Consider the following 576,716-nt stretch of genomic DNA (forward strand, 5'->3'; position numbering starts at 1 on the left):
CTAATTCCATTTCCCTGATTCTACTGCTTTTTCTTTTGCATTCACACAATTGTAAGGACTTACAAGTCTACACTGCAGCTGAGAATATGCTTCTCACAGCTAGTCAATAGTCTAGTCAAGGACTCTAGCCCCATTTGGGCTAAAACTAATGGGCTATGTCTACACTGCAGGCTTCCTGCACAAGAACGGCCGTTCTTGCACAAAAACTTGCAGAGCGTCTACACTGCATGTGTGTTCTTGCACAAGTAAATTTACAATACAGCGTCGGAAAAGAGGGCTTCTTGTGCAAGAGCTCTGACGCTCCGTATGAGGAAGAAGCCTTCTTGCACAAGCGTTCTTGCACAAGCGTTCTTGCACAAGAGGGCAGAGTGGACAGGCAGCCAAGAGTTTTGCACAAGAACTGGCCTCCCAGGAAAAAACGCAGGTGGCTGCTTGAACGCTCTGTACTCGCACTCAAGCTCTCTACTTCCTGCTTGCCAGACCCCCCCTTAAAGGTACATGCAGCCTGCAGAAGTCGCGTGGCAGCAGCAGCCCACACAGAAGCTCCACCACGTGGCTCTGCCCTGCTGCACCCAGGAGCCCAGATGTCCACTTCACAGGCACTCTGTGAGCCTGCACCCTCCTCCCAGCAGCCACCCCACGGCTCCCAGCAGGCCCGGAGGGGCACCAAGCGGTGCGCACCACGCTGGGCTGAAGCTGAGGTGGAGGCCCTCCTGGACCTGTGGGCAGAAGAAGAAGCCCTCCGTGACCCCCATGTCCGTCGCCGCATCGCGGACATCTTCGGCCGCATGGCCCAGGCACTCTCAGACCAGGGACATCCAGCCCAGACCCTTGAACAGGTCCAGGCCAAGCTAAAGGAGCTGCGCCTGGGCTATGTCCGGGCCACTGAGGGCGGGGGAGCAGGAGCCAACACCTGCCCCCACTATGACCGCCTGCACTCCATCCTCGGCAAGACAGCAGTCCCAGCGCCCTCACCGGTGGGATATCCCAGTGGTCAGGACGCCTGATTTGGAGGAGGAGGGTGGCCTGACCACCAGCTCCAAGGACGAAGGAGAGGACCGCCCCATCACCCTCCACTTGGAGCCAGTGGCCGAGGCTCCCCTTCTCACTCACAAGGGCGGGGGAGCCAAATGCCCAGGAGCGGGGAGGAAGCATCACTCAGGCAATTTGAGCTGCACACCGTGCAGTAGTATGCAGCATGTGCAACCTCGTGCAGCCTGTGTGGCACACAGACGCGGCAGGCAGCTCCAGGGCATGCCTGGGACCCTGCTGCTCACACATGTCCTGCTCGGGGGAGAGAAGGGGATGCCGGCTGGAAGCAGCCAAGACGCCAAGGGCGCAGGCCAGACCCCAAACCTCTCAAAGGGTGCTGCACACAGACAGCACACAGCCATGCCTGCCCGTGTGACACAGCAGCTGCTCCTGAGAAAAGCGCAGTAAGTCAGCCCTGTGAGCGTGGCCCCCATGGAGGCCCTCGGTTGCTTCCGGCCACTGGGCTTCCCCCGAGGGAAGCCTCCCACTGCAGCCACACACTTCCCTGGGTTACTTGTCTAAAGGTTGCGGGGAGAGGGGCTGGGGAAGCGGCCAGCCTGGGCCTTTGGCCACAGAGTCTTGCTGCAAGGATGGAACACTTCCCAGTAGTCCTGGCTCCATCTCCGAGGAAATCAATTGACAGTAGTCCGAGAACCCAGACCTCGTCTGCCACACTTGCTCCCGTGCAATATGGGGATGTGCATGCAAACATGACGACAGCATCAACAGTGTATGCTCAGATAGTGACAAGAGTAGAAGCCATGTGCTCTACCTTGGGAAGAGAATGTGCACAGTGCTCTGCAGACACCCCATGCCAAGTGGCTAGCATACAAAGGGGTCTTTATTCACAGTGGTGTCTCCCAAGGGTTACAATCCATGGAGGATCACTTCACTCCCAGGATTTTGAGCTAGTCCTTTATGCGAACATACACACAGGGGACTGACTGGGCCCAAGCCACAGTTGTGTGGTGTCATATGGGGCTCAGGGCAGAGGGCATGGGGCTCAGGGACACTGTAGGCAGGGCTGACTGACTGCCTCATCATTTTATGTGTTTTTTGCAGCAGAACCACCAGGAGTGAGGGACCCTCCAGCCCTGCGGTGGCAACACCAACCACCCAGGCACCAGTCGGACGGGCCAGGCAGTGCAACCAGCTCCTCTGGCAGCACGTCCAGGCTATGGAGAGGATGGAGGTGGTGGTCACCAGCAAGCTGCAGGCCGAGTTGGGGGCAGTTCCTCCAGAGGTGCGACAGGATGTGCAACACAATTTCCACCCTCACATTGCACGTCGGCCATGCCATGCTCTATGGCATGGCCTTGCTGCATCCTCCTGCCCTCCCTACCATGGCCATGCCCCTTCCAGCTGCCCCTCTTGCTGCCGTTGCCATGTCCCCTCCTGCTGCACTGCGTCCTGCCCACCTCCTCATGCTGCCTGCCCCAACCCGGCCTGAAGGATGCCAAGGCCTCTGCACCCGAGGAAGCACTGGCAGATGCTGCCCCTCCCAGCAATAGCTCCCCCTCCGAGTTGAGAGCCTTCCTCTCCCAGTTCAAAGCCGCCTCCCATTGCCCACCCTTCCCGTCCCTATGTAAATAAATACAGTTTATTGTGTCTAACAAAAACAGTTGTGTTTATTGGGAGGTGAGGGAAGGGGGGGAGGGAAGGGTTGGGAATGGGAGGGAGATGTGGACACCAGACAGAAGCAACCCTAGTGTGGGGCCTGGGAGTGTGGACGCTCTCTTGTGCAAAAGCGCTTCGCTGTTGCGATGCTCTTTGACCAGTGTGGACACGCTCTTGCACAACACCTTGTACACAAGAACTCTTGCGCAAAACAGTTCTTGTGAAAGAAGCCTCCAGTGTAGACGTAGCCATGGTGTTTGGGACATAGCATTGCTTCTATTCTTAGGCGGTAACTAAATGTTAAGCTATACTATACAGTTTAGCCACTCGGTGCCGACATGCTTCACATTCCTTATCTGATCTAGCAACAGCAAAAGCCAGCAGTGCATTAAAGCATTTTTAAGAGAACAAGGTGGGTGAGGTAGTAGCTTTCATTGGACCAACTTGTGTTGGTGACAGAGATAAGCTTTTAAGACACACAGAGCTCTTCTTTAGCTTTGGTACTCGCAGCCTCACAGCAAAATACAAAGGCTTCAGGGGGTAGCCAAGTTAGTCTGTAAGGGTATGTCTACACTACAAAGTTAGTTCGAACTAACAGACGTTAGTTTGAACTAACTTTAATAGGCGCTACACTAGCGCTCCGTTAGTTCGAACTTAATTCGAACTAACGGAGCGCTTAGTTCGAACTAGGTAAACCTCATTTTACGAGGACTAACGCCTAGTTCGAACTAGCTAGTTCGAACTAAGGGCTGTGTAGCCCTTTAGTTTGAACTAGTGGGAGGCTAGCCCTCCCCAGGTTTCCCTGGTGGCCACTCTGGCCAACACCAGGGAAACTCTATGCCCCCCTCCCGGCCCCGGACCCCTTAAAGGGGCACGGGCTGGCTACGGTGCCCGTGCCAGGTGCAAGCCTGCCAGCACCCAGCTAGCAGACCCTGCACCTGGCACGGCACAGAGCCACCCACCCGATGCCCCCCAGCCCACCCCCTCTTGCCGGGACCAGGCTGGCGGCTCCCGGGAGCTTGCCCTGGACCGCAAGAGGCGGGCACCTTCCTGGGCTAGTGCGGACATCGTGGACCTCGTCCACGATCTCCACACTAGGCACAGGAAAGTGGCCGGCTAGGGCAGAAGAGCTGCCAGCCTGGCCACCCAGGAGCAGGTGTGCATGAAAATCAAGGGGGTCCACTGAGACCCCCGACCCTGAGCCCTGAGCTTACAATGGCCGTCCTGGGTCAGACCAAAGGTCCATCTATCCCAGTAGCCTGTCTGCCGACAGCGGCCAACCCTAGGGACCCTGGAGGGGATGGACCGAAGACAGTGACCAAGCCATTTGTCTCGTGCCATCCCTCTCCAGCCTTCCACAAACTTTGGGCAGGGACATCACTCCTACCCCCTGGCTAATACCACTCCATGGACCCAACCTCCATGACTTGATCTCACTTCCCTTTAAACTCTGTTCTAGTTGTAGCCTTCACAGCCTCCTGCAGCAAGGAGTTCCGCAGGTTAACTATTTGCTTTGGGAAGAACAACTTTCTCTTACTAGTTTCAAGCCTGCTACCCATTCCTTTCCTTTGGTGTCCTCTAGTCCTTCTTTATGGGAACTCATGAAGAACTTTTCTGAATGCACCCTCTCTACCCAACCCCTGCTTTTAGAGACCTCTATCCTGTCCCCCCTCCGTCTCCTCTTTTCTAAGCTGAACAGTCCCAGTCTCTGTAGCCTTTCTTCATCTGGGACCTGTTCCCAACCCCTGATCATGTTAGCTGCCCTCCCTTCTCCCAGCCTTTCTCTTCCCCTCTCCCACCTCCTTTTCCCAGTCTCCCCCAGTTTTTTTCAATAAAGACAGAGTCAATGTTGGAAGAAACGTTATCTTTATTTTGTACATCAATAAGAAGGGGGGCTAGGGAAGGGTAAGTGGAAGGAGGTGAGGGAGGAATGGGGTACGAGCCCCCGATGGGGAGGACTGGGCTGGCTCTGCGGGCTTCTGGGGGTGGAAGCTCTCCTGCAGCCCCCCCAATTGCCCCCTCTCCCCAGATGGCAGCCTGCGGCAAGTGCAGCCAGGCTGATGGCCGAGTGGTGTGATGTGCCCAGTGTGGGTACTCCGGGCACTCCAAGCCAGAACTTCTTTGCAAGCGGGGCACCCCTTAGAACTGTGTGTCTGGGGTGGGGGTCGGGACCCTTTAAGCTCAGCCCTCGGCTAGCCTGAGACAGCATCTCCATGCTCTAAGTCCTCCTTTTATGCCCTGCCGGCACTGCTTCCGGCCATCCTTAAGCCCTGTTCAGAGTCCACTCAATGTGGACTTGCTAGTTCGAATTAGCAAAACGCTAATTCGAACTAGTTTTTAGTTCTAGACGCGTTAGTTCGAATTAGCTTAGTTCGAATTAACTAATTCGAACTAAGTTAGTTCGAACTAGCGCTGTAGTGTAGACGTACCCTAAGAGGAAAAACTCAAAAAACAGTCTGGTAGCACTTTCAAAACTAACAAAATATGTAGATGGTAGCTTATGATACCATCTGCCTATTTTGTTAGTCTTGACAGTGCTACCAGACTATTTGTTGTTTTTTAAGTTTTTAGCAAAATACAAGTTAGAACAGTTTTGCATAAGTAGTTAGCACATATTTTAAGGGACCACTTACAGTAGAGTGGCCATGATTTTCTTTTCAAAAGATGAGCCTGGGAGCTTTACATTCATTACTCTGCTAGATAATAAAAATTATGGATTTAACAGATATATTTGATTTATGGTCAATTACAATATTTTAACTTACTAATAGTTTCTTTTTGCCTACAATAGGTGTTAATGGACCACTCTACATCAAATGGTCCCATACAATGTGCTAACTACTTGTGCTAAACTATATGTTCCACCTTGCCTATTGCCCTGACACTCTGAATACCTTCCCCACATCCGAAGAAGAGCTTTGTGCAAGGTGGAAAGCTTTTCTCTCTCACCAACAGAAGTTGGTCCAATAAAAGATATTACCCCATGCATCTTGTCTCTTTAATATCCTGGGACCACTACAGCTACCTCTACACTGCATTTAGGAGAACACGTCATATGCCTCTCTGGGATGGAAGCTCTACATGCAGTCCATGTATCTGATGTGTGATAGGGCTGGATGACAGAGTAGGTGCATACCCTAGTGTCAGGGTGGATTTGCATTGAGGCTGTTAGCCTGAATTTCTGACTGTGTTTCCTTGGCTACACTGCTATTTTTAATGTGCTTGTGTCTGTCCACCCAGGCTGGAGAGTACACTTCCCGCTGCAGTGTAGACAGGTCATTAGAGCTGCTTCTGGGAAGCTTCAAGTTGCCACACTTATGTAAAGTCTTGATGGACTCTGTGCCAGTGGAATAGACGTTGGCTTCAACATGCTGCATGTGCCAGAGAGCAGAACTGAAGAGCTATGGCACAAATACAACAGCAGTGAGTTCCTCTAAACCCAGGTAATTCTTTTCCCAGAAATTTGGGCTTGGCTAGTGGTCCTTATATGCTTTCTAAATGCTGTAAAGAGGCTGCAATCAGATGTGAGATTCTGGTCCATTAATAAGGATATGTCCATGCTATAAAATGTGTTTGAATTTATTTAAATTGCCATTTAGCCTCCAATTTTAACAAAGTCAATGCTGCACATCTCTACCAGGGCTTGCATAGACTCATAAAGGCTACATCTACACTGCTGCACGATGTCAGGATACTGAAGGTATCCCAAAATAGCTGTCCCGCATCTTAACAGCAAGCCTGTTATTTCAGAATATAATGGGCTCATGATTCTGATGTTCCTGTAAACCACAATCCATGAGGAGTAGGAGACATTTCAGAATAGTTGGTTATTTTGAAATTTGATGCTGTGTAGACAGCACCAAATTATGAAATAAGTTATTTTAAAATTGACTTGAAATAAGCTATGCAATTTGTATAGCTCAAATTGTGTAGTTTATTCGAGCTATGGGTGCAGTGTAGATGCACCTGGAGTGATGTAGTTACCCTACAGTTCCTGAAGCTAATTGGAATTCTGGGTTATGAATTCAACAAATTGAATAAATTCTTTACTGCAAGATCATCTGGGTATTTCTGACACATACGTTTGATGTGGGGACTCTGGCTACCACCAGATGGCATTTTGATTAATGTGGGAGCTAAAGAGCCCGGGGGAATATTATCCTGCCGGAAGACAGCAGCCTAACAAATAAACATGTTTCCTAAGTATCATTAGTTCTTCCACAATTGGAATTTTAGAATAATCATAGGATTAGAAGGGACCTCTAGAGCTCATCTAGTCCAGTCCCCGGCACTCATGGCACAAGGACTATCTATTCTATACTATGAGATCAGTAACTCTGACGTGACATGAGGTTTAAGCATGAGTTTTGTATGCAGTTCACCAGCTACATTATGCATTTTGATGTTTTATGGTTTTGGTAAGAAAAGTAACAACTAGAAGTGACACTGATCTCTAGATTGTTGCCCAGAATTTTTGTACTATGTTAGCTCTTCAAAATCAGTGTACAAGTATTAACAAATTTAGTCTAAAGCCTTTCAGTGTTTGAATTAGTAGGGCAAAACGGAGCTGTTCCCTGTTGTATTCTCTGCCCCTCCCCACAACAAAAAAGACTTAAATGAAAATCAGCATCTCAAAAGAACCAGTAGGTCTGGGAGGCTAGTGATGAATGAAGGATCAGGTAGAAGGCAGAAAGGTCTTATTCAGCTATTATTCAGTTCTTTTTGGCCTTCCTAATTATATTTTTACACTTTTTTGCAGAGCTTATGCTCTTTTCTATTTTTCCTCATTAGGATTTAATTTTCATTTTTCAAAAGTGAGGGCAAATGAAACAGGGGCTACCCTCCTCAAGAAACATCATCCACAGAGTTTCACAGACACAAACCCTCCGAAATGATAAGTCTCCAATTTCTAAGACTACTAGGAACCTCACCATGACTTCTCCAAGCTGGGATTCTCTCAAAAAGAGAGCTTCTCTGGCGAAACCTTTGTCCTCAGTGCTAAGCTCCTCCAGAGAAAGTACCTCTAAGTTGCTGAGCCCAAACTGCTGTTCGGCACTGACTAATCGCTAAGCCACAGCTCTGAGTGACCTCATTTATATCCTGCTCCTCCCTCCATATATAGTGAGGAGGAGGCAGATGAAAACAACAGCTTTTTTTCCTTCCAACACTCCTCCCCAACACAGAAGAACCCCACCCACCATGAGAAGCTGCTCATCACCCTAAGCCTCATCACTCTGACTACATGCAACCATGGCCCTACCCACCCATCACCTTATCTGATTCAATGACCCCCCAGGGTACACATGAGATAATTACAGAAAGAAATACAGTACATACCATCCATCCCAGCAAGGTGAGCAAGTGGGTCACCTCTACGCACTGCAAGTAGAGCAACTTTGGAGATTCCAGATTACTTTCCTTACAGAGTCTCAAGTGGTGATTCAGAAATGGAGGTGCCCCAAACTACACCAACTTAGAAACTGCAGTTGTTAATATTTCTATACCTCACTTTCCCATCTCTGACTTTCAGAATATAATACTGACTTCACAGGGTATTATTCTGAGAATGTAATTGTTAAAATTTGTACAGTGATTAGAAGGTATACATCTGGGGTGGGGAACCTTTTCTGGGTCAGGGGCTGCTGACACCAGGCAAGTAGATTTTGTTCTCTAGCCCGACAGAGGGAGAGCGGGGAGTGGGAGAGCTGGAATGCCCAACACAGACACTCCAATGCTGTTGGGAAGGGGGGGAGGCAAGCCTCGGGGGCTGAATCCATGCAAGCTGGGGGCTGCAGTTTCCCCACCCCTGGTGTGCAGTGATATGATTTTATTTCACTTGATTATAAATTTAAATGGACAATCAAGCTTTCCATTAAAGGAATTTCTTTTAGGCTGTGTCTAGACTACATGCCTCTGTCAGCAGAGGCATGTAGATTAGACAGATCAGCAAAGGCAAATGAAGCCGCGATTTAAATGATCGCGACTTCATTTACATTTACATGGCTGCCGCGCTGAGCCGACAAACAGCTGATCAGCTGTTTGTCGGCTCGCGCGCTAGTCTAGACATTCCCCCTGTTGACATCAAAGCCCTTTGTCGGCAGCCCCGTTATTCCTCGTAGAATGAGGTTTACCGGGGCTGCCAACAAAGGGCTTTGATGTCGACAGGGGGAACGTTCAGACTAGCGCGCGAGCCGACAAACAGCTGATCAGTGTACATGCCTTTCAGGCTGAAAAGTACCTGTTGCGCTAATATTTAGGGTGACACCCAACAGGAATTATTCTTGTAATGATATCCCATTTCTGGATATAATCTCTCCAGCTAGAATGAGTTACAAAAGATTGTTTCTATGGCATTAATAGCTTGCTCTAAAACATTAAGTTTCTAGCATGATTCTCTGTGATTTCCTCACATGATTTCCTCAGAAGATTATATGTAAGACTCTGGTTTATAAACCTTTTTTAGAAAATAGGAAGGTGGTTTTAAAAAAAAAATTTTTTTTTAAGAATGTCCACTACTGGCTGTAATCAGCTGTCAGCACAAGTGGTAATACTGAACTTTTGTCATACACTGCTCTTAAGGTAGTTAGACATCTTAATGTTGTCATTTGCACCTGTGAAAATTGAGGTCAGAGTGAAACTTGGCTCTTCAGAAGTAGTGTGGAAGGTGGTATTGTAATAAAATGTGGTTACTGGATTTAAGAAAACTATTTCAACACTCTCCAAGGTGTACTTTTGATATGTTGTATCTGGTTGAGATTAAAGGTCCTTGTTCCTCATAAAAGCCATTCTGTTTCAAACATCCATTACAATTTTTTTTTTAAAAAAGAAATACAAAAAAGTTAAGGGACACAGATCATTACAACAATGACAAACCAATCAGCAGGTTTTTGAAAGAAACCAAACATTTTCTGATTTATATCTCACTTTTAGTGTTCTTCTTTCCACTCAAAGCCATAATTTCAATTGCACAAAACAGCTCCCTCTCAAAAAAAGAATATGTTTGTATTAATTAAACTGGAAAACAAGTTTAAAAAGACAGAGCCAGTGCAACATTGTACATGTAATTAATACACCCCCCGTCTAGCACTGTCTGCTTTTTCCTCCACTTTGCACTGATAGGAAGGTGTTTTTTTAAGAATTCAAATGATTAGGTTATGCACATTTGAGACATGGACCTTGACCACCCTCATACTCTCAGCCACAAAAACCTAAACATAAAAGTGCAAGAAACTGTTACGAAAACATTTGTCTAAGTCCTCATTTTGACTCTACCAGTGATGCATAACTAGTGTTTCCACATGGCTGACAATAACCACTTAGTAATGATTAACAGAAAGGTGTGCCATGCACATTGTATATAATTTTATATTGTATTTACCTTGCCTAATTACAAATCATATTAGAATTTGAGTGGGCAAATTATAAATATTATTAAGGTATCAGTCATGACATTATAACCATATATAATAAACTTCCCTGTCAATCAGAAATGTTGTTATACCTAGATACATCAGTTGGTAAAACAAGCCACATTGAGCAGTCAGATTCCATAAAATGTCTCCGTTTTCTAAAACCTATAACCAGCACACATCCAGAGTTTCCATAGCTTGTATGTTTAGCCAAATAACATTCCTTCTTCTGATTTTAATAATGAAAAGTGGGGATCATACTCTTTCTCTTAATACAGTTCAAAATACACAGTTACTCCTTAAAGGTCAATGGCACTATATCAATACCAACTAGGCTGTGTCTACACTGGCGCGATCTTGCGCCAAAGCAGCCGCTCTTGCGCAAAAATTTGCTGTCTGTCTACACTGGCCGTGTGTTCTTGCGCAAGTAAACTGATGTTCTACTGTATGAAATCAGGGCTTCTTGCGCAAGAACTATTTTGCTCCCGCTCAGGAACAAGCCCTTTTGCGCAACTGTTCTTGCGCAAGAGGCCAGTGTAGACAGGCAACATGTATTTCTTGCAAAATAAAGCCCTATGGTTAAAATGGCCATCAGAGCTTTCTTGCACAAGAGAGTATCTACACTGGCATGGATGCTCTTGTGCAAAAGCACATGCCAGTGTAGACGCTCTCTTGCACAACTACTTTAATGCAAGAACTCTTGAGCTAAAGAGTTTTTGCGCAAGATCATGCCAGTGTAGACATAGCCCTATTGTGAGAGGAAAATCAGGCCCATTGTTTTGGAAAATACTTAGTTTTAGTTATAGGTTGATGTTCAGTTGCAGGTAAGAGTTAGGATACACCTGAATTTTCAGTTAGGGATATCATTTAGAGCACAGATTGGGAAAGAGGAAAAAGAATGAGATAAAAATGAGGAGATGGAAGCCACAAAAAGATGACAAAGATCATTCTAAAATTTGACAGTATTTCATTTTGCACAACACACATTTTAAAGAGCATATGCTGGGGGAACAGTAATCATGCATAACCTACATATTAAATCCTCATTGATATGAAAAGTATTGAAGCTTTTGTCTTCTGTTTTACGATGCTGCCACACCAGATTCTCTTGATGGAACAGCAAACTTGTTTTACATGATTGTTTATTTACTACTGGCTGGGCTGTGCAATGGCACAACACAGTACTACGTATGTAATATGAACGGCATCTTATTAGTATTCTTCCACACTCCCCAAAAATAGTCCTTCCAGAGAGAAATAAATAAAAGTAGCAGAAAATTATAATTTTTTCTACTAAGCTCCATAAATATGGAAATAGATAATTCAACAGATTCTTCATATTATATCCTTCCATCCCCTTACCTGAAAAGGCATTCAGAGTCACCAAGGTGATGCAATAAGGTCTAGTGCAATGGGAGGAAGTAGGAGGTCCCCAGGAAGAAGAAGAAAGAACTCTTATTTCCATAGGCCAGGAACAAGTTGTGAGTGACTTTCTCCAGAAGGTTTGGACCACTAGGTGGCATCTTCTGAGACTTCCTTCTTCTGGAAAAAGTGTAGAAGTTTCCAGCAGCTGTTCCTTAAGTCTTGTTCTATAGTAAAGACTTGATTTCACTCTCAGGTATTCAAGAGAGAATCAGTGACTTCATGGGGAAAAGTCTCAAAGGGGTAGCCGTGTTACTCTGTAACTTTAAAAACAATGAGTAGTCCTGTGGCACCTTGGGCTATGTATGTCTAGACTACACCTCTCTGTCGACAGAGAGATGTAGATTAGGCACGTCGAAATTGCTAATGAAGCAGGGATTTAAATATCCCATGCTTCATTAGCATAACCATGGCTGCGCTTTTTTCCGACACAGAGCTTTTAAAAAAAAAATTGAAACGGCAGTCTAGACGCAGATGTCGAAAATAAACCCTTTTTCGATGGATCCTGTATTCCTCAAAAAGCCTAGCCTTAGAGACTAACTAAAATTTATATAGTATCATGAGCTTGCTTGGGCAAAACCCACTTCATCAGATGAGCTCTCAGTATGGCAAGGCCCAAATATGAGAAACAGACACAAAATCAAGCATATGACCAAAGTAATAATACAAGAGAAGATTCATTTCTTAAACATGCAAAACAGAACTTCATTTTCATGATTCAGCATTGCTAATGTCAATAATTAACTAATGGATGTGAAATAGCATATAGAGGACAGAGGCAAAAAGGAAGGATTTCTGAAAGATATGGGGAACAGCTGACAGGTAAGACTGGGTGAGAAGAGTAGCAGCTGGATTTGGGGCAGCTTTTAAGCATAAAATATAACACTCACCAGTCTAGACATATAAAATTTGTAAAGGGAACCTGCAAGGAAAAGAACTAGAAATGAAGGAAGAAAAAAGTAGAAAGCTGGTAGACCAGAGCTGAAAACTGCCATTTTCAGTATCGTCAATTCTCATGGTTTTTGAGGGGTTTGTCTCCTCCATTCATGAAATGATGAAATTACATGAGAATCTTAACTTTCATTTTTAAAAAGAAGCAAGGCCTATACCCTCAAAGGTACTTAGGCTCCTGACTTGGATTGATTTCAAGTTTCTAGCACTCGTTGACTAGAACAGTCTGAAATGGGACCCAGGTGTACTTTTGAAGGTTTAAGAAAACCAGTAAGCAAATAAAAATGTATAAAAATCTATTATTTTAGGAGAAATCTCATGATTTTTAAGCCAATGTCATCTTTTACGGGTCCTGACTTGTGATTTGTGGACATCAGCAATACTGCATTTTATAGCAATGTGAGGAGGGCTAGCTCCTGTGTCTGTGTCTCCAAATGGATTTACCCTTTTGGAAGTCTTGGTCAGTTGCCCTTGGATATCTTCCAAAGCTGTGCGTTAGATCAAAAATCTGTGAGTGCTGGAAACACCTGGCTGTATTGGCAGTGAGAGTTTCAGAAAGAAAGGACATGCTTTGAAAGTTTAATCTCCCACTACAGGGAAAACGGAAGGTGAGTGCTGGCCAAATGAAAAATAACAGGTCCCTAGTACATAATGGGAAAATGTCAGGCACCTGGAGAAGGCTCTGCTACAGAGTTTAGCATACAGCCACATAGGTTGGATGTTTTCCAAAGCCCTCAACCCAAAATTCTGAAATATATGGGAGTGATTCCAATGGATTTTGGATTGAGTCCTAAATGAACTAAAGTGGTAACAGGTTCTAATGATACAGGGTCCATTCCAGACCTATACTGATAGATAATTACATTTCCCATTATAGTTAAGTGAAACTTAGTTGACTAAGAAAAAATACTGAACAATGAAGTGGCTAGTGGACTGTTAGTCTGCAGAGTTAGATAAAATTATTGAAAATATAAAACTCTTTCCTAAAACTGTTATGAGTGTTAAATTTAGATTAGTCCGCTAATCAAGTAGTCAGTGGAATTTCCATTGACTACTCAATTAGTTGATTAAGGGCGGGGCGCGGCACTAACTATCTCGGCTGCACCTCTAGCTTTTAAATGTAATAAGAGGCACTTGCGGCTCTTACCTCATTTAAAAGCCAGAGACACAGCATTTGGACTGGTGAAACTGGAGAATGTTTCCCCTGCCATTCTTGCCCCCTTGCGGAGATGGTGCTGGGGAGAAGTGACTTTTAAGCTGGCTCTCCTCAAGCACTGGCTCCTACTCCCACACTTGTTGCCTCTGATACAGGGTGGGTAGAAGAGACTAGTCGACTAGACTGCTGGATAAGGCAATGCTTATTGGGTAGTTGAGTAGTCCAGTGTTGTTCCACCTTTTTTTTACAAAGTACCCCCTTTAAAAAAAATTTGTAAGTATCCCCAACCGCCTGCTCTAACCCAGTGCACCCACCCCTCCCACACAGCCAAGCCCCCTTTGGCTCCCTGCTCGAACCCAATGTGCCTCCTCTCCCTCTGGGACCAGGCACCGGATTTAAGGTAACCCTATCTTTGAAGTGCCTGCTCCCGCTGCCTGGCCCTGCCTCGGTGGCTTGTTTGCAGGGAGCAAGTGGCCCGCCAATGCAGGGCTCACCATGTGGGGCTGTGTGCTCCCACCTCAGCCTGGCGCCCCCCTAGTGTGGCGCCTGAGGGCAACTGCCTCCCTTTGGTATACCACTAATGGGGGTCCTTTGGAGCAAAGCTTTATTGTGCCACTTCACAGCCTTTTCGTTCCTCTCCGCAGCGCCACGGGGAAGGGGTGATGGGGATGCGTTGTACTGAGTTGCTGGCGGGGGTGGGGGTAATGCGCGCCTCCAGGTTCAGCCGACCGCCCCGCTGGAGCACCCCAGGGAGGCTGCCAGAGAGGAAATGAACTAGGAGAGGCAGCTGTGGATGGTTTTTTTTCCTCCTCTCCCCACAGCTTGGAACTGCCCTAGGTCTCACCGGAGCTGCTGCCACAGCCATACTCTTTTCCCACCAGTGTTGGGGCATGTGTGCAGAGCAGCTGTTAACGTCTGGGCGTGTGGCTCCAAACATTCAATTTGACAGGCACGTACCCCTGCCCCCTCTCTGATCCCCGTTGTAGCACAAAATCCTGTATATTTTTTGCCAAATTTCACTTGTGTTGATGTACCTCCCAGACTTCTCTCACATGCCCCTGAGGGTACATGTACCACTCGTCGAGAAACACTGCACTAGTCTACTAATCGCTTACATCCCTAAAAACTGTATAATAATGTAATACTAGCTCTCTTCAAATGCTGAAATCTGAAATCGAAAACTGAAATCGAAAACATTACAAAATACTCTCTTAACATAGACATAAAACAGAACAAAAGGATTTTCATTCTAGCTGGTTTACCTGTTTTTAAACATTGCATTGGTACTGATGTCTAAGTGACATTGTATGGTAACGTCATGTCACATGCAATGCACCAAAAGCAGAAAAAATCTAATTTAATATTCAAAGTCATTTGACAAATACAGCAGCAAAATACTTTCCTGATCCTGAAAACTCATCCACACATGTAGCCCTTAGAATGAAGGCTCCATTCTGACAGAGTTGGTGGGTCCATTGGTGCAGTAAAGGTTGCAGGATCAGGGCCTACATTTGTAGTTACTGTGTCTACCTCTGTAACATTATCCATTGCTGTATACGATTCAGTTCCTGAATATATTCAATAAGGCAAAAATTCCATCCCATACTCCAAGGGTAGGGAATCTTTTTTGGGTTCGGGGGCCACTGACATACAGAAAAATCAGTTGGAGGCCGCATACTAGTGAGAAGCAAAAAAAACCAAAAGAACCCCGCCCCCCCCAACAAACATGCAAACAAACAAACAAACAAATCCACCCTGATTGACATGGCCCTTGACTGAGGAGAAAGACACTCCCTGAATTCCCTTTGCACACCAGAGCCTAGGGGCAGGAACGGCCCGATGCCGGCTGCAGCAGCTGGCGCCCCAGGCAGAAGGCGCGATCGGTGCCCCCACATGCATGGCTGTCAATGGCCGTGACATAATCACGGGGCATCGGGGCTGGCGGCACCCTAGGCATCTGCCTAGTTTGCCTAGCCTCACAGGCGAAGGGGGCCCACCCTAGTAGATTCTGTGTGTTTCAGCTCCATGATGGAACAGGGCAGGGTAGGGTGGGGCTGGAGCACTAGTGTGGGCTCCCCAATGCTGGGGGGGTGGAGGGGCCCTGAGTCTTGGAGGTTGGTTCCAAGCAAGACAGGGGATGCATCCAGCCCTGGGCCTTAGGTTCCCCATCTCTGCCATACTGATTTGCATTCTGTTACTAGGTGGATATGTTTGCATTTCTCAGCAAAATTGGCATTGTGAAGCTTCTGACATAGAAAACTAGAAATCACGTTGTCTAAATGAATTTCATGTTGTTTGCATTTCCCTTCTCCTCAAAATTCTTTTAATTCCACATTAAAGACCCAGTCCTACAAACATGCCAGTTACCTCTCTGAGTACAACTTATTTGTGAAGACACTCACCACATAGGTATTTGCTTTAGATCCTGTTCCTCTAAACTGCTGGGAAGTCAACCAAGGTTACATCCTGTGAGCAGGTTGCAAAATTTTATCCAAAGCAAATATGTTTTTATTTAAATGTGTTTTTGTTATTTTTTTTTTTTTACAAAAAAGGACTTTTCAAAACAAAAATAAACATTTGTTGCGAAAACTTCTTGTTTGCAAAACAGACATTTTGTTGACAAAAAAAAGTTTTGATTGGACCTGGCCAAGACCAATCCGTTTTTAACCAGAGCATTAGTGAGATTAAAGCCCAGATCCTGAAAGGTATTTAGGCACCTAACTCTATTATAGATTTCCCTTTGATTTCAAAGGGTGACTAAGAAATACACCCCTCTCGGACAGCTGTTTATCTGTTAGTGTTCAAACTAGGAAGGAAACCCATGGAACGATCAGCACTTTCTTCCCTCAAAGGTTTTTCATTTCTTTCCAAGATTCACTCTGCCCGACTTTCCTTTTTCCTTCAGTCACTGCTTTCAATATTGGTCGTGCGTAATTAATGTGTTTTATTTAATACGATCTCTCCTGCTTCAGAGCGAGCTGCTGGCTCCCAGCCTGCACTGGGAGTTGGTGGAGAAGAGGGTGCAGTGCGGGATCAAAGCCTGGCTCACTTCGGATCCTGCTTCTTCTCCCAGCGCTGGACGGTCCCAAACCCGAAGTGAGCTCTCGGAGCGATCGCAGTCCACAGGGCTGGGAGGAGAGCAGAGGGCGGGGGGAGGGTGAGCCTGCCCGTCTCGCGCTCTGGATTGGCTCTGCATCCGCACGTGAGGCTGCATTCACGCCTCTGGGCTGACAGTTGGGTGGCCGTTGAGGCTCACTGTGGGTGGGTGAGTGCGTGCGGGAGGCTGGCCGGGCGGGAGCGGCGCGCTAAGCTCTTGGCCAGTAGCCGGAGCGCGCGCAGCCCGGGGAGCAGCGGCGGGAGCCGGGCCGAAAGGTAGGTCTGCCCCGCTGCAGCCGGGAGTTACGTGCGGGCAGGGCGGCTGCTGCAGTAGTTATGGGGGGGGGGGGGAGACTTTGCTTTTCCAGTGCAACTTACGGGCGGCAACAGCTTGAGTCCGGCACTTGAGCTGCCCTAAGTTCCTGTGGTGCAGGGGCTCGGTGAGTGGCTGCTCTCGGGTTTTGCTTCTGTCCGGGGTGTGCGCGCGGGGTGGGGGTTGGACGCTGCCGAGCGATGTTCTCCCGCCAAGTGTGAAGAAGCCCAGAGAGCGAGGGATTAAGCCGCCTGCGGAGCCCACACGTGCGAGGGCTGGGGCTAGTTCTCCCGGTGTCAACGCAGCCTGGCTTTCCTTCGAGGAAAAGCACATGGGGAGGGGCTGCGAGCAGCCTCTGGCGCGGAGAGCTCTGCCTGGGAGGGTGCGCTTTCGAGGGCCGGATCCTGCTCCCTCTGAGCCTGGCAGTGGCCCAGGTCTCAGCCTTTAGCGGCGTCGGGGTGAGCCAGCCTGACGGCGCTCCGGGGTTGCTGTCACTGCAGCAAAAGTTAAAGATTTACAGGCGCGTAGTTCGGGTTTCCAGTGGCTGGATGCGGCGTGTTTGGTTTGTTTTTTCTTGCAACGTGTTTTGCTTGCTCGTTACACCGCATGGGGTGAGAGATTTTTTTTGCAGGGGAGGACACCCCAGCTCCGACTTTGGGACTGGCTGCACTGCCAGTAGAAATCGGCGTCCCTGGAGCCATGGGAGTAACCGAGAGCGGAGTCTGCCCCAGTCTTTGTTGCCTTGGCTCTAGGCTTTGAAAGGGTCTAAAAAGAAGAGCAGGGGAAAAAGCTCCTGTGCTCTTTACCTGCCTGCTTCTTTGGGCTCCGCTCAGTAACTGAATAACCCCCCAGTCAGATGCTTCTCCTGTAGGAGAGAAGGGCTGCTAAAGGTAGAAATTGTTATTGGGGAACTGTTCCAGAAATGATTAGGCAATCTAGAAATGGGCATTTTCTCCCCATTTTCACTGGTGAGACTCTTAAAGGGAGAGATGGGGATAAAAATGAGCATATAATGTTTTAACCTGCTTTGTGTGTTACTTATAACCTGTCTCCAAGGTGCCACAGGACTGCTGGTTCTTTATTAAGGTTACCTTTGTTTATCACCATGTTGCTTGTTCACCCTTTTCTATTTCTTCTAGTGTGGACAGTGCTACTAGGTTTGTAAGCCTCACGTTTCTTTAAAACAGAGGTGGGGAACTTTTTTTGGATCGGGGCCACTGACTCGCAGAAAAATCAGTGAGGGGCTGCACACAAGTGAGAAGTGGCACCCCTGCTGAGAAGGAAAAAAAAGACTCTCCACATTTCTCACACACCAAAGCCAAGAGGAGTACCCCTGCTTTGTGGTGGGGCAGCAGGGCGGCTGAAGTGCCAGCACGGGCTCCCCAATGCAGGGCCTCGTGAGCCTCAGGGACTGGATTTAGGCAAGCCTGGCCTGAGGTTTCCGAACCCCGCTTTAAAGCTAGCTTTGGCGTTTCTTCTACACTAAACAGTGGCGCTGTTAAGATCCAAAGTACTGCAATGGTAACTTTACATTTTAAAAGACAATTGAGCTCACTTCTGTCATGCTATTCCTTCCCTTTCTACATTGAACTCACCTGACTATTCCCTTTTAATCTCCATCTTACTTCTCAGGAATGCCTTCCCTTGATCCTTTGTCTTAATGGTGAGGCAGAGGTGGTGGTATCAATACACTCTGCAACTTAGCAAAGAAATTCTTCTTAACTGACTCTCAAACCAGTCCTCTGGCAAGAAGAGTGATGGCATCTTCTCAGGTTTTCTGGTATTCCTCCTCACCAGCAAGAATACACTCTTCAATCTCTCCTTCCTGAAATATTGGAGGATGGGTATTGCATTACCTTGAGTGTTCTCAGCTAGTTATGTCTAATCAAGGCTGCAGTACACTTCTATGGAGGAGGTCACTGAAACCTACTATGTGTCTCCTGCATTTTAGGTATCACAAGACTTGATGATTAAACAGCACTGGAGAAGAGACAGTTCTCTCTCTTCCCCCATATCTGCAATTTTCCAGTGTCCTCTTAATAGCAGGGTTCTTTGTAGGTGTAGGTAGCTATTTGAATGTCATTTAACCCCTCCCCCCAAATAAATTGTCTTTGAAGGAGGAAACAGAAAAGAAACCACTGTGATTTAACCATGTCAAGATATTCAAATGGGTAGCTTTTTTCCTCTTTGCCAAGACTGGATTATTTAACAGCTCCTTCAGCCAAGGGAGGAATGTGATATGGGAATGTGGAAACATTATCTCTAGGAATTAGTCCTACTAACTTCCTGGAGTTGTTGGTAGGTCTGTTTGCTTTTTGGGATAAAGATCCTTATCCATAAAATGAAAGTTTGTTGTGCTTACAATGTTTGCGTTCAGAGATAACAGGATATGTTTTGAAAAGGGTCCTAAGATAAATACATTTTTCTTGTAGCTGGAACTCTGTTCGACTTATTTTCCTGTGGGAGGGTTCATGATTTTTCAGTACTACATGTTGTTTAAAATCAGAGGATGGCTTTAAAATAATTAGCTGTTCAGGGAGTTCTTGCATGATGGTTTGTTTTAGTGTTTTTTGGGAGGGCAGTGTTCTCTGTAATCTCCCATGACACTTCAAACTTCATATTTTAGCCAGTTGAATTTTTAAAAGAAATGTTCATTGTAGTGTGAATTCTGCATTGTCTTTATTGAAGTGTTCTAGTGTTCAGAAACAAATAGGAGGAGGGGAATGTATTTTGCCCCTGACTGTCATTACCCGCTCCCCATGAAAACACCCAAACAAAGATGCCAGGTTTATTTTCTACATGTTCTCTAGAGTGAAATAAATAAAAGCCTGTTCACTGCTGAATCTAGCTAGAATAACTGTAATTACTGTTAAAAACAACAAATGGTCTGGTAGCACTTTATAGAGTTTAGGATGTGCAGACTCAAAATAAATAGGGGAAAGGGGAAGACGGGGGGGGGGGAGGAGGGGATGGGAGACAGGGAGCAGAGTCTGCTGTAATCTTGGCATAGGTTGAACCTCTAAAATCCAGGATACTCTGGTCAAGCAACATCTGTGGTCTGGCAGGTAGGGATGTGAACGACTAGTTGACTATCAGATAATCAAAAGCTTATCGGATAATCGACAGGTTAGTTGATTAGTCACTCCTCCCACCCCCCTTCTTGCCTATCAGAAAGAGGCGGGGGGGGGGGGAGGAGAGGATAAAGAAGAAGAGGGGATGCTTCAAAGCGGCAGTGCCGCATGGAACCTGGGATTAGACCCTGGGCTCCACGCAGCACTGCTGCTTTGAAATGTGGAGCCTGATGCTGGGCTCTCTGTGATGTTTCAAAGTGGCAGTGCCACATGGAGCCTGGGGGCAGCTGGGGACTCCTCTGAAGACCCCAGACCCTATGCAGCACTGCTGCTTTGAAATGCTGAGGAAAGTACGGGACCAGCAGGGGACTAGTTGAGTCCCCCGCTAGCCCTGTGTTCCCCACAGTGCTTTTGTCTTTGAAGTGTAGCAACAGCCCTGGAGCTATTGCTACACTTCAAAGGAAGAGTTGCATCGACTATTTGACTAGCCAAATTGAAATTTTACATCCCTACCAGCAGGACCACAAATATTGTTGGACCAGAAAGCTCTGGCTGGCCAGGTTCAAAAGCACAGCCTGGACTCGGCTGGTGGTGGGGAGCCCAGGCCCAGCAGGGCCAGCACAGTAGAGAACACAGCCCTGGCCAGGGCTGGTGGCAAGGAGTGCTGCTCCAGTCAGGGCTGGAGGTAGCGGAGTGGGGGCCAGAAGCACAACTGATCCGATCCGACCCGATCTGGCACTGCATGGGGGTGCGCAGTCCCTGCCGGGGCTGGAGGCAGCTGCATGCAGCAAGGAGTGCAGCCCCAGCTGGGAGCAGAGCCTACAGCCAGATAGGGAGCCTTGACACCTCCCCGCATCCAGCAAAATCTGTTGTTTAGGACCACTCAGGTTCCAAGGGTGCCGATCAAGGGAGGTTCAATCTGTATCACATTAACTGTACAATTCTGTAGTATATATGGCAGAAACTGTGACGTGTATATGGCAAAGCCATCCCAGGGTTTCCTGAATCCACTTTTCTACAGTATGAAGGTTACTAACATTGTGGAGCTCAAAAGGTGTGTGAATTGAAGCACTCATAAGGCTTCCAATTAAAATATAGGCTCTGGACAGTATACTAATCAGCTACGTCGAGACTGGCATGATTTTCCGCAAATGCTTTTAACGGAAAAGTTTTCCATTAAAAGCATTTACGGAAAAGAGCGTCTAGATTGGCACGGACACTTTTCCACAAAGCACTTTTTGCGGAAAAGCGTCCGTGCCAATCTAGACGCACTTTTACGCAAAAGAAAGCCCCGATCGCCATTTTCGTGATCGGGGCTTTTTTGTGCAAAACAAATCTGAGCTGTCTACACTGGCCCTTTTGTGCAAAAGGACTTTTGCCTGAACAGGAGCAGCATAGTATTTCCGCAGGAAGCGCTGATTTCTTACATGAGATCGTCAGTGTTCTTGCGGAAATTCAAGTGGCCAGTGTAGACAGCTGGCAAGTTTTTTTTTTAGACACAGCCATCTACTTGCATGATGGACTGCTATAAGCACTACCACATTACTATGCAGGTAAATGTAAACAGGACATCTTATCTTCCACTTGAAATCTTTTTGGGAATAAGCAAATAACTGAGATCTGGACTGGATACATAACCTGGGAGGCAATGCAAAATCTTACCACTTTTAATAAATCCTTGTATTTTATGAATTGGAAAATTAGTCTAGGTACCTGTTTAATAGAAAAGAACTACAATAATATTTTGAAAATAGGTGTCATGTTCCAAATAAATCCTCACAGCCCTAAGAAATTAGAGCAAAATGGAAATAGACACTTACCACATACAATAAATAATCTTTTCTGACATAAAATAAAACTACACCATAAAATACAGGTTGAGGGGAAGCTTAGAGCTCTGCTCTGAAGGATGCCATAGCATGGGCGACCTAGACACGGGGTTGTTCAGGAAAACAACAAAGGTGCTGAGTCCAGTTGTCTCAGGAGTATCACAGAGATGTAATTTGGGGGCACCATTGGACCCTCTTACTGTCTTCCCCCCTCACCCTTCTCCCACCTCTTCCTAATCCTCTAGAGAGGATCTAATTAACTTAAAAGTGAAAAATCCTGCCAGACCAGGATTTTAGTGGAACATTGAACCTGGTTAAAGAGCCATTCAAGTGGTAATGAAGCTATTTAACAGGCATTTGCCAATCCCAGGTACATACTAGAAGTTTCTGAATTTACTGTTACAGTCTACAAAACCTTTGCTTAAAATGTGCTTTAAAATATTAGTGTGTTGCTAATAATATCTCTAAAATCATGCCCCCTTCTTCTCCTCCCCCCCTCTGATTGCCATCCGGTGTAGGGGTACTGTGCAGGGCCCCAGAAGTCCGTAGGATGGGCTTCCTAAGGTACCACAATAGAAGTGACTGGTTCTTCAGGGAAAGCACGTACTATGTTTAAGACTATACATAGCAGAAGCAAAACTGGGTAAGACATTCACTGGGCAATAATAATAAGTGAGAAGATCTGTGAAATAGTGCACTCAAGTTAAGTTGGTCTGTCCTTTTGCTTCTTGGCCCTTGGTAAAATGCAGGCATTTGACTAATAACTTCTCCTTAAAGTCCTTGTAATTTTATTTTGCAGTCTATTAAAGTGTGCTCCCTTTCCCTAATGTTGTTGCTGTAGTTTTATTAACTTTTGGCATAAGTGTTGTACATGGTGGCCTAATAGGGATGTAAGCAACTAGTCAACTATCCAATAAGCAAAAGCTTATCTATCAAAAGCGGTGAGGAGTCCTGTGGCACCTTATACACTAACCGAAGTGTTGGAGCATAAGCTTTTGTGAGCAAAGACCCACTTTGTCAGATGCATGTAGTGGAAATTTCCAGAGGCAGGTATAAATATGCAGGCCAGAATCAAGCTAGAAATGATGAGGTGGATCCAATCAGGGAGGATGAGGCCTGCTTCTAGTAGCTGATCTGGAGGTGTGAATACCAAGAGAAGAGAAGCTGAAGCTGCTTTTGTAATTAGCTAGTCATTCACAGTCTTTGTTTAATCCTGAGCTGAATTTTTTTTTTGGCTCAACAACTTTGGTTCCCCTCTCCCATTTTTTTCCTTCAACGGAATTTTTGCCCGATGTGTTGTGGTGGTGTGGGTTTTTTTTTTGGGTGGGGGAGATGTGTTTGGTATTTTTGTTTCAACCATCTGGCAACCCTAGATAGGTGGACCAACTTGGTGATTCACATGCTTTTGTGTCTGTTCAGACTACCACATGTGAACTCAAGAGTGGCAAACTAGCAACAGATCCTGCTATAACAATAGATGGCAAATTAGTTTCAGTTCAAATTCACAATTATTTTTAATTGGGCCACTAAACCAAAACCATGGGACCTGCAGGGCAGCAAAGTGATGTGGTAGCTTCTGCTCCACTCTGCTCTGCTGCCATCTCCCAGGCCTGTCCAGTTGCTCCACTTCACTGAAAAGGCAAGAAGTTGAAGGGCCCAGCTCCAGCCCTTCACCAGTGGCAGTGAAGCAGAGCAACTGGCTGGCCTGGCAGATGGTGGCAGAGTGGTGCAAGCTGAATGGGGGAGGGGAGACCCCTGCTACTGGTCCTAGCCTGCCCAAGGTGCTGTGGGCTAACCTGTGTGTGGGGCACCATCCCGTCCAAAGGATGGTTGGGGTGGCCACTGCATGTCCCAGACCACAGGGCCATAGCACCAGCAGCTGTAGCTCCACTGTACTGTTGGTGGTGACGGTGAGGGCTCCTGGAAGTGGCAGGTGGGGCTGGAGAATGGGCAGAGGTTGGAGACCTGTGGGGTAGGGAAAGTGCACAGAGACTCCTGCCAACCCTCCTCCCCCAGCCTTGCCATAGCTGGCCTTCTAGGAGGATTTGAGAATTGGCACTGGTTGTAAGGTAAATTGAGTGTGAGATCCCTGAGTTAGGTGCTTTGTACCCATGAGAGAGTTGAACTAGGTAACTGTCCTTTTTACAAGGCTGGTGGGCATTTCGTTGTATCACTTGGATGGTGCTCCTGAAAGCTATATGTTTTATGGGAGAGGACTTGTACTAATAAGGTTTTTGACCAAAAATCCTGAATTGGGTATCGCCCGCTCCCACTCCCCCCATGCCTTCCTTTTACTGTGGCTTTTTTGAAGTTACCGGTGGCTTTACAACTGTCTGAAAATCTCAGACTGCATGATACTTGTTTTGATAATAAATCTTTTGTAATTTACTGAAGAGAATCCCATTGAAACAAACTGTATGTATAACCCAACTAAGCAGACATTCTGCAAACCACATCGAGGAGTTTATTGTATGTCTAGCCTATACACCAACTTGCAACAGTTTGTTAAACCTATCTAGTTAGAATGTGCAAACATCTGTGTTGATGCTTACTTCAGTTTGCTTGTTTTGTGACAGTTTAATTTACACTTGTTTCTAAGTGAATGAAGCTATACCTAAACAAATCTGGTTCAAACCAGAATCAGATTGTCCATTCGGAATTAGGGATGTAATAATATAGTCTATTAACCGATAAGCAAAAACTTATAGGTTAATGTTATAGACTATACGCATTTATCCTACCCCTGTGAATACATTTTTTTAGCAGGCTGCCCAGCAGTATGGCTCAGTACTGGCTCACACTAGGGATGTTAAGGACTCGTCAACTATCTGATAAGCAAATGCTTATCGGATAGTCAACAGAATAGTCGACTAGTGGCTCCTCCTCTCCCCTCCCCCTCCCCTCCTCCACTCCAGTCTTCACTTAACGTGATAGAACTGGATTTTAGTCTTGTTGTCTGGCTTTTATTAGCACTTTGCTGATCTATGGAGCCTGAAGTTATTTATACTTTAGTCAAATTAGGTAAAACTGGCATCCACAACTGTTTCATAGGCAGCTTCTCGTCACAGGGTTTTTTACAGGAATGGTGGGTTTTTCAAGAGCATAGGTTTTTCTTTCCCACAGCTTTTTGCTTGTGAGCTAATATTTTGCTCTGGTCTCATATTGCTATGCCAGCTCCTTTGTGACAATAGACAGAAATTGAGGATTGACAATAGCTTTGTGATACTAGTACTGGGAACTGCTGTACAAGAATGCTTTTTATAAATGCAAGAACTGTAGGTTTAAAAAGTATGAGTGGCTTAAACATTTTGAAAACTCTCAAGGTGTTTATTTTTTTCTTACTCAGGACAGAAATAAAATCCCTTAAATTTTTTTTTTTTTTTTTGCTTCTGACTATTTTATTAGGTTTAACTTTTTCTTTTTATAAAACACAGTAATGTAAAAGTGGATATGAATGTGTACAATATATGTATTACATTAGCAGCTGGGTTCTTTTAAAGTACATATGACAGGGTGAATACTAGTCCAGCCATATAAAATAATTTGTGAAGTGGCACTTACAAATCTTATTTCTTTACCAGCGTTTCAGGGAAAATATTTGAAATAGGTACGCGAGATTGAATGTATAAATTATTTCCCGCTTCACAAACCAATTTGAATACTCCAGAAAGCTTCCTGAAGATTATCACTTTCAATTTACTGGAGCATAACACATCCATATACAAATTCATGCATTGACTTACTTGACTCTTACCGAAGTTAATGGAAGGAATCCAGTTGCCGTCAATGAAAACTGGATGGTTTGGCTCCCATTGCTCTGCCATATGTTTCTCCTCCTACTAAATTGTAGGAATGGCAGAACCCAACTAAATGCATATTAAAGTAAGGCAGGGACTAAGCATTATAGTATTCTCGATACTCAGCGGAATCTAACTACAACTTTAATCTTTGAAAACTGAACTGTAAGGATTAAACATGGCACTTAATTTGCTTTTATGCACACTTGATGAATTCCTGTATCTTTTGCCGTCTTTGGCAACTTCCAGGAAAGAGACGTCCCCTTCCAGTGTATCCGATACATATAACCTATAAGTCTCAGACTTCTGATACTGGGTGGCTAACTCTGTTACTGCTTGTGAAATTGAAAAAAGATTTTCAGGTAGAAGGTGTTATATAAGTGCTAAGGTACTTGTGAGACTAAAGCATGAAATTGATGAAAGGTCGTTGCTTTCGGTCCTGTGGGGTTTTTTTAAACAAAAAATTAATATCTTCTAGCTTGGATTTAATTTTTCAGTATCCATTAGTGAGGTAAGCTGTCTTTCCCAAGAGCACTAAGTAGAGAGATTTCCTGTGAAAATGCTTTGAAGCTGAGGTCTACACTACTGTACAGAGTTAGAACAAAGTACAGCAGTTTGTATCTACAACATTGCTCTCATCTGTATAAGTTGCCCACTCATGGAGGCAGAGTCATTAGAGCCATAAAGAGCTGTAGCATAGGCAGGGCTTGCTACAGCCCAGCCAGTGCAGCCTCTGACTGCACTCTCCCTCTCTTTCCCCCCCCCCCCTTCCCCTCCCCACCCCCCCACAGGCAGTGACTGCACTGGCTGGGTTTGAGCAGTCATTGCCTGTGGTGGGCCATGGTGCCTCGTAGACAGGGTCACTTCCAGCCAGCCTGAGCAGCCCCTGTCCATGGCAGGCCCCCTAAAGGTGGGGAGCTGCTCCAGAATCCACAGGTTAACCTTAACCAATAAGGTCTTGTCTACATTGGCACATTTTGTCTCAAAAAAACCCTGGCTTTTGGTGATAAAACATTAAGTGCTTTTACACAACGATACACCTTTTGTTTGGAAAAACACCCAGTGTTGTGTACACAACTTTCAGCTTTGAGAGAGACTTTTCTTTTCCCCTCCCTTTACTGTCAGCAAAGAGCCAGTGTGGACTATGTTGTTTGCTTTTTCGAGAGAGCTGGCTTCTGCTAGTATCCCATAATGCCTGCCCTGATGTCTGTGCTTAGTATTTTGTGATCTCTACTGCCCTGTAGGCATGCACCTCTCCCTTTCAAAGTTGTCAAAGTATCTGACAGCTGAGTGTTCCCCAAAAAGAGCATCTCAAAGAACAAATCATTGGAATGCTTCTGTTCTGCCCAGCACTAGAAACACAGCAGTAGGCAGACTGCTGCTGCAGGGGAAGGGCGAGAGAAACTGCTGTGCTGCTTTGACATTCATTAAAACAGAGAGCTAAGAGGGAATCCCAAAAAGTACAAGGATCAGCTCTGCCTTCGCACAATGCTGCACTGTGGGATACTTACCCACATTGCTTTGCTAGCACACAGTCAGTAGATAAGAGCAATGTAACACTAGAATGTTGACAATGGGAGGCAGAAAAACCAGTTTGACCGGTTTTCACATTTGGTGACTTTTGCATGTCTACAGCACTTCTTTTGCCAAACCTTCCTAGTGTAGACATAGCCTAAGACTCTAAGGATGATACCTATGGGTTAACTGGTTAAACTTTCACATCTCTATCAGGTGATGTAATCCTAGAGTCCAGTGATCCAAGCCTCCATGAGTCAGTGGTAGTATTGGCTTGGGTTTCTTGGGGACACTCTTTTCACAGGCCATTGTCCTTCATGATGGACCATCAGCCCTGTCTGGCTTTCTCATTGTTGTACTTGAAGTGTTAGCAGTGGGTGTCACCCAGGTAGCAGAGTTCATATAAGTATATTCCTAACTTCAGATACAAAAATGATATGTGCATACAAATAGGATGGTTATAGTTAGTAAATTATAACCTTTCTCATGGTATCTTACATGAGTTGTACATAAAGCATATCTTAGTTGTGTTTATGATATGCTATGGCATATCTTCCTGAAGATTTTGGCGCGTAACATCACCACAAGTTTGTGTGTATCATATATAGACAGTATCTCTCTATATTCAAAAATATCTACAGCAGTTGAGTCTTACCCTGTACTAGTGTGTTGGATATGTTTGTGCAGCACACCTGGTAAAAACAAGTAAACAAAGCTTATAATTTAATGTGTGAGTAATACAAGTTGCTCGTGTTCTGTTTTTATATGTGGGTGTATGGTGTAGGGATGTAAGTGACTAGTTGACTAGCTGATAAGCATTAGGTATACATTACTTCGCCCAGGCCACTTTTTCATCCATGGTTCTAGTTTGTATTCCCTGAAACTCTTTATTTTTCTGATCTTCCCTTCTATAACCTGGTCTGTCGGCACAATGCACCAGCCCCCTCTCTCATGCCCTGTCCTTCAGTTTTTTTAGTAGAGATGTTAAAATATGTGTATTTAGTTAAATGTGTAGCTGCTGAAAAATTCAGCAGTTCCATGTTTACACGCAGGGGGCAGATGGGTTGCAGCTCCCACAGAGACCTCTCTCCCTTAAACCCCCGAAGGCTGCTGCCTCTGTCAGCAGCACAGGGAGAGGCAGGCTGGAGCTGGTGCTCATGGGGAAACTTACTGAAAAGTAGTGATTTGATAGTGTAAATGGTTATCTGATGAGCCAGGGCTCCTTGGTTAACCTTCATGGTTACATGCAGGTCCTTCCCCCTCACCCCCTGATACCGGCTTCCCATGCTTCTGCCAGCCCCTCTGCTCTGCTGCCTCTGTATCAGAGGCACGGCAGATGGTTCCCCAGGAGCTGGTGCTTGTGGGGAGCCAGTTTAAAAGCTAGGTACCAGTACATAGCACATTAATGTTGATTATTTTTGCCCTAAGCCATTTCCTTTCTTCTCTTTCTACCACTGATACAGCTGCAGATTCTCTCCATGCTTCACTCTCCTCCAACCTTCATTCTTTCCCCTCTCTTTAATTGCAAGGTCTGCCCTACCAATCCCCAACCTTGGCTAATCCCAAGCATCTGCTCATCTGCTGCCTCTATTTCTGATCTCATGCTGCAGCTGTATCCAATCATGCAAGATTTATCAGAATAACCCCTCCAAGATGTAGCTTGCCCTATCCCTTCACATCCAGCTAAAGCTTTCCTTAGTTCACATCTTGATTACTGCAATGCCTTGTTTTCTGCCCTGGATGAAGGCAGTCTTTCTCTGCTTGAATCCATCAAGAATGTTGCTGGAAAGATATTTTTTCCTAGCTGTTGTTCTGACCTTGTCATCCTTTTTAAATCTATTCACTGACTTCCCCTTTTCTAGCTTATTAAGCATAAACGACTTGTTTTCACTTTCACAGCCCTTCATGACCTATCCCCACCCTGGCTATTGGCTCCAGTTCACTGTTGAGGCGTTTGATTCCCACCATCCTCAGGTATCAGCCTTCCTCATCCAATTGTTCATTTTTCAAACAAGCACCTTCGTGCTTGTCCTGTGCTGCCCTTAATGTTGGGGAGGAGGCCCCGTAAGCATTTCTAAACCAACTCATTGTTCTTCAAAACTTTGTGCTTGGTGCCTACAAAAATTGACAGTGGTTGGACTTGTGGTGAGATGAGACCATTCCTTGTCTTGCTGATCCTTAAGTTCTAATTTTTCCTCACTTGTCTGTCTGCTTCCATCTGTTGTCTCTTTGGTGGCAGGGACTGTCTTTCTGTTTGAAAATGGGCTTCTAGGTGCTACTGTAAACCAAATACTAAATTGGGCCATACTCTGGAGGTGGGGGAGAGGTCTGTATAAAAGGGATGGCCTGCATTTCTCAGACTGGGGGTGGGGGAAAGCTAATCTTGACTGGGGACTAGCTGAAGTAGTGTGGCATTAATCTATTAGTGGAAAGGGCGAGTGCTAAGGAATCAAATGTGATACACAAACTCATGGGCTACGTCTACACTGGCGTGATCTTGTGCAAAAACTCTTTTGTAGGAATGTTCTTCTGTGAAAACTCTTCTAGAAGAGAGTCTATATACTGGCATGTGCTTTTGCGCAAGAGCATCCATGCCAGTGTAGACGCTCTCTTGCACAAGAAAGCTCTGATGGCCATTTTAACCATAGGGCCTTCTTGCACAAGAAATTCATGTTGCCTGTCTACACTGGCCTCTTTTGGAAGAGCTCTTGTGCAAGAGGGCTTATTCCTGAACGAGAGCGTCAGAGTTCTTGCGCAAGAAGCCTTGATTTTATACATTAGAACGTCAGTTTACACTGGCCGCGTGTTCTTGCGCAAGTAGACAGGCAGCAAGTTTTTGCGCAAGAGCAGCTGCTTTTGCGCGAGATTGCACCAATGTAGACCTGGTGCATGTCAAGAGCCAGCTCATGAGTAGCAGATTTTAGCGGTTACAATTTTTTTACATCCCTAGTCTGGTTAACTTGTACTCAGGAGTTCTAGAAAGAGTTTACTGAGGTCATGTCTAGCCTCCAGATGTTAGGTTCTGGAGTTTTCCCAGTATTCTGCGATTTATTAAAAATTATGTGCTTATGACACCCATTAATGTGGTGCCTGAGTGTCACATAATGTTATACAGGCAGTCCCCGAGTTACGCGGATCCGACTTATGTCGGATCCGCAGTTATGAACGGGGTTTGCTGCCCGTCTCCCTGGACTGCTGGTTTCCAGCAGACCAGGGAGGTGGGCAGCAAAGCCGCGGAGCACGTGAGCAGCAGACAGCCCAGATGCGCCGCGGCTGTCCAACTGCCGGCGTGCTCCCCGGCTTTGCTCGCTGGCAGCGGGACAGCCACGGCAGATCTGGGATGTCCACTGCCCGCGTGCTCCCCGGCTTTGCTCCCCGTCCCCCTGGTCTGGGGAGACATGGAGCAAAGGCGCGGAGCACGTGGGCAGCGGACAGCCCAGACGCGCTGCGGCTGTCCCACTGCCGGCGTGCTCTGCGGCTTTGCTCCGCTTTGCTCCCCGTCTCCCTGGTCTGCTGGAGACCAGCAGACCAGGGAGATGGGGAGCAAAGCTGCGGAACACGCGGGCAGCAGGACAGCCGCGGCGCGTCTGGGCTGTCCTGCTGCCCCCGTGCTCCGCGGCTTTGCGCCGGACGCCTGTGGTACAGCAGCTGGGGTGCTGCCGGTTGGTCCCGTAGCGCCACTCTGAGCGCTACTGGACCAACCCGGCAGCACCCCGTCTGCTTTGCCCCAGGCGTCCCTAAGTCAGCCGCTGCTGAAACTGACCAGCGCTGACTACAGGAAGCCCGAGGCAGAGTTGCTCTGCCCCGGGCTTCCTGGAATCAGCTGCTGATCAGTTTCAGCAGCAGCTGACTTGGGGACGCCTGGGGTTCTTAAGTTGAATCTGTATGTAAGAACTGGTGTCCAGATTCAGCCTGTTGAAACTGATCAGCGGCTGATTCCAGGAAGCCCGGGGCAGAGCAACTCTGCCTCGGGCTTCCTGTAGTCAGCCGCTGGTCAGTTTCAGCAGTGGCTGAATCTGGATGCCAGTTCCGACTTACATACAGATTCCACTTAGGGACTGTAGGTTTGTACCTATCTTGTACGTAACCCGGGGACTGCCTGTATTGACTTGCTTCCCTCAGAGGAGTGTTGTGAAATTTATGCCCATTTTGTAGTTGAGGGACTGAGGCACAGCATGGTTAAGTTACTTTCCCACAACCACATAGGAAGTCTGTGGAGAAGCAGGACTTGAAAGTAGGTCTCCCAAGTCTTAGGCTAGTGCTCTAGTTGTTTTGCCATCTTTCCAGAACACTGGAAAGTGCCAGTATTCAAAGAGCAAAGTGGAATTACCTAGGTGTAATAGGTTGGTTAGCTTGACATTAGTTCTAGGCTAAGTAATGGAAATGGGATGCATTTAATATAGAATTGAGACAAGAATTAATACCTGTCAAAGTGGAAAATAGGTCTTATCAAACAAAGCAGATTTAATTCCTTGATGACATTGCAGGTTTGTGTTTGAAGCTGTAATATAAAGAAATATAAAGTAATATAAAGAAACAAGGTGTATGAGGTAATATCTTTCATTAGACCAATGGTGAGAGAGACAAGCTTGAAAGCTTATACAGCACTTTTCAGTGCAGATGTAATATACTTTTTAATTGGACAACATTATGATTAAAAAATTAGTACTAGAGTGTACACTAAGTAGATGAAGAACTGATGGATCTCAAAAGGTAATGTTCTGTGGAGAATTATTATTTGAATGGCGGTGTTTTTAGTGGGGAGGTAATTGATAGTAGGTATGAATTTTCATCAGTAAACTGAAAATAAATATTACATTGCTGCTCATTTAAAAGAAATTGCGGAAAGATTGGCAAATTAGTAAATGATGATGATTGGGTGGTCATACATACATGTCTGGCTGTTTGGATTGCTTGGTAACCTGAGCCCATTCAGACAAAAAGTGTTTTATTACAGCCACATATGAACAGTTAATGCAGGCCATACCTATAGAATGAGATGCTGTAATCCTGGCAAGCAGTGATTCACTCTGAGAGAGGATTTTGGGTCATATTGGCTAAGCAACCGAATATGAGCCCCCCATGTGATTTCTGGGTGAAAAGAGCCCATGTGATCCTTGGCTGTACAAACAGGAGAAGTAGATGTGATCAGGGGGGTGATTTTCCCCCCCCCCACTTGTTTGCTTATACGGTGTTTGTGAGACTGATACTAGAATTGTGTGTACAGTTCTGGTGTCAACACTTTAAAAAAATTGTTGAAAACCTGGAAAGTTTAAAAGAGGACACATCCACAAGTACAGTGCTGCAGCCTCACAGTTGAACAATGTAGTTGTGCCACTGCAGTGTGTCTGTGAAGATGCTATATGATGATGGGAGAGAGCTCTCCCATTGGCATAAAATAACCACCTCCATGAGCAGCAGAATCTGTATTGGCAGGAGAAGCTCTCCCACTAACTCAGCACTGTGCACATGTGTTTGTCAGCATAATTTAGCTTGCTCAGCGGTCTGAGTCCCTATTCATTTCCCCATCCTCCCCTGACCGCAGCGACATAAATTATGTTGACACATAGTCTGTAGTGTAGACATAAGCTGAACACATCGAGCTAAGGTTATCGGAAAGATTTGCAGGTGAACTTATTACAGTGTGTAAATAGCTTCACAAGAAAAAAATACTGACCATTGAACAGAAAAAATCATAAGAACCAGTGCCTGAAAGTTGGTGCCAGACAAATTTAAATTAAGGATTAGGTACAATTTTTTTCACAATGAGCCTAATTAATCATTGGAACAACTAGCAAGGAAAGAGGTGGATCTTTCATCATCTGAAGTCATCAGATTCAGACAACTGGTTATGTCTTATTCAAACATGTCATATTGACCTCAATACAGGAGTTAACTTGTTGAAATACAGGACGTCACGCTTGATGATCTAACTGTCTCTTCTGGCCATGGACTCTGTAAACATTGCTGCACACTGAAGCCAAGAACTGAACTTATCTGGCCAGATTGTGGCGACAGACACTGTCTTGTGTTCATCACAGGTCTTATATTTTTCTGAAAGCATAATTTTCTTCTCCTCCATGGCGTCCCTGGTGAACTGCAGTGTAGTCCCTAAATCAGTGCTCCCCAAAGTGGTGCCCGCCGAGTGATCAGGGCCAGCCACGCCCCCGGGTGCACGGCGCAAGGGCGGTGCTGGCCCCTGGGTGTGCGGCATATGGGCGGCGCCGGGCGCACGGCAGCCCCAAAAGGTTGGGGACCACTGCCCTAAATGCTTGAACTGCTTGCTTGAATATACAGCTAAATAACATCCCTGCAGAAAACTTAGAAGAGGAATGTTGACAAACTTCCTTAAAAAAATGTATTGGTCCTTTACTTAATTCATTTCCGATATGTTATGCCTAATTTAATTAACATTTAATATTCTGTTTCTTTTCCAGCTTACAGATGCTCTCTCTTTTAAATTACTCTGTATATAAAGGAAAGGAACTAGTTCTTGAGTTTCGGATGTCTTGATTTAAATTTCTGAATTTCAAAATAAAATACAGTTTTCCCTAACTGAAGTATTTGCAAAGATTGGGGAGTGGAATAAACCAATTTGATCTTTCTGGAACTTTTTAAAATTGTATCTTTCCACTGCATGAGACCTCAGAGTTAAAGGTTTAGTGGCTTGAGTGATATTGTGTGTTGGGTTAATAATGTAAATCCTAGTAAATAACTTATTGATTGTATCACCAGAGTAACCCAGTTTCCTTTTCTTCTCTCCTCTCCTGATTTAAACATAAAATTAAGGTACTTTTTGGACAAATAGGTTTATTAACCCTAGTCTCTTGGCCTAATTCCAACTGGGTAATTGCTTTCTGCATAATTGAAGCTCCCCTTGGATTTTTTCATTGAAATTACCCTTAGAAAGCACATGTTGCTGCCATGTTCTGCACTGCTGGTGGCTGAATAATCCTGTTGCTAACTAGGTACAGGCAGTCCCCGGGTTACGTACAAGATAGGGACTGTAGGTTTTTCTTAAGTTTAATCTGTATGTAAGTCGGAACTGGCGTCCAGATTCAGACACTGCTGAAACTGACCGCCAGTTCTGACTTACATACAGAATCAACTTAAGAACCCCAGGCGTCCCCAAGTCAGCTGCTGCTGAAACTGATCAGCAGCTGATTCCAGGAAGCCCGGGGCAGAGCAACTCTGCCTCCGGCTTCCTGTAGTCAGCGCTGGTCAGTTTCAGCAGAAGCTGACTTGGGGACGCCTGGGGCAGAGCAGCTGGGGTGCTACTGGACCAACCCAGCAGCACCCCATCTGCTCTGCCCCAGACGTCCTGATTCAGCCGCTGCTGAAACTGACCAGCAGCGGCTGAATCAGGACCTGGGGCAGAGCAGCTGGGGTGCTGCCGGGTTGGTCCAGTAGTGCCCACGGGCGCTGCAGGACCAATCGGCAGCGCCCCAGCTGCTCTGCCCCAGAGTCCAAAACAAAAGCCTGGTCTGCTGGGGGGGGGAGCACACTAGCTGCGCCCCCCCCCCCCAGCAGACCAGGGACACGGGGAGCAGAGCCGCAGCGGCAGCGGGGTGCCGTGCCTCTGAGGCTTTGCTCTGGCAAAGCCTCAGAGGCGAGGGACCCCGCCACGGCTGTGGCTTCAGTCTGGGTGCCTGTGGTCTGCTGGGGACGGTCCCCAGCAGACCACAGGCACCCGGACTGAAGCCGCAGCCGCGGGGGGGTCCCGCGCCTCTGAGGCTTTGCCAGAGCAAAGCCTCAGAGGCGCGGGGAACCGCCGCTGCTGCCGCTTTGACTGATACCTTCCCTTGCAACAAACCCCGTTGCCAGCTTTGTCCACATATTCATTCTGCTGATACCATTATTGGACCTAACCAAGTGAGTTATAAGATCAAGAACACATATTCCTGCGCATCCAGAAATATAATCTACGCTATCATGTGCCGAAAGTGTCCGTCTGCTATGTACATTGGACAAACATCTCAGACACTTCGCCAAAGGATTAATGCCCACAAAACAGATATCAGACAAGATCACAAAGAGAAAACAGTTTCTTGCCACTTTAACCAGAAAGGACACTCTCTAAATGACTTAGCCACCTGCATTCTGCTACAAAGACCTTTTACATCTGCACTTGAAAGGGAATCCTCTGAACTGTCATTCATGTTAAAATTCGACACTTACCAACAAGGACTTAAAAAGTCTTTGAACTTTCTGACCCATTACCAAGACAGTTTCCCCAATTATCACCTGTAATACCATTAACTCACAAACATCCCACTCTTCCTACCTTTAATATCAGCAATTCACAGACACTTACCTTCCTTCCTCCCCCTTCCCACCCCCCCGCATCCCTCTTCTGTTCTGCAATGTGATTTGTCCTTTTCATATTTGTTCATTTTTTTAAATTGTATCCTTTGGTATATATGGTTGTGACTACTTTCTTCCACTATTTGATCTGAGGAAGTGGGTCTGGCCCACGAAAGCTCATCATCTAATAAACCATCTTGTTAGTCTTTAAAGTGCTACATTGTCCTGCATTTTGCTTCAACTACCCCAGACTAACACAGCTACATTTCTATCTCCATAACTTCAGTGTTTAGCCCATCTTTTTTTAAAAGAAAACCCTCCTGAAACATAACATCAAAGTAAAAAAGATGTTAAGAAATCATCTTACCAAAGTAGTGTCCCGCCTCTAAAGCATATAGTAGTGCTGGGAGAATCCTTTCTGGCATCTGAATCCTGCTTTTGCCACAGCCTAAATGAAGGACAAAATGAAAGATTAAGGCAGGTGTTTCCATATACCTCAGGCCTATGTAATATTTATGTTCAGAATTATTCCAGTTGAAATAGCTACACCTTGGTAAGCACTGTGATTCTGCTACTTTGGCCATTAGTCTTACTGTAATATTGGATGCAGCCTATTAAAAAGACTAATTTTTTTTAGGATTCAATATCACCACTGAATACAGTTATATACTTCACTTGCAAATAAATAATTGTTTAAAATCTATTCCACCTTAACTTACCTGTCAAGATATACGACTTTCAGGTTTCTATTGTCTCTTGGTAAAATAGGTAGCAACTAAGATAGTGGTCTCCAACCTTTGTATACCCAAGATCACTTTTTAAATGTCAGTACAAGCCAAGATCTACCGCCCCATCCTTCCCCCAAAACCCCACTCCTTCCTTGAAGCCCCGCCCTCTCGATTCTCCTCCTCTTCATCACTTGCTATCCCCAGCCCTTATACACTCTACACTGCCACTTTTTTTTCAATTCTTCTGTAGGAAGAGGTTTTTCCAATATTTGGCCTGACTAGACTGGACCATATGTCAGAAAAACTCCTTCTTTGGGAAGCTCCCTTATTCCTGTGGAACAAGGAATACGGGGGTTACCGAAAGCGTGTTTGTTCTTCCACTAAAAAAAGCGGAAGAACAAATGCGTCCCTGGATGTGGAAGAGTTTTTCCAGGATATCTCTAGAATCCTGAAAAACTCCTGCAGTCTAACCGTACTCTCACTGGGTTGAGACCAGATGTGTGGGCTTGGGGGGGAGGGGAATGAGGGATTTGGGTGTGGGAAGGGGTGAGAAGTGTAAGCTCTGGGAGGAATTTTGAGTATAATTATCCCTGCTGTCACACTCCTTCCTTTCCTTACAAAACAGTCACATTCTCTGCACATTCCATTATCCTGGCACAACCAAACCCTGACTTTGCTTTATGTTAGGATAAAAGGAAGCTGCATATCACATTTGGTGGTTCTAGTTCCTACCATTTAGGAGGAGTTCTTAACAAATGAACTCACTGTTGCCTGATCTAAGATTACGTTTAAATTTCTAATTACCCACTTTTAGGGTTGCCAGGTTCTTTGTCCCAGGATCAGGCCCAGTATTCAATTATTCTATGTTTGGGAACCCTGCTGTGCACAGTTGCAACACGTACAATTTAGAAACTCCAGTATATTTACAAATATAGTTTATTAGTATAGTTAGCACAGTCACAAACACCCTAGTTTCATAAAATAGGGAATGTACATGCATATATCCATACCATAGATTTACATCATTCCTTCTAGAATAACATTAGGTGTTAGCCCATCATCTTTCTCATTATCTTCATCTTCCCAGTCACCAGGGGCCATCATTCTGGCCCTTCCAAAGACTCCCATATTCATCTCCCTATTGCCTCTAGGCTGGGGTCCCACTTTTATACTAAGTGAAGCTGATGCTGACATGTTTGATGCATATTCAGTAGGGGATGTTTATAATGTTCCTATGCTTAATAGCCTCTGGACTGCCACACAGCCCAGTCAGTACATGCCACCAATAGGCTTGTGGTTGGCTGTGTGGGGGGGAGGCAGGGCTTTTTACTAGCAAAGGGCACTGTAACAAGCAGCATATGCACACAGACAGGTACAAGCAGCAGGACCACTAATTAAAGGCTCTTGCTAGTCTCTTATTTACAAACATGCCCTGGCCCTAGCTAAGAAACTGTATGGACCTATACCCAGGTGGGTCAATTTGAGTGCTGGTGTGCTAGAATTCAGTGGGCCTTCACAAACTGCAATGGGCAGACATAAGGACTAGTGTATTACACCTGAACCCAGACATCAGTCAAGCTAACACAAAGGTCCTGCGGGAATGCAGAGAGCAGCTTTGCAATGCCTGCCTCACACTCCCCTGAGTGTAACCTCTGGCCAGGTAGATCTGCCACCCACTTTCCCCCAGTTGCTCCAGTCTGAGGCACTGGGCAGGCAGAGCACATTGTGCTGCATACCAGCCTTTAGCAGATTTTTTGCGTTACTGCTCTTAACTATTCCCTTTATACAAAATCTACCCATTAATATATTAATGAATTAATCTAAATCATAACAACTGTATTATTAGCGTGATAGGCAAGTAACTTGATAGGGGGGGGGGGGTTAGGGGCAACGACTGACCTCCCCTCTCCCCAATTTCTAAGGTCTTGCTTTTCTTCACTAGTTTTTTGTACCTTGTGTTATTCACTAAATATTACTTGATAGTTAAAAAGTTTGTAAAGGCTAGTATGGAGTATCCTCTGCACATAGTTGGCTACAACTGTTTGCCCTTAAACCCAGTTTGATTCCTAGTACAACATAAGTTGTACTGCTTTGCTATGGTGGTGTTGTAAAAGTGTTACAATCCCCTTAGGATGGACAGTTATATTTGAATACAGAGATTTTGCACGGGTATACAAGTACCTATACGTAGAGGTGACTAAGCTATATCAGCAGTTCTCAAATTTTAGCAACTCTAAGATCCCCATTTTGATTTAAAAACTTTCAGGCACCCCCCAAGCCCTCCTGCTCAGTCCTTACTCCACCCTGCCCCTCTTCCATCCCCCTCCCTCCCTCACTTTCGGCAGGCTGGGGAAGGGGTTGGGCTGCAGGAAGGGGTATGGGTTCTAGGAGAGGTTGCAGGGTGGTGACCCTGGGCTGAAGCAGGGGGTTGGAGTGCAGGAGGGGGTCAGGGTTGATGCATATCTTCAGTGGCTTCCTACTGGCATGCTCCTCTGGCAGCAACTCCTAGGCAAGGGGATCAGGGGACTGTAGGCCCAAGTGGACTATTGTAGCAGGAAAAACACAACTCTTGTGATGTCTGAAATTATTTTGGGCTGAGGATCTTGGTAAGAAAATGTCCCCTTGGGCCATTTCCAGGCCCTACAATGATCACAGCTCAGCCAGACTTGGGAATCTGGCCCTTTGTCTTTTGTGTGATTCTAAGTATATATCATGCATGAATTTTTCTTGATCAGATAGCTATGGTGTATTTATGGAAGTCAATACTGGGTGCTAAAGATATCACATTATCTTTCCCTTTTCCTTCCCCCAAAATTCTTCCTTATATCTGTGTGACTTTGACGAAGTGTGTGTGTGTGTGTGTGTGTGTGTGTGAATTTATCAGAGGAGAAAAGGGGGGGAAAAAAAAGAACCCAATGAGGCTAACTAATAAAATGAATCCTCTGCTGTCTTTATATTCTAAAAGGATTTGTCTGTCTTGAATTACACCCTCTTGTAACTGACAGTCGATCCAGATAGCAAGCCCAGAAACTGGGGAATTATGTAAATTGAATATGGAATTGTTACTTAAGCAGGTAAAATTTCTGGGGTGGAAAGAATCCCTTTGAGAAGATTGGTAATACTAGATTTGAAGGTTCATTTATTTTATTGTCCTCATGAACCATCTGTGTGTAACCCCTCCTGTTGGCTAGCCCAGTGTGAGGCTAGGGGAAGCTTGTGACTTCTTACACCACTGTGGGGGGAGGGCTAGGCCTGAGGCTGCTTGGTGTGCTCTGCGTTGTGTATGTGTGAGTGCACCTCAGACCAGACCCACTCCGACAAATCACCAGGAATAGGCTTTATTCTGTAAAAAACATAGACCAGGAAAAGAGTTCAGCAGCCCCCTTCTCTCCGCATGCAGCCTGTGTGCTGCTTCTAGCACAGTCCTTGCTGAGACCCTCATGGGGGCAGAGGCCCTACAGCACAACACAGCCCCCTTGGAACACATGTTCCAACTCCCACAGTAACTAAACCCCACGTAACCAAGTCCAGGTTCTCCCTTTGTGTCACTTAAACTCCTCTCTGGGTGCTTTATAGCCCTTTCTGGTCCTACCTGTAAAAAACATAGAACAGGAAAACAGTTCAGCAGCCCCCTTCTCTCAGCATGCAGCCTGTGTGCTGCTTCTAGCATAGTCCTTGCTGAGACCCTGCTGGGGGCAGAGGGCACATCCTGGAAGGAACCAGGAAGTTCTCCCAACATGCCGCAGTTTGTAGTCCACAACTTGTTGTTCCAAGGGCTGCTGCTGAAACACACTGGACCTTGGGCTACATGTGTTTTTGGGAGGAAAAAAAATCTTACTAGGTTTGTCAGCTGCGTACAGTAAATGATAACTTGAAGGTGGTAATATTCTGATAGGATGGACACTCTTGCAACCTCAGTATAATCACTTGACTCAACTCTTTATTTATACAATGTAGCAGGAATATCACAATTACAAATTATACATTTACTAAATTAGGAGAGCTAATTACCATAAGAATGTCTTGACAGATAAAGATGTTCTAAAGCTTGAAATTCACAATATTGGAGGTACAGATTAATTTTCAGTTACGTTTACTGACATTTCATGAGTTTTTCATGAGGGATGTAAGCGACTAGTCAACTATCTGATAAGCATAAGTTTAAGCGTATCAGGTAGTGAACTAGTGATGCGACTAGTCTCTTCTCCTCCTTGCTGCCTCTATCAGAGAGAGGAGGCAGCAAGGCGGCAGGGCTTAAAAGCCGGTTTTCTCCCAGCACTGTCTCTGCAGGGGGTACAGCAGGAAACAGCACGAGCAGGGACTGAAGCAGTCTTTGCTCATGCTGCTTCTGCTGCAATTCTGCTTTTGAAATGTACAAGAGCCCCACCGTCAGGGCTCTTACTACAGTTCAAAGGTGGAGGTACCCTTATAAACTAATCGAATAGTCGATGTCAAGTAATCAATGGGATTTCCTAGTTAATTAATTTAAATTTAACATCCCTATTTTTCATGGCTAAATATCAGAATGTCACATATTAGTATGGCTGCACAACTGAACTTAGAGTAGGATCAGTGTCCCCTGTCCATCCATGTAAAGGTTGAATTTTCTAATGTGCGACACCAATATCATGGTAATGTTTGGATGTGCACTATCAGTACAAACAAAAAACCTAGTTTGTTTGTTTATGTCTATATGTAGAGAGACCACAGATATGGAAGAAGGAAAAATACGAAAATAAGGAATAATTAACCAGATGCTCGGTTAAGATGTTTAATGTGAAATCAAGTAAAAAGAAAATAACACTACTCTATTTTATTATCCTGGCTAATAACTCAAGCTAGTAAACACTCCAGAATATGGCATACTAAAACCAGCAATGAATAAAACAATGTCATGTCCATTAAGTAAAACCGTAAAAAAATGCACCAGAGGTCCAATGGAATAACCTAACATAGTCGTGACCGCTAAATCTTAGAGGAAGCTGAACTCAAAAAATGAAGCATCTGAAACGCTAGCATGCTACGTACTTGTGCATTACACAACTGTCTGGCTAGCATGCATATTAACTGCACACACAGCTCGGCTTTAAGATGATAAACAAATCTGAGTCAACCAGAAATAGTCATGTCCTCATCACAAATATTAATACAATATTTTCTGATATTTGAAAGGAAGAGTGAGACAGTTCTCTCCCATGCTTTATGAAAATTGGCTTGTGAGTATACATATGCATAACTCAGAGATAGGTTGCATGAGGTAGTTTTTCCAAACTATCAATGTTAATATTACAATCTGCTGGATATGTCTGTCCTATTTTGGTGCATGTATCATTCTTATACGTGAAGTTAAAATATGAAGTATGAGACTGTTCATATTTCGAATTGTGTTAATAACCATAACTGGTGCCACCCCCACTCTTACCGACTTGATGATCAACTTAACTTGTAAATAGCCTTAATTGTCATTTTAAGTCCAGAAGGTGGTTGGTCCTAGGTAAACATGTGACCATACAACCTGGTACTGTGATCCATTTTTGAATCTGTTGGTTTTCTATGGAAGGAGGAGACTTAAAGCAAAAGGTTCCTGCCCTGCAGGTGAGTCTGTTTAAGCAATGCAAAGTTATCAGCCCTTTGCCTTCTGTTGGCCTGGGGAAATGGCCTGCACACCCTAAAGATGCAAAGAGAACTGTAGTCAATGTAAAAGAGTTTGTCTCTAACTTGCAGATTATGCCTGAAATAAGAACAGCTCTTTAGGGTGAGAATCTGCATGCAATGTTTTTTAGTGGATTAGAGATAGCTATGTGTGTTCTATTAGTTTTAATTTAGTGTTTTACTTTGATCTGTCTGTTTTCACTTACACCCACTTAACTCCTACTGTTAGTGAACAAAAGTATTTTTATTAAAGTACAGTCAGGACCAATGTAAATAATTATCTAGGGGGAACGACCATTGTGCATATGTCTCTCTTGCCATCTTTATCAATAAATGTCCTCATGAAGTTCCCTTGGTAAAACTTTTACATAAAGATTGATTTGCTTGGAGGGTTTGAATCCCATTTAAGGGTTGGTCTCCTGGGTGCTAAAACCTAGAACTGTATCCTCACATAGCTGAAGTGCTTCAGTATCTGCATTGCTCTGCAATGGGGTGGTTACCCCAACTCTGTGTCTTGCCTGGGCGAGACCAGGAGATCTGGCCTAGCAGGACAGGGTGGTGGGAAGCCCTAGAGCTCAAGAAGGTGGGTGTCAGTGGCGTGATCAGCATATCGGGGAACAATCCCAAGGGAACTTCTTGACTGTACCCCATCAAAGTAAGTAAAATGCATTCACATCAAGCATACACAGTTTCTCTGAGATGTCACCTCTTAATTTGATAAATAATGCAAACACACAGAAAAATAAAGATAAGTAATAAAACAACACAGACAGCAAACAAAGCCACAATAAAAAAGTGACTGAAAAGACAAAGGGAAGTAAAATGTAGGTGATTGATTGTGGATATTTTCATTGAGTATTTAGGACCTATGCTGTACAAGTTTAACCAAGACCTGTAAAAACAGATAAGACCTCCTAGTTTGAAACTTTCACATTGTGGGTGTCACCAACTCAGAGGCTTGTTAGTTTGCAGACAGTTTCATGCTTCAAGGGGCTTGCAAATAAGGTCTTCATCCTACAAAACACCTACATTCCACCTAGTGCTTTCTACTTAGGAATCAATGGACGTACTCTGTGGAGCCAGAACTATACTACAGTAAAACTCCAGTGGTCCGGCATCCAATGGTCTGGCACTCCTGATGGTCCGGCACCATCTGGAACCTGGAAGTGCTCCAGGCAGCTGGATAATTGGAGCTTCTCTGTCCCCGGCTTCCCCGATTCAGCTGTAGCTGAAACTGAGCAGTGGCTGACTTGAGGAAGCCGGGGGCAGAGCAGCTCTGCCCCCGGCTTCCCTGAGTCAACTGCTGGTCAGTTTCAGCAACGGCTGACTTGGGGATGCCTGGGGCAGAGCAGCTAGGGTGCTGCTGGGTTGGTCCTGCAGCACCGAGGGGCGCATCCCCTCCCATTCCACCCCAGACCCCTCATAGCTCCCCCCTTCTGATAGTCCAGCATATTTGATAATCTGGCACCCCCAGGTCCTAAAGGTGCCAGATTATTGGAAGTTTACTGTAGTTAGCAAAGATCTGGTCTTAATGGTTTCCAGTACCTCTCCCCAAACAAATTCTAAAATGTAATGGAAATTATTTGTATGGAATCAAACTAAAAAAGCCAAACAAATAGATAAGGATCCATGGTAAAGTCCTTACAGTTTTAAAAATTTACTATGTATTAGTAACACAGGATTTAGTGATTTATTCCCCCCCCCCCCCCCCCCCCCCCAAAAAAAAAATCAGTTTTCAGATTTCTACAACAGGTCAAAAGAATGATGTTTAAAAGAATCATTTTCTTTCTTAAGCCATTAACACCCATGTAAACTTTATTTGAAATGTAATCATGCAATATCATGTGTTTGGATTGAGCTCACTATGATGCATTTATCAGACAGCAGAGTTTCCCCAGCACCATATCTGCCACGTAGCCACATCCCACCATGCCTCAGCATGCCAGCAACCCCCTCCACCCCCCCATGCAGCTTACTGTCTGGAGCCCTCCCTGATCCCTTGTGCTGCCTGCTCCTTTACTGGTGCTTCTGCACTGAGGATGCCCCAGTGAGAATCAGAGCCTCTAACTCCCCTCCCCCCATCTCCCTGCAGTTTGCTTATTCAAGCCCAGCCTCCGCAGTGACAACACAGTTGGAACTTTCTCCTCTCCGGGCCACTACTGCAGCCCAGCTGGGAGTCTGGACATCACAAACTCTTCATCCCTCTGCCCCTAAGTCTATTTCCCCCATCATTTTACTGTCCTCCATTTCCTCTCCAGGTCCAGGAAAGATCTAATTAGTGGAGCCAGCCTGTGGCCTCACTAATTAGGTATGTGGCCTTTTACTCCTTCGTATATGACTGCACAAATGTGCACCTTACAGGGCACTATACATGTCCCTTTATTAAAATAGCTGTAGGTCTAAAACATCTTTTTGCTTTGTGGTTTCTCGATCAGGTTTTATCAGCATCTCTCAGAGGATCCAGATCAGTTTTTGGATGGTCTGTTTTACATATGTAGTAGTCTCAAAGCACCGAGTGCTTTGCTATTATGTCGTCAAAAATTAAAGTTGATAAATTTGTAGGGGATGGTATTAAAGATTGAATACTACCTATAATTCTCAGTTGCTTATGGAAAGCTTAAGAATTTTGAGGTTAGGTTTCTCACACTCAAATGCAAAATGATTAATTTTGAGGAGTCCAATATTAAATCCTTAACTAAGGATACATACACACTGCAGCTGGAGTGTGCTTCCCAGATAGCCAGAGAAGTTCTCCACAAGCCAAAACACTTACACTATTTTAACTGGGGACAGCACTAGTGACAGCTAGGGCTAACCACATGAGTACAGATTTGTCTGGATCCCTTAGATGAGCAGTTCCCAACTGCCTGGCCATGACCTACTACTGGACTGCGTACCGCTGGTTGCTGGGCTGCAGCGGCTATGGGAGTTCAAGCCAGCTATTCCCAGCAGCTCAGTTCCGGCAGCCGTGGTGGCTCAGGTGAAGGCAGCAGGAGGTGCCTCCCTGCATCCTCCCCACTCTGCACTTGGAGAAACATGCTTGGAGGGAGGAGGTGCAAAGGAGGGAGGCACGTGCGCCACTAATGGCTGCTCCACCTGCCTGCGTTGCTGCTTGTCATTTGGATAATGAATATGGAAATATGTAAATAAAATGATGCTGGTCCGCCAAATGTTTGTGAATGGGTTTGCTGGTCCGTGGCATAAAAAAGGTTGAGAATCACTGTGTTTGACAAATACTTGGGCAGCTAGTTTGACCCGCTGCCTGTTTCCCTGCCCAGGACAAGTCATATGTATTAGCTTGCCAGAGGAAGTATGCTCTAGCTGTGGTACAAGTGAAGTCTTTTTCTACCTGCTGAGTTGAGCCTCAGAGACTCATTTCCCCGGAAGCTCTTGGTGTACTATAAATTGGAAGGAATTGTATTCTTTATATCAATTTACGTTGATAGGCTGGTGTCTGTCTATGGTGTCAAGTTACAGCTGGAACTTGGGCTTTGGCACAAAGTCAGAGGACTGAACCTGAAATAACTAGGATTTAGAGTTACATTTATAATCCTATAAGTAGCAATGCTGCGTTTATAGGCATATTTGTGTCACCTAAGAATTTGTAGCTATACTTATAACTATTTACATGTATTCTGTTGATATGGCTTTTTTAATAGTTGAGCATTTTCAAAAGCATTTTACTTTAAGTTCTATGTTAAATATGAGGATAACATGCTTGTTTACTTTCATGATGCATCAGTTTTCTGCTCTTGTGTTCAAGGATATGATTAATCCATTTTCCTTTCTGTTCTTTCCCTCACTCTTCTTTCTTTTCTTATCTTACCCATTATCCGTTTCTCCAATCTCCCTTTCCCTTTGGATAAGAAACTTAGCAGCCTGCACCATTAGTCATCTTTCTTAGGGGGAAGCAGTTGGGCCAGATATAGTCAATTTTAACTCCTCTGAGGTTGAAGGAAAAGGGGAATTAGATTTGGTAGAAATAATTGCTCTTTCTACTAAGTCCTACAGTGGGAAAAATTAGCTGATATGATCCTTGGAGTGAGTAGAGCACTAGCACTAGGTACTCTGTTCTGCAGAGTTCATGGTCACCTGGCAGGTTGTGATCTGAAATTCAGTGTAGATGTACTCAGCCACTCTTGAAGTTGCTTGGGAATGTGAGGAATTGGCTTTTCTGTACACTGGGCATGCACCTAGTTGTCCAGCGGTCAATTGGGATTCTGCTGTACATATTGAAAACTCATCTTGGTGCATGTTGCATATAATGTTTAGAGACACTGTTTTAAAATTATTTTATACATTTAAAAAGCAGCATACGTTTGCTTCATGTCATTTTTGTTTTAGATTATCTCTGTTTAAATGGCTGTGCTACAAGATAATAGATGTGGCTGTATACTACAAGAGAGAGCCTCTCTAAGGATACTTTAATGAATTTCATTTGTGTTTCTTCCTGGTGACTGATTCATGTAGTGCATCATACAGAACTCTGGATGGATGCCAACCTGTTTCTTACGCTGCCAGAGTTTTACATGGCTATTTCTCTAGATTAAGAAGTTCTGCTAAAAGTGTGTTTCATCATCCCAGTAACTCTGTTTATGCTGAGCCTATTTTTGGAGACTAATATCAGTGATTTTCTGTGTCCTAGAACTTGCTCATTACAGGGAGAAGCTTATGTAGTTCAAGCATTAACTTACTTTTTTTTTTTTTAAACTAAAAAGAAATTGAGTAGAAATAAGCATGCTTACCTTTGCCCATTAATTGGTGGGGGCTGAAGCAGCTCCCTGCCTGATGCTGGCAGGAGGCCTGCCATGGACAGGCAGGAGCTGCTCTGATGTCAGGAGTCTGGGTGCCCTGTAGGCAGGGACTGCTCTCGCGTCTGGAGCAGCCTCAGCCCACCGGGAGCCTGGGTCTGGCAGGTGGAGGGGAGAGGGTAGATGTTCCAGCTCCATCCCCAGGCCTATCGCTCATGTTCCCTTTAATCTGTTAACCAATTAAAAGGGATATTGCATCTCCAGGCTGGGTAGGACATCATAAGTTCAGTTAGTCCAATGTTTCTCAACCTTTTTTAAATACAGTACCCCTTTAAAAAAAGTACCCCCAGTACCTACAGTTTTCAAACACACAATTTTTTTCTACCATTGCAATGCATTTGTTTAAAAACCTAATTGTAGCCGGGTGAGCAATGACATTTTTGGGTATAAAAAGTACAAAAATAATAAAGCGCTGTAAAACTTAAACAAAAGTTCAGTTTTCTCCAAATTTCAGTTGTCGACATACCCCCGAGACTTCGCTCAAGTTACCCGTAAGGATACTCGTACCACTGCTTGAAAAACACTGAGTTAGTTAATTCCTCTAATTATGAGGAAGGATTTAAATATACCAAGGACACCTTTGACAAGTTTTTATGTAACTTGTTCTTAAAAACCTCCATTAACAGAAGTTCCACAACCTCCTTGGGTAATCTTTTCTAGTGCATAACTATCCTTAGATTTAGAAAATTCCTTCTAATAGTTAACTGAAAATTCTGTCCAGCACATTTATTGATTAACACAAATCTCCACATTACACTGTATCATCAATTTCAGTAACACAATAACTCAAGTGATTTGCTTTGATGATATCACTATAGCACCCAGAGGGAGTCTTGTAGTCCTCTGTAATTCTTGTCTGCATCACCTTTTATAATTCAAATGGTACAGGGTCTACTGCTGTTAATGTGCTGAGTTATTTAGGCTCAGCTACATGTGACTTCAGAAAGTGTTGAATACATTCATCATCCACAGGAGCACTGCAATTACTTCATGGTGCAATATGCCAGAAGCATAAATGCCAGCCTCTTATGTAATACAAGGAATGCTGCTGTAGTGGAAGAATACTTGAGATACTTGATGGAGAAGTTTGGGTGTGGAGTAAACAGGACATAAAATACACTGTTCATATTTCAGAGACCAGGTGGCCGAGGTAAAATCTTTTGTTGAATTAAATTTGGGGAGAGAGACAAGCTTTCACGCACAAGAGCTTTTTTCTTCTGTGAGAGCTCAAAAGCTGGTCACTTTCACCAAAAGAAATTGATATATTAAAAGATATTACCTTGTTCACCTTATGTCTGTATTATCCTGGGACCAACATAGCTGCAACAGCATCATATTATGAGTCATACCTGACAGATAAAAATAATGCAAATTATCTTCTTGGCACAATTGATACCTTAGAATTATTTGTACTAAAACTGTCTGATATGATTAATCATGTCCTGAACAGAGAGGTCTTAAAATCCTTTTTACTATCCCATATTGATGGACTGCTTTCAGATAAGTATAGAATGTGTCTCGGGGCTTGTCTACATTAAGATTTTGGGTCTGTAGAGCACCTGGCACAGTAGGGTCTGGGTCCATCACTAGGGCTAGTAAGTGCTATAGTAATACAAATAAAAATAGAGGCTATTATTCCTGATCTGTCCTTTTTGTAGACACTTCTTATCTTTTAACATGCATGGTAGTGTGATTCCTATCACTTTTATCAACGTTCTGTGAGTGGCTGCCGCCTTTGTTGGAATTGCTATAAATGTAGTTGACACTAGAACTCACACTGAAGAGCCATTAATATAAAAATGTGCATAAACTTCAAGATCTCTATGGGAGACCACATTTTACTGCATAATGTAGATTGCATGTTTTTTTTTCTCATTTGATAAAAGAAAACTGAATGTGCTGGTATTCCAGGTAAATTATTCAGCTATAGAACAACTGGGGGAAATGTGTGTTCCGTAATAGTAATACATTTGGCTCTATCCACTTGTATCAATTATGGACTTTATCACTACATATGATTGGATAAAAGTTGAGGTTTTGGATTTTTTTGTTTTGTTTTTGGAACACTTCTAAAAATATCCTTTTGGTATACTTTGTCTGAAGGAATTGAATGGATTATTTACAATTAGTAAACCAAAACTGTATGAACTTTAAATGATCACAGAGTATTAATATCTTATCACATTGGTAGCATATTTGTATGTGTCTGATCTGTTTTGAGAGTTTGATCTTAATGTCTATTTTTGTTTCATTGTTCTACTTCGGTTAAACACATTTTTATATGAATTCTGCTCTCTTCCTTGGCATTATGGAAACAATTGGTTCTCTTACTGACCTGAGGGAAGTGATTTTTTTTTTTCATAGTTGTGTACAGGCAGTCCCCGCGTTACATGGATCTGACTTACATCGGATCCCGACTTACATCGGATCCCTACTTACAAACGGGGTGAGGCAACCCCGCACTAGCTGCTTCCCCCCAGCAGACCAGGGGGATGCGGAGCGGCTTTTCTCAGCAGACACTTCAGCTTGAGAATAAAGGACTGAGGGAAGTGAGGTGTGGGAGAATAAAACTGAGCTCTGGAGAAATGTTTGGCTAGAGTTTCCCCTACTATATGTACCAGTTCTGACTTACATACAAATTCAACTTAAGAACAAACCTACAGTCCCTATCTTGTACGTAACCCGGGGACTGCCTGTATTCTGTATTTAGCCTTTACTTGCCCAGAGTGAAGGATATGTACTATATCAAACAAGATGATCAGAGCAATAGATAAAATTTAAAATTCTTCAGTGCCCTTAGTTTCTGGACAGAAGCGAAATGCTGTCTTATACTGGATTGAGAATCTCAACTCCTCAATAGTCCTCTTTGTTTCTCAGAGGGCTAATTCCCATTGTAGAAAAACTAACAAGAAATGTAGCATTGCAAGCAGTGGACCATATTGTACCATCAGATTTTTACTGGGGGGAGTGTGTTTTAAAATAAATAGCACAATATGAGTGAGGAGAGAAGCAGGAAGAAATAATGAAACTTCTAATTTCACGACAAAGCATTGAGAAACATACTCAAAGTTTCATACAACTTTGCTGAGAAATGCATAATAGCAGTTCCACTCTTTATGGAAATATTTCCATACCAAGCAAAACTACATTGGTTAGAATGAGTCAACCAACTGGCAGACTGTGGAAATGTTAAGAGTGCTGTTAAATTCTTGCAGCTATATGTATGAGATCAGGAACTATCACAGTAAAACAGAAACCATGTACTTTTAATGTTAGAGTATTAGCATGCTTGTATTCTGTGTTCTTATGTATTTATTAACAGGCTAAAAAGTTGCCTCAAGATTTTTTTTTCCTAGGTATCAGTTGTACAAATAAATTGCTTTTAAAAATCTGATGAAATGCTAATTATACTGCGTCACTTGTCAGGCTTAATTGTTCAGTGAGCTGTAAAATAACACTGTTAGCTTCTGGTAACCAAGTCACAGAAGGCAAAGAAGTCCATGGAGTTAAACTTGTTTTCATTTAGACAAAGTTGTGATTTGCATGAAATTGTTCCTTCCACTACCTCCACTCTTCTGAGTTAGATCTTCATTCTTGTGAAACCATTTTTCTGACCTATTCAGTACTTCAGTCTCAACTGCTGTAGGCTCATAGCACATTGATGACACGAAATGGATTGTGGCAGTCTTTCTAGTTTCTTCACCATGTCTACACCCTGTTTAGATCAGGGGTGGGGAACCTAAGGTCCTTGCCTGGATCTAGCCCGTGAGGCTCAGGGGCTCCCCATGAGCATGGGGAGAGAGGTTTACTGGTGCTCCAGCTCCCCCCTCCCCCCCCCAAACTCCTCACAGTGCTGGAATATAGAAATCTACTAGCCTGGGAATGTAGGGAGTGTCTTTCTGCTTCTCAGTCAGGGGCCACGTCAGTGATTTGGGTCAGTGGCTCCTGACCCAAGAAAGGTATCCCACCGCGGGTTTAGATGGTGCCCATCCCTTTGTTTTTGAACAGGAAAGATTCTTTTGTATACATGTACTAATTAGTTGGTCTAGACCAGGGGTCAGTAACCTTTCAGAGGTGGAGTGCCAAGATTTGACTGACTTGCTTCTGTGTACAGGTCTGAGTGCCAATGTTACTTTTTAAAGTCAATAATCGTCCTACTTAAAGCAGCTTCATTAATAAATAAATAAATAAAGATTCAGATCTTACCTTTTTAGTGCAGGGGTCAGCAACCTTTCACAAGTGGTGTACCAAGATTAACTTATTCATGGATCTGTGTGCCAGTGAAAGGAGAGGAGAGTACAGTGATCTTATTTTCTGAACCAGCTGCAGCTAGGAAGAATTCTTTAATTTAAACTAGATGAAGCATTTTAAATTTATCATGTTAGTTTATCAAACTTCATTTTAAACAAAGTAAAATATTACATCCAACGCAAAAGGTTTCAATGTTTTCCTTTTGACAAGGTGTCACGGATCCTCCCCCTTCCCCTCCCCCCCAAACTCATGTGGGAATGGGTCCTCATGTTTACTGCACGGAGGCCCCACTCCCTAGCTTTGCTCTAGGCTTGCGCTCTGAGGGGGGTTAGATCGCAATCTACGCCAACTTATTTGGGAGAGACCAACCTACCGCCCAGCAAGCCGCCCGCTTCCCCACGGTTGGGGGAGAGTCCCCGTAATCGGGGATGGGGAGGACCCGGCGCCCGTCGGGGGGTTACTCAGGGCCCCTCCAGGTCTGTTGGAAGTGCTGCTCAAGGGGCCGTCGTCTTGGGCCCGTCTCGCCTTTGGGTCCAGTGCACATCCTGGGGACTGGACCACTCTTCCCCTGGCGTCCCAGTCCTTCGCCTCCTAGCAACCTCCCTGGCTGCTTCTGCCGACTCGGCACCCCGGGTCGCCCTGCCGCAGCGCCTGCCGCTCGCCTCTGTGCTCTTGGCATCGGGGGCCGCTCTGCCCGCTGCCCGGCGTCCGCGGCTACTTGTTGGGGCGCCCGGACCTGCTCCGTGCTCCCAGCTGCTTCCGCTGCCGCTACTCAGGTTCTTCGCCAGCTTCCTCCTTCGGCCGGCGTCCGCGGGGACGCGATGGCTGGCCCCCTGCTCCCTGCCGGGGTCCTCCCCCGGCCGGCATCTGCGGTCACTCCCTGGGATGCCCCGGCCGGCCCCACGCTCTCCGCCACTTCCGCCCCTGACCAGCTGGTCCGGCCGCTTTTTAAATGCGGCAGGCGGACCTGGGTGCATGCGCCGCACTGCCGGGGGAGCGAGCCGGTCTCCGCTCTCTTCCCCCGGCTCTCGGGGTTGTCTGCGGGCGCACCCAGGGACGGGGGCACCCCGTCACACAAGGGTTGAGGGTCATTGACCCACAGAAAAATCAGTTGGGGACCACATGAGTGAGAAGCAAAATAACTCCTCTAAAAACCCCCAGTACTCACTGATGTGGCCCCAACTGAGACACCTCACTCCTCTCCTGCCCCAGCCTCATGGAGTGAGGGGAAGAGAAGGGGTGGACTGAGGTTCAGGGCGGACTGAGGTTCAGGGCTTCCCATAGACCAGATTTACTTTTCTGGGGTTCTGAAGTTAGTGGATTTTATGGACTGACTTAGGTGCTCTGGGGTAAGGGTAAAGGGTGCGAGACAGGGCTGCCAGCAAGTAGGATAGGGATGGGGTGCAGGATCTAGGATGGATGTAAGGTGCAGGAGGGGGAGAAGTGAGGTCTGGGGGTAGGGTGCAGAAGAAGGCTGGCAGTAGGATGTCTGGCCAGGTAGGGGGAGCAGGAACAAGGGAGGGTTTTGGAGCAGGGTGGAGGAGGGGATTAAGGAAAGCGTCTAGGCATGAGGAAAGACCTTACCTGGCTTTGTGCCTCCTTGCAGCAATGGAGGCAGGCCCTGCTGCCCGCGCCCACGTGATCCGGGTCTGTCCCAGAGGCCCTGCTGCCACTGTGGTCTGAGGCCAGCCATGGAGACTGCACTGCTATGGCCCATGAGGTTTGGGGCCAACCCCAGAGGCTAGAGATGCCGCTGCCATGTGGTCCAGGGTTGGCCCCAGCCCCTGTGGCTCCCGCAGTGGCACCTCTGGGGCTGGCCAAGGTGCCTCTGAGGAGCTTCAGGCCCAGCCCCACACTGACTTCTCTCACCGCCGGCTTACCTGCTACAGGGAGGAGGGAATGTTCTCCAGTGGCTGCGCTGGGGAGGAGGGGCGAGGCTGAACTCCCTCCCATGTGCTGCTAAAAATCGGCTTGTGTGCTGTAAGTTGCTGACCCAGGGTCTAGACCAAGTTACATGGGGATGCACAAGATGAATTTTATTGGAAAAACAATTGAAACTCCTTAAGCACAACATCCTGGGGAATTTCTGTGAACCCCATTGTTCTATTTTGTAATGCTTTGGGGTTAGCAATTCTAAAATAGATTAAGGAGCATGCCTAAGAAACCCTATATCTTCTCACAGTCAAAGCCCAAAGACACATAAGAGTTGTCTTCTGACAGACATCTAACTATTCTTTCCCCAGTGAAGAGCTATGGCAGCTATTCTGCAGCCCTTGTTCACCTTTATTGTGCACTACAGACTCCATGTGTTCATATCAATTGATGTGGTATTTGGACAATGAGGCCTTGGTTTCCTTTACCTTGTTTCTTCTGCCATCACTTATAGTTGCACACAGTGTACGTACTGCAGTTCTCATTTTGTAACATTTTTTACATTCTGCAGATGGAAATGATTGCATAAGGTGTAAGGCAGTGCTCAATCAGTCCCAGGATGCTGTGAACAGTAGTATGGCTACTGGCTGCATAGGAATGGAAGGCTGCTTTCTGCTTCACCCTTCTCTCCTGCTCTCATTTGTTTATCATGGTGAGGCGGAGCTGCTGAAGGAAGTCCTTTTCTTTTCACTTGGTCTGTCTGTAATGGTGTAAAAACTAGGGCTGTAAAAATTCATTAAAATGTGACTGTGTAACCACTAAAAAAATAAAAGCTTTATACTGCAGAGCCTACAGCGAAGCCTCCCCAGGAGCAGGGTCAGTAGTCCCTGCTGCCCCCACTTCCAGGGAGGAGGCTTTCATGAAGCAGCAGGGTTGACAAGGCCTGCTGCCAGTTCTGCTCTTAGGGAGGAAGCTTTGCTGCAGGCTCTGTAGATGGCTGCTCAGGAGCAGGACTGGCAGCTGCTGCTGGCCCTGCTCCCAGGGAACCAGCATGTAACCTGCAGCGGGGAGGGGCATGGTCAGGCCCACCTTAGAAGGGCTGTTCCAGTGTGGCCAGGACAGGTGGGGAGCTGCTCCAAGCTCTATTGGTTAACTGGAACCAGCTTACTGGTTAACTAGTTAACCTTTTACATTCCCACTAAAATCTCCCACAAAGCTGGTAAAGAATAATTTGTCACCTGACTCTTTTCTTCATCCTTACTTTTGATGAAGTAAGAATGACAGAAGTCGAGGTAATTGTGTGTTAACAAATGAAATAATAAATAGAGACTTTAGAATCTGATACACAGTAAAGTATTTGATCAGGATGTTTGCGGCAGGCACCTTTATGTACATCTTGCTTGTGCAAATAGCAACTGGCATTTGTGAATTTTCGTCTCGTAAATTACTACTGAAGTATGGGATGGGCTTTGTTAATCTGACACCATTGTTAACAGGACTACTTCAGTTCTGTTTCTATCTGCACATTTAGTGGAAAAGGGCAAAAATAAAATGTCCAACTTTTAATATTCATGCTAGTGTTTCCCCATCTATGCTTTCAAAATATCAATTGGGATTTTGTCAGAATTAATGCCTAACTACCAGCTTGTCACCAGTCTTTTGTAAATCCTGGTAATTTAGACCACATCTTAGCCTTGGTTGATGGAGGATCATCTCCAACTCCCTCTCCCTTCATACATTGTTTCACAGCATCAGCATCGCAGGTTAATTGAAATCTTTGTCTACTTATTAGTGTCTCAGTTGGCACTACAAACAATGTTTTATTTTCTGCTGATATCACGATAGAGACAAATGTTTAGTGATGAAATTGCTATTTATTGTGTAATCTATGTTCATGTAAGCATGGGAGCTATAGAAGGAAGCTGCCTCTGAATGAGATTCTCTTACGTAGCTGAACTGCTTAACCAAATAGGGAGCTTGTCTCCTGGCTCTCATTTGGTATGTCTTTGGATGGACCTAGAGAAATAATCAACTTTTGTAGTATGTTGCTGATACTGCCCTATTTAATGTCCTACTTAATGCTAAGAACTATGGGTTGAGGGCAATAATTTTTCAAACACTTTCCCATTGTATTTGATCCTTTCTAAAATATCCATATCATTGGACACGTCTTCACAGTATGACTGACTAAAATGTTGCTTGTGCTTATGACTGGTGACTTGGTATTTCTCTTCCTCCAACCTATCCCTTCAACACATGGCTTTAGTGCTTGGAAGGAAAACTGAAGTGGGTGGTATAAGCTTGAGAGAGGTGGAATTGCACTTCAGTCGTTATGATGGGCATTCCCACCATGTGACTAGGGTCCAAAATTTGTATGCTTTACTTTGGCTTTTAAAGTATTAGTGTATTGGAACACACAACAGTGAAAAAATAGTCACGGGTAACTTCAGGTCCAATAGGTTCTTGGAATGTAGAATCCTAAAAAAGACAATAATGGCAACTTATCTCTTATCGCAGGGAAAAAAATTACATCTCATTAATGCAATATATCACATGTGCTAACAGATCTGCTAACATCTTACATGTCAGCCTACATTGGACATTAGAAAAGTGCTAAATCTCTTGTTTTGTAGCACAACATGCATAGTTTTTTTTTTCTTAGTATTAAGTGTTAGATTATAAAGTATTGGACTGAGACAAATATGTAGTATTCCACTCAGTTATGTATGAACACACACACACATTTGGCTGCTAATACCTACGATTTTGAAGCTAGTTAATTAACTGTAGTAATAAAGAATACAATTTTGATTTTTTTAATATCTGTTGTCATACTGTAAACTTTGTGACTGTCACTTTAAGTATCTGTCCAATGCCTGCTGTGTAGCAAGGCCTTGTATCATTATGGTGGAAAGCAGAATTAAGAGGGTCTTCACCTTAAAAACTGGGGTGTAAATATGCATATTATCTCCATTAAAAACTCCCATTAGGATGTAGGGCCATATCCTGATCAGCATTATTCCAAGGACACTACTGTAAGAACATAAGAATGGCTATACTGGGTCAGACCAAAGGTCCATCTAGCCCAGTATCCTGTCATCTGACAGTGACCAATGCCAGATGCCCCAGAGGGAATGAGCAGAACAGGAAATCATCAAGTGATCCCTCTCCTATCATCCATTATAATTCCACCGACTTCAGTCTAGTCTCTGTCACACCCCACTCCCGGGCTTTATGAGAATTCGCATATGAATATGTATAACTGGAAGAGGATTTATACAAAACAGGTCAAGTAACATACCAATTCCAATGTGACAATCTACTGAATGCATATGTCCTGTTTTTGTGCACTTACCATTCTTGTTGTGAAGTTATATATATGAAATATGGCTCTGTTTAAATGTGAAAATGAGGGCCATTACTGATGGCCCCCGAAACTTAATGGCTCTGATCAAATCAACTCCTTGTGAATAGTCTTGTTTGTCCGATAAGCCCAAACTGTGGTTGGTCCTAGAAAGACACGTGATCATTAGGGATGCAAGATCCCCTTTAATTGGTTAAACCTTTGAAGCTTATTGGGGTTTGAAGCTTATTGGTTAACTATTAACATCCCTAGTTACTCTGCCAGCTGTTACTGGAATCCCTCTTGAACCAGGTATTTTTCCATCAGTTGGGAGTTGCTCAACAAAGGTTTCCCATCCTGAGGCAAAGTCTGCTTCCCATTGCTTAAATAATCAGTCTTTGTCTTCAGCTGGCTTTTGAAACAGGTTGTCCCACCAATAGATATTTGAAGAACTATGAAAATCTGTAAAGATCAATGCCCGAGTTGAAGCTTTTACTTGAGATAAGAACAGCTGTTTAGGGTAAGAATTTGCATGTAACAAGCTTTGCAGTAGATTACAACAGGAGTGAGTAATAATTTTTGGTGGGGAGCCCCTCCAAGATTTTGGAAAGTGGTCAAGAGCTGCAATTTTCTGTGGCAATGGTGCGGGGTCCAGGATGGAGGTTGGGTACAGAAGGGCACATGGGGTAAGGGATTGAGGTGCAGGAGACAGTGTGAGGTCTGAGAGGGAGTTTGAGTGAGTGAAAGAGGGGAGTTGTGACCTGGGTCAGGGAATTGGGGTATAGGATCAGGGAGGGCGTATAGGTACAAGAGAGGATTCTGGCCTGGGGAGGGGTATAGTAGGGGGTACAGGGTCTGGAAGGGAGTTGTGACCAGGGAGCAGGGTGTGCGTGCACAGAGGGTGTGACCTGGGGGAGGGAGTTGGAGTGCAGGAGGGGCTGGGGTGCTAGAGGCAGGCTCTGGCTGGGAGGCGCTTACCTAAGTGCCTCCCTGCCTGCAGCACCCCCAAGGCAGACTGGACTCCCTGTCTGCTACAGCCCCAACATGCTTCAAAATGTAGGCTGCTCCCTCCATGTGGTGCTCAACTCCGAGAGGCTTGTGCTGCCCCCAGATCATTGGGTGACACCTTTCTAATTCCATAGGAGGCTCCTTTCCATTACTCTTTTCCTCCCATTCCACTCATAGCCAGTCTTCAGGAAGGTCAAATCAGATGGATTCTGAGTCCTTCTCATGGCCTTGGCATAGGCCAGATAGACCTGGTTTCCTTCTCTCTCTCAAATGTCTCTGACCACCTTACCCTCTTCTGACTCAACCAGACCTCCTATCTCAGAATGGAGGCACCCAGAGAGACTCCATCTGACTGCCTGGTTCCTATATGGTTCTCTGAGGCAGAGAAAAGATGTTCCCAGCAAGTAAAAGCTGTTCCACCCCAGATTAGAAGACAGATCACTCACAATACCTATCTCTTTAAGTGGAAGTGCTTCATACTCTGCTTCAGACTGCATGGGGCCATTGGCCACTCTGAGATTCAGCAAACCATGTAAAGCATCCTCAGGAAAAACTGTCTTGTGTGAGAAGAGTTTGTTCTATGGCCATTGTGGGAGCTGTGTATCCTTGATAGGCAATCAGTACATAACTGTCTAGCTCTAATGGAGATTCTACCTGGAAGTCACTATGCAGGAATCCAACACCTGTAAGATACAAGTCCATATTCAGATACAAAGATGATATATGCATATAAACAGGATAATCTAGCAAAACACAACTTTTCCATTGACATCTTATATGACATACTTTGCTACCACTGCTATTCAGTTGTACAATGATACAAATGAACATCTTATATACAGTGTCACATTACTCTTTGTCCCCCTTTTCAATATGCCTCTTTAGCTTGTTTCTTGCAAATGTATGGAAAGTGAAGATTGTCATCTGTCTCGTATATGTTGTGACTTATGGTTTTCAGCAAAACCACAGAACATTTCTAGCACTATAAAATAAGTATATTACATTCCACTTTGTACAAAATTAGATTCCTTTGCCCCATGTGGTTTTGGAAATGAATTCACCCAAAACTGTACAGTGCTGATAAGCAAAAAACATGGTCATTACAACAGAATCCAGTTTCAATTATCTTCACAGGATGAAAGATTTGTTGGTCAATCTGTATAAATGGCTTAAGCCTCAAATATGAACAGAAAGTTGTACCAGGCACAAATAAGGCACACAAATATAGAGGATAGCCTTGGGAATGGATAGCTTATCTACTGCAAACAACTTGAGATAACATGCGCTTGAGACAGCTTGCATCATAAAAATAATGCACTGGCGACACAATGAAAAGCTATGGGAGCCTGTGAGAATACAAAAAAAAAAAAGTACTTCGAGACCTACATTTTCAGCAGCCATAGGAACAATCTGGGCTGTGATTTTTAAGGCCGTAAACTATTATGTATGGGAAACTCCGAAATGTATGGTATGATGCTATTACTTGTTGACTTGCCACTACAGTGATTGACATCAATTCACTTCTGTTTATATATAATAAACTGGTCCTGCATGAGGGGATTTGCCAGACCAGGAGAGATCCTTCCCATCATGATCCATGCTCCCCGGCTGCCCTCGGGCTCTTAGCTTGGCCCCACTGGTGCCCCAGCCCACTGGGGCTCTCTAGCTACCACTGGTCCTACTGTTGCCAGGGTTGGAGTGCCATGGCTGGAGCTCTGTGGCCTGGTTGGAGTTCTGCAAGCTGGTGTTGGGGCCAGAGCTCCCTGGTTGCTGCTGGAGCTCCCTGACTGCTGAGGGCGGAACTCCTTGCTGTGGATCCGCCCCCTCCTCAACACAGGGTTCTGGGCTGAATCACTGGTCCCCTCCCAACCACACTCTTGCCCCACTGCCAGACCTCCATGTTTCTGGGCTTTGTGGTCCAGGAACTTCCATGGACCATCATGGACCATGGATGTTGCCAGACCAGAGAGTCCAGGTTTAGGGAGTTTACACCCTGTGTAATATGTTTTCTACTGTATAGAATTTGTATTAATTTGATCTTGCCTCCTTGCCTTGTTTGAACAACAATTAGGAATTGAACTTTGTTGTGTCTTGCTTGTTCCTTATCACTATACAGTATTTTATTACCTTATAGATCTGTAGTAAACTCATCAAGACCTAAATCAAATTATCTTATTCTCTCTCCCCTTTCCCAGAGTGGATTGTTAGAGTATCTCTTTTGTATTTTCCTTCAGCATCATTTATTGGCCCTAGTAGATTGGATTTTTTTTCCTCCCTCGCCCCCTCCTCCACTGTCCTCCCAAGAAATATTGGTGACTGTGACTGTATAAGAAAAGATTAGTTTTACCTTTTGGCCTGAAGCTAGTAAGATTAATTTTCTTCTAAACCCTTGCTGCAAGGATATTTCATACCTCTAGGCTAGTTGCTAATAAAGCTGTCCCCCATACTTGAAATTCTCTGATGCCATTTAAAAAAAACCAAAAACTTGTATTATTTCACAGAAAGGGTCACTTGATGTTTCATGCTCACCCAGCCATGTTGGAAGTCAGGAATTATTTTAATTGCATTGCTTTTCTATATCTGTAGAGGTTAGGGATGATAAATATAGGTTAATTAACCAGTTGATGGCTTTTCCATCGACTAGTCAATGAGCAGCAGAGCCATAGCGGGGTTAAGACCTGGCCTTGGGAGCTAACGCCACTGAGGCTCTGCCTTCTAAATGTATTAACAGCCTGCCAGTTGTTAATACATTTAAAATGCTGGTATGCAGCAGGCTGGACCCGGTGCGAGCCTGGAATTATCTGGCCCAGTTCGCACTGGGTCTGTCCCCCGTCGCCACCCCCGGCTGTGCATCAGATTTTTAAATGTAGTAAGAGCCTCCTGGCTCCCTCCTGATACTGGTTCCTGCTCCCTCCCCCACTTGCTGCCTCTGATAGAGCAGCAAGGGGGGTGGGTGACTAATCGAAGGGCTAGTCAACTGTCCAATAAGCAAAAGCTTATCAGATAGTCAACTAGTTGCTTACATCTCTAGTAGAGGCTCTTTACTTCATTTTCAATACTATCTAGATTACGAGTCTGTGGGAAAAATCATCTGTCTCCTTGCTATTTTACACGAAAGGCCAAAAAACTATAATTCTAACAATAGTAGGTCTGAAGAGTCAAACATTTGAGTGCAGAGTTCAGATGGAAAACCTGAACTTTGTTGCCTTGGAATTGTCTTCAAAATTTCATGTATTTATATGATCTGATTTGACAATTAATACAATATACTGACTGGAAAGTCTTAAGTATAAGATACTGTACGTAGAGGGCAGATCCTCTGGTAGCATGAATAGTTTCATCTCTGTTTTCTTCAGGAAACTGTCACCGGCTGTGGTCCACCCCATTTTCTTCAACTAGCCTTAAATCTCATTAAGCCCTGTGGAGCAAGCCTCGTTTGAAGGAAGACACAAATTTAAACTGCTGTGATGACTGTGTTACATTTCAGATGGTCAGTCTTGCTCAAATCCCACAACTGAGCTTAGAATCTATCTAAAGGCTGAATGATAAGCATCAGCATGCTGACTTGGATCATTCATGATAGTAATCTTTCAAACTCCTTTTTCTTTAAAACTCATTTTGACTTAACAATTAATCCTTGTCAGAAATTCTGTGTATAAATTTCCAGTTTGTATACTCATGCGTGCATGTAGATATTGTATAAAATGTAGTGATGAATTCTTGTATAAAGAGACAGTATCTTTAGGGCATAGCTTTTCAACTTTTTCACTTTAACTCTCTGTCTTGAACCAGTCTGATAAGTATACATCTCATCACTGTATCTTAAAGTTCATGGTTGTCTGAGTTTCTCAGAATTCAGTGTGGAGTTGGAAGCAGCCACATGAATGAATTGACCAGGGATCTGTTATTCAGACATGTGAAGTATATTTTCAGATAGCCATCTACAGGAGTCAGGAAGGGATTTGTTCCTCCTACCCCCAAAGTGTATTCTTAAAATAAATAAATCTCCTATATCTGAAGCATCAGGGATGGCCATGGCTAGAGACGGGACATTAGACAGGGAGCGCTGGAGTTCTGAGTTAGCATCAAATCTTATGTGTCGGGTGCTTGATTGTTGTTCACATCCACAGGTCTAACTGCCATATATGGGGGTTGATGGAATTTTCCCCCAGGTCAGAGTGCATGGAGATTTTTGCCTTCTTCAGCAGCATATGGGTGTAGATCACTTTCCAGGATAGTCGGAGTATAACTCACTGAACCCTTTTCCTACCTTTTTCAAGGATCTCAGGCACTGGCACATATTAGTTCCTTATATTCTTGGCCTGTGGTGGACCAATTTTAGTTGTTGAGCTTAGCGTGCAAGTGCTGAGTATTGCTGATAGGCTATGATGCACAGAAAGTCAGACTAGATGATTTGGTGGTCCCCAGTGGCCTTAAACTTTGGATTTCTTGCTGTGAGAACTTAACGTCTGTGTAGGTTTCACTTGTAGAGAGAGCAGTCTTATGCAGATGCAAAGACCCAAAGAAAATGTTAATGTTTGTTAAAGATGTTAAGTAGTGGGCAATTGACTAATCGAATAGTCGATGCATTTTTGCATCGACTATTTGATTAGTCAATAGGGTGCCTCCACCTATGAAGTGTAGCAACAGTCCTATGTGTTGGGTTGCTATTGATTAGTCAATAGGGCTGTTGCTACACTTCAAAGACAAAAGTGCCAAAGCCCGGGGTCAGCAGGGGACTCCCCCACTGCCCCCCAGCTCCAAGTAGTGCTGCCCTTTGAAATGCCGCGGAGAGCCTGGCATCAGGCTCCTCACCACATTTCAAAGTGGACGTGCCACACAGAGCCCAGCATCAGCTGGGGAGTCCCCAGATGATCCCGGGCTCCACACGGTGCTGTTGCTTTGAAATGCTGCCAAGGAGCCTGATGCTGGACTCCTTGCAGCATTCAAAGCAGCAGTGCTGCACGGAGTATCTGATCCTGGGCTCTCCCCCTCTCTCCCTTGTTGTCTCGATTTGTTTATTGGATAGTTGACTAGTCCTTCACATCCCTAATGTTCATATAATGTCCGCAACATTTGCTATTACTTGGTCTTTTAAAAAAAAAAACCAGTACTCTGGCATCTGACTTTCAACTGTATTTTGGTTTGCATAGTAACAGTTTCTATTTCTGATGCATATGTGTCAAAATGTAACAGTTCAGTCACTTTAGCAACCAGCTGACTGTCAACTCTTATGAAAGGTTTTTGGGAAAAATGCTAGTGGCTGCAGTTTCTCACATTTCAAACTTTCTGTTCTATTATTTCTATGATTTTTTTTTTCTTTCAGGTGTACACTTCTGATCCTTCTTAACTTCTACTCTTGTAAACATCTCCAAGACTGACTAATTGTCTATAAATTTGTGGCTAATTTGTGGCCAACCACAACCCAGACTTAGAGGAAAAACAAAACTATTCATAGACTGTTACATTGAGTACTAGGCCATTGAGTTTCTGGAATATCAGTAATGGCCCTCATTAGCGCATCTTGAATAAAGAAATCCACACTTATCGTTCTTGTATATGAAGGTGGAAATATTAAATGCACAAAAATAAATATACACATTCATCAGATTGTAACTTTAAAAATGATATGTTACATGATGCATTTTGCCTAATGCATCTTTCAGTTGTACATATTCAGAAGCCAGTTTTCATAAAGCTTGGTGGTGGTAGGGCTGATAAAGGTCTTTCCTGAAAAATCTATTGGAGCAGCCTGACTTCAATACTATTCAAAAAGGGTTTATGTAAAATAGGTCCTATCAAACTTGCTCTCAGTTTTTTATGAGATTGCATGTTTGGTTGATAAGTGTAATATTGCTGATTTTATTACACTAATATATTTGTAAGGTGTTTGACTTGTTAATGCTTTTAAAATATTTTAAAATATTAAAACCTAGAACAATATAAAGTATGGAGTGGAGTAAAAGCCGGTTAATTGATAGGTTTCAAAATGTAATTATCAACAATCACCAAAGTTATTGGTTCTTGATCCTACACTATTAAACATTTTTACCAGTTACCTAGGAGAAAACATAAAACCTTCACTGTTAGACTGCAGCTGACAAAAATTGGGGGAGTGATAAATAATGAAATGGATAGGGCTCTTGCAGAGAGCTATCTAGACCACTAGCTAGAGTAAGGGTTGGCAACCTTTTCAAACCATAGAGTCAAACTACATCAAAATTCAGAACAAGTGATCAATTCAGTATAAGAATGCCCATTTGCGTGACTGAAAATATACAGCTTAATATTACTAATTATTGACATTAGTAATATCGTAAATGAAACCTTATACTCAAGAACTTCATTTAATACAGGGTTTCCCAACCTATGGGTCGGGACCCAAATATAGGTTGCCATTACATTTCAAAAGGGTTGCCAAGTGTCTCCCCAGGTGGCTCTGCCCCCTCTCCTCCCCCTGTTTTTGAATTCCTTTGGGTCACCAAGTCTGGAAAAGGTTGGGAACTACTGATTTAATGGCACTTCTGCTACATCTTTTGAATTTGACGTTTACATCTACACCAGTCAAATTCAGCTTCATGCACACATTCAGGCTGTCTTCTGTCAATCTTGAGTGCAGATTAACTTTGATATGATTCAAATGAGACAGAGAGCCTGCTCTCATACATAGGTGGAACCAAACATTGAAAGTAAAGCCAAGATGACCTGTTGCATGATGTTGAATGTGACAGGAAGTTATTTCCAAGTTTGCAGAATCATATTATCATTATGCTCCAATTTCTTCAAGTCAACCCATTTGTGTGGTTTTGCCAATTCTGCATGTTGTCGATTAAGGCATTCTAAATCAGAATTCAGCATGATGAATTTTTCCACCCAGATATCCAGCTCCTTGATATGTGCTATTTCCATTTCCAAATCACTGACTGAGATGCTTGGAATGACTGTCAAATCCAGTTCTTCAACGGACACTTTATGTAGACGAATCTTCTACTTAAATTGAGCATTGTGTTTGCAAAAGTCAACAAAACAAGACTTGAATACCATCAGGAGCTTAGAAACAAAGCTGTTGCATATCAAGGCTGTTATTTGGATTCTTTCTTTGATAGAAATCACAAAATATTCATAATATTTCAAAATGTCAGTTTGCCCATCTTGATATCTTCGATGAAGATAGTCAGTTTTGATTCAGATCCAAACACTGCCTGATGCAGAGTCAGGAATGTATTTCCTTGCCCTTTTAGCGTAAGGTTTAACGCATTCAAATGACCGGTAACGTTGATGAGATAGTAAAACTTGACCAACCAGTCAGTCTGAAAGAGTGTTTGTGACACCCTTCATATCTAAAAATGACTTAATCTTGTTAATGCAGGTAGCAAAACAAAACAAGACAAAACTTTGCCACAGTATAACCAGTGAACATTGTGCATTAGTAGACTAGGGTATTCGGAATCTACCACTTCAAGTACTGGCTGCAACTGATGATGATTAAGGGCAAGAATCCAACTGACAGTGCAAATCACCAGTCCCATTACATTTCTGAGTACGGTTCCACAAGATTGTGCACAGCGTGGCTCCTGATTTACAATGCAATGGAAGTTCAAAAGTGGGCAGTTCAGCTGTTCTAAAAAAAAGTGAGGAATCCCCTTTATTTGCTGACCATGCTAGATGCACTGTCAGTATACACAGACACAAGATTGTAAACAAGAAATACAGTTGGATAAAATTCATCATTGTTTTAATGATGTCTTTGTTCCTGGTTTGATTTCTTCATTGGTAATTTCTCAATCATTTCTTCATGCATAATGGCGTTACCAGAAATATATTGTCCCAGAATACACAACTGATTAATGATACCTGTTGGTTGTCTTGTCCAAAGCAAATGAAAAATAAGTAGCTGTACTCAAATTTTGCATTTGTTCCTTGTTGTTCCTAGTTCTGAAACTCCTCAAATAGTTCATGACCAGTGTTTAGCATGCATCTCTTCAAGTAATCCTTGTCAGTGAAAGGCTTCTCCTCTCCAATAATGCTGTATGAGCCCACAAAACTTGTAGCATTTAATCACCCACCATTATTTGACCATGCCAGCAGGCTATTTTGTCCAATGTTCATTTTTTGCTGCAGATCCTCTCAGGCTTTCTTTCGTGTGTCCCCCTCTTAGGGTATTTTTTGCAAATGTTGCATGTTTTGTCATGAAATTTGTGGGTTTTTTTCTTGTTTGAGAACCGTCATTATAAATGAGACAATGTGGAGATGCAGACCTCTCCACAAATGCATTCAAGTCTGTCCACTCCTTTTGGAAATTTTGGTACTCGTCGTCTCTCTTTCTCTTCACCATTTTTATTGTTGGGGGTTACAGAGTTCACCATCATGTATGATGATGGAAAGATTTTTTGACCAATCAAATGAAAACAGAATATTCATGATTGTGACAGGGCATTCACCCTGCACAGGCCCTTTAAGGGCAAACCCCAGCCTGGAGCAGGGCCTGGGAGTTTAGCCCCAGCTGATGCTGCATTAGTTGATTAGGGCCCAACTGGGAGCTATATAAGAGGATGGGCTGCTGCTCCGGGGGAGAGCAGTGAGAGCATGGCTGCTGGGGGAGTAGGAGGCTCCCTGGAGCTAGGGCAGGGCTGGGGAGCTCTGGCCAAGCAAACCCTCAGACTGTAGGGCCTGAAGCACGGCCCGCTGAAGAAACAACAACCCCCGGAAGGGGGGCTCAGAGACTGACATGGGCACTGCCGGAGGGCAGTATCCTGAAGAGAACGCGGTGGCCTGGAGGAAAGAGGGGAGAGACCACCCGAGGGAAGGCACCCTACCAGCAGAAGGAGCTAATTCCTAGGACAGACTGCAGGGGGTGCTGTGGTGATGAGTGAACCCCCTCACAATGATCCCCAATGAATGGACAGGATAGATGGTTGTTAAAATGAACAGTTAAAAGTGAAACAACCAAAAAATAATTATCTTGGCATTGAGCAATTGTACATTTTTAAAATCATGAATTTTTCATTTTAATTTTAAAAAGTTGTGTGTATTTTGGGAATGACAGAGGAGCCATATTTGGTTCCCTACTGAGCCACAGAATGCTAGAACTGGAAGGGACCTTGAGGGGTCATCAAGTCTAGTCCCCTGCCCTCACGGCAGACCAAGCACTGTCTAGAGTAGACCATCCCTGATAAATGTCTTATCTAACCTGCTCTTAAATATCTCCAGAGAGGGAGATTCCATAGCCTCCCTAGGTAATTTATTCCAGTGTTTAATCACCCTAACAGTTAGGAAGTTTTTCCTAATGTCCAACCTAACCTCCCTTGTTGCATTCTTTCTTGTCCTATTCTCAGAGGCCAAAGAGAAGGGAGAAAAATTGTTTTCCTTGTGATCCCTTTTAGGTACCTGAAAACCGCTATCATGTCCTTTTTGTCTTCTCCTTTCCAAACTAAACAAGCCCGGTTCTTCAGTCTTCCCTCATAGCTCATGTTTTCTAGACCTTTAATCATTCTTGTTGCTTTTCTGTGGACCGTCTCCAATTTCTCCATATTTTCTTGAAACGTGGTGCCCAGAACTGGACACAATACTCCAATTGAGGTCTAATCAGCGCAGAGTAGAGCGGAAGGATAACTTCTCATGTCTTGCTCACCACACTCCTGTTAATGCATTCTAGACTCACATTTGGTTTTTTTGCAACAGTGTCACAATCTTGATTCATATTTATCTTGTGGTCCACTATGACCCTTTCTGCAGTACTCCTTCCTAGACAGTTGCTTCCCATTCTCTATGTATGAAACTGATTATTCCTTCCTAAGTGGAGTACTTTTCATTTGTCCTTATCAAATGTCATCCTATTTACCTCACACCGTTTATCCAGTTTGTCCAGATCATTTTGACCCTATCCTCCAAAGCAGTTACAACCACTCTCACGTTGGTATCGTCTGCAAACTTAATAAACGTATTCTCTATGCTAACATCTCAATCATTGATGAAAATATTGAACAGAAACAGACCCCTGTAGAGCCGCACTTGTTATGCCCTTCATTACTTTCATATTTTAAAAACTTTTTGTAAACTACATGTCACAAAACATGTTGGTGAACAGAAGTGGGAAAAGTCAATTTGGAAATTGAGTTGTTTAAGACAATTTCTTCATTGAAGCTAAATCCTTAATGGCTTCTTGTAATTTTGGGAAGTTTTGAGTGTATGTAAATAGGTTTGTAGTAGGCATTTGCAATGTGAGAAGCAGCTGCTATCATTTTAAGCAATACCTAAATCTTTCAAGCAAACAGTATTTTGCTTGAAAGTGGGGGGGATTGTTTTTTTTTTTTTTTTTTTAAGAGTAAAAACTAACCGATTGAAAGACTTGAACGTGCTGTTTTACTAAACTAACAGCCTTTTCAGGATTTCACCTTGTCTCTGTAAATGAAGTTGACCTATTTAGTTTAATCCTTGTATGAAGAGCTAATTAAAATCTTTAATTACATTTTAGGATAACTTAAGTCCAAAACTCTTCTGGGATCAAGTCTAGAAATTGAGTCTCTTAATATTTTGCATTTTGAAAAGTATAGATTACCTTCTTGTATTCAGAATGGCAGTTACACTCTTCAGAACCATTTAACTATTTTTCTTGAGACAGCAAAAGATATAAAATATGAAAGTTAATAGTCAAATGTGTTATCTTAGTATTTACAGCAAGCAAATATCCCAAAATCATAAAGCAGCGAAGCTATTCTTATGAATGTAGTTGTGTTTTAGAATGATACTACCATTGACTGAAGTTATTTGACCATTCTCCTTTGGTGAGTTCAATCCCTTTTGGTTGTTTCAGCAACAGTTAGTTACTCAACACTTTTTATAGCATGGACTGTCTTCTGGACACAGTCCTGTTTGTGCCAGAGTGTGCTATTCATTGGAATAGTAGTCTTATACATTGAAAGCAAATAACAAAAACTGCATACATTAGTTTAAGAAGTATTTTGCCCTTGCTTGTAAATAAATGAATTACACTTTCTCCTTTTGCCTTTTTTATTTTCCCTTCTCAATGTTTCTGTCCTTCGCTCCTCTGAGCATGTTTCCTTGCCTCCTTTTTCTACTGCTCTTCTGAGTAGCTGGTTCTTTTCCTTGTCTTGCACAGCATTCTGAATTGCTTTAATTCTACTGGGCTTTCTTTTCCAACTGCCAGCTCCAGTTCTACTATTTTCTTCTGCTCCCTGTATGTTGAATTAACTTAAGATCGCTTATCTAAAGGAGCCCTAATGAAGACATTGGCTGGATCCTCTTGTTTCCACCGTACAGTAGAAGCAACAGGAAGCAATGAGAAGGCCGCTAACTGGATGAAATATAAAAGCTTCAGAGGTAACAGACTGTAACAGGAAAAATTAAAAAACAACAAATAATAGTCTAGTAGCATCTTAAAGACTAATAAAACATGTAGATGGTATCATGAGCTTTCATGGGTACAGCCCACTTGTTCAGTATTAGAAGTCCAGATCCAAGAATAAATATGTGAAGGGGGCGGAGGAAAGGAGGGAAAAGTAGAGGAAAAAAGGAGGGGAGGGAAAAAGAGAGACTGGGAGTAGATGGTTCAAATACTTACAAGAGGCCGATAAGAGCAATTAGCACCTCCATAAGCGGCGAGAAGTTCTGTGGCACCTTATAGACTAACTGAAGTGTAGGAGCATAAGCTTTCGTAGCAAAGACCCACTTCGTCAGATGCATGTAGTGGAAATTTATACCAATATATACCTATATATTTATACCTGCCTCTGGAAATTTCCACTACATGCATCTGACGAAGTGGGTCTTTGCCCACAAAAGCTTATGCTCTAACACTTCAGTTAGTCTATAAGGTGCCACAGGACTCCTCGCCGCTTTTGCAGATTCAGACTAACACGGCTACCCCTCTGATACTTAACCAACCAACCTATGGAGGTGCTAAGTCATTAGGATGTGGAAGGTAGTGTGCCAGCCAGCCAATGTCCCTATTCATACCATTTGCATAAGAATTAAACTTGTGAATGAAGTTAAGTTCCAACACTTCTCTGTGTATTTGGCTTGTGGAATTGGCCTGAAACAACAGGGTGACTTGGAGATCCATTAATGAGTGTTCAGGCAGATTGAAGTGTTCTCCAACAGGTTTTTGTGTACTGTCTTTTTGGATATCTGATTTGTGTCCATTATTCTTTCCCTTAGAGACTGTCCAGTGCAAAGTTCAGATGGAAAACCTGAACTTTGTTGCCTTGGAATTGTCTTCAAAATTTCATCTATTTATATGATCTGATTTGACAACTAATACAATATACCAACTGGAAATTCTTACGTATAAGTTATACTGTACGTAGAGGGCAGATCCTCTGGTAGCATGAATAGTTTCATCTCTATTTTCTTCAGGAAACTGTCACCAGCTGTGGTCCACGCTGTTGATGTGGTTGTGTCCAGTGATGAAATTGCTAGTGTAGATTTGTGGACAGAGTTGGCACCAGAGCTGATTGGAGTGGTATGTTCCTGGATGATTATGATGGAGCTGTGTTGTGTGGTTATTGGAAAGAATGTGTTTGAAGTCAGGGGGGTTGTCTGTAGGTGAGAATTTGCCTTTCCCCCAAAGCCTCTGAGATCAGGGCTGGATTACCCAATAGTAAGACTAAGCACGTGCTTAGGGCACCAGCAAAGCAGGGGCACCAAAAAAAAAAGGAAGAGATTTTATGGCATAGTATTGTTTTTATTTTGAATTACATATGGGGGAGAGGAGGAGAACCATAATCTTGTCAGTGCTTAGACCCTCAGTCTTAATCTGGCCCTGTCTGAGAGTGAGGTGTCATTTTCCGGGATAGGTTGTAGATTGTTGATAATGCGTTGGGTGGGGGGACATGGTTAAGTTGTGGACTATAGGTGATGACAAGTGGAATTCTGTTTTCTCTTTTGGGCCTGTCCTGAAGTAGATCCTGTAGGTGTTGATCTCTGTCTGTGGGATTGGAGCAAATACGGTTGTATCTTAGGGCTTGGCTATAAACAATAGATTGAGAATGTGTATGGGATGGAAGCTAGAGGCATGAAGGTAAGTGTAGCGGTTGGTAGGTTTCCAGGATATGGTGGTGGAAATTTGGCCATTTAATTGTATGGTAGTGTCAAAGAAGTAGATTTCTTGTGTGGACTCATCCAGGCTGAGGTTGATAGTGAGGTGGAAGTTGTTGAAATCCCTGTGAAATTTTTTCAAGGGTCTCTTTCCCATGGGTCCATATGATGATGTCATCAATGTAGCATTAAGTAGAGTAGTGGTGTTAGGGGGCGAGAGCTGAGGAAACGTTGTTCAAGGTCAGCCATATAGATGACATATTGTGGTGCCATGCAGATGCCCATGACTGTGCTGCAGACTTGAAGATACAAATTGTGTCTGAACTGGAAGTAGTTGTGGCTGAGGACAAAGTCACAGAGCTCTGTAACTATGTGTGCAGTGCTGTCATCGGAGATGGTGTTCCTGATAGCCTGTAATCTGTCTTCATGTGGAATGGTGTAAAGAGCTTCTACGTCCATGAGGGCCAGGATGGTATTTTCAGGAAGATTACTGATGTTTTGTAGTTTCCTCAGGAAGTTGGTGGTGTTTCGAAGATAGCTAGGAGTGCTGATAGCATAGGGTCTGAGGAGAGAGTCAATATAGCCAGATAATCCTGTTGTAAGTGTGCCAAAGCTTGAGATGATGGGTCGTCAGGGATTTCCAGGTTTGCGTATCTTGGGTAGCAGGCAGAAAACTTCTGGTCAGGGATTGGGGGGGGGGGGAGGGTGTTAGTGTAACGTTGGCCCTGAGCAGCACCTGGGAGCTTTATGAGCAGTTGTTTCAGGTTTTTTGGTATTCTTTAGTGGGATCACAGGAGAGAGACTTGTGGAATCTGGTGTTGGTGAGTTATCTGGTCATCTCCTGTTCATAATGACCACACGATGAGAGATACCAGCTCTTCTGAGACTGCCCACAAACTTTGAGTGGCTAACTATTTGATTTGTTTTGGGCTTCACTCAGACAGATTTGCTTGACCATAAGTAATGTATTATTTTAATGTAGTCTTAGAACTACTGTAGATTTAGTTAACATTATTTTTTCCTTGTGTTGCTGAATGAGTAAACTGTCCAGCTGCAAGCTGCTACTTGTCAAAGTCTAACCTAAACCCATTGCTGCTTGTCCTAGGTGTGAACAGAAACTGGTATGACCAGAAACTGTCCCTAAGGCTCTGTGGGATTTGAACTCAAGACCCTGGATTTACAAGACCAATGCGCTACCCCATGACTCTCAAGAACAAGCATCTATATGAGACTGATTAGGGGCATGTGTAGTGGCTCATACATGGTGCTTGGTGGCAGTACAAAACTAACATGGTAGTGGTGCTTGGTGGCAGTACAAAACTATGAAACATGAGAGCTTTATAAATGGATTGGCATCTGAATCCATGTATATTGCATGATATAACTGCTGATTCCACCAAGCGTAATCTGGCTTTCAGGGTAGAACACATTTCTGCATGTAATAAGAGTTAAGCGCTTAGTAACAAGCCTTTAATGAACCTGTAGCTATTTCATTTACGAAATGAGATGCTTCTCTACTGTGGGTGAAAATCAGGCAGTTGAGTAGATTTTAATGGGGCTGTGATTACTTAGATTGCTGGCACCTGGTGATTTTTTTGTACTGTGGCAGTTCCAAAGACAATAACTAGCCATCGTGCCAAACTATTTGCGGTTTCTGTTTGCAACAGCCTGAAATTGCTACAGTACAAAATATGCTTCATCTCATTATTACAAAATATAAAAATTCTAAAGACAATTTGAAATTAAACAGTGTGGGTTCTATTTTTCTTCTAGAATTCTATTTTACTTCCAATATTGGTTGTCAAGTGTATTCAAAAATTATGATTGGGCTGCAAAATAATAATTAGGATTTTTTTTTTTTTTTTGGTGATTCTTTCTTTCTGGTTCTTGAATCTTCGTGGTCCAATTTTTCAACCTTTCTGAAACCGTGATGGTGAATACTTTTTTTAAAGTAAAAGCTAAGATTGTCATGATCACATACATTCAAGAGGTAGACTTTTTAGTAAAGCAAAGCATTACAGGGCACCCAGGGTTACAGGGCAATTGGTGATGCAACCACTTACTGGTGTGGATTGAACCGCACACCCATTTTGTGGAATTTGGTTTTATATGGAGTTATGTGGAAGGGATTTGAGGGTGAGGTAGCAGTGGGTTGGATGGGTTTAAGCAAGGGCTGTATATTGTGTTGGTGTTTATTTTAGGGTCCTGTGGGTTTGTAGAAGGGATTGAAGGGAGGTGGGGAATGCTGAAAATGATGGAAGGATGTGGGAAGGAAATTATTTGGGTATCTGTGGTGGAGGATGACTCTGGGGTGGGGACTGAACATAGGCTGCTGTGTAATGGTGCTGGTGGCTGGAGCTGGCTGGCTGTCTCTGTGTCTGGCTCCTTTTCTTCTCAGGCTGTTTTTCCCTTCCCTTCCTCTGTTTTGCTCAGTACTTAGTACCAGCCTCAGTTCTGTTGGCAGGCACCCGAGGGGGAAGGACATGGCTGCCACATCAGTGATCGGGCTGGCTTGTTTGGGAACAAGTTGCACTCAGATGGAATCTGCCTGCAGCATCATGAAAAGAGTTGGAGGTGCTGAGATCCAAACTGTAAACCCTGTATATGATGGAAAACACTTCAGGCCAAGGATTGCAGCAGCACCTCTGGCACCATTAGTTCTAATACCTGTTTGTGAGGTCCTCATGGGCCGCTCTTACTGTTGGCCTCCATGGGGTATTCCTGTTCATCCTGTTACTGGGCAGCCAGCCAGCTCAGTGCCAAGTGCCACACGGGGCTTTGCCAATGGAGCTGGGCTGTGCAGGCAGGGGGCAGAGTGGCTCCAATTTGAGGTGAGAGGACTGGCTCCTTCTTGTCTGAGCTACCCACTGCCTATAGATATATCTTTTTGTAGTTTGAACATATAAATATAAAAAAGGCTGATGATAAGCTCTGGATGCCTGCATGGACATAGTTGGATTACATATTTTATAAGTCAAAAGCGGTGGTAGCAAACAAATATACTTATCAGAGAAGCAGAAATTTCCCCTCCACAACACCTTCATACCCTGCCAAATAACAATTTATTCCTCCATCAGACCAGAAGAAGTGGTCTGTGGTCTATTATCTATGGTTTGTAACCTATCCTTTAAATCGGCTTCCGTACCTAATGACTGGAAGGTAGCCAACATGACACCAATATTTAAAAAGGGCTCTAGAGGCGATCCTGGCAATTACAGACCAGTAAGTCTAACTTCAGTACCGGGCAAATTAGTAGAAACAATAGTGAAGAATAAAATTGTGAAGCATGTAGAAGCACATAATTTGTTGGACAAAAGTCAACATGGTTTCTGTAAAGGGAAATCCTGTCTTACTAATCTATTAGAGTTCTTTGAAGGGGTTAACAAACATGCAGATAAGGGGGAGCCAGTAGATATAGTATACTTAGATTTTCAGAAAGCCTTTGGCAAGGTCCCTCACCAAAGGCTCTTGTGTAAATTATATGGCCATGGGATAAGAGGGAAGGTCCTTTCTTGGATTGAGAACTGGTTAAAAGACAGGAAACAAAGGGTAGGAATAAATGGTAAATTTTCAGATTGGAGAGGGGTAACTAGTGGTGTCTCCCAAGGGTCAGTCCTGGGACCAATCCTTTTCAACTTATTCATAAATGATCTGGAGAAAGGGGTAAGCAGTGAGATGGTAAAGTTTTCAGATGATACCAAACTGTTTAGGATAGTCAAGACAGAAGCAGACTGTGAGGGACTCCAAGAAGATCTCACCAAACTGAGTGATTGGGCAACAAAATGGCAAATGAAATTTATTGTGGATAAGTGTAAAGTAATGCACACTGGGAAAAATAACCCCAACTATACATACAGTATGACGGGGGCTATTTTGGCTATGACAAATCAGGAAAGAGATCTTGGAGTTATCGTGGACAGTTCTCTGAAAACTTCCACGCAGTGTGCAGCGGCGGTCAAAAAGGCAAATAGGATGCTAGGAATTATTAGGAAAGGGATAGAAAATAAGACCCAGAATATTTTACTGCCCCTGTATAAAACTATGGTACGCCCACATCTTGAATACTGTGTACAGATGTGGTGGTCTCATGTAAAAAAAGATATTTTGGCCTTAGAAAGGGTTCAGAAAAGGGCAACTAAAATGATTAGGGGTTTGGAACGGGTCCCGTATGAGGAGAGGTTAAAACGACTGGGACTTTTCAGTTTAGAGAAGAGGAGACTGAGGGGGGATATGATAGAGGTCTATAAAATCATGAGTGGTGTGGAGAGGGCCGATAAAGAAAAGTTATTTATTAGTTCCCTAAATAGAAGAACTAGAGGACACCAAATGAAATTAATGGGTAGCAGGTTTAAAACTAATAAAAGAAAGTTCTTCTTTACACAGCGTGTAGTCAACCTGTGGAACTCCTTGCCAGAGGAGGCTGTGAAGGCTAGGACTATAACAGAGTTTAAAGAGAAGCTAGATAATTTCATGGAGGTTAGGTCCATAAAAGGCTATTAGCCAGGGGATAAAATGGTGTCTTTGACCTCTGTTTGTCAGAGGCTGGAGAGAGATGGCAGAAGACAAAATCGCTTGATCGTGTCTTCGGTCCACCCTCTCTGGGGCACCTGGTGCTGGCCACTGTCGGCAGACAGGATGCTGGGCTAGAAGGACCTTTGGTCTGGGCCAGTACGGCCGTTCTTATGTTCTTATGTTAAGTGAATTCAAGAGGTTAGTGGCCCTGAAAGGACATTTTGCTAGCTGTTTCCTATTGTAACATTTATTGATACAAGTACGGTATGTCTACACTTCATTTCTCTTTCGAGAGAGAAATACAAATACAGGTGAGCGAAGTTGCAAATGAAGTGCGGATTTGAATTTCCTGCACTTCATTTGCATAATGGCATCCAGGTGCTTTTTCCAAATAGCCTATTTCTAAAGAAAAAACGCAGTCTAGACGTGGTTGTGAGGAAAAAACGCTTCTTTTGAAATAACCTTTACTCTTTAAAAAATTAGGTTTAAGGGAGCTCGATGGAGACTCCTGCAGGCTGGATCTGGTGGGTTGGTGGGCTAGACGTGGCCCCTGGACGACACTGAAGTACTATAGTAACACAGATACCACTGTGCCGCTGCAGCTTTTCTTCTGAGAATATGGCCTAAATCTTTCCCTGTGTGTGGCAAAAGCCAATATTCTTTTATAGTCGTCACATTTAACAAGTCAGCATTTTACCTCCAGTTGTCACATTATGTGAGATATTGCAGCTATTTCCATAAGCTCAGAAGAGAAATGAACTGTGGTATGTCAGAAAAGTTAGATGTCAAATTTTTTTTAATGAATATCGTAATAGGTAAAGTGAAGGATTTATATTTCTTTCTGATTTCATTCATATACTTTGAGTCTGTTTTTCAGAGTTAGCTTAGGTTATTTACTTAGTTGCCTGAAAGGTGAATTCCATGAAAATATTTCTGAAGCTTTTTGCATAACCCCAGCAGTGTAGCTGTGGTAAGTGGTGTCTGCATAAAAATATCATTCCATGGTTTTTTATTATTAACGGTTCTGATTTGTCCCAAACTGAATGAATAGTGTACTTGGGAAAAATTGTGCTCTCACCTGAATAAATTCAGAATCTCTCCAATAACCTTATTATTAAATAAAGGGATTACCACGGTAATTATGTGCAAAGAGCAAACGTAAAGGTTTAAATTGAAATTACTGTGTATGCATGCTGAACATTGGATCCTATATTTATTTTTATGTTTAATGCACTAAGACTGAAACTTCCCCATTTTGTTAGCTAGATGATAGCAAATGTTACCTATTCTTTTTTTTTTTTTTTTTTTTAAATTACATGAACTCAATTTCTGGGCTAATTATCAGTGACTTGATCATATAAAGGAATTCAAGACCTAAAACGAGGCTTAAGAGCTTGAATGCCTTTGACTAGAGTTATGGCATTTAGCTGTGCATTATGCAATGATACACCAAACAAAAAGATGCTGTGAAAAGGGTGCAGGCTGGGAATTGGAGGAAAAAGGGGAATTAGGACACAATTGAGACATCAAAATATTGTGAGTTCACTGTAGACTTCGTGAAAGGAGCTTTTATTTTGATTAAAGTTTCCTAAAAAGGCAACTTTAATTAAAAATAAACGAACAAACAACAAAAAATCACCTCTGAATTATAGCTGCAGTTTAAATTAGGTGCAGGGTTTTAACCCAGCTATCAGATTACATGGTTTCCAATGCTAAGAAATAATTCAGGGTAAGGCTATGTTGACTACAGCCTGTGTTGCTAAAATGCACGTTGCTCAAGAGTATGACTATTCCACTCCCTTGAGTGGCATAAATTACTGGCAAGTGCTTATGTGCACAGCACTATGTCTCTGGGAGAGCTTCTGCCACTGACATAGCTTCTCATACTGGCCAAGTAGTGTTTTATGTGGATGGGAAAGCTTTCTCTCACCGATAGAGCATTTTTACTAGATGCATTGCAGCAGTGCAGCTTTATCAATTCATTTGTGCTGCTGCAGCACTGTACATATAGACATGGCCTAAATTTAGTTTTAATGTTATTTATGTAGAGCTGGTTGTAAATTTTGTAAATGTAAATTACATAGGTAGGGTTACCAGATGATTTCAAAAAAATACTGAACACACTTGATCTCAGATGGGAGGGGGCCAGCCGGGAGGGGAGCGGGCCTGGCTGGGAGGAGGTCGAGGGGAGCGAGGCTGGCCAGTGGAGATGGGGGGCAGAGGAATGGCTGGCGAGAAGCAGGGCTGGCCAGGGGGAGCAGGCCTGGACGGGGGAGATGGGGAGAAGGAACTGGTCAGTGGGGAGCGGGGCTGGCCCAGGCACATGCAGATCCCATCCTGCACACAGCCCCAGGGATTCCATCCCGCCCTGCCCCCCTACTGTGTAGTTGCGTACTGCCTGGCTGGTAGACATGCTCACACAGTGTGAGCGTGTCTACCAGCCAGGCAGTACACATCTATGTACTCGATGATGATGATGATGAAACTTATTTAATTAGAAAATATCGGATATTTATATGTCCAGTATTTTCTCAATTTGTTTCCTGGACAGAGAGCTCAAATACTGGACTGTCCTGTTCAAAACCAGACACCTGGCAACACTATACATAAGTGATTTGTATGACTGAAAAATTGAATAGGTTTTTCCTTTTGAAAGGCACATTTTATAATTTCAAAATAGGTACTCAAATGTAAGTTTGAAGAAAAATTTGTTTAACAAACCTGATGAATCAAAATTGTAGTACATTATGAAGATTAGAAAGAATTTTTAAAATTGGAAAATTAATTTTTTGGGAGAGAAGGGGTATGTATCATCCTGCAGACTTGCATACATTCATGAATAACACCAACCTCGTGGAGTTTACAAACATGCATAAAGTTTAGCATCTGTGTAATGGTTTGTAAGTCAGAGATTAGACTATATGTAAGGTGTTTTGGGGAGGAAGGTTCAACTAAGTTTGACCTGCTTGGCTTATGTTCTTGAAACTAGACAAATGAGGGTTAATCATTGTCTTGGATTCTGAGGTGGCTGGATGAATGAAGAGCTATATTGAGTCATTTAAATAGTATTGAATGGCTCTAAAAATCCTTCAGTAGTAATTCCTGCAAATTCAGAGGTTCTGCCCTTTCATTTTAAGAGTTATATTAAATACACTAGACATAGTACAAATAGAGAGGCTGTACTGGGGGCATTTCATTAATTTCCAAATGAATTTGAAAACTGATCTTCAAACAGATTTTGTAATGTTGGACTAAGGCTATGTCTACATTGGCAATTGAGTAATAAAACTTAGGTGATTCAGAGATGCTAACCATCCTCCCCCTCCCAACCCCCCCCTCCCACAGTTTTGCCTCTGCAAATGTCAGTGAATAGCACAAGTTTTTTTTATGGGCTTGTCTTCAATGCCGAGTTAATTGAAGTTACTTGAGAGTTGCTTCTAACTTGATTCCGGTTCACACATAAGCATTCTTAACTATATTGTGGAGGTGCTTAACTTGTTTGCTCAAGAGCAGTGGTCATCAACCCGTAGATCGGGATCTACTGGTAGGTCTTGGAGCCTCTGACAAGGTGATCTTGACTCATTTGGCTAAGAGGCTACCAAATGCTGGCACTTCAGCTGCTCCTTCCTCCACTGCTGCACGTCTCCCGCCCTTTGTCTTGGAGCTACCCTTCCCTGGAAGCTTCCTGTTTGCTGTGCAGGACAGGGAAGGAAGAGGTGGGGGCCCTGATGTAAGGGTGCCCCTCTCACTCTCTGTTCTATCTCCACAGAACAGATGAGGGGGCACAGGGCTTGGGATGGAGGGAGTTTGCCTGCAAGGCAAGTGAATGTGATTCATGTGTTACTCACATGACCACTCGTAATGTGGACATATCTGCATAGGTGTTAACTTCCTGGAGCAACCACAGGAAAAAAAATTAGAGGGTGCTTAGTACCCACCAGCAGCCAGCTCCTCCTCTGCATCTCCAATCTGATAGCGGCCCTGCTGATCAACTCCTCCTTGTCACTCTTAGAGCATTCTGTCTGCTGTGATCAGCTGTTTGGTGGTGTGCGGGGTTGGAGGAAGGTGGAGAGGTAGGTCACACTGGGGAGGACGGTGGCTGAGCGGGCCAGGATGAAATGGAGTAGAGTGTGGGCATGGGAAAGGGTTAGGGGACAGGGACTTCCATTGGGAAGAGGTTAGGTAAGAGCTTGGGGGTAGGGATTGTAGCAGTCAGGATTTACTGGTGTGGTATCCTGACACATCTCCTGCTCAGTCAATGATGATAACCATTCAGCTGTGTGCGTTTGTATGTTTGCTGCCCCTGTTTACTGTATTGACCATGCACGATTAATCAACACAGTAGACTCTGAGAGCCCTCAAAGACCACAAGATCAGACAAGGATTGAAGATGCCTGACTAGATTTATTGTTAAATGAAGTACAATAATAGTTGTCAGTAGACAATACTGAACCACTACACTCGTGGACTCTCTTAATAATGGACCAATTCAGTCTGTGACATGAGGTAATATGGGAAGTCATCACTGCCCCGTAGGCCAGCCAAACACCGCTCTTTGGGGTACACTTTTATACACAGGTACAAACAAGTAACACATTAACAAGTAACACATCATTCTGACATATCACGTTGCAACCTCCTGTTGCTTAATTACCACCTGTTAACCCAGGAGTAGGCAATAATTTTTAATGAAGGGCTACTCCAAGATTTTGATAGGTGGTCAAGGGCCACACTTCCGTGGAGGAGTGTGGAGTTTGGGACAGTGGGTGAGGTGTGTAGAAGGGTGCTAGGGATACAGGACTAGGCTGCAGGAGGGTGTATGGGGTCTGAAAGGTGAAAGGGGGGGTTATGGGTGCAAGAGAGGATTCTGGTCTGGGGGAGGAGTGTAAGTGGGGGTGCAGGAGGGAGTTGTGACCTGGGAGAAGAGGAGAGAAAGGATGCAGAGGGTTTGGGTGGTGACATGGGGCAGGGGAATGGGGTGCAGGGGCAGGGAGAAGTACAGTGCAGAAAAGGATTCGCCGGGGGGAGGGCAAAATTCAGAGTCTGGAAGGAAGTTGTGACTTAGAGGAGGTGGGGAGAGGAGATACAGAAGGTTTAGCTGGTCACCTGGAGCAGGTAGTTGGGGGGGGGGGGGGAAGAGTGAGGAGGCATGTGCCAGAGGAAGGCCCTGGCTGGGAGGTGCTTACCTAGGCGGTTCATAGCCAGCAGCTCTGCACAAACCTGAGACAGGCTCCATGCCTTACTGCTGGCTGAGCTGCTCCACGTGGCTCTGCTCTAGTACAGGAAGCGAGGAGGCTTCATTTGCTGCCCCTGCCTTCAGCAAAACTGGCCAATGGAAGCAGAGGGAATTTTGCTAGGGGGTGGGGACAGTGCACAAAGCTTTCTCCTCCCTGCCCAGACTGCATAGCATTTAGCAGCCTGCAGTTTAAAGCGGCTGCTGCTGCTCTATAGTAAGGGTGCCTCCTCTTTCCCACCCCTGCCTTACTCCATGCAAGAGGGGATCAATTATTGTCTATCATGCTGTCAGTGTAGACCCTGTCCTGAACTTGGGTCGGTATGTCTGTTTGTGGGGAGGAGGTTGGTATTAAGATGTTTCTTAATGAGGTGTTCTAATTCGATACTTATGGAATGTATTTACTAGCTGTGCCTTGTACCTCTTAGGTATGAGTATTTGTGTAATATCAGCCAACTTCTTTGAGCAAGGCCTGCCTCTTGCTCACAGTTTAACTCTGGGCCTCAGGCATTACGCCTGGCCTGTGATCCATGGGCTTATGTTTCAGACCCTCATCTCAGGTTGGGTCAGGTTGAGGTGGGGTCTGGAGCACAGCAGGGGTTTAAGCATCTTTGGGGTCCAGAGGAAACTGGTACCTGTGCCTGTCTGCATGCTGCTAGTCCTTCATTATCTTTGCACAATTATCTCTGTCTATTCCGAAAGGACAGATGTGATTTTGCACAATTCACTGGTGAAGAATTAATAAAATGGTTGGGTTACTGCACCACTAAGAACCATCCTGAGTACAACATCAGTGCAGACATTGCAAGTCTTTTGCAGCACTGTTCTTGCTCAACCACGGCTTCTTGTGTGCATAGAGAATAACTTGCGTGTGGGTAAATTTTGAGTTAACTCTGTAGTGAAAACATACTTTTAGGTGCTTTTGAAAATCCCACCACTAGATGAAAAGAGATGAATTATCGTCTAAGGTCTTTCAAGTCATTGAAGCCTAAATCTGAAGACCAAAATAATTGATCTACATGAAAGTCAAATGTAGTCTCTTATAACTTGGCATTAGTTTTAATTTTTGATTGATTTTATTTTAGAGAGGGCAGCAGCCTCTTCCATCTCTGATTTACAATGAGTGCCAAAGCTGCTATCAACAAAGAAATTTTTGCTCCACATGATGAAAGGATGCTGGGAGCTGTCCAAGTGAAAAGGAGAACAAAGAAAAAGATCCCTTTCCTAGCAACTGGGGGCCAGGGTGAATATTTAACCTATATCTGCTTGTCAGGTAAGATGAATGATTTTGACTTTCAGCTATCCTTTTGGTTTATCTTTGAAGTTTGATTAACTGATTGACTATCATCTGTTGCTATAAGAAACGGAGTGACTTGCATTTTTATAATGCAAGTGGATGAACTATGGTGGCTACATCTTCAATAAGCCTATATTTGAATGCAGAAAGTGTGCGGTTTGTCATATCATAGTTGACAAACAGCAGCTGATTTATCAGATGGCTTCACAGATCTTATTAAAACCAGCTTTGGCATAGTAGCACAGTGTGAACTTATCCCATGGTTAGTGTATTTGGAGATATTAGGTCTTTGTTAATCTGATCCAGCTATTCCTCAGAGGGATGAACTTTATATTGTACCTGCTTCTCTTATTTCCTTCAGTTGTCTGAAACGAATACTACCCTGTTCCTTTCAAAGATCCTTTCAGAATATGATTGTCATTGGGATCACGGGAATTTAGCTGTAACTGAAATGTGTTCAGCTTTGTGAAGAATGTCACTGTCACCTAATTTAAAAAGGAGATAGAAAAAAATACTTGTGTTTTTTATCAAGGATTTTGGGTGAGGATGGGAAGAAAGAACATAATCTTTGCAAGGGGTCATAGAAAGGAGAAGGATGGTCTAGTTGTTGCTAAAGTATTTAGGCATGTTTTTGGTATGCAGTGCCATATTTCATTAAGCTTCAAGCAAGCAGCCTAGCAAAGGCTACAAATTTGAATTTGGAAGAGTAATATAGTAACATAGCACTGATGATTTTAGCTTTTTTAAATGTGCATATTTTACTTTTATGCTTTAACATCAGGTAGTCAGAAGTGTTATTTAGTGTCCCTCGTTTTGCTCATTCAGACTGAGTTAACTGCATACTATGACAACATAATATGCATGCCACAGACATAATTGCTGTCCTACATGGTGTGAGGGTTTTGTTGATGACGTTGGTTTTTATGCAATGTATGGGTTACAGCATAAATATCATCGCAATGATCCAAAGAAGTCAGACATTTTCAAATGGGGACAAAGAAAAGATGACTCAAACTATTTGTAAATCCTTTAAGTAAGGTGATCATATTTCCCTATGCTGAATATGGAGCACCTGGTAAAATTACTTGTATTCAAGCAAGTTCAATGATGATCAAGCTATGTGGTACAAATTTTCAAATAAACATCAGGTTGACTGAGCCCTTGTTAAAAGAAATACTGTGTAGTTGGATTCTTTTTACTTAACACCTTTAATGCTTTAGTCATGAGGAGAGATGCGTGCACACCACACACATACTTTTCTCTTACATGGGAGAGGGAGGGGAAATCAACCAACCTGACCCTCCCTGCCTGGCACACTCCCGTCAATGTCTAGATGGGCCCCTAGAATGGACCCAACTCTCTTGGTACCTGGGTCTTTGTCTTCCTGAGGCACTGTATGGTGTGGGGGTTAGGGATGTTAGTAAGTAATTGGCTGGAGTATGAATACTCGCTTCCCCCCATTCCTTGCTGCCTCTGAGAGGCAACAGGGAGCAGAGGGAGGGGGAAGAACAGGAGCTGGTGCTTGTGGGAGCCAGCTTAAAAGCCGGTTCCTCCCAGCACCGTCTCCATGGTGTGTCACCCCCTATCCCCCCAGCGCTATTAGAGGTTGCAGGGCGTATGTGTGATGGGGAGGTTGCTGCAAAGCATCTTCTCTCCATGGTGGACCGAGGCTTGCCATGGGCAGAGCTAAGGATGTTAAATGTGATTATCTGGCTAATGGTATAGTATATGGTTAGCCAAATAATCGCTTCTGTACAGCTGCAAGCAGAGGTAGCTCCAGGAGCTGGCTTGTGTCAGCTCTGGAGCCACTTACACTGCAGTTCTGCCTTTTAAATTTAGCAAAAGCCCCTGAGCATAAGAGCCATTGGGCTCTTACTAAATTCAGGCACGGTGATCAGCATGAATTGGGACTCCTCGATCCTGGCTCGCCCCGAGTCCAGCATCCCCTGTTTGTGGCGGACAGTCCTGTCTGCCGCAAACAGGGGTGGGTTCCAGAGCAGCCTCTTTTAAGCCAGATCCTCTTAGCACCAGCTCTTATCCCTCCTTTGCAGCAAGACGGGGGCAAATGGGGACTGCTTGAGTCCCTGCTAGCCTCGTGCTACTTCTGCTTTTTAAATGTACAAGAGCCCCCTAGGCTTTGAAAGCAGAAGTGCTCGTAGTGGGAACTAGCGTGAGCAGGGACTCAAGCAGTCCCCACTCACGCCATTTCCTGCTGAGTCTCTGCCTCCCTTGCCCTCCACAGAGATGGTGCTGTGGGGAACCAGCACTGGCTCCTGCTCCCTCCCTTGCTGCCTCTATCAGAAAGAGGCAGTAAAGCGACTAGTAAAGTTGACGCTGATAAGCAAATTCTTGTCAGATAGTCGACTAGTCGCTTACATCCCTAGCTGCACTGCCACATGGGGGCTGGTGCCAGACAGGGCTGGCTGTGGAGCTGGCATGAGCCAAGACTGCTCAGTCCCAGCTCCTGGAGCTACCCCCGCTTGTGTCTCTGCAGATGCGATTATCTAGCTAATTGTATACTATAGTCACTTACCTCCCTAGTCTGCGGCTAGCTTTGTCTGCCACAAAGAGGGGCTGGCTGCTGCAAACAGAGGCTGTTAAACTCAATGTGAACCAGGACTTGAGCAGTCCTGGCTCACGCTGGTCTGGGACACTGCATCTCTGCAATTTAAATGTAGCAAGACCTCGGCAGCTCTTACAACATTTAAAATGCAGAGCCGCAGTATGGGTGAGTCCCGGAGCAGGGACTGCTCAGTTGCAGCTCGAGCTGTCTCCTGTAGCTATCCCCGCTGCGACTCTACAGAGTGGTCCTTATCGACTAATCATGTAGTCGATACAAATTGTAGTTTAGCTTCTTAATGTGGGTGTGTGTGTGTGCAAGATCTCTTGTGTTGACTCCCCAGATGTCTGCTAAGGTTTACAGCAAAATGCATCCAGCAGCAGACTTTTGGCACTATGTTGGAGGGAAGGAATTGAAGCTGCTTCCAGCTGCATTGAATGGGGAATGGATGAACTGACATGTCCTTGCAGAATTTATCTCCAGGCTGCTGCTGGCCACTGACATGACCCAACCTCATATCCCTTGTCTACAACATGACCAAGAAGTAGTGAAGGCCTAGGATACATTGTGCACCAGGTGGCAGGAAATCTGACTGCATGCCCTCAGGGGCTTCAGCGAACCTGGCCAGAGAGGTTGCTAAGATGGGGAAGGTGCCTAGGGAATGGAGCAGCTCCGTGCTCCTTGGGGTAAAGGGGCAAAGCAGGATGAGGACAGTGAGAGGCCGACCTGGGCAGGATGTGTCCCTGTTTAAGAGAGATTTGGGGGATATGTATTTAAGCCTTTCTACAGGACTGTACCTTTAAAAATGGGATGTCAGGTCACTTTCCTCGAAGGAACACTTTGAAATTTGGCCCAGATTTGAATTTTGTTCAAACAAGCAAAGTTCTCATACAACTAAACAGCAATAGAAATGATTCAATGCTTGTCAAATTAACGACAGTGGTGCTTTTTAAAAAACAAATATTCCCCTGCAGCATGTTCAACAGCAAAGAAGTGGATTTTTTCCCTTTGTCTCTGCTGAAAGGAATGTAAAAAGGAAGCAATATGTCTAGTAAACAGTACATTGGATTTAGTTAGGACCTTTGTCTCTTTTACTTAACTAAACTGACACCCTTCAATTAAAAAGATGTGCAGTAGAGTGGATTTTTATTTTTTTGCTGTTATGCTTGCCTATGAGCATTCTTTGATCTGAAGTGATTGGTTTAAACCAAAGTGTCATATTTTTTTGAAGTGCAGCTGCCATTTATGTATTCAGTACTTCAGAAAAAATTACACATCTTGAGCACTGTAGGTAGTACAGTAATAACCTAATACAGTATAGTATTTGTCAAACTTCTGAGTGATAATGCCCTCTCAGCTTTCAAACTATTGAGGATAATCTTTCTGAAATAGTTTAGTGATCAGTGTGGAATCAGGAGCAGCTGCGGAAGCCTACAGGCACATTGGAGATGTCTCTTGCCCAAGCATGTAAGCTGGGGTGAGCAGTAACATTGCAGTGGTTGGCCAGAACTAGCCCCTGGTGGGTCACAACTGCTGTATTTACCTGTACGGCCACAGGTACCGATGATTGTATCTCTTTTTGGCTGTGGATTTCTGTTCCCAGCCAATGGGAGTGATGGGAAGCGGTACAGACTGGGACACCGTTTCCTGCCATTTCCATTGGCCAGGAACAGTATCTGCGGCCAAGAGAAGCTGTGAACATGCAGGTAAATATGGCAGCGGGGCATGCCAGGAACTAACCCTGGCAAGACTGGATCTGGCCTGTGGACCAGTATTTGCCTACAATGATTTAAGCTTACTGTTTATGTTCTCCATTTGAATAACAAATAGTAACAACATGGCTACGTCTACACTGACATGAATTTCCGGAAAGGCTTAAAACGGAACAGTTTTCCATTATAAGTATTTCTGGAAAAGAGCGTCTACATTGGCAGGATGCTTTTCCGGAAAAGCTCTTTTTCCGGAAAAGCGTCTGTGGCCAATGTAGACACGCTTTTCCGGAAAAGAGCCCCGATCGCCATTTTTGTGATCGGGGCTTTTTTCCGGAAAAGACTACTGGGCTGTCTACACTGGCCCTTTTCCGGAACAGTGTTCCGGAATAAGGACTTATGCCCGAGCGGGAGCAGAATAGTTTTTCTGGAATAGTGGCTGATTTTGTACAGTAGAGCATCGTTGTTTTTCCGGAAATTCAAGGGCCAGTGTAGACAGCTCGCAGCTTATTCCGGAAAAGCGGCTGATTTTCCGGAATAAGTGGCCCAGTGTAGACACAGCCCATATGTTTACTATTCTGGTTTCATATTATTTTCTCTTAACACACTTTTAAACTGTTTGTTTTGAAACTCATGATGAACTGATACCACCTTCTGGCTAACATGGTATGGCTGACAGCCAAATAATGGGAAACCCAGAAATACGGATATGAGTTGTAAGTCTGAATTGTGGTCTCTGTAGCATTTTCTTTTCAGCTGTTAGTATAATAGATTGTAATTTCCATTTTCATTCTTCCTCCATTGCTTTTCTCCTGCAATCTTTAAGGAGTTGAAGGAATTGCACTTCTGTGCTGAATACTTTAAGGGTTATCACAGTGAAATACATCTGCAGGCTAATTAGGAATACAGTTCAATCTACTAAAAGATTTTCCTAGCATTGCTCAGGTCCTTAACTCAATGTTTCTTTTTTTTTTTTGGAAAATGCTGCACATGCTTCATTTAAATCATTGCTCTAGGATGGGGCTGCAGATGAGGGATTTGGTATGTAGGCTGGCCTGGGGAGGGAGGACTTACCTTAGCCCTCTTTCACCACAGCTGCCTGTGGTCAGGTGACAAATGCTTTTCCATGGCTGCTGCAGTTCCAGCCTGAGGAGGGGTGCATGTCCTCTGGGTGGAGCAGGCCCAGGTTTATCTGCTGCCTGCACTTCCCAGCCAGAGTGAGGAATGCAGCAAACTATGCACTACCTTTCACTCTCTGATGAAGAGAAACAGATCGCAGTGTTTCGATATGTGTAGGGGGAGAGGAGAGAATGCTTCAGGTGTGCCCCCTCCCCACCCAGCCCCTTTCACCTGCCTGGTGATTCTCTTTTCTGTATGGTTTTATGAGAAGTTAATTCCATTCCAGGCACATCTCCTTTTCCTGGCACAACGAAATCCTTGCGTTGCTTTGAGTTATGATAAGAAGAAGCTGTATACCAGTGGTCATATTGGAAGACACCATTGGAATTTCTCAGTAAACTGAAAGTGTGTTCAAACAAGGTTTTTTAGTCTTTCCAGGATAATGTCTTTCCAATACAAATTCATGTAAATCACAAGTATAAAAAGGCAAAACTGGCTCTCCTTGTATGCATGATATACATTATAGATGTGCAAATGTTGTACACGCACCAAAGGGCAAACTAGACATAGAAAATGTTACTGTATGTTTTTAGGTTTGGAAGGATCAGATTTTAACTGGTAAATGGGGTGGGTGGGTGGGTGTGTGCGCGCGCGCGTGCACGTGCACAGACACACTCTAAAATCAATGTTTAGCAATGATAAAATATTTCTGTAAATAATAATGGAAACTAAGACAAACGAAGTAATAACAATGCTGGTTGAGCATGTGTTCGTTTTGGGATATGTAATTTTTATATTTTGACACAGGTTTAACTTTTTGAATGCAGGTATCAATGTCTACAGTCATTAAATAATTGGGGAAGTCAGCAGTACGGTTTCTTTGATGGGGTCAAACAATCTCCTGCAACTATGAAAATTTACACACTTAAAATCAATGTGTAGATACTTATCAAAATTATTTAAAAATATTGGATTCTGCCAAGCCACTCCTCCTCTTCCGTATTTAGGTATCATGCTTGTAGAAGAATAAGCTTGTACTGAACGTGAGCCTGATAGGCAAAAACACGAAAACTAGAAAAACCCAATATAAATAAATGAAAAACAGTCAGCAATCAGCTCATATAAAATGACTTGTTAAATTATGCTTATACTTATTCCATGGACAAGAAGTTCCTTCTGCGTCTTAGTGTTATAATCTAAACTCCTATATGTAGAGAAACCTGAAACTCAATCATGGTAATAGTTGTTCTATATTGACTGCTGAGGTGGTAATTTGTGTGTTGTATGATGTCTTAAAATTAAACATGTTTCATTCCAAGTGTAAATTCAGTATATATTATACGAAACTACTAGGAACCTAAAGATCTCTGTAAGGAACCTCTGTTCCATGTCTGTGTTCCCAAGAGGACAGGTAAGAAGTAGGGATATAAAGGGTTATCCAGTAGGTGCTGGAGCAGTGCCCTGCCCCCCTTGGCAGTCTGAAGTGAAGCTTCCCTGGGAGCAGGGCTGACAGCTGATGAGTTACATCCCATCACTGATAATTTGCACCCCCGAGCAACGTAAGTTATACTGAAGTAATTTGTAGTGTAGAAGAGCCATAATGTATTAGATCATGTGTTCCCAAACTAGGGGGGAGGGCCGTGAAGAAATTCCGGGGGGGGGGGGGGGGGCGCGAGGCGACCCAGCCACATACACTCCCGTTAATCCCACCCCAAGTTTTGCTGATATTTTTATGGGAGGGGGGATGTGAGGGTTTCTCAAAAATCAAAAAGGGGGGTGCGTGTCAAAGTTTGGGAATCACTGTATTAGATTGTGGAATAATAGGGCAAGGGGAGGGGAAGAAATCCTATTTGCTTACACAAAGCCTTTTATTATGCTGTAGTGATAAAGTGGGACTGCCAAGTATTGAGGAACCATATACCATTTATCTGTGGAGATGGAGAAGAAAACAAGCAAAGCAGTAAACAGAGGGGAAACAAAGAAAAGCAGTAACTGCAGATAAACTCATTTTCAACCTCTGTTCTATCACTTAAAGGGGTTAGAAAGGAGTTAACATAGAGAAAAGTTAGTAAATTCTAAATTAAAAACAGATATTCCATCTGTATTACGTTACCACCTCGTTCACACCACCAGACTGTGTGACAAGATGTTAAGTGACTCAGACTTAACTTGTCTTGTGTTTGCATGTTACATAACCTTAAACTTAAGTTCTTTAAAAAGGATTTTTTGTTTGGCCTTGTTGTTAAAGAAATGTGTAAATAAGAACATAATGGCCATACTGGGTCAGCCCAAAGGTCCACCTAGCCCAGTCTCCTGTCTTCTGACAGTGGCCAATACCAGATACCCCAGAGCGAGTGAACAGAACAGGGAGTCTTAAAGCAATTCCTCTCCTGTCACCCATTCCCAGCCTTTGATAGATTCTTAGGGATACCATTCTTACCCATCCTGACTAATAGTCATTGATGGATCTAACCTCCATGAATTTATCTAGTTCTTTCTTGAACCTTGTTAAAGTCCTGGTCTTCAAAACCTCCTCTGGCAAGGAGTTCCACAGGCAACCACGCTCTGTGAGAAGAAAAACTTCCTTTTGTTTGTTTTATACTTGTTTTCATTTGGCTTATGTCTAGACTACATGACTGTCACCAGAGCCATGTAGATTAGTTTACTAGACATAGCCAAATGAAGCGGTGATTTAAATAATTGCCACTTCATTTAAATTAAAATGGCTGCCGCGCTGAGCCAATCAGCTGTTCGTCGGCTCAGTGCGCTAGGTCTGGGTGCTCCGCGGTCAACATCAAAGGCATTTGTCGACTGCCCGGATATGCCTCCTGGGATGAGCCATTCAGGGCGGCAGCCATTTTAATTTAAATGAAGCAGCGATTATTTAAATCGCTGCTGCATTTTGGGTATGTCTAATAAACTAATCTACATGGCTCTGTCGCCAGAGCCATGTAATCTAGACATACCCTTGGTGACCCCTAGTTCTTTTATTATGGTAACAAGTAAATAATTTTTCCTTATTCACTTCAAAGGGCTGAGCATTGAATATGGTCTAGATTTAGGAAATCATGTTTCATATAGCATGATGTTTAACCTTATTGTCAAGTGTTCAAAGAATTGGTACCGGTTAGACTACGTTCATATAAAAACCTCACTAATTTAAACCAGTACCGTTATCTCCCGGCAAGGCCTAAGCAGCTCACTTTCCTTTCTTTTCCTCATATAGTAGTGTATTGAAAAATGGTGAATGTGAGAATATTTTTGTATGGCTTTTATATAAATCTGAAGCTTTTTCATTTCAAAATTGTCAATGAAAATAATAACTGATCTTCCAAGCACCAAGAAAAATCAACAGAAGAGCAAAGGAATTGTAAGAGTATACTCTGTCTGTCACACACAATCCCCTTTGCCTTCCATTGGACTCTCATAATCTATCTCCAGAGCAACTCCTCACTGTAAGTGAAGTGCTGAAATAACATTTTTTTCTTTTTTGGGGGGTTTTAAATCTCTGTGCTGCCAAGTCTGAGGGACTTCACCCGGAAAGCAATAAACAGCTTCAAACGCCAGGGGTTACTGAATTCTGACTGAAAGTCTGCAGAGACCAAGGACCCATTATTCTGTACTAATGCTCTGTGCTTAACTTTATTATAATGATAGGATTGCTTGTGTATGAGACCCTTTTAAACTAATTGAAAATCAACTTTTTGAACTATAAATGTGAATTTCTGAACTTAAGCTTTGTTTTTGTTCTCCTGATTTTTTTTAAAGTTGCAATTCAATTTGCTGTCTCCTTTTACAGTGCTATCAAATGTAGCTTCTGTTTCCCTTGAAATGTTTCAGATGCCTCAATTACCACTTATGTTGCAGAACAGCATTGCTGGGAGGGACGTTTGTTATTCCCATATAAAACACTTTGAAATTGAGTGTCACTGATGGTATAAATCGATAGGCAAAATACTAATGGCAAAATACTGTTTTTGCCATTAACAAAACAAAGCAAAACAAAAAGATACCCTTCCCCCACCACCACTGTACCCTTAAATGTGTAGAAATAATTAACTATAGATTGGACCTCCCTGGCACCTGGGGGACCTCCGTGGACCCGAACAGGGGAGTTTGCCTGATCGGAGGTGGGGAGGAAAATTCAGGCTGCTTAGCTTTCCTCCTGGCCCCCGTCACTGCAATCTCTGCCACTGTGGCTCTCTGGCTCAGCAACATCTGTGGTCCTGCAAGACTAGAGAAGTCCTGGAACAGAGAGGTTCAGCCAGTGTAACTTTTAAGTTACACTTCCAGCTCATTCAGTTGACAGGACTTTAAATTATACTTTGCAGTAACTGTCACTGCACTCCATTCAGTTACAGTACCAGCATAAATATCATATTTCATTTAGGGGAGGGGGACCAATGGTGCGCCGGCCAAATCCAGCCCCCAGTTTACCTGGATCCGGCCCCCCGGAGGCTCGGAGCTGCCGCCAGCATTGGGGGGTTTGTGCTGGTACTGTAGCCCGCCCTCCCAAGAAGGTGGAGTGCCAGCTCTCCACTGCAGTGATGGGAGAGTCCCTTGCGGGCTAGAGCCAAGCAAGCTGGGGCCAGATCCGGCCTGTGGGCTCTGCCTAGTGGGCCACACTGCCATTTCTCTTCCTCTTTCCCCAGTTGGGGAAACAGCAGTGCAGGGAAAGCTGCCTAGAGTCTTCCTCTTCCCCCCCACCCCCATATCTCTCTGATTTGGCATCCACAATTATGGCCATGTGTGTCCCTGGGGAGTTGTGCAAGTAAGCACACCCCTCCCCCATTGCCCAGCCCCACCCCCAACCCTGCTCCTGCACTGTCTTGCCCAGATTCCAGATTGCCATTCCCCTCCTGTGCAGCCCTCCCACCACCAGCCTGCTCCTGCATCCTACCACCTTCCCAGACCCCCCCAGCACCCAGCCTGTTCCTGCACCATCCCTCCCAAACTCCACACCCCAAGTCTGCCCCAAACCCCATCCCCAGCACGCTTCTGCACCCTACCATCCTGCCAGATTCCACACCCCAAGCCTGTTTCCCATAAGCCCCCTCCCATACAATTATACCTTCGTTTCTGGTCCCACCCCAGTTCCTGGAGGAGGAGGAGGTAATCTACCAGCCCCTCCCCATAGGCTCTGGGCATGCATTTGGTTTGTTTTCTGTTCTTCTTTTATTGCTTCTCAATCTCCTGTGGTTCCTGACTGACTTTTATTGTGTCAGTAATTTCTGAGCCAAAAAAGGTACCCATGTCTACTCCTTATTTGCTCCACTTCTACTGATATTTCTGTGCTTCCTTGCATCCTGTTCATTGATCATGGAATAGAATCTTTTCCCTTAACCAATCATAAGGTCACAGCTCTCTTCTCCTTCAACGGTTGTTTGAAAACCTACCTCTACTGAGAGAGCTGCCAGAAATTGGCCAAGCTTTACTAACTAGGTAGTTGAATATAATTTGTATTAAGCTCTTCTCTCTGTATGCAATAAGATATATAATACAATGCCCCTGAAGAACCTGACTAGTTAGCCACTATGTGAGCCTTGAGTGTTTAGTTTCCATTTGAAGAAGAACTTGATTATAAGAGGAAGGTATTTATTTGGTGCAAACTTGTTTTGTTAGAGAATTTATGCAAATCAGTGAGACAGTTTGCTTCTTCAGAAATCCAACACTGTCTTTTCAGAGAGTACTATACTTAGTAGAAGCTCTTGTTTGTTGGATTCTTCCCAGTGCCAAACATCACTGTTGCTCTAACTGCCTGCTGGTTTACCCCTCGCTTTCTGGTTCTTTTCTCCAGTTGCAACCAAACAATGCCCTACCCCTTGCAATTGTTCAGTCTCCTAGGAAATCCCTCAGCCCACATGGCTAGCTTCTGCTTAGCCTTTGCTATGTTGTCCGGTGCCTTGGGTAGTGAGTGGCCTCTACTGTTTCAGCTATCACAAATCACAGGCACATTTAGTTGTTCCCTCACTTTGGGTATGTCTACACTACCAATTTTGACAACAAAACTTACATTGACATCTAAAAGTTGACAGAACAAAAATTGCCAAAGGGTGGTCACTCTTATTCCCTCTGTCGACAGATCATGTCCACACTGGGGTACCATCACAGACAGTGTGAGCAATTCACGGTGGGTAGGTATCCCCCAGTGCAGTACTGTGGGAAGGCAAAGCTGATCACTGTGCATCTTGGTATTTATTCCCACTGAGTTCTCTCTCTGGGTACGTCTAGACTACATGCCTCTATCGCCAGAGGCATGTAGATTAGGCTACCAGACATAGGAAAATGAAGTGGCGATTTAAATAATCGCCGCTTCATTTAAATTTACATGGCTGCCGCGCTGAGCCGACAAACAGCTGATCAGCTGTTTGTCGGCTCAGCGCGGCAGCCATGTAAATTTAAATGAAGCGGCGATTATTTAAATCGCCACTTCATTTTCCTATGTCTGGTAGCCTAATCTACATGCCTCTGGCGATAGAGGCATGTAGTCTAGACTACCCTCTGTCTCCTCAGCTGCCGGGGAGGCAGCTAAGTTCTGTGAGCTCTCCCTGCTGAGGAATGTCAAAGCTGCAGAGCAGCCTGTCCTCCCCCCCTGCAGCAGCAGTATGTCTGCCACTCTGTTCCTAGTGGAGGGCAGAACAGGAGCAGTCCAATGATTTACTCTTTGCTCCCCAAAGGGAGCAGCTCACTCAGCTTTCAGAAACTTCCTTGAGCTTTCAAAGAGGAGGGGCACATGCTTATAGGTTAATAGAGATCAAAACATTGAGCACAGCCACCAGGGGAGCATTGTGGGATGCTGGTGGAAGCCATTTCTGTTGACAAAACTAAAACAGTCTACACTGTTTTTTTGTCAACAGTAAAGGGAGGGGAAAAGAGAAGTCTCTCCTAGGTAGTTTTTTGTTGCCAAAACGAGGCGTTTTTCCTGACAAAAATCACATTGCAGTATGTGTGCTCTATTTTGTCACCAAAAGTCAGTTTTTGGTAACAAAACTTTGTAGTCTAGACAAAGCCTTAGCCTGAATAAGTATGTCCAGGTTTGTGATTAATGGCTGTCATTGATACCTACAATATAACTAGATGCATATGGTATGCGTATGGTAATACGTATACTGTCTGTCCTCCTTTAGCCTCCTATATGTTGTTTGTCTTGGGGGGGGGGGAAAGCACATGAGATGTTCCAATTTTCTCTGTCCACTTTGTATGACACATTCTGCTCCCCTTCTGCAGTTCTCCGTCTTCATCTCTGTTCTTGTCATGCTAAATTGCAAGTTTCATCTGTGTCAGAACCCAGCCAGAGGTACTTTGGGACTTGTAGGAGAAGAATATGCAAGAATTTGAGACATTGTTTTGCTTGAGGAAGTTTTAAGGTAGGAGTTCCCAAACTTTTTGACATAGGGACCAGTAAATCCATTCATGAGCGTTTACAGGACCAGTAACATTCATTTGCATATTCATTAAGCAAATTATGAATATTCAAATAAATTGTTTCTGGTCCTCCCAAAGCCCCCAGTGCCCGCGTTAGCAAAGTTTTTGATATGGTCACCCACAATATTCTTGCCAGCAAGTTAAGGGAATATGGATTGGATAAATGGGCTGTAAGATGGATAGAAAGCTGGCTAAACCAGGGTTTCCCAAACTTTTTACTTTAGTTGGAACCCATTTTTTTAGTACTGTTTTTTGCAGCTCAAAAATATAAATGCATATTAAAAATGAATACATTTTCAGTGTTTCACCTGGCTGCATCCTTTGCCCAGGCTGGGCCAGGGCATGGGGGACCTGATGCCACACGGGCACTCCAGGAGGCGGGAGCAGGAGCAGATTGGGGGTGGGGTATCTGGCTAGGAGGGAGGGTGCAAGCAGGGGTAGGGTTGCTAGGTGTCCCGGACATATAAAATGTCTGGTATTTTCTAATTAGGTAAGTTTTATTATTAATAGGTGTATCAGTTTGTAGCTGCGAACAGCTAGGCAGTTTGCAACTACTCGAGAGAGGGTATGGGGAGGAGGGGCAAAATTCCCAGGGCCAGACTCACTCGTGTGCCCAGGTCAGTCCTGCTTCCCGCCAGCCAATTTGCTCACCCTCCACTTCTCCCAATCTCCCCCATCCAGTCCTGCTTCTGGTGGCCAGTTCCCCCCTGCTCCCTACCGATCTCCCCTTGCCAGCCCTGCTTCTGGCGGCTAGTTTCCGGCGTCCTCCTTCTCCCGATCTTCCCCCGTCCAGTCCCCTTGGTCAGCGCTGTTTCTTCCGGCCGTCTTCTCCCCCCATCTCCCCTTCCCAGCTCCAATCCCCCGACCACCTCCCCGCTGGCCGATTCTCCTCCAGATCTCCCCTGGCCAGCCCTGCTGCACCTGTCCAGCCCTGCTTCCGAGGCTGGTTTTCCCGTCGTCCTCCCAATCTGCCCCGGCCAGTCCCCCTCCTTACCCTCCGGTCCAGCCCTGCTTCTGCTGGCCGCCTGCGCCTGCCCTCCCCCCCCCCCCCATCAGCCAGACAGCCCCGCTGCCCCCAACCCTGCTTCCTGGCGGCCAGTTCTCTCCCCCCCCCCCCCCCACCCCCCCCAGCCTGCTCCGCTCCCCTTCTAGCAGCCACCCTGAGGCCCGTTTTTTTTTTTTCCCGTGGCCCGGTAGCGGGCCACAGCCCATAGTTTGGGAAACGCTGTTTTAAGGAAAACATTCTAAAACAATTTAAACTTCTTAATCAAAGTCAAGGAAATGATATCATAGAATTCTTACAGTTGTGAAGTTTCAGATTAAGTGTTGAAAGTAGGCTTTTTGTAGGTTCAAGGATTCATGTTTTAGATCCTTTGCCATATTTTACTTTTTGAAGCTGAAGGAGACTGGAAAGGAATAATCACTGCACTTCCTTTCAAGTGGATGGGGAGATCTTTCCCCCTCGAGACTATGAACATTTGTGAGCAGGTGTCCTGCATACTATATTTTCCATTTCTATTCCCTTCTGTTTTTGAGGCATGTTTGTGAATGGCATTTCCTCTCCAGACAATGCACATTACCAGCTTTCCTGTGCTGTAAAACTACCAAGTGTGTCCTATTCCTGTGCTTCAGCTATTTACTTTCACTTTCATGTGTGAAGTGAAATAGCATTTAAAAACTAGGGCAATGTAAATATAAGGAAAATACATTTAAAATTATTAAGCTAGTCTCCTTTTGACTAATCCTTAACTACATAGCTGCTGAAGTAGTTAATGCCTTTGTGGAATTGTTTTCAATATTTCCATGATTTTGTTGCTTCCAAAAGATGCTCCATTGTGGCAGCACTGAAAATCCCCTTCTCCCCAGCTTAGTCCTCCAAGTCATCCCTGACTTAACTAGGAAAAACTGAAGGAGCTGCTAATATAACTTGCTATGCAAAAGCATACACCGCATTGGAGTTTGAAAGACTGACAGCATAGACATGACTAATGTTCTCTTCACAGCTAGTTTCACTGTCACATTGCAGCTCCGAGATTTTAGCTTTTGTGTTAATCTTGAGACGGTTGCTATTTTAAGTCCTCTACATGTAATTAAATCACTTCGTCATCTGCATCTTATCATATGTACTTTTGTGTTTTAGTACTTCAATAAAATTCTGAATCTCTTTCTTTACACAAGTGGCTTAGTTTTCTCTGTTTGAGATGAGGTAAATTTTTCAAAAGCATCTCAATCTCATTTTGAAAAAAAAATAGACCCCTGATTGTTGTTGGAAGTCAATAGAATTTAAGAAATGTGACTTTGAAATCTTGTCTACATTTAAAACCCTACAACTGCACAGCTACAGTGCTTCAGTGTAGACATTCCGTATGTTCATGGGAGGGATTCACCCATTGGTACAAGTTATCCACCTCTCCAAGAGCCAGTAGCTCAGCCGAAGAATTCTTCTATTGACCGAGTGTAACCCACACACCTAGGCTATGTCTACACTGGCAGCTTCTTGCACAAAAACATCTTGCGCAACTGTTCTTGTGCAAGAAGTCTTGCGTAAGAGACCTTCCACACTGCCATGTACAAGATGTGTTTTTGCGCAAGAGCATCCATGATCGTGTGGATGCTCTCTTGCGCAAGAAAGCTCTGATATCTATTGTAGCCATAGGGCTTTCTTGTGCAAGAAACCCCTGCCGAGCGTCCACACTGCCCTCTTGCTTAAGCGCTCCTGCGCAAGAGAGCTTACACCTGTTAAAAAAGAGCATTGCTTTTGCACAAGAAGCCCTGTCTTACCACGCTGTACTGTAAATCTTCTTGCACAAGAGCAGGCGGGCAGTGTGGACGCTCTGCAGATTCTTGTGCAAGAAGGGCCGTTGTTGCACAAGAACCCGCCAGTGTAGACATAGCCCTAGTGTGGTTACTGAGCAATGCAAGTGGTACCTAGACCACAGCAACAGTTGAGATCAAGAGACCTCTACAGCAGTGGTCCCTAACACGGTGCCATGGCGCCCACCAAGTGCTCGGGGCTGGCCCTGCGCCGGGTGCGTGGCGTGTGCGTGGTGCCGGAGCCAGCCCCGGGCGCATGGGGAGCGCCGGCCCCAGGAGCGCAGCGAATCGGCCGCCTGTGCCCCAGGTGTGCGGGACATGGGGAGCACCGGCCCTGGGCGCACTGCAAAGTGGCCGCCTGTGCCCCAGGTGCACGGCACATGGGGAGCCCCGGCCTCCAGGCGCATGGCTAATTGGCCTCCCTGGCCCTCGGGCGCGCGGCTATGGGGGGCGCTGGACCCGGGAGCGCGGCAAATTGGCATCCCCGCCCCTGGGCACGCAGCTATGGGGAAGGGGGCGGCTTTGGGTGCACGGCTATGGGGGGGGGGGTGCTGGCCGTGGGTGCGTGGCTCTGCTGGACGCTGGCCCCAGGCTTGCTGCAAATGGGTGGCCCCACTGGTGGCCACGTGGTGCATAGGTTTGCTGGCCCCAGGCACCGTGGCTCATGGGGGTGTGGCGTATTCCCTGCCCCCAGATGCGCAAGTGTCCCCGCCCTCTGGCGCCCAGCAGCTTCAAATGGTTGGGGACCACTGCTCTACAGCATGAGTTGGGAGCCAGCTGGCTTTTATCTCAGAGGGTAGAGGCTCCTATACTTCAGAGGTCCCAGGTTCAAATCTGCCCAGTGGCAGTTACACTAGCACCACCTACACAGGGTTGTTTTAACTATAATCCTCAGTGTTATGGATTTTTTGCATCCCTGAGCAACATAGTTATGCTGAGCTAATTTTCTAGTGTAAACTAGGCCTTAAATTGTCTACGTGCAAAGTTTTCAGAATCAATTTGTACTGGTAGGAGGTGTAGTTGCTTTTTGTTTGCAGTGTGACTTGCCTTTCTTGACCTTCCTATTGATCCTTTTTCCCTTTTATATACTGTTAAAATTGAATTTCTTTTTAGCAGACTACATGTATTGATCCCATCCTGAGGGAAAAAAACATGTAATTTATGTTGAAACAGTAAATTCCCTCTGGCTGCATGTGTGTGTTTGATCCAATGCTATAGATATTAGTATTTTTTTCCCTCTTCAAAAAGGTTTTGTGTCCTTCCTCAAGGATAGCCTGCAATTACTTTGTATTTTTAGGGGAGAGGGGAGAAATATACACAAAAGACTGGCCATGAGTTTAGATCAAAATTGAATGCCTGAGGTACATCATTTAGATATGTGGCCTATTTCCTTCAGGTGCTCAAAACCTGCAGCTTTCATTAAATTTTTTTCACCTCTAGGGGAAAAAAAAGATAATATATTTAAATGACTAACAATGGATTTTGATACCAACTTTAGAGACATGGGTTTGAAGAAGTTGGCCTTAATAGCTGATTTATGTACAGGCAGTCCCCGGGTTACATGGATCCGAGTTACATCAGATCCCTACTTACAAACGGGGTGAGGCAACCCCACACTAGCTGCTTCCCCCCAGCAGACCAGGGAGATGCGGAGCGGCTTTTCTCAGCAGACACCTCAGCTTGAGAATAAAAGACTGAGGGAAGTGAGGTGTGGGAGAATAAAACTGAGCTCTGGAGAAATGTTTGGCTAGAGTTTCCCCTACAATATGTACCAGTTCCGACTTACATACAAATTCAACTTAAGAACAAACCTACAGTCCCTATCTTGTACGTAACCCGGGGACTGCCTTTAATCCTATCTTCATCTTTGTTCAAGATATTTCATGTCTTGGCTTTCATTTTAATTACTTTGCAAGTGAGAAATTACTAATCAGAAAACAGCTTTTGGGATTGATAACCACTTGTTCAGTTAGGATTGTGATTACTGTGTAAATGTGAATAGATTCAGGTATTCTTCAATGCAACAGAACGTTTTGAATATAAATATTACATTCAGAAATTTTATTGTAGCTGTGACTACTTGCCTCTTTTAAAAAAATCATCATTTATGTAGAAGGAGTTCCAGACTCCTAGATTCAAAACTAGTGGTGGCTTTAAGCTAGTTTGGAGAGGTTAAAAAAAATCTTTTATTTCATTCAGATGATCTGAGGTCTACTGTGTTTTGCCCAACAGTCAAAGACAGTACATGGAATTGTTCTGAAACACGAAAAACATGAACATATTCATGTTTTTGTACACAAACCAGACAAGCATGGGAAACCAAGTTATTGGAACTAACCATATTTATAGGATTTTGTTTTTTTGCATAAGGGAAACTTAAGGTTATTCTCAATTGGAATATATCGGCCTGTGTGTACAAAAGGCATGAAGGGTGGTTTTGGATAGCCAAAATGTTTATAATATTAGGGATCTAGAATTTGAGAATTAAGGCTATGTCTGTATACTATTGCTTATGTTAGTATGTCACTCGAGAGTGTGAAAGCCCCTCCTCCCCCCGAGTGATGTAAGTTACACTGACTTAAGCATCATGTGGACAGAACTGTGTCAATGGGATAGCTTCTCCTGCAGATAGTTGTTATTGCTTCTTAAGTGGATAGGAGAGCTTTCCTATTCCCTTAGAATGGCTACTCTAGAGAGCTTGCAATGGTGCTGCTGCATAGGTGCAGCTGCCCTTAGCCTAAGAATATGGGGAAGCAATTCATTGTTTGAGTTCAAAAGAGAGAATCTTAACTTACTTGCTTATAGGGCTCCCTCCAACCCTCCCCAGCCCCCAGATAGGGTCTAAGTCACTTAGCTGAGCTGTTCTCTCATGTTTTTGCTTGACTACTTTACTAGGTCAATGTTCAGAAGAGGGGGGGGGGGCGCATTGTATCAGAATTCAGGAGTTGAACCCCATTATGGAGTGTTCTCAAGACAAGTTGGAGTTGTTGCCGGAATAGGGATTGCAGTCCATCCTTCAGTTCAGCAAATCATAGCGATTGCATGGCCTTATAGTGCAGGTTGGGTTTATTTACTACGTAGGCTTAGGAACCACATGTTTTCATAAAAATTTAGTCAAGTAAAAGCCACTCTGTTGGAGTAGAACTGTGGTTCTCAAATAAGGCAGCTGATGACATGGGAGCTGTTAATTCATCTTGTATCCATGTTAGTTTTGGTAGATTGGTGTTTGTCTTCTGTGAGACGAAAAAATATGCAGCGTGCCTAGATAGAAATTTCCAAATAATAATTTTGGGTTAAAGTAGGTTGAGTAGCCCTGCTGTTAAATTGTTTACTATGGTATTTAAAAATGATAAGAAATAGATACCAGTTATGCACTGAGGTAAAACTTTTTCTGAGGTAGTGTCTCTTCTATCAAGATTTCCAGATCGTGGAGAGCTCTACGTTCTAATACTGGACATGTGATGTCACAAATTGGTGAACTTCAAACCTAGTCTTTATCAGATAAGTAACTTTGTAGTATTTCCTTGCCACAGCATTGTACACGGTAGTTATCTCTCAGATATTGTATTATAACATTTAATAATTATTTTCCTATTCAGAAATAGGCTTTTGAATCTTCTTGTATCTCCTCCCCCCCCCTTTTTTTCTGGCTGATAAAGATCTAAAATGAAGTCTTTTATCTTGTATCAAGCTGTATGTTAAAGAAACTAAGAGACAAGCTTCTGTCTCACATCTGTTCTTCTGAGCTTTGTACTAATGTGTATTCTTGAGTACAGAACAACAAATAAGAAAAATATATGGCAAAGGAATGCCTAGTCAAATTAGAATGCATTTTCACCAGCTTGATTACTTTTTGTTGTTGCCTTAAACGAGTACAGGCAGTTACGAACGGGGCTTCCCCAGAGTACACGGACTGCGGGACCTCGCGGTCCTGCCGCCCGTGTACTCTGGGGCTTTCTCTGCGTCTCCCTGGTCTGCAGACCAGGAAGACGCAGAGCAAAGCCGCGGAGGGGCTCGGGCAGCCCAGGGGCGCCTGGGCTGCCCTCCCCCCCGTCCCCTCCCCCCCACGGCTTTGCAAAGCTGCGGGGAAGCCGGCAGCGGAGCAGTCCAGGTGCGCCTGGGCTGCCTCGCTGCCCGAGTCCCCCCGCAGCTTTGCAAAGCCGCGGGGGGGCTCGGGCAGCGAGGCAGCCCAGGCGCGCCTGGGCTGCTCCGCTGCCGGCTTCCCCGAGGCTTTGGAAAGCCGCGGGGGAAGCCGGCAGCGGGACAGCCCAGACGTCCCGCTGCCGGTGTCCTCAGAGGCTTTGCTTCCCGTCTCCCTGGTCTGCTGGTCTCCAGCAGACCAGGGAGACGGGGAGCAAAGCCGCGGAGGACCCAGGCGGCGGGACCGCGGTGCGTCTCGTTCCGCCGCCCGTGTCTTCCTGGTCTGCTGGGGGGGGGGGGCGCTGTTCGTACGCTCCCCCCCCTTCCCCCTCCCAGCAGACTAGGCTTTTCTCCGGACGCCTGGGGCAGAGCAGATGGGGTGCTGCTGGGTTGGTCCAGTAGTGCCGAGGAGTGGCGCTGCTGGAGCAACCCAGCAGCACCCCAGCTGCTCTGCCCCAGGCGTCCTGATTTAGCCGCTGCTGAAACTGACCAGCGCTGACTACAGGAAGCCCGAGGCAGAGTTGCTTTGCCCCGGGCTTCCTGGAATCAGCTGCTGATCAGTTTCAGCAGCAGCTGACTTGGGGACGCTTGGGGTTCTTAAGTTGATTCTGTATGTAAGTCAGAACTGGCGGTCAGTTTCAGCAGCGGCTGAATCTGGACGCCAGTTCCGACTTACATACAGATTCAACTTAAGAACAAACCTACAGTCCCTATCTTGTACGTAACTCGGGGACTGCCTGTAATGCACTTTTGAACTGGGAAAATCTCTGTTTGTGACCTGTATGGTCTATTTGTGCAAGTGAAATAAATAATAAAGGAACAAGGCAGGGTTACGTTACTGTTTCCTTCTTCAGCTGAATCTGTGTCCTCCTCCAGTCTTCCAACCTTCTTCTATCAGAAAAGGGTCAGATTCTAATTGTGCATTGTTTCACATTTAAAAAAAAAAAAAATATTTGTATAGTGCAGTACTTCCCAAAATGTGCGTGATGGCACCTTTGAGAAATTATGAAGCATTCACAGGGGACCCACAAGTGTTTGGGGAAAATGTGGGCGTCTTTCGTAATTAAGAGAGACTGGGGTGAGGTAATGCCTACAATTTCTGTTGGCGCATGCAGAAAGCTTACACAGGCTCTTCTTCAGGTCTAGGAAAGAGTGCCACAACTAAACACAAGGGCTGTGTCTAGACTGGCACGATTTTCCGCAAATACTTTTAATGGAAAAACTTTTCCGTTAAAAGCATTTGCGGAAAAGAGCATCTAGATTGGCATGGATGCTTTTGCACAAAAGCACTTTTTGTGGAAAAGTGTCCTTGCCAATCAAGACGCGATTTTGCGCAAAAAAGCCCCGATCGCCATTTTCGTTATCGGGGCTTTTTTGCGCAAAACAGTTTTTACCTGTCTACACTGGCCCTCTTGTGCAAAAGCATTTGCGCAAGAGGGCTTTTTCCCGAGCGAGAGCATCATAGTATTTGTGGAAGAACACTGACAATATTACATTAGATTGTCAGTGATCTTGCGCAAATTCAAGCGGCCAGTGTAGACAGCTGGCAAATTTTTCCGCAAAGGCAGCCACTTTTGCAGAAAAACTTGCCAGTCTAGATGCAGCCAAGGTGGATAGATTATTTAGCATAAGTGCTTAGCGCATATTGTAAGAGACCATTCAAAGTGAAGTGGCCCATTAACACCTCTGCAGTCATGGGACACAGTTAGTTGTTTCCAGATTATTGTAATAACCCATAAATCCAGTGTTCTTTATCATGCTTTCTAGTGTCTAGCAGAGTTATGAGTATAAGCTGCCAGGCCTGTCTTTTCCAGGTGTTCTGCAGGTTTCCTTTGAGGACAAGGACTGAGAGCCAGGCGGAAGCCTACAGCAGGAAGCCTTTGGGTTGAAACCACCTGCTGGCATAGAGGACAAAGAAAAGCTCTAAGCCCCAGCAGCAAGGCCAGTTCAAAAGCAGTCAGTTCATGCTATGACAGGATTTGAGGCCCAGGGAGATTAAGTGCCCATGGGCACTAACTCCAAGGGTGCTTTGAGGCTGGAGCACCCACAGAGAAAAATTGGTGAGTTCTGAGCACCCACCAGCAGCCCCCATATCAGCTTCCCCCTTGAGAGGAGCAAGGATGCAGCACACTCAGGGGAATTGGACAGAGCTTGGTAGGAAGAGACGGGGCAAGAGTGGAGCAGCTGTGGGAAGAGATGGGGCCTTGAAGAAGGGGTGCAATGTGGGCAGGACTTTGGTAGACACGGGGCACTGAGCACCTCTGAGCACTTTTGAAAGTCAGCATCTGTGAAATAACCTGTTTGACATCACGTAGGAAGACTGTGGAGGAACCAGGAATTGAACCCAGATCAGTCTAGTGCCTTAACTCCCAGTCACTCCTCCTTTCCCCTCCTATTTTGGCCTTACAATAATGAATCCCAATGTATGTAACTGTAGGAATCTTTAGACCCGTTACTTACTGAATGGATAAAGATACAAACAATTCATACTTTTCAGCCTCCTTTAAAAGCACGTTATGTTCATGAGTGAGATCCTAACGGCCTTTGTTTCAGCCGCTAATGCATAGTATACATACATATTTAGTAAGTGTTGCCACCATTCTGTGTTTCGTTTTATTGTTCTGTCCTTCACCTTTGAGCAAACAGGTCTGTGAGCTCTTGCTTTAGTCATGTGGTTTGTTTGAATTGCCTGGAAAGTCCCTACTCTCCTTTTTCCTTTGTAAATTGCCTTAGGCTGCCTTGAATATGAAAAGCAAATTCTGCCTTAATTCACCTGATATCTTCCTTTAGCTTTTGTTTTTTCTAAATTATTGCTATCTAAAGACTAAATACATGCACATGAACGTTTGCAGTACTTCCTTGAAAATAGTAATAGAGATGTAGCCATGTTAGTCTAGTCTAGCTGAAACAAAAAACAGGACTATGTAGCACTTTAAAGACTATCAAGATGGTTTATTAGGTGATGAGCTTTCGTGGGCCAGACCCCCTTCCTCAGATCAAAATGTCATTCTCTTGTGGGAACCTCTGACAGTTTTTCACAGTTGGATTGCTGCTCAGAGACTAAGACTAAGGTTGTTGCTCAGAGAGTAGCATGTCTCCACTGCTAATGCCATCTCTATACCACAAAATTAGGTTAAATTTACTCAGCTCGATTTTTTTTTTTAACACCCAATTTTGTAAAATTGAAGGTGCATGTCCCTGCACAAGAGTTCAATGTAGTGCAGCCCTAGTAGGATTTCTACCTTCAGCTTTGTCAGTGATGCACTGTGGGAGACTATCACATAATTCCTGTTGCATCTTTGCATTCTGGGTTAGACTCCCACTGCCCAATGGGACTAAAACAGTGTAGTGGGTGGTACTGGACACAGCTCATCAGCGTCCCATAATGCACTCATTTCCTCCTTCCCCCACTGCTTGAAAGCAATGCCAAGCAATCTTTTCATGCCTTTTTTGGCCTGGCTATTCATGCAGACACCATAGCAGGGCAAACACAGATCCTGTTCAGCTGCAAAGTGCTGTGGTAATCATTGCAAACACCTCATACCTGATGCTGCAGTGCATCCAGAGTCTAAACAGAGTGAGGAAGAATGTGAGGAGACCATGAACACAGACATGTGAAATGCTTGAGTGGCGCAGTCAGCAGATGCTGGCAGCAGTCAATCCTGTTGACACAGTGGAACACCAGTTCTGGTGACTTGACAAGAACAGAGTGGTGAGACCGCATAGTTATGCAGCTATGGGATGATCAGCAGTGAGTGCAAAGTTTTTGCATGTGTAAGGCCACTTTGATGGAACTTTGCAAATTGCTTTTCCCTACCCTAAAACACAGAAATACGAGAATGAGCCCAGTTGGATCCCCTGCTTGTCCTGTTTGTTTAGTTAACCGGTTAAACATAATGTTTAACCAGTTAACTAATTAAATGGGTTTTTACATCTCTGATCCCAGTTACTTTAAGCCTTTTCTGTAGTCCTTGTACCCACCTGGCCTGATCAAAGTGTGATCAATAAACAGATAGGATGCATGAGTGGTACCTCCAGCATTTGGGGAGGCTGGCATGAGTGCTGGAAGCTCACCCAGACTGTGACCCCCAACCTTGGCTGTACCCCTTCTCTCCCTCCCCAGGGGAAAAAAAGCCCCATGGTGGGCTGAGGCAGTGTCAATCACATATGCTAAGGGTGCCTCTCTTCCCTTCTGCTTTTGCTTCCTTGGCTGGGCCACTAAGAGGCTGTGGGCTTGGGGGGAAACAGCTGCTACAGCAGCAGAAGGGGAGCTGTTCTGCAGCCCTTACTTATAAATGGTCTCATTCCTGCTCTCTGGCCTACCTTTCTCTGTCTTATCTCCTGCCATCAAATGGTTCCTCCTTCTCTGGGTTATCTTCCTCCCCAGGATGGATCTTTTGCCTTGGTTCTGGCTTGTTCTCTTATGGACCAAACTCTCCTCCCCTTCTCTTCCAGTTCTCTTCTGCCTCCAACTCTTTGCAATCCCTTCTCTTTTGCTTGCCTCCCTGCAGGGGTCTCCTCCCCCAGGCTCTCTGTGCCTTCTCTGCTATAGGTCTGTACTGTTTCTGCTGCTGCTTTGACCATAGGGGTGGTTTGTAATGCAGAGCTATGAAATGCAGGGAACTGGAGGACAAAGGAGATGCCAAGGAGATGGGCATTGGATGGTCATGAAGGGGGGATAATTCTGTCAGTAGAGCCCCAGACCTGCCTCCCTATTCCCTGGGGGTATTTAGCCAGGACTCCCATGGGCCACCTCTAACAAATGCTCTCCCCCATTCCCTTCTCTCTATGCTCCCAGCTCAGATGGAGTGAGGGCAGAGTCTTGGGGAAGAGGTGGGGTGTGTCTGAGAAGAGGAGCAGAGTGTGGGGCCACAGGGGAAGAGGCTGTGGTGGGGACTGAGCATAGGTGGGTTGGTTGCTAGGGGAGTCTAAGGCTCCCTTTGCCTGTGATTCCCACTGCCCATGAGAGGATGGCTGATGAGATGAAGAGAAGCACAAAGAGAATTAGCATTGAGATTTTGTTCCATCCCTTTGTCTAGCCTGTTAAATTTAAAATCCTCCTTGGGCTGTTCTCTAAGCTCCTGTATAACTGGTATTGCTTCCCTGGGAGAGTCAGCTGCCCCCACAACCCATGTATTCTTGCCTTTTCTCAGAACAGAATCGCTGTCTCTCATTTTTTTTTTTTGTACCATACCAAAATGATGGAATGTCTGCTATTCTGGATCTCAAATTTTTAAACTTTGATATTTGAGTAAAACCAGTAACAGACGGCTTCTTTAAACTCTTGAGTTTCATTTCTTTCTACAATACATCCCAACTGCTAGGCTTCAGTTCCTGCTCCTTTATGGGTGCAGTTATCACAACTTAATAACTTTTCCCAGTTGAAATCCTACACCAGATTGGCAGATCTCTGTTGTGTAACCAACTTTCGCTTGCAAAGATAAAGCACAGTAAACCTGCATGAGTCTGTGTACCTGTACTTCTAGGCATGCTCTTAAGACAGAACAAGCCTGTGAAGTATCCCTAAAATGTACCAAGTGCATGTTCAATCTTATGTAGAAGACCTGTTCTGTTAAACAGTCATATTTTTGTGTACACCTTGGGTGATCACTTAGAACAAGTTTCACTCTTTTCCTATCCAAATATTTAAGGTAAGGGCTTGATTGGACCTAACATGAATATGTGAGTGATTGTCTTAAACATTCTAAAACACTGAAGAGAGGGATAAACTACAGTATGTCTTGACTTTTTCATTACATAAGATTCTTAAGTAGTTTCATTTTTTGTGTCTAGATAAATATTTGTAAACCTTATTAAGACTCTAATCGTGTAATCTAGTCCAGTCTTTTCAAATTTTGCCTTAGTGGAGGAAATATCAGATAGAAGGCAAGTTGGAACAAAGACTTCTTTAACAAATTAAGGAAATATTAATAATTTCCATACACAGTAATTTTGGTACAATAGAACTCTATCATTCCGTCTTCTTTTTTTCACTGAGTTTCACCTCTGCCACTGAATCTAGAACCAGATAGTCATGGTAAGAGCTGACTTTGAGTGGACTAATTCATTGTTTGATAACTAGGCTTTGAAGTTTTGTTACAGATATATTCTCAAATGAAAGAATTGTTTTAAACTCAGGATCCAACTTCCTATGCTCCAGCTCCCCGCTCCACCCCAGGCCCTGCTCTCACTGTCTCCCTCTATTCCATTCCTTGCCCCATTCCATCACCATGCTGCTCCTTCTTGCCCAGTTCTGCTCCTTCCTGCCCAGTGCAATGCGTCCCTGCTCTCCTCTCCCCCACCCCCACTCCCACCCCCACCCCCACCGCTGCCGCCACCTGATTGTGGTGGGCTGGAGGTATTGGTGTGTCCGCCAGCAGAAAAAAGATGCTGGGAAGATGGGGAGCTGGCTGCTAGGTGGGTGCTAAGTGCCCACTAATATTTTTCCCTGGGTGTTCCAGCCTCAGAGCACCCATGGAGTTTGCTCCTATAGTTTCAAAGCATTTACATACAGTATATACATTTCTGAGACAGCTTGAAATGATAGATTTAGAAAGCTTAAATAGCCAAAGGCTTTCAACTCCCAAGCATTATTTATTATTATTCATCCAGAATAATGACATTCATACAAAGAAATTTAGAAAACTCTAATGCCTGGGGTTAATAACCTGCATATCTAAAATTAATTGTGCAAAATATCATGTGATGGATCTTTAGTGGCAGATTTTTGGCAGCTGAAATTTTTAAACCTACTTAAAGGAAAACTGCAGCATACAGCAACTGAAACTGATTTGTCAGTATGTACACCTTCTAATTGGGATGTCGGGGTTTTTAAATTAATAAAATCTCAAAATATATTAGCAACAGTAATTTAATAGAAACATAACTGATGATGATCCTGGTGTGTGTCTTAAAAAGAGAAATAATTTTCTGCTACTTCCTTAGGAAGTCTGTTAATTAACACCAATGAATTTTACCATGTAATCCGGCTGGCTTAGTCCTAGGCCCCTGACCTGTGCTCAGGCCTGTAAGGAAAGATCCAGTGGCTCCTTTCAAACCATGGGGCCGCAGGGCAGGGCAGGGCAGGGCAGGGCAGCAAAGCAAATGCAGTTCCACAGTCAGTAAGGCCCAACCCTGGTCCAGGGTGGGTCAGCAAGCAAGTAAACAAACATAGTTCCAGTTATTAAGGCCCAGGCTCTGGTTCAGGGTGGGGCAGGCAAACAAATGCAGTCCCCCCCCCCCCCAGCCATGAGTGTGGAGGGCAAGACTGTCCCCCAGTACGTGGGTTGGCAGGGGAGATACAGACTCTCCCTATTCTACTGCATCTCGGCCAAAGGCCCTTCCAGTGGGCCACTGGGTCAGCAGGGATTCGGCAACACACCGAAACACTGTGGAATGTTATGAGATCAGCCCAACAGTCATTGACTTCCCCAGGGTCACTTCCTAACTCCCCCTCCACATCTACCTGGCTCCATGCTTGGCTGCTGGTCCTCAGGGTTGGGGTAGTCTGAACCCTTGGGCAGGATGTAGAAAGTCTCCTCTTCAGAGCAAGGGCCTGGCTAGACCTCAGCCTCTGCTAGTCCTCAGCCTCAGACTCTTCTCCTGGCGTGGGAGCTCAGGGCAGGCCTCTGCTACCTCTGGCACCTGGGGCCTTACTGAGCTCCTGGGCTGGGCTTTTATGTTCCCTATCCCGGCCCTCAGCCTCTGTGACATTAAAGGGGCAGGACCCAGGTTGGCCCATCTGGGCTCAGAGAGGGGTTCTTCCCTCTGTCAGTGAACAGCCACCCCTGCTCACCACACACACAGGGTGGGGAACCCCAGTAGGCCAGCGTATATTCCAACCTAATCCCGTGGCCTATTGGGGACATCAGTTGGTGGCTCCTTCACGGAGCCGTGAGCATGGGAGTGTACTTGGCTCAATTCACCCCAATCTCGGACACCTTCCCCTTTTGTGGCGTGAGGGAAAACCTGGTGCATGCTTATCTTGTATGCGCCAGGTTGCAACCCGTATTCTGACTCCTCCAGAACCTCTTATTGAGGTTCTGGCTGCACTTCCCTCCACACCTTCTTATCTATGCACACCCTATCTGTGGCCCCATAAAGTCACGGGACCTCCTCGTCGACCTCTTCCTGGCCCTGGCTAAAACCACCATATATAACGCCAGGAGGAGGATGCTGGACAAAGGGGTTCACTGCGACTGTGGGGCCTATTTCTGTTCCTCCCTAGTGTCATGTATCTGGGCAGAGTTCCTCTAGGTGGCATACACTGGCTCCATGGACAGCTTTGAGGAGCACTGGGCGCTGTCCAGGGTTCTCTGCTCAGTGTCCCCATCTGGTTCCCTTGTTTTGAACCTGTAACCTGCACCCCCTTCTTTAGTCACTATTTGTCCCCCATAATCAGTTGAGCCTGGGTCTAGTTATCCCTCCGCAGGGCTGGGAGAGGGACTTTGAGCAGTGGGAGGGCTGCGCCCGCCCACCTCTTCATGGCCTCAAATAGTGCTCACCACACACCATTATATTATATGCATTTGGATACTTTAAAAAGTTAGTATAAAAAGAGTATTAAGTAATACTTTTCCTATTTATTCATTTGAGTACTGAGTACTACTTTTGAATCAAACAGTGGTTAGCTATATGGCACAGCCCCAGCCAAAGCAGTGAGAAATGTTGTAGTTTAGGAGAAGGCATCTTCACCCATGCTGGCTGCCTGAGTTATCTGCAGCAACAAGTTTCCACCTCTTAAACTGGGAGAAGGCTGAATAGGAGGTGTGGTCAAAATATGACCCAACTTCATGTAGTATGGGGGAAAGAAAAGGATCCCAAGAGATAGGGCTGGAAACAGATTGAGGGAAGGAACATGTCATAAAAAGACTGGTGTGAAGAGGCAGGCTGCCTAGGAATGACAATTTCTAGGATTAGATCAGTCTTGTTAACAAATGTAGGGTTTGATATACATCCTCATATCTCTGTGCCTTTTGGGGTTTTCCTCACTCTGTTCTTAATTATACACATCTATGCAACATTATGGAGGGGTATTATATGCTTCCACGTATCTTTGCAGTATTGAGCCATCATGACAGATGTTTTTATCACATTTTGTAATGCTGCAATATGCAGTGTAGAGCAGTTTCATAATCTGTGGAGCACATTTCACTGATTTATTCTGAGGGGTGCCTGCTGAGTAGCATTTAAATATTCAGAAAACAAATAGCAACAAAATGCAAGTTTTTAAAGCCAGTGGGAATAAAAGGAAAAGTGAAGCTTTTATCTTGTTGCCATCTTTTCTTCACTCCTCTCCCCACCCCCTGTTGCCCTCCAAAATCACACTGCAGCTCCTTGAACTTCCCCCTTATTTGATATTTTAGAGTGTAGTGATAAATAGCCCAGTTTGGGATCCCAAGCAAAAGAGATTTAGATCTACTTGTGTATAGGGGTTATACATGTCTAGGAAAGAGAGGAGTCTGTATTTTTGCCTTTTTTTCCCTTTCACCTGTTTGAATGGAAGAACTTTAAGAGCATCCTGACCATTGTAGCTATTCTGAAGCACTGATAAATGGGTAAAAGTTCAAAAAGTAACCTATGTTTTCCAAAATGCACACAGCCCCTTTAGCCAATCACTTTGTATATTTGTATTTGTGTGACTACTACATTTCTGGTACAACAGGAAGAAGTTGAAAAAAAGTTCCGTTTTCTAGAACTCCTGGAGTTGATGGGTTTGGAGTCCCTGAATCTTGAAAAGGATTGGGAAAGTTTAGTGCTATAGGATTGGAAAGTTTGCAGGATAATAGATTGCTATGCTTGCTTGAATCTCCAAAAAGCACTGTGTTTTTTGTCCCCATTAATCTGAAATGCAGTTCTGGTAAGTTTATTTGTAAACCAAATGGAACTAGTAGCAGTGGTTAGTTGTTTTCTGAAGGTATCTCTTAAGTACAAAAGAAAAGAGAGAGTACTCTTTACCTTAGGATGTACCGGATAATATCCTGAAATAATGAATCATGCTTCTATGGGAAAGGATTCTGTAAACCAAGACTCTTTTATGTTCATAAAGGTAGTGTTTGTTTTCTAGCAACAAACTGATGTAACCTAATAAACTATTAGTCATTAGTGTAAGTCTGGCGTAGCTTCCCGAAGGTGAGAGTGGCCAAGGAGTGGTGGGATCAATCTATATAATAATACGCAGCTGTGTAAGTATTTGTGCAGAAAATACTGTAAATAAAAAAAAGATTAGGCAGCATTTCTGAAGGGCAAAGGTCATAATCCTACACAATTAGATATTTTGAGGACCATCGAACTCTTACTTTATCATTAATTTCCTTCTTATAAGATCTCTGTGATCCTGTGGATAAATATAATTTTATATCTTTAACTCTCTATACTGCTAACAATTCAGGCATAAGTATGAACTCCCAAGCCAGCAGTGGGCAAAAGGGCCTCTGTGGGCTGGATCAGCAGAGGCGCTGCTGCTCCCCCGCCTCCAGGCCAATTAGGGATTGAGGGTGGCGGAGTGCCCAAAGCTTTCTCCACTCTGTCCCCACCCTGAAAATAGCTTTGCATACTCTCCTGCCCCCAGGCCAATCAGGGCTTGGGGGCGGGGGAGCTGTGTGAAGCTTCCTTCGTCCTGCCAGAAGCCCGCAGCACTTCAAAGTGCCACATAGTCCTCGCAGGGCGGAAGGAGGCTTCCAACACTCCCCCAGGCCCTGATTGGTGTGGGGGAGTGTGGGAGAGTATGCCTCTTCCAGGGCATGGATGCCTAATGGGAAGGGGGGGGCAAAGGGGCTCCTCCACCCTCAAGTCCTGGTCTGAGAGTGGGGTAGCCCTGCCCCTTCCTGTTTGGGCCCCGTCCCTTCTGGGGTGGCCTGGGGCCACTTCAGAAATGTTTGAAGTGGCCCCCCGGGCAAAAATGATTGCCATCCCTGTCCTAGCCTGAGGGTATGTCTGCACTTCAGTTGAAGATGTGATTGCAGCTTGTGCTAGCTTTAATTTTGCTCACAGATCTAAAAAAACAGCATTGACGTATATAGCAGCATGGGCTTCAGTATGGCCTACACAGAATCCTGGATTAGCATCTGTGGTTCGGCATGATTTTAATTAGCTGGTTGTCCACTTATCACGTGTGGCTTTTCCACAGTCCCATAAAGTTTGTTTACAGGCATCGGTCCTGGCTCTCAGTGTTCTGTGTTATTTAGCCCTAATTTACACCTAATGGTCTTCTCAGAACCCCACAAGCACGGAAGTGCTGGTAATGCTGCTGAATAATATTGACCTCGAGTGGTTTGGCAAGTTCTCTGGTTCAACACCAGTCATGTTCTGAGGGTGCCGGGCGGAGAGGTTCAACCTGTGCACATGTTTTTAGTCTTCACAGATAGATGTCTGTACCATCATGTCTTCACTGCTATTTTTAGCCCTGATTAAGTAGATCATGACAGGGCAAAAATGACTTCCAGAGCTGTATTCAGGCTTCTGATTACTGGGTAGACACCCCGACACTGGATCTCAGATAATTCCAGTGTAAGAATGATATTGTCCTTTTAAAAAGAGATTTTGTATTAGTAATTACATTAATACTAGAAAGTTATCTTAATAGTGTATAACCTCATGTCTTGTTTATACCATTAATCGTAGTGATTGTAGGTGTTGTTAGTGCAAATACCAAAGATTGAGAGTTGATAAATAAAGCTAACAACGTGAATGAATTGAATTCAATAGCTTGCTATTAACTAGATGCCTTAGAAATGCTCATTGTGTGGATGGTAAACATTTTTCTTCTTTGAGTGATTGCTCATGTGCATTCCAGTTAGGTGTGTACTCAGTGTGCACAAGCCATCGTAAGTTTTTCCCTCAGTAGTATCTTTAGTGCCAGCAGAGGAGCCCCCCCTGTAGTGACGCCAGTATACCAGCCCATATAGATCCCTGATGGCCCCCTCACCCACTCAATTCCTTTTTACCGCCGTAACGGTCATTGGAACAAGCCTCAGCTCTTTGCAGCAATCATTGTCTTCTGCATTGTTCTTCTCATTCTTTCAATTAGTCTCCAGCTAAGTACTTGCAAATTAAGTTAGACTCTTTTGTTGTTTTCTGTTTAGTTACCCCACAGCGGGCATTCCTGGTCTGCAAGGCTTTAAGCACTACAAAAAGTGTCACAGGCCTATGCCCTATAGCGATCCCCATTCATCGTATCTAAAGTGTCTGGGGGAAGTTCACCTCACAGAAGCCTGCAAGATCTGTAAGACCTTCAAACCCTGTACTAAACGTGAGTGGGAATCATGCCTCAAAATCCTGCTAATGGAGGCAGCTCTCAGGCTGGCACTGGGGTCGGACCCAGCACTGGCCTCTCAAAGCGCGATAGCGTCGGTGTGGGACAGTTCTGCACACAGCATGCAGAGGTCCCGGCACCAATCCCAGTCTCTGGCACCTCAGAAAAAGAGGAGACCTAACAGGGGACAGTCCCCGTCCAGACATGCTCCCTCTGTATGCCCTCCAATGGGGCACACGGCACTGACGAGTCCGGAGCCTGGGCCTTCCAGGACAGGCGGACCTTCCTCCCAGCACAGGGAAATCAGTCCCGTAGAGGACTTCCCTGAGCCCTCCGAGGCAGCGAAGGTCCTCATTGACTCCTCTCCCTCTCCTGCCACCCCCTCCCACTCCCAGGCTGCATGCCACCCCAGGACATGGCACCAGACTCGGCGTGACACCACTGTTCGGCACCGTTACCAGTCCAGAGGGCCCCAGCACCTACCTCTGCGCGGTACGCTCACACTGCCATGCCACCGCCTTTGGCTCGGCACCGCAGCAAGCCGGAATCCATGACCAGACAGGTGATAGCTTTGTCGGCACTTGCGTCGGCTCCACCTTGGTCCACCTTAAAGTATTCGTCTGACTCGGAGGCGGAGTCCACCTGGTCCTCAAGGGGCTCGCGGTCCTGTTCGCACCGCCCTCCCGCTCTCAGTTCCGTTCCCAGAACCACAGCCCTCCTCGCCTTTACCAACAACAGTGGTCATAACCTGTTGCAGGAAATGTGGCCCCCACAATCTCTTGGCCGTTCTGGACACCCTGGACGTACCACCAAAGCTAGGGTGTAGATCTACACACGCTGGGTTCAGTCTCCTCAGGCCCAGGAGTTCCTTTTTCGGCGACACTTCTGGCCAGATCCCCTACTTTGGGCAGTCGCTGTCTCCAGGCCCCGGGGGGAGCACGGCTCCGGTGAGACAACCTCCCTCTTCCTCGTCCCTGAGTTCCTCGCACTTGGACACCCCTGTGGGAGAGGTCCAGAAGGGATTGTCATCCTCTGCTCTGGACGAGGCTTTAGGCAATTCTGCACCATCCATGCCCTCCATGAATGCTAAGGCCCACCAGGACCTTCACCGCCGCCTGGCCCAAAGTCTGGAGGTCCAGGCAGAGAAGGTGTCTGAAGACTTGGACCCTACGGTAGACATCCTACACTCGGATGCTTCCTCCAGAGAGGCTCTTTCTGTTAATAAAACTAGCCAAAATTTCTAAGGCCTTGTGGCAAACGCCTGCATCTATCCACCCTGACTGGTAAGCGAGCCGAAAGGAGGTACTTTGTTCCCCAAGAGGACAATGAGCACCTGTTTTCTCCCCCTTCCCCCGGCTCCCTGGTGGTACAGAAAGACAAGGTCAGCCTGCTGCCACCCCTAAGAAGAGAGAGGCCAAGACGACTGACCTGCTAGGCAGGAAAGTCTATGCATCCGGGGGTATCCAGTACCGCATTGCGAATCAGCAGGTCCTCTTGTCATGTAACACCTATAATACCTGGGTGTCCATGGACAAGTTCATGGATTTACTCCCCAGGGACTCCCGTTTGGAATTTAAGGCTCTCCACGAAGAGGGGAGAGCGATCTCCCAGGCAGTGCTTTAGGTGGCTCTCAACGTGGTGGATGCTGCTACCCGGTTGATGGCCACAAGTGTGGTCCTACACCGTAGTTCCTGGCTCCAGAGTCCTGAGGTTCCCCTGGAGCTCCAAAACACCCTCCAAGACCTCCCATTTGAGGGGCCCTTTGCTCTTCTCTGAAAAGACCGATCAGAGGCTCTATGGCCTCAAGGATACCTGGGTTACCATAAAATCCTTGGGCATGCACTCTTCTGCTACACAGAGGCGCACTTTCACACATAGGAATGTTCCTAGGGCACCCCCTCAAACCCCATGTCCTGACTTCTCCCATCGTAGGAGCAGGAGTCGTAATGGCGGGAACAAAAGGTGCTGACCGCGCCTGTCTCGAGGCAACAACCAGGGACTCCCCCAACAAACCCTCGGGCCCCCGTCAGGGATTTTGACGGGACCCCTGAGGGCTTCTTACCACTCTCCCCACTAACTTTCTGGGACCGTTTATCCCACTGTCTCCAAGCCTGGCAGTCTGTTATGTCGGACCAACGGGTGCTGGAAATAGTGGAAAGTGGTTACGTAATCCCTTTCCACTCACCTCCTCCTTCCCAACCCCTTACCCTTTCCCTTTTCAGGGACCCCTCTCATGAGCCTCTGCTTCAAGAGGAGCTCCAACATCTCTACGATAGAGGCGGTAGAGTGTGTTTCCCCCTGAGTTTTGGAGGAGGGGGTTGCATTCCCATTACTTTCTGGTCAGTGGAGAATGCTGATGAATATTCATAACTTATTCAAATTTTAACAGGTAGGTGAGTTGCTGTTTTTAAATCTCTAACTGCTATCTGTGGACGTCACAGAATTCACATTTCAAATGGATGCTCAGAGAAAGTTCTATGGTTTTCAAAATGGAGTTTTAGACTCCACTTTGAGATATTGCAGAACTCTGCTATATTTAAGTCTTTATGCATTGTAAATGAGTAAATTGGCATACACACATATGTATAATAAATAACATCAGTCCTATGCACTGTACAAAGATTCACAGGGTAAATTTACAATTGATGTTATACATTTCCGCCTTACACAGGTGAGAGTCCACATCACCATAGTCCGCACACTCTTCGACTTAGGCTCCTGCTAAATCTGGACAAATCAACCCTAACACCCACCCCAATAATAGTTTGTAGGCACCAGCCTGGACTCTGTCAGCAAGAGCCTCTTTACCCAGCTCCTGGTTTTGCACAATAGAGACAGCAGTCAAGGCACTCCAGAATTTTCCAGTAACCACTGCCTGGACTTGCATGCGTGTCCTAGGCCTCGTGGCTGCCTGCACTTACGTAGTGCAGCATGCCAGACTGCACATGAGCCCGCTACAGATGTGGCTATGGCGAGCCCACAACCCAGACGTCCGCTGTTGGGACAGAGTAATGATGGTTCTTGCACCCGTCCTCAGCACATTGGTCTGGTGGACCCATCAGGCAGAGGTCTGTGCCGGGGTCCCATTCTCCAGATCAGTGCTGTCCACTTGCCTTGTCACGGACACGTTGGACACCAGCTGGGTAGCCCATTTAGGAGACATACACATGCGTGTTCTGTGGACAAGATTTTCCTGCATATCAACATCAGAGAGCTCCGGGCAGTCAGACTGGCTTGTGCAGTTTTCCTTCCCCACCTCTGGGGCAGGTCTGGCCTCATCCTGTCAGACAACACGACAGTGGTGGCGTATATAAACAAGCAGTGCAGGGCTTGTTCTCCTTGCCTGTGCTTGGAGGTGATTCGCCTGTGGGACCTCTGCATCAGGGCAAATATCCACCCGATGGCCTCGTATCTCCTGGGTTCCCAGAAGGTCTGGCGGAGAGGCTGAGCAGAACCTTTGCAGGACATGAATGGTCCCTGAAGTGGGATATAGCTCAATATATCTTCTGTGTGTGGGGGTCTCCCCATCTAGACTTATTCGCCTCAGGGCAGAACAAAACGTGCCCTCAGTTCTGCTTCCTCATGGGGCAGGGACAGGGTTCCCTGGGAGACGCTCTCCTCCTTCCCTGGCTTCAGGGCCTGCTGTATGCCTTCCCACTATTCCTGCTAATTCACAGGGTCCTCCTCAGAGTGTGGGAATTCAGGGCATCCCCAATTCTAATCGCCCTGTCATGGCCCAGGCAACACTGGTTCTTAATCCTCCTCAACCTGTCATACGAGACACCCATGACCCTCCCTGCTTCCGGACCTGATAATCTCAGGACTTGGGCAGGCTCCGCCACCCAGACCTGCACTCGCTGCACTTGACAGTGTGGAAGCACCGTGGTTGACAGGTGAGGAGCTTCAGTGCTCAGAATGGGTTCAGGAAGTCCTGCTGAGTAGCAGGAAGCCCTCCACTACAACCACGTACCTTGCTAAGTGGAGGCGATTCTGCATCTGGGCTTCCCAGAAGGGGTGCATCCAAGGTAGGCTACGATCCCCCTGATTCTGGATTACCTGTTGGATCTCAGGCTCCAGGACCTCTCTTCCTCCTCCATCAAGGTTCACTTGGCGGCCATATCGGCCGTCCATTCAGGGGAAGGGAGGAAAACCCTGTTTGCTAACCAGTGGTGGTCAGGTTTCTGAAAGGGTTGGACAGGCTCTACCCACACGTCCTCCAGCAGGACCTAAACCTGGTCCTTCCTTTCTAAACTTATGGGATCCCTGTTCTAACCCTTAGCGACATGTCGCTATAGGAGGGAACATGTTCCTTCCTATACCTACCTTATAAGGTATCTCTCCTGGTGGCACTCACATCTGCCAGGTGAGTATCCGAACTCAGGGCGCTTACCTCAGATCCCCCCTACACAGTGTTTTTCAAAGACAAGGTTAGGCTCTGCCTCCATCCAGCTTTTCTGCCGGAGGTGGTGTCATCTTTTCATACCTCCCAGGATATTTTCCTGCCAGTCTTTTACCTCAAGCCACATGAGTCTGGGAAAGAACAGGCTTTACACACGTTAGATGCATGTAGGGCATTAGCCTTTTATTTAAACAGGACAAGACCATTCAGAAGGTCACCGCAACTCTTTGTGGCCATCACTGAATGGGTGAGGGGCCAACCCGTGTCCTCCTAGCAGATCTCCTCCTGGATAACTGCTTGTATCAAGGAGTGCTACGTCCTGACAGGGTGTGACGGCGCATTGGGGTTTCCCCATCTCCTGCACCCCTGTAGTGGCACGAACAGACTCCACCAGCCAGTAGAATAGAGGGAGTTTATTGCTTCTCCAGGATACAGCACAGATGTAATCTGGTTACAGGGCAGGCCTAGGATGCCTCAGACCCCTTGAGATGGGGAAGACTGGGCCCCTAAATTCCAGCCCCTTCCCTAGGCTGTCTCCTTCATGGTCCCAGACTGAAACTAAACACCCATCCCTTCCAGCCCTCCCCCCAGCCAGGGATGGCATTCCACCTTCCTTTGTACCTCACCCTGGAAGGTAACCGATAGAACTGTTTGTACCATGGCTACTTGGCTGGGCCATGGTACAAACAGCAGCCAGTGGGGGTCACCCACAGCCCAAGCCTAGCAACCAGCAAGGTACCCACACTACATCACACAGGGGTATCAGCCCCACCCCTTAGAGCACCCTCCACGAGAGCCGTGGCAGCCTCCATCGCTTTCATGGCACAGGTTCCCATCTTGGACATCTTCAGAGCCGCTATATGGTCCTCTGTCCATACCTTTGCCAATCACTATGCACTAATGTATCAAGCCAGGGAAGACATTGTCCTGGGCAGGGCAGTCCTCCACTCCTCTGTAGCTTCAACATCCGGCCCTCCTCCATAGGTTCTGCTTTGGAGTCACCTAATTGGAATGCACATGAACAATCACTTGAAGAAGAAAGAACGATTACTTACTTCGTAACTGTGATTCTTCGAGATGTGTTGCTCATGTCCATTCTAAATCCCCACCTGCCACCCTCTCTGGAGTATTCCGGTCAGAAGGAACTATGTGGGCCGGTATACTAGCGCCACTCGAGGGGGCTCCCCTGCTGGCCCTAAGGTTACTGCTGAGGGAAAAAACTTCCGACGGCGCATGCATGCTGTGCGTACACAACTAATTGGAATGGCCATGAGCAACACATCTCGAAGAATCACAGTTACGAGGTAAGTATCCGTTCTTTCTGTCTCTCCCTCAACTCTCCCTCTCATTCTGGCTGTTCCCTATATTTTAAATCTAACTTATGTCTGAAGTTTAAGAGCTACATGATACGGTATTTTGTGAACAGCTGAGTTTTATCACCTTTTTTTACATAGATGATCAACAGGGCTTGACAAACAATGTAATCTACTCACCTGTGGTGAGTAGTTTACACCCCGGAAGAGCTGGCGCAGAGCAATCTGCGCATGCGCAGAGCGCAGAACCACACAACTAGCGAGCAGGGCTTGCTGCTGCTCGGCGAGCCCTGATGATAAATATAATTGGCATTTCCAGAACATATATAAACAGGATGAGGTTTAATAAAGAGAAATGCAAAGTGCTCCACTTAGGAAGGAACAATCAGTTCCATAAATACAAGATGGGAAGCGACTGTCTAGGAAGGAGCATGGCGGAAAGGGATCTAGGGGTCATAGTGGACCACAAGTTGAATTTGAGTCAACAGTGTGATGCTGTTGCAAAAAAAGCAAATATGATTCTAGGTTGTATCAACAGGTGTGTTGTAAGCAAAACTCGTGAAGTCATTCTGCCGCTCTACTCTGCACTAGTTAGGCCTCAGCTGGAGTACTGTGTCCAGTTCTGGGGGCCACATTTCAAGAAAGATGTGGAGAAATTGGAAAGGGTGCAGAGAAGAGCGACAAGAATGATTAAAGGTTTAGAGAACATGACCTATGAAGCCAGGCTTCACAAACTGGGCTTGTTTAGTTTGGAAAAAAGAAGATTAAGGGGGGACACGATAGCGGTTTTCAAATATCTGAAAGGGTGTCACAAGGAGGAAGGAGAAAATTTGTTCCTCTTGGTTACTGAGGACAGGACAAGGAGTAATGGGCTTAAAGTGCAGCAAGGGAGGTTTAGATTGGACATTAGGACCCTAACTGTCAGGGTGGTTAAATATTGGAATAAATTGCCAAGGGAGGTGGTGGAATCTCCCTCTCTGGTCTTGCTTGAGGGCGGGGGACTGGACTCGATGACCTCTCGAGGTCCCTTCCAGTCCTATTATTCTATGATTCTATATCTTGAATTGCTAGTGGCTTAAAAGTGACTATACGTATGTGTGAGAGACTCATTGTTGGCTGTCACTTTGTTTTGTTGCCTAGGTTGTTAAAGGCAACATGTGATGCCTGTTCAAGTCAGCTCACTGGCAAAGAAGCTTTGGCTATTAGTATATACATGGTAAAATATGTGCTGCAAATAGCTTGTTGCCTCTGTGTAAATATTGGCCCTAGGAAACCCTCAGAAAAGGTGAGTTATACAACTATTGGATCTTTTTGCCAGGGCCTAGTATAAACTGTAAGGTCTTGGGAATTGCTTGGTGCAAGTCTTGTGCATCCATGCCCGAAGAATGTCACTGAACTTGTATATCCTACCGATAATTAACCATGGAAATAAATACGTGGCACTAATCAAATTATCTGTAGAAAAGTTTTTGATGGTGGGAAAATAAGTTTTCTTGTTTTGAGTTTCACCTTCATATTTTCCCTAAAGATTTTTGGAAAGGATTGGCGTGCAAACTAACAAATGACAGGACTCTGTGCCTCCCAAATGGAAGAAAGGTAGACAATTCCAAAAGCTTACATTGTGTTTGTTTTCAATAACACTTAGGAAACTTAAGAAGAAAACACATTTAAAAAAACCTGTGAACTTTTAGGGATTTAAAGAAATTCTAAATAGGTTTATTTATGCTACACTATTACAGTTAAGATGTTGGTGATGCTCTGTGATGCATCTTGTTCAATGACTACGATGCCTTGAAAATGCACATGCCGACAGACCTGGACATCTGTTCTTCCAGTATTAAGGGGCTATTCGTAGAGTATAATATATTTTATTTAGCTAAATTTGCTGCATAAACAGAAAAGGAATGTTTCTAAAAAGTATGGATCAAGGTGAGAGCTGAGACAAAGGAAGAATAGCGAAGGTTATGAATGGAACTGTGTTAATATAATATTATAAAAGTTGGGGAATTCAGAACTAGATCTAGTGAATGTGATAGTCAAAAATTTAGTCCAATTGCATAGCAATACCATCTGGATTGTGGTAGAATTATTTCTTTTTGAATAAAAATGCTTAGAATTTTTAAATTACTTTTGAATAATCTTTAAATTTCACTTTTTGATGGAATATATATCTGGAATGTTAAAGCGATCTTGCGATCTCTTTAAAAGAGCAGTATTATGCTTTAACTTTGAGAGCAGGCTTTTTAACAAATTTGATCCTTTCTGCTTCCATTCAGACTAGAAATAATGGAACACACACAGAGGTGAAATTAGAAATGTACAAAAACGAATCTCTTTAGAAGTATCCACAAATAAATTGAATTTGGGGGAGAGAGGGTCACCACTTTTCTTATCCAAACTAGTTCGTTCACTCCTAATTCCAGTTTTTGAAGGATAGGTGATCAGTAAATACTGTAGTAACTCTGTCAAACACCCTCAGTCACATGCATTTTGAAGCTCTTCAGCGGGTCTTGTTGCAGTAGGTTCTACCTGTTAAGACTTCAACGCTCACTAGGAAGCTCCATTTCATTCAGAATGTTCCTGCCAATCTCCTGAGAGTGTAGACTAATGAAAGTATTTCACACTGTCGCTTCTGGTTCTTGCACTTGCTGCTGGTATCGCAAGTAGGTTTTTGTATGGCTATTACTACTACATGCCAACCCCTAAATGAACTAGCACCATATTTCTTTAAGGGCTTCCTTATCATTTCCAGCTCACTGTTAAATCTGCTCATCCAGAATATTCAAACATTATTCCAAAGGAGTGAAGGGCTATGCCTTCGGACAACTGAGCAAAGTCTTCAGACAACTGAGCAAAGCTTCCAGATCACAGGCTCTGGTTCTTGTGGGGGACTTGAATCACCCTGACATCTGTTGGGAAACCTATACGGCAGTACACAGGGAATCCAGGAAGTTTTTGGAGAATGTTGGGGATAACTTCTTGACACAAGTGCTGAAGGATCCAACCAGGGGCCATGCGCAGCTTGACCTTCTGCTCACAAACAGGGAGGAACTAATAGGGAAAGTGGAGGTGGGTGACAACCTGGGAAGCAGTGATCATGAGATGGTAGATTTCAGGATCCTGACCAAAGGAAGAAAAGAGAGTAGTAAAATACACACCTTGGACTTCAAAAAAGCAGATTTTGACTCCCTCTGAGATCTGATGGGCAGAATCCCCTGGGATGTTAACATGAAGGGGAAAGGAGTCCAGGACAGCTGGCAGTATTTTAAAGAAGCCTTATTGAAGGCACAGAAAGAAACCATCCCGACGCGTAGCAAGAGAATCAAACATGGTAGGAGACAGGATTGGCTTACAGGGGAAATCCTTGGTGAACTTAAGCACAAAAAAGAAGCTTATAAAGAGTGGAAACTTGGACATATGATCAGGGAGGAGTTTAAAGGTATAGCTCGAGAATGCCGGGGGGTTATCAGGAAGGCGAAAGCGCAAATGGAATTACGACTAGCTAAGGATGTGAAGGATAAGAGAGGTTTCTACAGGCATGTTAACAAGAAGAAGGTGATCAGAGAGGGTGTGCGGCCCCTAATGGATGAAGGAGGTAACCTAGTGACAGATGATGTGGGGAAAGCTGAAGCACTCAATGCTTTCTTTGCCTCTGTATTCACGGACAAGGTCGGCTCCTGGACTTCTGCGCTAAGTGACGCAAGATAGGATGAAGATGGACAGCCCGTGGTGGGTAAAGAACAGGTTAGGAACTATTTAGAAAAGCTAAACGTACATAAATCCGTGGGTCCAGACTTAGTGCATCCGAGGGTACTGAGGGAGTTGGCAAATGTCATTGAGGAGCCTTTGGCTATTATCTTTGAAAAGTCGTGGAGATCGGGAGAAATCCCGGATGATTGGAAAAAGGCAAATGTAGTGCCCATCTTCAAAAAAGGGAAGAAGGATGATCCAGGGAACTATAGGCCGGTCAGTCTTACCTCGGTTCCTGGAAAAATCATGGAAGGGATCCTTAAGGAATCCATTTTGAGGCACTTGGATGAGAGGAAAGTGATTAGGAATAGTCAGCATGGATTCACAAAGGGCAAGTCGTGCCTGACCTATCTGATTAGCTTCTATGATGAGGTAACTGGCTCGGTCGACATGGGGAAGTCAGTGGGTGTTATATACCTTGACTTTAGCAAGGCTTTTGATATGGTCTCCCACAATATTCTTGCCAGCAAGTTAAGGGAATGTGGATTGGATAAATCGACGGTAAGATGGATAGAAAGATGGCTAGAAGGCCGGGCCCAGCGGGTAGTGATCAGTGGCTTGATGTCAGGATGGCGGTCGGTTTCTAGTGGAGTGCCCCAAGGTTCGGTTCTAGGACCGTTTTTTTCAGTATCTTTATTAATGATCTGGATGAGAGGATGGATTGCACCCTCAGCAAGTTTGCGGATGACACTAAGCTGGGGGGAGAGATAGATACGCTTAAGGGCAGAGATAGGGTCCAGAATGACTTAGACAAATTGGAGGATTGGGCCACAAGAAATCTGATGAGGTTCAACAAGGACAAGTGTAGAGTCCTGCACTTGGGACGGAAGAATCCCAAGCATAGTTACAAGCTGGGGACCAACTGGTTAAGTAGTAGTTCTGCAGAAAAGGACTTGGGGGTTACAGTGGATGGGAAGCTGGATATGAGTCAACAGTGTGCCCTTGTAGCCAAGAAGGCTAATGGCATATTAGGTTGCATTAAGAGGAGCATTGCCAGCAGATCCAGAGATGTCATTATTCCCCTTTATTCGGCTTTGGTGAGGCCGCATCTGGAGTATTGTGTCCAGTTCTTGGCCTCCCACTACAAAAAGGATGTGGACGCATTGGAGTCCAGCGGAGGGCAACCAAAATTATTAGGGGGCTGGAGCATATGACTTACGAGGAGAGGCTGAGGGACTTGGGTCTGTTTACTCTGCAGAAGTGAAGAGTGAGGGGGGATTTGATAGCAGCCTTCAACTTCCTGAAGGGAGGATGGAGAGAAGCTGTTCTCAGTAGTGACAGATGGCAGAACAAGGAGCAATGGTCTCAAGTTGTGGTGGGAGATGTCCAGGTTGGATATTAGGAAAAACTATTTCACTAGGAGGGAGGTGAAGCACTGGAATGCGTTACCTAGGGAAGTAGTGGAGTCTCCATCCCTAGAGGTGTTTAAGTCTCGGCTTGACAAAGCCCTGGCCGGGTTGATTTAGTTGGAATTGGTCCTGCCTAGAGCAGGGGGCTGGACTTGATGACCTTCTGAGGTCTCTTCCAGTTCTATGATTCTATGAATGTCAGGAACAAACTTGCATCTCTGCAGTTGCCTCCCTACAAGATGCAAATAAAAGCTAGCGTTTTCCATTGCATTATGTACCTCATTATCCTGACCTTCCTGACTAATTTATTCTTTAGCAGAGTGGGTCAAATTAAAAACTGCAGGCAGCATGGTGTGTGTTGTTTTTTGTTTTTTGGTGTTTTTTGTTTTTTTCCTCTGTCTTGTCTCAAAGCATATAAAGAGTTGCCAAATTAGCACAATGATAGGTACCCTCAAAAGCTTGTAATAATGACCACCAGATATAGGGGAGCTTTGTAGAAAAAGGGGTAGGGGGAAAAAAATCCGTTCACATGATCTCTTAGTATAGGAAACAAATCATTGTTGCGTAGGCGATATCTATATGACAAGTATAAACCAAATTGTTTCTGTGGTGTAAAGAAAAAAAAGTCTATTGAATACCATATAATATGGATAGATGTTTGCAAAAATATTGTGCAAGATGAATATATTATTTATTTGTCGCTTCTTATCATCAGTGACTTCACATATTTCAAAGTTTTCAAGAAAGCCACTGAACATGTTTTAAAATCCAGGTAACAGGGGCTGCATTAAAAGATACTGTATAAAATAAATATAAACGCAGATATGAAACAGATTGACTTGTTCCTCCCAATTCACCACCTTCCTGCTCTAAGCCAGCTCCAGAATGACTCCAGTTTTCAATAGGGTGTGTGTGTGTGTGTGTGTGTGTGTGTGTGTGTGTGTGTGTGTGTGTGTGTGTGTGTGTGTGTGTGTGTGTGTGTGTGTGTGTGTGTGTGTGTGTGTGTGTGTGTGTGTGTGTGTGTGTGTGTGTGTGTGTGTGTGTGTGTGTGTGTGTGTGTGTGTGTGTGTGTGTGTGTGTGTGTGTGTGTGTGTGTGTGTGTGTGTGTGTGTGTGTGTGTGTGTGTGTGTGTGTGTGTGTGTGTGTGTGTGTGTGTGTGTGTGTGTGTGTGTGTGTGTGTGTGTGTGTGTGTGTGTGTGTGTGTGTGTGTGTGTGTGTGTGTGTGTCCGGATGGAAATAGAAAGCTTCCCTTAGCATCAGGAAGGTGGGGAAAATTGGAAGTCAATCCAGACAAGTCTCAACTTGCACAACTTCAGTGGATTCTCCCTCACTCCCAGATTAACAGCTTGTCAGAGTTTTCTGCTAACTACTGGTGATTAATGCAATTAATGCTACTACTAATAAAAATGGAGTACAACAGCCATATGTGGCTTTACCTGCCTTTTAAAGATAACCTTCAAAAAGGGTAAATTTAGAGTTCTGTCTGTTGGGATTTTGTGGTTCCCAGAGACTCAGGTGCTGGGCAGAATCAAGGGTCTTCAATTCAATTCGATTCAATTCGATTCAATTCAATTCAATACTTTATTCAATGTGCACAAAGGGAGAGCCCCTGGTACTAAAATCAGCCAGAGCCCCTCGAGCAAGGAGCCCCTCCCCTTGCTGTTTTATAGCACATGGTTACAGGTTACATAACACAAACTTCTAAACCAATCAGATTCAACCTTTCCATATATGGCTTTGTTTGTCACATGCCTGCACCTCTCCAGTCCACATGCCAAGCTCACCCCCCTCCCCTTGGCCTCCCCCAGGCTGTTGCTAGGGTGGTGAGCCACAGCATGCCTCTCCATGCATACCCTTCAGCTCCCCCATTTGGTTTTGGGGCTAAGAACAATTCTTAGACCCCACTAACACCACTTCCTTGTATTTATTAGGAGCTATAATTGACCTTATCAACACTTAATTAATTGCAGTTTTGGTAACAGAATTAAACAATACATTCAACCTTTAATACATAATGGTATCTACACTAAACGTAAGTCCCCATATCCATTGCGAAAACACAACTGAAATCCATCCCCAGGGAATCTCTGTTCCCATAATAGCAAACTCTTCTATACACGGAATCACTGTAATTGCCTTACCACTTCTTTCATAATATCTTCCACAATAGGAAGTACAAGATGTTCAAGCCAGGCTTACTTTCCAAAGCTAAATACCCAAATCCACACCAGGTAGTGGAGTCTTTCTTCACTGTTATATCATCCATTAAATTAAACATTACATGCACCATTAAGTCAGGTCCCAACATTTGAGATAGGGCTTGTCCTGACTCCATGTTTCTTATATGCAAAACCCATCCTCCCAGGATGGAACATTGGTCCCATGGGAAAGCTATATAGTTATCTCCAGCCATTATTACATACTCAGCTACACAGGTGTCTATGACATGAGAATGGGAGTGGGTGGAAGGGCTGAGCCTCCAATCCAGGAGACCAACCCACAGGAATTAACACCTCTCCAAAGATGGAATGATCATTCCAAAATGCCCATTATCAATAGAGACCACTCCTCTGCCATCATCCAAGGTGAAGACATTCAGTCTTTGAGAACTACGGCTCTCACCCAACAGGGCACCTGTGACACGTGCAAGTCTCCTATCGGGGCTACAACTTTCATGTTAACACCATGCCAGTATGATAACACCATTCCAGACCAATGCTTGCTCAGACATTTTAGTAGTTTTTAATAGATGGCTGAGTACAACAGTGAGGACCTAACCAACTATGTTGCTGAGTTAAGGTGATATCTAATTAATTAGACATGAGCCCTATTCTCACCACAATAAACTGTCATCCCTGCTACTAACAAGTTTTCAACCCAGTCCCTATTATGAGATTTGATAGCTTGAGTAATGGCATTTACAACTGATCCAGTGGCTCCTCCCCAGGTGACTACATCAATAAAACACTTAACAATACTGAGAATGGCCCTCAAGGCGTCCATAGGGTAAACAGAGATTATTGTGCCCTATGTTGAGTGTCACCCTTGTATACTTTTACTCGTGACAGGTGCACCCAAACTGGAATTCCAGTGACCCGGGCTGCTGAAGGAGTTACCAGGAAAACCATGTGAGGTCCAGTCCAGGCTGGTTCAAAGGTTCGTTTTCTATAGGCTTTCACCAGTACCTGATCACCGGGCTGCACCTCACATGTGTCTTCTTCGCTAGCCTTTGGGTCTGGTTCAGTTCGGGGGTCCTGTGAGACACACTGAGATAACAATTTGCAATATTCAACAAGCTGGTCACCCATGACATACAACTCCCCCGCTCCAATGCACAGATTTCCTGGCGTCCTCATCGCCCGCCCTGTCAGCATTTCAAAAGGAGATAAGGAATGTGGATTAGTAGGACTGGATCTCATAGACATGAGAACCACTGGTAAATTGGTGACCCAGTCTTTCCCTGTAGCAGAAAACATCTGTTTGGTTAGTTTGTTTTTAATGGTTCGGTTAGCTCTTTCTACTAATCCCGAACTCTGGGGATGGTAGGGACAGTAGAATTTCTGTTTGATCCCCAGTGACATGCATACTGTTTTCATCACCTTCCCTGTAAAGTGGATACCTTGGTCGCTATCAATGAAGCATGGAAATCCCCATCGGGGAATTATTTCAGTCATCAATATTTTAGCTACATCAGATGCAGTGGCCTTGGCCACTGGGAAAGCTTCTACCCACTTAGTAAAGTGATCCACGATCACGAGAACATATTCTTTCCCTCTGCACCTTGGCAGGGGTCCAATGAAATCTACTTGTAACTGTGTGAAGGGCTGTGTTGGTCTTGGCTGATGTCGCATTCTCACTTTCACTGTGGGAGCAGAATTACATTGAGCACATGTTACACACCTCCTCACATAATCATGCACATTTGCATTAAGCTTAGGATGCCACCAGGTGTCTGACATCCGGTGGATCACCCTCCGTGCTCCATCATGTCCCAACATGTGATATATTTGTATCATAGTTCCCATCAGCACATTTGGTAACACTAATGTGTTTCCTGGGCCTCTCCAAGTGTTATCATCACACAGTTTGCCCCCATTATCCATCCATAACCACTTCTCTGCCCTTGGTGCAGAGTGTTGGATGTCCTGTAATTCAAAAAAGTTTGGGGTTTTTATGAGAGGCTGTGTTGCAGCAATCAATTGCATCTCTTTACCTTCCACTGCTGCTCGTTTAGCTAGTTCGTCTGCCCTTCGGTTCCCCTTACTATGAGGGTCTGTCCCTTTTGTGTGGGCCCTCACTTTTATCACTGCTAATTCAGTAGGTTTCTGCATGGCTTCATGAAGTTTCTCCACTATTCCCCCATTTTGTATTGGGGATCCTGTACTCGTCAGGAATCCCCGATTTACCCACAAGTTAACATAATCATGTACAACCCCAAATGCATATCTAGAATCAGTATATATGTTTACAGCATGACCTTTCGCAGCTTCACATGCTGCAACTAATGCCTGCAGTTCTGCTACTTGTGCAGATGCCCCAGGCAAACTGCCGTGTGCCACCAGCTGTCCATCTTGAGTACAAACGGCCCATCCTGTGTGTCGCTTGCCATCCTCATAGAAGGAAGAACCATCCACATATAGGCAAGGGGCACCAGGTATTTCAGTTTCTTTTACCAATGGAACGTCCATGGGCTCTTCCTCAAGGCAACAATGATGTGGGTGTCCCTCATCTGGGGTAGGCATGAGGGTAGCAGGGTTTAACGATGATGCTCTTTGCAGATGTACCGAAGGCATAAGCAAGCTCGTTTCCCATCGAGTCCATCTTGCCACATGGACTGCTGAGGATTTCTTCCCTGATAAAATAGCAAGGACAGCGTGAGGTACAACAATATTTACATCCTGTGAACCAATAAGTGGTGTGGCCTGATTTAGGGCCATAGAAGCTCCTTCCACTGCCTGAAGGCATGGTGGCATTGCTTGAGCGACAGCATCTAGTTTAGAAGAGTAGTATGCTACTGGGCGCTGTTTATCCCCATGTTTTTGCGTTAACACTGCTGCCATATGTCCCTCACTGACATGCGTGTACAATGTAAAAGGCATTAATGGATTAGGAAGTCCCAACCCTGGGGCAGTACTTAGCCTTTTTTTCAATGTGGTAAATGCCTGTTCACAGTCAAGTGTCCATTCAATTGCCTCATGTGGTCCACCAGCACCCTTCAGGAGATTATTAAGAGGCTGGACAATCCTTGAATAATTGGGGATTTGAGTTCGGCAGAAATTGAATAGCCCCAACACTTTCCTAACTTCCCTGACCGTAGTTGGTCGTGGGCATGCATTAATAGCCTCAGTGCGGTCAACAGTTAAACGCTTGTACCCTTTGGATATTAGGTACCCCAGATATGATACTTCCCCCTTTGCAATCTGAGCCTTTCTAGCATTACATTTTACCCCACTGTCTGCCAAGTGCTGCAGGATCACTTCTAAGTCTTTCATGTGCGTTTGGCGATCTGGTGAGGAGATAAGAAGATCATCAACATACTGTACAACACAAGAAGCCATGTCTGGCAGCTTTGCCAGCACATCAGCTAATGCTCTATGAAACAAAGTAGGTGAGTTATGAAAACCCTGGCTTAGGCGAGTAAAAGTATATTGCTTCCCTTTAACAGTAAATGCAAACCCAAATTGACTGTCAGGGTGCACAGGAACAGACCAAAAACCATTGCTGATGTCCAAGGCTGTAAACATTACGTGATCACTAGGTACAGTAGAAAGAATAGTACTAGGGTCTGCAACTAGGGGGGTGAGTCTGTCTGCATGTATGTTAATATTTCGATAATCAATGGTAAGCCGCCATGATCCATCTGGCTTCTTAACAGGCCAGACAGGTGAATTACATTTTGACTGTATTTCTTTTACAACTCCTCTCTTTAACAACTCTTTGACTGTACTTTCTACTGCTGTCAGGGCCTCTGGCTTAATTGGATAGGGACGTGCGGGAGGGGGAGGGTTTCCTGTAATCACCACTGGTGGGACATTCATCAAACCACAGTCGAGTTTATCGGCTGCCCACACTCCCTCTGGTCCTGGCAGCTCAGGGAGCACCTGCACAACACACACACGTTCACCTGGAGAAGAATAGATCAGAGGCACATTAGCACTTGACTTTTGAGATGGTATTTGCAATGAAGGTGACTCACCCAGATTCAAATGACATCCCAATTTTCGTAACATGTCAATTCCCATTATTGTACCTTCACTTTACTGTCTTTTAACCCCATACACCAACAGGCAACATAATATGGATGTTTAGTTGGGTAATCAGCATGTGTTGGATATCCTTGTTTCAATGCCTTGTCATACTGAGACAGGGCAGATCTTATACCCAGCAGCCTCACATCTACACTGAGGACATCGTCTTCCTCTGATAAATATTGTGTTTTATGCACAAAATCAGTGTTGCCCACTTGTAATGGGGGTTGGTCATCCTTCTTTCTTTCAGTCACACAGCCAAGATATCTCAACAAGAAAACTAATAAACTTACTGCTACAATAGTGATAAAAGCACTAATTAAACACTCTTCATATTGTGGATCACTAAATCCCTTCATCTTTCCCTTTTTTTTTTAAACCTAAATAGCCTCCAATCTCAAAATCTTTAAATACAATACTGTTTACAAACTAATAACAATTTCCAATTAGGAGATCTGGGCCAGCCAACACATTAACTAGAGGTACTTATGGCTATACCTGCCCCTACATTAACTGTTGGTCCTTATGGCCTCTTTGATTTCCCACTTCAACAACACTTAGTCAGAGGAACTTACAGCTTAACCTGCCCCCACACTAAGTACAGTGTCTTAAGACTGCAACCAAAATGTTACAAAACTGCAACAAACCCCTTAAATTCTCCAACACCCAGTTTCACTTACTACAAAAGGTGTGAGAGTCACCAGTCAGGTCAGGGACACACAACCAAATGAAAAATGAACAAAATCACCCTCTAACTTGATTGTAGGTCTTGATCCTGAAGGATATTTCTCACCCTGCTCGCTGCGCCAAGAAACTGTTGGGATTTTGTGGTTCCCAGAGACTCAGGTGCTGGGCAGAATCAAGGGTCTTCAATTCAATTCGATTCAATTCGATTCAATTCAATTCAATACTTTATTCAATGTGCACAAAGGGAGAGCCCCTGGTACTAAAATCAGCCAGAGCCCCTCGAGCAAGGAGCCCCTCCCCTTGCTGTTTTATAGCACATGGTTACAGGTTACATAACACAAACTTCTAAACCAATCAGATTCAACCTTTCCATATATGGCTTTGTTTGTCACATGCCTGCACCTCTCCAGTCCACATGCCAAGCTCACCCCCCTCCCCTTGGCCTCCCCCAGGCTGTTGCTAGGGTGGTGAGCCACAGCATGCCTCTCCATGCATACCCTTCATGTCCAATTTATACTACAGTATTTAAATAATTGCTTACATGTCCATTCTTAAGAAATAGTAGAAAATAGGCTGTCCAAAATTTTAGTGTTCAGACCTATTTCTGTATTAAATCCCAGGCAGCCAACTAAGGTTACTCAGATCAGCAGTGTGAATTATGGTCAAGAACTGTCTAGCTAAGCATCATGTGGAGATCCAGGCCCCCCGCGGAGTTGAATTATTAGAGCTATATGCTTCATACTACTTTAGATCTGAAACCTAACAACTAGGAGAAATCCATGTTTAAAAAAAAAAAAAGAAGACTAGGGAAAAATGTTGCTGAACTTGAACAAATGATGCTGTATATCTTGGTGCTAACAGTATTCCTGTACTTTGGATATAGTATAGTTAGTCCTTTGTTCACTGGGTCTTCAAATGCTGAAAAAAATTTACTATGTAAGATGGAAATGGTGAAGTTCAGAGCTTCTGTCAATGATTTCATTTCAACAAGCACGTCTATGGTGTTTTTATGTTTGCCCTTTCCCCCTATCTCAAACACAGTGGCTGCATCTACACTAGCATGATTTTGCTCAAATACTTTTAATGGAAGAGTTTTTTCCATTAAAAGTATTTGCACAAGAGAGCGTCTACACTGGCATGTGCTTTTGCGCAAAAGATGTGCTTTTGCGCAAAAGCATCCATGCTAGTGTAGATGTCTTGCGCAATAAAGCTCCAATGGCCATTTTAGCCATCGGGCTTTCTTGCGCAAGAAATTAACATTGCCTGTCTACACTGGCCTTTTGTGCAAGAATAATTGTGCAAGAAGGCTTATCCCTGAACGGGAGCATCAGAGTATTTGCGCAAGAAGCACTGATTTCGTACATTAGAACGTCAGTGTTCTTGCGCAAATACTCACGGCCAGTGTAGACAGGTGGCAAGATTTTGTGCAAAATCTTGCCAAAGTAGACACAGCCAGTTTGTTCAGATAAAGTCCTTTGCTCATATCTGTATGCTTACTTGTCATCAGAAAAATCTGAGTCCATATGGATAATGGAGAATTTTTCAGAAGATTGAGCCTCAGGAATACATGAATATAGTAAATGTTTGTCAAGTGCAGCAGCCAAGAAGCTGCTAAACTGAAAGATCATGTTCAGCATGAGTTAAGATCAGTTTATGATGGATGCCTCCTCTTCCTCCGTCCTTTTCCCAGAAAGCAGCTGAGCCTAAGCTGGTTACTGGGTCTGAGTGACTGGAAGGTCTCGGGGAATAGAGGATGATATGCGTCACAAATAATAGTTTCTCATTTCTCAGAATGTACTCAAAAAGTATGTTAAGATTTTGTTGTGATGTGAGACACCAGAAAAAGAAGAGCAAGTGGAATTCTCGTTTTAGATACTCTTGTATATGTGTATGAAGATTTGAACAATGTGTTTTTTGTCCTAGGGGTATTTGTGTGCATCATATTAATTAAGGTGAATGCAAGGTGAGCTAAACCCTTAGTGAAATGACACTCTTACGTGTTGCTATCTTGGATATGAATTTGCTTTTATGATACAGTGAGAATCATTTTTAATTAGGTAGTAGTGAGGAGGGAGATATAAACTAAAGATTTTTCTTTTGTTATGGGAGGTGGGTTTTCTCTAAAGTAAATATTGTGAGATTTTTACAGAAATTATTTTTTCCCACCACTTACACCTTCACCACCCTTACTGAACCTTAGTCCAGCACACTAAAGTTTATGCTTTATTTGTTTTTCACATGTCCTTCCTGATGATTAACAGATTTTAGGAGTGTGAATCTCAGTAACCAATCTGTCCTGAAATGAACCTTTTTTAGAACTTTAAACTTAAGAGGAATTCTCATTTTGTCTTGTGCTTGCATACTCAGAGCAATTCAGTCTGCTTTGGAAAAAGAATAGAGGAATATTTCATAATCACACCAGGGACAAATTGAATTCTAGTTTCCTTTTGTGTATGTGTGCACTCTTGCCCTAGCTAGTTTTGTGTTGGAAATGATATCAAGCCTTATTTTCTGTTTAATTCTGATACTGTTCTCAACAGCCAGGAGATTAGCACTTTGAATTATCCTGAACAATTAATATCTGTTTAAAAAAAATCAAAATCACTGACTATAAAATGAGAATAAATTCTATGCTGACACAGACTTCCAACGAAATATCCTAAGGAAATGAAAATATTTACTATAGACTTATCTTTCAATCTTTTTTTTTTTTTTTTGCTTACACATAGAGATGGTGTGTGTGAGGATTTACATCCCTGACCACAAAAGCAGATTTCTTTTACTGATTTCCCGTCCCTTCCAACTGCCTTCAGGGTGGCCTACTTCTTGGTTTCTCCTAACCGAGGTCCTACTTTTTGCTTCCTATTCTTTTTATCATTTTCCTGCTTGGACACTGCTCATGCTGTAAGGCAGCTCTGATGTCTTCCATTTTGTTCCTATTTTAGCCTCTTAAAGGAAATTTCCTTGTCATGAGTAAAAACCCAGACTTATTAAAGGCTGCTTGTCATGTTCAGGGCTTCTCCCACTGATGGGGCAGTAGCTGTGTAGATGAGAGAACCTCTCCCATTGATATAGCATTGTCTGCACTGGGAGTTAGGTTGCTATAACTATGCGGCTTAGGGATGTGATATGCTCGTATATTTGAGTGACAGAGTCATACCAATATAGATCTGTAGTGTAAACCTGGTGTTAGCAACTGCCATGTGATTGAATAGTGACACTTTGGTGCTCAAACTATGTGAGGCAGGTGCTCACATAACTATGTGAGGCAGGTGCTCACATAACTTTACTAAGCAGTGAGTACTTGTGATGCTTCTCAAGGGCTGTGTGTCACTTTGTTGCCACTGACTTCCAGTATGACAGAGTCTTGCCTGTGCAAGGTGTTTGCTCCCTAAGGCAGACAGCTGGATGGTCACTCAAGCACTCTCCTCTGGACTATACTAGCTGTGTTTATTGACGATAGATGCACCCCAGATTCTGAATCCCTTCAAAGGTCCCCCTGCGATATTAGCCTGTGGTCACTGGATATCCACAGCTGTCCTAGATTCTCTCTTCCTAATGGACCAGTGTACCTCAGTTTACTAGTTTCACCTTAGATCACCACTTCTATATCTCCAACAGCATTTGAGTTTGATTATAGTAAGGACCAACCCAGCAGCACCCGAGCTGCTCTGCCCCAGGTGTCCCCAAGTCAGCCGCTGCTGAAACTGACCAGCGGCTGACTACAGGAAGCCCGAGGAAGAGTTGCTCTGCCCCGGGCTTCCTGGAATCAGCTGCTGATCAGTTTCAGCAGCAGCTGACTTGGGGACTCCTGGGGTTCTTAAGTTGAATCTGTATGTAAGTCGGAACTGGTGTCCAGATTCAGCCACTGTTGAAACTGATCAGTTTCAGCAGCGGCTGAATCTGGATGCCAGTTCCGACTTACATACAGATTCAACTTAAGATCTTGTACGTAACCCGGGGACTGCCTGTACTTAACATGTTATGACCTGAAGAATCCTTCAATGGCCATTGATAAAGTGGATTACGAGAATATCCTCAGCCTGGTATGTACATTCTGGTTCACCAGAGTGTTGTGTTCAATCTTGAATGAAAGCCAGGGTCATTAATATCATTGTGTAATGTATACACAGAGACTATATAAAGTTATATGCATAATAAAAATACATTCCTAATGACTGAATCAAGGAAAGATTGACACACAAGTTTCTTTCAGACAAATGATGTTAGCTCACCTGTCTGTCTTGATCTGTGTCTAAAATAATTAGACAGGAGATTAACCAGTTAAGTTTAGTTTCTAGAATGTATGTATTGATTTTTGTTGTAGATGTTTTACATTATCCTTACTCGCTATCTCTTAAATCTTTGTACTTGACTATAAACTTGATTTTTTTTCACTCAAATTCATGAGAAATGTATCTTAATGCTCTAGTAGTATACAAGGAGTTCATCCTAAGTTGAATAGTAATAGAGAGGTAGCCGTGTTTGTTTGGTCTTGCTGAAACAAAAGACAGGACTATGCAGCACTTTAAAGGCTAACAAGATGGTTTATTAGGTGATGAGCTTTCGTGGGCCAGACCCACTTCCTTAGATCAAATTGTGGAAGAAAATTGGCATGACCATATATATTAGTCTTTAAAGTGCTACATAGTCCTGTCTTTTCTTTCATCCTGAGTTGAGTCATTCAAGCTGTTGTGTATATAGTATTCTTTTGAGGAACTGCATATTTGGTACTAAAGTTCAGTGGATAAGTAGCTGAATACTACAGAGGGATGCTTCAGAAGGGTTTGGGGACTGGTATTGCAAAGCAAAGTAAGGACTGGCATAACCAACAGGCTATTGTTTGGGTGGTTAACAAGTTAAGTTGGTGGTGTCACAGAGTTAATGAACTAGTGGGTTGAATAGGCAGGTCAAGGCAATTGACTGATAGGAAGTGGGAGGTAAAGAGGTGAGAGATTTAGTTTATGAAGGTGTATAAAAGTTGGTGTCTGGAGAGGTACAGTAGTGTTTTTGGAGAGTAGCAAGCTGCTAAATAGAAGTCTTACAAAATTCACTGCTTTTTTTTTTTTAAAGTAAATGTTCAGCAGGAGTAATGTAACTCTTCTCCTATGCTTGAGCTCATCCAACATTTCTCCTTTGTTTGAAAAGTATGTTTCTTGGTCCCCCCCCCTTGAGTTTTTGTTGGACTACCAGCATTCGAGTTTCAGCTGATGACAGTAATACCATTGCTTTTGAAGAGAACATGGAATTTCACACCATTTTCTTCCAGCTTCTGTTTGTCAGACATTTGAAAATTCAGTTTTTAGGGTATCGGTAAGGGTGTCAGAAAGCATTAACCAGTCGGGGGAGTAGTGAGAGAGAGAACAGTTAAATTTAGAATCTTCAGCCTCGGCTTCCTGCTGCTGGCCCAACTAATCTATAAAATGAAATTCATAGTAATATCAGACACAATTCCAGTAAATCTCTGTATCTTATTTTCTTTGATATCTAATATACAGCCAGTCCCCGGGTTACGTACAAGATAGGGACTGTAGGTTTGTTCTTAAGTTGAATCTGTATGTAAGTCGGAATTGTCCCTTCTTTGCATGGTTTTATGAGAAGTAATCACCAGGCAGGTGAAAGGGGCTGCCTTTAACCCCCTTTCCCGGTCATGACTGCTTGAGGCTTCCACCCCCCAGGCACCATTTAGAGAGAGTGTGTGGGGGAGGGTGTGTGTGAAGCTCCTCCCCCAATTTGTACAGGAAGATTGCTAGTTGTTGCCCTTTGGGAGTGAGGACCCCAAGATGCTGTGGTGAAAGAGGGCTGAGGTAGTCCTTTCTCCCTGGGGTAGCCTGCATACTGAACCCCTCATCCCCAACCCCACCCCAGAGCAATTATTTACATGAAGTATGTATATTTTTATTCTATTTTCCAAAAACTAAAAAAATAAATTAAGGACTCAAGCAATGCTAGGTAAATCTTCTTGTTAATAAACAGAGAGAAAGAATATTACTAATGAAAGAGATTTACACAGTAAAAGGTTCTGCAAACCCACAGGAAACACCACCTCAAGCCCTAGGAATTGGGTTAGGGTGGATATTTAAATTAACAGGGTTATGCCTTGAGTCGTAGGAACTGGGTAAAAGTGGGCACCCCTAGAGTTTGAGTGACAGTTTTGTGTGGGTACAGTAATCTTCTGAAAGGGCTGGGTTAAATACAGTTCAGATAAGGGAAACATGATCTTTTATAAGAGATTTATTTTTCAAAGCTTTTCTTCCTGTTGGACCCAGTATGGCCCAAAATCTCTAGTTCACGGTTTTCTCATGACAGATTGTTTGATGATCTCAGAGTACAGTCCCCAATTTTTGCTGGTGGCCATTCTGACACATTTTCCTGAAATACTGAATACATTTTTAGGAAAATCAAATCAATAGGCACATATGCATGTCCAAATCATTGCAATTTATTTATGTAGAGGGTTTTTTGCAGACTCAATCATAAAAACAATATACAGCTCTCTATTCTTTATTGGACCTAAACGAAAGAGAAACACAGATCAGGTGATTTCTATATTCTTGTGTGTGTTGTTTCTTTTGCTTTTTTGGTTGCCTTTTTGTAGACTTCTACCTCTTCTAGCGCTAATAAATCTGCTCTATGAAAAGTGATATTTGTTTGTCACTTTTCCCCACAGAAGACTTGCTAGCTTACTCCATGGTAGTGAGAAGTGATATTAATAAAAATACAAATATCACTTTTCACAGGAGACCTACTCAACCCTGGGAAGATAAATTAAGCCCTGGTTAGGGAGGTAGCAGAGCCAGGTGTAATGGGATGGGTGAAGGGCTGAGGATGGCAGCAGGCATGGGGTAATGAGGCATGCACCCCGGGCCAAAGGCCCGTGGCTAGGTTCCAGAACCAGAGGCTGTTGCCTGCTGTTCCAGAGCTGAAATGAAACGCCTGAGCTTCACTGTCTCTGGGAAGGTGGAAAACTACTAGCTACCTGCTTCTCCGGTGTTTGTGGCTCCGGAGGGGGCCAGGGCCTAACTAGGGTTGCCAGATGGTTTAACAAAAACTACTGAATTCCAATTCCCCCCTTCCCCCCAAAAAAACCCAGGAAAAAATTGTAGGAGGAAAAAAAGGAGACCAAAGTTAAGCTGCCCATCCCCCCAAAAGCCCCCCAGAACCGAATTGTGGAGCAAACAAAATAAAAAGGAGGCTGCTCCTTTAATATGGCCGCCATCTTGGGCGCCATTTTTAAAACCCTGCAGCTCCACCCAGTCAACACAGGGAAGCCGGGGGCAGGCGCAGGAGTGGTTTCCCAAGCTGCACTTTTGTGGGGGCAGAGCCGCGGGTTGGCCACCGCTGGTTTTGAGGGAGGCATCACGCGGCCAGCTCCCGGGTCTCTGCTGGTCACGTGGCCCAGAGCAGCATGTGCTCTGTTCCTACCCCAGCCCCGGTGCTCCTCTAGCATGGTACCCAGCAAGTGCCCCTCCGCCCCTCTTCCCTGTTTCTCAACCCGTGGTACGAGTACCCTTAGGGGTACCCGAGAAAAGTGGAGGGGGGTACGTCAACGCAACTGAAATTTGGAGAAAACTGAATTTTTGTTTGAAGTTTTACAGCACTTTATTATTTTTTATATTTTACACCCAAAAATTTCATCACCCACCCAGCTATGATTAGGTTGTTCAAGCAAATGTGGTGCAATGGTAGAAAAAAATTGTGTGTCTGAAAACTGTAGATACTGGGGGTACATATAATTTTTTTTGAAAAGGTGTACTTTTATATATTTAAAAAAAAAGGTTAAGAAACACTGCTTCAGAGGACTGATTGACTGTAATACAAAGAGTTACATCAGTGCTGCAGAGCTTTAGGGGGTAGCAGAGTTAGTCTGTACAGGATAAACTTAAAAAAACCCCAAATAGTCTGGTAGCACTTTAAAGACTAACAAAACATGTAAATGGTATCATGAGCTTTCATAGACACAGTCCACTTCTTCAGAGAACCAGTGCTGAATGCATTTGAAATTTCCAATAGAAGCAGGAACAATACTTACAAAGAACAGCTCTAATGGCTTTTGTAAACAAATTTCAAAACTGGTGGATGACTGCAATAGAGTAAATGCAATATACAGACTCTAATAAAGAACTTGATAATAGTGTTCATAAAATCTTCCTATGAGCCATGTGAGTAAATTGACTGGAATACCTATTGTGGCATAACCTAGTCTGCAATAACTATTCTGGAATATCTCTCCATATGGACATTTGTACTCCAAAGCACGTATACGAACAATTCAAGAATAAAGGTATATTTATCCCAGAGTAGAGTGCCCACATGGACTAGCTAAAGTATTCCAGGATAGTTATTTCGAAAACATATGCTGGTCCATTTTCCCTGTGTAACACAACCACTTAAAACTATTCTTGAAAGCAATTGTGAACATAGAATACTAGGATTGGAAGGGACCTCGAGAGGTTATCGAGTCCAGTCTCCTGCTCTCATGGCAGGACCCAGTACTGTCTAGACCATCCCTGATAGACATTTATCTAACCTACTCTTAAATATCTCCAGAGATGGAGATTCCACAAACTCCCTAGGCAATTTATTCCAGAGTTTAACCACCCTGACAGTTAGGAACTTTTTCCTAATGTCCAACCTAAACCTCCATTACTACAGTTTAAGCCCACTGCTTCTTGTTCTATTCTCAGAGGCCAGGAAGAACAAGTTTTCTCCCTCCTCCTGGTGACACCCTTTTAGATACCTGAAAACCGCTATCGTGTCCCCCCTAAATCTTCTCTTTTCCAAACTAAACAAGTCCAATTATTTCAGTCTTCCTTCATAGGTCATGTTCTCTAGACCTTTAATCATTCTTGTTGCTCTTCTCTGAACCTTCTCCAATTTCTCCACATCTTTCTTGAAATGTGGTGCCCAGAACTGAGCCTAATACTCCAACCGAGTCCTAATTAGTGCAGAGTAGAGCGGTTGAATGACTTCTCGTGTCTTGCTTACAACACACCTGTTAATGCATCCTGGATCATGTTGGCTTTTTTTTTCCCCAACAGCATCACACTGTTAACTCATATTTAGCTTGTGGTCCACTATAACCCCTAGATCCCTTTCTGCCATACTTCTTCCTAGACATGTACCTAGACAGTCGCTTCCCATTCTGTATGTGTGAAACTGATTGTTCCTTCCTAAGTGGAGCACTTTGCATTTGTCTTTATTAAACTTCATCTGTTTACTTCAGTCCATTTCTCCAATTTGTCCAGATCATTTTGAATTACGACCCTGTCCTCCAGAGCAGTCGCAACCCCTCCCAGCTTGGTATCATCTGCAGACTTAATAAGCATACTCTCTATGCCGATATCTAAATCGTTGATGAAGATATTGAACAGAGCTGGCCCCGAAACAGACCCCTGTGGAACCCTACTTTTTACTCCTTTCCAGCAGGATTGTGAACCTTTAATAACTACTCTCTGAGTACGGTTATCCAGCCAGTTATGCACCTACCTTATAGTAGCCTCTTCTAAGTTGTTTTTGGCTAGTTTATTGATAAGAATATCATGCGATACTGTATCAAAAGCCTTACTAAAGTCTAGGTATACCAAGTCCACCGCTTCTCCCTTATTCACAAGACTTATTATCCTATCGAAGAAAGCTATCGGATTGGTTTGGCATGATTTGTTGTTTACAAATACATGCTGGCTGTTCCCTATCACCTTATTATCTTCCAGGTGTTTGGAGATGATTTCCTTAATTACTTGCTCCATTATCTTTCCTGGCACAGAAGTTAAACTGACTGGTCTGTAGTTTCCTCGGTTGTTTTTATTTCCCTTTTTATAGATAGGCACTATATTTGCCCTTTTCCAATTTTCTGAAATCTCTCCTTTCTTCCATGATTTTTCAAAGATGATCACTAAAGGCTCAGATACCTCCTCTATCAGCTCCTCGAGTATTCTAGGATGAATTTCATCAGGCTCTGGTGACTTATAGATATCTAACTTTTTTCTAAGTGTTTTTTAACTTGTTCTTTTTTTATTTTATCTTCTAAACCTACCCCCTTCCCACTAGAATTCACTGTCAGGCATTCCTTCATCAGACTTCTCGGCGAAGACCGAAACAAAGAAGTCATTAAGCATCTCTGCCATTTCCAAGTTTCCTGTTACTGTTTCCCCCTCGTCACTGAGCAATGGGCCTACCCTGTCCGTGGTCTTCCTCTTGCTTCTAATATATTTCTAGAATGTCGTCTTGTTTTCCTTCATGCCTGTAACTAGTTTGAGCTTGTTTTGTGCCTTTGCCTTTCTAATCTTGTTGTTTTTCCCCTCAGTCTTGCTTTTCATGGGACCTTACTTACCAGCTCTCTGAGCTTACCAAAATCTGCCTTCCTGAAATCCATTGTCTCTAATTTGCCATTCTCCCTTCTACCAAACCTTAGAATCATGAACTCTATGATTTCATGATCATTTTCACCCAAGCTGCCTTCCACTTTCAAATTCCCAGCCAGTTCCTCCCTATTTGTTAAAATCAAGTCTAGAACAGCTTCCCCCCAGTAGCTTTTTCAATCTTCTGAAATAAAAAGTTGTCTTCAGTGCAGTCCAAGAACTTATTGGATAGTCTGTGCCCGCTGTGTTAGTTTCCCAACATATATCTGGATAAAGTCCCCCATCACCACCAAATCCTGCGCTTTGGATGATTTTGTTAGTTGTTTAAAAAAAGCCTCATCCACCTCTTCTGCCTGGGTAGGTGGCCTATAGTAGACCCCTAACATGACTTAATTAAATGTACAGCTGATACATTGGAAAATGTTGCGAACACCAGTGTAAACCAAGAAATAATGTTGTATATAATGGACATAATATCCAAGGTTTTCACTTTTCCTGAAAAAGATAATCCCCCAACTTGCTGAATTGAGGAATATAATTGGCTACTATTTAATACCTCAGGAGATCGAAGAGCAATTGTAGAGAGAATGTCTTAGATATTAAGATGTAGTATAGTAGCATAAAAATGTGATTTACAGTTATGTATTAAAAACATAATATGAATGAGGCAGTTTGAGTTTTTGCTGCTTATGTGTATACCTGCATGCAGAGGCATTCTGACCTTGATTTGGCCTGTCAAAGCTATAAATGAGCTTTAGGGCATCGAGGAGGGAAATCCCTGTGGTGCAGGTCTCACTGTCTGGAGTTGGCTCATGACCATGGGTGCTTACCTTAGGGTGGGCTCTCAAAAGCAGGAGGGGCACCCAAAAATTGGTGGCATGTTCTATAATTAGATTTCATCAAGCCAGTAACAAATGTGAACTCCTAAAGCACTACAGTAGTCGTGTAATGGGTGCACAGATAATTACCTTGGACCTATCATGCTCAGACCTCAGTGGCTTAGAGGAGCCAAATTAGTGGTCAGCACATCCCCAGAGAGCCACAGCACTGTGAATTTGATGTTTCATTTACTGTATTGCTGTACAGTATATTCATATTTAAACAGCATGTTGAGTAAATACAAATATATTTTCATAGCAAAATGACTGACTGAATATTGTTTTATCAACTACAGTTGGTTAATAACTTTAGATTGGTTAATAATTAAAACACATAATGTTTTAATAGCATGCGCTGCAAAGAGCCTCAGGAGACTCATCTTGCTACTCAGGCAGGCTGAACTGTGTGATGATGGGACTTTTGGTGTAAGTGACAAACATATTCAGATTATATCCAGACCCAGGAGACTAGTCACTTACCCAGGTCTGTTTGCATCCTAGATCTTAGACCAATTATTTTTTGTCAATTATTTTTGTCAATACAAATTTCTTGGTTAAGGTGAAGTCAAACTCCAGACTCCAGCGAAAATAATACCGAATTCACATTAATGATAATAAATCAATAAAAAGATTTTCTGTCCATTCAAAAGCCTCTGGTAGTTTGGGTGTGGCCTGAGGTCCATCTCTTGACTACCTCTTTCTGAGAAGTGTCACCACCAGTAGCCAGTTGTCACAAACCAATTAAAGGTTCATTAGCCAAGAAAAAGGAAAAAAACAACAAATGGTCTGGTAGCATTTTATAGGCTAACAAAACATGTAGATGGTATCATGAGCTTTCGTGGGCACAGCCCACTTCTTCAGATGACCAGTCAGATGTAACAGACTAACTCGACTACCCCCTTAAGTAAGTTAAAGGAGTGAGAGTTATTGAGAGATGATGCATAAAAATATATGTACAGGTGTGTAATGGTAGCAGAGAGAAAGTAATCTGCCAGTGTCATACAAGTCTTAGGGCTAGCTAAAATAACTCTGGGAATCCCCATTTTCTTGTTCAGTTATTCTACCCTGTAAGAAGCCAAACATTTCAGAGAGAGTTGGTCCCTGTTTCCATACTTACAGCATCTTGTCACAGAAAACAGAGTCCCTGCCCATCTTCCTTTGTTTGGGAGAGAGCATTTAGAGTCATTGATCTCTGATCATCACTCTCAGCGACCACTTGCCTTCAATGTGCAAGATTTAGTACTTTTCTGCTAAAACTCATTTACATGACACAAGGCGGCTTTCTCATGTGAGGCTGTTATTTAGTTACAACGTATGTACAATGTGAATGTTTGCTATTGCATTATAAGTGGATACAGATAAGGGAAAACAATGCATGAAGCATCCCATTAGTCTTTATGAAATATAAACATCAAACACATCCTTATATATTTAAGTCATTTTGATCTATGCTAGTACATAAGTGAATTGGCCTGCCTCCCCGCTATGAAAAAAAACCAACAAATGGTCTGGTAGTACTTTATATAGACTAACAAAGTGCTACCAGACCATTTGTTGTTTTTTTCTGAAACAGACTAATTTGGCTATCCCCTAAAGTTCCTGCTATGAGTGTGTCTATTCTCAGCTGATGCTTAGCCTTTGACTGAGCTGGCACATGGCTTACCAGAGACACAGCAGGAAATTGGTAGAGCTTTCATTAGTGGCCCTGTGCTACTGACCCTTGCAAACTCTGTGAATATATGAACCAGGCGAGAAGAGGTGGTATATTCAGTCAGTGTTCTCTCTAAGCTGCACAGCTTTACAGGTGATTAATCAGTCCTGTCCAGTCAGCCAGCTCCATGCAGGGAGACCTGAGCTCCTGACTGGGCAGGGCTGTTTAATGCTCTGTGAAGCAGTGCTGCCTCACAGTTTAGAGGGAACACTGTACTCAGGGAGGGTAATGGTATGCCTAGGGCAAACCAGAATAGTGGCTGTAGCATTTGGTCATATGGATAGTCTAACAGACGTTGCTGTTAGATGGGGTAGCCTCCTGAGGGCTCTGTGTCCATGGCACTGGGGTGACTTGTCCTAGGACCTAGACTAACATGAGCACCTCAATACCCGAAACATTGTTCAGTGTAGATAGGGTTGCCAGGTGGCTTAACCAAAAATACCGACCCCCTCTCCCCCCCCCCCCAAAAGGGAGAAATAATTCTGTTGGGGAGGGGGAAGGGGGAGAGACCAAAGTTGTCGAGCAAAAAAAAAAAAAAAAAAAAAAACCCAAGAGTTAAGCAAAAATAAAATAAAATAAACCCAGCATGACCTCTTTAAGAAAAGTCTTTAGGCTTTTTGCTGGTGGCCATCTTGGTTTCTTGAATGGAACCAGGTAAGCGGAGGGGGGAATCTGAGGAGCTGGATCCGGCGGGGCTGGGCCTGGTTGCTGAGTGTGTTGTAGGGTTGCCAGGTGTCCGGTATTTTCACCTCCTGGCCGGGGGGGGGGGAGAGAGGGGGAATCAAAAAATACTGGACAATTTAGGTGTCTGGTATTTTCTGATTTTTTTAAACCGGACAGGAGGCGAAAATACCGGACTGTCCGGGTCAATACCGGACACTTGGCAGCCCTAAGTGTAGAGCAGGGATGGATAATCACTTTTTATGAAAGGCCATGCCAAGATTTTGGAAAGTGGTCAAGAGCTGCACTTTTCTACGGGTGGTGGTGGTGCAGGGACTAAAACGGAGGTTGGGTGCAGAAGGGAGGTTAAAGACTGGGATGCAGGGGTGCGGGAGAGGATGTGGAGTCTGAGAAGGAGTTTAGTTTCCACAAATCCTCCTCCTCCTCTCCCCCCAGTGCTCTGAGCAGAGCGCCAGGGGTTGCAGACAGTTGTTTGAAGTGGTGTGGGGCTGCTCTGAAGTGGCTGGCTGCTCTATGCCTGAGGTTCCTGGCGTGGCAGGCTGTGAGCTGGATCCAACGGCTTGGCGGGCCTGATGTGGCCTGTGGGCCGTATCTTGCCCACCTCTGGTATAATGGGATTTTTTTTGCCATCCAGGATATGTGGGAAGCATCAACTTTTAGTATAGTTTTACTTGTTTAGAAATGTATGGGTGAGAAGTTAGATTTATTATGTGGAAACATTGATACTTTAAAATACAGGCATAAAGCAATTATGGCACAAATATGTGGAAAACCGCAAGGAGAAATGAGTATTTTAATCTTATTTTCTGTCTGTAGTTTCTCAAGTTGATTCAAATGTTAGATCACTGTTTCTTTTTTGGCCCCACCATTAGCTGATTTTCATCCCGTTAGCTAAACTAATTCCTGCACCATTATTAGGAGCAGGAGAGAAAGCTCACATGACTGACAAGCTGCCTCTGAGGAGGGATTGGTAATTGCCTGGAATGCAAGCTGCTAAAATCAGATAATGTGGAATGAAAGAATAAGGATGACTCTACTTATCTGTTGCCTGGATTAGAGAAGGGGCAAGCTGCTTGTTAAAGCAACCTGACTAGGGCACCATATTGGCAAAAGAGAGCCCTTATGAAGAGTGTTAATCTGGAGATAGAGGTTAACGCAGTGGGAGTTGCTACTGGAGCCATATGCATGGAAAAGATGAAAGAAATGAGCTGCAGAGGGAGGAAATTCCATCACAGGTAAACCAGAGTGATGGATGTGTTTCTCCCAATATTAGTAATTAACTGGAAGTGCAAAAGGTATGCCACTAAGGCAGAGGTTCTCAGTGTGGTCCATGACCATCTTGCAGGTGGGTTGTGGGCTTCTCTCCTCTCTCCCCCAACCCCCAGCAGGTATCCCATGCTGGCTTATCTCTGTATGGGGAGGGAAGGATGAGCCTTGTGGGCCAGATCCAGTTCACAGGGGCAAGAAGTGGCTCCACTCGCTCCCTAACAGACCCCCCCCCCCCATCCCCAGCCAGACTCCCACCTCCACACCCTCTTACACCCGTTTAGTCATCATGGGTGGTTGACTGGTGAGCCACAGAAAGATCTGCATTGAGCAGTGTGGGCTGTGGGCCACTGCACAAAGGGCACCAGAGAGAACCACAGATCTGTATTTAAAATACAGACCAGGAAGAAAAACATACTTTCCCAACAGTTAGTGAGCAGATTATTCTTTTTTACCCCTAGCTACTACTCAGAGCTGTAACTGTCTGCGAACATTTAAAACAGATCATTAAAAACTCTAGCCATTTTTCAATACAACATCGTTGCATCTTTGCAATATATATGTAGGTTCCCCTGCAAAAATCACCAGTTGGACAAAAAGCTCATTCATTTATTAGGACTCTACCTACCCCACTTGTTATGAATGTAATGCAGTGGAGGATGGTTCAGCAGACATCACTATAGCAAGTAATTGTGAGAGAGCATAGAGCTACTGTTTCCAAGGTCATTAGATTTACTGGTAGTTTTTTTTTTTTTAAGGCAACAATAGTTAATCAAAACTTGCAAATTGTAATAAATGAAGGGAGTTAAGCTACCTTAGGAAATGTGCTTGAATGGCTCCAAGTGTGACTGTATAAAATATTGCTATTTCGGTCTTGTATGTGAAGATGGTGCAAATTCAGTAGCAGAGAGTAAAAGTGGGTATCAAAAATTAATAAAATGCTATAGGATAAAGTCCAGTCACATATGCAAGAAGAGCAGTAGTCAATAAAATGTTTTAAATAGCCTTAAGGGAGTGTGATTTCCTTCCTACAAGGCAATAAGTGTAATTTAACTCCTGACAATTCCATGACTACTGTATTGGGGTGAGCTTTTTGATTTGGTTTGTTCTCGTCAGCAAGATTTTAAAGACTTTGTGCCACATTAATTGCTTTTATCCCAGCTATAGATACTAAGGGCAAAAATGCTTAAGTGAGTTTGTAAGCCACTTAAACATGTTTTGTTCTTTACTATGGCGCATATTTTTAAACAAATACGGTCCTAAATAAATTGTATGGTAAGATACCTGATTTGAATTGGAATAGGAATGTGACATGTGCCTTTCAACATTGTAAATAAAGTAGCATGTGATCTGTTATGTTGAATTCACCAAGTAAAATGCATCTTAACAGTAGGTAATGAAGCTGACTATTGGAATGTATAATTGAAGCATGTGTCTACATGCGTACTTTTGGGTTTATGGAATTTTATACAGTAATCATCTATTCTGACTTCCTGCAAACAGAGCCTTCTGGCATGGTGACTATATTTTATCCCTTGCAACTATTCCGTTAGTTACATACCCTCACTGTTACAAATCTACATATAACAGTTGAATGTTTTGCCTTTTTCAGGAAAGGTAATATTGATAGAAGTAGTGACCACTATGGGAGCAATTTAGGGAGGGTGGACTGCAAGGATCATTGTTGAAGAATGAGAGTAAAAAAATCTCTTTTTCTTGGCCACTAGTGTAATAGTCCTGTTTTCCATGACCATTCACTAAGCTTAGTGCATATTTACAGTTCAGATACTTATTCTTACAGAGAAGTAAAAATTAATTGATTTCAGTGAAATTCTTTTATGTAGTCTTCTTTTTTAACTTAAGGTACCATCCTTTGCATGGATTATGTTATATATCATTAAAAGGAAAGATTTTATAAACAAGTAATTATTTTTTTAAGATATATTCAGGAAAATATTAAAGCACAGACAGTTAAGTATTTGCTAGTTCAGCTCCTTTCCTAAACAGCACTCCTTGTTGTTACCATTAACAGTTTTGTTCTCTGTCTGGCAGCTAAAACAAAAGAAGGCACCAGAACTCTCTTGGGCAGGACCATCCATAGCCCTACGCAGTATTATTAAACTGGTGCCTCACTGACAAAACCTGCTTGGGGGCCAGGTAGCTCCATGTCAACCCATCTCAGACAGAACCCTGTATATTAATTACCAGGGCTTGATTTAGATTTTTGTATGAAATTGGGGCAAAATTAAAACTATTTAAAACATTTTTAAAAACAATATGCAAAACTTAATATAGTTTATTTACACTGTCACTATTCATTCCCTGAACTGTACCAGATTTACATCGCTCCCAGACTGAACTCGATACACCCCACATCCTTCCCAAGGTGAGGGGCACTGGTGAGTGGATGGGGCAGGGTGAACTGGGTCTTCCCCAGGAGTGCTGGCATATCTGGTGGGGGTGCAGCAGGGGGAACGGAGTCTCTGGTTGCTGTATGGGGCCTGGTCCAATGGGGCTTACCTGGAGCAAAGAGCAGTCACGAGTCAGGGTCCATCCACTGAGTGCTGGTGCCACCTCCTACCCAGCATGGTCCAAGACCCCCAGGCTTCCACATTTGGCAAGATTGTCTCAAATCTTATTTTCCAGTCAGTTCAATAAACTTTCAGTATGGTAACTTGTGCTTAAATAACTACCTCCACCTGCATCTTCACCAAGAGAAATAGCAATAAATTAGGTTAAAGCAAGGAGAAGAGAGCGTTCACTTTCCTGTGAGTTGCCATTTCTTTTAAATGCCACAGTGCAGTTGAAGTAAAGATCCCCAACTGCTTTTGTGGGTGAAAATGTGTGTGTTGCTATGAGAATTTGAACAAAAGTTCTATAGCTTGAAGGTGCTTATTATCTTTTACAGTAAGCTAAAGCCTTTCTTCATGGCAGTAGGCTGATTAAAAACAAAATTTAAGCCTTTTCTATCTGGACAGACTTTGACAAAAGTGAAAGGACGAGAAAGCTATCTCCTCTTTTATCACTCTTAAACATCTGTTATGTGTGTGTTAGATAGCAGGGAAACACCCACTGGCTAATAATCCACTGCAGGTCTCACTCAAGAGAAATCAACAGGCACAATTTAAATATAGTAAGCATACAGAATGAGGGCCAGATTCCTTCTCCCCTCCCCTTACTCACTATGTAGTGCCTTACTTTCAGAGTAATCCAGTCTAAATCAACAGCCAGAAAAATGGCAGAATCTTCCTCTTCAAAAGATTCTGTAAATCTGAGAATACCTGAACTGTTTTCTTGTACAGTGAACCACTGTTGTTGGAAACATCACCTACTACTCCTGGCCTCACACCTTTCCCATGGTAGTTTTAGCATTTGGTTGTGTGAAATATTAGGCCAGTAGGAAGGAGAAAAGATTAAAAAGCTGTGACAGAACATGTATGGCTATTTGGTTACATTTCCTCTTTTTGTCCTTGTGCTTTTTATTTATGTTCCCGGGCTGTAGCTCACTGCTAGGTGGTATGTTGTTGTCTGCATTCCTAATCCTTCCAGATCACTGTGAAGATTATTTAGGTTGTCCTGTGTTGGCTACTGCTATGATTGTTCTGCTCTGTAAAAACTTTGGCCGTGGTTAAATGGATGCCCAAGCAACTCATTAACCTACTTCAGTTCCTATGCAAGCACTCAAACTGAAACAAGCATGCTGGGGAGCTCTGGAAATGTCAGAGATAAGTGCTTGAAGGTGGATGCCTATGCAGTTGAAACTTTCTAGGACAGGGGTAGGCAACCTTTTGGAATCAGAGACAAACTACATCAAAATTCAGAACAAACAGTCGTCAAAGAACCGTATAAGAATGCTCATTTGCATGACTGAAAATACAACTTATTATTAATATTGACATAATGATTAAAAATAGCACAAATGAAACATTGTACTCACACAGACTTTATTTAATGGGACTTCTGTTGCTGCATTTTTCACACATTTCTTTGGAGTTTACATCATAACTGGTCAAATCCAGCTTCTTGCATGCATTCAGACTGTCTTCTGTCAATCTTATGGCAGGGGGATGGGGATGTGGGGGTGCAGGAATTTGGGTTGGGGTGTATGATGGGCTCAGGACACAGGGTTGGGAGCTGTGGGGGGTGCAAAAGTGTCATGGCAGGAGACTGGGGGATGTGGGGCTCAGGGAAGGGAGTTCAGGTGTATGATGGGCTCAGGGTTGGTGTGTGGGGGATGCAGGAGTGTTGTGTTACGCTGTGGTCAGATGGGAGGTGTTGACCAGGCTTCATTTAAAATTACGTCCAACACAAAATGTTTCAACATTGTCTTTATTTATGGCAGGATGGGAAACCTTTTCTGGGTCAGGGGTCACTGAGTTTGGGTGAAGGAGGCAGTGGTGACCTGAGGCACAGGATTGGGGTGCAGGAGTTTGGATTGTGACCTAGGACAGGAGGGGGTTGAGACCTAAGGCATGGGAGCAGGGGTTTTGCTTGTGATCTAGGGCAGCAGGTGATTGTTCTGGGGGAGGGGATTGGAGTGCAGCCTCTAGGCTCAGGAAGGGGGCAGAGGGTTTGGCTTATGTGGTGTAGGGAGGCTGCAGGGCCATGTGCTCTGTGACTAAGAGTCTGAAGGGTTGGGGGAATTGTTTCACGTGCTGCCAGTTTCTGAAACAGGCAGCTTCCATTGGCCAGAAACCAGCCAATGGGATTGTGCTGGGTATGGGAACAACTGTGAAGCACCACTCCCCCTTCTTTCCCAACTAACCGTTTATGCATCACAAATGGCCCCGCAGCCACTTTTCTGAGCAGTGTGCAGGGGAGGGCAAGCAGAGGAGTCTGCCTGGGGGCTCTTAGCTGTGTCTGCAGGCCAAATTGTTTTGCCCAGGTCAGCTGTAGCACTAGCGTGGGCTCCTTCCTGCAGAGAAGCCAGGGATGGGGCTGGGCTTGAGTTTCAAAAGAGCCATATCTCTGGCTCCCTGGTGACCCCTTTTTCTTTGAATTGCACATGCTTCTACAGTTTGAATGGAAGCAGGTCTGTGAATCACCTGGAAATGCAGTGCACAGATCCCTCTTCAGGAATCTCTGGTCTATTTGATTTGACAAGTTGGCAGTTTAGGTGTATATTTTTTGTTATTGAATCTCTAATTTTTTGGTTCCCTGGGAAGGTGCTGACTTTAAAGCCAAGAGTCACTATTAGTTGACCTTGTAAATTCATTTTGGGTGGGAGTGCATAGAGTTTGTTAAGAATACATGCTAAGGTTGTCAGCTGTCATTTAACAACCACTTAAAGGCCAGCCTTATTTTTGTTTGCAAATCTGATAATTGGATATCTGACAATTGGTACTAATGAACTGTTACCAGATTTGCCCAATACTCTGGGGTATGCTCATTTATCAGGGTTACCCTTATGGGTCTGGGGGAAGGTTAACAATTCTATCAGTGTGCTGTTGGTGCTTACTTGGGCTCTCATATGGAGCTGAATTCTCCCTGCTGCCAATTCTCCCTCCCACTGGAGCTCTCCTGCAGGAACTAGATTCCTCAGGATGGGGTTCTTACCACCTTGGCAACACACACAGACACTCACACCCACTAACAGAGCACGTCTGAGAGGACTGGGTACTCAGCACTCACAAGCTGACCCCCTCGTATGTCCCTGGACTCTGCTGGCTGGGTTTCACAGCAATGCCACACTGCACCCTCATGTGCCTTTGGACTCCGTGGGCTGGATTAAACAGCACTTTAAGCTGCCATCCTCATAAGCCCCCAGGTTCAGCACCCCCCATCCCCACTTTCACACCACAGTCATTCACTGGTAAACCACATGATGAGCAAATCCCACAGGATTTTAGGCACTACAGGGATCTTTTGCTTGGGTACAAGAAGTGTTGTTGCAGAGCGAATGGGGAAGCCAAAACAACACCCTTTAAGAAAGAGTGAGCAAAAGAGAAAGAGAGAGAGAAGCAACCAGTTTAACAATGAAAGTGATTTATTTCTGAGTAGTGAATAGATATCAAACAGTTACAATATTAAATCTAACAATTACAATATTAAATCTAAATTGAAACTGATTACAAAGGTTAGGTAACCATATAACAGTTTACACAGGGTAGGGTCAGGAGGCTATGCTTAGAGAGATAGTTGAGAGAGAGAAAAAGAGAGAGAGACCTCACCACTCCACGGAGCTTGCACTGATCGGGGTTCCCAGATGATGATGGTAGCCGGGGGTCCAGAGGGCAGGAGAAAAGCAGGACAGAGCCCCCAGCACGATCAGACAGGAGATGAAGAAGTCTCAATGGAACTGATGCAGTTTAAGTCCAGGTATCAAAACAGTTTTCTTGGGGCAAGGATAGGAGTTTTTATAGGGATAGTTCAAAGAGAAAGAGGAGAGACAATAGAGACTGATCACCCCTGATTATGGGTGATGTTCCTTGAACGAGCTCACAATGCAATTAGGCAGTTTCAGTATTTTAGATGTCAATAGGATCGTTACTAGAATTGGTCTGATAATGACTAATCTGGGTGTGAGCAGGCCTAGGTTCATTAGCATCTGGAACAGGGATTTCCCATCAGGCAGTGCTTCTCTGCTTTCGGTGTCCCATAGTTAAGTGCGGTTCCTGGCTTGGAAGAGCTGCTCTCCATTCTGTATGCTAATGAGATGTCCCTCTGTTCCATCTTTAATGTAAATGAGGCTGGGGTGTTTCCTTAATTGTATCACCCTTGTCTGAAGCAGCTAGGTGTGTCTTCCCTGGCCTTTTCTTTGCTTTGTCTTTGATTCTAGTAGAGGCCTGAGGGAGGGGGATGGTTTTCCATGAATGTCACTCCCTGACTCCCCAAGAGCACAAGGCTGATAGGTGACCATGTTCTGGTTCCCCAAGAATCACAGAGCTGGTGGGTAACAGAACGAATGCACATACACTGTGCCATCACATTCATTGATGTACTAGCAGCGAGGAGTCCTGTGGCACCTTATAGACCAGAGGTCCCCAACCTTTTCAGGTTGGCGGGCGCCAGGGGGCGGGGAAACTTGCCCGCCCGGGGGCAGGGCCCCCCCCATAGCCATGCGCCTGGGGCCGGCGCCCCCGGCAAGCGCCGCGTGCCCAGGGCCGGCGCGCCGTAAGCGCCGCGGGGCCAAGACGGGGGCCGGGGCCAGAGCACGCGCGGTGCCCCCGGGGGCGGGGCCAAGGCCAGTGCCGGAACTGGCAAGGGCACGCTCGGTGCCCCCGGGGGCGGGGCCAAGGCCGGAGTTGGCAAGGGCACGCGCGGCGCCCCCGGGGCCGGGACCGGCCATGCGCCCGGGGCTGGCACCTGCCAGCCCAGATTGCTCCGCGGGCCTATGTAAAGAGCCCGGCGGGCGCCGGGTTGGGGACCACGGTTATAGACTAACTGAAGTGTAGGAGCATAAGCTTTCGTGGGCAAAGACCCACTTCGTCAGATGCATGTAGTGGAAATTTCCAGAGGCAGGTATAAATATGCAGGCCAGTAACAGGCTGGAGATGACGAGGTGGATCCAATCAAGGAGGATGAGGCCCACTTCTAGCAGCTGATCTGGAGGTGTGAATTCCAAGAGAGCAGAAGCTGCTTTTGTAGTTAGCAAGCCATTCACAGTCTTTGTTTAATCCATAGTTGATTGTGTCAAACTTGAAGATGAACTGTAGCTCAGCAGTTTCTCTTTGAAGTCTGGTCCTGAAGTTTTTTTGCTGCAGGATGGCTACCTTTAGATCTGCAATTGTGTGTCCAGGAAGATTGAAGTGTTCCCCTACAGGTTTTTGTATGTTGCCATTCCTAATATCAGATTTGTGTCCATTGATTCTTTTACGTAGGGACTGTCCAGTTTGGCCGATGTATATAGCAGTGGGGCATTGTTGGCACATGATGGCATACATTAAGTTGGTAGATGTGCAGGAGAACGTACCAGTGACAGCCATACTCATCCTCCTTGATTGGATCCACCTCGTCATCTCCAGCCTGATCCTGGCCTGCATATTTATACTTGCCTCTGGAAATTTCCACTACATGCATCTGATGAAGTGGGTCTTTGCCCACAAAAGCTTATGCTCCTACACGTCAGTTAGTCTATAAGGTGCCACAGGACTCCTCGCCGCTTTTGCAGATTCAGACTAACACGGCTACCCCTCTGATAATTGATGTACTAGTTAATTTGTCTGACATTCTAGCGAATGCTCAACAGAAAGTTACCTCTTCCATAAGAAACAGCTGCAGGGAGAGAACGAAGATTTTAAGGAAAAGAGCCCCATTTAGGTCAACATTTATTAGATTTTTGTTTTGTTCTTAAATTTAATTATAAGCTCTTTGGTGTCTTGTAAAATAAATTTTATTTTTTATTTTTTCCCATGAAGATGTGTCTTAAAAAATATATTTTAAAGGCGTGATATAGAAAGGGTCACTACTACTGAACTTGTGGTTGAATGCATTTCAGGTGTTCTCCGTTCAGCATCACACTTCATTGTTGCCCAGGGATGCAGATACACTTGTTCTGCAGGCACACCCAATTTTGTTGCTGTTAAAGCTTCCTGCTGAAATGTTCTGTGCAGTCTGTTAAATGAGAGCATTCTAATGCTTCCTAATAAACTACTGCATGCAAAATGGTCCACAGAGATAAGGCTGCAGAAATAATCTTTGACAAAAATTTAAGAGTCCTCTCATTTGAAAGGATTTGTATGGAAAAGGATAATTTAGCCTACCTCTCAGGTCCAATCTCTAACTCCTGCTATTAATGTATAATTTAGCTAAGCAAGATGAACTTTTAAAAAGAAACACATTGTTCAGTGAGGTTTTTAGTTCTTCCACTGGCTATGGTTTCTAGCTGGATAGATAAGTATTCTAAAAGCTTGATTTTTCGTTCCCATCTCCTTCACGCTTAACTTGGATTGGGAATGAAGGGGGTTTAAACTGGTGCTCTATCCCAACGCCAGCCCTGAGCAGAGGAATGATGATGTTTTCAGAGATGTGATTTTTATAATCTTCAGAAAAACACTAATGAAATATTTTAAAGCAAATTTTAAACTAAGGTCTTGTAGATTAACAAATACTTTCAGAAACTGACATCATATACCTGGGGTTTGCAAATACCACTTAAATGGCTTCATAACCACTCCAATAGCTCTTCGACAGGTTCGGTGTTCTGCCAGTAGTTCTGACAAGCTTTTTGACTTTTAAGTTAACTAGATACTCTCCAGAGGAAGCAGAGCCATAGAACAGGGATAAGAAGAGGTGGGTGAGTGGACATTAAGACCTAGTGCTGTCCCAAATTTTCAGGTACTGTACGCAGCTGCATATTCTGTGTATGGACTAAGGATGTTAAATATCGATTAATTTACTAGTTGAGTGATTGATGGAATTTTCATTGATTCCTCAGCTAGCTGATAGACACTTCCGCATTCCTCCTTTGAAATGTACAAGAGCCCACACTGGGGCTCTTGTGCATTTCAGAGTTGGAACTCCACATGCAGCCAAGGGCTCTTGTGCATTTCAAAGTGGAAGCACCCGCATGGAGCCTAGCATCAGCGGGACTTCCCGTTAGCTCCGGGCTGCATGTGGCGTGCTAGCTTTGAAATGAACAAGAGTCCTCAGTGGTGACTCTCGTGCTTTTCGAAAGTGGAAGCACCCACATGAAGCCTGGAATCAGCAGGGGAGTCCCCAGCTAACCCTGAGCTCCATGTCGGGCTGGCTCTTCTAAATGCTGTGGTGGTGTTTCAAAGGGACAGTGCCGCACGGAGCTTGGCAGTACTGCCGCTTTGAAGTACCCCATCTCCCTCATCTTTGCTGCCTCTATCAGATAGAGGCAGCAAGGGGAGGGGGAGAGAGCAAATAGTCTACTCGATTATCTGAGAAACATTTACATCCTTACTTTAAGGCATGACCATACACCTTGTTTTTGCTGAAACAGACTAGCATGTCTGTGTCTGATTTCTGTAAGGCTGATTGAATCGTAAAGACATATGAATCTTTAGCACATTTGGCACGTAACTATTTTGCCACGAAGGCTGCAATAATGGCATGAGAACTCCTTTTCTCACTTTCAGGTAATGTTGTAAATAAGAAGTGGGCAGCATTATCTGCTGCGAATGTAAACAAACTTGTTTGAGAACTTGAACAAAAAGAATGAATGAATTTGCAGGCTCTAAAATTTTGTGTGTTACTTTTGTTGTACATAATTTTACATTTGTAAATTCAACTTTCATGGTAGAGATTGTGTTACAGAACTTGTATGAGATTAATTGAAAAATACTGTTTATTTCTTGTATATTTTTACCCTTCCAGATAATTGTAATAAAAAATAATTGTTTGTGTTGAAATTGAACCAATATATTTGAAAATGTAGAAACCATCCCAAATATTTAAATAGATGGTAATCTATTATTATTTAATAGTGTGATTAATCACAGTTATGTTTTTAAATCTCTTGATAGCCCAAGTCTGCACATCTGCCTTCTTGGCGGTGGCTATATTTAAATAGCAGGATTTCAAAAACTCTTGTTAATTTGTGATATATTAACAGTGTTGTTACTGACTGCCAGCTTCACTAAATATTGCACCTCTTTGCCCGTTGTTCAATAAGGCAGCTATAAATAGTTACATAGATTGAAGAATGAAGTATGGAGATCTTCAATGAACCGCTCATATGATAAAGATGCTCTCTAATTGGCTTGTATGATTATTTAAAGTGACAGTGAAAATCTAAAAGGTATTCCAGCAATATATACAATATGGCTATGTCTACACGGGCAGCTTCTTGCACAAGAACAGCTATTCTTGCGCAAAAACTTGCCTGCTGTCTACAGTGCACGAGCGTTCTTGCGCAAGTAAATTTACAGTATAGCATTATAAAACAGGGCATTTTCCGGAAGAGTTATTCCTCTCCCCACTTGGAATAAGCCCTCTTGCTCAAGAGCCCTTCTGCAAGAGGGTAGTGTAAACAGGCATCATGAATTTCTTGCGCAAGAAGCCCTTATGGTTAAAAAGGCCATCAGAGCTTTCTTGCACAAGAGAGCATCCACACTGCCATGGATGCTCTTGCACAAAAGCACATCTCTTGCACAAAAGCACATGGCAGTGTGGATGCGTTCTTGTGGAAAATTTTTTGCACAAGAACTCTTCCGCAAAAGAGTTCTTGCGCAAGAAGCCACCAGTGTAGACAGCCTATCAGTTTCCTTTGTCTCCAAGCCCTTTGTTTTCTGTATGTAAATATGCAGGCTTTCTCTACCCTGTTGCTTGTCCTTGGATTTAGTTTAGTGTGATTCTAAGACTTAAGATTATTTTAATAATCTGAAATATTTGTTATCCAAGTACTAGCTTTCTTTAGGGTTTTCTACTTCTTGAACTGCACACTGAAATTTTTGTTTTTGTAGTCTCTTCAACTTTGTAACTTTGTTTATTTCTCTACTTAAATGTAAAACCAGTTTATATGGCCTTTTTGATGACCTCCTTTTTTGAAGCTGGCTCAGAAAGCAGATAGCTCCACTTCATTAAGAAATCTTTAATGCTAAACTGTCAGTGTAATTCCCAGCTATGGGACTACTGCCTGCTGTCTGAAGTGCTCATCTGGTTGAGAGTCACAGTTGTATAATTGCTACTAGAGGAAACGAGTAACAGTTTTGGTTACCTGTAATAAATCCCTTGTTTTTTGCTTCTCCAGTTTTAATTTCTCTTTCCCTTTTCCATACTTGCCTCCTTCCTCAACCTACTATTTTGTTTTTCTCCCTACTTCCAATTATGATTTATCTTCTTTAAAAAAAACACTATCTATTAACCTTTAAAGGTTAATGAAATCAGGATCTGAGAAACAATTATTCTTTCCTTCATCCAATTTAAATTCCTTTATAAATGCATAATTCTTAGGCTCACACTGCTAAACAAAATAATTATTTTCTTCCAGTTGCTAATATTAACATAGTGTGTCTAGTAGCATTGTGAATACTCCTGTACAAAGATCATGCTGCACATTGTAGGGTTGCATGAGGTGTTTCCTTTGTATTATTTTGTGTGAGCTGTCGCCTCCCTTTTATGTTAATTGATTCCAAAGCCAAAACCATTGTGATAGTCTAGTCTGATCTCCTGTGTGCCACCAGCTGTAGAACTTCCTCAAAATTCCTATAATGTATTTTTTTAGTGGAACATTCAATGTAGGCTTAAAAATTGCCTATGAATTAGTAGGTTTTTTCCCAGCAGTAAATTACCATTATTGTTAAATGTTTGCCTCTGTGTCAGAGGCAGCAGTATGGGGGGCGGGAGGTGCTGGGGAGCCACTTTTAAGCAGGCTCTCTGCACACACCGGCTCTCACCGAGCTGCTTGTCTCCTTATGCTGCTTCTCAGAGGCAGCAGCATGGGGTAGTAGGCATGAACCAGTGCTCAGGGGAGCCGCCTGTTCCCTGCAATGCTGCCTCAGATAGAGGCAGCAGGGCAGGTGGGAGATGGTACACATAGGAAGCTGACTTTCAAACTGGCTCCCTGCATTTACTGGCTCCTGCAGAGTGCCCCTCCTCCTGCCACTCTGCTCCCTCTGTGTTGAAGGCAGCAGCATGGGGAAAGGACTAGGAGGTAGGCCAGAGCTGGTGCTTGTAGGGAACCAGCTTAAAAGCCAGCTCCCTGCAACTATCAGCTACTATCTGCCCCACTGCAGTGGGATAACTCAGTGTTTTGAGCATTGGCCTGGTAAACCCAGGGTTGGGAGTTCAATCCTAGATAGGGCCATTTAGGGATATAGGGCAAACGCTGACAGGGATGGTATTTGGTCCTGCTGTGAAGGCAGGGGACTGGCCTCGATGACCTTTCAAGTTCTAGGAGATAGGTGTCTCTCTTTAATTTTAACATGTAAGTGCTGAATTTTTCAGCGGTTACATCAGTGTGTGTGAAACTTTTTAAAACTGAGGAACACCAAGGATTTCTTTGGGGGGGGGAGGGAAGGTTGGAGTTGCGGGGGGAGGGAAAGGATTGGGGGAAGTTATTGAGGGGGGAAAAAGTCACCTGTCCCTTAAAGCGTGGCCATTTTAAATTCTGTTCTCTGCAGCACATCTCCGACTGCCTCGCGGCGCACCAGTGTGCCACAGAACACAGTTTACATGACTTACATGTTTACAAAAATAAATGTTTGTTAACATCCTTAGTCTCTAGCAGGGCAAGTAACAAGCTCTGGAAATGCTAGTTAGGATGAAATCCATGGATGTGACAGCAGACTGATGGAGTTATCCTTGACTGCTTCTCCTAGAGTTCAATACTATTAGAAGTGGTTATAACTTTTGCATTCACTGGTTCTTGGTAGCTGTAGAATTACAAACTGTGAAAGTACGATGACAGGTGGTGAATAGGAAAGTTTTGACTTGAAATATCAGGAGGAAAGTACAAGGGGAGGTAACAAGCATGTAATGAAACATAGAATCATAGAATAATAGGACTGGAAGTGACCTCAAGAGGTCATCGAGTCCAGCCCCTCGCCCTCAAGGCAGGACCAAGCTCCGTCTACACCATCCCTGACAGATGTCTATCTAACCTGTTCTTAAATATCTCCAGAGAGGGAGATTCCACCACCTCCCTTGGCAATTTATTCCAATATTTAACCACCCTGACAGTTAGCATTTTTTCCCTAATGTCCAATCTAAACCTCCCCTGCTGCACTTTAAGCCCATTACTCCTTGTCCTGTCCTCAGAAACCAAGAGGAACAAATTTTCTCCTTCCTCCTTGTGACACCCTTTTAGATATTTGAAAACTGCTATCATGTCCCCCCTTAATCTTCTTTTTTCCAAACTAAACAAGCCCAGTTCATGAAGCCTGGCGTCATAGGTCATGTTCTCTAAACCTTTAATCATTCTTGTCGCTCTTCTCTGTACCCTTTCCAATTTCTCCACATCTTTCTTGAAATGTGGCCCCCAGAACTGGACACAGTACTCCAGCTGAGGCCTAACTAGTGCAGAGTAGAGCGGCAGAATGACTTCACGAGTTTTGCTTACAACACACCTGTTGATACAACCTAGAATCATATTTGCTTTTTTTGCAACAGCATCACACTGTTGACTCATATTCAACTTGTGGTCCACTATGACCCCTAGATCCCTTTCCGCCATGCTCCTTCCTAGACAGTCGCTTCCCATCTTGTATGTATGGAACTGATTGTTCCTTCCTAAGTGGAGCACTTTGCATTTCTCTTTATTAAACCTCATCCTGTTTATCTCTGACCATTTCTCTAACTTGCTAAGGTCATTTTGAATTATGTCCCTATCCTCCAAAGAAGTTGCAACCCCACCCAGTTTGGTATCATCTGCAAACTTAATAAGCGTACTCTCTATCCCAATATCTACATCATTGATGAAGATATTGAACAGTACGGGTCCCAAAACAGACCCTTGCGGAACTCCACTTGTTATCCCTTTCCAGCAGGATTTAGCACCGTTAACAACAACTCTCTGACTACGGTTATCCAGCCAATTATGCACCCACCTTATCGTGGCCCTATCTAAGGCCTAGTTTATCAATAAGAATATCATGCGAGACCGTATCAAATGCCTTACTAAAGTCTAGGTATATGACATCCACCGCTTCTCCCTTATATACAAGGCTCGTTATCCTATCAAAGAAAGCTATCAGATTAGTTTGGCATGACTTGTTCTTCACAAACCCATGCTGGCTATTCCCTATCACTTTATTATGCAATATGTGTAGCTGGGCCTCTCCCCCGGCTCTGCCTGGAGTGGGCCCTGGTCCCCACCTGCCAGCCCCCCCCCCCAAGCATCCTCCCGCCCAGCCCCCAGAGCATCCCCCTTGGCCCCGTCCCTGCCGTGCGTGGCTCTGTGTGGCTCCCCCTCGCTGGCGACTGCTGCTGCTGCCATGTGCAGCATTCTCAGGTGGGCGGGGAGGTTGCCCGGGCATGACGTGACATCATGGCCCAGGAATTTAAAAGTGCTCAGCACAGCGTGGCCTAGTGCTCCGGGTTTGGAGTCCGGGGGCCGAGCGCAGAATCCGGCCCTGCAGAGTGGAAGGCAGAAGGTAGGGGAGGGAGAAAACTAAGGGGAGGGGTTGGGAGAGGGAAAGGAGCTTGTGCAGTGGGGGAGGGGAGAGGCGAAGAGGGACTTGTGTGGGGGGAGGGGAAGGGGCTTATGCGGGGGAGGGGAGGGAGCTTATGCAGAGGGGGAAGGGGGGGGAGAGGAAAGCACCAAGAGACAGGGTGGAAGAGAGACAAATGCCAGGGGGCCAAGTGCAGACAATGAGGAAAAGGGCAGGAGGGGAGGTGTCAGTGGGAGGGGGGACAAGGTGATGCTAGGAGAGGAGAGGGGAAGGGCATTGGGGGCTAGAGGGAGGAGGTGCTGGGAGAAGACTTGCTCCATGCCCACCTTTCTCATGCCCACCCCTTCTTTCAAGCCATGTGGGAGGGCACAGAGGGGCAGGAGGGGAACGGAGCAGAGAGTGGTGAGGGTGTGGACATCAGGGAAAGGGGGGGGCAGTAAGGGAAGGGGGAGGCACCAGGAGGGTGGAGGGCTAAGGGAAGGTGCAGGTGCCAGCGGATTCTGGGGTGAAGCAGAAGGGCAGACACCTGCAGGGGAGGAACCAGCACCAGAGGAGAGAGGCAGGGCAGGTGTGTAAAGGGAGGTATTAGAAGAGGGGGTGAGGAGGAGTAGCTCACATGATCAGAGTGGGGCTGCTGGAGAAGTGGGCACAGGAGGGAGAGAACTGCTGGTGGAGGGGAGGCAGGTCGCAGGAGGGCTGAGGGCAGTGAAAAGGGCAGGAGTCAGGACAGCAGAGGAGGGTGAGGAGTTGGGGGACAGCAGGCACCAGGGGAGCTGATGGAGCAAGGACCCTTGCGTAAGAAGTTTTACGCAAGAACATGTCCACACTGCCATGTGTGAGCTGTGCTTTTGCGCAAGAGCATCCATAGCAGTGTGCACGCTCTCTTGAGCAAGAAAGCTCCAATGGCCGTGTTAGCCATAGGAGTTTCTTGCGCAAGAAATCTCTGCCGAACGTCCACACTGCCCTCTTGCACAAGAGAGTTTACACCTGTTAGAAAAGAGCGTAGCTCTTGTGTAAGACACCCTCTCTTACCACGCCATACTGTACATTTTCTTGCGCAAGAGCAGGCGAGCAGTGTGGCTGGTCTGTGAATTCTTGCACAAGAATGGCTGTACTTGCGCAAGAAGCCGTGAGTGTAGACATAGCCTTAGAGGGAACGCTTCCACCAGCGTGTCTGCCCCCAAGTTAATGTCACACACATTGGGTTAATGCAATTGCAGGATAGTTGCATTAGGGGGGGTTGGTGGGGGCCAAACTAATCCTTGTTGGTAGGCAAGGATTGGAGGATGGTGGGAAAAGTCCTTCGAGAGGGGTGACATGACCCCTTTTACTTCTGGTCATGTGTCCATCTTGCCCCGAGCGTGTTACCTCCTGAGGCCTGGGTAATGGTGTCAGGGGGTGTAGCTAATGGGTGTCAGGGCGTGGTTCATGGGGGTCAGGGGGTGTGGCTAATGGGGCACCACCAAAAATTATACAAATCTGCCGCCCCTGCTGGCCCCGGAGGAGGAGTACGTCAGCTTCCTGCGCCTGTGTTGTTGAACGGTGTGTATGCTGTGGTTGTTTTTTTTTTTTTTTTTTTGCTCAACCAAAATTGCTGCGGGGCCCTGTCGAAATTGTTCTAATTGGGCCCCACACTTCCTAAAGCCGGCCCTGGTGTTACCATGACTGATTCAGGGGTCTAGAACTGTGCTTTGATGACAATAAACCTGGCCTGATGCCTTTGTATCTAGGGTTGCCAGATACCTTCACAAAAAATCCCGAACAGGCAGGGAAAAATTGGTTCAGCTCAAAAAAAAAAAGAATAAAAGCTTGCTGTTCCTTTAAATTACCTCACTCCTCCCCACCCTCGCAGATGACTCTGGCCTTCCCTCTGAGGAAAACAGAAAATACTGGATATTTTACATATCAGGTATTCTGGGGTTTTTTTTTTTACTGGACGGAAGGCCAAAATACTGAACTGTCCGGGCAAAAACCAGATACCTGGCAACCCTATTTATATCTTATCTGATTCTGTGGGTTTTGGGGTTCTCTTGTAGTATGTTGTGCTGGTATCTGCACAGAGATAGTGCAACGCGTAGGGGGAGCATACACAGCTGAACGGGTGATTTAATTGACAGACCAAGATACCACTTTGGAAACAACTGTCAACATTGACACAATACATACAAGTGGATTACCCGGGAGCATCATGGAATCCCCATAACTGGAGACTTTTAAGGACGGGTTAGACAAAAAGCTATCAGGGATGGTCTGTGTATATTTGGGCCTACTTTAGCGTGGGGGTATAGAGCTGACCTCTTGAGATCCCTTCCATTTTTCCATTTCTATGATAGTTTCATGTATTAAAAGTAACAATTTCTAAATGACAAATTAAACATTCTTTTAAGTAGGTCTAAACCTTTCAGGCAATGCAAAGCATAATTCTATAACACTTGTTTTGAAACATTGCTTGCTAAATTGAGAAATACTTATTTTTATTATGGTTAATAAGAAAACATGTAACAAATTTAATTAGGTTAAGATGTTAAAACATGCTTACACTTTTACAATCTTTCCAAAGAAAAGTTAAATGTGGACAGCTAATGGCTGTTTTTTTCATATCAGTGGATAAAATGCATGCACCATTTGGTGAGAATTCAGTGCAACTACTGCTGTCTCCACTACAGTTTTCATAGTACATTCACTGCATTGTTGTTACTTAAAACTTATCCCAGTAGAGCTCTTTAGAGAAGTAGACTAGTTAGGATGTTGATTCTGTTCCATGCACATTGTGGTGTTCAGAGTTGAGTACAATAAATAACGGAAGTGGGAAGTGTCTACTGTCTGAAGTGGCACTCATTTGTGAGTGCTGACCTCAGACCTGACTGTCAGAAATCAGGGCAAACACCCCTCCAGCTGTTGGTGTACTCTATAATTAGATTTCACCAAACTAGTGACAAACATGAGCTCCTGAATTGTTATACCAATCTTACCATGCAGTCACAGAAAATCCCCTTTCTCTATTCTATCTTGCCACCCAGACAAACTGGACTTGGTGAGAAAATGGTTATTTACACCAAAAACCACATCCCATGAGGCAGCTTCCAATCTCAAGAGCACGCTTACCCCAGATTAATTGATATCCTAGATTGGGTGCAAAAGACAATGTAAGTAGACAATTCTACAGTAAACTGATTGAAGATTTATTAGCTATTGAGGTTAAAGCAGGTAAAATATATGCCCAATTCCCAAGTGTGGCATTGATGTAATTAACTTCCAATTTCCCTGCAAGTCTTTTCAGGTTACCCAGATTGCCTCTGGGGATCTCTACTTTCATTTTATACACTCCCCTATAAGCATCCAAGTAGTCCAGAGATACAGTCCAGGGATTTCTTTTCATAGAATCATAGAATCATAGAATAATAGGACTGGAAGGGACCTCGAGAGGTCATCGAGTCCAGCCCCCCACCCTCAAGGCAGGATCAAGCTCCGTCTACACCATCCCTGACAGATGTCTATCTAACCTGTTCTTAAATATCTCCAGAGAGGAAGATTCCACCACCTCCCTTGGCAATTTATTCCAATATTTGACCACCCTGACAGTTAGGAATTTTTTCCTAATGTCCAATCTAAACCTCCCCTGCTGCACTTTAAGCCCATTACTCCTTGTCCTGTCCTCAGAAACCAAGAGGAACAAATTTTCGCCTTCCTCCTTGTGACACCCTTTTAGATATTTGAAAACCGCTATCATGTCCCCCCTTAATCTTCTTTTTTCCAAACTAAACAAGCCCCGTTCATGAAGCCTGGCTTCATAGGTCATGTTCTCTAAACCTTTAATCATTCTTGTCGCTCTTCTCTGTACCCTTTCCAATTTCTCCACATCTTTCTTGAAATGTGGCGCCCAGAACTGGACACAGTACTCCAGCTGAGGCCTAACTAGTGCAGAGTAGAGCGGCAGAATGACTTCACGAGTTTTGCTTACAACACACCTGTTGATACAACCTAGAATCATATTTGCTTTTTTTGCAACAGCATCACACTGTTGACTCATATTCAACTTGTGGTCCACTATGACCCCTAGATCCCTTTCTGCCATGCTCCTTCCTAGACAGTCGCTTCCCATCTTGTATGTATGGAACTGATTGTTCCTTCCTAAGTGGAGCACTTTTCATTTCTCTTTATTAAACTTCATCCTGTTTACCTCTGACCATTTCTCTAACTTGCTAAGGTCATTTTGAATTATGTCCCTATCCTCCAAAGACGTTGCAACCCCACCCAGTTTGGTATCATCTGCAAACTTAATAAGCGTACTCTCTATCCCAATATCTACATCGTTGATGAAGATATTGAACAGTACGGGTCCCAAAACAGACCCTTGAGGAACTCCACTTGTTATCCCTTTCCAGCAGGATTTAGAACCGTTAACAACTCTCTGACTACGGTTATCCAGCCAATTATGCACCCATCTTATCGTGGCCCTATCTAAGTTATATTTTAACTTTTAATCAATAACTTTAAAGTTTCTTTTCTCTGTCCAAAAAAAAAAAAAAAGGCAAAAAATCCAAAACATGCTGACTGGCAGTACTCATTTGAGCCTTTCCTTTGACAAAGAATGAAGAACACATTTTTGAGTCCTTGATATCCGATGATCACATACAATAACAGCTTGCTTTGAAATTTAGCATTTTAACAGTAAACTTCTTCATTTGCATTCTACAGGTCTGCTTTCTTGTTTGATGGATTGTTTAGTTATGAGGGTATGCACTAGGGATGTTAAGTGTTTATTTAGGTAAATTTGTAATTGCTGAAAATTTCAGCAGTTACATATTTACATGGGGGAGGGAGGAGGCAGCGAAAGCTGGCTCCCTGTGCATACCAGCTACCACCGACTCCTCCCTTCCTCCCACCTGTGATACAGAAGCAGCAGCATGGGGGAGGGGGCACTGTGTGTAACTGAAGGTTAGTCAATGAGCCCAGGCTCATCAGTTAACTGTTTACATCCCTAGTATGCACAATGTAAATGTTTGCTACTACAGGTTGGACATCTCTGCTCCAGCACCGTTGGGAGCCAACCAGTCCCAAATGAGGTATTTTACTGGACATGGGGAGGTCATTTCTGCTCCCTCCCCCGCTCCCACCCTTCTGTTAACACCCCACTCAACCCTGGCCCAGCTGTTCGCCTGCTGCCAGCCCTGCTGCCCTGCCAGCCTCACTGGGCTCCTTGACCTCTCCAGGCAGCCCAACTTTCGGCAGCCCAACTTTCAGCAGCCCACTGCTCTGCTGGCCCAATGGACTCCCAGCCGCCAGCTCTCCACCAACTCTCTTAGGTCCTGGAACAGCCTCTGGACCAGAGAGTCCCTGTTTAGAGATGTTCAACCTGTACAGGTGTTCAACCCTGTTCAAAGGGTACAGATTTTTAATTTTCACTATAGATATTCTGTATATACAACTTTAAATTCCCATTTTTATTACCTTAAAAAGGTTCCGTTTGATTTGCCAACATGCCCCTGATTTAATTTTGGTCCTCACTTGGCACTTGTGCAGCTCTAAAGGTATACATATGCCCTTCCAAACCCACCAGTCCTCTAGAATGTGCTCTAAAAGGAAAGAGCTCCTGTGTAGGAGCCTTAATTTCAATTGTTACAAAAGGAAACCAGGATTGATGAAAAGTGGATGTGACTATCATAAAATAAATAGATATCCTCAGAACATATTGAATTGGCTAACAGGAACATGGCTACAGTATTGTAGCATGGGAGTCTGTACACTGACCTTTTTTTAAGGAAATATAATAGGAAAACACAGAAATGAGTGCATTTATGCCAGATGACCTACCTGACTGCAATGAAAAACTTAACTGCAGTGGACTGGTGGCAGAGGGAGAACTTACAGATGAATCTTCCAGCATTTTTCAGAAGATTGCTGTTATTAGCAGTAACTGAGGTTGACAGAATCATAGAAATGTGTAACTGGAGGGGATATCCAGAGGTTATCTAATCCAGCCTCCTGTTTTGTGACAAGACCTAGTTAACATAGATCACCTCCAGTTAGGAAATGATGACTTTCAGCCCCTCTAGCCTGCAGGTTCTGGGGGAGCCCTTGGAAGCCACATTCAATTGAAAGACCTTGTTACCTACAAGGCTTTGACTTGAAAGTTTTAGCAAGTTAATACTTGAGATAATTGGAAGCAGAGATGGAAGTGTTGGTGAGAAGCTGAAATATGGGCTTTTATACTATGTTTTTTCTTCCGAACAGCATGCAAACATAACAGCTGACAGAGTATTAGTTCCAGTCTTCAGTGTTTTTATATTGAAAAGTAAGAGCAGCTTCTCTCAAAGGGATTCAAGTTCCCATTATGTATTTTAAAATGACGTTTACTGGCTTTCACAGTGGTTTAACTAAAAATATTCTTTTGCCTCACTTCTGGGAACAGCTACCTTTACTAACATCCCTTTTAAAAAAAGTCTATTTCTTTTTGCTAAGTTAACCATATTCAACATATAACATATTCATAAGGTACTTTATGAATTGACTAGCATGTGACTGTACTTTTATGAACAGTAATATCTGGAGATGACAGTACATAATGTGTTATCCTTCTCACTTTTAAAAATCCATATACTGCGTGTTATTAGACAAGCATGTTCACAGGGGATTTTGTGGTAACTGTGAATATGAACGCAATAACCTCCTGTAACAATTATCATAAGAATAGCACGATGTCGTTTAATTCTTTTTACTTCAAGCAATTCTTTTACTACTTTGCTCCTAAGATGAAAAGAACAGATACGAGGGCAGGGAGATAAGTACTCTTCTAAAATGTAGGCAAGCTTCACATTCATTGATAATTCAGATGAAAGCAGCTGCTTGTGATTCTATTAATTTCATCTTGATTGTTCCTTTTATAATAATAAAGAAGGCTAAGTGGCTAATTTCTCAAGCTGGGCTATCCAGCCTGAGAGTTTAGTTTCACAGATTTTGTTTTTGTGAGACTTGAATTTAGAATCATCATCTCAGCAGTGTGCTTTTTCAACTATTACTGCCAGAAAGCAATGGCAAATCAGAAACAATTTAGGTTCAGTAAAACTTTCCGCATGAGCAAATTTTCACTATTCTCCAGTCTCATGTCAAGTGCCTCTAGCAATGATTTAATAAGCTCTGTTTGCTGAATGAGGAAAGAAAAAGAATGGTAATAACTTAAAATATAAATCCATTAATGTTTCAAACCATTGAATGCTAAATCTACAATAAATAAGCAGTTTAAATTAAAGGAAAAGGAGTTCTGTTTTTTTAAACATGGGAATAGACTGTTTCTCAAAAACAATGCTTTGTTATTCCACTGTGTAGGCAGAAGTTCAGATGATAGAGATTTGTACACACGTTGATACCTATTGCACACCTCCATTAATATGTAGTGTTATGTCACAGTCATTCTTCTTCATTCTCTGTTGCATTCTACTAAACATTACACATGCACACCACACATTTGGAGTTGTAAGGTTTGAAAGGTGTGTCTATTGCTCTGCATGTGCAACCTTGCTTACTTTGTGTTTCCATTTGAGGTGATAAAGGGTAGATGTCATAATCAGTAGGGCTGCCCAGCACCTGGTGACCTAAGGGCTTATCTAATGTCTCCTGTACCTAGCCAGGTATTGGGTGGTTAGACATTAACAATGCAAGTAGGAATTTCAAACTGGAAGAGAGGGGTTTTCTCTCTGTCCTTTGTTTGAGATTTAGAACAGTTTCTTCCAAGTACTGAGGGACATGGGAGGCCCTCTTCTCTCCAAGAATGGACTTCTTACAATGTGTAAGTAGGGAAAAGTTTAGCTAGTCCATCAGGCGTTATTGTTTCCTTGTTTGGGGATGTGGAAATAATTTCTAAGTTTAGTGTGTTTTTTTTTCCTTTTGTAACTGTGTCTTCAACCCAGGGATTTTCCCTGAGTATCTATGAAATGGTGGCTCTTTCCATCTAGCCAATTCACTATGCTGTAACTGTAGCTTTGTTTTGATGAAAAAAGTTTGTTCTTTTTTCTAATTAGCTGGTATTGGTTGATTTTTGTGTCTTGGAAGGTCTGTCCGTGTGTATCTGCATGCCTGACTGAGAGGGGGTCAACTACCAAAGACTGCAGCTTGTTTTTTCTCTTTTTTCTTTTTTCAAGTTCTTTTGGGGGGGAAAGAGCTTGGGGTACCCCTGAGTTTGGTTTCAAGTGTCCACCCCTGTTTGTGGGTTCAAACACTTGATGGTGGCAGCAGATTTCCCAAAATCTGGGTATTTGGATTTTGGGGGGAAGTTTTTGTATCAGAGCCTGTAGAGGCAAGGCTTTGGAATGTTCTTGTGGGCCCTCAACTTCTGCATTCGTTGTGCCAAAGTGAGGAACAGCAGGTCAACCACATCTTCAATTCCTTCTCACCACCACACAATCCAGATTTTGCCTCAGATGCACTTCTAGAAACAATAGTTGTACATAGGTTTTTAAACAGTTTTCATAGTAGTTTACAAATTTTGTCCCCTCTCCCATTTTTAAAAATAGCTTCAGTTGGTTTAGATACACGTGGGTATTTTCACAATCCTGGTATCTATGTGCAGATACCAGACTCTGTCCAATATTCTGGGCTTCAAACCCTGCACCTCCTGTCCATGACCCTTCTTGGTCAGTGATGACCAATAACACTGATTCTATTGCCTGAGCGAGCTCACATCGCCGCACAGAACAATATTTGTCAATCCTTCCCCAGCCACGCCCAAGTTATCCAGGCACTTTACCTCTAGAAATGTCTCATGAGACTGTGTGTGAACCCCCACTTCCCAGCCAATATATTTGCCTGATTCTACCAGGATCACACCTTCTGCTACTACATCTGAGTCTAGTGCCAGTGAAACTATATGTATAGATTCATGGTGGGTTCTAATTGGGAGGTAGGGAAGTATTCCCATAAGCATGGGACTAAGTCTTCCTCCAAATCAAAGAAGATGTACTCTTCTTCCACCAGTTTAGCCCAAGGGGACAAAGCATAGTCCATGAACCATAGGTGAGAGAAAAAGACCCACAAACAATGGGACCCAGTGGTTCTGGGTTCTCATCCATCAGTACCATCTGTGGCTGCCTGAGAGTAGGGGGGCTGCCAAAGCCTAGTAGAAGGCAGATACATGGGAAGATACATGCATTTTATGTTCCCATTATAGGCTGCCAGAGACTGTGGCCCAGCAGTTCAACACCTGACGCCTATCTGTCATCAGCCTGAAGGGAAGGCTAATCAGAACACCTGAGGCCAGTTAAGGCTGATGAGTACACCATAAATAACCCTTCCCCAGGCAAGGAGGGGGAAAGGAGTAGAGGGACGGACCAGAGGAGAAGTGAAGAACAGAGCAGCCCAGCACAAGAGACTGACCCTAGACAGCTTGCAACAAAGCCTGACCCAAGGCATTGGGAGGAGGTACTCAGGAGGGGTTGGGGAAGTGGCCCAAGGAGGGGCCACTGTACCATGGGGCAAGAGCCAGGCCTCAACCCACTTGGGTCTTACTCCCCCTCCCCCTATAGGGCCCTGGACCGGAACCCGGATCAAGTGAGTGGGACCGGGTTCCCCCAACCCCCCTCCTGGCTGGTGGGCTGCCTGCAAGAAACAGGAGAGGCCCTGTGGTCTAACGTAGGGGCTGACCTCCCATACCCCGGACTTGCCTATGATGAAAAGTGCTTGGCAAGCGGGATACTCTTGCCTTAGTGGCAGTATTAGGGGCACCGCGAGCCTCTGAGGCACACAAAGAAAACCCCGCCAAGAAGCGCAGAATCTAGGGGCTTAGCCCCAACCAGCCACACACCATTTCCAGCACCCCCCGAGCTTTTGGAGCCCTCCCACACCAGGAAAGAGCCCTGCATGTTCATATAACAAGAAGATCCAAGGCCATACCGGCTCCCCATAAAGTCTTTGCTTTCGCAGAGCCAGATCTCCACCCCATGGCCCTCCCACCACTAAAGACATTATATTTTCACCAGGGGACATAATAGCCCTCATCCTCCGCACTGATAATCCACACTCTTCAACCATCTCAAATGATTCTGCCATTAGAAACAGGATCTGTTGTCTTCTCTGCCAACTCCGAACTGGGAGAAGAACCACCCTTTGGCTTCTATTCTTAAGCATCATGGGAAACCTCTTTATTCTATGAAAATACCTACTGCCCCCAATCACCACGAAGTCAATGGTAACCTGTGTTCTGGGGATCTCCAGAACCTCTGTCGAATATGACCTATTGATCATATTGAGACCCTGAGCACAATGCTCTCCCTCAGAACCTGTCCAGTCTGTGAGAGAATCATTGCCTGCTTAGGGACCCTTGCAGCAGGCAATGGGACCCGAATACAATTGTCTCTATGCTGACAAGACTACCCGTTGGTCAATTACCTTTGTGCTCCCTCCTTTCCATGAAAGTTGCCTTGCTTGCTGAAATTACTGCCATGAGACAAGTTGCTGCTTGGATCTGTTAAAGCAGACCCACCTTTCACTGTGTGTCACGCACAGTCTCACTATGGTACACCCCACATTTTTGCCAACGGTGGGGAGGGGAGGGTCTTCCAGTTCAGATCAATCAAGCCATTCACTTGTTTTTTCTCCAAAACCACTCACTTCTGCAGAACATTGACTCTATTTCCTCAATATATGGCAAGCTCTGAACTTCTATCTACTGTAAAACTCCAATAGTCCGGAATCCAATAGTCTGGCACTCCCGATAGTCCGGCATCAAAATGGCAAGAGCCTAGTGAGTGAGCTTCAGCAAAAAATGAGTCACAGGGTAACAGCGGCAGCAGCTGAACTGAGCAAAAAGGGTAAAAAAGTCTTACAAAAACTAAAACATTACTGTATACAGTATGTACAATAAAAAGGGTTAAGAACACTTTATATACAGTATACAGTGTGTATATATATAACCAGTTTATAGTACCTCCTGATAGTTTGGCATATCTGATAATCCGGCACCACTTAGGTCCCATAGGTTCTGGATTATCGGAAGTCTACGGTACATAGAATGAAACCAGTCAGAGACTTGGGACAAGCTATCTTCACCCAGACAATCTTTAAATGGATTTACGATTGCATTACACTTCGCTACTATCTGTCAGACTAGCTACCTGCAGCAGGGGTGCCAAAGTGAGGGTTGCCAAGCGTGCCTCCTGTCTCCTCCACACACTTACTCATAGCAGAAAGGGAGGGGGGAGAAGTGGAGCAAGCAGCCATGCTGCTTTGCTTTCCTGGCCTCACCATTCCGGGGTGAGGAGATGGAACTGCCCCTGTATTTCCTAGCAGGAGTGGAGCGTCGTGGCAGCTGTGGGAGCAAAGCAGTGAGGCCACCTTACTCTGCTTCTTCCCCCATCCCCACTGTAGCCAGTAGGCGGAGGGAAACCTGCGAAGACCTTTCCTGACCACAAATGGATAGGAAGATGGCATTATGAGTTACCAAACTGGTAGCTCTTTGAGCAATGAGTCCTGAAGCTTCAGTCCTGGGCCTCAGCAAGTTTAACAGCCCTAGTGGCCCCATTGCGATGGAAAATTGTTGGGTCAGTGAAGCAAAAACTCCATTATTTTCTCACTTCCAGTACTTTTAATGTTATACACCTTGTAATGAACTGGAGCATCTATTTTCCTTTGTTGCTTATTTTCCTTTGTTGCTTCCTGCCCCGAGAGCTCTGGCTGCTATAAAGTTCAAGCATTGTTTTCACATTACTGGTGAGATGGTTCCTAGTGTCCTGTGTGCTTACGGAGGCACATCTGTTTGACTCATATAGGACTTTTGCCAAATTCCACTTACAAACTGTAGAGATTTTCCTGGTCTAAATTCTAAAGTTTTCCAGAGGCACAAAATTCTGATGTTGAAATATGATTAAGAAAAAACCAGTAAGCTACCCTCCTAGACCTCTACTGGATATCGTTCATTAGTATTAAGCCTTATATTCAAGGACATCGTGAAATGAGATTATTTTAAATATACTTGACTAAATGTTAGTCCTAATTCTTTTTATAAAATTGTTTTGCAAAAGCTATGTGAGATGCTGATCACTAATGCACTGACTGTGCTTAAGAAGTTCCGAGCCAACGGGTGCAGAGAGTAAAACACAATATTAGTAAGCAGCAGAGTTCTGCCTGGCCACTTAAATGCAAAGGATTTTTGTTGTATGAATGTGATGCAACTTATTTAGCAAGTTTGTTATCCTTGAGTAAATAAGTAAGTGGCAATTGCTGAATTGGGGACGGGTATGCAGGAGAGAGAACAGGATTGATATAGACTGTTCTGGGAATGAGAATTTTAGTTGAACTTGACTTGTCAAAATACCTTAACAAATCCAAATCTCAAGGGTTTTTTTTTTGGGGGGGAAGGGGGAAGGTGTTGTGACAAGTAGTAGAATATCATATTTATGAAAGGGCAGTTGTATATTTGATTGAATTTGAGATCTTGAATTTCTTTCCGAGCATTTGGAATTGTGTGCAAGTAGCATCCAAGGAAGCTTGTCTAGAAAATAACATTTGATGCAGTCATTATTGTCAACAGCCTATGACACTGTGTGGCTCATTAGGTTGACTGCCAAGCTGCTGCAAGTTATTCCTTGTAGGCCAATAGTGTGGTTCATCCAAGAAATTCTTAGTTAACAGAGATTTCATCTTGCAGTTTGGTGGAGAAAATCAGTCAGCTTACATTTCTCCACAATCACCTTCAAAAAGGGCCAGTTTCGGCTTCCTTATTGTTAAATGTATATTAACGTGTTCTTCCTGAAATACAGGCCAAGAGCATGTGTGTGCCAATGCAACATGTATTGGTGACACTGGAGACTTTCCATTGAAAGTAACACCATCTGAGCTATGGATATTTCGATTTATTTCCACCCAGTGGATACTAATTCTTAGTGAAACCAAGTCGGTGACAACTACTTTCCACCTAAACAATTGCCTTGCCCGTCAACCTCTCTTCCTTGCTCTCTGGACAAGGATTGTTACGGCCGCTCCAAATGCTTGTCACATATTTGGGAGTGAAACTCGACCACAACCTGAGATACCGGCCTCACATGGAAAGGAAGATCTCTTTTTGTACTTCTGTGATATGAAAACTATTGGAACCCTCTTATGGAGCAAGGCCCTTCAGTGCTTTGTGTGTCTGTCTTAGCTCCCTGGTGTTTTTGCTCCAGCTGGAATACTGTTCTGTGGTCTAGGGAATGCTGTGGTTCCATTCAGCTTCATGCTGACAAGTGGAAGTCAGACCCACACATCACTTGTGGTTGCTCGAATTATACTCTAGTCTCTGGTCCGAATGAGCCAGTGCGTATAGCTTCGCCAGACCCTTGAGTTGCCCTTACTGTTAGCTCTGTTTGAAGTGCTGGGACAGTTGAAACCTTAATCTTTCAAGTCTATGAATCTCCAAATGACTCTCCATTCTCATGCAGGGAGTAACATGCCGTGCCAACAAAAAGGTCTGCTGAACCTGTCTACCAACTCATCCTACTCCTATTGACTAGGGTGTAACAAACTGGCTGATCTCTTGATGCTGCTTTAATATGATAGTTCACGCAATCCTAAACAAAAGCCAATCTGGCCCTTTGCCATGCAGACATGTTCAACATTTGCAGAGAGTTGAAAAACTATATTTGTCTACAGTTGTGGGAAGGAAATACATTCAGGAGTCCCACTGATGCACCTGCCTCCTTATCCACTTGATCATAGATCCTAGACCAGGCTCAATAGATCACTCTGACTTGTCCTGTGTTTCCACAGCTATATACCGGATTGGCCTAGTTTTCTGTGTGAGCTGTGTCTGTGGGACAGTGTTGCAGATAACAACTCACATGGTAGAAAAGTGCCTTTTGACATCTAGAGGGTAATTTACAATGCCAAGCTTTCTTTGAAATGGAGGCCTTTTTCTGGTTAGGGATCCTGGATATTATGTCTGCTTACAAGAAGGGGGAAATAGCTAAGAAATTATCTGATTTAGAAAGGCCAAACTAATCTATTAAGAACTAATGACATGAAGGCAAAACTCGTTTTTTTCATACTGTACAGGTCTTCGTTTTCAATTTTATGGTTTTTATCTTAATATGATGTAGTGAGGCTAAAAAATGATTAGCCTGAAGGAAAATTTCCCCCATGATACTTTAGTTGCAGCACAATTAGTGTAATATATATAGAAATGTAGCACTGGAATTGGAATTTTGTAACTAAGTCTGTTATAATAAATACGTTCTAGCAAAGGTTTGGATTAAACTTAAGTATAAGAGGTAGACCGCAGATAGACTTAGACAGCTTTGTTAACTTAGCTCAAGTTCTGTTTGATGTTAGCATGTTAAAATAAAGGGATGGAATATTGTAATACATAATGATTTGAGTGTTAGATAAGGCCTTGTAGTAGATAGAAAGAAGTTTAAAATTGAAAGATTTTGTAGCTTTGTTAAAGTGACTTAGAAGTGCCCCTTTGTTCCTTGCTGCAATTCTGTATTGTTTTCTGTATTGTTTGTGTGAATGAGAGACAATGTTTTAGGAGAAAGAAGTGTGAAGGCCGCTGCATGCTCAAATAGTCAGATGAGGGGCCAGAGACTCAGAAGCACCAAATAATTATCAACTAAATGAAAGAACTCAGAAGACGCTGACTACTGGCGCAAACTGACAAACCCTGTAGCTAGAAGGAAGCAGCACCCCTTGATAGGGAACCAATCACAACTTTTGCCGGAAAGACTACACCCTCAAAGGGCTGTCAGCATACCGATATCAGATGACTGTGAGATCAACTTTTTCCCAATAAGCACATGTGGTAGGAAGATTTTTCCCCAATAAGCACATGTGGTAGGAAGATCTCACCAAACTGAGTGATTGGGCAACAAAATGACAAATGAAATTTAATGTGGATAAGTGTAAAGTAATGCACATCGGGAAAAATAACCCCAACTATACGTACAGTATGATGGGGTCTAATTTGGCTACGCAAATCAGGAAAGAGATCTTGGAGTTATCGTGGACAGTTCTCTGAACTTCCACGCAGTGTGCAGCGGTGGTCAAAAAGGTAAATAGGATGCTAGGAATTATTAGGAAAGGGATAGAAAATAAGACCCAGAATATCTTACTGCCCCTGTATAAAACTACGGTACGCCCACATCTTGAATACTGTGTACAGATGTGGTCTCCTCACCTCAAAAAAGATATTTTGGCCTTGGAAAGGGTTCAGAAAAGGGCAACTAAAATGATTAGGGGTTTGGAACGGGTCCCATATGAGGAGAGGTTAAAGAGACTGGGACTTTTCAGTTTAGAGAAGAGGAGACTGAGGGGGGATATGATAGAGGTCTATACAATCATGAGTGGTGTGGAGATGGCCGATAAAGAAAAGTTATTTATTAGTTCCCTAAATAGAAGAGCTAGAGGACACCAAATGAAATTAATGGGTAGCAGGTTTAAAACTAATAAAAGAAAGTTCTTCTTCACACAGCGTGTAGTCAACCTGTGGAACTCCTTGCCAGAGGAGGCTGTGAAGGCTAGGACTATAAAGAGAAGCTAGATAATTTCATGGAGGTTAGGTCCATAAAAGGCTATTAGCCAGGGGATAAAATGGTGTCCTTGGCCTCTGTTTGTCAGAGGCTGGAGAGAGATGGCAGGAGACAAATCGCTTGATCATTGTCTTCGGTGGTCCACCCTCTCTGGGGCACGGTGCTGGCCACAGTCGGCAGACAGGATACTGGGCTAGAAGGACCTTTGGTCTGACCCGGTATGGCCGTTCTTATGTTCTTATGTTCTTATGATTGTGATGCTGAATGACTAATTATGGCCTGACAAGGCAAAATGCATAGACTTGCATGGAAGGAAAATCCTATAAAAGATAGGATGTCTTGTGTGATACTTCGGGTTCTGTCCTGCTAAGATCAAGATGAGGAGAGGCATCAGTCCAGACTGACATGAATCCGGCTCCTACCTTGCACCTGACCTATCTGGCCAATAGGTTGGGCCAAGCAACAGACTGGTAACTATTCCATTAGCAGGGGGGTGGGTGGGTGGGCGTGGGGGTGTGTATGTGTAAATGCATATGTTACTTTGTCATATTGTCAAGAAATGCAGCGTGTTGCCTTATCCACCTGAAGATGATCCCGTGTGCTGCTTATAAGCATAACGAAACAACGTATTTTGTGTAAACTAATTTATACCATCTGTGAGTTTGTAATACTGCACCTGATATATTTCCCCCTTCAAGCATTTTAGAAAATTAATAATAGTATAATACTAACAACTGAGTCCATATTTGTCAGTAATTTGGAAGGATTAGCACTATATATGGCACCCTAGATGCCATAAATTTATTCAGATATCTTGACAAGGACTACTGTACCCTACTTTTGGTAGTTCATACTGCCTGATTCTGCAAGTTACTAAGGTTCTTGTGAGAATGGGTTCAGAAGTGTCTGTCTTCAGACTCTGCCCTTGTAACTAGGCACTGAGTCCTAAGGATGCAACAATCAACCAATACGAGTTAATTAGAAAAAAATCTTTCATTATCAAAACAAAACTTCAGTTGCAAGCATAGTAAATTGGCTAGATGGAAAGAGCCAACATTATATACAGATACTCAGGGAAAACCCCCTGGGCTGTAAGACTTAGTTACAAAAGAGAAAAAAACCAATTAGTAAGCTCAGACATTATTTCCAAGTACCCAAATAAGGAAAACAACAAACCCTGATGGACTATCTAAACTTTTCCCTACTTATGCATTTTAAGAAGTCTGTTCTTAGAGAGAGAAGCGTCTCCCATCTCCCTCGATACTTGGGGAGAAACTTCTCTGAATCTCAAACAAAGAAGAGAGAGAAAAACACCCCTGTTTTCCAGTTTGAATTTCCTACCTGCATTGTTATTGGCTGACTGCCCAACACCTTGGCTAGGTACATGAGTTAACCCCTTAGTCATCAGGTGCTGGTCAGCACTCCTGATTATGACACACGTTTACAAAAATAAACACATTATAACATCCCTAGTTAATATAAATTTCTTCTAATTTCAGACATTACGTGGAAGGGTTATGGAAGTAGGAATAAAAGGTTGACATGCTTAACTAATAGTATGGATACCATAAGTGCCAAATCACACTGAGATCAATGTGGTGAGATGTTTATTATTTGAACTCTTGGAAGGGATGTGGAAAGAGAATCTTTACATTTTGGCAGATACAGCTTGTGTCTGTTGTATCTAGAAACTTCCCTCAGTTCTTTTATACATTTCCCCCATTAGTTGCAAAATATATTGTGGGTGGAAGAAGAGGGAGGAGGTTTTTGGTGACATTAACCCATATGGAACATACTGCAATTCTTCCCAAAATGACAGTTTCCAGAAATATTATAGAAAAGCTATTAAAAATTGTGTTGTGTGTTCTGTTACTTTCCTGAAATATTCTGAGCTAAACCAGATTGTTTAAAAATAACACTTTGGGGAAAAAGAGGACTCTAGGGTGGGGACAATGAACTGCTTTGTTAACGTACATTCTTTTGTTTAATAAACAGCTGGCTCTCGATTTTATCCAGTAGGAAGTGATGAACTTAGTAAGTTGAAAAGCATAAGGAGAAAGCTGGCGGGGGAAGGGTAGAGAGAGCAATCTATAGCGTATAGTACACAATCAAAGCCTTTCTGTGTTTATACCAGAAAAAAAGAAATTTTCTGTTCCAGTACATGTAGGAAGCCGGCTTTTAAGTCACGAGCATTGGCTGTATCAGAGGCAGCAGCTGGGTGGGGTGGGGGGGGGGGGGGGGAGCAGGTGGGAATCGAGGCCCACAGGGAGCTAGCTTTCCTCCTCGCCATGCTGCTGGTAGAGGCAGCTCCCTGCGAGCACCAGCTCCAGCCTTCTCCCCCCCAATACAGAGGCAGCAGGGAGTGTGGGCACTTGCATGTAACCATGAAGGTTAACAGATTAAACATTTGTTTAAACTAGGGCTGTCAATTGACCTGCGTTGACGGCCTGCGATTAATGCAGGACAGGATTAATGCGGAGCCGAGGATCAGTTGGAATCTCCAACTGGTTCCAGGCTTCTAATGTGCTGCCTCTTGCAAATGCTGCTACAGTGCTTCCAAGGGGCAGCACTGCATGGAGCCTGGGCTCAGTTGGAGACTCCAGCTGATCCCGGGCTCCATGCAGTGCTGCCCCCATTGAAACGCCGTGGCGTTTCAAAGGGGAGGCGCACACAATTAATTGTGTGATTAATCTCAATTTAAATTAGGGCTGTCAACCGATTAAAAAATTTAACACCAACCCACCTCTAGTTGAAAAGCATTCTAAGTATATATATAAATACAGATAGATGATATTATAAAGCTAGTGCTTTAAAGTACAAATCTACAAAAATATTGATGTGCATTTACAATCTAATAATTCATTCAAAGAAACGCGTGCAAATAGTTTCATAACAAATAATTTTAGTTACTTCAGCTCTTCTGTTTAAATATAATACAAAATGACCTGCCAAAGTCAATTAAGAACATGGCTCTGTTTAACTGTCAAACTTGCATGCTACCAATAAAACTAAATTAATTTAGTGTTAAGCTGAAAAGTATAAAACTAGCCATAAACAGTTACTTAAGATTTTTACTTCTCATAAATTTAACAGAATTAAAAAGAGAAAAGAAAAGAATGGATTGCAAAATTATTTTCTGGTAAATTTATTGCCCTCATTTTTTACCACTACCAGAATGTTAGCACCTGAGTCCTCAGTTTGTTGAATGCTCAAATATTTCTCCAAGATCCCACCATAGGTCCTAGGGATACAGGATGCTTTCATTCATCAGGTCTGTGAGTGAGTTGAGGAATCTCTACTTTTATTTCCTATACATGTAAACTTGTACCATGGTTCATTTAATTTTTCTGTTCCCATCCTGAGCAGTGTTGAGGACATAATTGTCATCAGTGGCAGAACAGCTAGCAGAACAAATATTTCTGGTATGGAAATGTAATTCTAATTATTACATGGTGGGTTTGGAAACCATTTCTCTCCAGTTTCATCCCACTTGGTTACTGGCAAAGTTTTATAAGCAACTGAAAATGGGATCGAATAATAAAAAGTGTTGGGCAAACTTAAATGTAGACATTACACTCTAGGAATGTAAATGGTTAACCCGTTAACTGGTAAGCCTCACCCTTAACGGGTGAGGCTTACTGGTTTTAGTTAACAGGTCAGGGCTAGAGTAGATCCTCACTCGCTCTAGGCAGGAGGCTGCTCAAGCCCTGCAGGACCCACCAGAGCAGCCCCTATCTGTGGCACACCTGCCTCTCTCCTCCACTGCAGGTTACACTCTGGTTTCCTGGAATGGTTCTGCTCCCAGGTGGCTTCCCTGCATGCTCTGCAATATAAAACTTTATATTGCAAAGCCCATAGTGTGTTTAACAGTGTACCTGCCATGATTTTTAACAGTTACATAGTTACATTTTTAAACTAATTTCTACATCCCTATTACTTTGTGCCACCTATACCAGAGTCTCCATTAGCATAGGTTGTTTGCTTTACAGTCATTAATTCATTTATACTTGCAACACCCTGGAAGTAGGTAAGTGCTACTATTCCCATTTTACAGATGGCATGGGGGGGGGGGGGGGGTGACGGGAATGAGGCACAGAGAAACACAGCATCCTACTCAGGGATCAGTTAGAGGTGGAACAGAGAAACTAGTTTTCCAACATCCATGCTCATTTCCCAGTGACTGAACTGTTCTTCCTCTTTGTGTTGTATATTTTCTGCTGTATATACCAATACTCTGATGTCATGTGTCATTAGTCATGCGTGGGGGGAGGAGAGTGTGACAGATTTTTATTAGCAATGTGCCTGAGGCGTCAGGTGATCAGGCTGAAGCCACAGAATCGTTGAGGGAGGAGATGATGGAACACACCAAGTGTCTAATGGATATAAGCTGGCTAGTAGGAAATTTAGACTTGAGATTAGACAAAGGTTTCTAACCATTAGAGGAGTGAGGTTCTGCAATGGCCTTCCAAGGGAAGTAGTGGGGGCAAAATATCTATCTGGCTTCAAGATTAAACTAGATGGTTTTATGAAGGGGATGGTTTGATGAGATAACATGATCTTGGTAACTAATTGATGCTTCATTATCAGTGGTAAATAGGTCAATGGAGGGATGATAGGAGTTACTATAGAGAACTTTCTGGGTGTCTGGATGGTGAGTCTTGCCCACATGCTCAGGGCTTAGCTGATCACCATATTTGGGGTCGGGAAGGAATTTTCCTCCAGGATAGATTGGCAGAGGCCCTGGAGATTTTTCGCATGGGGTACAGATCACAGCTGGAGGATTCTCTGCATCTTGGGGTCTTCAAAGTATTTGAAGGCTTCAATATCTGAGATATAGGTGAGAGGATTATTCTAGGAGGGGGTGGGTGAGAGTCTGTGGTCGGACTAGATGATCATAATGGTCATAAAGTCTGTGAGTCTGAGTCTAAGTTTTAAAGGTTTATTGATAAAATAATAAAATAACAGCGGAGAGTGATAGGTGTTTCCCACGTCACTCAGAGGAAGGAAGAAAGTGTTAGCCCTAGCGAGCCCTAACCCACTTTCATACTCACACATACACACTCACTACCCAGGCCAGGCCTGGGTGTAACGAAAGAAGAGGGGGAAGGGTGGACGGGAATTCGGTCCTATGCATACAGGTTGTCCAGGGTCCACTGTGATCTCTCCGAATTGCTCCTGCTCTTAGGAGGGTTTTAAGTCCTGGGCTCCTTTGGGGGTGTTCCATTCTGCGACCTCTGTTCCTGGTGCTCTTTGTAACAGTTTAAACTGGCTTTCTGTGGTCATCTTTACTTTCCCAAAACACACCAGCTAGACTCTGTTGTTCTCTTTGCTTTCCTCCATGCTGGCCTTCACTTTTCTTGCTTGTTATGGGCTGGCTCTGCAAATCAGTTCAGTTGAATGTCTTTCTTGTTGCTGGTTGGTGGATTCCAGCCCCCCCTCTTTTTTGGCCGGTAGCCAAGAGTCAGATGTGTGCTGTGGCCTTGAGCTGGCTGGAGTCAACCTCTTATCTTTGGGCATAGCAGAAGTGTGGAGTTCTCGCCTCTCTTTGTCTTGTCTTCTCTTCTTCCCCCCCCCCTCCCCCCACCTCCCCTTTCTGGCTTCTCGCAACCTACAAAGGAATCCTTCATTGACTCCACACTCATACCTTTGATCCTTCCCCCAAATGCCCTGGGATGCTTGCAACAATGCTAGCAATATTCAATGCTGACCTTTCTTCCCAGGGGGACCGCTTGAGGGAGGGGGTCATTGGGGGTGTGACAAGGGGGCAGTGGCTGGGAGTCTGGCCAGTGGCACCGGGGCCAACAGCCAGAAAGGGAGTTTGTCAGGTCACAAGGTTGCTGGACCAAGGAAGTTCAACCTGTAATAAAATGACTTAACATACGTTTGGAAGTTTTTAAATTGTTTTTATTGTATAGGCAATATCAATTTAAAAAATGTATGCCAAGATGCATAAACATTGCTCTAAAATATATAGTCCCTAAATTTGAATAACCATCTCACACTATTGGTCTTATTTCATTTGATTATTTTTTGTTTAGAAAACATCTTTTTATTTTATTTGTACATAGCCCACTATAGTATAAAACTGAAGAATTAGACAGAAAAAAGAAGAAACTGAGGTTGCACAATTTGAATCCCATATTAGTTTAATAATCTTTATTCCTACTTTTCTGCTATTAGTGTTACTTCCAGAGAATAATGTTCAGGTTTTATTTCTAGAATATCCTTCCTGGGTTTTTATATAAATAAAAGGTGAGTTTGTCTAGTTGTGCTTGGAGGGCAGTTTAATGTCTTGTTTGAATTGTACAGTGATTGTTTGAACAGTACTGTGATTAAGTATGCATCTGTGGGGTAGCTTTCAGTCTATTGTTGATTATCACTCATCCATATGACAGAAGATTGTTTTAGTCCTTTTAATCTATGTAATTCTGGAAGCTGTGGAAAAACCTGCTACAGATCACTTGGTGTTCTGGCATTATATTCTAACATGTTAAATCAATATTGATTGAGGTTCTGATCCTGGAACTTTCAATGCATGGTTTGGCAGTTGGGCCTCCATGGAAAAACACTGATTTCAGTATTGGGGCTAAAGATAGCCGATACTACCTGTCAAATTGAAGAGAATTTTAAGTGTTGCCATCAGAAGCAGCCTGAGGCCAGCTGCGGCAGCTGGCACCCCAGGCAGAACGCGCGATCGGCACCCCCGCCTGCAGGGCTGTCAATGGACTGATGTCATCGGCGAGCGCCCTGAGCGGCAGCACCCTATGCGGCGGCCGAGTCCACCTATAGCCACGGGCCGCCCCTGGTTGTCTTTATGTTAAGATATAGATTTAACATGGAATGCATCAAGGTAATGACACTTAGGTTTTAGTGTTACCACATTTGCATAAGCAAGCCTTGGTTGGATGATGCTGACCCTGTGTTGGTACTGTGACAGGAGTTGTGAAACTGATCTGGCTTCATCTTGTCTGGGACTCTAATATTTCCCACCATGAGAATTTCTTACCCTGTTCTGCAGAAAAAAGATGGTTTGTATTCAACATTCACTCTTGATAGAAGCAGGAGCTAACCAAAGAAGGCTTTTGACCCATTTTCCGTTCCCCCACAGCCGTGATATAATGCATTCTTACAGACGGGATTATATTAAAGCTGTGGGGGAAGACCTTGCCATCTGAGGTGAAATGGGCCCTATTATATAGTGGAAAATGGACTGGATCTACCAATGACACAGATTATGGATTTCAGAAAAGCAGACTTCAGTAATTCTGAAAGAGCTGGTAGGTAAGGTCCCCATGGGAAGCAAGACTAAGAGGAGAAACAATTGAAGACACTTGACAGTTTTTCAAAGGACCATTATTAAAAGCCTAAAAGCAAACTATTCCACTGCATAAGGAAGATTAAAAAGTATGGCAAGAGACCACGTTGGCTTAACCAGGAGATCTTACATGATCTAAAAATCAAAAAGGAGTCCTATCAAAAGCGGAAACTAGGTCAAATTACAAAGGATGAATATAAGCAAATAACACAAGTATGTAGGGGCAAGATTACAAAGGTGAAGGCACAAAGCAAACTCAGTTTAGCTAGAGATATAAAGGGTAAAAAGAAAACATTCTCTAAATATATTAGAAGCAAGAGGAAGACCAGGGACAGGGTAGGTCCATTGCTCATTGAAGAGGAAAAAACAATAACAGAAAACTTGGCAGAGGTTTTCACCAAGAAGATTGATGGTTGCTGGGTGCCTTAAGAGTGAATGGGGTAGGTTTAGAAGTGAAACTAGGAAAATAACAAGTTAAACATTACTTAGAAAACTCAGATGTCTTCAAGTTTCCAGGGTCTGCTGAAATGCATCCTAGAATACTCAAGGAGGTAATGGAGGAGACATTTGAGCCATTAGCTATCATCTTTGAAAAGTCATGGAAGTTGGGAGAGATTCCAGAAGACTGGAAAGGGCAAATATAGTGCCTATCTATTAAAAAGGAAATAAGAACAACCCAGGAAACAACAGAAAAGTCAGTTTAACTCCTGTGCCAGGAAAGATAATGGAGCAAGTAATTAAGGAATTCATCCTCAAACATATGGGAGATAATAAGGTGATAGATAACAGCCAGCATGGAAATGTAAAGAACAAATCATGTCAAACCAATCTGATAGCTTCTTTGATAGGATAACAAGCCATGTGGATAAGGGGGAAGCTGTGGATGTGTTATACCTAGACTTTATCAAAGTATAGGATATAGTCTCACATTGCCTTCTGATCAATAAACTAAGGAAATACCATCTAGATGGGGCTATTATATGGTAGGTGCATAACTGGCTTGGATAACTTTTCTCAGAGTAGTTATTAATGATTCACAGTCATGCTGGAAGGACATAACAAGTGGGGTTCCGCAGGTGTCAGTTTTGGGATGGGTTCAGTTCGACACCTTCATCGATGATTTAGATCAGCAGTTGTCAAACTTTTTGGGCTATGGAGCTCTTTAGGTGCATAAAAATTTATGCAGAACCCCAGCGGTCCACTGATTGTATACGTTGTACCTATCAATGTTTCCAGTTTGTCAACCTCGCAGAGCCTCTAGAGATGTCTTGAGCACATTTTGAGAAACACTGATTTAGATAATGGCATAGAGAGTACACTTATAAAATTTGCAGATGATACCAAGCTGGCAGAGGTTGCAAATACATTGGAGGGATAGGGTCATAATTCAAAATGATCTGGACAAACTGGAGAAGTGGTGTGAGGTAAATAGGATTAAATTTAATAAGAAGAAATACAAAGTAATCCATTTAGGGGGAAATAAAAGTTTCACACATATAGAATGGGAAGCCACTATCTAGGAAGAAGTACTACTGAAAGGGATCTAGAGGTTATAGGGGACCACAAGCTAAATATGGAGGAGATTGTGCAGTGATATTTGATTGGCTCCCACTGCTCATTGACATTAACATAAGATCATGAAAGATGTGAGATGGCCTGATACTTTCTCCTCGGTCTGTTATTGAGTTTGACCCTTAGTAAGCAATGACTACTGCTAAGATGTCTAATCAATGGATCTGCAGGAGTGGGAGTCACTTTAGGATGACTCTATTTATTCTTTGTGTAGAACTCTGGGGCAGTCTTCACTCAAGTGCTCTGAACTTGAGTGAGACTGCCAAGTCCATTTCATATCATGCTTAAGTTTCTGCTCTATCTTTGCATCCCTAACTGGGCTAGAACCTAGCTGTTAACTGCCTAGCGCTCTAAATCCCATCATTCCAGCTACACGAGGTATAATCTCGTGAGCCTTGGAGGCACAGTTCAAATTTACAAGGTTAGGAGACTGTTCTCAGCTGAGGGCTTGTGATTAGGGAAAGGGATAAAACTGGAGGTCAGACTGAACCCAGGCCTTTCTGCTTGTAGAATCCTATTGCAAACTGCACTTCAGAACACACACTAATTAACTATGTCAAAAATTACTCTTGAAGGTACTCTTCCCAAAATATAGTGCAAGGCCTCTTTTTGGACAATGATAATGCAAGTTGCTCCCCATGGGATCTTGCCAGAATTAAACAGTTTTAAGTTGGCACAAGTGGTATCAGTGTCCTGAATTAGGAAACTCAGCTTTTGGGAAACACTATTCCAGGATAGTCATATAAACTATGAGAAGAAAGGAGAGTTCTTTCTATTTTATGGGAGTAAAGGTACATCTCTTTTCTTGACAGTTCACATACTAGAAATCAGTTAATCTCAAAGAGGAATTGAAACTTTTCTGAAATCCCGGTTGGTGGTATCTTTTCTTTATATAAACTGTGAATTTGATAATCTTTACCCTTCGTCATAGGCTCTTTGAAAATTTTGTAGTATTTCAGCATAGTCACTTTTCTCCACCTTGTCCTAAATATAAAGATGGACCCAGAAAGTGGCATGGAATTGAGTGGTTGGATAGATGACCCCAAAAAGATAACTGTGTTTGAAGGTCAGAGACTGCAGTTCCCTTTAGTAAATGATAATATTGTATATAAAATTCATCGTCACATAAGTTTTGAGAACTTGAATTTAGAGTTTTAATTGGTATGATTTTGAAAATTTATCAAATATTATGTATTCCTCATGGGCTTGCTAAATAGGGGTGAGAAAAAATTGGGAATGGAATACGTGTTATGTACTCGTGCTATATATTGGAAGTTCTACTATATACACATTGTGGTACCTGAAAGCCTGAAGGAGTATTGTTTTCATGGTTTATTTAATATTTGTAAGAGGCATTACTCTTAACTTTAGTTTTCATGTAATCCATAGAATATCTGTATAATTCTTAATTTTATCAGCCTCTCTGTTGTCTTTCTGTTTCCAGCGTGTTTTATTTATCCTGAGTGATAAAAATCCCCTATTGTTAAAATGATAGCAAATTTACTTGTGTATATATTGTAAATGTTCTCATTCCCTTAAATGTCAGTATTGTCTTTATTTTATTATATTTGTTGCTTTGTATGCTCATAAATCAAAAGAAGACAACCCTAACTCCATTTTGAGAGGGAAAATTAGTGTCCATCTGAAAAAAAAAAACCTATAAAGAATGTACACTTCACTTTTCATAATTATTACATATAATTTAAATAATCTATGTATTTTCTGCAGTGGATTATAGTACATAAGCTATGAAGGAGCTGTTCAGTTTTCACATGAATTAACATTAACCAATCGTCTGTCTGTCTGTCTTTTCTTAGAGAAAACTACTCTTCTAACCCTAACTCCATTTTGAGAGGGAAAATTAGTGTCCATCTGAAAAAAAAAAACCTATAAAGAATGTACACTTCACTTTTCATAATTATTACATATAATTTAAATAATCTATGTATTTTCTGCAGTGGATTATAGTACATAAGCTATGAAGGAGCTGTTCAGTTTTCACATGAATTAACATTAACCAATCGTCTGTCTGTCTGTCTTTTCTTAGAGAAAACTACTCTTCTAACCTATCTGCAATTCCATAAATGAGTTTTTTAAAGGAATTGATGTTACCTAGGCATAACAATACCCCAACTAAAAACCTTAAAAACAAGAAAATGCTAAATTAAAGGGATTTTTTTTAACTCCACAGTACATTTCCATGGCCATCTTCAATCACTCAACATAATTTTCATAAAACAAATGGTCTGGCACACACAGGACCTAACTGGTCCTAAATGAGAGAGTTTGCTGGACCAGGGGAGGTCAGTTCTGGCCCCCTGCTGACAGACTCTGGGCCCCCTATCTCCAGCGACCACCCCCCCCCCCCCCCAAGGCTCTCTGGTCCAGCAACATCTGAGGTCCTGCTATATCATGGATGTTGTCAGACCAGAAAGTTTCAGCCTGTAGTCTGTTTTATTTCTTGTTGTGACATTGTTTTATGTCCATTGTTTTTGGTATCGATATTTAAAATCTTCTAGATTTAAAAATAAAATAAAAATTAGTCCAAGTACTTGGCAACTATGGGCATTCACAGTTAAAGCTAAAATTCTTTTTGTTAAAATATAAACAATTGTAGCAATCACTTCCTTTATAACTACTCCAAGACTTATACACTAATTCCTTGCATCAGTAGTTATTTGATTCATTCAGCACTTTATAAATACATAAAATTTCCAGTTGTATTGCGATGAAGCAATCAAGCCTTTTGTGCTAGAATTTCTGATTAGCTAAAGGATTTTGTAGTTTGACACTGCCTGCTGTTAATCTTCAGCAGTCAGTATGTGTGAACTTTTTATAAAGTGTATTTGTGGGCGGGGGAGTCTTGAAATGAAGATCTATAATTCCAAAGTAAAGACATACAGAACGAAGCAATCCAAAATCAATATCCGCAAAGTAGATTACAAAAAATAAGATTATGTCCCCCCCCCCCCCCCAAACATTGTGCATTTCAAAATTGGTTCAGTTAAAAAATATTTGCCGGGATTTTATAAAACTCATCTCTCTATTTTCTAAGGCTATTGGGGTGAGGGTAGCCAGAACTAGAGATATTCAGAGACTAGCTTTTGCATTATTTTGTGGTTCCCATTTGGGAGATAAGTGCTTGTATTTACTGACATATTTACAGGGCTAGTTGTATCATCGATCTCTTGACTGCTGTCTGAGCAGTGCTGCCACTTTGAAGTACCCCTTCTCCCTCCCCTTTGCTGCCTCTGCCTCATAGAGGGAGCAAAGGGAGGGCGGGATATTGACTTGTCGATTAGTCAAAAGACTGATCAACTAGTCTTTTACATCCCTAATCTGGGGGCCTGGAGCTATCAGATTTTGTGCACCTCCCAAGGCTCTGAGGTGGGGACAAAAATGAGAGGCTCAGTATGTGAGAGGGGCCTGTTAGGGAGCTGAGGGTGGGTATGTGTGGTCTGGATGAGAAGTAAAGATTCAGGACTGTGCAAAAGGTGAGGATGTGGGGTCTAGGTAGTAGGTAGGGTACAGGATCTGGCTGAGGAGGTGGATGCAGGTCGGGCTGGAAGTGTGGGGTCTAGGCAGGAAGAGAGGGGTGTGCAGAGGGGAGCTAGGGTTCAGGGTACCAGCTAGTGCAGCATCTGGGGAAACTGGTCAGGAGGTAGGCTGCAGGAGCACCAGCATTTGCAGGTACTGGCCTCCGCTACTCCTATTTGCCACAATTCCCAGCAAGGGAGTGGAGCCTGTAAGTTACCACAGGGACAGGGTGCGGACTGCAACTTGCTTTGATTTGGCCCACAAAGCTCCCATCTCTCCCTATTCCTGAGCAGCAGGGAGCTGGTGCTTAAGCTACATAGGTTGTGGGAGGAACATTGGTGCTCCTGCTCTCCCCCCACATGGCAGCCTCCAGCCGCATCTGACTTGCAGACAGTAGGTTCCCCATCCCTGATCTAAAGCTTTAGCTACACTGCCAGTTGAGCAAGAAAACTTGTGGCAAGTGGCTATGTAAACAGCAGGTTGTAAAGTCCTATGAAACCCTGCATATAGTAGGGAGTGGAAGTATTAACAGTATTTGCCCTGCCCAACATTTGCCTAAAATACACCCCCAGAAAGTCAGCAACCTTCCCAAAATGTTGGCACATTCTCCTTCCTTCCAACATTCAGCCTGCTCCCCCCAGGACCCTCCAGTTTTCCACCCTCCTGTGCAGCCTGCTCTACTAGCCTGGCATGGGGCTGCAAGAGAATCTTGTCTCTCCCTGGGACTGCTGTGTTGAGAATCCAACTTTAGCTGCAACCCAGCTGGGAGTCACGGTAGCCCAAAATCTGCCCCCCCCCTCCCCCCGTCCCTTATTTCCCTCACTTACACTCTGTTTCCCTCATCACCTCACCTTCTTCCACATCCTCTCCAGGGTCCAGGAGGCACGTAATTAGTGGAGCCACAGCTATGCAGCTCCTCTAATTAGGTGTATGACTTTTCTTTCTCTAGTGCACGGCTGCCCAGATTCTCACGGGAACTATGCGTTTGGGTGATGTGGTACTTACGTCTTTTTGCCATTGTCCAGTGTGAGTTCATTCCAGAATGGTGTAGTGACTGTCTGGCTTCATTTATTTCTTCAGATGAGGTACGCCGCATGTTCTGATAGACATGTATAGGACCCATGGATTTTGAAAAGTGTATTACGAGGGACAGGTGTCTGTACATCTTACATCTGCTGTTCTGGAAGGGTCTGATGCCACTTTTGAGTTGGTGGTGTCCTTGTATGTGCTAGGAATGTTAAGAAGCATGTAATTCATTAATCATGTAGTCAACAAAAATGTTGTTGGCTACATGATTGATTGATAAGAATTAGCACTGTAAGCACTCAGTCCTGGCTTGCGCCGGGTCCCGGGAGCTACTACCGCTGTGATTCTGCACTGAAAGTCATTGAGGAACTTTGCAGGCAGACACCCCAGCTCCTAAATGACTTGGACTGTATAGCCAGCAGTGGGGATAGTTCCCAGGTTCTGGCGTGAGCTGGGACTGAGCCAGGTTGCTGGATAACCCTCTAAAAAAATTCGAGACCGGTGGGTAATGCATGTAGTCAACAGCATTAACCGATAAGCTTTTGCTCATCGGTAAATTATTCAGTTGACTACACTATTACATCCCTAGTATGTGTTGGAGCTTGCTTCTGATAATGTGCTTGGAGAGATTGGGGGATTGTTTGAAGGCCAGAAGAGGGGGTTCAGGAGACATTTCTTTCAAAATGAGTATGAGTTGTAGTTGTTTGAGGATATCCCTTGTGGATTCCAGGGTGAGGTGGTAGGTAACAACTAGGGTTATGTGAACAGGTGGGGTTTATTTCTGTACTGAAGAGGATTTTAGAATAGTGTTTCTTAAACTGTGTTCCGGGGCAAACTGGAGTGCCGCAAGTCATTCCGGGGTGTGCCACGGAGAACAACAGAATTCAAAGTGGCCACCCTTAAAGGGGTAACTTTTTTTTTTAATAACTTTCCCCCTCCCTCTCCCTCCCCCCCTTTTTTTTGCTCAACAAAACATCCTTGGTGTTCCTCATTTAAAAAAAAAAAGGTGTTTCTTGGTCTTACAAAGTTTAAGAAACACTGTTTTAGGATATTTCGGTGACCCATTCCATGCTGCCATCTACTTCTCTGGTGGATCATCCTTGTTTGTTACTCAAATGCACCAGCAAAACCATGTCTTTTTATACCCATATACTTTGATTTGTTACGTTGTATTTAATGACTTTATTTTTTCCCCCCTAACAAGTGATGGGGAAGTGGCATAGCATATGGTGGACTTACTTTAGTATTATGTAGTAATAAAAACTGCCTGACCAAAGCTATCATTCTTTTAAAAATGTTTGTATTGTTCAGTTATTTAGCAGTACATTTATAGAACATCTGATTTAAAATATATACATCTGCAAGTTTCACATGCTGCTTTATGTGCTGTACCAAAAAAGGAGAGATTTAAATGTCAACATCTGAAAGCAACAAACACAGCAAGTCTTCCTAAACTTTACAGTCTCCACTTCAGACTCAGGCTGTGCGGGCGGGGAAAGTAAAATGATTTTAGAAGTGTAAGTAATCCAGAAGACAAGGTGAAAACAGTAATAACATAGTGAATTAGATAATCAGGTTGTCTGTCACAATGAATTTACAAAACAGCATTGTTAGAAATGCTTGGATAATGTTTTTTTCAAGTGAATGAAGAGACCATAAGGCAGCAGAAAAGTGAAGCAGGAGACAAGGAATAAGATATAACTCAATATGCAAATACTTATTCACAAACTGCAAGATGGTTCCTAAATTAATTGTGGAGAGGTCAAAAATGATTGATTTACAGCAGCAAAAAGAACATCTCCTTTCTGTGTTTAGGGAGTGAATCTAATACAGGAAGTCTTTTTTCCTGTTGTTGAAAGTTAGCTTTAATCTTTTAAGCACATTTCAAAACATTGAGGTTACTGTGTTTATTTAAGTTGTACGGTTTTCTTTATTTTTAAAGTGTAATGGCACTCTGGTATGGGGTGTTACTCCTACTTTTAATGTTTCTAGAATATTGTCAGCATATTGGTCTTATAATAGAGATTGGTTTTTGTTGACATACTCTTTATTTTGTTCTGAAATCTATGGTGTCTATTTGAACAAGCGAGAATTTAAGGAGTTCTGTACTAAAATACATTTTTTATCAAACTGTATTTTGCTATTTTTAGTGAAAAATTCAATTACATTTCTGAAATATCCAGGGAAATGATATTGACAGTATTGTCATTATGTATAGCTTGCGTATGCATTGACAATATGCTGCATGCAAATAAGAAGGAAAACTTTTTAAATATTGTCATTATAAAATCAGTGTAGGCAGTTAGTCGCTAAACACTACTGGTAGATGCTTAGGGCTATTTCAGAGTGGTAGCCATGTTAGTCTGTTTCAGCAAAACCCACAAGGAGTCCTGTGGCACTCCATGCTTCTGAGGAAGTGATCTGCAACCCACAAAACCTTATGCCATAATATATTTGCTAGTTTCTAAGGTACCACAGGACCCCTTGTTGTTTGGGCCATGAATCAATCACTGATATAGAAGCCCAAAGTAATACGCAGAGGCAAGAGAAGGCAGGGAAACAGCATGTGGCCTGAAGAGTTTAAAATCTAGCTGCTTCATTGTTACAAAATACAAGAGGAGGAAAACATGAGTGTGTTGGCCAAGGCATTGACAACAAGACCAACGAAAAGGTACAGGAATAAGAATATTAAACTAGTAACAAGGACACAGTTGCATAACTTCTTGATTCTTTTTGCAAAAGCATTCGGCAGCATAGAAGCTTATAAGGGTCTTCAGAATGCCTCGCAGCATGAAAAATATAGTGCATGGAAGTGGTTGAGGGCCTCGGGGAGAGGGGGCCGGGCCTCAGGCAGAAGGGGGCTGTCCCTTCTAGGTGTGGCCCACCCTGACAGGGGGAGGAGACTTTGTGGCCCTTACTACATCGAAAAAGCAGAACCACAGTGTTCTGGGTCCTGGTGCGAGCTGGGACTGCTGAGTCCTGGCTCGTGCTGGTCCTGGACCTGCCTCCCATGGCTCTGCAGTTTCAATGTAGCAGGAGTTGGGCTCCTACGACATATAAACTGCAGAGACGCAGTTTGACTGAACATGCCCTCAATACTAATTGTACTGAGTACACGATTAGTCAGTTAACCCCTTCTTAACATCCTTAGGTGGAACAGAAAAAATTTGCTGCCCACTTCTGCCCTTCAGCAGTGCTTCCCCATTGCCCACTTTCCTATTCTAGTGCTTCTTGAAAGTGCTGAGATTCACCAGTTGAACCCTCTTAACTAGGGAAAGCTGACAATGATGGCAGGTACCAAAAGTGTTCGGATTTCATTGCCCAGCATCTTTTAAGTATTATAGGGAACCAGGAAAAACAAACACAACTTGTACATGAAACTATGACATAATTATAATACAGGATAACAGTCCATTGTTTTGTAATGTATTAATAAAAAGTAGGATGTAAAGGGTTACCCGGAAAGCATTTGCCTTACCAGCACACTTACCAGTTAACCAGTGGCCTGGCCTGGCCTGACCAGAGCTGCCCACAGCATGGCTAGCCTGGCCAGGCTGGAGCAGCCCTTCACCCTGTGATCCCGGTTAATCAGTTAAATCAACTGTTTAACCAGTTAACATTTTAAAATGGGTTTTGTCATCCCTATTAAAAAGCATATGTAAGGTTTAGAAAGTATTTATGTTTGGATCCATTACTTGTGTTAAGACACTGCTTTAACCAACTTCTGGTGCTGTGCAGGTTTCCTATTTTCACAGTGTTTGGTGTCTGTCTTAAAGTGCCAGTTCTAGGAGTCATGTTATTTCATACCTGTTAAGCATTTGCCTTTCCCAGCATGCTTACTGGGATAACCAGTTAACTGGCAGCTCAGCCTGGCCGAGCAGCAGTTGCTCAGCTTTTACTTGTTTTTAAAAGTTTGTTTCTGGTATGAAAACATGAAGCAAATGTACCATAAAGTCTTGAAAGCCAGAAGGCAAATACAAAGAAACAAAAATCAATCCCCACCCCCTCTCCCTCTAATAATTTTCCAAGCCCTGACTTGGTGATTTTTGAAAGCCTGGGGATGTATGCTCTGAAGGAACAACTTATCTAAAGCTTGCAATGTTGTGATATGAATGCAAATTTTCACATCTTGAATTGTGGAACGATTGTTTTTTAATCATTTAAGCCCTATCTTTAGTTATACTAATGATCTACCTTTAGTAATCTTAACTGTAGAATATATAGTGCTTAGGAAGACTATGAAGCAGTAATTAATTCATAACTTTAAAATACTGTAAGTGTAGTAAATAATTGTAAATGCAGGTATATTAAAAGTTACTTATGAAGGAAATAGTTTGTGCATGAAATATACAAGTAATCTTTATTTATTTTAAAGGAGAAAAATTATAATCTCCATCTATGCAGTTTCTATGGCACAAGTGAAGCACCTGAACTCAAAACAACTCTAACTTAGATTTTTGTCTTGCTCTTGTCGCAGAGATTGCGTTCCAGAGCCTCCCCGTCATTCTGCTTTGTGCTTTTCTTGGTTGTCTTGATGTTTCCTAGCATTTTTCACATTCCCTTTGCCTCAAAATTTATTTTTCATTTCTTGTTATTTTATTTCTAAGGCATCCATTGCGTTATTACTGTGCTAGGTCACTGTTATTTTCTGTGCTTGTCCCAAAAAAGATGATTTCTGGTTGATATTTTGATGTTAATAAAACCTAAGCCATTCATAATCCTTTCATCAATTAATCTGAGTGCTTTACAAAGATTGGGATTATTCTTTTCCTCCCTTATGCTCAACTCTGTGAAAGGTATTGCCTTCCTTACAATTAGTGTTCAGTTCTGTAAGCATTCACACACAAATGTGCTGCATGTGTTTATACTTTTTTGCTTTCTTTTATGTTTTCAGTGACGAACAAGAAACCTTCTCAGGCATCTATTACAAAAGTCAAACAGTTTGAAGGCACCACATCATTTGTAAGGAGATCGCATTGGATGCTTGAGCAGCTTAGTCAGGTCAATGGAATAGACTCTAATCGGGTGAGTACATTGCACGTATCGGGAGAAAGTAACTTTATTAGAATGTTTGTTTTTAATGTTGAGGATCAAGGTCATACTACTGCTATAGGAATTGAAGGTGGGCAGGGTCCTGTCATGACTGTTACCCATTCTCCCTGAGTTCTTCCTCACAAAAAATCCAGGATAGTTCATCTTTTCATGTTGATCTATAACCAGTATTCTCAAATGCCCAGGTTTAAGTGCTAACTCTTGACTATCCTATGGAGATGTATATCTTTCTCTAGATACTTCCTCCAATAAGATGGATCAGTACTTGTGTACAGGCAAAGGTGAGACAGGGCATGAAAGGAGAGTTAATTGAACTGTCTCTTCCTACAAATGCCAGCTGCATTTGTTCCTTGCAAGGTGTCAGACCTTTCTTTCACGGTGCAGTGCTTCCCTACAGGCTTCCCCTTAATCCAATAAACTGACAGTGGTTTAAGGCCGTGGTTCTCAATTCTCAGCCTATGGACTCCAATCAGCAAGTAGCCATGGCCCATGTGACATAGAATCATAGAATAATAGGACTGGAAGGGACCTCAAGAGGTCATCAAGTCCAGCCCCCCGCCCTCAAGCCAGGACCAAGCTCCACCTACACCATCCCTGACAGATGTCTATCTAACCTGTTCTTAAATATCTCCAGAGAGGGAGATTCCACCACCTCCCTTGGCAATTTATTCCAATATTTGACCACCCTGACAGTTAGGAATTTTTTCCTAATGTCCAATCTAAACCTTCCCTGCTGCACTTTAAGCCCATTACTCCTTGTCCTGTCCTCAGAAACCAAGAGGAACAAATTTCGAAAGATCCGCCTGCAGTCTAGACGCGATCTTTTGAAATTTTCTCCTTCCTCCTTGTGACACCCTTTTAGATATTTGAAAACCGCTATCATGTCCCCCCTTAATCTTCTTTTTTCCAAACTAAACAAGCCCAGTTCATGAAGCCTGGCTTCATAGGTCATGTTCTCTAGACCTTTAATCATTCTTGTCGCTCTTCTCTGTACCCTTTCCAATTTCTCCACATCTTTCTTAAAATGTGGCCCCCAGAACTGGACACAGTACTCCAGCTGAGGCCTAACTAGTGCAGAGTAGAGCGGCAGAATGACTTCACGAGTTTTGCTTACAACACACCTGTTGATACAACCTAGAATCATATTTGCTTTTTTTGCAACAGCATCACACTGTTGACTCATATTCAACTTGTGGTCCACTATGACCCCTAGATCCCTTTCTGCCATGCTCCTTCCTAGACAGTCGCTTCCCATCTTGTATGTATGGAACTGATTGTTCCTTCCTAAGTGGAGCACTTTGCATTTCTCTTTATTAAACCTCATCCTGTTTACCTCTGACCATTTCTCTAACTTGCTAAGGTCATTTTGAATTATGTCCCTATCCTCCAAAGAAGTCGCAACCCCACCCAGTTTGGTATCATCTGCAAACTTAATAAGCGTACTCTCTATCCCAATATCTACATCATTGATGAAGATATTGAACAGTACGGGTCCCAAAACAGACCCTTGAGGAACTCCACTTGTTATCCCTTTCCAGCAGGATTTAGAACCGTTAACAACAACTCTCTGACTACGGTTATCCAGCCAATTATGCACCCACCTTATCGTGGCCCTATCTAAGTTATATTTGCCTAGTTTATCAATAAGAATATCATGCGAGACCGTATCAAATGCCTTACTAAAGTCTAGGTATATGACATCCACCGCTTCTCCCTTATCCACAAGGCTCGTTATCTTATCAAAGAAAGCTATCAGATTAGTTTGGCATGACTTGTTCTTCACAAACCCATGCTGGCTATTCCCTATCACTTTATTACCTTCCAAGTGTTTGCATAGGATTTCCTTAATTACCTGCTCCGTTATCTTCCCTGGGACAGACGTTAAACTGACCGGTCTATAGTTTCCTGGGTTGTTCTTATTCCCCTTTTTATAGATGGGCACAATATTTGCCCTTTTCCAGTCTTCTGGAATCTCCCCTGTCTGCCATGATTTTTCAAAGATCATAGCTAAAGGCTCAGATACCTCCTCTATCAGCTCCTTGAGTATCCTGGGATGCATTTCATCAGGACCTGGTGACTTGCTGACATCTAACTTCCCTAAGTGACTTTTAACTTGTTCTTTGTGTATCCTATCTTCTAAACCTACCCTCTCTCTGCTTGTATTCACTACGTTAGGCACACCTCCAGTCTTCTCGGTGAAGACCGAAACAAGGAAGTCATTGAGCATCTCCACCATTTCCAAGTTTCCTGTTACTGCTTCTCCCTCCTCACTAAGCAGTGGGCCTACCCTGTCCTTGGTCTTCCTCTTGCTTTTAATGTATTTATAAAAAGTCTTCTTGTTTCCCTTTATGCCTGTAGCTAGTTTGATCTCATTTTGTGCCTTTGCCTTTCTAATCTTGCCCCTGCATTCCCGTGTTGCTTGCCTATATTCCTCCTTTGTTAGTTGTCCTAGTTTCCATTTTTTATATGACTCCTTTTTTATTTTGAGATCGTGCAAGATCTCCTTGTTAAGCCAAGCTGGTCTTTTGCCATATTTTCTATCTTTCCTACACAGCGGAATTGTTTGCTTTTGGGCCCTTAACAACGTCCCTTTGAAATACTTCCAACTCTCCTCAGTTGTTTTTCCCTTCAGTCTTGCTTCCCATGGGACCTTACCTACAAGTTCTCTGAGCTTATCAAAATCTGCCTTCCTGAAATCCATTACCTCAATTGTGCTGGTCTCCCTTCTACCTTTCCTTAAGATCATGAACTCTATTATTTCGTGATCACTGTCCCCTATACTGTCTTCCACTTTCAAGTTCTCAACTAGTTCCTCCCTATTTGTTAAAACCAAATCCAGAACAGCTTCTCCTCTGGTAGCTTTTTCAACCTTCTGAAACAGAAAGTTGTCTCCAATGCAGTCCAGAAACTTATTGGATAGCCTGTGCCTCGCTGTGTTAGTTTCCCAACATATGTCTGGATAGTTGAAGTCCCCCATCACCCTCATTTTGTACCCCTTTTAGCTTAACCCAGAGACTCTCTACACAGCTATCTCCTACATTCATCTCCACTTCAGTCCAAGTGTGTACATTTTTAATATACAAGGCAACCCCTCCTCCCTTTTTTCCCTGTCTGTCCTTCCTGAGCAAGCCGTACCCTTCCATACCAACATTTCAATCATGCGTCCCATCCCACCAGGTTTCTGTAATACCAATGATATCATAGTTGTATTTATTGGTTAGCAATTCCAGTTCTTCCTGCTTATTACCCATACTTCTCGCATTTGTATATAGGCATCTAAGATACTGATTTGATCTTGCCTCCCTGTTGTGCCCTGACCCTCCTTTCTCCTTGCCATTATAGGCCGTAGTCCCCCCCATTTCCAACCCATCTCCCAGTCCCGCACATGCAGCACTTACCTGTGGGCTTTGCTCACCTGCCCCCAACACCTGCCCCCAAGACATCATTAGGGCCATACAGGTAGCATATATATTGTACAGGTGTGGCCCACATAACACGTAGCTTCATATGTATAACACAATGGTAAATGTGTTGAGAACCATTCATTTAAAATGTAAATCTCTCTCTTGTCTATCCAATGTCCCAAAGAGCTAGGATGCAATTTTCAAGGAATATATGCAACTCAGTATAACACTTCTTATCTGGATTTTTATCCGTTCAGAATTTTGAACATCTGCCTGTGTTAAGTGCACCAGACAGATTTGCAAAGGAAAGCCAGTTAAAGCTAAAACCTATTTATGCATCAGCTAGAAATTAATGTGTGGAGCATTAGGAGTTGGGGATTTCAATCACATCTTATAGCCATAAACATTGTGAAGCATAAAGTAAACAAATTCATTATGCAATGGAATATGTTCGTAGTTAGTCTACCTGAGATCCTGGATTATCTAAGGCCACATTCTGATTGGTCATATGATCTTTATTAATGGTGATGCACCAACTTCTTTCTGTGTACATCTGAGATGTTATTACCAAAAAAGAAAATTAAAAAAAATCCATAACCCATTATACTAAGTGTGTGTAGTGGGAAAAGATAATGGAGGCTGCTGTGTGGTTGGGGGGTGATGTGTGGAAAGAGTATAACCGGCGAGTAGAGGGAAATGCCAACATGTGCTGAGCTATCCCGTCAAAAGCAGTTTGGAAATGTAACCAATTTGAGCCTTCCTTTAAATATATTTTCCACTCTAGTTGGAATACAGTAGATTTTTTTCTTTTCCTCCTATTAACTATTTTTTTCGTGAAAGAATACAGTACAATAAACATCTCTATTTAATTTTCAGTGTCACCAGACATGCTCCAATATTAAGCTCTGTGGCATTAATTAGTAAATTACTGGAGCACTTTGTAGGCAAAAGGCTAAACACATCTGAAGGCTGCACCAATGTCCTGTTGTGGCGTAGTACATATATCTCTTGTCATGTCATTAATATGGATGGATTATCCTGGTCTGCCATGTGATAGAAGCAAATCACATGATCAGAGTTCATTTCTTTTTGTGGTTGGCACAGTGTTTGGAGTGTGGCTGTATTTTGCTGTCTGACTTACTGCTGCTCAAGTTAAATGCAGACTGCCAACTCTGAGGCCTATTAGAAAACATGGCAACCTATTCCAGTTACAAATAGTAGTTCGCTACCTGAGTTCCCATTCTACTCAATGGCCCAAAAGGCCCATTTGGAGTACATCTCTCATCATGCCCCACAAGCAAAGAATTCATTTTGCACAACTTTCCATTTTCAAAAGGGGAGTCCAGTCCACTCTTAGGATGTGTCTAAACTACACCCCTCTGCCGACAAAGGGATGCAGATTAGGCACATTGTAATTTGCAATAGCGATGTGCCTAATCTACATCCCTCTGTCAACAGTTTAGACACATCTTTAGAGGAGAAAGGGTGCACAAGGACAGTACACCCCCATGAGATACTGCAACTCTTTTGGCTGAAATCTTTCAATATTGAGATTTTATCAAAAGCTTAAGAATATCCATTGGAATTTCCATTCAGAAACATATATGTTTCCAAGAAAAATTTCTGCAGGAAGAAAAATTTAGATCAGCTAGGCCGTGTCCAGACTCAGGGGTTTTTTTCGGGAAAAGTAGCCTTTTCCTGAAAAAACTTCCCCTGCGTCCAGACTCAAGCCGCGTTTTTTCGAAATTATTTCGAAAGAATGCGGCTTTTCTTTCGATGGCGGTAAACCTCGTTTCACGAGGAAGAACGCCTTCTTTCGAAAGTTCCTCTTTCGAAAGAAGGCGTTCTTCAATGTAAAGAGGCCGTCTTCGAAAGAGAGCATCCAGACTCGCTGGGTGCTCTCTTTCGAAAAAGCGGATTTCTCTTTCGAAAGATCCGCCTGCAGTCTAGACGCGATCTTTTGAAAGAGGCTCTTTCGAAAGATGCTTGCAGTCTAGACATAGCCCTAGAAAAGTGGATTGTCATTAAAATAATGTATTTTAAATTATGTTATTCAAAATGTCCATTGCTGCAAGTGACCTTCAAACCATTTTTAAAATAAAGTGTCAGTGATACCAATGTTACTGTTTTTTTTTTTTTAGGATTGTCCAGAATTTGATTTACTATTTGAAAATGCTTTTGACCAATGGGTAGCAAGCACAGCCTCTGAAAAATCCACATTCTTTCAGATTCTTCACCACACTTGCCAGCGCTACCTTACAGATAAGAAACCAGAATTTATTAACTGCCAGTCCAAAATTATGGGAGGTAAGTAAAGGGAAACTGAAATATTTCTACAGATTGAACATGAATTCATCTGATGTATATTGTGGTTAGAATGTAGCTTGTATACACAGTTGTGTTAATGTGACTGCATTGTTTTGAACATTGAAAGTGTGTGGTAAGTGTTGTTTTTTGGATTCTGTAAGTAAAAAAGAGGAGGAACTACATCTGATTGCTGTAGAAGTGTTTTTTCTGATGGCATTACTTATAATATTAACCACTGGGTTAAGAGCTGACATCAGTTATCCTAATAAAGATGGATTACTCATCAGAATAGATAAAAATTCAGCTGACGTACCAAGTAATTTGGTCTCTAGGGAAATGTAAGTTTACCTGAGAATCTTCCTTCCCAGTTCCTTCCCCTGATGGTTTTAAAAGGTTTTAACTTACTTTGCTTTAAAATGTGTTGGATGTTAGAACACTGCCCAATATTTTAATTGCATTTATACTAAAACTCATTTCAGAGATACAGTAATCTGTTGCAACTCTTTTTTACTACATGGCTACGTCTACATTGGCCCCTAAAAACGGAAAAGCCATGCAAATCAGGTAAGTCAGGATAGGGAAATCTGCGGAGGATTTAAATATCCCCCGCGGATTTAAATAAACATGTCCGCCGCTTTTTTTCCGGCTTGGGGAAAAGCCGGAAAAAAAGCGTCTAGACTGGCGCGATCCTCCGGAATAAAGCCCTTTTCCGGAAGATCTCTTATTCCTACCTCCGGAAAAGGGCTTTATTCCGGAGGATCGCGCCAGTCTAGACGCTTTTTTTCCGGCTTTTCCCCAAGCCGGAAAAAAAGCGGCGGACATGTTTATTTAAATCCGCGGGGGATATTTAAATCCCCCGCGGATTTCCCTATCCTGACTTACCTGATTTGCATGGCTTTTCCGTTTTTAGGGGCCAGTGTAGACGTAGCCCATATGTTTAGCTTCTGAGAATACAAGAATCTTTCTTGTTAAAAATGTTGGACCTAATGTGACTGTTGTGTATAACTGAGATGGTTTATTTACTGTCTTTTCTATCATCTTTTACTCTAGGATCTTGGGAGTTTTTTAGAGACATCTTCAGAGGTTTTCTCTTCTAGTTTCAATTTTATGTTCAATGAACTCTGTTTCTTCCTCCTTAGCATTACATTCAGTTCTTCTCATAAAGTTTTCACTTCCTCACAATGTTGGGCATTTTATGTATTTCTGAAGCATAGAAGCATTTTTTGTTCATCATCTGACCTGCTAATGAAATTGGCAGAACATCTACACTATAAGTTGTCTTCATGTGTGAAGCTATATAAGCATTCAGATTGAGAATTTTGATCTCCGATAGTATTTCAGGTCATATTTTATATCCTTAATACATTCATTCATTCAGTGAAAAAATTATATGCTTGCCTGCCATTGCACATTAATTTATATGCTACTGATATCCAAAAAAGTTTGCCCATAATATTAAGTAGGCTTTTTTAATGACATCATAGCCATAGGAACAGATGAAGCTATGTCTTGAGTGACATCAATGTGATGGTTCCATTTTGACATTGCTGAATTTCATTTGCCTTAGTTCATTCTTTCTAGCACACACTTGTTTTCATTGGTGTTCACTTACAAATTTCTTGATGATTTCAGTATCTACAACTGTATTCTTGCTAATTCTGGATTTTTCACAAGCACCACACTTGACTCAAAGGAGCACTATTCCCACTGTTTGAAAGAATGCAGGCCACCTCTTCTCCTTGTCACTTTCCTTAACTCAGGACTGAGATCTAACTTTTCCCAGGACTCTATTAAGGTATTCTTTAGAGTTTCTAGATATTGCTCAGTGAATGTGGCAAATGATTCCTGAATATCTCAAAACAATCAATTCTTTTTAGTTCCCACACATGAAAAATTGCTTGAACACCAAATACCCACCGAATAATAATGTACAGGCAGTCCCCGAGTTACGCAGATCTGACTTATGTCGGATCTGCAGTTACAAACGGGGTTTTTCTCGCCCCGGAGGACTGGAGTGGCGGGACGCCCAGATGCGCCGCGGTCCCGCCGCCTGCGTCCTCCAGGGCGAGAAAAGCTGCTCCGCGTCTCCCTGGTCTACTGGGGGGGAGCGGTGTCAGCCGACGGTCAGGGCTCCCTATATCTGTCCCTTAAGACCGGCTGAAGTTCTTTTAAATTGTGCTTGGTTCTGTTACAGCAACTGAAGGAGTCAGGTTAAAACTTACAGTTACAGGTTTATTAAAGAAGCTTATAAATCATATGGTTACAATGGCTATTGCTCTATTTCTTAACTACTAGCAAAATATAGATACTGCTAGCAAAATATAGATCTTAAAAATGGTTACAAAGAAGATAAAGATAGAAAAATAGAAATAATGGTACCAAGTAACAGCTTACTCTTTCTATGTGTACACTTAAGACAGAGGACCACATCCAGGTACAATTTTTACCCCCTTCTGTGCCACTCGACTCCAGCATGTCAGGCCAGGGCCGGTCCCTCAATTCCTAGGAAAGACGAAAATACGAGGTGGGCGTCCCCATAGAACCTCAGGAGGTCAAACACCTAACCCGACCAGCAGGTACAGGGTAGAATGACACTCAAAGTGAGTGTGTGCTGGGCCCATCTTTTAAACTCATGGGATCACGTATTTCTCTTTCTTATCTGTCATGCCAAATGGGGCTGCTCTGTCTTTTGTGAGACCAGTTCTTACAAGGGAGTTGTGAACTTAATTTACACTTGTAAGAGAGATAACTAAATTGGAATTACTGGGGATTCTTTTCTCAGTGGGAAATTCCTCTTCCAGGGACTGTGTGTGTGTTCGAATCAACATAGGTGCCAGCCGGTGGCAGTCTCACATATCCTGATCTCTCCTCATATCTATGTTTCAGCTTCTCAGGATCAGATGAGCCAGCATAGACTATGCTGATTTTATTGCTCCTTCTCTGCCCTGTATGCTTCAGAGAGGCAAATAAGATGGATGTGATGGAGGCGGGCTGTCTGGCCACAGCGGGGGAAGCCCCGCCCCCCCACCCTCCAGCAGACCAGGGAGACACTGAGCAAAGCCACGGAACACGCGGGCAGTGGGACAGCCCACACGCGCCGCGGCTGTCCCACTGCCCACATGCTCCACGGCTCTGCTCCCCGTCCCCCTGGTCTGCTGGAGACCAGCAGACATGGGAGACGTTGAGCAAAGCCGCGGAGGACCCGGGCGGCGGGACCGCGGTGCGTCTCGGTCCGCCACCCACGTCTCCCTGGTCTGCTGGGGGAAGGGGGGCGCAGCTAGTGTGCCCCCCCCCCCCCCCCCCAGCAGACCAGGCTTTTCTCCGGACGCCTGTGGTAGAGCAGCTGGAGCGCTGCCGGTTGGTCTGCCTCAGGCGTCTCCAAGTCAGCCACTGCTGAAACTGACCAGCTCAGACTACAGGAAGCCCGAGGCAGAGTTGCTCTGCCCCGGGCTTCCTGGAATCAGCCACTGATCAGTTTCAGCAGCAGCTGACTTAGGGACGCCTGAGGTTCTTAAGTTGAATCTGTATGTATAAACTGGTGTCCAGATTCAGCCTGTTGAAACTGATCAGTGGCTGATTCCAGGAAGCTCGGGGCAGAGCAACTCTGCCTCGGTCTTCCTGTAGTCAGCCGCTGGTCAGTTTCAGCAGCGGCTGAATCTGGATGCCAGTTCCGACTTACATACAGATTCAACTTAAGAACAAACCTACAGTCCCTATCTTGTACGTAACCCGGGGACTGCCTGTACTGTGTTTTAGAAGTGGAAAAGACCCAGTACAGTGAGTTGAGATGAGAAAAGATGATCTCAGAAAAGTGAAGGTTTGCAAAGCAATGTCTCATTTTTCACCAGCTCGTAACACAGACAAGTATTCTTGTTCTATAGGTATTTACTTCACTTGACAAAGATAGACTACTATATGCAATCCCCAGTTCTGACAGATCTTTTACTGTTTGAGCTGGTATGTGCCCAACTGTACTTGTTACTACACACTAATTCTTTGGAAGTAATGGATCTGAATGTGCCCAGATGGAAGCTTTATTTAACTTCCAATCTTCAAAAGGCTTACAATACTACTTTATCAAGAGCCACAAGTCTTCCAACTGATTTTGTTCTGACTAGTCTTGAATACAACACTTGAACCTCTTCTTTTGCAGACTGCTTTACTAAAAGAACCAATGCATAATATACATTTCCACTTTTACCCCTCCAGTTCAGCCATCTGGGTCACCTCCCTTGAAAACATTTTTTAGCTATTCATAAAGTTCCAGTTGAAAGCTGTGTTCCCTCCAAAAGCTTTTCCCAAAAACTACTCATGTCACAAGTGCTTAGTCTCCTCAGTTTCCAAGTAGCCGTTCTGAAATTGAGTCTTGTCTTTCAGAAATCCATTCTTACTGCCATCTCTTCCCCTGGACTTTGTTTCCTTCCTCATACAATCAGAGCATGCCCTTATCTTCCATCCTCAAATTCATTGACTCCCCTCCCCAAGCCTCTCTCTCCCAGGGTGTCTTATTCCCTTTCACCTCTAATTCACTGAATACTTCTTTCACACCTGTTCCAAATTCTGCACTGATTTGATCTTCTCCACTTGATCATTCCTCCTCCTTAGCACCTTACCCACCCTAAGTTTATTATACCATCCTATGCTTATTTTCCTTCTACCTCAGACATTTCCTTAAGTTTGTCGGTTGATGGGTTTCCCTCTGCTTTTCTTCCGCTATTTAGGGGCAATTTTCATTTAAATTGCTCTTCTTCCTTTATGCCCCTTTTGTAAAGCAAGTTCATGAGCTCACATGGCTCCAACTACCAGTTCCCAGCTGATGACTCACACCTGGCTGTCTCCTGAGCTGTTTCACTTTGTCCAACTCCACATAAGTCTGTCTTGTGACATCTGTTCCTGAATGCAGACGTGCCAACTCTCCCAAATTAATAGCAAAAGATGCAGTTTCTAAGTAAAATCAATCCTGATGCCTAACATTTGAGAGTTCTGTCCTCACATTGTGAGTCAGGGTTGATTTTACTTAGAAATTGCGGTGGTGGCTGATGTGCCTTGCTGTCAGTCCAGTCATTCCCCAGGGCTTTCTGCATGGCAGCGGGGTTCCTTGCTAACAGCCCCAGGCAACTATGGTTCCTGCTGTCAGCTCACTGCAGACAGCAGCAGTCTCTGCCACCGTGAAGAGAGGTTCCTGCTGTCAGCCAGCCCCAGTCCACGCTCCTGCATCAGCTGCCCAGAGTTGATATAGGGAACCTTTCCTCATGGGGCATGCAGAAGAAGAGGCCCCTGCTGTCAATCAGCCCCAGGGCTTCCAGCAGGTTGTCATCCCAGGATGGTTGTGAATGTAAATGGGAGCCCAGTCTCCTGGAACAGTTGATATTGGGAGTTCCAGCTGCCACAAAGAGAGGCTTCTGCTGTCAGGCAGCCCTGGTTGGCCAGAGCTTGTGCTGTGAGCCCCAGCTGGGCAAGTGGAGAGGGAACCCCACTGCAGCCCCCCTCCTTCTAGGCCTGGGGAGTGTGAAGAGCCCTAAGAGGAGCAGAAGAGAGTCTGGGAAGGCTGAATTAGAGCCTACAGTTTCAGGGAGGCAGATGTGAGGCTGGTAGGATGAGATTGGGCTGTCTTGCTGGTGGGTTCTGAGTAGATGAGGTGAGTGCTTGGAGTGTGAACTGAGGGTTGTGTGGGTTGATGAGGTAGGAGGAATGAATTGATGGGGTGGTGGTGACTGAGCAGAAGCTTTCATGGTATTAGGGAAAAAAACATTTTGGCTTGTATTACAGTTTATGGCTTCACATGTATTTATAGAGAGAAAACAATTGTCATAAAAATTGTGGAGGATCTCTGAAAAAGATCCTAGGTAATGTGGAGTAGAATGTGGTGCTATTTAGTTTGTTCTACATGCAAACCTGTGCATCTTTAGTATGTCAAACAACTTCACAGGAAAACAGAATAGCTATTAAGTAACCACAAAAACTCTACTGACATTAGCATCTGTGTTGTGAAGCAAGAGGCTATTGGCGATACACTGGAATTATCTGTAGCTCTGAGAAAGTGAAGAGAAATCTTAAACTACTTTCAGGGCCAAGCCTGTTATGTTCCAAAGAATCTCTGTCTGAAAGCACAATGTTCTGAGACAGTAATAAAAAATGCAGTGATATATATCACTAAGCTTAAAATGGGAGAAAAGTAGGAATTGCACTGAACCAAAACATGTCTAAACAACTCAGTTTTAGGGATTGATGAGGGAGGTGTTAGAATCTAAATTCAGAACGGACTTTGCAAATGACCCTTTTCTAGTAATTTATCAATCCAAAATAATAGAATGCAATACCTTTCAACATTTGGGGTGTTCAAAATCCAGATGGAAATTTGCCTTTATCCCATTTGTTTAAGGTAGCTCATATACCGGACAAGCTTTGGTTTTTGGCTTATTGTATGGAGTATATAGTTCCTTCAGTGATAGTCTGTTTAAAGTCCACAGCTGGGGATCTGGTTTAAATATGTTGAGAAGAGCTGGTCAAAGAGTTGTGTATAATTTGTACACAAAAACACTCTCACATCAACCGCCCTTCCCATTTATTTTTATACACACACATTCTCACCAGTGAACATGGGTCTTTTCCAAAGAGCCTTCAAAGCCCACAGCATATGTTTTGCCATCAGACTGCAGCAGCACCACCCACATGCTCCTGAACAAGTGTTTGAAGTAAGGCTATTAAATATTGAGCAATGTACTAATTGAGTAGTCCATGGAATTTCCATCGACTACTCGATTAGTCAATAGGCACATCCTCATTCCTCTTTTGAAATTTCCTACATTTCAAAGGAGGAATGCAGAAGTCGGTGTGCAGCCCGGGACCAGCAGGAAGTCCCGCTCACTCCGGGCTGCACGCGGATGCCAGCTTTGAAATGTACAAGAGTTCACAGAAGGGGCTGACCCTGGACTTCATGCTGTGCTGCCACTTTGAAATGCCATGCGGAGTCTGGATCAGCTGGAGACTCCCCAGCTGATTCCGGGCTCCATGCGGCATTTCCTCAGAACTCGGGATCAGCTGGGGACTCCCCAACTGACCTTGGGCTCTATGCGCTGCGCTGGAACCCAAGTTCAGCTGGGGAGTCCCCAGCTGACGCTGGGTTCCACGCAAATGCCGCAGCGGTCTTTCAATGGGGCAGAGCCACATGAAGCCCAGGGTCAGCTCTGTGCAGCGCTACTTTGAAATGCCAAGGTGGCTTTTCAAAGGGGGCAGCACCACACAGCTGAATGCGGGATCAGCTGTCTGGCACTGCCGCTTTGAAGTACTCCCTCTCTCCCCACTTTGCTGCCTTTATCTGATAGAGGCAGCAAGGAGGTGGGGGGAGGATTGGCTAGTCGACTAGCCAACTAGCCCTTAGTTTGAAGCAGGCACAATCAGTTAGATTTGCTCGCCGCGGCTCACAGAAGGGTTTTTAGGGTTGCAGGGCAGAATCTGAAAATGAGGCCCCCTTTCCATGCATCCAAAATATTTACAGTAAGGGGAGGCCCAGGGTTGAGTGGGTTCTCCAGCCTGCACTATGCTCACTGTTTAGTGGCACCTTGGTTTCTATCCTATGGAAAGAAACCCAGCTCTCTTTTCCAGGCATTGCAATATGGCATGCAGTTTGGAGGTGCCACTCAGGTTTGCCCTGATGGGCCCGCTGTCACAACAGAGTTACAACACACCAGGTCACAGCAGAGGGGGTTCCAGGCCAAACCTGAATGATGCTACAACCCTACATGCTGAGTCTCAATGCCACTCAGTTTGGGGGCTCTTCTGAAATGGAAGGCCTGGAGCAAACTGATCCTAGACCCCTCCCATTAATCACTAGGGCTGGGGCCTGAGCCAGAGATCACAGGTCCTTCTTATGTATTCAGATAGATGCCACATGTTAAAATAGAGATGTTAGCTACCAGTCAACTATCCAACAAGCAAAAGCTTATCAAATAGTCAAGAAGTGACTCGACTTTTTCCTCCCCCCCGCCCTTTGCTGGTGCTGGGGGGGGGAAGGGGCAGCTGACTTAAAAGCTGGTTGCCTGCAGCACCATCTCTGGGGGGCAGGGGATGCAGAGGCACAGCGGAGAAATAGTGCATTGGGCTCTTGCTACATTTCAAAGTCTGAAGCGTCACAGTGGTAACATGGAGCGAGCAGAGACTGCTTGAATCCTTGCTCGCCCTGTGCTCCCTGCAGCAAGCTCCTCCTCCCTCCCCCCGTTGCCTCTCAGAGATAGCAATGTTGGGGAACTGGAGCCAGTGCTTCTTAAAAGCTGGTTTGCCCCAGCACTGTCTCTGGGATGCCTCATGCCCCTGCCTGTTGCCTCAATCAGAGGGCAGGGGGGAAAGGAGAAGCTGCTGTGAAGCAGCCCCTATCTGCAGGGGTCCCAGTGGGGAGCAGTCTCCATTGTCCACCAAGAACAGAGGCTGCTTCGGCACCAGCCCATTTCCGGCATCCAGGGCTGGCCATGGATGGGGGCTGCTGCTAGAACAGCCACTGTCTGTGGCCAGCCCTGTCTGCCGCGAACAGGAGCTGCTGGACTCAGCATGAGCCAGGACCAAGCAGTCTTGGCTTGCGCTCATCCCATACACTGCACCTCTGCATTTAAATGCAGAGCCCTGCCGCTGCCTCCTCCAGGCCACCTTGGAGCCCTGACAGGTGCTGCGTGGAGCCTGGCGGAGGCAATGCAGGGCAGAGTGTGCTTAGGCCTGGCAGGTGCTGGGACTGGAGCACAGGCTCTTGTGGAGCTATTTTTAGTGCCAAGTCTGAGTCCCTGCAGGCAGCTCCAGCTGGAGTCAACCAGCAGCCGGGACAGCCTCACCAGAATGTGTCTCCTGCAGCTGCCGCTTGACGTGAGCTAGACAGCCTGCGAGGACTGCACTGCAGACTAAAAATTGCACAGCAGGCGCCCCTGGCTCAAGTCCCAGCAAATGGTCCCACCCCAGGAGCAGCTGGAGCCGGGGCTGTGGGGACTTCTGGGGCCTGACCGTAGGTTCCAGCCTCACAAACTGGAAGGCAGACGGTGAGGGGAGGGACAGGGAGAGAACTAAGAAGAAGGAGGGGTGAGGAGAGAAAGTGGCTTGTGCTGAGGGGAGGAGAAGAAAGGGGAAGGCACCAAGGGGCAGGGTGGAGAGGGGGCCAAGAGGAGACAATGAGGAAAAGGGCAGGAGGGGAAGTGGAGAGAAGGTGTCAGTGGGGGTGGGAGAAGGGAGAGGACAGGGTGATTGCTGGAAGAGGAAAGGGGGGGGCCAGAGGGAGGAAGAGGGGAGGAGTGGGTGCCAAGAGAAGATGGGTTGAAAGGAGGGGTGGGCATGAAGAAGGCAGGGGATGGAGCAAGTAATGTGTGAGGGCACAGAGGGGCATGAGAGATACTGGGGCAGAGGGTGGTGAGGGGGTGGGCATCAGGGAGAAAGAGGTGGGGGGGGGCAGGGACTGTCAGGGAAGGGGGAGGCACCAGGAAGGTGTAGATCCCAGGGGGGGAAAGTGTAGGTCCCAGGGGATTGTGGGAGTGAAGCAGAAGGGCAGACACTGGAAGGTAGGGACAGGCACCAGAAAAGGGAGGCAGGGGCAGGTAGGTAGAGGGAGGTGTTAGGAGAGGGGATGGAAAGGGGTAGCTACAGATTATCAGAGTGGGGCTAGAGGAGGAGTGGACACAAGGGGAAGAGAAGGGCTGGTGCAGGGGAGGGAGGCAGGCCCTAAAGAGCTAAGGGAAGTGAGAGGAGCAGGAGCCAGGACAGAGAATGAGGGGTGGGTAGCAACAGGCACCAGGGAAGCTGATGGCGTAAGGGGAGGAGACAGGGCAGCAGAGGGAAAAGGGAAAGGTTTAAGATATTTATTAATAGCTTGGGTGCCACAGTGGCACACATCTGAACAAGCGCATGTGGACTCAATACTGGTGCACAAGACAAAATTCATTCGGCTCATGGGAGGAAAATCTTAGAGGGAACTCTTCCCCCAGCCTCTCTCCCCGAGTTAATGCAATTGCAGGATATTGCATAGGGGGTTCTATGGGGACTAAACTCATCCCTATTGGTAGAAGGATGTTGGGAGGAGTTCTCAGAGGGGTCACACAACACCCTTTACTTCTGGTCATGTGTCCATCTTGACCCCAGGAGCACTACTTCCAGGGGTAGGACTTCTTGTGGCAGGGGATGCAGCTAACGGGGGAAGTGGGGAGGTCAGGGATGGGGACGTGGCTAATGTGTCCCTAATTTTGGTTCAGAAAATATGGTCACCATAGGTGAAGGTAACAAATAAGATGGCATTGTTTCTGTATTGCTGATTGATTATCTGCAAATGCTATGGTAATTTAAACTGTGAAATAATCTATCTCACTTGAGCCATTTAAAATTAGAGAGGACAAAGTTCATCACAGCAGGGTTACCAGTGTGTCTGAACCAGTGCAATACTGTTTTTTGTTTTAATCTGCACTCTTCAGATAGCACTCTTCTGCTACTTTAATAACCTTGCCAAGTAGCAGCTGACTAGAATTAAACAAGACTAAGGTAAGTGTTGCCATTGCTAGTTGGTACCACTTGGGCAGAAATAAAATGGACAAAAAAGTGTCACTTCAGTCTCTTCTTTCCTGAAGAAGCTGTGAACAGCAGTTTGACATGGGCACTTTTCCCATTAGCAATTCTGCTAATAAATAGTGTGTGCTTAGTTTTTCCCCGCTTCTTGCATGTGATACCTGTAGAGTCTACATTTGGTGATGGTATATGAGATTTTACCTATGACATAAATGGTGTTAGCAAGAAAGAAAATTGGTGGTTGGTGTCAAAATTAATCTTTTATGTATCTGCAGAAGCTTAGCTTAAGTATCATCATCACAATATAATCTGCATTAAATTTCAAGCAACCTGTAGTAGTCATTTAAATATTCCCAGCTGAGTGATTTCAAACGATCCTTTGTTTTAGGCAAAATGATTTTTCATTAAGCTGGTTCTTATGTCTCTGAAGACAATAATTATGCACTTTCATTGGAAGAGAGAAGCAGAAAAGACTATAGCTTTCTAATGTGTTATGACATCTCAGAAAAATATTAATTTTGCCCACTTCTACCTAGCAAAGTCTGGAATTCTAAAAGTCTGTTGTTTGCTACAGCATCTTGCAAAAAGTGTATAGATAAAAATGTGTTACCAAAGTATTAATATTTTGATATGGAAGGAAACTGTAGTTAGTTTTGTCCAAATCCACACTTTTACTCTTGAAGGTTAGTGAGCTCCATCTGTTTTTGTGACTATGTAAAAATGCTGAGAGATTTATTCCACCAGTTAAGAACTATTATTCCAAAAGATAGTTACACATCTAGTGAAATGTGTTAATTTTGCTGAGTATTATAATATCTTTTATAAAGTAAATACTCCAAGCTCAGAAGTTCATTAAAAAATATTTGGACGTAGTAGAATGTCCGGAGATAAGTATACTTGATAAAGAAACTTTAGATAAAAAAATAAAAGAAGAAATCCTAGAAGCAATGGCAAATATGAAAAGTGGTAAAATCTAGGACCCATCAGCATTCCTGATGATTTTGACAAAATATTGAAGGAATTATCAGTGGATTCCTTGAGAGATACTCTCAACTCTACCCTGTAAGAGGAGGAACTTCCACATGAATGAAGCTACTGTAATTATTCTCCTTAAAGATGGAAAGGGCCTTACTTTGCAGTTCATATAGACCTATATCATTGTTAAATCATGACACAAAGATGCTAACAAAAATACTAACTAGATGAGGTTCAACAAGGACAAGTGCAGAGTCCTGCACTTGGGATGGAAGAATCCCAAGCAATATTACAGGCTCGGGACTGACTGCCGTAGCTGTTCAGCAGAAAAGGACCTGGGGATTACAGTGGATGAGACGCTGGATATGAGTCAACAGTGTGCCCCTGTAGCTGTGAAGGCTAATGGCATATTAGGGTGCATTAGGAGAAGTTATTATTCCCCTTTATTTGGCATTGGTGAGGCCACATCTTGAGTATTGTGTCCAGTTCTGGCCCCTCCACTATAGAAAGGATGAGGATGTATTGGAGAGGGTCCAGCGGAGAGCGGCCAAAATAAGGGGTAGGAGTACATGACCTACGAGGAGAGGCTGGGGAATTTGTACTCATTTAGTCTACAGAAGACAAGTGTGAGGGGGGATTTGATAGCAGCCGTTACCTACCTGAAGGGAGGTTCCAAAGACTACTCTTCTTAGTAGTGACAGATGGCAGAACAAGGAGCAGCAGTCTCAAAAGTTGCAGTGGGGGAGGTCTTGGTTGGATATTAGGAAAAACTATTTTACTAGGAGGGTGGTGAAATACTGGAATGGGTTACCTAGGGCAGTGATGGAATCTCCATCCCTAGAGGTTTTTAAGTCTCAGCTTGACACAGCCCTATCTGAGATGATTTAATTAGGGATTGGTCCTGCTTTGGGCAGAGTGCTGGACTCAAAGACCTCCTGGGGTCTCTTCCAGCCCTGTGATTCTATGAGTGCTGTCTATGCTCTTGCTTATATTATTCTAGATCAAACTGGAGTGTCTGATAAATAAATATCAGGTAATAGTCAGAAAATACTTACAATCATTCATAATACCAGATCATAAAAAAGAACTTTCTCTTGTCTTCACTAGGCAGAGAGCTATGCAAGTTAAGAGGATTGCATATCTCCTGGTTGAATTGCACAAAGGGACTAAGCAGGGATGTCCAATGTCTCCTTGTGACAGGGTGGATTAGGCCCTTAAGTCCCCTACTGAAGGCTTGTGGCCTTGCCACAATCCACCCCATGAAAAGAACAGTAGAGAAGTCCTTCAAGTTCCCTTAGTGGTGGTGTGAGAGGCAGCCAAACAGGGCTGAGCAAGCCACTATAAAGAAAGCTGCTGGGCCAGACCCTGGCAGTTCCTCTTTGGAGCTTGAGGAATGAAAATTGGGTTACTTGCTCACAGTACTGCTGCTTTCAGCCAGTGGACAGCTGGCTTTGGAGAGCTTATTACATTGAGGTGCAGTGTCAGCTGCTTAAGACCAGGGCTTGGCTGGTGGGAAGAACTATAGAACCCTGGATAGGGTGCCATTCAGAGGCATAGTGAGGGTGTTATGCGCCCAGGGACAAAGGAAAAATTTGCACCGCTGCACCCCCCCCCCCCCCCCCCCCCCCCGGCCGCCATGTGGCACAGCCCCGAACCTGGTGCACAGCTGAGGGGAACTTGTACTGCCTCTTCCCCCACTCCCTACTGTTTGGGGCTGGGCTCCTGCATGCACTAACCCTCCAGTAGAGATGGAGCAGGGTCGGGCTTGGCGCAGAGAGGCAGGGAGGAGACTCCAGCTGCCAGTGGTAGGCAGAGTAGGAGCACATGAACTGAAGGGATAATGGGGGGAGCAGAATGGGATTAAATTGGAGCCTCCCTAGCATGGTGCCTAGGGGCAACTGACCCCTCCGGCCCCCTCGCTACTCCACTGCCCCCCCCTCCTGCAGATCTATCATCTTATGCATGTGCAAGATCTGTGAGAGCCATCCCATGAATCTGCAGTTAGTGTCTGTGGCGCCGGCTTCTGGGTGGTGTCTCAATGCTGCCACATTCACCTCCAAAGAGGCAGCTTCCCAAAACAGGCCCTTGCTGCTGACCCCCAAACCATCCACAGGTCCAGTCTCCTTTCAATGGGCCCACTTCCCAGGGCTCATTGAACTTGGATCTGGCTTCCCTCCCCTCTCCAACCTTTGCAGCTGCCCAAAGGTGCTCACCTTCCGCCTTACACATTCCCACCTTATTCACCCCACAGGGACAGTCTCTGCCACACTTGTCCTAGGGACTATTCTACCAAGACTTAATACTATAGTTTCCATGTAAAAGGACTCAATACAAAGCTAAAAACTTCAATGAGAGAATGATTAATACAGAGACATGTCTACATCTGCTGCAGGAAGACACCTCTGCCTGTCTCCACCCTTCTCCCCCCAGAGTCTACAGCCCCATTGCTAAGCAGGGGAGGGGAAGAAAAGAGGCTGAGGCCCATCCAATGGGACTGAAGCAGTCATGAGCAAGCCATGTCTGGGAGCCATTCTCCTGTCCATTGCTGGTGCTGTGTTGCTTCAGGCATGGTGAAATGCAGTCACCTCTAGGGTAGGCTGGACAGCTGTTTAACATCTGCACAAGGTTTCAGGCAGGGGGCAGTGCAGGCTGCCTTCCTGCAGAGCCCCCATCAGAACTACTGTGCCTTCCTGGCTTAAGAAAAGAATAAACAGGAGGATTTGAAATTAACCCGCCCAGTCTCACGTCCCCTAGGCAGGGACTGAGCCATCTACATTAGGCCCCAGCTGGAGTATCATGTCCAGTTCTGGGCGCCACATTTCAGGAAACATGGAGAAACTGGAGAAAGTCCAGAGAAGATCAACACAAATGATGAAAGTTCTAGAAAACATGAGATATGAGGTGAGGCTGAAGGAATTGGCCTTGTTTACCTTGGAAAAGAAAAGACCGAAAAGGAACACGAGAGCTGCTTTCAAGTATCTAAGAGTATCATAAGGAGGAGGAGGAAGAAAAATTGTTCTCCTTGGCCTCTGAGGTTAGGATGAGAAGCAATGGGCTTAAATTGCAGCAAGGGAGGTTTAGGTTGGACATTAGGAAAAACTTCCTGCCTGTCAGGGTGGAATAAATTGCCTAGGGAGATTGCAAAATCTCCATCACTGGAGATATTTAAGACCAGGTTAGACAGACACCTGTCAGGGATGAGCTAGGGCAACTCAACTTTGGAAGCCCCAGTGGCCACACTGATATTTACAGAACATGCTGAGGACCTCAACTTAAGTGTGGTTGCATATGCAAGCAAATATATACAAATAGCTTCTCTCACACTGACATGCATGAATACAAAGATTAAGGCAAGACTACACAACACACAGACCCCATTTAAGTCAGTTCTGCTGATACTAATAAAATGCAATATTTACCCAATTTCTACCCATATGACAGCACTCTTCATGAGCAATGACCGTCCAATAATTTAACTACTAAAACGCATATCAACAGGAGATCATTACACTGACTGCTTTTTTCTTTTGGCTCCCACTCACCGGCCAAGTGTTGATCCCCACATAAACCCAAACTGCACCGCGGGGTGCAAACAAACTGGCCGTGGGCAGCATACCAAGTTATTAATAAATATTTTAAAACCTTTACCTTTTCTATGCTGCCATGTCTCCTCTCCTTGCTCCATCAGCTCCCCTGGTGGTTGCTGTCCCCCAACTCCTCACCCTCCTCTGCTGTCCTGACTCCTGCCCTTCTCACTGCCCTCAGCCCTCCTGCGACCTGAGCCCCTCTTACCAGCCCTTCTCTCCCTTCTGTGCCCACTCCTCCAGTAGCCCCACTCTGATCAGGTGAGCTATCCCTCCTCATTCCCTCTCCTAACACCTCCCTCTACACACCTGACCTGCCTCTCTCCTCTGGTGCTGGTCCCTCCCCTGCAGGTGTCTGACCTTCTGCTTCACCCCCAGAATCTCCTGGCACCTGCACCTTCCCTTAGCCCTGCACCCTCTTGGTGCCTCCCCGTTCCCTTACTGCCCCTGCCCCCTTTGCCCTCTTTTTCCCTGATGCCTACCCCCTCACCACTCTCTGCCCCCGTTCCCCTCATGCCCCTGTGCCCTCACACATGACTTGTTCCATCCCCACCTTTCTCATGCCCACCCCTTCTTTCAAGCCTTCTCCCAGCACCTCCTCCCCCCCTCCAGACCCTTCCCCTCTCCTCTCCTCTCCCAGCATCACCCTGTCCCCCCTCCCACTGACATCTCCCCTCCTGCCCTTTTCCTCATTGTCTGCACTTGGCCCCCTGACATTTGTATCTTCCCTCTCCCTTCCACCTCCTCACAAGCTCCTCCTCTCCCCTCCCCCCTCCACACAAGCCCCTTCTTCACCCACCTCTTCCCCTTAGTTTTTCCCCTGCCCTGCCCTGCCCTACCTTCTGCCTACCACTTGCGGGGCCGGAGTCTGCGCTCGGGCCCCAAAAGTCCCCGGACTCTAAACCGGAAGTTAGGCCGGCAACATGCGGCACCGAACACTTTTAAAGTTTCGGGCCATGATGTCATGTCACGCCCGGGCGTCTCCCTGGTCACCTGCAAACGCTGCGCATCGTGTGCAGGCAAGAGGGAGCTGACTGAAAGCTGGCATAGGTGGCAAGTTATATGGCCGTCTTCCTCTCCCCCCGCCCCCCCCCCCCCCAGCCCTGGACCATCCATGCCGTACGCAGCATGCGCAGGCAAGGGGGAGCTGACTGAACACTGCGCACGGCAGGGACGGGACGGGGACGGGGAGGCCGGCCATATAACTTGCAGCCCATGCCAGATGAGCCTGCACAGCATGCACTCGCTCTCACCCCGGCCCGGCACCTCCCTAGCGTGGCGTCCGGGGGTAATTGCCCCCCCTGCGCCTCCTTCGCTATGCCTCTGGTGGCATTGGGACTTCATTGCAACAAAGCCATAAATTAAGAGTAAGAAAGGTGCAGGGATATGGAGAAGAGGCCCAGGAAGTGAGAATAGCAGTAGAATGTTAATGAAATAAATGTCAAACCACTACTTCAGCAAATCGAAAAAGATTGTCATTGCTGGGAAAAATATTGAGTTTCTTGATTGGATAGAATATATTTTCACGTATATGCAACCACACTTAAGTTGCGGCCCTCAGCATGTTCTGTGACCATTATTGTGACCCTTGGGGCTTCCAAAGTTGAGTAGTTCTGATTTAGATTATTCCTGATAGATTTGTCTAACCTAATCTTAAAAATCTCCAGTCATGGATTCCATTGGTTTTTGTCCTAGCACAGAGGCTAAGGAGAACAAATATCTTCTTCCTTTGTGTAACAAACTTTTATGTACTTGAAAACTGTTACGGTCTTCTTAAGACCTAATTTTTTATCTTTCCTCATAGCTCATGTTTCTAGACCTTCATTCATTTTTGTTGCTTTTTTTTCCTTTCTCCAATTTGTCCACATTTTTACTGAAATGTGGTGTCTAGAACTGGACTCAATAGTCCAGTTGAGGCCTAATCAACATGGAAAAGAGCAGGACAACTGTATGTTAATACTTGTATGTTGTTTATAACACTCTTGTTAATACATCCGAGAATGTTTGCATTTTATGTGACACTGTTACTTGTTAATTCATACTCAGCTTGTGATCCACTATGACCCTCAGACCTCATTCCACAGCACTCCTTCCTAGTTAATCCTGGCCCATTTCATAAGTATGCAATTGATTATTCCTTCCTGACTATAATATTTGGCATTTTTCCTTATTAAATATCATTCTGTTTACTTAAGTGTTTCTCCAGCCTGTCCAGATTATTTTGAATTTTAATCCCATCCTCCAAACGCTTGCAAAACCTCCCTGAATGGTATTTTATTGCTCTAATTATCTTAGATAAACACCAGAAATATGTCACGAAGATAATGTTGGAATTTATATTGGATTAAAAAAATGAACAATAGTGAATGAATATACGCTGTACAGATCCATCGAAGAGGGTGGATTGGCTGTTCTGAACATTTTATCAGACTATCAAGCAAGTCAACTCAAAGCAGAGAGGACATTCTAATCCCAACTTTTTGTTGAGCACTTGCTCCTCCACGCTTCCCTGAAAATACCTAGTTTACCAATCCAATTTTTTTATATTAACTTTTAATAGAAATTCCTAATTTGTGAATATGTAAAGAGATTTCATAGAATCATAGAAGTTTATTGTTGGAAGAGGCTTTAGGAGACCATCTAATCCAGCTTGCTCCTTGAAAGCAAGACCAACCCGAGCTAAAGAATTCCAGCTAGAGCTTTGTCAAGACAGGCCATAAAAACCTCTAAGATTCTGAACAGAAGGGAATAATCACTTCCCTTTTTCTGCTGGCAGTGCTCCTACGAATGCAGCCCAATATGCCGTGAGCATTCTTGGCAAAAAGGTCATCTGTTGACTCATATCCAAATTCTCATCTACTGTAATCCAAAAATCTAAAAAAAAAACAAAAAAACCACACACTGCTGCTTAGCCGGTTGGTTCTCAGCCTATAGCAGTACATGGAATTCTTCCGTCCGAAGTGCAGGACTCTACACTTGTTCTTGTTGAACCTCATCAGATTTCTTTTGGCCCAATCTTCCAATTTGTCTAGGTAACTCTGGCACTCTGGACCTTATCCTTACCCTCCAGAGTATGTGCCTCCTCTTCTCCTTCCCCATCATAGTGTCATCCGCAAACTTACTTTGGGTGCAAGCCACCCCATCATTCAGATCATTAATAAAGTTGTTGAACAAAACTGATTGAGACCAATCTCTGGAGCACTCCACTTGATACTGGCTTCCAACTAGACATCAGGCTCAACGGAAAGTGATCAACAGTTTGAAGATGTAGCCAGCTTTTATCCACCTTATAGTCCAGCATTTCCCAAAATACTGGACCTCAGTGTGGCTGCCGGTAGGGGAGCATAGCAGGGCGGGCTGGGAGGAGGTGGCGGTGGGGGGGGAGGGAGAACTGGCCACCAGGAAGAAGGGTTGAAGGCAGTGGGGCTGTCCCGCGAAGATCAGGGCAGGCGGGTGGGCGGCCGGTGGAAGCAAGGTTAGGGGTAGCAGAGCTATCCCGTGGAGATCCAGGTGGGTTGGCAGCGGGTGGCGGAAGCAGGGTTGGAGGCAGCGGGGCTGTCCCGCGGAGATGGCTGCGGGGGCAGGTGGCGGAAGCAGGGTTGGGGCGGTGGGGCTGTCCAGCAGAAATCGGGGGGGCTAGGCGGCGGAACAAGGGTTGGATGGTGGGTGGGGGAGTTGGCCAGGGGAGAACAGGAGAAAGAGGACAGGAGAACCAGCTGCGGGAAGCAGGGCTGGACGGGGCAGCTGGGCTGGTTGTGGGGTGGGTCGTTTGGGGAGCAGGGCTAACCGGGGGAGATTGGTGGGAGGCAGGGGAAACTTGCTGCCGAAAGCAGGGCTGGACGGGGGCAGCAGGGCTTGACTGGGAGAAGTGGGGTGGGGGGGGGGAGTAGGACTGACATGGGCACATGCAGACCCTGGCAGAGGAGTGAGTCTGCCTGGGGATTCCATTCCCTCCTCCCCTCCCCCCATCCCCACCACCACCACCACCACCACCACCACATACCCTCCCTCTAGTAATTGCGAACTGCCTGGCAGGTAGACACACTCAGGCAGCATGAGCACTTCTACTATCCAAGCAGTTTGCAGCTAAGAACTGATACATCTAATTAGAATAAAACTTACCTGATTAGAAAATACCAGACATTTTATATGTCTGGTAATTTCTCAATTTGTTTCTCAGACAAAACCCGCAAATACCAGATTGTCCATTACAAAACCGGACACCTGGCAACCCTACCCTTCCTTGCACCCTCCCTCCTAGACAGCTACCCTACCCCCAGTCTGCTCCTGCTCCCACCTCCTGGAGTGCCCATGCAGCGCCGGGTCCCCCAAGCCCTGGCCCAGGTTGGGTGGAGGATGCAGCTGGGTGAAAACTGAATATGTATTCATTTTTCATTCTTTTTTAAAAATGTGTTTTTATTTTTGGGCTGCAAAAAACAGTACTAAAAAAACCGGGTTCCAACTAAAGTAAAAAGTTTGGGAAACGCTGATCTAGCCAGCTTTCTATCCATCTTACAGCCCATTTATCCAATCCATATTCCCTTAACTTGCTGGCAAGAATATTGTGGCTGACTGTATGAAAAGCTTTGCTAACGCTGGCACTGGGGGCTTTGGGAGGACCAGAAACAGCTTATTTGAATATTCATCATTTGCTTAATGAATATGCAAATTAATGTTACTGGTCCTCCAAAAGCTCGTGAATGGATTTACTGGTCCCTGTGTCAAAATGTTTGGGAACCCGTTATAGTCTATTCATACAATCCATACTTCCTTAACTTCCTGGCAAGAATACTGTGGGAGACTGTATCAAAAACTTTGCTAGCGTTAAGGTATACCATGTCCACTGCTTTCCTCATATCCACAGAGCCAGTTACCTCATCATAGAAGGCAAATGGGCTGGCTAGGCATGACTTGCCCTTGATGACTTCATTTTGACTGTTCCTGATCACCTTCCTCTCCATGGGTATGTCTACACTACAAAGTTAATTCGAACTAACAGACATTAGTTCGAATTCACTTTGATAGGTGCTACACTAGCAAACCGCTAGTTCGAACTTAATTTGAACTAGCGGAGCGCTTAATTCGAACTAGGTAAACCTCATTCCACGAGGACTAACGCCTAGTTCAAATTAAGTAGTTCGAATTAAGGGCTGTGTAGCCACTTAATTCGAACTAGTGGGAGACTAGCCCTCCCCAGCTTTCCCTGGTGGCCACTCTGGGCACCACCAGGGAAACTCTTCTGCCCCCCCTCCTGGCCCCGGAGCTCTTAAAGGGGCACGGGCTGACTACTGTGCCCGTGCCAGGTGCAAGCCTGCCAGCACCCAGCCAGCAGACGCTGCACCTGGCACGGGATGAGCCAGCCACCCGCTGCCACCCAGCCCTCCACCTCTTCTGGGGACCAGGCAGGTGGCTCCTGGGAGCCTGCCCAGGTCCGCAAGAGGCGGGCACCTGCCTGGTCTAGTGCAGACATCGTTGACCTCATCCACTACCTCTGCACTAGGCACAGGAAAGTGGCCGTCTAGGGCAGGAGAGCTGCCAGCCTGGCCACCCAGGAGCAGGTGTGCATGAAAATCAAGGTGGTCCACTGAGACCTCCAACCCTGAGCCCTGAGCTTAGAATGGCCGTACTGGGTCAGACCAAAGGTCCATCTAGCCCAGTAGCCTGTCTGCCGACAGCGGCCAACCCTAGGGACCCTGGAGGGGATGGACCGAAGACAATGACCAAGCCATTTGTCTTGTGCCATCCATCTCCAGCCTTCCACAAACAGATGCCAGGGACACCATTTCTACCCCCTGGCTAATAGCACTCCATGGACCCAACCTCCATGACTTTCTCACTTCTCTTTAAACTCTGTTCTAGTTCTAGCCTTCACAGCCTCCTGCAGCAAGGAGTTCCACAGGTTGACTATTTGCTTTGTGAAGAAGAACTTTCTGTTGTTAGTTTGAAGCCTCTTACCCATTCATTTCATTTGGTGTCCTCTAGTCCTTCTATTATGGGAACTAATGAAGAACTTTTCTGTATGCACCCTCTCCACACCACTCATGCTTTTATAGACCTCTATCATATCCCCCCTCAGTTTCCTCTTTTTTAAGCTGAAAAGTCCCAGTCTCTTTAGCCTCTCTTCATATGGGACCTGTTCCAAACCCCTGATCATTTTAGTTGCCCGCCCCCTCTCACCCTCTCTCTTCCCCTCTCCCACCTCCTTTTCCCAGTCTCCCCGAGTTTTGTTAAATAAAGAGAGTTTCTGTTTTTGAACACACGTGTCCTTTATTTTATATATCAGGAAGGGGGGCTAGGGAGGGGTAAGTGGAAGGAGGTGAGGGAGGAATGGGGTACGATGGGGAGGACTGGGCTGGCTCTGCGGGCTCCTCGGGGTGGAAGCTCTCCTGAAGCCCCTTGATTGACACCCCCCCCCCCCTCCAGATGGCAGCCTGCGGCAAGTGCAGCCGGGCTGATGGCTGAGTGCTGTGATGTGCCGAGTGTGGGCACTCAGGGCACTCCAAGCCAGGACTGCTTTGCAAGCGGGGAACCCCTGAGAACTGTCTGTCTGGGGTGGGGGTCGGGTCCCTTTAAGCACAGCCCTTGGCTAGCTTGAGACAGCAGCTCCACGCTCTAAGTCCTAATCTGATGCCCTGCCGCCACTGCTTCCGGCTATCCTTAACCTCGGTTCAGGGTCCACTCAGTGTGGACATGCTAGTTCAAATTAGCAAAACGCTAATTCGAACTACTTTTTAAATCTAGATGCGCTAATTCAAATTAGCTTAGTTCGAATTAACTAATTCGAACTAAGTTAGTACGAATTAGTGCTGTAGTGTAGACATACCCATAGTGTTTCAAAACAGATTCCTTGAGAACCTCCTCCATGACTTTTCCAGGGACTGAGGTTAAACTGACCTATCCGTAGTTCCCTATATTCTCCTCGTTCCCTTTTGCAAAGATGGGCACTAGATTTGCCTTTTTCCAGTCATCTGGAACCAACCCTGATCACCATGAATTTTCAAAGATAACAGCCAATAGCTCTGAAATCACGTCAGCCAACTCTGTTCGTACCCTTGGTCGCATTAGCTCCGGCCCCATGCAGTTGGGCATGTCCACTTTTCTAAATAAATTGTGCTTCATCTGTTTTTTTCACTACTGAGGGCTGTTCACCTTTACCCCATACTGTGATGCCCAGGGCAACAGTCTGGGAGCTGACCTTGTCTCTGAAAATTGTGGCAAAAAAAGCATTGAGTCCTTCAGCTTTTTTCCTCATCTGTTACTAGGTTGCCTTCACCATTCAATAAGGGTCCCACACTCTCAAGTCTTTTTCTTGTTGCTAGCATACCTATAAAAATCCTTCTTGTTAGCCTTCATATTTCTTGCTAGCTGCAACTCCAGTTGTGCTTTGGCTTTCCTGATTACACCCTTGCATGATTGAACAATATCTTTACTCTTCCCTAGTAATCTGTCCAAGTTAACATTTCTTGTAAGCTTCCTTTTTGTGTTTAAGCTCACCAAAGAATTCACAGTTAAGCCAAGCTGGTTGCTTACCATATTACCTATTCTTTCTTCACATTGGGATGGCTTGTTCCTGCACCCTCCATAAGGCTTCTTTAAAATACAGCCAGATCTTCTGGACTCCTTCCCTCCCACCCCCCATATTAGCCTTCCAAGGGATCCTGCCCATCAGTTTCCTGAGGGTGTCAACATTGATTTTCTGAATGTTAAAGTCTAAGGGTCCATATCCTGCTAATCTCCTTTCTTCCTTTTGTCAGGATCCTGAGTTCAACCATCTCGTGGTCTGCTGCCCATGTTGCCACCTTTTTCTACTTCCCCTACGAATTCTTCACTCGTTTAATAAAATCACTAAAAACAACCTACGTTTTGTAAACCCTGTTAAATATAAAGGTCTGATGACTGTGTTGCCATATCATGTCACTTTAATCAACAACTGCTGTTGCTTGTTTTTCTGATATTTACATGAGAACAATTTTTAAACGTGTTAAAAGTTCGTAAATACATATATGAAAAGAAAACAAAACACCTGCTGTTAGATCAGAATCAAGCCCAACATATGTTTCCTTTAAAGTCAAAGTCTTTATATCTTCATTCATATTTCTATAAATTATCGGTGAACCCATAGGCCAAATTAATTCCTGGTATAAATATTGGGCTTACACTAGAATAAAATTTCACCCTTATGGTTCTTGGCAATATTTTTTTTTGGATTGCTCCCTGTTATATTTGAACTATTTTAACTAAGATTGCAACTGCCCTTCCATGAATAAACAGTTGCTGCCACCTGTAGATAAATATGAGAATTGCAAAATATAGTAATTCAGTGACAGCAATGATGACCCTTGCTCCTGATATGATCTGGGACTTTCTGTGTCAGCCTACATGCTAGACATTTGAGTCTGAAAGCAGTCCATCTGCCAGTTGAATTAAAAAAAGCAGCTTCACCAGTTCAGCTGTTGCAGTTTTTTTTTGTTGTAATAAAGGTATCTTTAGCTTCTGTAACCTTTGCTCTAGGACAGCTGGCAGGAGTTACTTACAGAACATCCGGTTCTTCCTCCTCAGAGAATAATTTGCCACAGTGATGATGATAATAATGAGTCCTTCGCTTTTTATCAACTACAAATTGGCTCAGATTCAGTATGCACAAATAGCACAATATGGTGCTTTCACTAGTCTCATGGGCTAATCGTAAACATATTTATATGTTAAAAACTGCTTTGCCTTCAGGTTCATTGTGACATTTAAATGTGAGCCAGTTTGGTCCTATTTGACAGTACAAGCAAAGCTGTAAACATTTACCATGAGTTTTGCAATCTTGAGACTGCATGTTGGGGAAACAAACTTTGCAAGCAAGGTAATATGTTTGGCTAGCAATATTATTCATGACTGACAATGTAATACTAAAATGTAATTGCTGTCATATTACTTTAAAAGCAAAAATTCTCAGTAATGTTTCTTTTCAAGTCTTTCTCATCCTGCTGTTAACAGAGGCATTCACGAGTGAATGAAAGGGAAAGAACTAGAAGTTCCAAAAAAGAGTAGGAAAAAATAATGGGCCGTTTTGCATTATTGCATAAGCTTGATGATTCTTTTTTCCCCTTTAGTCAATAATGTTTTGATTGCATTTAGTGATATTACTTCCTCAATATCCTATTTCCTCCTAAAATACCTGATTTATGTTTAACGTCACATCTTTAAAACATGCTATTTTCCCTGACTTTAAGACAGAGCGCATATTCAGTTAATTATGGAATTCCACTCTTAAATGAACCAAAATATATACAAATATTAATAACTATAGTTTTCTGTCTTGCTACAGTTGGAGCTTTATAATAAGAGGAAACTCTCATCTTCATACGTGACGGACAAATTCCATTTCATTAAGATTTTTTTTGTTTCCGCAAAATATGAGTAACATGGCTTTGTGATAAAAGTACACTAAAAATAGTTTTGCTGTAAAATATAGTTATGGTCAGAAAACCAACTGTAAAAATTACACCTTGTCTAAGAGTTTCATTCTCTAGTAGCCTTGGGATAGGGAGCTGGATTCTAATTTTGCTAAGGTAAACAAACCGCAGTAAGAGTCTCTCAGTTGATACTGATGGGCTTTGGATCAGAGCCCAAGTTCCAACAGCATAAGTGACGATGGTGGGATAAGAGCCCAGAACAGCAGCTTGAGCATTTTACCACAGGCAGAGTTTGCAGCCCGGGCAATTAGAAAATAAAAAAACACATTTGAGCAAATTTGATGTAGAACTTATTTAGAAAACATATACATAGGACTTCACAATAACATTTTACAAAGTTGTTGCAGCTACGTCAGTCCCAAGGTGGGTGAGGAAATTTCTTTTTATTGGACCAATTTCTGTTGGTGAGAGAGACAAGCTTTGAAGCTTACTCAGCACCCTTCTTCAGGTCTGGCAAATTAAGGCCTGATCTATATGGGTATGTCTACACTACCTCCCTAGTTCGAACTAGGGGGGTAATGTATGCATACCGAACTTGCTAATGAAGCCCAGGATTTGAATTTCCCGGGCTTCATTAGCATAAAGCCGGCGCCGCCATTTTTAAAAGCCGGCTAGTGCGAACCCCGTGCCGCGCGGCTACATGCGGCACGGACTAGATAGTTCGGATTAGTGGAACGAGGCGTACAGATAGTTCGGTTTAGAAGCCTAATCTGAACTATCTAGTCCGTGCCGCGTGTAGCCGCGCGGCACGGGGTTCGCGCTAGCCGGCTTTTAAAAATGGCAGCGCCGGCTTTATGCTAATGAAGCCCGGGAAATTCAAATCCCGGGCTTCATTAGCAAGTTCGGTATGCATACATTACCCCCCTAGTTCGAACTAGGGGGGTACTGTAGACATACCCTATTAGAGTTAAGTAGACTCGCATTATGTCAACAAACGTGTGCCATTTTAATTACAACAGCGTGCATACCATTCCTTGTGCTCTTGCCTTGACAGTACATTGCATTCTTAGTTATCCTACTATGTAAGTAGCCACACTCTCTGCCATGGGAAATGGATTGCAGTGTATCATGGGGACATGCTCCCAGTCCCATAATACAAAATGCAGGACAATGTAGCACTTTAAAGACTAACAAGATGGTTTATTAGATGATGAGCTTTCGTGGGCCAGACCCACTTCCTCAGATCAAAGTCTGGCCCACGAAAGCTCATCATCTAATAAACCATCTTGTTAGTCTTTAAAGTGCTACATTGTCCTGCATTTTGCTTCAACTACCCCAGACTAACACGGCTACATTTCTATCACTATTCCCATAATACAGTTCTTTTTATTGCTTCATTCCATGGGCTTCCAACTTCATTTCATAGCATTTGTAACAGCGCTTTGTAAACCATGTGCCTTCCATCTATGCCTGAAAGCATGGATCATGAATTGTTGACTTGTCTGGTGCTGGGTGTATGGATACAATGCAGCTGGGTCTGAAGTATTTCAGGAGCTGGAAAACAGACAGTGCATCTGTGGTGCCTACCCAGCTATGTGCAATAGAAAGAAACAATTCAAGATTCCTGCCAGCATTCAGAGCAGCTGCACACAGTGGACCAATGGCACTAGACTTGGAAAAGAGAGTGGAATTAGAATTGTGATGCAGGCATGAGATGATGAGCAGTGGTGGATGTGTAAAGCCACCTTCCTGGAACGAAGTGCAGAGCAATAAGAACTGCTCTCATAGTGGAAAATCCAGTGGCAATCACTGTGTGGAAGCTGTCAGATCCAGTCAGGAATCATTTTAGAGCTGGGGAGTCCACTGTGGGGGTTGTGGTGATAAAACGGTGCAGGGCCATCAGTTGTCTTGCTACAAAGGGCTGTGACCTAAGCTCCCTCTAAGCTGTGCATCCTGGCAACTGCCTACTAAGCCCATCCAAGGGCTTAGGGCAGTAGGATGGAGAGGTTCACCTCGCTGCCATTCCCAATCTTGACCTGTCATGGCCAGAGGAGAGGAGCCCTATCCTTGGCCACAAACCAGCCCCAGCATGGAACTGCCGCAGCCAGGAGAAAAGTATCTCTCTGGCCCCATTGGAGCTGCCGTGCCCAGGGAGAGGCACCTTTCACCTAGCCTTGTGCTGCTGCAGTAAGAGAGGGATAAGGTAGTCCTCTCTCTCCCTGGAGCTGCTTGCATACTGAACTCCTCATCCCCAGCCCCACCCCGAAGTATGCACTCCCCCCACTCCATCCCATGCATTCCAACCCTCTGCCCCAGCTCTGAGCCCTCTCCTATCCCCTAATTTTTTCAGGCCCACCACTGCCACACATCTTCCACATGCTATTTACCAGTGGGGACATGATGTCCATCATTTCTATATTACTGTACATAACAAAGTTTCTTCTTCGAGTGGTCCCCGTGGGTGCTCCACTCCAGGTGTCGGGTCCCGTCCCGGCGCCGCTGGTCGGAAGTTTTCCATAGCCGAAGTTGGGCCGGACCACGCATGCGCGAGCGCGGCGCGCGGCGTTTGCGCCTTTGCAACGGTCCGGCCCCCCCTTGTCAGTTCCTCTCAGCCGCCCGTGGTCGCTGGCGGAACGCCGCTTCTCTCCTCACAGGACAGTCTTAAAAAAAAAAAAAAAAAAAAAAAAAAAAAAAGATAGAAGAATAATAGTTAGTCGAATTGAATAATAATACTAAAAAAAAAAAAAAAAAAAAAGAAGAAGAAGAGAAGAGGGAGATTATGCCTGGCTCACCAGGTTTTAAGCGGTGTATACACTGCAAGGAGGCCATGCCTGCCTCTGACGGGTATGAAGCCTGTGTGAGATGCCTGGGAGAGTCGCATGTACCGCAAAAATGCGCTCACTGCGCAAAATTAACTCCCAGAGCGCGCAGAGAAAGGGATATGCGCTTAAAACTCCTCCTCTGCGATAAGGCGCTACAGCCTTCTGAGCAACATCTCTCAGAAGCGCCCGGAGGGCAAGGTAAAAGAGCGAAGTCCCCACCGGCAACGGGAACAAAAAAGAAAAGGGCTTCCCCTACGCATTCCCTCCCGCCACCCTCATTGTCCCGTGTGCCTCAGGGACATAAACAGGGGGCCTCCGGGGCCGCAAGATAGCCGGAGAGATCAAATAAGCCGCAGGCGGCAACATCAAGCCGCACGTCATCGGCACCGGCTATACGCCCCGCTGAGAGCGTGAATGACATACAGCGCTCGGCACCGCTAGAAGGGCTGGAGCCGCGGCTGTCTGCCCAGCCGCGAGTCAGAACGGCACCGCAAATGCCTGGGCTAGGTCAGGGTAAACCGGCACCGAGTCCGGCACCGGATGCAACCCTGACAGACGGCACCGGGGAGCTCAGCGAACGGGGTAGACAGAGCGCCCCCCTCCGTGCCGACTCGGCACCGGCCGATCAGTTTACAGTTACAACGGCACCGCAGGAACAGCTGACTGAGGTGCCGGCCAGGGCAGTAACACAACAGGACGACGCAGTCCTGGTTAGTCCTCCCCCTGCCAATTCTTCCTTATCAGTGCAAGGAGGGGAGGCTCCTTCTGCCTCTGCAGTCCCCACTAAGGCTGCTAAGAAATCAGTAACGAGGCATTCAATTTCACCCTCACTCGAGCCTTCAATCTCTCCCTCTCATTCACCAAGCATTAGTCATCTCGCGTCTTCTCATAACCAAACAAGGTCCCCGCGATGGAGATCAAGGTCTCGTTATTCTGATAGTCGCGAGCGGTATCATCGTTATTATAGGGAATCATCATATAGATCTCGCTCACCGAGTTACTCCCCCCCAAGATCCTATCATAGGGGGTATGCCAGTAGATACTCCTCCCGAAGGTCATCTCCTGATCACCCTGATCATAGGGGCAATCGAGCATCTGAATATGAAAGACATCACTATCGTCCTAGCCATTGCTGTTGCCATACTCCTCATGAACCGCGACAATTATCACCAATTAAAGACTGGAAGGGGGCGTCATCTCGACAGCAAAACCACTCACCTTCAGTCCAGCTATCTGAGCCTGAGGAAGGGCAGATATCGGATGCGGACGATCAGCTGCACAATATGTCACAAAAAGATATGTCGTCATCCTACCCTGACGACGCACTGTTTGAGGGGGACCCATCTCCCCCAGACGACACAAAGGACTTTCAAGATCTGTTTAGGAGAGTGGCCCAGTCTCAAGAGGTTCAGATATTGGACACTCCAACGAAACAATTTAAGCTTTGGAGGAACCTAAACCCTAAACAACAATCTAAGGTCGCCCTGCCTATGGACGAGGCTATCCTCCAATCAGCAGCAGAAATCTGGCGTACCCCGGCTTCGACTCCACCAACTTCGAAACCGGCGGAAAAGCGATATTTTATAGCATCTAAAGATTCAGAATTTCTTTTCACTCACCCGCAACCAAACTCTTTGGTGGTCGACGCAGCTCTCCAAAGGGCTAAGAACCCGCAGCTGAAAAATGCGGGCATTGATAAGGAGGCGAAGAAACTGGATGCCTTTGGCCGAAAGGTTTACACATCGGCCACGCTGCTCCTTCGCATAGCGAATTACACAGCTCTCCTGGCGAATCATAGCTTTGATAGTATAACAAAGCTTACTGAGCTGTCCCAAAGATCATCAGAGGCAGACAGGGAGCTGCTACGATCTATTCTCAAGGAGGGCTATGCATGTTCAAAGGCCAACCTTCAGATAGCTATGGATATAGCTGATACAGCAGCTCGGGGAGTAGCAACAGCAGTATCAATGAGGCGATCTTCTTGGCTCGCCACGGCCGCGGTGCCTAAGGAGCTGCACTCCAAGGTAGAAGACCTCCCGTTCGATAAGGTAAAATTGTTTGCAGAGAAAACAGACGAGGTCCTTCATACTGGGAAAGACTCAAGAACAACCCTTCATACGCTCGGCATGTACGCACCACCATTCCGTCGACGGCGTTATTTCCCATACCAAAGACGGTATGACTATCAGTCTAGGAGGCAGCAAAATCGCCCCTTCGACCAAGCGCGATCGAGACAGCGCCCCCAGCAAAGGCGTCCACCACCGCCTACGGTGACAGGCACGGCTGCCTCAAAGCAGCAAGTTTGACTCCCTGGTCGAGGGCAAGCGCACACTACCAATCAACCTGGAAAAACCCATGTTCCACCACCGCTTACGACCTTACTATCACCAATGGGTCGAAATAACATCGGACAAATGGGTACTGGAAGTCATAAACAACGGCTTCACCATTCCTTTCGCCTCCATCCCCCCACCACCCCACCCTCCCCGTTCCTGTTCAGGGACCCATCTCAAGAAAATCTCTTGCAACAGGAAGCTCATCGTCTCCTGGATATCGGAGCAATAGAGAGGGTCCCCGAGCAGTTCAAGGGAAGAGGGTTTTATTCCAGATACTTTCTAACGGAAAAGAAAACGGGGGGGTTGGAGGCCCATTCTCGATTTAAGAGGTTTGAATCGTTATCTTCGCAGACAGCGTTTCAAAATGATGACCCTGAATTCCATAATACCATCCCTCGATCTAAATGATTGGTTCGCTGCCCTCGATTTACAAGATGCGTATTTTCACGTCACAATACATCCCGCGCACAGACGTTTTCTGCGATTTGTGGTAGGCCACGATCACTTTCAGTATCGGGTTCTACCGTTCGGACTTGCGTCAGCTCCCAGAGCGTTTTCAAAGACCCTGGCCGTCGTAGCAGCTCATCTGCGTCGGTTACAGGTGATAATATATCCGTACCTGGACGACTGTTTAATAAAAGGTGCCACACAGCGAGAGGCGTCACAAATGGTGGCGACGGTCGAGCAAACTTTCGAATCACTCGGCCTCCTTCTCAACAAGCAGAAATCGACACTTATTCCGAATCAGTTTATAAGGTTTATAGGGATAAACCTAGACTCGCGCATGGCAAGAGCTTACTTACCTCAAGAAAGATTTCAAGCAATCAAGGATCTCGTTACTATACTCACTGGCAACATGACCATATCGGTACACAATTGCCTTCGTCTCCTCGGACATATGGCAGCGGCCACTGCAGTAGTTCCTCATGCGCGCCTCCACTTGAGGGGCCTTCAACATTGGCTGTCCACGGTTTACGTCCCCGTGAGACACGACATTCAGAATCTAGTGTGGCTACCACCACATGTTCAGAGATCGCTGCAGTGGTGGACAGAAGCGAAAAACCTCCTCGCGGGAGTCCCATTCCATCGGCAACAACCAACGGTGCAGATAACATCGGATGCCTCGCTCATAGGCTGGGGGGCCCATATGGACAGCGAGCGAATACAGGGCAAATGGTCGCTCAGCGAGAGGCGTCTGCACATAAATCTGTTGGAACTTCGAGCAATCTTCTACGCATGCAAACACTTTCTTCCCCAGATCAGAGGGCTTACAGTAAGGATACTGACAGACAATGTAGCGGCGATGTATTATGTCAACAGACAAGGAGGAGCACGATCACGTTCCCTATGCGCCGAAGCAGTGCGGTGCTGGAACTGGTGCATACAGAACAGCGTAACCATAACAGCATCGTACTTACCTGGCACCGCCAATGTAATTGCAGACTCCCTCAGCAGACAATTCCCCACGGATCACGAGTGGGAAGTGAGGACAGACATACTATCTGCGATATTTCAAAGATGGGGTACTCCACTGGTAGACCTATTTGCAACATACGACAACAGGAAATGTCACCTGTATTGCTCGAGAGCAGGGCTCGGCAAAGGCTCTCTCGGCGATGCGTTTCTGATCAGGTGGAAGAAAGCACTTCTGTATGCGTTTCCTCCCACGCCGCTTATCTCCAGAACACTGGAGAAAATCAGATTAGAGGCGGCAACAGTCATTTTGCTAGCGCCAGCATGGCCCAGACAAGCCTGGTTTCCATTCTTACACAGGATGTCAATCCAGCCACCTTACCTTCTTCCTCTCCATCAGGATCTCCTCACTCAGGAACGGGGGGCACTGTTACACCCCAGGCTGCAGCCGCTGCATCTGACGGCGTGGCTTCTCAGTGGTTGAAAGGAGATGAAAATCTATGCTCTGAAGAGGTCAAGACAGTACTTCTTCACAGTAGGAAAGAGTCTACACGGAATACGTACCTGGCAAAGTGGCGGAGATTTTCTGACTGGTGCATTCAGAGCAATATACACCCCCTATCATCTCCTCTACAGAATGTTTTGGACTACATCCTTTATTTACGAGAGTCAGGTCTTACGCTATCGTCTTTAAGAGTGCACTTGGCAGCCATCAGTGCTTTTCATCAACCAGTAGAGGGTTCCGCACTCTTCTCTCACGCAATTACAAAGAGGTTCTTGAAAGGACTTCAAAACTTATATCCGCCACGAAGCGCACCTTCTCCTTCCTGGAATCTCGATCTAGTGTTGGATACCATTATGTACCCACCTTTTGAGCCCTTGACATCGGTCTCGCTACATATTTTAATGATGAAAACAGTCTTCTTGCTTGCAATTACATCAGCAAGGCGGGTAGGGGAATTGGGGGCGTTGATGGCAAGCCCCCCCTTCACTGTTTTTTCCAAGGACACGGTAACACTCCGATTACATCCGGACTTTATCCCCAAAGTTTGTTCTTCTTTTCATATCAATGAGCCTATCGTTCTACCGACTTTTTATCCCAAACCTCATTCCTCCAGTAGAGACGCTCTGTTTCACACACTTGACGTCCGACGCGCGCTGTCGTTCTATATAGACAGAACACGCCAATGGAGACAAACTGACAGGTTGTTGGTATCTTTGGCACCTAGATCGAAAGGCAAAGCACTTTCCACTCAACGCATTGCAAAATTAATCACACTCTGCATTACGGAATGTCACTCAATTAGAAACAAACCTCTTCCTTCATTACCTCGGGCTCACTCCACGAGAGCTGTAGCGACTTCCATTGCATTCGCAAGGGGAGTTCCCCTAGCGGATATCTGCTGTGCGGCTACTTGGGCTTCTAGTATAACTTTCGCACGTCATTATGCCATAACGAAAAGGTGGGCTTCAGACGCTGCGGTAGCCTCTGCGGTACTGTCCATGGTAGAAAATAATTGACCCGGAGCGCGTTCTGGGTTACTGCTTTCTACTCACCTGGAGTGGAGCACCCACGGGGACCACTCGAAGAAGAAGAAGAAGTTACTCACCCTGTGTAGTAACGATGGTTCTTCTAGATGTGTCCCCGTGGGTGCTCCACGCCCCACCCTCCTCCCCGCTCCGGGTCTCTCTGCTTTGTCTTTCAGGGACCGAGCGGCGAGAGGAACTGACAAGGGGGGGCCGGACCGTTGCAAAGGCGCGAACGCCGCATGCCGCGCTCGCGCATGCGCGGTCCGGCCCAACTACGGCTATGGAAAACTTCCGACCAGCGGCGCCGGGACGGGACCCGACACTTGGAGTGGAGCACCCACGGGGACACATCTCGAAGAACCATCGTTACTACACAGAGTGAGTAATTTCTTCTTATTCAGCACATAGACAATAACATTAGAGGGAACATTGACTGTGACTCTTGGTAATATGCAGGAAATAATGGATGGCTTTGCAGCTGTGGAATTCCCTAACTGTGATGAGGTGGTAGATGGCCAAATCCCAGTTTTGGTCCCAGACCATCTTGCAATGGAGTCCGTCGTCCAAAAGGGCTACTCTTCCATGGTCTTGCACTGGTGTATCTCCAGTGCCATTTCCTTGACATGGTTGGTCAGGGAAAGTTCATGACATAGGCATATTTAGGAACACTGGACTTTCTATAAAGCTGCATGCTGGGACTTCCTTTCTAGAGCAGAAGATTCCCCTGGGAGATGTTCAAAGGTCCATAGGGATCCTAGGAGATCCCATCTTACCTCTTGCTCCTGTGTCTCATGAAGCCTTATGCTGGAAACCCAGACATCAGCAAAGAATGCTTCAACAACAGGCTCAGCATGTGTCAGATGATTGTGGACTGTACCTTTGGCATGTTAAAAGGTAGCTGATGCTGACTTTTTGGCAGATTAGAGCTCAATGAGGAAAATATTCCAGTGGTCATAGCAGCCTGCTGTGCTCCACATAACATCTGTGAAGTGAAGGTAGAAAAGTCCCAGGGCTGAGCTGCTGAGGTGGATCATTAGGCTACTGATTTTGGGCAGCTAGAATATAGTACAGTTAGAGGGATCAGCGGGAGCCTCTTTGAATCACAAAGGCTGGCAATTAGTGCCAATAATGTTATGCATTCATCCAGTCTATCAGTCATGCAAGCTTAAATTCATAACTTTTCTGGGCACAAAAAACTGTGGACTGAACAAGCATATTGGATTTGTCTTATTAGAATAATCTATAATCCAGCATCAGACTCCCCACACCTATCCAAACTTCTCGCCTACCTATGAGTAGAAGGGGTGTTAATGAGCCACCTCATTTAAAATGGATACTTGTATTTAACAAACATTCTGCTAAATAATTTGGTCCATCTTGCATTTAGCTGTGACAATGAGTAGTATCCGAGGCCTGAAAGAGAGCTCTGTGTAAGCTCAAAAGCTTGTATCGTTCAACAGAAGGTGGTCCAGTAAAAAATATTACCTCATTCACCATATGTCTCCAAAGTTTTACAAAATCACTTTTCAGAATAAAACCTCACACTTGACTGTATTTTAGTTACAGAATTAGAGCTATTCTGGTCTTAACATTTGCTTATTTCTGACTTCTGGGAATTCTCAAGCTAAAAGATAAAATAAACAGAAAACCAATTTGTTCTGGATGTATATCTGTCCTTTTCTCGTAGCAGTTGTGCACATGAAAACAAACTGTTACATGAGTGAATTTAAAATATAAAAAACAGGTTAAAGGACAAAGATAGTGATTGTATTATTCAATAGGTAGATCTTAAGATAACTACTTTAGTGCTATATTTATACACATTGAAAGGAAGCATTAATGCTACTAAAAGAAAACTGAACAAGTTTGGGGTATTTTTTGTGGCTTTTAAACCCTTGTTGCAGGTTTGATCATAAAATAGAAACTGACGTCTATTAATAGCAGAAAAAGCAATGAATAAAGTCGAAGTACCATAAAGCAGGATAATTAATACAGGTTTTAAAATAGTGGTAGAAGTTTTTATCCTAATGGAAAAACTATCAATATTGTGTTAACCTTCATGCAATAATAAACAGGCAAATAATATAAATGTCAAATTCTTTGAAATTATTTCAATTTCTGCTACTTAGAATGCGGTGTTCTCAGTGAGAAGTAATATAAATACTTTTCAGAAGTGCTTTTTTGTGCTGGAGTTGCAGTTACTTACTTTGGTTACTGTGAAAGTTGAGATGGAAACAAAAAGCAAAGGAGGGTATACTGCCAAAGAGCATTTTTGTTATGCATGGTAACTTTTATTCATTGCATAGGCATGACAAAGTTAATCAACTTCACCATTCTTTGATTTGAGGATGTCATATAAATCAACAGCTAAAACTTCAAAATTTGTTGTTGTTTTTAAAGAGAGTAGCTTGTACTGAGAACAAAGTAGGACCAAGATTTCTCCCGGAAAGTGGTGCACGTAATCATATCTCAGAATTGCCTTCCTAAAACAAACATATGCTAGGGCAATCAAATAAACAGTATGTTTGTTATTGGGGAAAATAAAATTGTAGAAGATGATAAAGTAAGTCAAAAGAAACATTCATAATGAAAGAGAGGACGGTAAACGACTGCAAAGTATACAATATTTAAGCCAGAAAATAAATAATTTGCTCCGTTATATTATCCAATAATTTTATAAAAGTGTCTTGATAAAAATAAATCTGTGGGGAGTCACCTTCTTGACTGACAAAATTGCTCTTTGTTTTGACGTGCAAAGAGCACCATTTGTATCATACTGTAAACAGCAATTCATGGCAAAGTTAGTGTGATGCTTGGGGGAAACTCCTGTGCCCACTGCCGCAGCCTTATGACCAGAGTCCGTAAAGACGGGATACTCCACTCTCTCCTCTTAGGGCACACTCCACATGCACTATGGCAGCGTCAACAGCCTTCTTGAAAGGAGTTCTGATCATGGGCATATATTGAGCCGCTACCTGGTCCTCCAGTCACACTTTTATGAAACATTATGTAATTTCAACTACAGCAGACGTGAACTCTGCAGAAGCCAGCACGTTTTTATCATTGGCACATAGAACCTAGCCAAAGCCCACCTCCCATTTCTGGGAGACTGCTAGGTAGTCACCAACAGTGAAGCACCCACGGAGACATCACTCAAAGAAGAAAGGACAGTTACTCTCTTTGTGCAGTAACAATGGTTCTTCGAGATGAGTGTCCACATGGGTGCTCCACTAGCCACTCTCCTCCTTCCCTCTTCTTTGGCTTAACAGCTCAGGCAACTGGGCATTCATGAAAAAACTGAGGGGATTTGGGCCACTGTGCAAACTCCAGGGTCATGAGAGCATGCACAGCCTGACAAGACACTGCTGAAAAAGTCTCTGATCTGTGGCTCTGGGATGAGCCCAACACCAGATCACCCATGAGGACCCACATCTCGAAGCACCGTCATTACTGCACAAGGTGAGTAACTTTCCTTTATTACAGTTTCAGGGGTACCTTTCTTTGGGAAACGTTATTAAATAACTCTCTTCTGTGGTGTTTCTGTGAAATAGCTGGTACGGCTGACATCTAACACAAGCTATAGGAATAGATGAACCTCTGCACTGATCAGTTTAGTCAATTCCTGCAGACTCTTCTCTTTAAAGGAATACATAATTTCCATAGTTATTTTGTTAGATTTTTCCTCTGCTGGATATGGGAATTATGAAACCTTTCACATAGGCTGCTGTATATTTTGTTTTGTTACATGTGTGGTTCCTTCGGTCTTTCTAGAAACATTAATTTAAATTGAATTATGTTGTTTATGGCATAAGTGACGATCATGTATATGTTTTGCTGTATAATAAAGTCCTTTTTCAGAGAGATGCCTTTGTCATCTATTGAGAGAGAAAGCAATGAACATCCTATAAAAATAAACATGTGCTAGAAGCCAATTTTTAAGCTGTCAGTCAGTCCGTGGGCCTTGGCAAAAGCATTAAGTTAATCATATTTGCAGTTTGTTCTGATGAAAATTGGAGCAACAAACCTTTATGAATCCTGTAATCACTATTGTGCTAAAATTAAATTCTATTAAAAACAATGGTGGATAACTTACGATAGTGAGATGTTTATAGGTGGAATATGACTGCCCTCACTCAAATAATGCCTTAGTGTATTTAAGATTTGAAAAACTTTGAAACCTTCCTATTTTGTAGCAGATGTTCTGTTTGGCTTTGCTAATTTTCCAGTTTCACAGAAATCTTTACCTTAAATGTTACTGTGTCCTAGAGTGAGTTTGAGCAGAGCAAGTAACTTGATTTATTCACTTTCTCAGATTTATAAAGCTTAGCTGATAAGTGCCAAGGTGCATTGTGCTCAGGGGGACAAGTATTCATTCATGGTTTCCTCTAACAGCTCCAAAATATTATGGATACTGAATTTTCTTTTGCTGGAGGTGGTATTCTTGCCTCGCATCTCTCCTCTTAACAGTCCAACCACCAGCAGTTTATTAGTCAATTAATTGCATAGTCCTTCAAGTTTATTTTCAGTGTTAATCTAGTACATAATAAAAGTGGATAGTCTGATATTGCTCCTGAATATCATTTAACTCGAATATAGTAAAACAGAAGAGAAATTACAGTATTTCTGCAATGGAGGTGACAATTCACAAGTCATACACAAAACACAGGACTACGTTGCAGTTTAAAGACTAGCAAGATGGTTTATTATTACCAAATATATATATGGTTGTGCCAGTTTTCTTCCACTATTTGATCTGAGGAAGTGGGTCTGGCCCACAAAAGCTCATCACCTAATAAACCATCTTGTTAGTCTTTAAAAAGTTCTACATAGTCCTGTTTTTTGTTTCAGCTACACCAGACTAACACGGCTGCATTTCTATCACTAAGTCATACATAGTGAGAAAAAGTATTTATTCTCTTGAACAGAAAGTTCATTTTAGTCATCACTGATTTTCAAAGTTTACAGAAAACAGCTGATTGATGAACTACTTTATACCCTGAAATCAATTTTTGTTTCTCCTCTAGCTGAATTTTTACTTGAGGACTAAATTGTGTCATTATGGCCCTGCACTCAAGTAGCACAGAGGGGCTATGCTCCAAGGGAAGCCCACTAGGAGTTTCGACTGAGTCAGGCAGAATCTCCCCTCACATGGTGGCCCTGAGACCCTTGTGATTTTATAAGAAATTGGACATGCTAATTCAGGTTTCCTCGAGCTTTCCTTTCATCTGGCTCTTGACCTTTTGTAGCGATCAGAGTATTTTCTCTGAAGACAATAACCAGGAAATGGAGACACTGTCTGTATTTCCTGATCCAGGCTAGCATGTCATTAAATCTGTGAATTCTGAACTATAGTTGGGCACGGATAGTGGGAACGAGAATGACTGGGATGAGGGAAAGGAGATGAAACGGGAGGATAGTCTGCTCTGATGAAGTGTTTAGATGCGGAGAGAGAACTGGGACTGGTTGGACAAGGGGAGTGGGAAACTCCTCTAAGGTGGGTACGGGGAAGGGGAGCCTTCAGAGTGAGACTAGGATTTGCTAGGCAGGCGACTAGGAATGGAAGGAGAAGTCTGAGGTGTGGAGACAGCAACTGCTCCTGTGCAATCTGCTCCCCCCAGCCCAGCTGGGGGCTGGGATAAAATCCTGCTTCTCAAACTTGCAGGCACCAGTGGTCTAGCTGGAAATCAGGACAGAACACAGCACAAACAAACTCCCCCTACCTCACCAACTCATCCCAGTGCCAGCACCTCCCAATCTCCCTCATTCCCCCTCATGCCCAGTGCAGTCAGCTTCCCCCAAACTCTCTTCCTAGTCCAGGAGTTTTGAGGAGAGTGCTGGGTTTCGTCCTCTTCCTCTCTCTCTTTGCACAGATAGGACTCTTCAAACTCCCCTCCCTTTTAACTCCTCTTCCTCCTCTCCAAACACCCCATCTCTACAATTCTCCCCCTTCCCCCTCCCCGCCACTTCTTCCCTCCTCCTTATTTCCCCTCCCTACTTGCTCTTGCTCCTCTTTTATGCAGGCAGCTCCATTTAGCTGCTGCTCAGTGAGATGCCCCTCCCCACCAATCACCTAAGCTCTCTGCCTGTGCAGGAGCTCTTGATCCTCTGTGGGGCTCATTAAAGGGCTGTGTGGTTGCACAACCGAACGGCTTGCAGGCAACTTAGGTTCCAACCATGCCATGTAGTGGTCTTTTGGGCAAGCAGGGAGAACTAGTTCATTTTTTTAAACACAAAAAAATTACACACACACATTATCACTTATGAACCATTTCAAAATAGTTTCAATAGGGATGTAAGAGGGTAGTCGAGTACTTGAGTACTCTATTCACATCCCCCACTCCACCCCTCAAGAGCCTGGGATGAGCCAGCTGCTCTGGGGGCAGCTCAGCGCAGCTCTACTCACGGCCTGTTCCACGCGCTGGGCTGGCCTGGGAACCTCCCTCATTCAGGAAACCTTGCAATGCCAGCTACAAAAATACCTTGGGAATGCCTATTCTTACTTTCAGGTGACATTATAGTAAGAGAGAAACAGGCAGAATTATCCCCTATAAATGTAGGATATTTAGGAGTAGGTTAGATAAATGTCTAACAGAGATGGTCTAGACTGGATTTGGTCTTGCCATAAGGGCAGGGGACTGGACTCGATGACCTCTCGAGGTCCCTTCCAGTCCTAGTATTCTATGATTCTATGATAAAGTTATTTAGCGGTCTTAGCGGTTGGCTGAATAAGGAGGAGGACTGAGTAGACTTGTAGGCTCTACATTTTTAAATTGTTTTATTTTTGAGTATATTTATATAACAAAACTATATTTGCAAATAGCATTTTCACAATAAAGAGATTGCACTTCTGTACTTGTATGAGATGAAATGAAAAGTACTGTTTCTTTTGTTTATCATTTTTACAGTCTGGCAAATATTTGTAATCAAAAGAATATAAAATTAGAACTTATACTTTACATTCTGTGTATAGACTGATGCTACTATATTTGAAAGTGTAGAAAATGTCCAAAATACTAATACATTTCAATTTGTATTTAACAGAATGATTAAAACTGTGATTAATAGTGATTATATTTGTTTTAATCACATGAGCTATGATTAATTGGCAGCCCAACTTGTTAGAAAATTCTACAATACATAGCTTATTTGAAATATTTTGCTGAAAACTGGTGTCGTCATAGACTATTGTCACAGAGAAGTCTTGTGTGCATCACATTGATTATTTAATCATTTCAGTTCCATTCAAACAAAATAATCACAGTCTGTCTCCAGAACTGTCATACCAAATGTGAGAGACATCCTGCTTCCTTTAATGTGCAGTCACTTTGGAAATAGTGAGGGTTGAAAGTAACAAACATATTTGCTCCTTTATATATGTGACTGAAGTGGGGAGAACATTGAGTCTGAATTGCCTGTTCTCATAACTATTTCGTTTCCAAAAGAGGAGTTCCAGTGTGCGTATAAGCCCTCACTGTATAACAAGGAAGAAATTAATGACACTTTCCATCTTGTCCCCAAATTTGTCGTCTTGATATGCATAAAAACCATTCACTAACTTGAATTCTACCATCTGGTGCCTCAGTGATGGCTTTTTTTTAAAAAAATTTCTACCTTAATTATCACATATGTAGTTTTTCTTTTGAAATTAGTTGTAAAATATCCATCTTTTATGACTGGACTCTGTGTTTATACAAAATAAATTACACATGAATGGTGATTTATCTCTTTTTAGGATTTTGTATTTATTGGTTCTTTGAGTATTCCTGATTACATATTACAACTTGCAGTCTTTGTGGATTTCATAGCACACAAGTTGTTACATTTTAATTTATTATGCATTGCCTAGCTCTATGTATTTAATTACTTTAGTAATTAAGCTGTGTGACCTGAATTTTTTATTCTTATAAAGCTTTGTATACAGGTTGAACCTCTACAATACGGGACTTTCTGGTCTAGCAAGATCTGTGGTCCAGCAGGGGAGCCCAGCCCCAGTGGAGCTAGCAAAGGGAAGAGCTCAGCCCTGGCCACAGCTGGCAGCAAGGAGAGCAAGCCTTAGTCCGGGCTGAAGGTAGCAGGGCAGGCGGCCAGGAATGCACCTCAGTCAGGGCTGGAGCTATGGGAAGCAGAGCCTCGGTTGGTGCTGGCGCAGTGCAGGAGCGCAGTCCCAGCTGGGGCTAGTGGTGAGGGCTGGAGTCAGCTGAGCATGCTGCCCAAACTCACACATGGTGGGGAAGAGAATAAGGAGCCAGGCCTGGCACAGTGTGGGGCTAGAGGCAGCAGAGGAGTGCAGCCCCACCCGGAAGTAGAGCCTCCAGCCAGGTAGGAAGCCTTGACCTCTCCACATCTGGCAAACTCCATTATTTGGGTCCCGAGGGTGCCAACCAGGGAAGTCCGAACAGTACTATCAATCATACTGTCCAGTGTGTCACTGACCTGTGGAACTGAGGTTGAAAAGAAATAAGGTACCATTCATATATAATTTGTTAATATAAATACAGAGTTGAGTCATAAAAGACGGATATTTTATAATTCCTTTCACAAGCAAAACTTTATATGGTGATTTAGGTAGAAGACCCAAAAACAGGTATGTTGCCTCAATACTTAAAACACCCAACTCCAGAGTACTACACTATAAGGGACAAGAATGCTGTTTGCTAAGCAACACATTCCCTTAAGCTTTGTTATCCCATTTGCCAACTCTTCACTTTTCTCTTTTTGCTTACTTGCATCTACCAACAGCTATTCCCAGAAATGAGTTGGAATGCCAGAATTTAAACATTGGAAATTTTAAGGTTCAACAAAAAGAAAACTGGAAGAGTGTCAGCTAAGCTCAATATTCCATTAAATAACTGCAGAATTGAAAATTAATTATTCAGTAACATGGACACTTTGAAATTATGCTCTAGCTCCATAAAGTAGCATCTCACATGAGTAATGTTTTGCCAGTGGCTTCTGAGTCCTCTGATTTGAACTGGCAGTCCTTGTTAATTTGACCATAGCAAATCCTTTGTACCCTTAATAAAGGGTAGGATGGAATCTTCATAACCTGTCCCATTGTGACTTTCTTACATGTGTGTTATCAGACTACTCAGCACTGAGCAATTTACCTTCTGTTTTTATAGAGGCAAGTTGGTTCGAGTGGAAATCGTAGGTTACCCTGGACTAATAAGAAATGTATTTAAAGAAAATGTAAATTAATGGAAAGCATGAATACGCCCTAGAAAGTAGATTTGACTACAAGTGATGTTTCTGGACTAACGACTTAAGGCTCTTTTTAAAGCGCTCAGTGTTCCATTTTTACATAGCCCGAATCAGCCTCATGGCTAAGATGTCATCTCCAATCAGTCTGCTCTCCTGTTTTATTGGGCATGTTGTTAACTGGCTTTTGTGCTTCATTATCTGTGATAGATAAGTACTGTGATCGAGAATAAAAGCAGCTTCACAGCCTCTTTTCTAGTATTTCTTAATTTGGTAAACTTTGATTTCAAGTGGAGAATTAATGAGCAAGGGATGTAGCAAGTTTGTAAGACTTGTCAATTGACTCCATTAGTCTCAAAGTTAAGTGAGTGGGAGGACAGCCAGGATGGGTAAAATGGGTCAACTTGTGTGTATTTGTCTAAGAAATAGGGTTGTGGGCAACTGGACAGCATTGTGAAATAAGGCTTATTCACCTCTCATTGAGTATGAGCACATAGATCTGCATTGCACAGGCTTGTCTCCTTGAGCCAACATACAGCTATTATAGCAAATGGCTGAATACCATGTTTTACTCTGGTTCCTCATTTGGCTCTGTTTGACACACATTAGTAACAAGAATACAAAGGAATTATATTTAAAAAAACCCACAATTTTATACAAGTGAATATACACTGGAATTGAAAACCCTGATCTTGTACATAATAAAACTGGCTTCCTAGCTCCATCCCAGTGATTTTCATGCTTTGTCCTCTCAGCCTTTTATAATTTACCATTGCTGATGTTGGCCACCTTGTTTTGTTTCATTTCAGAGAACTTGTACTCCTAAAGGTGTCCACACTAATAAGATGTCACATTAACATTTCTTTTGAAAGGCAAGATGCAAAAGAATATTTTAACAAAGGTAGAGAGGTTACTGGTTGAAAGACCTTGAAATGTATTCAAATGCTTTGATACTTATAAGGAGAGTGTCCCTCAATTTTAGGAAGAATCAGTATGTGCAGTGTACTCTTTCTCCAAGACTGTCAAACCTGTTGCCCATTGCTTGTATTATATTTGAAACAAAAGAATAAACTAGTGAGCAGCACAAACTTAATCTTCTATTATTGTTTACACTCCATTTCTCCCATTTTTCGACTGCAAAATCAACATCATGTAAGGATAAACATTTCATGAAGCTAAAAATGGAAGATCTTATCATTCCAACTTTTCATAGTAACCCTTCAAGAACAAAAACACAGAAGAAACAAACAATCACTTTTTAACCTAGCAATATTTTTCCTTATTATCCAACAACATTAAGGATACAGCACTAACATTTGTTCAGGACTCTTAATGTTGTCTTCCATCTGTGGCTACATTTCTATGAAGTGATATCTTCAATGAGTTTGTTTGCAAAAGGCTTTGAGGTTTAAGTTTCTCTAACAATGGAATTATTCTTATTTGTTAACTTGATCATACTCGTTGCACTCCAAATGCTCAAATATATGTTTAATGTATATGTATATTTATATTTGTATATAGAAGAAAGACTATAAATGTAGTATTAATTTAAAAAAGGAAGTGAAGTAAATAATTCTATTGATTGGTCATACTGCTTCATAAAATAACTAATTCTTACTGCACCACACTGGATTACATTCTCTTCCTTGCTTTCCTACTTTTAGCATCCATTGCATTGTATCATTGAATTATTTCATCTAGTAATTTAAATAGGAATTCAATTCCTGCTTATCACTGGTTATAGGGCAAAGCTGACTTCCAAGTGACCAGCATCAGCTACTCTCTAGATGTAACTTTAGTCAGCAGTAACAACTGCCTAGGATCCTGGAAGGATTCTCTTGGGTGTTTAGCACATTCAGCTGGTCCTGGGCCTGACAGCTCAGTGACAACCTGCTGGGTTTCCCAGAACTGTGAGCCACTGCATTTCTTCCTTTCAGCCTCCGCAAGTGGAGCATTGCTGATGCTAAGTTATGCCTCAGCTTCCTGACACAACAACTTTTCTGACTTGCCATTAAATTCTTCAGGACTCTGCCTTTCCAATAGTGGGTGACAATCAGTGAACTCCCGCTCCCAAATTCATCAGTCACATCTCTCTGCAGTGTTCAGCCCTCTCACTAAGCACTCTGAGATTAAGTTGCCTGCTCCATTAAAGAGACAGACACATACTAATTTAACTGGGGTGGACAAACTTAAGCAATGCAATGAGTTAGTTTATGGTAAGAGTAAAGCAAGTTTAACAAAAGTGGCCATACCTTTAAGTAATACCAAGTATGAAAAATAAGATAAACATGTCTATCAACAAACAAAAATAAAAAACATGCTTCTAATCAGTTGTAGTTCTTCAAGAAGGTTTTTCAACTTAAAGCAATTTCTGCATTTTGACTTGCTGTTCCAGTGAAGATCCACCTCTCCAGGATCAAAATGGTGGTTCCTTTGTTTCTTCAATCTTCACTTCCCATCTCTTTTTTTAGTCCTGTAAACCATTACAATGTATTCTCCCCAGTCCCCATTTAAAGTTCCCTTTTCCCACCTGGGTGTGGACTCTATCTTGCTTCCTCCCCTACTGGTGACTTTTACAATGTGAAAGATCTCTTCCTGCAACCTCCATTACAAGTAAATAGCCCACTGAACTTGGCCTGATTGAGTTGTTGGCCTCATTCTTTCTTTTGAGAATACCTCTAGGCCTATGCAATGAGGACTGTCACCTGATCACTCTGGTTTTAAGGAAATGATATCCAGGGTGATGAATGTTTGAATGTATGTGCCATGAGTGTAATGCTGAGTGCTGGTTATTAGTGAGTATAGGCATAATAATGTGTCTTGTATATTTGGTCTTTTAATTTTAATTTTGTCTCAAAATTTGGCTGATTATTAGGCTAAAATAAGTATTGAAGAAATGGAGTGTACTCCCCCATCAGACTGTCATTGTTGAGGAAATGACAAATTAGTGCCTACATATAAATTCCATTTAAAAAATAATTTCTATGGGTGTCATTTCTCTTGTTTGCTGACGTTACCCAGCTGAGAAACTGGGCATATTATTCATGATCAATTGGGCTTTTATATTTTTTTAACAAAAATTGTGATTCAGGAGGTTCAGTTTTTAATTCTGATAACTTTGATGGTACCAGTTTAATCTATTGAGGATGTGAAAATGTATTATCCACCAGCAGAACACAAGTGTGGTACCATAAACCTGGCATTTTTGGCTCTAAGTGCAGAATTGCAGATACAAAAAAAGGTTTTATGCAAATACAAATATAATGGATTCCAAAACAATGAATTGGCAAATTGGACTGAGTAAAGTATGCTTTCATGACATCAAAAGCTTCTACATAATTAATACTTTATTGTACAGGATTCAGCCAAAATGGGTAAAAATTATAACAATTACATAATAAAGTGTGGAAAATGGGGATCACATTTTAGGATACTATAATACTTTTTCCACAGGAGTTGGGCTAAATATCAACTTCAGTTATTGGATTCTGTCTAAAATTCCCTTTCAGTCACAATTGGACAATATTTTATATTTCTTTCCTAGACCACTGTTTTTTTCTGCCAGTCAAAATTGCTAGGTGCTATTAAATAGCAGTTATGATCCACCTCAAATGGCTAACTCAAAAATGTAGAGTTGGGCTAAACTACATTGTTTTGTCAGGTGAGTCAACTTACCATGTTACATATAGAGATAATGCCATTGATCAATCAAAAAAATCAGAAGTGCTGTTTTTAGGTAACGACAGGTTTCATTTCTTGGCCTTTTTCTCTCTTTCCTTTCTCCTGGCTGTTTTTTTTTTTCTTCCTTTCATTTTTCAAGTGCTCTCTCCAAGTTGTTTATATGTTAGTAACCAAAAACTATAGCTGTCTTGGGGTTTAATACCAGTACTTTCGCTAGCAATTCCCAGTACTTTCGCTAGCAACTGGTCAGGTTTCATTGGTCTGTCTCCCCCACACACACTTTCTTTTCTTCTTATTGGGCCAGTTGGAAATGAATTTTGAAATGCTAGAATTTCCCACATACTAGAAATTCTGATTTTTTTTTTTTTTTTTTTTTTTTATGAGCCATAGTCGGTAAGTGGTATGGACCTATTCTGGAATCTAGGGCAGCAGAGAGGTTAAGCACTGTTGAAGAGTAAAACTGTATGAGTAAATTATTGACTAATCTGGGGAATACTTCTCCTCCCCTTATGGGGTATGGAATGGCAGATGCAATAGAGCTCCATTATTAAGACACCTCATGATAAACTGCATGGAACTTCCTGTATCTTGCATGGATGAAGTGAAGAGTCAATAATGCTCAGATTCAAACCTGTGACTTCTGAGTATTTGAAACCAATCATTAGAACACTGAAGCAACCCTTCTGGTTGAGGATTGGCATTCTGGTGATGTTTTGCTTGCAAGCACGCTGTGTACATGCCATTTTAAATTCTTCTTAATACCACAGGGTAGAATTAGCATCTCAAATTTGCATTAATAAAAATAACATTTCTCTAAGATTCTATTTGACACCTATATTTTTTTAAACAAGGGACTTAAACAAGTGATGTACACAAGCTCACGAGCCCTTTGCTACTGGCTTCATTATGTCAGTATTTTTATTTATTGAAAAATAATTCAGGAACTGGTAAAATGCAGCAAATAGGCCAAGGATGACGTTACTGCAGTGTGTTTAAAAACAAACAAAAACAAACCACCACCACCAAACTAACATTTGGAGAACATGGTACTTGTTAAGTGTTGTTGCTAACAGTTACATTGCATTGGAAATGAAAAGTCTTGAGTAAAAGGATGTAGTAATCTCAGATAATCATTTTAAAAAAATGAAAATAACACACTCCTTTATAATAGGGACATTAACTTATGGAGGCTGGAAATATGAGTATCTAATGTTTGTAAACTATCTGTGTCTGTTTTGCAATACCTGATCTTTCTGGAGTCATAGATTAAAATCCTGGGCTGCGTCTAGACTGGCAAGTTTTTCCGCAAAAGCAATTGCTTTTGCGGAAAAACTTGCCAGCTGTCTATACTGACCGCTTGAATTTCCACAAGAACACTGACGATCTCATGTAAGATTGTCAGTGTTCTAGCGGAAATACTATGCTGCTCCTGTTCGGGCAAAAGCCCTCTTGCGTAGACAACACGGTATTGTTTTGCGCAAAAAAGCCCCGATCGCGAAAATGGCAATCGGGGCTTTCTTGCGTAAAACCACATCTAGATTGGCACGGACGCTTTTCTGCAAAAAGTGCTTTTGCGGAAAAGCGTCCGTGCCAATCTAGACGCTCTTTTCCGCAAATGCTTTTAATGGAAAAACTTTTCTGTTAAAAGCATTTGCGGAAAATCATGCCAGTCTAGACGTAGCCCTGGTGTTTAATTCAGCCCTTCATCATTCCACTGTGGTCTATGAAATTAATGTGTGATGAGTCATTAAAAACAAAACAAACTGGCACTTTGTGGACATTAACATTTACTTGAAACTTAGCACAAGAGGAGGATTTGCCTGAGTGTCCTGTTAAAATCACCTACTGTACCTGCCCTTAAGTTTACTGTCCACCTGCTATTTCCATCCTTTCTAGAGTTCTCTGCATTGAAGAAGGTGATATGATATTGCTCTGCCTTTCTGTGATGCTACATCTTCTGTTCAGAACAATACTGAGCTTTACTTCCTGAGGCCTGTAGTCTTGGTCACCTTTCTAAAATTAAGAGGTAGGGGGAAGACTTGGAAAGGCAGGAGTAGTTAAGTGCACTGCTTTCATTGGGAGTTGGGCATCTTACTGACCTTTTGCCTTTTAAAATGCCTTTTTTAGACATATAAGGGATATTGCATTTTGTACAAATTAGATACAGAACTTAAGCTCCTGGGAAATTACCAAAGTTTGCCCTCAGGTTGAACTGTGGTCAAGTATGTCAGCAGATCTTGTTTCCGTTGCTGTCACAGTGATCACAACACTGATTTAATTCTGAGGAGTAATAGCCTTTTTGCTATGGTAACACAGACTGACTCTTACAGTAGTTGTTATTTCAATGAAATTGAGAAGTGGCCCTTAAGGTAGCAATTTCCTTCTTTCTTATGTTTGTATTTAGTTATTTGTATACGTACCTTCACATTCAGAGGCTGAACATATATTTGGCTGTGTTGGCATGATGAAATGTTTATTGCTTATGTAACCCACACACCTAGTGTGGTTCACTATCCCATGTAGGGGCACCTACACCACAGCAGCAAATAAGAACAAGAGACCTCTACAACGTGAGCTGCGAGCAAACTGGCCTTTAGCTAAGAGGGTAGAGGCTCCTGTACTATGCTTCAGAGGTCCTAGGTTCAAATCTGCCTGCTGGTGGTTACACTTACAGCTATAAACACTACGTTTCAGAGTCTTGCCTTGGCAGTAAAAATATTTTAATTATACGCATGTAAATTTTCACTGAAACTAGTCAGTTGATACATAAAAGTAATTCCTTGCTTTACACCAATCTTTCTGTCCTCTCCCATACAATTCCATACAAAAGCTATTGTTACAGTTGCATAGGTCAGCACTCAGGAAACTCGGATGTTAAGGTTATTTGTAGAATTGGTCATAACATTGTGGATTAAGCATTTGGTCTTTGGGATTTGCTGATTTGTTGACACTGAAATGTTCCATGGTGTTGTGTGTGTGGAATTCCACCAGAAACTACTTGTGTATGGTTTCCTGCCAACTACTTGGCTCCTTAGCAGCCCTAGCTTCCAGGTTCCCAGCTTCTCAAGAGCCAGACTCCAGGGTCCACAACTCTAGGGCTGCAAACTGCCTCAGAGTCTGGGCTACAGTAGAGAAAAGAAGAGAGAATTTTGGGTGTTGGGGTTTCATTCCAAATGACATTTTGAAATCTCAGTATCTCTAGCTGTTTGAATCAACTTGCACATACACATCATTATGGTCTTGTATTATAACTAAATTATTGAATAGTTTATAGAATTTCAGGACAATTTCAAAGAGGACAGACCCCTCCAATTCATAGTACAGCTCGTTATGTGCAAAATGCGACGGTATTCAACTGTGCATTAAAACTTAAAAATTTTTCCTTGATGATGATTTAATTGAACAAATTAGGTCCTGGTGCGGTATAGAACCAAAAGTTAAAGGAACGACTTACAGGGCATAAAGTAAAGCATGTGTATAACTCTTTGAGAGAATAATAGCCTTTAGATAGTAACGAGATGTGTATTCTTACATATTTGTATTGTGTCCAGTAAAGTGGGATTAAAATCCTGACTAGAGCCTGAGATTACTACCACAATACAAATAATGAATATAATGAAGATTATTTCTTTTTATAGTAGGGGAGCTATGTGAACATTAGGGAAATGTTTGAAATTTGGCACCCTGGCACCTACAGAATTTTTTGTATGGAACAGTTTGATGTCAAGTGAGATAAAATGGAAGTGTTCAGAAAGTATCAGGTATGTATTCAATGTGTGTTTTTTTTAAATTATTTAAAATGATCAAATGAATCAATCTCTTACATAGACCATATTGGCATCGACCATATTAGTGAACATTGACAATATAAACTTTCTTTGGATCTCTCATTACTTTCTTCCTCTGATTTTCTATGCAGAAAATCTTGTTTGTGATCTTTTCTTTATCAGCTGTCTTACTAAACTATCCATGGATGTGGTTTTTATCAGTGCAATGAACAGTATATTAATACAATTTTAACTACACAAGTGACTTTCCTCTAACATTTACAATCTTCTTGGACTAAAAACACAACATCCAGTTAACACAAACATTTTGTATATTAAATGCAGCCATTTTAGTGTGTTCAGAAATGTACTTAATTTAAATAATTTTGGATTGTGCATTGGCTGAAATTATACTTGGGGTACTTGTGACACTGCCTGAATCCCAATGAGGCAGTATCCCAATTTTCACCATCTCTTCACTAGTAAAAAGAGTTCTCAGGGACTTCACAGATCTTGTCCTTCCATTTTTACTCTTCCCTATTCAGAAAGCAAATAATTACATTTTGTAATGTCACTATTTCCCTAGGAAAAGGAAGTAGCACAAAAGATGGGTCTTGCATTTTGCATGAATGTGGGTCATTCTCTAGTAAAAAGGTTTTCTTAGCCAATAGTAGTCTTGAAAAGGCACTGTATTTAGCTCCTCGCGGATCTCTAATCCTTCTTTTGAGAGCTTTAGTACTCCATAAAATAACAGATGCCTTAGAAGTCTCAAGTACAGTGAGAGAAACTGTCTTTGAGTTAATATTTGGGACAGCTCATAGTCTTGATTTTCATGTCTAAAGGTGGAGATTTTTCTAAACCACATTTTTTATTCCTATTTTCCATTAACCCGTAGATTTACTATGCTCAAGTGTGAATATCTGATAATTGGTAGTTTGGGGTAGAGTATCCTTAAAGAGCAAATGGCAGGTTTTACTGCAGTTACAATTTGGGGGTGTAGTGTAAGAATAGTTCAGAAGGATTCCTAGACTACATGCTGATTGACAAGTGGGTGTACACAGTTTCTTCTCTTTTTAATCTTTTATATGAAATCTACTCTGTTTTTCCTTAACATGTGTGCTGAAGTGGGGGTTGTATTCACTCTGCTTGCCATGTTGTATATGATTACTACTGTCCCGTGCTACTCTGTAGTAATCTTGTGTGTATGCCTCAGTTTCCCTGGGCTCTGCACCGTTTCCCAGTTGGTGATGGGAGCTTTGAGTCTGACTCCCACTGAGGGGGAGGCTGCTCCAGCTCATCACATACACAATAGCTCAGACTCTCCTATAACCTGAACCTAGGTGGGAGGTGGGGGGAATGCAACTAGATAACACCTTTTACCAGGGAAATTGGACAAAGGAAGAGGTGGGGCTGCCTGCAGGGCTGGGATCGGTTGCAGAGTGTGTGAGGGAGTCTCAGCTGGCTTAGGATACAGGGAGGGGGACCAGGATCCTGTCTCTGTGACCATATCCCCAAGATGGATTGTACTGACTGCTCCTGGTTCCTGTGCTAACAAGTCTGTGCTACACTGTATCCCTGTGAACAAATAAACCTTCTGTTCTGCTTGCTGGCTGACACACACATCTGGCTGTGGAGAGGGGTGCAGGACCTAGAGATTCCCCACTCCTCTATGACAATATGTTTGCTGATATTCAGGGCTTGCTGATTTAGCACTTCTAGTGTAGATTTGCCTTCTAGTTAACAAGGTGTCATTTCCAATACTTCTATCAAAAATAACCTGTTCCCCATTCTAAAAAGAATTTGTTCTCTCCCCACAGATAATGGTGTATTTATTTAAAACATAACCATTTACATTAGTTCTTCAGAAATGAAGCAGACAGGCAGATAGTCCTACCGAATGGTCAATCAAGTCTCAAATGACACCCCTCCTTCAAAGACATTCAAAGAAAATGGGATGATTGTGGCAAAAGAATTGTAACTAAAGACTTTCTAAAGGCCAAATGAATCCATGGCGTATTTAATTTTGTTGGTATTACATCAAAATGCAGAATAAAATGACATCTAGTTGCTAAGAGTTTTAACATAGTGACCAAAACTCCATGTTGCACTGTAGCAGGATTTAATAGGGTTTCCTTTTATGCAGAAAGTCACTGAGATCCTCAGTGGCTGGATTGCTTTAATAATGTACTAAAGTTAGCTTCAGCTTACATGGAGAAACGGAACTTACTGACACATTCATGAATTTAAATCCTATTTATAATTTAAAATTAAGTTTGTTGATAAACAGCTCTATTTGATAGCAGTTTTGGATTGGCTGATGATGATCTGCAGAGGACTTTAATGGCCTGATGTTTTGAATTAAGTATTTTTCTTTTTTTATGTAATCCTAATGAGTTATGGGAATTCATTAGTAGCTGAATGAAATCTGTTAAGAAATTAGGAAGAATGACTTGATTTTAAAATGAGGTGCAATTAGAATTAATTGGAAACTATTGGTAGCAGTAATCAAAGCAAGAGTACATTGATGGGAATACAAATCTCTTCCAAAAGCTTAAATATCTGGACTTTAAATATGACAGCAAATGAAATCACTGTTGAAATAGAAGAAGCCAAGTGATAGAAGATATTAAAATATTTAAATGATCTTTCTCCAATTTTATACCTATGGCATAAATGGGAGAACAAATCAGACCTTGTATAAATATTGTAATAAATAAATATCATCTTTGAAAAGTCATGGAAGATGGGAGAGATTCCAGAAGGTTGGAAAAGGACAAATATAGGGCCCATCTATAAAAGGGAAATACAGAAAACTGCAGCCCAGTCAGTTTAACTTCTGTACCAGGAAACATAATGGAGCAAATAATTAAGGAATTTATCTGCATACATCTGGAAGATAATAAGGTGATACATAACAGCCAGCAAGGGTCTGTAAAGAACAAATCATGTCAAACTAATCTGATAGTTTTCTCTGATAGATGAACAAAGCTTCTGGTCAACCATGGAGTGGTAGACATGGTATACCTAGACATTAGTAAATTATTTGCTACACTTTCGCGTGACCTTCGTATCAATTAATTAGGGAAATACAACCTAGATGGGGCTACTATAAGGTGATTGGTTATCCAGCCAGTTATGCATTCTCAGAGATTAATTATCAATGGTTCACAGTCATTCTGGAGGGCATAAGTGGGGTTCTGCCGAGGTCAATTTTGGGACCAGTTTGGTTCAATATCTTCATCCAATAATTTAGATAATGGCATAGAGAGTACACTTTTGAAATTTGCAGGTACCACCAAACTGGGAAGCGTGGAGAAATGGTGTGAGGTAAATAGGATAAAGTTTAATAAGGAGAAATGTAAAGTTTTCCACTTAGGAAAGAACAATCAGTTTCTCACACAGAAAATGGGAAGTGACTGTCTAGGAAGGAGTACTGCAAAAAGCAACCTAGGGGTCATAGTGGACCACAAGCTAAATATGAGTCAATAGTGTGACGTATTTAAAAAAAAAAAAAAAAAAAAAGATTATGGGATGCATTAACAGGAGTTTTGTGAGCAAGACTTGAGAAGTAATCCTTATGCTCTGCTCTACACTGATTAGGCCTCAGAGTATTGTGTCCTGTTCTGGGCACCACATTTCAAGAAAGATGTGGAGAAATTGGAGATGGTCCAGAGAAAAGCAACACAAATAATTAAAAGTCTAAAAAAACATGCCCTAAGAGCAGGAGTGAACAAAAACCTCCCAGTATCCAGCTTGCCTTGGGCTTTCATCTGGTCCATGAGGCAATTACAGGCCCTGCCCCCTAATTACAGACCCTGCTGGGGAAGGAGCTCAGCTCCTCCCCACCTCACCTCCCCCCCCCCCCCCCCCCATGCCATTTGAGCCTAAACATTTTCCCCCATTTTTGTTTAGGCAAGAAAAACAAAAATCAAAAATATTTCATATCAACCCAAAAGAACGTTGCTTATTTTTCTCCCTGATCTACTACCAAATTGAAAAATCTGTTTATGCAAGCTCCACTATTAATCCTACCAAACTGTTGTTGCGTCTTTTTCTGGAACATTGACATAAGAGCAGTCACTAAAAGAGAGTAACTAAATAAGAAATTATCTGATTCATTGAGAGGTTCCTTGTCTGATTAGTCATCACTTCCTGCTCTACCAAGACCACCGACAGTGAGTTATCATAGACACAAGTTGCCCGAAACATAGGTAGTATATTGACATACTCTTGTGATCTAGTGTACTTCAAAAGGCCAGCCAGGATGAATATGCATGTGTCATGAGGAGACAATGAAGTTTGTCTTGCAGTTATGATGCTCAATACTAAAATTATTGTATAAAATAGTTGTATAAACAAGAGATGATAGTGAAGGTGACACTTGACAATTAGATCCCTTTACAGACCTGACACTTTAATTATTAATGCTAACATGGACTTCTTACTTGAAACAAATGCACTGTGGCCATCTTTTTTAAAAAAAGCTACCGATTAATTGTTTCCAAGAGGTAGCCGTGTGTTAGTCTGTAACTGAAAAAAAAACTTAAAGAATCGTCTTGCAATATCTTAGGGTGTGTCTAGACTACAGGGTTTTGTCGACAAAAGTGGACTTCTGTCGACAAAACTAAACCTGCGTCTACACTACCGCTGAGTTCTGTCGACATAACGTTGACAGAACTCAGCAGTTTTGTCGACGCTGGTAAACCTCATTTTACGAGGAATAACGCCTTTTGTCAACAGAGTTCTGTCGACAGAAGACATTATTGCATCTAAACTGTCCTTTGCATCCACACTGCCATGTCGACAAAGCAGCTTGCTTTGTCGACAGAACTGAATGTAGTCTAGACGCTCTTTGTCGACAGACGTACCCTTAGAGATTAACAAAAAATGTAGATGAGCTTTCATAGGCACAACCCACTTCTTCAGATGAATGGACTTTAAGGGGTCTCCATCTACATTTTGTTGGTCTCTAAAATGCTGCAAGACTATTCATTATTTTTTTAAGTTTCTACTGATTACCTGATATGCTCACTTTATTACATTATACAAGCATTTGTATTGAAACTGATTACAAGTTTGGTTCTATTATTTAGCTTCACTTAAGCTTTTATTTCCTTATTGAGCTCTTTCCAGAGAGTGTGTACACTCTAATATAATAGTTTTGTTTTTCAGGTGTTTTCTAGGTCATGTATTTAGAAAAGTGAAATTTTGTGACGACAGTGCCAAAAATAGTTTTTCTCTCCTTACCTCTGCAACACATGTATATTTTCTAGTATTTAAATTTAAAGAATGAAAAGAGGGAAAGCTTTCAGATGACCTTTGTTTTATGGAAAACTGCCTTTGATTTTTCTTGTTCCTTAGAGAAACATGTTTATATTTGAACAGCCGAATCTTGTGTTCAGTATTTTTTAAACTTCTTCTTTAAATAAATCTTTAACTAGAGCTATGTAGAAATATTTTTTCTGAAGTTGAAACTTGGAAATGCAATTTTTTCCAATTTGCTTTACTTGCTGTACCACCACCCATCCCTATTGGTGTATTAAGTAAGGATGTTAAGTATTGAGTAAAAAACTAATCACGTACTTGATATAATTTGTATCGAGTACATGATTAGTTGATAAGGGGCCGCTGCGGCTCTGCAGTTTAAATGTGGTTGAAACCGGACATGCAGAACCACAGAGGAAGTAGGTCCGGAACTGATGTAGAGACAACAAGGAGGAGGAAATGTGAGTAGTCAACTCAAGTACTCTTTTACATCCGTAGCATTAAGCATCCATAGGAAGGTTTGGACTTGTCTGAAATGGAATCCAACATAATATCAACATCAGGTTTAGTAGCATAAATCAAGCACACTTGAGTTTGGCCAGATATGCAGTATTGCTAATATAATACATGGTGATCCTGCAATCAACACATTGTCTTATATTGATCATCGGCAGGGCTTGACAAATCAGTGAATCTACTCGCCCGGGGCGAGTAGATTTCAGCCGGTCGCCCCATTCACCGGTGGCATGCGCATGCGCAATGCGGGTCTGGCGCATGCACAGTGCAGGGCTGGCGAGTAGATTATGCCATGGTTTGTCAAGCCCTGATCATCAGAATCAGTGGGGCTATGCTGATACATTAAGCAATCATTGGGAACTCAGACCAAGATTGAGTGCTTTTTGAAAACCTATCTAAATCCATCTTTTATCACTATTACCTCAGTCTGGGGTGAGTGAGATTATACAGTAAAAAAAAAAAAAGTCTTAAATCCTGTGGCATTAGTTTATGATGTTATAGGGAAAATTTATTTCAGATTTAGGAGTTTACGAATATAAAAGATAAGCATTGAGTAAAATATAATCAGGTATAACTTGCTTTGTTTTGAGATAATGTAACAGCAATAATAATTAAGTAAAGAGATAATGTTGGTTGCACGTGGCTGACAGTGGACTGAGCCACATGAACAACTGAAAAGGTTTTCTATTAGCTATGTTCAGAAACTTTCAAATTCAGTTTTTCAGCAGTGGTTTCCTTCTGCAGCAGAACATCAGTCTCAGCCCTTCAGTTTTGAGAGAGACTAGAAAGTTCACTATGTTGCTTTATACTAATCTTACCATCTAAGAGCTTAAACTTAAAAGAACTTTATCAGAAGTTGTAAGTGTCTTGAACAACTTCAATTACTGACCTTTAAGTGGTAGTTATTTACTTTTTTCTCACTGTCTCTGGATTGTCACCTTGTTGTGGTTAGTAGGCTTGCACATTCCAATGAACCCAAGAGCGATGCCATAATGAGTCTTGTACTCTCGGTAGGACCACCCATGGCGGCAAGGTCAAGGGGGAGGGACCAGACAAAGAATGATCCTAAAAGTCCTTAACAGCAGAACTGGCGGAGGATAGCAAGGGTAATGCTACAACAGCTATGAGAGCGTATGAAGGCTGCAACAGATTCCCAGTTGTCGTGGATTCCGTGCCATTGGATCCAAGCCTTCTATCCTCAAGAATTGCGTGATGGCTGCAGTGCAAGAGTCCCCCCCACACACACACACATTAAAAGACATCATGCATAGGCATCTTCCTATGTGCACTACTCTCCTAAGCTTAAGCACTACAGTGACTTCTTCCAGCGTCCCAGTGTGTCTTCCGACCATTCCAAGGAACAATGCACATGATCTTTGCATTTTTTTTTTTTTTTTGCAATTGCTGATGGGTGAACAAAATTAAGCCTTATGCATGAGTTTCATTGACCTGACCAAGGGGTTTGATTCAGTCAATCTTAGCACCCTGTGGACCATCCTCTCAAAGATCAGTTGCCCCAAAAAATTCATCAGCATTCTGAGGCTGCTTCACGACAACATGACTGCCGCAGAGCTGAGTAACAGTGGATCCAGATGCAACCCCTTTGAGGTCAAAACGGGAGTCAAATAAGGCTGCGTCATTGCCCTAGCTCTGTTCTGCATCTTCATTGCCATAACACTCCATCTCAATGATGGCAAGTTTCCAGATGGCGTAAAGATTGTCTGCAGAATGAATGGGAAGCTTTTCAGTCTCAGGAAACTGAAGGCCAAAAGCAAGACCTCCATGACTTTGATCATGGAGCTCCAGTATGTCGATGACAATATGGTCACCACTCTTTCCTCCCGTACCTCTTCAGACCATCTTAAGCACCTTCTCTACGAGAATCTTGGCCTCACGCTGAACATCACAACAAAAAACCCCCAAAACCTCCAAAGTGCTCCACCAACCCTCACCAACGGGACAATCTCACATCGAAAAGAACTTTTAACACTTTCCAGTATTCTTAAATATAACCTATTGTCAGGAATATTGGCTGCATAGTTTCACACTTGTGGACATCCTATCACTGTGAAATCAAACCAGTTATATACTACGTGTACAAGTACCATCAGAAGCCCAGAGCAAGTATTTTGCATGCTATATATTTAAAGGTATGGAATTCTTGGTATACCCTTCCATGCTGTTTAAATATTTGGTCTTCATATACAAATATTCTGATTGTACATTCTAGCAGGAGTCCTGCTGTTGTACCTCTTGAGGATAGCAGAACACTCCATTCTTATAGTGTATGGAAGTGACTTCCTTGCACCCTTAGATCATGTTTTCCACTTACAAAAAAGCATCTTAAAACACCTCCCTTCCTTACAAACATGTTCCCAGTTTTAACTGGTCAATTGTTTTCCCAAACTGTGTACTTTAATTTCACATTATTTGATATTTAATGTTTTATACAGTAGCTGATGTCTTAATTGTGTTGTAGATTAAACTGTTGAGTGGTACTTCAAGTTAGCTGGAGGGCAGACCCATTATAAAGCAGAATTTTAAGGAACAATACACATTTAGGATTGAAGTCTTGGCCAAAAACTCCCATTGATTTCCCACGGCCAATATTTCACACTAAAAATGTATTTGTATTTACATACATGTATATAGGTAGATAGATAAGTATGAAATATATTCTCTACTATACATTTTCTCTTTGAGTTTCAAACAGCTGCTTTATTCATGAGTTGCAAAGTCAAGAGTATATCATATTTGTAAAGCAGTCTCCGGTTTTACAGGGCTCAGAGGAGGCTCTATAAATGCCTTTTAAAAATGATCTAAAAAGTTTTTATTTCAAACTCATACGTATTTTACAAATGTGACGAGTCCATTTCTTCTATTTAGATAGCGAACTACACATATTTCCTCCTCAAAACAGACAGGAATCATTAATGTTTCTGTTACCAGATACACAATTAAAAATGAACTATAATTCTTTACAAATCAAACACCGTAAGTTATAGTTAGAGCCTTGGGAAAGTCAGACTGAAGTGTTTCATGATATGGCTAGTAGAGAATATGATTAATATGTTAAAACAGATCAAGCAAACAAGCAACAATTATATTTCTGGAGACCAATTAGTTTTTTGATCTGACAGACTGACACGTGTGCTGATTATTGTGATGACATCTGCCTATGTTTGGGGGTTTTTTTTCTTCTTCTGTGTATGATCTGTTAAGGACTTACTTTTCTTACTTTTGATAAATGACCTATAGCATTCACAAAAGGGTTTGTGTCCTTGTACTACTGCTGTTCATTAGGAACATGATGCACTTTGCATATAATTTAGAAATGCAAATAGAAATTGCTGAGGGTGGGGAGAGAGGTCTTTATTTCTCTGGTGTATATTGTACTACATGAAATGAAGAAATGAAATGTCTAGCTCCATGCTAAACAATTTATTTGTGCCTATTGATTTTTTTGTTAAAGTGCATGTTGGCTTCCTAGGAGTAGAAACTGCGATGAGAGAGGCCATCATAGAGACATAGGAAAAGCTTCATTAAAATCTAGCTTATTAAGCCACTTGATTAAGAAATCTTGTAGGCACTATATTTGGATCTGCCTGTGCTTTCATGTACAGTGAAATTAAACTGAGGAAGAGAATTAGCTCCTCGTGCTCCTTCAATTTTCAAGATCTCAAGCTGAAATAATTGGCCTTAGCGCACACATTTTGCTGACATAATTTAGTTAAAATCACTATAAAATACCTGATTTCTCATTAGTATGTAGCTGAGATAGATACAAATGTTTGTGTGTCTGTCTTTAAGAACATGACACAACTGTTTATCAAAATGGTAAAATAGGCAATTTTATAAAAAAGAAAAAGTCATAAGGTATTCTGACATTCCATCAACAGTAATCTGTTTCATTAGGCCAAAGTATCTTGAGGACTTGATGTGGAATTTAGAACTGGCTAGCCATCTGGTATATGGGATATTGGTTATTACCTAAAAAATTCTGTTTTGAGCCCTCATAGACACTTGTCCCTCTTTATATTTTACCTGACTGTTGTAACTAGCTGCATTTGTATTAGCACATACGCTTGGATTGAAACATCACTGAACTGCGAGCAAAGTATTCCCAGTAAAGGTACCTCAGCTATTTACCTCAACTAATCCACTGCACTAGTCTGATGATGTTGACTTCCAAGATTTATACCAGCTTTTTCTTCAGAGGATAAAAAGGAAATGGTGTGGATAATCTTCTGGTTGTAGGGATTTTTAGGCTATCTATGTCAGAAACATGAAAGGGTTCCTTGTCAGTTTTGAATAAGCAATTTTCAGTGGAACCAAAAAGAGTAGTGTAAAAAAAAAAAAAAAGTCTGCCACATGCTCTTCTGTGCAGAATGTGAGAGGACAGCTCAGATCTCAGCCACTCAGTCTTTCAGTGAAAACTGGGGGGGCGGGGGGGGGGAGGTAAGGACCACCCTCCCCCAGAGAATAGAATGGAAGCACAAACTGTCTTTTGCTTTTTTTAAAAAACAGTTTAGCACTTGTAAGTAGTGGCTTATTGACAGCATTAGATATTAACTCAGGGCATGCACAGTTCAAGCAGATCCTCAGTTGTAAAGCTCAGTTTTATGGGGACTACAGATCATGTTAGTTATTTTCCTAGGAGCACTTTAATACTGGAGTGCAGGGACATAGGAGAGGAAAAATTACTCCCAAATCTATCATACCTATCCAATGACCCTTTGCTAGGAAGGGAACAGGAGCCTGCACTATCAGCTATTTTAGCTGTACAGACACTAGACTCTAAACTACATTTATTTTCAGATCCACACTAAACTTCCAATTAAACTGCCGTTCAAATGGAACCAATAGCCAGAAACAAGGCACCAAAGTCAGTCACATAATAGCTGTCTTAGTAGGATTGCCGAATACAGCAAAATGTAACAAAAAAGCACCTGAAGAGAATACAATACCATAAGAGCTAGGGGGAAAAAAAACCTAATTACTATGGCATGCTGACAAAATCAGAGCCACATTGTTCAGTGCTGAAAAGTATTAAATATAGAATTTTGACCTCTCTGAAAATCTTTTGAAGAATTTCTAGGTGTGCTCCATTTTTAGACGGAAAGTAATTCAAGACCAGCAAAATATCCATTCTAATGAACCATTTCAAAACACTCAGGATTGGATTTTTTAAAAGCACTCTGCAGCTGTCTGATATCAGTACTGTTCACTTTGGTGAGAACAGAGTGCCTTTGAAAATCTCATCCTAGAAAACCACCAATGAAGAGTACAGAAGGTCAGAATATAATAAAAAGGGGTGTTATTTCTTATGGTTATTTTCCAGTACTTTTGTTTATAGGACAAACCACCTGAGTAAAAGCCAAAATAAGCCCTAAAGGAAAAGCAATAGAATCAGCTTTACACAAGCAGAGTCGTAGTTAAATGAGAATTTCTGAGGAAAAACTGAAGCAGCCAACTGCTTAGGAAAATCAGATAACTATTACCACCAAAGTTGTCTCAATGTCCTGAAGGAGACTGCTGAAAAACAAAGTTTCTCCCTCCCCCAATTTCCAGCTGTAGGTGGTATCATGAATCTATCCTCCCAAGCTACTGGGCACCCAGCCTTACAGTTTCTGAAAACAGCCTTCAACTTTTGGCACCAAATAAAATTCTACAGCCTTCCTGTATACAAGAGCTCCCTAGTCCTTTAGCGAGAAATGTACTGATTGCATATTTCAATCAAAACATCTTAACCTGATTAATGTGTTTAAACAAATTTTCTTTAATCAATGGATCTGACATTTGCTGGCATTTGAAATGCACCAAAAAATGGATGGATAGCAACAAGTTTGGGCTTGACATTAGATGGTTTTTAATCATCAGAAAAGTAAATTCTGGAACAGCCTTCAAAGGGGAGTAGCAGGGCCAGAAAACCTAGCTGGTTTCAAGACTAAGTTGAATGAGTTTATGGAGGTAATGGGATGATGAAGTTGCACATAATGACATAAGGTCAGTTTGTGTCTGCTGTTAGCAAATACCTTCCATAGTCAGGGAAGGCTCTGAGTTATTACAGTCTTTAAATCAAGTTTTGAGGACTTCAGTAACACCAGCCAGAGGTTATGGACTAATTGCAGGAATGAGTGGGTAAGGTTCGGTGGTGGGAAATGTTCAGGGGTCAGACTAGATGATCGAAACAGTCTCTTTTGGCCTTAAAGTCTGTGAGCGTGTTCTTGTTTGTTTTTCCCCTCTGCTCTGTCCCCAGGTTTTTAGAGAGGGAGTAGTAGTATTCACTTAACTTGATAGCATGTGTGGTGTTGATGCACTAGTCTGTTTTGTAGGGGTTATATATTTGTGTGTGGTTTTATTGTAACTGACCACAAAGCTTGGTTCTGGCTGTAATTTATGAATTAAATACAATGAGTGCCATCAGTAACTAGATTTTTTTCCCCCAAACATTGAAATGTGCATAAACAGGTGTTACTATGGTTGTGGTGTTTCTTAGGTTATGTCAAGATGACTTTTAATTTTCCCCTCTCTTGTAACTTACAGGCAAATAAATGATAAAACTGGACTTCACTTTAATTTTCGTTGGTTTTATTTATTTCGTAGCTAGTTGCAAAATATAAAAACAAGAATTTTTTAAACTGAGAATATTTTGTCCTTCACTTTAGAATTAAGTCCAAATTTACTTAAGTACATTTGTGCAAACGTTGCTAATTATCCAGGTAGTCCCATAAAGGAAACTAACCTCTTTTCATAAAGCAAACTTTGTTTATTGCTTCCTTTTGCGTGCTGAATGAGTTTTATTACCCCTTTATGCAGAATCACTTTCCGAGTACAGCTCAACTGATTGCATCATCTCAGTTGGTTTATTCATAACGTGTGGAAGAACTCCCATGGTAACAGACAGTGTTGCAACTGGGCAAGAGATAATTTTGGAAATTAGCAGAGCAATTTTTTAAATAGTTGATTTTGACCCGCCCAATAGCTTGTGTAGGGGTGAAAGCAAGGACCAGTTGCTGTATCTGGATTCCATTTCTGACAGTCCACATATAGACTTGCTGTGTGACTTATGCGAATTATTTATCTTCCAAAATAGATTGTAAATAGGTTTTAAAACATGAGTGTCTCTGGTGAAAGGCACCAGAATTATAAAACACAAATGGTGAATGCCTAATCTTTATATTAGTTCCTTATATTAAAGTAATAGCTCGTTAAACTAGCATTTAGTCCTGAAGGTATGACAATTTTATTAATGGAATGAAATGACTACTGGTATAGTGCAAGTAGCTTTAAATACTGAGAAGTTAATTTATGGAGAGTTCGTCAATTATATTTGGAGGGCTGTTGATTAATTGCCATTATCTCAAGTGAGTAACTAAAAATTATGATTAATCAAACTGTTAAACAATAGCATATTAACTGAAATGTATTAAATATTTGAGGCTGTTTTTCTACATTTTCAATATTGATTTCAGTTACAACACAAAATCCAAAGTATATAGTGCTCACTTTATATTATTTTTATTACAAATATATGCACTGTAAAAATGATAAGCATGCAACTCAGATGATGAAAATGAACATGTACTAGCTGACCCTGCTTTGGATCATTATCCAGCAGAACTCATTATCAGCATAGACACGTGCTCTAGAATGGTAGTTGAAGCATGGAAGGACGTACAATTCTTTTAGCACACACATATCTGGCATGTAAATATTTTCCAAATGTTTTTAATGGCATGATTTTGTAATGGCATTTACAGCCTTGGATATTTGAAATGTAATACACACAGAACACAAGTGGCTAATTATGTTCATGAGAACATAGAGGCCTGTACTAAGGAAACCAAGGTAGTACATGTTCTTGAGTGAAATGAGTTTTAAGGATTTGGAATTATACAAGAAATGGAAGGCTGTTGTTGGTTTAGGGACTTTTATAAGATAATGCAAAATCATATATAAGAAAGGAAACAAAGTGAGGCAGTAAAGACAACTAATCAGATAAGAGGGGGACTAGAAAGAAATGAACATAGAGATCATAGGTAGAACAAGTCTGAGCAGACCTCTAAAATTCATACTTGATTTTTTCCTAAGACATGGTAGGTGCATGATCAAATAGGTAAAAGTTGACTGTTGCCTCGGCATTTTAGTCAAAGGGGTAGGATGACATATGGCCAGATTTGACTGAGGGTTTTAGCAATAAGAATAAAGAGGGAGAGTACTGCTTTTGGTGTTGAGATGGGGAAAAGCAACAAGATGTAATGGAAGCCTGGCAATGAAAGAAAAGAGAGAAATCTCAACCGAAGTTATGAACATAGGCATGGTGAAGACAGGGAGTTGTAAAGAATGTAAAAAGCACAAAAGCAGACCATGATTTGAAGAGAAGATAAGAAAAGCGTGATTATGAATACAGTTAAGTTTTGTATGGTGGCATGGGGAGCAGTAGGGGTGTCTGGCTGATGAGTCTTGCCCACATGCTCAGGGTTTAGCTGATCGCCATATTTGGGGTCGGGAAGGAATTTTCCTCCAGGGTAGATTGGCAGAGGCCCTGGAGGTTTTTCGCCTTCCTCTGTAGCATGGAGTACAGATCACAGCTAGAGGATTCTCTGCATCTTGGGGTCTTCAAAGTATTTGAAGGCTTCAATATCTGAGATATAAGTGAGAGGATTATTTTGGGAGGGGTGGGTGAGATTCTGTGGCCTGCACTGTGCAGGGGATCAGACTAGATGATCATAATGGTCCCTTCTGACCTTAAAGTCTATGAGTCTGAGTTATTCAGATGCAAGATGCCTGATTCTCAAGGGTGACAGGATTAAGTAACCTTATGGAAGAGAGGTTGTGTAGAAACTTATGATGAGCTGTTACATCAATGTGGTGAATTGCTGTGAATGGTTCTGTTTTTCAAGTACTATCTTGAGCTGAACTACCAGATGAGTAAATCTGTGACCTGAACGATAACATGCCCCTAGATGACTTCATTAGCACACTCTGTTCAATTAACTATTCATCAAAATAACAACTTTCTTTTGCTTCTTAAAATGTATTGTTTTAATGTGATTTGGTCACTGTCAGTTAATGGTATAGCTTAGGACTAAATCAATTGTGGTCAGGTTTAAGACAACCAAGCCCACATTTGGTGATGATTCATTAACTAGATGTAATGGATTAGCAGGCTTGCTGTTCTACAGTGAATAAACCAAGGGGTGAAAATAACTTTTTAATCAGAAGAAAAATCTGGTAAGGTTTTCACTTTAAAAAAAAAAATGTGTTGCATTGCTTGTTAACTCTGGGTTGCTAATGATACATTTGACATTTCAGGAAACAGCATACTCCATTCAGCAGCAGACAGTGTGACCAGTGCAGTACAGAAGGCAAGTCAAGCTTTGAATGAGCGTGGCGAAAGGTTAGGTCGGGCAGAAGAAAAGACAGAAGATATGAAGAACAGTGCCCAGCAGTTTGCAGAAACTGCACACAAGGTAAGATTTTTATCAGAATAGGGTTCACGTTAGCTCAGAATAGTGCTTTATATTCATTATTCCTCCTTTGCAGGAGCTACAAATGGCTGGGCACTTTTCAGTTGATCACCAACATTCACAAGCATCATGCTGTCTCACAACTGTCCCTCAATTACAGGCACTTACAGGGATTTATAAAGTCCCTCACATGTGCAGCCGACCTGGTGTTCTGACACTTTCCTTGACTAGGCATAACTTCCATGTTGCAAAATCAAAAGAAAACCAGCATTTCAGGATTTATTTCATTCCCATTCCATGCACACATGTCCTCAGAGTTATCCTGAGAGTTGTAATCAATATTAGCTACCGTTGTACAGGGCTACTTTGTTGATGTTCAAATGAAAAAAGATAGAAGTGGAAAGAAATGAACTTTGTAATCTTACTGTCCATTTTATGACAAGGGGAATATCAGGGGAACTGCAAATGTTACCTCAACAATATGTTCTATGCCACTTAGTCTGTTTCATATTTCAGCAGAAATATGGGAAAGAAGTACGTTTTCATTCCAACTTAAGGAAATGGCAGCTTGTTCCTGGAGATATGATTGTCCTGCAAGCTAAAAAGGGCTTATACCTTATAAGGCTGCTTACAGAGCTCTATGCCAGTGATGGGCAACCTGTGGCTCAGGAGCTCCACACGGCCCATCGGGGCTCTATGTGTGGCCCATGCAACATTTTGTTTATCATTGTGCATGTGCAGAGTTGCCAGATTATGTTGGTTTCAGTCCGTGTAGTTTTTTCCTCCTAGTATTACTGTAGCGTCATGCACATATAGCAAGGAAGTGAGTTGCCTGCTGATTGCCCACAATATTGACTGAGAGCCATGCGCTACCACTGCATCCAATCAAAGTGCAGCTACGGTTCAGTTGGCGTGGCCCACAAATTCTAGATAGGCAAAACTATCCTATCCTGAAATACCATCTTAGCTGTGAAAATCTTGTGGCCCACTGAGATGGTGGGCCTCTCATGCAGCCCATTCACTAGCTCAGGTTGCCCATCACTGATCTATGTTGTTTGTACGTAATGGAGAGTCACTGCTCCAGAGCAAACATTTCTTAATCTAGTCATTTCTGGTCTAATTCTCTGATCTGGCAGTCTCTCTGGATTCTGGTCTGGCCTTTATATTTAAATCTAGTGATCAGTGCACAAAATATGTTTAGAACTACTTCTAGCATGTCCCAGGGTAGCAAGATATGACTGGAACTAGTGGCCAAGGCGCATGCATGAGAGAGAGGAGCTACCTGACATCAGAGGCTGCAACAGTATCTGATATTGGAGTATAATCTTCCAAAGTAATTAAAACATTTACAGCACTTGCAGTTTGAAGAGAATGTTGGTTTACGTCAATAAGCAAATAAAAATATCCTGTATAGATAAATGTTTAAACTTCCATTTTTATACATTCGTGTAGGTGTGTGCAATAATTTTTAAAGTAGTCCCAGGCTGCCAGAGCCGTAACAAGATTGGGGCAAGTGGGGCACTCGCCCCAGTTGCAGTACATTTAGGGGCATAAAATTAGAAAGTTAAAATATTATTTCATTTATATCTTTACTATCATCTATTGGCAATCTCAATATATGTGAAATTAATAAAATTAATACAAAAAATTAAGAATTTTATCATTTTTGGGGATTGGGAGGGGCACAGTTTAGTAGCTTGCCCTAGCGCAGAAAACCTTAGTTTCGGCCCTGCAGGCCTCCCCAGAAGGGCCAGGGCCTTGGGTGGAAGGGATGGGGCCAGGAGGTGGGGGAATGCTTGAAGTCTTCCCCCACTCCCGAAAATCGCCAGCTGTTTTAAAACACCTTGGCTATGTCTACATTGCACTTTGTTGTACAAGAACATATGCAAATGAGGTGCGGTGATGAATATCGGCACGTCTCATTTGCATACTTGAGCCGCCATTTGCACAAGGGGCTTTTGCATAAGAAGTAGCAGTCTACACTGCTCCTTCTTGTGCAAAATACCCCTCTTGTGCAAGAGCCATTCTGCCTGAAAATAAGCGGCAGAATGGCTCTTGCACAAAAGCCCCTTGCACAAAATGGCAGCTCATTAAATATGCAAATGTTCTTGTGCAAGAAAGCACAATGTAGATGTAGCTTTGGCGTTTCCCTCTAGGCACCACAGTGAGAGGAGAACTTACACGCTTCCCCCGTCTCTAAGCTAGTTAGGACCTGGAGGCAAGGGAAAGCATACGAAGTCTCTTGCCCCCTGTCCCCGCCATACCAGGGGCACATGGTATCTAGAGAGAAACGCTGGGTGTTTTAAAACAGCCAGTGGTTCCCTTAGATGCTGCGCATCCCTAGTGGGGCTAAGGGGAGATAGGGAGAGGAAACGTTGCATGCTCTCCCGTCCGCTGGTCTCAATTGGTCTGGAGGCGGGGAAGCAGAAGGGCAGCCACAGGCTGGATCCCCCATCTTGGCAGACTAGATCCATGGAGGCCCCTTTGCCTGCCCCTGCATAAGTGTATAGTAAGAACCATTCAGGAACCTAGAAATTTTCCTCCCACGTTAGTTTTAAATTGTTTCATTTTGCAAATTTTGGTTCACCTTTGTACTAAATATGATAAAACATGTTGCCAAATTGGCCCAATTTCACTTAGTTTGTTATTTGTACATGAGTATCATCCACCCTAGTAGCATAATTCTAGAAATAGGATTTAATTTGTATTCCTCGGTATCCTAAAATGTCTAGAATTGCAGGCTACACATAGTAATCTATTTCATTCTCATCCTCATCCTTTTTTTTTTTTCTTAAATAGTGGCTGTAGTTGAACTGGTTCTCTTAAGCAGGGCATCTAATCTACCACTGCTAAACGTTTGATACTGAAGATACGTCTCCATCATGCAAAGTATACTATGTTCTGCATACTTCCGTCTCTGTTAGTCATATGATTGCCAGTAACATGGTAACTACTTTATGTTCATTCCCACTTAGAAGTATTGTTGCAAAGGAGTGGGTAGAAACTGATTCTGAGCTGCAATGTAAAACAGGTTTTCTGTATTTAACAATGCCTTCCAAATGCAGTGGGATTGGAGGGGCTGTGTGCGCTAGATGTCAATATTGCCTAAAAATATACTGACTAGATGTAATATAGTAAATTACTTGCCAGGATAAAATTCAAGGATATGTGTCAGAAACATGAAATCTATGGCCTGAATTTATGGAAGAGTCTCTGCTGGCCAAGAGGATTGTCTAGCCCCTTTTTTCCCCCCACATGCTTTTTCCGTGTTGAGTGAACAAGGTGCCTAAATTGAACTGTGTTTTGAGATTCTAAAATTGGTTTATTAATCACTTAGGAGCTGGCAGAGTTTGCTAACAGTGAATTCACTTACATAGAAATAGATTTGTCTTCATGCCAGTTAACAAGAATTATGGAAGGCAGACTCTCACCAACAGTCAAAACTCGGCTGCAGCACTGTCTTTCCACCTGTCCAATACTAGCTATTACTCATTTTGATTGCTTTGGAAGAGAGAGTAAAAGAAAGTTACTACTGTAAGTTTTAGCCCACCCCAATTCAAATTGCCATGTAGAATTCTGTGAAGGGAGCTAGTAAGTATGGTTAGTCGCACCTCCATCTCCCTCCCCTCCCCCCACCACTTTCTTTTTAGAATGCAGGAGAGTGATACTAGAAATATTCAGCCCACCTTCCTTTTTTTTTTTTAACCAATGATGCCTCGATTCTCTCACTACAAGTGAGATGTCCTACATTTCATCCATGCTGTCAGATTTATTATCATTTGTGGCATGCAAAATTATGCAAAAGAAGGTTTCCAGAGGCCAAGCTGCACGAGGCAGCCCAGTGAGCATGCTGTTGTACTACACTTTCCATGGAGGCTTTTTTTTAACCTACATGTATACAATGGTTGGATGCCGACAGTATGTCACTTTAAATTGAAGCAGTAGGAACAGTAGCGTCTGGAGAGGCATCAGCAGAAGGGTATCTGCTAAGATGAAAGAGAAGAGGGAACAGCCAGGAACTATGCTGTTCCTCACATTCTTCTCCAACCCATCAGTTGCCCAGTGTAGGACACTGCCTTAGTGGGAAATAAAATGAGAGAGAGAAAGAACAGATATTTAGTACCAGGGGAGTTAGATCAGTTTGGGAGGCAATGAAGTTGCAAAGTTGTTAAGTATTGTTTTGTTTTATTTACGTATATAGCTCTAGTGAAATGATAGGTATTTCTAGTGGTCTTCCTGTGGGGTGCGTGTCAAATTCAGACACATGGAATTTCAGATGTACTGTATGTTTGAGAGACCTGGATGGTAGTGTGTCACCTGAAAATATACCATAAAATCCTGTTGTGGATAGTGTTAAGTTTTACTCCATTTCACTTTTCCATAAGTGAATGTTCTCAGATCAGGTCCAGACCTGATTATTTGTGTGCTTTTTAGTTCAGTACAACATAGTTAGGGATTGTTTTGTTATTTAATGGTCTTCGTACATGAATAGCTGCATGTTTCTTTGACTTAATTTAGCAACTCACTGCATTGAGCAAGAGTTGTTTACAGAGGTTGTTAATCAGCATTTTAGCACACTACATTAATAGATGAATGCCTTAAAAAGTCAATGCAAAGTGTATAATGGATCTTGAGTTTGCCTTGTTAGTGTTGCAAATGTTATTCCTGACCTAAATAGGGAAAATTGCCATTAGCAAGGGAGAGGAAGCAGCATAGGTTTAACCACAGAAGGGAAAGTCTGAGATGTCTTGTCACCAACAAATCTTGTAATAGCTTCTCAGTTTTTCTTTCTCCTCACAGTTTCTTCAGTGTTTAGAATAGAAGAGTTTGTAATAGTACAGGTGTATCATTTTAAAATAATAATACGTTTATGTCTATGGCAGCCTCCAACCAAAGCTGTTATGATACAGTAGAATGGAGCAAAACAAAATAAAGGCTGCATAGAACTAATAGTGAGGATCTGACCAAGGAAGAAGCAAAGGAGCAAATAGAAACTAGCAGTTCTGAGTTCCTTCAGTGAGTGATAGTGTACTCACATTAGAACATGTACTAGAAAAACAGAGCTGTCTGGTTTAGAAACAAGGCAATATCACTCACTGATATCCTAGTGGCTCCTACTGCTGTATTTTAAAAATACCATTTCTTGCCCATTAATACTTGTGGAATTTCTTTTCTCCTCTCAAAACTATTATCAGAAGTTGCCCCATCTGTCTATGGATTAGCCTCAGAGGGGAAGCCGTGTTAGTCTCTAGCCACAAAAACAATGAGTAGTCCTGTGGTACCTAAGACGAACAGATTTATGAGAGCATAAGCTTTCGTGGGTAAAAGCCACTCAGTCAGTCATGCATCTGACAAAGGGTACGTCTAGACTACAGGGTTTTGTCGACAGAAGTTTTGTCGACAAATACTGTCGACAAAGCTTCTGTCGACAAAGAGCGTCTACACTACATTCAGTTCTGTCGACAAAGCAAGTTGCTTTGTCGACATGGCAGTGTAGACGCAAGGACAGTTTACATGCAATAACGCTTTGTCGACAGAAGGCGGTATGCCTCGTGAAATGAGGTTTACCAGCGTTGACAAAACTGCTGAGTTCTGTCGACGTTATGTCGACAGAACTCAGCAGTAGTGTGGACGCAGGGATAGTTTTGTTCTACAAAAGTCCACTTTTGTCAACAAAACCCTGTAGTCTAGACACACCCAAAGTGATTTTTACCCACAAAAGCTTATGCCCAAATAAATCTGTTAGTCTTTGAAGTGCCACAGGACTCCTTGTTGTTTGTCTATATTGTGTTTGCTTTTAGTACAGTGAAACCTGCTCACACATGTGAAACAGGAGCTCCCTTAAATTTTGCTGGTGCAAGAACCTAAACAATCCCTGGAACTCTGATCAGAATTGGGGCCGGCAGGGCTTGTAGGAATACAAACACATTCATTGCAAATAATGAACACTAATAATGGACTCTGCAAAATTACATCAAAATGGGCTAGAAAACTAATTTGTTTGCAGTCCTCACTGCTAAACCACCACTCGGTTACATAGATACAGGAATTGTTTGAGTTTGTTCACTGCTTTCCTCAGAGCATTATTCACTTCTGTGTTCCTCAGGCTGTGGATGAGGGGGTTCTACAAGGGGATTGTCAGCGTGTAAAACACAGTATATTCTGCTATTTTGTACTCACTTTAGGGGATTGTCACAGAGGCACACATATTGTAGTTTCTCTTGAAAATGTTACCCTTGCCCTTACTTGGGTTTTTTTTTGTTCCCTTAACTTGAAATAAAGACACTGACAGAAATTTCCTTTCTTCACCTTGGGCATGGACAGAAATCAGGTTACAATTTCTACAACCATCTCATGGAGCGCACACAGTACTGCAGAATGTGAGGAGAGAGTTCTAAACTCATTTTGAATCAGCTATAGAGATCACACACTTTGTACTTACAAACACATGACGAAACTAATCCTATCATGAAGAGGGAGATAAACTCCATGGCCCCTAATCTTGCGAAACCTTATTAAAATACCATGACCGGGTTTCTGGTTACAACTTCCCTTTCCTTCTACCCACAACCACTTCAGCATTTGTGGTCCACTTGAGTGTAAACAGATTTCACTAGTAAATGGGCACTGTATATGTATCTTCTTTTAAACATGTGACCAATAATTTTAAAGAGCTAGAAATATTTCTCAAAATGCAATAATATCTTATAGTTTAATTTCATGTCCTGTCTGCTTAGAACATTGTCAAATCCACAAACAGATCTACTTTGGACAAAAGGCGGTGTTGTTTGTTTCCCACAGGCCACATAAAGAAAATCCCATTCTGGGAATCACAGAATTAAAACATGCAATATACATTCACGTTGAGTATTTTTCTTTTGAGTGCTGACAGTATGTTGGGTATTGCACAGTCCTAGAGTGATATTCACAGTTAGAAGAAAAAGGAGGGTGGGGAAAATGGAGTAGAAGGGAAAATCACCCACAATACAAAACTGTCACGGGAGGGAAAAAAATTCTGGAGCACTTCCAGTCCTCCTTTTCTAACCAGTCACTTGCACTGGCTTTCACCCATTGTTGTAACTAAATGTAACGTTTATTTTTCCATTAAAGGGTATAGCTCCTGCACTCCACTACTACCCAGATCTTTTCTTATGTATTGGACAAATGGCTTAGTCTTCCAGTTTTGCGGCAGTTGGGTTATAGATATTTACTGCTGTCATCATTCAACTGGAGCAGAGGGAAATGATCCCATTGTTAGGACCCTCTTGCACTGAGGCTACCTCTCTGGGGAAAGGAACTCCAGTCATTAGGAAAAAACAGGTGTTAGACATAAGGGATTGATCAGGAGAATGGTATAGTGACTTGCCTGCCTGGGGCAAAGGTTGTGGATCTCTTGAAACATCTAGATAATTAAAAAAAAATCAGTTGGGGACCACACAAGTGAGTAGCAAAAAAACTCCTCCAAAACCCCCCAATGCTCACTGATGTGGCCCCAACTGAGAGATCTCACTCCTCTGGTGCCCCAGGCTCATGGGGTGAAGGGAAGGGGAAGGGGGGAAACTGAGGTTCAGGGCTTCCCATAGACCAGATTTACTTTTCTGGGGTTCTGGAGTTAGTGGATTTTATGGGCCTCCTTAGGCTCTGGGGTAGGACAGAAATGAGGGGTACAGTGCACAAGATGGGGCTGCTAGCAAGTAGGATGCGGATGGGGTGCAGGATCTGGGAGAGAGCTGAGGTTTAGAAGCAGGCTGGAGAAGGGTGTCTAGCCAGGTGGAGGGAGCAGGAACAAGGGAGGGTGCAGTGTGTGGCCAGGAGAGAGGATGCAAGAACAAGGGTGGGTGTCAGAGCAAACTGGGGGTGCATAGTCTTGGGGGGAGGGAAGTGAGGCGTTTGGAAAGGGGAGAGGGTCTGGGCACGAGGGGCAACCTTACCTGGTTTCGTGCCCTCTTGCCACAATGGCTACAGCCACTTTGTTCTGGCCACCCTGCAGGGAGGCTCCGCTGCTGCGGCCACCCAGTCCCTAATTGTCAATTAGGGGGTTTCATGTACAGCCCATCTCCAGTCTAGATTGGTTGCTTTAGCCAGGAATGGTTATAATTGCAAATAATATCACTTTTTCTCTCTCGTTCTTTTTCAGCTCGCCATGAAGCACAAATGATGAGATACTGCCTAACATAGCAATCTTCCCAGGAGGAACTGAAAAACTAGATTGAGCAATTTTTACTGGAGATCCAAACTTTCACCTGCTTTATCTTTCCAATTCAGTGAAGATCAGTCATTCAGTTAACATACAGGAAAATGTTGCATTCCTACCCATTTATGGTAATTTTGCTAAGCAATGCTACTGTATCACCAACCTTTATTTTGTATTTAAGTTGTTGAAGGTATTTTTGAAAATATGTAAACTGGACCAAATAAGAAACTTATCAAGATTAAGCTGGCACCATCTTATTTTTTTTGTGGTGTCATACAGGAAGAAGTATTAAATTGGCTATGAGTGATATTACTGTACAGAATAAAATCCATATAATGGTTATATATTTCCCCCTTTTGTACAATGCAGGTGGACTTTGAATATTGGATATATGCATAGCAGATCATAATCCTGTAGTGGAACGCAGACAGATTTGTTATGTGAAACGGCACGCCTTATAATTTCTGCTTTTCAGTAGAAACTTTCGCATGTGCCATCACCAGCATTCAGAAGTGCAAATTTGACTTACAAATGTGGCCCTGCTATTCATGCTGCATTTGAAAATATCCCTATTGTACTTTCCAGATCAGTTTGGATTGTATAATATAACATAAAGAATGTGAATTTGAGATTTTAAGATGTAAGAAAAATCTGATTTTACACACACAATGTTTGTGCCTCATTAACACAGTAAAGAATTTAACAATCTTTGCATGGTTTCTTTTCAACTATTATTTTTTGTATCGGGCTTAGATAAAGGAAAGTCTGAAAACAAGCTTTCCAAATTACTCAGTTTTTCATAAATTTTATACAGAAAACATGTTTAACATGAAATTAGCTTGGAAAAATACCTTTCCATTGCAGATCTGTTAACATAATTATTTTTGATCTATTGTTTTCCTTAACAGGCAGCTGTTTTCCTCATATTCCTTCAGAAATTCTTAAGTTATTTATTCATAGGATTAAAATGTTACGCCAGTACAAGAATTTATACTTGATTTTACATAGAATACACAAAATATAAGCTAAGGTTTGTACCTTCAGCTTTTAGTACATTGGTTCTTAGCTGCATGCATCTTCACAATCTTCTTTTCTCCTCTTACTAATCAACCAGCCAGCCAGTGTATTCTGCTTATACTGTCATTTTCATTGTTAATGCAGAATAAGATTTTGCATTATTAATGACATTTTAAAGAGCTTAGTATCTAATAATAAAGCAGTACATGGAGGTAGGGAAGGAGAAAGTGAAAACTAAGAAGAAAGTAATAGCTCTTGAAAATATCAATATTACAAAAAGGAGACTTTATTTGGGAAGAAATTCTAAGTCAACCTACTGAAGTCATCTAGTTAAATGTATAGTTTGTACATGTAGTTCATTTAAAATATATATTTTTAATTTTGCTATTTTGTACAAAAAAATTAATTGCAAAATGGAAGATGCTTAAAGTAGGGAGCATCATTATCATTTCTGTAGGATCACATCAAGAAGAACCCTGTCACATCTGAAGCTGACAGCTGGGAAAGAATTTGGCCAGTCATAAGCTGCAAATCAGAACAAGGCCACTAAAAATGTGAGGCCCCAAGCACCATTTAAGCTACTGATCACTGAAACTTGCCATGAAAGAATTTGTAGCTTCACAAACACATTATGCAGCATTTTGACAAATAGGGCTTTTTACTAGACACCAGCAAAAAAGAAGGAAACAGTCTCTCATTGGGAATTAGATTTTGGTTGAAAACAAAATGTTAGGAATATTTGAAAAAATAATTTCATTGGAATCTTTTTCTGAAGTATAGTATAGTTCTGACAGCAAAGCAGGTTTGTCTTCATCCTTTCCCCTCTCTTAGGGCATGTTTACCCTGCAATAAAACAAGCACAACTGGTCCTTAGTAGCTGACTTAGCTTGCAGGGTTCAGGCAGTGGGGTTATATAACTGCAGTGTAGTCATTCAGGCTGGGTCTAGAGCCAGAGCCTGGGACACTGCATTTAGGTATGGTCCAAGAGACCGGGCTCCAGTCTGAGCCCAAACCTACCCTGCAATTTTCTAATCCTGCAGCCAGCCTCACAAGCCCATGTCTGCTGACAGGGGCCAACTGTGAGTGTTTAATTGCAGTGTCGACATATATTTACAGAGTGTGGAACTGAGCTCTCAAGGATTTTGCTGCTGTTGTGAAACTGATAGCATGGGTAGTCAATATGAAAAATGAAGTATATTAATGAAAATTCAGAAATGAGACCTACATTCACAAAAGTAGCTTCACTGGCAAAGAGAAAGATTTGAACTGTTGCCATTGAGCTTTTACTGAAAGGTTATAAATAAATTAGAAGAGAAGCTTAAACCCCAGATGGATATACTTGGGGATAAGTTATTTCAGTTCAGGTAACAATCCATAGTGCTTGAAGAGGCTACAGGTTTAAACATCTCCTGGGCAGATCAGGTCACAGGCACACTGTTAAATTCCAGATCCCCTTTTCACAGGCTTAAACTGTTGTTCTTTAATAGGTGTTTTTAGCACCATTGACTGTTTTTCGGCATTGATTTCGAAGAATTCAATGCATTGAAGAAATGAAGTAATGTTTGTTACATTGTTTCATTTCTGGTATTCAGTAAACTGCTAGATGTGATGGTACTTAGGAAGGTTTTAAGAAAATGTGCTGACATCCCATGCTGAAGATGAACTTTAGAACATTATAGTTCCCTCCTGGAACTTAGCTGTAGTATACAACACTAGTATTATTAGATATTTGTGTACATAAAGTATATAGTAATTCAGGTTAATGTTTCATATTAAAGAATGCATTTGTAAAACGAAACAAGATCAATAGTTTTCCTTATATTACCTTTTTAAAGTTCTGCAAATAATAAAGATCCTGTATTGTTGGACTTGAGACTGGTATACTGCAAAATCTGTTTTAAAAACCTACTTATATGGCTAGCAAAAATTGTGCATTCACGTGACAATATTAACGAAATGTGCTCTCTAAACAAATGATCTTAAAGGTAGGTTTTCCGATAAAATACCAAAATTGTAATACTTGCTGATATATGTTGTAATTAATTCCTTAGTTCTCTAAAATGTAAAAATTAATTTTGTGCCATTCTGAAAAAGTGGGATCTACTCTGTTGATTCATTGTTGCAAACCCTACTTTTGTCATTAAATGTTTTAACTGTGACAAAAAAAATTCCCTGGATTATTTGGTGTGGTGTTTTTTGTCATGATGATGCAGGATTTTTTTTTTTTTTTTGGTAAGGTTTTGTTCTCCTTTCTTCAGTCAAAGTTGAAAAAGGGTGGTGGTTGCTAATTAAAAAGAAAAATCCAATTTTTTACTGTACCAGGATCAATAATTTCTTCTCAAAAGAATGTGGTGGTTCTGCTGGAAACCATAGTGAAAACTATTTTAAAATATTTTTGTGCCCTTCTAGGCATCTGAATTCTTCTGCTGCATAAACACTGTTAATTTCCTTCCTAAATGTTGCACTGCTCAAAGAAGTCTGTATCAGAATGTTACCTCCTCCTTTATTTTTTAATTAAAAATTTTACATGTTTGTCATTATCCAAGTTAGGGACATTACCTCAAAATACCTTTATTCGTTTATTTAGATGCATAAGTATATTAAGGGGAAAAGTAAAATCCAGGAAAACTTATATCTGTTCAAAATGAAGTTTAAAAGTATAAGATGTATGCAACTGATGGATATAACTATATAGCACCGTGAAAGAATGACTCATGCCATCTCCTATGGGAAAGTCACAAACACTTACTGAAAGACGATTCCTCTCAAGTGATATGTGAGGAAGAAGTCAACCAAATTATGAACTTTTTGATAGGTTGCCTCCTTAGTGATCGTTTTCCCAGGTCAGTTCTCTCCCCTACCGACCTGCTTCAGGGATTATGCGCCACTGTCTTTGGTTCAAGTATTGTGTTCCATGCCCTCATTCATCGTCTGTGAAAGCATCAGTGTTGACTCTGATGCCCATATTGCTGCTCATTGTGCCGCCTGTAAGGTTTCCCACTGTAGACTTGAGAAAGGTAAGATCTTTGCCTCTGGGTGGAGAGGGACTATGAGGCCACATGCATACGGGATCCAAGATCTCGGAAATCAACCATGCCCTGGCCAACACAGGGAGCAAGTGCTCCTCCAAGTACCTTCTGTGCCTCAGATCCAGTGGTCCTGGACAAGCCTAGACCGAGTAGGAAGCATTCTCATGGGCATAGAGGTAAGTTCTTGTTGAGGGCTGCTTCTAAGAGCAGCATTTTCCACCTGAGCCATTTCAGGTCAAATGAAATGTCATGCACCAGCACAACCAGTTCCACTACTGTTTCCATGACCTTCGCTGCAGCGTGCTATTTGAACTCTGCTTCAATCTTTGGCTCCTGCCAAGGATATTGCCTGGACCCCAAGCCAACTCAAGTCCCTTCTGTTCATCTGAAAACTGGGGCCATCCTACCCACATTTGCTGCTGCTCAACAGCACACTGATTTGCCTGTCATGCAGGATCTCATGTTTCTGGAGATAGTTGTACTCCAAAGGGTTTTCTGGCCCAGAGCCTGCCCACCTCCCCCATATCCAAGCACAGATCTGCTTCTGCCTGCCTTACACTGCTACTGATAACACGGTATTGATGGTATGGTACCGATACACTAGGGCCTGACATCTCTAGGTCCCTATCCCTTAGACATATTGGGCATCCTGGAAACAATACCATCCTCAGTACCCACTCAGCTCTCCTACCAGTCTGCTCCAGATCTTCTGGTGATACCAACAGGCTCCTAAGTGTAAGCAGGGTGCTGGAACTAGAAGTGCTGACTTAAAGAGATTTCCATAGAACTGCTTCCTCCATTGGGGATGAAGTGCTCATTCCTGCCTCTCTATCTCCACCTGATGATCACAGGGAGTATCATGGCCTTTTACAAAGCGTGGCCAAAAAAAACACCCGGGGAAGAGGTACAAGACTAGTAACACCAACTATTGAACTTCCTCCAGCCAAAGGGACCCTCCAGGATGGCAGTTCCCATTAAGACATCTGTCAAGCTGCAGCACGGTGATCAAGTCACACTGTCCTCTGCCATTATGCCATCACCCATTGGGTGACTGCAGATACTTCCATGGGCTGCACCATATTACAGACTGCATTTCCTCCTGCATCCTTGCACCCATCTCCACGCTGCTTGCTACTCTCACACACTTCAAACACATAGGGACCACCACCCAAAGAAGAAGAGAGGACCATTTATCTGTAACTAGAGGATCTTTGGGATATGTAATCCCTATTTGTATTTCAATACCTGCTGTCCAGACGCTCTGCTGCTTACTGAATGATAAGAGGGTCACTGGAAAGACATTGACCTACACAGCCAGTTACAACTTTGGGTGGGAGTCTGAGGAGATGCATGATGCATGTGTGGGTCAACATATGCTGCTACAAATGCCTTAAGGCTCCAGCATATAGTGCACATGTACCTCTACGATTGGACTACATAAAGGGGCCATACAACTAGATGCATCTCCAGATATAGGTAAGTAACCCTCTCTTCTACCAGAAGCACCAGATTGATATGAAACTTTTGATGGTGAAAGCATTTTTGTTGTTGGCATCATTCTGAACTATGCTACATTAATTTGGCTAATAATGTAATTACCTTTTTACTGTCTTTAGCACGTATTTATGCAGTGAAATGTAGACTATTAGGATTCTGCAATTCACCCCATGCATATTGCGAAGCATTTTTAAATGAAATCCATCATATTGATGGATCGTGTGAAATGTTTTATGATCGTCAGAAAAGAGTATATTGTGAACCTTTTGTGATCAGTAGCTATAATGCAGGCATGTCCAAAGTCCGGCCCGGGGGCCAATTGCGGCCCGTGTTCCGGTTTAATACGGCTCCCCAGGTAATTTGGCAATATCTATCTTTTATGGCCCCCAACGAATCCATATGTATTGAGATGAATACATTGTAAAATCTCAGTTAATGTCAGTTGGTCTAAATCAGTTATAAATATATTTGGACACAACATGTATACTTGGTGTTATGTTCTTGTTCATATTTTTTGAACTTAAAAGTTGACAGACAACCTTTATTACCAATAATATGTAATGTACTTTACAATGTTCCTGACATATATTTCAGCTTCCTGGATTTTTTTTTTCATCTGGCCTTCAGATATGAAAGGCAGAGTGGTTTAACACCTGTTTAGATTTGTCATCCATGTGATGAAATGAAAAGTATGCCATTTGCAATAAACTTTGCATAAAATAGTTAATTTGCATTTAATTTTAATGGTTCAAAGAATGTCAGGCAAAATGGTCGGCCCTCATGCATGTTCACTTCATCAAATCTGGCCCTCTTTGAACAAAGTTTGGACACCCCTGCTATAATGTATAATTGAGAAGAGTGTCTCCTGTCATCTGTTACACTGAATATGATGTCTATAAGGCTCATGTATGAATAAGGACAAGTTTTCTTTGTTTCCACAGTAAAGATTTAATTGTCTATGGAATAAAACAGTGGTTCTTGCTGTTATGGATCATGCAAATGTACAAACAATTGAACTCATTTTCAAAAAAGTGCTGAATGAGGCACAACTCTCAGCATGGAAGTCTGAAGTAATTTTCTTCATGTTTGCATTTTATTATGAGAACACATTTAATGCAATGCATTTCTAATCTCTCTTTACATTTCTTAGCTGCCTGCTGTAAGACATTATCATACACTATTCACTGCTCAGGGCAGCTCTGACAGCTGGCCAGACTGGGGTCTGCATGTAGAGAAAAAAATTAATGGTTTTAATGACTGTTATTGTTCTCATCCTCTTAAAACATTAAACAATGAGCCCATGTTCATTTGTAAATGGAAATATATATCTCATGGAGCAGGTTCACAAAAATGACATTTTGTTTGCTTTAATGTTTCATCTGTGTGAAAGTCTAATGTATCTAAAGCCTGGTCTACACTGGAGTTTTTAGGTCGAAATTAGCTGCATTAGGTCAATTTTCTAAACAATGAGTCCATCAAGCCTATTTCATCGACTTTAAGGGTTGTCAAAGTCTATTTCAGTAGACTTAGTCTATTACTCCTGCTTTCACATGGAGTAATGCTAAATTAGACCTTGCACAGTCAACTTTATGGTAGTGCCACACCCGGACCCCCTCCCTCTCATCCACTCCTACAGGAAGGAAAAGTTGCACTCTCCCAGTAAATGTGGGGTGCTGAACAAACAGGCACTGTGTGAGCCCCTGCCTGGCCCTTCTGCTACACCGACATCCCTTCCTCCTGCAGGTTCATGCCTGCTTCCCTAAGAATTTTGTGGTGTACCTGCAGCATAGTGGCCACATAAAAGTATAACTGTGGCCTTATACATAACACATTTGTATTGTCTTTAGACAGATAGATCTTTCTCTTATTCTAACAGATTAGGTTTTACACTCCACAATGTATCTCCTGAAGTCTGCCCTTCTCTTTTCGTTACAGCAGGAACAGTAGTGAGAGAGCTCCTCAAATTACTGCCATATTACTGTTCCTCTTTCACAAATATTACAGAGCACACAGCAGGCAATTAACACTGTTGCTTTCCCTGAGGTCTAACCTAGTCAGTAGACTCCAAAACCTTCCCTTTAAATGCCCAAAAGCACATTCTATCACCATTTGGCACTTGCTCAGCCTGTAGCTGAGCTGCTTCTTACTATGGTCCAAGCTGCCTGTGTACAGTTTCATGAGCCATGGGAGCAAAGGCTAGGCTGGATCTCCAAGCATCACTATGGGCATTTTAATGCCTTTTTGCAGAGGCAGGACTTCCTAAAGAGGCATGCACCATCTCAGATTGATGTCAGTAAAACAGCCATTGCAATCCACCAGCCCCTGCAGCACCATTGAGGAGTACCTCTTGCAGTTTATGTACTCTTTGGCAAGGTGATTGGGTACCATGATGGGGATGTGTGTTCCATCTATTGCCCCATCACAATTGGACAACCCCATCATGGCAAAGCTCTCCACTGTCGTCCACGTTTTCCAGAGTCACTACCTTCCATTGCAGAAGGATATTGATTGCCTTGGCTCCTTACACCTCAACAGCTCCCCATGTAGATTTCCCCAGTCTGAATTGATTCCAAACTGACAGGTATCCAACGGGCTTCCACAGGGCAATTGCCACGTGCTTCTCCACTGTCAGCACTGGTCTCCTTCTCGTATTCTCTCACTTCAGGGTGGGGAAAGGAATTCACAAATTTCCATGGAAGTGTCCTTATGCATATGGAAGTTTTGCTTCCATGGCCAATCACCCCATAACTGCATCAGAATGTGGTCCCACTACTCTGTGTGTGTCGACAGCAGCGGAACCAACTGTATCCAGAGGCTTGAATGCCGGTAGCATATGCTAGTTGCTCAAGTCAAGTGTTTCACAGAAGAGTATGATCATGCCCCCCTGAAAGTCGTCCTTGTTCCAGCAGATCCTGGATATGCTCTGGATATACTCCAGAAGCACCATGGTTAATATCATGATGTTTTGATGCTCAATGGGATCTACAATGAGTTCCATGCTTACACTTCTATGACATCTGCACAGCTAACCCGGGGGGAGGGGAAAGGCATGAAAAGATGCTTAATGTTGCTCTTCAGTGGAGGAGAAGAGAGGAATCAAGTGTATTAAGGGACACTGATGACAAGTACCCAGGGCCACAGTTGTGGTCCCAACATGCACTGGGAGCATAATCCAGAATGCAAAGGTGTACAGGCACTGTGGGATAGCCTGTGGCACAGTTCATCACTCTAAAGTGGATAGTAGCCACCCTACTGGGGGTGCACTGCTTTGAACTAAGTCTAATTCTTGCACACAAAGGTCTTCCACCTTCCACGTACAAAATTGAGTGCTAAAAAATCAACCTTAATATATTTAACCTTAACACTCAATGTAGGGCATCTAATCCAGTTTGTGTGCATTTTTGTGGCCATTAAATGTATATACTGGCTGTATGTCTGCCTGAGGTCAGTTGCTACTGGCTACTTTGTGATTATGAATTTAGAGGCATCCTGATTTCTGGCTGTTCTGCAAGATTGACATGGCTCATGCAATTTTAGGTGTGGAGGCAATGCAACTGGACCTTACGTGTAACTATTTGTACATTTGGATTTGTGCAGTCAAAATTATCATGGAATATAAAGACTTTGAGTCTGTTTCAGATCTCTCACTGATGTCTTACATGATTATACATACTCTGAATTTGCATAAGTGTGAGAACAGAATCTCTGGATTTCTACAATTACTATTGTAATTATATTGTTACCATTGAAACCTCTCGCTGGTTCGGGCATTTACTCACCCCTTTTAAAATAACTTACTGAGCAATATTGTCTCTTTCTTGGATTCAGTAAATATTTGAAATACAATGGGCCAAAATCTGGCACTGCTGCAGCCTTTTACATTTAGTCTGCTACCCAAATCCTTAAACGTTAATTCCCTGCTAGAGCATTCTCCCAGGGTCAGAACAGTGGCTCTTACGCTGTTTGCTTCCAGGCTACTGGACAAGGAAACACAGCCAAAGAAAGAGGGATGGGGCCAGGTTCCAAATGTGCAATCAGCCCTGTGGCACTCTGGGCAGATGAGGTTGGTAACAGAAGCAAGGAGCCACAAAGGTGGATAAAAGTCAAATTTTCCTTCTGCTGGACAGGTGCTAAGCACAGCTCTGCTGGTCTGGAGAATCTGAGCCCCTATTTGCAGAGTAATCTCATCTGAATATAATGTCCCCATATCGCTCCAAAATTACAGAGAGAATTTGAGGGAGCTGGTGTACAAGATAATGCCTTGCTACCAAATGAGATAGATACAGAAAGCAGGTTTGAGAAGGGGCAAATTTAAAAATCGCTGGCCTAAACAAAATTGTGTGGTGTCAATGAAACCACTATACCCACAGCCATGTGAGCAAGTTTTTGTATTTTTCTCCTTGATACCTGTCTCAGGATGGCTTCAAAGGAAGTCATCCTTGAGGCAGCTGGTTTCAGTCAGGTTGGCCTTAATGAGGGGCAGGGAGACACCTCACTCAGGCTATGTCTAAACTACAGAGTTTTTCCAGGATGCCTCCGGTATCCTGGAAAAAACTCTGCCGTGTCCAGGAAATGTCTACTCTTCCAACGTTTTTTGCAGAAGAGCAGATGTGCTCTTTCGGAAGCCCTGTCTTCCTTGTTTCACGAGGAAGAAAGGTTCTTCTGAAAGAGGAGACTTTTCTAAAATTTGGCCCAGTGTAGACAGGCCAAATTCAGAAAAGCCTCTTCCGAAAAAACAATTGGAAAAAGGTATGCAAATTGCAGATTGCATTTTGTGTACCCTTTTTCTCAAAAAAGTGGTAGTCAAGATGCAGCCTCAGAGGATTAGTGGGGAGGTGTTAACTGAAGAAGGGGAAGCTGCAAATGGGCCAAACAACCAAGGTAAGAACTTGGGGACAGGAAATATGGAAGGCTGAATCCAGAGACAGGGCCAGAAAGAAAACAGCAGGAAGCTGCTTGAAAACCCCTTAAAGAAGAGGATAAGCCCAGACTATTCTGATCCTGTGACAGATGGATATTACCAGTTGACGGGGGGAAACTGAGGCACCCAAGAAAGGTTGATGGGAATGCCCAAAGAGAACCATTTGTGGAAAAGTCGGAGTTGACAGTTTTAAGGAATATGGGCAGTATTTTCTGTGATGTGAACAAATAAACCAGCAATGGGGTAGTGAAATACAAAGAAGTGTCAGTGCAGTAATAGAGGAAAAATAGAAGAGCCACGTAGCTGTGTGTAGCCAGACACGAACCCCATCTTGGTTTCTGCCCCTCCCCCCCAGAGAGCAAGAGAAAGGCAGTCAGCCTTTGATGCCATGGGAACATAGGTGTGCTGCCTGTCCCTGACTCTACCATAAACAGAAACCAGACAGTAAATGGGCTAGCTGATGACCCAGGGCCTCCCGTCGCCCTGATGGCTAGTACCAGTATTTGACATGCCTGCACTGTCCCAGGAGAGGAATTTTCGCCCATCACATACCAGAGGTGCCCATTGTCTGCATTTTCCCAGGTGTGAATTATGCTTTGCACCCTTCGTGGGAAACTTGGCATTCAAAGCCATTTTTCCTAATTGGCCACTTGAGCCCAGGAAGAAGCCTACATGACCCAAGGGGTATAAAGAGGGGTTCAGTAGCCCACCCCATTTGAGCTCCAATCATCTATACCTGCTGGCAGGTATTGATTGTCTCCCGAGGTCTGTGGGACGCCCAACCTCACCCTACTTCTTCCCGAGGGATTGAGAGAAAGACGCTGGCCACGCCAAGTCTGAAATGCAGGGGTGAGAATATATACCTGTTATGTGTCTATTTGCATACATTTAATAAGAGCTCAGAGAACCAAAAGGGTTTCATGGTACCTGTAAGTGACTTCTTAGAGTAATTTCTGTCCTGTCCTTTGTAGTGGCTGTGTTATCTGTAACACAGCAGTAGCATTTAACAACTAAGTTTACCCTGTAACAATAAAATAGTAACTGTTTAAGCTTTAACCTGACTCCTTCAGTTGCTGTAACAGAACCAAGCACAATTTAAAAGAACTTCAGCCGGTCATAAGGGACTCACTGCCCTAACTGTCGGCTGACACTGTGACAGGGCTAGAGTCCATATTCATCCTGCAGAGGGAATGAGTGAATGACCACAGCCTGTCCTCATACTTGCAGCTTTTTTCACTGTACACCAAAAATATCATATGAAATGATTAAACCTTCAGGGCAATATCTTAAAAGTTATAACACTATTTTATTATATTTCAAGCTCTCCTTGAAAGGGTTACTTTGTTTTCCCTTTGTGTTTTCCAATTCCTTTCTGTCCTGTTTTCTTTTTCATTGCTCTGTTATTGTTGTTGTTGTTTGTTTTTTCTCAAAATATCTATCCTCCCACACAAATTTATTTATTCTAAATCATGTGTCCATATCTCTTGTTCTGCTTTTCTCTTCTTTTCTGAGCTTCCCTCCTGTGATCACTCCCATCAGCTTTTTTATTTGGTTCTGGAGTAGCCCCTTCCCTGTTTTTTTTTTTTTCTTCCTCCTGCTGCCTCTCCCTTTAGCTACTGGCCACTAGAAGCCAATTGATTTCTGAAAATATTGAAAACAATGAGTAGTCCTGTGGCAGCTTAGAGACTAACAAAATATATATAGTATTCATGGGCTTTTGTGAGTTGGAGTAGAAATAACAAACCAAGTTATTTGTAATGGGGAAAAAGTACCTGTCAATTGTAGGACCAGTACTAATGAAGCAAAATTGGCTCTGTAAAAATGCAGAGTTAAAGACACGAGAGACTAGCTTTATAATGCAACATCCAGTTGCATTGACCAAAGACATTAACTGAATGGTGCATGATAAAGCCAGTCTCTCCTGCTATTGACTGGCTAGAAATTGCATACACGCAGCTTGTAACATTCTATTATTTCAGTTACTCATCTCCTACCCTCCTGTGTGTTTCATCCATCTATTGTCTTCTCTGTTTGACCGTAAGTTCTTTAGTGCAGAGATTGTCATTTAGTGTATATTTGCACAGTAACTAGACTAGTAAGACTCTGAGTTAAATAGGTTCACAGACATACTGGAACATGGTTGTCTTCTGAATTAAAACAAGGAAAGGGCAAGAATTTTGTAATATTGGTGGAGAAGGCATGAAGGTGAGACTTTCAGCATGGGAACTTAGGAGGATACAGAGACGCAGACAGAAGGCTTTTAAGTGGAAAATGAAACTGCAGATGTATAGACAGCTAGGCTGTGTCTAGACTGGTAAGTTTTTCCGCAAAAGCAATTGCTTTTGCGGAAAAACTTGCCAGCTGTCCACACTGGCCGCTTTGAATTTGCGCAAGAACACTGACGATCTAATGTAAGATTGTCAGTATTCTTCCGCAAATACAATGACTCTCCCATTTGGGGAAAAAACCCTCTTGCGCAAATGCTTTTGCGCAAGAGGGCCAGTGTAGACAGCTGAGAACCGTTTTGTGCAAAAAAGACCCAATGGTGAAAATGGCGATTGGGGCTTTCTTGATTGTCACAGATACTTTTCTGCAAAAAGTGCTTTTGCGCAAAAGTGTGCGTGCCAATCTAGACGCTCTTTTCCACAAATGTTTTTAACGGAAAAACTTTTCCGTTAAAAGCATGTGTGGAAAATCATGCCAGTCTAGACGTAGCCCTAACGTTCACTATCCTGCTTTACAGAGGAACAACAAAAATATAAAGTAGCTGCTCCACTCAATAGTTATATTAGCACTATTCAACATTAGAGCAGCTGGAAAGGGGGATTTTTCTTTCAAGGAAAAGTTGAAGAGTTAAAATTAAAATTATTTTCCATTCCAAATTTGAACAAAATGTCAAAAACGTTTACCAAACATAAAATTCTGGGATGTTTCAAATCAGAAATCTCAAAAGATGTACATCTATTTGAACAAATGCTTCAGCATATCAAAAATCAAATTTTCTATTTAAATTGATACTTCACAGCAATTTTTTTAATTTTAAATATCTTTCAATTTTTTAATTTTAATTCTTTACATGAGAAAAAAATTGTAAAAATGAAATTGATCCTTTTCCATGGAAAATTAAAATTTTGACTTATTTTTTATTCAGAAAACTTTGACCCCCTTTATTAAATATAACAAATCTTCGGTAAGTTTGAAGGTAGACATACCCAAAATATGGGGTCATTTGTAAAATGTGACTATTGTGTTAGTGGCCTGTTTTTCACTCAATACACACACACTATCTTTCCTCTCTCTGTCTACTCCTACACAGCTTCCCTCTTCCGCAAAAGCCTGTGCAAATGAAGCATGGATTATCATATTGCTGTGCTTCATTTGCATAATTAATTAGGAGCCATTTTTGTGCCAAAAAGTGCCGTCTACACAGCGCCTTGTTGTGAAAAATTCTCCTCTTGCGCAAGAGCCATTCTTCGTGAAGAAATGAGGAAGAACCGCTCTTGCGCAAGAGGAGGTTTTTGCACAAGAAGGCACTGTGTAGACGGTGCCTTTTGGAACAAAATCAGTCCTAAATAATTATGCAAAAGAAGCACAATATGCTAAGCCACGTTTCATTTGCATAGGCTTTTGCAGAAGAGGGAAGCTGTGTAGACGTAGCCTCTTGCTCTCTCTTTCTCTCTCAAAGTTAAGTTCCATTCATTCCTTGTGAGTGCTATCAGAAGGCATTCTATCTCTCTTCGCTGCAGATTAGGACATGGAAAGATGTAGTGCTCTACATATTAGTCCATGGAGATGTGTGTCCATGTCAATTCTTTTCACCTATGTCCCCTATTGTTTTCCTGATTTTCCATACTGCTTTCAGTCAAAAGGACACACAAACCTTTGTTGCAATACTTCTGCTTAGCGAAGCAAAGAATAATAAATATGCCATCTCTGTTCAGTAATAAGCCTTACATCCATTTCTATTGTTTCCACGTGCTGTTCTTCAGTATTTCAGACAAGCCGAAAACAGGTCTGTTAAAAGCCATAACGCTCTCAAACCTCTTGACAGCTACCATTCTTCACCGAGACCGTGAACAATTGTAGAGCTGCCAGCATCTGTCTGGAAATAATAGCTGTACATACAGGACCATTTGTAAGACAGATGGCTGAGGCAGGTACCATTTATCTGCCAGCAGCAGTTTCATAACTCCTAGCATCCTTTCATGAGGACAGCCTCGCAGACGTATTAGGCATCACTAATTATCATAACTCGTTAGGTAAATATTAAATGAAAAACCTCCCCTCTTCCTAATTCCCCCTCCTATAAAGCAAACTTTTTATTAGCACAGAGCGAAAGAGAGAGAAAGTGGAGAATGTGTGTGTTATTGTTCAGTGCCAGTTCATTCCATTTTCAGGTGGCACAGTAATAGCTAAGGTTGCTTATGGCTTTTTCTGACACCGCTGTTTTCTTCTCTCCTGGTACCCACCCTGCACAGTTTTCTTATTTCACTATTTGGAGATGTTCCCAGTTACTAAGCATCCAAGGTTCACATCCTATATGATGGCATTAGGACCAAACTGTCATTCTTGAAGAGTGCACTGTGGTATGGCCTTTAGGCAACTCAGTGTCTCAGCAATTCACATTGTATTTAATGATGACAGTTTGTCCCTGCTATCTATACCCTAGAAATGGAGATCTGCTGTTACACACTGTATGAAATGAGTGCACTGTGGTAAGGCAAAGTATAATGGGAGGTTTTCAGAAGCACCCAGTGGAGTCAGGAGCATAAGACTAGATGAAAGAGAGTGGAATTAATGTTCCCAAGCCCCTTTAGGGGCTTGGAGAAATCTCCCCAATAAACATGTTACTGATATTTTTCCTAATGCATCAGCAGAGGCCCATCATATTAATAATAAAAAATCCTTATGTTTATCATGGTTTCTATCCTTTATACCTACCCTACACAGCTCGCTGCTCACCCAAACGGCATGTCTTTGAATACATTGCTACTTTTAGCAGTCTAGTGTTCCACTGTTGCTCTGTTCCTGGAGCTTTTCCCTACAATAGTGAAAGACTTTGGCAGGAGGCAGGAGGTTGGAGGGAAAGACTGCCAGCTCTCTGCTTCTGGAGAGCCCTTCTCTACTATGAGTAAAGTCTGCAGCAGTCAGGGGTGCCACTTGGGTTTTCAAGCTGGGAGTAGAAAGGGACATGTTCTAAAATGTTTACTAAATGTATTCAATAGTGTAAGCTTTGCAGGCTGAAACAGCAATTCTGCAGTCTATGAATAAACAGGAAAACAAAGCAAGTAATTGATGGATATGAGCAGTGGGCTAAGGACAAGCACTAGCATGGGGGGCTGGGACCAAACATAGGAAAGCAAGGGCCAAGTGCCAGAAAGTCTTTGAGGTAGCAGGAGGAGAGGAATGGGTACTAGAGCTGCCTACAGGATTGGAGCCATGAGCCATATTTACACGGGACTGGGGTGAGTAATGGGGCAAGGGGAGGAGGCTGTGACGAGACCAGAGGGGTTGAGATGGGAGGTCTTCTGATCCATGCACAGCTAGAGTGTTTAGATTCGGGGGCGGGGAGCTGGTGTGGCGGCCATGGGGAAAGCAAGAGGTGGAGCTAGGGACTGGGAATCTGGGAGTGGGGTTGAGGACAAGAGATTCTGGCAGGGCGAGGAGAGTGTTTTTCTTTCCCTTGCAGACAGGGAGAGGAGGAGATACTCTGCTCTCCCCTTCACAGTGGCCAGGCTGGGCTCTTCTCTCCAGCTAGATGCCTGGGATTGAGCCAGCCCTGCCCTGCCCCACATCACTTTGGGCATTATTAAAAGTCAGCAGTGGAGTTTGGGCTCCCAGCTGAGACAAAGGCTGCACAGAATTAAAAATAAAACCATAGGCCTGGCAGTGGCAATACCATTTCCCAGGTCACCACTGGCCCCTCTCTGGAACCAGCACCCCTAGAGCCAGCTCTGAGTCAGCATCCCCCTCCTCCAGAGCAGTGTGCAAGGACCTCTGGAAAGGCAGCATTACCCCCATCCCACAGTAGTGGCAGTCTCCACAGGTGCTATTCTCTTTGGTGGGAGAGAGGAAAACTGTAGGCTTGGCAGCATGCTGCATCTGTACTGTAACACCAGCAGCACTAGTAGTGGGGAAAAAAAGCTTGTGTTTTGGGGGGCTGTGACAGGGAATCTGACCCTGCACTCGACCCCGGCACAGGGAAGGGCAGCCAGCCCCCCGGGAGGGGGGGACAAGAGCCGGGAAACCCCCTCCCGCGACCGGGATTGGGAAACGCCATCTGCTGCGGCGCAGAGGTGGCGGAGGGCGGCAGGCAACCCGGTGGGCAGGAGAACCCCAGAGCCAGGGCAGTGAGGCCAGCCAGGTGGAAGCCGGCAATCCCTGCTGGGCGGGGAGTTTAAAAAGCGGCCTACAGAGGCTGGGGGGGGCGAGGGGGGCAGGAGACCGGAAGCACGGGCCGGGGCGGTCGGCCGGCGGGCAGTTCCTCTTCCCCCTGCAGGAGTTGGCGGCACCGAGGCCACAAGAGGATCCGAGTGGGGCCGGAGGCCAAGAACGGGGTGAGAGGCCGACAGGGATGGACGAGCCGTGGCCGGGACGGAGGCCAGAGCCAGCAGCCGCCGAAATCGGGGTGGACAGCAAGCCAGAGGCAAGGCACGGCCACCTGGAGGACTTACCACGCGGGAGGACAAGAGCCGGTGGGCTCGGACTCGGGGTAGGAAGGGACTTCTAGGGGGGGTACAACCCCGCCCCCGGGAGCCTGATGCCAGCCCCCTGAGCGGGAACCGGTGACAGGGGCTTTGTCCCTCGGTATCTCCCCTGCCCCCTGTGATGCTCCTGCATGCAGTTTCCTGCTGTGGGAGCCTTTCCTTGCCATCAGCAAGGACTCTGGCAGATGGGGAGGCAGAAGGGAATAGCAGCTTTTCCTAGCAACCTCCCCACCCCACTAGAGCCTTTGGCTGACACGTGTAGCCACACACCACATTGTGGATGGATCCACAGTGAAAAGTGGGCATGTATCTACACAGGCCCCTATGGCCACCAAAAGTGAGGTGTAGTGTGAACATAACCTCTTAGCCACAGTCTCCCAAAAGCAGGGAGGACATAAGGTGATTCAAAGCGACATAATTCCTGAGGGGGACTTCAAAAGGATATACATTGAGCAATACCACCGGATATTTGTTATTCACTCTGTAACCTGCATTTCAGTTCCCATAGCTTGGGATCTGTTTTATCTTAGTCGAATGAGACAAAAAGAGCTCAAATTGACACTCTGGCCTCTGCTTTAAGATGGTGGCAGTCAGGCCAGGGAGGTGGGAGATGGCATTAGAGATAAAAAAAGTATCATACTAATCAGGGAAGAGAAGTTCTGTGAAGAGCTAGACCCAGCACTGGCATGACTCACGGGTAAGAGCCAGGGACACAGAAGGCAGGAAAACAGCAAAAAATAATTGAAAAAGAATTTGAGCTCTGTCACAGCCTGACTCTTGTAGGGAAGAGAATCCTGCAGTTAAGGGAAGAAGCTCTGATAAGTGAAAATAGTCTAATTCTTGGTGGTGCTCTGCAGCAAATAAGTCATTGGAATAAGACCACCCGCAATAATGCAGAGAATCTACAAAGTGAAAAAGGAGCAACTCTGGAAGAGACATTGATTACATCAATCAGATCTAGTGAATAGCACAGAAATGTATTTTCAGGTGTTTTTTTCCACAATCAGACTTAACTCAACCGCACTGTGCTGTTTGAATGTTTAAGTCCTATATACAGTGTTGCTGATTTACTGATGCTATGGAAGAGGTGATTTTCATCTTTCTGACTATTGCACAGTTAAATTCTTATCCTGAGCTGTATTAATACTTTTTTGTGTGTAACGGGGGAGGGGATCAGTGAATTCCTTCATTTTCATTTTTAGGTAGGAGGCCTGGGGTGGCAAATGCTTTTCCTAACAGTGTGAAAAGATAAACTTAAAAAATAACAAATAGTCTGGTAGCACTTTATAGACTAACAAAACATGTAGATGGTATCATGAGCTTTTGTAGGCACAGCCCACTTCTTCAGGTGAAAATTGACCAGCTGTATTGGCCTTTCACCAAAATGTGTAATACGCATGGCTTCTGGACGCTCCCTACATAAGACCTGTGTAGTTAAATGCTGTTGCAGCCTTGAAATACTACCTGTTCTGTTGAGGTTTTCCTGCCCTGCTTAATAAATTCTGTTGACTAATGCTGACTGTTTTCTTCTTAAAACATCTCTCCCTATCTGCAGGTCAGGTTGAATATTATGGCTCCAAGACTACAGCTAGAAAAGTGACTTTGTAACCATGACAATCAGAAAGCCAGGGGATCTTGGAACCTCCTCAAACTACATAGTTTCAAACAACTTAAGTAAAGCTGAGCTGGAAAGGAATTGGGAATGGTTGCAATAAAGTATTTATTTTTAAAAAAATACAAAGGATTTGGAAAGGAAGAGGGCAGCTCTACACTACAAAATTAAGTTGTTTTGTGTTGATCTACAACCACTACAGCAATTAAATCTGCTCTTGATGTCTGTATTATGCTCCTTCTGTAGTGCGTGCCCTCAACAGGAACGCTTCCACCAATTTTTGTGGGACACTCCCAGAGGCTCTGGTTGTCAGCTCTGGGCAGGGCTCTAGCTATCAAAGGCAGCAAGAGGCTAAGCAACGCAGTGTATACATAGACCCTGCATCAACCTAATCGCACTGACCTTAAGCTTTACACCTCTCATGGAAATTGAGTTATTAGGCTGGCATAACATGAGTTACATCTGTGGGAGGAACTTTGTAGTATAGATGCTTACATAGGCTGACATAACCTGCCTTATGTCAACCTAACAATCTAGGATAGACCAGACTTGAGTAGCTGGAACTCCATGAGTGGAGACAATGTGAATTCCCTGGAAGGGAATGAGGAAGCCAGGTTGACCTGAATGAATTGGAATCCCAAGACGATTCTTACACTTTGTCTAAAACTGTTGACGTAGCATCACTGTGACCTCTTGCTGCTTGTGTATTTTAAAACAGAATTGTTCTTTAAGATGTTTTTATATGGGAGTCTCACAGCTTTGATCTTTAATCCACACAGAAACAGCGGAAATGTTGGTTGGTCTTAACACTTCCCTCATAAACACAGAGGATCGCAATGTAGTCCTCATGGAATTCTCCAGCAACTGAAACTTCCCCTACAGCACTGCCAAAGACATTTTTTCCTTGGGATAACCCTGCCTGTCCAAACTCAGGTTTCAGTGGTAGCCATGTTAGTCTGTTTCAGCTAAAATGAGGAGTCTGTGGCACCTTAAAGCAATGGTTAGTCTTTAAAGTACCACCAGACTCCTTATAGTTTTGGTCTAAAATTAGTTAGGAAAGGAAAGTGTTACTTGCATCTGGGCCACTGAAACCTTGGTTCTCTGAGTTGTCACTTTTGGGCGCTGCTCATACTGTTCAGTATACATTTTGCTAGGAGACCTTGTCGTTGTACAGATTATTAGCTTGTTATATGAGAACTGATGCTGACAATATCGCTCAATGTCATTCATTTGTATGGGTACTTCCAAAGTGTATTTTGTAGAGTCTCTCTCCTTTCTTACTTAGTGCTTTTCATATTTCATTAATAGCAATTAATCTTCTTCACCCACAGTTAGCAATTTGGAAATATTTTTGAGTGATCAGGTTGGCTGATTCATTTTGACTATCATTTTGCCACAGCTTAGTGGGGGCATAGGTCAAAAAAAGTTGGCCTACCCCAGAGGAAATTGGAAGAAATGCCTCCTACTAGGCCCACTTAGGGTGTGTCTAGACTACATGCCTCCTTCGACGGAGGCATGTAGATTAGCCAGATCGGAAGAGGGAAATGAAGCCGCGATTAAAATAATCGCGGCTTCATTTAAATTTAAATGGCTGCCCCGATCTGCCGATCAGCTGTTTGTCGGCAGATCGGGGGAGTCTGGACGCGATGCCCCGACAAAGAAGCCTTTCTTCATCGACACAGGTAAACCTGGAGGCTTACCTGTGTCGATGAAGAAAGGCTTCTTTGTCGGGGCATCGCGTCCAGACTCCCCCGATCTGCCGACAAACAGCTGATCGGCAGATCGGGGCAGCCATTTAAATTTAAATGAAGCCGCGATTATTTTAATCGCGGCTTCATTTCCCTCTTCCGATCTGGCTAATCTACATGCCTCTGTCGAAGGAGGCATGTAGTCTAGACACACCCCTAGAGGGTTCAGCACATATCCCAGTGTGGCTAACCAACTCCACCGGTTGTTTCCAACTGTTACATTTCTGGTCTCATTGTGGTACAGCATACATTTTCTGGCATGTCAGTTCTTTTAATGGAGCATGATTAGCAACACAGTTTGTATATGTGAACTGTGACAGTAAGATCAGGTGGCTATTTAGTTTGTGCAGTTTTACTTTAAGGCAAAAATCCCATCCCCAACATCTATTCTAAGTATCTGGGTGGGGTGCTGGGAGATCTGCTGAGGAAAAGTCACCTCGAAAATCATGGAGAAGGCATTATCCTATCAACCAGTTAACTGAGGCTCTGTGATGTAGTGGACCTGCCAGCACCACTACAGTTCTTTAACCCAGTCCCTGACCCCTGCCAGATACCCCTGGGAACAGCACCTCAGTGCTCTCTTACCCACGCCTTGCCCATTCCTTGTGTAAAAGGCAGGTCCTTTGGCTGCAAAGAAAAGTTTGGCCAACTTTCCTTAGTTTAATGCCCTTCATAAGTCTTGGACACTGTTTATTGTAGAGCACCAGTTAATGGCTTTTAATAGCTTTGAAAGTGATTATCAGGGTATGAGCCAAGGAAGAATAATGAGTAGATTTGAACTATTCACAAGGGTTTACTTGGAAAAAGGAGGTAGTGGCTCAATAAACACCTCTCATCAGAAGCAGTTCATTAAACTATCAAACTACACTGTAAGAACTATAACTAACAGATCACCAATAATGAAAATGTGCTTGTATGTCCCTGGCATGCCAAGAAATCAGTATTTTTCCTATCACCCACAGAAGAAGTCATGCTCTTGCATTAGAATGTTACCCAAGCCAGGCTGCTTGTGTGCTATCAAATTAAAGTCAGAAGAATCTTTACCTCTTCTGTACCTGGATTTTGATGCCAGCTTGTAAAACTTAGCAATATCTGGTAGCAACGCAACTGTACTGTACGGTTTGGACTGGTCAGGTATTTAGGGGTGTAGCATCCTGGCACTTCTATCACACTGCTACCTTGTTCTCCAGAATTTAAGCTTTCATTTCCAAAAGAGTTGGGCTTTCAGGTGGTAGAACGTAGCCCTACCTTTCAAAACAACGTAGCCCTACCTTTCAAACTTAGAGATCCAGTGACTAGCCTACTCTTGAATCATGGGATCACTCTGAAGATTACTATTCTAACATCAGACTTCTAGCAATTAATTATGTGTATTACTCCCTTTGGTCAGCACTGTGCAAATATGGAACAAAGAAGATACCTCCTCCTCCTAGAAAGCTTACACTCTAACCATAAAATGAGAGAGGAGGGGGAGTACTAGGGAACATTGAGTCAACTATGGGTGTAATGACAGCTTACCAACTGTCTCGACATTATCAAATGTTTTAATCCTGTCTTATTTTGTCCAGCTCCTTATGTACCTCAGTGTGACAGTGAAAACCATTTATGGATAATTTTGTTGTTGAAAAGAATAAGAACCCAAGTTAAAAATGCTTGTAATTGTATCTTAAACGTTAAAGACTAATGCTATCCAAAGAAACAATCTCTTCTGTAATGAACAAACTATACCACTGTTGTCATGCCTCACAGCCACCTCAGAAGCATGTATTGTATAGAAACAAATACATAGGTTTACGTATTCCTCCATTCTATAGATCTTTTGATCAATCAGTGGTTAAAAAAAATCACTTTTTGACCACAAATACATTCTGAGGTGAAAGGACTGCGAGCCAAGAATGTCCCTGACAATGGTTCATATCTGTTTCTCCTTCTGTTTAGGCTCTATGGATCATACAACTAATTTTGCCATGGCACAACCATTGCCATACAATTTGACTGGCTGTGTATCATTTAAAAGACTCAGATTATTGTCTCTAGAAAGAACAGGAAGAAACAAAACAAGTTTTCAGTCACTTTTTGTATCAGTCATTACTATCAAATAACAAGAGATTTGACTGGTAATACAAGGGAACCTCTGTACTCTGGTTTTCCCTAACTTGGGAACATTTGTCATATGGACCTGGCAAGCGGAGGAGGAAGTGACTCTGTGCACTGCCGATCCTCCTGCATCCCAGCTAGAGGAACTGCAGTGAAGCGACACACTGCTCCTGCGGATTTTCCCTGATTCAGTGTCTGGGGTTGGAACCAGGGTGCACAGAGCAACGTTTGCACCCAAGAGCGGGGTACGGGTAAGTTCCCCACCTCCTTCCCCCTCATGCCCAGACCCTGCACCATCCTCCCTGGTCTGGGGAATTCTTTAATCTGGCATGCCCTGTTTCCCAAGCTTGTTAGATTAAAGAGGTTTAAGTGTGTTAGGATTCTAGAATTATGAGTAGACCAATGAATTTAAGTTCCCGTGACAGTAGAAGGAGGGAGGGGAGGGACTTACATGAGACAATATTTTCTTCTTACATGAGACAATACTGGTGTATTGATTCAATCATCTTCTATAACTTTTTCAGTTATCAGAAATAAAACCTTTAGCTGTTAATTCTTTCATCAGCAAAAGTCTGCACAGCAATGTCAATTCATGTTCAGAAAGAGATAAAGGAATCCCTTGGAAATCATCTTAATTCTGACCAAACAGAAAACCTGAATCCTCTGTTAATTAGATTTAAGCTTTTAATATCTGGGGAGTTGCTGTATAGCAATATTTCTTCAGCCTAGGCGGGTAAGTCATGGAATTCTATTTCACTCTTGCTCAAATAGTTGGTGTACTTTGCATATTTTAGACATGCCAGATAGCAAACAAAGACAAAATCAAAATTGTAGCTTCTGATACCACCAAATTTTCTGGCAGGAGCGGTGATTGGAAATCCAAACCATGATCTAGGTCTGGGCTGGCAAATATATATATATATATATATATATATATATATATATATATATATATATATATTATCCTTAACCAAAATCTTAAATCCAAGGAGCTCTTAACATATATCTCTAAATCTCAATTGTGTGTCTTACACCTATCTCTTGTTATGTAATACTCACCATGGAAGGATATTACATCTTCCTTAAGTAAATTCTCACTTGTCCATGGGGACAAAAACCCACCACTTGAAAAGTCTTGTTGCAAAGGAACATTAAAACAAAATTCAGAAAGGGGGACATGGGGATTCATAATTTAACCTCCTTCATCCACAGTTACTAAGTTTTCATTGGTAAGTACATGTTGTGGTTTAATTGAAGGGCATCCACAAGTAATAGGATGGGAGCCATTGGACTATCTCTTCTACATTTGAAAGTTGCTTAGTAGTTGTTACGAGTCAGATACACATATAGAATAGGATATTTCAGGGTGCATAATTTTAGTAAATTTATAGCTGTCGTATTGTTTTACATTATAATGTATTTTGATGGTAGAGTTTATACCACATTCGAATTATCAGTTTCAGGGGACAGTCCATCTTCCTTCTGAAGGCCATTTTAAGACATAAGTTTTGTAAAATAGTTTTCAAGGCTCATGGAAGTGGTGGAATCTCTTTCCCGGGAGGTACGGTATTTAAAATTAGATGAGATAAAGTACTAGAAAAAACACCATATGGAAACATTCTGGGTTGATCAGGATTAACAAGATAACTTAATTAGGCCTGTTCTGTCTTTAATGTATATAATAAACCCCCTCAATTTCCATCAGGTTTTGAGTTATGTTTCAAGAGCAGACTGAGAGTGGATGACATCTGCATACCAAGCAACACACACAGTCAAAATAATATATCACTTACAACAACATGCTGACAAACTAGACCTATGAAATTTCAGTCTAAAGGGCTTGTCTACATGTAGAGAGCTGCAGCTGTAGGGTACGTCTACACAGCAACATTATTTTGAAATAACTAGTACTATTCCAAAATAACAACCCGTGTCTACACAGCAGGCAGTTATTTCGAAATAGTGTCAAAATACTGTCAAGTTGGAGGACTTCTTACTCCAATTCCTGCAGCCCTTATAATATGAGGAGTAAGGGAAGTCTGAGGAAGAGTGCTCTATTTTGAAATAAGTGCTTTGTAGGCACTCCCTATTTCAAAATAAGCTATTTTGAAATAACATACGCAATTGATGTAGCTCAATCTGCATAGCCTATTTCAAGTTCAGCCCTGCAGTGTAGATACATCCATACTGATGAAGTTGCACCATTGCAGTGTACCTGCTGAAGACACTGAATGCTGTCAGGCGAAAGCTCTCCTGTCAACTTAATAAAACCACCTCAGCCAAAGGTAGAAACTATGTTGGCATTGGAAGCTTTCCAGCTGACATAGTAGTGTGTACACTGGCTCTTACATCAATTTAACTTGTTGTGTGGGGGGTGGTTTATTCACATCCCTGAGAGAGGTAAGTTTTGCTGACGTAAACTGTAGTGTAGACATAAACCTTTTCTTCAGGTTTGGATGCTCCCATAGTTATTTTATCCACATATTGTATAAGGCTTCTCTGCAGTTTAACCATGCTCATGGTTCATTCTTTCAATACTCATTTGTGCTCTTCTGAGAGCACCAATCTCATTTACACCTAATTGTATTTAAAAGTTGCCTGCACCAGTCAGTAAAATCCACTTAACACCTTCAGCAGAATTTTCCATCAGCTGATGTAATTTTCAGGTTGAAAACTGCTAAATTGTTACCAAGGCTGCTACAACCCTTTTGAGAAGCAGGGCTAGCATAGGGCTTTGTTAACAAGAGGCTTTTGTAGAATTAAATGATGCAACTTTCTCAGGGGTATTGTTGGTGGGTTGTCTATCCATTTGTGAGTTCTAGACATCCCCACTTTAAAGAAGTATTTTTTTCTCTGTACTATTACTTGATGTCAATTTAAGGTCTCACTTTGTACTTGCTGTAGTTTTTCTTGACTGATGCCTCTTTCAGAGAGAATAACATCTCAGTACTCAATATAATGCAGTGTTTTAATGCACACTTTAACTATGAAGTGTGCATTAAAACACTGAATTATATTGAATACAGTATGAAGTGTGTATGTTATGCTAAATTATGGAAGGAAGTGGGAACTTGGCCCAGAGGTTTCCCACATCCTGGGTGAATGTCTATCCACTGAATAAACTAAAGGCTATGATAGGAGAGGTTTTCCTCTTCCACTTCAGTCATTTTGTTTCAGATCGCAGCGTGTGATTTACTTGGCTGAATGCCTATTTATTATTATGTATTATTTCCCCTCATTTGTGGATATTTAACAGAAGTAGGGCCTCTTTCTGACAGAGGGGCAGGGCTTAACTCATATACCTGCTGTTGTTGACATTTCCCATGGAGTAGCTTAAATGGCTTCTCATCTCACATGCTGGCTTTGAGGATTTCTGTCTAAGGCCGTGGTCACCAACCAGTAGATCGTGAGCTACCGGTAGATCTCGGGCTCTAAGAGTAGCTCTTGAGCCCTCTCTGAACTGCGCACCTGCGCAGTACATTTACATTAGATTTCCTCATGTAATGTAGGCGGGGCTTCAAGGAAGGGGCGGGGCAGTAGATCTTCGCCTGTTCTGAGACTTAAAAAGTGATCTTGGGAGTAAAAAGGTTGGAGACCACTGGTCTAAGGCATGCCCTCCTTCAGTCAGCATATACAAAGTCTAGATACATACCTGAAGTCTTTGTGAGTCACAGCATTCTTGAAATTTTTCTGAATTTTAGGTGCCACGATACTCAGTATTCAAACATTTTGGATCACACCTATACCATAGTAGGATTTTCAAAAGCACTGTAACAGGGTGATCTGTCCCCTGAAGGATGGCAGGACTTAGGGACCAGCCCACCACCAATCTTATGGTGTGGGCCTTTGAGATTTTGAAAGGTTCCCTCTAAATTTCCATATGCAGATACAGATGTGCACTACCAATAGAAACACGCTGCTGGTTGTGGGTACTCTGCTAATCATTGGGTTGTATTTGACTCTCTGCAGGGCTTTCCAACTGCTCAGCTTACAGGGAACACTGCTGTGATATATGGTGTTTGTGTGTATATATATATATATATACACACACACACACACACACACCAATACCTAGAGAGCGAAAAAGTGATCCTGGGAGTAAATCCTGTCACTGTTACTTTTAGGGCCTGGGACCAGAAGCTTTGCAGAATGGGTGGGGCAAGGCTCTCCTCTGTCCTAGCCAAGTGGAATGAGCTTTAGGGAGAGAACCATTATATATGCTACTTACTTTCTCATGGTGGGGGAGATAGCACTATGAAGGGAAGTACTGTCAGGCAATTTTTCCTAGTTAGAAGGTGAAAGGACTGCTTGAGGAAACGGACAAGCTGCAGAAGAATTCAGCTGAAGCTCAAAACTGGCCTAAATTATAACCCAGCTCCCAGGAGCGGGGCTATGGACTCCTGGTTTCAGAGAATGAATGATTTTTAGTAGGGAAACCCAAGTCTGAGAGGGAGAGCTAGAGGAGAGACTAAAGCCAGCTCTACATTATGCCAGAAATTCAACTTAATGTAAGCGGGGGAATGATCCCGCTATTGTGGGGAACTTTCCTGGCTTCTATACCACCCCGGTGAAATGAACCAGCGAAAGGATCTGAGTCCCCGCTCCCACTTCCTTTACCCCACGGCTCCCTGATCCTGAGGGCTCCCCCTCCACTCCCTTGAGTAGCAGAGCCCTTGAAACCCCAACAAGGCTGGGCCCAGGTTTCCTGGGGCTTAATCCCTGACCTTGTAGTCACTAGGGGCAGGAGTTAGGGTGTCCCCACTCCGAGGTCTCTCTTTACACTGCAGGCCTTCTTGGCCCAGTGATCACTTCATAAGGTTCAAAGCAAATACAATTTATTAAACAACAACTGATTAAAGAGAAAAGAATAAGACAAAATGAGAATGGTTAAATGAGAACACACAGCTCTGCTCTGTAGCACAGGGACATCAAAACAGCAGTCTGCAGAGTGTAAGGACAGTCCACAGTCTCTTTCTTAGAGGCCCTGGATATGCTGCAGGGGGGCTACAGGCTGGACACGCTAGTTCTGGTAGTGACCACACAGTCTCAAGCTCGAAGTGGCCAGACCCCTCTCCCAGTCCAGAGCCTTTCCCCACACTTTGCTGGTCCCAGGTGCTCACCACATCCAGCTGCAGGCTGTGCTGCTTGGCCAGTTCCAGCTCCTTGTGTTGCTTCTCTGTTCCTTTTGGCTCTCTGAGCACTGCCAGTCTGCTGCTCAACACAGGGTCTGCACTCCTTGCGTTGTGTATGCCTGGCTCTGCTGCTGCAAAAACTGCCCCTCGGCACAGCTTGCTCCTCTTAGCAGTCTCTCAGCTCTCTGTTCCTTTGGCAGGACTTCTTCTGCACACAGCTTGCACTGCTCTCTCAGCTCTCTCCTTGCTCAGAGAGACCCAGAACAATCCCTGCTCACAGGGAGGACGGGGCCTGGCCTCTCACTGTCCTCACTGGCCTGTCCAACCTGTCAATCAGGCTGAGCTGGAGTGTTGGCTGCTTTCCATTGTCTCTGGGGTCAGTCAGTCTCATGAACTCTTCCCCTTCAGATACTGCGAGCTGGCAAACCAAAAACTCCCACAGAGTTTTAGTAAGGGGTAACAGTCCTCTTACATTAAGATACACAACTCCAGCTATGAGAATTACGCTGAGTCCAACTACAGATCTTAAACTGAATTTCTGGGGCAGCCCCACTGTAGGTTGTCAATGGAAAATCTCTCTCATCAACTTCCCTTACTCCTTGCAATTCCATTGAATACTGGGATCAACAGGGGCTCGCTCAGGATTTGGTTTATTGGGTCCTTACTAGACCTGCTAAAATGAATTCCTGAAGGTTGATCTCTGTAGCATCAATCTCCAGGTAAGTACGGACAAGTCCTCAGTGACTTCAGAAGGCAACCTCTGGGGAAAAAACCTCCCACAGCTCTTATATGGACCCAGAATGAGTGTGAACATAAGCAACTAAAGAACTGAGTTATTGTGTAGAAAAGGTTAATAAACCAGACTCCGCAAAGGGACTGTATGTTTTGTGCTATTATGGTTTGGATAATTGAAAGACACCAACTAGATGCTGACGGCAATACATCTGCAGAGCTTCTAGGGGCCTCAATGGGTGAATGTCCAAGGGTTGTGCCCCATTACAACCATCCAGGCATCTAGGTCTCATTGAAATTAGTGAGAGTTAGGCCTTGCTACACTGACTACAGCACTATCTATATACCTCTGAAAAGCTGGGCCGGGGCCCAGTGACCAAGCCTCAAACCTACTCTAGAAATAGATGGTTTAAATCACTGCTTGTGAAGGTGAATTTCCCAGAGTCTGTTGTAGGGTAACTATACTATTTTATCTTCCTCTTTTGAAAGAGGAGGTATGTGTAAGTGTAGTGATCAATTTCTCTTCTTTTTGGTAATTGCTATTTTGCAACAGTTTGCTATGCACAATTTCATTTTGTTTTTCTGGTACCCTTATTCTTAAGGTTTTTAAAAGGCAAAATAAGTTCTTGAAATCAAATGGAGGGGAATACAGGGTACTGCTTGCATTACCACTGAGAAAAAATCATTGTTTTACCCAGCTATCACAACCATATCATATCTTGAGACTAAGAGAAAGCTGTGAGGCAATTGTTGGAAACAGTTCTTAATGGCAAATGCTGTGTCTCACACCTAGTTTAATGTGCAATCATGTCTTTAATCAGTTACATGAAGTGTGAGATAAGTAGCTTAGAAACACCTATTCCATGCTATCACTTATATGCCTCCACCATTCCAAGATCCTGCATGATTCAAACTAGACTGCACCATTGACAAGGAGGAATGTACAGAAGACCATTGGGAGGGATTCTGCCTCAGCTATGGCTCATCGTATGTCACATCAGAAGTGTATATGAGCTGCAAACAGTATGAAAGGTGTCTGGAGGAGAAGCAGATGCTAGACTATGGAGCACTTCACAGGCAGACTTGGGAGATTCCTGGCCACTGTAATTTAATGTTGAGGGCTAGTTTGGCCCATAGAGCAGGCATGTTCACTGTCAGCCACTGGGCTATAACTTGTTCTGCAGACTCACTACTGACACTGCAGCACAAAACCTCAGCATTAGTCTCCTCACTACTACATCTTCTCAAGGTTAGTGTTAAATGGGGTATTTAAACACAATACTCCCATTAAGTTCCATAGGAGTTTGACCAAGAGACTGTTCAGTGTCTCCCTCAAAACAAGAATTTGAAGAAGCTCAGACACTTAAACACAAGGCTTGATCTTAAAAGGTGTTGAGAACCTACCACTTGCATCAAGCACTACTGGTTTTCAACACTCTTCATAAATGGGCCCAACAAAAGACAGTCTGCTGCTTTTGTCTAATTTATTCATGCCTTCGCTTCATGTTTTGCTTTTAAATCTGAAGATAGAATAATGACCCTTCAAGAGCAAGCAATTGGCTGGGAGGCCATCATTCCTTTACAGAAGCAGTATCTTTTTTTCATGATAGAAACATTTGGGTGTTCAATTAATGAAGTTTGCCTCTGCATCTGTAGCTGATTAATGGTGTTAGATGGGGATTATTTCAAGAAGCTTGTTAAGCCAATAATGACTGTTGAGGCTCATTGCCTGATGGGACTTTGCAGACTCCATCTTACTTCACTTTGTGAGTAGGCAGCTGAGGTTCCAGTCACGTGACAGAAAAATCACCCTTTTTTTGGTAGGCTGTTGTATGGAGAGCTAGAATGATTTTGTGCTTAAGGTGCTAGACTGAGACTCAGAAGATCTGGGTTCAGTTGCTGACTCTACTATAGCCTTCTAGTGTGACTTTGGACAGTACCTCTGCTTTAAAGAAGGGATTATAATATACTTATCTCGTGGTCTTTGCCTGTGCTGTTTATTTAGTATTGGCAGGGCAGGGACTGTCTCTTATAATGGGTATGTATTTCATTTCCAGTTGATTTTGCAAACTGCTAACCTTTTGTCACCTCCTGGAACTCATCCTTCCCTGCCCGTTTGCTGCTTCTCACCTTTGAAGTTCTCTTGTACTAAATCTTAGCTTCCTTTACTCTGAGTGATGCTCATTATAGTCAGATTCTCTGTTCTGTAAATAATGTGGAAGGGAAATGAAAAATTTTAGTTAAAACTCAGGACACAAAGTAGGCTGACAAGCCTTCAAAGGATCTAGGATTTTGTATTTAAAATTATTTTAGTCAAGAGAAATCTTTTGGCAAAATAACTTCACTTCCCTAAAGACTCATCATCTCTGAACATTGCTATTGGCTTGAGTCTAAATAATTTCCCTTAGTTTAAGATTGTTCACTTCAGCCAAATGCCCACTTGTTAGATATATCATTGAGAGTGAGGGACTCGCTCTTGTTTTCAGCTGTCCACTTTGATTTCAGCTCCCTGCTGTGGTTGTACAGCAAAACATTAATGATCTGCTGACTAATATATCTAAACTCCTGAGGGTCATGGGCAGTAAAATGTATCTAGTAAACCATCTGTTCCGTTCTGCAGGATTAAGCTGGAGATATTGTAAGTTCATAAGTCAATACACTTCAAGATGGGGTAGAAATCCTGCACTGCACAAGGATGGGAGAAATTGTGTTATTTTTCCCTATGGTAGTGCCTCTGCTTTATAAATAGTCTGCATGGTTTAAAAAAGAGATATCCTTAACATGCTGCCCAAATACTAATCATTTTTGTGAGTTGCTTACAGAAATGTTTCAACTCTGTAAATGCCACGGAAATATGCTATTAATAAGAGAAATATAGCGCCTTCGTGTGAGACAAATGAAAAAATATTTATGTTGAGAGAGATATACTAAAGAGGGCAGAGGAAATAATGCTAAATATGTAAAACTGTATTTGTGTTCTACTTTTCGCCTGGATTAGATCATGTGTCTTGCTTTGTTCAGCAGCACTGTTTTATGATATTGGTGTTTTTATTCATGCTATAATAGTAATGATGGGTATGTCTACACTGCAAGTGTATTTTGGAAAAAGCTATTCTGGAAGATATCTTCTGGAATAGTTTATTTCAAAATAGAGTGTCCACGCTACAGGGAAGCCTCAAAATTAGTCTGAGGCAACCTCCCCTAATGTGAATATGCTATTTTGATTTAGAGTCCCAAGAGCACTGGGAAGGAATAAGTTTAGAGTGGCCTTGGTGAGGAGCTGTCTTGACATACTAGCTGTGGAGCATTCACACACACCCTCTTCCGAAAGAGCTTTTTCAGAAGAGGCATTATTCCTCATGGAATGAGGTTTACCAACGTTGGAAAAAGCCCTCCATTATTTCAATTTTCTTTTGAAATAATGCAATTGCTGTGTGGACGCTAGTATTGTTTTTCCAGAATAATGGCCGTTATTCCAGAAAAACGGTCCAGTGTAGATGCACCCATATAGACTATAGGTATCAAAATTAGCAGGAGTTAATGCACTATTGAATTTAGGAGCCAAATGTTGCAAATGAAATCATAATACATAGTACATTTACAAATGTTTATGCAGAATCATGTACCATTAGATTCCCTAACAAATGGAAAGAATACCTTAATGTTTTCTGGTGTTTCTGCCTTCGGCACTTACATTCAACAATCCCAGTTATTTTCTTAGGATCATTTCCATTTATTATAGTATGTACTTAATTACTTTTTAATTACTGCAGCATTTTTTCTTGGTGTATTAGGCATATCAAAATTAATCATCTTCACGTACCTTCACTTTCTACCCGCCATGTCTGTATATCCCATAATCTTTATATTGTGCTGGATTGAAAAACAACTTTCAGTAATATTACAGTCTCTTTCAAATATTACCATACATCAAGGTGAACAGTTTTTAATGTCAGGATAGCCTTTGGGAAGAAGGTGGAAAAAAATTGGCAACTACTAGAACAGGTGTGAGGGGGTAAAAATATTGTTGTTGTATTTTAGCTTTTTCTTGGATCCTTTTGTATCAGTCAAAACATGGCTCTCCAAATACCCTTATTTATTATAATCATTCCATCAAATTCTTGAAGAAGGAAGCTAGGTAGAGCCATGAATTAGTCTTTCCTCTCTAGACATGCCCTTTTTGTTTTAAAGTAGATGTACATATGTAGTTTATCACTGTTGCAAGGTACATTTCCTCTTGCTGTCAGGACAAATAACTGAAAAAATATGTTTTCTTTAAGTCCTGAGACCAGGATGTGAGTGTTCAAAACTGGTGGAATTTTAATGGCATGGTCTGTAATTAATCCTAAATTAACTGCAGAAATTGTAAAACAAGGCCACTAATGCTCGTGATTATTGGGAATGCAGAAAAGCAGACTGTTTAACTTAGTTCAAAGGAGAGACACTGTCATTGTAAAGAATCTTGGATGGACAGACTCTGTGAAGTCAAGTGGGGGAAAGGGCAGAGCTCTGAACTAGCATGCTACTTGACCTCTAGGTGTGAGCTATAAACTGGTTCAACCTGTTTCCCTCCCCTCACCCTTCTAAGGATAGAACTAAAACAGACTCCATAAGGTGTCTCTTGATTAATGTTATTCCAGTGGATGCTGGAATCTTTTGGCTGGACTGTAGTGCAGGCCAAGAGCTGAAATCACTGAGAAACCGATATCACAGAGAAATGAAATCACTAGGTTGGGCCCAGAGCCAAACCTATTACATGGCTGGCAGGTAGAAGAGAGCGGCTGGCAGGAGCAGTAGGAGGCAGCCAGAGGGGCAGCTGGTAGGATAGAGTGGTGAGAGTGGCCACAGGCAGCCAGCAACATGGCACCAGATAGCAGTGAGCAGGTGGATGGTGAGTGACTAGCGGAGTGGGTGAGATGCTTCCTACCCGCCCCGTCCCAGAATGAGAGGTGAACTCTGCAGATCACCTCTGACTTCTGGTCTGCTCTGACCAAGCGCAGTGACTGAGAGTGGGGTATAGAGAAGGGTTGGGCATGTGAATGGGACACTTACATAGCTGGACTTGTGAGCCTGAGAGATAAAGGACATTGCTCAATCCATTTGAGCTGGGATGTTTACTCGTGGTTTGGTTATGAACTCTGGTTGTGGTGGTTTCCCAAATTAATGCTAAGCTACTTTTCTTACCCTTTCATTAAAAATTTCTTTTCTATGCTCAAACTGGGGAAGCATGACCTCCCAGAGGCACCCAGGGGAATGTGTGAATTTCCCAGGTTACTGGCTGGGTGCTCAAGCCAGTTCTGTGTTGGATGGATAGAGAGGAACCCCTAGATCAACTGTTCCCAACCTTTTCCAGATGGTTGAGAGAGACTTGGTGACCCAAGGCAATTCAGAAACGGGGAGGAAGGAGGGCAGAGCCACCTGGGTAGACACTTGGCAACCCTTTTGAAATGTAATGGCGACCCATATTTGGGTCCTGACCCATAGGTTGGGAAACCATGCCCTAGATAATGAACTTGGCCCTGGGCTGCTGTCAGTGCTAGCTGACAGAAGGGTTACATTTATACAGAAACAATCACTGGACCTCACAGTATTTTTAGGCACTGTCACTTTTGTCTACAAGTAATAATTTACTCATGCAAAATTTAGTGTACATACTTAGTTCTTGCTTAGTTACAAAACCATTTGGTATCTGTAATTTCTATCCTTTTCATGGACAAGATGAACATGTGCAAAATTCCATTCCAAGTTTTAGCAATACAGAAGCTATCCTTTGACATTCTAGCTAATTACATTCTTAAAAAAAATGTGATTGGAAAGCAAAATGCTTGGGAGGGATGTGGATGTGAAAAACAGCCTGTGAACATTTCTGAAAAATTTTCTCCTCCATCTCTCCTTCTGTGTGTCCTAGGAGCAGCCAAAGATGAAAGAATGCAAATTAGATAAGAGAAAACAAATCCTGTCAGCAAATAAATACATTCTGGGTTACATTTATATTTGTATTCTACACGTATTTCTTTAGAATGCAGACAATAATGGCTTTGTCTACTAACTTCATGATCCATATCAAACATGAATTGCATCACATACTAGTGTGATATTACACTATCCTTGAATACTCCACTGCTGCTTGGAAGAAGATCTATGGCATATGTTACCAGGATTGGTGACTGAGTACACATTTGCTGTATTTGGTGCTACAGGTTACACTTCCCTAAACCAGAATTCTCTACTCTGGCAACATTGAATCACAAAGGTTCCCCGGTGCCCGGGAGTCAGGCAGCAGAAGAGCCAACAGCTCGGAGCTGATAGCTTGATGGGACTGGCAGCAGAGCTGGGGTCCTGGCTGAGGCTGGAAGCAAAGCTGGCAATGGGCTGGGGGGCCAGTGGTGAGAGGGGTCCCTTTTGGGGGACCAGTCAGGTTCTGAGGATGTTAGATCAGGGAGGTCAAACCTGTAGTTGGTGAGTGTAAGTAGAATAGTAAGATCTTTTTCCTCATTTGTTTCAACCATTCCAGTCTAACCTACTGTCCTATGTGTGTTCACTGTCTTAAATCTATATCATTATTCTGTTGTGTGAAAAAGTAACCATTAATTGTAAATATGATTATTAGGCTGAAGATATCTGGAAGTTGATGAACAGTATATTCAAGAATAGTAATGAGTGCTTTGCTGGAAAACTCCTGTTCTGGTACTGATTATATCTAGAGTTGCAGAACAGAAATTGTGCCATTATATACTTTGAAATATGCTATTAGGAACATAATTGCACTGAAATTTGCATAAAAGACAAAATGCACAATTCACGATGGCTTCTTCCTTACTATTTTTTCTACTGTGAATTCAAGGGCTTGACAATAAATGTCCCTGAGAATTAGATGTCCTCATCAATCATCAAAGCTAAATATCAGGAGAAATACCACTGCTGTGCCTTTGTATAGTTTAATCAGTGCATATGCTAATTAAGAGGGGATTTTTTTCCCCAGCATTTTAATTGTAATGGTAACTAAAATTGATGTAAGGCCAACATACAATTATCATCCTAGTTATCAAAGTTAATTAGCCCTAATTAAAAAAAATCTCCATAGCTACACTGTGTTGCACTGAACCTCAGACATGTTATTCAAAACAAAACTTTGAATCCAATTCATTTATAACCTGTAATAACTAGGAAGTCTATTTCCTAGTACCGTGGTTTTCAACTTTTTTTTGTTAACCCCTAAAAATGTCAAACTCCTATGTCTAAGATTTGTTTGTGGACCCCTAAACATTTCCACAGACTCCTAGGTCTAAGATTTCCAAAGAGAAACTTAAAATTTCCACTTGAAATGTTTAGGGCTCCACAAACAAATCCACTGCTCAATGGGAATCACAACCTTTCCACATAATCTGCTGTCTACAGGTTGAAAATCACTTCTCTAGTAGCATAGAACAAAAAAAACATAATCAGGCTTCGTAACTAACAATCGCATCTGAAGACTGTTATTACCTCCTCATATTTCACCAGTGGTTTTGTGTCCAATCCAGTTATTTCTATGAACACTCCTCGGCCTGTGATATTTCTACTTATACTCAGCCATCTTCTCGCTTGATATTTTTCTTTCAGTGCTTCTGATATTGTTCTGTAATGTCGCTCAGGAATGAAACTCCTGATCTCTATGTAATGGGGTTGTGAGACACCACTGTGGTGCCTCCTGCTGGGAATGAGCTCTGTGTTCAGCAAGGTGCCCCCTTCTGGCTGGTGTCTCCCCTGTGGTCTTGTGCTCTCTCCATGCTCTGTTCTGGACCTGTAACACTCCCCGGATCATGGCATCCTCTTTAGATCAGCAGTCCTTGATCTTGCACCTGCCACTGTGGCCAACTGCAACCCCAGTCTAGCCCCTCCCCTCAGCGGCAAGCCACAGTCCATATAGACCACTCCTCAGTGTGGCTAGGTGGGGTGCAAGGAGGAAGTAGGGACCCAGGCCCATCCACTACTGAGTCGTGGCCCAGGAACCCTTTGGTGGCATTCTTGCCTGCCCTCGCTCTCTCTCCCCCTCTATTGCCTCCTGTTCCTTGGCCCTTGCATCAAGGCCTGCAGCCTGGCAGATATCAGGCTGGAGCCTCTCTCCTTCTCCTTTGAGCCTGCCCAACACTGCTCCCACTAAAGTCCTTCTGCTGGGAACCAATCCTGTATGCTCCCTGGTCAAGACCCAACTGCATTCTCTCTGGTGAGCAGCTGCTTATATATAGAGCTTCTCTAGCAAGATGCCCTCCGACTGGCTTCTTAAAAGCCTCTCCCTAATTGGTCAGGGCTCTGCACAGGCTCCCTCTAGCCTTCTTTAGCCCTTTCTGGCCAGAGTGGGGCAGAACATTCATCGTGTTACACCATTATTGGAGTAAAATATGGAAGGTTGTTATCTAATGAGGAATCAAAAGTCTGAGAACTTTAGCTCAGTCACTGACTCGGAAACACTGGGGAATTCACTTAGCCATCTTGTGCCTTAATTTATCTAGCTAAAAGATTTTAACTTGCAGGTTTGTGAAGTTTAATTGAACTGAAGTTTAAAAAGTACTTAGATATTCTTGAGAGAGTTTCTATGTATAAAGTGCATGCAATACAAGAAATACCAGGATACTGTTGGTTACTATCACACAAGAAACATTATACATTATAGAGATAATAAAAAACAGTTTTTCATTAAAATACTAATTTTCTCCTCAGGAATAAGTGATGCTTCATTTTGTTGCAGTACACAAGTGCTATTGATCATCTCCTTCCTGTTTATTTGCTGAACAGAAGTGGCTCATAAAGTACATAACAGAATTCTGATATCTTGATCAGTACATACACAATTCCGACCCTGACACTGTTGGCTCTAGCTATGATCTTTAGTTGAAGATGATGCTGTTTAAAATATTTTTAATAAGGGAACACATTATACACACACCTGCTCTAGCATTACGGCTAGATAGTGCCAATGCAATACACAATAATCATCTGATGACCAAAGCAGTAACAAGGGATTTTACATAAGTTTGGTCAGAAATACCTTGACAGAACCATGTTCTGTTGGAAAAGGCAATTCTGCCAAAATGGAAATACTAGTGTCAATTTCACCAAAATTCCATTTCACATAGGCCATTTACACTATTTTGGGATGTCATATTTTGAATTTACCATGTTTTAATTCTGTAACATAGTATAACCCTTTAATTTTTTTTAAAAAAATAAAGCATTTTGATCAGTCCAAAATAACTTTTTTCCAGATTTTTCTGTCTTAAAATTCGAAAACTTTTGACTCTACTTCTGATTCAAAGTGAAGTTTGATTTCAAAATCATACATGAAATGGAATTTCTATCTTCCACACATTGTAAGCCTTGGACCAGTCTTAAAGAAGTTGATGTTGATGATCCCTTTAGTATACGGGAATCACCTGTTGGGCTGCAGGAAAGTACTGACATTTTTTGAAACCTTATTTTGATTGAATCCAGCTCAGCTTTTTTGTGGTCCTAAGACAATTATGCAGTCAGCATGAACATGACCCTAAGTTATGGTTCCTAATACTGTCCAAACGTGCCTTAAATGCTATGTTCCATGCAGTTTCAGGCTATACAATTAGCTCTTGCGAGCTGAATGTGCTGCCTGTCTCCCTTTCTGTTTTCCAAACTGGCATGCTTCACCATTAACTTCTAATTCAGTGAGACAATAGCTCAGCAGACACCGTATACACTATCACAGGGAATTCCCAAACTCTGGTGCTTGTGCTAATGAATATACACCACACAAGACCAAGCAAGTTGGAGCTCCAAGCTAGAGCAGGTGACAGAAGGTAAAAAATGATATGTTTCCTTATACAAAGTCCTTTCCCACTCTGTGACTTGTGCTGCCCATGCATGATCATAGCATCCTACAAATTGGGGAGATCTGAGCAGTAGTTTTATGTCAGTGCAATCCTAGCATCGGAAAAAAAAATCTGTTGAAATTCTGCTCCTACTCAGTTCAGTTGCCTTTCCTCCTCTGGATTAATGCCAGATTTATCCCAGTGTAACCGAGCAGAATTTCACCTCAAAGTCAGTGTATCAGCACCACCTCCTTTTGTAAAAAGTGAAATTTCTCATTATCTCCCACTTCAACACACAGTCAATAAATTAGGGCCCTGATGCCTCCACAGCTTCCATTCTGATGTTTAGGGTTCTCTATCACCTATTACTCTCTAGGTCCCTATTGTAACCCTCTGAGGTGCCTCCAATTCCCCTTCTCACCGATTCCCCATTACAAAAAACTTTCTTGCTGATAAGCCCCTCCTGAACTTCATCAAGACCAAGCAATCCACTCATCTACCCATGGGCCTCCACTCTGTTTCCACTCCAAATCTGGTTTGCTACTTTTTCCTCTTTCTGCCACTGGAGAGTCGTCAGTCTGCTGGAGGGGAAAGAACAAACCCCATGTCTTATTCTGGCCAATAAGGGAAGAAATCCCTTTAAACTCTATCTTGGGAAGAACTAGGTGTGAAAGGATTCTAGGTAGCACAGAAACAGAAGTCATCCATGTACCATGTGAGTTCCTTTATGAGAGAGACTGTGAGGGGGTACTTGCATCCTGTACAACATCTGGACATATAGAGGAGTCCCGACTGAGACCTGGCCAATAGGACCCGCAGGAAATATTCAATATTTTTAATAGTGGAAAACTATAGAAAGCTGCCTGTCTTTTTAATTCCTCCTCAAAATTCTTCTTTACCATGATAATGACAACCAACCAACCAACCAGAAAAACAATTTTATCATTACTCAATCGCTACTGCACTAATATCATAGCCTGTCATGTTGAGCAATATGGTCTCATTGTTACCTAAAGTTTACCCCCTCTAAATTGCTCTATTCACCAGACTCTTGTCTTATAGTTGAAATCTAAGTTTTCTAGGGCAACGGCTAACTTTGTTGTGTTGGTATGTCTAGCATAACAGGGCCCTGGTACGTGAGTAGGGCTCCTAGGCACTACAATAATACAAATAATAAATTAATAATATTAGGTCCCAGGAGTCCTTACCCATACTGGCCTGCCTCCTTCAGGAATGTGTTTGTGTGAGTGTCCTTTGCCTAGTACTTCTTCAGAATGTGTGTGCGTTTTTGTCAGGATCTGTGAGCCTGCTGCAGGCACAATCTGACATGCTCACAACCTGAGTTTTACTGGCTTTGCTTTATATTAACAGGGACTGACTACTACTCATTCAGGTCTCAGGCCTCATGTCTTAGGCTCTCTTGATATTACATGGCCAAGTATTGGCACTTTATAGGGTCCAGTACTGAGCAGCCCCTAGAATCACAGATCATGTGTTTGTTGGACTGACAGCGTATTGCACTGGTGAGTGAAATAATGAGGAATCCATTCCAGATTTTTGCTCAGAGGTCCAAAATTATTATTATCCTTGTCTTGTTGCTAATACTGTGTGTGTACTGCCTTAGGTAAATCCCTGCTGTTCGTGGTACAAGGCTCAAGTCTCACACTTGTTTTCTCTTCCAGAAATTTTAGCTCCAACTCCAAGGAACTTGTATATTTGGAACAAGGAGGCCAGTGTTTGCAATCGCAGTTTACTGCTTCATCTCTTCTTTGGAAATGTGCTGTTTTAGTATGTTGGGTAGATTTGGCTTGATTGAATTAATCATGCTGCATTTTCCAATATACCAAGTGGTGGAATAGCTGCTGGGATTTTTGTGTCCCTTGACATCCTCTCCAGTTCATGAGTTTATGGTACTGAAGTAGCCCTGTCACTAGTTTGTTGCCCGGGCACTTACTATAGCTTTGTGGCCTTCAGTTATTCAAATCCCCATTCCTTTTACTGCATTTACCAGGTGGCTGACATACTGCTGTCACATCAGTTAAAGCACAACTAAACAGCAGGCGATCTCGATATTTTGTTCTATTTTTAGATGCCAGTTACCATCTGGTGGCATGCTGTTGAGAAGTGTTATTTTTCTGTGTCAGCAAATGCAAAGTGCAGCAGTTTGGTGAGTCTACAAAGGAAATTAATGCTCAGAGGCAGGAATATTGTTGTTTTAATTTCAGCTTGTTCCAAAAAATGCTTCCATGTGTGCAAATCCTCTGGCAAGGCAAAATAACTGAATAGCTGGTGATGATCTTTTTTTTTTTCACTACAGGTCAGGTTGGACCTCCCTGGTCTGGCACCCTAGGGACCTGACTAGTCTTAGATAAGAGATTTTGCTGGACCAGGGAGATTCATTTCTGGCTCACCTGCTGCCAGGCCCACCCACAGCCCTGCCACTGTACTGGGCTTCCTCCTCCAGCAGCCCAGCTGGGTCGTGTGCCAAGCTTCCTCTCCTTCCCGCCAACCCTCTTCTAGCCCAGCTGGACTGTGATCTTCCCAGAAGTCTATATTTCAGAACACCAAGAGCAAAAGATAAATGGAACTTCAATGTACATCAGAGTATCTAATCATTTGATTGGTAATGGAATATGGCGCTTCAAATCTCTAGGTTGCTTCTTTGAGTGTGGGGAATTGTGTCTGCAAATTATATTCTGTGTGTTGTTGGATTCTCTACATACAAGTGAGCTGATAATCTTAATTTATAACTCAGTGGATGGGTGTCCACACCACAGACCCACCGAATTAGCTTGATATTCTTGAGAGACTCAGCACAGGCTACAGATTGAACTGACCAGGAAGACTTTAGGCTGTCATGCTTAAAAGTTGTGCCTCCATGTTAGGGTTAAGATCTGTGACATCTAACAGCTATTTTACATAGCAGTCTAAGATGGCATTGATTTAAACCAGGTGAGGCAGAGAGCCGTACTCTCCTAACAAGCCTTCCTTGGTTGAAGCACAGTGACAGATCAGATTTGAGAAGTCTCCATACAACATGGGTTGTGATGCTTGTTTTGTAGATAATATCAGTCCTGAGTATTTTCCCTTTGGCATTGTATGATCAGCACTATTTAAAATATATACAATAGTTTTTTTTTCTCCTAGCAAACTGCTAAGGTATATTAATTCCTGTGGTGTGTGTGCACAATGGAAACTTAGTATTTTCTTACTACAGATTAATAATCATTCTCTTCTGTTTTGGATTACTAATCGTTTCCCAAATGCATGAAATCTTGTCAGATTATTTAGAAAAAGTGCATTGGTTAGGTCTTAATCCAGTCCTATAGTTTTTCTCTCCCATGTTTCTGTCTCTTGGACATTAATCTCCGGTAGTCATTTGTGGCATGCTTTTTATATGATTAATGCTCAAACATACCTCCACATTATTTTTCTGTTTCACTTTTAAGTTTAAAGTGCATTCACACTGCAATGAAACATGGATTTTAGTAAGCAGAAGAAATGGTTTAAAAATAATAAAGCAGTTACTTCAGTTCAAATGGAAGGAGATGAAGGATGGTTTAGCATTCATAACTTATATAAAAATTAGATAAAAACCATGCAGTGAATTATTGTTAGCTTTTTAAACATCAATCTCTGAGCACTGAATGACTTAGTGTATATTTTCCTTGATGTTTGTATGAAATGTAATTTGTTCCATCGATGCAGAAGTGCATTAAAGTACATACAGTTACCCACGTGTTTTAGAACGCAACACACTAGTAATTGAATTGTTTCTTTCCATGCAGTGTCGGGAATAAGTCAATGGGGACATAGTCTCTGATAAATGATTGATATAAACCAGAATGCTTTTACCTAAAATTAGTTTTTTTATTAGTTCTCCATCACATACACACTTATCTGTGATAGAGAAATAAGTTCAGCCCACCCCAAACAGTTACCAAAAGTCTGAGATGATTTCAAGTGAATAGTAGCCTGGCTTTTGGGGACCCAACCTACATCAACCTGATGGGGAATTTGGGTTTTAGCTCCCTGCCATGGGTGGTGGGTGAAGGCTGGGAGAGGCAAGCTCCCGGTCTTGCCCCTTTTGCCCAAGCCGCACCTCTGTGCAGCACCAAGGGCAGGTTGGGCATTGAGAGGCCCTAACTCCAGCACTATGGGGAGGGCACGTGGTACGTAGCCCCAGCCTCCCCAGCCCTGGAGCACCAGGAGGCCAGGAAGTGTGTGGCCCCAGCCTCCTTGGCCCTGGAGCAGGGGCCAGGCTGGCGGTTTGGGAAGGCAATGCCTTCCCCCACCAATGATACCCAATGCCACAGTTCCCAGCCCCCAAAAAGCTGAATTCCCCCCCCCCCCCCCCCCAGCTGCAGCACTAACAAAACGGCTTGGGCATAATTATGTAATCAGTGTCAAGTTTCCATTAGCAAGTGGTGGTCAATGGAAAGGTTTGCACTGAGTGGGATAGGCCATAGGCCAAAATGTATGAGAACCACTGGTTTACAGCAAGAAAAAAGCAAAACACCCCAATAAGTTTGAAATAATCTTTGTAGAGGTAAAAAAGGTCACGACTTAAATTCTCATATCTTGTTCTTTACTCCTGGAGCATGGTATGGCATGTAGCCTTTCAAGGATATGAAAGACGCTTTGGATTCACTTCAGTTTTATGCCTAAAAAAGCTTTTGTGAGGCTTCAGCCTTCTACTCTAATCTGATAGCGAAGTAAAGGAAAAAACCAACTTTAAAGTCAAGTGTAATTACTTGTCATACTCTCAAAGTAAGTATTTTTTCCTCTAAAGTTCAGTGAGTATAAAGAAAAGTTGTCTGATGATGTCAATTCCATAGTCTTAATTTTTTCCCCAACTACTCTCAGCAGCAAGATAATCAATATATATAGTCTGTCATAGTACCTGCCTGAAAAGAGGGAATATGAGTATGTCTCAAACATTTTAGTGGTGATTTCCTCCCTAATATTCAGAAGTATCACCCCAGAAAATATCCACCCACATTCTCCCCGAAGTGCAGGGATGAAACAACTGGTGGAAATGCCTTTTATAAAACAGTCATTAACCCTTTCCAGCTTCTTTACTGGCCTTTACACAATTCCCATCTGAGAGTTGGTCAGAATAGAAAACCAATAAGAATACTGTCATTAATGAGTGTAACGATCAAACCATTATCCTTAATAAAGCAGATGTCACTGTCCAAAATACTGTCTGCAATGATTACTAAGAACAATAAGCTAAGATGTGGAACCAGAAAACTGAGGCAGATAAGCTTGTCTACACTAGGGCCATGTCTATATTACACAATTTTGTTGATATAAGACAGATCCTCTCACTGATGTAACTCTCCTGTTATGCTGTCTGAATAAAACCACCTCAACAAAAGATATAGTGCTTAGGGCGTCGTGGTTAGAGTGACACAGCATCAGTATAGAAGCCACAGTGCTTATGTTTCCCTAAGTAAAATGCCAACTGTAATCACTCTAGTCACCATTTTGAACTCCATGGCCCTCCAGCCAAGTACACAGGCATGTACCCCCCCTTTAAAAGTCCGGGAGCTTTTTATATTCTTCTTCCTGCTGCTTGACATGGACAGTTCACATAACATCTTCCCAGCTGACCATGCCAGCTCCCTGGAACTCTGGCTCTGACATGCCTGAGGCAGGAGATGAGAGCTATAGCAAGGACTCATTGTGCTTTGATACTGGAGAGAGAGTGCTCCGCTTTTTATCATTTGGTAGAGGAGGGATTGAAGTAACCCACACATGGCACATGACTCTCACATTTGGGGAGGCTGAATATGAATGCTGGAAGCTCCCTAGAAGTGTGTTGGGACACTGGCGTCTAGTCCATGACCCCACCCACACTCCACTCCAAGACCTTACTCCTGCATGGCCTTATCTCTCTCCACCCCCCATGATCCCTCCTGTGCTGCACCTTTTCCTGCTCCTATTCCACCTCTTCTGTACAACCAGAAGCAACAGTCCACGGTGTGCAGCTGTTCGGTGAATGCTTACAGCAATCTTAAATTGTTTCTATCCATCACACACACAGCAGATCAGACATCATGGATTCATTTTCAGATTCACAGATCCTTAAATACTGCAGGATCAGCCTCATTGTGTTCCTGCACTGCTCTCCAGTGGTGTGATGAGCATTATGATCACTTTCAGATGGAGCTGATGGATGCGCCTTTTACAGGGCCTGCTGAAAAGTGACATGAAATTTATTTGGAATGATTGGACTAAGAAAACTGCTTCATGAAATTGATGTGTGTGTCATCAGGAAGCACTGAAGTCCCTTCCCACTGTGGTGCTTATAAGAAACACATGGGATCTTTTTCAGGGGAACAGGCAATATGCCGAGTTTATTGAGAATACAGTAGAAAAGCAGTTAGCATATGCTTCATAAAGACAAACCCACTCCCTACATGTCCTCCAGGCTGTTGTGGCTCAAGTCTGTGTGCTGGCCAGTCAAGGATGACTGAGGGAGGAGTCGGGGTTCCTGTGAGACTCCTCCAAAGCTTGATTTGCAGGACTGAACCCAGAGTCTTACGGTCAAAAGCCCCCTTGTTATACATGAAGGACAGGGAACAATAGACCAGTCAGCCCCACTTCAGTCCCTGGAAAAATCATGGAGGGGATCCTCAAGGAATCCAGTTTGAGGCACTTGGAAGAGGAGAAAGTGCTGAGGAATAGTCAACATGGATTCACCAAGGGCAAGTCATGCCTGGCCAACCTGATTAGCTTCCATGATGAGGTAACTGGATCTGGGTACATGGGGAAGTTGGTGGATGCGATATACCTTGACTTTACCTTTTGATACGGTCCTTCACAGTATGCTTGCCAGCAAGTTAAGGAAGTATGGATTGGATAAATGGGGTTCAATATCTTGGGGTCCATCTCACACAGAACCGGCTCGAACCCCCACCCAGTAACCTGGGAAATGAAAAAATTTGATAAATAGTGGGGAATTTCAACTATACCCATATTGATTAGGTACCCGTCACCCCAGGATAGGATGCAGAGATAAAATTTCTTGATCCCTTAAATCACTGGTTTTTGGAGCAGCTAGTTCTGGAATCTGCAAGGGGAGAGGCAATTCATGATTCAGTACTAAGTGGAGCACACAGTCTAGTCCAAGGAGTAAGTATAACTGGGCCGCTTGGAAATAGTGACTATCATCTTATAAAATGTAACATACCTGGGGTGGGAGAAAAAACTCAGCAGCCCAGTACTGTGGTGTTTCGTTTCAGAGAAGGGAATGACACAAAAATGAGGAGGTTAGTTTCAATAGAAATAGAACAGTACAGTGACAAAAGTAAAATCCCTGCAAGCTGCATGGAAACATTTCAAAGAAATTACAGTTTAAATGCATACCCCAAATTAAAAAATAGTAAGAGAACCAAAAAAGTGCTACCATAGCTTGACAAGCAAGTAAAAGAAGCAGTGAGAGATAAAAAGTCATCCTTTAAGAAGTGGAAGTTAAATCCTAGTCAAGAAAATAAACTCTGTCAAATTAAGTATAAAAATATAGTAAGAAAAGCCAAAAAGGAGTTTAAAGAAGTGGGACATTGTGGGATACTGACAGTTGGAGCCTGGCATCCCTGGGTCTAACCTCAGCTGGCATGTGGCTCATAACTGTGGGCTTTCAGCGCTATGGATGGTAGGGCTCTAGTTGTCCACCCCTTTCAGGCAATGTAAATAATAGTGTCTATACAGATATTGTTTAACCCTAACTGTATCGATGTAAGAGCTATGTCTCTCATGGAAGTGAAGTTATGAGATTGGTTTAACAGACTACTTTGGCAGAAGCAGGATGCCAGTATAGACATTGATAGAATCCTATAATATAGACCCTTAAAGAGCTTTTTTTCTAAAACTCCTTTGGGGCCAGTCTCCTTTTTTCTCTTTTTTTAAGCTTAGAAGAAGAGCATTCAGATGATGGGGGTCGTGGGTGACAAAACCAGATTGTATGAATGTTATCTTTTTAATGTGACTTCAGCACTGCTACTCTCTAATGAGAATTTTTTTAAAAAGGCTGTGTGTATTCCTTAAATGTATGAACAAGCTTAGTAGAAATGCCAATATTTGTAGTGTTGTGTTGTAGTACAAGCTTGCACTGATTATTTTACATCAATGATACAAAACTTATTACTAAGAATACACATATATTGTATACACAAAGGAAACAAGTCAAATGCTTTTCTAAATTTCTGGCTTGCTACTCCATTCTACCTAGTTCCTGTGCTTCTCACTTGTACATCTGTGCTTTTCTTTCAATAGGAGATACAAGATTAAAGATGCACCTGAAAAATGTTAGCTTCTATAGACAAAATGTAAGTAAAATGATGACATAGAAATTGCTTCTTCTGAAAACATAAAAGTGAAACTAGCTTTTTTTTCCCCCTCAGAGAATTGTTTTTTTAATCAACCAATGGCAATTGTTGTTCATGTTTTAGAATACTATACAGCAAAGAAAAATCATGTACCTTACCAAATGCAGTTCTGACTTTGTTAACATTATCCTGGTTGCTTGGAAAAATGGGCTGCTTTAGTTAACCTACTGTGCCATATATGTGGTTATGATCACACGCTATTTCCAGCCCTAAGCATTTACCTGTTCCGTGGCTTTTGAACTCAAGGTTTTGAATATGGTTTTTGAATATACTACTCTGTGGGATCAAAATTTGCATAAAGAATGCTGATATTCCCACATAATCCTATGACTCCAGAAGCTTAGATTCCAAGACAAAAGAAAAACTGTCACTAAGGGTACGTCTAGATTACAGGCTTTTGTCGACAGATACTGTTCTGTCAACAAAGCAAGCCGCTTTTTCACCAGAGAGTCTAGACACTCTTTTGAAAAAGCACAGTGTGGATGCAATAGTGCCTTTTTTCGACATAACTCTGTCAAAAAAAGGTGTTATTCCTCGTAGAATGAGGTTTACTGCTGTCAACAAAACTGCCGCGTTCTGTCGACTTACTGTGGACAGAACTCGGCGGTAGTGTAGTCGCAGGTATAGTTTTGTCAACAAAAGTCCACTTTTGTCGACAAAACCTTGTAGTCTAGACACACCCTAAATGTTGTCAGAGTTGAAAAAATTGGTATTTGCTAGACTTAAAAAAATAAAAACCTGCCCCTAAAAAAGATTGTCTTCTAAAATGCAGCAAATGTCAATTAGTCCTCAGGAAATAAAGTTTTAAAAAAATCTCTAGTGAAACAATTTCCCTTGGAAGCAGTGATTAATACAAAATTAGCCACCTTTTCACCTTTTAGTTGTTGTTCACAGTTTTAATGTTTGTATCTGACTTCTTAGCACCGGAACAGGACATGTTAGTTTAAACTTCTAAGTCAGGGGTTGAATTTAGTTAATATTGCTTTTAAAAAACAAATGTCTCCTTTTCCTTTACACCCCTCTACATCATCTGTGTATGTGTGCGCGCCAGGGACCAAATATAATCATTGAGCTTGAGAGCAAAGTAGGGAATGCTCCATTTATGCACCCTTTAGAGGTGAATATCACTGCAAATGGGAAGGAGAGAAGAATGGGCCAGGAACAGAAGCATAAATTGGTTGCAAGTGAGGTGAGGCATTGACAGACTGATGATTGTTAGGACTCTGTGGAAGTTTGGCACTAAAGGGAATAGGCTACTCTGTTTAGTTGAAGGTGGGAAAAATGAAATTTCTGGGCTTTTTAAAAATAAACATGTAAGACCTGCTTTTACCTTATAACCTGGGATCTGAAGGTGGGTTTCACAAAGGTACATAAGTACCTAAACCCCAGACTTTAAGAGTGTGTCTAGACTACAGGTTTTTTTTTGTTTTTTTTTTTTAAAAAAGGAGCCTTTTTTCGAAAAAACTTCACCTGAGTATAGACTGCAGCCACATTCTTTTGAAAGTAAATCAAAAGAACATGGCAGTTTTTTTTCTATTGCGATAAACCTCATTTTATGAGGAGTAATGCCTTTTTTCGAAAGCACTCTTTCGAAAAAAGGTGCTATGTAAGGCAAACTGTGCCTTTTTGAAAGAGACCATCCAGACTGCCTGCGTGCTCTCGTTCAAAAAAGCGGCTTGCTTTTTCGAAAGTACTGCTTGCAGTCTAGACGCTCTTTTTCAAAAGAGGCTTTTTTCGAAAGTATCTTTTGAAAAAGCCTCTTTCAAAAGAGGATTGCAGTCTAGACGTAGCCTAGGTGCCTTCATTTCAGTTTTGTCTCTGTTGTGAGCCACAACATTCCTGCTGAACCCTGTAGCCATCTTTTTTTCCCCTTCAGATTAAATGTTTTTCTCCATGCCTCAGTTTCTGCATCTGGGCATGCCCACTTCTGCTGGCCCCAGCACAATTCACAAACCAGGGGAAGACAGACTGGTTATCTACACTGGCTATCTAAGTCACATGAGGAACATGGGGTGTTCAGATGATTAGGAAAAAGGCTTAAATGTTGGGCCCCTACAATATTTTTCTCAAATTCTTCTTGAGTTTTTGCTCATGGAAATTTTTAAAGGCTTCAGTGAATGGGTAAGAAGATAGGATGGCGAGTTAGGGCATTAAAGGATATTGTACTTTTTCTGTGCCAACATTATAGTAGAAGGGTTGGGTGGAGGCAATATTTAAATTGGAATCTTGATGAGCTGAGAAGCACTTGAACTTGGTCAAAAATATCTGCTATGGTTGGATGCAAAGATAGTAATAGGACAGAAACTGACCTTTCTCACCCCCATTCAGGTGCAAGAGCAGATGGATAGTCTTCCGATATTCATATATTCTGCACCTTAAGGCCAGATTTGTAAATGGCCCTTCCCTCTGACCTCATTTTTTGCTGATTGTCTCTGCCACTACTACTGCAGCAGTGGTGGCAGCCAGAGCTCCAGACCTTTTAAATAACCACCTGCAAAAATCTAAATATTTCCTCTTGAAGAGCAAATTGAATGCCCACTAGTGAGTCTGTCTTGCTAGCAGGCTACTTTGATATAGACTTGTTCAGCGGCACTTAAGTATATTTTTTATCTGTAGTTTTTGTGCATAATTTAGGAGTAATTATTTAATTAACATTTATAATAAAAATATCACCAAGGACTGATATGAGAGATGATTTCTTTTCAAATTGATATGTATAATTTTTGCCCTCTTCAGATGCAAATTACAAACCTGTTGGAGATGCTGTATAGAATGATGAAAAGTACAGATGAGGGAGGGCAAAAAGCACTCTTACAAGTGCAAGTCACTTCAGTAAATCTGCATTGCAGTTAAGCCTACCCAATGAATAACTGTAAAGATCACAGTATTCTATCCTTCTCCTCTGCTTCCCAGCTCCCTTCCTCCCCTTTCCCCCAACCCAGGCAAATTTGTGTTTCTAGAGGATCCTCTTTAGCTTTGTATACTCATTATTGATGACAGTACAGATTAGGGCAGTTAGCTGTCATATTGTCTCACAGTAGTAAAAAAACACAACTCATTCTTATTTTCAAACCATTCCCATGTATTGTTATAATTTTAAAATGTAGAAATAGAACTGGTTGGAAATTTTCATTGAAATTTGACAGAAAATTAAGTTTCCTGTGGAAAATGTTGATTTTTTTTTGAAGAACACGTTCAATTTTTTTTCCATTGAGAAAACAGAAAAATATTTTACTTTGGATTGTTTTAGACTGAATCAAGTACTTCAGGCTGAACTGACCCAAAATATTTTGTCAGGCCAGTTCAGCATTAAACTTTACTTACCTGTGGGGCCTCACAGTCTCCTAGGAGTTTGTAATTCCAGTATCTCATTGCCCTCATCCTCTCCTATGTACCAGAATCCATGGCCAGATGACCTCTCCCAGGATTGGACACAACTTCCAACCTGTGTTAGTCACATGATATATCATAGGAGGTGTCATTCAGAAAGAAAGTCCAGTCAATAGGGGAAAAAGATATGACTGAACTACAGCTCCCATAAGGCAAAGCAATGCCACAGTGAAACACAGGTTACTAATGAAAATTTTGGGGTCCATTCAAAAAACCAAAACAAAAAATTAGGGTTGGGAATACCAGTATTCTTTTGTTTCAGTAGAAAATGCCAAAATGAAAAATGTTTCACCACTTCCATGTCAACATTTTTCAGAATATCATTGAATAAACATTTTTGACATTTTAACTTTGTCACCATTTTAGGATATAAAATATCAGAATCTCTCATAGGAGAGAAATTCCAGTTTTAGTGAAGCTCTTTAATAATAAACAATAATGACTTCATAATTGTCACTATGCTCAGTGCCATCCAACCCAAGTGTTGAAAAACCAGGAATCAGGCGGAAAACAATCATGTGTTTGGGTTCATTGTGAAGTATGAAAATTAATAAATATAGGGGCCTTATTTGCTGCCTAGCTTTTGAGCTTTTAGGGTTTGCACATATATACTGTATATATAATTTTAAATAAAGCCAAGACAAACCCATCTCCAGGGAGCTCAAGGAGCTAAAGTTTTAAGAGAAAAACATCAAAGAACTAACAGTAAATATATGAGATTTGATAACACTGCCTGACGTGGCCATTCAGTTATTCCAGTTATCAAGACCCAACTGTTGCAAAAGAGCAGCACTCTTTCACTGAAACTGAAGGGGAATCACTGTTAATGGTGTAAGGTGATAGCCAAGAGATTAAATTTCTCCCATTTCTCCCAGAGGTCTGGTTACCTGCAAGGTGATTTGAGCAGCATCACTCATGTGCCTAAGTAGAGCCCCATTTGAGTTTCACGTGAACCAGTTTACAAGACATCAGTGTAAGAGGGCACGAGTATACATGCATGCCGGCCAGGTTATTACAACATGTAAAGTGAAACCATGGTCCAATGAAGTCTATGGCAAAATTCTCATTGACTTTGGTGAGGCCAGGATTTCGCCATAGATTGTATTTTAGGTGATGGACATAGACATGGAGACCTCCATTAATGCTAGTAATATAGATCTTGAAGGATCAGATTTAGACAGTAACACAGGACACACTTAGGAATATGCCAGCTTATTTATTTTTAAATATAAACTGACCTGTATAGATATCCCAAACTGGAGCCAATTCAAAATCTTTTTAGATTTTGAAAAGCTTTTCTTTCACTATTTTTCATACATCTCTGCATTCCCTGGTCTTCTTGCAATCAACTGGAATATAGAGAGTGCAGTAGAAAATCACTACAGATGTTTCATCTGGACAGATGTTTAATGACTGTTCCTATGTCCATTAACTGCTGATTCATCAGCATTATTTACATCTAGTCTGGTGTATTTTTTTATTATATGGAAAGATTAAACTGATTTATTTGCCAGGTTCACAAAACCTTTTTAGTATTGTATACTATGACCGAAATGTTCAAATCTTGCCACCTAAAGTTAGGAACTTAAGAAGAGTGGCATGATTTCCAGAGATAGTAGACACCTACATCTCTCTCTGACTTCTGCCGAAATAAAAATATGCACATTTAGATTTTGAAATAAAAAGTATGATCAGTTTAATCACCTGGAAAAATAAAGATCAGTGACTGTATTCATTTTAATTGCTTAAGTGGACCCAATTTTTTATTAATGGAAAATATTATATCCTGACTCTGCAAACTTCTTAATTTTATGCACTGTGAGTAAAGCTCCTAATTTTAGTAGAACTGTAGTGTGAAAAGTTACACACACATACACACACACGTGCGCCTTTGCTGGATCAATGCTTAAAATCCCTTTGTAGGGATTTGCAGAGATGGCTATGTCATCTCACTGTTACTGAATTCATTTTTATTTAATGTGTGTATCTTTAGGCCCCAATGTTCAAAAATTCTAGCCTTTTTATTTTTCTATTTATAGAGTTAATTTTTTTAAAATATATTTTTAAACATAAGCCAATACTTATTTCAACATAGTGTTTTTTTAAAGGCATGAAAATCATGTTATCTCTTCATGTCCTATAACCAGAAATTTAGGGCCTGATCCATCACCCATTGAGCTAATTGGGAAGACACTTTATGTTCTATGTACTACTTTGTAACTAATTCCAAAAGACCCAAGACTTGATATATGTATGTATGTGATTTTAATGAAAAGTGTTCAGTTAATGAAATGCCCAGGTGAATGAGGCTGTTAATCTTTATTTTTGTATGAAAGGGGATTCAAGTGCTAACCATACTTTTTTATTTTAAAATATAAATGGATGTGCTGCAAATTTTGTAATAAAGGCTGCATGATTTGGTGTCCAGCTAATAGCTGTTCAAATTGAAATTTTTGCTTTGCCAGCACATTTCAAACAAGTTATTGCAAATGACAGCTACCTACTCTTTTTCTTAAATTGGTTTTCGATTTTTGGATTATTTGCTCTGTTAAGGCTGTGCTGATGAAATAGTTTGTGAAATCTTTTTGCAGAGAGATACAGTCACATTGATTTCCTTAAGGCCATTCTTGTGAATTAAACTTGGCACAACTGTGACTTTTTCCTTTTGATCAAACATTCTGGGTACAGACTGCAGTTCATTTACTACCTCTCAAGCAACCGTGTCGAAGTGCATTATATAGCATGATGTCTGAGGAGGTGTTTCCACTATCTGCACTAGGCAGGCACATTTGCAAATTCATGAACTCTTTTTTAAATTCATGAGCCACTCTCTACCCTCTACCCCAGTTTTTTTATTTGGTTTCCTACCAAAAAAAAAAAAAAAAAAAAAAGGAAAGACTGCATTGTATTTTTCTCTTCCTTCAGTGTATTACCATATGATTAGTTACAAACAGCTGAAAACCAAATGAATTAAGACCCTCAAACTAATCCATGATTCCCTATTTAGTTCAGTCCTGCTTGAAATGATATTTTGTGGCTATTTGGGATCAAATATACATGTTGAATTTCCATTCATTTCTTCAATTTTATGCCAAAGCTCTTTTCTTTCTTATTACAAGCCAGCCTGAACTGTGATGAATTCCATCAGTATCCATTTGGATAGTGCAATACATTAGGATTTGGCATGCTTTGTGGGATTGTTCAGTGTACATAGCCTCCTAACACCTTGAGAGAAGTCCGAGTTGTGATTTTTCTAGATGAAGTAGTTCTTCCACCTACTAGGTGGACCAACTCCAATAAGCTGTCCTACAACCCTTCTCTCCTGCCTGATCTTGTTTTTCACTGATTCATCTGGTTCCATGCAATGTGTTTGTGTTGAGTGAGGGATGACCTGGAAATGTATATAAAAGCCCTAAACAAAAGTGCCTTATTTTTATTTCCTAATAATACCTAGATATTCCAGTTGGGATCCAAGTCGCCTTACATTGGGCTACTCATTTTCTGTCCAGACACATAGTAAGGGAAGGAAATCAAGCTAGTTTGAAATGATCTAGTTCTTATGATTAAATTTTAAAACAGACACAATAGGATTTGGTCAGAAGTTAAAGCAGGTTTTGTGTGGATTCCACTGTCTACAGGTTTCTCTCAAGATCCCATTCCCTTGAAGGCATGGCTATTTCCTGGGCAGAAGAAGGTATTTTATAATCACAGGATTAAAAGGGACCACTCGGTCAACTAGTCTAACCACCTGCCAACATGCAGGATTTGTTGTTAGCCATCTGTCCTAGATAGTTTAGTATCTCAGCTCTTTTTGAAAACCTACAGTGAAGGACCTTCCAAAACTTGACTCTTCCATTGTCCTACTGTTCTTACAGATAGGAAGTTTTTCCTGAGTTAACTTAAATCTGCTATGCTCTAGTCTGAGCTGATTGCCTTTTGTCCTGCACTCTGTCATAAGAGATAACAAGTCTTCTTCCTTTTATGTCAGCCTTTCCAGTATGTGAAGACTGCTATCGTGTCTTTTCCCCTTAATCTCCTCTTTTCCAAACTAAATATACCCACTTCCTTCTGCATTTTCTCCTATGGCTTGCATTCCATCCCTTTGATCATCTTTGTTGTTCATCTGTGGATCCTTTCTAGTTTTTCTATATCCTTTCTATACATTGCTAATCACAACTGGACTCCATACTCCAGAGGAGACCTACGTGCTGAGTAGAGCTGCAGTGTAACTTCCTGTGACTTGCATGCTATACCGTTGTTAATGTAACTCAAAATTGCATTGCATTGTCAATTCATGTTGAGATTCTGATCCACCATAACTTCCAGATTGTTCTTGGAAATGCTGCCACTAAGCCAGTTATTCCACATTCTGTATTTGTGCATCTTATTTTCCCCGCCAAAGTGTGGTACCTCACCATTTGTTTTTGTTGAATTTCATTTAGTTGCCCATAGCCCATTTCTTCAATTTATTAAGATCCCTCTGAATTTTAACTTCCAAGGTGTTTGCAATTCATTCCTAGTTGTATTGTCTACAGATTTGATCTATATGCTCTCTATTCCTATGTCCAGGTCATTAATCAAGATGTTAAACATCACCAAACTCAAAACAGATTCCAAATGGGACCCCATTTGAGGCCTCCTTCTGAAATTATTCCATTAATAGTTACTTTAGGGGTTGGTTGTAGCTGTATACAACTAAGATTGCTTCACTAGTTTAAAACTTATCTTTAGAGTACAAGTATAGATTTCTGATGTTTCAAAACTTACAGTTTCTTATACCCTTTCTCCCTTCCAAATTATTTTGATAAAAAAATCACTATTTCTTCAACTATATGTAATATTTACTATTGCACATATGTTTGCTCACATTTTTCGTATTTCTTTTAGATTGTATTTAAATTTTCATCCTAGTTTTCCTTTTGTAAGTATTCTGTCCTTTTGTGGCTTCTATTTGCCTTTAATTCTCTTCAGTAGGCACTAGAGAGATGGGATTTTTGTGGCAGTGACTCCTATAAGCTCATACTACTTTTGTACTTTTTCAGCTCTCACTCTCCTTAACTGAAATTGACAAAGTCAGCATGAAAATAGAGACAACCCATTCTGATCGAAGAGTCAGGACATTTTGTACTGCAGTACACTTTTCTGCCTTTTCTCTAAGATTGACTCTTTAAACTTACCTGGAATTCTACAAGTTATCCACCAATATCAGGAAAAACACTTTTGGGGAATTTTAGGGATTATATTTCAATTGATTCCAATCCAAAAACTTTACATAAAATAAATATTTGATGATGTAGCTCTTTAATAATTCAAGAATTTTGGACATACCAGCAAAACCCAAGACTGTTTTGTTATTTATATGGGACTGGTGTAAATATGAATTTGGAATAGTTTTGCAGCTGCCTTTTTTGTGATAGTCTTTTGTAGTCTGGATCTGTTTTCTTATGTATTAATGAACAGACCATTGTAGAATACTGGAAACAATTCAGATGGAAAAATTCATTTATTAGTAAGGGGATCTCTGGAAGATTGCATGCACTTGACAACATATCAAAGAAGTAATTGTAAAGCAAAGAGAAGATGGACACTTATTTAAGTGGAATTGGTTAATGAGACTGAAGTAATGTTAAAAATGAGGAACTGGAGAAGGATATCATGGGTGTACATAGCCCTTGAAAGACCTCAAATACCCTTCAGGACAATGCTGCAGCTCTTTGAACTTTGGACAGTGCCTGATCCAAGTTCAAAGGATGGGTCAAAAGACTCTGGGCTGGAATAGTCATTTTGGTGTGTCTGGACAGAGTCTGAGAAAATGGGGCTTGATTGTCATGATTGACTTTAGAATATCTCAAACCTTTTCCTCTTTGTCTTGTGTATGGCAGAGGAGGAGATAGAAGTCCAGGGTCCAATGCCAACTGCTGTAACCTATACAGAAGAATTGTGTTACAACAGGCAATTCATACAATGTGATCTCTAAGGGTGTATCTAGACTACATGCCTCCGTCGACGGAGGCATGTAGATTAGACAGATCGGCAGAGGGAAATGAAGCCGCGATTAAAATAATCACGGCTTCATTTAAATTTAAATGGCTGCCCCGCTCTGCCGATCAGCTGTTTGTCGGCAGATCGGGGCAGTCTGGACGTGCCGCGTCGACAAAGAAGCCTTTCTTGATCGGCACAGGTATGCCTCGACGCAGCTGATCGGCAGAGCGGGGCAGCCATTTAAATTTAAATGAAGCCGCGATTATTTTAATCACGGCTTCATTTCCCTCTGCCGATCTGTCTAATCTACATGCCTCCGTCGACGGAGGCATGTAGTCTAGACGTACCCTAAGGGACTTCTGAAACTTGAGCTTTCTTGCATAAAGGGAATGGATAACTAGAGTTGGCCAAAATTTTTCAGATGGAACAGAGTTCAGTTGGACTTTTGATATGATGGAACCAAAACATTCACAGTAGCACATACATTCTGTCAAAAGTTTTGACAACAAGCTTGCCTCCTTCCCTGGCTTCTTGCTCACCCACCCACCAGTCCCTTAGCTCGCTGGCTCTTTGCTAGCCATCTGCAGGTTGATAATTTTCCCTGCTAGCTAATTCTCCAGCTGGGAAGTATATGCAGACTTGGAAGTCAGGTAGTCAGAGATCCCTCCCCCTGGAAAACAGATGGTTTTGTGGAGAACTCAAATTAACAATGTGCCTCTTTTTGTCATCTAGCGGATAGTGCACATCTAGAAGGTTTGTCTGTCACAAACTTTGAGCTAAGGAAGCTGGGTCTTAACTCGGGCAGCAGCAGTTCCTAGCCTTAGAGCTACAGGCCCTATGTTTAGTCTCTGATATTGATAACCAACTCACGGCATCATGTTAAAAATGCATAAAAATGGCACAAAACAAAGAGGAGAACAGAAGAGTGGAAATGAGCACCTCTGACTGCTTAAAAATACTTACTAACATGACAATAAAAGCCTAATACTGGTAACAATGTATATCCCATATTGGAAAGTTTGCTGACAAAATGAAGAAAACCCATTGAATGTTACAAACGCTAGTAACCTAGAATTGTGTTATTGCATATTCTTTCATTTAGGGAGCAATGAAACTTTCATGTGACTTACCTGCCCAATCACAAAGCATTCACATATGCCAAATATTTAGGAAATGATTTACTATTAATTTACATAATTAAAAAAATCAGAAATTAATTTAATGTATATTTTTGCACAGTTAGTAAATTCTAGGAAATCACTTTCTCATTGAACTTCTGAATTCTTTAAAAGCATTTAATTCAGGAAATTACAGCAGTCAGAGATGGGCTGATGTTGCAAAATCTGCATACAGATTTTAATCTGGAATGCTTTAAATGTCAGAGTGGTTTCGGTAGGAGATTCTGACTTGATTTATTTGCAATATTCCTACTTGAGTTCAGATTTTGAACATTCACACAGTTCGAGGTGTGGGGTGTTAGATGTGGGTTTTACTTCAGATCTATCTCTAGTTTTGCTTATGGCTCTGTAGCTATGTGTGTAGACATTGTTCTATAAAGAAAAAAATCAAATATGTTTCCTATATGTGGAAAGAAATGCAGAATTCTGAAGTAATGTTTTTCAAGTTTATTTTGAATTTTCCAACTGGAGACTGCACAGTAGATTGTTGATTAGAATTATAAAGTGCTCGGTTATCACTGAAATGTATCAGAAAAATGTGTGATTAGAGGAGGGCTCTAATTACTTTCTGGATGAAATAGAATTTTAAGAAAACTGAGTTTCACTCTAACAGGAAGTTTTTGGAGACTGTTGTATAGTCAAGTTTGTGTGCAGACTAGGAATCTGCATGTTGTCTCCCTACTCATTTTCTGTTCTAGTCCAATGTTCATCAACAAGTGGAAAATATAAGCTGGGATCATTAAGAGAACAAAATGTGAGATTTATTGTGGATATAAATATAATGAATGTTCAAGAATGGATTGCAGATGTAGAAAAGTTGTAATGGTATTTACTTAATGCCAGTCACCTGTGGGTTAACTGAAACTTGGTTCTATCTTAGACCAAAAACAATATGGAAAAGTAGATCCATTTACTCAAATGGATGTGATCTGTTTTCCCCCATGGACATCATTTACAGGTAGCATTTTTTGGGTGAAGAATAGAACATTTTCAAGAGTTCAAACTTTTTTGATAACCGGTGAAAATGTACAGTATGAAGTGCTTCTAGGCAGGGTGCCAGAATAGATCAATATAAGAGAAAGTTCAAGAAGTTTAAGACTGTAAAAAAGCCAGACAAATGAATATTGTCTCATATTGTCTGGAATAAAATGTCCATGCTGGATTAAGATCTAGATTCAGCAAAACTTAATTTTAACCACAAGACATGCATACTTAACTTTAAGTGCATGCTTAACTCTCATTGAATTCAATAGTGAATGGAGATTGATCCTGAATGAATCTGATATTGCAGAGCAACTTCAAGGCCTGCAACAGTGACTTCTTTTATCATTATTAGCTGCATTTTGATAAAGATGATGGCATAAGAAATATGACATTTGCAGGATCATCAAAATCATCAAATGTTTTATTGTTCTACTTCAGCAAGTATTGTTTATTCAATGGCAAGATCAATCTTGAATTTAAAAAAATCCTACATTTTTTCTGCATTTATGTAAAAACACATTCTCACATGCCCTGCCTCTGGAAGTTCCTAAATTCTAGCAAACTGTAAGCACCTTTGATTATAGATTCACATCACTCTTGCCAGTCACCTGTGACTCCACTTATTATGTTTGCCTGCTAGGCTTCCAGACTGTCTTCAAATTTTCTTATTGTTTCCAAACCAGAATAACAAGAATCTTAATGTTTTCTTCACCCTTTAATAACTTAGAATACAGTTCATTCCAAGACTGTCTAATGCCTCTCCTTTAAGAGAAATTGTAAAGTGCCTCTCAGCCAGAGCCTGCCTCTGGCACCCCACCCGCTCTCTCCCCTCCAAGTACCAGCCACCAAAATCCTCTGTACCTCCTCTCCCTATCTCCTGCAGGTCAAAGCTCCCTTCAAGGCCCTGCTCCTCCCCCTACAGCCCCTCCCCCAGGCCAGAATCCTCTCCTGCACCCATAGCCTCTCCTGGACCCTGCACCAACACAGCTTCACAGGTAATAAATTAGCCCCATCCTTTCAGAGGCTAAGGGCTCTGCGCATGGAGTTGACTGACCGGGAAGGGCTGATTAATCACCTGTGAAGCTGTGCTGCTGCATGGCTTAGAGGGAACACTTCTCTGCACCCCAAACCCCTGTCTAGGTCGCAACCCCTTCCTTCACCCAAACTCCCTCTTAAACCCTCATATTCCCTCCTGCACCCCAATCTCTTACCCAAACTCCCTTCCGCACCCAACCTCCATCCCAGACTCTGCATCCCTTCCATGCAGTCTTTGACCATTTGCCAAAATCTTAGATTGCCCCCCATTAAAAATTATTGTCCACCCCGACCTAGACCATCGCTGACAGATGTCTGTCAAACCTACTCTTAAATATCTTCTTGACAGAGATTCCACAACCTCCCTAGGCAATTTATTTCAGTTTTTAATCACCCTGACAGGACATTTTTCCTAATGTCCAACCTAAACCTCCCTTGCTGCAATCTAAGCCTGCTGCTTCGTGAATATTTTTTTCTCCCACCTCCTTGTAACAGCCTTTTAGGTACTTGAATGCTGCTATCATGTCCCCTTTCAGTCTTCTCTTTTCCAAAGTAAACAAACCCAGTTCTTTCAGTCTTCCTTCATAGATCATGTTCTCTAGACCTTTAATCATTCTTGTTGCTCTTCTCTGGTCCTTCTCCAATTTCTCCACATCTTTCTTGAAAAGAGGTGCCCAGAACTGGACACAGTATTCCAACTGAGGCCTAACCAGTGCAGAGTAGAGCAGAAGAATGACTTCTTGTGTCTTGCTCACAACACTCCTGTTAATGCATCCCAGAATTGTGTTTGCTATTTTTTGCAACAGTGTCACACTGTTGACTCATATTTAGCTTGTGGCTCACTATGACCCCTAAATCCCTTTCTTTAATTTTCCTTCCTGGACAGTCATTTCCCATTCTGTATGTGTGAAACTGATTATTCCTCCCTAAGAATAGTACTTTGCATTTGTCCTTATTGAACTTCATCCTACTTACCTCGGACCATTCTCCAGTTTGTCCAGATCATTTTGAATTATGACCCTGTTCTCCAAAGTATTTGCAACCCCTCCCAGGTTGGTATCATCTGCAAACTTTATAAGCATACTTTTCATACCATTATCTAAGTTACTGATGAACAGAACTGATCCCCAAACTGATCCTTGTAGAATCCCAGTTGTTATGCTCTTCCAAGCTGACTGTGAATCATTGATAACTACTCTCTCAGAATGGTTATCCAGCCAGTTATGCCCTCACCTTATAGTAGCCTCATCCATGTTGTATTTCTTTAGTTTATTGATAAGAAGGTCATTCAGAACTGTATTAAATGCTTTACTAAACTTTAGGTATACTATCTACAAGGCTTGTTCTTCTATCAAAGAAAGCTGTCAGGTTGGTTTGACATGATTTGTTCTTTACAAATCCATGTTGTTGTTTATCACCTTATTATTTTCCACTTGTTTGCAGATGAATTCCTTAATTATTCACTCCATTATCTTTCCTGACACAGAAGTTAAGCTGACTGGTCTGTAGTTCTGGGTGGCTGTTATTTCCCTTTTTATGGCAGGGGCACTATATCTGTCTTTTCCCAGTCTTTTGGAATCTCTCCCCTCTTCCATGACTTTTCAAAGATCATGGCTAATGGCTCAGATACCTTCTAAATCAGCTCCTTGAGTATTCTAGGTTGCATTTCATCAGGCTTTTGTGACCTGAAAACATCTAACTTTTCTAAGTAGCTTTTAACTTGTTCTTTTCCTAATCTAACTTCTGAACCGACCCCATTTTCACTGGCATTCGCTGTATTAGGCATTCAATTGCCACCAAACTTCTTGGTGAATACCAACACAAAGAAGTTGTTAAGCACGTCTGCCATTTTCACATTTTCTGTTATTGTTTTTCCCTCTTCATTGAGCAATGGGACTACCCTGTTCTTGGTCTTCCTCTTGCTTCTAATATGTATAGAATGCTTTCTTGTTTCTCTTTGTCGCTAGCTAGATTGAGCTCATTTTGTGCCTTTGCCGTTTTAATCTTGCTCCTCCATACTTGTGTTATTTATCCTTTATACTTTGACCTAGTTTCTACTTTTATAGGACTCCTTTTTGAGTTTTAGATCATTCAGTGTCTCCTAGTTATGTCAGTCAGTATAACAAGAGGCAATCCTATCTTTTCTACGCAGTGGAATAATGTCCTGCATAGAAAAGGTATATGGGCATAAGCTTTAATGGGAAAAACTGAAACCACCTGGGATTTTGCCCACAAAAGCTAATGCCCAGATAAATTTGTTAGTCTTTAAGGAGTCAATCCTATAGGTGCTCGTGTGACTTGTGGGAGCAGCTATGCCAGAATGGGTGATGTACCCTTGTGGGCCAGCTGCAGTGGTACAGTGCCTGCCTACCTATCGATATTCCACTGAGAAGCTTGGCAGTTTTAAAATCTAGCCAGGGTTCCTTAGGATCCTTGATAGCGAAGGCTGTCCAGGAAAAGCACTTTGTTCCTAAGTTCAGCTGAATCCTCTCTGTTCTGCGGATGGTTCTGATAAGTTCAGAAAGGGGTTTGCTGGTGCCTTGTGGCACTGCTTCTAGCAAACTTTCTGCTGCTGGAGGGCAGGGACTGGGTTCTGCTGGCTCGTGCTAGTGGAATACAAAGATTGAATCAGGTGTACTGTGGGAAGTTATTGATGAATGCACTTGGTTTGCAAATATTGGGACAAGTATGAGGCCACATTTGAAGATGAGAAAAGCCAGAGATGAAGACAGGATTTTTGTTGGGATTTTTTGGCCTGTCAGGGGAGACTGAGGATGTGGGTACCCAACATGAGACACTCTGGAAGGCACCCATCTTTAAAAAAAAAAATCTCTATAGCCCATGTGCTCAGCATGCTTAAAAATATCTTCCAAGGTGTCTCAATTTGGGTATCTAAAATCACTTTGCAATCTTAAGGTATGTCTGCATTACTGAGGAGACGGTCAGCATCGTTCTCCCATGTACATGCAGCTTATACTGACTGGTTTTTTCTGTTAGTGTTGTGGGGAAGCCACCTCCCTGAATGAAGTCCTCTATATTAATTTGTGAGTAGGTGTAATGCAATACTAATATAATGCTACTGGTTTGAGTACACAAATTGTAAGCAAGTGCTGTTTAAGCTTCTCCCCATTGCTCAGTGTCTCAATGGCAATTTCAATCCTTGGCTTTTGCAGAGCAGGCTCCAAGTCTTGGCAAAGTGTGCTAATATGCGCCGTGGGTTTGAAGTGAGAAAATGGGACAAGCTTACGAAACTCCTCTTCATCTGTGGGCTGAGACAAAACTAAGTGGAAATGCATTAGCCGATTGGGGGCCCTACTTTTTCTACTCGTTTTTATTTTTAAGACATGCCATAGAAATAGTCATGGAATGTAAAACATAGGATTTCACAAGCCATACTTTGTAATTACTGGGATTTAGCAGCACAGGAGGTTTATCAGTAGAGTAAGGGCCCTAAAATAAATGGTCGTGCTGAATTAACAGGCATCTTCATGAAATAATTTCAGGATCAGCTAATTTAAAATGTTCTGTTTTGAATAGTTTCCACTATTTTTTAAGAAACATAGATCTCCTAATTCTATAAGAGAGGAAGCTCAGCTTCAACATTATTGGGGTTGGCCGATCAAGTTAACTTACTGCATTTGGAAGTTTGCTGCTTCTGGAAGGTGACCTTGAAGTGTGAGAGCCAGTACATGCTGCTGAGTCAATTGTTGCCATCATCATGCACTGGCTGCAGCTAACAGCAATGTTGGCAGACCTCACTATCTGACGTAGAACAGAGTAACATAACCACACCCCTACAGTAAATAAAGAAGAAGGCAGAGTAAATCCAGGAAAAAATGTTTAATTTAGTTCAGTTCCTTGAACTCATTAAATTGGCTTAACTACTAGATATAAAATATTTGAGCTGATGTAATCAGTCCAACATTGTTTCTATGCTGTCTTTCAGCAGTGTACTTTATGAATCCAGCATTCAATTTTTTTCCTGTGAAATGCTGCCCCCTGGTGCATCAGCAATGCAGTTCTCGAGACAGTCTTTAAGAGGAAAAAAAAAATATAACCTTAAGAGTTTCTTTTTGTATACCTACTACATCCCCTGAATACCCACCCACCAACCTCCATTATCTCTGGCTTCTGCTGCTTCTCCTGACCCTCCATTTGTCCACAGGCTTGGCAGGGCTGATTAAATCGTCTGTGAAAAGTGATACATGTATATCTGATAACATCACTTTTCACAATGTACTGACTAGCTAGCAATAAAGAAATGACAGCAATTTGCATGTGTGTACGGGTATATTTATTTGGTGCTTCTAAAGCTTATTATGTGTTTTAGGAGAAAGTCTGAGAGTGGCAACCAGAAAGAATTGGTGGCTGGTCGCACTGTGTGTCCTGAGAATCTCTGATCTGGCAAGCTGATGTAACAGAGGAAAGTCAGAGTTAGGAACCCAAGGGTCAAATTTTTAAAGGTTTTGAGGAACCTAGTAGAATTTTCAGAAGCTTTAGGCCATAAGTGCAGGAAGTAGGGGTGCAGTGGGGGGTGCTGCAGTACCCTTGGGTTGTCGGCTTAGTGCGTAGGCTCCCAGCTGCCAGCCCCACATGCTAGATTCTCAGCCAGGGACTCTGTTGCCTCATGTGTTGGGGTCCTGGTTAGAGCCTTGTGTGTGAGGAGGCAGCCAAGAATCTAGCACCCAGGGTCCTGGCTTATGGCCCCATATACTACGGCTTTGCAACTAGTCTCAGCTGATGGTGGGGGTGAACAGGGGCAAGGGGGCTTAGCACCCTCACTTTGAAAAATATTCCTATGCCACTGCCCCAGGCACCTCTGTGCCTAATGGTATGTCTACACTACAGAGTTTTTGTGCAAAAACACTACAAGCACATTTTTGTGCAAGAAAATGTACAGTACATTGTAAGAAGAGAGGGCTTTTTGTGCAAGAATTATTCTTTTTTCTACGAGGAGTAAGCCTTTTTGCTCAAGAGCTCTTGCGCAAAAAGGTGTGCATGGCTGGCAAACAGGGGGTTCTTGCTCAAACAGCCTATCAGAAAAAGCACAAGTGCCCTGGTGGCCATTCTGTTAATGGCTATCAGAGCTTTCTTGCACAAGAGCATCCATGTAGTGTGGACGCTCTCTTGCGCAAGAACTTTATGCGGAAGATCTCTTCCGCAAAAAGGTTCTTGTACAAGAAGCCTGCAGTGTAGACATAACCTAAGTCACTTTTGAAAATGGGTTTTAGCACGTTTCAAAATGTTACTTTTGATTGCAGGCAGATTAAAAGAAAAAAAACGTACAATTCCTTTAGTCCCAGCAATTTTCCCTTTCTTTGTTATAGAGATAATGAAAAATGCTCGTATACTCATATACTCTATTGCAAATCAAATGCTATATCAGACTATCATTTCTAATGAGCTGAATAATCTTCTAAAGCTTTGTCAGATATGATGATGTAAGGGTTACCTATATCAGCAATATTGTCCTGAACATCATCTTCCCTTTTTTGAAACCTCAGCATCTTCCTGAGGTTTCAAAAAAGCATCTTTTGAAAAAGAGCATCTAGACTACATTATGCGGATCGGAAAATCGATCCGCTTTATTGAAAAAGAGCGTCCTCACTGCTGGACACTCTTTCGAAATAAAAAGCCACCCAGAACCGCTTCTGCCAGGGCACGGGGGCAGCATTTCCTTCCAGGTGCTGCTGCCTGCCCTTTGCAGAGATGCGTGGTGAAAGGGAGCCCCCTGAACACCCGTTGCTCTGCTCCTGCAGCTGCCTTTGTTGTCCCTCTGGGAGGTAAGCAAGGTATTGCAGTGCTTGTTTGGAGTGCCCAGCTTCCTGGGACAGCACAGCAGGTTTTTTTGTTTGAAGGTTTTCCTGATTTGGATCCCTATTTTTTTTTTTTTTTTGCCATGGACCCAGAGCTGCCCCTGGGCAGGCGATGGCTCCCCGCCATCATACTGCAAGTTTTGCTGCATCTGCGTGACACAGTCATGAGGCTACTTCCCCATCTGGACCCAGACCAGAGGTAGGAAAGGTTCACCCGTCATGCAGCCCCACTTCCGTTGCCTCCAAACTTCTTCGTGGAGAGGCGTTTTTGGAGGCTTGACACCAGCTCTGACTGGTGGGACCAGCTCGTTATGGAGCTGTGGGACGACCAGCAGTGGCTCTGTAACTTCCAGATGCGGAAGGCCACTTTCCAGGAGCTGTGTACCTGGCTCGCCCCCGCTCTGCAATGGCAGGACCCCAACCTGCAGCCCGTCATCCCCCTGGAAAAGAGGGTCGCTATTGCTATCTGGAAGCTGGCCACCCCCGACAGCTACTGCTCCATGGGACACCAGTTTGGAGTGGGCAGGTCTACTGTTGGATCCATCCTGATGGAGGTAAGTCATTGTAGGAGGACAGTCATAGTTGGGAGGGGTAAAAAAGGGAGGCTGTCAAGAAAGGGAGTGGGAGTGGGAGGGAGCTCCTCCACTCACTCTGAGCTGCCGGGGAGGTGGGGGAAGTTTTGAGGAGGGGATTCCTGGGATGTTTGAGGGGGAAGGTGGGTGGTGGGTTCTCCTCCCAACAGATCAGGCACCCCTTCTAAAATTTTGTTGTCTGTCTATTTGTCTCTTTCTGCAGGTGGTGAGGGTCATCAATTCTGAGCTGATGAAGGAAGGGCTACTTTTCAATGGTCTTCCAGGCCCTGGTCAACCATCGTGGCCAATTTACTGACATTTGTGTTGGGTGGTCAGGGCGGGCACATGATGCCCACATCTTCAGGAACTCATACCTCTACCGGAGGCTGCAGGCTGGAACATTTTTCTTGCATCATGACTTTGCGGTTGGGGACATGCACATGCTGATGTGAATAGTGACTGGTGCCATGGCTGATGACGCCTTGCACTGGACACCTGGATGTGAGCAAGGAGCAGTTTAATGCTCATCTTAACCGGGCTCGCAACCAGGTGGAATGTGTGTTCGGACGTTTAAAAGGGAGATTCCGGTGCTTGCTCACACGGCTAGAAATGGGGGAATACAACGTACCTGAGGGTATGTCTACACTACCCTCCTAGTTCGAACTAGGAGGGTAATGTATGCATACTGCACTTGCTAATGAAGCCCGGGATTTGAATTTCCCGGGCTTCATTAGCATAAGCGGGGAGCCGCCATTTTTAAATCCCCGCTGCTTCGAACCCCGTGCAGCGCGGCTACACGGGGCTCGAACTAGGTAGTTCGGACTAGGGTGCCTATTCCGAACTACCGTTACTCCTCGTGAAACGAGGTGTACCGGTAGTTCGGAATAGGCACCTAGTCCGAACTACCTAGTTCGAGCCCCGTGTAGCCGCGCTGCACGGGGTTCGAAGCAGCGGGGATTTAAAAATGGCGGCTCCCCGCTTATGCTAATGAAGCCCGGGAAATTCAAATCCCGGGCTTCATTAGCAAGTGCAGTATGCATACATTACCCCGCTAGTTCGAACTAGCGGGGTAGTGTAGACATACCCTTAGATGGTGACCGAGTGTTGTGTTCTCCATAACCTGGAGAGGAAAGGGGAGGCCAGGTGCTAATGGTCATGAGAGGCACTTTGACCAGACCCGGACAGCTGCCATCCGCCAGGCTCACTGGTCTGGTGTTCACATCTGGGAGGCCCTACGGGAGCAATTCTCTAATGGAGGCCAATGACTCTCCTGAGGGCCTCCTGTCTGGGGGCTTGGCCCAGGCCCAATACAACCTTACCTCCGGAACCCTCACCCTGGGTATGTCTACACTACATTGTTAGTTCGAACTAACGGATGTTAGTTTGAACTAACATTCATAGGCGCTACACTAGCGCTCCGCTAGTTCGAATTTGAATCGAACTAGCGGAGCGCTTCGTTCGAACTAGGAAAACCTCATTTTACGAGGATTAAGCCTAGTTCGAACTTACTAGTTCGAATTAAGGGGTGTGTAGCCCCTTAATTCGAACTAGTGGGAGGCTAGCCCTCCCCAGGTTTCCCTGGTGGCCACTCTGGCCAACACCAGGGAAACTCTATTGCCCCCCTCCCGGCCCCGGACCTCTTAAAGGGGCACGGGCTGGCTACGGTGCCCGTGCCAGGTGCAAGCCTGCCAGCACCCAGCCAGCAGACCCTGCACCTGGCACGGCACAGAGCCACCCACCCGATGCCCCCCAGCCCACCCCCTCTTCCCGGGACCAGGCTGGCGGCTCCCGGGAGCTTGCCCGGGACCGCAAGAGGCGGGCACCTTCCTGGGCTAGTGCGGACATCGTGGACCCCATCCACGATCTCCGCACTAGGCACAGGAAAGTGGCCGTCTAGGGCAGGAGAGCTGCCAGCCTGGCCACCCAGGAGCAGGTGTGCATGAAAATCAATGGGGTCCATTGAGACCCCCGACCCTGAGCCCTGAGCTTACAATGGCCGTCCTGGGTCAAACCAAAGGTCCATCTAGCCCAGTAGCCTGTCTGCCGACAGCGGCCAACCCTAGGGAGCCTGGAGGGGATGGACCGAAGGCAGTGACCAAGCCATTTGTCTCGTGCCATCCCTCTCCAGCCTTCCACAAACAGATGCCAGGGACACCATTTCTACCCCCTGGCTAATAGCACTCCATGGACCCAACCTCCATGACTTGATCTCACTTCCCTTTCAACTCTGTTCTAGTTGTAGCCTTCACAGCCTCCTGCAGCAAGGAGTTCCACAGGTTAACTATTTGCTTTGTCAAGAACAACAACTTTCTCTTACTAGTTTCAAGCCTGCTACCCATTCCTTTCCTTTGGTGTCCTCTAGTCCTTCTTTATGGGAACTCAGGAAGAACTTTTCTGAATGCACCCTCTCCACCCAACCCCTGCTTTTAGAGACCTCTATCCTGTCCCCGCTCCATCTCCTCTTTTCTAAGCTGAACAGTCCCAGTCTCTGTAGCCTTTCTTCATCTGGGACCTGTTCCCAACCCTGATCATGTTAGTTGCCCTCCCCTCTCCCAGCCTTTCTCTTCCCCTCTCCCACCTCCTTTTCCCAGTCTCCCCCAGTTTTGTTCAATAAAGATAGAGTCAATGTTGGAAGAAACATTATCTTTATTTTGTACATCAGGAAGGGGGGCTAGGGAGAGGTAAGTGGAAGGAGGTGAGGGAGGAATGGGGTATGAGCCCCCGATGGGGAGGACTGGGCTGGCTCTGCAGGCTTCTGGGGGTGGAAGCTCTCCTGCAGCCCTCCAATTGCCCCCTCTCTCCAGATGGCAGCCTGCGGCAGGTTCAGCTGGTCTGATGGCCGAGTGGTGTGATGTGCCCAGTGTGGGCACTCCGGGCAGTCCAAGCCAGGACTGGTTTTCAAGCGGGGCTCCCCTGAGAACTGTCTGTCCGGGGAGGAGGTCGGGTCCCTTTAAGCACAGCCCTCGGCTAGCCTGAGACAGCATCTCCACGCTCTAAGTCCTCCTCTGATGCCCTGCCGGCACTGCTTCCGGCCATCCTTAAGCCCTGTTCAGCGTCCACTCAATGTGGACATGGTAGTTCGAATTAGCAAAACGCTAATTCGAACTAGTTTTTAGTTCTAGATGCGTTAGTTCGAACTAGCTTAGTAAGGCCAGGGCGAAGGATGCAGGAAGGTGATTGACCAGGGCCTACAGCACCATAGAATAGTAGTCCTTCCGGTTTATAAATTGGGCTGCTTAATGGGGCGGTGCGTGGATTGTGATGTGTGTCCCATCGAGGGCTCCTCCACTTTTCAGAGAGCCAAGGGCGGCAAACCTGGCAATGATGTTGTCCAGGTCCCCGAGACGGACGAGTCTCTTCAGCAGCTCTGCACTGAGGGCCCTCACCACCTGCAGCATGAGACAGATAGATAGATAGAAACCAGGGAGTTAGACAGGTTACCTAAGCGCTTGAGAGGAAAACCCTCCCCCCCTCCCCTTGTCAGGATGCCCCTCTCCCCTGCATCAGAGCTCCTGCATCCTGGAGTAGGGTCTCTTCGGTGCGTTCCGGGTCCATATGGAGCAGGAGATTCATGACAGAGTTATGCAGATGCAGCAGAAGCTACAGTATGGCAGCGTGGCCATCTTCTATCCAGGGGCAGCTCAGGCTCCATGGCCAAATAAAAGGTGAAAAGCAGCAAAAACCCCCAGCAAATAAACTGCTATGGTGTCCGAGGAAGCAGTGCAACCAGAGCAAGAACTGCAGCAGCTTTGCTTTTCCTCTAGGAGGTAGACAAGCCAGAAGCAGGAGCAGAGCAACAGCTGTCCAGGGGGATCCCTTTGAGCACACGTCTCTTCAAAGGGCAGGCAGCAGCACCTGGAAATAAAAGCTGCGCCCATGCCTGCCAGAAGCACTTCTGGGTGCCTTTTTATTTTCAAGTTTAAAGTTCTTTTTCGTCCTGTCAACAAAGCCTCTGTTGACAGAGGGATGTAGTCTAGACGTAACCTTAGGTTATGTCTATACTACATGGGTTTTGTGCAAAAACCCTTGAAGAGCCTACTCCTCAAGTGCATTTTTGCACTAGAAAATCTACTGTCAATTGACAGAACAGAGGGCTTTTTGTGGTGTAGGTATACCTCCTTTTAAGAGGCATAACTCCCTTTTTTGCTACAGCTCTTGTGCAAAAAGGCTGGTGTGGATGCTCCAGAGGAGTTTTTGCATAAGAAACCCCTATGGGAAAAAGCACAGGTGCTCTGATGGCCATTCTGATGGCCATTGCTTGTGCAAGAGTGTCCATGCAGCATGGACGTTCTCTTGCACAAAAGCACATTGCTTTTGTGATGCACTTTGTGTTCTGGACGCGCTTTTGCAAAAGCCTTCTTGCACAAAAACCCTGCAGTGTAGACAAAGACTTAGAATACCTTTCCCAGATCTGAAGAAGAGCTCTGTCTGTCTTGAAAGCTTGTCTCTCTCATCTACAGAAGTTGGTGCAATGAAAGACAGCACCTCATTTACCTGCTCTCTTTCTAATACCCTGGAACATTCACAGCTACAGCTACACTGCATACAAGATTTGTCAAGAACATAGGTGCTGTAACTAGAAATATTAGGGGTCCTGCAACATCCCTTGATTTGAAGTGGTTTCCATTATATGTAGGATTTATAATTTCATTAAGCTCTGAGGGGGATCTATTGCTGGCATTTTCAACACAGAAGTGAAGAACTGGCAGGCACAGGGCCTGAACTAACCCTAGCGGTGGTTCCTTTAGGTCAGGATTGCAGTATACAAGAGGACAGGTTGCACAAATACTGACCATACGGTACCTGTGGTGTAACAATATGCAAATCTTCAGGGGCTGTCAATCGAGTACAAAATTAATTCAAGTCCTTACAATTTAAAATTTTCCCATGAGGTATCACTTGCATTTAAAGTTCAATGACTATCAAGTATTAGTGGAAAACAGGAATCCAAATATTGTATTCATGCCTTTCAGCAAGTTCCTGTCCCTTGCATTAATCAAATCTTGCCTTTTCAAAACAGGGGAAGTTAGCTCCTCATGCTGCTTTTGAATTTCTATCTATTGTGCTACTGAAACTCAGCTCATCCCTCAGCCTTCCTATGGCCCAGGGAGAGCTGTTATTACTAAACAATTTTTAATTGTTCCCCATACACTGAGATCTGTTCTGAATTTTGGTCTTCTGTGAATTTAATCTTGATTCAAGCCTTCTGATCATTACTTTAAAAACTTGTAAAGGATTTTTGGGGGAACCACCTCCCCCCCCCCCCCCCCGAATGGCTCTACACAAGCTTCCTGTCAGAATCTTCTGAGATTCTTCTTTAGGGATATGACCTCTGTCTTTCACTGTCACAATCAATAGAGGCTTTCCTGTGGCATTTTTTTCGTGAACTACCGGAGACAAAAGACAAATAAAAAAACTCTTGCTCCGAGTCATAGGGTACGTCTAGACTACAGGCTTTTGTCGACAGATACTGTCGACAAAACTTCTGTCGACAAAGAGCGTCTAGACTACATCCAGTTCTGTCGACAAAGCAGCTTGCTTTGTCGACATGACAGTGTAGATGCAAAGGACGGTGTAGATGCAATAACATCTTCTGTCAACAGAACTCTGTCGACAAAAGGCATTATTCCTTGTAGAATGAGGTTTACAGCCATCGACAAAACTGTTGAGTTCTGTCAACGTTATGTCGACAGAACTCAGCGGAAGTGTAGACGCAGGTAAAGTTTTGTTGACAAAAGTCCACTTTTGTCGACAAAACCCTATAGTCTAGACACACCCATAGTGTCTATAATCCAGAAAGGGACGGAAGTTATAGAGCTCATGAAATCCACTAGTTACCAAACTACTGACACTTATTTAGACATCCACTTTAAAAGAAGTTGTCTTTACCCTCTTCCTTTATACCTATATATAGTAAATTTCACAAAATCCAATTTCACATAGACATCAGTCTATAGAATAAAAATCTAGGCTGTGATGACAGTTGCCATAATTTACCCAATATTAAATCAAGCTTTATAGATAGGTACAGGTGAACTAAAATGAATTACTGTGAAATAATGAAGTTTGAACCGAGCTGTTCAAGTTAGTTATGCTTGATGTATCACATGTTGGAACATAATGTCAGTTGTGAGTATGGGTCTGATGATTCTTCTACATGTTGCTGCTTAAAATATTAATTAAATTAATTAAATCAGTGTTGCTGTTGACTTTTTAAATTATGGTAAAAGTATGAGGGCAAACCATTTCTGATTCTATTTCCCTTCATCTTATTGCTGATATTTTATCTTAAACAACATAGATGTGCTGTGCCATTTAATGTGCTGTGCTAGATAATATTCTTTCAAAATCGGACTCCCTTAATTTCACCCACTTACAGATTCTTCTAGTATTAATAATATTACGTAGGTATTTTGCTATTTATCACCCTGAAAGAAAATTTGTGGAATTGCACTGCCCTCACTATGGGTCTTTGAGATCAACCAAAGGACTCCCATTGATTTCAGTGAAAGCTGGCTCCATTGATTAGAGGAAGCTGGCTCCATGTTCCATCATGGCTTGAAGTTCCTGTGACATTACAGTCCATTGACCCATCATTTAAAGATGGAGTTTGCTGGTCTGGACTTGAGGACATTTAATCTTCATGTGTTCTGAAAATTAAAAATGTAGGCACAGAATCTTTAGACAGGTTATTTGAATATTAACCTGATCTTTAAACTATATGATGTATGATAAGGTTTAATTGTAACTTTGCTTTAATAACAATTTAGGCATCTCGATAAATGGCCTTATTTTCTGGTGTTGAGCTTGCTGCTCCCACTAAAGTCAAAGGGAGGCATAGCCGTTCGACAATTATGAAAATCAGTCTTACTTAAATGTTAAAATTGGGAGTTGAATGCCTAATAGCTGCTCTACACTAGAAAATGTGGGTGGTTTAAGCATGTTGGTCAGGGATGTGAAAAATCCACCCCCCTAATCAATGTTGTTAAGTTGACCTATATCATCATATAGAGAGCACTACGTCAATGGAAAAATTCTTCCATTATCCTAGCTACTGCTTCTCAGGGAGAACCCTTCCTATCAGAGTATGTATCATCTACTCTGAAGCACTGAAGTGATGCAGCTGGGCCATAGTAGTATACACAAGCCCTAACTTATGCCAATATTTTTAAGTTTGAGTAGCGAAAGTGGATGATGTCATGTGTTGAGCACCTAATACCATTGGTCCACATTACAGGTATTTATATTTCATTCATTCATTCAACATTTATATTGTAGTAGCACCTAGTGGGCCCCACCCTGCTTTGTACTCCTTGCTGTACAAGAATAGGGAATAGAATCTGATATTATAATACCACCCTTTCATTAACTTCATCTTGCAAGATCAGACCGTTAGTTTCCAAATAGGATTTGCAGGTCCCCTTTTAGAAATAAAAGCCTAGAGAAGAGTAGGAACAGAAGAAAAGAAAGAGTATTCTAAGGGTACGTCTACACTACAGCGCTAGTTCGAACTAACTTAGTTCGAATTAGTTAATTCGAACTAAGCTAGTTCGAACTAGCGCATCTAGAACTAAAAACTAGTTCGAACTAGCGTTTTGCTAGTTCGAACTAGCGCGTCCACACTGATTGGACGCAGGGGGGCATTTAAGGGCAGCTGAAACCGGTTCTGGCAGGGCATCAGGTCAGCAGTTGCTTTGTGTGGCTGCTGTCTGAGGCTATCTGAGGCTCGTGCTTAAAGGGACCCCCCCTGGACAGCCGGTTCTCAGCTTTTCCTGCTTGCTTGCCAACCTCGCCGAGGGACAGCAAAGCGTCGGTCTCTGTGCCCGTCTGTGTCGGTGCTTCCCTTCGGGGGGGCCGCCGCAGGTGGCAACATGGAGCCACGGCTCGCCCTGCACCTTCTGGTGCACGTTCTGGACTTGCTGCTGCAAGCCTGCCAGCAATGGCTCGAGGCTGCCTGGCACCACCTGGGGAACGTCAGCCCCCTGCCTCTCCGCCTGGCCGCCCTGGGGGCCGTGGAGGAGCCGCGGCGGCGCCCCGGCACCGGCGTGCCCCGCCGCATCTGGCGTCTGGACACCAGCAGCGACTGGTGGGACCGCATCGTCCTGGAGCGCTGGGACGACCGACAGTGGACCCAGAACTTTAGGATGAGGAGGGACACCTTCCTGGAGCTCTGCGAGTGGCTCGCCCCTGCCCTGCAAAGAAGGGACACTCGCATGAGGCCCGCCATCCCCCTCCAGAAGCGGGTGGCCATCGCCCTCTGGAAGCTCTCCACGCCGGACAGCTACCGATCCGTCGGGAACCAGTTCGGCGTGGGGAGATCCACTGTCGGAGCAGTGCTCATGCAGGTACGGCGCTCGTCGGCCACCGAGCCGGGGGGGAGGGGGGCTGCGAGGAGGGGATGGGCCGCCCCAGGGACAAAGGGGGGGGCGGGAGGAGGTGAAAGCGCCCCGCACCGGAGGGGTCGGGCTGTCCTGGCCGTACTACACGCCGCCAGGGGGGTTGCTTCCGGGAGTGGGGCGCGGGGCACTGCCAGGGCACGCACGCTCCCAGCCACCCGGGCGCCCCACTGATTGACGCTTTGCTGTGTCTCTCTCCGCAGGTGGTCAAGGCCATCAACCGGGTGCTGCTCCGCAGGGTGGTCCGCCTCGCCAACCCGGATGCCGTCATCCGGGGATTCGGCGCCCTCGGCTTCCCCAACTGCGGGGGGGCCATCGACGGGACGCACATCCCCATCCGTGCCCCGGAACACCAGGCGTCCCGGTACGTGAACCGCAAGGGGTACTTCTCCGTCATCCTGCAGGCCGTATGTGACCACCGGGGACAGTTGACGGACATAAATGTGGGCTGGTCCGGCAAAGCACACGACGCCCGGGTGTACCGGAACTCCTCCGTGTGCCAGCGGCTGCAGGACGGGACCTTCTTCCCCGACCGCCACATCAGGGTCGGGGACGTGGACATGCCCGTCTGCCTGGTGGGGGATGCCGCCTACCCACTGCAGCCCTGGCTCATGAAGCCCTACACGGGACACCTCAATCCCTCCCGCCAGGCCTTCAATAACAGGCTGAGCAGGGCCCGCATCGTGGTGGAGGGGGCCTTCGGGCGACTGAAAGCCCGCTTTCGATGCCTCCTCACCCGTCTGGACCTGGCCGAGCACAACATCCCTCCCGTGGTGGCGGCATGTTGTGTGCTCCACAATTTGTGTGAGCGGAAGGGGGAGGCTTTCTTGCCAGCCTGGATGGCTGAGGCTGACCGCATGGCTGGACACTACGGTCAGCCCCGCACCGCCGCCGTCCGGGAAGCCCAGCGGGGGGCCATCCGGATCCGGGAAGCCCTGCGGGAGAGCTTCCAGGTGGAGGAGGAGGAGGACTGACCTCTCCCTGCATGCCCCACCGGGGCCTTCTTCCACCCTACCCCCCCCTTCCCCTTTCCCCTCCCTACCTACTGTCAAATAAAGACACCTGTTTTTCCAACAAAAACGTCTGTTTATTTCACAGAACTGGGGTGGGGGAGGGAGGAATGAAGGTGGGAGAAGGGAGGGGGAAACCTGGGACGAGGGAGCTGGAAGGGGAGGGGAGGGAAGGGAGGAAGGGAAAGGAAAGCTCAGGGGTGGGAGTCTGGGTGCCTCTCCCGTCTCGCCACACTGCGGGTCCGGGGGCGTCGGTGGGGAATGGTTGTGGAGGGGGGGGCAGAGAGGACAGGGGGTGTGGAGGAAGCAGGAGCGGAAGCAGGAGGAGCAGGAGGAGCAGGGGGAGCAAGAGGGGGAGCAAGAGGGGGAGCAGGGGGAGCAAGAGGGGGAGCAAGAGGGGGAGCAGGGGGAGGAGGAAATGGAAAGCGGTCTAGCAGGCTCTGGAGGTGGCCTCGCAGGGCACGGCCCTGCTCCTCCAGGGCCTCCAGACTCCTCTGGCGCAGCCTGAGGTCCTCCTGGACCCAGTGGTCCTGGAGACGGAGCTGTCGGTCCAGGAACCGGAGATGCCGCCTCTGGTAGTCCTCCTGGTTCCTGGCTGTCCTGCTTGCCCGGGCGCGGGCGGCTGCTGCAGGCGGGGTGGTGCGCCCTGCAGTCCCCGGTGCTGCAGCTGTGGTGCAAGAAGACCAGCGGTCAATTACCCCAGGGGCCCAGGTGTGTGAAACCCAGCTCCCCTCTGCAAGGCCAGGGCCCCTGCAGGATCCCCAGCTGCTGCTCCGTAGTGGGCAAGGCCCAGGCGCACGGTCCCGGGGCTCCCTCTCGCCCCAGCCCCCCGTACACATAAGGGGAACACGAGGGTACTCACAGGTGGATGCCTCCCCGGCCTCTGATGATGCAGGCGAGCGGCTCTGTGGGGTGCCTCGGGGGTCCCGGGTCCTGGGAAGGCTGGCAGCAGGCTCCTGGCTCTCAGAGCCCTCTTCCTCCTCCTCGGTGTCCAGGAGCGGTCCCTCTGCCCCGGGGTCAATCACGTCCCGGGGGGCAGGGACGGCATGAGGCCCCAGGATGCGGTCCAGGGCATGGAAGTGGGGGCAGGCCTCCGGGTCAGCCCCTGGCAGGCAGGCCCGGGAGTAGGACTGCCGCAAGTCTTTAATCTTGCAGCGCACCTGCTCCCGGCTGCGCTGGTGGCCCCTGGCGGCCAGGCTGGCAGCCATGCGGCCATAGACGGCCGCGTTCCGGTGGCTAGTGCGGAGATCGTGGACATTTGAGGCTTCCCCCCAAACCTCGATGAGGTCCACGATCTCCGCACTTGACCAGGCGGGCGCCCGCCTTTTGCGCCCCCGGGCAGGCTCCCGGGAGCCGCCAGGCTGGTCGTGGGGAGCAGTGGAGGGCTGGGAGCCCTCGGATGGCTGGCTCATAGTGTGGCAGGTGCAGGCTGTGCAGGCACGGGTGCTTGCAGCCTTGCAACTGGCACAAAGTGAGTAGCCAGCCCGTGGCCCTTTAAGGGCTCCGGGGCCGGGAGGGGGGCAATAGAGTTTCCCTGGTGTTGGCCAGAGTGGCCACCAGGGAAACCTGGGAAGCCTTAGCCTCCCACTAGTTCGAACTAAAGGGCTACACAGCCCTTAGTTCGAACTAGCTAGTTCGAACTAGGCGTTAGTCCTCGTAAAATGAGGTTTACCTAGTTCGAACTAAGCGCTCCGTTAGTTCGAATTAAGTTCGAACTAACGGAGCGCTAGTGTAGCGCATAGGAAAGTTAGTTCGAACTAACGTCCGTTAGTTCGAACTAACTTTCTAGTGTAGACATACCCTAATGTACTAACTAAAAGGAGATAAATGATAGATGAATGTGCCCTTTTTTCTTAAAGCTATTTTTCTAAATAAAAATCTAATTCCATTGGAGTGATACACAGCTTCAAAATAAAATTAATTACAAGTTTATTTTAAATATCCTGTAGTTATTAAATCTTTTTGGTGTCAATTGCAATGGATAGTCTAGAGAATTAGTTTAAAATTAATATAGAGTTTGTATTCTGTGTAAGGATTGCATAATTCAGTAGTTAATTAGGTCACAGAGCATGACAGAATATGAATTATGGTACAATAAATCATGTCTTCTGAAATTTCATCTTCTGCAATCTTCTGCAAGTAAGCATGAGTAATTACACTATAATTCAAGCCTTTTAGAGCTTTATTTTGATAACTTAATTGTAATTAAAGAAAAAATTACTCATCCCCTATTTCACTCTCCTCTAATCTATTCATAAAGAAGCCTTTGAACAATCGTGGTTCCCTTTACTCCCTTTCCCTTACATCTGCTCTTGTCCTCAACACACAGTGAGAAGTAGATCATGGTGTGGGACAGAAGATAAGGACTGCAGAGTTTGGAAAATTTTTTCTTTACTATTAAATGACATGGGATTTCCATTATCAGAAAAGAACATATCTAATATATTAGTCTTTAAGGGTATGTCTACACTGCCACCCTAGTTCCAACTAGGGTGGCTAATGTAGGCATTCAAAGTTGCACATGAAGCCCGGGATTTAAATATCCTGGGCTTCATTTGCATCTTGCCGGGCGCCACCATTTTTAAATCCCCGTTAGTGCGGACTCTGTGCCTGTGGCTACAGGTGGCACGGAGTAGGTAGCTCGAATTAGGCTCTCTAATTCGAACTACCGGTACGCCTCGTTCCACGAGGCGTAACGGTGGTTCAAATTAGAGATCCTAATTCGAACTACCTACTCCGTGCCGCGTGTAGCCGTGGACACGGAGTCCGCACTAACAGGGATTTAAAAATGGCGGCACCTGGCAAGATGCAAATGAAGCCCGGGATATTTAAATCCTGGGCTTCATGTGCAACTTTGAATGCCTACAGTAGCCACCCTAGTTCGAACTAAGGTGGCAGTGTAGACATACCCTACGGGTGTGTCTAGACTAAATGGCTCCATCGATGGAGCCAAGTAAAGTAGTTTACTCGACATAGTCAATGAAGCGGGGATTTAAATAATCCCCGCTTGATTAAAATAAACATGGCCGCTGTGCTGTGCCGACAATCAGCTGATCCGGCACAGCGCAGCAGTCTAGACGCAGCGTGGTTGACAAGGGAAGCCTTTGTCAACCACTCCGGTATGCCTTGTGAAACGAGGTTTACCGGAGCAGTCGACAAAGGCTTCCCTTGTCAACCACGCCACGTCTAGACTGCCGCACTGTGCCAGATCAGCTGATTGTTGGCACAGCGTGGCAGCCATGTTTATTTTAATCAAGCGGGGATTATTTAAATCCCCACTTCATTGACTATGTCAAGTAAACTACTTTAGTTGGCTCCGTCGATGGAGCCATGTAGTCTAGATGCACCCTTAGGGTATATCTAGACGACATTGTTTTTTCAAAAAAAAATTCACCTGCATTCACACTGCAATAGCATTCTTTCGAAATTAAATTGAAAAAAAGAATGCAAGGGTTTTTTCAACATTCGTAAACATCAAATTACGAGCAAGAACACATATTTCGAAAAAGCTCTTTCAAAAAAAGGCCTGTGTGGACTTAGAACACGGACATTTTTCGAAAGAAGAGGCAATCGAAAAAAGCACAGATGGCCTGGTGGCCATTCTGTGAATAGCTGTCAGGGCTTTCTTTTGAGAGAGCATCCATGCAGTCTGGATGTTCTCTCTTGAAAAAGCAGATCGCTTTTTCAATCCTGTTTTGAGGTGTGGATGCTCTCTTTCGAAAAAAGCTTGTAGTCTAGACATACCCTAAAGTGCCACAGGACTGTTCGTTGTCAGAAAAGAATAGTAAATCTTCTGCTAAGTTACCTTCTCCCCTGCCCCAGGTCATGACAGAAAGCATGCCATTGTACATATAGCACAGGTAAGTTAGTAATCTTGGTAGCATAGTATAAATCTAAATATAACGAAGAGTTTTGTAAAATGAACAAGAGTGGTTTTAAACCTGGCAAGTACCCTAAAGCCCTGAGGATGTTTTGAATTACCTGCATTGTAAAATCAAGGCTTATAATTACTATTTATAAATTGTATTGTGGGGCCACCCACAGTTCCCACTCACAGAGCAGGATCCCACTCTAGTAGGTGCTGCTTATATGTATAACAAAAAAAAAGTTTCTCCCCTGAGGATTTTAACATCTAAGTAAGATGAGATAACAGATGGATTCAACAAATGGGCATGGGGAGCCCAAAGAAATAATGGCAGTTTTTGAAGTTTATTATTTGGGTTGGACTGCTGTTTTCAGAGGGTTTAGATGTTAATTAAATGTCAAATAGTTTTTTAGGAAAGGATTTTTGGCAACCCACAGCATTACTGCAACTTTTGAATCCCTCCCCCCCCCCCCCCCAACCGATTTATTTCCTGTGGTGTATCTAAATCAGCAGAGAACCTGGGAAAAGCACTTTTTTTTTCTAGGATGCTGAAAACCAAAACCAATCTTGGATTGGAAAGAGAAATGAACTCAGTTCTCCAGGGGGTTATCTACACTGGGAAATTGCATTTGTTAAAAATGAACTTGAAGAATCATGGTAGCTAGTAGCATAGAGAGAGACCATAAGGTGAACCCTAAGCTAAAACCCCAGCCAGCCAACCCAAATGTAAACATGACCATTAGTCCTCATTGAATGTTTCATCCCTTTTGTTTTTTTAACTACCAAAATAACTTATTAAACTATGAGTAGCCATGCCTAACAACTCATAGTGAATGGCTGAAACATCAGAGTATAGAAGTATTGCATTGACAGTATGAAAGAAAGATACAGGGGCCAAGAAATTACTAGACAATCTAATCTTGATTTTGGATGAAACATTTCAGCATATATGCTCATAGTCAATAACTAAGCAAGTTTATGCTCTAATAGATTTATAAACCACATAGTTTAATGGGGAAGTTTACAGTTGACTTTTCAGAGCCGATGTAGGGAGTCATCAAGAATTATTGATGTTGGTCATTTACATATGTATACTAGTATCAGCTGGCATATGATTTCTTGAAAATTATGTATTCCTTGGACTTCTTCTAGGGGGACTTGTTTGCAAAGTTCAACTGTGCAGTCACCTTTGCTGTGTGGTCTGACATTTACCAGTGTTCTACTGTTGGTAATGGTATTTTCATGATCACATCTGCCTAAGAGACAGACTTCCATATTAGCATCCAGATTGTGAATTGTGCACACTGGCCAGCTTCTAACTGTTACCAATCCTTATCTATTACTGATGTTTCCAAGATCACCCATTACTATTCTCGGCTGGTAGAAGGTGCTCAAAAGCTGTCCCCCTTGGTTTACTTTTGCTTTCTCTCATGATTAGAGGCCACTGGAATCTTGTTTTCTTTTGTACAAGGAATTTACAGAAATTTATAAATAAGAGAAGAAAATGTACTTGTCCTTAACTATAGACCTCACAATAGAACTCCCCGTTGGAATATTTTTGTGCTGTCAGACTGTTTCTATGGTATCACTCAATCTGTATTCTGGACTGCAATCAAAACTGGATGCCTGAAGTTAGGCTCCAAAATCCATATTTAGGAACTTAACTGAGCTCCCTGAATTTCAAGAGGCTGAAGATCCAAAATCTCTGATTTCAGAAATATTCTTGTTATATTTGGATTCAAATGAACAGAAATCACCTAAGATTGGTAATTCTTGCATGGCGATTCTTCTTATTCTGCATCCAAGGAGGTGTGCCATAAAATATTTTCATTCCTATTTTAGATATGATTTTAAACTGGAAACCATCATAGCTGGTTTTTTCTAAGATAAAGCATAAAGAGAGCTTCTGATTTTGGCCCCCTCTAAACTTTGTAAAGCTATTAACTAAGATCCTGCATGGGATGGGATTTAAATGAGACATTAGAATGATGTTTGCTTTACTAAGTTATTGCAGAGTGGATAAATTGACTGCTGTATGGTAAATAGAAAGCCTGTAAATAGATTTAAAATTAAGAAAGTTGTATAAAGCATTAAAAATAGATTTGTCTTGGGATCAATACTATTTCCATATCTTCATAAACAATCTACAGGAAGAAGCAATTGTACATTCATCACATTTGCAGATCATATCAAATTTAATCTGACTGCAAACAAGGAAAGGAAAAATTACTGAGCAATCTAGGGATTTTGTAGAGAAATTGGATAAATGCCAACTATCTGAGATTTAATTTAGATAAATGCAAAGTAATATACCTGGGGACCAATAATACCAAGCAAAAGTACAAAATGGAAATTGCTTACACATCAATAAAGCGGAAACATATATTGAGGGCGGGGAAGGTTAGTAATAGACTCAAATGCAGAACAAAAGGGACATGGTTGCCTACTGTGCTACCATAGGAAAAATGAATAATGGACTGAGATATATACATGAGAGGGACACTCAGAACATGGTGTTGTGTTCTTGTCCATACTGGCAAATAGTCATTGATATCCCCCAGGAAATTATTTAGTTCTCTTTTTTTTCTGAACCCAGTTATGGTTTTGGCCTTCACATCATCCCCTGGCAAACAGTTCCACAGTTTGACTGTGCATTGAGTGAAGAAGTACTTCTTTGTGTTTGTTTTAAACCTGCTGCCTATTAAATCCGGCATAAACATCCACAGGGGTTCTCCAACCCGTACTGTCTGGAATAACATTGTATGGAGTGTTCTTCTGGCTCAAGATCTCCACAATGTGGTGTATTCCAGTCCCTTCTCCTTTGACTCCTATGGTTTCTCTCCATATTGCATAGGATGGGGAGATGTGCCTTCCATATAAAGGAAGAGGGAAGAAGGAGCTGTCAAGCAGGCTGTCTCTATTTGTTTTATACCACAGGGGATTCCTGTATAATAGCTCTCCCTTTAAGAAAACTTTTGATCCCTTTGTGCTCCTATAGTGTATAAACTGGCATTAGTCAGGGTTTGACTCAGTAAGTTGCTCTTTTCCTGAAGATGATTTATCTTCAGACAATATGTAGACTTACCATTTTCATTTGCCTGTAGAAGCTGGATCTTATAATCAAGGAAACATTAGTAATTGGGATAGAGAAATTTATCTGGCATCTTACATTTTAAATCTATTTCCTCATCTTCACATTTTAAATCTTCAAGACCAGACTCACTGGGCATACTCTTCCAGTCAAAGTTGATGTGGTCAAAAGTAGTGATGATTGTATTTAGATTACTTATGTGAGGAGCTACTCTGCTGTGATGCCAACCGTTATCACTGTCTCAGTCCAAGAGTGCTATGAAGTACTCTGCAGTAAGGGTTCCAGTGACTGGTCATGCACCTCCATGCATCCTTGTGGGGGAATGCAGCTTTCACAGTATAGTGTCCCCTTTGCTGCCTGTTGCTTGTTTTGTAATAGCCTTTCTTCTGGGCATTTACTTGCTTCTGTGTTTACCACAAGGGCCTATTCTACTGTCTGTGACTACTTCACCCTCTCCCCCCCCCCCCCTCCCCCCGCTCCCCAACCTCTTTCTAGACTCCTTACTTCAGGAAAGGATCTCAGAGCTTCCTCTTCTCCCACATCCTGAGGCTTCCTCCTTGGTCCTGGTGACCTTCCTTTTTGCCCTGCAGGCGACCTCTGCTTTCAGCCTCTTGGCTATATAGAGCTGGCCCGACAACCCTTCCACAGCTGGACTTCATTCTCCATTAACCTTGAGTCTCTGTCTCTCCAGTGTGATAGAGGGATGTGCAGTTTTAAAACAGAGACAATATGTCTAATGCCACTAGATGGTGCTAACTTATTTTATATATGTAAAAACATCAAGCTGAATGATTTTTCCCTTTTTTAAAAACAACATGTTTTAGACAAAACCCCTAGCACGTTTCAGATATTGGGTTTCCTGTCCTCTCCCTTTTGCTCTTCCCCCATAGAAATCAAGTTCCATTGCTCTTGCATGTATGACAGTGGGAAAGTGTGTGCCATAATCACAACAAATAAATTAGTGACCTGTGATTAGCCCAACTTTTTTGTTTTTATTTGGAGCATGGGTGGCATCTTTTAGACTCATGTTCTCAAAACTAAGGATTCTCTACTAATGGATAAGATCCCTTAACTGCTTGATATGACATGTGACAGCAATTCACTTGAGTGTGGCACTAGATTAGAACATAGGATATTGCATTATTCTTAGTAATGCAGTAAGCTGAGATGCCCTATGAATTCTTTCCCAGAGGATTATGGAAGAACCTGTTTGTCCTTTCTGTACTCTCAGGGGGTACGTCTACACTACAGCGCTAGTTCGAACTAACTTAGTTCGAATTAGTTAATTCGAACTAAGCCAGTTCGAACTAACGCATCTAGAACTAAAAACTAGTTCGAACTAGCGTTTTGCTAGTTCGAACTAGTAAGTCCACATTGAGTGGACTCTGAACAGGGCTTAAGGATGGCCGGAAGCAGTGCCGGCAGGGCATAAAAGGAGGACTTAGAGCATGGAGATGCTGTCTCAGGCTAGCCGAGGGCTGCGCTTAAAGGGTCCCGACCCCCACCCCGGACACACAGTTCTAAGGGGTGCCCCGCTTGCAAAGAAGTTCTGGCTTGGAGTGCCCTGAGTGCCCACACTGGGCACATCACACCACTCGGCCATCAGCCCGGCTGCACTTGCCGCAGGCTGCCATCTGGGGAGAGGGAGTAATTGGGGGGCTGCAGGAGAGCTTCCACCCCCAGAAGCCCGCAGAGCCAGCCCAGTCCTCCCCATCGGGGGCTCAGACCCCATTCCTCCCTCACCTCCTTCCACTTACCCTTCCCTAGCCCCCCTTCTTATTGATGTACAAAATAAAGATAACGTTTCTTCCAACATTGACTCTGTATTTATTGAAAAAAACTAGGGGAGACTGGGAAAAGGAGGTGGGAGAGGGGAAGAGAAAGGCTGGGAGAAGGGAGGGCAACTAACATGATCAGGGGTTGGGAACAGGTCCCAGATGAAGAAAGGCTACAGAGACTGGGACTGTTCAGCTTAGAAAAGAGGAGATGGAGCGGGGACAGGATAGAGGTCTCTAAAAGCAGGGGTTGGGTGGAGAGGGTGCATTCAGAAAAGTTCTTCCTGAGTTCCCATAAAGAAGGACTAGAGGACACCAAAGGAAAGGAATGGGTAGCAGGCTTGAAACTAGTAAGAGAAAGTTGTTGTTCTTGACAAAGCAAATAGTTAACCTGTGGAACTCCTTGCTGCAGGAGGCTGTGAAGGCTACAACTAGAACAGAGCTGAAAGGGAAGTGAGATAAAGTGATGGAGGTTGGGTCCATGGAGTCCTATTAGCCAGAGGGTAGGAGTGGTGTCCCTGCCCAAAGTTTGTGGAAGGCTGGAGAGGGATGGCACGAGACAAATGGCTTGGTCATTGTCTTCGGTCCATCACCTCCAGGGTCCCTAGGGTTGGCCGCTGTTGGCAGACAGGCTACTGGGCTAGATGGACCTTTGGTCTGACCCAGGACGGCCATTGTAAGCTCAGGGCTCAGTGTCGGGGGTCTCAGTGGACCCCCTTGATTTTCATGCACACCTGGTCCTGGGTGGCCAGGCTGGCAGCTCTCCTGCCCTAGACGGCCACTTTCCTGTGCCTAGTGCGGAGATCATGGACGAGGTCCACGATGTCCGCACTAGCCCAGGAAGGTGCCCGCCTCTTGCGGTCCAGGGCAAGCTCCCGGGCGCCGCCAGCCTGGTCCCGGCAAGAGGGGGTGGGCTGGGGGGCATCGGGTGGGTGGCTCTGTGCCGTGCCAGGTGCAGGGTCTGCTAGCTGGGTGCTGGCAGGCTTGCACCTGGCACGGGCACCGTAGCCAGCCCGTGCCCCTTTAAGGGGTCCGGGGCCGGGAGGGGGGCATAGAGTTTCCCTGGTGTTGGCCAGAGTGGCCACCAGGGAAACCTGGGGAGGGCTAGCCTCCCACTAGTTCGAACTAAAGGGCTACACAGCCCTTAGTTCGAACTAGCTAGTTCGAACTAGGCGTTAGTCCTCGTAAAATGAGGTTTACCTAGTTCGAACTAAGCGCTCCGCTAGTTCGATTCAAATTCGAACTAGCGGAGCGCTAGTGTAGCACCTATTAAAGTTAGTTCGAACTAACGTCCGTTAGTTCGAACTAACTTTGTAGTGTAGACATACCCAGGAGGAGTTGTGGTAAGGTGCTGGAGGACCACTATCAAATGGTACTAGTTTCTGTCCATGCTACAGAATGGTCACATTAGCCACTGAATTAGCCAATTCTAGGTAGCCTGAACCTCTCTTGGGACAGTCAGCCACTGTTAAAAGCACTTGCACAGTGGAGTTAACAGCTTTTATATGTGGCTGTATTAGCAGCTGACATGTTGTACTAACTTGAGTTTTGGTTTAAATGTCTCACCAACCCAGCCAACTCAAGTTAAAAACACAACCACACTCATGTTAAGTTTTTATGTGTGTTGGACAGGATTCAAGTTGGTGCAATACTCAACTTAATAACATGAGCTCACACTGCAGTGAGGGCAAACCCTTAATTTAATGAAAATTTTGGTTCACATGAGAAGCTGACACTTCATCCTCTCCCCCTGTCCTGTGAGTTCCAGCTAAAATCTTGTGATATATAATGTTCTGTGTTTGATAGCAAATATTCCAGATAGAATGTTAGCATTTAATTATGATTTTCTCTCCTTACTGAGGGGTTTGTTTTTGTTTAATATAAATTTTAGTATTTATTCTAGACTCATAGGGTTGATAACATCTCCAGGAATACAGTCAACCAAAATTTGCCACCCTATAGAGGTCAGGGAAGATGTAAAACAAGGAGAGCAGGAATGAGCTATCACATAAATTACAAATAATTGAAAAATCTGCTGACTATTCATCTGATATTTTTGTTCTTTATTATAGATTCAATCAGCTTGCCTGATACTGAAAATAGGTTTATTGAAAATAGCCTGTAATTCCCATGCTTTTCTTTAGTACCCCTTTAAAAACTTCAGTATTACATTGGCTACCTTCTAGTTATCTGGTACAAAGGATGATTTAAGCAATATGTTATATATTTCAGTTTGTAGTTCTGCAATTTCTTTTTTTTAGTTCCCTTTGAAATCTTGGCCATCTGGTTCTAGTGACTTATTACTGCTGAATTTATCAGTTTGTTCCAAAACCTTCTCTACTGGCATCAATCTGGGATAGTGTCTCAGCTTTGTCACCTAAAACAAATGTCTTGGATGAGAACATCTCTCCTATATTTTCTTTAGTGAAGACTGATGCAAAGAACTCATTTAGTTTCTCCACAGTGGTCTCGTTTCCCTTCAGTGCTCTTTTAGCACATCGGTCATCCCGTAGCCCCACTGACAGCTTGGCAGGCTTCCTACATCTGATGTACTTTGCAGTGTTTTCTTGTATTTTTTTAGCTAATTGCTCTTCAATTTTTTTCCTTGGCCTACCTTATTATATTTTTACATTTAATTTGCCTAAATGTGTGTTCTATTTTCCTCACTAGGATTTGACTTCTAATTTTTAACAATGCTTTTTTGTCTCTGACTACCTCTTTTATTCTGCTTTTATCCCTTACAATTTTTAATGTTACTATTTTTTATTTGGGAATACATTTAATTTGAGCCTTTATTTTGTTGTTTTGAAATAATATTTCATGCAGTTTGCAGGCATTTCACTCTTGTGACTGTTCCTTTTAATTTCCATTTAAGTAGCTTCTTCATTTTTGCATAGTTCCCATTTTTGAAGTTAAATGCTACTGTGGTGAATTTGTTTTGGCATTTCCCCACTATAAAGATGATCAATTTAATTATATTATGGTTTGTATTACATACTGCTTCAGCTTTATTTACCTCTTAGACCATATCCTGTGTTACTTTAGGACCAAATAATGAATTGCCTTCCGCTTGTGGCAAAAATTGGTCCAACAAGAAATAATTTATGATGACTAAAATTTTTATGCCTGCATCCCATCCTTAGGTGAGAAATACCTAGTTGATATGGGGATAGTTGAAGTCCTTCACCATGATTGCATTTTCTTCTTTTGTAGACTCTTAAATATCACCAAGCATTTTACAATCAGTCTGTTCTGGTGTCAAGTATCAGAGGGGTAGCCGTGTTAGTCTGAATCTGCAAAAGCGGCGAGAAGTCCTATGGCACCTTATAGACTAACTGAAGTGTAAGAGCATAAGCTTTCATGGGCAAAGACCCACTTCATTAGATGCATGTACATGAGATTATATGATTTAGTTTGATTCATTGACGATTTTTTATTTTGACTGTATGCTTTCTTTCACATATAGTGCTACTCCTGCACAAGCACTGCCTAGTCTGTCATTTCTATATATTTGTATCCTGGTATTACCATATCCCTGATGATGAGGGTATAGACTATGATAAAAAGAAGAAGAAAGACTAAGTAACAAAATCAGATTCATGGTAAATCTTGGGGTAAGGGTATTAGATGGATGTAAGCACATCAGCGTAAGAGGAAAGAAAAGAGGTGGGTGGAGCGCCTTTCAGAAGAAAAGGAATGGCAAGAAAATGGAAACAGCAATACAAGGAGAGAATTTCCTTGCTACATTCTTTTGAAAAGACAGGCTGCCATGAGAGAGATCAAGAAGCAGCAAAGTTAATGGCAGAGGTGGGGATACAGGTTTCTGTAAGAGGAAGGAGATGTACAGGATGTGTCACAAAGGGTGTGTCTAGACTACATGCCTCCTTCGACGGAGGCATGTAGATTAGCCAGATCGGAAGAGGGAAATGAAGCCGCGATTAAAATAATCGCGGCTTCATTTAAATTTAAATGGCTGCCCCGATCTGCCGATCAGCTGTTTGTCGGCAGATCGGGGGAGTCTGGACGCGATGCCCCGACAAAGAAGCCTTTCTTCATCGACACAGGTAAGCCTGGTTTCACGAGGCTTACCTGTGTCGATGAAGAAAGGCTTCTCTGTCGGGGCATCGCGTCCAGACTCCCCCGATCTGCCGACAAACAGCTGATCGGCAGATCGGGGCAGCCATTTAAATTTAAATGAAGCCGCGATTATTTTAATCGCGGCTTCATTTCCCTCTTCCGATCTGGCTAATCTACATGCCTCCGTCGAAGGAGGCATGTAGTCTAGACACACCCTAAGGTTATACAGATGCTGCTGTTCTGGGCATCCATTAGCTATGAATTGGTTCAAGTGTGTGTGTGAGTGAGTGTATGTGTGTGTGTGTGTGTGTGTGTGTGTGTGTGTGTGTGTGTGTGTGTATTTCAAACACATACAATCCTAAAAACCCACACAGGAGTAACTTAATACCTTGAAAACTTTGCTATTCAAATCAATGGAACAAGAGTGAAGTTACTCATGAGTGCAAGACAAGCCTTTGCAGGTTAACACCTGTGATTTTCTGAAATCGAGAAATTTTTCATACTGTCTTTTAACTTGATAAAAGTCATCAGCATGCCTTTTTAGTAAATTCATATGTTAGTGCTTCATTTCATATCTTATAAGCATTAACATTATGTTTTACTGCTTTCTAGCTCTGTATTTTAATGCACTGCAGAGGGCACTAACAGTGCACGTGAACAGCAACTGAGTGAATCTGTGATTATAGTTGGGCATAAATAGGACAGTGTATGTCCGCAAGTATATGTTTATTCATTCATTAATGTCAGAGCTATTTGGTCTATTGGCACTAGGGCTTAATGCAGCAATGTTGTCTGACCAAATAGCAGTGTCATCCTGTACTACAACGGTTTAACTACTTTGCAACATTCTTAAAAGAATGTTGCAAAGGAAAAGAGAAAATTATAATTTAAATAATGTTAATGGAAGAAGATCATTCCCAGATCATTATGCATGTTTCTTTCAGGAATCTGACAGTTCCAGACAGTTCCATTGTCTCAGTAAACTGGTGTTCCATATAGAGAATTACTGTTTCAACACAGCTCAGTATCTCTAGGCTTGTCAAAAAATGTGGGTAAGTGATCTGGCATTGTATGAGTAAAAATCATTTTGGAGAGACTGTAGTCTGTCCAGTTAATGTAATGTTTTATTAAGTAAGCCGTTGATGACCACTTTTTCATTTTCATCCAAATTCTGGCAATCCATCTGAAAAAACAAACAAACAATGGTTTTATGTTAGATTAGGTGGGTTTTTTTGCTTGTGTGTAATAAACTGGATAATCATTACTCTAATTTATGGGTTTAAAAGTGAGAGAAACTTGCACTTGTCTGAATTTTGCCAAAAATATTCTGTTGCGTGATAACTCATGTAGCGGGGATGGGGGGGGGGCAGGGAGATGACAATGGATAGCCGAGACATGTGGGATAGATGCAGTGGTGGGGCCAATAGGGCTCTCCAGTCCCCCCCCGCCCCCTCCGGTCTGGAACTGAGACTAGGGGAAAGGGCTTTGGGGCAGGGATGCTACTTAACTGGGATGGTAGTTGGCAAGATGGTGAGCCCAGACCCCAGCTGGCCACTCCCTTCCTGGTGCAGCTGCCTCCCAGTGGTCACTCTGCACTATAGTGTCTCTCCTCTCTTCCCCCTCCATTTCCATGTTATGGAAAACAACAGAATTCCAAAAAACAGGACTATGTAGCACTTTAAAGACTAACCATCTTGTTAGACTTTAGAGTGCTACATAGTCCTGTTTTTTGTTTCAGCTACACCAGACTAACATGGCTACATTTCTATCAATAGAATTCCAGGCACATCCCATTTCCTGGCATGACCAAACCTTGCTTTAAGTTAGGATAGGAGAAAGCTGCATACCAAATTTGGTCATCCTAGCTCGTACCATTTAATTCTCAAACAAACATACTCGCAGACACACAATCTCTTAATATAAATTTATTTATTTGAACATTTACATGAATCTCAGCTTTTCATCAGACCATGTTTGGTCACTCTAAGAGAGTCACTGGACACTGTGCACATTATAATGCTCATGTTTGTATAAGAACATTAAAATAAATGACAGAATCCTATCCTGATGATATATCAAGAAAACTCAAGATATATGATCAGATACAAATGCTTGATTGTACACTAAATACTTTTTTTCTAGTATGTCCCTTTGCTTATATTAATGGATATTCAAACATTTGTTTTGTTCATAGACTCACCACTTATAAACGTCGTTTAAAATTAGAATATTAAAGCTTTTTAAAAAAAGACAATTCCATTTTACACAGGATTTCAATATTTTGAATTTGCTTGGGGTTGATTTGACAATAACAGAAATTCTGCACAAAAGAAAAGCCCAGGTGTTTCAAGTTCTTGGGCAGTCCATCTGGCTTGCTGCCCCCAGGACAGTGGACCATGTAAGCCCATAAGTCTCTGATTGTGGATGCTCGAATCTCTAATGTCCCTTCCTCCAGGACAGTCTGCCATGCTGGTTGTCCTGGATTCATGGACCATGGGATCTCCATCCACTTACTAGATGAAATAGTAGGAAAGCAGGCAAGATTCTGTGAGATGTGGAAAGTGTTCAAAACCATGCCTGATTTCTGAAAGAACTTAGTATTTATGGGTATGTCTACACTACCCTCCTAGTTCGAACTAGGAGGGTAATGTAGGCATACCGCACTTGCAAATGAAGCCCGGGATTTGAATTTCCCGGGCTTCATTTGCATAAGCGGGGAGCCGCCATTTTTAAAACCCCGCTGGTTCAAACCCCGTGCAGCCTAGTTCGAACTACCTAGTTCGTGCCCCGTGTAGCCGTGCTGCACGGGGTTTGAACCAGCGGGGTTTTAAAAATGGTGGCTCCCCGCTTATGCAAATGAAGCCCGGGAAATTCAAATCCCGGGCTTCATTTGCAAGTGCGGTATGCCTACATTACCCCACTAGTTCGAACTAGCGGGGTAGTGTAGACATACCCTCACAGACTAATATAATCTTTGTTTTGTAGAAATTAGTAATTTCCAATGAAAACCCATTTCATTTAATTTTTTTCAAGCTGCATTTTCTAGTTACTATCAATACTGTGGTAATGCCTAGAAAGTCCAGTGAAGAATCAGAGTAGGTAAGTAAGTTTTTACACAGGCATGTAACAAAAAGATGGTTCTTCCACCTGTTGTAAGGCATGTCTGATTGTTGTATATATAGATATGCATGTGTGTGTGTGGATGTATGTAAATTGGGCAGCAGTAAAATAGTGGTGGCTCACTGGAGTTAGCTCCTGCTGGGATACTGCCACTATATTTAACTACATCTCCACAGATACAGATGCTTGCAGCTTCCATTGGCCACAGATCAATTCCCGACCAATGGGAGCTGCGGGAAGCAATGCAGACTGCAACACTGCATCCCACAGCTCTAATTGGCTGGGAATGGCGATCTGCCGCCAATGGGAGCTGCAATCACCCATTCCTAAAATAGGGGTGTCGACCCACCAGGGGTTGACCCTGGCAAATTGGATCTGGCCCATGGGCCATGATTTGCACAACCCTGACGTAAATAGTTAAAATATGTGATGAATCTAGATGGAATTCAAGAATATATAGCATAGTTCCTGGGCTTCGTAGATCCAATAAACCTTATGTCTTACAAAAGACTTCCTCTTTTGTGTAGCTTTTTATTTCAGCTCATGACTGATATAGAATGAACTGGATCAATTGGTAAGCTGAGCAGATGCAAACCCTTGGATGATCAACATGCTAAAGGAGCACTCAAAGATGATAAAGTCATTGCGGAGAAGCTAAATTAATTCTTTGCTTCAGTCTTCACAGCTGAGGATATTGGGGAGATCCCCAAACCTGAGCCATTCCTTTTAGGTGACAAATCTGAGGAATTGTCCCAGATTGAGGTGGTGTTAGTGGAATTTTTGGAACAAATTGATTAACTTAACCGTAACAAGTTACCGGGACCAGATGACATTCACCCGAAACATCTGAAAGAACACAAATGTGAAATTGTGGAACTATTAACTGTGGTTTGTAACCTATCCTTTAATTCAGCTTTTGTACCTAATGACTGGAAGATAGCTAAAGTGACTCCAATATTTAAAAAGGGCTCTAATGGCGATCCTAACAATTACAGATTAGCAAATCTAACATCAGTACGGCAAATTAGATGAAACTACAGGCAGTCCCCGGGTTACGTACAAGATAGGGACTGTAGGTTTGTTCTTAAGTTGAATCTGTATGTAAGTCGGAACTGGCGTCCAGATTCAGCCGCTGCTGAAACTGATCAGTTTCAACAGTGGCTGAATCTGGACGCCAGTTCTGACTTACATACAGATTCACCTTAAGAACCACAGGCATCCCCAAGTCAGCTGCTGCTGAAACTGATCAGCGGCTGATTCCAGGAAGCCCAGGGCAGGGGCTTCCTGTAGTCAGCCACTGGTCATTTTCAGCAGCTGCTGACTAGGGGACACCTGGGGCAGAGCAGCTGGGGTGCTGCTGGGTTGGTCCAGTGGCACCCAGAGCGGCGCTACGGGACCAACCGGCAGCGCCCCAGCTGCTGTACCACAGGCGTCCGGAGCAAAGCCGCGGAGCACGGGGGCAGCGGGACAGCCCAGACGCGCCGTGGCTATCCTGCTGCCCTCGGGCTCCACGGCTTTGCTCTGCTCTGCTCCCCATCCCCCAGGTCTGCAGACCAGGGGGAGGGGGAGCAGAGTAGAGCAGAGCGGCGGAACGCGGGGCCAGCTGACAGCCCAGACGCATCTGGGCTGTCAGCTGGCCGCGTGCTCCGCTCTGCTCCCCCCCCCTGCAGATCAGGGGGAGGGGGAGCAGAGCGGAGCACAGCAGAGCGGCGGAACGCGCGGCCAGCTGACAGCCCAGACGCGTCTGGGCTGTCAGCTGGCCGCGTGCTCCGCTCTGCTCCCCCTCCCCCTGGTCTGCAGACCAGGGGGAGGGGGAGCAGAGCAGAGCGGAGCAGAGCAGAGCAGAGCGGAGCAGAGCAGAGCAGAGCGGCAGAACGCGCGGCCAGCTGACAGCCCAGACACGTCTGGGCTGTCAGCTGGCTGCGCGTTCCGCCGCTCTGCTCTGCTCCGCTCTGCTCCCCCTCCCCCTGGTCTGCAGACGGGGGCGGGGAGCAGAGCGGAGCGCGCGGCCAGCTGACAGCCCAGACGCGTCTGGGCTGTCAGCTGGCCGCGCGTTCCGCCGCCGCTTTGCTTCCTCTCCCTGGTCTGCTCGAGACCAGGGAGAGGAAGTGCCCCGTTCGTAACTGCGGATCCGACATAAGTCGGATCCGCGTAACTCGGGGACTGCCTGTATTATAAAGAATAAAATTGTCAGACATGTAGATGAACATAATTTATTGGGGGAAAAGCCAACATGGTTTCTGTAAATGGAAATCATGCCTTCCTAATCTACTAGAGTTCTTTGAGGGGGTCAACAAATATGTGGTCAAGGGGGATCCAGTAGATATAGTGTACTTAGATTTCCAGAAAGCCTTTGGAACCAAATTTCAGAAAAACCTCCTCTTTCGGCACATCCCTTCTTCCTTTTACAACGATGTTTACAGGGATGGCAAAAGAACGCGTCTGCTTTTCTGAATTTTTTTTTGGAAAAGCTGATGAATTCCTCCAGAGGTATCCTGGAAAAGACCTGCAGTGTGGATGTAGCCTTTGACAAGGTCCCTCACCAAAGGCTCTTAAGTAAAGTAAGTTGCCATGGGATAAGAGGGAAGGTCCTTTCATGGATTGATAACTGGTTATAAGACAGGAAACAAAGGGTAGGAATAAATGGTAAGCTTTCAGAGTGAAGAAAGGTAACTAGTGGGGTTCCCCAAGGGTCTGTCCTGGGACCCATCCTACTCAACTTATTTATAAATGAACTAGAGAAAGGGGTAAACAGTGAGGTGGCAAAATTTGCTGATAATACCAAAGTGCTCACGATAGTTAAAACCAAATCTGACTGTGAAGAGCTTCAAAAACTTCTCACCAAACTAAGGGTACGTCTACACAGCACAGATATTTCAGGATACCGGAGGTATCCCAAAATACCTACCCTGCGTCTTAACAAGCCGCCTGCTATTTTGAAATATTTTTTAAATAAAGGCCGCGCTATTTCGGCATCCCTGTAACTCTCATTCCACAAGGGTTAAGAGATGTCTTGAAATAGTGTGTTATTTTGAAATATGTCATAATAGAATCGAAATAAGATACGCAATTTGCATTGCACAAATTGCGTATCTTATTTCGAGTTTAGGATGCTGTGTGCACACACCCTAAGTGATTGGACAACAAAATGGCAAATGAAATGTAATGTTGATAAATGTAAAGTAATGTAGATTGAAAAAATAATCCCAGCTATACATACAATATGATGGGGCTAACTTAGCTACAACTACTCAGGAGAGAGATCTTGGAGTCATTGTGAATAGTTCTCTGAAAACATCCACTTGGTGTGCAGCAGCAGTCAAAAAAGCAAATAGAATGTTAGGAATCTTTAAAAAAGGGATAAAGAATATCTTAGTGCCTCTATATAAATCCATGGTACACCTATATCTTGAATACCGGGTAAAGATGTGGTCACCTCACCTCAAAAAAGATATACTGGCATTGGAAAAGGTTCAGAAAAAATGATTAGGGGTTTGGAATGGGTCCGATATGAAGAGAGATTAAAAAGACTGGGACTTTTCAGCTTAGAGGAGACTAATGAGGAATATGCTAGAGGTCTATAAAATCACGACTGGTGTGGAAAAAGTGAATAAGGAAAGTTATTTTCTTAGTCCCACAATATAAGATCTAGGGTTCACCAAATGAAATTGATAGGCAGCAGGTTTAAAACAAACAAAAGGAAGTTTTTCTTTACTCAGCACACAGTCAACCTGTGGAACTCCTTGCAAGAGGATGTTGTAAAAACTAGGACTTTAACAGGGTTCAAAAAAGAATTAGATAGATTCATGGAGGTTAGCTCCATCAATGGCTATTATCCAGGATGGGTAGAAATGGTGTTCCTAGCCTCTGTTTGTCTGGAAATGGATGATAGGAGAAGGATCATGTGATGATTACCTGTTGTGTTCCCTCCCTGTGGGGCATCCGGTATTGGCCAGCAGACAGGATACTGGGCTAGATGGACCTTTGGTTTTACTCAGTATGGCTATTTTTATGTTCTTAAACAACATGTGGTATAATATAATCAAATGAGAAACAAAGAATGTAGGCCATACAGGATGAGAATTCTATCTTAGGAAACAGTGACTCTGAAAAGGAGGCATGGGTGATGGTGGCTGCTGAGCTGAATATGAGCTTCTAGTGCAACACTGGGGCAAAAAAGGCTAATAAGATTCTGTGATACGTAAAAAAGAGAATATTTGAATAGGAGGAGAGAGGTTATGATACCTCTGTATTTGTTATTGATACAACCACAGCTTCAATACTGTGCCCACTAGTGGTGTGCACAGTTCAAGAAAAATACTGATAAACTGGAGAGGATTTAGAGAAGTCTCATAAGTGTTTATTGAAGGACTGAAAAACAAACCTTATAGTGATAGACTTAAGGAGATTAATCTGTGCAAAAATTAGGGAGAAAGTTAAAGGGCAACTTGATCACAGTTCATAAACACATACATCAGGGACAGAAATTTGAGAGAGGGTTCTTCAATCTAGAAGACAAAAGTTATAATGAGACCCAATTGTAGGACATTGAAGCAATTTGTAAATAGTGAGGGTAATTAATCATTGGAACAATTTAATAAAAGTTGGTCTGGATTCTCTGTTGCTTACAATTTTTTAAATAAAAACGGATATTTTTCTTAAAAGATATGCTCTATTTCAAACAAATTAATTCAGGGAACTTCTGTGGCTTGTGTTATACAGGACATCAAATCAGATTATTAAAATACTTCCTTCTGGCTTTATAAACTATGAATTGATGCAATCTATGAACACTGTGTTAGTAGTGGGATTTATCTTGTACAATGATGCACAAATACGTTAAAGATCAGTACGTTCTAGGTAAAGCCCCTGTTAATTTGACATAGGGGTGAGATGGATTCCTTAGCCATATTTGAAGTTTTAGTTGTGTGAATTGGTTTTCGGTTTTACAGGTTGGATGTCACATGGATGTGTATTTTTTATACTGTGATACAGACTTGGGATTTAAAAGGGCTTCAGTACTATTTGCTCTGGTCTATGTTGAAAAATAAGGCCATGTTTTGACCAGTTCAGGGCCAATCACATTTTTAAGTAGATCTTCCAATATGGTAGCCATTACAGTGTAGATAAACTATAGTGCATATTTAAGTTCCCATGTTATATGTCTGACCTCTTACTGAGATCTCAGTTCAGTAAGATACTCTTAAGCACATGCCTAATTTTAAGCAGGAATCATCCTGTTGAAGTCCAAGAGATCAGACACATGGTTAAAGGCAGGATTATATTTATCTTTATGGTAGAGCAGTGTACCTGCAGACTATGTTATATAAAACTCACAATTTTTTCATGTTTTAGATTTCTTCTTCCTGTGCATTTTCCATTCTATTCCATATACATTTTTGTATCACCCATATCACTTTAGTGTCAGAGCACCTTCCAGCAGCACTTTAAGTGATGTGACTAATCTGTGATGTGTAGTTTATTTTCTTTCTTATCCATTTCCCAATGGGGAAAACTGCATATGCTGTGTAGTGTTTTAGTAGGACTCTTTCTGAAAAAAAATATATGTGCATGTTGCCATGTGTTTGTCAGAGATATCAAGGTGAAAGAAGTGCAACTTTTTCTTGGAGTGGAAGGTGGTGAGATCTGTGGAATTTTCTGGTTCCTGCTGGAATTTTTTCCATAGTCTAGGATCAGACTTCCGTAAAGTTCTGGCTCCTCCACAAATGCTCTTATGGTAGAAAGTTGCATTGTATCTGAGGAACACAGTAGTTGACAAGTCTTTATCCTCAAGTATTAGGCAATCTTTTAGAAATGCTGGATTCAGGCTTTTAACCTCCCTGATGAAAAGGGCTGAGACTTTTCCCTTATATTACATGTAAAGCCGTGTTGCAAGCAGTGGTCAGGTTTAATGTGCTCCCAGAAGCCTGAATTGTTGAGGAGATCTGCTTCCATATTCTGAATTACTTGGATTGTTCCATGGGCTGAAGGCTTTGTGCAATTAGAACTGATAGAAAATATTCTAAAAGAACAGTTTTCTTCCAGAAAATGATGATTTGATAGACTCAAACATGTTTATTCTGTCAAAACCTTAGAGAGAAACCAGGCAGATTGGACAGTCGGTTCTTGCTAGTGCATCTGGCTCCCCAAGATACCAGTCTCCTGGGCTGCTTGCTAAGGAGATGGGCAAAGGGACCAATCAAATGGCTAAAGGTAGAAGGATGTATTATAGCAGCGTTCATGCAGGCTGTTATATAAAACTCTTAAGTGTTCATGTCTTAGATTTCCTTTTGCTGTGCGTTTTCCATTTTGCTCTATATACATCCTTGTACCAGCCTCCTCGCTATAGAGCCTGAGGTGGGATTTGATAGCAGCCTTCAACTTCCTGAAGGGAGGTTCCAAAGAGGATGGAGAGGTTGTTCTCAGTAGTGACAGATGGCAGAAGAAGGAGCAATGGGGGAGGTCTAGGTTGGATATTAGGAAAAACTATTTCACTAGGAGGGTGCTGAAGCACTGGAATGGGTTACCTAGGGACATGGTAGACTCTCCATCCCCAGAGGCTTTTAAGTCTCAGCTTGACAAAGCCCTGGCTGGCATGATTTAGTTAGGGTTAGTACTACTTTGGGCAGGGAGCTAGACTCGATGACCTCCTGAGGTCTCTTTCAGCCCTATGATTCTATGATCCTTTGAGATCTATGGCTGGTTGTAGGTATGTGATATGTAAAGTAAGTGTTAATAACATTTATCAATGACTCCTGAGTTATTTATGTTGTTGTGTTGGTCTGACATTAACTGACTACCACACATTTGTAGCTGTTGGCCTCTGTTTAGTTGATACTGCTGCTGTACATAATAGTAAGACATGATACCTCACTCTTAAAGAAGGCAACAGTCCAGTTACATTTAACAGGGAGTTTGCTTGCATCAGGACTGCAGAATTGGGTCCCAAAGTCTACATGCTTTAAATCTTTATGAATGTTCATAGGAGAAAAAAGTGTACATGTCGTGAAAAGTGAAAACCTTGTTTCTAAATGAAATAAATCAGTCGTTTTTGTGTCTTCCCCTCTGGAGTAGCTAAAGGCATTTATTCCTATTATGGACTAATGGGCTGCAAAAATTTCTGCGTAATGACAGAATTTTGATTCTGGCAGTTTGACAGAATTCTGCTATTTTGGGGAAGGCTGCAGGGGTAACCTTAACATAAAAGTAAGGTCAACTCCAGTCAAATCATTTTTAGTAGCTGAAAGATTGTGATTGTTGCTTGGCAACCACATCAGATATAAACCAGCATTCTCAGGTGGCTTGGGAGATTTCAGGATTCTTACTAAACATTTTTTCTTGTTGTGTATTGTGGAGGTTCTTGTTTTCTAAAGGGAATCCAGCATGAAGACATTCAACTTTTAACACTTTGTCCATGTTTATTGTTACACACAATTAAAGGCTTAAGATATACAGACTTTAACTGCACTTGAAGTGGAAACTTAAAATGCTTTCTCTGATTTAAGTAGGAAGAGACATAGGCCTGGCATAACTCCATTGACTTCATTATACCCAATTTTTCCTTACTTTAAACTCTTCTTTCCATGTTTCCTGTTCCTCCCATCCAAAGTTGTAGTTTTGTGCCTGGGCTGATTCACAGTTTGGCTGTGGGACTGATGCATGCTTTGTGCAGTTTGATTTTCAGAGAAACTAGTTGCTCCTGAGCACATAGAAATAGTGATTTTTGAAGAGCATGTAACGCAATCAAATCCAGATAGATTTTCACTGGAACATAAAAACACACTTCTCTGAGGGTGCATCTACACTGCACCCATAGCTTGCAATCATCTACACAATCTGAGCTATGCAAATTCCATAGCTTGTCAATTTCAAAATAGCTTATTTAGTAATTTGGTGCTGTTTAGACAGCGCCAAATTACAAAATAACCCACTATTCCAAAACGTTCCTTATTCCTTGTGGAATGAGGTTTATGGGGACATCGGAATTTATATTTCAAAATAACGGGCTTGCTGTTACAATGCAGGATAGAGGTATCCCGAAATAGCACTGTAGTGTCTACGTAGTCTGACTCTAGGACTATCTTTGGTGTCAAACTTCAAGTGGTAGAGCTCTTCAAAGAAATATTTTTTAGGAAAAAATTAACATTGGAACAGCCACCTACTTTCCTAGGTTCACTTTCACAAACTGCTTTTGGTGAGAATTTCTGAGTAAACAAATAATCAAACTGAGGACAAGAAAAAGCATGAAAATTTTAGTTCATGATCAAAATGTAGCAAAGTAATAAGCAACTGAATACAGGGGATTATAATGGAAAGTGTTAGGTAACCTTGCCTATTTGCATCATGGGCAATATATACAATATATTTTTTTAAATTGATAAATGTTTATATTTGATTATTATTTCACTGTCTCTAACTCTAACACAACAGTGACATGCATCATAATAGTAGGGCAATAAGATAAATATCCCCAGCTTTACCTTCCTTAGAACATTTCTTTCAATTTATATAGAAAACCCATTATTTTCAAAGATATTTTCATTGCATCCCAGAGGGAACCCATTTTATACAGATTCCTTAATCTGTACAAGCACCATACTGGGGGGGGAGGGGGAATGATCAGTAGGCGTATGAGACCAGATAATGGCTTTAATTTGTTGTTTCTAACTACAATTATCCTATTTCTTCTTGTGAGTGCCTCTCTCCCTCTGGAGGGCACCCCTCTTCTCATACACAGCACTGATGTGTGAAGAGAAGATAACCCTCTGGGCAACTGGAACTCAATATACAGGCAGTCCCCGACTTACGCGGATCCGACTTATGTCGGATCCGCACTTACGAACGGGGCTTTCTCGCCCCGGAGGTCGGGGCGAGAACGCCCCGTTCGTAAGCTGCTCCGGTGCCCCTGGTCTGCTGGAGACCAAAGCCAAAGCAAAGCCTCAGAAGCGCGGGGAACTGCCACTGCTGCCGTTTCAGTCTGGGTGCCTGTGGTCTGCTGGGGACGGTCCCCAGCAGACCACAGGCACCCGGACTGAAGCTGCAGCCGCGGGGGGGTCCCGCGCCTCTGAGGCTTTGCCAGAGCAAAGCCTCAGAGGCGCGGGGAACCGCTGCTGCTGCCGCTTCAGTCTGGGTGCCTGTGGTCTGCTGGGGACGGTCCCCAGCAGACCACAGGCACCCGGACTGAAGCCGCAGCCGCGGGGGGGTCCCGCACCTCTGAGGCTTTGCCAGAGCAAAGCCTCAGAGGCGCGGCACCCCGCTGCCGCTGCGGCTCTGCTCCCCGTGTCTCTGGTCTGCTGGGGGGGGGCACAGCTAGTGTGCTCCCCCCCCCCAGCAGACCAGGCTTTTGTTTTGGACTCTGGGGCAGAGCAGCTGGGGCGCTGCCGATTGGTCCTGCAGCGCCGCTCTGGGCACTACTGGACCAACCCGGCAGCACCCCAGCTGCTCTGCCCCAGGTCCTGATTCAGCTGCTGCTGGTCAGTTTCAGCAGCTGCTGAATCAGGACGCCTGGGGCAGAGCAGATGGGGTGCTGCTGGGTTGGTCCAGTAGCACTGAGCGGCGCTACTGGAGCAACCCAGCAGCACCCCAGCTGCTCTGACCCAGGCGTCCCAAGTCAGCTTCTGCTGAAACTGACCAGCGCTGACTACAGGAAGCCCCAGGCAGAGTTGCTCTGCCCCGGGCTTCCTGGAATCAGCTGCTGATCAGTTTCAGCAGCAGCTGACTTGGGGACGCCTGGGGTTCTTAAGTTGATTCTGTATGTAAGTCAGAACTGGCGGTCAGTTTCAGCAGTGTCTGAATCTGGACGCCAGTTCCGACTTACATACAGATTCAACTTAAGAACAAACCTACAGTCCCTATCTTGTACGTAACCCGGGGACTGCCTGTAACTATCTTTCTTCTTGAGCCCTGGTGCCTGGGCTCTTGTCATTACCCTTATCCCCTTGCATCTCTCTCCTTCCTGTTCACTGATTATGCCTCTTTTATTCTTATCCAGTCTAGTACAATCTGTTTTTAACTATGCTATAATAACTGTCTCATCTCTCTGCCGTCCTCATCAGTAAGTTTTTAAAATGACCATGGTAGACAGTTATAAAACACGATAGAAAATGCTCCAGAATTTGTGAGCTCTTCTGTGGAATTTTTCCACCTATTTTTGACCAAATTCTGATATCAGTATAGGCCATGGAAGAAGATGATATTCCAGCTTTTAGTATCTGCACTGGAACTTTCAGTATATCTTTCCTGTTTCTTCCGAAGCCAAATAAAGTATCTCTGCGGTATAAACTGAAATAAGCTCTAATATTTTTTTACTCTGTTTACAAACTGTTATTTTCTTAATTGTATCACAGTTGTACAGTTTAACTACCATACACCTATTTACAGATTTCTACCTTTAGTAACTGGTGGCTGAATGCAGATTGTCCTCTTGGGGTATATGAATGTACTGTACAGTAAACAAAGCATCCAGATTTGCCTAAATTGACTATTGACAATTTGGGCAGTTTAATTTGCTATTCCATCTGGCCTTAAGGTATCTTAGATTTAATGTAACATCTCTAAGATTCCAAATGCAATATTTTGAATTTTGTATTAGCCTACTGTACAGCACTATCTGAAAATATTGATCAAAAGTTCTCTTTTGACAATATATTTTATATGAAAAATTACTGTTTCCCTAAATGTGTCTTGTAGATGATTCTATTCAAAGTAGTTTGAATACTAATTAATTACCACTAAATAGTCTACCTTCAAAATATCGAGTTAATGGAATTTGCCATGGTCTGTCTAGCACTTGCTGAAGAGTTGATGGTTCTTTAGATTGTTATAAAACAATGAATATTTAAAAATAATTTGAACAATTTTTTATGTTCATACTCTTCTAGAGAAAGACCTTTCTGGTATTCCTTTCATATGAAAGTGACATTTCTTCATGCTTTATTGAATCACTAATTTTTGTCATTTTCGGAATTATGTCACCAACATCTACCAGTACATCATTTACGCACCACTAGTGATGAACAACAGGTGAGGCTCATCTGTCTATAGACTACCTGTAAAATCTTTTCAAAGAGCTGAAGTCTCAAATGTTTCTTGTATTCGTTCTTGCATTTTTATTGGCAGAGATCAAATTTTTAACAAGCACGTACACTTGTACTTCTATCATGTTCCATGCTTTTCTCATTTTCTGGTAGATGTGCATTAGATAATACATGAATCACAAGGTCTTACTCTGAACATGACTTAAATTAAATCTATACATAGCAATCCTTCCTGTCACTTGCCTATTTTGATTATAAGCTTATTGGTACAGCTGCTGTCTCTTATTGTGTGTTTGTGTAGCATATAGGCAAAATGGGACCCTGATCTCAGGTGGAAACTCTAGAGCTATGTCTACACTACCAGGTTTTTGAGCAAAAAACAGTGCAGCGTCCACATCTCAAGCACGTTTTTTGTGTAAGAAAATCGACAGAACAGAGGGCTTTTGCTGATAGTTATTCCTCTCCCCACAAGGAGTAACTCCTTTTTGCACTACAGCTCTTATGCAAAAAGGCAGGTGTGGATGCTCTGGACAGGTTTTTGTGCAAGAAACCCCAATTGGAAAAAGCACAGGTGCTCTGATGGCCATTCTGTGAATGGCCAACTGAGCTTTCTTGCACAAGAGTGTCCTTGTAGTGTAGACACTCTCTTGTGCAAAAGCACATCAGTTTTGCGATGCGCTTTGAGGTCTGGATGTGCTTTTACACAAGAAGTTTTGCGCAAGAACTCTTTCGTAAAGGCTTTTTGTGCAAAAACGCTGCAGTGTAGACTAAGCCTAGGAGTGAGTTAGTAATACAAATACTAAGTAAGTGTCACATTTGGAATTGGGTGAATAATGCTTCAAAGTCTATGTGTACAGTACAATTTATGGATGTGAGTCCTCTGGTCATGTATACATACATACGCTAGCTCTCGTTGAGCTAGCATGAGTATAAATAATAGCCATGGTTGCATGGATAGAGATAGTGGAAGTATGGCTGTGCTGTGCTGAGAACATGCCTACCATTTTCAGGTGGATTTGTTTTCTGCATGGCTCCACCCTATTTCTGCTGCCTCTCTCAATGGTACCATGGTTATGCTGCTATTTATGCTCATGCAAGTTGTTTAACCAAACTAACAAAATTTGCATATATAAATAAGGTAGTCTTAGTGTAGATGCGGCCAAAGTGTTTGCAAACGTTTGTGAGTAGGAGTCACAACTTTATTTTGATAGTATTTATGTTCTGCAAATTCATGTATATGTGGATTTTTATCATGTTGCATGCATATGATTGTAGATTTTTCATCACACAATATTAGTTGAGTTGCAAATACTTAAGAACAAAATATCTACATGAATATTTGGATTGTAAATATTCATATTACTCTCTAGTATGTTTGTGGGTTTGGCAAGCATTCAGTTATAAAGAGGAGAAACTCATTTACCGCAAACCACTCAAAGCCATAGTCATGGATAATAATGTACAAGTAATCTAGACATTAAAATATGTTGTAGTGAACAGGTTGGCTGCTCACTGATCCCACGGAAGAAGAACCCCTCTCTGAGCTCAGACTGGCTGACACAGAGCCTGCCCCTTTAAGTCCACAGAGGCCTAGGGGAGGGGCAGGCAGTATAAAAGCTGAGCCTAGAAGCTCAGTAGGACCCCAGCCGCAGGAGGGAGCAGAGGCTTATCCTTAACTTTCATGCTGGGAGGACCTGAGGATCTGGCCAAGGCTGACGACTGGCCCAAGCCGCCAGGTCCAGGCATTGAGGAGGAGACCCTTTTTTCCCTACCCCCAAACGTGGACTATGTACACCCTGTGAAGCTGCTGCTGCCTGGAAGCCAGATTCAGACTGAGGGGGAGTCCAGAAGTGGCCCAGGGGAAGTGGATGATGGTCAGGTGGACCTGATAACCTTGTGATGTGTGTCAGCATGTTTTGGAGAGGATTCCCTGCTGACCCCAGTGGCCACCATGTGGCCCCAGTGGTTGTGGGCTAGGACATGATAGCGTAGGGAGGGCCCACCATCTCCCATACTGGGTGGCAGTCTCCCCCTCCCCATGTGTGCTGAGAACTGTTTGTTTGCATGCCCCACCCTGAACCAGGGCTTGGGCTTAAAAACTGATGGTGGGAACAGTTTGCTTTCCTGCTCCAAACTGAACCAGGGTCCGGCTGCCATTTAGGCTGGTGTAGGCATTGTGGCCTGACCCGCTTTCAGGCCCCACTGTCTTAAAGGGGCTGCCAGACTAATAAGTATAGACCTGAGCACCAATCAGGGACCAGGATTGAGCAAGAATGGTTACATATGTGCATATAAATCCTTCAAATTATTTTAATAAAGACCACATTCAGCGGAAATGAAGCCTTTTCACAGAGAGAACATAGCAGAAAAGGGGCCGGATTTGTTGATTGCATTGCTTGCTGTCAATAGCTTATGCAGCTAAGATATTATAATACACAGATGTTTATTAGCTAATATATATGCTAAAATATTACATTTTTAGCTCATACCTTTAAGTTCATTTAGACAATGACTTGAGTCAGTTGCCAATGACGCTTTGTAAAACAACTTGATGCTGTCACATACTACCAGGGCTCGACAAATAATACAATCTATTCACCCATGGCAAGTAGATTGCAACCCAGAAGAGCATGCGCAGATTGCCGGACAGCACAGCTGGCGAGCGGGGCTTGCCACGACTCAGTGAGCCCTACATACTACATATAATAGAATGAATAATAAAACGTAACACTTAGTACTATACTCTTCACAGGTGGGACAAGCTCCTGAATTTCAGTGTCATTGGGTCAGGGTTTTTTTTTTTTGTTAAATATTGTCACTGCAATAATATCTATTGAGCAGAGTATCTCTTACAAAAGGCTTTTGTCTCACACACCATTCTATCTACTGAATCATGGACATCAGCTCTGATTCTATTTTTTCCCTATTTTTCACTTAAGACATATCCTCAACTTAATGTCCTTATGTTTTCTAATATCAGAAAAATAAGTATGGGTATGTCCACACTGCAGGATAAAGTTGAGTTAAGATACGCAACTTCAGCTACATTAATTTCATAGCTGAAGTTGAAGTGGCTTAACTTGGCTTTAGGGGCTGTTTACACAGCAGGAAGTCAAAGGAAGAATTCTCTTCCTTTGACTTCCCTTACGCCTTGTGAACTGAGGATTACAGAAGTTGGAATAAGAAGCCTGTTATTTCGAAATTATTTTGAAATAGTGGGTTTGCTGTTATTTCGAAAGAATGTGAGTTATTTAAAAATAAATATGCAGGGTAGACATAGCCTCTGATAGATGGCCATTTACACCATATATGTGGACATGAATAAAGTAAATTTCCATGAGAATTATGTGTTAAGAATGGGAGGTTGATTTATCAGATAACATTTTTGATAGTTTACACATGGGCTACGTCAAGACTGGCATGATTTTCCGGAAATGCTTTTAACGGAAAAGTTTTCCATTAAAAGCATTTTCAGAATAGAGTGTCTAGATTTGCACGGACGCTTTTCTGTAAAAGCACTTTTTGCGGAAAAGCATCCGTGACCAATCTAGACGCGCTTTTGCACAAAAAAGTCCCAATCACCATTTTCGCAATCGGGGCTTTTTTGTGGAAAACAAATCTCAGCTGTCTACACTGGCACTTTTGCGCAAAAGTTTTGCGCAAAAGGGACTTTTGCCTGAACGGGAGCAGCATAGTATTTCTGCAAAAAGCACTGATTTCTTACAGTAGGAAGTCAATGCTTTTGCGGAAATTCAAGTGGCCAGTGTAGACAGCTGGCAAATTTTTCCAGGAAAGCGGCTGATTTTCTGGAAAAACTGGCCAATCTAGACACAGCTATAGAGAGTGAGTAATGGCAATTTGTGTTCTTAATCACAGAAAAATGAAAACTGAGCTGTTAATAATACAGAAAACTCAATGAGCACTGTACAAGTTTGAACCCTTTAGGAGAAAAAAAAATCCCCCTTTTATCATCATAACACCATTGCATCTAGGCACACAACTTACTTAGAAACTGAAATGAGCAAATTATGAGACTAATTTTGGCTGTTTGTAAAATTCTGCAACCAGAGAATGTTTTTTTCTCAAAGTTAGTTGTTGTTCAGAATTATTTACCAATTAATTCCTGGATTTTAGATATCTTTTTGTGAGTATTCAAGCTACATTGCTTAGTTTTGAGTGAACACCTAGGTTAGGTAGGTTTGCATCTCTTCCCTGACAGGATGAGGTTTGCATCTCTTCCCTGACAGGATGAGCTAGCAGGCTTCTGTTGTAAATTGAAGCTTAGGATAGGGCTGGCTTGGAACACAAGAATCCTATTTATACAAGCAATGTAAAGCTCTGATATTGTGTTTCATGTTTTATTGGGACGTGTGTGTGTGTATGTGTGTGTGTGTGTTTGTACCAGCTACCCACAGGCCCGGCCCTAGGACAAGGCAAGCAAGGCAAATGTCTTGGGCCCCATGCTTTTGGGGCCCCATGCTGCTGAGTGTTTACCATCCACTGGCCAGGCCCATGGCCCTATTCCCAGTGTCCTGCCTTGGGTCCCGCAAACCCTTTGGATGGGCCTGGCTACCGACTACTCCAGAAGAATCAATAGCTTGGTTATTAGGATACACAGTTCTCATGTGGAGAATCCAGGTTCTGCTCGGAATCAGCAAGAGGAAAAGATACAGCTCTAGGGTTGTCTCTTTCTAGCCACAAATTCCACCCTGAACCTGAGATGTTTCATGGAGACTGATACATTTCCATGAAAGTTCTCATTTTGACAAATCAATGTTTCCTAATAAAATTTGTTTCACAAAGAAATTCCTGATCTACTTTAGTTGAGGGCTCTTGATACCTTCCAAAGATGGAAAGGGAGTTATTTAGAAGTTCTGGCTTTGTTAGGTGTTCAGTGTAGACTCACATTTTGGCACATAAGGCCTAAGGCTTCAAAAATAAGCCACTATTTTTTATAAAAGCAGTAACAAACATAAAAAGGGCATTTTTACAGGACATATCTCTTCCAGTACTGTGCACATCTACAATGCAAATATGCATAATATCTAACTTCTTGGACAGTCAGAAGATTGTAGTAAAAGCAAGTGACTATCAGATATAACCATTTCCTTTACTACTGCATAGATAGTTCATGTTTTATTTCTCTCTGAATAGTTAAATTCCTTCTTATAGACTCCATTCAGCTGTCATCTAGCTTTGGAAAATGAATATTGCAGGAAGGGATAAATGGGTAGAGAGCTGTTACAGCTTGACTAACTCAAAATGACCATATGCAACTACTTCTCCTGGAATTAAGGGCAAATAAGGGACAAGCAGAGGAGTTAACTCATGCTTCTCCTAAAAAAATATTTAATTTGAAAACCTGGGCTATTTATAAATAGAATATTTACTTAAAACCAGTTGACCTAACCTTATTTAACATAGTCCCAGATATGAGCACCATCACTTTTTGTTAACATCAAACCTCTGGCTGCCCACTCAGAGAGCCTCGTGACAATTTGAAAGCCCCAAGCCAGAATCATGAAATTGATAAACACTCCAAAAGCTGAAATTCTAAAGATTTTGTATTTATATATAAGTGCAAGAGCTGACCGAGAACACGTGCAGAATTTTATCTAAAACCACACTTACTTTGGGTGTGGGAAATACCTCTGAACTAAAAGTATGGATATTTCTGACAGAGAATGCTGCTGTACCATTTGTATTGAAGTTATCTGAATGAAATCTATGGATTTTTGTTATGATTTTAAACAAATACCTTACTGAAATTCAGTGCATGTGTAGTTTTGACATTTCTGGTTTGGGAAACATATTATGCATTTTACCTTAAGTTATCTCATTCTCCCCACACTCATCATTATGCAAAATTTTAACAGATGAGCCCTATAGCTAATAGGCAATACAAATGCCTTAGGGTTTGTCTACACTACAAAGTTAATTCGAAATAACAGACGTTATTTCAAAATAACTGTAATAGCTATCTACACATACAATCCGCTATACGAATAAATAAATTTGAAATAGCGGAGCCCTTATTTCGAATTAACTAAACCTCATTCTAAGAGGAATAATGCCTAATTCAAAATAGCTAATTCGAAATAAGTGCTGTGTAGACACTTATTTCGAATTAGAGGGCCTCCAGCCCTTCCCGGTTCCCCCTGGTGGCCACTCTGGGCCAAACCAGGAAAACGCCTCTCCTCTCCCCCAGCCTCGGGACCCTTAAAGGGGTAGACTCTGGCCAGACAGCACTTGCCAGAGCCAGGCCTGCCAGCAGTCTCTGCCACTGGCCCAGTGGCCCCAGGATAAGGCAGGCAGCCAGCTGTCTCCCGCCCAGCCCCCCCAGCACCCAGGGGCCAGCAGGGGCCATAGATGGCGCACGCCTTCGTGAACTAGTGCGGAGATCATGGACCTCATTGAGGTTTGGGGGGAGGCCCCCAATGTCCATTATCTCCACACTAGGTGGAAGAAGGCAGCCGTCTACTGCCGCATAGCATCCACCTTGCTTCCCCTCTCCCTTCTTCCTCTTGCTTCCCTCTTCCAGCTCCCTCCTCTCAGTTTTCCCCCTCCCTTCTCCCATCCTCTCTCCTGCCCTCTCCCACCTCCTTTCCCCTGTCTCCCCAGAGTTTCATTCCCCCTCCCCAGTTGTGTTAAATAAACCCAGTTTATATTTTTGAAAATAAGTGTCTTTTATTTGACATCAGGAAGGGGTGGCTAGGGAAGGGTAAGTGGAAGAACGAGAGGGAGGAATGGGGCATGAGCCCCCGGTGGGGAGGACCGGTGTGGCTCTGAGGGCTCTGAGGGGTGGGACGCTCTCCCGCAGGGCCTCCTGGATCCTGACAGTCCCTCGATGGTCCTCCCGGATGGCAGCCTGCAGACAGTGCAGCCAGGCTGCTGGCAATGTGTCCACGAGATGCAGCAGAGTCTCCGGGAGCAGGTCTGGTTCCATGTTGCAGAGTGCCATGGTGTCCGGAGTGAGGGCAAGAGCACTCCAAGACACAAATGCTTTGCTGTCCCTCAGCGAGGTAGACCAGCGAGCAGAGAAACCTGAGACTGTCTGTCTGGGATGGGGGGTCGGGTCCCTTTAACACAGACCTCAGCTAGCCTGAGGCATCAGCTCCACACTAAGTCCGACCCTGATGCCCTTTTGGCACTGGTTCCGGCCAGTCTTACCTTCGATTCAGGGTCCATTCAATGTGGATGCGCTATTTCGAATTAGAAAAACGCTATTTTGAATTAGTTTTTGGGTCTAGATACGTTATTTCGCATTAGCTTATTTTGAATTAACTAATTTGAAATAAGTTAATTTGAAATAACGCTGTAGTGTAGACATACTCTTATTGTTTATAGTTGGAAATAGCACTTTTCTGTAGTATGCATATTTACTATTCAAGAGTCTCCCAGCAAAACTGCAAAAAGAAACAGTGGGAAGAGCACATTAGCCGTTCATAAGAATCCATATCATAGAGACTCAAAAAGAGATTTTAGCAAATGTTGTTGATATGTTAAAGATCCATAAACAGAACTTGAATTGGTTCTAATTTAACAAAAGCACATTTGACTAGGTGTGACACCTCAGGCTGGTCTATGCTACAAAGTGAGGTCAGTTTCACCACATTGTTCAGGGCTGAGAACAATTTCATGTTCTGTGCAATGTAATCAAGCCAAACTAAGCCCTGATGTAGACACTGCTAGGCTGACCGAATTCTGCCATCCACCTAGCTACTGCTTCTGATATGGATTTACCACAGCAATGGGAAACCCCTGTACTGCCGCAGTGTTTTTAGCGTAGACATACCCAGAGACCCACTGGCAAGGGATCTCCTGTTCTTTGCAAATAGCTATCCCATCATACTTGACAAACTCATCAACATGTCTTCCAGGATATTTATCCATAAAGAATGATATGTAAGGTATTTCCAGAAAGCACGTAACTAGTCAAAACTTATAATCCCTATGAGATGTATGTACCAGTCTTATTTGAGGAACAGTGTATTTATATTGACAGTATGCTTAATGGACTCAGAGTAGAAGTTGGTCACCAGGAGGAAAGGTGTCTTGATGATGGCCTAGTCAAGACAGCCAGAAAGTTCTGTTGTCTACCTTCATGACATCCTAGAACAGTTACTGGAAAATCATCAGAGATAGCCACAAACAAGTGGGTGTGGAAACCACACCTCTACAAGACAAAAGTTTTCCCTGCTGCTGAATAGAAACTGAAGACTGTTTTCTCTACACCCCGTAGTAGAGAAAACAGACACTCTGGATTCATTTGAGGAGGAAAACCCCTGGCAGACGGGCTACTTTCATAAAATGAATCCTGGTTCTTGAGAAATCAGCCAGCTGTGCCCCAGACTGAACTTTGAGATAGTGTGTGTGAATAGGGTCTTTATTAATAGGGTCTAATCACATTCACAGTCCCTTTTGGTCAATTTCACTGTCATAGGATTTTAAAAATCTGAAATTTCATGGTGGTGTAACTTTGGGGACCCTGGACCAAAAGGGGATTGTGGCAGGAGGTCCCAAGTTTATTCCAGAGCAAGCGGTCATAATATTGATGCCCTTATTTGTGCACTGCTGGTGTTGCCTTCAAAGCTGTGCAGCTGGCATGTGATGGCAGCTGGCTAGAGCCCCACTTTGAAGGTGGCACCACTTCCAGCAGCAACAGAGAAGTAAAAAACGATGTGTTATGGTATTGCCACGCTTGCTTCAGCATTGCTGCTGGTGGAGCACTGCCTTCAAGGTGTGGCACCTGGCCAGCAGCCACCACTCTCCCACCATCGGTCTCTGAAGTCAGGTGAGAAGTAAGTATGGCAATATCATGCCTCTTCTACAATAATCTTGCTCTCTCAAACCTCCTTTGGGTTGGGACCTCCATAAAACCTGAATAAATACACGAAAAAGCACATAAATGGATATATGGAGACCCGGTTTCATGGTCCATGACATGTTTTAGACAGGAAAGTAAGAATTGATAAATGCAGACCTAGGTTTGCATGTTATGATTTTTGTTTTGTACTGTCGCTGTTTGTTTCCACCACTCTCTTGTTTCTATTAAATCCTTATTTTCTTAAATAAACCTGCTTTTGTTATAAATGCTCACAGGTGCTGTATAGTTTACAGAAACAGTAACATGAGATAAATTTGGGATCCACGTGCAAAGAAGTAAGGATTCTGAAGTAGTGTGTCAGGCTGGATGTCACAGGGGAACCTTCAAAGGGACTTGGGGTTTGGAATGCAGCTACTGTTAATTTGCAAGGCAGATCCAAGGCTAGTATCGCCCAGAGGAGAGTTCCTGAAAGATTGGTGGTGCTGGGAAACTGACACTCAGCAGCCACAAGAAGGATGCTTTCCTGCTGCAGGCAGGGATTGACAAGGTGACCCAGAAAAATATTACCTTACATTGTTCCTTTATGTTTGGGCCTTGAAAGGCAGCATGTGTCAGAAGACAACACACTATTGTAAGCTGCTTTTCCAACATAACAAGTTTGCAAGTCACTTCTTCACAAGCTAAACAGCAAGTTTCCAATGACCCATTTAATGGTATGGCTTGAACTCTAGATTGTAAAATCTTTTGGGTGAGAGCTCGCTCTGTCAGCACTTTGGACAAATATTTATTGCCATTGATGCTGCTGCTAATAGCTGAACAAAAATAATGATTTGCCTAAAAATGCAGTTTGGGTTCACTAAAAACTATTATTGGCAATTTGACACAAAGGGTTTCAGCCAGTCACAAAACAGCCCAAGGCGATATAATAGTAATGATACTGATGCTCTTCCTCCTCATAACTTTTACCTCACTGGCTTCACTCACATTCAAATCCTTGCTCAGCAATAAACACAAAGTGGACTTTTTTCAGTTCACCAAACATTGAAAAAAAGTCAATAATTTTTTTCTGAATTGCCACGAAATCATAGACTCTGTTACTGACCTAACTCTAATGATATTAAGGTCATGTATACATTTACCCTAAGGCTATGTCTACACTGCAGGCTTCTTGCACAAGAACTATTTTTCACAAGAGTTCTTGCGCAAGAGCACGTCCACACTGCCATATACTTTTGCGCAGGAGATGCGCTTTTGCGCAAGTGTGTCCATGGCAGTGTGGATGCCCTCTTGTACAAGAAAGCTCTGATGGCATTTTAGCCACAGGGGTTTCTTGTGCAAGAAACCCCTGTTGCCCGTCCACACTGCCCATCTTGAGCTCTTATTCCTCGTGCGGAGAAGAATAAATCTTACGCAAGAAGCCCTCTGTTCCGATGCTTTACTGTAAATTTACTTGCACAAGAACGTGCGTGCAGTGTAGACGCTCTGCAAGTTTTTGTGCAACAACAGCTGTTCTTGTGCAAGAAGCCTGCAGTGCAGATGTAGCCTAAGACTGATGCTCCAGAGTTAGTGAAGGATTGGCTATCAGCATAGCTTTTGGGTAAGATCCAGAAGTACATATTGATCTCTGTTTGTGTCTGATCCTCTGAAGTTAGAAGAACTTAGTATATGGTGAATTTGGGGTTGAATAAACTTTCGTTACTAAGTCCATTTGTCTGGGAGGTAACTAGAGGTTCGAATTCCTAGGGGACTGTTGTGTGGCTTTTCCTGAACAAGTGTAGTGATTCAGGAGCTCACTTTTGTTACTGGGTTGGTGACCTCTAATGACAGACTAAGCTGACAATTTTAGGGGGTATCTACCCTGTATCCTGCAGTCTGTCTTAAATTTGGCATCTCAGCTATGACCCAAACAAAGCAACATGACAACCCAGACAAGCAGAGAGAAGCTGACTCATTTTACACTGGCAGGGAAGGGTGAGGAAAAAACAGAGTCATCCTGACCTCCAGAATATGGGTTTTCATTCTCCACAGTCCCTTCTTGCAAAAATAGTGTAGGCTGCTCCCTCTCCCACCTCCCCTACCTAAAATTTCTTCTCTGCTGCTGAAGGGAAGGGGGAGAGTTCTGCCTGTGTCTGCCAATAACCTTGATTGGCTGCTTTTCCCCAGGAGGTGGGGAAGACAGACAATCAGAAAGTTTTTTCCCATTTGTGCTAGACTGGTAATAGCATGAAGAATTGTTCACATCATTATGAGACTGTCTCCAGCACAGACAGCTTATGGTGAAATTGTGGAAGCTGGCAACACAAAAATAGCCCCCATTTGCAGATAACGTGCAGAAGTTCATACTAAAAACACTTAGGTTGGATGTTGTATAAAGTATTTTTTACATATAAGGAAGTCTGCTAGAAGATGTGATGCTACTGTACCATACATTCACACATACCATTTGTTTAACTAAGAAACCAGTCAGACAGATGCTTGCAGCAAATAAAAACTACATATAAGATTTTCAGAAGTGCTCAGCATTGACCTACTTTTGCTCCCATTGAAGTGTTTAGGATTTGCTGCAAGGAGCAGTCAGACCAGCACCGAGTGCTTTGAAAATCCTTGTGAAATGTTTTAGTGAAATGTGAGTTAAAGGTAAAAGACTACATAAAATTACTGCTGTATTTATTTTGAATATATACTCTTTGCTTATTTTTTCCGTTCTTCCTCCTGACTTTATTTTTGCACACACATCCTTATTTTTCTATAGACTAATAGAACTAAATATAGTAAGTCCATGCATATCTTGTTTGGGAGTTTTGAATTGGATGGATTATCTGGACTTGTCCTATAAAGCCTTTATTGGCTGTCTAGTGTCAGCTTCAGTAGATACTTGGGATCTTAGATCGAGTAGCCCTTTAAGTATCTATATGTTTGAAAGTGATACCTTTTTAAACCTTGGTCTTATGGCTACACAGAGCTAGAAGAACTATGTTCATTATTATAGCAAGCAGTTTATTTGATAAATGGAAAGTGACAAACAGACTCCTTTAAACTTCCCCTTTGCTATTATAATTGTTAAACACTTGTGCAAATATTTCATCCTCTATGCAGTTCATAAACTGTTCATTATGACTACTGAAATGATGGTTGTGACAGGATCTTCAGAGTGCAGCTTGGGACTCTGGGACCACTGTGCCCCCTTTAATGCTCCAGCCTGGGTTGTTTCTCACAATGCTTTGCTAGTGACAAGCAGCAAATCCCTTGAGTCCCTGTCATCAGTCAGCACAACAGCATGTGGAACCATTCATGAATAACACACAGAAAAGTCCCAGCTTTATCTGCCTAGCACAGTACCTCAAGAATATACTGTTTTGCACTGTTCAACATAAGCAGTGAAAATGTATGAATTGGCTTCCCACTCCAGCAATGGAAAGTGAGGCTGCACCAGCTCTTTGCAAAGCTGCATGAGCACCCTTGCCAAACACTTCAGACAAACTCATTGATAAAGAGAGAGTTAAATAAGTTTGAGCACAATAATTGACAGATTTATGGGAATGTAAGTGATAAGTAAAAAGTCACAGAGTAGCTACTAAAATAAAATAAAACACACAGTCTAAACTTCCAACTTTCTTAGACTGGGCAACAATTAAATTAAGCAGTTTCTCACCTCTCTAGGTATTGCAATATATAATATACAGATTTGTCCCTTAAACCTGGGACAGCCTCCCCTGTTGGAGTCTTCTCAGGCAAAGTCTAAACTACATTCCTCTTCTGAAAGAAGAATGTAAATAAGCCCGATCAAAAATGCAAATGAAAAGCGGATATACAAATCTCGTGCTTCATTTGCATAATCACGCAAGAGCGCTTTTTCAAAAAAAGGGTTTTTCAAAAAAGAAACCACAGTCTAGATGGAGTTCTTTTGAAAAAGAAAACCCTTTTCAATAGAACCTGTACTCCTAATTTTTTCACCATTCTTTCTCCTGATACCTTACCATGGTTTACATGCAAGATGACCATTATAAACAAATGAAGAATATGTGAGTTATAGGCTGCTCCCCCAAGTTATAGAACATTACAATGGGTATTGAAGAAATATCTAGAAAAACTAAATGGCTCCACTATAAGTTATTCATTATTTATGGTGACCTATATCACATGGCTAATATTCTGCACACTTGGGGTATATCTACACAGCAAGACTAAAGTCAAATTAAGCTACTCAACTTCACCTACGTCAGTTGTGTAGCTGAAGTCAAAATAGCTTAATTCGACTTTTGGCGCTGTCTACGCAGCAGGAAGTCGAAGGAAGAACACTCTCCCTTCGACTTCTCTTACTCCTTTTGAAAGGAGGGCTACCATGAATCAAAGTAAGAAGTCCTCCAGCTTGCCGTTATTTCAAAATAAAGGTGTGTAGTGCAGACACACATTTTGTTATTTCAGAATAACATCAGTTAATCCAAAATAATGCTGCTGTGTAGACACACCTTTTTTGGGTAACTTTGGGTACGTCTAGACTACAGGCTTTTGTCGACAGAGACTTTGTCGACATATATGTTGCGAGAACCACGGGTCCGATGATGCATACCCAAGCAGGGAAGGACAGAACCAGGTGGACCGTTTTAGTAAATAAAAGATATTTATTTATGACAGTGATGAATTTATAGTATTTATTCTAAGATTTTAATTGACAGTGTCAGTAATGAATTTACAATATTTATTATATTTATTCTACGATTTCTAGTTGAACATATCAGAAATATAAGGATGGGAACGGCAAGGGGAATAGTCTCTGCTCTAAAGATATCAAGCTATACTAATTAATAACAGTGATAACTACAAACTCTATGTACTACCAAAACAACTATAACACTAAGCTATACAACAAGAAAAATCAAATCATACATACCAACTTACACAGCACACGGAACATTTCAAAGATATCAGTTCAGTTGTGAAGGCCTTGGTTACGCCCGAGAGTCGGGGGAGGTGGCTGGTCGGTTGATCAGGCTGGCAGCGCTTTGAAGTATACAGGAAGGCGCACGCATGGTGGTGCGTGTGTTGCAAAGACCTCCTTGAGCAAACTGTGTGATGAGTATTTATCCCAAGTCTGCACATCGCTTTGCCGCGCTTGCATATTGCCATATATGGCCCAACGGTCATCAAGTGGGTTATGTGTCACAGGGGCTGGGCCAAAACTGAGCAGGTTTCATGTGACCAGGTAAGCCCCGCAGTTCTCACGCCAAGGTGACGGGTGGGAGAGTCCAAGGCTATTTTACCCTTTTCACACCTTCCCTTTTCTAAAGGCAATGGTATGCAGGAAGGGTGCGGCCGGTTTCTCCCAAGGAGTACTGTGGCCCACGATAGCAAGAGCGGCCTGGCCAAACTTTTTACTGGGGCGGGGGGAGGGGTCAGTTTTTTTTCTAACAATATACTGTCGACAAAGCTTCTGTCGACAAAGAGCGTCTAGACTACATCCACTTCTGTTGACAAAGCAAGCCATTTTGTCGACATGAGAGTGTAGACGCAAAGAGCAGTGTAGATGCAATAACGCCTTCTGTCAACAGAGCCCAGTGGACAAAAGGCATTATTCCTCGTAGAATGAGGTTTACTGCTGTTGACAAAACTGCCAAGTTCTGTCAACGTTAATTGACAGAACTCGGTGATAGTGTAGATGCAGGTATAGTTTTGTCGACAAAAGTCCACTTTTGTAGACAAAACCCTATAGTCTAGACAACCCTAAAACTGTATAATTAGGGTAAGCACACCTGAGGCAAATGGTATTCATCCTAGAATACTCAAGGAGCTGATAGAGGCGGTATCTGAGCATATAGCTATCATCTTTGGAAAATCATGGAAGACAGGAGAGATTCCAGAAGACTGGAAAAGGGCAAGTATAGTGCCCTTCTATAAAAAGAGAAATAAGAACAACCCAGGAAACTATAGACCAGTCAGTTTAACTTCTGTACTGGGGAAAATAATGGAGCAAGTAATTAAGGAAATCATCTGCAAACACTTGGAAGATAATAAGGTGATAGGGAACAGCCAGCATGGATTTGTAAAGAACAAATCATGTCAAACCAATCTGATAGCTTTCTTTGATGGGATAACGAGTCTTGTGGATAAGGGAGAAGCGTGGTATACCTAGATTTTAATAAGGCACTTGATACAGTCTGACATGTATCAAGGTAGGGGCCCGGGCAGAGAGAGGTGCATCCTGGAGGTGAATGCCTGGCTGCGACGATGGTGTCGCCAGGAGGGATTCGGCTTCCTTGATCACGGGGTGCTCTTCCAGGAAGGACTGCTTGGCGGAGATGGAGTTCACCTTTCCAGGAGCGGGAAGGCCTTGTTTGGACACAGACTGGCTAACCTTGTGAGGAGGGCTTTAAACTAGGTTTGTCGGGGGCAGGTGAGCAAAGCCCACAGGTAAGTGCTGAATGTGCGGGACTGGGAGATGGGTTGGAAATGGGGGGGACTACGGCCTATAATGGCAAGGAGAAAGGAGGGTCAGGGCACAACAGGGAGGCAAGATCAAATCAGTATCTTAGATGCCTATATACAAATGCGAGAAGTATGGGTAATAAGCAGGAAGAACTGGAATTGCTAACCAATAAATACAACTATGATATCATTGGTATTACAGAAACCTGGTGGGATGGGACGCATGATTGGAATATTGGTATGGAAGGGTACGGCTTGCTCAGGAAGGACAGACAGGGAAAAAAGGGAGGAGGGGTTGCCTTGTATATTAAAAATGTACACACTTGGACTGAAGTGGAGATGAACGTAGGAGATAGCTGTGTAGAGAGTCTCTGGGTTAAGCTAAAAGGGGTAAAAAACGAAGGTGATATCATGCTAGGAGTCTACTACAGGCCACCTAGCCAGGTGGAAGAGGTGGATGAGGCCTTTTTTAAACAATTAACAAAACTATCCAAAGCCCAAGATTTGGTGGTGATGGGAGACTTCAACTATCCAGACATATGTTGGGAAACTAACACAGCGAGGCACAGGCTATCCAATAAGTTTCTGGACTGCATTGGAGACAACTTTCTGTTTCAGAAGGTTGAAAAAGCTACCAGAGGAGAAGCTGTTCTGGATTTGGTTTTAACAAATAGGGAGGAACTAGTTGAGAACTTGAAAGTGGAAGACAGTATAGGGGACAGTGATCACGAAATAATAGAGTTCATGATCTTAAGGAAAGGTAGAAGGGAGACCAGCACAATTGAGGTTATGGATTTCAGGAAGGCAGATTTTGATAAGCTCAGAGAACTTGTAGGTAAGGTCCCATGGGAAGCAAGACTGAAGGGAAAAACAACTGAGGAGAGTTGGAAGTATTTCAAAGGGACGTTGTTAAGGGCCCAAAAGCAAACAATTCCGCTGTGTAGGAAAGATAGAAAATATGGCAAAAGACCAGCTTGGCTTAACAAGGAGATCTTGCATGATCTCAAAATAAAAAAGGAGTCATATAAAAAATGGAAACTAGGACAACTAACAAAGGATGAATATAGGCAAGCAACACGGGAATGCAGGGGCAAGATTAGAAAGGCAAAGGCACAAAATGAGATCAAACTAGCTACAGGCATAAAGGGAAACAAGAAGACCTTTTATAAATACATTAAAAGCAAGAGGAAGACCAAGGACAGGGTAGGCCCACTGCTTAGTGAGGAGGGAGAAGCAGTAACAGGGAACTTGGAAATGGCGGAGATGCTCAATGACTTCTTTGTTTCGGTCTTCACCGAGAAGTCTGGAGGTGTGCCTAACGTAGTGAATACAAGCAGAGAGAGGGTAAGTTTAGAAGATAGGATACACAAAGAACAAGTTAAAAATCACTTAGGAAAGTTAGATGTCAGCAAGTCACCAGGTCCTGATGAAATGCATCCCAGGATACTCAAGGAGCTGATAGAGGAGGTATCTGAGCCTTTAGCTATGATCTTTGAAAAATCATGGCAGACAGGGGAGATTCCAGAAGACTGGAAAAGGGCAAATATTGTGCCCATCTATAAAAAGGGGAATAAGAACAACCCAGGAAATTATAGACCGGTCAGTTTAACGTCTGTCCCAGGGAAGATAATGGAGCAGGTAATTAAGGAAATCCTATGCAAACACTTGGAAAGTAATAAAGTGATAGGGAATAGCCAGCATGGGTTTGTGAAGAACAAGTCATGCCAAACTAATCTGATAGCTTTCTTTGATAAGATAACGAGCCTTGTGGATAAGGGAGAAGCGGTGGATGTCATATACCTAGACTTTAGTAAGGCATTTGATACGGTCTCGCATGATATTCTTATTGATAAACTAGGCAAATATAACTTAGATAGGGCCACGATAAGGTGGGTGCATAATTGGCTGGATAACCGTAGTCAGAGAGTTGTTGTTAACGGTTCTAAATCCTGCTGGAAAGGGATAACAAGTGGAGTTCCTCAAGGGTCTGTTTTGGGACCCGTACTATTCAATATCTTCATCAATGATGTAGATATTGGGATAGAGAGTACTCTTATTAAGTTTGCAGATGATACCAAACTGGGTGGGGTTGCGACTTCTTTGGAGGATAGGGACATAATTCAAAATGACCTTAGCAAGTTAGAGAAATGGTCAGAGGTAAACAGGATGAGGTTTAATAAAGAGAAATGCAAAGTGCTCCACTTAGGAAGGAACAATCAGTTCCATACATACAAGATGGGAAGCGACTGTCTAGGAAGGAGCATGGCGGAAAGGGATCTAGGGGTCATAGTGGACCACAAGTTGAATATGAGTCAACAGTGTGATGCTGTTGCAAAAAAAGCAAATATGATTCTAGGTTGTATCAACAGGTGTGTTGTAAGCAAAACTCGTGAAGTCATTCTGCCGCTCTACTCTGCACTAGTTAGGCCTCAGCTGGAGTACTGTGTCCAGTTCTGGGCGCCACATTTCAAGAAAGATGTGGAGAAATTGGAAAGGGTACAGAGAAGAGCGACAAGAATGATTAAAGGTCTAGAGAACATGACCTATGAAGCCAGGCTTCATGAACTGGGCTTGTTTAGTTTGGAAAAAAGAAGATTAAGGGGGGACATGATAGCGGTTTTCAAATATCTAAAAGGGTGTCACAAGGAGGAAGGCGAAAATTTGTTCCTCTTGGTTTCTGAGGACAGGACAAGGAGTAATGGGCTTAAAGTGCAGCAGGGGAGGTTTAGATTGGACATTAGGAAAAAATTCCTAACTGTCAGGGTGGTCAAATATTGGAATAAATTGCCAAGGGAGGTGGTGGAATCTCCCTCTCTGGAGATATTTAAGAACAGGTTAGATAGACATCTGTCAGGGATGGTGTAGGTGGAGCTTGGTCCTGCCTTGAGGGCGGGGGGCTGGACTCGATGACCTCTCGAGGTCCCTTCCAGTCCTATTATTCTATGATTCTATGATTCTATGATATTCTTATCAATAAACTAGGCAAATACAACTTAGATGGGGCTACTATAAGGTGAGGACATAACTGGCTGGATAACCATTCTCAGAGAATAGTTATTAGTGGTTCACAATTCTGCTGGAAAGGTATAACAAGTGGGGTTCCGCAGGGGTCTATTTTGGGACCAGTACTGTTCAATATCTTCATCAACTATTTACATATCGGCATAGAGAGTACTTCTATTAAGTTTCAAGTATCAGAGGGGTAGCCGTGTTAGTCTGAATCTGCAAAAGCGACGAGGAGTCCTGTGGCACCTTATAGACTAACTGAAGTGTAGGAGCATAAGCTTTCGTGGGCAAAGACCCACTTCGTCAGATGCAACTGACGAAGTGGGTCTTTGCCCACGAAAGCTTATGCTCCTACACTTCAGTTAGTCTATAAGGTGCCACAGGACTCCTCGTCGCTTCTATTAAGTTTGCAGATGATACCAAGCTAGGAGGGGTTGCAACTGCTTTGGAGGACAGGGTCATAATTCAAAATGATCTGGACAAATTGGAGAAATGGTTTGAGGTAAACAGGAAGTTTGAAGTTTAATAAGGACAAATGCAAAGCGCTCCACTTAGAAAGGAACAAACAGTTTCACACATACAGAATGGGAAGCAACTGTCTAGGAAGGAGTACAGCAGAAAAGGATCTAGGTGTTAGAATGGACCACAAGCTAAATATAAGTCAACAGTGTGACATTGTTGAGAAAAAAGCAAACATGATTCTAGGATGCATTAACAGGTGTGTTGTGAGAAAGACACAAGAAGTCATTCTTCTGCTCTACTCTGCACTGATTAGGCCTCAGTTGGAGTATTGTGTCCAGTTCTGGGCACCTCTTTTCAAGAAAGATGTGGAGAAATTGGAGAAGGACCAGAGAAGAGCAACAAGAATGATTAAAGGTCTAGAGAACATGATCTATGAAGGAAGACTGAAAGAATTGGTCTTGTTTAAAAAGAGAAAAGAGAAGATTGAGAGGGGACATGATAGCGGTTTTCAGGTATCTAAAAGGGTGTCACAAGGAGGAGGGAGAAAACTTGTTCTTCCTGGCCTCTGAGGATAGAACAAGAAGCAATGGGCTTAAACTGCAGCAAGGAAGGTTTAGGTTGGACATTAGGAAAAAGTTCCTAACTGTCAGGGTGGTTAAACACTGGAATAAATTGCCTAGGGAAGTTGTGGAATCTCCATCTCTGGAGATATTGAAGAGTAGATTAGATAAATGTGTATCAAGGATGGTCTAGACAGTGCTGGGTCCTGCCATGAGGGCAGGAAACTGGACTCAATGACCTCTCAAGGTCCCTTCCAGTGCTAGTATTCTATGATTCTTCCCATGTGAATAATTGTAAAAAAGGCTATAGTTCTCCATGTCTTAATGAAACGAGGATAATATCAAATCTATTCAGAATTTGTATACACACACACCCTCTCTATTTATTCATCTCAATTTACTAAGACCAAGATATACATGCTTTCATTTATTTGCCTTTAGTTAGTTGACATTAAATTAAATAGTATGAACATTCATGCTCTGAGTTTATTGGTTGTGGAAATATTATTGGTTGTGAAATATTGTACAGATAAAAATTTTCAGTGTCAGTTGATTCTTTTCTGTCTTTATTTTTAAGTGTCTCTTGGATTCAACATTAATCTATTTAATGGGTCAGCAATTCATTAGACTTGATTATAAATAATGTTAAATTTCTGGTTAGGTTAAAAGCAGCATTACACTAATTAAAATAGTGACAAGTTAACAGCTTTACATCTAACAGGCAAATGGCCCCCAGTGTAGCAACTGGTGTATCAGATGCTATGCTTGTAGTTCCATATTAAATCACAGTGTCCATTGAAAGGTCAGAACTTTTACTGCAATAATGTACAGTAGCTTGCCCTTCTTCACATAGTGGAGAAGTCTAGGTTGAAACAGTTAAATAGACATTTAGCCAATATAATTGTTAATGGGGTCATATTGGATCAGCAAAAATTTGGATAATCTGCTGAATTGGAGATTGTGTGGCTGCACTGCTGTCTAGTGACAACAAGAGAGTGTGCCCACTTCTGGACCTGTGTGCATGGTTGTTCAGATAATATGGAGAACTGGATCATGGATGGTCAGATAAATGGACTCTACTGTATTTTCAAACCCATTGGTAATTCTAGTTTCTTAGTATACAGAGATTTTAAATTTCTGGAAGAAAATGGAAATGGAATATATTTAAGATTTAGTGGTATCATCAGAAGTCTTACATTTAAGCATGTAACATATGCATTTATGTGCTGGACAGGAATTGCAGGATGCTTTCATTAACGGCTTGCTCCAGAGTCCATTGGAGTTCTACTGACATCTTTGGGTACTGAAGTTTTGAAACTGCATTTCTTCCACAGATTGCTGGCCATATGTAGACATATGTGGTCATAGCATGCTGCTCCCTTGTCACTTTAATAACATCACACCATGGAGCACTCCCACTCTTGCGGTGGGCTGGAGGAGGAGCTCGCCCATACTCTGGGTTAAAAGTGCTGGTCTTTGCCAGCATGGAGAATCTCAACTTTAAAAAGTTTCAAGCCCTACAAATGTAGCCTTGGGATCCTAAATGAATGTAAACTGATTAGGAAAATTGAAAGCTTTAGGCCAGAATTGCACACAGTCATGAGATAGCATAGAAAAATTACCCACATTTGAAGATGGCAAGAAGTCTGTTTTGCAGCACTCCCTCTAAATATGCTAAGGGATGTATCTGCTTGTCATACGTACCAGCCTTCTCTGTTGTTGCAACTCCAGGTCTCCTCCAAGATCTTCCTCCTTGCATCCCCAAATAATGCCTCTAGATGCTCACAGGAGATGCACCAGACTGTATCCTCCCTTCCCCATTCTCCAGAAAGGTGCCAAGTAGGGCTACTGCCTTCTTTTCCATGCAGGGCTACTGCACTGAGTAGAACCCTTTTAGCCTTTGCACCTCACATCACATTCCTTCAGGCGCTTCCCTGCCCATGCCAGTGCATAATAAGCCAATAAGGAGTTAAGAACCCTGTTCCCTTAGCCACCGGACATGGGAGAGATTTCTCAGGTTTAAACTTTCACCACCATGGGGCATTCCATTCCTGCATCTTCTTCACCAGCCAGGAGAGACCTCCACCTGTCAGGAAAGCCCTATTCTCCTGCTCAAGAACCATAATAAATCCATTTTCCCAATTAGCCACCCAGTCGACCAAAGAGGACTCACCCACCCATCGACTTCTGGAACATGCATGACTGAATGCCTGACAACTTCTACCACATGCAGTTCCTGTGACAAACAGAGTTACTGAGATCCTGGGGAAGGGAAAGCATGACAGGTGAGAGGAGGCCATAAGGAGGAGGGTAATTAATAATTTGAGGAGGAGGGGCACAGTGCTGAATACATTTGTGTGTGGAGGGTAGATGAGTATGTGGTGGAGATGGTTAGGTAGAAAATATTTGTTCTTGGGAAGGGCACAGGTATTGCTCAGAAGAAACTGAAGTTGCAATTTTCTTTTGTCAGGCATTCTAATTGTACTTGTGTGTTATTTGCAAGTGTTACTTACTAAATTTGAATGTGTAACACACCTACATTTTGCAGTTTCCTTGGCAGGTGTACAGGGGAAAAGTACATTGATAATTTCAGTATTTCTAGAGTCCATAAAAAACATGCTTGATTTTTATTCATTAAGGTTAAAATCATAACACCAGGGAAGAAAGAAAAGCCAATGGGGGATGTGCCTTTGGAGTGTTGTCATTCATGTGTTACTGGATCGATGATCATTATCCCTAGAGGCGGTGTAGCAGAAAAACTTGCAGTGGCATTTTCTGCATATTGTAAAACAGTGTTGAGACAGGTTCTTGTGACACAGAAGAAACAATTCACAGGGATTAAGAATTTTTGGGGAAAATGTAAAGATACCTATCAAGTCAAAAGCTGATGGTTAACATGAAATGACTGAATGAACATTATTGTTATATCTAATAATAGGAGATGGGACACATGCAATGTACATTATTTTTGTGATTAGTGTGCAGTACTTCACTTTGTGAGGGTCCCAGTGTATTAGCACAGAGTTCTGCAATGTCAAATTGCCATTTCCATCTTATATCTAGAAAGAAAGGGACGGGGAGGGGAAATGAACATGAACATCATTATCAACATTGTTGTCTACAGAGAAAATGAATTCTCCATATAATTGTTAGTGTGAACAATTTGAGGTCAAAGTGTCAGCTAGGGTAGCTATGGAATGACACTGCTAAACACAACGAAGTTATTCTGTATTTGCACAGGTGAAACTGAGTTAAATTTGATACATGGAAGTTAGGGTTGCACTCAGATTTCTCAGTGAAGCCTTCATCCTGGTTCTTACCATTTTGCTACAGAACCGTTGGACCACTTCCATGGTGCTGCTATTGGAACATTTCAGTTATTAATCAAACAGCACTATATCCTGTGCCTATAACAGACTCTAAATATTTCATTTGAAATCCCATTCAGCCAGCATGAAGAACAAGATCATTACATTCAACATGCTGTAAGACCTTCATTATGCCAACAGGAGATAAGCTAAATATTTTTTTTCCTGAATAAAATGACAAACACTGTCTCTTCTGTTTGAATTAGATTCTATCCCTTTTCTTGAGTGCTTAATACACTATGGCATGAATCCACAAAAGTATTTACACACTTAATTCCCAGGTCTTTCTAGTAAAAAAAAAAAAACTGGTGTTCCAAAAGTCTAATATTAATGCTGTCCCCGTTGCTTGTAAATCTTAGAAAAGATTATTTTGAATGGGAATGGCTCATTATCATCTTTAATGCACATAAAAAGCTCAAAAAACAACAAATGGTCCTGCAACACCTTAGAGACTAACAAAAAATATACTACCCAATCTTCAGATACTTACTAATTCCCTCTAGCAACCTGTCTCCATCCCCCGTCCTTTTTTCCCTCTGTCCCCTTCACCCCCTTCTCTCCTATTTATTTTGGGTCTGCACATCCTAAACTCAAAATTCTGGGCGTCTGAAGAAGTGGGCGGTGCCCACGAAAGCTCATGATACCATCTACATGTTTTGTTAGTCTATAAAGTGTTACCAGACCATTTGTTGTTTTTTCTGTACAGACTTACTCGGCTACTCCCGAAGCTTTAAATATGATAACATTGAATGGATTTTGAGGGTTTTCTCTCGGTATATTCATTACTAAGCATTTGTCTATTGCTTTTGGGTAATTGAGCAAATAATGCCCTTGACAGTATATTCTCTTCATCAAGATTCAAAGACAAGGTAATTAATTAAAGGCCAAAAGGGGGTTGGTAACTGCTGGTAATGAACCACTATTGAGAAAATTGCTGCTACAAGACTAATGCTATTAAATACTGTGTGTTTCTCCCAAAGCTCCCATTCAGAAACATGCTGTCTCTGCTAATCCTATCAGGGAGGATCTTAGGCTATTTCTATGCTACAGCCTTTGTTGGGATAATTTATGTCGCTCAGAGGTGTGAAAAAACCACCTCCTGTCCTGAGTGACATAACTTGCACTGACATAGTCACTTGTATGCACAGTGCTATGTCGGCAAGAGAGCTTTCTCACCATTATAGCTCCTGTTGCTCATGGAGATGATTTTATTATGCCAATGGGAGAGCTCTCCTCTTGGCATAGAGAGCCTTTATCAAATGCAGTTCAGCTGAACTGATAGAACTGTATCGTTGCAGTGCTGTATGTGGAGAGGTGGTATTAATCTATGCTGAAGAGCTCATCCAAAAAATGGGAAGAAGGTGTAAACAATTAATTTGTAGAGAAAAATTTGAGGCATTAGTAGGATATGTGCACTGTCTTGAAATGTTTGTCTTGAAATATTTGGCAACTGTCTTGAAAAAATATACCCTATCTAATACTGTACTAGTATTTACTCATCCTAATTATTTTAAGCATAGAGAATTATGGTTTTCTTCAGAAGACTATATAGGACTTTGATCTACATGAAATTAATTATTATTTTCATTCCATTCTAGGAAACAAATGTCCACATCACACAAATCACCACAGTTGACACTGATTGCTACTCTTGTTGCCAGTTTGAGCACAAAGGAAAAAGATCAAATAAGGTTTGAGATCTCTGTGTTGTTCCTCCAGGACTGGGTTGAGGCAGGTTGGTATCAATTAGTATGCAATACAAAATGAAATACTCTTCCGCACTCCCCAGATGTCCACCTTAATAACTGATTCTTTGAGGTGACTGTTCACGTGAACTTACTTTTTGCCAGCCTCCTCTGCTTCTTTGAGTCTTCTGATTAAGGAAATAGCATGTGTCCCCATTTGTATCCTTGGGAACCAAAGCCTGGGAGATGTGGTCCTAATGCACACTGTTTGGTAGAAACTTCTGATCTTACGTTCCACAGGCTTTCATCCCCCAAGAATGCAGATTCAAATGTGCATAGTTATTTTTATTTCATCAGATAGTCTGACAATGGGCTATATAGGCACCCATATATGTAGGTATATTAATAATGTGCTCAAAGAGCATGGTTGCTTTGGTAAGGAATTGTATTTTACTAATTGGTGGGTAAATTCCCTTGAGGCCATACCTAACCTGTAAACAAGGTTGTTAGGTGAAATGTCAGATAAATGTGAAATGCTGTGTTGAATATTTACTATATTAAAAGCACATTAACAAGGAGTTTTACTGTGAAGTCCAACATAATATTTTTGGAGGCATGATGATGTGTTCATCCCCACCCCAGCCCTGAAGGGATAGAAGTAGCTGAGAAGCACCTGGACAAAAGTCAGGCTTGACTGATATGCACTCACGGAAGATGAAACCCAGATGGGCAGGAGCAGGTAGGGCTGTAGGAAGAGAGTCTGAAGTTGCATTCTGAGCACAGATAGTGGGTAGCAGGAAACTCTGGAGGGAGTAAAAATCCTGATATCTTGTCTCTAACAGAAGTTAAAAGGGAGGAAAGCAAAGAAAGGCAAACTAGAAGAAGTTCAAGGGAAAATCAGTAAGAGTTGAGACTGTAGACCTGGTTGATACTGGGCTGAAATCCGGCGTAGTGGACAAAACTGTGTTTCCCTGGGAGTCACTGGGAAAGTGCCAGAAAGCAATAGTTACAGAAGACTGCCTGAGCTGGCACATGGTCAGATTGTCCAATGAGACTTGGCTACCCTGGGATAGTAATGTGGCTGGAGGTCTGACACACAACGAGAAAGCACCCTGAATCCTGGACAGTGGGAAGATCTGTGAGGCAAGTAATCAATGGAAGGGTGTGCTACACCAGACAGAAGCTGATCCTCAGCCCCACCTACAAGGGGAGGCCCCAGCTGTGAGTGACCCCTGTGATAGGGGATTTTTATACTTGTGTTGGTGGATTTTAGTAACATTCAGCTGACATCCTGAATAAATGGAGGGGCCTGATTGTCCTCCCACAGCAGCATCACACCACCATAGTGCCACTGATTCCTGATTCACACCTCCTGACTCTTCTCTGATGGGCAAGGGTAAATGTGTGAAGAATCAGGGCCAAAAGAGGTAGAGTGCCTACAGTAATTCGTAGTAAGCTATCAGTTAAGTATTAGGGTAAGTATCCTTTGGGGCTGAGATCTGGTGTAACTACGTGAAGATTAGGAACTGAACACTTGGAATGTAAGAGGTGTTTTAAAGACAGATGGTGAAAAACAGGTTCTCATTCTTGGACACATGTATTTTCCTCAATTAGTGTAGTATCTGAGCATCTCACAGTCTTTAATGTTTGTCCTCACAATACCCCAGGGAGGTAGGAAAGTAGCTTTGGTTTAGTGCTAGTGAACTAAGGGGTGGTCGAGTCCAAGTTCGCTGTGACAATAAGCTCCCCTGTATGCACACCCTACATGCTATTGTAATAGTCTTTGTACAAAATGAGTCTTGTGAGGTGTCACTTGAAAACTAGTAATTCAATTATCAGAAATATTCTTGTGTGATGAACGGACAGGATGTATATTGAGGGTTATGTTGAGGATATGCTGGAGCTATGACTAAAAATTAGGTATGTCAGGGAGAGTTGTTAAATAAAGGAATGTGAGCAGCTGAACATCAGTGCCATTTGGAGAACACATCAAACATGTGTGCTCATCAGGGAGGCTTTGAGCGAGAGTTTCATCCAAGGCCCAGCTGTGAAGAAAAGTTACAAGGGCAGTCATCACAGGAGATACCGTGCATGAAGCCTAGCCCTAATCTCTGAGCTGACACTAAAGATCTCGGTTCAGATGACGGTGATGTGCTTCGAGCAAGGCTATATGTTGCCAAGATGGCAGGCACTTTCCTGCATGGGCACAGACATTCCAGGGGAGCATCATAACACCCACAGCCCGAGGACAAGCAGGCATGGGAAGAAGCCTGTGGGCAGGAGGCGGGGGAGGGGGGTTGGGACAGCTCAGCTTCCTACTGTGTCCCACACATGCCAGGACTGGTGCCCGTGGCATCCTGCAGAGAGACAACTTCTATCCCTGCCCACTGGAGAAGGGGGAGATGGTGATGAGGGAGGTGTGTGTGAGCAGCAGACATAGCTTGCTGGAGAGAGTGATACTAGGTTCCGCTCCTCTTTCTCCCTCCAGCAGGTTCCCATGCACAGAATCAATCTCCTCCACATCATGGTGCTTGACCAGAAACCAATGCATGACCCTGTGCCGTGTGTGGCACTACTGTGTAGTTCCACGACCCCAGACATCTGAGTGGTGTCTTGGCATGGGAAGCTGGAGAAAGGCAGGCCTCTTGTGGGGATCCTGTGTGAGAGCATCCTGAGGCTGAGTGCTTTGGACTTGTGCTCCATGTGCATCCACATGCACAGGCTGTTGTACGGTCCCCAGGCCGAGTAGGCTGAGAGAGGAGTGGGCAGTCTTTCAACAGGAGTGTTGCCTGTCCCTGTGTGTATATAGGAAAAGTTATAGAACTCACCTGAAATGCCTTCCCTGTGTTCCTCTGAAACCTGGGAGACATCCTGGGAGTGGGGGAGTGGCTCCAGGGTGAGGAGCAGGTCCTGGCTGGTGGGCATGGTCCTCTGGCTGGCTTCTTCCTCATCATCAACCACACTGCCCTTCTGGAGGCTGATACTGGGCATATCCTGGCCAGACTCCATGATGACGGCAGGGGATGTGACTGGCTCCCCTCCCAAGATGGCATCCAGCTGGGCATAATAGCCACCCTGGAGTGTCTGCTCTGCTCTCTGGCCTTGTGATAGGCCTGACTGGTGCACTTTTATTTTCATCCTGACCTGGTAGAGTGTCTGAGTGTGGCCTTTGTCATCCAGGCTGGCAGCGATCCATCTGTAGACTTCAGCATTTCTCTTTCTGGTGCAGAGATCCTGGAGGTTGGTCTCCTCCCCCCTGACCATGATGAGGATGTCCACACCAGCACAGGCAGAGCTCTTCTGCTTCCCAAGGGAGCAGCAGGAGTGCTGGCAGCCATGGGAAGGCCTGCTGAAGCCCTAGGTTTGCTCATGGCTACCTTGCTTGCTGCTATGTCACACATGGCTTTCACAATTCTCCATGTGGCACAAGCCCTTATCCTGCTGAAAATTTTGGAGGGGGGAAACAGTTGAGATGCCAAAAATTTTTTTAATTAATGTTATTCCCTGTGGAAAGCAGGAGTACAGATTTTGATTTAATCAGTAGAGTGGATGCTCTGCTTATAAATTCGACCTAAGGGGGGGTTATTTCGAAACAACGTCCTAATGTAGACCAGAGTCATCTTCCTTGTTGTAACCAAGGTGGAGAAAGCCAAAGCTGGGTAATGGGGTGGTAGTCAGACTGCTGGGGTCAGAGTTGCTAAACCAGGGCTACCTATTAGAAAGGCATTTCAGGGTCTGACTTATGTGTGTGTAGGCTGGTTGCGAGCATCTCAAGCTAGGAGTTACAGCAGCAAACCATAGTAAGACATGCAGAATTGCAGGGCAAGTGATGACACAGCCTAGCAGGTCTGGATTGCACTCCAGAGCTATAACACAAAGTGTGTGGCACAGCAAAGAATTGAAGTTGGGGTCTCAAATTCCAGGCTAGCAACTGGATGCTACACCTGCCCATCTTTCCTTTCCCCACCTGGGCGATCCTATATAAGGGCCAAATTCTTATATCTTTAAATATTATATTACTAATTACCTGAATTTGATGGAACTACTTATAGAATAAAGTGCTACCTAAGATGAATAAAGGTATCAGTTTAGTGTCACCTTAGGAGTTTATAAACAATGTTTTAGAATTATACAAGAATCAAAGTTGGAATTTTTTTATTTCTCTAAATAAAACAGAGGTGAATCAATTTAGTTCTGATTTGTTTTACTAAAGCCTTAAATTTTGCACATTTATGTCCAATTTTAGCCTGGTTAGGAACTTTTGTTATAAATACCATCACCACAAAAACAAGAGTTTAGAATGAAAACGTTATCTTAATTTTAACAATATGTGGTCTTTCTCTAATAGTCCATTAAAGCCATCATGTATAGTACTGTACAGTATCACAGATGCTCATTTATTACTCATAAGCCTCTTTGCCAGACAGACTGGCTAAAAATTCTATGATATAATCAGCAATAAAACCCCTTTGTCTTGAAAGAAAAATCAAATATAGGGTTTTAGTGCAGGAATATGTTAAAAAATGAAGTTGTTGAATATTTTCAATATATCAAACCAAAGTGTACGTACACCTATTATAAGGAGTAAATCAAAGAAAATATATAATCATCTTTCTGTTTCCTGAAAGTGGTTTATTATTCCTGTACATGTAGAGGCTGGGTCAACAAAATGGCAATCACATTTAGGCTATATTTGGAGAAAGAGCATAGAAATATCTGGGCTAGCCAAAATCCTCCACCCCTTGTAAGTGCTCATATGTGAATGCAAACAATCCATAGTAGTAATTTCTTTTAACTACAGGCTTCCAAAGGGAGCTTTACATGCCTTACATACTGTACCATTTGTATCATTCCCTAATATTTCTTTTATGTTGCATATGGGATTACTATTTTCTGTTTCAAGAATAGCCTTCATTGTTGTTACAAAATTAATTATAAGTGGATCAATAATACAGCACAGTGCACGGAGAAGGAGTAGTACTTTGGATAACACAATCCAACAGAAATAAGGCAAAATAAATATTATTGTTTGTAGCGCTTCTAATGCACTGGAGTTATACAAATAATAACTGCACAAAGCTGTACATAGTGGAGACCACCACCCGTGTACAGTGTGTATTAGGCACAAATACATTGCTAAGTATTTGATAACATATTGACATAACAATTACATTACAATTAATGTTTTGCAACTGTTTCCATAACAAACTAATATTTGGGGCTTATAATTTGATAAAGCTCCTGCCACTGGGCTAAGCCTTTGTACACAAATCCTATGGCCAAGAATGCATTTTCTTCATCATATTTAGGAAGAAATGTTTTAGCTATTTTTTGAATGACCAAGATGTAACTTCCCTCAATTTTGTACATCTTATTTCTGATAAAATCCTAAAGCCGAACTTAGAGATACCCAACACGAGACAATTGTTATGCATATGTGATAGATACTTCTTTTACCTCTTGCATAGGTACAGATAGAACAGATTAAACAGTATGTTGGTCACTTTAATGGGGGGAGAAAATAGGAATTTAGGGGAAATGGTTTGATATTTAGGAAGAAAAATACCTAATAGCAGCTGAGATTAGAAAACAATGCAAAGACAACCAAACCAAAAACTGTGAAATCAACAAAAATATAAGACATTGATCTGTTCAAATGATTTTCCGCTGTGGCCCCTGACCACCAAGGAATTAACTAAGTGCATAATTTAAGTAAGAGATTAGCTCTATACATAAGTTATTTGCTTGGATCATAGAATTGTAGGACTGGAAGGGACCTTGAGATCATCTAGTCCAGTTCTCTACACTCATGGCAGGACTAAGTATTATCTAGATCCTACCTAATAGGTATTTGTCTAACCTGCTCTTAAAAGTCTTCAGTGACAGAGATTCCACAACCTCTCCCCTATGCAATTTATTCCAGTGCTTAACCACACTGACAGCGAGAGAGTTTTTCCTAATGTACAATCTAAACCTTCCTCTGGTTTAGGGCCTGTGGGAATAACTATCACTCCCTAATAATATTTCCAGTGGACTGCTGTGACAGGGTGCTCTCACCCTACACAGGACTCGAAGGACGTTATTCCTCATTGTGGGTCGAGGAAGCGACACACCTTTGTCACTATTGAGCATGCCCAAAGTGCAGTACAACTATAAAGGGAAGCAGCCCATCTCAGTCTGGGCTGACCACCAGTGAGGAAGGATATGTGCTGAAGGCTCCTATCTCAGAGCAGTGGCAGCCCCTAAATGTGGAAGCCAAAGATGCTGAGAACCCAGCAGATACCTGGATGCCTGTGAGTACTCCAGGGACGTTAGGGCCACCAGAACCATTCCAGGCAGAGGAATTCAGAAACCCCAGTTACCCAGACCATGGTAGCAAGTGGCCCAGGGGAGAAACTAGCCTTACTCCCAAGCATCTCCTCTGGCTCAGTGGTGAACTCACTTGCCACCCCCAAGGCCATGGACTAGGAGCTGGTGGAGCAGAGAGGGCCTGGGGTTCCCCTACCCCAGCCATTCTCCCTTTTTCCCACCCTGGGGAAGTGGCCTGTCCTTTCTCAGGCCACTAGATCTTGCTGCCCAGTGAATCAGAGTAGCTTTCTTGGCTCTGTCTGCTAGGCCTCAATGCCCTGCAAACCTGGGGTGTCTCTTTTGGCTTTGGCTGTTAGATCTGGTTGCCCCATGAAAAAGGGGAACCCCGCTGGCTTGGGCTATGAGGGCCTATGAGCAGGTTGGTCCTGCTTTGGGCAGAGGGTTTGACTCGATGACCTCCTGAGGTATCTTCCAACTTTATGATTCTATGATTGATACTGTTATATAACAAACATGAAACCTTATTTTTGTAGCTATATATATATATAATGTTGATGCTGTCATATAACAAATACTAAACCTTACTTTGTGTGTGTGTATATATCTATATATATAGTGTTGATGTGGCCCACATAACACACAGAGAGCTGCATACGTGGCCCACAAAGGTAAATAGGTTGAGAATCCCTTACAGGAGGTCTATGGCACACTCTAACATCCATATCAACTCGAGAATGGCATTTACAGAGACTCCATGGTCTGAAGGAAAGAGCACAGACCAAGTTCCTCATAACCGAGTCTAATTGGACTTACAATAGCAGGAGTAAGTGTCAAAGATGTTAGGACTAGAGATTTGGGGCTTTTCCTTTTTTTGCTATTTGATAACTGCAAGTGCAGATGTCCTAGTGTGCATTGCTTTTTCAGCACTGTTAATGTGTGCCAGTTTAAAGATATGTAAGATGACATATTTCAAAGATCTTAAAATATAAATTAGACAGAATGCAGAAAAGATGCGTAACTGTAGAAGAAACATTATTTGAGTTCAAATTTTTTATTTGTCTTGTTGGTTGCAAAGTTAATTTTGATATTATACATAGGAAGCAGCATGAACAATCGTGGAGTTTTAGATGGGAGAGCTTTTGCATGTCTAACGCCAAACATTTCAGAGACAATTAGGAAACGTGAATATTTGGCCCAATGTATATTTGGCATAGGACCCAATGGACGAAAATCAAAAAAATATTGGTTTTGGCTAAGCATGGTGCTGATTCATAGAAGAGATTAATTTATAGCAATTCAACTCATTCTGACCATGCTAGTCTCCCATTTAAGGAAGAATGCATTTTTCAGGAGATTAGAAAATTGGATGTTTAGAGGCGAAATCTGTTATAGATTTCCTGCCTGACTTTGGTTAAGGACTACACCAGTAATACACAAAATGAGTAAGAGTTTTGGGATTGACTTTAATAAGCACACAATTGACCCTTTAGTCCAAAACTTCCAAAAGTAACCATTGATTTTGCATGCTTTTATTTTTGAGTATCAGATTTAAGCAACCTTGGACTTGATTTTCAGACATCTTAAATTGACTTCAATGAAGTCAATGGAAGCTGAAGATGTTTGCCAACTCTGATAATTGGATCCAAGTTGTCTCAAATTAGGCACCCCAAAATCAATTTGTAAAATGGAGATATTAAATGCTTATGGGACAGCTCTCTGAGTTGCCAGGATTGTGATTCACCTTGTAATCCTTGACTTCAGAGTCAAGGAGTCTTGTCTGTGCCTAGCATCAGTTCTCTAGCACCACCAGCCTTTCAGCTGCTCATGCACTCTTCTCAGAGCCATGCCAGACTTAACTTTGCCTTATATGTTGCATAGTTGACTGGTTTCACAAGAAGCAGGATCCAAGAGTTCATGAACACTCCTGTTCCACCAAGACGTTTCTCAATGAATGAACAGTGCCTCTCTCCACTCCCTGTTATACTGAAAACTGCCTTTGTTTTTATTCCTAGACAGAATTCCTGTCTTGTAAATTTCCTTTTTCTAAAACCTTCATGTCACTTCCATTTGTATACAGTTCCCTCTGATGGTTTGCCACTGAGGCCATGTCTATACTGCTTCCTTCTTGCTCAAAAGCCTATGCAAATAAATTGTGGATTAGCATATTGCCATGTGTCATTTGCATAATTAATTAGGGCCTGTTTTTGTGCAAGAGGTTTTAGTTCAAAAAGGAGCTGTGTAGACGGCTCTTTTTTGCACAACCTCCCCCCCTTGCTCAAGAGCCTTTCTTTCTGAAAAAAATGAGGAACAATGGCTCTTGTTCAAGAGGGGTTTTTTGAACAAAAAGGAGCCATCTACACGGATCCTTATTGCGCAATAGTCTCTTGCGCAAAAACGGCCCCTACTTATTTATGCAAATCAAGCGTGGCAATATGCTCTTGCACACAAAGGAAGCAGTACAGGCAGTCCCCGGGTTATGTACAAGATAGGGACTGTAGGTTTGTTCTTAAGTTGAATCTGTATGTAAGTCGGAACTGGCGTCAGCCGCTGCTGAAACTGATCAGTTTCAACCGCGGCTGAATCTGGATGCCAGTTCTGACTTACATACAGATTCAACTTAAGAAACCCAGGCATCCCCAAGTCAGCTGCTGCTGAAACTGACCAGCGGCTGATTCCAGGAAGCCAGGGGCAGAGCAACTCTGCCTCGGGCTTCCTGTAGTCAGCCGCTGGTCAGTTTCAGCAGCGGCTGACTTGGGGACGCCTGGGGCAGAGCAGCTGGGGTGCTGCTGGGTTGCTCCAGTAGTGTCAATATTTCATATACACTATTCTCATTCAAAATACGTTCCATGAATTGTGTATCTGTCCTCTTTCCATTATCTCTTTATTTTTAATTTCTGGGGCAGTTTGCTGGCAGAAATAGTCAATAGCTGTGGAGGTGACATTCTGTTGATATTTGTTTAGCTAAGAATTTTGTCATTAGAATAATTTCACTTGCTAAGTCTGCTATTGTGCGTGTTCTCTCTCTCTCTCTCTCTCTCTCTCTCTCTCATAATATATTTAATAGAGCTGTTAGATTATGGGAAAATGTCAAAATAGTACCAGCAAATCTGTCTTTTTTGTGTGTATGAGAAACTAGATCAGGTAAATTATCAAAAGTGGGAATTTCTGCTTTTTTAAATTGTTAGTTTTCTTTGTCTCTATATTCTAGGTCATGCACTCCCCCAATACACCAGGAGCCAAATGAGTGGGCATGCAAGATTATATACTGCAACAGCTATTCTGTTGTGAACAACAAAAGTAATTAGAGATTCTAAAAATCATTCAAGAAACAAAAGATGTTTAAAGATTAAAACTAAGGAATATGAATATTGCAAATACAATATATAGGCTAAATTAAGGGACGATTGAGATTTTTTTTTAGTCCATATGGTGGTCTAACACAAAGAATCATAGAAGAGACCTCAAGGGTCATCTACTCCAGTTTCCTCCAATGCAGCAAGCCCAACTTTACATAGATCAGGGGTTGGATATGTCCACTTGTAGGCCACATAGGATTCATCAGGGTTAGCTACTAGCAGGCTGCAAGGCAGTTTGTTAGGCGCTGGCAGGCTGCAACACAGTTTGTTCAAGGCATGGAGCCTCACAGCTCCCAGTGGCCACAGTTAGCCATTCCTGACCAATGGGAGCTGGTCTCAGTTAAACACTCCATCACATATTTCCGATACACCCCAGAATAATTTGCCTTTTTTGCTACTGCATCACATTGTTGAGTCATTCAGTTTGTGATCCACTATAACTCCCAAATCCTCTTCACAGTATTACCACTTGGCCAGTTATTCCCCATTTTGTAGTTGTGCATTTTTCCTTCCCAAGGGTAATTCTTTGTACTTGTCTTTATTAAATTTCATCTGGTTGATTTCAGACAAATTCTCTAATTTGTGAAGGTCACTTTAAATAATAATCATGCCCTCCAAAGAGCTAGCTAGAGCTCCCAACTTAGAGTTTTCTGCAAAACCTTATAGGCATACTCACCACTCCATTGTCTAAATCCTTAATGAAAATATTGTATAGTATTTCCGACCCCTGCAGGACCCCTCTTAATATGTCCTTCCAGTTTGACAACGATCTCTGAGTATTCTATTTTGAGTACTATCTTTCAACCAGTTTTGCACCCACTTTATAGTAATTTCATATGGATCCCATTTTCTCATATTACATTCTCTAAGCAAATTGTGTTAAAAGCCTTCCTAAAATCAAGCTTAAAAACCAACAAATTAGTATCAACAAATTAGATAAGGTTAGTATCACCTTAAAGACTAACAAAACATGTAGATGGTATCTTGAGCTTTTGTGGGCATAACCCATTTGTTCAGATTAAGTGGGTGGTGCCCACAAAAGCTCATGATACCATCTGCATGTATTTGCTGACATGCAGAGTTAAGGGTGACCTATTCAACCTGTGGATTTTAACTGAAATATTAACATTTTGAGGCATCATTTTTAGTGTGGACCAAACCTGCTTTCTTTTTTGTGGGTGTGATTTCGCTTTGGGAACCCTAGGTTACTCTTGGATGGTTGCGTTTGCAAATTAGGAATGTAAATCTCTGAGACCTAGCAACTGTAATGTACAAGAAATTATCTCAACCCACAGAATTACCAGCTATTACTGAAAGTAAAGTGTCTGGGTAAAAATGGCTCAAGGCCTCCTTTTGCAGTACATCAGATTAGTTATACTGCAACTGATGGTATTACATCTAGGTCAATAGCAAGCGTTCTGCCAGATACCTATTAATACTGCATGTTGGTGTCATTTGTGTTCCTAGAGAACATGAATTCCTTGGCAGGAATTTCAGATGTGGACTACCAGTCATGCAGATCATTCAGATATCTCAAGACCAAAAATAGCTTTCCATATAATTAGCTACTATGGAGCCAAAAGGAGATTGTATTTTTAACTTTGTGGGTAGTTCATGATCATCAGAGAGGGATGTGGTAGAAGCACAGACTTCAGTCAAACACTGGATGAGTGGAATCTCAGTGAGCTTCTCTGCACAGCTCTGACAATCTGTCTCGCTCCTGATCAGCTCGTCCACAAATTTGGCCACTGGTTCTACTTACATATCAATTATATAAATTAACAGTGGGTGGATATTTTAAAATTATATCTGTACTGAACTCCCACCCTTAAAATATGATGGCATGAAATGTAGCTGTATTCTATATACACTGCTCTCAGGCAGGAAAACATTCATACACAAAAGATGAGACAATAAATCCCATTTTAATCTGGACAGTGCTGTTCTTGCTGAACTATGATAACATTTACCATGATTAGTCTCAGTGAGTGCAAAGGTTGGCTCTGTTGGGGAGGGGAACATTTGAGGCTGAGTCAGATATTTTTCATGAATAGAGAAGAACCCTTAAGCAAGACATACTGTACTGGCCAGGAGCAATTGCATCATTTTAATGTAAATGTGAGGATGATTAGTACACACAATGCCAGGTTACCGACTATTTACCCATTTGTAGATTAAACAAAGGCTCATTAGCTCACATGGGATAGTTCATTTTTATTTATAGCTGCAGCCTGGCTGGTGCAATGCCTATTCTTATAGCATTTTCATTTTGCATTGCCTTCAGTCCTGACATGAAAGTTAACATTAATCTGCCAACTCATTCTGATTGGATTGCTTTGGAAGTCACTCCAAAGTCACAATGGCTAAATGGGATGAAGCTGTAAGACAGAAATGCATTTCAGTTAATACCTCTGCAATACTGAAGCTAAGCCAGTGCCAGCCCTAATTCCTAAAAGAAAACAAATCCACAATAATCCATCTTTTAATTCTGAACAGAATGGCACAATGCCAAATAATATTAAGCATGTGTTCTTTACTGAAGCACTGCATCTTATTCTATCATGTTTGCACTTGCCCTTTTATTTATGTAGTTTAGGTCAGTAAGCAGCATACAAGTAAAGGTGTTATCCATACTGACACCAACAATGTTCCAATATTTTCCTGAAATAGGAGCATTTAGAAAGAGAATGGTTTCTTTAAAAATATTGTTTTCCAATTTGGATCTCAACAAATGCAAGGTAAAAGTAAATAATTAAACAATTTAAGACATTCAGCTCAGATGTGAGAAAAACTATAATTGGTTCTGATTTTTACAAATTTTGGTCAGATTTTAGCTTTGCGAACCAACTTTGGGTCCTAATTTGTCCAAAACTCCCCCAATTCAGAGAGTTTGATTAAAATGCTTCTGATTTTGGCCCATATCTAAATCAATCCTCAACAGTGATATAGCTTTGAAATTATATCTCCCTGAAGCACTTTTGAAATGATAACATGGTGTGGCAGAACAATTTCAGATAGGGCCATTTACCTGTATAACGTGTTTCTACTATAGGATAACAAATTTTTTAGCCCTGACTTTTTTTTTCTCTGAAAAATGCAGAGTCTGGTCAACAGAAACATTTCACAACCTTTGTCAGTTTTGGCAATTTTTTTCAGGAAATATAAACTAAACTATAAACATTTATTTTAACATTCTCAAAATGAAGTCTTTTGATTTTTCAGGCTAGGTTCAAACTTAACTCCAAATTGTATGTGCCAGTCACATTTTGGCCAGTATGTGCCAAAATTGTGGGGAAGGTAATGCCCTTTCAGGGTGGATATTGTCTCTTTTGAATCTGTCCTGTTCACACTGTTCCACTTGGTATAAATAATTACATTTTCCTTGGGCCGGAGGGAAGAGGAATGAGCTGAAGAGTCACCCACCGAGGTTCCAGTCACTGCTCCAGTGAGTAGCAACACTGAGGGTATGTCTACACTAGCTCATTAGTTCGAGCAAGGTAGGGTAATGAGGGCAAGCGGAGTTGCAAATGAAGCCCGGGATTTAAATATCCCGAGCTTCATTTGCATGTTCCCCGGGCGCCGCCATTTTAAAATCCCCCTTAGTCCGAACTCCGTGCCCACGGCTACATGTGGCATGGAGTAGGTAGTTCGAATTAAAGATCATAATTCGAACTACCATTACTCCTAATTCCACGGAGTTCGGACTAAGGGGGATTTAAAAATGGTGGCACCCGGGAACATGCAAATGAAGCCCAGGATATTTAAATCCCGGGCTTCACTTGCAACTCTGCTTGTCCTCATTACCCTACCTAGCTCGAACTAACAAGCTAGTGTAGACATACCCTGAGATACCATATCCTCTCTCTTCCTAGTTTTGTGAATAGTGCCAAAATGCTGGTGTTAGGTGTTCACGTCTGTCTGTGAATATAACTCTCTATTTCCTAATTCCATTTGCTTTTGTTAACAATGTCTGAAATGAAAATGAAATATTTAGTTTTGAGTTCAAGGAAACATTTTTGTTTGAGCAGGTCTAATAGAGTCTTGATTTTTAACTGTGGCCACGAAGTTCTGTGTGTTCCTAAAGCATAGAACAACTTTAACATGGCATAACATAACACACAAACAAATTCTATAAATGTTGTGTTTGGTATATAAAGAAATATTCTTAAAACTTATGGGGTACTTTCTGCTTTTGCAAATATTCTAGGAGGCTACTGTGTTGGATACCAAAGTTTTATGTGATGACAACCTTCCTTAGCAATAGTAAAGAGAGCAAATAACTGAATTGCTCTTCAACTACAAATAACACACACATATAGACTATGCCACATGGTTCTGCATCTCTTTTGGAACTTGAGCATTTGCAGATTAATACATATCAGCCACAGGGCCAGGTATGATGTGGAAAATCTGCAACATCTGTCTTAAGAGTTTCCATCATTTTTACTATAAAAATAAAGGGGGGGGGGGGGGAGATTTCATATGATTTTTGCATTAGTTAGGTTAAGAAAAGTCTGCTCCCTTAATTACATGATTCCTATATATCTTCTCTGAAAATATTGGACTTTATTTTTTTAAACTGCTATCCGCATATGTGGGAGGTGGCATGAGGGAACTATGTTCTTCCAGTGCCAAATACATTCCTTCTACCTGAAATGTTCCAAGTGAAAGTGCTACCTTGCTTCTGCTGCAGCATGTCACAGTTGTGAGTGGGTTAACGAGCAATTGCCACATATATAGATGCATGGAAAACATTTATGCATGGAGTAAGTTCCAATGATTCAAGGGAATTATTGATGTGTTTGAGTGCTTTGTTGGACTGGGGACTTGGTATCAATTTTCAATTGATTAAACCGATTAAAAGACAATTTGAGAGAATTTACAATGTTTGTTTTCCCTCATTTTCAAGCACTTGCTTTTTTAGAGGAGGGAAAAGAGAAGAACTCCTAGATTTTAACCACTTCAGTTTTATATTTTTTACATTATCTACACCTAAAACAAAATTGATCTTCAAGATCTCTCACAGGCTACCATCAAAAGCCAAGGGCACAGAATGTTACTTCCAATGTAGAGTTACCTTTTACTTCACAGGAGGGGAAGACCCTATAAAGGGGACAACCAGATACTGAAATCTATTTGGTTTAAAAGAAAACAAAAAAGTTAAAAATAGTTTTAGGTGTTGCTCCTGCCTTGTAAGTACCTGCTGATTTTTGAGATTTTTTATAACCAGAATCTAATTTTTAAAACATTGTTTTCCTCTTCCTCAGAGCCCCTTAGTAAGCAACTGACTGAGACTGATATGAGGACAGTGAAAGGTCTGAGCTGTGGGTTTTTGGAGTCCTTTATTTTACTATCTCTCAAAAAGCCTGGGGAGCAAACTGACTCTCCAGTTTATATTCTGCCTCCCAGTTTCACCTCCTCTGCTGAATAAGTACCTTACATCAAACCCACCCCCAGTGAAGTACATTTCCATCAATGTTGGGTTTAGCTATTCTCTACAGGACTTGTTACCATCCACTGCTTGGTCACTCCTAGCCTCCCTTCCTCTCATGAATGACAAGAGGAAAGTTGTGGTTCTATACAGCTTGCTCCCCTCTCTACTCTGCAACCCATTATATGGGTATTTTCCTATCCTGTGGAGCATCTCATGCCCCCTGAGATCTGGCCCAAAGTAAACAAGTTTAAAGTAGGGTCCTCAGTCACCTCTTTCAATGACAGTGATCTTCAGTGCTTGGAACAATAGTAGTTGCTTTTTTAAACTACACAGAACAGATAAAAGGGTGGTTTAAAAGTTGATGTTATTCTAAATATAAAAACTATAAAATAAGTCAATCAGTTAAATACAGGTTAGAAATATTGCATTGTCAGATTGTGATATTTTACTGAATCCTATTCAAATGTATCTGATGTGGTGTTGTATACAGCGCTTATTTCTCTATCTCACACAATAGCTCTTTGGCTTTTTCCTGTGCCTGGTTTCCTAGAGTGGAGACCCTAATGAAAACTAGAGTTCTGGGTCAAGGGCAGCGGTGGTGTGGGGGATGGAAGAGTGCCAAATTTTGACATCAGCTTTTGTGGCAGACCACATTCCTCCCCCACACTTTAATCTTCTCCCTTCCATGTGTACTTATATTAGATTTCAGCTGGCAGAACATGACACAAAAACTGTGTAAATTCAAATAAAATTAATCTACAATATGCCACACTATTTTTAGTGTACCAGTTGCTGACAAAAGAGGAATATAATCTATTTGAGCTGTTCTTGAGGTTAGCAGGAAGGCATCCAGGAATCTCCTCTTTGAATCTGTCAATCATTGGGTTAACATTTTCAGAAGAAGATTTAACAATCTTGCTGATTGTGTTGACAGAGAAGAATTATGACATGAGATATTCCTAGAAATACCGTGAATTATCATGTGTGGTTTTTTTGTTTTTTGTAGGACATGATTTAGAACTCCTCTAATTTAATCCAGGATATCTAATTCTGTATGATTTTACAAATTCACTGAGGGCTTTTGAGATATTAGCAAGCAGTGAAATAAAAAAGGTCATTTAAAGTGCAACAAAAAGGGAATGTGCAACATTCAAGATAAAAAGTACAAATAATCTTTTGTTTGTCTGGCTGAATCTGGATTGAGACCTTCTACTGTCACTTACATCCAGTCTGAAACCTCTGATATTTATTATATGTTGTCCCAATGATGCCACTGTGGACAGGAAATGGATGCATTTATTTGTAGCTTAATCATAGTATCTCTTGCAAATGCTTTTCAAGAGCTTAGTTGAAAATATTTATATTGTAAAATTGCTTACATTAATATATAGTCCAGAGGATAATGGCAGAGATCTGTAAATGTATTATGGCTGCAAGATTTTCAAGTCATGTATTAGCAAAGTAAAAGTATGTGGAATGGTTATTTACCATGTGATTTGCGATTATTGCTGATATGGTTCCTTAAACACAGAAGCTATTAAACTGTAAATCCAAAAAGGAATTACAATTATGGTGGCTCGTATTTAAAAAAAAAAGACGTGCTTAGGTTGTCCTTTCAAATGCCTTTTAGTTAGGCACTTAACTGGAATGTTTCTGTTCACAACTGTAAAGAAGTTTGGGAAAAGTAGGGGTGTGTTCAGTAACTCAGAGATTCTGGGAATGTAGCTGTGGGAATAATAGCCTTCATCATGTTTCTGTCAATGGGAGTAGGATGAGAAGGTGGAGAAAGAATTAAACATGAGTCCAAGTCTACATTTTTTAAAAAATAGACCAAGTTAGCTATATTTCTCAGGGCTGTGAAAAATATTGAGCCCTGAGTATTGTCATTCGGTCAACCTAACTCCTCACTGTAGGAACAAGTAGGTCATTGGAAGAATACATCTTTCAACATGGGAAGTGTCTACATTATGACTGTGCTGCTGGTGATCTTGTAGCCTCCCAAAATACTCAGAGGCCCTACAGGCATAGATGTGTCTTGAGGGTAGGTTTGTGAGTTGGTGATGAATATGTCTGTGTAATTTTTTTTTTTTAAAGATCAGCATCTGGATTGAGCTTGTATTTGCCAAGCAGATAACAAAAGATCTCCATGTACTTCTGGGCTGGCAATTCAAAGAGAGATTTCTCATTTTAGTCCCAGGTCTGCCTCTATCCCATGCTGATATCATGTTGTATTTTGTAAACTGACACATCAGAATGGCAAAATTACACCCAGCTATAAGCTCACAGCTTCTGGGAAGAAAGTATACCATGCTCCATTGGAATGCATTTACCCCAGAGTCAAGGAGGAGGTCATGTTATTAAATCAGAATAGTAGATATGTGCACCCAGTTTGTACTACTGATTAGAAAGAAAAAGAGGGTAAAGGGAGATAGTAGCTACTGCCTTATTCTAACATGTGTCTGGTAAAGATTATAAGAGTTAGGAAATATTAGCTTAGATATAGCAGGTCACTGAAAACCTCCTGTTAGATTTTACCTATCTGTGGGTAGGTAAATTAAATTAAATTAAAGCCTGAGATCTACAGTGGTAGTGCTTTTCTTCAAGTTGTCAGTTGGTTCATCGTGAGGATTAAATGGAAAGTAAGAAGGTAGTTTTCTGAGTATGCTCTGCATTAAGCAGTGGAAGATGCATAAATCTAGTCCAGTTCCTCAACAGACACTCATATTTTTTCCTTACCTTTTGAATTGTAAGGATAGCAAAGATGTGGGTGATGCTGTGAGGAAAAATAAAGTCTGTGCTATTTCTGATTGTATTCTTGATTGCACTCTAATTTGATTTAAGGCTTGTCTTCGCTTCATGGTGGATCGATGCTGCAATGATCGATCCAATGCGGTCGATTTATCACATCTTCTTAGACTGCTTAGACATGATAAATTAATATTCGCACACTTTCCCGTTGACTCTGGTACTCCACTAGGACAAGAAGAGTAGCCAGAGTTGATGGGAGAACAGCCGCCATTGACCTTACCACACAGAAGACACCGCGGTAAGTACATCGACTTCAGCTGTGCTATATGCATAGATGAAGTTGTACAGATTAGATTGATGGGGCGGGTAGGAAGGTGTAATGCGCCCCCGCCCCGGAGATAGGGAGGGGGAAGGGAGAAACCCCCCCCTCTTTACCGGGTTATCATCGGGCACGCCCCTCTCGCTTCTCGCTACTTCTCAATACTTGCTAATCCCGCCGTGCTATGTCCCGCACGGGTGATATGGCCGTGGCCCCAATGACCACACACTTGGGCAAGGGGGAGAGGAAGGGGGTCCGGGCCCACCCTCACTCCGGACCCCGACCCAGGGCCCTAAAGCTAGGACACTGGTCCTAGCTAATAACGGGGGGGGGGGGTCTGTGAACCCTAAACTCCCCCGCTCACGGGTTTCGCGGCCCCGCCCTGGGTCACTTCTTTCTCTCCCCGGGTCCCTTGCCCTTTATCCTTGGCCCCCTGGGTTTAACCTCACCCAGGGCCGCCAGTATCCGGTCCCCCACAGCTCCTCCTGGGTTGCCTGGTCTCCCTGCTCGCCCCCCCTTACCGGGCGGGCGTCTACTGTTTTTAAATCTCCTGCCCGACGCAGGGTGATGACGTCCTCCCCTGCGTCCTCTGCGGGCACCATGTTCCCCCGGCGTGGGGGTGACGTCAGGCTTGGCGCGGGGCTGGGCAGATGCCGCTTTTCCTTGCGGCTCGGGCCAGCCGGCCCGGACAGCGTCTCTCCGCGATCGGGGCGCTCCCGGGTCGCGGCCAGCTCCGGAAGTGGCGGGGCGGCCCCGCCACAGGAGGGTTTAAAGTGAACAACTATAGACCCCTAAATCAAAAACTGAGGGCAGCTCCTGCCAGCATCTGGTACTCCTCCCATTGGGAGGAGTGAGGGAAGCCGACAGCTTCCTGCAGTGTGGGCGAACCAGGAGTGGATGGGGGTAAAAGGAACTGCTTTATTGCCCACGCATGTTTACTTTGGACATTCAACACAATGTCCGGTTAAGGTAAGCTGACTCCAGCTACACATTTTGCTTAGCTAGAGTAGCCAACCGTTGTGGTCTAGTGTAAAACAGGCCTGAATTTGCTAAAGTCCTCCTCCATGAAAGCCATTGTCATCATTTGGACATTCTCTCTCCTACAGTTCCATAGAATCAAGAACTCTACTATTTCATGATCACTTTCACCAAAGCTGCCTTTGACATTCAAATTCTCAACCAGTTCTTCCCTATTTGCCAAAATCAAATCTAGAACAGGCTCCCCTCGGTAGGTTTCTTCACTTTCTGAAATAAAAAGTTGCCTCCAATACATTCCAAGAACTTGTTGGATAATCTGTGCACTGCTGTATTATTTTCCCAACAGATATCTGAATCATTGAGGTTCCCCATCACTAACAAGTCCTGAGCTTTGGATGATTTTGTAAGTTGTTCAAAAAATCTTCACCCACTTCTTTTTCCTGGTCAGGTGGTCTTTAGTAGACCACCTACCATAATATCACCCTTATTTTTATCATTTTTATCCTTACCCATATACTCTCAACAAATCTGTGTCCATCTCAACCTCAGTCCAAATATATATATATTTTATATATAAGGGAACATCCCTCCTCCCTTTTTTCTTGTCTGTACTTCTTGAACAAGCTCTAGCCTTCTACACTATCCCACCAAGCCTCTGTGATGCCAACTATATCATAGTTGTGTGTGTTTGTAGTATTACAAGTTCTTCCTGCTAATTTCCCATACTTCTTGCATTTGAAGCCCACTATTCATAGGTGGGGGAAAATGTTTTAGGAAGCCACAAGTGAACACTTAGGCCAGTTATGACCATGCAGGTCAAATAGAGCAGCCCCTTCATTTGAGTGGGAGAGGTATAGTATGGATTATCTTTTAACACACCATCTGAGTAGCTGGGCTTTTTCCTATCATCCTGCTTCCACATCTATCTATTCTGATATGCTGGCAAGAATGAACAGTGATAGAACAGGTTGACTGTGAGAGACTAGTATGGATATATGACAATTTACATCAACAGGGGCTCTGCCCTTTTTGCCTTCATGTGTTTGTTCAGTGACTGGTACAATGGAGTTCCAGTGCTGAACGAGCTAAAATGAGACAAATATTTGACAGTATCAATTTTGGTAGCATATATTTGCATGGTTACACTGGCAGAAATGCTCATGAAATAATGTCTCTCCTAATTATTGTAACGCTCTACTGATTTGGGTCATGTTTTTTTTAGGGAAATCTCTTCTTCCTTCACAAGCACCACTGTCAAATGTCTCAGTCACAGAACCATATACTTTAGAGCTTTCACAAAAATATTCTCCACTTCTATGAATAAAGGCTTTAAACTTGTCATTCTCTATTAATATCACAGCATTATAACCAGAGACAAAAGCGGGGGGAGGGTGGACAAAAAATCTGTAGCTTTATTTAGAAACACTTTCCCATCCCCCATTACTTTGTATCACCAGTTATGAGACACGTTGCAATGTCACATTCCGCAAAGATTTTGATGCAAGGAATACTACAGTCAATATCTGTTAATTTCTGTAACACTTGGTACTAACTGGAGCAGAAGAAAAATACAGTATGTTCCCTTTGCTGCCACTGTTTATCACTAAACATAGGGATCCTGTAGAGCCAGTAGGTAAATGCTTGCTGTCCATTATAGGGATCATTTGTTATTCAATCAAATCTGCACAGAAGTACAGAACTCTTGTGTAGGGCAAGGATGCCTGATATTTGTTAAGAGCATAGGGGAATCAGAATCCTAAAGGAATCCCAGATACTGACCATGATTTTAAATAATACATGATTTTAAATAATGAAAATTGAAATACATGTAATTCTGGAGGCTGGGTACGAGGGTGACCAGTTAGCAAGCATAAAACAAAAATTGGAACTTGGGGAGGAGGGATGGGGCTACTAATGCTTTGGAGGGCATAATTATTATTCAGAATGACCTGCACAAACTGGAGAATTGGTCAGAAATCAACACCATGAAATTCAATAAAGCATGAAGAGCTATAGTTAAAAAGGAACAATTGAATTGACAACTATAAAATGGGAAAAAATTGGCTGGGTGGTAGTATTACTGTAGTGGATCTGGGGAGTATAGTGGAATGCATGTTGAATAGCAGCTAACTGTGATTAAATTCTGAGGTGCTTTAACAGGAGCATCATTTGCAAGACCTGGGATGTAGTCGTCTTATTCTACTTGACACTGGTGAGGTCTCAGCTGAAATACTGTGTCCAGTTCTGGGTGCCGCACTTTAAAAAAGATGGAGACAAATTGGAGAGAGTCCAGAAGACAGCAACAAAAGTTTTACAATACCTGACCAATGAAACAAAGAAACTTTTCATGTTTAATCTTGAGGGGAAAAAATTGGGGGGGAAAAGATCTAGTAACAGTCTTCTGATATATTAAGGACTGTTATAAAGGCCCATGGACCTAACCATGTCAGTTATACGATCAAGGGCTCATGTTCCTGTACGTCCAGCAATGTGATATATGCCATCATGTGCCAGTAATGTCCTTCTGCGATATATGTTGGACAAGCGCTCAGTCACTTTGCCAAAGAATTAATGCCCACAAATCAGACATGAGACATCTCCACACAGAAAAACCTGTTAGTCAACATTTTAATCTAACTGGTCATTCCCATAAAGACCTGAAAACATGTGTCTTACTTCAAAGAGACTTTAACACCAGATTACAGAGGGAGACTTCAGGACTTATATTTATGCTTAAATTCAACATGTTGCGAATGGGCCTTAATAAAGATGCTAATTACCTTACACATTACAAAGACAGCCTCCCTACCTTTTGATATTCGTAGTAACTCCAGATTAGCCACTTATTGATTTACAATAAGCTATTTCCTCCTTCCTTATCTCTTCCTTGCCCCTTGCCCCCACCTTCTGTTCTAGTAGCTGATTTCTTAGTTTATAATCTGTTTACTTTCTCCATTGTATTCCTTTGTTATATATGGTCATGCCAATTCACTTTCAGAATATGATCTGAAGAAGTGGGTCTGCCCCACAAAAGCTCATCACCTAATAAACGATCTTGTTAGTCTTTAAAGTGCTACATAATTTTTTTCCTTTTGTTGTAAAGAGGTCTGTGATCAATTTTTCTCCATGCCCACTGATGGTAGGGTAAGAAATAAGGGGCAAATTAATATGCATCATGGGAGAGTTAGATGATATTAGGAAAAACTTTCTAACTATTTGGATATTTTAAACATTAGAATAGGTTTCAAAGGGAAATTGTGGAATTCCTGTCATTGGAGAATTGAAGAACCAGTTTCACAAAAATATCTATCAGATGCTGTATGTATCTACAGAGGTGTACATATACTTGTTCATACTTCAGGTAAGGGGCTGAACAAGATGATTTCTCAAGGTCCCTTTGGAAGGCTACGTCTAGACTACGGTTGAAAAAACTCCACCGCATCCAGGAAACATGTCTGCTCTTTCGACATTTTTTGCAGATGAGCAGATGCACTGTTTCAGAAGCTCCTGTATTCCTTGTTTCATGAGGAAGAAGGGATCTTCCAAAAGAGGAAGTTCTTCCAAAATTTGGCCCAGTGTAGACGAGCCAAATTTCAGAAAAGCCTCTTCCGGAAAAACAAGTGGAAAAATGCACGCAAATTGCAGGGCGCAATTTGCATGCCTTTTCCCAATAAAACTGTAGTCTATATGTAGCTGGAATGTCTTCATAGCAATGTAGGCCCCAACTCAGAGAATCAGGCTTGATTCCAGATTCCCCCTTCCATCCACACACAGATCTCTCAGTCTCAGACTCAGCCATAGGACTCTGCAGTGTTGGAGGGTCTAAGTCTGAATTAAGCTATGATCTAGTGTTCAAGCCCTATTGCACTGCAATGTACACAGAGCTCCTCCACACACAGTGCCTTGGGTTCTGTGTGTCCATCAAAAGTATATCACAATCCCACGTGCCGACTTCATTTGGCCAATCTACCCATGCATAAGTTTGCATGCAGCCATAACAGGTTTAACTAGTGAGAAGCTAATATTGCATCCTGTTGGTTCTCTAATGAATTCTGGCCCAATCCTGGATGCTGATAACTGCAAACTAATGCTGAATCAGCAGCTCCAGAAATAGTCAATTTCAGGGAAGGACACATTTTCCAAGGCCACTACAGTAGCTTACCAGCCCATTCCGCTCACTGACATTTAAATACTCTGGTCACATAATTTGCAGGTTTCCCAGCAGCAGTTCCGAAGAGCATTTCCCTTTGTCAATTGGGTATCAACAGAACTGTTATCTCTTCTAAAACGTGGAAGGTCAGAAGTGATAGAAAAAGCTTTTGTAGCACAGCCAGTGATGGCAGCTCTTCCAATCTAGGTACTACTGTGATTTTCTAACAACAAAAAAGTAGCTTTGCATTTTTAATTACATTTGTGCCTTTCTGTGCATCTGTGAGCTGAAGCATCTCTCTCACAAGATGCTGAAGTTCAATTTTGAAAAGTATCATTTTATGTCTGTGAAATTCTACGAGGAACTTTTTCTGTGTTTCTGTGCTTGTGACATTAACGTTCCAAGTTTTGTCCTGTTCCAGGCCCCTCAGCCTCTACTAGCTGGCCAGCCTTAATGATACCCTCACCTTAGACCAGAACCTTATATGAGATTGGCATATTTTGGTTGGGTCTGGAAGAGAGCTAACATTGTGGTCCCATCTGGTTCTGGATACAATGTGAGCTAAAAACAGAAAAGCTGTTTCTAGTCTTGGAATTCAAATACAACCCATACTCTGAAATTTCAAAGGCTTTCAAATTGAAATTTCAGTTTTGGCTGGTCTCTAGTGAACATCAAATTTCTTAATCCAAACCATGTGCCAAGAGGAAACCAATGCAGAAGGAGAAAGAATGAGTAGGCAGAATTCCACTATCCAATGCCAAAAATAGATTTGCTGTCACTAGCAGATCAGCACTTCAACACAGGACACTGTGCTATAAATAGTACATCCCACACATTGCAAATGCATACGCCACAGTGATAATGATGTTCTTTTCTATTATATTCAGCTGGAGATGTAGAAGAAGGGGATCCCATTAAGCCCATACATTTTTTATTATAAAGGAAATCCAAGTTATTTTTAAACTTGCTTTTCCCTCAGGCATCTCTCCCCAGGCAGCCTTCCAAGTGCAAGGCATTTGTGCAAGCAAAATCAATCAATCAATCAATCAATCAAAAATTGGATGGACAGTAGGCATAAATTGCCTTGACAAGGGATCAAGGGGGGTGGGTAAGTCTTTGCAATTTGGAAGATCAGGAAGAGTGGTTGAAGCATGGTGGGTAGCAAGACCCTTTAATTAGAGGGAGCACTCTATCCACAGCTTTTGATTACTTGTTTCCTACAGGCCTTTAATATGCTTTAAAGTTAAGTCATGCCATTAGGTTAACATTATTTATTTATTATCTGTTGTGATAACACCCAAAGAGCCCACTCGGTATCAGGCCCCATTTAACTAAATATTGTACAAAGATGGAGAGAGTCATAGCCCCAAGGAATTAATTGTTTTCTTCAAAACAGAGAAGAGCAAATGAATCAAAACAGCAGTTACCCCTGACGGCCATGTAACCCAGCCACCACTGGTTGTGTGATTTCTTGTATGTATCACAGCAAAAGTGGGATTTAAGAAGAATGAGGAAGTGGCCTTAAAATGAATTTAGGAGGGATTTGCTGAAAGAAAGCAGGAAGCTTTTTGTGGCAAAAGACTGACAATTGGTTTTTATATTTGTCATCATTGGCATGATTGGGAGTGGTGGAGGGAACAAATAAAATACAAGAATGTATAAGAAGAGATGGTTGTGAAGGGACTCAAATGTCAGGAAAGAGGACTGAATGCAGAAAATAAATGGATAAGTGGCCACGACTAAATCATAGCATCATAGAACACTAGAACTGGAAGAAACCTTGAGAGCTCATCGAGTCCAGTCCCCTGCCCTCATGGCAGGACCCAGTACCCTCTAGACCAGTGATCCCCAACTTTTTGGGGCTGCCGGGTGCCTGGGGGCGTGGCCGCGCATGCGCAGTGAGCCTAGGGGTGGGGGTGGGGCCGCGGCCACACCGCTTGCCCGGGGGCGGGGCCGTGCCAGCGCATGCGCCTGGGACCAGCACCGTGCATGCGCCACACGCCCGGGACCCGGGGTGCAAAAATGGCTTGGGCCGGCCCTGGTCACTTGCCGGGCGCACATAAATGCCCCGGCGAGCACCATGGTGCCCCCGGTCACCGCACTGGGAACCACTGATTTAGACCAGCGGTTCCCAACCTTTTCCAGATGGGGACCCATTTTAACAATTCAGGAAGACTGGGTGACACAGGGCAATTCAAAAAATGTGTGAATTGCTCCTTAAGAGCCACCTGGGGAAGACACCTGGCAACCCTTTTGAAATGTAATGGCGACCCATATTTGGGTCTCGACCCATAGATTGGGAAACCCAGATCTAGACCATCCTTGATAGATGTCTGTCTAACCTGCTTTTAAATATCTCCATAGATGGAGATTCCGCAACCTCCCTAGGTAATTATTCCAGTGTTTAACCACACTGACAGTTAAGAAGTTTTTCCTAATGTGCAACCTAAACCTTCCTTGCTGCAGTTTAAGCCCCTTGCTTCTTGTTCTATTCTCAGAGGCCACGGAGAACAATTTTTGTGACACCCTTTTAGATACCTGAAAACCTCTATCGTGTCCCTTCTCAGTCTTCTCCTTTCCAAACTAAACAAGCCCAATTCTTTCAATTTTCCTTCATAGGTCTGGAAATTAGAAAAAGGGGTTTCTAACCCTCTGGGGAGTGAGCTTCTAGAACAGCTTCACACTAGATGTAGTGGGAGCAAACAACAGAAAACTCGATATAATGGGAGTATGTGCCAAGATTATCTGTGATAGCAGGAGACTGGACTCTGACTCAGGAGGCTCCTATTAAGTGAGCCATAGGAGCTTTTCAAAGAGGGAAGTGACATGGTCAGAACAATGGAACAAGAGGATAATCTTAGCAGCTTGATGATTAAGAGTGGAGGAGATTTCAGTAGCTCAGACAGGAGGTGACGAGAGCTTGACATTATGGACAGAAAGGAAAAGTTGGCTGTTGGAAATGTTAGGCAATCTGGGAGCATCATTTGAACACAGCCTGGGTATGTGTGAGAAAGAAGAGGGAGCTGTTACAAATAAATGAGAGGTTAGGGCATAAGTGACAAGGATGATGATAGGGGTGTCACTGGTGACAATGAACTGGGGAGACGTGAGTGTTCGGGAGGAAAGATCAGGGATTCATTTATTGCAATCTTAAATTGAAAGTGATGACAAACAATCCCGGAAGAGATATCAGGAAGACAGGATGAGATGTGGTATTGCAGGAAAGAACAAAGGAAACCAATGATTACTGCAGACCTGCCCTTAATCTGGATGAGGTGCCAGCACTACAGCCAATAATAATTCATAGCCACCTCTTTGTCTCAACAAACTAGCCAATGTTGGTATTTATCCTAGCTCCATTCTAGAATAATTCTTTGATCTTTAAGATCATGCAGAACTTTTCCCACAGCCACTGTGTTCTAGCTTATGCATCAGGGTCACGGGGAGTGCATGTTTCTTTGCTGACCCTGCATCTGATACCGGACCTGTCCAATCACATCGGTGGTTGTCAGTTACTATGATTCTGTAGTGTCCCACAGTACACTCTGAAGTCCAGCTTTCCAGCAATCTGACAGTAAATTAACTCACAAGGATCAAGAGAAGCACTCATAGTGTCAGAGTGACTTAAAATGAAGTTTATGGATTGGAAGAAAAAATGAACCAAGGCTGCTTCTCTGGCCAGAGAATAATGGTGCATATGTAACACTGGTAGGTGGAACCAAATCTGGGACCTTTCGAGCTTAGTGCATGAGCCTCTACCACATAAGCTAAAACACAGATGCCTCTCAGCTAAGGCCATAGAGCAGATTCATTCTGTCTCTCTGTAAGTGGTCTAAGTGCCACTACATGGGACACTGAACCACACCCAAGAGGTGTGTGGGTTTCACACAGACACACCAACTCAAAGCAGCACTAGACCCTGCCAAAACAACAGATGAAAAACCTACAGACATATCTCCACTGCTACAATGATCAGCATGCTCACAACACAGCTTTCAAGATCCATTGATCCTACACATGCCTATCACAACGTGTGATTTACCTCATCCAGTGCACTAAATGCCCCAGTATCAACTATGTGGGTGAAACCGGACAATCACTATGCTCTCAGATGAATCTCCAAGAAAATGATATAGAGAGATGAACTTTTGTGGGTAAAACGCTGAAGAAGTGAGATTTTCCAACAAAAGCTCTTGATACTATATATATATGTATGTATGTATATGTTAGTCTCTAAGGCTATGTCTACACGGCAGGCTTTTTGCACAAGAAGCTTTTTGCAGAAGAGATCTGCCACAAAAACTTCTTGCACAAAAGCGCTTCCACACCACAAAGTGCATTCCAAAAGCAATGCGTTTTTGTGCAAGAGAGCTTCCACACTGCATGGGCACTCTTGCGCAAGAAAGCTCTGGATATGTCTACACTAGCGGGTTCCTGCGTAAGAACCCGCAGAGCATCCACACTGCCCACCTGCTCTTGTGCATGAAGATTTACAGTACGGCATCGGAAGACAGGGCTTCTTGCACAAGAGCTACGCTCTTTTTCTAACAAGTGTAAGCCCTCTTGCGCAAGAGCTCTTGCACAAGAGGATGGTGTGGACGCATGGCAGGGGCTTCTTGCACAAGAACTGGCCTCTGGGGGAAAAACACAGGTGGCCTCTTTAACACTCCGTACACGCAATCACAAATTGCTCGTTCCCCCTAGCCAGCCCCCCCCCCCCACTTAAAGGCACAGGCACCCTGCGGAGCTGTACAGCACATGCAGCCTGGGTAGCAGCATGCCAGCTGCCCAGCCACTGTGACATCCCGCAGGCCCCACCCAGGAGCCACCCCAGAGCACCCAGCAGGCCCACAGGGGCACCAAGTGGCGGGCCCATGCTGGGGCACCGCCGAGGTCGAGGCCCTCCTGGACGTCTGGGGCCAAGAGAGTGCCCTCTGGAACCCCAAGTTCAGGAGGCGAAACACAGACATCTTCGCCTGGATGGCCCAGGAGCTGACCGCAAAAGGACACCCAGCCCAGACCCTCGAACAAGTCCGGGCCAAGGTCAAATACCTGCGGCTCATGCATGTGTGGAGCATGGGGGGGCCGGAGCTACCGCCTGTCCCCACTACCACTGCCTGGACACCATCCTGGGCGACAAGGGGGCCGAGGCCCTGAGGGCATGGGTCAACTTGGCGGTGGCCACCCTGGTGGTCTGGCCATCAGAACCAGAGGAGGAGGAGGAGGAGGGCAACTGGTCCACTGAGGAGGAGGAGGAGTTGGATAGCAGCCAGACCCCACCAGCCCAGCCCAGAAGCCAGAACGTGTCCTGGGCCTCCTCAGAGGCTGGCGAGGGATCCTCCGGTTAGTGTCGCAGCTACAACGCGCAAGGGTGGATGGGGCAGGGAGGTCACAAGGTGGGGGGAGAGGGAGCGACACTCGGCTCCACCTGGCCACATGCCGTGCAGCAGCATGCAGCATATGTAACCTTGTGCAGCCAGACCGAGTGGCACACAGATGCGGCAGGCAGCCCCAGCACATGCCCAGCCTGGGGGAGGGGGTGTCTGGCTGGGAGCATCCCAGATCCCAGGGCGCAGCCCTGATCCCACACAGCCCGAGGGGTGCCACACACAGAGCATGCCACCACGGCTGCCCATGGGACACGGTAGCTGCCCCAGGGGACGACACAACAGCCCCCCCCTGCACCTGTGGCCTCCCAGGGGTCCCTGGGCTGTGTCAGGCTCCCCTGCTGTCCCTGGGGGAATCCCCTCATGCCAGCTGAACCCATCCCCAGGCATCGTAGCACGTGTGGCACAGAGAGGAAGGCTTGGGGCACCCGGAACACCATGGGGCAGGGCTCACTGACTGCCTCACTGTCGTCTGCTTCCCCCACAGCGGGACCCTCTGCCTGCGTGGGACCCTCCAACTCCATCCTTCCAGCACCAAGGATCCAAGGCCCATTGCAGTGCTCCCGGGACTACCACCACCTGCTCCACCACCACGTCTGTGCGATTGAGCGCATGGAGCACTCACTTGCTGTTAAGATCCGCGCAGACAAGGTGTGGCAGGAGCGGGTGTGGGGCCAGTACCTGGAGCTCTGCGCCCATGTGTGTGTCCTCCTGGGCACTATCGTGGAGTGCATGGGTCCTGCACTGCAGCACAGTGCAGCTGACCCCCCCCTCAATTACCCCTCCCCCCCGGTGTGCCCATGCCCCCTTCCACAGCCTCCCCAACCTCAGCACCTCTTGGTGCAGCCTGCCCCGACCCAGCACGAGGGGCACCGGGACCCCCGCACCTGTAGCGGTGGGAGAGGCCACCCCTCCCACCCACGAGGCCCTCCCACATCGCAGCCCTCCTCCTTCCTCCCAGTTGAGAGCCCCTGTCCTCCCCACAACCCACCCTCTTTCTCTTGTAAATAAACGACCATCACATGTTACCTGAGTGCGTGCTATTTATTGGGAGGTGAGGGAAAGGTGGGGGAAAGGTTTGGTGATGGGAGCGAGAAGTGGGGATATGTGCCCCCTGGCCTTCAGATATGAAAGGCAGAGTGATTTAACACCTGTTTAGATTTGTCATCCATGTGACGAAATGAAAAGTATGCCGTTTGCAATAAAGTTTGCATAAAATAGTTAATTTGCATTTAATTTTAATGGTTCAAAGAATGTCAGGCAAAATGGTCGGCCCTCACGCATGTTCACTTCATCAAATCTGGCCCTCTTTGAAAAAAGTTTGGACACCCCTGATTTAGATGGAGTCAGCAATTTCAAAACCAGACCATACTATACGTGAATGAAATTAGACAGCGAGTGTTTCTTGACCAGGAAGAAGGCAAAACTGAAGGAGGGGAGAAGGTCTGGGTGGTTATGAGACTTTTTTCAGAAATATTAAGCAGTGTGAGAACAAAAGGGGAGGGAAGTGTATGTAGTGACAGAGGATTAGAGAAGATGGACATTGCAATGAGATGAAAAATGTGAAGGAGTACAAAAGGGAGGAGGAGAGAAGAGTGGAGAGGACGTAAATGAGTTCACAGAGACTTGACAGCAAGGGGAGAACAGAGCTGAGGGACATAAATATTGATGGATCACAGAAGGGGTAAATGGAGATGTGTGATGTTGACAGACCAAATGCCAGCTCATGCCAATGCCTGAGAAACGCATAGCTGGAAATCAGTCCGGCTCACCTGAGTGTTAGCATTGCTTAAATGGATGTTACATTTAAAAGGTGTTTAGACTTGATGAAATGCATGTAGGATGGTGCATATATGAATTTCACTTGTAACAGCTGTATTCCATGGTACGAAGTTGAGTGCTTGTATTGTAACCTTCTGTAACTGTGTAACTCACCAAATTAGAAAGAAGCATTTATTAATACTACGGGGCTGTGCCCCCTGCTTGCTACACTTACCAAACCCCCTCTCATGAGGGTAGACAACCCCAGCTCTTCCCCCAGCCCTGAGGGAATGCTGGGCTGCAGATGAGACAGCCCAGGCCTCTTCTCCCTTCCCCCCACCCTGCTCCCAGCCACACCAGCCTGGGCCCTTTCTCCTCTCCCTCCTCCCCTGCTCCCATCTGCACCAGTCCAAGCCCTTTCTCCCTCCCCACCCCACCCCACCCCACCCCATCTCCAGGTGCACCAGCCTGGGTCCTTTCTCCTCTCTCTCCTCCCCCGCTCCTGTCTGCACCTGGTCTCTTTCTCCCTCCCTCAGCTGCACCAACCTGGACCGTTCCTACTCTTCGCTGCCCCTGGCTACATCAGCATGGGCCATTTCTCCCTCCACACCCCAACCACAGCTGCACCAGCCTGGGCCCTTTCTACTCCTTCACCGCCTTCGGCAGTGGCCTAACTCTAACCTTCCCCCTCGCCCCCAGGCCTGGCTCTACTCCTGGCGGCTGGGGAAGGCTAGACCATGGCATGCCAGGCCTGGCTGTCCACATGGTTGCTGGAGAGGGCTGGACTCCAGGGAGAGGGCCTGGGGCAAAAGGAGCAGTGCTGGGAGTGGGGATTTACCTGCCCATGTCTATCCCCCCCAGTCTATGGATGCTGTAACGTGATGATATCACTTTGTCTTCCCACGGGAAAAAATTTTTATAGAGAGAGAGAAAGTGCAAGTCCTTCACACAAGAAGGCTCAATGAAACCAAATGAGCCACTGTGACTTTGGTCCACTGATGATAAGGAGATGGGTGCAAACACATCCCATCAGTTCCAACTCTGGGGGAAGGGAATAAAAATTCCTGACTGGAAAAACTATATTGCTATGCTGCTTGCAATTTTTAGGGAGGGCAATATTTCTAAGCATAAGTAAACTACTTCACGTGGATCGCTCTAGAGGACATAATTAAAATATTGTAATAGTTTCTATTAACATTTGAAATCTAAGACTAACTCATTAGTGTTTCATCTTGTAAATAACCCATTTCCTTTTCTCGGTTAATAAACATTGACTTAGTTTAAGATTGGCTACAAATATTGTCTCTGATGTGAAGTCTAAGGTGCAATTGACCTAGGGTAAGTGACTGGTTGTTTGATAATGGGAATAACCTGAATATTGTGATTTTTAGTGTTAGAGACCATCCAGCACAAAGGCAAGTTTGTTTGAGTGGCAGAATAAACCAAAGTATCCACAGGACTGACTATGGCTCTATGGGTTAGGCTGTTATAGTGCTTGAGGAATTTATTCTTGCTACTTGATTGGTGAAATGTAAGGCCACGTCTTCACTACCAAGAAGATCAATGCTGCAGCAGTTGATCTTCTGGAGTTTGATTTAGCAGGTCTAGTAAAGACCCACTAAATTGAATGTTGAAGGTGTCCTTGTCAACGTCAGTACTTCTTGATTCACAAGGAGTAAGAGAAGTCAACAGGAGCATTTGCTCCCACCGATTTCCTGCTGTGGAGACAGTGCTGAAGATTGAATTAGGGTACATCAACTCCAGCTACGCAATTAATGTAGCTGGAGTTGAGAATCTCAATTTGACCTTCCAGGCAAGTATAGAAAATGTCTACATGTAGAATTCTTAATCAATGTGGGGTTTGTGCCCTACTTTTTGACATGATGAAGTTGCTACCTTGTCAGGAAGTGATGATTACTTTGCAACTGAGAAAGTGTCGGAAGCAAAGGGAAGCCCTCGAATAATAATCTCCTGTGTGCTACACCTACAAGGCTGGCTTGGTTGAATGCTCTAACCTATCCAACCAAGCAGCAGCTTGTTAGCCTGTGTGATAGGTGGCTAAAATAGAATTCTGCCAACCCTGGGAACAAAATAGATTCCCTGTCTGTGTGTAGGGTTATCCAAACTTTTTTGGTACCAGTTTAGTCCATCTTCGATGGTTACCATTGTCAATATATTTGTTTTTCCTTAAAGAAAAAAGCAGGTCACAATAATTTAATTGTATGTAGCTGTGTTTTCGCTTTGAAAGGCTAAATCGTTGGCAAAACTCCTAAAGTAGGATTAGACTACAGACCAGCTCAGACACTGCTTCTAGGCATAGGGGATGTACTGCAGAATCAGTTTAATAAAGTCTGATTAGATTACTTTCTCTGGTCAATTTGAAGCATGCTGGCCACAGGATAAATCATCTTTTTATCTCATTGCTTTGCTCTTTTTCCTTTTTGTGTTGCATTTTTACAACATTAACCATATTTTTAACAGCTATTTATCTGCAGATGCTAAGGAGCATAGCACTGTGATTTCCTTGGTGTCTCTGTGCCGCTTGCTATCAATTCCCACTCTAAAAAAAATTAAACGCAACGTATGTGGAATCTTTAGATATTTCCTTTTTTGAAATAAATCGCCTCTCATTTTCTTGTGTCTTTATTGATCTGTCTGTATTATAAGAAAATATTTCTGACTTTTCTTATCCAGTCTATAAAGAATATAATCTGTGCATAGACAACTATTGTAATGATTAAATCAACAGACAATTTGGGCTGTCAAAATCCTGTGTTACAGTAATAAGTATGTTTGCGGAGACCATTATGTATTCTGAACCCTTTTGTCTTGTTTTATTCTGTGCTAACTAGAGCCAGTATAAACCTTTTTAGAATGCTGGAAGCAAAATTGTCTGAATGGGATGGATAGTACAGCGGTTAAAGCACTGGGAAACTATGTTCAATTCCCTGCTCTGTTGTTTGCTTTGTATGTGACATTAAGCAAATTACTTAGCTTCCATTTTTCTCAGTTGTTCACCTGTAAAATAGGGATAATAGCTTTCCCTGTGGTGGTATTGTAAGGGTACATACATTATAACATTGTGAAGTGTATTGTATCTACTGATGAAAATATAATATAAAAAAGGCATTAATATTATTTATTTCATTATTAATCCTTTTACCACTTTTCACTCCCATACTCGAGTATAACCAGAGTCTTACTGTGCTAATTTCCTAGCTACATCTATGATTAGGGGTAGCACATTTGCATTCCATTTTCTACTCAGATAATCAGGTTTAGTTCTTTTTCTCCTTACCATCAAGGATTTTATTTTTATATGCAGCAATAGCAGTTAAGAAATCAATTCAGTTACTACTATTTCCTGCGGTGGTTGTAATTCGTGAGACAATGTTCTGTGTTGTGAGCTCAGTTCTGCAAGGAGCTGAGCACCCTTCACTCGCCTTGTGAGATGAGGGTACATAGCACATTTCAGGATTGCATCCTTTACTTGAACAATCATGGCACTGGGATTAATCTAAAGAAAAAAAGCCTTGCTTTACAGCAGTTGTTTGAATTCAGAGAAAGAATGGCTAATGGAATTTAAAGGAAGAAAAAATAATAGCATCAAAGATTTCCAGAGCTTCCTTCAAAATGTTTGCTGACAGCGTGTTCATGCCTATTTGAAATTATTTGCATTAAGCCAATCATTTAAAACAGATTATGCCCATGTGGTTTATCTCTTCCTATTTTCTTCCTGTTTATTTTCTTCCAGTCTAATTAACATATCTTTCAGATTAGGTTCATCTGATCTATTCAAAAGTACTGAACACTATTTTATTTTCTCTTCTGAGAAGCAAACATTCTGCCTTGACTCTTTCAAGCTGCAGGGACAGCCCTGAGGAGAATCCCAACCTAATCTAATGTCTTTGGGCTGAAGTACCTGAGGAAGACATGTTCTGAAACACCCCATACTTTTCTCATTTAGAAAAGAGTTCAGTACTTCCTTGCTAGCACCTGCTGTCATCAATAACGTAGACACCAAGTTCTGGGGGCTGAGATGGCAATACCCCTAACCTAGTAACTCATCCTACCTTAGGCCTGTTGTACGCCAACAGATATGCTACCTGCTTTCCTCCAGCCTCAATTATTCATGAGAGCAGATCTTGCTCATCTTCTGCACTGGTGAGCTGGAGGACATGAGAGACTGTCTCTACCTTCTCTTCCATCCCCACCCTGAACACACTTGCTGAATATAGGATAGGATTTTGGACCCTGTGATGGAGCATCTGCCCGGCAGTGGCCTTATAAGGGTTAAAACCCAGCCCTGGGAGAGGGCTGAGATAGTGGAGCTCACAGCTGAGGCAGATATAGCCAATTAAGGCTCAGATATAGCCAATTAAGGCTCAGTTGGGGCTGTATACATAAGGGCTCCTGGAGTAAAGGAGAACTCACTCTTGCTCTAGCTGTGGAATAGGGAGGACCTGGCTGCGAGGACCTGAGACAGAGCAGTGGTGGGGAAAGGCAGGCAGAGCTGGGAAGCTCTGGCCTGACCTCATCCCCACATCACAGGCTCTGAGGGTAGTAGGGCTGCAGGGAGGCAGCCAGGGATGAAGAAGGCAGCAGGGCACACCCCCTCGCCAATCATGATTGGCCATTTCAGACTGCAGTTTGCCCGTGAGGCAGGTGCTAGATGATGACTGGCAGTGGGTGGATATAGGGCAATTGGGGGTTCTCTGGGAGGGGAGGACCCCAGAGTGCAGGGGCACCAATATAGGACAGTACTAGGAAGAAGGGGAACTGTGGGAGGAAGGGACACAGGTCTGAACCAGCAGAAGACCTGCAACAGAGGCTGGGACACCAACCGGAAGAGGACATTCTGAGGAAGGAGGGCTGATTACCTGAGTGACCAGTGGGAGGTGCCACAGTGGTGAGTGCTCCCCCTGTGGCAGGCTCTTGTCAGGTTTTTTATTATTTTATCATCATCATCATCATCATCATCCCTTTAAATCTGACTGTGGTTTAAATACAGTTGTATCATATTTATGAATTAGATTTTTAAAATGAGCCAAATTGAGGTTCTCTCTTGGCATAAGTCTCCAGAAAATCCTAGATGTTCTTAAATAGGCACTTGAATGGGGCCCTACATGAGAAGTGGAAAGAGATTAATTATATCAAAAAATTGCATTCCAGACACAAGAGATGATATTTTTCACTTTGGATTTATTGATTGTAAGTCCAGAATATTTCTGTATTTAGCAGTGGGTGACCATACCCTTTATTGGTGTTGTCTAACAGCTTGAGAGACAGAGGGTGACCACAAGTCCTGTTTTTAAAGGCACAGTCCCGTATTTCCTATACATGTCCCAACTTTTTCCTAAAAATGGGCAAATTGTCCTATATTTTCTATCTCCACCCCTGCGAGATCCCTGCTCACCAGCTGCCTTCCCACCAGCAGTGAGCGGGACAGTCCATTTGCTGACAATGGTGGAGTTGTCCATAGCTGGTGACAAGGCAAAGTTGCAGGGCGCAGAGCTGGCTGCTCCATCTGCTGGTCCATCTGCAGGTCCCCTGCTGCAGACCCTCTCTGGGCCAGCAGGTTCCCACCCCGTGTTTCATTTCTGGCTGGCACTGACTGTATGCTATGAGCAGTGGTGGCTGGTGAGTGCAGGTAGGTATCAGATGGCATCTGGTTACTTGTCATTGCTGCTGCCCACCCATCAGTCCTTTATATGTTCCTCTTCCTGCTATGTCCCTTCCCAGCACATCCCCTCTCAACACAGTGCAGAGAACCAGACTCTGGTTGGATTGCTGAGCTCAGCAACAGCCTGGCTGGCAGACTCCTTCCTTCCCCCACTGCCTCTGGCTGTGCCAGTGCCCTGGGAAAGAACAAGACCCCCTGTTGCTGGCATGAGGCAGCTCTTCCACCTTTCAGCTAAGCTCTGGTGTGGTGGAAGGGAAGCAACTTCCAGCTTGTATTTTTCCCCAATCCTGCAGGGTTCACAGCAACCTCCTGGGCAGGGGCTTAGCACCTTCTTCACCTGGCCTCAGGGAGCACAGAGTTGCTTCATCTCTTAGGCACTCTCCCTTGCTGATCCACCTCTCTGGGTAGGCTTGTTGTAGCCCCTGCAGCCATGTTCTCTGGGCCCTAATGCACTATGCATTCTTAGGGCTTAACCCCATCCTTGCCCATGCTTGAACAAGAAAACAGGCAACAGCTGGGTTGTGTTAGTAGCCAGCAGCAGCCTGGAGGTGTTAGCTGCTTTTCAGCACAGTGTGGGCAGGAAGGGACAAAGGTGCTTCCAGCCACAGGAGAGCGGTAAGGGGAAGAGATGAACTCTGCAAAAATATGGGCCAAGTCATCTCTGTCCCCATCCCCTGTGGCTGGAAGTAGCTCCCAGAAGAAATCTGCAAACCTGCGTGCCCTCCCCCATGTGTGTCTGTTGGAAGATGTGGCTCCAGGTACCAGATTAGGTGGGTCTGTCCTGGGAGCCCAGTCAGGTATGGAGGGCAGTGCACGCTGGCCAGGAATGGTGAGGTTGGTTGACATTTTTCTGACACAACTCTATAGTTAAGACATACCCATATTTACCTTTTTTACCTTTTTGCCTGTATCTGGCTTAATTATCAAATATCAGCCAGACACTTAAGGCCCAGGAACACAAGTCTATAACAAATTCAATCTGATATATGAATGTTTATGGAAATGATAAATAGATGGACTTCAGAGAATGGATATACAGTAGAATCTTAGAGTTACGAGCACCTCAGAAATGGAAGTTGTTCATAACTCTGAAATGTTTGTAACTCTGAACACAATGTTATGGTCCTTTCTAAAGCCTATAACTGAACATTGACTTAATACAGCTTTGAAAAAGGAGCATTTTTTCTTAGTTACCATCTTCTTTAAATGAAACAAGCCTCGAGATACAGGCAGTCCCCGACTTACGCGGATCCGACTTATGTCGGATCCGCACTTACGAATGGGGCTTTCTCGCCCCTGAGGTCGAGGTGGCGGATTGCTGCCTGCGAGCTCCGGGGCGAGAAAGCCCCATTTGTAAGCTGCTCCCAGTGCCCCTGGTCTCCTGGAGACCGTCCCCAGCAGACCACAGGCACCGGGACTGAAGCCGCAGCCGCGGCGGGGTCCCTCGCCTCTGAGACTTAGCCAGAGCAAAGCCTGAGAGGCGCGGCACCCCGCTGCCGCTGCGGCTCTGCTCCCTGTGTCCCTGGTCTGCCGGGGGGGGCACAGCTAGTGTGCCCCCCCAGCAGACCAGGCTTTTGTTGTGGACCCTGGGGCAGAGCAGCTGGGGCGCTGCCAATTAGTCCTGCAGCGCCGCTCTGGGCACTACTGGACCAACCCGGCAGCACCCCAGCTGCTCTGCCCCAGGTCCTGATTCAGCCGCTGCTGGTCAGTTTCAGCAGTGGCTGAATCAGGACGCCTGGGGCAGAGCAGCTGGGGTGCTGCTGGGTTGGTCCAGTAGCGCCGAGGAGCGGTGCTACTGGAGCAACCCAGCAGCACCCCAGCTGCTCTGCCCCAGGCATCCCCAAGTCAGCCGCTGCTGAAACTGACCAGCGCTGACTACAGGAAGCCCGAGGCAGAGTTGCTCTGCCCCAGGCTTCCTGGAATCAGCCGCTGATCAGTTTCAGCAGCAGCTGACTTGGGGTTCTTAAGTTGAATCTGTATGTAAGTCAGAACTGGCGGTCAGTTTCAGCAGCGGCTGAATCTGGACGCCAGTTCCGACTTACATACAGATTCAACTTAAGAACAAACCTACAGTCCCTATCTTGTACGTAACCCGGGGACTTCTTTACCGTGTCAAATCTATTTTTAAACATTCCCTTTATTTTTAGCAGTTTATATTTAACGCCTTACTATACTGTATTTGCTTTTTTTTCTTTTGTCTCTGCTGTTGCTTGATACCATGATTTTGGTTTCACAGGAGATGTTCAGTTTATAACTGATGTCTGTAGCTCTGAGATTCTGCAATATTGTTTTGTCATATTCTTTTCACTGGAAAGGTGTGCGTAGACATTAATAAAACTTCATTAAATCTTAAAAAGACATGCAGCAGATTGTTAGAATAAATTGGATAACAGTCCCAACAGATAAGATGGGATTATTTGAATCTAATACTTGTTAGAATTGCAGCCTAAATCCTCTGACCCTAATCACATGCTCTGGGAGTGCGTCAAATTAGGATTCCAGAAAGATCTACATGTAGCAGAGAATTGATAAACTAGCCTTTCCTTTTAGCAATCCCCCTTTAGTCACAATGAAAAATAAGTTAGATAGACTCATCCTAGTTCCCATGCATATTTATAAATAGGGATCAAAAATTTTACCCCACATTTCTAGACATGGTGCCGCTTTCCAAGTCCACGTGTACTTGTGTTCCATTGCCACCAGGTACAATGAAGTTAGTAAGGGGAGATGTATCTCCTCTAATAGCATTTAATGTTACCACTTTCTGTGGTAAAGATCCAGTGTCACTGTGAATATTAAAGCAGTATTCTATAGCTGAGAGCCTTTCACTTTCTTTAAGCCATTCTCCCAAATTTCTGCTCTGTTTCGAATCTATTTTTCTTAGCTAAAGTCCTGAAAATAGCTGTACTGGGCAGAAATAATGGCATGCTGTCTCCAGCACTGTGTGATGTTAGAGAAATTTCAGTCAAGTTTTTGAGCAGGTCATGGTAATGACATTTCCCTAATTGAGGGATTGAAATTCTCAGGTGGATTCTTGCACTGCATTTGTTTAAATCCTTTAGACCGTTAGGCCTTATTTACTTTAATACTTGGGATGAGGGTAAGGAGTAACAAGAGAAGATCATTGCTGCTGACACATGAAATTGTTGTTCCTGTTTGTGTCAGCATGGTAGGGGTTATCAGCAGTGCTGGGTAAAATTAGGAGCTTTTGCACGAACTCTTTTTGAAATCTGCTTTACTTGGGTGTCCATCTCCTAGGTTTTGCTTCAGGTTTGGTGTCAAAATCACACAAATCTCAAAGGAAACTGAAACTGAAAACAGAAAGTGGTGAATCCATAGAAAAACTGTGGTTTCACTTTCTAGGATCTCCATCTGCAACTATGCATTTTTCCCTAATACCTGAAACTCACTTAGTCTCCTGTGAGCTAAGTTTCGGGACTCTGACCAGGTTTTCAATTTTCTAATTTAAGTTTGGTACAATGCTAGTGGTCTCATGCAGGTGAGAGGCAGACATGTTTGTCACCATTTTATTTGCATGTCAAAGGAATAGTTACAGGAAATGTCGCAAATAAGTAATCACTTAGATATACAGGTCCAGGTCTTTGGCTCTCTTATAACTGTTTTTCACTGTTCCTGTGGTTCTTCCGTCAGGGTAGAAGAAAGTGCAGATGGCACAGAACTGATGTACTACACCCGTAAGTGTGTCACTGCACTCTGGCAGATCCTAGCTACTAGAAAGTTCTCTTTGGTTTGTGTACAAGAAGGAATAATTTAAAATAAGTTATAGAGCTAAGAAAGGAACACATGAAGACATTCACAATCCATTATTACACTGGTATTAGAAAGTCAAGCTGATATTTGATGCAATAGGTCAATTTGTAAATATATTACAGGTACTCATATATACAGTTTTGGCTTGTCTCATTATTCATAAACACAGCCATCCCAACCTGTAGGCTGTTTTGGGAAGGCTGCTTCGGGTCCTGCACGTTGGGAGCCCCCACAGTGGCTGCCTTAGCCATACTATGGACCGCAGGACAGTCCCCATGTTAGCCACAGTGGCAGGGCCCGGTGCATGGGGCTACAGCAGGGATCAGATGAGCACTCCACTCATGGCAATGGCAGGAGCTGCAGAAAGTGGAGTTTTGCTTCCTGCCACCGTGATGAAGTAGGGCGATCCAGCTGGAGGATGGACAGCAGGTTGGGGCAGGCTGATGGATCACTCCAGCTTCTGCAGCCTTATCCTGCCCACCTTCAGCCTGGCACCCATGCCAGACCTGGCAAGCTGGTGGTGGGTGCTCGGCAGCTCCCAGGGCTGGTGGGATTTAAACCCAACACCGTGGGCTATGGAGGCAGGGATAGATTCAAGGAATATGCGGGGTGCGAACAAGACCTGGATTAGAGAGGCTGCCTCATGCCCCACACTCCCCACTCCGCTAGGGACAGCCCTGTTCACTAATAAACATTAAACATTCCTGCAGCCTTAAGTACTTAGCTTCCCTAAATCAGATCAAGGAGGGTTTTGTTCCACTGTTTTATGTAAAAAGAAAAGGGAAAAAAAAAGAAATTAACAAAGGTTTATGTAAACTTCTTTCAGTGTGTTTTTAGCCATATGAAGTCTGTTATAGTGTAAATCTGTAATCATGTTAATATTTCTGAAGCCAAAGCTAAAATGAGCCAGACCCAAACTTTTCCTAAATTAAGGTGAGTTTGGTTCTGGGACTTTGAATCAGAGCATTATAGCAGCTTAACAAAATCAAAACAACAATATTGTTTCAAGCAATTGTGACTCAGAATCTCTTCCTCTTCTCAATCATTCAGGTATTGTTTTCTTGGTACTTGTTATAATGTCAATTCTACTAGTCTACCAGTTTCCCATACAGTCTTCCAGGAAAAAAAAACAGACAAGACCCAAATATCTAATCTAATTTAAAAACTGTATTCATTCTTTCATGAGGAAAAAAGGCTCAGAGCTTTTCTTTAATAAGCCAAAAAAGCTATAAACTACTTTTTTTTGTTACTCAAACTGATATTTATCATTCCCCTGCTGCTTTCAGTCCTCTCCTCCCCTTAGTAAGAATGACTGGCAATTGTAAGCAGATGCTATTTCTTTACAAAAGTCAGACTTAGACAAATCTGATGGGTGTTTCATAGTTGGCATGTAGCAATTATCCCTGGATATGTTGCTTATCACAACATAATATACATGTTTTGTGCTAAAAATATAAGCTCTTACCAGCCAAAATCCTGAGTCTCAAAGTGTTAGAAGTCCCTTTAGATTTGACATATGCTAGGAGTCTATTTCAAAATATCTGTTTTTGTTGAGTTTCATTGAAGTAATTTGCACAATGACTATTCAAAACAATGTTTTGAAAGTGCCGTGAAGCTAGTTACAACAGTAGTATGAATGCTAACATGTATATATTAATAATTCATTAATATGGTATAGAGCAGTGTTTCTCAACCTTTTTTATAAAGTACCACTTAAAAAAAAAGTATCCCCAGTACCTAATTTTCAGACACACACACATTTTTTTTCTACCATTGCAACACATTTGTTTAAACAACTCAATCGTAGCCGGGCAGGCGATTAAATTTTTTGGGTGTAAAAAGTACAAAAATAATAAAGCGCTATAAAACTTAATAAAATGTCAGTTTTCTCCAAATTTCAGTTGTTGACGTACTCCCCCCCCCCCCCCAGAATTCTCTTGTGTACCTCTAAGGGTACTCGTACCACTGGTTGAGAAACACTGGTATAGAGCACGTAATTTGACTTTCACAAAGGCAGCCATGAAAAGTTAACTCTCTAAAGACTTCAGTGTAATTCATGGAAGGTTATCATGTGTTGAAACTACTTTCTGTGTAAAAGTCTCAGAGGGGTAGCTGTGTTAGTCTGTAACTGAAAAAAAACTTAAACAACAAATGGTCCTGCAGCATTTCAGTGACTAACAAAAAAATGTAGATGGTATCATGAACCTTCGTGGGCACATAACCATCTATATTTTGTGTTAGTCTCTAAGGGTGTGTCTAGACTACAGGGTTTTGTCCACAAAAGTGGACTTTTGTCGACAAAACTATACCTGCATCCACACTGCCTTTGAGTTTTGTCGACGTTATGTCGACATAACTCAGCAGTTTTGTAGATGTATGTAAACCTAATTCTACGAGGAATAACGCTGTTTATCGATAGAGTTCTGTTGATAGATGGCATTATTGTATCTACACTGTCCTTTGCGTCCACACTGTTATGTCGACAAAGCGGCTTGCTTTGTCGACAGAACTGGATGTAGTCTAGACGCTCTTTGTCGACAGAAGCTTTGTCGACAGTATCTGTCGACAAAACTTCTGTCAACAAAACCCTGTAGTCTAGACATACCCTAAGGTGCTGCAGGACCATTTGTTGTTTAAGTACTTTGTGGGTGCATAGAATGTCTTTCTAAATTTTATTTGTAAGAATTCATTTTTTATTTAATTGTATATTGAAGGGAGTTCTTCCTTCTTCTCTTTCACCACTTCCCACAACCCTAAATTCTGCCCAGGTGACCAATATAAGCTAGGTGTGAGGCAAGCCTTTTCAGGGGGGGGGGGCTCATCACCCACTCAATAAAGTTAGAATATGTTAAATACATAGCATGGATCATTCCGAAGGGCGGAACTTCATGATGAGGGTGAACTAGGCCTAATTTATTCCTAGGCATAAGTTTAAGTTTCAGGTGGAATGCAGAAGTGCCACCAAGAGCAAATGCATCTCAGAGAAGACAGAATTCCTCCTGGGTGTACAAGGGGAGTAGGCTTGCTGCAAAATGCCTTAGGAGGGTGCTGCATTCATCCCCAGCTACCTGGGCTGCCATGGCTACATCTCCCACCCCCCATTTTGAGGTGGTGTGATTAGGGCAATCAAGGAAGAGATGTGCTACCTTTGTGCCTGGATGGTGCCATTATGTTAGCGGCTGCTTGGGTTGAAAAGAGGAGGCAGCTTCTTATGCCCTCACCACCGTTGCTCATCTGTGAAGCAGCAGGACACCATCTGTACCATAGTAATTACTGCTGATGGATGATAATATTTGTAGCTCTTATATTTATAGCTCACAAACAGTTGGAATCTGTCATTGAAAATGTGTATATGGTTCTGGTGACTTCATTTATTTACTCTGTAGATGCTGGATAAATACTTCTCTTTAAGGGACCAAGGGGCTTGTGGCAATGCAGGGAGCAGCAGGTGGAAAGCCTGTATCTTTGTCGCCAAACACTTCAGCTAAGGAATGGTGTGTTTAAGAAATCCTTTTACAGTAAAGTTTGCGTTATACAGCCTTAAGAAATGTTACTAATCCCTTCCAAGGGGTTATTTTATCTGTGTGATCACAGAAGTCACTGGGGAAATGTAAGGGAGCTGAGACTCTTGGGCAGAAGAGGTGGGGCCAGGGGCAGCCAGTCTTCTGTGCTGCCTAGAGCATGGTGCCCTCCCCAGCCCTGAGACCCTCCAGTGGTGATTTAAAGGTCCTGGTGGCTCTGGCCACTGCTGCAGCAGAAGTGGCTGGGATCCCCGGGACCCTTTAAATTGCTGGGCCCTGGGGCAATTGCTCCCTTTGCACTCCCAGCTATCCCTCTTCAGGGGGCCTGGCTGAATGTATTCATGAGAGATACTAAGGGAGAGAGATGTAGAGAAAACATTTATGAAGTGTCAGTTTTTGACACTTTCAGGGAGATTCACAGGGCTGGTCAAAGCTGCACTTATTTAGAGGAAGAGAATGCACGCATGAGTCAACTGTATGTTCTGTGGCCCAAATCCTGGGTCATCCTGGGGGGTGCTGCAGCATCCTTCTGGTTTTATGTGGGGCCTGGTTGGCAGCCTCATACCAGGTGCTCCTCCCCCCAGCTCAGGCTTCCAACCTCATGCCCCAATCTCTAGGCACTGGCCCCAGGCCTGGGGCTCTGTATCCAGGGCCCTACTCCTGGCCCCATGCTTGAAACCTCGCACCTGGGGCCCTGTGCCCAGGACTCTGCTCCCAGATTCTGTGCTCAGAACCCAATTCTCAGCCACTAATCCCATGTGCACAGCTCTGCTCCTGGGTGCTAGTCCTAGGCCCTGCAGCTAGGACCATGCTCCCAGGGTCTTAGCCCTGGCCCTGGCCCTGGCCCTGGCTGCTGTCTGGGTTACCCCTCCCACCAGAGACAAGATCCTGCTCCTGGCCCCAGCTGGGTGGTGTGAGCTCAGATGGGGTGAGGTAGCTGGCTTTCAGCACCCCCTATATTATAAGTGTTCCAGTGACACTGTTCCCATGCCAGCCCTGTTGCCAATGCAAAGAAGCCTTCCTCTTTTTTTTAAAAAAAAACTTTACAATGAAGGTACCCTGGTTTTGCTGCTTGGGGAGCCCCCCACAGATGAGGCTAGGACTTGCTTCTACTGCTTAACAAATACCTATAATTTCAGTGTAGTAAGTACCTGAAATTGACATCACCAAGGAACAGTCTGACTTCTTGGGCAAGTAGATTAATGTTTTGGACAAAGTAAGCAAATAAACCAATGGAGGATTATGAAAAAAAAATTACATTTACACAGGCTCGTAAGAGCTATAGGAAGACTGAAGGATGGAAGTTGCAGGTTTTAAGAATATGTATAACATGATTGAAATAACTGGCAGTCAAGGAGATAGCCGTGATCCCCTAGAAAGATAACAATCCAAATGTAGAATGTGCTGGAAATGTCTGAACATTATGTGGGTCTCAAGATCAGAAAATACTAAAATAAGCAACAGTGTAGATCATTTCAGTAATTGCCATAAACTGGGATAACAAAGGAAGCCATGTGATATAGCTATTTCTCTTGCCTTGGGACACTAATACAGTTTGACCTCTACCAAAGTACAGGAAGTGTAAAAATACAACAAAAAACAAAACTTCCCCCAGGCTCCCGTAAGCAGCCAAGAGCAGTCTTTCTCAACCAGTGGTATGAGTACCCTTAGGGGTACTTGAGAGAAGTCTGGGGGGGTACATCAGCACAACTGAAATTTGGAGAAAACTGAATTTTTTTGTTTTGTTTTATAGCACTTTATTATTTTTGTACTGTTTACGCTCAAACATTTCATCGCCCACCAGGCTATGATTAAGTTGTTTAAACAAATGTGTTGCAATGGTAGAAAAAAAAATTGTGTCTGAAAACTGTAGGTACTGGGGGTACTTATAATTTTTTTTAAAGTGTTACTTTATAAAAAAAAGGTTGAGAAACACCTGCCTAGAACACTGATACCAAACTTAGCAAAGAGAATGTTTCAGGTATAGAAAAAATGCACTGGACACAATGAGCCAAATTCAGACTACTTTTGTCCAGATGTAATTTCTGTACTTGTAATTTACATTTTCTTCTAATCTTTTCAATATGTCTGTTTCAGCAGTTTCAACACCACTGGACCTGGGGTTTGTCCACATGGCAAGTTAGTTTCAGCCAACCAAGGAGTGATTCTATAGTGCACTCACATGCCATGCACCAACTCTGTGGACCTTCCTGCACGCTAAAAGTTCCATGTATGCTTAGACATAGTTTCATAATTTTTAAGATGCTTTGGCAGGGTCCACATGGCAATTTAGGTCATGGCAAACTAATGGTCTGTAGAATTGCCTCCTGGCTGGCCATGTTCTAACTCACCATGTAGATAAACATTTACTGATTGTGGCTTAATCTTAATTATCTAAATTCAGAGGCACACCCATTTACTGCTGTGAAATTTATATAATTCCCTTCCATATCATATCACAAGTGATTGAAAATTATCCTGTGGCTACAGTGAAACAAATGATTTGAGTCCAATCAGAATTGCAATAGACACATTTTATGAAAATTGCTTATGTGTACTCCATTCCTTCAGCTTTCATTTACTAGTGCCTTGGGAATTAGCCCATCCAGACTATAGGCTAATCTATAATTGATATTATTGCTTTTGAGTATTGTTATTTGTTGTAACCATTCTAGTCTTAATCCCAAGAAATCAGCTAAGTGTAATAAAGCAGACTGAAGTTGAGAGAGCTAGTCATTTCAAGTTGGTTAAATGTTTAGACATTGATGAAGATATCTATCTAGAGGGAACAGCAGACGCATTTTTATTTTTTCAGAATGCTGGATTTATGGAAACCCACAAGAATATTTACTGGAATCTTGTATTTATTAGAGAAGCCTCCTATGGAAAGTGGAAAATGTCTAAGAAACAGCTTCAGTTGAAATGTATCCTAGTTAAGTCCAACCATGAAAAAGGGAAACAGAAGGCAATGAGGTTAAGCAGGGATATAAAGATTAGCACTAGCAGTAAGCAGAAAACTTTAAAAAATAAAAAATATAAGCAGAATATAGAAAGGAGGAACATTGTAGGACCTATAAGGTATGTAAGAACCAAATTCAGAAAAACAACAATGAATGCTGAACTGCAGAGAATGCATCAGTCAATGACGACGTTCTCCACTTGCCCATTGCACAGTATGTTAACAGACAGAAGACACAAGGATTGAAGTAGTTGGAAACTATAGTCAGCAGATGAGAAAATTATTGTATTTGTTGCCATTCTTCTTGCTGTTCTCTTTTCAGGAGGAGAAAAAAGAGAGAGGGGCAAGCACAAAGCAACAGTCATATTTTCTGATGTATTAGGAAAAGATGTGGGTAGTATGCATATTAGCACAGAAATACTAGAGCAATAGAGAGACCAGGCACTGTTTGGTTTTAAAGGATTGTTTAGAAGTTTGGCCGTTGTTTTTCTCTGCTCATATCTAACTTGAAGTACCAACTTGCACTTCAGAGGTTACAGAAACAAATTGTTTCACATACATTTATTTATATCAATATACTTTGGAAATGAGGGCAACATGGTTACACTATCAGCAAAAAGTATGCCTCTAAAGTTATCAGAATAAAGGAAATATGTAAGGAAACAGAATATATGAGTATCACAAAGTATCATGTACCTTTTCCAAATGTGTGACCTTGACCCTCATGTACTGTACTTTTTTTCCCAAAAACATATTCATTTTCTCTCTCTTCCCCCCCCCCCCCCAGCCAAATTCTACTGTTCTTTATACATATGTAACTTGACTGCTTTCAGTGGGGTTGCAACTGTGTAATGGAAAATTTGGGTATAGGCCTATTCCGAAATAAACAGTATTTTTTATTTGAATAATACAAGCTATACTAGAGAATAGCTTTAAAATAACATTTCACACTCTCAGCTGGGTTCTCTGGTCCAGCAATATCCGTGGTCCTGCTAGATCATGGATGTTGTTGGAACAGTGTGTGCAGGTTCTCAGAGGTTCAAGCTGCAGCTCCATATTGTCTCAAAGTGGTTATACTTGATTATACCAGGACCCTTTCTGTCCCTGATGGAGAAAAAGAACCTTTGCTCTTCATCACATGACATTCTCTGTAGTTGTATGAGAAGAACATTCACAAGAAGAATTGATAAGTCAGTTGTAAGGCTGTTTTCACTCTTTCAGCCACTTGTTTTACCTGTTAGTCCCTAAGGTCCTTTCACATGTTCTCAGAGGGCCATGTAAAACTGCCTTATTCTCGTCAGTACTAGAAGTACAAGTCCAATATTTATTTTTTTCTAGACTGCTTTGTATTTCTTCCTGAGATGTCACTGGGGGTGATATTGCTGCATTCATCTTTTAAAGGCAACATGGAAGTCATATTTCCCTTAGGGCATGTCTACACAGCAGAGCTAAAGCCAAAATAAGCTATGCAACTTGAGCTACGTCAATTGCATAGCTTAAGTTGAAATAGATTATTTTGGGTTTTGGCGCTGTCTACACAGCAGGAAGTCTGAGTTAGAGCACTCTTCCTCTGACTTCCCTTACTCCTCATAAAATGAGGCTTACAGGAGTTGGAGTAAGAAGTTCTCCAGCTCAACATTATTCTGACATGTCAAAATAACTGCTTGTAGTGTAGATGTGGACTAAGTTATTTTGGAATAATTTCAGTTATTCCAAAATAACACTGCCGTGTAGACGTACCCTTAGAGATCTCTAGAAAGAGGAACCTATGGTCAAAGTAGCACCCATTCATGCTATTTCATTTTTCAGCTTTAATTTTATTACTTTACCACAACCGGAATCTGTGGAAATGACCAGATAAAATTTAAACGACAACTGAACAGGCCAGATCACAGGAGGTGTAAATTGATGTGACTTAATTGACTTCAGTGGTGACATGCCAATTTACACCAACTGAGACTTAGGCCCAATATAGCTTCTGTAACCATTATTCAGGTAAGATGCTAGTACTGAGCCCCATAGACTACGAAAGCAGGAGAATCTTAATGGCTTTCATGAAATGGAATGTGAAATGGAATAAATTGTCTTCAAAACAGTATTTATTCCCATACATTTTACAGAACTAGAAAACTATAGAGTTTGGAAGGAAAGAGGAGTTCAATTTTAGCCATATTAGGTGAATTGTTAGTGGCATACCCAGGAACATATCTCAGAGAGGCAGCTGGAAATGTGAGCATGAACAAAATGGAACAGGTAATGAATGGAGAGAGAGAGAGAGAGCGTGAGAGGAACCAGTGGTGCGAATATGGTAAAAGGTAATAAGACAACTGAAGCTAGAGTTTTAGGAGAAAATAGTGTGAGAGATGCTTCCAAAGGAGACATTAAAGAAGAAGTTGGAAAACTACCAAGAGAACAGAGTGAATATAAATTCTTCCAGGAGCAGTAGCGATCAACCTTGTTGAAGGCAGTGCATAGACTGCGAAAGTTGCAAATGGAAAAGAATTCTTAAACAAAACACAATACTCTGTGGCTGGTTACTGCTGATGGTGCCTTCAGTGGTATGGAGGAGATATAATCATGCCTCTATAAATTAAATATTTTCTGCTTTTTTCTCTATATTTTATTATTTAGGAATATTTTCATGAAAAAGATCTTTATCATCTGCAAAATCAGGTTACTGCCGATTATTGCTGTGTATTTTCCTAGACCTTGATTATTATAATCTCCATTTCTGTAGCAAGCAATTATGGGCCCATCATGTAGTTCTCTTCATTAGATTTACAAAATGAGCTACAGACCGTTTCTTAAAATAACTTGAAGAATTACAGGGGGGAAAAAATCAAACAGTTGTCTAACTAATGACGGTCAATTTTGTGATATGATATTCCTAATTTCTTGCTCATGCTGTGTGTTCATAAAGGGCAAAATGCCTGGACCAAAGAAGCAAAACACCATATCAGAAATGAGAGATGTAATTGCTTCTGCAGGCTTTTCTGTGCATATGGGGCTTTTATCTGCATTCAGATTAGGAGCATAGTCTGCAATCTTTCCATGGAACAGTAGCACTCAAGTAAGAATTCATCGTTACAAAGCTGGGAGAATTCAAAGAAAAATGCTGCATTTTAGAAAGTAAGACAGAGTTTGGCTAGATGGTGGAAAGAGATGGTTGAAATTCTCCCCTCCCCCCAAATATAACATTTGTCTTGATTTTTTTTCTTGAAATTAAATGGATTCATTTGCTTAAAAAAAATTACAGTAAACTACAAATTCTAATAACTATTTCACCAATAAAGTTTGATTTTTTTCTAAAATGATTTTTAGTAAAAACAATCAATGATTTTTAAAGGTCTCACTTTTGAACCATTTAAAACAAAAGTAACTTTAACTTTTTTCACTAAACTAGTCTTTCATTTATTTGACCAGTCTAATTGTGGAAGGTGAGCAGTTGACTAATATGGGGCTGGAAGGTGATGGGAAACCTGAATGGGGTAGAAAGGTGATGTGAGAGACTGGATCAGACCAAACTGGAGATGGAGAATCCGACCAGATCTGTGTGAAGAGATTTGTGAGGGAAAAGAAAAGCCAGGCTGGACCATGCAAGCTGGTAAGTGAATTTCTGAAGTAGTCAGGAGAGCCCTTCCTTGTGCCATCCCCAAATAATCCAATGCACAGTTCCTTTTAGAGGAAGAGGAAAAATCAAAGTTATAAATCACAGACTGTTTGGTTTCCTGGGCTACAAATACTGGCACATATCAAAAAGCTTTCCCCTAACTATCAGAACTCTCCACTGTGTAGTTACAATATAATATTCTTCTGAAATCAGATATTTTACTAGAAGTCCCTCAGGGCAAGTCTACATTATAGAACTACATTGGCATAAATACTCCACTTTGTAGAGGAGCAGAAGACGAAGGTCTGGTGTAGGCATCATGAAACTTGTGTCACTGGAATGGAGGGTTCACACCCTTCATGGCTGTATTTACCTGCACCATTGAAGGTATAGGGGATCGCAGCTCCCATTGGCCACAGATCAACATTCCTGGCCAATGGGCATAGTGATCACTCGTATCCTGTGGAGGCATAAATAAATACAGAGGCAGCGGCCACCAGGGGCTACCCGTGGTGAACTGCCACCATTTTATTGCCCACCCCGGCTTCAGAGTGTATCCTAAAGTGGCTTCAGGGTAAAGTATATTTTGTGGTATAGACACTGACTAGGCCACACGTTCAGAATTCTTTCTTTCACATGTAGTGAGTTATTTGTTCTTACTTGCTATTTTGCAAAATGTGATCATTCTGAAAGGAATTCAGCTGAAGAGTGAGGTCCTCTCTGAATGTAGAAAGAATGGTTCCTTAAAGCTTTGCAAAGTTTTCCTTGAGTAATTGAGGAAAAAATTTGCTAATTAAGGTTCCCCGGGGTCAAAATAAACCAAGACAAAACAAACCTACTCTTCTAAAATACAACTGACAAAAGTCAAGTCTGTGGCTTGTCCCTATCAATTCTCCACTGAGTTAACTTCTTCTAAAGTCAACCTTTCACATAACAAGTATCTCAGTTTATTTCCTTGACCCTCAGACTTTGGCAACAAACAAAAGCTTTGCCTTTATGCATAATTGAAAATAAAGGATTTGGTTTTAGCTAAGATGTAATCATTAATTTATAGCAATGTTAAACCTTAAGTCTACTGAAGACAGGATAAGTGGTCCTCTATGCTACACTGCAAAACCCCTGCAGGAAGCCTTCCCAGAATGCACACAGAGTAGAAAAATTACACTGCAAATGACTGTAGTTTGAGAAATGGTTATAAAAAGGAAGAGCTAAGAAATGAGAGACTGATGAGTTTAGCAGAAAAAATTTCTATTCCACATTGTCTATAAAAGCTATTTAACTTTCCTGTAAGGATACATTTTAAGACAGTTTCTACATGCTCTAAACTGTAAAAATAAAAACTTGTCAGATAATGTGCCTGCCGGTGGGTTTTAGGTTTATTATAAAAGGCATTTTAAAAAGTAAAGATTTTAGGAAATGCTTTGTCATGTAAAAATTAAAAATGTAGTTTTTAATATTTTTTGATCATTTCAAAAATAAAAATAAATAAAAATCCAGGCAGAAAAACACTACCACACTCAGCAGCACTGGCACATGGAAAACAGAGATGGGCATGGGGATTCCTTGTTACATCTGGAGAAGATACTTGTGAAAGGTCTCTATTGTGGGATTTGCACACTGTCTTCTTATTCTTAGTATTTAATTCTTTGATGCAAGGACAGATGTGGTTATACATGACCGCTAAAGGGGATTATTGAGCTGTTAATGAAAATATTTAAAAAATTTAGATCAACAGAATTAATTAATAATTAATTTGATATATAAGACTAGCTTCATGAGGTATTTTAATTAAAATATCAAGAACCCAGGTGTATCAAACAAAAACTGTCCTTAGAACTGGAAGGGTGGGAGGACGGTTAATATATTCTAAGTCAAATCCCTTCTAAATCTCCTCAAAAACCTCAAAGTATGTTAGAACTTGTGGTAAATAACCACAAGCACCCAACTTGGGCTCAGTGTTAAGACAGGAAAGGGATAACTAAAAGTAGGAGCAAACAGACGGAACTATTCATGAACAGCAATGGAAAAGATCTCACTTCATAAGGAATGCTTCCTGTATTTACATGTAAAAAGGAGATGTTTACCTTAAAACTGAGTGCAGTTTCAGACACCACTGCCTGTTCTGCCTGTCCCTGGGAGCTGGTGGCTCTGCGGAAGGAGCCCAGATTTGTAATATTTCTTTCTCTTTTGGGACAGAGCTTGAATTTGCTATGTAGGTCAAGAAATGCTGATCAGAAAGCCAGGATCTTCAATTTACTGCATACAATGATTCCTAATCTGAGCTGTTTGCATTTGCAGTACCCAATAAGAAGTTTCATTGGTCCCACAAAATTTAGGAACTTCTTCAGTGTCACTAATTGGCATCTATTCTATTTAATGTATATAGTGAAAGCATTTGTGTATCAGCAAGCATTTGCCTTATTCTCACAGTGACAGGGGTTCCTACCATAAGGCTGTTTTGTGGAAGTTTTTTATCTCCTGCATTGGGACAATAGTATAAGAAGATCAAGCTAAGAGGAGGAAACAAGTTAACACATCCCTAAAACTTCCTGTGCAATAGTCCTAGGTCTTCTTTGAGAAACCAAAATCAATGAAATTCAATCTGAATAATCTTATTAATTTGTTCCCAAAAGATCTAACTCAACTAAGTACAATCCAACTACACTGCTGAATGCTGAAGATTACCAGTGCAAATGGTTTGCTTTAACCTTTTTGTATTTCACATTACCCTGGGAGTGGTTCATTCAATAAGGCCCATGCAGCATTTCATATTGTTAGCAAACAGAAAGACATTATAGAGGTCTGTTTCCTTACTCTCTCCTCTGCCCCCCAGACTCAGCTTTTGAACTGTTAGGCTACGTCTACCCTGCAGGTATTTATCGGCAGAGAGTATGTTAAAGAAGCACTCATTAGCATTTGTCGTGCTTCCATTTGTATATCTCTGTCGATGTTTTTTGTGCAAGAGGTTTTTGCGCAAAAACAAGCAGAGTAGACAGGTCCATTTTGCACACCAAAAAAAAAACCTTTTGTGCAAGATCCCTTATGCCTCGAAAAAGGAGGTATACAGAATTTTGCACAAAAGGATTTTTTGTGTGCAAAACAAACCCATCTACACTGCTGGTTTTTGCGCAAAAACCTCTTTCACAAAAAGCATCGGCAGAGATATGCAAATGACAGCACAACAAATGCAAATGAGCACTTCATTAGCATACTCCCTGCCGACAAATACCTGCAGTGTAGATGTAGCCTTAATGTGAGGATTTTTCTTTTTTTTGCTCTTGCTTTTTTAAGTAATGTATCATAGACTTGGAACAATCTGACTTTTTTTTTACATCAATATTTTGTATCAATATTTCAAATCTGTTAGCTGTCCCTATCACTTATTTTTAAGAAAACATTGAATTTGAAAATACTCTGACAAGGTAATTTAAACATAATAATATTATTTCTTAAATTGGTTTTTTATTTTATAGTTTTCCCTGTTTATCTAGATGTTGTATAAAACACCTTCATCATTTTATGCTAGTCTTCCAATTTAGGGATATACTGGCATCGGAGAAATAGTGGATTATTACAAAAGGGATTAGAGTATAAATTCTGAGATCAATGAAGTCCATGACAAAACTTTGTAATTTCAGAGAGGAAGTGTCGTTTGCTAAAGGGGAGTATTTGAGAATTTACAGCTGCTTTGAACTTACTTGAATATAGATTTGTTAGTTTAGATCTAAAAGAATTTGACCAAGACACAAATTAAATATAGACAAGAAGTGTCTCTGGATACTTTATTTTTTCTAAATTAATTCACTATTGCTATTGATCTTTGTTACACCAGTGCAGTATAAGATGATAAAGCCAAAAAATAAAGGAATAAAATAAAGAAATGCCAGAGCATGATAGTTTTATTTTGATATAATGATTCCTGCATCATTTTCCATATTTGTATAGTCCCACTGCCAAAACAAATGTTAAATCTCTCAAGGGCAGAAACAAGAAGAACTTGAAAAGGTAATTCAAACAAGGGAGGATTTTCATAATATTTAATCTGAAAAACCAGGATAAATTGAGATTATTCCAATTTGTAAAATTGTTTTTAATCTGATTGACCATTGGAGGTTAATTTAATTGTCAAAGGTCAGAAATTTAACTTAATACGTGCACTCCTGAGAATTGAATAGATGTCAAAGGCCAGGTGAAGAAAAGTTTGCTTAAATATATTAAACAGTAGTATGGAATGTTCCTGGTATTGAAATGCCCAGGACTGAACATGGTATTTCAGATTTAGTCTTACCCAAACCATATTTGCAGCTAGGATGTCTGTGCATATCCAAAATTACATAACTATCCTTTCTTAGAACATTTTAGGAAAGTTTAAAATATCTTACTCTTCTCTGCAAGTAGATGTGCTGACAAAAATAAGCTGCAAGTTTCCTTTTAGCAACATATCCTTGTAGGTTTCCATTAATAGGTACATCTAGATGAAAGGCTCAGTCTCCTGGGAAGGAGACTGTTTCCTAGAGATGGATTCTTTTGTACCAGTTACATTTTTTTTTATTCTAAAATGTGCATGAAATGATTTCCTGGATTACTGTCACAGTCAGGGTCTACTGCATGGTGTTAGCACTTAATCTCATTCTTCACATGTTCAAAATGTTTTAACCTTTAAAAAACACAACAGCTGGTGTTTTGAAGATTTCTACAACAAAAATCAAAATTCAAATGGTCAAGATAGGTGTTATATAGAGCTGCTGCTGTCAAAATAAGGTGAGAACCAGCTAACAAGCCACATATTGGAACCCTCCTGAATATTGTCAGGGCCAGCCAGTTCAATGGTGAATGACAGAGGTTAATTTCATGTCAGTCGCAAAGGTTTCCAGTAGAGTGAGGCAACTGTTATTTACATTGTACCTAACTGGCAACAATGTGTGACATGTGGCAGGTGATAATGTTATTTTCACCAGTGAGAATGTGTTTTCCAGATTCAAAGAATAAAATGGAGAGAAAAGCACTCACAAGTCTAATTCTAGCCACATAATCCATACTGCTTACACCTTTGACAGCCCCAGAAATTCTATTCCTCCTCCTTCTCAAAGGCCCTGATATTTGCAAAGTGCCCTGAAGATAGAGCTATTTTGGGCCAAGAGATGAGGGAGATGAGGAGTTAAATTTTATTCACAGTCTTGGGCCCCTCACAGAATAGGCCCTGCTAGCAGCATCCTCTCTATTGAACGGAGAGGAGTACAGCTCAGTCAACTCAGCTGACTACACCTATAATACAATGTCCTAGAAAGAGTGGCCATTCAAAAATAGGCAGGTTCCAGGCCACTTGGAACTTTAGATATCGTTACCAATCCAGAACTCCAGCTGAAGACGACGAATGGGCAGCCTGTGCAGACACCAGGGAGCTGGTGTCAGATGCTCATGGGGAGAACAAGCTGTGTTCAGTAATGTGAACAGCTTCCCTTTGCATTAGTTCAGTAGCCACCTTTTCCAAAGAGATTTTGCATTAAGAAAAAAGGTGAAGAAAGAAAGAATATATAACCGCCCGCCCCCCTTGAGAAACAAGTAAATGTGATTTTCTATCACTGTAGAGTCCTTCATTCTGAATCTCCAGACTACCTTACCGGCAGGAGAAAAGCAAGTCAATGCCTTACATTTAAAGTTGCAGTAGATGAAAAACAGTGTCATCGCTATATATAAAGTTGATTTGTACATATATACCCTTAAGTATACATGTAAATTACTATTAACATTGATGGCATTTAGATGCATATCTCTAGACACCGTTTGGGCCCTGTTTTGGCCCACTAAACTTTACCAATGGCAATATTCATGTAGCTGAGGAAGAAATCTATTGCAGAGTTCTGGAATTCCAATTCCAAATTAATAGAGAAAGATAAATATTTTTAAAAACCATATTTATTTGAAAAATCCTGAATGTGCTTCAACTGTGTTTGCACTTAAAAAAAAATCTGCAAATATCCCATTGGTAGGAATGGGGGGAGCAATGAAGGATGGCTACTTTTTCATTTCTGATGTTGAAGCATTGTTTTTAATGCTCTTATTTTTATTATTCTTATTAATAATCTATTTTCTACAATTAAATAGCTGAGGGTAAATTTATTTCCTTCAACATTGTAGAGCAAAGCACTGATGTTAGCCAGTCAAATGCTACATGAAATGTGGTCAAACACTGGAGTAAATTGCCCAGGAAGGTTGTGGAATCCCCATCTCTGGAGATATTTAAGAACAGGTTAGATAAATGTCTATCAGGGATGGTCTAGACAGTATTTGGTTCTGCCATGAGGGCAGGGGACTGGACTCGATGACTTCTTGAGGTCCCTTCCAGTCCTAGTATTCTATGATTCTATGAAAATCTCCAGGACTCTTCAGTCCTGAACTGCATTTTTTTTAAATTAATTTTATTTTTGCTGCTGTAGTTGTGGCTTTCCCTTTAGTAAACATCAGCAACCAATTGTGTCAAGATAGCATTATTGTAGCCAGGAGTTTCAGTCACCAGCAGGGTCCCATTGTGGTTGGTGCTGTACAAACACAGAACAAGAGGACTGCTTCTGCTCCTAAGAGTTTACACTCTTAAGCAGAGGACAAGAGAGACCAGATGGCTATAGACAGATGGAGGAGCACAAGAAATGATGAGACAATATTGGTCCACATGCAAGCAGTGGTTTCAGTACAGCAGCAGCCTACTCATTGTCATATATGATGTTTGTCTGGTGCAAATGAATAGGGGCTTGGAGAAGACCACCAGTTTAACTCCTTTATGCCTTGACAGTTTAATATGTGAAAGGCTCGTGTGAACTTCTTGCTGAAGACCCTGCTTCACCTCAACCCCTAAAATCTTGTTCCAAAAAAGATGATCAACTGCAGTCTTTTCACCTGGTTTTCTTCTTCCTATTTCCCTTTATTCCCTCCAGCCCTAACAGGTTGTGCACTTGCAGCAGTTTCCACCACTCCATAAAACTAATCAGAAAGCTTATGTTACCTCTGCCACTCTGATCTATAAAAAGAGAGTTTGAGGGCCTTTCCACTACTTCAATCATACGGCTTAGATCAGACAGATGTAAAGTTGCTTAAACTTGCTATAGGCTTCCTAGCCAGACTGCTAGCATATGTTCTCAGTGAACCATTTTGTCAAGGTATTGTTTCACTCGAGTGTGAAGTAGCAAAAATTATTCCAGTTCATAGTAGTTGTTTGGCTCCAAATATAGAGAATTATTGGCCTTTTCTTTCTTCTTACTGTATTGCATGTGTATAGATACATATATGCTTATAAGTTGCAAAATATTTGCAAAAAATCCCCACTATTCTTCCAGTTATTCACAATTTACACAAGTAGTATAATCCGTGTGAAATTTGGGAACATTCTTCCAAAATTAACTTGGATGTAAAATTCCTTAATAAAAGTTTCTGAGGGGATAAAGCCCCTTATAAGAGAGGTTCTCAAATATAATGCAGTATAACCAGAATTTAAAAAACAAACAAACAAAACAGGAGCAGGCAGCAGCAATATTATTTGCTAAGGTAACAAATAGGTTTTTTTAGCACCAGCCTATTTCTTCATTTTTTAATAATGCATAACTTGAAGTGCCATTCAAGTTCTGGATCCAGATACCTGCATCATCTACTTCGTGTGATCCAGTTCTACCTGCATATAATTTTCTGTTATACTCAGAGGCTACGTTTACACTGTAGGGTTTTTGCACAAAAACTCAGTGTCCACACCTCAAGCATGCTATTGCACAAGGAAATTGACATTAAAACTACAGAACAGAGAGCTTTTTGCGGAGTAGGTAAGCTCATTTTTGCGCTACAGCTGTTGTACAAAAAGGCATATGTGGACACTCCGCAGGGGTTTCTTGCACAAATAGGGTATGTCTACACTAGCGCATTAGTTCGAGCTAGGTAGGCAAATGAGGGCAACTGGAGTTGCAAATGAAGCCCGGGATTTAAATATCCCGGGCTTCATTTGCATCTTCCCGGGCGCCGCCATTTTTAAATCCCCCTTAGTCCGAACTCCGTGCCCGCAGATACACGCGAAACGGAGTAGGTAGTTCGAATTAGGATCTCTAATTCGAACTACCGGTACACCGTGGTGCTATTTCAAAATTACCTCAAAATAAGCTACACGATTTTCATAGTGCTAATTGCGTATCTTATTTCGAGGTAAGGGTGCTGTGTAGACACACCCTAAAAGCATATCTAGTTGCATTGGATCCAGCACAAAGGCACATAAAGAAATGGAGAGGCAGAGAATAAAATACCCATCAGAAAAGCTGACAGTGTCAGAACTGGTCTATGTGCATACTGTTGGCCTCACAAATATCAAAGATGATCTTCTACAGCCAGATTATTCATGGAAAGCACTCTATTGTTGGTCAGTATACATATTATAAAGATATCTTAAAGGCCAATGTGAAGTCATGTGGCATATCTACTGGGGACCTGAATCATTGCTCAGAACAGATTGTTCTGATGACAAACTATAGTATAGGCCAGGGATGGCCAACCCATTTAACAAAGAAAGCTGAAAGAGAGGTGGAAAAAATGTGAAGAGCCACACAAGAATTGTTGAGAAGAAGAAAAAAGGCTGCCCCTTTAAGAAACAAGCTTAGGCTTTTTGACCATATCAGGCTCCTGTCGATGACTGCCACCTTGGGTGCCATTTTGAATCACTGCCCCAGTAAGCACAGGTAAGCCAGAGGCCGAGCGGGGGAGAGGGGAGGAGTAGCTGTGGGCAGGGGCCATGGGGGGGGGGGGCGGTGCACAGGAGCGGCTTTGCGAGCTGCACTTTGGGGGAGAAGAGCTGTGGGTTGGCCACCCCTGGTATAGGCTCTCAGTGCTTCGAGAGTCAACTTATCCGGACATTACAAGAACAGTATAGGATCCAAAAAGAATGTACAACACCCACAAATGGCGGATTTTTGTGCATCATCTATAATCGGATTTGCTGATTGAGGATTGGCTTAGTTGCTCACCAAAGGCATCTCAGAAGATGAGATCCATAGACATAGATGTCTCAGTCCATAAATACTGTTGGGAACAAATGATGTAGATTGTTGGTGGGTTGGACACCTCATTTTTACATAATTGCTTAAAGGTGAAAGTGTGGCATTGCAATGTGGCGTTCCATATACCACTAAAAAAGGCCTGGGATTTCATTGCTGGACCTTGTTCCTATAGGAGAATGGGAAACTTGAAATCTTTGCAGACTGAAGCTCTCTCTTCCCTTGATAAATGTCACCCTTCATCTGTGGGAGAAAGAGAGGATTTAAGGTCGAATTAAGTCCTAGGCAGGTCTACCCTGGGTAATTGGTTAGATGATAGGAATCCTATTACCTCTTCCAGAACTGAGGTGGTTCCATATCTGGTTAATGAAAGCAGGAATTAGCATCACTTCTCAGTGCTAAATTAATAAAGGTGCATCCTGCCACTTACATCCATTCCATGTGCCACCCCTTCCTTTGGCTGCATATCCTAATCAAGTGTAGCATTGAAATGAACTGAGTTGAACAACAAACTAAAACATGCCTTAGGCAACAAACAAGTTTTTAATTTTTTTAAGCTTCTATCTTGCTAGTTCTCTGTAATTCCCCAAGGAATGATGGTAATGGCCTTAAACACAGACACTGCATAGTTGGTAAAGATGTTCAGAATGTATAATTTAACACAAGCTTCCTGAAATTCTTAACATTAGAAATGGCACTATATTCACCTGCAGAACAGCTAGTGTCACTCCTTGGCATCAATAACTTATTTACCCAATATGTGTTAAGCAGCATGGAAGATAACTTGGGGAAGGAAGTATTGAATAGACTTTACACCCCCAGGGATAGAGTTTGTTTAAGAAGTGACTTCATTTGAGGAACCTGTGTAATTCATGTCAACATTTGTGACTGAAATCCAGTGGGTTTCAAATTTGACTCCAGACTGAAAACTTGAAAGATGAGAATAATATAATGAGTAGGCAAAGAGTAGAGAGCATTTTTTTTCCTGAAGGACTGCACTGTATTCAGCAAGTTTCTATTAAAATAGAAACTTTTAACCATTACAGTACAGAGTTTTCATTTATGACAAAAAGTCATCATAGAGATAAACAACCTTGGCCCCAGTACTGCATTATGGTTCGTATAGGCATAAAAGTGAATCTGCAGAGGTCGCAATGTACAATTAGGGTCGTTGCTAGAGGCAGGTAAAACAAACACATAGTATGAGAGGAGACACAGCTTTTTTTATATCTGGCTGTTTTCTGTTTTACAGAGAACTTCTTCCAGGTAGGGAGAGAGTGCACTCATCAATTAGTTCCACTAAGAGTTGAGCTCTTAAAAGAATACAAAAATAATACAAAAAATGTTAAGAAAACTTTGTCTTAATACACATGGTGAGTTCACACCACTATTAGATGTTACTAGATAGCATTTGGATGACCACCTGTTCACTCCTGAAAATCTTTCTAAATACTGAAATTTTTGCAATAATACAATACCTTGTTAGAAAATACTATAGATATGGTTTCTAATATATTAGCGGCTTCTGGGATATTTCAGGATCAAAAAATAAGCTTACAACAAAGTAAACCATGACATTTTATGTGCAAAGTTGTCTCCGCAGAGTTTATCACCCCAAACTATCACTGAAAGTTCAGGGTCAGACAGTAGTGTCAATTCAACAGCAAGGTTATTAACTGAGAATACCAAATCTGCTTTTGAAACTGTTTTTGAGGAGTGGGGGGTTCAAAGAGTTTAGTCCTTGATCCATTGTGTTCTCCTTTATCACTTGACCTACCAAACAATGCATTCAACTAGCCAGTTAGCTGTTTTATACTGTGGCAGCAAGTGAGATATTCAGGTCATGCTTTGTGTATAACAGCTTTCATGTACCTCATTGCCTCAGTTTTAATGGGAATATCACAAGATCACTCACCATTCTATTAGGGTTCTATCTAACCTTTGTGCCTGTTTGGGGCTGCTCTGTATCCCTGCATTACCACAAGAGAACTAAGGAGGCATCTCAGTAAAATGTGCATGAGTATGGGCAGTGAAGACATACAAAGAGGATGAGAGAGAAGCTTATTGTTTAGGATGAAATTCACCTCATGCAGAGTCCCAGCATGAAGCCCATGCATCACTCTTTTAAAGCCCTCTCCACAAGGTGAATTTCACCCATCTGCTGTTAACAAAATTAGTTGTCATGCTCAGATCTTGCCATGGTAGCTTTTATCACTATTGCTTCTGGAATAGGTGACTGTCATGCACTATATTTGGGGTTACATTTGAAAAGCGCTTAGAAAGCAAAGGTCGTGCACAACACAGCTGCCCACTTGTTATGTAGTATTAGCCACAAGGAACATGTTATGCCATTTCTTTGACAACTGCACTGGTTTTCTATTTGCTTCTTGGTACATTTCAAATAATTGAGATTAACCAATAAAACCCTGGATAGCTTTGATCCTGTCTAACTTGGAAGCCTTCTCTGTTCTCATTTCAGCTGCAGCACACAAACCAGCAATCTAGGATTTGGCACGAAGAATACCTGGTTGAGGGGTAAGGACTCCAGAATGCATAGTCCCAGTGGTGCAACAGAGCTCAGGTTGGTTGATTTTTTTTTCAGGGCACAGTATAAGATGCTGAGCTTTTCTCAGGTTCTGAGGGGAGGGGGATTTTGGCTGATGGAATTTGTGTCTGGGAATGTCCTTGGCTATGTCTACACTACAAAGTTACCCCAGAAAAACTCTGCTGCATCCAGGGAATGTGTCTGTTCTTCCGATTTCTTTTTTGGAAGAGCAGATGCACTTTTTTGGCATCCCCGTAAACCTCGTTTTACAAGGAAGGAGGGATGTTCCGAAAAAGGGGGAGGAGTTCCGCTATTTGGCCCAGTGTAGATGGGCCAAATGTTAGAAAAGCCACTTCTGAAAAAAGAAGCAGAAAAAGCTATGCAAATTGAGGTTCGCAATTTGCATAGCTTTTTCCGGAAGAGCAGTGCAGTGTAGACATAATACTTGCTTTTTGTTAAAAAAGGCAATAAATAAACATCACTTAGGGTATGTCTACTCTTGCACCCTATTTCGAAATAGGGATGCAAATGTAGGCATTCGAAATAGTAAATGAAGCCGGGATTTAAATATCCCATGCTTCATTAGCATAATCGCATCCGTGCGCTATTTCAAAATAAAATGCCCTGTGTAATGGCATTTATTTTGAGAGAAAACCCTTCTCTCAAAATAACTGTTATTCTTCATACAATGAGGTTTACCAATTATTTCGAGAGAAGGGTTTTCTCTCAAAATAATGCGGTTACACAGGGCGTTTTATTTCAAAATAGCACTATTTTGAAATCGCGCTCAGATGCAATTATGCTAATGAAGCTGTTACCGGCAAGAGTGAGTCTCAGGTCTGACACTGGGTTCTCAAAGTACAAAAAAACACTACACAGGTATCTGCCAAACACAAGCAGTTTATTTCCTGACAGCTATTAGCTGTGCCCCTTAACTAAAAGAACAACATGATAGGAAAAGTGGCATTTCTTACATACCTTCGGCTAGCTGGAAACCCCATTTTGGCTGCGGATGAAGTGGGAGGCTGTCTCAGCTTCTGAGGTGCCGGTACCCAAACAACATCGGTCCAAATTGCTGTGCTCTGGTGCAGCTTTAAATACTGTGTCTCTACCTTTTTTGTGGCAGTTTGGAAATTTCCGGGAGTTACTCATTGCTTGTTTCAGTATGGCTCAGCTGTACTGCTTGTTCTTTGACTTTATTTATATGATCAGTACATTTAGGTAAACAAGATTGCTACGTTCCCACCCTTATCTACAATTCGTGCTTGCTACAATGGCATACGTTCCTAGAGACTTGTTTCTGGCTCATCAGTAATATGGAAAGGCGGGGGGAGGGGAGAGAATGGGAAAGGGGGGAGAATGCAGGCTTCATCACCCCTATATTTCACACATACAGAGTTCTTCTGCAATTGACCCCTACATTCCACCCCTGGGTGGTGGGGCACTGCACTTCATGCGATATGCCCATTCGCGGATGACCTGGTCATTTTATTAAGGGTGTGGAACTGATCCCACACTGTTTGCCATTTTGGCCCAAGGGAAAGAGTCCAGTTTTAGCCAAAACCTCGGATTGCTGATAAACTGGCTTGGCATAAATGCGCCCACCAGCTTTTAGGGCACAGGCATTGCACCTGCATTCATGGACAAGGGGGGTTAAACTGAGTGTCTGGTCACTCCAGGTAACAGGTATAGTAGATACTACACATAAGCACCCCACATGATTAGTGAGTACCACAGTGATCTTATTGAATATATCATCCATAACACACTTCCCCACAGTATCAGTTTCTATTCTACAAGGATCCAGAATGTGGTGTTTAAAGGGACACATCCATTCATTCCAGGGCACTTATACAAATGTGCCTCTCTTTGGATGTCAGTCTCCAGCTCCTGATTAGCTCACAAGCTTGGATTCCGGGATGAGCCCCCATATTCTCATTGGGATGCATAGGAGTGGTAACGGTGTCTTCACGACAGGTGATAGGTATGGTCCATAGGTGCTTGTCTAGGGGTGTGAAGCAAAAACAAAACAAAGAGAGATATGCAGCAGCGATTGTTTATAATATGTCTTTGGTAAATTAGCAAGTTGGGCTCATGAAAGGGAGGGGCGCTATTTCTAGTTCCTTAGCAACAATTTGTAGTTGGCCTTAAGAGGGCAGCTGGGTGTCTCTTTCCAATGCAGACTGTCTCTTTCCACCTTGCAGGGCTGTAAACTTGAGTGTACATGTGAAATTCATGATAGTGGTATTCAATTATGGCTGTCCATCTTCTGCAATTGACTTCTACAGAAGCAAGAGATATTTAAATCCCGGCTTCATTTACTATTTCGAATGCCCACATTTGCATCCCTATTTTGAAATAGGGTGCAAGTGTAATCATACCCTTAGATATTGACCTCCAAAGAAAAATATGTGATCATGTAAATAAGTGCATGTACACAAGGAGTACCAAATTAGTGACAAGTCTCAGAGGGTAGCCATGTTAATCTGTATCTGCAAAAGCAATGAGGAGTCCTGTGGCTCCACCTTAAAGACTCATAGATTTTTGTGGGTAAAAACCCTTGTGAGTGGGGGAAGGGAGTTACCCATGAAAGCTTATGCCCAAATAAATCTGTCTTTAATAAGTCTTTAAGGTACAAGCAGCCTTAAAGCTGACATTTCCTAACTTTGAATGCTTGATTTTACAACTGTAATAACACACTTTTAACATTTGTGTGCAATTTCCTGGGTAGTTTTAAAGGAAAAATGATAACTGATAACTAATGTTACATGCTGAAACCTGAACCATTCCCTTCCCCCGTCTGCATGATCAGTAGAATTTGAAACTTGACCCCTCAGCACTTTGGTGTAGCTTGAGCTATCAGACGAACTACATTACTTGGCAGCAGGAAAAGGCTGTTATCCCATAGCGGGCTCCAAGGGCCATGTGCTGGATCTGGAGTAATGGGCAAGAGTCAGCGGTGGATATTGGGCAGGGCGAGCGGGGCGGCTGCCCTGGGCCTCGTGCTTTAATAGGCCCCGCGCCAGCGTCGGTGTTTAAATCCTCACCCACCCTGCTTGGAACAGGGTCGGCAGCCTGGGGCCCGCCAGGGAGCCCTATGTAGCATGTTGGACACTCGAGCCCCGCCCCCACCGCAGCAGGCAGCCCGCGCAGGCGCTGCAGCGGCCAGAGCAAACCCCACGCTGGTTGGGTCTGGCCGCAAGGCAGCAACAGGCCCGCCCCCATGCAGAACAGAACAGTGCGGCGGGGCCCTTTGTGGTGCAGGAGCTGTGAGCCGGCAGGGGAGGGTCCCTCAGGGCCACTTCCGCCCCCCCGCACAAGCCCATTGGCTGGACCTGGACAATGGCAGCTGCGGGAACCCACCAATCACCACTCCCCTCAGGCTTTAAATCCTCCAGCACATGGCCAGGCAGCTCCTGTGGGGAAAAACCGACAAGCAGCGCTTCTAGGAAGTGTCCGGCCCCCCAGCTACTCCCACTCCGATATCTTCACCCACATAACCCTCCTCCCAGACTCTGAACCCCAATCCCCTGCCCTGGGGCACAGTTCAAACCCCTCACCAGACCCGCTCCAGGCCTGCTAGTCCCTAGCCCGCTTGTGTGGTCCCCAGCTGATTTTTCTGTAGGGTCAGTGTCCCCTAACCCAAGAGAGGTTTCCCACCCCTGCCACAAATACAGGAGGCCCCTGCTTTATAACTGCCCGCTTTACGACCCTCCCCCCTCCCCACCATTATGACCTTTTTCCGCAGTGGGGAAGGGGCCAGAAACCCCAGACTTGCATCCTTGGCCTATTGTAAATGCAGGCTCAAGTTATGACTAGGGTTGCCAGGTGTCTGGTATGGGCCCTGACAGTCCAGTATTTTTGGCTTCTGACAGGTAAAAAAAAAAAAAAAAAAACACCAGAAAATACCAGACCAGTAAAATGTCTGGTATTTTCAGTTTTTCTCAGCTGGAAAGCCACTTGGGACATTCTTGCCCTGCCATGTCTGGTGGGGATGGAGAATGTGAGATTTAAAGGTGCCATGATTATTTTTTGGGGGGAGGGCACTTTTTTTGTTCAACATTTGGACATCCCTCCCCTTTTTATTAATGCAGAATTTTGTTTAAAAATGAATTACAATATAATTAGAATAAAAATTATCCAACTAAATTAAGTTTCTATCAAATTTACCCAATTCACATTTAATATGAAAATATCCTTCAATTTGTGCATTTGATGCCTTTTTTCTATTTTTTTCTCCAAAAGGGGGCCAGTAGAAATTGTGCTGCCCTGGGCCCCGCAAAACTTTCATCCACCCCTGACAAGAGGAACCCAGCCTGGCTTTCTCTTATTCCCACATCCTGGATATTAGGGGGAGAGAGAGTGTTCCATGTCATCCACCCACAGTGGAGGAAGGGCAACTGAGGCCACATATTGGATTCATGGCATGGTCAGGGGGATCCCAGCCTCACTGTTTTTGAAGGTAGAAGGAGTCCCATGTGGTTAGGGATGGGCTGCTAGGATTATTGTTAGGTCCAATTGGTAGTCGAATCGCCCGGCTCTTTCCTCCCCTGGGGAGTTGAGGGGAAAGACAGCACAGCAGCTAGCCTGTCTGTCCCACTGTGTGCTGCTGCTGCTCTGAAGCAAGATGGGCATAGCTTGTTAGAATGCTCTTGTTCAGTGATTGTTTTGCTAGGCTGCTCATGTTGTCTTGAGGAATGCAAGTGACAGCAGGGAAATAGCACTGATCAATAGCTTGTAACTCCATTAAAATGCATGGGACAGAGAAAAGACTCTTATCTGGCCCTACTGCATTCCGTTTTGCTGAATTTCAAAAATCTGCTACAAGCAATGAAGGCTGCTAGAGTTCATCAGAAAATGACTGCAAAAATCTTTTATAATGACATGTGAAGCAAATGAAAGAGCCCATTCTGATATAAAATCTTGTTTTAGTAAATCAAAATTAAATTCTTATCCCCACCCCATATTAGGGAGAATCCTTCCCCTTGCCTGCTGAGGTCTGACTTCTAATTGATTTAATGTCATTCTCAGGACATCACACCATAGGCACCAGCTTCCTGGGTGAAGTTGAGAACCCAGTACTGTAGCTCCTTAATTTAATATTGCCCTCACTGGAAAAGCTAAGGATCAAGAGGCATATGAGTGCTTTCCTTAATGCATAATAACCCCCTGAATCTTATTGTAAAATAAATACAAGTACATGCATAACAATAATTATCTGGAGGAGATTCATGTTTCACAACAGAGGTTTTTCCCCTTCCTCAAATGTCCAGATTCTGATGTGATGGGGACTTTAAACCTGGATAGATAGAGCTAAACAACAGAAGTTCTCAGCATTGCCATTGCCTGCCAAATGAAATCCTCATGGATGACACCTTATTTCACTTGTGATCACATTCTGGAATAGCTTTAGGTAAACCTAGCCAAAAGCCTAGAATTATTCAAGAGGAATCAGGCATATCTAATAGTAAAAAGTGCATGCCATCATAATGCCCTGTTAGTTGTTACAAGAATACAATTAATGAGGGAATCTATTGTTTTCTTTTAATTGTGCATTTCTATGTTACACTCTCTGTAGACATTTTTATTGTTCTTCGATCATGTTATATAGCCTGGCTTGTAAATTTCTTTTATTTAATATCCTATTTTACAATAGTAGGGTAATTACTAGATTGAATTACAGTGAATTTTAATAGTTCAGATTGTCATTGGCTGCCTCCAGATGCTCCTATAAAAAAAGAGATTGAAAATTGCAGTGGCAGCATATGTGCAGCCTGTTATCAATTAACTGCTGCAAGATTTTTAATGGAAATTATTCAGTCCTGTTTAGATGTTTAGCTGGGCGGGTCTGATCCTGTACTGATCATGAAAACTGCCTGTGACACAAGTGGGAGTTTGGCACCAGTTATGACAGTGGATTTGGATTCCTGTAGCTGAACTAGTTTTCAACAAATTAGTGAAAGCCTGGAACATTAGCCTATATTAGGAGATAGGGCCAAACTATTTTTCCTGTCACCCTTCCACTTCTGAATTTATTTGGGAACGGTGCAGCCTCATTTCTTTCCTCTCTTACTATGCAGCTCACTCTTTCCTCTCCTTTCTTCCTCTGTTCCTTTCTCAGCAAAAGGCTCTGTGATGCTTGAGGGGAGAGTATTCACTGGAGGCTCTGAGTGGCCAGTCTCATACAATATTGCATCTTAGATGAGTTCCACGGGAACAGACTGTGAGCTGCTTCTTGAGCCTGCAGCCCTGTACTATACATGTGTGCTGCTCCTGTGGCTTACTGCATTAAGAGCTGCTGTCACAGCAGGGACAGAAGGTCCATGGCTTTCAAGCAGGCTTTCACTGCATTAGCCAGGGCTGCAAGAGCGCATTTGCACTGGAGACTGGCAGATCCAGGGCATGCAACTTCACCAGTTCTGTTCTCTGTCCCATTCCCCTGAGGCTCGAACAGCCTGCCTATAAGTTGGCAAAATGCTGCAGAAGAAAAAATCTGAGCAACACTGAAGGAGTACATGGGGAGGGTTTTATTTCTGTTAGTGTGGCCTAAAAATCTTAAAATGAAAAGAAAAATAAGAAATAGGATTGACATTTACCTGAGCACAAAAAATGAAATGGCTGTACTTGTGTTCTCAGGCTACAGTTAGTTTTAGTGTGTATATATAAAGGCTGACATGCATGCTTAAATACAAAATCTATAAAGCTACTTTATTTCCCTTCAAGTCCCTCGTCAAAACTCCTATCTTCTCTAATGCATACAGAAAACTGCCAGTTGATTATGACTAAACAGCCAGTCAGGAACAGGAATCACATATTATCACTAAGAATTGTACAATCCTATTATTTTTTGTTACACCATCTCCTTCAAACCCCCTCTTCTTTGTCCCATCCACCTGTTATGGCCTGTCTTTTAGCTTATATTATCTTTGGCTCCGCAACTGTCATTCTATCCTGTTTCTACAGCAACTAGCACTAGGGAGCCCTGATCTGATTGGTCTCTGGGTACTATGTCAAAATGAATAAGAATACTTAGTTGATTAGGGTTTAAGACTAACCTGATTTGTCAGATCTCAGAATTCAATAATATGACATTGTTCATCTTAACGTGGTGGTACAACTTAAAACCAATACAAAAGCTTTCGGTACATAGAAAACTTGTGAAATCTCAATGTAAAGTAAAAATTAGTACATGAGGTTAAAAGAGGGATAAATGCTCAGAAAGGGGAATTCAATCTGCATTTTAGTGTATCTTCATGCAACCACCAATTTCCCTATAATAAGTAAAATATCTCATATGAAAAATAGGTACCACACCAGTACTTGCATTGAGAAGTCACATTTCTTTAAACATGGGAATAGATAAAAATAAACCTTTTGTAGAAATGAGAAGATGATTATTAATAATATTTTGGAAAGTCACAGTATGAAATAAACTAGGTTGCAGCTATATTTTATCAAGTGGTAAATTATTATAAATCAGAACCATGTTCTTGCCTAGTGAACACTTTTCTAATTTCCATAACATTTCTATGCCCATTAGCAGTGCAGAAATAAGGCAGATTGTTTGATGCCTGTTAGGCAGACGAGAACAGAAATGTTCTTTGCTTGGATATGCAATGAGCTATAGTATCCATTTTGGGTAACATAAAACCATGCTACTTACGTAATTTGTTCAGCAGCTTAGCAGGGCATGTATGAAATAGAATGTAGTGAGGTTAAATTTTACACTTTTGTTTGCAGCATCTCACTCTTTCAAACCTCCACTTTAAAAAACTGCTCCAAATATCACTTGCAAAACATAAAATCAGATTTCCATTATTATGAGAATTACCACATCTCTTTGACTTCCTAGTCCTTCCTATCATTAGTTCAGCACATTCTGGTCTGAAATTGCCCTGCAAAGAATGCTCTGAGTCCTTCAGTGAGGCATTACCTATACTGCCTCCCATCAGTTATGAATGCAAGTAGTGTTAGTATCCACAAATTAAAGCAAATGTCATGCAGCTGTCTTGCCTGACAGCCTTACTCAACACAAGCTCACTTCAGCTTAAATAAACTCCCTAAGATTAGCAGTTTCAGACACACAAACATGTTGAAAAGACAGCTAAACATTGAACAATGATCTCACACTCTTGTGACAAAGTTCTATGGCTAATCATCCTGATAGATATTTGGTTCTCCTGCTGGAATTCAAGGAATGAGTGAGTGTAACTCCCCTAATTCTGGCAAAAGGAATCATTATTTATTTTGCACTTAAGCAAAGAGCTGGCAAATCTGTCTCAGCTTTGAGTAGTGAATTTATTCAACTTTTTATTTTAAAAGAGGTGCAATATAACTACACTGTGACTGAGGCCTAACACTACTGTTCATACTGGTACATGCTATTTATGATATGGTATGATATTACAGATATTAATGATTAAACCATTCAGCATTCCAGCTCTCGTGACCATACCCTATTCTGTTCTGTGTTGGATGATACTGTGTTGTAAACACTTTGTGGCAACTGCTATTTACTTGTTTGATGCGGTTACCTATTGTACATCATCGTGTCTGCTACTGCCGATACATTTTCTATTTGTCCATGAATGGTGAGCATGTAGCTTGCTTAACCTTTAAGAGACAGCAATACCAACAGCTGCATTTTCCAGACTGAAATTTTGCAAGTGGAACTTTATGTAAAGCTTAGAGCATGGGAGTGAAAATGCCCTGCTTCTATTCCTGGCACCAATGACAACCTGAGTGACCTTGGCCAAGTCTAAAATTGTCAAGGTTAAGCACCTAAAGTTAGGCAGTTAGGGTATGCTACATGTTCAACAGCAACAAGTCTCCCAGTCGGGATTTACAGATGTGAGGTATGTCAAAACACAAAGCCAACAAACAATAACAACAACAAACCTCCCACAACATCAGGAAGGCTGAGTCTCCAGAGAAGCTGAATCATGTTTGCACTGTGGGGCTAAAAATGCCAGTGAAGATATCTGACATTGGGCTGCAGCCAGGGCTTTGAGACCCTCCCCTGCCATTGGGTTTCAGAGCCTGAGTTCCAGCCCAAGCTGGAAGATCCAAACTGCTATTTTTAGCACCATAGCAGGAGCCACATGAACATGAATCAGTTGGCCCAGGCTCTGAGATTTGCTGCTGCGAGGTTTTTTTGTTTTTGTTTTTTGCCATGTAGCTTTTCCCTTGGGTTTCTGGGGCCCACACTACCATGCTAAAAATAGCCGCATAGACATTGTGGCTCCAGCACTGATGTCTAGAGAAACAGTTTGGCTTCAAAGCCTGACTTTCAGCCTGGGCGGCAACTTCAAAGCACTGTTTACAAGTTATTTTTATTGTGCTGATGTCAGCCTTGCAAGCCCAAGGCTCTTGATCTGGTCAGGATGGCTCTCTGCCATGGGTTGTAAAGATATACCCTTAGCGTGACATTTTCAAAAGCATCTGACCATAGTATCTACAAGCAGACCTGGGTATGAAATGCTGAGTATCACAGCGTCTTACATTTAGGTGCCTAGAAAATTACAGGAGCAAAAATGTGATTCGCAGAGACTGAGTTAGGTACCTAGGTTTCCTGGTACAATCAGTGGGGAGAGAGAAGCACCTAAAATAATCCACAGAAGGCAGCAGACTACGGGTGGAGCCACCTAAACTAGCAAATAGGGGATATCACCCTTCCATCCTCTCTCTGTGTATGTCTATACTGCAATGCTATTTTGGGATACCAGAGTATCCCAAAATAGCTACCAAGTGTCTTCACAGAAAGCCCATTATTTCAAGCTCACTATTCTGACATCCCTGTATACCTCATGCTACAAGGAGTAAGGGATGTTTTGGAATAGCACTTTGTTTCAAAATTTGGCACTGTGTAGATGCTACGCTAGAATGTCGAAAAAGGATATGCAAATTCTGCTGGAATTTGCATATCTTCTTCCGATCTCACTTTCGAAAGCTCTGCTTTAGAGAGTGAAAGTAGTTTAGATGCGGCTTTTTTAGTGAAACCTCCTCCCCTTGTCAAAAAGCTGCTCTTTTTACCATGGAATTTGCATATCCTCTTTCAACACTCTAGAGTAGTCTAGATGAGCCCTAAGGCTGTGTCTAGACTGCATCCCTCTGCCGACAGAGGGATGCAAATCAAACACTTCGGAAGTGCAAATGAGCCTGGGATTTAAATATCCAGGGCTTCATTTGCATACTCACGCTCGGGTGCTGTGCCGATCACGCGCCCTTTCGGAAGTGAAAGCTCTGCCGACAGCAGGGAGCTTTTTTGGCAGATCCTGTGCTCCTCATTTTTTGGAGAATACAGAATCTGCCGAAAAAGCTCCCCGCTGTCAGCAGAGCCGAAGCTACACTTTACGTTCACTTTTGAAAGGGCGCGTAATCGGCACAGCGCCCGAGCGTGAGTATGCAAATGAAGTCTGGGATATTTAAATCCCGGGCTCATGTGCACTTCCGAAGTGCTTGATTTGCATCCCTCTGTCAGCAGAGGGATGCAGTCTAGACATAGCCTAAGTGTCTAGGTCATTTGAGTCCTGATCCTCAAAGGTATTTAGTCTCCCAGTTCCCATTGATTTTATTGGGAGTTAGGTGCCTAAATCCTTTGAAGTTATGGGCCTAAGGTCCTTTGAAAATGTAACCTTCAATCTAAACCAAAATCTAAGCACCCAAAATAATCTGATATGAGAGGTTAAATGTCACTTCTGGGGGCATAATGTTAGACACTATGCTTTCAAATATTGGCCTAACACTCTTTTTGCCTCAATTTATTCATCTGTAACATGGTAATATTACTATTTGCCTGTATGTCAGGCCCTCAGTGTGCTTTCCTTTATTTGGAATCCAGAAGTGCTATGTAAGGACAAAGGTACATAACCAAGTTATTTTGTATGCCTGGTTATTCCCAGTAATACAAATGGCTGCAATGTAACAACTGTCTCATGATTTTAAATAGCTCATATGGTATGAGTTATTCATTATGATAAAGTAACTGAAGAGTTTAACCCTGTAGCCAATCTTCTTTTTGCAGACTACTAAGGAGGTTTATAAAGTAGTCCATTATCCTCCAATTTAAGATGCATATCCTTGAGCTTCACAGAATTCATTTTAAATATTTATTTTTGGTAAAGAAAATCTGCTCATGTTTCTGCTGTGCCATTGACAGAAGGCATTTAAAGCAGCAACTTTGGGTTTTTCTGTTCTGTGAAGATGTTTTAGACAAATCTCTAAATATTGTAAATGAGAAGTAGCATTTCAGCTGGGTGCCTTGGTGCAATATTTAAAAGACAATTAAGAAAATGGTGCATTTCTTGTGGCACCTTAGTGACTAACAAAAATATATAAGATCATGAGCTTTTGTGAGTCAAACCCACTTCATCAGATGATCTGCCTATGTAAGCTCATGATCCTATATATTTCTATAAGGTGCCAGATGACTGCTCATTGTTTTTAAATGTACAGACTAACATGGATACTCATCTGAGACTTTCTAAAGTAAAATCATTGGCTACATCTAGACTGGCATGATTTTCCGCAAATGCTTTTAACGGAAATTTTTTTCCGTTAAATGCATTTGTGGAAAAGAGCATCTAGATTAGCACGGACGCTTTTGCGCAAAAGCACTTTTTGCGGAAAAGCGTCCGTGCCAATCTAGACGCAGTTTTGCGCAAGAAAGCCCTGATCGCCATTTTTCGCCATCGGGGCTTTTTTGCGCAAAATGGTTCTCAATTGTCTACACTGGCCCTCTTGCGCAAAAGCATTTGCACAAGAGGGCTTTTTCCTGAATGGGAGAGTCATTGTATTTGCAGAACACTGACAATCTTACATTAGATCGTCAGTGTTCTTGCGCAAATTCAAAGCGGCCAGTTTAGACAGCTGGCAAGTTTTTCCACAAAAGCAAGTGCTTTTGCGGAAAAACTTGCCAGTCTAGACACAGCCATTATGTTTAGATATATTCTAACTTTCATGCTTACTATGGGTAGTTCCTTGTCTGGCTTGCAAGTCCCTCTTTCCTGTCCAGGTTCCAAGAATGATCACATGTTTATCATTTATTCATCCAAAATCATTCTTCATTCTGCCATGTAAACCAAGTAAGATTGGGTTCTGAGCTGTATGTTTGTCTCCTCAGCCAGGATGGGACTATGAGGGCTATAGAAGAGGCATTGAGACCTGATGTACATGAGGTCATACTAGCTGACTTATAAATCCTTTCTTAAACTCTATCATATTCAGGGCTCCATTCAGAAAATCACTTAAGCCATGTCTACACTAGGAAATAATTTCAAAATAAGTAAAATAGAAATAATATTTCTCAAAATAACAAAATCCAAGTAGCATGCCCCCACTATGGGAAAGCATTGAAACTAGTCAGAATTATGCATCCACACCGATTGAAGCCTGCCTTGAACTTAGAGCTTGCGGAAGCACTCTGGGAAGGGCACATACCACTCCTCCGCTGCCTCCACCACATGGGACACCAAAAAGATGCAGCATCCTCTGATTGCCCTTACAGATGCCCCAGCACTCACAACATGGAGCCAGAGATGCTGCAAAGCAGTGCAAGGCTCACAGGCCTCATGATGCACCTAATGGCTCAGCTCATCCAGAATGCCCACAGGATGAGAAACAGCCCAAACTGGAGGATCTTTTCACCCAGGTCCTGGTGCTCCTGCTGCTGCAAATGCCCCTCAGTACACTAGACACCATTGAACACCACTTCTGGCAGAGGGAAACCAGTTTGGACTGGTGAGACCACATCGTCCTGCAGTGGCTCCAGAACTTCCACATGTAGAAGACCATCTCCCTGGAACTCTGTGAGTGGCTCACCCCTGCCCTCAGGCAACAGGACACCCTACTGTGACCCACCATTCCCCTACAGAAATGTGTGGCCATCACCCTGGGAAGCTCGTCATGCCAGAGAACTACCATCCCACCGGGAACCAATTTGGCATGGGGAAATCCACAGTTGGGGCCATGCTCCTCCAAGTAGCCAAGGCCATAAACCATGCACTGCTATGGAAGGTCATCACTCTGGGGACCGTGGACACCATCATCAATGGCTTTGTCACCATGGGCTTCCCCAACTGTGGGGGGGAGGGGAGCACATAGATGGCGCACACATCCCCATCCTGGCCCCTGGCCACCATGCCTGGAACTACATAAACAGAAAGGGTACTTCTCCATAGTGCTGCAGGCTCTCGTGGACCACAGGAGATGCTTCACTGACATCAGTGTTGGCTGGTCAGGGAGGGAGCATGACTCCTGCATCTTCCAGAATGCCTGCCTCCTCCAAAAGATGAATGGTGGCACTTTTTTGCCTAACCGCACCTCAGGATCAGGCAGGTGGACATGCCCATCTGCATCTTGGGTGATGCAGCTACCCTTTACTCCACAGTTCATGAAGCCCTACACGGGTAGCCTGGACCCCACGAAGGAGCACTTCAGTGCCAGGCTGCGCAGAAGTGATATGATTGTGGAGTGAGTGTTTGGACGCTTAAAGGGAAGGTTCAGGAGTCTCTTCACCCACGTGGACCTCAGCAAGTGCAACATCCCCTTCATGGCGGTGGCCTCCTATGTGCGTGTGATGGACCGGGCCGTGTCTGGGAACAGCTGAGGGTGTCCGCTCAGGGCGAAGTGCTCAAATCCGGGGCTCCTTACAGCCCCCAGACTGGTGACCTCTCCAAACAGGCCACAAACCAGTCCCACAGAGCGCTCCAGTAACCTGCCTGAAGCCTCCCGAGCAAAACCCCTCCGACACCCCAGCAATATCCATGCCCCAGATGGCCCCGGGCCTATACACAGGTGGGGGAGTCCTAGCACCCAATCCCACCTACCCCGAACAAGTTCTGTCCGGTTCCAAGAAACCAGCCACAGATCCCTGGTCAATTTACCCTCTGGATCTTACCCACAAATCACGCTGGGCCAATCCTTTAGAATCTATATCTAAAGGTTTATTATCACAAGAAAGAAAAGCATGAGAGTAAGGTTGTTAAAGATTAGTACGTTACATGCACCGAATCTCCCTGTCCTCGATGCAGGCTCTAGCAGAGATGTTACAGCTGCTGGTTTAAAAGTTCTTGTTGCACATCCTAGCATCAGGATGGGTTCACAGGTCTTCCTGGCTCTTCGATCCCTGCAATGCTGCCTCTGGGATGAAGTGCTGAGCTGAGAACCAAGATGGCATCGACCACATGGCCTCTTTATACCTCCTTCCTGGTCCCTTCTTGGCTGTAGTTGGTCACCTGGCCAGCGGCCAATCTCTGTGTTCCCTGCTGGCAGCTCTCAGGTGACAGCCCCCATTCTTTAGGTGTGTCCTTGGCCCATTGAGAGCCATTGTCCCACAGGGCCTTGCTAATTAGCATGTCTACAGGCCCGGCCCTGCCCAATGCTCAACCACATGCAGGGAAATCTTCAGTATCCATACAATTACATGCTAATAATTGTACACACAGACATTCTACAAACACATGAACAGCGTACATAGGATTATCAGACAGTAAGCTTCTATTCAATACCTCACATGGCCCCCTTCTATACCATTTTTGGGGCCAACACCCCCACCTATGGGTGCATCGGTGATCTGGCTGCTCCCCTCAAGATCCAGTAACGTGACAGTGCTCTATAACTTTTGTGAGAGCAAGGGGGAGACTTGCCTGCCAGGGTGGTGGGCAGAGGCTGAATGGCTGGCCAGGGCTTATGAGCAGCCAGACACCAGTGCCATTCAATGAGCACATCAAGGGGCTATGTTCATCAGGGAGGTCTTGAGGGAGAGTTTCAGTCAAGGCCAGTTGTGAGACTCTCCCCTGTGTCTCTCCACAAGGGGCCCTTGCATTCCTTCTGTGTGCCTTTCCTCTCCCATCACTCCTTTCTCCTGTCTTCCCTTCCCACTTTCTCCTATTCCTTGCAGAGCAAATGAAAAAGCCTTTTTTATTTGAAAAAACAAGTCTGTTTATTTGGGGGATATACAACAGAGGAGGGACTGAGAAAATAACCTGGAATGGTAGAAGGGGGAAGAGAGGGGAAGGGGGCTCAAGGATGGAACTGGGATTGCCGCCTGCCTTGGTCATTCCAGGAGGCTTCAGCTGCCTGAGAGGTTCCACCACCCCATTTTCTGGGGCTCTGGCACCCGGCACCCCCTGGGGAAGGAACAGGGAGGTGGCTGGTGGCCCACTTGTATGCATGGGGCCATGTGCTCTATCACTGAGGTGAGGGAGAAGCACATGGCCTTGTGCTGATGCATGAGCTGGTCCCAGGAGGTCTATTTCTGTTCTCAGTCAGCCTGCTGCTCCTTCTGATCAGCAGCCTGTTCCCAGCACTCCTTGTTGAGCCCCCAGATGAGACCATCTGTTCATGCATCAGGTCTTCCTGGGTGTGTTTCCTCCAGAAGATCCTGTGGAGTTGGGTAGATGGTATGGGAGGTGGTGGATGCCCCATGCTGGCTTAGCTGTGAAGAAAAGTTACAGGGGCAGCCATCCCAGGAAACACTGTATGAAACCTAGCCCCAATCTCTGAGCTGACATCAAAGGTCTCTGTTCACATGATAGCGATGTGCTTCGAGCCAGGCCATATGTTGCCTAGGCAGCAGGAACTTTCCTGCAGGGGCATAGATGTCCCAGGGGAGCAATGCTAAACCCACAGCCTAGGGACAAGCAGGCATGGGAAGGTGCCAGTCAGACCAGGAGCATGCGTGCAGGATGGGGGATGAGGCGGCTTGTCTTCCTTCTGTGTCCCGTGCACAGAGGATCCAGCACTGGCAGTGTCCTGCAGAGAGAGAACTTCTATCCATGCCCTCTGGAGGGGGCGTCTTGGGTGAGGTGTGTGTGAGCAGCAGAGGCCACTTGCCAGAGACAGTGCTACTAGGATTCCCTCCTTTTTCTCTCTCTAGCAGGTTTCCATGCTGGGGATGGTCTTCTCCATATCGCCATGCTTGACTGGAAGTGAATGTGTCTGAATATGGGCATGAACCTGTGCTGTGTGTGGTACTGCTGTGTGTTTCCATAATCCCAGCCTCCTTTGTGGTGCCTTATCATGGGAAAGTGTCCCACCACGGAGGCCAGAATAAGGCAGTCCCCTCCAGGAACTTTGTGAGAAGGACTGAAGGGTTCCTGTGTGACACCATCATGGAGCTGAGTGCTCCGGACTGGCGCTCCATGTGCACACACATGTACAGGCTCTTGTGTGGTCCCCAAACTGAGTAGGCCGAGCAAGGAGCACATAGCTCCTCGCAGCCCATCACCTGCCCCCTGTGTGTATAGGCAAAGTTATAGAACTCACCTGAAGTGCCTTCCTGGGTTCATCTGATGTCTCAGAGACATCCTGAGAGGACTGGCTTCAGGGTGAGGAGCAGGACCTGGCTTATGGGCATGGTCTCCTGGCTGGATACCTCCTTCGCCTCCTCCTCCTCCTCCTCCTCCACAATCTTGCCCTCATGGAGGCTGAAGCTCGGCATGTCCTGGCTGGACTCAATGATGATGGGGGCGAGGCCAATACTCTCCTGCATCTCTGGCCAGTGGCAGCTGAAGGTGCTGCAGGAGTCCTGGCAGCTACAGGGGGCTCAGAGGAAGTGCTGGAGGTCTGCCATGGCTCTGTCTGCTGAGGCTGTGTGGCATGGGGCTGGCAAAACTCTCCACACGCCACAAGTCCTTTTCCTGCAGCATGCTGCTTTAAGCTCCACAGGAGATGGGAGCAGTGGAGCTGGCAGGTGTGGCCAGAGCATCTACAAGTACAGCTGAGAGAGACCTCTGAATGCCAATTATTTTGAATTAGCAGCACCGGATACTCCACACTAATGCTATTTTGAAATAACAATTTTGAAATAAGCATTATTCCTCAAGGAAAGCAAGAGTACAGATTTTGAAATAACCAGCCCATGATTTGGAAATAACAGGCTTGGTAGTGTAGACACTCTGCTTGTTATTTCAAAATAAGAGGAGGGTTATTCTGAAATATCTCCCTAGTGCACACCAGGGTTTACACACAGCATAAAACATGGGACTTAAGAACTGGCTTAAATGCTATCCTACATGGGAGTGCCTTCTTCCATATAGAAGAGAATATTATGACCTCACATTAGGATTGGCATTAAACTACTCCAGAAATACCTTTGCTCAGCCATCTTTAGTGAGCAGGTCTTTTAAGAATGGATCCTTTGACTTTGGTGCAAGAAAGAATACTGGGAACTCCATCCATCCCAAAATAAGATGAGAAATATTCTACTCTAAATCAGTTTCTTTCTAAATTTTATGGTGCAGGGATGCCAGACCACATCGCTCAATCCCTAGTTTGAGTCACTATAGCTGCTTCAGAACACTGAGGTTAAAGAAACTATACAAATACAAGTGTGGTCAGATGCCAGGCTGCAGAGCTTTAAATGGGTTCTTTGCCCTACACATGTTGCCTTGATATTGTTTCAGGATCTTGGTGGCTGAAGCAAGCAATAATTCTGCCCTTAATTGGGCAGTTGTAAGCGAGAGAAGAATTCATCATTCTTAAAAGGATCTGTTTTATGAAGTATACCACACAGTGTATAAAACAAATTTAGCACAGCTGAAAAATACAGGTGCACACACAATTTATCATTAATTGCTGTTCCCCTAGATAATCAATGAATAGGTCCTGATTCATATAACCCCTTAAGCACTTGCTTTCATTTTAAGCACATGAATAATCCCAGTCCTATTTCTTAAAGAATGTAAGTATACACATACATTTCTTTTAAATCTATACTGTGTCTTAACCTTTTGCTCAAAATTAAGTTTAGTGTTTTGCTATATAGGGGCTATTATATATGAACAGCATAATACACAAAGTATTGCTCACTCATGTCATGAAAGTCTTTAGTTCTAATACAGGCAGTCCCCGACTTTCGCGGATCCAACTTATGTCGGATCCGCACTTACGAACGGGGCTTTCTCGCCACGGAGCTCGAAGGCAGCGGTCAGCCACCTCGACCTCCGGGGCAAGAAAAGCTGCTCCCGGTGCCCCTGGTCTGCTGGGGACAGTCTCCAGCAGACCAGGGGCATCGGGAGCAAAGCCGCAGCCCCGGTGGGTTTGCTCGCGGTGCCCCTGGTCTGCTGGAGACGGTCCCCAGCAGACCAGGGGCACCGGGAGCAAAGCCACAGTGGTGGCGGGTCCCGCGCCAGAGCAAAGCCTCAGAGGCAGGCATCCCGCTGCCGCTGCGGCTTTGCTCCCTGTGTCCCTGGTCTGCTGGGGGGGGGGGGAGGAGGGTGCAGCTAGTGTGCCTCCTCCCCCCCAGCAGACTAGGCTTTTGTTGTGGACCCTGGGGCAGAGCAGCTGGGGCGCTGCCGGTTGGTCCCGCAGCGCCGCTCTGGGCACTACTGGACCAACCCGGCAGCACTCCAGCTGCTCTGCCCCAGGCGTCCTGATTCAGCTGCTGCTGGTCAGTTTCAGCAGCGGCTGAATAAGGACGTCTGGGGCAGAGCAGCTGGGGTGTTGCTGGGTTGGTCCAGTAGCACCGAGGAGCGCTACTGGAGCAACCCAGCAGCACTCCAGCTGCTCTGCCCCAGGTGTGCCCAAGTCAGTCGTTGCTGAAACTGACCAGCGCTGACTACAGGAAGCCCGAGGCACAGTTGCTCTGCCCCGGGCTTCCTGGAATCAGCGGCTGATCAGTTTCAGCAGCAGCTGACTTGCGGTTCTTAAGTTGAATCTGTATGTAAGTCAGAACTAGCGGTCAGTTTCAGCAGCGGCTGAATCTGGACGCCAGTTCTGACTTACATACAGATTCAACTTAAGAACAAACCTACAGTCCCTATCTTGTACGTAACCCAGAGACTGCCTGTAAATGCCCAGTCAGGGCTGCCAGCTTAAAAAAATTGTACTTACCAGTTTTTGCAGCTGTCCAATGGTTTCCCTCTCCCCCTACTTAACTGGAATGTAATAGGACTTGTTCATTAAACTAAACTGTAAAATATTTATTTCCCTACTTTTATGCCATGTTTTTTCAAACACTATAATACCGATCCTTTTTTTAAAATTGGAAAATAGGTAGTAGTTGAAATAGTTCAATACTGTGCGTGTGTGTGTGTGTGTGTGTGTGTGAGGGTTAGATCCAACAGATTGTTCCAACTCTCATAAAATTATGAAGATAGTAAATATAGAACAGAATCATGCAGGAATCCAAAATTTCATGTGCTCTCAAATTAATATTTCATAAGAAAGAATGTTTTTTACAGACAGACCAAAAATGCTCTATTTTTTGAATGTCCATACATTTTCTGACAGTTGGAAATCCTGTATCTCATATGAATTGTTACATGACAACTCCTTAAATCATTAATGTCATGTTTAAAGAAAATCTTAGCTAATCTTTATAAGGACAAAGCAATTTCCCTCTGTTTACTGGCCATCAGTTTCTGCGTATTCTCTGATTCTCCAATGCAGAGTGTAATGGACAGGCATATGCTTCCAAAGGGTTAATTTCCTATAAATAAATACTTTCAACAATGGGTAACAGATTCAATCCCTTCACCATAAATGTCCCACATAAAAACTGACCCCATACTTGACACATCAGTTATTTTTAACCTACACATTTAAATTCCTCCGCTACACTGATCTCCAGTTTCTGCAGCATTCTTACTTCACTAGAGAACCAGATCTTGGCGTTGCTCCCAAAACAATAGAGCCCAACCGCCTGAAACAAATTGGGTTCTTTAGAGGGAAAGAGTTGAATGTTGATACTTTATGATTTCTAAATGCTGCCTTAGTACTTAAGAGATAATTAATGAACCTATTTCTCTTAGGAAAGTTAATTTAAGAAAATAAAATATTTAAAAGCCCAGAAAAGAAAGATGAATGGAACCCCTGAGCTAATTACTTTCATCGAATAAAAGCCAGTTTGCACTGTGCTTTGTGCTGCAATGGCCTAATAAAGCTACAATCACCTGTGGCTGTTAAATGTTTTCAGGAGAGTAGATCTGAAAGAGGAATAGTTTTAACCAGGTCCATTATAATCACAGAGAGCACTAATGCTAACCTGCTTTAGTAAAGTGCTTGAAAGAAAGGGGGGGAAACCCCTCAAAGGTTAGCTTCCTCTGAGTTTCCCAATGCATTTTATTCCATTTCTTTGTTTTAATGGCAAGTGTGTTGGGACAGGGACCGTTTCTTTTTCACTTTGTTTTAGCAGAGCAGGTATATTGCTGGCCCTTACGAAATATTAGTTAATTACAATGTCTCCCGTAAGATGAGGTGAATGGCTTAATAAAAGCTTCAGCGCTATTACTGACATGCCAACAGTATTCCCCTTCAGCTCTGAAAGAGCTTACATTTCATGTCTCTCCAAAACAATTCCACTCTCTTGTTCCAGGCACTCCAGCAAAGTTGTCACATTAATCCCAGTCTCAACTGTGCATATATATATAAATCAAACCTCAAGACCATGAATGAAGCCGGGACTCCTTCCAGGCCATATTTTACACATAATCACCTGCCAATTAAAGGCATTGTAACTCAGATAGCTGCTATTTACTTAAGAGACTAATTGCAGCATGTACTTGAGGAGATGTTACAGGGACTATTCAAATATAGTAGAAACCTACAAGAATGCTGCTAGTTATTGAATGAATTATGCTACTGCATTGTTGCAGTGCAGACAGTGACAAGGAATACAGGGAGGTACATGTAGTGATAACAGAAGTAGTTCCTTTATTGGTAATGACTCAGAAGTGACAATGTAGGGTCAGCATCATCTCCAAATGTAGTGAGACCCACAGCATTAAATCTTAAAGTTCCTCTCAGTCAGGGCTGAAAGTATCTTGAATTTCTTACAGGTACTGTCCTATCATAACCTACTCACCCCCAGCATCCACTGAGAATTAGCAGGACAGGCACAGATCTAAAGTCCAGTTTATCAGTGGAATTCCCATGTCCCTATGCCCCTAAGCTCTCAGGAGACAGGTTGGTTGTAATGAAGGCACAGCATCTTTCTTAAATGTACAAACAATTGTGGGTTTGGTGGGGAGTGATCAGTCCCATTTGTTTGCTCATGACCTGGGTGTTAACCTGACTCTCACTAGGCTGATTACACTAAAGCCGTGGTCACCAACCCGTTGATCACAATCGATTGGTTGATCGGGAAGCCCCGACCAGTTGATCACGAGGCATTCAGGACCCCTTCATTTCCCTCTACCCCGAAGAAGCCCCACTACCTACCTCTTGCAATGAGGGAAGTAGTGCCGGCTTCCTGTGGGGTGGACGGAAATCCAGAAGCTGCATGCCACTTCCGGGTTTGAGGAAGTGCGCAGGCTGCTCCCCCTCCTCCAAACAGCTGGCACTGTACGACAAAGCAGGTCCGAGGCACTTGCCAGGGCTTCCCTTCTCCGCGCTGGGAGGGGGCGGGGGTTAGAAGTCCCATAAAGAGGCGCGCGCCCAGGCTTCCCTCCTCTATGGGGGGAGGGGCGAGGAATCCCCAGAGGAGGCGTGCACTGGGGTTCCCTCCTCCGCATGGGCGGGGGGTTAGAAGTCCCGAGAAGAGGTGCGTGACCAAACTTCCCTCCTCGGTGGGGGAGGAGTCCCCAGAGGAGGCGCGTGCTGGGGACTCCCTGTCCCCTGCAGCAGAACCCACTGGCACCCTATCCCCATTGGCAACCTGTCCCTTGACCCTTTTCCCCACTGGTCCCCTGTTCCCTGCTGCAGAACCCACTGGCATCCCATCCCCTGCCACAGACCCCACCTGCACCCTGTCCCCTGCCCCCCACTGGCACCCTGTCCCCTGCCCCAGCACTCACTAGCACCCTTCCCCAGTACCATGTCCTCTGCTCCTACCACCACAGTTGGGGCCACATTAGTGAGGTGGGGGGGAGGGGTTGGAGGAGTTATTTTTTTTTGCATCTCACTTGTGTAGCCCCAACTGACTTTTCTGTGGGTCAGTGACCCCTGACTCGAAATAGGTTCCCCATCCTTCTCATAAATAAAGACAACGCTGAAACTTTTTGTGCTTGACATAATATTTTATTTAAAAATGAAGCCTGGCCAACAAACCCCCAGTTGATGCCAAACCCCCATCTGGCCGCAGCATTATAACACTCCTGTACCCCCCCCCCCCCCGGACCTTAGATCTGAGCCTGTCATACACTGGAACCCCCTGTCGTGAGCCTCTCACGTCCCCAAACTCCTGCAACCCCACATCCTCAGTCTTCTCCCACAACACTCCTGCACCATCCACACACCTGCAAATCTGCACCATTTTACTCCCAACCTCTCTGACCTGAACCCCTCACATACTCCAGCCCAAACTCCTGCACCCTCACGTCCACAAGCATGTGGCTTGCTCAGTAGCCCAACCCCAACACTTCCCATCCTGGAGTCCTCTCCCTGAGCCAGCATCCCCTTCTCCTCCTGCATCCAAATTCCCTCCCAGACCTTGCACCTCTCATCCCTTCCCACACCCAAACCTTTCATTCCCACCCCAGATCCCACACATGCTGCCTCAACCCAGTGAGAGTATGGCTAGATTGCAGGAGTTTTCCCAGGATTTCAGAGGTATCCCGGAAAAACTGTTCTGTGTCCAGGGATGAGTTTGTTCTTCCGCTTTTTTTAGCAGAACAGCAAACATGCTCTTTCGGTAACCCCTGTATTGCTCATTCCATGAGGAATAAGGGGGCTTCCGAAAGAAGGGGTTTTTCTGACATTTGGACCAGTCTAGACAGAATAAAAACAAAAAGTGGCAGTGTAGCTGTCCCCTGAGAGTGTATAAGGGCTGGGGATAGCAAGTGATGGAGAGAAGGAAAACAGAGAGCGGGGCTTCAAGGAGGGGGTGAGGTTTTGGGGGAAGTTTGGGGTGGTAGATCTTTGCTAGTTCTGACATTTAAAAAGTGATCTTGGATGTAAAAAGGTTGGAGACCACTGTACTAAAGCTTCTGAGCAGTGTTCCTTGCATTTGGTGACTTAAGAAAAATTAGTGTTGTGCTGTGCTTGCTGACCTTGGCAAAACTGTTGTCAGCAACGATTCTTGTGCCATTCACATAGAGCCTCTCATTCTCCCTGCTCTTCCTTGAGAAACTGAACTTCCACCATTTCTCTCATGTATTTCAAATACATCTCAGTGCTTTCTCTGGGACCTCTGACTGTCTCTTTCCCCATGTGATTGTGGATCTTTTGTGAAGTTAAAAACTTTTGGTGACTTCCATGTCGTACAGTCAATTCTCAGAGGGACTAAAGTAGTGAGCCTGAAAACTGACTACTGAATAATTATTTATCCTCCTTTAGAAATTCTTCCAGCATGAAAATATAATGGGAATTGTGAAAGACTAAGGATAAAATTTTCAAGAGTCTACATAATTGAAAGTCAATGGATCAGACTTAGTCTCTTAAGTGCCTATGGCACTTTTGAAAATGGGACTTAGGCTTCTTTGAAATTTCACCCTAAATTAATCCAACCTTACTGCCAGAATATAAAATATGACAGAATATTAAAACAAAAATAATATGCTTTTGTTGCATTACAAATTGATATATAACAGCTTCCTTTCCATTCCCATAATCCAATGTTGACTTTTTTGTTCCTCAATTTATTACAATTTTTATTTATTTATTTTATTATTTATTGTATTTTATTGTGTGTGGATAATTCACAGTAAATGTATCTGGCATGTTTAGCTCTTCTTTTTTTTTCCTCATGGGATATCCACAACTATATGTCCTTATGCTTGGTCACACTGTACCATTTCTATTCTCTAATAAGCTGTGCATACAAGCACTCCCAGCTTGTACCAAAAGCTTAAACTATGCCATGATGTTCAAAATTTATTTTTTATGATCTGGGGAGTGGCTTCATTTTTGATTGCCCAAAATGTTGACACATATTACAAAGGGCCAATTTTCAGAAAGTGCTCAGCCCTTAAAAGGTATCTTAAGTTAGGCACCATGCTTAAGGCACCTAAAAACAAAGTCACTTTTGAAAACCTCAGCTTGGTTTCTGTGATTGTTCATGTCAGCAAAAACTCAGTTGATTGAAAATCAACAGATATCTCACATGAAAAGAACTGAGTCTGGGATTGAAACTGACCATTTCAAAGTTAGGACAAATATTTGCTGACTATTTCTTTCAGTAATTGCAGGGTTCTCTTCATTGACCTTCAGTTGGATGTAAACCAGGTCTCCATTTATCAACATTATCATCACTTAATACAGTTGAGACTCTCTGCAGTTTTCAACAATACAAACATGACAAAACTGAACAGTAAAAGCCATTTTTAGAGAACACACTGCTCTGGAATTGCACAGATATACGTGAGGGCTCTTGTTTCAACCTGTGTTTTAAAAATAGTATTTGGAATAAAACTTCAATTGTGCATTATTAAAATTAATTATTAAAATACTTAGTTGAAGCTTTACACAGGACAATTGAAATTATTCAACATAAAGACTGGCAGATGCACAATATACTTGTACTGTCCAGAAAATGTGGTAAGTGACTTAAGTGAAATACTTGCCTTACACAGCAGTCTTTCACAGAATTCTAGAGCTAGTAATCTGCCCAGGACCAGAGCCAAAGAAGGATTAACCCGTCACAGTGAGACATGCTATTTTAGGCAGCAAGCACAAATGCCTAGAGACTGAATACACTGAGCTTTGTGCAACATGCCATTGCAGTTTGTTGCTTGATGAAAAGAAATACTATAGATTATCTTAAATGTGTAATACTGTGTCGATGCTTCACACCTGTCAAACTGCTGTAAATGTAGTAACACAGGAATTAGATGCATCTTCCAAACACTTCTGCGGTGATTCTCTTTATTTCGAAATAACAAAGTGAGTGTCTACACAGCAAGCCCGTTATTTCAAAATAATTTCAAAATAATGGGCTTCTTCTTTTGAATTCTGCAACCCTCATTTTACTAGGAATAATGCCTATTTTGAAATAGCTATTTCAAAATAAGGCATGTGTAGATGGGGCACCTGAAGTTATTTCAAAATAAGAGGCCTTCAGGAAATCTCACAGCTGCCCTGTTGGCCACTCTGTCCACACTCTTCAAAAATCTTTAGTTCCCCTTCCCCGGCAGGCAGAAGGGAAAGGGCTTGTGGCACAAAGCACATCGCCTTCACCTGACCCAAGAATTTTTGTGTCGGCTCAGAGATGAGGGCTGGCTTCATGCACCCTGTCTCCTGAGATGACTGCCCTTCTCTTCATTCTTCACAACTGGACCAACTGGACTAACCTCCCATGCCATCCTCCCAACCCTGCATGACCCACAGGTAAAGGCAAGGCCAGGAAGTCCTGCAGTGGGAACACATTGTTTGCATGCATGCCCTTCAGTGCTCCCTGAACTGGCAGGACCACAGACTGGAGGCAGACCTGGAGCTGTGCCAAAACACTTGGCAGGAGCTGCTGCTTGGCAGGAGCAAGGCCAGACCATGTGTGCAGCTTTCACCACTGCCCTTGACCACCTGCTGGCCACTCCTGCTGCTGCTTTCACCCCAGATCCCAACCCTCCAGCTCAGCACTATTTCAATGGGCATTAGCTGTGTTATTTTGAAATAAGCATTAAGTATAGACATACTCGTATTGTGTTAACCTTGTCGGCATTTGAAAGGAAGAACTGGGGGGTGGGAAGGGGTTACGCTACTCTGAACTTTTAACTTCTTCATTAAACTCTCTTTCCTTACTGATAGAAATGATTTTGTTCCCAGAGCCAGGACAACATTTTACACTATAATCTCAATTCACATATGCTCTATAACTGTTGCCATTAGAATTGACTAAAAGTCCCTTTTGTTGAAAAATTGTGTTGAATTGGATACTTCATTGCTGCAGCTGAAAAAAAGAAATTATTTAATCCTTGGATTCCCATGGGTTTTTGGATTCCCTAAAAACCATGACAACATCACTTTGACTGCTGCATTCTACTACCTGGCCCACCTCCAAAAGAGTATGATGTAACACAGCAGTGATTCCAAAAAGGGGTGAGTGGTGTTCCAAATCTGTGTAGCTTCACAGAGAAAGAGAAGCATATGTTCTGAAAAATAAACAAAACTAGGTATATAAACACAAAAGCAATGCAAATGGGCATTTCTCAGCCAGCAGAGCAAGGTATGTGCCCTGCACACACAGTAATCAGTTAGGGGGATATAAAAGTTTGGTGTGGATTTTTATATGCAACTTAAATAGAGTTTCTTTTATGTGGAATATTTACTGATGTCAACAGATTTATAACATACTGTGTAGTGTATATGATTACATAGATGAATGACAAATACACTTCCACTGCTTATTAGACTGTTGGAAGACAACTTGCCAGCTGTCTACACTGGCCGCTTGAATTTCCGCAAGAACACTGACGATCTCATGTACGAAATCAGTGCTTCTTCCGGAAATACTATGCTGCTCCCGTTCGGGCAAAAGTCCTTTTGCGCAAAAGCTTTTGAGCAAAAGGGCCAGTGTAGACAGCTCAGATTTGTTTTGTGCAAAAAAGCCCTGATCGCGAAAATGGCGATCGGGGCTTTTTTGCGCAAAAGTGCGTCTAGATTGGCACGGACGCTTTTCCGCAAAAAGTGCTTTTGCGGAAAAGTGTCCATGCCGATCTAGACGCTCTTTTCCGCAAATGCTTTTAACGGAAAACTTTTCCGTTAAAAGCATTTGCAGAAAATCATATCCATCTAGAAGTAGACTTAGGAGTAAATTAAAACTAAATAACAGCACAGAACACTGAGACCAGAACTGGTTGCTGTAACAAACTTTATGGGAATGTGGGAAATTTGGCCACACCCCTGATAAGTGGACATCCAGCTAACTGAAATCATGTCAAACCATGGGTGGTACAGAACCAGTGTGTGCCAGACTAGAAAAGTTCAACCTGTACATACATTTCATCTTCTGTAACAAATTATACAGGGGTCCTATAGACAACAGCTTCATTAACTGTACAAACCAGATTCATCCTGTATTGAATGAGATGAGGTACCAGGATATAAAAAAATTATGCAATTGTGTAACTTAAAATTGTATCATAGGGCTTGTCTACACTGGCCAGGATATAGAATTTAGAATTGAGAAAGTGTCAGCATGCAACTAACTGTTTGCACTGATGGGGTTAAAAAACACACCAGGGAAAAAAAGCCATTCTGTTTCCGGTTATAATGCAGTGACCCTCTGCAGAGGTGCTCTCTGCTGTCATTTTATTTTAGAAACATTAACTGGGAAGCCTATTATATTCATGTCTAGTCAACTAATCAAGATCCCAAATCTTTATTTCCGGTTGCTGCATGTCTCTTTGCTGCTTCTTCTTGCCATATTTACTTCCTCCTCAGCCTGCTGCACATATTCTTTTGAATGATGTATCCATCAGTCTGCTATTTTGCTAGTAAATTATTCTGCAGCCTAAATGCTGATGTCTAACTTACATATATTCTAGTGGCAATGCCATCAAAAATAGACAAATATTTTTGAAAGCTAATTGGCTTGGTTAGTTTCAGTTTAGGAGACAGCCCGGGACATGTATTTTCTAGCTGATATGTACTAAAGCCTGGCAATATTTATAACTGTTTTGAAAATCAAAACCTCCTGTTAGTGTCCAGAGAATAGCTTAGGTTGGGCTCTGGACAAATGGCCTTGGGAGATCTCTTCTCTGCCCTAGCCTACACTCTGAAAAGCAATTCTGTAGAGGCTGCTTTGATCTGATACCTCAAACAATGCAGCAGTGGCTCCTCTGTCCCTACCACCATACATCTGACCCCTTCTCACAGCCTGTTGAGCTGAACACCATGCAGGGAATAATAGACAGATCTCCAAACCTTGTATACTGGAACCATGGTAGGGCCACTGCTACGGGTCTTTGTGTGGCTACATGGCAGGCTTTGCCCCTGATGGCATGTCTTTTAGTAAGCTGCAGTAACGGTATTCAACTAATTGAAATGTCTGTTGGTCACACACTGTCATAAGTTGCACTTTGATAAATCAGGAAGAGCAGCTTTGAGTACACTTAGACCAGAGGTGATGGGGGGGGGGGGGAGGACATGCAGGGTCACGTGCTCCCCCAGATTTCTGCTTTCCATTTAGCACAGAGGTTTTGAGACTGCAGGATGACCCTCCAGCTCCTGCCAAGGAACTCGCCCCACAGTTAGAAAACTGTTGCCTGCTTCCTGCCAGGAGCCAGTGAATCAGAAGTGGGTGGGAGTCACCTAGCCCATTTGGGCCCCTGACTCTCCATGCTATGGGAGATGGGATAAGGCTGACAGCAGGGCAGCCCTCCCAGGCCTGCTTCCTGAGCTGGGCCACCTCTATACAACCAAGCATTCCCCAGACAGGGCAGGTGATACAGCTCTGAGTTGTGCCCTGACACACTCTGCCTCTTTCCTGAAGGATCCTGGTGATGGCCAATGACTCCCCTGGAGCTGGCCCCTGCCTTCTACTTTGGCACTTCTCACTCTGCTGCCTGTCATGTGCCCTCTCCCCCAGAACCTTTACATTGGGCTCTTGCAGCCATCAAGAGTTACGTTGTCTCTGATTGATACAGTTAAAACTGAACATTAACCTAATCTTCTTGAACCAAATTTCTGACTCTTATGCCAGTTGTTATAACAGTTTGCTCAGTGCTGTATGGCTTTGGTTTTGGGTGGTGGGGCTCAAAGGAGAAAAAGGGAACATGAGGCCCCCACCACTTCCCACATTGTCCTCTCCAGGGTAACCATTCAGTAGATGCTCAGTGCTATGGCTAGGGTAGAGCTAGAGTCCTGTCTTACTATATCTTACCTCTGTTCTGACGAGATCTTTCTTATTACTGAGATTAGTCTGACAGCAGAGCTACAGGGACCAATTCAAGTCTAACAGCTAGACAGAATCTGAAATGATCAATACGCTGGAACCTGACATGTCCCAAAAGATTAGGCCAAACTGCAGCATCACGTAGTCTGAGTCCATGCTGCAATCCACTATGCAGCCACTAATTCTGGTGGGAAAGGTATTTTTCTCCTCTCAACCTCTTTCCAGTATTTACATGCATTGTCCAGAGAAAGTAGTGGTTAGGAGATTTAGAAAAGGTCCCCTGGGACCAAAGAGGAATCTATTTCACAGCTCTGTCATGGGAGAAAATGTGTATTGTTTAATTGATCCATAAAATGCCTTTGTCCACTTTTTAAAGATAATTTGTATTCTCTCTAAACTGCACATCCTGGAGTTGTGCCATACACATGAACTTGTGTGTAGTGCAAGCTCAGATAGCCCTCCATAGCAAGTGCATAGCAGGATCAGGGCCACAGTCATTTTTAAACTGATGCTATAAGTGGGTGTAGCAGTGACTGTGCAAGACTGATCTTATTTCATCTTATTTCCGATGAGCTATAAAAGTGAGATTTTTTTTGCAAGGGTTGAGGTATGAACCTTGACCTCCTAGACAAATTTCAGCTTGGCTTAATGAGCAACCAGCTGGAATGAAATGAGAATCGACCACCAGTCCAGCCATCCCTTTTCCGGGCTCAGATGACTTTTCCCCCATTATTTTTAAATGCTGTATTTCTATGTATGTTCTGGCTCTGTCTGCCAGCTAAGACTCAATCTAGCTCTTATTCTTGCCAGCAATGACTGAGAAACCTTGGAGAGAGTTAGGGTACATCTACATTGCAACACTATTTCAAAATAACTTGAGCTATTCTGAAATAACTTAGTCTGTGTCTACACAGCAGGCAGTTATTTTGAAATAGTGTCAAAATACTGTCAAGCTGGAGAACTTCTCACTCTGACTCCTGTAACCCTCATTGTATGAGGAATAAGGGAAGTTGGAGGAAGAGTGCTCTATTTCAAAATAAGTGCTGTTTAGACGCTCCCTATTTTGAAATAAGCTATTTCAAAATGAGATATGCAATTGATATAGCTCAATGTGCGTAGCTTATTTCGAGTTAAGCCCTGCAGTGTAGATGCACGCTTGGTAGTATAGACCTACCAGAAGCTAAAAATACTAGAATTAAAGAAAGAATCTACTTGTATGATATTTCATTCCAGAATATTTTATAAACCCAAGGTTCACACAATTCATAGATATATGGATGTTTTCTCATTCTTATCTCAACCAGGTACTTATCTGACCACAGATCACGTGATATAAAATACATTTAGATTATAGGTATTGCTTACACTGTGAATTGTATCAAAGCACATGAAACTTACCCATCGTTGTTATTATTACAAGATGACAAATTATAATTCCATTTTCAGTTTTTGTAAGATATACTGGTCCAGATTCTCTTCCCCCACCACCACTAAATGCTTTCTCTGCTACTATGTCATCAATTAGGAGCTAAGCATGTGTTAAAAATGGCAAAGGCACATATTTTGATGAATAAGGATGGATTTAATTAAGCATGTGCTAAAGTGTTTTTCTGAGTTGGAGTTACAGGGGCTTAGCATGCTCTCATTGAAGTTAGTGAACATTTTTCTACTGATTTCAGTGGGAGTAGAATAAGGTGCATAGTATGGTGAATAGATTCTGAGCTGTTCAAAGGAATCAGTCCTGATTTTTAAGTAATAAATGAAAATAGTGTAAATAAATGTGTAATTTGTGGTCCATGTGTGCATATGTTCCTCCCTTTCCCTTTCTCCCCTCAAAGAAAATCATATTACATATGTGTGCAGTGCTATAAGCATCTATCTAAATGCTAAGAGAAAGTGTCTTTAAAACATTTAGGTTACTTCAGAGAAATGTTATATAAATATAAATGTATCTAAATATAAATTAAACATAAATATTTTACAATGAATACACAATTATTAATATTTTACCTCTTAGCTCCGATGTGTACAAAATGTTTATGCAAATCTACCTTTTAGGGAGAATAAAGTCTTTGTATGGAAAGAATAATAATCATGTTCTTTCTTGTTTGATGTTTGCTGACAAGACAATTAAATTTGAAAAGTAGAAAGAGAGAGGTCCCACATGTGCTAGAAGTTTGATCCAAACTGTATATTGCCCTCCTACCCTTCACACCTTACGTCATCATCCATTTGCTAGGCCAACTGCACTGATAACTTGTTGGCTTCAGGATCACTTCTTCTGTCTTTGTCATGACAGACATGGTACTGTGCTGACTGTTCTTCCTCTTGAATGGCTTATATGGAGCCTGAGGAGAAGAGATTTTAAAGTTGTTATAAAAAAGAGACAAAAAGCAAGAGGAAAAGAAACACCTGTTGGATATAATACAGTGACGTTCCCAGAAAATATTTTCTCCAACAGTTGCCTCAGTGTGCAGTGGTTATTTAAGTGATGATTGTTTAAACATTGTCAGTAGTTGGTGAAAGAAACAATTAAAATAATACAAACAATTTGTTTTCTATTGTGAATCAATAGCTTTCTAACTGTCATTGCCCACAAGACTAGTCCAGTGGTGAAATTCCAGCTGGAGCCAAAAAAAGTCTCTTTCTGATGCACATGTCAACAAATAATTTTGCTTTTCAGTCAAAGCCTCCATCTTCCCTTCTCTCTGCTCCCCACTAAAAGATAACAACAGTAAAATTGTATGTATGCTGCAATGTTCCAGTGAAGGCAGCTAAATCCCAGTTCAGCTTGCTGAAATCTAGAAAACATCACAGCACCGTGTTTTAATAATAAACATTTCAGACTTCAGATTTCCAGAAAAGTACTTCCATTCTACAGCACTGTTCAACTAGAAAGATCCCAGTTTGGATAAATAGATATCATTTATATGAAGTGCAACTACCTCTAGGTATAGTTAATGCTCAAATCAGAAAAGAAAATGAGGTTTCTTTCTTTTATTCAACTGGCAGCTGAGAAGTAGGGTTATAGCATAAACAACGAGGGCATTCAATGTGCCATAGTTTACTGTGGTGCTTTCCAATGGTTCACTAGCCACCAAAGAGAATGGAATGGTCCTAAATGATGGTACCACTGTACACCAACCAGATCAGGGAGTGGCTGTGCCTTTCTGACACATGATACATTTTTGAGGGCCCTAGTGGGTAGTACCCCTATTGGGACTTAAATGTCAGGCTAAACATCTCGTCTTGGTCTGGCATACTTATTAATAATAGTCCACATTTTCTAACTTAGTCACCTAAAATTAGGCACTTATCAATATTTAGGCATCATGAGTGAATTTCTAGTTTCATTGATTTAATGACAAAATTCCCATTGACTTCAGTATGGCCATGATTTTACCAGTCATTAGTTACATGGTGATGCAGGCACCTAAAGCTGTTTATCAGAACTAAATCAGCCCTTAGCAGTGAAATTTACCCCTGCACAGGCAACCAGCCTAAGGTCTAGCTATAATGCCATTTGGAACCTCATAGTGAGATGCCAGTGTGAGGCTTAAGTGGGACATAAGCTTTAAGCTGGCTTTCTGAACAGGGGTGACTTTCACATTTAGATGCCTAAATACAGGGATTTAGGCACCTAAATATAGATACTCACATCTGAAAATTGGGCTCAGTAATAATATTAATAAATCACGAGAAATCCAAGCGGTATTTTTTCCAAAGGCTCTCGTGTTTCACATATGTAATGTTTACACCATACAAAGATGAAAGTCTGTTTCTTTGATTAATCTGGAGAGCTTGTTACAACTTACATCCATCTGCCCAAAAACTGTGACTGCGAGATGGAATGGCTGATGATTACACAGCCTTTTGTGTCAGCGTACTCCTTGAGTCCAACGGGGTCCTACAAAGAAATGCCTGAACACTTGAGAACTACAGCTGAGCCATATAATGACAAAGGCAGAGCTAGCACAGTGATCTAATTTTGGAAATGGAGGCAGTGACTTAATTCATCATCTAAGCAAATCTCTACAATTTATTTGAAAGTAAAACATTATAGAAGTTTGACAATTTAAAAGATCCACTTCCTGCCTCCACAAATTGTGGAAACTGCATTTGCTTGCTTTATTATCTTATTTTTTTAGATGACACTGAGAAGAAAGTTCCTATTAGAACAAAAGACTCATTGTGTTTCTACTCCAGTGTACATATGCACACAGACGTTCATGCCACCAGTGGTTAGGGTATACTATTCATAACTAGTAGCTAACATCAGGATTGGCTGTCTTTCTCAAAGATAAGCTCCAGGTCAACCTCAAGTTATGCCGAGTCGCATACATGCATCCTTATAGAGTACCATGAAATAGCTACACAGTCACATCTGTGAACTCATATCCTTACATGGCAATACATTCCATTACCGGTAGGCAGCCAGAGCATCCCTTTTAAAATGTGTATTTCCATTTTAAATAAGATTACGTGACACTTGATCGAATTTTTTGCCATTTACAGCTATAAATGGCTAGGCAACTGTTACTTTTATGAATAACTGATGCTCAGTAATTCCCCTTCCCCAATTTAGTCCCCAGTTCAGCATGTGCTTAAAACTATAAATGTGAATAATTCTATTGCAGTCACTAGGAGTTAAGCCACTTGTGCATGCACTTACATGCTTTGTTGAATCAGATCCTTAATTTAGATACTATGAAACTGTGAATGGGTGTTTCTGAGTGGGAGAAAGAAGATAGTTTAACTATTGTCAGTGGTTCTATCTTTACATCACTTGCAATATATTCATTTTAATCAGAAACCTTAGCATTCACGTCAAATGACAAAATGTTTCAAATTAAATACTATTTTGCAATTCAGCCCCTATGTTCCTTCTAGTCTTTTCCATGTGTGGATTTTCTTTCATCTATTTGCGGAATCATTTTTTTTAACGTGCATCACCAGAAGAAACAAAAAACCTAGCTGTGAGCACTCTGAAAAACAACTGGGCAGCATTTGATTCTCTCTCCTGAGTGACCATACAAGTGTTTAGCGTACAGGGAACACTATTTTCAACATAACTATTCATTTTTTGATCCAAAATACAAATTTGTCTCCTCCCAGAGCTGCAGAATGGTTCATTTTTTATATCCTTTCCTTCCTCCTGAACTCTGTTCCTGTTTACTAATTAGGCAAGTTATATTATGGCTACAAATAAGGTTTCCTTAAGGCTTAGAGGGAAAAGTTTAGTGAAATATTCATGATGAAAGCCATAACCACACAAACCTTTCTGTGCTGTAAGTTTCATTGCAAACTCAAACCTCATCCCAGGTTATCTAAAAGGTTCAATAAAATTTGCAAGGCTGTCAGACAAAGTTGAGATAAAGTATCATTATGCCTTTTGAGCTGAACAATTGACCAGAAATTCAAGAGCTGGTAAACTGTTCCAGACTAGACACAAAATTAATGATAGTTAAGTTTTTTTAATTCAGTTTGGTTTATTCGCAAGGAAAAGACAAAAGAGGAAGACCTTGGACAACATGGAGAAGATCTACTGAGATTGAAGGACAACAACTGGGGTACTCCTGGAGTCAGCTAGAAGTTTTGTCTCAAGACAGAGTGAAGTGGAGAAGACTTGTAGATGACCTATGCTCCACTTGGAGAACAAGGGTTTAAGAAGAAGAAGAAGGTTTATTCCAAGCAATGTACAAAGTCTTTCTCTGAATACAGGAGGAACTGAAACCAAAAGGGTCAGTTTCTTAGTTTATATCCCTAAATCTGTATAGCTAATAGACCCTGACACACACCTTCTCTAGCTTTTCTCAAGGTCAAACTATAAATAGATGTGGCCCCAGGCTCTGGTTTTCCTCTCATTTTCTAGCTTCTCTTTTTTGGATGGACACACCTCTGTGGTGCTAGGTGGATTCTATTAGACTTTGGTTTAGGTGTAATCTCTTAAGTGTGTTCTACAATTTAAGTGAAGCGTGTATTCACACAGCTGATTCAAGAGGTTTTTGTTTATCCCATAACAAGGTTTCATATGGTTCATAAAAGTATTGATTTATTTTCATTCAGGTGAGACAATTTGGGATGAGCTTTGATTGAAGTTTGGGATGTGTTTGAATTCCAAACATGGGTTGCAAATCCATATGAAACAAAACCAGCTATCTTTGCACACCTCTGATAAGAATCTTCCATTTTGTTGGGGGGGAAGGGGGCGGGAGATGGAGGGAGCTCTTGAAAGAAGGTTGTCAGTTAACCTGACTCAAAACAGAACCCAAGAGCTATTCATGACAATAACAGGTGTAGAGTTGTTAAAAATACACAAACTTTGATTGGAGAGAGACCTGGCTTTGCTAAAACAGAGACAGAAATCTTAGCTGCCTAATATTTTTGGCAATTGCTTACTATGTTTTGACAGATAGGCCAGGAAACTCACCCAGTTGGTGAACTGCAGTGAGCAGCTAATTCTTTGATATAAAGGAGGTGAGAAGCCAGTTTTTTTGTCCCTTATGAATGAAACTCCTGGTTCAGAGATGGGAAAGGCGAATGAGCTCTCCATCTGCTCTATCAGCATACTGGGTCAGGCAGCTGGGGGGGTCTCTGAAAAAAATAGTTATTCTGCAGATGGGCTTAGCTTCCAGTGGGTCACTTAGCTAGATACAGAGCCAAGATTTGCAGCCTTCAGCTGCCACTGTGAGGTTTTATGTGGTGAAAGTCCTGTGACGACACCATGCCAGCAGGTTCTTCAGAGCAGAGGGGTGCGGAGACAATTACAAATCTCTGCAAAAATTGTGAGTCTAGAATCCGCTTCTTAAAAACAGCTTATTTCCTACTCACCTATTTGGCATCCACTAAACAGAGCCTCTGTTCTGGAGAACACCAATTCATCTGCCAGCCTTTGCTTTTCTTTAATGTTCAAGACAATCTTTGAATCATCACGGTCACAAACATGCTACAAAACCAGCAAGCATAGAGATTAATAGGCCTGTTCTTACAGCAAAAATTACACAGGATTTTATGGCTTCTGAACCTCTAAACATGAGGTTTTAATTACCAGAAGTTTTTGGCCTTACTCCCTCCCATGGTGCCATTCAGTGCCACTGAGTCTGAACGGAATCAAAAAGAAAAGCACCATCTAATGACTTACCCAATCTACTCCCTGCAGCAACATGGGCTTCTCTTAGGCCACGTCTATACTACAAGTTTTCTCAGCAAAAAATATGCTAATGAGGGACTAATTTGCATGAGTCGTGATCTCATTTGCATCTTTTATGCCAATCCATTTTTGCACTAGGGGTTTTTGCACAAAAACAAGCAATGTGGACATTTTCTTTTTGAGCAAAAAACCCTTTTCCCGCAAGATCAGTATACCTCCTTTTTTGGGGCATAAGGATCTTGCAGAAAAAGGGTTTTTTTGCACAAAAAGAAAACATCCACACTGCTTGTTTTTGTGCAAAAATCCCGCCTGCAAAAATGGATCAGCAGAAGATATGCAAATGAGATTTACTCATGCTAACGAGCCCCTCATTAGCATATTTTTTGCCTCAAAAATTCAAAGTGTAGACATAGCCTTAGTGGTTCCCAGAGAATATTGCCCAGCTTTTGTGATGCCTGACAGCAAAACAGCACAAAATGATACAGAGGATTACAATTCCTGGATTCATACATCCTAGACTAAGGCTAGATTCAAGATAGAAATTGTATTTTCTGTTTCCTTAGCTTTTGCATATTCATCTGCTAGGCTCCAGCCATTGCCCTCATTGTCTTCTTTCTGCACCTTTACCTCAAAACCCATTCTGCACCTTTACGTGTTGGTGTGTCCCCTATTTATACTGGTAAGTACTAACAAGATTAAAGAAACATTTTCAAAAAGCACCTAAGTTATGTTTGTTACCCAGGGAATGAAGTAACATTAATTTAGAAAATAATTTGACTCTCTCTGACTATCTGTTAATGATGACTGAACCACAAGCAAGGTACGCCTGGTAATCCGTATCTCTGTCACCAGTGACCCAATAATCAGGCAAACAAGGTTTAGGGCCAAACCATGTATTTTAGAAATGTAAATAGCAATAACAGGAAGAACACAACCCACCCTATCCCTAGATATAAAGAAGATAGAAAAGACCCATACACAAAAGGTAGTACTTTACGAAATGTCAGGCACTCGGCGCGCGCAACCTCCAACTTCTTAGCTAATTTAAAACCTCAAAGGAGGACCAGCGAGGAGATCCCTCGATGCACTATTTGATCTTCCACTATTTGATCTGAGGAAGTGGGTCTGGCCCACGAAAGCTCATCATCTAATAAACCATCTTGTTAGTCTTTAAAGTGCTACATTGTCCTGCATTTTGCCTCGATGCAGTGTTCCTCGCCTTGTGGCCTAGGGTTGCTGAAAGATCCTTGATCGTCTAGGATAATGGCTCTCCCTGGATACGGTACTGGTTGGCTCTTCAGCAAAACCATCCTGCCCGGAAGGTAAGTTGGATGATGACAAGGTCCATATCCAAAAGTAATATAACTTCAACCCAAAAACCCTATGTGGGAAGTTTCTATACGTGGGCGGTACGTGAGTCAAAAACAAAACGCTTCACCACAGTCCATTAATCCATTGATGTTATACTGAATAGACATGAACACAAAAAGTTATGAAACCTAAGGGTGTGTCTAGACTACAGAGTTTTGTTGACAAAAGTGGACTTTTGTCGACAAAACTATACCTGCGTCTACACTACCGCTGAGTTCTGTCAACATAACGTCGACAGAACTCAGCAGTTTTGTCGATGCTGGTAAACCTCATTTTACGAGGCATAACGCCTTCTGTCGACAGAGTTCTGTCGACAGAAGGTGTTATTGCATGTAGGGTTGTGTCTAGACTACAGGATTTTGTCGACAAAGCAGCTTGCTTTGTCGACAGAACTGAATGTAGTCTAGACGCTCTTCGTCGACAGAAGCTTTGTCGACAGTATCTGTCGACAAAACTTCTGTCGACAAAACCCTGTAGTCTAGACGTACCCTAAGGAACCCAAAGAACCAGAGGAGCCCGAATTCTCCACAGCCCAGACCTTTTATTGGCCTTGAGGTGGGAAAAGAGGTTGACGTGCTGAGAGCAATATTTAGGGCTGTGTGCAGATGATTAGAGAGATGAGTGCAGCTTTTTAGTGATGTGTGCAACACTGTAGGGATGAGTGCACATGGCTTGAGATGAGTGCACAGATAGAGGGTCGTGTGCAATGCTGCTGATCTTTTGGCGGGAAGCTACACTTGTGATAAAAACATCCTTCTTCAAAATGGAAGTTTCACAGACTCCATTTGGCTGTGTCTAGACTGTATCCCTTTTTCATAAAAGGGATGCAAATTAGACATATCGCAATTGCAAATGAAGTGGGAATTTAAATCTCCCCCGCTTCATTAGCATAAAAATGGCTGCCGGTTTTTTCCGGCTCGGAGCTTTGCCGGAAGAAAAGGCCAGTCTAGACACGGATCTTTCGGAAAATAAAGCCTTTTCCGAAAGATCCCTTATCCCTCAAGATGGTTGTGTTCCTTCTCTCACTTTAATTCTTGGCTCTGTCTTTCCTCCCATGTTCCTGGCTTGCCCTCACCAATTCAATCAGTGCTGGCACAGGCCTCACCTAAAACCCAGTTACTGCTGCACCACTCTTGAAGCAAAAGAGCTGAGAGAATTTGGCAGGGGTAGGCACCAATTCTACAATGCTGCTCCATAGCCACACAAAAGCCTTTCACAGTCTTGCCCTCCAAACTCAGCTTGTGAATTGACTCTTGGCCCAATTCTGCTTTCCTTGATCAGCCAGAAGTCCCACTAAAGAGGAGACACACAGGTGCACAAAGCAGAGACAGACTAAAATTTACTGGGCCTCCACATACCCCTGCCTGCCACAGGCCCCCAAGTCCTTTCTCCTCCCCTTCCTCCAAGACCTCAGCCCTGCCCCCAGGCTGGCCAGAAGCCAGGCCATGGTAAGAATTTCCAAGGGAACCTGGGCTGCTGTGGGGATCCCATGATCAACCACCTGCCCTGGATGGTACACCCTGGGCAGGGCTGGCCTTACCTTGAGGCAAACTGAGGGGGCTGCCTCAGGTGCCAGACTGTGGGGCGGGGGAGAGGGGGCACTAGGAGCCAGAGTGTAGAAAATTGTGTCTGCTGCTGGTGCAGATGTATTCTCTCTACGCTAGAGAGGAGGCATCATTTGAGCTCCCCGCCTCAGGTGCCAAAATGCTGTGGGTTGGCCCTGACCCTGAGGGGTAGGGACATGGGTCAGGGCTGCTCTTTGGAACAGGACAGGTGAAGGACCCTGGCTTCCCTGCACTCTTATGACAGCCTAGGAAAGTGGCTTCCAAATTGAAGGCCACACCTTATGGTGTGGGGGGGACAGAAGGATGCAAGAAGGCCCAGGTCAGCCCCCATAAGGGAGGGGGACAGAAAGCTGATCCAGCTCTGCTGTGCTCCCAACCCAGCTCTGACGCTGCCACAGCCCAGCCCCAGCTGTGGGTCCGCTCCTGGCTGTAACTCCAATATTGGCCACAGCCTCAGCTACATTTCTGTCCTATTCCTCACTTCAGCCCACTAACCCCACCATGGTTCCCAGCTCTTGCTCCCTTCTCTGGCTAGGCTCATAGCTCTGGCTCCTGGCGGGAGGGTGCAGACAAAAGAAGGGGAGGTTGGACTGAAAAAGGTTGGGGACCCCTAACCTAGGTGACTATTCATCCTGTTTTGACCCTGGACATCCTGATTTTTTGGCGCAACTGGGCATGTGTCTTTCCAGCTGTTCACCTGTTAGCAAGAGAAAATGGGATGCATGCCAAAAAGGGGCTGGAGCAGGGTGAGTGGAGGCTAGCCCTGCATGGGGGAGGAGGAGGGTTTGGGAGTGTGGCTTGGGACAGCTCAGCACAGAGGGAGGAGAGAAAGACTCAGGCCAGTTCCCTGCAGGGTCATGAGATGGAGGAAGGGAGAGGGATTTGGACCAGCTTCATACAAGGCTCGGGCTCAGCTCTGCATGGGGCTTTTCCAGCCAGTGTCTGTCACAATCCTGTCTCTTCCCCCATCTGACCCCAACTTTAAAAATTCTCTACCAAACATGTATAACCTGAGATTTTTCTGAGTGTTATACACTGGCCAAATGATGGTGCTTTCCCACACAGGAACTGTAAAAGCTACATCCCTGACTCCACAGCAAACCACCTGCTAAATGTCAAGACCTGCTCCAAAGCATGGAGGTTCCAGTGCTTCTCAGCAAAATGGCCGTAAGAATTTTTTTTACATGTACAATATGACCTGCTATTCCTTAATCTTGTTCTTGGAAACAGCTGAACCATTTTTGCTGAAACTTTCTGAAACCAGTCAACCTCAGGCTGATTTCCATGGGTCTGAATGGTCAAAGTTTGGCAAAGGTAGAATCGATGTGGTGAGCACAATCCCACCCTTAGGAGCTTGGTACATACGGAGACTGCTCAGGCTACACTGTCCTTCTGGCTAGGACAACGTGCTCTCTGAAGTAGGACTGTGCTTCAAGTTAACATGCAAAGAGAGAGCCTCTAGTCTACTATGCTCCTCAGGCCCAGCCTTTGGGCAAGATAATCAAGGCCATTGCCTTGGGCCCTATGCATTCAGGGCCCTGCGCTGCCCAGCTCCTGGCTCTGCCCACCCAACTGGGAGCTGCGCAGCCATGAGGCTCGGTGTGCTGCCTTGGGCCTCGCACTCTTTGGCCAGGCCTGGTGCTCCTCCATTACAGGAGCAGTCCATGTGGCTCCTCCAAGAAGGGGGACTGCAACTGTACCAGACCCTTGCAAATATCCCATAAAGCTGGGGAAGGAAGGACACTGTGTGCTTGCTCTCCATTCTTCCCCAAGCACCAATGCAAGAGTTATGATAATCTGATCTTCAGCAAATTATGATTTATGCCAGTCAAATTCAGCTTTTCTCTAAATTATAACTCTGGGAAAATTGTCTATCATTAACATATTGTATTTCTGAACCCAGTGAATTCTATGAATCTTGCATGGTTTGGAGGTTTTGTTGTGGTTGTTGCTGTTGTTGTTTTGCCACAACATAAATAGTTTAATTAATTTGAACTTCAAGAAATTGCCATTTTGCTAATATTTTCCATTTGTACCAGCATTTCCTTTGATTACACAGATTTGTTGTCTCTACAGTTCTAACAGCTATTACTATAGAAGCTAAGTTTTGGTACAGTATGAAAAACAAGTAAATAATTGTTACGGTTAATGAAATATTTAGTTCTCTTCACATGCCTTTATGAACACCATTGTGAGGTGTCAGCTCTTAAAAGCGAGGCTCTCGAGAGAAAAAAACCAACATAGGCTCTTCAGCCATAAAAAGAAAGCCTTACAAAGTGACAGGCCAAATGCTAGTAAAGGACGATTTCTGTGCCAAAGGCTAATCAAGAAGGCGGCTAGTCAAAATGCAATTCTTTCGCCTGACATTAGTTGACATGAATTAAACAAGAAGGAAATAGAGATGATTGCACCAAAACATTAGCAATATATGACACAATAGGATACAGAAATATCTATGAAATGATTTGGCCTAATAACATGTGGTTTTTAGTATGGTGTATATTGTGTAAATAATAATGCTCTAGAAAAAATAAATTGTACTCTGTTTTGGAAACCTGTGATTTGTAACAATACATTCTGCTAGGAGCACTCCAGCAGGGGCCAACTACAGTTGGACATGATAGGTAGCATAGCTGGTACCCAGGGAGGCATGACCTGGAGACCCAGTTGGAGAAAGAATTGGATTGTGAAATCCCACCCCAAAGAGAAGTGGAGGCAGTGACCTTCCACTTGAAAGTGGTACACTCAGAGTATTGGAAAAGGGTCTCAGCCAGGATAGCCCACCCAGAAACCCTGACATGGTGTTTTTCTTATTAGAAATGCAAGAACTATGGTTAAAATGTTCAAAAGCAGCTATATGTGACTTAGATGCCTAAGTCTCATTTTAACATAACATTTTAACATAACTTAAGCACTCAGGAACAGGGAAATCTTTTCAAGGTAAGTTTCAGGGGATAGCCAAGTTAGTCTGTACAGGAAAAACTTAAAAAACAACAAATGATCTGGTAGCACTTTATAGGCTAACAAAACAGGTAGATGGTATCATGAGCTTTCATGGGCACAGCCCACTTCTTCAGATGACTGGTCAGATGAAGAAGTGGACTGTGCCCAGGAAAGCTCGTGATACCATCTACATGTTTTGTTAGTCTATAAAGTGCTACCAGACCTTTTAAAGATAATTAGGCACCTAAACGTGCAGATGTGCAATTAGAAAAGCCCTGTAAGCACCTAAATGCCTGATTTCCATTGAAATCAGTGAAAGCCAGGTACTTAGGCATTTTGAAAATCCCACTGTGTCTATCTGAACAAAACGTGACATGTTTTAGGTGTGAGAAACCCAAGACAACAGTTTGTTATTCCATAGGATTTTAGACTGCACTTTAACTAACCTCAAATGTCTGATATATTGCTGATTTCCTTCTGATGTCAGAATGTCGCTAGCCCCCCCTTAATAAAAATGTATAGCTATCCTGAAAACCAAATAATCTGTCAAAACACTTAAAGCATGCCTCACTTTTCCTTTGGTGTGGTCGAAACTCTCCGAAGAAGGGAGATGGCCATGGCCCCATTTCCCCATCCGTATCAGCCAGTGTTGGAGATGAGCCATCATGATGAGTGCATAGATACAGAGTATACCCTGGAGAAGAATGCAGCAGGGACTGCTTAAGTGTGCATACCACAGAACAATATGGAGCACAGGTTCAGTGTCAGATGTGGTAATGTGGGAACAGATCCTGGTACTCCATTGCTACGTCTACACTGCCATGATTTTCTGAAAATGCTTTTATCAGAAAAGTTTTCCGTTAAAAGCATTTTTGGAAAAGAGCATCTAGATTGGCACTGACGCTTTTCCGCAAAAGCACTTTTTGCAGAAAAGCATCCGTGCCAATCTAGACGCACGTTTGCGCAAAAAAGCCCCGATCGCCATTTTAGCCACCGGGGCTTTTTTGCGCAAAACAGTACTGTGCTGTCTACACTGGCCCTCTTGCGCAAATGATTTGCACAAGAGGACTTTTGCCTGAACGGGAGCAGCACAGTATTTCCGCAAGAACACTGACGATCTTACATGAGATCGTCAGTGTTCTTGCGGAAATTCAAGCGGCCAGTGTAGACAGCTGGCAAGTTTTTCCGCAAAAGCAGATGATTTTGCGGAAAAACTTGCCAGTCTAGACACAGCCCATGCATATATATGCCCTTGTGTATATTGAATATATACATCCATGCATTTTCTAGAACCTTCCTTCCCTCCCATCAGCTTAAAATGCAGCTGTCCCAATTCAAGACAACTGCACTTGTATTTCTCCTCTGTGGTTCAGAAAGGGGAACCATTCTCAAGCTTTTGGTTCCCTAGCCATCTCTCATGGAGACAGGGCCGTGCCTTGGAGGAGACACAGGTCCAGGGAAAACTGCCCCCATGTAACCCAATTGTGAGGCTCAGGGCAAACCCCCACAGGTCCCGCCCTGCCCCCATTCCACTCCTTCTGCTAAGCCCCACCCCTGCTCCACCTCACTATGTCCCTTCCTGTCCCTGCTTCGCCCCCTTACTCCCTGCCCTATGTGACTCAAGCATGGGATTACTGGGGATCAGACAGCAGCAGGAGTCACCCCCCTGCACTCACAATGGAGGCGGGAGCCAGAGCCACCAGCAGCCTGCTCCATTCCACCACGTTGCCCTCCCAACCTGCTGCACCTCACTTCTCTGTGGTGGTGGAAAGCGGAGTTGCAGGCTGGGGCTGGGAGGCAGGGTGGAGCAGAGCAAGCAGCCAGACCACCTTGGCTCCTGCCACTACAGTTAGGGGGACACAGAGAGATCCCCCCTGCTGCCACTCCACATCAGGCCCATCTATAGGACAGTTGAGGTGGCCACTGTGGTGCTCCCCCTAAGTGCAGGACCTGGGGCGGCTGCCCTGAACTATCCCATGAATGGGATGGCTCTAGGTAGAGACCCTCATCACTTTTGTTTCTGACTAGGGTTTTTCCAGCCTACACAATTCCCTACTTGCACTGTGCTATTCCCCAGTGCGATAGACCACTCTCAGCAGGCCTGCTTGATCTTCTCTTTAAAGGTTATGAACCACATAATTAGCCACAGATATAAAGTACCACACAGTTCTTTCTAAGCAAGTATGTTTATTTTAAAAGTGAAAGCATTACAGAGAAAACCTATTAAAACAATAAATGAATCTACAGACACACTAACAAGCTTTCCAGACATCATCTCGACTCTGACAAGGGCTCTGGCTCCTTAACTGTCTTGCAAGTCACACCAAGTGTTTTTCTGTGGTTACAGCTTCATAACATCTGTTAGGTCAGAACAAGCACACCTATGAATTTGTAAGTTACTCTTTTATCCAGGTTGGGCAGCTGGTCTGGTTTTCATGTAAGAGGTGATCAGCAGACAATGGGTGTCTCCTCAGTGTGAGGCTTCAAAAGGATAGGCTTAGAGGAGGTAAGTTGCCTTCCTCTCCTCCCAACTATTTCTTAGGAATGACACTTCACTCTTCCAAAGAGTAATTTGAAGCTCATAATGATTCCCAAGCTTTACATGAGTCTCAAGAAGTTACATATTATAACATAGGCAATTAATTTTGCATAGGAATGCCTAAAATGCTTAAACTTAATTCAGGAATGTTTAACTTAGTTTAATAAGGTTTGCCCAATATGTTGCGGGAAACTGCCCTCTCTGTTACAGCAACTGCTGTGATTCAACTATTGTACTCCTCCAAGTAGTACGGATCTTCAGAACCTCTCATTTAATCCTATTCCACATGCTTTTAATGTTCCAGAGCTGTCATCTAAAACACTTTCAGTACCAAGGAATAGTGGAGAAAATAATTTATGAACCATGTGGGGAGATTTTTAAAGGCCAAAAAAGCAGTTACTTCAATTAACTCTCAAGCCAATGGGAGTTAGATATCTACTGCTATTTATATCTGTGAAAATCACTGCTAGATCTCTAATACATAATGGATGAGGTTTCTTTTGACATTCCTACCCAGGGATGAGAAGATGAAGAATAATTTATTAGTGATTTTGCCTCAAGTACATTAATTATATCACCTTTCTCACAAATGAAGATAAGTGTAATAAGAGATTGGTCAGACCTATGTATTATAGATACAAGATTAACTCACACAGTTCTTAATCAATGGGAAACACTCATTCACATCCATGTGATATCTGCAAGGAGAAAAGGATTTCATCTACAGAGGTGTGTTTTTGCCCAGAGGTTGCAATTTAATACTCTCTTGTACTCATATTAATGGAATTGCTCTATCCTCTCAAGATGAGAGAGGACATTTTTACTTTATGGTCAGGGCTCTGTAGAACCAGAATCCATTCAGACTAAGGAAAATTCTCCTGTGCTTCACCTGTGACTTTCACATTTAGCTAATCCAGAGGAAAATGCAAAGCGAGGGAATTTTCTACCTGAGTGACATTTTTGAAACATTGATACTGAAACGTTTTCATCTATAACATTTATAAATAATATTAGATTGCAGTTTCTTGCTTGCACAACATGGATTCTAAATGCTTTCCAGGTCAGTGTTCTTCAATACACTTGGGCTGTGTTATCCTAGCAGGATAAATTCCATGCTCCCTATAATACAACCCTCTGCCCTTCAGTCAGGGAGGAGATTTACATAAAAATAATGTCAAGAGTTTTCTTGTTTTTGTGGTATATGCCTGGTTTCTCTCACCTCACTCTCTCTTCTTCTCCCTCTTCTCCCTCTCTAAAATTGTCAGGAGTTCAGATATCAAAACTAAAATGTGGTTATAATAATTTGAATTTGAAGGGGGACCTGAAAGAGGTGAGGTAGATTTCATAGCATGCTGCAGCAGGAAAGTCAACTATAGGGGGCAGTATGGGAGAAAGTGTGCAGGTACTTGTGGAAAAACGACACTCAGGCTACGTCTATTCTGCAGCCTTCTTCTGCAAAAGCTTATGCAAATGAAGTATAGAGTAAAATATCACCACACTTCATTTGCATAATTAATTAACAGCCATGTTTGTGCAAGAGGGGGGTTTTGAGCAAAAAGGAGCTCTACATAGCTCCTTTTCGCGCAAAAGCATCTTGCACAAAAACGGCTGCTAATTAATTATGCAAATGAAGCACTGCGATATTCTACTCCATGCTTTATTTGCATAAGCTTTTGTGGAAGCAGGCTGAAGTATAGAGAATGAGCTAGGAAATGAAAAATGAGGCAAAGCCTTAGGCAGAGTTGTATGGAACCTTGAAGATGAGGACAAGGGGTATGAACTGGAAGTAGGAAGAGTTGCCGAATCAGGGAAGCCTGAATAGCAGGGTGATAGTCGGAGCAGCAAGAGGGGAAAATGAGTTTAGCAGCAACATCTTGGGTAGACTGAAGAACTGCAAGACCCATCCATCAGGTAGGTCAGAGAGTAGGAGGTAGCAGTAATCTAGGTTGGAAGTTTGGTAGATTTGGACAAAGATGTTGGTGGTCAGGCTGGGGAAAAAAGAAAATAAAAATATCTGGGGAATATTTTAAGATGTTGAATATAAGGCAATGCAAAACAATTCTCTGGAAAACATTTTGGGTATGTCTACACTGCCACCCTAGTTCGAACAAGGGTGGCTAATGTAGGCATTCGAAGTTGCAAATGAAGCCCGGGATTTAAATATCCCAGGCTTCATTTACATCTTGCCGGGTGCCGCCATTTTTAAATCCCCGTTAGTGCGGACTCCGTGCCCGCGGCTACACGCGGCACCGAGTAGGTAGTTCGAATTAGGCTCTCTAATTTGAACTACCGTTACTCCTCGCGTGTAACGGTAGTTCGAATTAGAGAGTCTAATTCGAACTACCTACTCTGTGCCGCGTGTAGCCGTGGGCACGGAGCCCGCACTAACGGGGATTTAAAAATGGTGGCGCCCGGCAAGATGCAAATGAAGCCTGGGATATTTAAATCCCGGGCTTCATTTGCAACTTCAAATGCCTACATTAGCCACCCTAGTTCGAACTAGGGTGGCAGTATAGACATACCCTTTGAGGCTAAATTTGACTGTTTTTTTTAATTAAAAATGTCAAAAATTCTGGTCTTTTTTCTTTTCTCATATATTGAGCTCTCAGCGAACTACAGGGGAAAAGATACAATTATTTGGCACATGTCTATATTCTGAAATTTCAAAAGCCTCATCATTTGCAACTAGATTTTAAACTTGACTTAATATAGAATAATTCTCAATTCCACAGTGTTCATCTATGACCTTGTAGCTTCCTTGTAATAACATGATATGCTGAAAGGAGGGGTATGTGAGAGGCTACAAACTCCTGCAGGGACCAGCCAAAATCCACAAAAGGCTCTCAGATACAGTATTTGCATTGAGAGTGTTTCATTATCAAATATGCTTTCAGCATAAGCCTCTGGGTGAAATCCTGGTTTTATTGAACTCAGTGGCAAAACTCCCACTGACTTCAGTAGGACAAGGAATTCACTTTCTATCTGCTCTACATCAGAGAGGGTGTTATTTCAGCTAATGTGTGGAGTGCTTTACATCCTTCATTTAAATTATCTTCAAATAGTAGAAAAATGAATGTTTGGGGCTAGGCTTTCTTATAAGGCTTCTAACACTTTTTCTACCTGGTCAGGCAGGGAATCTCCCAAGAACTTTATTCAGCTCAACTGCATCTGAGATACCAGAAAGTACACAAGAAAGACAAAAACAATTATTATTGTTATGGTTGGATATATCTATTCTTTAAGGTGGAGCTGTGATGCCCAGCTTGAGGATATACACCCACACTAGCTCAATGCGGCAGCGGCATGAGCAACATGAGGGGCCAGCCACCCCAGCTGTTTGTTTATGGGCTCTGATAGGCACATATTTAAGGCAGCTAAGCTCCCCTCCTGCTTTTGCTGCCATGGCTACATTTTATTTTTAGTACACTAGTTAGATGAGAGCTAGCACAAGTATGTCTCCTTGAGTTGAACATCACACCCCAAGAGGACCTAGTGAATATCAGGTGCTCATTGTACTATGCCAGTGTTTACCAAACTGAGTCCCAGGCCCACTTTGGGAAAGCCATTAGCAGACCCGCGCCACTTTGTTTACTTAAGGGGTCAATAGCCACAGAGACTCATAGTTCCCTTTGGCTGGAAACAGTGAACCAGAGCCAATGGCAGCTGCAAGGCGCTGTGGCTACAGTCCCATTAGGTAAACAAAAAGGTGCAGGACCACTAGCAGCTTTCCCAAAGTGGGCCCATGATTCACTTTGAGAAACATTGTACTAGGCATTTGTACAAACCGGGGCTACGTCTAGACTGGCATGATTTTCCGGAAATGCTTTTAACGGAAAAGTTTTCCGTTAAAAGCATTTTCGGAAAAGAGCGTCTAGATTGGCACAGACGCTTTTCTGCAAAAGCACTTTTTGCGGAAAAGCGTCCGTGGCCAATCTAGACGCGCTTTTGCACAAAAAAGCCCCGATCGCCATTTTCGCGATCGGGGCTTTTTTGCGGAAAACATATCTCAGCTGTCTACACTGGCCCTTTTGCGCAAAAGTTTTGCGCAAAAGGGACTTTTGCCCGAACGGGAGCAGCATAGTATTTCCGCAAAAAGCACTGATTTCTTACAGTAGGAAGTCAGTGCTTTTGTGGAAATTCAAGCGGCCAGTGTAGACAGCTGGCAAGTTTTTCCGGAAAAGCCGCTGATTTTTCAGAAAAACTGGCCAGTCTAGACACAGCCCAGTAGTAAGGGACAGTGCTTGCCTCAACAAGCTTACAATCTAGACATAGAAGACAAACAATATGTGGGAGACAAAAACTAAACGGATGTGGAAATGAGGCACAGAGATTATATAGCTGTGTTCAACTGGGCTGGGCTGGACAGTACTGATAAATATACACAGTGGCTAAAACCTCAAATGCAGTACATAGCCTTTTCCTGGGTGAATATCTGACAGATAGCCAGAGAGTGTCACTGTTACTCTTTGGCAGCATTTGACTAGTTTGTCATGACAACAATAAAGTTCTATTGAATTGCATTAAGGGACATGCCCAGGTTAACTTAGGAAGGTCTGTGGCAGAGCCAGGAATTAAATGCAGATCTTCTCTATTTCCAGTATTTCGTCTTCTCCACTTCTGATATACATGAAGGTAAATATGTGCACAAAATAGAAAAATAATAATTGCAGAAAAAAATGTATTCAAATGCATTAGAATCTCAAAAAAACTTTGATTAGTATTTGAGTTCAGGCTCATTCCTATTTCCATCAGCACTCGTACAATCATCCCTGCTAATATTGGCCCAAGCCATGTCACCTTTTATAGCTCCACCATATAAAATACCAAACTAGACATTCAGATCTGAAATAAAGTACTTTTGAGAGTATGTAAGAATCCTGATGAGCATCATTAAATAGTTCAGACCTCACTTACATCACTTTTTATAAATAAGCTTGAGCAAGTATGACAGTACAGACTTTCTCTTTATCCACTGCCAAGAAAACATGTTTACTGTGTTACATCAAGACAAGGACTGCTCCATGTTGTCCTGGTTATACGTTGTTATAGCTTGTGCAACAGCACAAGAGAACATGGCACATAAATGAGCTAATCTCATTCACACTCGGAGCAGCTGTACCTCATACAAGCTAAATCAAATCTGGAAGTGTGACTATCAGCATGCAAAACTCTTAGTGCACTTGCTACATGTGATTGAACAGGGTGGTCATGAAATAATGAGGAAGATATCTTATTTCAGCTTTCCTGCCATAATACATTCTTCACGAGGTAGCTGCTGATTAAAGTTTGAAAATTTGTCTGTTCTCATAAGATCAGCTTTGGTCTCATGGTCTTTAATTCAAGGTTTAGTACAAAGTTGTTCTACACACATGCGCTTTGCATCAAAGTATATGTTTATATATAATAACAGTGAGCGATGAAAGTATTCTAAAATACCTTCTCCCTACTTCTAGCTGATGAAGTTTTTTTATCTTATTAACAAATAGATCATTTTCATTTCTAGGAAAAAGCAAATGGATTGTTAGATGCATAACAACAAGAAGTTCTTTCAGTCCACAGAAAAAGCCCATGAGTCAATAATTCTATGTTTGGTGCATGGTTTGGATGAGATAAAGTATCTAAACACGGGATCACAGTCTGAATTATGAGAACATAAAGAAATATTGAATCACTATTCACTGAGCACAGTCCATCATAGATACACAGTGAGACAGGAGCTTTGTGGAAAAATAGTACAGCCGGTCCCCGAGTTGCTAACGGTCGACTTACAACCATTCGCATTTACGACCAAAGCTGTTGTAAATGGCGGTCCCCGAGTTACGAACGTGATCCGCGCTTATGAACAGTGCGGTTGCATGTAATTCAATAGGGTCCGACTTACGAACGAACCGAGTTACAACCAATTGCTTGGTCCGTAACTGGTTCGTAAGTCGGGAAGAGGCTGTATATTAACATCTCTCGATAAATATAAAAAAAATTTCCTGCAGGATGACAGAGTGACATCATCATGTCCACAGGAGCTACCCGTTCCCAGGGCTTGAACAGCCTTGGTCCCTGCCTTCCCTGGCAGCCAGGAGACCGAGAGACTGGGCCTGTTCTGGGGGTGTCACATGCTCACTCACCAAGGCCACTGTGCAGCAGCTACAGCTTGCTAAGGAAGCAGCTGCAGTTCTAGCCAGGGAGTAGGAGCAGAACGACAATGGAGGAAGTCTGGGTAATGTCTCCAGGGAATCTGGCCGGGTAGGGGGCCAGGAACAGGGAAACCCAGCTTTGCAGTGGGGATGGGCAAGACCCATGGTGCTGGAGGCAGCATGGGAGAAAGGTGCCCGAGCCCTGTCCAGGGACTGCCTGTACTGCCAGCCGCCTGTCCCTTTCCCATCCCTCATACGGCATTGGCAGATTTGTCCCAGGTGGGAGAACATGAGGCCAGGCTTTGCCCTGGCTTTACTTCCTGCCTGCCTCCCTCCCTTTTGTGGGGGGATCCATTGTGGAGGTTATTTAACTTTCATTCAATGAATGTGGGAGTGGTTCTGGCCAAAGAAAGAGCAAGTGCTAACTAAATCTATATCTATATCAATATGAAATATTTTTTCCTGATAGATGAGAGAGTTATGTCATCATGTCACTTTGCATCCACAGGAACCAAGCCCCACCCATTCCCAGGGCTAGTGTGGCCTCCGCCCCAGCCCTTCCCCCAGGCTGGAGGTGGGGGAAGAGACTGGGGCTAGCTCAGCCCCAGCCCTCACCAGTGTCTGGGGCAAGAACTGAGGCTGCCTAGGAGGATGGCAAGCATAGTGAGCAGGGGACACAGCCTCCAGTGGAATTAAAGACTGCGTCATAATGAATATATATGTGGTTAAATTACAACTGCATGAGCAATCTTAATTCTGGTATTTTCTAATTGTTAAGTGCTTGATTTTGTATACTTAATGTTCTTTTTAACATCATTTTCTTGTACATAATTTAAAATCAAATAAGTCAATGGAGCTATGTGGATTTGCATCAATGAAGGATCTGGCTCTAGTAATAAAATCAGCTCTGACTTAAATATGTCAACTCCATTAGCTTCAAAGTTGTGCATCTACATCTCTATATTTTTAGACAAAACGTGAAAGATGAAGAATATCTTTTAAATCCTAACCTTTCAACCACCCGCTCATTAATTTACCTTATGAAAAAAGGTCTGAATAATACAGAGGTCTGTGCACAAGATCAACCACAATATTCCATTTTATTGGTGTTTGCTACTGCAATAGGGAAAGGCACTGACATAACAGTACAAGATATTTGTGAGCTAAAATCATGGACAAGTGGCACAAATGACAATAATTGTCATCTAGTAATCCAAAGTGGAAGAGACCCCTATGACCTCTAGTAAAGCTGGGCAAAACTGCAGAAATATGTTCAGGAATATTGCTTTGAATTTTTATATTTTTTCTTTAACTGTGTTTGCACCCCTTTTGTGTTCATTTTCTACAGATAATCTAGTGAGCATCTTTGCTTTCAGAAATGTATGCAATGAGTATTGGAGGATATTTGCGTAATGCACATATAGCATTTTAATCAAAATTGTTTGCACCAGTAATCATGATTTCACTTATCTCATCAGGGAATAGAAAAGTGTCAATAAAAAATGCTCAAAATGTTAATAGTAAATAAATAGTGAACTGGGCATGGATAATCTAAAGGACAAAAGGTATCCAGACAAATGAGTGTGTGTTCTGAAACACAAAAAAAACCAAAACTCATGTTCTGTTTGTGAAGAGGAAAAGGAGCAAAATCCATCAAATAAATTAGTAACTGAAAAGTAATAACCCGTCTCTGTCCACAAATAAAGCTTTGAGGGTTTAAAAAAAAACAAAAACAAAAGACAGGACTATGTAGCACTTTAAAGACTAACAAGATGGTTTATTAGATGATGAGCTTTCGTGGGCCAGACCCACTTCCTCAGATCAAATAGTGGAAGAAAATAGTCACAACCATATATACCAAAGGATACAATTAAAAAAAAAGGAACACATATGAAAAGGACAAATCAAATTTCAGAACAGAAGGGGGATGCGGGGGGGGGGGGGGGAGGTGATTTGTCCTTTTCATATGTGTTCCTTTTTTTTAATTGTATCCTTTGGTATATATGGTTGTGACTATTTTCTTCCACTATTTGATCTGAGGAAGTGGGTCTGGCCCACGAAAGCTCATCATCTAATAAACCATCTTGTTAGTCTTTAAAGTGCTACACAGTCCTGTTTTTTGTTTCAGCTACACCAGACTAACATGGCTACGTTTCTAAAAACAAAAGAGGTATACATCCTGGCTCTCTTTCTCTCACCTTATTGCTCACCACATCTCATTTGTGATTGGAGCTACACACAACCGTTATCATAATACTGTCTGTGTACACATAGCAGCATTCTTAGAACAGATTTCAATAGCAAGAGAGATCATTTAAGTAGGTTCACCTTCTGAGCTGTTCTTCAACTTCTGAGAGTGGACAGATGTGTAATAAGTTTGCCCTGGAGCAGTGGGATGACCTGTTTTCTGACTATCTCAGACCAGTGCACAGCTTTACATGGCTTTTTGAGGCTTGTTTTGGGAGCCCCAGAAACCAGTATAAATTGTCTAGTGTGCACTGGATAGGACCCGGGAAGCCAAAAGCAAATTGTACTTTTTGTTTTAGAGTAACTCATCCTCAAGAGCATAATGTGTATGAACAGTAGGGAGATTCCAAGTTAGTGTTAGCAAGTTTCTTGCATCTATAAACCAGAACTTGAATATCTGGTTAATAGCTCACTATATTTTTATATAACACATATCTGAATATTGATCCATGGATATTTCTGTTGCACATGATCGAATTAATTCAGAAACAAGCACTCTTCAAACTTACACTTAATTCTGATTCTCAGATACATTACTCAATTTCTGTACAGGATGCACCTCCCTGGGACTCTGGTCTGGCAATAGCTGTGGTCCTGCCAGAAGTCCTACTGGATGGGAGCCCAGTAGCAGGGGGGCCAGTGGCTGGAAGCCTTACCAGGCCCAGGAGCCCAGCAGAGCCGGCAGCAGTGAGGCTGGGGCCAGTGTCCAGCAGCCTGGGAGGCATCTGTGATTCCCAAGGGGGCCAGTGTCCAGAAGCTAACTTGCATTCCAGCCATGGCCAGTATTTGGAAGACTGGCCAGAGCCAGAGTCCAGTGGTGCCAGGGCTAAGGTCAGAGCCTGGCAGCAGCATCAGGATCCCAATCCTCACAGTAGCAAGGCCGGGACAGAAGCAGAGGTGGGGATGGGTGGCAGAATGGGAGGCTGGGGACCTGCCTGGTCTTGCAAATTTCCTCGTTCAGGGCTGGTTAAGTCCCAAGAGTGCTGGACCAGGGAGATCCAACCTGTAGGCTGGTTCTCATTAGAAGTGCCCCTATATTCTCCTTGTACTAAACAAAGCTTCTATATGAGAGGACCTCATATAATTAGTTTTCACTGCACGCTGCAATTTAGTTATTCTGTTTGAATATTCTCTGTTTAAAATGTGTCATTTAATGAGCTCCAATACAGTCAGACATTCAAAACAAAGTCTTGGCAAAAGAAAATGCCTAAATCATTCTTTAGATACATTTATGTTTATATCTCATACTTTAGAATGATCAAGAATTGGAATGACTTGCATACAAATATTGTAATATTTAGTAAGGTCGTAACTATTAATTTATAATTTTTCTAAAATTGAAATCTAAATACGCACTCCACTATTTCATTTTGTCTCAGACACTGCTTAAGTCATGTCATCTCAGGTGATGTATATATAGCTACTGAGAGTGAGAAAGAGAGAGAGAGATTATTTTTTGAAGACAATAGTGAAAACAAAAATACCACTGACTGCAATGGGAACATGCTCTGGCTCATTATTTGAATTATACATATCTGCTTCAGTCATTGTGACTTGAAAACAGATTTAAAAAAAACCCCACTGTTTAAACTGTTGAATATAGCATGTGATCATTTTAAACAATAGAGACATCATACCCCCAATTTTCTGAATCAGGTGTGTGTGTGTGTGTGTGTGTGTGTGTGTGGTATAATCCAGGGATGTTCAGATGCTTATGTTGGCTGCCCTCTTGTTTCCCTAGCCCACCTGTGATGCTGAATTTGGATTTTATAAGTTTCTTGCCTCTTTGCTTTCTGATTAAATTCTGCTGTAGTCAATTTAGTCTCTCTTTTTCATAGATTTTCCTTATTTGTTTACATTAAAGCACACAATGTATTTTTAAATACTTTTGCCATTTTTAAAATTACAAAAATGAGTGCTTTGGGAATTGGCACCATTTCCAGCCAGATGCTAGTTGAATTTCATACACATTTTATGTTCAAGTAAATTTTTGTCCACTCAGGTGTAAAACCTATAATGATTTTTTAGATGATCTGAAAATGCTCATGTACAGATGCTCCCATTTTCTTGTTCTTTTTAGCTATGGCCCCAAGCCAGTGGCCCAATGTACTTGCCACTGAAGATGAAATCCAGGATACAGAACATATAACATCTGAACAGAGGTGATGAACTTCATGATTTGGGACCTTTTTTTAATTTACCATCCCATTGAGTAGCACTAGCAAGTAGGTGGTGCATATTTTCTTAACAGTATATTGTTTGCTACTGAATTCTTTGTTCCGGAACCAATTGCGGAAAACGGAGTCCTGTGCCACCTTAAAAACTAACAAATGTATTAGGGCATAAGCTTTTATGGGCTGCAGTTCACTTCATCTGGTACATGAAGTGCAAGCTTCAGTTGTCAGGGATTTAGACATACATACAGAGATGGGAGTGTTATGTCAGTACTAATGAGGCTAATTAAAGTTTACACTATAAAGTTATGATGGCAAATCATATCTGTTAGTGACAGCTATAACAGCAGAACTATCAGAAAAACAGTGTTTCTCTCAGCTTAGTGAAACCCATTCATGCTATGCCAGCAGAAACCTGTCTGTCAGCATATGTTGCATCTGTACTGGGAGGCTATTCCAATATAGCCTCTGTAGTGTAGACATGGCCTCAGTGTGGTTTCAGAAGCAGTCAGAGATTGCAGAATCCCTGTGAGTATATCTCCTGCAGGAGCTGTGACCTCTATGGCCAGGTAGGAGATCATGGGGGGTGGGCAGCAGAACTAATTCCACGAAAATCCATACAGATCCGGGAGGATCAATGGCTTCTTTTACAAGGGAGTGGGGTGAAAGACACTGAACCTGTACTCCCCATCCAAAGAAAACTCTATGGCCTGGTCTATACTACAAGGGAACATCCAAGTAATATACACACCTCCAGCTATGTGAATTACATAGCTGGAGTCAATGTATCTCCTTATCTGCATCAGGATGGCCCTGACGATGGACTTCCCCACCCCAAACTGGTTAGCCATGGAGCAGTAGCTGTCTGGGGTGGCCAGCTTCCACAGGGCAATTGTGACCCACTTCTGTATGGGGTGGCAGGGCACAGGTGCATGTCACATCATTGGAAGGTGGGTGCGAGCCAGGCACAGAGCCCCTGGAATGTGGTCTTGCACATCTGGAGGTTCTTTAGCCATTGCTGGTCATCCCACCACCCAGGACCAGCCGGTCCCACCAGTCCAAGCTGGTCTCCAACCTCCAGAATCTTCGGTGGATGGTGGGGTGTGGCAGCCAGAGTGGAGCACCCGCAGACAATCAGAGGCTGATGAAAAGGATCTCAGGTTCCAACTCCAACTGGAAGAGGAATGCTGCTTGAAACAGGTGCTGTAGGGAGAGTAGCATGGTCCTGGGGGTCCATCACATGTCCATAGGCAGCTCTGGCTCCATAGCACACAAGGGAGAGGAGGAAAAAACTGTGACATCCCCAAAAAGGCACAGGGCACTCACAGCAGGCACTGCTGAAGCTTTGCTATGCCGAAGAGGCTAGCAAGCAGGCAGCAGAATCAGAGAAGCAGCTGTTCGGGAGGGTCCCTTTAAGCATGTGTCTCTAGAGGGTTCCAGCAACAGCACTCAAGAGCAACTGGTGACCTCTAGCCCAGCCAGAACTGGTTCTGGGGGACTTTATATGTGAGAGAGTGTCCAATAGTGTGCTTTTATGATACATTTTGCTTTGGCAATGCACTTTTGAGGTGTTGACGTGCTTTTGTGCAAGAAGTTTTTGCAGAAGATCTCTTCCGCAAAAGGTTTCTTGCGCAAAAACTCTGCAGTGTAGACAAAGCCTCAGAGATTCTCTGATGGATGATGATACGGAACTGCAAAAGTGCTATTAATATTATTAGCTTATTATCATCTTTATGAACCCTACTTTATGACATGTGCTATCACTATGTAATATACTATTTTGTATTATCCTGTGAATGATGGAAATGTCATGTGCAGTGCACATGGGTGCATAGTTAAATAACAGATTTGACTGCATACCAGTGTAAAATCCTAATTTACTTTAGCATGAGAAAATAAAGTTCTTGGGTTATTATCACATATTTATATATAAAGTGCATATGATGCAAGTCCAACAACAATAAGCAATATTGTGTATATATTGTCATGTGTCTGCTATTTATTCAGAAAAAATAAGAATCCATTCTAGTGTCCTAGATCTAACCTTTTCCTGAGTCCCTTTTTATTAATTACTTATGTGGACTTGCTTAATAACAAGTAAGTGATGCTTTAAATTCAGCCTTAGAAAGGAGCTAGCCGGCATTTTTGCCAGTTAGCCCTCATCACCCCAGGGCACCACTGAGTTAGATTACCAACTTTTTTTCACTAGAATGGTGGCTTTGGAGACTGACAGTGTACTGCGCCTGACTAGCAATTCTCCCTGACTACAATGAAGAACAGAAAATGTTCATGTCAGTTCCACTGGTTTTATATCAAAATGAAACAAGACTAGAATTTAAATAGCTGAGATCAGCACTAATGAACTCCAAAGCGAACTACCTGGATTCCAATCACAAAAATGGAGCAGCTGCAACAGAATTCTAGAGGTTGAATTTCATAGGGCATCTAAAGACTAGAGCTATGCAAGTAATAAATTCCTGCTACCAACTATCACCTGAGATACAAACAAAATACCAGTTTTCATAGGCATCTGGATGATCCTCATGTTATTGCTTCAGTAAGAAGCCATCATAGAAGATTACAGTGAATGAGCAGAGCACAGCCTCCTGGCTCAATATCAGGAAAGAAGCCATCGTCAGTACAGCATTTAAGCATATCTTTAAGCACTTTTCTGAATGGATAATTTAGAGCACAACTGAGAGGGGCAGTTTAAATAGAGATGCTCTTTCTTCCTTGCATGTACTGGAAAATGGTTCTTAAAAATACTGCTATTGCCAAAAATTTAGAGCCTGATGCTGAAAGAGGAGTACATTGTAAAGAAAAAAAAGAAAATTAATAATGTTGAAAAATGTCTACAGAGATTTGGGTTTTTTTTTCATCCTTATGGGTTTCAGTAACTGAAAACAATTGGCCGGTCATGCAAAAATGGTGGTTGTTGAGAAATTAAAACTCTTGACAAGCTCTAGTTCCCTGCTCTGATTGTACTCTATTCATGAGAGAAAAGATAGTCACATGCTTAAGAGTTTGCCTGATCAAATCAAGCTCTTAGGCCCTGATTTAGAAAAGCTGTTTGCTATGTCCCTAATTCTGAATATCATTTATCTTTAGGAAGACATTTAACCATTAGGTTGACTTTGACCACATGCTCAAGTGTTTTGCTTTTAGGTCCTTATCACATGTGCACAGTGTGATTTTTCAAAGCCTAATAACTCAACCAAATCTCAACAAATTTTCATCAGAACACTAAAACACACTTTTGTTAACATCAGTAAAGCCCCTCTCTCTCTCCCTGTTAAATGCAATTTAATTCCTTAACCTGTATCTGCTGTACAGATAGACAAGCAAATATGTACATAAAATAAGAAAAATGTATTTTCCACTCTCCTTATTCTGAAAATTGCTCTGCCCTATTTTGTCAAACTCAGAATAAAACTCACCTTCAGTCCAAAACATGAAAATTTGAGTAAGCTGTGAGTGACAGCAAATAGGGGTTCTAATGGAAATCTTAATTAACAGCTTAAACCAGCTACAAAAATTGTAATACACATGTAAATTATCAAAGATTCAAACCAACAAAAGGCTGAGTTTCCCCAACTACTAGTGAAGACAATCACTGTCAATAGTAGGTTTTGGAGGTTGTAAGCATCTTGCACAAGACACCCAGCATTTTGCAGTATTGGTTAGGCCTGAATCTTTAGACATTCAAATATGTGCACAACTTTATTGACACAAGTAGTCTCATTTACAAATGGTACTACTCATGCACAAGAAGTTCCACACAACTTTATGTTTCTGTAGGACTGGGGACCGTCCTGTTGTATATGTCAATTTAACCAAATTATGAGTCTGTTCAGACACAGAGACAGAGAGGTTTTTAATGACAGCTCCCTTAAGAAATAGTACAGAAGTATTTATTTTCTACATGCCAACATGTCAACACATTTTAGTTGCATCTCTGTGTATTTTTTGTCTAGCAACAAAAAACTAGAGAATAAATTATTTATGACATTTGTAGCTATTTTAAGCAAGCTTGTTTTGCATGGCTAGCAATCTACAAATTAGTCATAAAATATTTTGATGTAATTAGTATCTCTTATACATTATAGATGCTCTTCATTTTTTCATGTCACTTATCATTCCGACTGTAACATTTCAGTGGAAATCTACTTAGTGTAGCATACAGTAATCAGCTAGTATCTGTCCATTGTATGCAACTTTCAGATGTTCTGAAATATACCAGCTGTTAGAAAGGTAATACTTTAACTTCAAGACCCACAGGTATATAGCAAGCATATTTTGATGTGTATAACATCTGGCACCTGTTTTTGCCAGACAGCAGTTTGTATTTAGTCATTACATTCTATCTTGCTGTACTTTAATCAGATTAATTTATATAGATATATCTATATATATCTCACTTAGTGGATTTTATTGTCACAATGATCTGGCAATTTTATGTAACAGCAGATAAAGCCATGGGACCAGATTCTGTCCTAAAATATATCCATATAATACAGACAAAGTCAATATCCACTCAGGTGTGTCAACAGAATGATCAGATATGAGTATTTGCTATTCTTAATGTAAAATGTGTTTCACATCCATATAAAACCAATATCTTTCTATTCATGTGTTTCTATCCTTGTGTATGAATTGTACAGCTAATTTGAATACATTTTAAATAATTAAAGTTATATTTTAAATACTCAAATTCGTATTTATATCCTAATGCAGAAAACCATCATCAAGAGTTATTTCATCCATGAAGCCCAAAAGAAGAGATGGCTATCATTCAGCAAATATTTTTTTATAAAAGATAATCTAACTACACAACAGGCCAAATATTGGAAAAACTGTCAAGTCATTGGACTGAAAACAAGCAAAATGTATAGAATAATGTATTCAGGGTGCCCATACCCAGCAATCCATTATCTGTGTTGATAGCTGGATGAAATCTTGTCATGCAATTAGAATGGAGTGCTCAGCCTTGGCTAGCACCAACGCCAGATCTGGTAAACACAGAGGCCTCCTTTAAATCTGTTTGATTGACCGCAGTAGCTCCAAGGTCTGAGAATTCTCTTCACCGCTTTCTGTAAACTCCTATGCCATTCAAGCTGGAGAGGGAAGGAGTGTTCAGGACTGAGGTTAGGGAAGAAATAAGCCTTTTATTCAGAAGCAGCATTTGTGTCTTTTGAAAGAGAAAGAGAGGACAGATGTTTCCGGTTAAACAGCAAGGGAACAACCTACAACAAGCCCCAGACAAAAAGAGTTTCCAAGGAAAAAAGGGAGATATTTCCTGATATCCTGTAGAGCTCTATTTCCATCAGAAAGCAGTTTGTACTCTACCGCACATGCTACTGTCACTTCACCCATACACATTACAGTGAGACCACATGATGAGTGGTCCTCAGAGCCAGACAAACATGACTGCCTTGTCTGAACCAGACATGGCATTCAAATTAAATTCACATTTCTATAACAGGCAAACTCTCCTTTGTTTAAACATGTCAATGCAGAGATCTAGCAGATATCCTAGGAAAAAAGAAAGAATGGAAAACTAAGAAATAGGACCACCAACAGGGAGAATCAAATGGGGCAATTGCCCTGGGGACTGGTGATTTAAAAAGGCCCAGGACTCCAGGCTACAGCTGCTGCTACCGTGGCAGAAGCAGCAGTCCAAACCCTGGCCTTTAAATTGCCACCAGAGCCCTGAGCAACACTGAGGATTGATTGAGTAAGGCACAATATGGACCAGGTGGTGCTGAGCAAGGTTCCCTCTAAGCTGTGTGGCAGCTGTGTGCGGAGCCCTGATCCTCTGACTGGGCGGGGCTGGTTAAGCAGCTGCAGGTCTGTGCTGCCACACAGCTTAGAGGGACCTTGGTGCTGAGGGCTGGCTGTCCCTAGACCTGCTCCTTCTGCCAAGGGCCCTGCCCTTTCCAGGGGTGGGAGCAGAGGTAAGTCCCATCTCCCATATTGTCCAAGGCCCAATGAAGTCTATCACCAGCTCTGCTGCGAAATAATTGAAAACAAATAGGGGCTATAAATCAGAAGTGAAACAAATGTTAGCATTCCTCCCCTCCCTTTTTGATAAATCTCTAATATCTTAAATCATGTCTAGCATTTCAGAAATAAAGTGAAGGTTAGTTGGACAGGCCCAGTATTTCATATGTTGTTGCATGATATCAAGAACTTTGTTAGTGTTGACACTAATAAAGCTGTTCTTTTGCTCTCAGTAAATGTTAATACTTTTCAGTATTTCATGATGAAGGCATTCATTCATATCACTATATTAATAAAAAAAAACCTCTCTATCTCAATGTTTGTGTTGCTTTTGAGTCAGACGCTGGTAGGAGCAGCACCAGACATATTTTTAAAAAGAAATGTGTACTTTACTATGGCTAATTCAAATAACCTTAAAAAGTTGCTGTAAAAGTTTTCTGGATTTTGACTATGAAAATACAATAAACTTACACCATGGTAACTCCTAAACACACTAACACATATTCAGACATAGGGTTACAAGGAATCTGTTGGGTTTGTTTAACTGCTTTCTATATCACGGGTCCTGTTGCAGTAGCACACCTCTGTTTTGTTTTGCTCTGGGTTTACTTGGTGCCCTGCAGCTCAGATGTGAGTCAGACATGCCCCCACCCACACGCTTAAAACCCCCCACCACTGCCATTGAGCATTGATAGTGGCAATCTGAGAAAATGGGAACTGATTCTGATCTCACCTCCACCTGGATAAAGGAAGCACAACTGATGTCAGGTAAGTCATGGTGAAATTAAAGCAGCTGTGCTGACTGAAATTTTTCAAATGAAGATTTTTGCATTGAAAAATGGCCTATTTTTGAAATAAATGTTCATAAATATTTGTTTCTTCTAAAAGTTCTCATGGCAGTAGAAAATAGTAAATTTAGTAATTTTGAAGGCAAAGGAAGATGTTTGTTTTCACAATTTTATCTTATAGTTCTATTTCTTCTTTCCCTCCCTCTACCCACTCTTTTCCTTGGTAAAATATAAAAAGGAAAAATACTTAATGTGAAGAAAAAAGATCCGAAATTTTTAGAAATCTGAAACTTTGTGTAACTGGAAATTTTGATAAAAGTTCTGGCAAAAAAAAATGAACAAAAATTCTTTTTGAAATTGTGAAAAGAAAATGTCTCGAATTTCTTGCAAAATATTTAATCCTTTTTTAAACCAAATTTTAGAAATTAAAAAGCATACTTGCTGTGTGTGACAATACGTGCCAGCCACCATTTGTTCCTCAACAAGGTCTCAGTAGACACAGTGGCTACACGTGTTGTAAAATTGAACTGGAATGGCATAATGTTGGTAAAGGGTAACCCAGTGAACTGAGCCAGTTTTCAGAAGTTAGAAGTCTGCAATTAAATAGATGTCACACTTTTCTCCCCTGCTATCAAGCTCTCATCAGGTGTCACAGTGCTACATATGGAGTATATTTTTAGAAATCCCAGTTCTATCACCTTTGTGTTTTTGCCTATATGTGTTTATGGAAATCAAATAATGAGATCTACTTTTTTATTTATTTAACTCTTCTCCTACTTGGGGCAGCTTATGAGCAATGTATTTTATGATCATCCCAGGAGCTGCTTTTAAAGGATTTTAAAAGCCTTCTCATTTATAAAATGAACTGAAATTGTGACCTAGCCTTATTGACATTTTGAGATTAGCCAGACCCTAAACTGGTGTAAATTAGCATAGTTCCAGCCAAGTTCTTGGCCCAGAAATATATAAGATCTCTATCACCCTGTCAGCAGGAGCACTAGGAAGCTTTGCGACTGGAGACAAACACACTGCCTTCTGGAATCCCTCAGGAATGTGCATAGTGCTATATGCCTTCAGAGAGATTCTCCCACACGTCCAAAGGGCTCTGCTAGGCAGTACAGAGGTTGTGATGGTATGTCCCCTCTCCTCCCACTTCCTTCACCAGGAAGGTGGCTAACACCTTAGGGCTGCCAGATGTAAGGAGTCACTGCTTTCATGGCTGGCTCCTCCATGAGGGAGCAATGGGTAATGGATTTCTTGCTCCTTCCTCACCCCACACAGGGTCAGTCGCAGCCTGGCCCTGAATAACTTGATCTCATTTTATCTTTGCAGGGACTCCATGGCACCACAAGCACAGCCCACATACACAAGATGGAGCACAAAGATGAAAGAAATGCAGATTGTGTTTTAAATGAACTGTATTCTCTATAGCACTCTGACTCTAGACAGAGCTCTGATTACAATCCCTAAAGTTACTATGGGCATGTAGGTTGAAAAGCTTTGCCTCGAAAATACTATGACAAATATGGCAATTTCCTACAATATCTTTGGGAGATCTTACTGTAGCATGTTGATTCATTGTTTTGTGATAAGAACTGCACATAATTCCATAAGGGAAGGTGATAGTTTATCCTCCAGGAATTAAGAACAGAGGGGGGAGCAAGTTTAGGCAAATTTATTCAGGTTACAACCCCTCCAAGAAGCAACCACCACCTGGATAGGCTTACATTCACTATTTCAAAGTGGATTCTCCAGTGACCAACAGACAAAGAAAGTTTTTGGGTATAAGTTGCCTGAGTTTAAGCTGACTCAGCCTTCTTTCCGATCCAGTGAACAGACAGGACTAGAGGTAGACCCCAATAGGGAGCTAGTGAAGTGATTAAAAATGTAATTAAAACAACAAATGAGAAAAATAATGAATTAGGTTTTTTTTCTTTTAAAGCAATGTACTGCTCTTGATATTATCCATGTGTAATGCCAGCAAGCAGAACTGAAGCTGGGATCTCTGGAACTTAGTGCATGCACTTCTATAGCTTGAGCTAAAAAGCCAGCTGGCTCTCAGCCAGGGCAGTAGAGCACACCTTTCTTTCTTTCTTTCTTTCTTTCTTTCTTTCTTTCTTTCTTTCTTTCTTTCTTTCTTTCTTTCTTTCTTTCTCTTTAAGTGGTCTTAGTGCTCCTAGGTGGGACAGTCCACCACATGCAGAAGGTGTGTAGGTTACACATGCAACCCCATTGCTTTCATGTGGTTGTAGCAGTGTTTCCAAGGGCATAATTCCAAGGGCCTCTGATCACTTGCTCATGGTGTTCAATTAATTAGAATGCAGGGTATATATAACATACTGTGTATTTTTCTAATTATTTGCTATAATTGGCTTTATATATGGGGCCTGATTCTTCTGCCCTTTGCACTCATGTAAATGTGGAAGAATTCCACTTACAATAGAACCCAAGTTATGAACAGGAATGTAGGCTGTTTTCAGCTCTGAAATATTCACAACACTGAACAAACATAATGGTCATTCTTCAACACTTTACAATTGAACACTGATTTAATAGAGCTAGAAACTTTACTATCTGGAAGAAAAATACTATTTTCCTCTTTTTTAGTAGTTTACAGTTAACACAGTATTGTACTGTACTTGCTTCTTTTGCAGAGGGGATACCTCTGCTGCTGCCTGATTGCATATACAGTAGTTTGAAGTTGAGTGGTCAGGTTTGTAACTCTGGTGCTGATAACTCTGAAATTCTACTGTACTTCAGTGGAGTTACTCCAATTTTACAAAGAAGTATGTGAGCAAAATCTAGCCCATGTCTGATAATGTACATTCATTATCCAATAAGAACAGACATCCAATAAGAAATGTTCATAGGATCCTCGAACTGGAAGGAACCTTAAGAGGTTATTGAGTCCAGTCTCCTGCCTTCATGGCAGGACCAAGCACCATCTAGATCAGGGTGGGCAAAAGGGCCTCCGCAGGCCGAATTCGGCCTGCCAAATAGGTTGATCCAGCCCACTGAGGCCCTGCCGCTCCCCTGCTCCCAGGCCAATTAGGGCCTGGGGTCAGGGGAGCGTGAACCTTCCTCCCACCGTGCCAGGAGCATTCACACTTTGAAGCACCATGTGATGCTTGCAGGACAGGAGGAGAAGTCATGCGTTCACCTGATTGGCCTGGGGGCAGGAGAAGCATGCGAAGTTTCCTCCCCCTCCCACCCTGTGAGAAGCACGTGGCACTTCAAAGTGCCGTATGCTCACGCAGGGTGGGGGCAGGGTGAAGGAAGCTTTGCGCAGCTTCCTGGCCTAGATTAGCCTGGGGGTGGGGGAGTGCACAAAGCCACCTCCCACCCTGAAAGGAGCGTGTGGCACTTTGAAGGGTGGGGGAGGGCAGGAAAAGGCTTCACATGCTCCCCGGCCGCCAAGCCAATCAGAGCATGGGGGTAGGGGAGCTGCACGAAGCTCCTTTCGCCCTGGCCTGTGAGGAGTGCACGGCACTTCAAAGTGCCATATGCTTTTTGCAGGGCAGGAGGAGGCTTTGCATGCTCCACCACCCACAAGTCCCTGATTGGCCTTGGGGTGGGGGAGCATGTAAAGCCTCTTCCCACCCTGCCAGGGGCATGGGTACTTAGTGGGAAGGGGGGAAAAGGGGCTCTCCTATCCCCAGACAAATCATGGTCTGAGGGTGGAGAAGCCCAGGAGCATCCTGTCCCTGTCCCTTCTGGTTTGGGCCTCGCCCCTTCTTCGACAGCCCGGGGCCACTTCACAAATTTTTGAAGTGGACTCTGGCCAAAAATTATTGTCCACTTCTGGTCTAGATCATCCCTGACATATCTAACCTGCTCATATCTAACCTGCTCATAAATATCTCCAGTGTTGGAGATTCCACAATCCCCTAGGCAATTTATTCCAGTGTTTAACCACCCTGACAGTTAGGAAGTTTTTCTTAATGTCCAACTTTAACCTCCCTTGCTGCAATTTAAGCTCATTGCTTCTTATCCTATCCCCAAGGCCAAAGACAGCAATTTTTTCCCTCCTCCTTGTAACACCCTTTTAGATACTTGAAAACTATCATATTCCCCTCTGTCTTCTCTTTTCTAAACTAAACAAACCCAGTTCTTTCAGTCTTCCCTCATAGGTCATGTTTTCTAGACCTTTAATCATTTTTGTTGCTCTTCTCTGGATTTCTCCACATCTTTCTTGAAATGTGGTGCCCAGAACTGGACACAGTACTCTAACTGAGGCCTAACCAGCGCAGAATAGAGCAGAATAATGACTTCCTGTGTCTTGCTCACAACATTCCTGTTAATGCAACCCATAATCATGTTTGCTTTTTTTTGCAACAGTATCACACTGTTGACTCATGTTTAACTTGTGGTCCACTATGATTCCTAAATCCCTTTCTGCAGTACTCCTTCCTAGACAATCACTTCCCGTTCTATATGTGTGAAAGTGATTGTTCCTTCCTAAGGGGAGTACTTTGCAATTGTCCTTATTTAACTTCATCCTGTTTACCTCAGCCCATTTCTCTAGTTTGTCCAGATCATTTTGAATTTTGACCCTATCCTCCAAAGCATTTGCAACCCCTCCCAGCTTGATATCATCTGCAAACTTAATAAGCATACTGTCTATGCCAAAATCTAAATTGTTGATGAAGATATTTAACAGAACCAGTCCCAAAACAGAGCCCTGCAGAACCCCACTTGTTATGCCCTTCCAACATGATTGTGAACTGTTAATAACTACTCTCAGAAAATGGTTATTCAGCCAGTTATGCACCCACCTTATAGTAGCCCCATCTAGGTTGCATTTCCCTAGTTTATTGATAAGAAGGTCATGCGAGACCATGTCAAATGCCTTACTAAAGTCAATGTATACCACATCTACCACTTCTTTATCCATAAAACTTGTTATACTATCAAAGAAAGCTATCAGATTGGTTTGACATTATTTGTTCTTTACAAATATATGCTGCCTGTTACCTATCACCTATATTTGCAGTTGAATCCCTTAATTACTTGCTCCATTATCTTCTCTGGCACAGAAGTTAAACTGACTGGTCTATAGTTTCCTGGGTTGTTCTTATTTCCCTTTTTATAAATGGGCGCTATATTTGCCCTTTTCCAGTCTTCTGGAATCTCTCCCAACTTCCATGATTTTTCAAAGATGTTAGCTAAAGGCTGAGAGACCTCCTCAATCAGCTCCTGGAGTATTCTAGGGTGCATTTCATCAGGCCCTGATGACTTGCAGACGTCTAACTTTGCTAAGTAAATTTTAAACCTACCCCATTTTTACTAGCATTCACTATGTAAGGCATCCCATCATCTAATTTCTTGATGAAAACTGAAACAAAGAATAGTAATAGAGATGTAGCCATGTTAGTCTAGTCTAGCTGAAACAAAAAACAGGACTATATCGCACTTTAAAGAGTAACAAGATGGTTTATTAGGTGGTAGAAATGTAGCCGTGTTAGTCTGGTGCAGCTGAAACAAAAAACAGGACTGTGTAGCACTTTAAAGACTAACAAGATGGTTTAATAGGTGATGAACTTTTGTGGGCCAGACCCACTTCTGGCATGACCATATATACCATAGGTGAACCCATATGATTTTTTGATTGTATCCCTTTGGTATATATGGTCATGCCTATTTTCTTCCACAATTTGATCTGAGGAAGTGGGTCTGGCCCACAAAAGCTCATCACCTAATAAACCATCTTGTTAGTCTTTAAAGTGCTACACAGTCCTGTTTTTTGAAACAAAGAAGTCATTAAGCACCTCTGCCATTTCCAAGTTTCCTGTTGTTTCTCCTTCTTCATTGAGGGCCTGCTCTGTCCTTAGTCTTCCTCTTGCTTTTAACATAATGTAGAATGTCTTCTTGTTAGATTTAGCCTGTTTTGTGCCTTTGCCTTTCTAATCTTGCCCCTGCATACCTGTGTTGTTTGCTTATATTCATCCTTTGTAATTTGACCTCGTTGCCACTTTTTATACGACTCCTTTTTTATTTTTAGATCATATAAAATCTCCTGGTTGATCCAAGGTTGTCTCCTGCCATACTTTCTATCTTTCCTATGTAGTGTAATAGCTTGCTTTTAAGCCGTTAATAAAAAACTTTCTAAAAAACTCCCAACTCTCTTCAGTTGTTTTTCCTCTTAGTCTTAGTTTGCATGGGACCTTACCTACGAGCTCTCTGAGTTTACTGTAATCTGCCTTCTTGAAATCCATTGTCTCTATTTTGCTGTTCTCCCTTCTACCATTCCTTAGATTTATGAACTCTCTGATTTCATGATTACTTTCACCCAAGCTGTCTTTCACTTTCAAATTTTCATCTTATTATATTACCGAGAGTGTACCCTCAGGATGAGGAATTCTGTGGATAAGTATTTGAAAACAGCAAGCAAATGGTCTGGTAGCACTTTGTAGACTAACAAAACATATAGATGGTATCATGAGCTTTCATGGGTACAGCCCACTTCTTCAAATGACTGGAGACATCAGATGACTGAAGAAGTGGACTGTGCCCACGAAAGTTCATGATACCATCTACGGCTGTGTCGAGACTGGTCACTTTTTCCGGAAAATCAGCCGCTTTTCTGGAAAAACTTGCCAGCTGTCTACACTGGCCAATGAATTTCCCCCAAAGCACTGACTTCCTACTGTAAGAAATCAGTGCTTCTTGTGGAAATACTATTATGCTCCCGTTCAGGCAAAAGTCCCTTTAGTTCAAAGCTTTTACGCAAAAGGGCCAGTGTAGATAGCTCAGATTTGTTTTCTGCAAAACAGCCCCGATCACAAAAATGGCCAATCTAGACGCTCTGTTCCGAAAATGCTTTTAACGGAAAACTTTTCCATTAAAAGCATTTCCGGAAAATCATGCCAATCTAGATGCAGCCTATATGTTTTGTTATTCTATAAAGTGCTACCAGACCATTTGCTTGCTGTTTTTTTCTATAACAGACTAACTCGACTACCCTCTGAAGTATTTGAAAACAGGCATGGTAGTGAGCTGCTGTCTTCTACCCAAGCGTTGAACCTCAGACTTGCCTCCTACAATGGAAGAGTGACAAAATATTCAAGCAGACTTTTGTAGAATCCAAAAGAAAACATTTCTGAAAGGTATTTTATATGACATAGGATATTTTAATCTTTGCTACACCTATCTGATGACTAAGGACTGAGACAAGCTGTATTCACTGAACAAGTCCAGGTTAATTCTACTTTGATATAAATAAACAGAGGGATGTTCTGCTGACACGATACCATTAGAAAGCACAAACATGCTTTTTATGTATAAAAGATGATATGACAGCCAGTACAGCTGGTCAAAATTTTCCAAATTTTGAATTTTCAGCTGTTTTTTTTCCAAAATTCAATTTTCAATTAAAATGAGAAAACAGAAATGAAAATTTGGTGGTATTTTGCCAAGCCATAAAAATCAGTACATTTCAAGGGTTAGACTTGCTCTTTCCTGTGCTAAAAGGCCATTTGTGCCAACCCTCTCTCCTTCCCTTTTCCCCTCCACTTGACTCCACATTTGCCTCTCCTACCCTCTCCTCTTTTGCCCTGTCCTGTCCCTCATCTTTTCTTTTAATTCAGAAAATTCCCTCCTTACTAAACATACCCAAGGGGAACATGTCCTGAAACTAACATGACATTTACTCCCATCATATTGTTCACTCTGCTTTTATGTACTCATCTGCTTGCAAGGTGTGCTGTAAGGCAGCCTCTCCTGGGACACAATCCAACATCAGGCTGGGACACAATACATGCCCCTGTATCAGTGTCCCCTGTATCAGTCTGGCCATAAAGAGAGCATCACCTCCTTTACTGTCCAGTTCAAAGCCTTCCTTTAGGCATCATTATTTCACATACTCATACAATAGTCCATAGAGTCCTAAGGGTAAAATCCCACATAAGCTGCAGCAATTTTCCATTCTCCTCTCCAGGGACGTCACTTCCAGGTCACTCCCCTATGAATCCTATAGCATTGGGTTCCCAGATCCTTTCTGCCCAACACACACTCTCCATGGCATCCACCTGAGAGTGACCAGTCCCACATTTCTTGAGCCTAAAATACAATCCAATGATTCATTCCTTTTCAACCTGCCATCACTGAATCTGCATGTTGGGAAGATCAGCCAGCTAGGCCCTCGTCTAGTCTCTGAACCCTTAACAGCCTCCTGGCATTGGCTTTCCTCACCAGGAGAGTCTTGTAGGCTTTCCCTTTCGCTGATATCCTTGCTAGTTCCTCCTATTTCCAGGGAGGACCTGCAGAGCTTTCAGCTGTCAGCAGCATCCCTGTCTCTGCCAAAGAGCTTTCGCCCACCCTTCTCAGTTTTTCTCTGTAGGTCTCCAGCTCATCTAGTCTTCTCCCCTGTAGGGCCCAAGTGCCATCTCTTAAACCCAACTGGGTGTCAAATAACCAGTCCCAGATGTGAGGGGCCCTGCTCCCTGTTAAAGGAGCCAGTGACTCACTGACACATCCCTTCCCTTAGCCTGTGTCTGTTAGTGTAGTTAGACTTCATAGGTGCATTGTTTCCTACTTCTTCCCTGTTTGTCTGTAACCAGTTAGTGTCACTTGTCCAGGCCCACTGACAGGGGGAAGTGCAAAAGGGGGTAGCTGCTCTGTGGTTTGGCAATTTAAAAGGGTCCAGAGCTCCCTTACTTTGCCCCAGCTGGAGTAGCAGTGCTGGCCAGAGCCCTGGGCCCTTTAAATAGCTGCCAGAGCCCCAGACAGTACAGGAAATGCTGAAGGGCAGGCTAGCTCCAACTACTCCCCTGCCACCTGAGCCCTGGTCTCTTCTGGGGTCATGGTCCCACCATCCTGCACAGGAGCCCAGCAAGTCTGTCAGCCTCCCTGCATTTGTTTTAGAAAGTAAGGTCTTTGGGGGAAGTAACCGTCTTTCAGTTCTACATTTATACAGGGTCTAGCACAAAGGGGAGCTGTTCCATGAATAGGACCCCTAGCTGCTACAGTAATTCACATACTAAATAATCATCTGTTTGTTAACAAATAAAAGTTAAGATCAAATAAAATAATCCAGGGAGAAAAGTCAGAAAATTATATAGGAGATATGTCAATGGAGATTCTGAGCCATTGTTTTTAGCAAAGACAGTGCATATAAGCCAAGGTCGCGGCTGGTAGAGAATCTGATCCAACCTTTTCAGATTACATTTATAACAAGCATGCACTGATCTTATGGTTGTGCATAAACCCTTTCTCATATCACAATTTTTAAAAAGAAGACAAAAGCTAAAGCAATAAAGCTAGCAATGTGCATGTTTGCATGCCATTGTCCTGATATAATTAATCTCTTCCATTGTATAAGTGTAAATGTTATTTTCATGACTTCTTTTATTTTTCTTGAAAATGTAATAAAGTTTTTTTTTTAAATGATTTGTGGAGAATTTTTTTTTCATTTCCTTTTTCACTAAGGAGAATTTTATACTTTTACTCTAGCTTCTTCTCACTTCAGGTTATTTATCTATTTTAGTACATTCATCTTCTTTATAACACCACTCTGGGGCTCTGAGTGTTAGAAGGATGTGTTATAAGAAGGATGAATATAATTAAGAAAGAGATAAATGCATACTGTGCTCATTAACAACAAGACACATACCAGGAAGCTGCTATTTTATATAATTCCCCTCTTTATATTTAAAAGTAAAAAATAGGGACTTGCTGGAAATGGCTTCCTTTAATATTTTCTGTCACTTATCAAAGGACCACATTCCTTTGTGAAAGTGCAAGACAATAAGAGGGCCTCCTACAAACTGTTGAACATGCTCCATACTCCTGCTGTTCTAGTCAGGTTCACATTATGTCCTCATCACTTTGCTGTCTGAGTCAATTACTGTGGGAATTGTTCCACCACCTTGGACCAGCCACCATCTTGGACCAAGAAAGCTCTGTCTCATGCACAGATAAGCTTTACCCATTCGGCAGTTCCATTTGCCTGACCTGAAGGATTTGACTTTCAAATACTTGTTTGTCCTACTCTCAATGAGACTGATCCTTGGCACACTTATTCCTACCTTTTGTTTCCTTTTAACCGGTTACCAATCCATGAAAGGACCTTCCCTCTTATCCCATGACAGCTTGCTTTACTGAAGAGCCTTTGGTGAGGGACCTTGTCAATGGTGTTCTAGAAATCTAAGTACAGTATATGCATTGGATCCTCCTTGTCTCCATGCTTGTTGACCTCCTCAAAAAATTATAGTAGATTGGTGAGGCATGATTTCCCTTTACAAAAATCATGTTGACTCTTCTCTCAAAGAATTGTATTCATCTATGTATCTGAGAATTCTCTTCTTTAGTATAGTTTCAACCAGTTTGCATGGTATTGAAGTTAGACTTACCGGCCTGTAATTGCCAGGATCACTTCTGGAGCCCTTTTAAAAATTGGTATCACATTAGCTATCCTTCAGTCATTTGGTCCAGAAGCTGATATAAAGGATAGGTTGTAAGCCAAGTTAGTAATTTTGCAATTTCACATTTGAGTTATTTCAGAACACTTGGGTGAATTCCACTTGGTCCAGGTGACTTACTACTGTTTAGTTTATCAATTTGTTCCAAAACCTCCTCTAATGAAAACTCACTATGGGACAGTTCCTCATATTTGTCACCTTAAAAAATGGTTCAGGTTTGGGACTCTCCCTCATATCCTCACACATGAAGACCAAGACAAAGAATTAATTTAGTTTCTCTGAAATGTCCGTATGATGCTTGAGTGCTCTTTTAGCATATCAGTCATTCAGTGGCCCCTCAGGTTGTTGAGCAGACTTTCTGATTCTCATGTACTTAATTTTCTTTTTCCTATTACTTTTGAGTCTTTGCTAGCTGTTCTTCAGATTCTTTTTTTGGTCCTCCTAATTATATTTTTATACTTCATTTACCAGAGTTTATGCTCCTTTCTATTTTCCTCACTGGGATATAACTCCCTCTTTTTAAAGGATGCCTTTTTATCTCTCGCTGCATCTTTTACTTTATCTAGCACTTCGGTGGCACTTTTTTTGTTCTCTTGCTGTTTTTCTTTTAAGTTGGGGCATACATTTAAGTTGAGCCTTTATTATATTTTCTTTAAAAAAGCTTTCATGCAGCTTGCAGGAATTTTCAAAGCTGGACAAAAATTAGTGTGGTATACGTGGTATCCCTGTCCAGCTCTCTATGCCAGCTGAAGCCAAGAACAAAGCCCTGGTGTACAAGGCTGTCACCCTAGGCGTGGGGCCAGCAGCAGAGACCCCTGGTGCTCAGGGCTGACAGCAGAGCCTCTGGAACACAGGGCAATGGCCAGGAGCCTGGGAGGTGCTTATCACCTCCTCCCACCCCACTGCACCCCTAGTTCCCGCACCTATGGTTACATAGCTAGTGTTTGGTTGGTATAAAATCTCACTAAAATGTATATCATCTACAGTGTCAAATTTGATGTTTTCAATAAAATAGTCTATATTTTGATAATCATATGCTTGTGCTGACCAAACAGCCTCTCTCTGACATGCATTTTCATGAGAGATGGGGAAGGCCTCAACGTTTAATCAGTTTAAAGTGACCCTGAAATACTGCATTAATTTACAGTAGAGAAGTCATGCTGCTGGGTAAACATCAAGAGATAAATATATTAAAATCAATACACTGAGATTTAGCTGCATGACTCCCGTTTATGTTAATAGAAATCTTGAGGCCAGATCCTCAAATCCCACTATAATTGTTTTACTTCTTCATGTTCTTATTAAAATGTATTGTGAAATTGAAGCACATTCTCTCATGGTCTCTTGTAAGGCAAAGTTCAATAGTTTAAGGCAAAAAAGAAAAGCAACTTCTATATTCAGAGGTGCAGCAGCTTTAGTATTTGGTAGCTTCAATGAAGGGGAATTTAATTAGCTTTAAATATACAATTAAAATTGTTTATGTAAGATGCAGTATCTCAGCAGTAACATATATTGCCCTTTTGCCTGCTAAGAGTGAACGTGATGTACTATAATACATATGAACCTGCATAATTATTATTAATTGTATTGATTCAATGAATTTTTAAATAATCTATGTACAAATTCACTTCATTCCAGAATTCACTTCATTTTGATCTGTCACATTAAGCACCGTGAGCTCTCTGCTATTCCATACATTATATGGATCTCCTTTTTAAAAGAAGGAAAGGTCTGAGAGACATATCATGTAGCTGACCTCATTGGAAGATTTTAGAAATAGGAGTATAACTAGCTAAATGTCCTTGGTTTTAGAAGTGTTTTTATTTAGTTTTTTCAAATCATCCTCTTGTCTGCCAAAACTCTACAGTTAGCTATATTTGGAGAATTAAGTCCAACTACAGAAGTGATAAATTAAACATTATACAAATTCTAAAGATGGGTCAAATGACAATATACAGTATTATTTAGTCCCTATTTCACATCAAAAATTGGTGAAGAAATAGATTACACTTGCTGATAATTATTAGAATTAAAATACTTTAAAACATACAGAGTTTCAGGTGATTTTGATTAGTATAGGGGGAAAATGAAATAATATGCATCCCTGGATGTCGGAGACATAATCCAAATAATAGCTGGAATATTAAATAGAAAGTTACATCAAGAAGATTTTCACCAAGCAGAAAAATACCAAGGATGCTATGAAATTGGTGTCAAAAAATTGAACCCCCATTTGAATCCTACCCAGAAGATTTCACTTAATATTTGTTTCTGCTGCTTTCTCAAAGGAGAAATTCTAATATTTCCTTTAGATAGAAATCTGACGTATTCAACTTTTGGGAAGTCAACGAGAAGAAATGGAATGGAAAAAAGATAAATTGATTTTCTTATATATATTCCAACTTCCATTTGAGAAATTCAAAAGGAGATTTAAATACATTATGAACTATACATGTTTGGGCTTTGGGAGCATGGAGTAATGTCAGCTGTGGATTTTTTTTTTCTCTCTCCTTCCTTTGTATTTCTGCAAAGAATTTATATACATTTTCACACAGAGAAAAATCTTTGCTATAAGCAGTTAATACTACTTAATAAGGGAATAGTAAGAAAATGTTCAGAGAAGGTCTATTCTTTTAATATACCTGAGCCCCTCACCAATCACATTTACCACTTTCACTGACAGATTTTTGCCTCTTTATTAAAAAGTCCTACATACCTGCAACATGTACAGTAACACAAAATACACACCATATTACTCACAATCACTCTGTAATGCAAAACCTTAAATCTGACCTCAGCAGTATCATTTTGTGTATCTGTACCATATCTATGCCCATGGGTATTTTATGATGTGTGGGGAAATAGGCTGTTGGAGGTATGGTTTTCAATTATCAGGCCACGGTGAGGAATTTGATGCAGTTTGACATGGCCAAATATCTCAGATACCATGAATTTCAATTTCTAGTAGCAACCATCAGGATATTAGCATTGATGTTGGGTTTAGACACTGTCATGCACCACTTAGGAACCTGAAAAAGCTTTTACCATAGATTCTAAAATTGTTTTCTTTATATAAGAGATAACAAATGGATCTTCATTCAGTTCTTCATTAATGTGTTTCAGAACATGCTTTTATTTCTAAAATGGATAATGTGATGTCTGAAGCAATGTCAGGAACATTGTGAAAAAAAGTAATTCAATTTTTCCTTAATACCCATAAATCCCTTTTTTTATTTCTCCCTAAACCGCCCTGTTTTGTTATTTTGGAATCTTCCTTAATCTATTTCTTGTTACAACCTTTCATCATAATACATTTTCAAAAAATCTCTGGCTGATGTTCAGCTTCCCCAAAAAACCCTTATAGATATAGCATATTAAACATGTGATCTAAAAGGAAGCCATCTCTTAAAAAATCACTACCATGTGATCATGCTTTAATTTATGCAATTGGGAATGTCTTTCTTCTGCATTCCCAAACAAAGCCTTTACATAAATAACAAAACATTAAGGTATTGGATTATCTATCATACTTTTATCGATGTATACTGATTCATTTTCATCTATTAGTCCTCTGACCTTTCTTTAAAGGCACATTTTTAAAAATATATCAACATAAATACACCAGACATTGCTACAAATGGTTTAAATATCAGTTGTGTGTGTAATTATGTACTGTGACACCTATTTAAAGTGAAACCCGATACAGTGAAATTCTGCTTTTAGTGACATTGACTGAAAGTCCCAAATAATTTAATTGCTTTTGAATGCATAAATTATTATTCATACTATAGTAATTTTTCTTCCCTCCTTTGCCCCTACCCCACCATAGGGAAGAAGGGGAATGAAAAATAGGCTTTACTATGGGAAGGTTCATTGTACAGGAGTTTGATCCTCAGGAGGTGTAAATCAATGAGGATCTATTGACTTCAGTGGATCTATGCATATTGATCTTGCTGACGATTTGGCTCTACAATTTCCTGTGGTCATCATTACCAAAAGGTGGTATAGGCTGATGTAATGAAGAATTGCAGTGCTGTCTTTGGCTATTATTTGTATGTGAAGATAATCAATAATCACAGATTTACTTAAGCAGTTATTATAGCTCTTTTGTACATATTGTGCTATACTGTCAAAGGGAGGGTAGGCAGGGTTGCAAACATAGCAGCTCTAAAAATATGGGCATGCCAGATACCCATGTTTGCATGCTCAACCATGCAATCAGGCAAGTGTGCACATTATCATAGGAGAAGATACAGTTGTCCAATTTGCTTACACAAATGCAGCTTTCAGAGGCTGCGGATAAATATTTTGGTAGCCACACCTCTCGCACCTGCATTTGAAAATTTGTTCCCTAATGACTCAGCAACCTTGATTGGATGTATTTGGATGTAATACATGCCCTTCCTTGTTCACTTAACTATTATTACCATCATCATTATTATTATTATAGCAACTATGACTCTTAGTCATAGACCAGGACTCCCCTCCACAGACCAAGTGCTATACAAACATAGACTAAAAAGATGTGCTATTATAGAGAAGTGGGCTAGATGACCTAGGAACCTTATCTTCCAATTCTACCATGATATTTAACTAGTTAAAAGTTAAATGAGTTGATTTTCAAAGATGTGTTGTTGGACTTGTATATGTTCAGAAGTTTGCACACAGTGCCTTATTTGTACTCACATTTCAACTATTATAGGTGTAAATCAAGGTTTTGCTAATGAAAATGGCAGATTATGCAGCTAGCCGACCAATATAATGTGCAAATACCTATTTCACACTATTGGCTGTGTCTAGACTGGCAAGTTTTACCACAAAAGCAGTTGCTTTTGCGGAAAAACTTGCTACTGTCTACACTGACCACTTGAATTTCCGCAAGAACACTGACTTCCTACTGTTTGAAATAAGTGCTTCTTGCGGAAATACTATGCTGTTCCCATTTGGGCAAAAGTCCTTTTGCGCAAAGCTTTTGCGCAAAAGGGCCAGTGTAGACTGCTAAGATTTGTTTTGCACAAAAGCGCGTCTAGATTGGCATGGACGCTTTTCCGCAAAAAGTGTTTTTGAGGAAAAGCATCTGTGCCAATCTAGACGCTCTTTTCCGCAAATGCTTTTAACGGAAAACGTTTCTGTTAAAAGCATTTGCGGAAAATCATGCCAGTCTAGACGTAGCAATTGTGTAAATACAAATTTACTGTAGAGTTTTGAAAAATGAGGACATAAGAATTTTAGCTAAGTTAGTTAACATTTTCTGGAGTGTTACCTATTCCTTTAACCTTTATCAGTATTATTAGGAAAGAAAATAATGTGAACGATAAAACTGGCAAATAATAACACAGAGCACTAAAATATTTTGATATCTTAAATAACTGTATAATCATTAAATATTATTACAGATTTAAAAAGACAAACATAGATATCCAAAACCAGAACACCTATAACAAAGGTGCCTTCTGGTGCAAGTGTTTGGCAATATACTGATTGCTCCAGTTTACAAAACTGCATATAATTATGAAGGGCCACATCATCTAACAATTCTAATGACATATTTCAACACAAGTAATATCTGAATATTTAGGTTATGGCTAAATTATCCCCAGTAATTAAAGAAATTGGATTTATAGTCAAGTCTAAATCCAGGCTCATGGGTAACACTTGCTAGCTATCTCTGAAAGGCTATAACACAAAACATAACATGAGACCTCCCTACTGACAATGATAGGTGAAGGAAAGATAATACAGGAATGATGTGATGTCCATTACTAACAACTGAAGAATGGGCCTGATTCTCCTCAATTAGGGATTGATCTTGCTCCCATTGAAACCCATAAGAAGTTTTCCGTTGATTTCAGTAATATTGGGATTAGATTCTTATGGCACTGTTAAATCAGGAATATCTCCAATGAAATTGAAGGGGTTATAATAGTGTCAAATTGGTGCAACTGAGAGGAGAATCATGCCCCTTACCTCTGTTTCATACATATTCATTTCTTTTCTACTCTATTTCTATAGCAGGATGCTAAATAGAGCACTTTTGCTAATCATTAGCATATCATTCACATCTTCTTCATGATTCTAAATCAAAACTCATGTCATGCCCTGCCAAATATTAGATGGGGCAAATAGTCTGTCCTCTCTAGTTTTCAGTGTCCGTCTCCAACTTCTGCTTCTTCTAGTGTAAAATGAACTAAAATCAATCACACTGCTTCCTTGATGTGTGTGCACACTGGAGTTGTGAAGTCTGCAGATTTTTTCTCAAGTAGTGTTAAAGGTCATACATTTCTTCAAGGGCAAAAAGACTAAAAAAAGCCACTCTTTTGTGAATGAACTGATTACATGAACAATCTGTTCAACTTTTCCTGAGAGAGTTTTGATTCTATAATGGAAAAAGTCCTGTAAAATATAATAGAAAATAAAATACAGATAGTTGAACCCTCCTCCCCATAGAACTGAATTGAGAACAATATGCATCTTGTGAAGGATTTTTATATGGGGGATTGTTATTTTATTAAATTCTAAAAGTCTTGGAAAAGTGCTATATAAGAGCTAGGTTTTATTTATTATTTTCAAATCACTTTGTGTAGAGCTCTGTTAAGTTTCTATAAAACCTCTTCATAAAATCTCTATTAATCCTAAAAAATATTTTCCGTAAGTGTTTAGTCACATAAGTATTTATGTTTAAATATAATATTGGCCATCAGCACAACAACAACATACAGGGAATTATACTGATGTGCATACAGGTTGAACCTCTCTAGTCCAGCACCCTTGGAATCTGACTTGTGCCAAACCAGAGAATTTACCAAACCACATGAGGTCATTATTGTCTAGAAACATTATCAACACTTCTACTGATTAGTGGGCTCTTAGATGACATTTAGGGGTAAATAAGCAATAAATAACAGCACATAATACTGAGAGCCAGGCCTGGTAGCTATAAATAAATTTTATGGGACCATGGGAAACTTGGCCACACCTATGGAAAGTGGATATCCGGCTACCTAAAATTGTGCCAGACCACTGATATTGCCGGACCACCGGTATTGCCAGACCAGAGAATGCCAGACTAGAAAGGTTCAACCAATCCTACATTCCAGCATACTTAATATCCAATACTGCTCCCATTGATTTCTGTGTGGTGAGATCAAGTTCTTATTGAATAGCAATGTTTCAAATAGTTTTGTAGCCACTTGGTGCTGTCCAGTGAACATCTCTTTTCCTTGTCATCTTCAGAGTAGACCAGATTTTATTTTGTATTATTTCTTGCCACCAGTAAAAGTGAGTGGAAGATAAGAAAAGAAAAAAATGATAGCAAATGCTGGTTTAAAAATAATGCCCTTTACCACCATTTTGTTTCTAAAATACAATGTCCTTTTTTTTACAATTTTATTATTGCAGAAGTTTTGAAGATTGTGGGTTTTATGAATAAAAATGTTAATTCATGTATCTGCAGACACATACGGCAGCTTATGCTCATAAGCCATTCTATTTCAGTTTACTGGCATGTTTCCCCTTTTAAACATATAGTTATACATCAATCTGATTTAGTTAACAAATTATGTAGTTCCAATAGCAAATGATTGGAGTAAATTAATTCACTCACATTGCTCTTATTATAGTCATCATGGACAGGCTTCTAGACATGATATTGATATAAATAATACTGGGAAACTATACAGATACCTAACACTAGTGTTTCTGTACAATAGTAATCATTTTGAATTTGGTCCAATGCCCACTGAAGTCAGTAGGAGACTTTGTCAACTTTAATGGGCTTTGGATCAAGCCTTTTTGTGCACAACCTCCCATTTCTTTCACATTAAAATCATGCTTGTCATTATTGTCACAGAGCATTTTCCCTTCGAAATCTATTCAAAGGAGACTTCACAGGACATTCCAGTAGTTTATGACTTGAAAATCAGATTTGCCTGGAGTGTATTTGTGTGTGTCAATAATCTTTAGAAGCTTGTTATATTGCAGAGGGAGATTTTAGCTCTTAAATTGCCTTTCTAAAAATAGGATTTATGTTTTTATAGTTAATAGGCAATTAAATAATAATATAATTATGCATCTAAATAGCAACAAAACAGTCAAGAAAGGAAATGTTGGGTTTTTCATAATCAAATTTTAAAGCTGTGTTTCTAAGGTGAGGAAAATGGTAAAAGCATATTTAAAACAACATTGTATATTGGTAATGTTTCATAGCTTGAAGTAAAAAATCCACAGAGGAAGGTGGTAATATTCAGAATGAAGAAAGCATGATATAATTTAAAACATTGATAACACTAATAAAGCACAACTACAAGCAAAATGATTAGGGTATCTAGTGTAAGCCAAGAGGCAAGCCCAGCTATTTGGATAGTCGTTAGCCAAAAATACAGTAAAATCTACTGAAAACCCACCTGCAATATTCAACTTCTGTCTCATACACCATTTTTGAAAGACCTGGATCAGGTCCTTGACAGATAAATTAAGGCAAGTTTCTCTTTACACACCATCAAAACCATCATTAACAAATATTTGTTTGTGACCCACCGAATGGCTTGATATTAAGTTGTTGAGACTGGACAAGTGTAGCTCTTGAACCAACTAAGGGCCTGTGGAACTCTGGCAGTTTGCTGAGGCTATCCTTTGGACTTCATGGTGAAGGCATGTAATTGTTTTAGATGTAGGCCAATGGACAGATTGGGGAATTCACAGAGTGGCCTTGGCAACCAGCTAAGGGTCTGAGCCAGTGCTCACTGAAGTCAATGGAAAGAATCCCACTTATTTGAATATGGTCTAAAGGCACAGAGGTAGCTTACTGAGCAATTCAGCTGTATCTGACAGTCTTAATTTCCCATCTTTCTATCAATTAGTGCTAAAACCATGAATGGGATACTTTGAATACCTGAACACTAATTCCAGAGGAGTTTATATTTTGATCTCATATGTTTATAGACATGCATATTATTAAAACAAAAAGAGCAATGGTCTCTGTTTTACAAAAAAAAGGCAAGTACTTTATTTATCAATAGAATTACCAGCTGCTTTTTACACCATTGCCATGACTATACAAATAGCATAAAATAAATAAAGGAGAGTATAAAACCACGTTACTCCAGTTGGTACCCCTGGACAATTCTTTGACTAAAAACAGAGTTAGATGTTGCAAATATGGCACTTATATGAATAAGAGCAGAGAGAAGATGACATATTCACAGTTAAAAGCAACAAACTCTGTTCCTTTGGTATATTTGCCAGATGACCATAGGTTACTTACGTTAATTAGTTCCATCTTATTTATACACATCAGGATAAGTTTTGAAAACATACTGACAAATTTGGTAGATTCCCAACTAGCATAAGATGATTAAGGTCACTGGTGTGAACAGACAGGCAAACAAAAATGGCAAAATTATGTTCAGCATGATTGTGTTGTGTAATTGTTGTACAAAATGATGTTAGAAAATAGCTAATAATATACACCAGCAATAAACTCTGTGGCTGGGACAGACAAAATAACACCAGACATCCTTGAGGATGCAAGTGCACAGACCTATTGGTTGGGCTTCTGGTCAGGTGCTTACCAGTGCAATTAACCTCCTTTGAAAATGTGCTTGCAATTGTATATTACAGAATTCCCCTGTACATACCCCGGAAAACAGCATCCTTGTAATTTTTTTAGCTATAATCATTCTACATGCGATTACAACAATAAATCAGACAGTCCCGCCTGTAATCTCATCTTAATGATGACCAAAAAACTACTCCATTCAAGAGATAATATTGGATCATTAGAAAACAGTAACTGTACTGTAAGGCCAGATCAAGCATGGTTTTACAGCTTTTCCTTCAGTCTTTTACTTAGCACTGCATTTTGCACCTAGTTCAGTAAGTGCAGTCCCAATACCTTAGTGGCTTTCTTGGTGGTTTGCTAAAATGCTTGCCTCAGCAATGTACCTTTCCCTAATGTCTGGGTCAGTTCCACCTGGCAGAGTGTTTCAGTTCTGTCACAGCCTCACACATAGGCTGAGTCACTCGACTGAGTCCTGCCAAAGTTCGGCACGCTCATTCTTGGCAAGTCCTTGTTTCTGATTTCGTATATGGATTTCCTTTTCGCTTGTACTCCTCTCACTGCCATTTTAATCTTTCTCCAGCCCAAGTGATTCAGTTCTGCCAAATTGAGCACCACACAAATCCCACTCACTGCAAACATGAACACCAAGAAGACAGTCTTCTCCGTGGGTCTGGAGACATAGCACTCCACTTCTTTAATGCAGGGGTACCTATCACATTCATACATGGAAGGGACGTTGAATCCATACAGGAAATATTGTCCCACTAGGAATCCGATCTCCAGGGCATTTCGGAAAACTACCTGGATGATGTAAAACCTGGAGATGCCTTCCTGCCGCCTCATCTTTGACTTTGTCGTTCGGAGGGCGGGGTTGGGGATTTCCTTCACCTCCAAGCAGTCCGGCTCGGCTTCCTTGGTGGAGTTCTCGGTGTTCTGCAGCACTCCGTTGACAATGGTGTTCTTGATCTTCTTGCTGTCCTCGCGTTTCATTGAGTCCTGGTCCCTGTCCAAGGCGAGGAAGACAGTGGAGTATCTCCTCTCGCGCTGCTTAGCAGACTGGTGCACAGAGTAGGTGATAAAGCAGAGGCTGGGCGTGCAGACCATGATGATCTGGAACACCCAGTACCTGATGTGCGAAATCGGGAATGCCTGGTCGTAACACGCCTGGTTGCAGCCTGGCTGCAGCGTGTTGCACACAAACATGGTTTGCTCGTCATCGTACACCGTTTCTCCCACGATGGCCACGATGAGTATCCGGAAGATCACCACCACGGTCAGCAGGATTCTGCAAGAGAAAAGTTCCTCAGTGCACGCCGGCGCTTCCCGGAACCACCGCAGACAGCAGCAGGGCTGGGACTACTCGCGGGGAGCTGTCCGGTGCTGATCGTCCATGTGCACAGAGCTCGCCATGCAAGTGGCAAAGGATTTGGGGTTAGGCTACACGGAAAGTGCCCGCACGAAGCTTGTCCTGCGTGAGCCAGGCTACATTCTATCACACACACACAGCACTGTAACACACACACACACACACACACACACACATACACACACACACAGCACTGCAACAGCTAACCCATACAAGACCCTCGGACCAAGGGGTGACTAGCTGAACCTGACTTTCCCCAGGCGCAGATCGCTGTCAATATCACCCTCCCTGCCCCCCTCCCCCGACCCACCCCACAGGAGCCGCATTCAAACGCTTCTCCAGAAGAGCCCCGGGCGGGGACAACTTCCTGATCTACTCCCCAGGCAGCCGGAGGAGCTGGAGACGCTTGATGGCTGAAGTTTGCTCCAGTTGGGAGCATTTTCCCCCTCGGCCAGCCCCGGCACAGGGCTCCTTAGGACAGCGCCTCCCCCTTGGGCCCGGGCACATGGCAGAGGAAAAGACCAGCTGCTCTGCCCGGCTCGCCCCGCACAGACCGGCTTAGGCTGGGTCCCTCGCCTGCCCCGCTCACCTCCCTATCATAGTCGAGTGCTGCTGCACAGCCGCCTCCAGGAGTCTCTCTAGGATGGTCCATTCCCCCATCGCTGTTCATCCGGAGACAAAGACTTGGGCAGCGCGGCCGCTCTCTGCTTCTAGCCCCCCCCCCTCCTTCCCCCGAGCCAAGGGGAGCAAGGTCCGGGCAGGCGGCTCGGCCTGCGGGGCTGGAGGGCTGTGAGCGCAGCCCTGCAGCACGTCCGCCTCGCCGGGCACCTCCCGCGGCTGCGCTCGGCCTGGACCCCCCGCGCCCGGGCTGTGCATGGGCAGGGAGGGAGGCTGGCTGCAATGTCTTGCCGCCTCTAATCGGCCTTTAAGTAGTCTCTGCTTGCGTCACAGCCCGCTGGGGGAGAGCAGCCAGCAGCGGCGCTGGGATTTCTGCGGGTCTTAGGGAGGGCAACAGACACAAATCACTGGCACTGGGGGAAGAACTGCCCGGCTCTGGGCAGAGAGTCACATTGCCACCCGGGCATCCCGGATCATCTGAGCTCCCTGGGGAAGCCCGCCGCGAGCAGCTAGCCCTGGGCAGGCGGGACAGGGGGCTTATCCAGCCACCCTGGGATTAAAACGGCTCCACTAAGCACACAGGTAATGGACTGGAGTTAATGCGCCCTTAGAAGCACAGCGTGCAATTAGATGCCACCAGGATTCCCCCTCCTCTGCCCCCCCGGGGGAAAGCTTGCTTCGCAGGGAGTGGTCCCCTCCCCCGTGAGTTCCCCTTGCTCCTTCTCATTTCCAGCACATCTCCTCTCTGGATATGCCGAGCCTATTTTAATACAGCTGTCCCGAAGCTGTGTTGTATCCATTTCCCTCTGTGTGCTTCTCTTCGCTCGCAGGCCATTGATTTCATAGATGCATGTGCGGCAGGCAGAGGAAATACCCCAAGCACGGGCAGTGAATATTCATTGCCATTCCACCAGTCAGAGATAACAGCGGAGCTAATGAGTAATGCAGCCACAAGGGAAGTGGGTTAGGTCACCCCCCCACAAAGAAAGCATAGTCGCTGTTCAAGCACAGTGCTCAGTTCAGCACAGGAAATAGTTTCAATGGTGGGTGTTAATTTTAAATGTTGTGTTCAGATCTGACTGTGAAATGATTCCGGGAGGGGGAAGTAATTGAGGATGTCAGCACCTGGCTTCCAGGTAGCAATGTACTTTAGCTATTGGTATGATTGGATAGTATCTCAAAGTATGGGAATGTTTTCTGTATCTTGCACAATGGCAGCATTGTATAGCACTCATTTTATACATTTTTGTGTCTCAGTCTTGAAAGACAATGGAATTAATATGTAGGGTTTAGTTCTCCCTCATTTTACATTATTAATATAAATATTCATAGGCCACAAGAACTGAAATTTACATATGCAGCATTTCCCAAGATATATGTGCAACTCTGCATACACATAATTATCAGTGGTGACACCAAATTATATGCGAATCATCTAAAATTATGCATAGTTTCCCAGATGAATGCTTATATTGGAATTAATCCATATAAATTATTACCATAGAATATTTTTATCTTCTTAACTATTTAAATTTTGTATATACATTCAGAACCAGAGATAACACCAGAGGTTTACAAAGATTTAATTGGCAAGAGTTTGAGTTGACTGCCTTACACTCAAGTGATGAATCCAATCATGTTACTTATTTTTCCATACCCGCTAGGTAAATCTTAACATCACAACACTCTATTTTGCATTATTTAACCCACATTTCACAGAAAATCTAGTTATGAAGTATTTCAGAGAATTTCATGGTACTAATTTTATATCTACACCAATAAACACCAGACAACCTTCGTCATAAAGCTGGTCATACTATTCACTGGAAATAATTGGGTCTTTTGTTTGGTTTCTGATTCTTTTAGGAACCATTCCTTAGTTCTGTAAATGACTTTAAATATTTGATGAGTAACTGAGATGAAATCCAAAAGTAGATTGTAAATCTTCAGCTATTCACAGTTTGCTGTAATTTGGGGATGTTTAATTGATCACCTAAGTCACATGATATTGGTTCTGTTCCCTGAGTGGACAAGCAAAACTTTTTTAAAACTAGAAGAACAATAACAAATGAGGAACAGTGAATACTCTTGATTGCACAGAAATAGGCAGATTTCCTCTAGCAGAAAATTGGGTTTCTGTGATGAAACATTCAATAATCTGAACCAACTGGGTTTCTCTGTTATTTGGAATCGGTAGATCAGTGTTTCCCAAATGGTGTTCCATGGAATGCCGAGGCTCTGCAAAGTGAAAATAAGGGTTCTGTGAGAAAATTCCATTACAATAACATGTTATGATTTTTTAAAATAATAATTAATATTTAAGCATCTATGAATTTTATCGAAAACAATTTTCATTTGTGTTCGCTTCAGATGGCCAATTAATACAAAATGTAAAGAAGTTTCTCTGATTACATTTTGGGATGGCTTATGTCAAGAATATTCAGCGTTATCAAGACATGAAATTCATCAGTTGTTACCCTTCACCAGCACATACTTGTGCAAAACTGGGTTCTCGAATTACTCAACAACAAAAATGAAATACAGAAATCGACTGAATGCTGTGCTAGATATGCAAATCCAACTTTCCAGTATTAAACCAAATATACAAAGAATTTGCCAAGAAAAGAAAAACCACTCTTCACATTGAAAACTGCCAATATAATGCATATTAGTTTGAGCTTTATTTTTTGTACACGTTAACTGTGATTTTTGTTTTTAAATATGTGCAATTAAACTAAATGTTGATCTAATGACCTTGTTTAGCATTTGTTTATTATTATCCTTACTTATTTGTGGTTTACTTTTTCAGCTCCATATATAAGACTGTTATTAGGGGCTCCACAAAATGTTTTTAAGTTTAAAAGGGTTCCGTGGCCAAATAAAATTGGGAAATAATGCAGTAGGCAGAGTGACCAAACATGAGATTTTTATTCCCTTAAGCTTCATGCACTCTGATGCCTATACCTCACACTCCCTTTCAGTTGGTATACTGTGTAACTTCTGAACATATTTGTGAAAAGGTGTTATTAGATCCAGCAACAGAAATATCAAAAATCAACTCTGGCTTTGCTTGTTAAAACAAATCAACTAGTTAATTAACTACACCAATAGCTAACTGCCTCAGGATGAAACTGAAGATACATGAAAGAAAGCATAGGAGCCAGTCCACATGTACAGAGGAAGTGTCAATGTGTGGAAATTAATTAATAATTATTAATAATTAATATAGAATGCCAGTGATTGGTTTTGCTATACAGGCTTACCAAACAGCAGAGCGAAAGTCAGTCAGGCCAGAGTCCAGACTGTCAAAGACAAGAAGAGAAATCCTTTTGCAAGGACAAATATGGTATTTATATAAAGAATAGCAATTCGCCAAACATTCATGTGGACAAAAAACCATTTGTATGAGTGGGCACTAATAAAAAAATGCAAAGGAGCACATGATCAAATTGATCAGCCATTTGGAATTCAAATGAATGGTCAACATATTGTGCACTGTCTTAACCAACTTTACTTAATGTAGTATCCAACTGTATGCACCTCAGAAAGAGAAAACAGTTTAAATAAATGCTATAAATCTTGCTAAGTTATCTAAAATAGCATTTGATATCAATAATTGTAAAGGTCCAATAACTAGGAGCCTACTGTATCAAGTTCTGTATCCCACAATAAAGCAGGGAATGTCTCTTTTCCAGTGCTATATGAGGCCCATTTTCACTTGCAAGACATTGGACTTTAGCCTTGGGAATGAATATTCTCCATCTTGCACCTTAGGCCAAGCTAATTTAGGGAAAGTAATTCCACCCTTGTTGGAAAAACAAAAAAGTTTTCATGCCATTTGTTTTAAAGTGTAAGCTTCTGGAAGTTCACAGTAGCTTGGCATGTCAGACCGTGTCTCATATTCTATACCACCTGGTGTTCTGAAGCATAGATCTCAATTGTGGCTTTTCAGTACTGCCACAATATAAACAAATGACAGTGTTTAGGTGTGACACTGAAACATATGCATTAAAAACAAATATTTATATTCCTACAATTAACCACATACATAGCAGAAATAGTCAAATATAGAGTCATTTGATAAATCATCTGTTTCACTAAATAATTAGTCAAATAAATCATAATCTCTAGAGACCATTGGGGAAGAATAATTGTAAGCAGAGAAAATTCCAGTTTCTGCAGTCATTGGCTTAGGTTTTGTGCCAATCCTCTGAATACATCAGCTTGTGGTGGAGCCAGGATCTTCAGCCTAACAGGCTGCCCAGAATGCTAGAGATCTATGTTATGCTGGCTGTGGCACTCCTGTTAGTAAATCACCCTACATTTCATTCACAAGCTGCTAGGATTAACAAAGCTTTATCCCCTGACTTACAAAAACAGTTTCTTAATGAAGCAGCAATATTGGTTTCCAGCAGGATCAGATGTGCCCTGTGTAATATTTTGTTAATTGAATACAAAGAGTAAAAAAGTAACATACTTCTTTAGAAACAATTATATGGTTTTATAGAGGAAAGCAAAAGTCAGTACAAACTCTACTCTGTTTCTGAAGGTAGCTCAAGCAACCCCTACAAAATAATGGTATGTCAAAGCCTATGTATGTTTGGAGCTCATGGTACTGCAATATGAATGTTAAAAATAAATAATAAAAATATAGATTGGATGGATTTTGGATTAGGTTTGGAGAGTGAGATTGTATGTTTCCTCAGTTTAAATGCCAAACTGAGGTTAATCTGTCTCTAAGAAGCTATAGGCCAGATTCCTTCTCAGATAAATCCAGCTGCTTTGCTCTGTACTGGTATTGCAAAGGTTCTAGAAAGCAACCTGAGTTTTCTTCCAGTGCTGGGATGACCACAGTAGGTTATATAGCTAGCACATGCAGCTCCTATGACACAGCCTCTGACACTCCAATGTAGGTAACATGGGATAGGAAAGATGACATGAATGTGATCAGCATGCAGATGACTTATTGGGAGTCATATATTAGTGTAGTAGTTTTCAACCTTTCCAATCAAGAGTCTGATTTGTCTTGTGTACCCCAAGTTTCATTGCACTTAAACTACTTGCTTACACAGAGATGAAAATACAGAAGTGTCATAACACACTCCCACTGAAATATTGCTTACCTTCTCATTTTTACTATATGGCTGTGTCTAGACTGGCCAGTTTTTCCGGAAAATCAGCTGCTTTTCCGGAAAAACTTGCCAGCTGTCTACACTGTCTTGCCAGCTGTCTACAGCTGTCTACACTGGCCGCTTGAATTTCTGCAAAAGCACTGACGATCTCATGCTGCTCCCGTTTGGGCAAAAGTCCTTTTGCACAAAAGGGCCAGCGTAGACAGCTCAGATTTGTTTTCCACAAAAAAGCCCCGAGCGCGAAAATGGCGAGCTGGGCTTTTTTGCAGAAAAGCGTCTGTGCCAATCTAGACGCTCTTTTCCAAAAATGCTTTTAATGCAAAACTTTTCCGTTAAAAGCATTTCCAGAAAATCATGCCAGTCTAGACGTAGCCAATAAGTACAAATAAATGAATTGGAATATATATAGGGAACTCACATTTCAGTGTGATCCTAAAGCCTGTTTTTCACTTGTGAGCCTTGGCTGAAGGTGGCAGGGTAGAAGCATATAATTTAGCATCATAAGACACATCCCTCCCTCTGTTGCACTGGTACCTGGGTAATTGCCCTGTTTGTCACCTACTGATGCCAGGCCAGTACTTGTGGCACCTCCAAACCTATCCTGCAACCCCCAGGCTGAGAAACACTGAGTCAAGTACTCTCTCAAAGACTTCTGCCTACCCCAAGGAATACATGTATCCAGTGTGTGCCTTGCACTGGCCTTCTGTGATGGGGCAGCTGCCCTGCACTGGTCCTTTAAGGGTTAAAACCCAGTCCTGAGAGAGGACTGAGGGAGCAGAGCCGACAGCTGAGGCAGAAACAGCCAAATAGAGCCCATTTGGGGCTGTATAAATAAGAGCTCCTGGATGGCGAAGACAACTCACTCTTGATCTAGCCAGAGAGCAGGCAGGATCTTGCTGCCAGGGAAGCTGGAGGCTTCTTGACTTAGATCAGGGCTGGGGAAAGGCAGGCAGAGCAGGGGAGCTCTGGCCTGGCCTCACTCCCAGGCTGCAGTGCCTGAGGCAAGGCTTGAGTGTAGTAGGGCTGCAGGGAAACAGCCAGGATAGGAAAAGGAAGCAGGACCACACCCCCTTGCCTAAGATGAATGGCCATTTCAGATGGCAGTTTGCCCTTGAGGTCAGGGGCTAGATGATGACTAGCAGCAGGACATGAAGGCAAGGTGGGCATAGGGGAATTGGGGTTGCTCTGAGAGTGGAGGACCCCAGAGTGCAGGGACACTGACCGAGGGTGGTCTGAAGAGGAAAGGGCACCATGGCCAGGAAGGGCGGGATGCAGGTCTGAGCCAAAAGAAGACCTGCAACAGAGGCTGAGACACTGACCAGCAGAGGAATGCTGATTCCTTATGTGACCAACTGGAGGCACTCTGGGGGGTGAATGCTCCCCTGGTGACACCCTGGTTGAGAACAACTGCATTGGAGCGTCTCTCAAATTGCTATAATCTCTGCTGGGGAAAGCTCCAGATTTCAGGTGCTGCAACCAGCTACTTGTATAAGTTATCTAACCCCACTACTGTTTCCAGTGGTAATGAGAAACATCAGTGAACCTAGGTCAATGAATCCTGAAATATTTACTTTTTTAAAAAAATACGGTCCCATGGACTACTTTTATCTCTATTTATGTGCAGCTACAGAAACATGGATCTGACAGCAAACAGATTAATACTTTATTAAGATTCCAAGAAGCCATGGAGACTTACATTTCCCTTTTACATGAAATCAATATTTTCATTGATATTGTTAAGCTTCAGACACCCCAGAGATATACATTAACTATATGCAGCGACAGACCCTTTTTACACAGCTACAAGTTATTAAGAGTGTGGAAAAAAGAGAACTTTATCAAACATACCTATTTTTGCACTCATTATGCTTTGTAATTGGACTTCAGAGCTGGGATAGCTGATGAGGTTTTTCAGTTTTACTTTTATGCAGCAGTAGCACTTCTTTTCTGATCTCTCTTGCTACATATAAAAAAATGTCCTGCAGAACGACAGAGTGACGCCAGCACATCATCTGCATCTTCATGCCACTTCCTGCCTCTACCTCCGCTCTCAGCCACTTGCTGTGTCCAGCCTTGGTGTCATCCCTCCAGACATGAGCTGCTTCAGCTTCAGCTCTAGCTCCTGCTTTGCACCCTGGGAGGGGCTGTGCCATAAGGGAGGAGTTGCTGGGGCTGGGTCCCCTCTGCTAGACAAGCCTAACACCCCCACCCCAGTCTCCTCACCCCTTCTGCCAAGACCCTGCCCCCCCAGCCAGACACCTACCCCCAGCCTGCTTCTGCATCCTCCCCCTGGCCAGACATCTACCCCCAGCCCACTCCTGCCCCTTCCCTCACCTCCTGCCCCCAGCCTGTTGCTGCCCCCTCTCTCCAGGCCAGCTACCTAACCCCCTGAGAAAGGGGTTTGGGGAGCATAGCGAGCAGGGGGTGCAGCCCCTACTAATCCATAAAGGCTAAGTAGTTAGCTGCTAAACTGAAAACAACCATCTAAGACTTCTCCTAGCCATCTGCTCTGCTGTGTTTTCATTTGGTGCCATGTGTGTATTAATGAAATGATTGCATCAGATTATATCTTTTATTCATAAAAATCATCTAGGTCATCTGCTTTCACCTACATTTTCTCTCTCATGCAATGAACATTTGGCTGAATATTCTCCCCTTATTGTACACACTCATTCCTAACATCAATCAGCATGACATGAATATTAAGAAAAAAGCTCTTTTGTGTCTTCATTCAGTCTAAGTCCCTTCAAAAGCCAAGCAGCTTATCTTCAAAATCACACTGGGTGCACCTTTTCTCCCACCCCTGTAATGTTAAAATGACAGACTTCCCAAAAGGGTACTCACTGGATAATTGCGAGGACAGTTTAGTCAGTGGCAATGCAAGCTTTCCCACCTTACCTTTCCAAATTGCCCTCAGTGAAAAGGCAGCTTCTTTTTCATGCCTTGTGAGACACTGAACTCTGCTGAAACTGCTTAAAAGGGTGCCATGTATGACCAATTGTATTGGGGGGGGGTTGTACCTGTCAAACTCAATTGCATGAAATCCATAAGGTGCTAAGATGGCACAGTGCCTATACAGACAGATGCCTACAGTACCCTAGAAATCTTGAGTTATGTCAATGTGCCACAAAGAGTCAAAAGTGTGCTCTTGCAGCTGGAAATTGCCATATACGCAGTGCAATTTGGCAATAGAAACACATAGAGCAATGAGTGAAGAATACAAAGAAGTTTTAAAATGTAAACACGTATTCATATTAGAGTTTACTTTGCCAGGCTTTACAGCTCAAATTAATATTTCAGCAAGTGAGTTTAGTAGCAGAAATACTCTTGGGAGTATTTTAAGTGAACATTCCTATTTTTAAACACCTAAATGTATGTATTTTCACTAGAAGCCTGAATCTAAGAGTTACACTCATTTAGTTAGGGAATAGTCTGTGCCCTGTATACAGTCAAAATAGCTAAAATTTTAGTACAAGGTGCTCACAATGAATTGCTCATGAACACAGGAGCAACCTAGAATTATTACCAAAAATTACCTAGCAAATAATTTTGAATTGTAAATACATCTATGGCACTTAGCACCCATTACTGTAATATCTGAGCACTTCATCTAATGAGAGTGAACTGTGGTCAGTTTACAGACAATTTGCCGTTAGAGTCACAGTTCAGCAAGTAAAAGGATTATGAATTATTTCCCCAGCTCTTGAAGAAAGCTAAACTTAAACTTTGAAATTTGTCCAAAGTCCATAGCCCAAATCTTCAGATGGAGTAAACTGGCACAGATCCATTGACTGCAATGGACTTGTATCTGATTTTATTATCTGGACTCACCGGAGTAAGTTTTGTTAGTCCTATAAGCAGATCTAACTTGGGTTCTAATTATGTCCCATACTAAGATTCCTTATTCATTAAAGTAAGAAAACCTTTCAAAAATGCTTTGGACAAAGAATAATATAAAGGACTAAATATTATTTGCCATATTACATTTTAACTACACCTTATGTTTTAAAGATTCAAATAAAGTACAGCGACTACGGTAATGACAAATTCAACATGAATTGAAAGCAAGTTTTCATTGAGGAAAAATTGACTTGCTCCATAAAGACCGTTGTTTTAATGAAACACATGCAGTGTATGCTGACTAGATATATTATAGCTCAGGAAGTCTCCTTCATCTGTCACATGGCCCAGTGCCAGAGCCAGGGTACCAGACTTGAGATTTGATTGGGTCATTTGTCTGACCCAAATATGGCAAAGCATAAATTCCTTTTTCCTTGTGAATCAAAGGAGTTATGATTAGTAATCAAAGTGCACTGGGCTTTTTTTTTTAATCCAGGGGGTGAAATCCTGGCTTCACAGAAGTCATTGGCATAATTCTCATTGACTTCAGTGAGACCAGGATTTCAAATCTCTGAGAATCTAATCTACAGCTGTGCATTTGAAAATCTCCAATGGCAAAATACTAGGCAGATAAAATTAATGAATGCTGCAGAACAACTGGGATAGGAGCAGATAAGGCCAAATGATGAGTACACAGCTCTATGTTCTTAAGCTCTGTGTAGCTTTTCGTTCTCTCCTGGGCTTCTTGCACAAGTAGGAAAAAAGTACAGTTGTTTATGAGGAGTCGTTTTGCAATATTTCAATATAAATTCATTCACATGAAACATTTCTTTTGGACCTAGTGCTTCGCTTTGCCTTGTCGTCTCTCATCTCCATTCAGATACTGAATCCCTATATGCTCCCAGCTGCTTTTGATTCCGTGCTGTGATATATGGCAGAATTAATTTCCTTTGTTTTGATTGTTACACCACCATATGTCTGCAGTATTCCTGGTGCCCCTTGCCCATAGTCTCCCCCCTCATTTCACCAGTCTCAGCAGAGTATTCACATTACATTAAAGCAGTCTATTGAAGCTGTCCACAGAAATAACTAGGGTAGTGTAGTGACTGATTTGAAAACAAACCACTTTTCTGAATAAGGGTGAAAAGCAGGAGCTCAGTAAGAAATGCCGTGTTTATTTTTTAAATCTTTCTATTGTTGAGGAATTCTGCAGCTAAAAAGTGTAGGGAGAAAAGTAACGCATTTTACATACAGGTAATCCTAATGAATGATGGGTTACATTATGAAACAGTCCCACATAATTCAAAAGCTTTGGGGTTTTTTTTTGAAACATGCTCTAGTATTTAATATAGAATTCCATCCCTGCTGTAGAATTCTATGGGAAGGCTGAAAAAAGTATATAGACAGAATATTATTACAGGCAGTCCCCGGGTTACATACAAGATAGGGACTGTAGGTTTGTTCTTAAGTTGAATTTGTATGTAAGTCGGAACTGGTACATATTGTAGGGGAAACTCTAGCCAAACATTTCTCCAGAGCTCAGTTTTATTCTCCCACACCTCACTTCCCTCAGTCCTTTATTCTCAAGCTGAGGTTTCTGCTGAGAAAAGCCGCTCCGCGTCTCCCTGGTCTGCTGGGGAGCCGGGGGGGCACTAGCTTCGCGTCTCCCTGGTCTGCTGGGGGGAAGCAGCTAGTGCGGGGTTGTCTCACCCCGTTTGTAAGTAGGGATCCATGTAACCCGGAGACTGCCTGTACATTCTATAGGATATCAAAGTTCTGTAGAACCCTAATAATTTAACTGCTATTAAATTTTGTAGGAATTTGTGGGGTGGAACTCCAGTTAGGATAGAAGGGGAAAAGAAATGGTATACTTTTCATTTTTTCCAGCTAGTAAGCAAGGTCCTAATCATCCCTCCTCAAACCCGCATGCAGTGGGAATGCTTCCTATAGGACTATTACACACACATAAAAGGAAGGAGGTGGTGGGGTTAGCTTTCTACCAGCCTTACAGAAGGTTCTCATTGTATCTATGGATCCTTGCAGGAAGAGGGCAAACCAGGGGAAGAGTAGATGGGATGTGGACAGGGCTGGGGTATTGTAAATGTGCATCATCTCCTAGCTTAGGGCTGTGTGTGAAATTTTTCGTGAACACCAGCTTGTCCAGTGAGGACTGCCCACTAGGTTGGTTCTGAACCCAGGCTGTGGCTGAAGAATCCCTAGCCTTGCCACCAAAGACTGTGGAGGATAACAGATATAGAACAGTGAAGACAATCCTGTCCAGTGAGAGCCAGAGCTCTGACCTGTTTCTCTGGAAGCTGGAGGGGGAAAACCTACTCTCGTGCCCCCAGGGAAACAATTTAGAGGCAACTTATCAAGGAGCACAGCACAGATTTCTTCCTTTTTAGCCCCTACCTTGTGTCTTCCCACAGCCTGGGGAGATCAGGCCCTACCCTTCTTTAAAGTGTAAACAAATAATAAATAAATCAATTTGAAAAAGGGCCAGTCAGTTTAATCTATGTATGTACCCAGGGTTAGATAGTGGCTCGCAGTGGGAATCGGGCTATTTTAAAGGTACAGGGATTAATTCTACACCCTGTTACCCTAGTGAAAATGTTAATGAAGTTACTCCAAACTGAGGGCCTAGTTCAAAGTTCCTTGAAATCAATGGGAGTCTTTCTGTTGACTTGTGAAGGCTATATTGATCAGGCGACTATATGAAAGATTAGTTTGGTCCATGATATCCCTTCCAGTTTAAGGAATTTTTCCTTCATTCTTAAAGAGAATTTAAGGCTTATGAAAGAAGGCAGAGAACATTCCTTTAGATCCATAGAAAGGGTACAGCGTAGGTGGAAGCAGTACAATCTTACACACACGTGTCTTATGCCTGACCTAGTGAAATCACATCTAGGGCTGTAGATGATAGCTTAAATGCCATCTCCAGCTTATTCCATTGCTTACGTCTCATCTTTTCTGCTAGGACGGGCTGTTTGTGCTGAGGCTGAGGGTGATTTTTGTGGTGTTGGACATACACTATGATTTGTGTGATAGAAATGAAACTGAACAGAGACAGCTGATTTAATTCATGCTGGCCACTGATGTTGCATTCCATAGCAACTTCTCACATGCAGACAAGTGACCTAGGGCTGGCTGTAAAGCCCACTGAAGTCAATGGGTTTAGAGTCATGCCCTAAAAGCTGAAAACTTGCACATACCAATGTGACCATCTTATTGTACCAACAGAGAGAGTTTTTAATAGAGAATTCCCAGAATGGCGGTGGAGTGGTGCAAGCTTTTCACTGCTCTGCAAGCCAAAATGTCAGTTTTATTCAAATGTAATCAGGCCCTAAAGCAAAATTAAGATATTTATGAGTGTACTGCTGAAACTTAAGAAATACTTTTAATAATTAACTAATAGAAATCAATTATGATATTCCACTCTCTCTGTCCTACAGAGACTGAAGTGTTTGTGTCTGGATTTTGTGATCATCTTTAATTTACAAAATATTCTGAAGCTAATCCATGTCTGCCAAAATCAAATATGAAGTACAGATATTTCTTGAAAGAATATTTATGATGAGGAGAAAGAGACAAGAGAAAGATTTGAAAATTAAGAGTGCTACACATCAATTCATTGGAGCACTTATTTCCTAATGAAACATTACAAAACACTTTAAAATGTTCAGGATATATTTTTGAGTGTTTTTGTTTAAAAAAAAGTATTATGCATGATGTTGCCATGGCATAGGAAGTTACACTTAATTTTTCTAGATAGCAGAGAAACCTACGTAATTTCACGCATAGGTCACAGTTGCCCAAGGGCTGCATTGATTTACACATGTCCTATGCAAATTTGTCCTCATTTTTAAGATGAGTGTTTATTTTAAATTTTAGATTTAGAAACTCCTCTTGGTAGCTGGTTGTGAGCTCTTTCACACTTCTCTGTAACAAACTGGTGATTACCATCCTGTGAGGAATGTAATTGAACTGTGGATGATTCACAGAAAAAACACACTGTACCTGATAAATGGCTGGCCCAAAACTTACTTAAAGCCATGTCTATCCTAGGAAATTTCACACAAAACTTCTCTTCCAATCTAACCAGTGGAAATCATACTGTGAAGAGGCAGCACTGGCTTTACACTATCCAGGTCTCGAGCAGTCCTGAGTGGATCAAGGACATTGTCAAGGGCAGAACTGGTTGCAGGATCCCTGGGCTGTGCAACAGTTCCTAAAGGACCACTTTTGTTGATACCTGCTTAGCCTCTAGTCTGGCCACGGATCAGAGGTTTGGGAATATGGCTTAGAACCCCTTTCATCCTCCCATTTCCAGATCTTGCTCATAGTGCAGTTTAACTGGACCCAGGGATCTGGCCTTTAAAATGCTGAAGAACAGTGAAGCCAATGAACTTCTAAGGGTGTGTCTATACTGTAGCATTCTTTCCAGAAAAATGGCTGTTTTTCCCGCAAAACAATACTTGCGTCCACACTGCCATTGAGTTCTTTTGACAGAAAGTTGAAAGAACAGAGGGGTTTTTCTGACAGCGGTAAACCTCTTTCTACGAGGAAGAAGCCTTTTCCTGAAAAAGCTTTTTCAGAAAAAGGTGTGTGTGGACGCAGAAGAAGGAGTTCTTTTGAAAGAAGAGGCTTCCAGGAAATAACACAGGTGCCATGGTGGCCACTCCGTCCATACTAATCACAACTTAAATGCAAGATAGCATGCAATCAAAGTGTACGCTATCTTTCGAAAAATCATATTACTTTTTTGTTGCGCTTTTGCTGTGTGGACACTCTCTTTCTAAATAAGCTTTTCCAGAAGATCTCTTCCAGGAAAGCTTCTTCCGAAAGAAACTTGCAGCGTAGATGTAGCCTAAAATTCAGTAATAACAACCCAATATATCAACACTGAGAAAGACAGTGCTTAGTACCTGAACAGTAAGAGCATGACAGAGTCATAGAATCATAGAATACTAGAACTGGAAGGGACCTTGAGAGGTTATCAAGTCCAGTCCCCTGCTCTCACAACAGGACCAAGCATTTTCTAGATCATCCCTGATAGGTGTCTGTCCAACCTGCTCTTAACTATCTTGAGTGATGGAGATTCCACAGCCTCCCTAGGCAATTCATTCCAGTGGTTAACATTCTAGTGTTTAACCACCCTCACAATTAGGAAGTTTTTCCTGATGTCCAACCTAAACCTCCCTTGCTGCAATTTAAGCCCTTGTCTTGTCATCAGAGGCCAGGGACAACCATTTTTCTCCTTCCTCCTTGTAATACCCTTTTAGATATTTGATTACATCCATAGATTATTATCAGACTTTATAAGTTGAGATAGCTGAGTAAAGCATTGCTGAAGAGATTAACATGAAATAATAAACTCATTTTCTGTTTTCCAAGTCTCTTCCACAAGACAAAGTCATGCAGAGGATTTTTTTCCCTTCGGCCTTCAATGGAACATACCTATGTCCTATCTACACAGCCCCCTCATCAGAGATGACTCACAGAGTAAAGGAAAGCAGGTTGGAAGGAACTCCCTTTGCAGCTCAACAGTGCAACGACTTGTCCTTTTATAGAGGATCACTGCAGGGTAAAGAGCTCACTCCCTTTCTACCTGACAGGCATTGAGTATGTTGTGTCCACTGTATTCTTCCATTCCTTGAAGTCTTCATGTATGCCTACTGTAGATATTTTTTCTGAAAGTTTCCCACCATTGCTAGCACCAACGGAGTTGGACTGTGGTAAAAACAATGGGAAATTTTAGGGAAAAATGTCTAGTGTGTGTTAAGAACTGCTTGAGGAAGCAATTTGCAGCACACAACAAGTTTTATTAGTCCTACCAAATCTAAGCGCTATGTCATATGTTTTTCAGTGCTATCTACTGGAACCTTATCTATTTACATATACAGAAATGGAGTACTCCTATAACAATGTAGACAAGGCCCTAAAGATCAGGCCTGAGAATCAACCCCAGGTCTCTCGTGGCAGGATGCTTGTCTTACTAAAGATCATCAAGGCTTTTTAACTTGTAATAGTAGTAGCAAAGAATTGCACTGATAAATTTGTAAATATCCCTCACCTTCATTTTCAAATATGGTTACTGATTGCAGGTGCATCTATCTTTGGGTGCCCAACTTGAGGTGGCTTAAATGGCCCTGATCAGCAAATACCCACTAAAAGCCAGAGGCTCTCAAGATATCTGAAGCTGGATGCCTACAATTTGAGTAATCTGAAAACACCAGTGTCATTTGAAAGTTTAGGCCCTCCCATTCCTAAATTCCAAGTATAAATTTGTCAGTACCATAGCCTCTACACACAGAAAACTGCCATATGCATATATGCATGTAAGGGCTTTAGATCTATCCCTGTGTAGAGGTGTATTAATAAGATACAAATGAATAGTTTGGTCCATTAATTTGTTTTATTATTCCATATAAATCATATAAAGTATATTGAGCTAGTGCATGTCTTTCTTAGAGATGAGTCCAGGATTATGGGAAACTAATACAGGGAGAGAGAAAAGTTGGGAAGTTGGTTTCTTCAGGGCTTTAATAAACATTTATGAAGGATATTTAGTTAATTATATCAACTAGTTATCTGAGTCCAGTGCCATGCTACCTGATCTGTCAGTGCAGAATGACCTACAGGCATGAAGACAATACATACAGCAAAGTGAAAGTGTGAAATCTAATGTGACTGTCACATAGACAAACAGAACATGAGAGAAAACATGAGTTCTAGGATAGATCAATTAATTCAAAACAACACCAACTAGACAGGTAGCTGAATCATCCAGGCTATGCAGATGGAGTTCACTTTTACTGGAAAATGCATTTAGCACAGCATGTTTCACTACGCAAGACAATGCAGCGGGTGATCTTGGAGAACATTTGAGGGCATCCCTCCTGGGATTAGGAGGGCAGCCTTTTGAAAGGGGCTGGAGGATGATTTATCTTTCTTGTGAGCAGGTTTCCCCTTGTCATGCTTTCCAAAGCCACTGTGGTAATAGGATTAGTTAGAAATTGTCTGAGATAGCCCTCCTGAATGAGAGGATGTGACCCGTACTGAGAAGGGTCACATTGAAGATGCCATACTCAGAGCAAACTGTAAGAAATCATAGAATCATAGGACTGGAAGGGACCTCGAGAGGTCATCGAGTCCAGCCCCCCGCCCTCAAGGCAGGACCAAGCTCCGTCTACACCATCCCTGACAGATTTCTATCCAACCTGTTCTTAAATATCTCCAGAGAGGGAGATTCCACCACCTCCCTTGGCAATTTATTCCAATATTTGACTACCCTGACAGTTAGGAATTTTTTCCTAATGTCCAATCTAAACCTCCCTTGCTGCACTTTAAGCCCATTACTCCTTGTCCTGTCCTCAGAAACCAAGAGGAACAAATTTTCTCCTTCCTCCTTGTGACACCCTTTTGAAAACCGCTATCATATCCTCCCTTAATCTTCTTTTTTCCAATCTAAACAAGCCCAGTTCATGAAGCTTGGCTTCATAGGTCATGTTCTCTAGACCTTTAATCATTCTTGTCGCTCTTCTCTGTACCCTTTCCAATTTCTCCACATCTTTCTTGAAATGTGGCGCCCAGAACTGGACACAATACTCCAGCTGAGGACTAACTAGTGCAGAGTAGAGCGGCAGAATGACTTCACGAGTTTTGCTTACAACACACCTGTTGATACAACCTAGAATCATATTTGCTTTTTTTGCAACAGCATCACACTGTTGACTCATATTCAACTTGTGGTCCACTATGACCTCTAGATCCCTTTCCGCCATGCCCCTTCCTAGACAGTCGCTTCCCATCTTGTATGTATGGAACTGATTGTTCCTTCCTAAGTGGAGCACTTTGCATTTCTCTTTATTAAACTTCATCCTGTTTACCTCTGACCATTTCTCTAACTTGCTAAGGTCATTTTGAATTATGTCCCTATCCTCCAAAGAAGTTGCAACCCCACCCAGTTTGGTATCATCTGCAAACTTAATAAGCGTACTCTCTATCCCAATATCTACATCATTGATGAAGATATTGAACAGTACGGGACCCAAAACAGACCCTTGCGGAACTCCACTTGTTATCCCTTTCCAGCAGGATTTAGCACCGTTAACAACAACTCTCTGACTACGGTTATCCAGCCAATTATGCACCCACCTTATTGTGGCCCTATCTAAGTTATATTTGCCTAGTTTATCAATAAGAATATCATGCGAGACCGTATCAAATGCCTTACTAAAGTCTAGGTATATGACATCCACCGCTTCTCCCTTATCCACAAGGCTCGTTATCCTATCAAAGAAAGCTATCAGATTAGTTTGGCATGACTTGTTCTTCACAAACCCATGCTGGCTATTCCCTATCACTTTATTACCTTCCAAGTGTTTGCATATGATTTCCTTAATTACCTGCTCTCTTATCTTCCCTGGGACAGAGAAGGATGGACAATCCCCAAACTGGTGGTTTATTCTATAATTTGATTTCTTAAGCCAGTAGTAAAAGACCTTTGGTACCAACAGACTAGTTAAAAAAAAGCCAGATAGAAGCCCCTTTAAGTATTCTAGGCCTTGACTCCTCTGTAGGCAAATTTAATATAATGAGGGGTTATTGAAAACCAAATACACCATATGTGAGGTTCACTAGTCCCAAAGACCAGACACTTACCCCCCAAGTTAATCTGAGTCTCAAATCTTACTCAATAGTCATACTGAGATCTGGAGACCTTAATCTTATGGCTTAGACCAGGAGTGGGCAAATACTGGCCCATGGCTGGATCCAGTCCACCAGGATTAGTCCTTGGTAGATCCCTACTACTATATTTACTTGTAGTAACTAACACTAATAATAAAAAAGGAAAAGAAAGAGTTACAAATGGTTAGAAGGCCAATATACATACAAATATGTGTAAAAGTACTATGCATAGGTAGATGAGATGCAGAGATGATGAGGCTGCTGATTTGTAAAAGTCTTTTTGGAATCAATTAAAAATGTTATAGCCCAATAGGCAGTCCAGCTATAGAGTCTGTTCAAGTTCTTCCATGAGAATTTCAGAGTTATCCTGGGTAAATCTGGGGACCTCAATCCTATGGCTTAGCCCAGGCATGGGCAGTCAAGCAGTCCCCACCAGGGTTTGTACCTGGTAGGCCCCCAACACTATATTTACCTGCATCTCTACAAGTATGGGTGATCACAGCTCCCATTGGCTGTGGATTGCTGTTTCCAGCCAACAGGAGCTGTGGGAAGAGGTGAACCGCCACCATTTTATTGTCTATCCCTGGCTTAGACCTTCCCAGTTAAAGTTGAAGTAGACCTGAAATGGCGAAATCAGGCCTGGGGCTTTACTTTATAGCTCTCTAGAAAGCTGACACACTTCTTGTCACAGCAGCGCCTTCCCCCAAATAAAAATAGGCAACGCAAACTGTCTGTGGACCATTGTTTTGAAGCTATTCTATTTCCTATGCATACACAGGTAAACTAGTTGCATTCATTCACATAAGGCTAGTACTGTGCCCTAGCATAGATTTTTAAGTTGAAGAAGATGCAGGTAATAGTATTAGTTTCTTGCAGTATCTTACACCTTTTGTGGAAAAGGGTCCATGCAAATCTAGACGCGCTTTTTTGCAGAAAACAAATCTCAGCTGTCTACACTGGTCCTTTTGTGCAAAAGTTTTGCGCAAAAGGACTTTTTCCTGAATGGGAGCAGTATAGTATTTCCGCAAGACGCACTGATTTCTTACAGTAGGAAGTCAGTGCTTTTGCGGAAATTCAAGCAGCCAGTGTAGACAGCTGTCAAGTTTCTCCAGAAAAGCAGCTGATTTTCTGGAAAAACTGGCCAGTCTAGACACAGCCAGGTTGTCTGGTCTGTCAGTATAACAGAAATAAATCTTTTGCACAGGAGAATAGACTTCTTCTACATTGGGAGCAACCCTGGGAGAAGGGGGAGTGAGGTAGGCCAGGCCATAGAAGAGGAGATGTGAGATTTTGGGTTGAAGGTAGGTGATAAGCTCCCATTGTTTTGCTCTCTGTGGGAAAAGTGACAAGTTGAGACATTTTGGGTGTGCTAGTCTGGAGAGAGTGGGAAAGCTAAGTCATTCTAGTGGCTCTGAAGTTCTCAGGGTGTGGGGAAAGGAAGAGCAACCTTATGTTGGTTGACTGGGGCTCGATTAATATGCTGCAAAAAATGGCCTTTGCAACTGGCTCTGCAGGTTTCTATTCAGGCGCTCAGCTGTATTTCAAAAAAGTATGCAATGGTGTAAGTAAAAACTGTATCATATTCTACATTTAGAAAGGCAAAGTTAAAGTGGGCCATTTCCTAATTTGTCTGTCACCATCTCCGTAGGTAACCCATTCAAATACCTCTCCCCCTCCTTGTGAAAAAGTTTTTTCCTAATATCCAACCTAGACCTCTCCCACTACAACCTGAGGGCCACAGCTCCTTGTTCTGTCATATGCCAACATTGAGAACAGACTACATCCATCTTCTTTGGAAACTGCCTTCAGATGGTTGTAGGTTACTATCAAATCTCCCTCACTCTTCTCTTCCGCAGACTAAATAAGATCAGTTCCCTCAGCTTTCCCTCGTAAATCATGTGCCCCAGCCTCCTAATTATTTTCATTGCCCTCTGATGGACTGTCTCCTATTTGTCCATATCCTTTCTGTAAAAGGGGCGCAAAACTGGACACAGTACTCCAGATGTGGCTTTACCAGTGCTGAATAGAGGGAAATAATCACACCCCTTGATCTGTTGAACAAAGATGTGATTACAAAGCCAAATGAAATATCTTCTAGCATTATCCCAAATTAAGCTTAATTCTCATCAATTATCAGAAACTTTACTGGAATGAAAGGCATCAAGGCAAAACTGAGACCCGCAAGAAGAGGTGGTTTAATTCAGAAAGTGGTATTATACCCGCTATGTCAGTACTAAACAAATGCCCAGCATAATTCTAGAAGAAGGTGTACTGCTAGAGGTGCCATCTTTGTGATTAAAAAAAATATAAGGTTCCAACTCTCTGTGCTCACAGCAAATCATATCGTATACTGTGCTACAGCAGGATTTCTAATCCTGATTTCCTGGCTAAATTCCATTTTGCCTTTCTGACTTCTGTATTATTTCAACATTTAGGGCCCTGATTTCAGGTGGGGCCTTTGTTATGGTAGGTGCTGTACAGACAAACAGAAAGACATGGTCGCTGTGCAGAAGAGTTTATATGCTAAAGACACAAGACAAAGAGCTGGTGAAAGGAAGGATTGGCACCCTATTTTACAGATGACGAACTGAGGCCTCAGATCATGCAGTTTATGGTCAAGCTGGGAACCCCAGTCCCACTCTAGTGTCTTAACCACAAAACCCAGCCTTCCTTTCTAATTCCTGTTAAACATGGTATTTCACACTTTTGTCCTATGTTTCTGTGTAGCCCTGTCTCAGTACTAACAGACACTTGATGGATTTTATTCTAAGACACGAAAACCTCAGCAATAGCTAAAGTGATTCCTATGAAGTTAGTTTGTACATTCAGCCAGTAAATCATTTTCTTTCTGGTGCATTTAGATAAAAGGTGCTTTATAACTGCAAGTTTGTTAGCACACGCTCCATATCTAAAACCCAGTGCAGCCATAGGTACAGTGAGCACCACTAGCACCTTCACATTTTTTGCACTGCCTTAATTATCTATTCCACGGAATTTGTGGCATTCCCTATACTTAGGTTGGGGAATGCCGCAAATACCATGGTAAATTTAACTACCGTGAGAGATAAATGTCAAGCTTTTAATAGCACCCACTGTCTCTCTCTAGCCACACAGCCGTATTTGGAGTTTGTACATTGACCCTCTGTGTGTAGCTATTTGTATAGGAAACTTACAAGAAATAGTCTTATTTGGTACTCAATGTTAAATTATTTTTGTTTCATTGTTTTACCTTAGTATACGTGGACAGGCTCAGTGGAGAAACCCTTATAGTACATCTTCTGACAAAGTGAAGACCCTCCAGGGTACTTTTCCTGTTCATTTCACATCTTGTCTCTATACAAAAACAAGCTTTGAAAATAACTCTCTATTTCTCTAAAGTATTGGTACAATGAACAGAATGTATGGACTTAGTTGCATGGAAAAGAAAGGGACAAATTTGTCCACACAATTACTGTCAATGGGTGAGGTTAAGTTAGATAAGACCAGAAAAGAATGTAAACCTACCTCTGTATGTTTTTTAAATAATGAGTATGACAAAATACAAAAAAAGTAGATGTGCCATCTTCTGAAGTAGGCTGCTGAATCTTGATAGATTTGGAATAAAGTTGGACCTCTCTGTGATATATCTGGGATGAAATATTTATTCTTCTAATTTCAGCTACAACCTCTCTCCAGATTTGTTATTTACAGCAAATCACATCAATATGATCATGGCCTTTAAAATTCTTTAGCACATCAGAGACCCATTGCTGGAACAAGGTAAGAGAACTTCTAAGGCAAATATCTGGATATGTGATTGCATTTCTTTAGCCTTGTAGAGTAGAAACCCCCGTGCCACAGGTCCTATGTCCAGGAACAAATCTGCCACTCTAAGGCAACTTTTAAGCTCTAGGCCTTGTTGCCCCACACTATCATAGGATAACATTTTCAAAAGCACATAACTCACTTTGCAAGTTAAGGTGAAACATTTACCCATATATCATAGGCAAGCAGGGCTGCAAAATGTTGGACACCAATAGGGGAGCTGACAGACCCACTGGGCAAGGTGGGGGGACCTAAAGCAGAAGGGATGAGGCTGGAGCAGCCAGCCCTCAGTATCACCCAAACTGCAGCATGCTCTCCCCCAGCCCTCAGTGCTGCCTGGAGCATGCCATGGAGGTTAGCGCCACATGGCTCCAGCAGCATTTTAAATGGCTCAGGGCTCAGCGGCTGGGAGTCCCAGGCACTTTTGAATTGCCGGGTCCCAAGGCAGTTTCCCTCTTTGCCTCCCTGTCAGGGGCCTGAATACCCATTTGCAATCAAAATACCTCCATATGATAACCACAGAGATCATGTATATGCAAAAAAGTAATATTAGGAAAATACTCATTCTATTTTTAGCTTTTTTTCATGGTTTAGTAGTTGGAAACAAGGAAGAGAACAGACTCATATGACCAGCCAGTTCTCTACAGACCTCCAGGAAGTGTTTCATACCTCTTTGTCTTCAGTGCAGAATTCACCATAGTTTGACAAATGAACCCTCCCCCCATGTAAAGTGCTATTCATGCCAGATCTGTGTAACTGCACCCACACTGGTCATGTACAAGATCATATGCTAAATGGATTTATAGTTGACTATCCATAGTTCTTAATGGTGCATTACATTGGACTGTCCTGTGAATTCATTTGTGAGGTGTGCTTTCTCACACTTTAGCCTAGCATGTAACTACAGTCCGTGGCAAGGACACTGGACCAATACTTTATGTAAATAGCTTCCAAGGGGAGTTACTCATTACTGATGCAGACAGCTTTGAAGGAAAAAAGAAATCACAATTGGCAGCAAGAACTTTGAATGAGAATGTGATTAAGGAATTCAATCTGCAAACCACAGAGGGTACGTCTACACTGTGGAGCTATTTTGGGATACTGGAAGTATCCCGGAATAGCTATTCCATGTCTATTGAAGCAGCCCGTTATTTTTAAATAGATTTCAAAGTAATGTGCAGCTTATTCTGATGTCCCGGTAACCTCGTTCCATGAGGGTTAAGGGGCATTTTGGAATAGCGAGTTAGAGAAGCTATTCCGAGCTAAGGATGCCATGTAAACGCACCCACAGTGATTTGTAGCACATCAGTCTGCCTGCTTTGCTTCTCTGCTTCTTTTCTGTCTACTAACCATATGAATGCTACAAATTATGGATCTTCCTGACATAACCCTGACATAAAGCCTGCAGCTTTACTGGAAGGCTGTCTGCTCCTGCCAAATGGGAGCACTGGAGGAGGATTTCTTTCACAGCACCTCTGTTCAAATGCTGTGGAAATGCAGTAGAAATCGAGCATGGAATCCTGGAGTCAAAATGCGGTATGGAAGAAAGTACATCCCAGGTGAAACTGTGGGATAGTACAGAGGACTAACAGTACCCAGACTTGATTATCCTATGTTCTCATTGCAAAGTAGGCAGGATGCCAGTCCAGGCTGCAGTACAATCCAAGATCAAACCTGTGCCCACAGGCATGCCTGCCAACTCAGGCTTAATGCACCCCCCTGCCAGGGTTAGAGGTTTATTTGTGTGGAGAGAGACAGTTGAAAGCAATACTTGACCTAGCCATAGCCATAGCTATTGCTGTAGGGAAGACATACTCTACAGTTAGGAGCCCCTGGGTTAGTAAAGTAATAGCAGATTCTGTCAGGTTTTTCATCTTGGCCAGATTGTTAATATCTAAACATTGTTTATATCTAAAACACCTCTTCTATAATAAATTGGTATTAACTCAGGGATAAATTAGGTCTGCTAAAGGAAAACACAGAAGGAAGAACATGCCCTATTAGGAGTGTATGATTTATTAAATGCAGGGTGTGCCAGATGATGTGCCTCATGACTTTACCTTTTTTGCTAGTCAGTTTTTGAAGAGATCATTTAATACATTTTGCAGATATTTGCCACTAGTTTAAAAGTAACTTACTGACTGTCATAGGAATCAGACTATATACCACAATCTCAGGAACTCTTACTTTTTTTAACTACACTGATACCAGGACTTCTAGTAAATGCCCATAGATACCAGTAATACTAGTAAAATGTATTCCCAAAGATCTGTGTTAAGATGGAGCTAAGAATACATATCAATAATCTAGGAACAAATAAAAAGCTAACATGACCAAGCACTAGGAATCCAGGAAAATTAGAGTTAAAGGTTATACTTAAATAAATCCAACATGTGACAGTATGATTATGTACAGATAAGGCACCCAAACACCTTTAACTCCCCTATTGTGGGGTCCTAAAGAGAAACTCTGTCTTGACCTACCATCTTATCCATGAATCCAAAAGCTACAGTTCTTTCCTCTTACCATGTAGGGATAAATTCTCAAGAGCACCCAAAGAGACATAGGAATCTGAGGCTGTCTCTAAACTACATCCCTCTTTCGACAGAGGGATGTAAATTAGACACTTCAAAAGTGCAAATGAAGCGGGGATTCATTTGCATAATCGCATCATGGCGCTCTTTCGAAAAAGCACCATTTCGAAAGTAAAACTGTGGTCTAGACACGGTTCTCTCAAAAACAGTAGGCTTTTTTGAAAGTGCCTGTACTCATTTTTTGAGGAGTACAGGATCTTTCGAAAAAGCCTGACATTTTCGACAGAACTATGTCTAGACCGCGGTCTAGACCTACGTCAAGGCTTTGAGGACATTTTTGAGCACTAATTCACTTCATATGACATCTGTATTTTTTCAACTACACAGGGCATTTGAATTTAAAAGAAAATCCAGTGCATTTTAATCATAATCTTTTTGGTGTTCCTTGAAGTATAAATACGTAACCATGGTTGCATGCTCTCATAACATTTTTTTTTTTTTTTTTAATGGCAATTCAGGAATTTGTGAAATTTTTACCCTGGGTTGAGTTTTCAAACTCAGGATATTTTGTCCTGTGAAAAAGAGCACTATCATTGAATTCCAGACCTTGGAACAATTGACTTGGGTTTGTAGGAGTCACGCTAAACATAGACATAGAGGTTTGAACTCTAAGATGCTCCCCCTTGCCACATATCAGAGCCCAAACTCAAATGTCTACATGGTTATTTTTAGCCACTGGCATGAGCCCTGAAATCCCAAATTGACACAGGGTGTATCTAGACTGCAGAGTTTTTTCTGGGATACCAGAGGTAACCCAGAAAGGCTCTGCTGCATCCAAGGAACATGTCTGCTTTTCCGAAAAAAATTTCAGAAAAGCAGACGCATTTTTTCAGCATCCCTGTAAGCCTCGTTCTATGAGGAAGAAGGGATGTTCCAAAAGAGGCCTTTTTTCCGACATTTGGCCTGATTTTACAAATGGGGATATTATTCATTTACCTCACAAGTGTGTTGTGAGGTGAAAATAAAACCCACAGAGAGGTTGTTAGGGAAAATACCACCAAAAAAAGAAACTCACAGAGCTCCTCTCCCATCACTCAGCTGTGGGACAGATTTCCCCTTCCGTAGGTGGGCCAATTGTCAGAAAAGCCTCTTTTGGAAGAAAAGAGGAAAAAGATATACAAATTGTAGTTCACAATTTGAATATATTTTTCCAATAGAACTTTGTAGTCTAGACACAGCCACAGACTCTAAGACTCTCTGCTGTGAATCTTTTTTTTTCCTCAGCATCAACATCCCCTCACACTCTTTAAAAATGCTTTTCCACTCCCTTAATCTTGAAAGCTCACTTTTGTTCATATACACTCTCGTACATTCACACACAAAGCAGCTGTGTAAATACCCACTGGTTTGCACAATTAATAATTTAGTATTTGCAAATACAATTTATGGGGAAGCAACATGCATACATGCAACTTTTGCAGGTACTGTATACCTAAAATTCTAGTTTGTAACTTCCTCCTGATCTTGAAGAAAGCAATTTTAGCTCTTAGCTCCCAATTCTTAGATGAGTAACCCACCAACAGTAAACTCAAGGCTTTACATTCATGATTGCAGACATATCTGTACAGGAAGCTTCCTCCTCATAGAATGAGGAGTGCCAATGTCAGAAAACCCTCTTTGTTCTTTCAATTTTCTTTCGGAAGACCATGATTGCACTGTGGATGTAATTAAAGTTTTTTCAGAAAAATGGCCGTTTTTCTGAAAAAAACTCTATAATGTAGACATACCCCATGGCAGTAAGGACCAGCTTCTGCTTAAGACACAGGAAAATAAACTGGAATGCCAGAAGTCTGTTCTTGGCTCTGATGCAGGCTTCCCTTGTGATCCTGAGCAAGTCACTAATGATAGCTTTAAATGGGGCCTCTGATTTTGGGTGCTTATAGGAGTTTGGAGGGCCTACCTTTCAATGGTGCTGAGTGCCCACAGCTCCAAATAAGTCAGTAGGCACTAAACACTTTGAAAACCAGCTGCTATGTGTTTTCAGTTCAGCACACAAAATGAGAGGTTAATGTTTTTCCCTCCAAAGTAGCCTCTGAAGTTTCCCCATTTGTAAAATGGGGATACTATTCATTTACCTCACAAGCATGTTGTAAGGTGAAAATAAAACTCACAGAGAAGTTGTTAGGGAAAATACCACCAAAAAAAGAAACTCACAGAGCTCCTCTCCCATCATTCAGCTGAGAGACAGATTTCCCCTTTCATAGACTAAACCTTATAGCTCTTCAGAGGTCTCTCTGGAAGCTGGGTAATCCATCGGAGGTCAGAGATATATCTGTGCATAGGCAATATTTCTGCACATTGGCTTTGGGTCCTGGTGCCTATGCCACTCCCTGGAAAACAGCTCTAATGGAGATACGTCATCAGGTACCATCCCTTCACTGTGACTGCTCCTGACGGAAGGTTCTGTGAAAAAGATTATCTGCTTTCTTGAAAGATAATGTCCACATTGATTGGACACTATCTTGCATTTAAGTTGTGATTACTATGGACAGAATGGCAACCAGGTCACCTGTGCTTTTTCCTGAAGGCCTCTTCTTAAAAAAAAAAAAAAAAAAAAAAAACCTCTTCCCTATCCCCCTATGCGTTTTCCCGAAAGAGCTCTTTCAGAAAAAGGCTTCTTCCTCATAGAAAGAGGTTTACCACTGTCAGAAAAAACCCTGCGTTCTTTTAACTTTCTGTCAAAAGAATGCAATTACAGTGTGGATATAAGTGTAGTTTTACCAGAAAAATGGCCATTTTTACAGAAAAACTCCGCAATGTAGACATACCCAAGAACATTTTGGTGGAGCTGAAGGCACAGTCTCCTAGTTTACAGTCTCTACCTGCCCTCTCCCATTGTAAAGAAGCCATCTGGAGAGCAGCCCTCCAACAGATGGCTAATATCCCTCTTTCCCTTCCAAATGGATTGCTCATTAAAAATTAGTAACATTAACTGTAACCTATAAAGTTGTAGAAGTGTTATTTTTTTTATTTACCATCTGGTTCTTTCAAGTAGGAATAAGGGATCTTCCGGAAAAGGGCAATTTGCAATTCCGAAGTGTCTCATTAGCATCCCTTTTACAGAAAAGGGTGCCAGTGTAGACACAGCTTGGGTGATCCTGTCGGAAGAAAGCCACTACATTCATATTAAATGATGCGTTACTAATTAACAGTTTGACAACATTATATTTTTGTGATGTGCAAACTGATAAAAGTTTGGAAATTCAAAACAAAGTCCCATGTTCCTTATTTATTGTTTCGTTGCCTAGATTGTATTGGTTAGCTTCACAACCTTGATATATAATTTACATCTCAAATGCATTCCTCCCAGAATCATGCTAATGAAACCTGTATGCCATGCCATTGCATATTCTTCCCTTTTCCCATATTTGTCTCAGTTTTTCCTCTATATTCATGTTACTTGTCAGAAAATTATCAAAGAAAAGTGTATTTAAAGTATAAATGCCCTCTCCTGAGCCATTTTTCACTTTATGTTTGGTGTCTTTCAGCCTAGTGATTGATTTTTCCAATGGTTTCTTTATGAAGAAAAATAAGATTAAAAATGGTTACATCAAATTTGCTGTGGTATCTGCTAAATACATTTCATGCTAAATACATTTAAATTTCCTGCACATCATTTGCATAATGGCAGCCACGGGGGAGGGGAGGTTCGAAAAGGGGCTATTCGAAAGAAAAACGGCAGTTTAGATGGGGATCATCCGAAAATAAAACCCTTTTTTGAAAGATCCTGTACTTCTTATTTTTTCAGGAGTACAGGATCTTTCGTAAAAGGGTTTTATTTTCAAACAATCCCCATCTAAACAGTCGTTTTTCTTTTGAAAAGCCCCTTTTTGAAAAAAAATGCGGCCGCCGTTATGCAAATGAAGCACGGGAAATTTAAATCCCGGCTTCATTTGTAAAATCAAAGTGTCTAATTTACATCCCTTTTTCGAGAAAAGGGATGTAATCTAGACATACCCATAGAGTTTAATCACACAGTTAAGCCATCCATAAATTATCTGTTAACATAATTGCTTTGTGTTCAGACATGTCCAATAGTAATAATAATAATAATTCTGTATTGCTGAGAATAAAGGGAAATGGTAATAATAAACATTACAGGAGAACACAAAGAATTGGTGTTACACTATTGGCCTAAATCTGTAGGTCTTCCAAAGACAAAATTCCTGTTGCAATTAATGGGTGTTACTGCTGTGACCATTTTAAAGCGTACATCCTTTCCTTTGATTTCCTCTTCACCTCACGCTTTATATGACTGGCAGGTGCTACAGCACAAGGCCAGCTTCACCCTGTCACTGTTAATCCCTGCCAGCCGAGGTCCAGTTTGTCTATCCCATCACAGAATAGATTCCATAGCAAGCTGACTAGAGTGGCTCACCATCATGACTGCCAATCTCACGTTAGACAGTGGAGAAGTGAGGCACAAACCTTAAATTGGTTGTATGTTCTGTATTTAGATTTCATCAACCAAGTATAAAGTGTGAACTCCACATACACTACAACAACCTTACCATGTAGCCACAGCTTCAGGGGGTAGCCGAGTTAGTCTGTTAGGGTATGTCTACACTCACACCCTAGTTCGAACTAGGGATGCAAATGCAGGCATTTGAATGCCTTTGAATGCTAGCTGTTTCAAAAGTGAAAGTGCGCGCCGGGATGCGTTAGTTCAAACCAAACCCCTTGATTCGAACTAACTTTACTCCTCTAAAAATGAACTCCTCCAAAAATGAGGAGTAATGTTAGTTTGAACCAAGGGGTTTGGTTCGAACTAATGCGTCCCAGCGTGCACTTTCACTTTTGAAAAAGCTGGCATTCGGAGTAACGCGCCGGCGAGATCATGCTAATAAAGTGCAGGATATTTTAATCCCCGCTTCATTGACTATTTCGAATGCCTGCATTTGCATCCCTAGTTCGAACTAGGGTGCGAGTGTAGACATACCCTAACAGACTAACTCGGCTACTCCCTGAAGCTGTGGCTACATGGTAAGGTTGTTGTAGTATATGTGGAGTTCACATTTTATACTTGATTGATGAAATCTAAATACAGAACACACAACCAATTTAAGGTTTGTGCCCCGCTTCTCCACTCTCTAACCTGAGATTGGCTCACCATCATGACTGCCACTCTAGTCAGCTTGCTATGGAATCTATTCTATCCCTTGGTTCGAACTAACGTTACTCCTCATTTTTTGAGGAGTTCATTTTTAAAGGAGTAACGTTAGTTCAAACCAAGGGGTTTGGTTTGAACTAATGTGTCCCAGTGCGCACTTTCACTTTCAAAATAGCTGGCATTCGGAATAACACCCCAGCAAGATCATGCTAATGAAGTGCGGGATATTTAAATCCCCGCTTCATTGACTGTTTCGAATGCCTGCATTTTCATCCCTAGTTCAAACTAGGGTGCAAGTGTAGACATACCCTTACAGAAAAAAACAACAAATGGTCATCTGAAGAAGCGGGCTGTGACCACGAAAGCTCATGATACAATCTACATGTTTTGTTAGTCTTTAAAGTGCTGCCAGACCATTTGTTGTTTTTTTCATGTAGCCAGAGACAGTCCCCTTGGGCATGTGAGTCTATCTTGCCACCTAGACAAGATTGCCTTTGTGATGGATGATCCCTTACCCCCAAAATCACAATATTCAGGTTACTTCCAGTCAGTCCTAAATGGCCAGTCAGTTACCCATGTCAATTTCACCTCAAACCAAATGCAAGGCTTATAGCCAATCCTATAATGAACTAACTAAAGGTTTCTTAGCTAGGAAAACAGAGGTAAGAGTTATTTGCAAGGTTAAACCAGGAAACCCTACACAGACAAATGAGTTATAGTCTTACGTTCCAAAAGGTAATATTAGTTGCCATATATGTAAATTCTATATGTCCTTTAGGGCTGACACAAACTAAACAATTTGGGAATCCCTTGTTTATGCTTAGAAATATTAGTGTCTCTGAATTCAATTTAGAGAGACTCCATTCCTTCTTGATAGGCATTTTTATTTCCTTCCTCCAGAGTTCAAGCTGATGGAATGAATTCACATGCAGGTCCCTACTTTATGGGTGTGGGGCCAAGAGAGGGAGAGAGCAATTAACAAAGTCTTTGTCTTTTGATGTTTCACAATGCTCATTTGATTTTAACGGGCCTTCTTGTATCCAGAACCAGCACATTACATTATTTTTCCTGTTTAATGCTTTATTCAATTACAGAGACTTACAATGCAGATACTTTTATACCAGTGTTTCTCCAAGTGGGCCACAGACCCACTTTTAAACAGCTGCTAACAAGCTACTCCAGTTTTCTTACTTAATGGTTCCACAGCCACAGAGTTCCGTGTTTGCCATTGGTTCTGGTTCACTGTTTCCAGCCAAAGGGAGCTACAGGAAGTGATGGCCTGGGCCACGCCGCTTCTCACGGCTCCCCTTGGATGGAAACGGTGAACCAGAGCCAATGGGAGCCACAAGTATCTAACGGTTTCATAGCCGTGGAGCAACAAACCAGAGGGACCTGTTAGCCTGCAGCCCACTTTGAGAAACACTGCATTATACCATGGGCTACAGATGGTATAATAAAGATTAATAGCTACCTACAAGTATCTCATCAAATCTAAACACATCCTTATAAACCTAACATCTGTTTTAACAATTCTAACTCACAGATGAACTAGACTGGTTTCCAGCAACGCATCTGTCAGTATTCAGTAATACCGTCACATGAGCTGGCACCTGGTCTGTCAGCACCATTCCCTATTTTATGCATTGATATATTATTGGCAAAGCTAACAGTGACTCTCTTACAATATCCTAATAATATCCACTCTAAATCCTTGTTTTCAGTCTTAGAATTTTGCCAGATTTCAGCCATTAAGGCTCATGTTTTCTGTGCTTTACCATCTACCTAGGCTAAATATGGTCATTAGTGGGGGAGGGGGAGTTGTTTGTTTGTTTTAAATGTTGTTTTATTTTCACCTTCAGCAAAAACAATTCTACCATTTTGAAGACTAGAGTTACTTTAAAAACATGTCCTACCATTTCTTTCAAGAACTCTGGCAACTCTGGGTTTTGGAGCAGAAGCTTAAAATAGTCCCATCAGGAGCCTTCTTGCAATCTCTGTGAGACTCCATCCTCTTTAACTGAATTGTGAACTTTTGAAAATCACAATTTGTATATACTCAGGAGAGCTTTTAAAATATTCCCTCTAAGCATGATCCAGTTCTACAGAGCTCATTGGATGCCAACTGCACTGAGCATACTCACAGACCCAATAGGGAACCTTGCATGCTAGAGCTACTAATGGGTTAACTATGAGACATCCACCCTCCAATCCCAACAGCAAAGTGCTCTTTAACCTAAGGGAAAATGTGCTGGGCTAAGATCAAGGAAGCACACATGAATTCCAGTCATAGCTCTCCTACTGTTATATAGTCATAGTTCTGTACACTTCATAGACCTTTCTAATGACCAGAACATCCTGCACCTTATTTAGGAGGGATGATAGTTTAAGTCTCCCTATCTTACACATAGAACAACAAAAGCTGGACAAGAACAAATAATAGAAATGAGATATCTAATGTGGCAGATGCAGACTTTTGGGAGTGACATATTAAATCTATGTTTTTGGCTGAGCTGTTTGCATTCGCTTTATAGCTCTCCTCTCCCATCTAAAACTAGAAATCCTAGCTGCCAAAATTCTCCTGCAGTTTAACACATAATAGGTGTGCAAACCGCTAGAAAAGTGGATGTCATAGCTCCCGCTAGGGACTGACCAACATAGAAAATAATAGTATACTTATTATAACTAGTTGCTTCTTTAGCT

At 42.8% G+C, this 576,716-nt stretch overlaps 2 protein-coding genes across 3 annotated transcripts; one reads left to right on the forward strand and one right to left on the reverse strand.

The window, feature by feature from the left end:
• Positions 1 to 16,799: 16,799 nt before the first annotated feature.
• STXBP6 (syntaxin binding protein 6) lies at positions 16,800 to 276,538 on the forward strand. Of its 2 annotated transcripts, XR_003089378.2 has the most exons (7): positions 16,800 to 16,959; positions 81,064 to 81,251; positions 194,791 to 194,921; positions 200,494 to 200,659; positions 264,996 to 265,153; positions 267,950 to 268,096; positions 273,288 to 276,538. XR_003089378.2 is itself a non-coding variant. In XM_006123263.4 (6 exons), exons 2-6 carry the CDS (start codon positions 81,098 to 81,100, stop codon positions 273,306 to 273,308), a joined length of 630 nt encoding a protein of 209 aa, XP_006123325.1. In that variant the 5' UTR covers positions 16,800 to 16,959; positions 81,064 to 81,097; the 3' UTR covers positions 273,309 to 276,538. The 2 variants fall into 2 exon arrangements, 1 of the variants encoding a protein (XP_006123325.1); XM_006123263.4 differs by lacking the exon at positions 267,950 to 268,096.
• Positions 276,539 to 542,309: 265,771 nt separating this feature from the next.
• Positions 542,310 to 545,126, reverse strand: GJD2 (gap junction protein delta 2). The gene is made up of 2 exons (XM_006123266.4): positions 544,817 to 545,126; positions 542,310 to 544,146 (listed from the first exon to the last, which is right to left on the reverse strand). The coding sequence occupies exons 1-2, from the start codon at positions 544,885 to 544,887 to the stop codon at positions 543,303 to 543,305; spliced, it is 915 nt and encodes a 304-aa protein (XP_006123328.1). The 5' UTR covers positions 544,888 to 545,126; the 3' UTR covers positions 542,310 to 543,302.
• Between the last annotated feature and the right edge of the window lie 31,590 nt (positions 545,127 to 576,716).

Source organism: Pelodiscus sinensis, chromosome 4 (assembly GCF_049634645.1).
Source record: "Pelodiscus sinensis isolate JC-2024 chromosome 4, ASM4963464v1, whole genome shotgun sequence".
Lineage (NCBI taxonomy): Eukaryota > Metazoa > Chordata > Testudines > Trionychidae > Pelodiscus > Pelodiscus sinensis.

Coding starts and splice junctions, on each gene's coding strand:
- STXBP6 (XM_006123263.4), top strand. CDS start 81,098: ATGAGTGCCAAAGCTGCTATCAACAAAGAAATTTTTGCTCCACATGAT. Junction 81,252..194,790: donor AACCTATATCTGCTTGTCAG/GTAAGATGAATG, acceptor TTATGTTTTCAG/TGACGAACAAGAAACCTTCT. Junction 194,922..200,493: donor ATGGAATAGACTCTAATCGG/GTGAGTACATTG, acceptor TTTTTTTTTTAG/GATTGTCCAGAATTTGATTT.
- GJD2 (XM_006123266.4), bottom strand. CDS start 544,887: ATGGGGGAATGGACCATCCTAGAGAGACTCCTGGAGGCGGCTGTGCAG. Junction 544,147..544,816: donor CACTCGACTATGATAGGGAG/GTGAGCGGGGCA, acceptor TTTCTCTTGCAG/AATCCTGCTGACCGTGGTGG.